Here is a 452894-nt window from a genome sequence, read left to right as displayed (position 1 = left end):
ACACATCATCGCTCCTTAGTTACTGGGCCGATATTACCACATAGCATATCTCTACAACCCTCTATGATTCATTACATGACATCACTCATACTACCACATGACATATCTCTACCAACTAGAGGCCTAGGAGCATTAACGATAGCTCTAAAAGCTCCTACGAACCTCTATGATTCATTACATGTCATCGCTCTTTAGTTACCCACAAGATTGGTTAAGTTATGACATAATTTGTCTATAGGGGTACTCTGACCTTGGACCTCCTTTAACTTCCTATAGGCTAGGAACCTAGGAGATGGTTCTATGGGATTCTCTTACGTCGACTACAGTTACCAAGCCTGGTTAGTTATGGAAAGTCTTGGAAAATGAGAGAACTACACTCCTTTAGCATAAAGAGGATTGCCCTTTCCTTAAGAAAGGGCAAGCAGACAATACAGTAAATCGACTATCACATACTTCCACGTCTTTTCCAAGCTTCCAAGCATTGATCTTGTTACTCCTTGTTTCTGAAAATTAACAGTCGAAGAACGCCAGATATATAACTGCCCCTTTGTACTCCTGGACCTCGGAGCACAAGATGTGATAATTGGGAAGAAGCTTTTCAGCCGCTCCCGAATACTACTCGACTCTGCAAAGAGCCGGTTAGTATGGCCAAAGGAGTACCCACCGACTCCTAGCTAGAGCAAGGAGATCACCTTGCCCTACTACATGTGAGAAACGTCCATTCGACATCCCGCATACCAGCTGGATGCAAATCGCAGGGATGCTGCAATCCACCGCGAAGACAGACGCCGCGCAGGCGGACGCTCAATGGACATGAAAGTGATAACTTCAGGCTATGAAGAGATCACCGATATGCCCCCGAGTCCTACCGGAAACCAAGAGGTTTCTCCCCCACTACTAGTGAAACTGGTACCTAGTTTCACACCCATACGGATATGCGAAATCAGTGCCAATGCCTTCCATCACGAGATGATGCGAAGCGACTCCGAGTTCTTTCAGACTAGCATCTACGAAATTGACCAGATCATCCATGAAAAGGAGTTGGTAGAGGACGAAGAAACGCTCCGCCTCATCCAGCAGAAGCTTCCGCATATGCACCAGAAGTACACTGATGTCTTTTCGAAGTTGGAATCGGATCGAATCCCCCCACACTGCATATATGACCATAAGATACAGCTCGAAGCCCCTTTACCAAATGCTTTCTCCCCGTTATATCGACAGGGCACCGAAGAGCTTAAGGCTACCAAGCAATACCTGTTAGAGAACCTAGAGAAAGGCTTCATCGTCAACAGCAACAGCCCCTTCGCGTCCCCTATCCTATTCGTAAAGAAAGCGGATGGCAAATTAAGATTTTGCATCGATTACCGGAAGTTAAACGGTCTCACCCAGAACGATCCCTACCCCATCCCGCATATCGATGAACTACTAGGACGGGTGTCGAAAGCAAAAATCTTCACGAAGCTAGATATCAGACAAGCCTTCCATCGCATACGGATGCACCCCGACTCGGAAGTACATGACCTTTCAGACTCGCTATGGATCCTATAAGTGCAAAGTGCTGCCGTTTGGACTAACGAATGGTCCTGCAACCTATCAGCGGTATATGAATGATGTCCTGATGCAATACTTAGACAACTTCTGTACCGCATACTTAGACGACATCCTAATCTATTCAGAGGACCCTACAGAACACATAGAGCATGTGCATAAGGTCCTACAGCATCTCCGAGAAGCTGGACTCCAAGTCGATTTGAATAAATGTGAGTTCAACGTCACCAGGACAAAATACTTGGGTTACGTTCTCACTACCTCCGGTGTCGAAGCGGACCCTGACAAAATCGAACCCCTTCGTAACCGGATCTGACCGACCACTGTTACGGGTGTGAAGTCCTACCTGGGATTCTGTGGCTTCTATAGACAATTCATTCGCAATTTTGTCAAAATAGCAAAGCCCCTCACCACCATCACTAGTCCCTCGGAGCTGTTCCGATGGACAGACGAATGCGAGGCTGCTTTTGAGGAATTGCGCCAGCAACTCCTAGCAGTACAGGCACTTCACCACATCCTTACATATTCCTAGACGCGCCACAAGGTCCTTGTACGCATCAAACCACCATGTTAACACATCTTTGGTAACCCCACTCATTCTTTGTGCTTCGACCCGTCTGCCTAGTTGGATTTGTAGATGCGGATGTCATTTTATAAAGCGTGGGACCCAATATTGTCCGAGGGGAAAGTTCAGAATCTGTTCGTGTTGCGCATATTGGGCGGGTTGAGTGTTGAGGTGCGATGTTTCGAAAACGCGGCATCGGTTGACACGGATTTCATCAGCAATATCCCACAATATATGGTGACTAGGTGCATATCCACTAATTGTTAGCACCTTAATCCACTTTGTCTGCTCCTTCGCTGGTGATAGCAGCTGTTGTTGTTGTTGAGCTACTCTCTGTGACAGTTTCCCTTTGATGCGTTGAAGGACTGTGTCTGGCCGGAGGTGTAAAGCCTTTGCAGCACCGTACGAAGATTTGTATAATCCAGATTTAACTCCAGCAAAGGCTTGTGCTAATAAACTTCTAGTTCTTCGGCTTTTTGGCTACGCTTTCACACCATGTTGGTAGTTTACATTGGTTTGGTGATCCTCTCGATATTCCCCCACTATCCCATTTACGCCATTCTCCCTGTTACGCCACGACTTACGTTAGAGGTTATGAACACTCTGGAAAAATTACGAAGGCATATTTATGTATTCCGCAATCGACAAGCATGGAAGGATGCTTTACAATGGCAAACTAAAGCAGCAGTCTTAAAGCCACAGCAGTTATCACTTGATATGCCTGTGCATTGGAATTCAACATATCATATGCTTCATACAGCACTAAACCTCCAAATACCAATTACAGCAGTTTGCACAACGCAGCAACTTGATATTAGTATGCAAGACATTGCATTAACTACAGAAGATTGGGCCATTATGAAGGATCATGAACAACTGTTCTTAATATTCTTAAAACCATCAAGACGACTACAAAGTGATTCTTATCCAATACTAAACTTTGCTATTCCACTTTATTTAAAAATGATCAATAAAGTCAAGAAGATGCAACATGATGTTGGCGAGCACTCTTCAATTGGTATTGAATGCGCAGCTGCGTATCTAAAGCTTCATGAGTATTATACTCTTGCAACAAACCAACAATGCAAGCACTCAGCTGTAGCTACAATTTGTGATCCACGGATGAATCATATCATATTTAAGAAGATTTATCCAGACAGTATAGATGATATACGAAGATCACGGGCAAGAGCTCAGTTTGAAGACGTCTGCAGAAAATACAAGACACAACAATATCATCTTGATACAGAGCGCATTGAACATGAAACAGCACTTTCATTTGCATTAGGAAATGCAAATAACAGAGAACAAGACCCGGATTCTGATGAAGACTTATTTGCATCAGAAGGCATATCATTTGAAGAGCCAGAATGGAAACGGGGGATGCTTGAACCACGGCCAGGTGAGCATACAGACATCTTTAAATATTGGTCTTCAAAGCAATATCAGTATCCAATAGTTGCTCAAGTTGCTTGAGACCATCTAGCAATTCCAGCAACATCTGCCCCATCAGAGCGGGTATTTAGCAATGGCAGTGATATTATCACAAAGAAACGAAACAAGTTATCACCATTAACAATTAGATATCTACTCTGCTTACGGAATTGGGGTCAGTTGCCAGATGCTGACAGCGACAGGGATGATGCAGATGACGAGGCTGAGAAATAAGGCTTATTTGCAGTATTATATTTTGTTATAGGTCGCGGGTTGTCACTTCTATAGCGCCACATTTCATTGTCTACAGTAATTATCAAAGCTTCATTTTTCTTAATTGAGGCTCAAATACCTGTTAAAGTATCTGTAAATACCTACCTTACCTGGGCAAGGTCGCCTAGATACTTACCTTACCTGGTGAGGATTTAGATACTACCTGGGTAGTATCTGCCGAACACTGGCCTTGACCAAGTTATATACCGCGCACATATAGGCCATCGTCCTTGCGCATTCATAGAATATACAACCTACGTGTATTTATCACGCTATATTATTAACTACAGTCAATCTCCGTTCAATCTCTCCAACTAATTATATCATTTATTTCCACCCCTTAAGCTTCTTCATAGACCCTTCCTGGTCAAGAGCCTTATGCATATCAAAGCTCTGCCACAACAAGTGTGGCTCATGCAGCCAACCTCTCTTCGTGCACTCGAATTCCGCCTTGGCAATATAGTCCTCCAGCATGGGCCTATACTCTGGATGCGCGCACTTGTTCACAATGACCCTCGATCTCTCCTTGGGGCTTAGTCCTCGTACATCAGCGAGGCCCTGTTCGGTAACCACGACATCCAGATCGTGCTCCGTTTGGTCAACATGGGTGGCCATTGGCACGATGCAGGAGACTCCGTGGGGGTCGATCTTGGAGGGACGGGTGGATGGAGTGTGCATAATGGAGTACTTGCTGTTTCGCAAGAAATCAGCAGATCCGCCGATTCCGTTCAGCATTCGCGAGCCCATAACGTTGGTTGAGTTGGCGTGGGCATAGATGTCAACTTCCACTGGGGTGTTCATTCCGATGACACCTAGGCGGCGAATGATCTCGGGTGAGTTGGAGACTTGCTGGGCGCGGAGAAGGAGTTTGTCGAAGTAGTTATCCCAGCCATCATAGAAGCGTTTGAAACCGTCAGGGGAGAAGCGGATTGAGGTTGCAGTGGCAAACTCAAGCTTGCCTGAATCGAAAAGGTCGAGGAAGGTGTCCTGCAGGACTTCAGTCCAGACGCGCAGGTCCTTGAAGTTAGATTCAGCAAGGCCGCCGATGACAGCGTTGGCAATGTTTCCAATGCCAGATTGGATAGGTAGGAGGTCTTCTGGTAGACGGCCGTACTTAACTTCGTGCTCCAGGAACTCTATGAGATGACCAGCAATCGCTTTCGAGCCTTCATCGGCGGGGTTGTTAGGCTGGGTCTGGTCCTGATAGTTCGACTCGACAATTGCTACAATCTTCTCAGAGTCAACTGGGATGTAATTCGTGCCAATACGATCTTCAGGGGCCATGATGAGATAGGGCTTGCGGTTCGGCGGGAGGTCCATCATAGTAATATCATGGAGGCCCTCGAACGAGGGCATGGATGTGTTGACCTCGACAATAATCTTTCTCATGGTCAGTGAACTCTCGCAAGCATCGCATATTCAGTCTCCTGACAGAACTATCAGGCGACCTGAGCATTGGGGATACAATGACATACCTTGTCGGCCATTTGGATCAACTCTGGAGTAGCTCCGACAGAAGCACCTGGGATAATGCCCCCGGTTTCCGTGATGGCCGTAGCCTCAACGATTACAACATCGAGCTTAGGCTTCGGCCTGTCTTTGGTATAAAATCCCTGCAGTCATGTGAGCATTCCTTTTTGGCGTTTTTGGGGATATACATACATAGACAAGGTCTGCAGGGAACATGCTCAGGTGCTTGTCAAAAAACTCGATGCGTCCCTCATTGATGCCTTTCGCAATGGACTTCCCGACTTGATGGGGTGACCTCCGCTCGATCATATTGAGTGCGGCCCAGCGATTTTCCGTCTCTGCCCCCGATGATGCGCCCACGAAAAGCGAATACTTCAACTTGCCCTGCAAGTTATTCTTCTCTATATGGTCCGCAAGCATAGTTGGGATCATCTTCGGGTAACCTAAGTTGGATATTAGATTAACTATCTTCCTTTGTTCCATTATTCACTTGTTCACCTACCTACTCCGGTGAAGCCAGACCAGCCAATGTACGATCCATTGGGGAACAGTTTAATCAAGTCTTCTGGGTTTGAAATTTTGTCGTATAAGCTCGTCCGTCTCACTCTGGACTTCAAGGCCGCCGAAGCTATTGCGGGAGCAGACATAGTTTAGCGACCAATCTTTAACTTAAAACGTAGTCAACAAAGCAGTCAATCGTCAAATATATTGGAAACCAAAATTGAGGAAAAGCATAATACATGATAACTACGTAGATTGCCCGCGCTAAATCTAAAACGGTTCGGTTACCGACAGAATAAGCGTCAAAAGCGACATCGGGAATAATTATCGGCGTTGATTGGCTGGCGGCAAGGCTCGGCCAGTGACGTATGAAGCTCCACCAAACCAGCCGTTCTAAAGCCAGCGGACGACTGGAAATTCTTTGAATTGGGGCGGCAAAATGACCCAGCAGTCTAAAATTAATATCGAGACTCCGTATTGATCGCCGATATGCTTTTTAATATGCGCCGGCTCTCTTCGCATATTTGGGCATAGGAGGAGTTCTCGCAGTTAGGGACAGGCCGTCAAGCTTAGCACCGCTTGGCTGTTGAGCCCAGAGCGTTAGTGCCACTGTGTTTGAACCCTGATAATTCAAAATTCTCTGAGGAACTGAGAAATCCACTTGGGAACCAACATTGTTGATGTATTTACCGAACTGGTATCCATTGACGTACAACTGAGCACGGAATTTTTCATCTGACTTTGTCTTCTTGAAGGTGAAAGATAGCGGTACTTCCCATCCATTGGGGATATGGAGATCCAATTCAGCAGTGTAGAAGGCGACTCCTGCTTTGGAGGTACAGGTTGTTGGCTTTCAAGCTTTCCAGCCGTTAGTGGGAGGCTTCTGCTGATGCCAGCCTTGTCTTTCAGGGAATAGGCCGCCTTCGTCCAGTGGGCCACGAGTCTTAACATAATCTTCGCCGCCAAGGTTTGCAGTGAGTTTCCAAGTGGTATCTGATTGTTTTTCTGCCTGCGAATTCGTAGTGCAGTATACCGTTCGGGTTCTTCATTGAATCAGACCCAATAACCCAGTTTCCGTCGTATCCCATGTTGTCCATCAACATCGTCAGAACGCATGGCTTTCCCTTGGGGAGTGTGTGTATGTTTAGTTTGTATCGCCAACTGTTGCATTGCCAGCATTGAGCCCAGGTCGACTCCATTGAGCCATGCGGAAGTGCCGTATGCATTCCTTCCCTGAGTATAAATGGTGATGGTAGTCTCCTGTCCAGTTGCAACGAAATGTCCGCGATAGATGTGCAAACCGTAATCACTAGAGTAAAGACTGGTCGGAGTAGTCACGTTACTATACGTATTTGTGCTAGTTTTTTCTTGTCCGCAGAAGGCCACGCTGAACCGTCATAGTTGGTTTGAATTTCAGGCAAGGCATCGGTAGACTTCCATTGAAGACTCTCCAGGTTTGGAATATTGATAAATGGGCGCTGGTATTTAACGAGGCCATGCCATGATCCGGTGGAATTGCATGTTTCGATAGCAACAGGTTGACCGTTGATTGTCAATTTCTTTGCTGACTTCGGGGCGCCAATAACCTCAAACGGGGTCGTTGCGTTGAAGTCACCGCTCAATTGAAGGGTGTTGCCCTTCGTTGTAGCTGTGCGAACCAGATATCCAGCCTTGACTATGACAGCAGATCCGTAGTTATAACCAGAATTGCGATCTGGATAGGCTTGTTAGTTTATGTTATTTGCCTTAGACCCCACCTGCTAAGTAGTCTCACTTGCCACCTCCGATAGACTTAAGCATCAACCTTAGCACTCTAGAGGATATCCTCTCCCTCTTGTACAGAGACACTACCCCCTTGCATTATACGCCTCTTGCGCTTCCATTCCCTCCTCTTTTTCTATTCATTTGCCGCTTATAGAGCCTTAACTTCTGCCTTAAGTAGATATAACAGCAGAATGCATCATAACCTAAGCTCCTTTAGCAAGCTGGCTTAGTACCTCATTAATTAAGCTAGGAGAGCCATTCGAATGCTATATAATGCAGTTCTTAATATGCTTTGTTTGAAAGTTAAGCTCTCTTATAGTTTAAGGTGTTTTAGAAGTCTAATGACTACTCTTAACTACAGGAGGTGTTAGGGTTCTTAGCTATAAGCTAAGGTAAGAGAGGACACTGTCATACTGACATTCGTTGCATCTACTGTCTAGTTCATCAGCTCTAGAGTGGAATTTCTAGGCATGCGGTACTAACTCAGTTTTCTATCAAACTCAAGAGCAAACTTGGAAATCTCCTCCTCAAACCTACAAGTCACCATTGCTGCAAACTCTTTTTTTACATCTGTTCATGCATGAGCGATAGCTCTAGAAGCTTCTACAATCCTCTATGATTCATTACACGTCATGGCTCCTTAGTTACCCACAAGATTGGTTAAGTTATGACATAATTTGTCTATAGGGGTACTCTGACCCTAGACCTCCTTTCACTTCCTATAGGCTAGGAACCCAAGAGATGGTTCTATGGGTTTTTCTTACGTTCGCTACATAATTAGCAAGCTAGTTGTGGGTCGCACTTGATTTCTAATACAGTTACTAAGCCTAGTTAGTCATGGAAAGTCATGGAAAATGAGAGAACTACACTCCTTTAGCATAAAGAGGATTGCCCTTTCCTTAAGAAAGGGCAAGCAGGCAATACAGTAAATCGACTATCACATACTTCTACATCTTTTCCAAGCTTCCAAGCATTGATCTTGTTATTCCTTGTTTCTGAAAAGTCAGTGAGGTGCTAATCTCTGACCTTGTAAGGACACAGGGCACCCAGCTCACAGTAATAGCATATGAGAGTGTGAGTCGGAGGCTAAACGGATGCTATCCTATAGGTCTACTATGAAGGATACAAAAAAGATGAGGAGGGGAACCCCGTTGGGTCAATCTCCTTAAGTACCCGAAACGGGTCCGACTTGGCTAACCTGCCTTCACTGTCACCACGTGACCATAACCTGTCTGACTCAGATACCTTCCGTCACTGAGGGAGAGGGACCCCGTTTGGTCAATCCCCTTAAGTACCCGAAACGGGTCCGACTTGGCTAACCTGCCTTAACTCTTATCATGTGACCGTAACCTGTCCGACGGACAGGCATCCTTACAGACTTACCCCTGAGTTCTCAGACTCAACATTTGCCACAACTTGTCTAAACCACTTCACTACATCATACACTTGATTGCTGAATTGTGGAACATCATGGAACTGCTGTAGGAGGTGTAGCTGTAATCGTTTATCCCTTGGGACATAGATATAGCTCTTGAATAAGAGAAGTCCTTGCTGATTTTTTGAGAAATTTTGTAGTCCAACTTTCTCAAGAGAGGAGCCTTTCTTCTGGAGGTATTCCAAAGTTCTTTTGGCAAAGGGATCGTGGTTGTAAGCATCTTTGAATGCTTTAAGAAGTGTTGCTGATGGTGTATAGTCTTTAAAGGTCTCTGGTTTCTGAGAAGAGGTAATGGGGGCAACTTGGTCTTGAGGGGATAAGTTTCCCTCTAAGTCCTCTGTAGTGTGAGGGTTGCTTAAAGATGCTGCTATAAGCTTTGTAGAGTCTAGCAGGGCCTTTGTATTGCTTGTTTTAGCAGAATCTTGGTAGTCATGTCTTCTTGAGAGGAGATCTGCTCTTTGATTCTTGGCCCCTGAGACATGTTTTATAACAAAGTCAAAACCTCCTAGTTGTATTCAAACAACAGGTGTTATCTACAAGGGCTATGATAGACTCGGGGGCAACAGGCAACTTTATATCTCAAGACCTCATCTTGACACACCAGTTACCTACAATTCCCAAACGCACTCCAGAGTTGCTCCGAGTCATTGATGGAACTCCTATCAGTTCAGGTTCCATTACCTGCAACACCCCAGTACTCAAACTTGAGATTCCCCTAGGAAAATCAACATTTTCAGACACCATCTCTTTAGATGTTATACCAATGAAGTACCCAGTCATCCTAGGTCTTCCATGGCTTCAAAGGCATGATCCAACTATCAATTGGAAGCATTTATCGCTTGGGTTTAGCTCAAATCCTGAGCTCAATACTGAAAAAACCCTTCAAGCCTCAGTTACCCCTATTCAGGTCCAAGACTCAGACTTGTCCCAGATCAAGGATTTTGACCAAACTATGGACGATATATCATCTCTGATATGGGTTAAACCTTTCCAACCTGTCCTGGAGATAGCAGCTACTTCAGATTTGGAGAAATCATCTCAGGAGGTCATTTTGCCTTTAGCATACCAAGACTACCAACATCTTTTTGACAAGGCAAAGGCATCAATTCTGCCAAAGCACCAGCCTTATGACCATGAGATACCACTCGCAGAAGGCTCAATGCCTCCCTACGGCCCTATCTACTCTCTATCTGAATTAGAGCTGAAAACTCTCAGAGAATACCTAGATGAGAACCTTAGTTCTGGCTTTATCAGACCTTCTTCCTCACCAGCAGGAGCTCCTATTCTCTTTGTCAAGAAGAAAGATGGCTCCTTGCGTCTCTGTGTTGATTATAGGGGCCTTAATGCAGTCACTGTTAAAAACAGATATGCTTTACCCCTTATCCCTGAGCTCATGGATAGGCTCTCTTCAGCAAAGATCTTTACCAAGTTAGATCTCAGGGGAGCTTATAACCTGATACGCATCAAGGAAGATGATGAGTGGAAGACAGCATTCAGAACACGCTATGGTCATTTTGAATACCAGGTAATGCCTTTTGGGCTTGCCAATGCACCTGCTTCTTTCCAAGCTCTCATGAATGATATTCTAAGACCTTACTTGGATATCTTTGTTGTTGTCTACTTAGACGACATTCTTATATACTCTTTAGACACTCAAGAGCATGTTCTACATGTTAGACAAGTCTTAGAGAAGCTATCTCAAGCACAACTCTTTTGCAAACTTGAGAAATGTCTTTTCCATATGTCTCAAGTTGATTTCTTGGGACATAGAATTTCAACAGAAGGCATTCAGATGGACCCTGAAAAGACAAAAGCAGTACAAACGTGGCCTATTCCTTCCAGCATTAAAGAGGTTCAGTCTTTCCTTGGGTTTGCCAACTATTACAGGAGGTTTATACCAAGATATACATCCTTGGCTTTACCCCTTACTCAATTACTTCACAAGGACACTTTGTATCACTGGGATAAGACACAGCAAGATGCTTTCGATGCTCTTAAAGGAGAATTCAAAGAAGGGAAAATGTTACTACACTTTAACCCCTTGAAACCTGCCACTCTTGAGACAGATGCCTCAGATTTTGCTATTTCTGGAATCTTATACCAAGCTCCAAAAGACAAACAAGAAGAGCTACAGCCTGTGGCATTTTACTCAAGAAAGCTATCAGCAGCCGAACAAAACTATCCCATTACAGATAAGGAACTGCTTGCCATAGTATGTTCTCTAAAGCATTGGAGATGCTACCTTGAAGGGGCAAACTATCCTATCACTATTTACAGTGACCATTCAAATCTCTTGACCTTTACAACCACTAAACAACTCAATCGACGACAAGCAAGGTGGTAGAGTTGAATAGGGATTAACAGGTGTGTGAAACTCTGAGAAAGCACCATCGACACACCTTTGTTGTCTAGGGGAAAAGTTGTAGTCTCAGTTGAAGTTGTGCCTGGTGGCGATTTTTCAAGTTTTTCAGGAATAGCAGCTGTGACTGTGTCTGAGGCTGCTATATGTTTTGAATCAGCACTCCCCCGTGCTGAATAGCACTCCTGAATTCTGTGCCCCCCTTTGCCACAGTATAAACAAAGGTTGTTGTCCATTCTGTGTTTTCTTTCTTGAGGAGTAAGTTTACCCCTTTTCAGTTTTTGAGGGCTTCTTGTAGGCTGAGGTGCTGGATTTGCTGTAGATCTCTTTATAGAGGCGTCTAAGTCCATAGGTTCAGGTGCTGAGTCCTTAGCAGTTGGTGTAGAGGTGTAATTGTTGAAATTTCTTGTTGGATGCCAGTCTTGGTTCTTCTCCTTTCTTCTTTCAAAAAGCCTATCATCAAGTCTGACAGCTTTCTCTATAAGCGTTTGAAGTGTTGTAGGGCGTTCTTCTTTGCTGAGTTCATCCTTAATAGAGCTCTTGAGCCCTTGGTAGTAAGTGAAGACTAAGGCTTCTTCATTCCAAGTCAAGTGAGAAGTGATTCTCCTAAATTCTGTTGTATACTGAGCAGCAGAGGTCTTTTGACATAGCTTCTGTAGCTCTCTTTCTGCTGTAGCAGTTTCGTTGATGTCTCCAAAGGTCCTGGTAAGTTCCTCTTGAAACTGGTCATAAGAGGTAATCAAAGGTGTAGTGGTATTTTGGTTTTTCCACTAAGTCTTCTAAGATATGGCTCAAAGAAGTTAAATGCAGATCCACGGAGGTAGCTGGCAGCGAAATATATCTTCTGAATGTCTGAGGTGAACTGATGAGGACTGAGGGTGAAGTAGATGTCCAGTTGCATAAGAAATCCCTTCAACTTCCTCCTGTCTCCATGGTATAAATCTGGTGTTTGCACTTTAGGAAGTGCACCTGGGGTACCCGACATAGCCAGAGGAGCTGTGGGAAGCTCTGTATGATGTGTCTGAGTTGAGGATTGTGTTGCTGAAGTGTTGGCTTGAAAGGTGTTTTCCAAATTCTCAAGTTTGTTTGCTATATTTTGTATAAAGGCAAACAGTTGTTGAATCTGCTGTTCAGCAGTAGTTGTAGGAGCTTGGTCGTCCTCCATTGTAGTATCGAAGTGCTGCTATAGAAATAGTTGAAGCTTGAAGCAGACAAGGTGTAATGGTGGGTGCACCAGATGTGAGAATCTAGCCACCCAAGGAAGGGATGAATTTACTAAGACAACACACTGTCTTAGAAAACAGAGCCAAAGGGTCGTAGCTTAGACTATTTCACAATGCAGCAATCAGGTGTGTGATGTAGTGAAGTGGTTCAGACAAGTTGCAACAAATGTTGAGTCTGGGAACTCAGGGGTAAGTCAGAGGTTAGCACCTCACTGACTTTTCAGAAACAAGGAGTAACAAGATCAATGCTTGGAAGCTTGGAAAAGACATGGAAGTATGTGATAGTCGATTTACTGTATTGTCTGCTTGCCCTTTCTTAAGGAAAGGGCAATCCTATTTATGCTAAAGGAGTGTAGTTCTTTCCATGACTTACCAGGCTTGGTAACTGTAGTCGACGTAAGAGAATCCCATAGAACCATCTCTTAGGTTTGTAGCCTATAGGAAGTAAAAGGAGGTCCAAGGTCAGAGTACCCCTATAGACAAATTATGTCATAGACAAATTATGTCATAGACAAATTATGTCATAACTTAACCAATCTTGTGGGTAACTAAAGAGCGATGACATGTAATGAATCATAGAGGTTCGTAGGAGCTTTTAGAGCTATCGTTAATGCTCCTAGGCCTCTAGTTGGTAGAGATATGTCATGTGGTAGTATGAGTGATGTCATGTAATGAATCATAGAGGGTTGTAGAGATATGCTATGTGGTAATATCGGCCCAGTAACTAAGGAGCGATGGCGTGTAATGAATCATAGATGGTTGTAGCAATCGTTGAGTAGTAGTGCTCTTGTTGTTGGTGTGATAAGCCAAAATATGTATAGTGACTTGTAGGTTTGAGGAGGAGATTTCCAAGTTTGCTCTTGAGTTTGATAGCAAACTGAGTGCAACGAATGTCAGTATGACACCAAAGGGCATAAACAAGTATTTGAACAAGCCATAGCGAGTGCAGAATGCTGTTTTCCACTCATCCCCTTCCTTAATTTGAAGCAGGTTATAGGCACCTCTGAGGTACAGCTTGGTAAATATCTTGGCTCCCTAGAACAGGTCATGTAGTTCGTTTATCAAAGGTAAAGCATATCTATCTTTGATAGTGACATTATTCGTTCCTCATAGTCCACGCAGAGTCTTAGCTTCTTGTCCTTCTTTGGCACAAATAGTATTAGACTTCCTGCTGGTGATTTCGATGGTCGAATGAACCTTATTGCGAGGTTCTCATCAATGTATTCCTTTAGTACGTCCAGCGCTGCTGCTGACATCTGGTATATTGGTCCGAACGGTGGACTCTTTCTGTAAGGATGCCTTCTTGTCTCTCATTCTAAGGAGCAGACTCTGGGTAGCTGCGGGGTCACGTGTGATGATTTGGGTGGGCTAACTGAGTCGGATGGGTTTCGGGTACTTGAGGGAATTGACTCACGGGGTTCCCCCTTCATCTTTTTTGTATCCCTCGTAGTAGACCTATAGGATAGCATCCGTTTAGCCTCCGACTCGCACTCCCATATGCTATTACTGTAAGCTGGGTGCCCTGTGTCCATACATTATACAAAAAAGATTATGTCTGCCGGGGATGGCCGTACTTCAATAATATCCCACACCATAATGACTCAGGAGAACTACCATTACAACATTGATCGCGAGTCGGTGACATTTCGGAGAAGAGACCTGACTACTTCAAATAGTGGTGATTCCAGACAGCTCACGGACAGCCAGTGGATCAGGGTTTGACTCTTCAGAACAAGGTGGTAAAGTCGTTGATGCGTTGGCGCCAAATAGGATACGAGATCCTTAAGAACCCCCTCCTAGCACAGAGTAAATTGTGGACAAGAGCGTTGATAGCTACGAGCTACCGGAAGTTAAGCTCCTTCATATTGGTACCGATACACACCCGAGGCAATATGTCGAAAAAGCCGACATCAAACACACGCCAAGACAATGATGGTGAACTGCCTAGAATGACTACCAGACAAACCACCGCTGCAGCTACGATCGCTGTGCCATCTGAAGACATCCCGAGTCGAATGGCCCACCTCGAAGCAGAGATACAGGAGGTGAAGGATCTGCTAGTTACCCTGATGGCAACCCAGACCAGAATCCCGTCCACACCGCCGGTGGACGCCCCCATACCCACAGTCGAAGCTGCGGAGAAACGAATGCCTCCCACATGTCATACTGACATTCGTTGCACTCAGTTTGCTATCAAACTCAAGAGCAAACTTAGAAATCTCCTCCTCAAACCTACAAGTCACCATACATATCTTGGCTTATCACACCAACAACAGAAGCAATACTACTCAACGATTGCTGCAAACTCTTCTACTACATCTGTTTATGCTACATACATCACGGCATATCATTTGAACACTCATTGAACAAGTTATTAAGAAAATCTCCTCCTTAAGGGGGTGGGCCAATACTACCACATGGCATATCTCTACCAACTAGAGGCCTAGGAACATGAACGATAGCTCTAGAAGCTTCTACAACCCTCTATGATTCATTACACGTCATCGCTCCTTAGTTACCCACAAGATTGGTTAAGTTATGACATAATTTGTCTATAGGTACTCTGACCTTGGACCTCCTTTTCACTTCCTATAGGCTAGGAACCCAAGAGATGGTTCTATGGGATTCTCTTACGTTCACTACATGATTAGCAAGCTAGTTGTGGGTCGCACTTGATTTCTAATACATTTACCAAGCCTGGTTAGTCATGGAAAGTCATGGAAAATGAGAGAACTACACTCCTTTGGCATAAATAGGATTGCCCTTTCCTTAAGAAAGGGCAAGCAGGCAATACAGTAAATCGACTATCACATACTTCCCCGTCTTTTACAAGCTTCCAAGCATTTATCTTGTTACTCCTTGTTTCTGAAAAGTCAGTGAGGTGTTAACCTCTGACTTACCCCTGAGTTCCCAGACTCAACATTTGTTGCAACTTGTCTGAACAACTTCACTACATCACACACCTGATTGCTGCGTTGTGGAATAGTCTAAGCTACAACCCTTTGGCTCTGTTTCCTAAGACAGTGTGTTGTCTTAGTAAAATCATCCCTTCCTTGGGTGGCTAGATTCTCACATCTGGTGCACCCACCATTACACCACACGAAACACCCCTGAGACAGTTCAATTGCCGCCTCTTCAGGACTTTCGTTATCCATCAATCCCAAGGATGTCTTGAATGCTCACCGAGGACCCACCGACTCGCTATAAGATATCTATCATCTCTGAGAGCATCACTCCGCTCAGCGATGGGATAGAACATCCCTTCCTACAATGGAGCGCTTCAATTCGGGACCGACTCGTAGTCAATGAGGACCACTACCTTACCGACGTCTCGAGAAGAGCACTGATATGGGGAACTATGACCGGCCTGGCTAAGACCTCCTAGAGCCCCAATACTTGTCCGCTATGCATGGGTTACGCAGTGCTGAGGAGATGATGGACCTACTAGGTTCATACTACCTCACAGGCAATGAGACGGAACAGGCCAGGAACCTCTTCGACGACCGGCAAATGGGAGAGAAAGGGCATGCTAGCGAAACCTTCCCAGAGTTCAAGGCTCGTTTCCAAAGTGCAGCTATCACAGGACAAGTCTCCGAGTCGGAATGGTTTTGGTACATATGGAACAAGTTGACTCCCCAATTCCGCAGCTGAGTTGCGATCATCAAAAACCAATGGAATGGAGACTACCAGACCATGGTACAAGAACTTACCGCCTTCGATCAGGAACGGCGCCGGAACAACGAATTGAATCTGCTACCCGCTCTCGCAAGGACATCCACATGTACCACGGATACGGCAAGGGCGTCAGCGTCGAAGCCGACTTGAGCCACACCCACTCTGTTCACCTGAACCACATTCCTCCCCAAGCCAGCCATACCGGAACGTGTGAGAACCGCAGTCCCTGCGCCCTCAGGGAACTGTTTCAAGTGTGGCAAGCCCGTCCATTTCCAGGACAAATGCCCTCTTAACGCTACTATCAAGGAAATTGACCGTAACGACCCCGAGGTAGAAGAACTATGGGAAGAAGCCATGGAACTTCAATCGGATGCGTCCCTCGAGGAAAATGACGAGGCCTAGGAGAAGGCTCCTTCCTAGGTCTACGCAAATGTGACCTGCGAGGACTAGACTTACAAGAACTCGTGGGAGGTACCCAGTTCTTAGTCAACACGACCCTGAGTATGAATGGACTCGGGGTCCAAACGAAGTCCTTAGCAGACACAGGAGCAAATGGCTACCTCGTCATTAACAAGCCTTTCGCAATACGACTGTCGAAAGCACTTCAGAGCCCCATACGGAAACTACCCTACTCTGTACCCATATGTGGATTTCATCGCAAAATCCAAGGCCACGTATCGGAGTATATTCGGTTACACTTAACAGTCGAAGGACGCCGAATATATAACTGCCCCTTTGTACTCCTGGACCTCGGAGCACAAGATGTGATAATTGGGAAGAAGCTTTTCAGCTGCTTCCGAATACTACTCGACTCTGCAAAGAGCTGGTTAGTATGGCCAAAGGAGTACCCGCCGACTCCTAGCTGGAGCAAGGAGATTACCTTGCCCTACTACATGCAAGAAACGTCCATTCGACATCCCGCATACCAGCCGGATGCGAATCGCAGGGATGCTGCAATCCACCGTGAAGACAGACGCCGTGCAGGCAGATGCTCGATGAACATGAAAGTGATACCTTCAGACTATGAAGAGATCACTGATATGCCACTGAGCCCTACCCGAAACCAAGAGGTTTTTCCCCCACTACTAGTGAAACTGGTACCTAGTTTCACGCCCATGCGGATATGTGAAATCAGTGCCAATGCCTTCCATCACGAGACGATGCGAAGCGACTCCGGTTCTTTCAGACTAGCATCTACGAAATTGACCAGATTATCCATGAAAAGAAGTTGGTAGAGGATGAAGAAACGCTCCGCCTCATCCAGCAGAAGTTTCCGCATATGCATCGGAAGTACACCGATGTCTTTTCGAAGTTGGAATCGGATCGAATCCCCCCACACCGCATATACGACCACAGATACAGCTCGAAGCCCCTTTACCAAATTCTTTCTCCCCGTTATATCGACAGGGCACCGAAGAACTTAAGGCTACCAAGCAATACCTGTTAGAGAACCTAGAGAAAGGCTTCATCATCAACAGCAACAGCCCCTTAGCATCCCCTATCCTATTTGTAAAGAAAGAGGATGGCAATTAAGATTTTGCATCGATTACCGGAAGTTAAACGGTCTCACCTGGAACGATCCCTACCCCATCCTGCATATCAACGAACTACTAGGACAGGTGTCGAAAGCAAAAATCTTCACGAAGCTAGATATCAGACAAGCCTTCCATCGTATACGGATGCACCCTGACTCGGAAGAGTACACAACCTTTCAGACTCGCTATGGATCCTATAAGTGCAAAGTGCTGCCGTTTGGACTAACGAATGGTCCCGCAACCTATCAGCGGTATATGAATGACGTCCTGGTGCAATATTTAGATGACTTCTGTACCGCATACTTAGACTAATCTATTAAGAGGACCCTACAGAACACATAGAACATGTGCATAAGGTCCTACAGTGTCTCCGAGAAGCTGGACTCCAAGCTGATTTAAATAAATGCAAGTTCAACGTCACCAGGACAAAATACTTGGGTTACGTTCTCACTACCTCCGGTGTTGAAGCAGGGGGATACTCACGGCCAGACCCGCCTCGAGGGCGGCGCGCGTTGCGCAGAGCTCCTCATAGGAGTCGCGCTCGGCAGCCGAGCAGAATTTTGGAATGCTTTGGGTGGCCACAAGGGCCACCCGGTTTGCCTTTGCGGCAGCGGCTTCTATGGTGGTGGGATCACAAGGATCGGCTGCTTCGGCGGCAGCAAGGACACTGTATTCCTCGTCGAGGAACCAGGGAAGCTATGCAAATTGTTAGCAAAAGCCAACAGAGACAGAACAGCACAAGGGAACTCACCGGAACGCAGGTGGAGTGCTGCGCTGTGCAGTACTAACACTTGGAGGAGGCGGGGGACCAGACACAATCGTGATGGTTGATGCCACGAGCTTTGGCCTGAAGGCAGCACAGGCAGAGGACACGAAACACGCCCGACAAAGCTCCGGCGGGAGTCAGAATCGGCACCGTCAAGTTGGAATTCTGTGAATTCCGTCAGCCCAGCACACATTATCACCCACGCCCCATCGCGCTCCCATCACCTACTCGTTCTCATGGATTGGAAATATTCTATCCAATTGATTAGCACACTGCCACACAATCCACAAGAAGGGGTCACTTACTGTTCTCGGATGGTTAGTCGCTGGCGTTGTTATTGGAGACAACAAGAAGAAGTGCTACGTACTCATACTCTGGCTTACAATAATGAACCCTGAATCGGGTTAGTGCGGCCACTTCTCCTTTCATACCTAGGACAGTTCAACTCGGACGTTTTGCGGATGCGATTCAGAGTCCACTTGGAACACCAGGAATGTACCCCAGAGCGAACAAAGCAAACCCTGGTTTCGCACACTAAACGGAGTCGATACGGCCAGCTCTAGCATGACATACAATGCACCTTCTCAACACGGAACATAAACAGCATTGTTACAGATGCAATTACAAACAGAAATCCTGCCAACATAGAACGCTCTTCTCACAGATACCATTCAGAGATATTGTGGAAATGATTCTCACAGCGTGTTTCGTGGACAAAACACTCTCTTAAGAGGTGGGGTAGTGTAAGGATGCCTCCACCCTCAGTGATGGAAGGGATCAGAGTCGGACAGGTTACAGTCACGTGGGGAGAGTTTGGGCCGGTTAGCCGAGTCGGACCCGTTTCGGGTACTTAAGGAGATTGACCCAACGGGGGTTCCTCTGTTCATCTTTTTTGTATCCTTCGTAGTAGACCTATAGGATAGCATCCGTTTAGCCTCCGACTCACACTCTCATATGCTATTACTATGAGCTGGGTGCCCTGTGTCCTTACAATCTAAGGCGAGTACAGATGAGACTCTTCATCCGTCATGCAGCTGTTGATATTATATAGGCAATAATCCTACGATCTCCATAATCACAAGTACACAAACTGCGAAGCACAACAATCTCTGTCTAGCTCAGACTTACAAGCAAGACGAGAGGTAGTCCAGAGTAGCCTCTGCCTAAGAACCAATTTTCTCGAGGAGATTCAGCCCTCAACATAGTGTGCAAAAAGCAGGGTGAGCTTGCTGAGTGATCAATGGTAGCCGCTTCGTCTGAATGTATTTCTCACCTAATATACTGTTAGTATTTTTGACCTAGCCCTCTTGATTCGTCTATAGACTTCCAGGAGAACGATAAGATCCCCCATCCAACAGGTTAGCCGAGTCGGACCCGTTTCGGGTACTTAACGAGATTGACCCAATGGGGGTTCCTCTCTTCATCTTTTTTGTATCCTTCGTAGTAGACCTATAGGATAGCATCCGTTTAGCCTCTTACTCGCACTCTCATATGCTATTACTGTGAGCTGGGTGCCCTGTGTCCTTACACTTACCTCCTGCTCAAAGGAAGCTGCCCAGCGCAACCCACCTCAAGGACAACACTGCATGAGTCTAGTGAAGGGGCTATTATCGGTCTCTCTCTTGGGTTGGAAGAAGGTACTCAGATACGAAAGAAACTATGTACTTAGAATGCGACCACCTTGCACACAGTGCTACTCCATCTGCAATTGTCCCCCAAAACAGTATAGGTCAGTGCCTGATGGTACAATACACTGCCCACTCCTCTCGGGCCACACTGTCCCATTATCCTTCTTTCCGTTCTTGTCTCTCACGAAGATACTGACCTTACACTCCTTAAAGTATATCTGCTGCTCCTAAAATAGGATACGTAGGCCCGTAGGATAGGGAGCAATTGAATTGATTCATTTATTCTATTTTACTGTACTACAGTGAAGCGTTCTGTTCTGGTGCGCCCGGGACTAATTACGGTAATCGGGGATTTACATACATTCTTGGCCCTATATCCCAGCACCGCAGAATTACTCCCAACATAACTGTTGGAGGTAATTGCGGAGTACGGAGAACCACACACAGAATCGTGTGATAATCTCCGGTCACCGTAATTAATCTCTTATGGGCAGCAGAACAGAGGCTTCAACAGTAGAATACCGTATATAGGATAATATAATCAATTGAATTGCTCACTAAACTACGGGTCTACGTACGCTATTTGTAGGCCTGGGAGAAACCCCCAAAACCCCGAAGGTTTGGGTCCCTACACCCCAAACCGAAGTGATACACTGAGCTGAAACCTCAGCTCAGTACTCTGACCGACTGGGGAACTAGATAGTCCCACGGAGAAAAGTGCCATTTTGGGCGCGAAAGACTACCGTATCCCATGGGATTGTCCATTTCCCCCAACAATAACCTGCCTTCTACTCTTATCATGTGACCGTAACCTGCCCGACTCAGATCCTTTCCGTCACTGAGGGACAGGCATCCTTACAGTAAGTGCCTATAACGATGTACAGTTATGCTCGCGCTACATCCCACTGAGCCAAAAAGACTACAGTATTCCGGCTTGCCCGGAATACCGTAACACGCTTTATATACCACATGTACTGTAACGGCGGCACCCGTTACAGTGTCTATAGCAACAGTGGAATCTCCCAGCCCAACAGGTCGCCCAGTTTTAAGCCGGTCTGTGGCTGCAGTAGCCTTGTGAGCATCAATAACTCGGACGAGCTGAATATAAGCAATACGTAACATGAGACGCTGCGTTTTTCCAGCCTCAAATAAATTGTGAACCTTGTCGAAAGCAGTGATCAAAATATTCTCAGCAGCATTGTCATACAAGAGGCCCGTTGAGGAATGATGGGATCCCACCCTCGTAATTGGACACATAGTTATTGACAAAGTATTCAGTTGTAGCAGTGCTAACCAGTTTCTGAACGACTAAACATATATCGGAAGGCAGCAGGTCTTTCTTATCGCTTATGCGTAATTGTTTAGGCTTCATCGACTCGGTGACGCATCGTTGCTCGCTTGATTGGATGTTTTCGTTTGTGTTTTGAGACGTGTCGCCGGCCATCTGGTTGGAGAGATTATGTGTCGAATGAGGGGAGTGACTCGTCCCTGGCGAATACATCCTCAAAAGTCTGTAATGCATTGTCGCCGTAGAGCCCTGAAAGATCAGCAGCATCAGTAAGGAGATCTGATGGTACAGTCAAACCTCGCCAAGACGATCCTCTTTTAGCCGATAACCTCTTTTGTGCGATATTTTTCCACGGACCGATACTTTTACCATACAAAATACGATTCAACGATCATCATCTTTTCCAACCTGTTCATCGTCTTAACGTGGCCATTAGACACCCAAAATGCCTCGAAAAAGGCCGATTACAGTCGACCAGCGGCGTGCCCTTCGACACTGGGGCCACCAACAAGTTCCAAAGCCAACTCAGCGGCAGTGTATCGAATGGTTTGAAAGACAATATCATCACAAGTTAAGCCAGTCGACTATTTCTGAATCACTAAGTAGCAACTTTGAGGCCCTTGATAAGAACCAAGACACTGGAATTCAATGCCGTCGATTAGGCCAGTGGCCAAAGCTAGAGAATATCCTTTGGGAGTGGCAGAATCGGATTGAAGAAAAAGGAGGGTTTACAACTGGCGATATACTACAGCAGAAGGCACAGCAGATCTGGACACGACTGCCAGAATATGCTGGCCAAGAGTGCCCATCGTTTTCTACTGGCTGGCTCGAAAAATTCAAAAAGCGGCATCATATACAATCACGACAGCGGTTTGGAGAGGCGGCATCAGTTCCGGAAAACGTCGAGGAAGAAATGAGGGCACTACGGACAATAGCAGGGGAGTTTCAAGAAGAGGATATATACAATATGGACGAAACTGGACTCTTCTGGAAGATGATGCCATCACGAGGCCTGTCATCACAACTCCAATCTGGTGTGAAGAAGAATAAGACTCGGATCTCCCTGGTTTTCTGCGTAAACGCTACTGGAACAGACCGACTCCCTGTTTGGGCAATTGGCCATGCAAAAGCACCTCGAGCACTACAACGAATCAATATACCAACAATGGGGGCACAATGGAAAGCGAATAAGAAGGCTTGGATGACTGGAATACTTATGAGCGAATGGTGTAAGGATGCCTCCTTACTCGGGGTAGTTACGGCCGTCACGTGGCGTCATCGAGACTCGGGGCCGTTACGGGTCAGTCGCGACTGACAGCCTTAGGCACATAACGTAAGGAAGCCTTAGGCAAACAGGGAGCTAGCTGAGTCGGAGCGGTTTTGGGTATTTTAAGGGAACAGTCATACAGGGTTACACCTTCATCTTTTTTGTATCCTTCGTAGTAGACCTATAGGATTGCACCGACTCATATCCGACTCGCACTCCCATATGCCACTTCTCGTGATACGGTGCCCTGCGTCCTTACATTATACAAAAAAGATGAAGGTGTAACCCTGTATGACTGTTCCCTTAAAATACCCAAAACCGCTCCGACTCAGCTAGCTCCCTGTTTGCCTAAGGCTTCCTTACGTTATGTGCCTAAGGCTGTCAGTCGCGACTGACCCGTAACGGCCCCGAGTCTCGATGACGCCACGTGACGGTCGTAACTACCCCGAGTAAGGAGGCATCCTTACAAATGGCTTCAAGCCTTTTATCAGCATATTGGAACTACTCAGCAAATACTCTTAACAATGGACGGCTTTTCAGCACACTATACAGGGGCTGAGCTTAACCCTCCTCCCCCTAATATCCGCATTTGTTGGCTTCCAGCTAACAGTACCAGTCGTTTCCAGCCTCTTGATCAAGGAATTATTCAAAATGTTAAAGCTTATTATCGACAACATTGGCTTCGGTTTATAATCGACACTATCGATTCAAATCAAGATCCACAGAAACTTATGAATCTTCGACTCGCTCTTCGCTGGATTATTCGTGCTTGGAATACAGAAGTTTCAAACACTATGATATACAACTGCTTCCGGAAATCTACACTTGTTTCAAATCCAATTAGCCTTCCAACAATAACGATGCCTACTGGAATACAAGAACTCTACAACCAAGCAATAACTACAGCATCAATTACAGACTCAATGGCTATTTCAAACTTTCTAAACCCTGTGGAAGAGGCTAGAGCGGTGGAAGGACAGAGTACCGATGAAGAACTACTTGAGGAGATAATAGAGGGGCAACTTGGGCATCAGAACTCTCAAAATGATGACGAAGAGGAGGAGCAGCCTGAGCAGCCTGCGCCTACGGCAAAGGAGGCCCAGGATGCCCTCCAGATACTGATTGAGTATTCTGAAGGCCAGGATGCTCTTACTACGGGGCATATACGGGCACTAGAGCAGCTGCAAACAGCCATTGAGGCTATTCGAGCACAGTCACAGCAGCAGGTTACGTTAGATAGGTGGCTTACATAATATTACTCTATATAACGATATATACGATAAGACGATGGAAATGCTTGCTACGGATGCCATCGTCTTAACAAGGGTTTGACTGTATATCTGGAATGTCGACACCCGCCGTGTGGTCTGTGCCCGGGATTGCGTCATCCCGTCCTCTTACGCTCCAGTAACCCAGACGCCTCTCACGCCCGCCGCTCTTACGGCCAATCACGGCCTCGAGATCGCCGCTCCCGAGATCGCGATTGTCATGGAGTTATCGGTCTGGATGGATAGAGCTCTTATATTTATAGCTGTCATTTAAACGAGCTACTATATAGTAAAAGCTACTATATAGTAAAAAGCTAGTATATAGTAGAAACTATATATAGTAAAGCTACTATATAGTAAAAGCTACATTATAGTAGCTATATACATGTTGGCGATTCTGCATGAGGTAATCGGGGGGTCTGCGACAGGGAAAGCGCCGCCAAGCCTACGTGGCCGCTCTAGCGCCCTCGCTGCTTGAACGTATCGTCCCCGCCGACGCTAGCGTTACCCCAAATATAAATCCAACGTTGTTTCCACCTCAACTCACCTCAACACCATACGTCCAAGCCTACGTGGCCGCTCTAGCGCCCTCGCTGCTTGAACGTATCGTCCCCGCCGACGCTAGCGTTACCCCAAATATAAATCCAACGTTGTTTCCACCTCAACTCACCTCAACACCTCTCGATCAACCGCCCCCATTTCTCGCCCATCGAGCAGAGCGCAAGCCTCGCGGCCTACGGCCTTATCTCGCTCGTTCTTTGCAGGTCTGATCTCCGAGACCCGCAATTCACGAAGCATCCATCCAGCTGACCTTGTGCAGGTCAATAGCTCCTCAGTCGCGTCTCGTATCCAGACAACTAGGCCCTGCACCGCGCGAGAGAACCCAAGCTACCCCTTGCTCTGCCTTGCGAGTAGCCTTGATTCAGACGACGTCGAAGGCGAGACCGCAAGGACCGCTGTGGTCCTCTCCTGTTGGCGAATGTCGATTGACCTACGCTCTAATGAGCATGACGACACAGTTCAGCCTCGGCCATGTCCCGATTATTCCGCTTTAGCCGTGCCTCACGCTGCGTTGATACCATTGGCCTCCTATTCCTTTCGCTTCCAAATGGTTCCAAGGTATCTTAAATGCGGGCAAACTAGTCCAACTGGGGCTTCTCCCGACCTGCATTGAATCGGGTAGGTGCCCATGCGGATACTTGTTCAACTGGGGCTTTGCCCGGCCTGCCTGGAGTCGGGCAGAGCTCGTGCGGATACTAGTCCAACTGGAGCTTCTTCCGACGATGCTCTTGCGAATACTACTCTAACTGGGGCTTCATCCGACCTTCCTCAAGCTAAGCAGTACCAGCTGACGTGCGAATGAACCAAATGAGGCAGGTGGAACACCATTCCAAGTTGGATAATGTGGAAAAGAGCATGGATCTTACGCAGCTTGACAAAGTCATTCAGGTCGAGTCTAGTCCAGGGATATGACCGGCTGTGGCGAGCGATGATCCATTTTTTCTGGTACCTCTTTACTACGCTCATTGATTGAAGGCCGCGCAACGCACAGCCCCATTTTAGGGTCCCTAACGAATGAGAACTGTTAGAAATTCTCTACGAGGCAGGAGATGACGGCATTTCATTTTGGATTGCCTAGTGTCGAAATTGAAAGGCTGATTATTGGAGCGGAGGAATGAGAACACCTACTATTCACATGGATGTTGATAACCTAGTCCAGCTGATGCTGCCGTTTCCGACCATATTCAGCTCCTATTCGAAGAATTACCTAATCCTTTGCGCCGACGATGATGGTTGTACTATTTTCGGATCAGGGGACACGATAATTCATGGTGTTGCATATAGTGAAACAGCAAGGCGCCTTTACGGGGGCTTCGGGATGCCGAGGCTGAGAGGAGAGTTGGGCAATAAGTCTGTAAGAAGCCCCCAACCAATGCCACCCATTCCACTGTGCCGTTTTTCTTTCTACAGTGGGATTATCGCTGGAAATTTTCGTCTAAGATGGCTACTTTATCCGTTATCCCCTGGCTATATGCATACCATTAGCAAGATGTTTGCAAGACTGTGGAGTTGCATATCTACCTTGATTGCCGCTGAGGCGATCATGTACCGCTGAATCAGACAAGCTAGGAGAAACATCCAAAGCTGGCCCATCAACTTGATTCTTATTTTCCGAATTGTGAAAATTTGGGGTAGTTTGTCGGATCTCTGAGGCAGGAAGAAAGTCCTCCTTACATTGAAGTCGACTTTTGGCACCATCCTCCTTTCGTCGAATCTTGTGAGGCTTGTATGTATATACAAGCCTCACAAGATTCGACGATTGATCTCGAGAACGAAGTCAACAACTCCGGCAATTTCATATCGGAAACAACGCACGTTGGTGCAGCTGAGCATGGCATTGACGAGAGGAGTCCAGTTGCTCCAGAATCTAGAGATTACGATAATGGGACGGATCAAGAGCCAGCTAGTAAGGAGGTACCAACACTTAATTCTGTTGGCTCTCCCATATTCTCTCCACCTGGCTTCGAAGTGACGTCTGCCAGGAGCCCGCCCAGTCGGGATGGCGGGGATTCTACTGTCGCTGGGGACCCAGAGATATCATATGGCTTCAGAGATTAAGAAGATCAACAGGAAAATGAAAGCGTACCTGAGTGCTGTACTATAATCGTCGAGCGCGACGAGGCTCATGGGGGCATGCAACCCCGTAACTTTATACGAGGCGACACTGTTATGAGGAAAGCGAGTCTTACAGTTACGCGAGACAGCACAAGAAATACGGAGGGTTTCCGATATTCCAAACGGAAGAGAGCTTCTATAGTTGACAAGACTGCTCATCAGAGTCAGTCAAAGCGACAACGCCTATCGCCACAGAAAATGACAGTAGCAGCGAGGATGATGACGAGGATGACGCTGACTACGAACTCAATGAAACCCGCAAAACGGCTACGTCTCATCACCTTCCTCGGCATGCGATTCAGAAGAACGGCCAGTTCAAAGCGTCTGTAGTGACGAGATTATCAATCCAGAAATGCTCATTCCAGTATATATCCCCCAAAAGTATCTTCGGTACCTCGCCCTTCAGCAAAGCATGCATTCTGCAAAAGCCAGAGTCAAATCACGCAACTTGGAGCGAAAACCTGAATCAGTCAAAGCCACAGGGACAAGATATACCGAAGACGACGACAGGCAACTGCTCGAATTAAAGGAGGAACGGGGGATGTCGTGGCAGGAAATACAGAGGGGGTATTTCCCACAGAGAGAGATCAACTCCCTACAGGTATAGTATTGCACGAAAGTAAACTGAAAGCGGAAGAAGAATCATGTATTGCACGCATAGATAAACTGTTCGGAGCCAGCACAATGCATGTCTCTAATTCCAAAACAATTTCCTGTAGTGTCTCCTTGAGAGCATTCGCGCCAGAGTATGACAAATGGGCGCAGCCTCATTGCTATCGCAAATGTCTCATGTTAAGTCTCGGTCTCCTCTGTATAGTGGTATGCTCAACGTTGCCCATCGTTATCGATTGCGGCCGTCTCGATAACAGCTGGAACTAACCCAGCTCGTTCCGCGTAGCTTTGCTCGTTACAGATGACATCTGAAGAGCAAGTTTATTATCCCAATGGGTGTCCTGTAATTTGTTCGGAGTTTGTCGAATACAACTCGAAGGAAGCCCATTCCTTCGAGTGTCCGCGTTGGTCGTGGATAGGATTGGATTTGGGTAAAGATCTTGCGCCATCAAAAGGATGACGCGGTTACCAAAATGACGAGATCGTGAGCGACGTAAACGTCTTCGAACACCACATTGTTTAATCCCACTGGCTGTCGTGAATTTCATCAAGATTCCATATGATGTCCACGCCCATCAATTCGAGCTCTTCTTTCGCTGGTCTATGCCTGTCATATGGCGGTCGTCGCGGATCATACCCCACCGGTCTCTGTCCTGCGAGTGCGGCTTGCCGTAACTCGTTAATATAGACTTCTTGATGAAGAGTATCAGGATGCTTCATGCCGCTAAATTCTAGATCCATGAGGTGACCAGTACACTTCGGGGAATTATTTGGTGGGTACAGCTCCATAGCGTTCAAAACCTTGAAGTGTGTCGCAGACAATGAACTGTTCAATGTTTTGCAGCGTCGCTTTTCAGGTCGCTTTTCAGAGTCACTGTCGTCACCCAAAGCTGGTAGGGTGGAGTCGAACGACGGTTCCTCACTTTCGGTATGGTCATTCAAATCTGCAGCTACCCGAGATCGCTTTGTTGGGCTGTTGCTGCGGGAAGCCGTTGCCTTCCGTCCAAGCAACAGCGGATTTGTTACCTCCTCTACAACTCGCTCGCCATCTGCATTCGATCTAACGACTAAGCGGCTCGTCGACGGTCGACTCAGAAACCCTGCTAGGGAAGGAAATATAGACCACGCAAACCTCGCAAATAGGAACTCCAAACTACATTGAGGGATGTCAACACGGGTATTGTGGTATAACTGTCCGATGTCCGGCGTTGGTTCCAGCATATGTAAGACAAATCCTTCAGAGCTCTTCGGGAAGAAGACGAATTTGCGCTGATCGAATGCTGTATGTATATCGGACCGCAGTAGCACTGCATTGCTGAGATCTCGCAAAAGATTGTCAGAATCTAGCGTGAGGTCGGTATTCCACACGGCCATAGAATTTGAGAAGAACCATTTTCTCTCGTGTTCGGGAATCAAGTGCGCAACTTCTGTGCCGCTCTCAAATGCGGTGACGCGGCATGTAACATCTCGTTGATGTATAGCCGCTGTCAAATTGGACTGAGGTGCAGTACTCGACACAGCACCTTGTATACTCGTGCAACGTGTCCAGATCTCAGGCAGTCGCCCAAAACTCCAGTCCTGGAAGTTCGTAACAACATGATATCGATATGGCGGTCGAGATTGCCCAGTGAGAGGTGACGGAGAATCTGAGTAGTACACGCCGAAGTTAGTTCCTTCTCAATAAGACTCTTGTGGTAATGTATAGAACCTACCAGGAGGATAAGGGACATAGAAGTAATAGTCTACAACAGCGGCAGGCAAGACTTCATCCCAGCCAGCCTGGACTCGCTCGCCATGCTCGCCATCGCACGTCGTGCTCAAATAACCATCGGTGCGGTTGTCGGCGAATATTGAACAAGCGCTGTGTGCGAAGCCATGATGAATCCCACCATCAGCATGATCCCAGGCATACAACGTAAAGAGTGGGCTATCATCAGGCCCATAGGCGGGATGGCGGAAGTTGATTCGATATTTTCGCCGTGGAGCTGGCGCTTTGAGGAATTCGTAACACTCAGGTGCTGGGCCTAAGTTGACTGTCGCAGGCTCTCGTATATGTATACTTGGTAGGGATTGTAACGTAGCAGGCATGGTTTCTATAAGATATGAATCGATGTTGGATCGATGGATGCCTTGTTGATGACGGGCAACATGCAGCCATCTGTTGTTGTTTACGGGCGCAACCGATTACGTAATACGGGCCCATAGCCAGGCTGACACATGACTCGGCATGCGGGGAAACCATGACCCCGACACCATGGGACATATTTCGCGTTCGTATTTTACATCACTTGAATTCTACATATCAAACCAGCCTTCATAAGTACATAATATAGAGTAGAACTTCGGTCCGAATCTACACTGACCGCACTTGTGCGCTGGTCTTCGTGAATTGGCAATAGGTATATCTCACCTTGATATCTTTGAAGATCACATTCTCAAACGACCATTCAGAGATTGTTGAGTAATAAATGTATGTATTCCTGACTATGTAACCTATACGGAGGTGTTGTTCATAAGTTTTGTGAGTGGGTCATGAGATGACCGGGGGTTGGGCATGGGTTGGAGCATGGGTACGCGTAGGCTTGTTTGTACCTTTTTAACGCGTCAAAATTCCTACTATTGTATTTTATATGTAGGAAATTCATACTCTTTCAATAACTACAATGCCTCATCTTACTCGCGATGAGCGGCTTCGTTGCGCACTACTACGCTCCCTAGATTGGGAGTTCCAAAAAATTGCAGCCTATATTGGCTGCACGGAACGGCAGGCTTGGTATGCTTGCCAGGGCCCTCCAAACTCCGAAGAAGCGTTCGGGTAGGCCACTTATCCTATCCGATGAGCAAGAGGTTATTGAGTTTATAGCCTCATCTCGCACGAATAGGCGTATGCCATATACAAATATAATACGCATTCTTAATATTCCATGCTCACGGCTTGTCCTAACCCGCGCTCTGTCTGTGAGAGGCTATAATCGACGTAAGTATCCCTCTCTACTTTACTACTATATAGACTAATAATTATTAAGGGATTGCTATGCGGAAGCCTATTATCTCAGAAACAAATCGACAAAAGCGACTTTCATGGGCTATTGAACATAAGGATTGGGTACGGAATGATTGGAATAGGATACTTTGGACTGACGAGACGTGGGTAACGGGAGGCCGCCATACTCGTACATGGGTTACTCGAAAAGCAGGGGAAATGTGGGATGATACATGTGTTGTAGATAGAGTACAACGGAGAAGGTAAGAGACTCCTATTTACTATAGGATTTACTAACAATCCCTAGAGGTTGGATGTTCTGGGGCTGCTTCTCAGGTGGTCTTGGAAAGGGTCCTATACTATTTTGGGAGAAGGAATATGGGAAAATAGGAGCTGAGTCCTATATGGCTCATACTGTCCCTCTAATCCACGGCTGGCTACGCCTATACCCAGCCTTACATTGATGCAAGATGGAGCTCCAGGTCATAGAGCAGGTGCAACATATGAAGAGTTGAGATCCCGTGGTATTTGCCCTATAGAATGGCCCCCGTATTCACCAGATCTCAACCCAATTGAACGGGTGTGGCATATTATGAAGAATTATCTACAAGATAATCATCCAGAACATATGTCCTACGACCAGCTCCGTGTAGCTGTTAAGGAAGCATGGGAGCAAGTTGGAGAAGCTGAGCTTAATGCTCTCCTTAATAGTATGCCTACACGTATGGCAGCAGTAATTGCTGCAAATGGTATGCACACAGAGTACTAGGCTTATAGTATAGTTTTATATAGGGGTTTAGGTATCTACTCTACTCATTATTCTACAGAATTGATTGCTCTCACACTCAAGTGTTCGTGACACATGAGAATTGGTACTTTGGCCAGAATTGCCAAACCAGCCTACGCAGGGGGCCCTAGCCCAACCCACTCACAAAACTTATGAACAACACCTCCGTACTTGGCTTTACCAATAATCTGTACAGAGATCACGTGAGATCACGTGACTATTACAACACACCCCACCACGTATCCCCGTACGAGCCTCAAATTGTAGTGTGAGAAACTTGGGAAAAAAGGTGTCAAGTACGCCCGATGATTCACATCTACGCCCGGTGACTCATTTCCGATCGAAAAACAAGTTGGCCACTTCAGTTCGGATCTTCCATCTTTCTTCCATATTGGTCATCTATACCTTGGACTGCCTGGCTGCCTTCTGCCTTCTGCCCCTGCCTGCCCTGCATCTCCTATCCTACGACTCCCCACACCCCACCATACTTCTCTCTTCTCATCGGCAAGTCCGTACGAGACAAGATGCCTGCTGTTGGACAGGTCTTTGTGGAAGACCTAAGCGAGGTCTTTGTGGATGCCAACATCCACATTTACCTTCCTCCTGCTGCCCGGGAGTCCCTGCCCCGTCCTCTGCCTATGTTGGCACCTCGGGTGTACACGACTGCCCCGTACAGGACTCCTGGAAATGTTCGCCTTGAACACCCGCAAGAAATTGCAGGGTTCTACATCCAGGCAGCGGGAGAGAATGTCGCTCGGGTCTCCCAGGTGAGATCCATGGGTTGTGAGCAGTGTGATGCTGCGTACGGAGAAGAGGGATCTCGGCAGATTCCCTTCCTTACAGTATGCATATCCTTTGGGAATGTGCAGGGTGGTGCCTGTGCTTCCTGTGTCATGAAAACATCAGGCCGCAGCCTGCTCTCTTCGTGAGTACTTCCCTTCCCTGTTGACTTATGTACCTTTTAGTGTTCTTATGAGTCCGTATGAGCTAACGCTTATAGATTCCTCCCAAGATGATCGGGAGCCCACCCCTCCTCCGAAGGATGATACTCCTCGTCCTGGAGAACGTGCTGGGACTCGGGCCCATGTGCGGAAGTTGGCACTTGAGGCTGCGCAAAGAAATGGTGGTAGGAATGCTGTTTAAGTAGGGATTTGGATGTACGGACTTGTGGTTCTTGGGTTTTTCTTGTTTTGCGGTGGCTTTCTTGTATAGATTGACAGAAATGGCAATGGATTTCTTGGTGATTCTTGTGCCATTCTTGTGACAGCTCTGTACGTAAGTGTAAATGTATAAAAAGTCAGGGATTCTCCTGTTTTTATATGGTAAAAGTCGGGGATTTCCCTTGTTACCCTTGATTTCCCCCCTCTTGTTGAAATGGGTAAAAAAATATGAAATCCGCATGCATAGTGTTGTATCTAGCTCGTACGGATCTATGAAACTGCCGAAAAAGAGTGTATGTTTGTTAGGTCCCAAGGTATTCCATTGGGAAAGTTGAAATAAGAGCGCATAGTGAAACTGGGTGTAACTGTAGGCAGCTTGGTGATTCTGAGAGTTCTATGTTCGTATGGAGCTCATCAGTCTCCTGTTCTTGTACTGCCTCGCATTTTAGTTGGTGAAGTAGAAATCTAGATCTTGTGATCTAGGGGGCTCGTTTCCGAGGTACAAAGGTAGCCACTGCTTCGTACGGAGTTGTGCTCTTAAGTAAGCACTCCTATATGAGGTGCTTTATGTCCACAAGGTTTAAATGGTTAATAAACTCCTCGTGTCTTTGGCATGGTAGGGCTTTTGTAAACTCGTCTGCTGGCATCTCGTACGTAGCTATCCACTTGATATCGAGATTGTGTCTCTCTACCTCCTGTCTTAGCCAGTGGGAGTGAATATCAATATGCTTGAGTTTTGTAACTAGCTTCGGGGACTCTTTGAGTAAGAGCTGTACGGTCTGCACATTGTCACATTGTAGGGTGAACTTCTCATTAAGATCAAGTTTGATAGTTGAGAAAAATCGCTGCCACCAATAGAGCTGTTTTGCACTATGTGATAGAGCTAGAAGCTCAGCTTCTGTAGTTGAGGTTGATATGGTTTTCTGCTTCGTACAGCGCCAGTCAATTGCTCCTCCAAAGAGTGTGAAGAGATACCCTTCTGTATTCTTTCTTGTAGCTTTGCAATCTGCGTACGAAGCATCACTAGAGCATTGGAAGCGTGGTGTATTGATCTTTGGTCCGTACTGGAGGGCTAGATGTTTTGTCTCCTTTAGATAGAGTCTAAGTCGATCGACTGCTGCCATGTGGTCTGGTCCTGGGTTAACAAGGTATTCAGATAGTTTCTGCACCATACGGGATATATCTGGTCTTGTAACCACTGCAGTGTAGTTGGTAGATCCTACTTTCTGTTGATATAGGTGTATTTGCTGTTTGTCTGCTTGCCCATCGTATGGAGTGAGATTGTCATTGACCATTGGAACCTTAACTATTTTCGACAATGGCGTTACTCCGTACGTAGTCGTTATTTTGTCGATGTATGAGTCCTGGCATAGCCAGAGTGGTCTCTCTGTCCGGTCTCTTATAATTCTTATTCCTAAGAACCATTCAAGTTCTCCTATTTCACAGAATTCATAGGCTTCCATAAGTTTCGTACGGAACTCTGTTGCTTCTGCCTTATGGTAGGGATGGCTTAGAATGCAGAGATCGTCTACATAGAAGAACACAATGATTGTAGATGAGACGAATAGACACTGGGCTTCTGGGACCTGTACAAGGCCTAGCTTCTTCAGTGTGTCTGAAAAGTCACGGAACCATAGGAGTGCTGACCATCAGAGTCCATATAAGGCCCTGTTGAGTTTCCAGCATTGTCCTTGCTCCTCATAACCGTCAGCACATCGTAAGTAGACCTCCTCATCAATGCGGCTGTTTGTAAAGGCATTTATTGCATCTAATTACTCTGATACAAATCGAAGTAGGCTGTAATAGCCATGAGGGCTCGGAAGGTCTTTGAAGCAAGTGTTGCTGCGTACATCTCGTCGTGTATTGAATAACATTGTAGGTCCCCTCTTACTACAAGTCTAGCCTTGTATTTGACAAGGTAGGCATTATCATCGAATTTGTATGTGAATACCCACATTAGTGGAATGACAAAGAACCGTACAGTGCTATCTGGCATCGATTTGAAGGTGTCTTGCTTCCGAAGGTCTGTTATTTCCTTTTCCACCGCAGCTTTAAAACCAAGCCTATGAAGGTGGTTTTGGAGCTGGTTCCAATACTTTGGAGCAGCAGGGAGCTCTGTACGGTGTATCTTGCTTCTCTGGAACTCTGTACCAACAATAAATGCTTGGTGTTGGCTTATCTTTGCTTCTGGTTGAGCAATCATTGTAAGGTAGACATTGTGTCTCCGTACACTGTCATCAGATAACTCTAGAGTCATCTCAGGAGTTCTTAGCTGAGGTTCTTCAGTCTGAGCCTCCTGTTCTTGTATAGCTTCTTCGTCTTTCTGAGAAGCTGTATGTGTTGGTTCTGTATCATACAGAGTCTGCGTCTGTTCGATAGGTTGTTGTGGATGTTGTTCTTCATTATATTCCTCTCCTTCCTTTTCCAAGAGGTCTGGTAGTTCAATAACCTGAACTGTTTGTTGGAGTTGGTGTTCTACAACTGTAGCTTCGTACGATGGATCATACACCTTTGTCTCGTCAAAAGAGACATCTCTTGTTACTATTACTCTCTTTAGTTTTGGAATCCATATCCTAAATATGTTTGTAGAGTTATAGCCTATTAGGTAGCCGACTTGGGCACTCCTTTCTATTCTCTCAAACTTTGGTTGGTTTAAGAGTAGTGCGTACACTCTGCAGCCATAGGCTCAGATATGAGAGAGTAGCGGCTTTGTAAGCTGTGGCGTTTGAAGCTGTGTAGGTAGGGATGAAGTAGAAGTCCGTACGGAGTCTCATCGTTGATTGTAGCTGAAGGCGATCGGTTTATAAGGTAGCCTGCTGTCTTGAACATTTCAGGAGATATTCCTTGCGGTAGGTTTCCTGATTCCTTTAAAGCTCTTGCTCGGGTGATTATCGTATGGCCTGATCATTCAATTGCGCCGTTTGGTTCAGCTGCGTACGGAGGAGTAGCCTGGATTTTGTAGCCTTCTTTGCTACCCAGCAGTCCCATTCTCTTCCAAGGGACCTTTCACCATCTAGGAAGAAGACCTTGACCGAAGCTCCACCGCCTCCGTACATAGTTCACAAAGTCCTTAATCGTCTGTAGGACTGTTCCTTGTGTCTTATCTTTAATGGTATAGACGTGGTTCATGCAGCCGAAGTTACACTGTAGATGTAGGACCTGTTTGCTGCCATCGTATGCTTCTGGCATTTGGATAAGGTCAAGGTGCACCTTCTCATAAGGGATCTTTGACCGTGGTGTAGATCTTCGAGAGATCCGTTTTGTTGCATGGGTAAGCCAGCAGACCTCACAGTTTGTGTCGTACGAGTCCATGTCTGTGACAATAACCCCTTGTGTCTTCTCTTGGAGCTTCCTTATTGCGAAGCTATTAGCCTTATCGACGCAATCCCAAAGTGTGTCTTCTGATTCCTCGGAAGACCTTCAGCAAATGTACAATCGGCGACATGCCACGCATTGCTGATGGGATGGCTCAGATGAAAATTGCCTCAATTCTGCCTAAAGCATTGGCTGAAGTGTAACTGACGCTGAATGGAGAGGTGCTGACTTGTCCATACGTGGGTGGCTCGAAAGCTTCAGCGCCTAACCCAACCGACACTTTGGGCAACAACCTCAACATCAAACCCCTGCCCAACCGGCACGCAAGGTCGAGGTCACCCCGTACAAGGTCGAAGATGAGACATGCTGGACCTTTGAACTCGACGGACAAAAGATCAACCCTTGGGCGGATGACTGGGTAAACGAGGTGACTCAAAATAAAGTGCCCATAATGTACTATAAAAAGCATAACGTCTACTTTTACAAAGTAAGTAATAACCCCATACTTAGATGCACTCTCACTAAATCTTTTAGGGCCCCAAAAAATAACCAGTCTTGCATTTGAAATCAGCCCCGTCTCGAAGCCATGTTTTCTTCAAGTCGAATATTAGTCGATTAACCATGGATGTTTTGGTAGATTGATCTGGTCGCCAGAGGCATCTCTTGATGCCCATGCCAACACTCGAGATGTGGCTTCTCTGGAAGGATAAGATTCGATCGGCGGGAACTTGTTCATTGTTTCATTTGTGCTTTTTGTATTCGGCGTCTCTTGTGCTTGTGTTTTGTCAATCACATACATATAAAAACATCGCTTCTCATCTCCCAGAATCCAAACCCAACTGTGATACTCTCGGGCACGCCAGAGATCCAAGTACTGATGTAGCTCCGGTTCAATCTCGTTAATTGATGTACTTCCGAAAGGCTGCCAACCGTACAGCAACTCCTCCGCATTCGCAAGGTAACGATGGTTGAAACGAAGGCGGGTAAGATCACTATTAGATAGCATCCTCGTGCCGTTCTCTTCATAGCAGCCCAGTCCAACTTCATCTAAAAATGACTGCCTACAGCCAAGCCATGCAGCTGCAACAGAATCAGGTTGCGACGCGTGAGTAAATTCCGGTTGTTCTTCCAAAGTTGTAAGATAGGATTCAACCATGCCAACCCAGTCTAAAGATCCTAGCCAAAGAACGCCGATCCAGAACGGCGCCTGCCGAGGACGATATTGTATAAACATTTTGATAAGTAATTCCGTGTTTCCACATTCAAGCACGGGCCTAATCACATCATGGATTGAGGATAGCCAAGCTGCAATCAATGCCTGGTTCCCAGAAAACACTCCAAAGACTCGATCCTATCAACCTAGGGCTGATACTAATGGTCATGAGTTGAGATATCCGCCCCGAATATTGAAGGAATGGGTCGTGAGCATGCATTGGATGATTGCGCTGCAAAAGTATTGGAACAGGCAGGGTAGGCGTTAACTTCCTAAAATTGTAGAAAGGAAGCATAACTGTAGCAGAAACTGCAGCGTCGAGTTTGTCGTCAAGTCCAAACAACGCGCAAAGCTCGGAAATAAGGCCTGCCGCCATTTCCAAAGACAGTGATGTGGCCCATTCTGGAGGAGAATATGTCGGACTAGTAAGCATGTTGAAAGGGTTTACTCCGCCATAGACTAATGCCCACAGTGGACTAGGCTTGATCATCCAACGCGAATTGGGTGCGAGAAGGATACATAGCCAACACACAAGGTCCCGAGTTGCGTGACGTAAGTCAAGTTGAATTCTGTCATTCTCTGAGCAGCCTGCATGATGTGTTGAAGGTGCCTGAGAAGTAAACTTGACTTCCCGCTCCTGCATCTCGAGGAGTTTTGCACAGAAATAATAAGAGAGGCATTGTATAAGTATAGTGATGCCGTTGGAAGGAGAGGCAGGTGACGCATCGGAATTGGAATTTCATTCTTCTATGAGCCGGTACCTTGTCGGCTCTGGAATAGAGAGGTTGAATTTTTTCTCGTAGCCACGTGCATGATTCACGTTCCATCCATCAACTTCAGGAGGTGAGGTCGGCTGCGTCGAATCAGAGCCATCCAGGGTTGCTGGAGTGGTTTGGTTGGCAACATCATCCATTCCGTGGGTCATAGAGCTCTGCATATCATCTGGCTCGGGGTGTATAAACTCCCATATGGGGTAGCCCCTAATTGTCTCTAAGCCACAGAGCTGAGAAGGTAGGAGCGGAACACCCTGTGTCAACCCCAAAACACCTGGGCTTCTGGGTATGCTGAGAGTTTGTTGCCGTTTTGCAAGACCAAGGCACTCTCGCCATTGGGATTCACCTCTCCAAAAGGTCCTCTCAATATCCTCAGCGCTTGGAATCAGTGGATCATCCTGACATCTGTGTAGTAAATCATCAGCAGTTTGATCTTCAAAGAAGCCACTGCTGATACTGCTGTTCGGTGGGGTGCTTGTGCCTCCGTTGCTTTCGTTCTTATAAGATGAGGAATGGTTATTGGAAGGAATAAACGCTTCAAATCTGTTCTCTCGAGTCTCTATCCAGTAGGCAACGCGATCAAGACCAATGTTAGAGGTGGTTGGCATCTCAAGTCATTTATGACGGAATTCGCCTAGATAGTTAAAAGCTTCAAATGATGTCTTGCTTGACGAATGTACTCTCCATTGGTCGCAACATTAAGTAAATAAATGTGTAATGCCGAGAGAGTGATTTTATGGCAGGTGACCTTTATAGGACCGCTCATCTCATCATGTGATATAACGTCACGTGTGCCCAACTCATCTCTGTTGTAATAGTCACATGATCTCACATGATCTCCGTACAGATTATCGGTAAAGCCAAGTATAGGTTACATAGTCAGGAATACATACATTTATTACTCAACAGTTATGAGCCCGGAGCACATCGAGGTCCCATTTTAAACGTCTTCGAATAACGTACAGACCTGAAACCCCTCCTATGAGTCAATCACCATCATAATGGCGACCCTACAGAAGGTGGGGGTGGTCCTCACCAACCCAAAAGACTGGGATGAGTGGCTAGAGACAATTAAGACAGCTTCAATGAAGACAGGAGTGTGGGGTTATATTAATCCAGCATTAGCTGACCCCCCTATCCTCGTACCACCTGTTAGGCCAGTTCCTAACTTCATACGGACTGTAGCTCAGGCCGGTAGTGGTGTGGTCCCTCAGACTACTCCACGGGTGTCAACAAGAGCAACATCAAGTCAGACAGCCCAACCATCAATCGAAGCCTCTCAACCAATCATACCAATTACGTATGGATCTCTCACAGACGACCAGAAGGAAGAGCTTCGAAACCTACAAGCGGACTTCCAATATGATCGAAAAATATGGGAGAAACAGGAGGAAGCAATTCAGGGGCTATGGTCTAAGATCCAAGAAACTATTAGACGGGACTTCCTACCATACACATACAATTGTGATACTCCATATGAAATGCTAGTAAGGCTTAAGGAGCGGTTTGCACCAACTACACGAGCTAGGCTTGAGGAATGGAGGAGTGAGTGGGCAAAAGCATCCAAAATACAAAGAGGAGTAGACCTTGAAGAGTGGCTCCTAAAATGGGAGACCCTCTACACACAAGGCCGTACGCTCCGAGCACCAGAGGTTATCGACCCTCACGATGCGATATATTACTTCCTCAAAGCAATAGGACCCTGCGAATTTTGAGGCCCATGGACATTCAAACTCAACAAAGGGACAAAGGAATATAAGTTTGAGGAGGTCGTACGGACCTATCGAATCAACCAGAGACAGGCAAGATATGACCAGAAGTCTCAGGGGGAACATGGAGTTTTCGCAAGACAAGAAGGCAATAATGAGATATCTGCTACCCTTCAGAACCGTACCAACAACCTACAACAAGGACAATAGGGTTGGAATAACGGGAAGAAGAACAAGGATCCCTGAACAGATTGCCCTTGTGGCTCTATCCATAAGTGGAGGGACTTCTTATATGTCATGAAGTCGAAGCGTACGAAGTCATGGAAGCCAAACCGAGACATTGAAGCTAAAGTTGACGCCTACATAAGTGAAAAGCCAGGCTTTCAATACTGCATTCAAAGGGCAATAGACCAGGACAAGGCGAACGGAGGACAACCCCGTATGAACCAGGATCTACCTGTTTCCTTTGCAACAGCCTTCCAAGTCACTCAAGGTCTTACCCTCTCAACCTATGAGCTTGCAAGGAGCACAATCCTTGATTCTGGAGCTACAATTCATGTCTGTAACGACCGTACGAGGTTCTACAACCTAAAGGAATGTGAGGACGGAAACTACCTCTTAGCTGGAGACCAGAAAGTAAGGATTGAAGGGTTCGGGTCCGTGGACATCAAAGTCCAGGTTGGAAAGGACACAAAGTCCGTACGAACCATAACACTCCAAGAAACAGCCCTCGTTTCCTCATTCCACACCTCTGTTGCATCCTTAAACGATTCATCCAAAAGGGAGTCCATTGGAATACAGCTACAGAAGGACTCACGTACGAAGGAAAGCCGTTCTGCAACACTCCAGTTATCCATGGACAATGGGTCCTTAAATATATTAAGAATAACAATACAAAAGTCCTTCAAAAACACAGCCCTATCAACGACTAGGGCTGTGTTTGGTGGACCTCGCCGTCGCCCAGGACCCCATATTCCAGCCCTATCCCTGCCTCCTACCCCTCTGCGAATCCCGAGTTCTACACCCCAATCAAGAGGCCCAAATGAGAGCGCTATTGTCCGTGAATCCAAGCAATTGCTGCAAGTTCTGGCATTACGAATGAGGCCAATTCTGATATAGAAATTGGCCTAGTTCGGATGAGAAAATCATATACTCAGGAGCAAAAACTATGTGCAATTCAATACGCCACAACAATTATTGTGATTCGAAATGGAAAGGCTCAAATTATCAGTCGATACGAGGCGTCAGAAAAGCTTGGAATTACTCCAATAATGCTTAAGAAATGGATTGAAAGTAAGGAGACAATTGCTAGTCAAAATAAGGCTTCTAGGAGGGCAAAATTTAAAGTACAACTTGGCCAGGAACCTGAAATGGAAAAACACCTCGTTAAGTTATTTACATCTGCTTGTGCATCAGGATGAATGATAGGAGGGAGATGGTTCGAACGTCAAGCTAAGGCAATATAAAGAGATCTATACCCTCATCGAGTAATTCAACTTGATGGGAAGTTTCAATAACTTGGTTTCAAGTTCTCAAACGCATGGTTCCAAGGATTTCGACGCTGATTTGGCATTGCTAATTGAAGCAAGACAAAGCAGGCTCAGAAGGTACCTGATGCTTTTTGTGAGAAGGTTATCTCCTGGTTACAGTTCAATCGACGTCAGACTATTATTTGTGAAGATTTATTCACAGGGTTGCCAAAAGGGAAAGATGTTCCCCTTGTTGGTAGATTTAAACTCTCAGAGATATCTAACATGGATCAAACGCCAATTGCCTTTGAGTTTTTGTCAGGAAAGACATATGAATTTAAAGGTGCTAGGACTGTCTGGGTTAAGGAGGCAAGGAGTGGCTGGGATAAACGTCAAGCAACACTCCAAGTCTGTGTATTCGCTGATGGAATTGATCATTGTCACCCCCTATTAATATTCCACAGTGCAGAAGGTAAAGGGGACTCACGTCGAATCGCAAATCAAGGAAATACTCTCGTGGAGTCGATGTACTCTTCAACCCTACAGCCTGGGCAACAGAGCAGACAATGCTTTGGTGGATTTAACACTCATATTGCCTTGCCTCACTATACAGAACCCGTGATATTGAGCCGAAACTGCTAGCAATTGATGCTTTTCGTGCACATATGACAGCACCAGTTACAAGTGCTTTTCAGAAGCAAAAGACAACGATTTCAATAATTCCAGGAGGTTGTACTGGCTTTGTTCAAGTGCTTGATGTAGCGCTTAATCAACCTCTAAAGAGACTGATAAAAGAGGAAGCAGATGAGCATTATGATACAAATATCAAAGCATGGGAAGAGAACAAGTATTCAGTTGGGGATCGACGAGTTCTATTAACAGAATGGGTATCAAAAGCATGGAAAAAGCTTCATATACAATATAAAGAGACTATTGTCAGTACATTCAGGCAGCTTGGAATGTCCTTAAACCCTGATGGAAGTGAGGATTTGGAGCTAAAGATCAAGGCTCTTGATGGTATTCAAATTGGAGATTGGGAACGTCATGATAATTTCACAGAAAGAAGAGAATGAACAAGGGGCACAAGAAGCAGCAATTGAAGTTGCAGAGGCACTGATACAAGGTGATATTCATAAGAAGATCAGGCAGGAAGAAGACGAGGTGGAGATAAGTATCACTCGAGCATCTCTATGATCAGCAACACAGCCTTTCAAAAACCTCTATTTCCTTGAGAATGAGGCTAAGGAGTTCAACAGTGATGTAGTGGATGCTGGGGACAGCGATGATGAGGTATCTGAGCATTGGGACACTGATGAAGATGAGACAGATCATATGATATTATAGCTATAAGATAGTATCTTGTAGTGCAATATACTCTACTGCATGAAAATCGTACAAAAAAACCATATCTTATAACTCAATAGTATCTTATATTCAATTGATATCTTAATTTCCAATTAATGCGGTATATATGGCACCAAACCTTTAAAAAGGCACAGACAATTCAAAAGGATTCTGAAGAGCCACTACGCATATGATCTTTGCTACTTGCAAATCCATTTGACACTTTTCAACAAGTTATTAATAAGGAAAATCTACCCTATGCACGATCAATTGTCGAACGAGGCAAAGAATCACTCAAGTGTTGAAATTCCACAACCTATTGTACGGAAAACCATCTGCCTCAAGCCCTACTTGGATAATATCATTCCTTCGGTTCGATGGAAATTCTGCAAATGGGCACTATCCAAACTTGAAGCTGGATCAATTTTTATTTTCTCAGACGAATCATATATCAATTTCAGAGGGAATCCACATAAGAAATGACGGATAACAGTTCAACGGGGTCAAACAGCAGAGAGCATGGCAATTCAACAGAAGAAATCTTTATTTCAAGTTATGTTTTGGGGAGCAATGAGTTCAGAAACCTCTATCTTACGCCCTTCTCGTTCATGGATTCCTGAAGTATAGAAGAGAAACAGATACATGTGCAGAAACTACGAGAGATAAATGCATATTGGAAATCAAAAGCAGAGAATGAACTTGTTAGAGCAACAACAGTTGGAACTCTTGAGTACGGATATATGGAAATTATAAATGCAGATATTCAGAATGGCAAAAGCAAATGGAAAAAGGCACGAGTTGCTTTACAAGAGTTTGGAGATATAGAGACATGGAGTAGAGGACGGCAATCAGAAGGGCAAGAAGTTTCAAAGGGCGGGATTGATTGGTTTCTATATCGAGAGATGGTTCTTATTCCTCTTCTCTTCCCCTACTTTCGAAAAGTAAAGGCTTTACATCCTACAAAACAAGTATGGTTTGTGGATGATAACCTCATAATGCTGTCAAGTGCCGGATTCAGGTCGCCGAGCTCATGCTAGCTCTCTGCAAATGCCGTGAGGTTCCCCCACGATACCATCTTCATGTCGGCATTCCTCCACCAAGTATCTTTAAGGAAGAGTCCCCTGAGCTCGGACCCCTCGATCCCTTTTTCCCCCTTGATTGCAGAGAGAAGCAGTGCATATTCTGCATCAGGGACGAATCGAAGAACTACGAACAGAGGATGGGCAAATTTTGCCGCCCAGTGACGATGATGAATCACGTTGAAAACATTCACCTTAAAGGACGAGATCTGAAGGCTAAGATAGATTGTTGTCACCCAACGTGCAAGTCCAAAGGGCTTGTTCTCGAAAAGTTGGAGTATTTCAAAAGTCACGTAGAGTTGGTTCACAAGATCAGAATTTGAAAATAATGAAAGCTGTGCTTGAGCCGCCGAGGCTAGGCATGGCAGGGTCGTGGTTTAGCCACAGAATTCTATGGCGGTCAAAACATGATATAGAGTTAGAAGTGAAAAGGGGCATGGTGCATTTGTTTTGATCCGTTTCAGACTTGGCATTTGGCTCTCATATGCGAATAGACCTGGATCCCAAGACTTATTTGTCTCACGACATTTTTTAGGTAATTACTAGTGACAGAGACTAAGCATAGATATATTACAGAGTATGAAGTCTGTATTTGACTACAATAGCCATGAAACGGTACTTGTATTCAAGGTTCAGGCCGGTTTTGAAATCAGGCCTCCCAGCAAAACAAAGTGTGGACATAGCAAATCTGCCACGCCACCAAGGTGAAGGTAAAGCTATTGTATAAAAAAACATACAACAGTGGGTATTCGCTGGTGGTCACCCACCCAACTACTAATCCACCGATCTCAAGTTTATGTATGGCAGAGCGGACGGGATGCCCAGTTCTCTTGAGTCTATGGTCGTATGTGATAACTACTTCTTGCGTATTGGGAGATATTTGCTACAGTAAGAACTGTAATCTAATACTTATTCTCAATGGTCACCCTTCTTTCTAGTCCCCGTTCCGTCCTCATAAATGTGACAGGCCGCCTTGTCTTTCTCCCCTTCCACGAAAACACTGATAATCCAAGCTTTGTCCGCCTTTTTATATGAAGACTGCGTCGGGGTCGGTGGAGTTTTGTGTCCATCGCTTCTGTGTAACGGAAGTGGGAAGATTTTGGAGGAGGCTTAATTAGATTGACCTGCCTAAAGACAAATGATTGAAGCCTTTCAAAAGATCAAAAGCGAAGGAGGAAGTCCATGGAACCTCAACAATGGAATCGATTGCGATGAGTCAGTAGCTGCTCAATTTTGCGATGATTAACATGTGATCATACCCGTAGCATTTACCATCCCTGGCATGTGACTGGGCTTGACCCAAATGTGCTACGGAAGGGCAGCACACAGGTTGTAGCACTTCTCTTGCTCTAGAACGCCTCTCGTGCTAGCACAGTTAGGTCAGCATGCGAGCCGTGACAAAACACATGTGCCTACCCAGGAACGGCCCTACCCCATTTAGGCTGTGACAGACGTTGTGCTATCACCATGGCCGTTGTAGAACCTCCGTTGTACTCGTGCGGCCCAAAAGTTTCCACAGGGTCTGTGTGTAATAAGTGGGGCATGTAAGTACTTGGAGAAAATGCATGTACATACTCTACTCGTACTATTGATCTACCCACGAAAGTTGTTCCCCCCATTGACTGCAATACACCGCTCCAACTTGTCCTTAAACGAAGCACATAATTGTGTAGATTTCCCATCCATTTTTTTCCCCCATTCTTCCTCAAGAAATACCCGTGCATGAGCTCTCTCAAGCTTCCCTCCGTTTAATGGTGTATAGCCATCAACCTGATCCTTGAGATAATCAAAGGCATTTTCAATAGGGTGCAAATCGGGAGAGTTTGGAGGCCAAAATTTCACTCTATAGATTCCCTCCTTCTTCATATAATCTGTTACGATTATAGCTTACGGTTGTTACGGTTGTTACGGTTGTTACGGTTGTTACGGTTGTTACGGTTGTTACGGTTGTTACGGTTGTTACGGTTGTTACGGTTGTTACGGTTGTTACGGTTGTTACGGTTGTTACGGTTGTTACGGGTGCAGCCTTAGCCACCAAGGCTACAACCGCTAAGCGGACAACTGTATATTATGAGGAATAGCCTCACCTTTCTTTCTTCTTCTTCTTCTTCTCTCTTTAGATTCAATCTAGCTTATTATTCTCTGGACTGGCTTCTTGACCTCCATGACCATCGTAACAATACTGTAACGTGTTACTTGGAAAGCCTTTGTGTCTAATCCCCTGCCTCCTCTGTCAAGTCAACCTTACGCAAGAAACCTCTGGATTTCTATCATTTAGTCAGTGTTACAGCGTGATGGCACAGAAAATCGGGTCGTCGACTTCAGTAAAGAAGAATATCGTTCTGTGAATGTCTATTAGGTTGATATTGGGTGGTATGTCTGAAGCGGTTGGTCAACTCACTTTTTGGGGCGTTTATTGTGTCCTTTGTGATGAGACAATTTGACCTCCATGGTGAGCACATCACGCTCGCTATTGTCGGGACTGTGTACGACCAGTAGGCAGACATCCTCATAGCAGAGCGCATCGAAGAGTCTAGTGTCCCCTTCCACCCCGCCCATATCAACGTCACTTTCAAGATCATCATCATCGGAGCTGGGATTATCTCTTCGTTTCCTTTTTGCATCAACTAGCTCCGCAGGCAACCTGTGCCAAAGAGAAGGAGTAGTATCAATGCATACTGAACCCGATGTTGCTCTGTAGGGTATACAGATTTGTCATGGGCCCAGTGGCAGTTGAGTAAAAGCAGGAAGTCGTCCAGCCCTAAGACGGGCTTCGATTTCACTGTTCTGTCTAGCCTGAGCGTGTCTATGAACTTCTGATATTAGCAATTTTAGATTAAGTAGTGATGAACAGAAAGCAACATACCTTAAGGACCTCCTTTCTATTATTACTGTCCATGAGACGGCCATTCTCTTTGTTGTATAGCATACCAAACTGTGCTGTGTATTGTGACATCGAACCCCTCTTCTTCACCCGGTCTTCATTGTACATATGCTGGATGAATGATATCGTAGTCCCTCTAGAGCAGTCCCGAATCACAGAACGCCAGTCCCCCAAATGCTGATTATGACAGAACCTAATCGAGAGTTAGTACCGGTAGCCACTCCAACGTCTCGATTTGAGCGTATTGTTCACTTACCTTTTGAATTTGCTTCTAATACCCCCAAGATTGTCTACAGTGGCAGGAGCATATTTATTTTTAATAACAGTCTTTGGGTCATAATGCTTATCTTTGAGGCTTTGGTAGTATCCAGGTGGGCATTTGGTCTTTGGCTTCAGTTGACGACGTTTGACACGATTATCAAGGCATTGTAGTAGTTGCCGATCGATGCGTGCATTCCTTCCTAAAGCCATGATGATGACAAGCTTGTTCTGCCTTGAATGGGTGTGGTTTTAGCCACACCATCATCGTGGGGGGGGTGACAGGTGCAGAGGAGTAGAGTGCTGTGTTTGAAAGACGTGACGGTTTGCATGGGAGAGCTGGGGAATATATATAGACGGCAGGAGCAGAGCTCCAAATGCCAGGTGGGTGGCTGCCATGGTGGGCAGAGTCAGGGAGGGCCCCTTGATGACGGGGGTCATCATCTGTCCAGAGGTATGTATAATCGGAGACAGGACAATGGGTTTGGGTTTTGGAGTTCAGGTACAGTGCCTTCAGCTCGAAGATTATCCGGTGGCCGATCGCAAACGAAAGCAGGGCACGTCATGAAATCTTGGTGTTCGAGGCTGCGTAAAGCAGCAACCAACGCCAGCCGAAAACAGCAGCTCTGACACCACAATCTTGCATAATATTATAAACGTAGTTACAAGCTTAGAAGCAAAAAGTCATCCAAAGACTATATAGCTAGGGAATAGAGAGTAGGTGATAATTATCTAAGGTGTTAATTTGTACAGATAGGCACTCCTACTGTTCATCATTTTCAAGGCTAGAATCACCTCTCTACTTAGTATGAGGACTTAGGATTATTAGACGATTAGGTGATTACATTAAGTGAGAATACGTAGACTTTAAACTTAATTAGGTACAAGTGGATTTAACACTTTAATCAATATACTAACAATCATACAATTAGGACCTATTGCCTTCTTATTCTTAATGGACATAAGAGCCACCTCTTAGCTCAATTCTAACACTACTATATAGAACAGAAGATAATCACTCTCTATATGCTACCATACTCATCACATATACTTTACATTAGCTACTTTGCTCTACTAAAGCTTTCATACAGACATTAGATTAAAACCTATGTATAGCACCAGCTTAATCATATTACAAAGCTTAAGTTTATCTCTACATTTAAAGAAGCATTCAAAGCTACATTTATAGAACAGAACATTAAGAGCAGATTCCAAGCTCTAGGACTAGTTCTGTATGAGCTATAGAGTGTCTGTAGTGGTGGGTGCACTAGATGTGAGAATCTAGCCACCTAAAGAAGTAAGACAACACACTGTCTTAGGAAACAGAGTCAAAGGGTTGTAGATTAGACTACTCCAGCTGCAGGGCACTTTGGCTTTGCAAAAACTTATGAACTTCTAACAAGAAAGTTCTACTGGCCTAGTCTAAGGACTACTCTTCAAGACTATATATCTTCTTGCACTACTTGCAACTTGAACAAACCTACACGGCAAAAGCCCTATGGCCTCTTGCAGCCTCTACCTATACCAGAACGCCCATGGGACTCCATATCCATTGACTTTATAGTCAAGTTGCCTCCTTCTATCCCAAAAGGGGGTGCTACCCCTTATGACTCTATCCTTGTGGTGGTAGAAAGGCTCACAAAAATGGCACACTTTGAGCCTTGCAATGAGACTATCACAGCTTCTGAACTTGCGTGGCTATTCCTCAAGGTGGTCTTTAAATATCATGGAATTCCTGGACACTGGATCTCAGATAGGGGAGCAGTTTTCACTTCAAACTTTTTTAAGGAGTTCTCTAAACTCTTAAACATGGAACAACGCTTTTCTACAGCTTATCACCCTCAAACAGATGGCCAGACAGAGAGAGTCAACTCTGTACTTGAACAATATCTAAGAATTTATACAAACTATGCTCAAGACAACTGGGCAGATCTTCTCCATCTTGCAGAATTTGCTTACAACAACACGGTCTCTAACACCACAAAAGAGACACCTTTCTATGCAAACTATGGTTATCACCCTAGGTTTGAAGTGGCAGAACTTAATTGTCCTGAAAATCTCAAAAACCCTTCTGCTACTGAAAGAATCATCTACCTTAAGGGCCTCCAGGACTATCTCAAGGTCCAAATACAGCGTGCACAAGACGAGCAGGCTCAGGCCTTTAACAGGGGGGTTGTTGCACCACAATTCAAAGTTGGTGATCAAGTCTTTTTGTCTAGAAGACATATCACAACTACTAGACCATCAGACAAACTTGATACTAAAAGACTTGGACCCTTTAAGATCACAAGCACTATTGGCAAGAATGCTTTCGAGCTTGCATTACCACCTACTTGGACTATCCATAATGTCTTCCATGCATCTCTCTTGTCTAAGGCACAAGAAAGTTCCTTAAGACCACTTCAGTCTCCTCCACCTCCTGTTCTGATTTTGGATCAACCAAAATATGAAGTAGAGTCTATCCTTGACAAAAAGACACTTAGAGGTCAGGGCTACTTCCTCGTTAAGTGGAAAGGCTATCCTACAAGTGACAACACTTGGGAACCTAAGAGAAATCTAAAAAATGCATCCAAGCTGATTCTAGAATTTCTTTCTAAGAAAGCCACCTGGATAAAGGGCAAGCACACAGCTAACAAACGTCCTTAAGAGGGGTATCATGTTATACTGACATTCGTTGCACTCAGTTTGCTATGAAACTCAAGAGCAAACTTGGAAATCTCCTCCTCAAACCTATCATACTGACATTCGTTGCACTCAGTTTGCTATCAAACTCAAGAGCAAACTTAGAAATCTCCTCCTCATACCTACAAGTCAACATACATATCTTGGCTACGGCATATCATTTGGACACTCATTGAACAAGTTATTAAGAAAATCTCCTCCTTAAGGGGGTGGGCCAATACTACCACATGGCATATCTCTACCAACTAGAGGCCTAGGAACATGAACGATAGCTCTAGAAGCTTCTACAACCCTCTATGATTCATTACACGTCATCGCTCCTTAGTTACTGGGCCGATATTACCACATAGCATATCTCTACAACCCTCTATGATTCATTACATGACATCACTCATACTACCACATAACATATCTCTACCAACTAGAGGCCTAGGAGCATGAACGATAGCTCTAAAAGCTCCTACGAACCTTTATGATTCATTACATGTCATCGCTCTTTAGTTACCCACAAGATTGGTTAAGTTATGACATAATTTGTCTGTGACATAATTTGTCTATGACATAATTTGTCTATAGGGGTACTCTGACCTTGGACCTCCTTTTACTTCCTATAGGCTACGAACCTAAGAGATGGTTCTATGGGATTCTCTTACGTCGACTACAGTTACCAAGCCTGGTAAGTCATGGAAAGTCTTGGAAAATGAGAGAACTACATTCCTTTAGCATAAATAGGATTGCCCTTTCCTTAAGAAAGGGCAAGCAGACAATACAGTAAATCGACTATCACATACTTCCACGTCTTTTGCAAGCTTCCAAGCATTGATCTTGTTACTCCTTGTTACTCCTTGTTTCTGAAAAGTCAGTGAGGTGCTAACCTCTGACTTATCCCTGAGTTCCCAGACTCAACATTTGTTGCAACTTGTCTGAACCACTTCACTACATCACACACCTGATTGCTGCATTGTGGAATAGTCTAAGCTACAACCCTTTGGCTCTGTTTTCTAAGACAGTGTGTTGTCTTAGTAAATTCATCCCTTCCTTGGGTGGCTAGATTCTCACATCTGGTGCACCCACCATTACATTTGGCCTAACAAATGCACTAGCATCCATGTAGAGGCTCATGAATGAAGCTCTCCATGAATACTTGGATGTGTTTGTTATCGTCTACCTAGACAATATCTTAGTCTACTCAGGAGACCCAACGGAACACATTGGTCATGTTCGGAAGGTATTACAGAAGTTAAAGGAGCATCGGTTACTCCTCAAGCCAGAAAAATGCAAATTCCACAAGGATCAAGTAGAATCCTTAGGCTACATTGTCGGAATGCATGGCATCAAAATGGACCAAGCAAAGGTCATGGCACTGTTGAAATGGCCAACACCAACTATGGTTAAAGAAGTACAAGCCTTCTTAGGCTTCGCCAACTTCTACCGGAGGTTTATTATATGATATTCCAAGGTAGCTCAACCACTTACAGATTTACAAGGAAAGATCTTACGTTCGAATGGACAAGCAAGGCAGAGGCTGCTTTTTAGGAACTTAAGACGAAGTTCACAGAAGCACCTATCCTAGTCACATTTGACCCTGCAATGAGGATTGTCCTTGAAATGGACTCCCCTGACTTCGCGATTAGAGCCTGTCTAAGTCAAAGCCAGACAAAGACAAGAAGCTTAAGCCAGTTGCATATTACTCTAGAAAACTGTTACCTGCAGAGCTTAACTATGACATCCACAACAAGGAGCTGATAGCTATTGTCGTTGCTTTTGAGCAATGGCTAGTATATCTTGAAGGATCGACCTACCTGGTACAGGTATGGACAGATCATAAGAACCTTATATACTTCACCACAACCAAGGTGTTAAACCGCAGATAAGTACGATGGGCAGAGACACTCGTAGCCTACAACTTCACGATTACATATTGCAAGGACTCTGAGAACGAAAGAGCTGATGCTCTTAGCAGAAGGACCGACTACATCGGCCCTAAAGAGGAAAGACCTAGAGCCATATTGAAGAAGACAGACGCAAGAATGCAATACAACGAGTTGCTAGCCACGATTGCCACTGTGGAAAACTCGGAGTTATAAGAGAGACTTAAGAAAGCTTATGTAACAGACGAATGTGCAAAGCGAGTCTTGATAAAAACTGAAGGCGATGTAATGGTAGGTGCACTATATGTGAAAATCTAGCCACCTAAGGAAGTAAGACAACACACTGTCTTAGGAAACAGAGCCAAAGGGTTGTAGCTTAGACTATTCCACAATGCAGCAATCAAGTGTATGATGTAGTGAAGTGGTTTAGACAAGTTGTGGCAAATGTTGAGTCTGAGAACTCAGGGGTAAGTCAGAGGTTAGCACCTCACTGACTTTTCAGAAACAAGGAATAACAAGATCAATGCTTGGAAGCTTGGAAAAGATGTAGAAGTATGTGATAGTCAATTTTCTGTATTGCCTGCTTGCCCTTTCTTAAGGAAAGGGCAATCCTCTTTGTGCTAAAGGAGTGTAGTTCTCTCATTTTCCATGACTTTCCATGACTAACTAGGCTTGGTAACTGTATTAGAAATCAAGTGCGACCCACAACTAGCTTTCTAATCATGTAGCGAATGTAAGAGAAACCCATAGAACCATCCCTTGGGTTCCTAGCCTATAGGAAGTGAAAGGAGATCTAAGGTCAGAGTACCCCTATAGACAAATTATGTCATAACTTAACCAATCTTGTGGGTAACTAAAGAGCCATGACGTGTAATAAATCATAGAGGATTGTAGAAGTTTCTAGAGCTATCGCTCATGTTTCTAGGCCTCTAGTTGTTAGATATATGCCATGTAGTAGTATTGGCCCACCCCCTTAAGGAGGGGACTTTCTTAATAACTTGTTTAATGAGTGTCCAAATGATATGCCATGATGTATGTAACATAAACAGATGTAGTAGAAGAGTTTGCAGCAATTGTTGAGTAGTATTGCTCTTGTTGTTAGTGTGATAAGCCAAGATATGTATGGTGACTTATAGGTTTGAGGAGGAGATTTCCAAGTTTGCTCTTGAGTTTGATAGCAAACTGAGTGCAATAAATGTCAGTATGACTATGTCAACCACCAACAACACAATTGGGTTTAGATATTACCCATCGAACATTTCGCATATAACAGCGCGATGACCGAACCAACGAAAGTCTCACCGTTCTTTGCCAATTACGGCTATCAGCCAGAGGCATATAGACAACCACGACTAGATAAATCAAAAGCAGAACAAGCTATGATCGCTGTGGAACAACTTAAATCGTTCCATGAACAACTCGCGACAGACATCCAATTCTTAAATGAACGATCTGCTGCATATGCAAACAAGAAGCATAGTATAGAACCTGCCTTCAAGGAGGGGGATAAAGTATATCTACTCAAGAAACACAACAAAACGAAATGACCAAGTACAAAGTTGGACTCCAAGAAATTGGGACCATTCAAAATATTGAACAAAGTCAGCTTAGTTAATTACAGACTGCAACCACCCAAGAAGTCTAGACTACACCTGGTATTTCATGTCTCACTATTAGAACCATCAAGAGAAAACACCCCGATTGCAACTAATACAGAACTCCAACCAGAAAATGAGATCATTGAATATGAAATCGAAGCGATCCTAGACACGAGGTTAGTAGGACGCAAAGAAGAGTTTTTGATAAAATGGAAAGGTTATGAACCTATGGACAATTCATGGGAAACGGTAGGAAACCTTGGCTGTCCAGAGTTGCTGGAGGTGTTTCACCATCGGCACCCTAACGTTCAAAGAAGCCAGGAGACAGGGCTGCAAAAAAGTCCTGGTCAAGGGCGACGCCCTTGGAGACAGTAGTAGAAGTGTTGGACAAGAGATCCCCTTTGGCCTCTGCCTCCCTACGTTCCTTCTCCTCTGCTTCATCTAGCTCATCCATCGTTTTTAGACCATGACGAAGCATGTCCTTAGCACAGGAACGAAACAAGCGCTGTTGTTAACGAAGTTGAAGGATCTTGGCCATCGCTGCCCCCTCCTCTGCTTGCAAATGACGCTCCTCTCGTTCTATCTTGTCCTAGTCGCTAATGGAAGGACCACAAGCATTACACTGCGCATTGACGCAAATACATTCACGACAGTGTTTCGAATCGTCAGAAACAACACACTTTAAGTGTTTCTTTTCGCAATGGAGAAAGAAAGGTCCACTTGGTAAACTACATCACATTGTAGTTTATATCCAACGCAGCCCACAACATATCGCCAGCTTTAAGTTGATGAGCAATAACCTATGTTTGTTGAGAGATAATTCAACATGTTGGAATAGCTAGTATTCAATGCTACAACGGGCGCTACAGGTACAACATGCTATAGAACTGTTCTGCGTAAAATTCAAGGAGAATAAGAACGACCTCCGTAAGTAGATATTTATGTCTCTTAAATTTAATTATTTACTAATATTTAAGTAGTTTCACAAGGGGACTGGCAGGACCTTCGAAATATGGCCTGTATTCTCAAGAACTTTGCAGATGCAACACTTGCTACAGAAGGTTATGCCTCAAGTATTGATTTAACATTCGAATCGATGGACTTCTTACTTCACGTGTTTGAAACTGCGAAGAATGATTATGCAATGGACCCGTTCCTTGGTCCTTGTTGTAATGCTGGGTGGAAGAAGTTGGATAAATACTACAGTATGACAGACAGGACTTCAGCATATACAGCGGCGTTAGTATTGCCCACAATGGAAGTGGACTTACAAATCAGAATGGAAGGCTGATTGGGTTGCTGAAGCACGTGTCTAGTGCAGAGATCACAGAAGTTGAAGGTGAAGATACTGAGAAGCCGCTTTCGAATGAGTTTTTTACATGGCATACACAAAAGCGGGGTATTGACGTTATTCAAGATGAATATACTCAGTATTTACAAGCCCTACTTGTTAAAACTGATGATACGAGAGCATGGTGGGCTGAGCCTACTCAACGGGCTACATTTCCAAACTTAAGTGTAATGGCATTAGATTTGTTATCAATACCCTCAATGTCTGCAGCGCCTGAAAGGCTGTTTTCTGGTGCGAAAATCACGATTTCCGACCGTAGGAACAGGCTAGGTATTATGGCAATTCAAGCTGTTGAGTGCTTGAAGTCTTGGTTTAAGAAGAATAAGAGTACAGCTTTGGCGTTTGTAGATGATGAGCTGTCAACACTCCCGGATACATTGTTGCAAAAGGCAGCGATGACTATGATATCTAGCTAGTTCAATATGTTCTGAAATTCACAGGGTTATAGAGTATACAGTTTTTACAGCTTCAACTTTTAACATTACATGAAATACTTAAGTATTGCCCGTATTAATACTTAAGTATTGAGCCCCTGAGTTCAGGGCGGCCTCAAATGATGGGCTGCCTTGCAATTGCCTCCCATTCTGCAGGATTGTCCTCAATTCCGAGGCGGCAACGAGTATGACCTTCTGCGTTTTTTTGGGCTGTTCACCCTAATCCTTGGGGTGGTCGCTAGGCGGGGTGGTCCCGTGACCCCCACTCCCTTTGGGTCTGTCATGCTGAACCAATGTCCTGGATCTGTCGCATCGAGCCAACGCCCTCGCGCTATCTGCCCCTACTGCTCTCCTTCTGTCGAGGGGGATGTGGAGGGGCCTGAGCTACCTGGGTCTTCTTCCTGGACGTCTTACTGACCCTTTCCGCAGTTTGAGTGAGGCCCATGCCTCTTGCGCCTTCGCCAGCGGGCCCTATCGTTGTGCCTGCGCCAGTGGATAGCGATCGCGCCCTTCTTGAGCGGATGTTTGTGGGACTAGAGAAATGGGTGTACAACGCCCATTCTCCTGTGGCGGTCGGGTCCCCTTCGCTAGTGGTGGTGGGTCAGTTTCTGTGTTGTCGTTGTCGTCGCCCTCTTCTGAGGGTAGTGGTTCCTCGTTGGACTCTGATGCTTTCTTCTTTCCGTAGTCTATAGGTTACATACTACTACATTGTTCTGACTCTGTTCGTCTCTGCTTGCTCCTTGTTATATACCTCAATTAACGGTAGCCCTACGTCGAGCTTTGGAACCCACTGATCATCAGCAGCAGTGTATCCTGCCCACCTAATCAGGTATTCTCAAGTTCCTCTGCCCTTTTGCACAGTCCTGTGGTCTAGGACTGCTTCGACTCTGTATTCTTCTTCCCCATCCACGATCTCTGGGTTGGGTGGAGGATCGGCCTTGTCTACGCCTTCCCAGTATCTCTCGAGTAGGGAGATGTGGAACATGTCATGAATCGCCTTATATTGTGGTGGAAGCTTCAGCTGGTATGCTTGTTTACCTTAGTAACTTATCAAATAACGTGGTTGTACACCGAGTCGATCATGACACTGAGTCGATCATGACACCGAGTTGCAAGGCAGTTCAGCCTGGCAACCGGGAATGGGCTACAGCAATTGTTTGTGTAAATGCTGAAGGCAGGAGTATCCCTCAGTTTTTGGTAGTACGAGGGAAGTGTTACCTTGCAAGTTGGTACACTGAAGGCGGCCTTCCTGATAATTGGGCAATTAAAACTACTAGCAATGGATGGACCAACAATGAGACAGGTCTAGAATAGCTACAGCACTTTGATACACATACTCGTGGCTCTGCAAAAGGGCCATATCGGATTTGGTAGTAGATGGGCATGAGAGTCATGAATCAGCCGAATTTCAGAACTATTACAAGAAGCACAACATTATTACTCTCTGCCTCCCCCCTCAAGGCCATGGTTAATTGTCAGTGTTCGCACCGACTACCCTGCAGGTGGTCGGCGAAAGCAAGTTGCACACGGAAAGCAAGTTGCACACCAGATAGTATTGGTATATAGATTCCAATACAACCACCATCGTAATAAATGTACCATGACTTTTTGACTCTAAATTATAAGCTATTCCTGACGTCAAAATAAACCAGGATCTAAATTGTCCTCAAGATCAAGCTCATGGTCTACAAAAAAGCTATCGCTCTCCTCCACATCTAACCCACTGACTCTAATAAAACCAGTATCCTCATCTTCGTCTACTTGCGACTGTGAATAGCCCATTGTTGAAATTAGCTAGGAGGTAGCTTCTTCTTAGAGCTCTGATTCTTGAGCTAATTTCTCTAGGTCTTGAATTGGCTCAATGTAATGGTGGGTGCACCAGATGTGAGAATCTAGCCACCCAAGGAAGGGATGATTTTACTAAGACAACACACTGTCTTAGGAAAAAGAGCCAAAGGGTCGTAGCTTAGACTATTCCACAATGCAGCAATCAGGTGTATGATGTAGTGGAGTGGCTTAGACAAGTTGTAACAAATGTTGAGTCTGAGAACTCAGGGATAAGTCAGAGGTTAGCACCTCACTGACTTTTCAGAAACAAGGAGTAACAAGGAGTAACAAGATCAATGCTTGGAAGCTTGCAAAAGACGTGGAAGTATGTGATAGTCGATTTACTGTATTGTCTGCTTGCCCTTTCTTAAGGAAAGGGCAATCCTATTTATGCTAAAGGAGTGTAGTTCTCTCATGTTCCAAGACTTTCCATGACTAACCAGGCTTAGTAACTGTAGTCGACGTAAGAGAATCCCATAGAACCATCTCTTAGGTTCCTAGCCTATAGGAAGTGAAAGGAGGTCCAAGGTCAGAGTACCCCTATAGACAAATTATGTCATAACTTAACCAATCTTGTGGGTAACTAAGGAGCGATGACGTGTAATGAATCATAGATGGTTGTAGAAGTTTTTGGAGCTATTGTTCATGTTCCTAGGCCTCTAGTTGATAGAGATATGTCATGTGTAGTATTAGCCCAGTAACTAAGGATTGATGTCATGTACTGAATCATAGAGGGTTGTAGAGATATGCTATGTGGTCATATCGGCCCAGTAACTAAGGAGAAATGACGTGTAATCATAGATGGTTGTAGCAATCATTGAGTAGTATTGCTTTTGTTGTTGGTGTGATAAGCCAAAATATGTATAGTGACTTGTACGTTTGAGGAGGAGATTTCTAAGTTTGCTCTTGAGTTTGATAGCAAACTGAGTGCAACGAATGTCAGTATGACACTCAAGTAAATCAAGAGGAACCTCCTTATTTGCCTTTAACAGAATACTAACTTGACGCTTTCTTGCCTGCTCAGCTTTGCGTGCTTTTACTCCACACTTGTGGAGTGCCTTCTTGACTTTGCTTAGTGCAATCCGTGACCTATAATTTGCAGTCCGCTCCTGTGATTCCTTATGTTTTTTAGCCTTGTCTTCTTTGTTTTTCTGTGTGTGTCTGGTATTCTAGCTTGCTAGTGTTGAAGTTTTAGCTCTGAATGTATAAATTTCGTTAGTGTTCTTGGAATTTCCTAACAGTCTTCCTGATGCTCAAGAGGAGCATATCTTCAAAGCTTCTTGGGAGTTGATTAGCCACATTCCAGAGTCGGGAAAGGCTCCTATAATGGTTCCCTTTTTAAATGTGTTCTTGTGAATCTCTGATAAATCGTGGAAGAATGAGGCTATATTGTAATCAATATCTAAGCTCCGCATTGCATGTTAAACTGCTTTCTTATGCCAGTGTTTATATGGTTGAAAACACCAACATCAAGAGGTTGCATCACATGAGTAAGATGTAACGGAAAGGGATAGGGATAAATATTCATCTCTGTGGCCCGTAAGACAAACCCCGGAGTTGTATGGCTTATATAGATGTCTATAAGAAGCACTTTCATCGGTTTATTAGGGCCAGCATATGTATGCTTTATAAAGTGCTCCAAAAATATCATCGCAAGCTCGCTGTTTGTATATCCTGAATCTGAAAGTAAGACTAATTCGTCACCATTCAATTTTTCATGGTACCAAGACAATGAGACGGGTCTAGAATGTTTGAAACACTTCGACAGACATACTACTTGTGATAGTCATATCGCTCGGTGATTCAAGACAGGTAAGCAGCACGGGGTTCAGCAGGGAATCGTACTCTATTCGTAGGTAGTTGTTAAAAACTAGCCGCTGGCTACCTATTGAAGCCAGCTCCTTCCTACCTATACTCTTATGCATGTTGTCGTTGAGCCAAGGCCTTGGCTACCCCCTTGGTATTCTTGGCCAGAGCCCCTGACCGTGACACATACTATAGTAGTAACTTAATGTGGTCCACCCCAGAGCGATGCACACCACTAAGCGACACACTTTTTCATGCGTCACACATTTCCACCTTCTACGTAGCATAACTAGCAATGGCAATCCATAAAGAAAGCCAGATAATTATGGCTATTGAAGCCATTCGACAAGATCAAAAACTCCGCTGGAAAGCTGCAACAATCTATAATGTGCCTGAAGCTACGCTCCGCCGTAGAATGAATGGACGAGTAGCAAAACAAGAGTTGCGTCATACAGCCCATCAACTAACAATTACTGAGGAAGAGGCAGTTGTCCAGTATATACTAGACTTAGATACATGAGGATTTGCGCCCCGACACGCTGGTGTTGAAGATATGGCTAATTTGCTTCTTGCGCGACGCGATGGTGGACGCGTTGGCAAGCACTGGGCTGAAAAGTTCATCAAGCGACAACCAAACCTAAAGATGCATTTTAATCGTACATACGACTTTCAGATAGCCCTCTGCGAAGATTCAGAGCTTATTAGTGCATGGTTTAAGCTTGTGCATAACATGAGGTCGAAGTACAGCATCCATGACTCTGACTTCTATAACTTTGATGAGACTGGCTTCATGATGGGAGTTATTTGTGCATCTATGGTAGTGACGCATGCCGACCGACATGGAAAAAGCAAGGGAGTCCAGCCTGGCAATCGGGAATGGGCGACGGTTATTGAGTGCATTAATGGTTAAGGGTGGTGCCTCCCGCTATTTCTCATTGTTCAAGGCGCATACCATCTTGCCAACTGGTATACAGAGGGCGGCCTCCCACTCGACTGGGCTGTATAAGCTAGACGTCCAACTGTTGTAAATGAAGCTTCCCTGGGTACCGTTCTGGTGAATTTACGATAGTTATATCGAAGGATGATTCCATTACAACAGTTAGACATCTAGCTTTACCTGCGGTTGCAAACCTTTCCATCATAAACTTGGGAAGGCACACATATACATATGATGAGCCATACCCTTTACCAGCGTGATGTGGTATATGAACATTAGAGATACATATGGTATCACTACTGAACGTAGAATATGTGAACTTGATAGGAGCCTTCCAGTATCTGGCCTCTGGGCACGTAGATCTGGTAAGCTCGTTGGTCGACTCTAATCCATGAAGATTGCTTGTCCATCCTTTTGTATTTGCAGAGAAGTGCCATTTACTTATAACGTCCTTTGGAATCCAGCTCTGTAGTACATTCTGTCCCTTGAAGATAATGAGGGGGTCGGTGGTTGTTCCATCCATGCAAATGCACTCAACAGCAGAGACCCATTCCTGCCTTCCTGGATGTGCCTGAAAACACGTCCTAAGTGTAGAATCGACTATAATTTGTGTAGATTGCATTGTTCCAATTGAAAACCCAGTCTCATCCATGTTGTAGGTGTTGTAGTTTTCAATTTTTTGCTCTGTTATGAGGCTCTTGTACGCGTCAAACCACGCCTTCAACACCTGCTTTGTGACCCCATTCATCCTTTGTGCCTGAACCCTCCTTCCTAACTTAACACGTAAGTTAATCGGTATAATCAGTATAATCAATATGAGGCATCACGTAATTAAAACAGTACAGAATATCATGTGTTTGGATCGCCTCCTATTTGTTTTGATAGTACTACTCATCATCATCAATCCAAGAATGGATTGAAAGATTTAGCCATGACTTTAAACATTCTAAATGCTCAATAGTGTCAACTCCTAGACAATTTCTTCGATCTGTAATTGTAATCTTTGCTCCTGAGAATAAAAGTTCAGGCTCAGCACTCATTGCAGGTATTGATAAGTTATCAAGAGCCATCTTTTGAAGGTTTGGATATGCTATCCCCTGAGCCCCTTCCATCCACCAACCCTGAGCATTACATTTAGGGGTAATTGGTGCTTGGCAATACTTCAAATATTCATCTTGAATAGGTGGTTGACGGCGTTTTTGTGTAGCCCACTCTTCAAATGAGTTCTTCTTATTCGGAGGTTGAATTGCAGGTACAATTACTCGCTCAATCGTTGGCTTGTAATGCTTGTCCCATTCAACAGCATTCTTTGCTAGCGCTATCCAGTCAATAGGCCAATTCTCTTCACAGTACTTCCATTTTTGACTTGAAATGAGTATTCCAGCAGCCATATATGCAGATGAACTATAAAGTAGCACTATAGTACTATTGATAGTACTATGGATAATACTATTACATACCGCTCAGTTAGAGCATAATACTTGTTTATTACCTTCCAAGCTGAGTTAAAGCATGGGCTAAGTATTATATCATCTTGGAATTGTTGTTTCCCTTTCTCTAATTGCTCGAGAAGGAATTCCATAGATAATAATACCCGTTCTAATGTAGCATCTCGGCCTTCTGTAGCTAACGTCACTTCATAAAAGAACTGAAGGAAGTCGTGGATGTGTGATAGTACTATCCAATCGCTTGGAGTTAATTCGTCTTGGCATAGGTCATAATACTCTTTGTGACAGTATCCAATGCTAGCTTTCTTTATATTGTCATTAAGAGCATTATGGAGCATCAAGTACCATGAGTTCCATCTAGTCTTATTATCCCGAGGAAGCCTTTTACCATCACTGTACTTCTCAAATGTTGCCTGCCATTGGGGAGATCGTTGAATATACACCACAATTTTATGTAGCTTCCCTAGCGGGTGTAAGGACACAGGGCACCCAGCTCATAGTAATAGCATATGAGAGTGCGAATCGGAGGCTAAACAGGTGCTATCCTATAGGTCTACTACGAAGGATACAAAAAAGATGATGACGAACCTGTAATGGTGGGTGCACCAGATGTGAGAATCTAGCCACCCCAAGGAAGGGATGAATTTACTAAGACAACACACTGTCTTAGGAAACAGAGCCAAAGGGTTGTAGCTTAGACTATTCCACAACGCAGCAATCAGGTGTGTGATGTAGTGAAGTGGTCCAGACAAGTTGCAACAAATGTTGAGTCTGGGAACTCAGGGGTAAGTCAGAGGTTAACACCTCACTGACTTTTCAGAAACAAGGAGTAACAAGATGAATGCTTGGAAGCTTGGAAAAGACGTGGAAGTATGTGATAGTCGATTTACTGTATTGTCTGCTTGCCCTTTCTTAAGGAAAGGGCAATCCTATTTATGCTAAAGGAATGTAGTTCTCTCATTTTCCAAGACTTTCCATGACTTACCAGGCTTGGTAACTGTAGTCGACGTAAGAGAATCCCATAGAACCATCTCTTAGGTTCGTAGCCTATAGGAAGTAAAAGGAGGTCCAAGGTCAGAGTACCCCTATAGACAAATTATGTCATAGACAAATTATGTCACAGACAAATTATGTCATAACTTAACCAATCTTGTGGGTAACTAAAGATCGATGACATGTAATGAATCATAGAGGTTCGTAGGAGCGTTTAGAGCTATCGTTCATGCTCCTAGGCCTCTAGTTGGTAGAGATATGTTATGTGGTAGTATGAGTGATGTCATGTAATGAATCATAGAGGGTTGTAGAGATATGCTATGTGGTAATATCGGCCCAGTAACTAAGGAGCGATGACGTGTAATGAATCATAGATGGTTGTAGCAATCGTTGAGTAGTATTGCTCTTGTTGTTGGTGTGATAAGCCAAAATATGTATAGTGACTTGTAGGTTTGAGGAGGAGATTTCCAAGTTTGCTCTTGAGTTTGATAGCAAACTGAGTGCAACGAATGTCAGTATGACATGATACCCCTCTTAAGGACGTTTGTTAGCTGTGTGCTTGCCCTTTAGCCAGGTGGCTTTCTTAGAAACAAATTCTAGAATCAGCTTGGATGCATTTTTTAGATTTCTCTTAGGTTCCCAAGTGTTGTCACTTGTAGGATAGACTTTCCACTTAACGAGGAAGTAGTCCTGACCTCTAAGTGTCTTTTTGTCAAGGATAGACTCTACTTCATAGAACCCCGTTGGGTCAATCCCCTTAAGTACCCGAAACGGGTCCAACGCGGCTAACCTGCCCTAACTCTCCCCACGTGACCGTAACCTGCCCAACTCCGATGCTTTCCATCACTGAGGGCAGAGGCATCCTTACACTACCCCCCCTCTTAAGAGAGTGTTTTGTCCGCGAAACACGCTGTGAGAATCATTTCCGCAATATCTCTGAATGGTATCTGTGAGAAGAGCATTCTATGTTGGCAGGATTTCTGTTTGTAATTGCATCTGTAACAATGCTGTTTATGTTCCGTGTTGCGAAGGTGCATTGTATGTCATGCTAGAGCTGGCCGTATTGACTCCGTTTAGTGTGCGAAACCAGAGTTTGCTTTGTTCGCTCTGGGGTACATTCGTGGTGGTCCGAGTGGACTCCGAATCGCACCGCGAAGCGTCTGGGTTAGACTTTGCTTTGTTCGCTCTGGGGTGCATTCCTGGTGGTCCGAGTGGACTCCAAATCGCATCCGCGAAGCGTTCGGGTTAGACTGTCCTATGTATGAAAGGAGAAGTGTTCGCGCTAACCCGATTCAGAGTTCATTGTTGTAATCCAGACTATGAGTGCGCAGCCGCATCCACTTCTTCTTTTTGTCTCCAACAACAACGCCAGCATCCACCCCTCTGAGAACTGTAAGTTACCCCTTCCCGTGGATTGTCCGACAGTGCACTAATGAATTGGATAGGTGTAATGGTGGGTGCACCAGATATGAGAATCTAGCCACCCAAGGAAGGGATGAATTTACTAAGACAACACACTGTCTTAGGAAACAGAGCCAAAGGGTTGTAGCTTAGACTATTCCACAACGCAGCAATCAGGTGTATGATGTGGTGAAGTGGTTTAGACAAGTTGCAACAAATGTTGAGTCTGAGAACTCAGGGGTAAGTCAGAGGTTAGCACCTCACTGACTTTTCAAAAACAGAGAATAACAAGATCAATGCTTGGAAGCTTGGAAAAGACGTAGAAGTATGTGCTAGTCGATTTACTGTATTGCCTGCTTGCCCTTTCTTAAGGAAAGGGCAATCCTATTTATGCCAAAGGAGTGTAGTTCTCTCATTTTCCATGACTTTCCATGACTAACCAGGCTTGGTAAATGTATTAGAAATCAAGTGCGACCCACAACTAGCTTGCTAATCATGTAGTGAACGTAAGAGAATCCCATAGAACCATCTCTTGGGTTCCTAGCCTATAGGAAGTGAAAAGGAGGTCCAAGGTCAGAGTAACTATAGACAAATTATGTCATAACTTAACCAATCTTGTGGGTAACTAAGGAGCGATGACGTGTAATGAATCATAGAGGGTTGTAGAAGCTTCTAGAGCTATCGTTCATGTTCCTAGGCCTCTAGTTGGTAGAGATATGCCATGTGGTAGTATTGGCCCACCCCCTTAAGGAGGAGATTTTCTTAATAACTTGTTCAATGAGTGTCCAAATGATATGCCGTGATGTATGTAGCATAAACAGATGTAGTAGAAGAGTTTGCAGCAATCGTTGAGTAGTATTGCTTCTGTTGTTGGTTTGATAAGCCAAGATATGTATGGTGACTTGTAGGTTTGAGGAGGAGATTTCTAAGTTTGCTCTTGAGTTTGATAGCAAACTGAGTGCAACGAATGTCAGTATGACAATAGGGTATTTCCAATCCATAAGAACGAGTAGGTGATGGGAGCGCGTTGGCGTAGGGGTGATAACGTGTGCTGGGCTGATGGGATTCTACGCAGAATTCCAACTTTTTGCGATGCTGATTCTGACTCCCGCGGGAGCTTTGTTGGGCGCGTTCCGTGTCCTCTGCCTGCGCTGCTTTCAGGCCAAAGCTCGTGGCATCAAGGACCATGATTGTGTCTGGTCCCCCGCCTCCTCCAAGTGCGAGTACTGCACGGCGCAGCACTCCACCTGCGTTCCGGTGAGTTCCCTTCTGCTGTTCTGTCTCTGTTGGCTTTTGCTAACAATTTGCATAGCTTCCCTGGTTCCTCGACGAGGAATACTGTGTCCTTGCTGCCGCCGAAGCAGCAGATCCTTGGGACCCCATCGCCGTCGAAGCCGCTGCTGCAGAGGCAAACCGGGTGGCCCTTGTGGCTGCCCAAAGTGTCCCGAAATTCTGCTCGGCCGCCGAGCGCGACTCCTACGAGGAGCTCTGCGCAACACGCGCCGCCCTCGAGGTGGGTCTGGCCGTGAGTATCCCCCTGTCCTGTGTTGTTTCGGTGCTGATTCGGTTCAGCAAATCCGGTCGTCACTGCGCCGTCTTCGGACGGAGCAGGGGAGCGTGCCGGCTCTTTTGGGGGAAGTGGTGGCTGCCGTGGGCAGGCTTCCTGCCGTCGCTGTCGCTGCGACGGTTCCGGACCACGCTGGGGGAAGGAAGAAGGGGGGTGGTGGGGGTGGTGAGGGTGGTGAGGGTGAGGGGGATGGGTTTGGGGCCCAGTATGGGGCGGAGGAGGATGGGGCATAGGATGCAGGAGGCCCTATGTCAGATGGGACTCGGACCTGACTTTTCTCATGGGGTCGCTTCGACCCTTCGTCTCTCTCAGTGGTAGCCACTTGTTGCGACGCCGGTGATACGTTTGGGAAGGGTTACTCCCGCAAGACTTACGATGGTGAGTGCGCCCTGGCTCAGAGGGTATTTTAGTTTAGAGTCGTAGATAGCAACGACTCTGTTTCTTCCGCCTTTTCTTCCCTCCTGTGATCATAGTTTTGTTCCTCGCCCGCCTCCCTGTCATACTGACATTTGTTGCACTCAGTTTGCTATCAAACTCAAGAGCAAACTTAGAAATCTCCTCCTCAAACCTACAAGTTACTATACATATTTTGGCTTGTCACACCAACAACAAGAGCAATACTACTCAACGATTGCTACAACCCTCTATGATTCATTACACGTCATTGCTCCTTAGTTACTGGGCCGATATGACCACATAGCATATCTCTACAACCCTCTATGATTCATTACATGACATCACTCCTTAGTTACTGGGCTAATACTACACATGACATATCTCTATCAACTAGAGGCCTAGGAACATGAACGATAGCTCCAAAAGTTTCTACAACCATCTATGATTCATTACACGTCATCGCTCTGTAAGGATGCCTCCTTACTCGGGGTAGTTACGGCCGTCACGTGGCGTCATCGAGACTCGGGGCCGTTACGGGTCAGTCGCGACTGACAGCCTTAGGCACATAACGTAAGGAAGCCTTAGGCAAACAGGGAGCTAGCTGAGTCGGAGCGGTTTCGGGTATTTTAAGGGAACAGTCATACAGGGTTACACCTTCATCTTTTTTGTATCCTTCGTAGTAGACCTATAGGATTGCACCGACTCATATCCGACTCGCACTCCCATATGCCACTTCTCGTGATACGGTGCCCTGTGTCCTTACACGCTCCTTAGTTACCTACAAGATTGGTTAAGTTATGACATAATTTGTCTATAGGGGTACTCTGACCTTAGACCTCCTTTCACTTCCTATAGGCTAGGAACCTAGGAGATGGTTCTATGGGATTCTCTTACGTCGACTACAGTTACCAAGCGTGGTTAGTCATGGAAAGTCTTGGAAAATGAGAGAACTACATTCCTTTAGCATAAATAGGATTGCCCTTTCCTTAAGAAAGGGCAAGCAGACAATACAGTAAATCGACTATCACATACTTCCACGTCTTTTGCAAGCTTCCAAGCATTGATCTTGTTACTCCTTGTTACTCCTTGTTTCTGAAAAGTCAGTAAGGTGCTAACCTCTGACTTATCCCTGAGTTCTCAGACTCAACATTTGTTACAACTTGTCTAAACCACTCCACTACATCATACACCTGATTGCTGCGTTGTGGAATAGTCTAAGCTACGACCCTTTGGCTCTTTTTCCCAAGACAGTGTGTTGTCTTAGTAAAATCATCCCTTCCTTGGGTGGCTAGATTCTCACATCTGGTGCACCCACCATTACACTCCCCTGCCGTAATCCATCCGAGTAGTTCTCGAGGTGGACCTGGTAAATATGGATATTCCGTGTGAAACTCTCTGAGTTGATGGGGAGAGTTCATGAAGTTCGACGCTGGGTACCACTCCGGGTCCGGATTGTATCCGACCCAACTATCCCAGTATTGTGTTGCTTCAGTCGGAGCCTCACGGCGAGGATCTTTTCCACTTCCCATTCCTCTGCGCCATCTATCACTTCGCTGCTAGGCTCAGGCGGATCCTGACCAGGTAGGGGGTTGTTCGGATGCTTCATGAGGACGTCTGGTGAGAACACATCGTGTATTTGAGAATTGGTAGGTAGTTCCAATCGAAACACGTGCCCAATCCGTTCCAACACCGTATATGGTCCGACCCATTGTTGGCCCAACTTGCGGCTAGGGCATTCGGTCTGCAACCGCCTTGGCTTCATCCCATTTTAGGTTCTCCCGGGGGTTGGTGCTTTTCGGGGTGTTCCAATCCCAACTCGTACGCGGATCGGTTCCGTACTTGAGTCGGTAGGTGGTCATGCCAATGGAGCCGTGGGGGAGTGTCATTTGCACGCGGTCCATTATGGGGATGAGTTCGCTCCAGTTATCCTGGTTATGGGATCTGACAATATTTTAGAGAGTCGTTACAGTTATCCATGGGAGTCAGTGAGATCGCTGCACGAAACAAGAGGTTGGAGATGGGAAAAGGAGGGAAAAATGGAAAAGGACCATAAATAAAAAGAAAATTTGGTATAAAATTCACAGAGAGAGAGAGAGCATGAAAATCTCATCCGTCCTAGGCGTATCGTATTCGTTCATCATCTATTTCATTAGGCCCATGTAGGCAAACTCCCCAACAGCATCCCAGTTCCGACGCCGAAGTAACCTGCCAGATCTAAACTTTCTTGTCGCCCTTCTCAATAACGATGTTCTCCGTTCCCAAAGTCTCCTTGATATCCTGCAACAGCCATTCTATGGGGGCAACATACGTAATCTCTGCTCCGAACCGCACATTTGTCCCATTGCCGCTATGTAACATCCCAACAATTCTGCCATTGAGATCGAGGACGCATGATCCTGAATCGCCTCCATAGGAGAAGCGATTTAGGTCGGGCACATTAACAACACAGTACTCCGTAGTTAGTCCCTCTAAACTGCAGTCCGACCGGATTTCATTAAGTGACCCGCTTGTCCATCCACTGGTTCTGCCGTGCTTGACTACACGGAGGGATTCTTGATCCTTAAGGTCTGGGGGCCCTGATCCGCCGAGAACTCCTTTTACCTCTTTTAGAGGCCGAATCGTAGTCACTGGATTCTTAAATTCGAGATCGAATGCCTCGTTATATATCTCCGTTATGATGACCCTTTCTTTGTCTGAAAAGTGGGTTGGAGGTAACTATAAAGTCAGTAAGCACTTTATAAGCTAAGTAGAATAATGGAATAACTTACGACATTCGGTGGTAGGCTCTGGAATCTATCTTCATTTAACTTGATTAGGGCCCAATCTCGCCTGAAATTAGTAGTTGGGTGTGGTGCGATGCCTGGCGCATGCATTAAAGTTCCAAACGGTAGGCTGACTTCTGCCATGGCGGATTCCATTGCGGTCTTCCTCTTACGATATCCATCAAGCTGTTTTTGAAACATATCGGCCTGATCCTGGGTGGCCTCTGGCGGCGGTGCCTCATCTCTCTTAAACTTTAGCTTGTCAGCCTCGAATTTTTCAAGAAAAGCTTGCGGTTTCGCCATGAGCCCGTTGAGTGTTGTTGCCTCGTCTTGAAGATCTCCCTTTGACGGCTGCAATATCAAGTCTTTGCCTTTTCCTGGTGTGAATGCCTCTGCTGACGACGTGACCACGTGCTGGCATGTGAGAGCATAATGGACGCCGTCGATCTTCAAAAATAGGCAAATTGATCCCGCAAAGGTCAAATCCGCATTGCTAATGCTATATCCCATCTTGAGCACCCGGACAAGCTCAAGTGGGTAGCGGTCTCCAGAATTGTACCTCTCCAGTTCAAAGACTTGGCCCGTCTTCATCTCCCCATGAACGTCTGGTAAGTCATGTCTAGAATATTATTAGCAAATTATAAAGATGACTCGAAGGTACTTACTCAAGCATCAATTCGTGAATCTTCTGAACGGCATCTTGGGCATCATCATCGTCAACTCCGCTAGCAGCCGCTGTGATGAGAACGACAGGCGGGTGATCATTGTCGTCTTTGCAACCCACGCGGACGATGTCGATAGTCTTCCATGGTATATCAGACAGAATATCCAGCACCTTTGCCCTTAATTTGCTGTCGTATATTTCCACAATCTTATGGTTGCCAATGGTAGATATCGATCTGCTGTTTCGTTTCATCATCCATTCTTCAGGCTCGTCTTGGCTCGCTTTTGTGTATGGCTGAAACAGAAAAGTCGAACTTCGCGCAATCAACTCAGGAGGATCCGCCTCAGAGTTGTCCATTCCAAGGTAAAACTGCTCTCTCTCCTCCTTCGACGGCTTCATCGTCACTAGAAAACAAGAGATATTAGTATGAGGATACAATAAGCTAAGTAATAAAGTTTGAGGTTGAAGTTGTAAGAAGACAAGGAGCTGTGTAGAGTGTCTAATTATGTATCTTACTAGGGTTCTCAGCATGGACATGGCGCCACAGGTGGGTCGGTCTGGTTCAAAATCGACGCCGTCTGTTGGTGTGCCGCATTCAGTGTTGTTTCCCGGAGGCGCCGGCGTCTTTTTGGGCTTGGCGTGTTCGACGCACTCCTATCGGAGCTGGGGCTTTTTCCGCGTTTCATTCTTGTAAATGATTAGTTCAGGGTTAGTTTAGTATGTTTATGTCAAATAACTCACGTTGTGGACCACCTGAATTTCTGTCAATATGCGGATGATATGTGTGGCTAAAGAGTCGAAGGTACCTTTTTCTTGAGTCAATAATTACTGTGGGTACCACTAGCGGTTGCGTTTGGTTTAGGGTCCCACTACTGTACAACTTATTCGTGGATGGGCTGGAACATATGCGTGTAACGCGGCGGGTTCACTTAGTGCCCGCTGCACGATAAGCTTTCTTTTACCTTATTTTCCCAACGATGCGACCCCAACACGCCGCTCGACATTCACTTCTTTCGCACTTAAAGGGTTCAACGTCTCCAGATTTTAAGTCATGACGGACGATGGAGACGATGGCGGCTTTCTAGCTATGGACCTCGGGTCCTCCGACTCTGAGTCCGGTGCTGCGCCGAAGGTGAAGGTACCCCGCGATTTTCAGTCGCAGGAAGATTACGAGGCGCAAAAGGCGTCCTGGAAACCAACGGTCGACAATGGAGAGGTGAGATATTCCTCATATTTCCTACGTCCAAAAACTAACGGGCTACAGCTCTACAAAACTCTCGACCTCCCTATAAACAACCCCTCGAAGCAGCAGTTTCAGACCATTATCCATGCTATCGAGCAATTGTACTTTTACGACGATTTTCGCGAGGCCAGTGAGCTAGCTGAGAAGGCGCTGGAGGGCGACTTGGAGGCGGATTATAAAAAGACGATTGAGTCGTATCACGTTCGCTGTGTGGCGAAGTTAAAGGAGTGGTGGAGTCTACAGAAATGATGGAGACAGTGGTATAAGCCATTGAGAGGAACTTATGGAATGGAGTTATGGAGTTGTGACGGAGCATTACGTTGGCGTAATGGATATGAGAATTTTGGGCGTGCGCTAGTTTATATAATATATACCAAATTCTATATGTCGGCTGGCCCTGCAACTAGGTTGCTTCTATGTTTGCTCTATAATGCACGCTAATATTACAAGTTATTTGAACACCCCCTATCTTTGGCCCGTCATCTCCCCAGCTTCTCATTTTTTATATATCGTCTTTTCACAGCGAGAGGCCCAGCACCCTCTTCACACCCAACCACCTCTCAAACACCTCCAACTTCATCTCAACCCTCAAATACCCCAACCAAGCACCCACAAGCCTCACCAAATTCCTCGGCCTCAACAAGCTCCCCGCCTCCCTAATCTGCTCCACCTGCTCCTCCCACACCGTCCTCGCACAATACCTTGCCAGTATAAGAAACGTCCTCACCGGTCCCTGCCTCGTCTGCAACCCCTCATCCAAGCTCCGCGTCAAATCATTCGTCTTCAGAATCAACAGTATAATCGGCGGAACCTTCCCCAACATCTGCACCAGCTGCGCTAACATCCCCTCCGCCAACTGATCCCCGATCTCGCGCTTCTCCTCGGGCGTGCGCACCGCGGCCGCAACCCCTGAGCCGACGACGCGGTAATCACGGCCTGTGATCGCAGACGCGAAGAGCCGGAAATCGTCATCGTTCACCCCAGCCACCTCGTGCGACCACCGCCGCATCTCTGCCTCGTCGGCGTCTAGGATCGCGAGCCATAGCTTAGCGTACGCGCGGCGCAGGTTCTGCGGGATGTCGCGGTACAGACCGTGGTCGTAGAGGATGATTTCGAAGTTCGGTCCACCGCGGCGGGTGCTCGGGCGCACGGCGAGGTTACCGCCGTGCGGGTCACAGTGGAGGGGTGCATTGGTGCCGAAGATCATTTCGTTGAAAATGCGCGCTAGAGCGGCTGAGACTTCGTCGCGGTCGATACCGTGGGCGTCGAGGTAGGCGAGGTCGTCGGGGCGGGCGCCGGACATGTTCTCCATTACTAGGATGCGGTCTTTGGCCCAGAGGACGTCGGGGATGAGGAGGGGTAGAGAGGGGATGTGGGAGAAGTATTCTTTGGTGCGGAGGGCGTTCTGGCCTTCGAGCTTGAAGTCGAGTTCTTGGGGGAGGGAGGCCTCCATTTCGCTCGAGAGCCACTCGAGGTCATACTCGGGGAAGAAGTACTTCAGCGCCGAGAAGGTGTAGGCGGTGAGTTTCATGTCGAGGTTGGCCCATTGAGCGAGATGAGGGTGTTGCATCTTGACCGCGACCCGCTGGCCAGTCTCCTTTATGGTAGCCAGGTGCACCTGCGCCAGAGACGCAGCACCGATGGGCTCAGGCGAGAACTCGGAGAAGTAGTCGAGAAGTTGTCCACCGGTATCATGGAGGAACATCTCCTCTATCGATTCGTAAGATGAGACGGGGCATCTGTCTTGGAGAACCAGCATCGTCTTGCAGTATTCCTCGGGTAATAGGTAGTTCATGGACGACAAATGCTGTCCCAATTTGATAAATATGCTCCCATTCTGCTCCAGCACCCTGAGCGTGCGGCTGGCGCATCGTTGATGGCATGCCTTCAGCCTCTTTGTATTGTCATCTTCGTCCTCGTGTGTCTTCTCGTTATGGTTGAGCGTAACGCGATAACTATGCCCAGGTTAGCATCTCCCCATACCCCTCATCCCATCTTCCATTGGAGTACCTACTCATTAATACATTTCGCCAGCGCAACCACCACCCTCCCCGACCTCTGACACGCCTGGTACGCATGCTTCACATCATTCGGATACGCCACCGCCGTAATAATCGCCGACCCCACCGTCGCCGTAACCAGAATAGTCCCCGTACTCAACCCCCTCCTCGCATTCGGCGCAGCCGTCGCATAACTCTTCCTCCCCGGCGCCCTCAGCAGCGGCTGTCTTATCTGCCTCGTACAAGCGCGACACGTCCAGGGCACCCTCACGAGCCCCTGTGCGAAATTGATCCCTTTCATCCTATCAATCGTTATCCGGCCACGAATCGCCCTTCCATAGAGAAAACTAAAGAAAAAAATCACAAAAGTGCCGCCCGCTTGGGTTTTTGTCTTTCGTCGATTCGATAGCGCCACACCTCGTCCACATGCGCGGCCGATACAAGAAATTTAATCCGTCCTCGCCGTCGCGGCACCTCGGTACATCCCGACACTGGCCGCACACCCCTCAACACTTTTTTTCCTGGCGCCCGCGATTCACCAATCCAAGCGTCCCTGCGGATAAGGATCCGGGGGGGTGTGATGATCCGGTTCCGCGCCCAGGCCCGTCTTTATGTGGGCTGGGATTTTTATATGTTCGAGACAGCTGTGTTTACTCCGTATACTCGGGGTATAATTTCAAGATTACCACTTAAATCCTTATGCGCATCACCCTGCGCACCCTCTCGCGTCTCCCCCCGCGCCCTCTCTATCACCAAAAACCTTCAATCCCCCCCGCCTTCCGCACACTCACAACAATGGCCTCTTCCACCCCCCCACCCCCGCCCTCCGCGCCCTACAAACCCCGCTTCATTGACGTACGCCCCTCCCCCCCTCCCCCCCTCAAAAAGACCAAAACTCTAACACCCCCACAGATAGGCATCAACCTCACCGACCCCGTCTACAGCGGCATCCACCACGGCACCCCGCGGCACCCCTCAGACCTCCCCGCCGTCCTCGCCCGCGCCCGCGACGCAGGACTAACGCACCTCCTCCTCACCGGCTCTGACATCCCCACCTCGCACGCCGCGCTGGACTTGTGCGCAGAGCACCCTACTCTCCTCTCCTGCACCATTGGGGTGCACCCCTGTTCCACCCAGACCTTCGATACGAACCCCCTCGGTCCACAGGGTCTGCTTGACGAACTGCGCGAGCTGATCCTCTCAGCGCCAAAAGAGGCATTCGTCGCTATAGGGGAAATCGGATTGGATTATGATCGTCTCACCCTGTCACCCAAGGAGACGCAACTCACCTATTTCCGCACACAACTCGACCTCGCCGCCTCTTTACCCTCTCCTCCCCCCCTATTCCTCCACTCCCGCGCCGCGCACGAGGACTTTTTACACGAATTGATGTTGCGTGCTGATAAGCTACCCAAGCGTGGTGTGGTCCACAGCTTCACGGGCACCGTATCAGAAATGCTTGAGCTCGTCGCAGCAGGCTGGGACATCGGCATAAACGGGTGCAGCATCCGTGCCGCCGAAGGCATCCACGTCGTCCGCGCCCTCCCCTTACAAAGGCTGCACGTTGAGACCGACGGCCCGTGGTGCGAGATGCGTCCCACTCACGCATCCGCCGCGTTCGTGGGTCCTAGTTACGACGGGCCGGGGAAGGATGATGAGGTAGCGAAAGATGTGCTGGAGAGGGAGGCGGGGTATAGGTGGGTAAAGAAGGAGAAGTGGACCGAGGGGGCGTTGGTGAAGGGGAGGAATGAACCGTGTTTGATTGGACGGATTGTGGTGGCTGTGGCGAGGATTAAGGGGGTGACGGTGGAGGAGGTGGCGGAGATGGCGTGGGGGAATTCGAGGAGGATGTTTGGGTTTAGGGAGGTGGAGTAGGGCGTTGGAGATGGTGGCGGGAGAGTTAGGATAGAAGGATAGAAGGGCATATTTAGATGAAGTGGCCATTGGCGAGATGTGCGAGGATAGACACAAGCGATAGAGTGTACATAAAGTACAGGCGTTACGTGCATCTCACATCACACCACAATATATAGACAAAACACAACGAACATAACTTGAAAAATCATATATTCATCCACTTATGCATGCACCGCCCTACCTCCCCCAGCCAAGCCCGGCCCGCCAAAAAAATGAAATGACAACGCCTGACTAGATAAATTTTTTATATAACTTTCGTTTGTTCCTTTGATGCGATCGTGTGTGGTGTGCTCCCAAAAAGAAGACACCCCTATGCAATCGACAGTCGAGTAGCTTCACAGTCGCGAACAAGCCTAAGCCGACAACTCCGATGTTCCGACACCCTTCCTGCGCGCGTCACCTTTCCTGTCGGCGGTCTCCTGGCTATACTTCCTCCACAGCGCGGCAAGATCCTCCTTATCGTCGTTCTTCTCCATGACCAAGTTCTTGAGCCACTTATTCTCCGTCTCGAGCTGACCAATGCGCCCCTCGAGCGCCGCCACCTTATCGCTCATCTCCCTCGCCGACTTCTCGAGCGCCTGCTCACGCTGCTTCTTCTTGACGCGGAAGCGCGCGCTGGCAGCCGTGTTGCGCCTGCGCTTGTCCTCCTCGGCCGCGACGCGGGACGAGTCCTCAAAGCCCGCGCTGTAGGCGCCATTGCCGTCAAGGAGGGCGTCGGAGGCCTTGCGCTTCACCCCGTTCTGCGGGCTGGTGAGGCCCGAGGGCGGTGACGAGCTGGAGTTGCCCGAGGTCGGGTACAGCTGCTGGTGCTGCTGCGGGTCGTTGCCGTTGCCGTGCTGGGCCCCGTTCACGGCGTAGCCGTCGTTGGGGTGCTGGTGCTGCTGCGAGAAGGAGCTGAAGTCCGGGAACGCGAAGTCGCCTACTCGAGCCATCACATCGTCAGCAAAAACGATCGGTTGAGGTTCACGATGGTGGCGCAACACGGGAGAAGCCCTTTGGCTGGAGCAAACGTGGGGTTTTTTTGGAAACGGCTTTTTTCGGGGGGGGGGCGGAAGGGGAGGGGAAACTCCAGAACTGAAGAACGCCTTCTCATAATAAGAGATGTGTGGTATTTCGGGAGGGAGATGTTTGATGGTGTATCACGTGAAAAGACGTGCTAAGGCTGACCGACGCTAATTGGGCCTGTGGCCTCCCCTAGTAGGAGCGACAACACACAATCGCACAATTGCCCGGACTCCCACGTCGGAAATGAGGGGTGTGACTTAATTGAGCAATAGGAAGATTGGGTGTTTTGGAGTTGTTTGTGGCAGGATCGGCTTCGGCGCGTCACATCCTCGCACACCTTCCCGATATCGATATTCCCAGTCTTCGTCATCCACCGAGGTCTTTTCCGAGGTCTGTGTCTCGTATCTCTACGCTGATAAGAGATAAAAGAGACAAGTGCCCCGACGACGGATAGATTAGGTGTATTGGAGTTGCATCGGGGATGATTGACTGCCATTGATTGACTGCCATTGATTGACATTGATTGCGCTGGCTGGAAGCCGTGGGTTTCTGGTGTACAGAGTACAGAGACAGTGAAGTAGAGTGCAATGCAGTACAATACAATACAATATAATACAGTACAGTAGAGTAGAGGAAAGTATAGCACAGCACAGTACCATACAGCACTGCTGTCCACTGTCTGACTATCGAAACCGCAAGGTGAAAACCTGCAGAAACTACCTGCAAGCTATTCCCTTGCTCTCCGCTGCGATGTGATGCTATTCGCACTACACGCACTATATGCGCTACTGGCGCTGCTGATTCGCCTTGGTGGATTGAACAGCCATAGTGTGTCGCATAGTGCCGGCCATCACACCATCGGGCATGCAAACATCTGACCCATACCAAAAGCACTCGTAGCCAACAACCAGCCCGCCCACCAGCTAGCCACCCCCCCGTACTGACCCCCCACTCAGTCGACTCAGCCCAATCCTCGCTCGTCGCTTGAACAAAACAAGGCCGCGCCAGGGCAGCGCAGGGCAGAGTCTCGAACAGGGTACCACGGCGGAAAGATCGCCCAGGTTGCAAATGGCTAGCTGGGAAAAAACCAGCACCGAAAACCCGCGAAAACCCGTGCTGGGGTGCTCAGGGAAGGGGATAACAGAAACAAATACCCGTGCTCAGGAGCTGAGCCGGCCCAGGAGTAAGGGTCTCGCCCCTGCCAGCTGCACAACAGGCCTGCACGCTGGAGCAGAGGGCCCGTGGGGGTAGCGCTCGCGCTCTCCGGTAGCTGTAGCCTCGCCACCTAGCACCTAGCACCCAACCACAGAAGACTTTGAAAGGTCGTGTGTGGTGGTGGAGTATGGCGAGGCGACGGCGAGGTAGAGGCGACGACGGAACAACGCGCAAAGCAGGTAGCCCGTGTAAAAATGTAAAATAAGCGTCACTCACCCTGTAGAAAGTCCATGTTCGCCTTTGCCATGTCTTGTGTGCTCTGCAGCTGCGCGTCGCCGCACTCCTGTCCGTCGAACTCGAGGGCGGCGGGCTGCAGGTCGGCGTCCTGGCCGATATCGAAGTCGAAGAAGGTGGCGTTGGTGAACATGGCCAGGTCGTCATCGAAGTTGAAGACCTGCTGCCGCTGCGCAGCCAGGTCCTGCGCCGAGGGGATGGCGTTCAGGTTCGCGATGAACTCGGCCACGTTTGGACCCCGCTGGCCGTCGTGGTATGGGTTGGTCGCCATGATGGAGGGGTTGATCGGAGGTGACTCCGGTTGTCGGGTGTTTGTCCGCAGAGGGGATCGAGGTGTTTGTGATGTTTCTGTGTATTGCGCGGGTTCCAAGTCTGTTGTCTTCGCGGTTATTTTGTTGTGGGGTGAGAAAAGTCGAGATGACGCTGGAAATGTGTGGTCTTAGTATCGATGAAGGCTCTTTGTCTCCGTAGCCGGCCGGGGCGAAATGCGGGCACTATGAGTCGATGTGGTAAGGCGGTCCACCCTTCTTGCCAATGGGTTAGGCGGGGTCGATATTTGACGGCGATTAAATTGTAGTTGATTTAACTGTCGACTATTTCTGAGAGTCGACTTGTTGAAGAAGTGTGGTTGGTGATGGTGGCGGCAGAAGTTGTTGTTAGGGGGGATTTCTTATGTTTCGAGGGATGGAGGGATTATTGACTGGGCAGTGGATTATTGACTGGGGGGAATTTTACACGTGCGAGAGATTTATTTATTACCAGTAGTTATTACATGCGCCGGAGAAATGCGCGCTAATCCTAATGGGGGATAGAAGAGCCCTCTTTTATCGAGCGCTCAGTTGCCAAGGAACGTTATTTATCAATCAGGAGCATTTAGGGAAAAGAGAATAAGTTACCCATCAATATTTTTAACTCGGATATTAGGAATAGGAGAAATATAAGAGAATAAATGAATAATAAAAGCATGCCATCTTCACCAAATCCCCCCTCATACTAAGTATCTTACCCATTACTCTACATCACGTGACATCCCATGTTGTGTGATCATGATTGTTAAGCATTCCATTCCCACTAAAGTACATCCGAGGCCGTGCGGGCAGGTGAGATCATACTTTATTTAAGTTACCTAGCCGCCCATTTTACCGAAAATAGCTGGGTTTTACCTCTTGTGCTTACAGATCACGGATCGGATTTTTCAGTTTGTGGTACAGTAACAATACAGTAGGACACACAGTAGGACATATTTGATCCATCGATCGAAAAGGGGCTTCCCCGTGATGGAGGTTATATAATTTAGATCTGCCTGTCTCTCAGTAGTTTTCGGCGTACAGAGCGCCTGTGTGATGTTGTACAAACGTCAACGAGAAAGTCTAGACCATGTCACCAATCACGTGACCATAATTTGGATGCCTGGCAGGGCTGGCCATAATATTCACGTGATATAGATCGACCATCTATCAGATCAGTATTGATGCCTTGTATATTAGGCATTATATAAATATGCACCCTGATGTGATATGATGACCGAGCTTCAAATTGTCGACGACGTAAACAAACCGCGACAGTATGTCAACGAGGTGACCTACGAGCAATCCACAACCACCACCCAGTATACGCCACAATTCTCATACGCCTAACAAACGAATTATCCAACAATCAATTCCCTAGAGAAATTCCCAACGCCCAATTCCCCAGAGAAACACAACACCAATACCACCGAGGCGCAATCACAACCCTCAAACGCCACGCCCACACCCACACCCACGCCCAACAATGCCCCCCCTCTCCGTCCCCACCTCCTCCGCCCTCCCCCCCTCCCTCCTCATCCCCTCCACCGACCCCGCCATCCCCCGCCTCCTCTCCAAACTCTCCCGACCCGCCCTCCTCTCCCTAACCCTCGACTGGCTCGACGACCGCAACCAGTCCCTCAGCGCGCCCTTCCTCGTCTCCCCGGACGACGACGACGCCGATGATCTGCACGCTGGGGACTTCTATCCTCCTCATTCCAGCTTGGAGGATTTGCGCGAGTTCTACACCGAGCTCCAGTCCACGCGGGGAACACGCACCGCACTCCTCGATCGCCTCTTAACGGGAGATTACCGCCATGGCCTCACACTCTACCAACTCGCCATGGCTGACACGCTGATCCTGCAAACGCACCCAACATCGCAAAAATGGTCCGCCTATGCACTCACGCCCTCCCATTCCTCCGTCCCTCCCGTCCCGCGCTTCCACCCACCCACCTTCCTCAAAGCACTACAGCGCGCCCTCCCGCCAGATATCAAGGCGCATTATAACCTCGATCGCCCCCCCAGACTCCCGCTTCTTCTATTAAGAGTCATGCTCCTCGACACACCATACGCCACCACCCCCTCCCTCTCGGGCGCAAAAGTGGTCTACGTCGCTTTCCCAGACGCAAGTCCACACATCTTCCTCTCCGCCGCTTCATCACCTCCGGCCACCACCACAACCAGCACAAAAGAAAACACAGCCCGCGACCTCAGACGAGCGCTCATAGCTTGCCTCCCAACCGCCCTCTCGCGACCGAGAGAACGCTACACGTTAGCATCTACAAACCTCTCCGCCCGCAGTCTCGAAGCGATGATCGCGCTCCGCGGCGGAGGACGGACGGGGAAAGCCCAGGGCGGATGGGGGGGGTATGCGCTTAGTGGGAAGAAAGCGGGGGATACGCCGTTGGAATCCGTGGCTCCTGTGCTTCGCGAGGTTGTTGGGGTGGCGAACAAGAATGTTGCCGGGGAGGTGGGTAAACTCGTCGGAGGAGGGGGGGAGAAAGATGGGAAAGAGGAGGATGAGGTGGATCTGGTACACAAGGTACTGGAAGGGAGAGGGAGAGGAATGAAGCGCCCTCTTGATCCTGGTGCGGAAACTGCGAAACGCCGTCGTCTCATCGCCGCCGCGCGGTTCGGGGACGTACCCAGTGCGCCGCTTGAACTGGTTGATGTGAGGATTGAAGACCCGTTTCCTGGGGAGAAAGAGGGGGGGTGGTGCCCGAGTGTTAGGGTTGCGTTTCGGGGGAGTGATGTGTTTAAGGGGGTTAGGGCGTTGGTGGAGAGGGGGGTTGTGGAGGGGGAGAGGATGCCGGGGTGGATGACGGGGGAGGGAGGGGTGAGTGGGGGGGTTGTGAGGGGGGGGAGGGTTGGGGGGTGAAAGGTAGAGGTGTGTGGATGAAGATTATGAATAAGGGTCGAGATGCTGGGAGAATCAGCTGTTATTGGTTGGGGTATAGAGGCGGTGATGGGCGGCGCTTCACCGTGGTGCTGGCGTGACAAGAGGCGATGTGGAGATGTGGAGATACCCCAGCTACCCGACAGGCGCGAGATATGGAAATACCCCGAGAGCTGAGCGGCATGACAGAGAAACATCTATACCGGAAAAATAGTACGAAACCCGACCACTGCTGGCATCATGCCAGCCTATATTACCCAGAATATCGCAGGCAACCTGCGCCGGAGATGTATATATCATGCAGAAGCGGGCGAAATAGTCAAGTATAGAGTAGTGTATATTAAACCAGAAAGCTAATTAGAAAGCATTGGTGTACAAGCCAATATGTCTTTTGAATAGGCTGCTAAGTAGAGTTGATCGAGCCTGTATATCCATCCCACCCATCCCATCCTGTCCATCTATGTTATGAATCTATTACCCATCCCATCCGTAAGAAAAATGCCTCGCCAATGCCAAGTGAGTATAGTATGCCCAATCCAATGCTCCTCCCAAAAACGCCAGAGAAAAAAATCCACCCACATACAGTTGTGTCCCAATCTTTGCACCACAAGTCCATCTATACCATTATCCTCCTCATACCCATCCCTCTCTCAAACAGCTCATTCTTCCACCAGTTCATTCGTGATCACCCCCGCTCTCAAGAGCTCACATAGTACCCCCCGCCATCCCCGCAAGCTTAACCCACCTCCCCCCCGCCCCAATCAGCGTCGCCAGCGTCGCACACGCGATCGCAATCGCAAACGCCCCCCTGAGGCCATCCATATACGCGCTAATAACGCCCTCCACCACATCCTCTGCAAACGCCTCTCTAATTTGCCCCGCCCCCACCGCCAGTATCCTCTGCGGATCAATCCCCGGAACGTAGATCTGAGCCCGCTTGAGGAGGATGTTGGTGAATGCCGTTTGCCCGGCGGAGACGAAGAACGCGCCCCCGATCGTCTGGGTGAAGAGGACCATTGCGGTGGCGGAACTGACGTCCGAGGGGGCGGAGGTGGATTGCGCGACGATGATGGCGCATTGGATTGACAAGCCTACACCAAGGCCGGCGAGGACTTGGTACCCTATCCATTGCGAGGCGGCGGAGTGGAGGTCGAGGGTATATATCAGACCCGCGCCAATAGCAGTAAAAGCCCCCCCAGCGATGAGGATATACACGTAATGCCCGAACATACTAATCATCGCCCCCGACGCAATCGTAGCAATCGAAGTCGCAATAATCATCGCCAGATTCCTGATCCCACTCTCCGACGGCGACACCCCGCCGACGACTTGGAAGTAGATAGGGAGGTAGTAGAGCAGGACGAAGAAGGCGCCGCCGAGGAAGGGGGAGTACAGCATTGGGACCCAGATTGTGCGTTTCTTTAGCAGACGACCGACTACCATGCCGCGCTCGCCGAGGTAGTATTCGACGCCGATGAAGAGGAAGATGCATAGACCGAAGGCGACGAGGGTGCCGATGACGGGGCCGGAGGACCAGGATTTGGTGACGCCGCCCCATTGCAGGGCGAGGATGTAGCAGACGACTCCGATGACGACGATTAGGTTGCCGAGGGGGTCCATTTGGAGGAGTTTTTCGCAAAGGGGGGCGGGCGTGGGGATGGCGGCGGGGGGGGTCTGGAAGTAGAGGAAGATGATTATGGCGGCTACGCCTCCGATGGGGCTGGGTGGTGTTAGCATCATGGAACTGGTACGAAGGATGGGGGGGGCAGCGGACTTACAGATTAATATAAAAACACCATCTCCACGTCGCGTGGTCAGCAAAGACTCCACCAAGGAGAGGACCAATCACACTAGCGACTCCGTAACTGGCGCCGAGGAGACCAGTGAATGCAGGCGCCATCTTGGGAGAGGCGGAGAAGGCGATGATGGTATAGCCCCCCGAGGCGATACCGGCGCCTCCTGCACCGGCGATGGCGCGGCCGACGATCAGGGCGGTGCTGTTGGGCGCGACGCCGCAGATTAGGGAGCCGAGCTCGAAGACGGCGATGGAGATTAGGAAGGAGATTTTTAGGGGTAAGTATTTGTAGATTTTGCCCCTGGGGTGGGTGGGGTGTTAATCGTTGTTAATCAGAGATCCAAGGGATGAAGGGGAGGGAGGACAAACCACGTAGATTGGAAGGAACCGAGCGTCAGGAAGAAGCCGGAGCTATACCAGGCGATCAGATCAAGCCCTTTGAAGCCTTTTGTGTCGGTGATTTTAGGGATGGCTGTTGCGACGATGGTCATGTCGAGGGCGACGAGGAAGATTCCTAGGGCGAGGGCGACGACAATGGCGGCCATACGGAAGCCGGTGGGGTAGACGGTCTCGGGGGCGGCATTGTTGGCGGAGAGGTTATCTTTGAGGGATGCCTTGCTGCCGCTGGTGGGGCGGTCGGTGGTGGACTCGGCGAGCTTCTTCTCCATTTTCTCTTCGTCGACCATGGAGGTCGCCGAGGAGGGTATGTGCTCGGTCATTGGGGCTGTAGGGGGCAGCTTTGCCAGGCTGGGGGTTGTTGTGTTTTGTGGTATGATGTGATAATGAAAAGTAGTAGGAAGTGAGACAGGTAAAGTGGGGGTGTGAAGAAAGGGGAGGGAAGGAGAGGAGGAGGAGGAGGCCGAAGCTAGAATGTGAGAATTATATTGAGAGAAGAGAAGAATATGACAAAGGGAAGAGGACCTACACATATATATAGATAGATCTGCCATCCATCATATTCAGCTATGGAGTAGAGTACATCGGTACTGGTCCTGTTGCAAATAGAGTTGTTGGCAGTAAGAACCACTTTCAGCGGATCCGCCATGGTGTTGAAGGAGAGGAATGAGAGCGACGGCGGCTGCACTAAGTTATGATCGATCCACTCCTAGCCACCATCACTCATGCTCACTCATTGTACAACTAATTGTACAGGAATTCCGCATCGCGACGAACATTAACTGTTAATGTTCGTCGCGATGCAGAGAGAAGGGAGGGAATTATGACCAAGTATGTTGTGGTTGTGTTGTGTCAGCCCCCCGAGCATCCACTCCTATCTCCGAACCTTGGATCCATACGGAGATCTATGGTAAAGCCTTCATGACCCCATAACTCCATAAATTCATGAGCTGGTTACTCACCGTATAACTCACCAGTAAAACTCTTAACTCCTTGCATCAAAAGCGTGCATCGGGGAGTACAACATGTAGAGTGTAGAGTACATACAGTCCAATCCGTAACCACCACACCGCCTCAACCACTACCTCCCCGAGCGTCGAGTTTCAGACCGTCGCACAGCTGCTGTCGTCTCCCTCACCGAAAGAAACGTGCAAGCCACGGGTCTACAGCCCTCTCTCCGCATCCAGATCGGCACAATGGGAGACGACGAACAGGGTTTAGCCGCCCACGGCGAGTGACTCAGCGTGAAATTGGTGAGACATGCTCATCCGCCGCCTTCCGCCGTGGCCCATCTAAGGTTCCTGTATGGGCGTGGGTGTTAGTGGGTTATGTCGGTGTCTGGTGCCGGTACGGGTGACGGCTGGGCGAGCTACGGACTTAACTGGCAGCAAGATGGGCATAACATAATATTAGGGACCTTGGCCATTGACAACCGACCATAATACGGGTCCTGTATTGCGCACACGGTAGTGAAAAATCCATATATAACCTCCGAAACTGCGAGACCTCGTTCAGTCCTGGCTATCTGCTCATCGTATTCGACTATTTATCACCTCCTGCATCCCAGATATTTCATCACTTCTCTTATACAACCCCTTCCTCCCAATAACATCCTCCACCCCCTCGGTAACCAACCCCGCCACCGTCTCCCCCGCCTTCACCCTCCTCCTAACCTCACTCGAACTTACCTCCCCCCCGCTAGCTTCCACCACCTCCATCCCCCCACCCATCCCCTCCTCCCCCCATTCCTCTCCATCTCCCCCCCTCTCCCCCCAGACTCTCAATCCACCTCTTCTGCTCCCCCTCTTCCTCCTCCCCCCCAGCGCGCAAATGCACCCTCACGCCCCCCTCAAACAGTGGTCCTAACCCCGATAAACTAGGAGGATTGTAGTACCGCACCTCCAGCAGCCGTTTGAGCGTGTCGAAACCGAGGATGAAGACTTTCTTCACACCCTCATACGTCGGTTCTTCTGCGATAACGCGCGCTTTGTCGATGAAGAGCGCGTGGGGCGTGAGGGCTATGTCGACACCCTCCCCCTCCTTTTCCTCCCTCGCGCCCTGGTTCCCAACCACATCCCCAGCCAAGACTCGCATCATCGTCACCCTATCCTCCCGCCCCGCTTCGACATTGGGTTTATCTGCGTTCGCCGTCGCTAGCAAGAGTAACTCGCGCCGTGGATGTGGGTACCTCCCCTCATCCCGTGAGAAAAGTGCTGAGCGCGCGAGATGCAGGTGCGCGGTTGTTGGGGGGTTGAAAGAGGAGTCAAGGATGAAGAGGGTTTTTGGCTTTGGGGTAGATGGTGGGGGAGGGGGTGTGAGGATTTGAAGCGGGGGAGGGGAGAGGGGCATTGGTTGTTGTGTCTGATGGTGGTGATGGCGGGGTATATATATTGTATTGCAAAAAGCAGAGGGGGTAAGAGATGAGGTGATGAGAATGCGGTTGCTAAGTCTTTGGAAGATGCGCTGTGATACTCGAGACGCCATGTGCTGTAAGTGGTGATGTTTCCTGAGGCCCATGATCCGGCGGATGGTGACGGGGTGGAACCGGGGCCCTGATTGGGTTATTTTAGCGGCCGGCGCTGCGGGGTCGCGATGAAGACGTCTGGATATACCAAACTAGCACTCTTGATTGTTGTCTACTCCATTTTTCTCGGTTCGTCCATAAAAGCAGAACAATATGACACCAGCATCGTCGTCAGACGCTCAGCACAATGTCGCCTTGATCGGTCTCGGCACCATTGGTATATCGTTCGCTGCCCTCCATATTAAACACACAAGTGCAATTGTCTCTGTATACGATACGCGGCCTGATCTTGAAGAGTACATCAATTCAGTCTTACCTGGCTACATTGATTCCGAAGACACTGCTCTTAGTCTCACACAACTTCGTCTCACACGCCGCTTGAAGATTTGTTCGTCCTTGGAGGAAGCGTGCCAGAACGCTACAATCGTGCAAGAGCAAGGGCCAGAGAACCTATCTTTCAAACGATCTATCTGGCCCCAAGTGGAAAAATTGGTTTCCGATAATACTCACTTATGGAGTTCGACCTCGGGAATCGCAGCCTCACTCCAGGTCCAGGATATGAATGATCAGACTCGACTTTTGGTTGTCCATCCATTTAACCCTCCTCATGTCATGCCACTTATTGAGATTGTACCTTCCCCAATCACGAAATCAACAGAGGTGGACTTCGCTAGACAGTATTTCACTGAGATGGCATCCGGGCATCAGCCAATCGTCCTGAAACAGGAGATTGCAGGCTTCGTTGGGAATAGACTTGCATTCGCTCTCCTTCGCGAAGCATGCTACTTAGTTGATCGCGATATTATCAGTGCCCACGATCTAGATCTCCTCGTCGAAGCCAGTATCGGCCCTAGATGGGCTGTGCAAGGTCCTTTCAAGTCATACAATATGGGTGGGGGCGCAGGCGGTATAGCGAGCTTTTTGAAGAATCTATCAGGTACGATACAGGGGGTTTGGGATAGCAGCGTGCCAATGAGCTTTGCGGACCCGTTAGGAGAAAGGAGTGATGACGACGACTGGGAGGGAAAGATTATTGCGCAAGTGGCTGAGGCATATGGTATACCAAAACCTTCTCAGTATACGGCTCGGGATGTGGCGCTAAATGGAGTGTTCGAGGTGCAAAGGAAGATGAGAGACGATCCAGTATAACGTATTTCACATGCAGTTAGACAAACAAGCTTCAAGTAACGCGGTTATTGTATGTAACAAAATACTATGTTGGGCACGAAGCTCCCTTAAATTACGTACGAAAATAGGATGTCGATGGTGAAACGCCTCTAGTAACTCTAGACAGCTAAGGTTTCCTACCATTTCCCATGAATTGTCTATAGGTTTATAACCTTTCCATTTTATCAAAAACTCTTCTTTGCGTCCTACTAACCTTCTGTCTAGGATCGCTTCGACTTCGTATTCAATGATCTCATTCTCTAGTTAGAGTTTTGTATTGGTCGCAATCAGGGTGTTTCATCCTGCTAGTTCTAACAATGAGACATGAAAAACCAGGTGTAGTCTAGAGTTTTTAGGTAGCTTTAGTCTGTAATTAACTAAGCTGACTTTGTTTAATATTTTAAATGGTCCTAATTTCTTAAAGTCCAACTAGTACCTAGTCATTTCATTTTGATGTGTTTCTAGAGTAGGTATACTTTATCCCCCTCCTTAAAGGCAGGTTCTATACTATGCTTCTTGTTTGCATATACGGCAGATCGTTCATTTAAGAATTAGAAATCTGTTGAGAGTTGTTTGTGGAATGATTTCAGTTGTTCTGTAGTGATCATGGCTTGTTCTACTTGTGATTCATCTTGTCTTAGTTGCCTATATGCCTCTAGCTAGTAGCCGTAATTAGCTGAGGCTTTCGTTACTTTGGTCATCGCGCTGTTATATGTGAACTGCGCAATGGGTAAAATCTAAACATAATTGTCCTGTTTAGTAGAAGTTGGCGAAACCTAAGAAGGCTTGTACTTCTTTAACTATGGTTGGTGTTAGCCATTCTAACACTGCTGTGACCTTTGCTTAGTCCATTTTTATGCCATGCGTTCTAATGATGTAACCTAAGAATTCAACTTAATTCTTATAGAATTCGCTTTTCTCTAGCTTAAATAAGAAGTAGGTTGTATTCCTTCAACCTTTATAACGTTAATGGGCTTAATTACACACTATATCACAGAGAATGGAGGGCTTGAACAGTCAGTACTATCATTACAAGAGCTGAAAGGGAAACATACTAGTGATAATCAAGCTGGTTTGATTTATACAGTGCTTGAAGAATATGGCATATTGTCAAAGATTGGGTATTTTATAATAGACAATGCAACAAACTATGATACTATGATAGCAAGCCTTTCAAAATGTGAACTATAATTCAATAGTACTATATATACTAATATTCAGTGTTGCCCGATGTAAGGACAGTTCGAACCGAGGCTGACCTTCAAGTCTGCTGAAGTATCCGAAGTATAATGTGAAGACTTTGATACTCGAAGCAGTAGGACAAGGTATAGTAGTTCAGGCTCCAAAGCATATACTTTATACCACAGGGGTCAAGTGGTGAGACTAACAGGTTGGCCAAGTGGTTCGACTCGAAGTAAGGGAATGCAAAGTAAGTTGAAGCAGGAGGAATTGCAAGAAGGCCAAGTAGTATATAATTTGCTAGCTAAAGATCAATAAGAGACATGAGCAATAAGTGCTTATATAACAGTAAAAATCCCTAGTGCCAAATAAGCGAAGGCACTAATTAACCGAACCCTAGCTAAGCGAGCCCTAGTGCAGCAAGCCAATAACAAGAGAGCCTAAGCCAGTAGTCAACATTTGGGCTGATCTAGGTCAGCAAGTGAAGCGAAGTGAGCGAAGTGAGCGAAGCAGGTGAAGTGAATGACATAGTGAAATAAGTACTAGAGACTAAAGCGAATCGAAGGGTCGTGACACAAATATCGAAGGAGTGTCATGACAAGAGCCCCTCGCAAGGACCGAAGTAAGTGAGGTCTGTAAGGACACAGGGCACCGTATCACGAGAAGTGGCATATGGGAGTGCGAGTCGGATAGAAGTCGGTGCAATCCTATAGGTCTACTACGAAGAATACAAAAAAGATGAAGGTGTAACCCTGTATGGCTGTTCCCTTAAAATACCCGAAACCGCTCCGACTCAGCTAGCTCCCTGTTTGCCTAAGGCTTCCTTACGTTATGTGCCTAAGGCTGTCAGTCGCGACTGACCCGTAACGGCCCCGAGTCTCGATGGCGCCACGTGACGGCCGTAACTACCCCGAGTAAGGAGGCATCCTTACACTACCCCCCGCCTTGAGAAGGTGCTTTGTCCTCAAAGCACGCAAGCCGAGTAGCTGCCGCGACGAGCCCTTGTTTGGGTTGGTGGGTGAGGTGCGGGCGCCAAGACTAGAATGCCCTTTGTTTGTCCAGAAGGCTGATGGTAGGCGGCCGTATAGGCACTAGAAGTGGTCTGAATCCGTTTGCGCAAAGTCGCGTCCTTGTTGTGTACGCGGCGATTAGTGTTGCGAGGGTCCGTATTGGTATCGAATAGGGTCCGCGCGGTATGTGTCGACGTAGAATTTCGATGTAAGGGGGAAATTTCGCGCTAACCCGATTCGGACGGCTTTGTTATAAGCCAGAATATGAATTCGAGCTTCGCCCACAACTTGTTGTTTTCTTCACAACAACGACGCTGACCCCCTCCCGAGACTGGTAAGTGGCCCTTCCGATGGTACAGCTGGATGCTAACAGGTTGTTTTTAGATACAAAAACACAACGAACGATTTGGTAGGTGACGGAACCGCGTTGGCGCGGTGGTGATAACTTGGGTTGGGCTGACGGGAAATCGCAGATTTCCAATTTGAAGATGCCAGTTCCCCCTCCTCCCGGCGCCCTCACTGTGGCTTTCCGCCAGCAGTGTATGCACTGCGTGCGTGCCAAAGGGCGCAAGAAGGACGGAGATCCCGCCGTCTCGTGTGTGTGGAGCTTGGAAAGCTCTAAGTGTGAGCGCTGCGTGGCCCAACACGCAACGTGTGTTCCGGTGGGTTCTCGTTTGGTTTTCGGTTTTGTGGTTTGTCTGTCTGCCCGTCGCTGACCTCTGGAGATAGATCTCCTGGTTTGCTGGCCCGGAGTACCAGAAGCTCCTGGCTGCCGAGGCAGAAACCCCTCCCGTCCCCGCCGCCATCAAGGCCGCTGCGGCGGAGATTGGGCGTGTGGTCACATTGGCCACCGCCAATATGCCGAAGTTCCGCTCCCCGGCCAAGCTTTCGGCCTATATGGAGAGTTGCGCCCTCCGCGCCGCCGTCGAGGACGGTCTGGAGGTAAGTTTTCCGTTTCCCTTGTGTGTTTTTGGTTCTCGCGCTGACGACCGTAGCGGGTCCGCCAGGCCGTGGCCGTCGTGGGCCAGAAATCGGCCCTGATCCTGGTGAACCAGGAGAAGGAGATCACTGCCCTTGATGGGGTGGCTTCTGCGGTGGATGCGGTGGGGGAGTTGGTGGAGAGGATCCCCGACGTCCTCGCCGCGGCGGCGAAGGTGGGCGGTGGTGGGGGGAAGAAGAGGAAGAGGGGGGCAGAGGAGGTGGCGGAGGTGGAGGAGGAGGGGGTGACTGTCGACCTTGGATGATAGGCCCTGTGTCGGAGGGAACTCGGGCGTGGTCTTTCGCGTGGGGTCACTTCGACCCTTCGTCTCTCATGGTGGTAGCCGCTTGTTGCGACGCCGGTGAGACGTTTGGGAAGGGTGGCTTCCGCAAGGGCTACGGCTCTGAGGGTGCCCTGGCTTAGAGGGTGTTTAGTTTAGTGTCGTAGGTAGCAACGACGCTGTTTTCCTCTGCTTTGCCGTGCCTCTCGTGATCGTAGCTTGGTTTGCCTGTCTTTCATTCCGTGATCCAGCCGGGTAGGTCCTGCGGTGGTCCTGGCAGGTTTGGGTACTCCGCGTGGAACTCCCGGATTTTGTAGGGGGAGTTCTTAAAGTTTGAGGCGGGGTACCATTCCGGGTCCGGATCGTATCCGACCCAGGATACCTGGTATTGAAGTTGTTTTCACCGGATCCTTACGGCGAGGATCTTTTCGACCTCCCACTCCTCTAGGCCGTCTACGACTTCGCTGCTTGGCTCAGGCGCTGCTTGACCGGGCAGCGGGTTATTCGGAGCCTTGATGAGTACGTCTGGAGAGAAGACATCGTGTATTTGGGAACCCTTCGGTAGGTCTAGTCGGAAGGCGTGTCCGATTTGTTCCAGTACCGTATAGGGTCCGACCCATTGTTGCCCCAGCTTACGGCTAGGGCGGTGATTTTTCAGATTCTTGGTCGATAGGTAAACCTTGTCTCCTACGTCCCAGTCAATGGCTCGTCGGCGTCGATTCGCGTATTTAGACATATCCTCTTGTGCTTTGGCCATGTTCTCCTTTGCGTAAATCCATGCGGAGTGCATGCGGTTTGCTACTGCTTTGGCTTCCTTCTGGTTCATGACTTCCCTAGGGGTCGTGGCTTTCGGGGTTTCCCAGTCCCAACTGGTGCGCGGATCAGTTCCGTACTTGAGTCGGTAGGGGGTCATTCCGATCGAGGCATGGGGAAGGGTCATTTGCACCCGATCCATGATGGGAATGAGCTCGCTCCAGTTATCCTGGTAATGTGATACGAAGGGCCTCAGTCTCTGATCGATATACCGATTCATGATTTCCGTCTGCCCGTCGGTCTGCTTGTGATAGGCTGTTGACAGCTTAATCTTGACCCCTATGATTCGGCAGAACTCTCGCCAGAAAGCTGATATGAATTGGGGTCCGCGATCACTAATGATCGACTCTGGGGTGTGTCCGAATCGATATATCCATTCGATGAATAGCTGCGCCATTTGGCGGGCATCGGTGGTCTTATGACACGGTATGGACACTGAACCCTTACCGAGTCGGTCCATGAACACAAGGATGCTGTCGAATCCGTGTTTATCCTTTGGGAATTCCTTAAAGTCCATCGTTAGGTGTTGCATGGGGTATTCGGGTACCGGTAGGGGGTGTAAGAAGCCTTGCTGCTTCGTCACGCTAGTGTGAGAAAGTCGGCACGTCACGCAGTTGCGCACATATCGGAGGCAATCCGCTTCCATTCCGACCCAATGATACTTCGGGGCGAGTAACTGATAAGTTTTCCTGCCACTAGGGTGGGCTACTGATACTTGATCGTGTGCTTCCCGTATGAGTTTCGTACATAACTCGGTGTGCCGGTTTATGCACAGTCGACCTTTGTATAGCAAGAGTTGGTCCTTCATTGTAAACCCGTTAGGTAGGGGGTCTTTCGCGCGAGTGTCGGTGAACGACCTCCTATTATCCGCGCAGAGCGCTTCTATCAGGTCAAAGGGGACCTGGGTGTTCGGGGCGTCCATCGCATTGATCGAGGCCACGTACGTTTGTGCTAATTCGGCACTGATTCGGGAGTGTAGTCGGACTGGGCCTAACAGCACCCTCGCAAGGCTGTCGAGTTTGACCTTCTGTTGCGTAATCAGGTCTTGCTCTGTTCAGCTCAGTATATCTGCCTTCTGATTGTTCTTGCCAGCAGTATACGCAATAGAGAAATTGAAGTCGGAGAGTAGCTCCATCCACCGAACCTGCTTCGCCGTGAGAACCTTCGTCGACATGAAGTATTCCAGTGATCGGTGATCTGTATAGACGTCGATTCGGTGGCGTACCGATGCTAATTCTGGCCTCCATTTTGCGAACGCTTTGACGATGGCGAACAGTTCCTTGTCGTGGATCTCCCAATTGATCTCATGCCCAGATAGGACGTGACTGTACAAGCTTACAGGATACCATCGCTTGTCGGGGTGTTCCTGAGAAAGGACACCGGCTACGACTCCATCAGAAGAGTCTGTTTCCAGCTTCGTAGGCAATTTGGGGTTGAAGTGGTGGAGCGCCTGCACGGCTAAAAGCTGTCGGCGCATTTCTTCAAAAGCGTTCTCACATTCGTCAGTCCACAGGAACGGTTCTGAGGGGCTGGTGATAGTGGTGAGAGGCTTGGCTATTTTCCCGAAATTTCTGATAAATTGGCGGTAGAAGCCGCAGAATCCAAGGTAAGACTTCACGCCTGTGACAGTTGTTGGCCGGATCCAATTCCGGAGGGGTTCGATCTTCTCGGGATCCGCTTCGACACCGGTAGTAGTCAGGATATAGCCTAAATACTTTGTCCGGGTTACGTTGAACTCGCATTTCTTAATGTCGGCTTGTAGTCCTGCTTCTCGAAGCCGTTGGAGGACCTTATGTACGTGGTCCATGTGTTCCGCGGGGTCCTCGGAGTAGATTAGGATGTCGTCTAGGTAGGCAGTACAGAAGTCGTCCAAGTATTGCATAAGAACGTCGTTCATATACCTCTGATAGGTTGCGGGGCCGTTCGTTAGGCCAAACGGCAGCACTTTGCATTTGTAGGATCCATACCGAGTCCGGAAGGTCGTGTACTCCTCGGAGTCGGGGTCCATTCGTATACGATGGAAGGCTTGCCTAATGTCTAGCTTCGTGAAGATTTTTGCTTTCGACACCCATCCTAGTAGTTCGTCGATACGCGGGATAGGGTAGGGGTCGTTACGGATAAGTCCGTTCAACTTCCGGTAGTCGATACAAAATCTCAGTTTGCCATCTGCCTTCTTCACGAACAGTATAGGGGAGGCAAACGGGCTATTGCTATTGACTATAAAGCCCTTCTCGAGGTTCTCTAATAGGTATTGCTTAGTCGCCTTAAGCTCTTCGGTGCTTTGTCGGTATAGTGGCGAAAAGGCATTTGGTAAAGGGGCTTCTAGTTGTATCTTGTGATCGTATATGCGATGCGGGGGAAGCTGATCAGATTCCGACTTCGAGAAGACATCGGAATAGTTGCGGTGCATATGCGGAAGCTTGTCCCGAATGAGGCGGAGCGTTTCCTCGTCCTCGGCCGCTTCCCTCTCTCGGATGATCTGGTCGATCTCGTAGATGCTTGTCGTAAAGAACTCGGAGTCGCTTTGCATCATCTCATAGTGGAAAGCGTTTGCGCCAATCTCGCAAATTTGGACCGGCGTGAAGCTGCGTACCAGGGTCTGGCGTCGGGAAAGAGAGAAGACTCCGCTCCTCCCATGATTCTTTCTCTCATATGCGGATGGTCCGTTTCTTGGAGGTTTCGCCTCCACTTGCCCTAAGGGTCTGTCTTTATAGGTTTCCACGGGCGAGGCTCGTGTCCTTGGGGTTTTGGGGTGCGGGTGGGTCGTTCCCTCGTCTCGCACCGAGCTCGGTGGGGTGATCATAATAGCGTCACGATGGGCCGTTATCACTTTCATTGGTATTGAGCGTCCGCCCTCACGTCGTCTGTCGTCATGGTCGATGGCATCGTCCCGCCGGTTCGCATCCGATTGATGGGCGGGGTGACGTATAGATAGTTCACGCGAGTGGTAGGGCAAGGTGATCTCTTTGCTCCAGCTAGGAGTAGGCGGGTACTCCTTTGGCCATACTAGCCGGCTCTTTGCAGAGTCGAGTAGGATTCGGAAGCGGCTAAAAAGCTTCTTCCCAATTATCACATCTTGCGCTCCGAGATCTAGGAGCACAAAGGGGCAGTTATATATTCAGCGTCCTTGGACTGTCAAGTGTAACCGAATATACTCCGATACGTAGCTTTGGATATTTCGCTGAAATCCACGTATGGGTACAGAGTAGGGCAGTTTCCGTATAGGGCTCTGAAGCGCTTTCGACAACCGTTGCGCGAAAGGCTTATTAATGACGAGGTAGCCATTTGCTCCTGTGTCTGCGAGTGACTTCGTTTGCACCCCGAGTCCGTTCATACTCAGGGTTGTATCAACGAGAAATTGGGAGCCTCCCAAGAGCTCTCGTAAATCCAGTCCTTGCAGATCACATTTGCGTAGACCTAGGAAGGAGCCTTTCCCTAGGCCTCGTCGTTTTCCTCCAGGGACGCATCCGACTGGTGGGCGACTGCTTCCTCCCACTGCTCTTCGTCCTCAGGGGCTTCGCGGTCAATCTCCTTGACGGTGGGGTTGAGCGGGCATTTGTCTTGGAAATGGCCCGGCTTGCCGCACTTGAAACAGTTCCCGGACGTAGCCGGCACGGCGGTCTGCACGCGGCCTGTAATGTCCGGCTTGGGGGCCGTGGGCGTAAAGGGAGTCCTCTGGGAGGAAACCAGAGGGCTTCTTGTCTGCCTCGGTGGCTGGGCCTTTCCGGGGTCCACGGGCGTGAACCTGGATGAGCTCAGGCGGGCGGGTCCTCGGGAGCTCGACTCGCCGCTCTTGGACGGGAAGCTCAACTCGTTGTTCTGGCGCCGCTCCTGATCGAAGGCGGTGAGTTCTCGGACCATGGTGTGGTAGTCTCCCTTCCATTGACTTTTGATAACCGCTACGCGGCTACAGAATTGAGGGGTCAACTTGTTCCACATGTACCGAAACCATTCTGACTCGGTGACCTGTCCTGTAATAGCTGCACTTTGGAAGCGAGCTTTGAACTCTGAGAAAGTCTCGTTTGTATGTCCTTTCTCTCCCATTTGGAGGTCGTCGAAGAGGTTCCGGGCCTGTTCCGTTTCGTTGCCAGTGAGGTAATATGAACCCAACAGGTCCATCATCTCGTCGGCACTCCGAAACCCGTGTGTCGCGGATAGGTATTGGGGTTCGAGGTATTTCTTTGCCAGGCCAGTCGTAGTCCCCCATATCAACGCTCTTCTCGAGACGTCGGTAGGGTAGTGATCCTCATTGACTACGAGGCGGTCCCGAATGGACGCGCTCCATTGCATAAAGGTATGTTCTATCCCATCGCTGAGCGGCGTAATCTTCTCAGAGATGGTGGATTTCTTGTAGCGATTCGGAGGGTCTTCGGAATACATCCTCAGAATCGATGGAGAACGAGTGTTTCGAAGAGGCGGCAACTGAACTGTCTCGGGGGTGTTTCGCATAGGGGAAGTTTGTCGCTCCTCAACTTTGACGGTGTCCACCGGTGGCGTGGACGGGATCCTAGTCTGGGTTGCCGCTAGGTTGGCTATCATTTCCTTGATCTCCTGCATCTGGATCTCGAGGTTTGCCATTCGATCCGGTATGTCTTCGGTGGGTGCAGCAGTCCCAGCTGCAGCAGTGGTTTGTCTCGTTGACATTCATGACGGTTGACCATCATTGTCTTGGGGAATGTTTGAGGTCATTTTCCTCATGTTGGTTCGGGGGTGTATCGGTGTCGATACGAAAGAGTTTGACTTCCGGTAGCTCGTAGCTATCAACACTCTTGTTCACAATTACCTCTGTGCTTGAGGGGGTTCTTAAGGATCTCGTATCCTATTCGGCGCCAACGCGTCGGCGACTTTACCAGCTTGCTCTGCAGGATCAAACCCTGATCCACTGGTCGTCCGTGAGTTCTCTGGGGTCACGGCTATTTGAAGTCGTCAGGTCTCAGCTCCGTTGCAGTTTCCGAGTCGCGGTCGGTGGTGTAACGGTAGTTCTCCTGAGTCGTTCCAGTGTGGGATATTCTTTGAGTACGGCCGTCCCCGGCAGGCGTGATCTTTTTTGTATAATGTAAGGACACAGGGCACCGTATCACGAGAAGTGGCATATGGGAGTGCGAGTCGGATATGAGTCGGTGCAATCCTATAGGTCTACTACGAAGGATACAAAAAAGATGAAGGTGTAACCCTGTATGGCTGTTCCCTTAAAATACCCGAAACCGCTCCGACTCAGCTAGCTCCCTGTTTGCCTAAGGCTTCCTTACGTTATGTGCCTAAGGCTGTCAGTCGCGACTGACCCGTAACGGCCCCGAGTCTCGATGGCGCCACGTGACGGCCGTAACTACCCCGAGTAAGGAGGCATCCTTACAAGGTCTATGTAATCTTGAGTCTGAGATGAGCAAAATATCGAAGTAGGGGTTATTGAAGTTCGAAGTTGAGTTGCTAGAACTTGTATTTTCTATGAATTTCCGAGGGTGTTCGAAGTTGACTTAGTTCTTCTTTAAGTTTCCATGAGATTCTGAAATTTTCCGATGCGTTCCGAAGGGTTCTGAGTTCTTTTTTTTTTTTTTTTTTTTTTTTAAGAAGGCCGTTTCGAAGACGCCGAAGGAGCTGAGGTTGGAAAACTTTGGGAAGATTACCAAATATGGTGAAGCCCAAGATCCGAAGTGTGACTGATGTAAAGCGAGGCCAAAGACGAGTGATTGCATCACTTGGTCTGGCCATACATCATTGAAGTGTGCTTGGTGTATCAAACAAGCTCATTCCTATTCTTTCACTATTTCGAAGGAGGCGAAGGAGGCGAAGGAGGCAAAGGGGAATGAAGTGAAGGCAAAGGAGACAAAGAAACTAAAGAGGGTAGCAGGGTCCTTATATCGAGTCGAAGAGAGTGAGGATGAAGAAATCGAAGGTGAAGTTGAAGGAGTTGGCGCTGAAGATGAAGTCGAAGAGGTCGAAGATGAAGAGGTCAAAGAGGTCAAAGAGGAGATTGAAGATGAAGGGGACAAGGTTGGGGATGAAGATATTGGGCCAGCTGGAGCTGCTCCAGTTGAGGTGATGTTAGTGGCCCGAAGACTGAAGCGAGCGATTTCTGAAGACACACCCTCTGAAGCTTCCACAACTAAGAGGACTAAGGGTGGATTCATCTTCCAGCTGGAACAAGCAAAGGCTAGAAGTGCTGATAATTCGAATCTCATCGAAGCACTCCAAAGAGTGGAGGTGCTTGAGAGCAGGCTGGTAGAGAAACTCAAGGAGGTCAAGGCTGTAGTTGAGGAACTCAAGGAGGTCAAAACTGATATTCCAATTGAGTTCAAGAAGCTCCAAGGGCTTCTGAATAGGTTGCATAAAGCTGCATGAACAGATGTCATAGGAGTGAGTCAAAGGTCGAAGTGTGAAGGTCGAGGGAGTTTGGAGTTATGCTTTATAAAATATAAAACCCAAAAACACTAGAAAATCAAAAAATTAAAGGGGAACCCTCTTGGGGGTTCTCTGAACCAAACAACAATTTTTAATGCAATTGAATGTTGTGACTTGTAGCTCTGTAAAAGGTCTTGTGCATGTTCAAAGTTCGAAGCAGGTTCCCAGGTGTTTTCTAGTTCTGAAAACCCAAGCCATTTAACAAGGTATCTAGTTCAATTTCCAGTTCCTTTATGTCTTCGGATAGCTTCGACTTCCCATTGATGTTCTCCTTCTACCTCTACAGGTGAAGGTTCTTGAACCGAAGGTCGAATCGAATTAGGATGAACTTTCTCAAGGAGTGAGACATGGAACACATTGTGTATGTTCATAGTCGAAGGCAGCTATAGCTTGTATGCATTCTTTGGGATTACTTGTAGGATCTTCAAGGGCCCAAGTTTCTTGTGGTCTAGTTTATTCGAAGGTCGAGTTGTCTTAATATGCTTTCGAAGCAAGTATACATAGTCTCCAGTTTCGAAGACAGGAGAAGCCAGCACCCTCCTATTAAAGGCAGATGCCTGAGAGTCTTGAGCTCTAAGCAACTCAGTTTTGAGGTACTTGTGTAGACTTTGAAGAAAGAGGTGATGTTCCGAAGCAGCAGGACTTCTCTCTGAAGTCAAGCTCGAAGTGATCCAAAGGGGGTTGTAGCCCGAATTAACGAAGAAGAGTGTTTCTCTAGTAGTAGCTGAAGTCGAATCATTGTAGGCAAATTCTGCAAAGCACAGAAGGTCTGCCCAGTTATTCTGAGGGTAATTAACATACATCCGAAGGTATTGTTCAAGGATCGAATTGAGTATCTCAGTCTGACCATCAGTCTGGGGATGGAATGCAGTAGAGAGTTTCTGTATTATCTGGAGCAGCTTTGCAAGTTCTCTGAAGAAAGCCGAAGTGAAAAGCGAGCCTCTATCTGAGACTATATCAAAAGGTAAGCCATAAAGCTTAAATATGAATTTGAAGAAGATTCGAGCGAATTGCATAGCATCCATAGATTCATTGCAAGGAACAAAGTGTGCCATTTTTAATAACCTGTCCACAAATACAATGATGGAGTCAAAGGTTTTCCCATAAAGCGAAGATGTCGAAGGGGGTAGTTTGACAATTAAGTCTACTGAAATCGAAGTCCATGGTCTTACTGGCACAGGTAGTGATTGAAGTTGTCCATAAGGTTTATGTCTTGCAGGCTTATTCAAGTTGCACTGTATGCAACTTCGAATATAGTCTTCGAGGTATTGCCGAAGCTTAGGCCAATAATAAACTCGAGTTATTGAAGCGAAGGCGAAGCCAAAATGTCCAGAGGCTGAATGATCATGATGTAGTCTTATGATCCGAAGTCAAAGAGGTTTGTCTTGTGGTATGTATAATAATCCATTGCATAATAGTAGGTTTGTTGAAGATAGCGAGTATGAGCGAAGCTGTGCAGGTTTACTGGAATCTAAGGCTCAAAGCGAAGCAATTGTGTTTCTAGCAAACACATCATGGGTTGAAGCAGACCAAATCTGGTCCTCGAGAATGGGTTCACCTCCTACTGATGTCGAAGCAACCATTTGCTGAGGCTTTAGTAGAGGTGGGGATAGGGTCGAAGGTTCTGAAGCCATATAGTCTGATCTTCGAGAGAGAGCATCGGCTCGAGCATTCGAAGCACCAGACACATGCTTAATAACAAAATCATAAGAACTGAGTAGTTCTGACCACCTAGCTTGCCTAGGGTTTAACTTTTTCGAAGTTGTAAATGTTGTCAAGTTGCTGTGGTCTGTGAAGATGGTAATTCGGTGGTTCGCACCTTCGAGGTAGGGTCTCCATTCTCGAAGCGAAGCAACAATTGCAAGCATCTCCTTATCAAAGATTTCATAATTTCTCTCAGCAGGCTGTAAACTTCTAGAGAAGAAGGCAACAGGTTGAAGTTTTCCTTTCCCATTCTTCTGCAATAGGATTCCAGCTATTGCTCTGTCTGAGGAATCTGTTTCCAAAAATGCAGGTTGGTCTGGGTCAAAGTGTCGAAGTACTTGTCCGAGTTTGAACGAAGCTTTTAAATTGTTGAATGAGTCCTCTTGAAGTGATTTCCACTTGAAGGGCTCATCCTTCCGAAGTAAGAGGTGAAGTCCCGAAGCAAGTCCTGAGAAGTCATGAATAAATCTTCTGTAGAAGTTGGCTAATCCTAGGAAGGATTAAATTTCCTTAACACTCGAAGGTTGAGGCCATGAAGCAATGGAGTCTGTTTTAGACTTGTCCATTGAGATGCCATCTGCTGATATGACAAAACCCAAGAAATCTGTTGAAGTGGTGTGGAATTCACACTTTTCAAGCTTAACATACAAGCTTGCCTTAGCTAGAGCATCTAGCACCTGGCATACATGCTTCTTATGCTGATCTTCGGAATCTGAAAAGACCAGAATGTCATCTAAGTAGACAACCACAGAGATGTCCAAGTAAGGTCGAAGCACATCATTGACTAGAGCCTGAAATGAAGCAGGTGCATTGACAAGACCGAAGGGCATGACTTGGTATTCGAAGTGCCCATACCGAGTTCTGAATGCAGTTTTCCATTCATCTCCAGAAGTAATTCGAAGGAGGTTATAAGCTCCTCGAAGATCGAGTTTTGTAAATATCTTAGCTGTCCGAAGCCGATCGAGAAGTTCCCCAATTAGAGGTAAAGCATATCTGTTCTTTACAGTAATAGCATTCAAGCCTCTGTAGTCTACACAAAGTCGAAGTGAACCATCTTTCTTCTTCACAAACAAGATGGGTGCCCCAGCTGGGCTAGTTGAAGGTCGAATGAAACCACTTAGAAGGTTCTCATTAATATATTCTCGAAGTACTCGAAGTTCAGGTTCTGAAAGACCATAGATTGGTCCAAATGGTGGCATGGTGTTTTCTGCTAAAGGTATTTCATGGTCATAGGGTTTATGAGCTGGCAGCTTCTTAGCCTTTTGCTCATCAAATAGGTCGAAGTACCGAAGGTAGACTTTGGGAATATCTATATTTATGTCTTTACTCGAAGTTGAAGGTGAACCAGTATTTGCTCCCTCAGCTGAGGCTAGAGCACTGTGTTCCGAAGGTGACAGCATAGTGTCTGAAGGTGACAGCATAGTGTCCAAAGTTGACAGCATAGTGTCCGAAGTTGACATCACTGTGTCCGAAGTCAAAGTTTGAGTACAATCTTTATACAAACTACCGTTTATGATGTTCTGAGATTCTCGAAGTGGCATGTCAATCTATAATCGGAGCCTGAAGCTTTAAAGCTATATCGATCATTTGATAAGTTGAGCTCCAGCGGACTGGCATATCAAGTGTTAACTGACGGACTTGAATACCTATAGCTTTACACTGACTCTTCAAGGCATCTTTCCACCCACGGCAGTTCCGAAACACATATATATGATGCCGTAGCTTTGCAAGAACAGTTATAATTTCGTATTCAGCAGCAGTTGATATTCCAGTTGGTATTCGTGCAGCCCCAACCTCAAGCTGGTATGCCTCTACCCTTTCGTCAGGCGTTGCCTTTAAGGAAGCTAAAGCAGCTTGAACAGCAATGTTGATAATATGCCCAATACAGCGTACGTCTCCTGCTTTTGCTGTAAAAGCCCATGGTTGTTTCAAGGAAGTAGGGGCTATCGATGCCAGTCTCTCATACTCTAATAGCATTGTTGTATTCGATGACGCATTATCTCTTGTAACTGTGAAGATAGCAGGCGTGATATTATAATCATCTGTTACACTCATCATCTGTTCAGCAAGGTATTCACCAGAGTGGATCGGCTCTTGAAGGTGTATAACGTCAAGTATCGTAGTTCTCATTTGCCAATTGTCATTTATCCAGTATACAGTAACTGCTGCGTATTCAGAGTAGTTCCGAGCAGACCAAGTATCAGTTGTTATGGATAGTCGTCCACCATTTATAACATGCTGCTGTAGCTCTACTTGAAGCCGTGCTTTATGATAGCAGAATAGACGATATAGATCCCGTTCGATTGTAGTTCTACCTACTGTTAAAACAGTAGGGTTTAGATGATGAACTAATTGCCGGAATGAGTGGCTTTTCACAAGGCGTAGCGGTAGGTTATTTGATACCACAAAAGAGAGTATAAGCTCTCTATATTTCGACGACCTTGGTGCGTTATTAGGTGCTTGGCGGGGCTGGAAAAAAGCAGAAGTAGAAGTAGAAGCAGAAGCAGAAGCAGAAGTAGACGGCATTGACGAGCTTCTAATTGAGGAGGATAGCTTCTCGTATTCTGTATACACAGATGGGTGCATCTTTTTAAGATGCTTCCAAAGATTACTCGTTGTCTGGCTCTTTAGTGGCTGGCTCGGCATATAGTTACAATCGGTTTGAAGGCATTGGTATTGGACTCTAGCAGGTATTGTATCTAATAAAGTACGGTAGAATAGCCCTTTTAAAAAGAGGATTGACGTAGACTCAGGTAATTGAAGTCTTAGAGGCATATGCGGCATCAGCATCGGAATAAGGGGCAGCAGCTCTAAAGCATCAGACTGATACTCAGTCGGCACCAGCGATAGCGAAGAGTCACTCATTGTAGGAAGCAATACAGAACGCTCAAGTGGAAGAAAGCTCCAATTATCTATTCTATTCTACGATCTATATTACCCCTCTTTGCCAAGGGCTTGGCAGTACTCAGAGTACTCGGAGTAGTACTCGGGGACTCACCGAGTACTCAAAAATATTACCCGAGTACAGTAGTACTCGGGTACTCGGCGAGTACTACTCACGGCAAGTACTACTCGGGCAACACTGCTAATATTTATTATATAGTACTCTTTGTTTAAGACATCAAATACAATGCTAAGGACTACCGACTACGATTAATGGCCATATCATCAACTTATCAGCACAAGCATTCTTATTTCTGTTATGATTATAGCTTACAGCTTGTTACGGTTGGTACGGGTGCAGCCTTAGCCACCAAGGCCACAACCGCTAAGCGGACAACTGTATATTACAAGGAATAGCCTACCTTCCTTCCTTCTTCTTCTTCTTCTCTCTTTAGATTCAATCTAGCATATTATTCTCCGGACTGGCTTCTTGACTCCGTGACCATCATAACATAAGATTGAATCTCACCCTTCTTTTGCTCTCTGAGCCTGAACCTTGATACTGAAATTCGAATTCCCTTCTTTGGAAACCCTACAACCATATCCTAAAGTCGATTCCAGAACACACCAGAACACCACAGAACACCACAGAACACCACAGAACACCACAGAACACCACAGAACACCACAGAATACCACAGACTCCATAGATCAGGCCTTTCACAATGCTCCCTCGACAAAGAATATAGCTGTGAGGGAAGTGCGCTCCTCTCGAGTGGCTCCTACAGTCGACAAACTGCGCAATAGGGCCTTTGGCGATACGAGTCTGATCTACTGAATACGAAAACTGAAAGAATAGCAAAGCTGCTATGGCACACATGGCCAAAGAAAAAGCCAAGATGGCTGACCAAAACCCAAAACCCAGAAGACTATGAGTCTATAAATGAGAAAACAACCTTAGCAGATGAGTCTGAGAAGAGAGATAAACTTCAGAAGCAGAAAGGAGCTAAGGTTTTTGCAGTATCATTTAAAGATATACTCGCTGAAGAAGCAAAGGAGGAAACGAAAGAAATCGACCCAAAACTGATCCTCCCAAAGGAGTTCCATAAATATCTCGATGTGTTCTCAAAACAGGCTGCAGACAAGCTCCCGCCTCACAGATATGCAGACCATCACATTGTGTTAGAAGGGAACTCGAAACTAGGGCATGCACCACTCTATAACATGTCTCAAGAAGAGCTTGATCTTGTAAGAAATATGTGGAGGACAATCTTACCAAAGGATTCATCGAAGCTAGCAAAGCACCATTTGCCTCACCTGTGTTATTTGTATGCAAACCAGGAGGTGGACTTCGATTTGCGTAGACTATCGCAAACTAAATGTGATCACAAGGAAAGACTCATACCCACTTCCCATCATTGATGAAACATTGGCTCAAATCACGGGTGCCAAATATCTTACAAAGATTGATATTAGACATGCCTTTAATCGAATTCGTATTCAGACAGAGGAGGATGAAGATCTGATAACATTCAAAATCAAAACTCAATTTGGATCATACAAATACAAAGTTCTCCCAATTGGACTTACGAATGGCCCGGCAACATTCCAACGATATATGAATGAAACATTAATGGAATACATAAACAAATTCATCACTGCATACATGGATGATCTCTTGTCTATAGCACAAGTAAGGAGGAACATGTTAAGCATGTCAAAATGGTTCTGCAAAAGCTTCGAGAAGCAGGACTACAAGCAGATATAGAAAAATGCGATTCTTCGTTCAAGAGACAAAATTCTTAGGACTCATCATTGGAGTTAATGGAATTCGCATGGATCCTGGAAAGGTGAACACTATACTCGATTGGAAAGAACCAAAATCATTACGGTGACACGCAAGCTTTTATCGGATTCTGTGTGTTCTATCGAAGGTTTATCAACAACTATTTAAATATCATGAAACCACTTGTCAACTTAACGAAAAAAGACCATGTCTTCGAATGGACAGAAGTGTAAGGACACAGGGCACCCAGCTCACAGTAATAGCATATGGCCAAATGGAGGCTATCCTATAGGTCTACTACGAAGGATACAAAAAAGATGAAGGAGGAACCCTGCGAGTCAATTCCCTCAAGTACCCGAAACCCATCCGACTCGGTTAGCCCACCCAAATGATCACACGTGACCAGGGGGAACCTCGTGAGTCAATTCCCTCAAGTACCCTAAACCCATCCGACTCGGTTAGCCTGCCCAAATGATCACACGTGACCTGCAGCTACTCAGAGTCTCCTTAGAGTGAGAGACAAGAAGGCATCCTTACACTACCCCCCTTCTAAGAGGGTGCTTTGTCCGCAAAGCACGCCATCAGGGTCCTTTCCGTAACCTCTCCATTTGTAAAATGTGTCAGGAAGGTGCTTGTGTGCGGAGGTGGGTGTTCGTGAATGGTACCGTAACACCACCTCGTGGAATGTGACACTGGAGTTGGCTTCGTTTCATCTCACTTCATCTTCGTGGTCTCAATGGGCACCGGGAGGTATCCGCTAAGCGTTTGAGTCAAACCTTAGTAAACGTGAAAGGGGCAGTGGTCGCGCTAGCCCAATTCAGAATTTATTGTTGTAAGCCAACATTTTTTTCTCTTGTTTGTTTCCTTACAACAACAACACCAGCGAACGCCAATCCGAGACTGGTAAGTGGCCCCCTCCGTTCATATATCTGTATACTAATTGATTGTTTAGAATATACAATTCCACACGAACAAGTAGGTGACGGGAACGCGCTCGGCGCGCGGGTGATAATGTGGGCTGGGCTGACGGGATAATAGATCCCAACTTGAAGATGCCGGTCCCGCCTCCTGCCAGAGTCTTGTCAGTCGCTTTCCACATCCTCTGTCTGCGTTGCCTTCAGGCCAAAGCTCAGGGAGTCCAGGCGCATGCCTGCATCTGGTCTCCCTTGTCGTCGAAGTGTGAGTACTGCACTGGCCAGCACTCTCCCTGCATCTCGGTGCATTTCCTTGTGGTGTTCAGTTGGTTGGTTGTAGCTGACCATCGGTGGATAGCTGTCCTGGTTCCTCGATGAGGAGTACTGCGCCCTCTTGCCGCCGAAGCGGCCATCCCTGTCGTCACGGCCAATGTCGTGGCTGCTGCCGCGGAGGCAAATCGGGTGGCCCTTGTGGCCACCCAGAGCGTTCCCAAGTTCCACTCCACAGCAGAGCATGACTCCTACGAGGAGGCTCACGCCACGCGCGCTGCCATCGAGGCGGGGTTCTCTAATGCTGACTTCTAAATGATAGAAGACACAGAGGTTTCTTGCGTAAGGTTGACTTGACAGAGGAGGCAGGGGATTAGACACAAAGGCTTTCCAAGTAACACGTTACAGTATTGTAAAGAATACTATATTGAGTTGAGCATGAAGCTCCTATCTAAGGAAATACTATCTACTTATATAGTGGCATCGTACCTCATGGGTAATCTGGATAGTTGGCGGATAGCTAGATATTCAGGATAGTTCGTGGATAGCTCAACTATCCAATATCCACTAGTTTCTGCAACTATCCATTAGCCCTGTCACATGGCAGCCTACCCCGCTTGCCCCCTGTGACTGACACGTCACGTTACTAGGCCCTGGCCCTGTAACCATGACGTCATGTTACTGTAGCCGTAACAGGTTCGCCGTGAGTATACCCCTTCCCCTGTGTTGTTTCGGTGCTGACATGGTTTAGCAAATCCGGTCGACTCTGCGCCGTCTTCGGATGGAGCAGGAGAGTGTGCCAGTGCTCTTGGAGGAAGTGGTGGCTGCCGTGGGCAAGCTGCTTGCGGTCACCGTCGCAGCTGCAAAGGTTCCAGTCTGCTCTGGTTGGAGGAAGGAGGGGGAGGGAGAGGGGGAGGGAACCTTTGGTGCAGAGTATGGGGAGTAAGGGGGGGGTGTGGGGGTGGGGATCCTGTGTCGGAGGGGACTCGGGCCTGGCTCTTCATGTGGGGTCGCTTCGACCCTTTGTCTCTCATGGTGGTAGCCATCTGTTGCGACGCCGGTGATGCGTTTTGGAATGGTGGCTCCCGCAAGGGTTGCGGTGGTGTGCACCCTGGCGAGGGTAATTAGCTTAGGGTCCTAGGTAGCAACGACTCTGTTTTTCCTGCTTTGTCGTCCCTCCCGTGATCGTAGTTTTGTTCCTCGCCCGCCTCCCATGCCGTAACCCATCCGAATAGTTCTCGAGGTGGACCTGGTAAATCTGGGTATTCCGTGTGAAACTCTCTGAGTTTATGGGGAGAGTTCATGAAGTTAGACGCTGGGTACCACTCCAGGTCCGGATCATATCCTACCCAACTAACCCGGTATTGAAGTTGCTTTCCTCAGAATCTCACGGCAAGGATCTTTTCTACTTCCCATTCTTCCAAGCCATCTATAACTTTGCTGCTAGGCTCAGGCAGCTCTTGACCCAGTAGTTATTCGGGGCCTTGATGAGAACGTCTGGTGAGAACATGTTATGTATTTGAGAACCGGTAGGTAGGTCTAGACGAAAAGCGTGTCCAACTCGCTCTACCACCGTATATGGTCCGACCCATTGTTGGCCCAACTTGTAGCTAGGGCAAGAGTTCTTCAAATTTTTGGTTGAGAGGTACACTCTATCTCCTACGTCCCAGTCAATGGCCCTTCAGTGTCGATTCACATGCTTAGACATTTCCTCTTGTGCCTTTGACATGTTTTCCTTTGCATGGACCCATGCGGTATGCATTCTGTCTGCAACCGCCTTGGCTTCATCCCAGTTTAGGGTCTCCCGGGGGTTGGTGCTTTTCGGGGTGTTCCAATCCCAACTCGTATGCGGATCGGTTCCGTACTTGAGTCGGTAGGGGGTCATGCCAATGGAGGCGTGGGGGAGTGTCATTTGCAGGTGGTCCATTATGGGGATGAGTTCGCTCCAGTTATCCTGGTAATGGGATATGAAAGGTCTCAGTCTCTGATTGATGTATCAGTTTATGATTTCCCTCTGACCATCGGTCTGCTTATGATAGGCAGTCGACAGCTTAACCTTAATGCCGATCATTCGACAGAACTCCTGCCAAAAGGATGAAACGAATTGGGGTCCATGGTCGCTTACAATCGACTCCGGAGTGTGTCCGAATCGGTATATCTATTCGATGAACAGATGTGCCATTTGCCAGGCAGTTGTGGTTTTGTAGCAAGGTATGGTCACCGAACTCTTTCCGAGTCGGTCCATAAACACTAAGATGCTGTCGTATCCGTGCTTGTCCCTTGGGAACTCCTTGAAGTCCATGGTGAGGTGTTGCATAGGATATTCAGGTAGCGAGAAAGGCCAAGCCGTCGAGGATCTGCCGTGCTCCTTGTCAGCATGTGTCCTACGCGGTAGCTGGATGTGCCTCACCTGTATGAGAATAGCTGCTAGTTGCCCTTCCGTAGGATATTTAGCACACTCTACGATCTGGTCGAGGGAGATTGGCATGTGCTCGAGGACAATGAAGAACGAAGTCTCAGTAGTGAAGGCGTCAAGAGCCTCGACAATGTTGGCATGTCGGACGCGTCCATGCATATAAAGCGTCTTCTCGGCAGCTGAAACGGGGAATGCCCTCACAGCTACGAGTCCAGAGTGTCTCGCCTTTCGTTGTGCCACTGTAACAGAACCGTTAAAGTCGAGATCGAGAACTTTCTCGTAGATTTCCCATGGTGATTCTTTTCTTGCTATGATGTTCGTAGATGAGCTGGGTTTAGATTCACTTATTCTGGGCAGCTTAGATATCTTGACACTGCTTGCATGATATGTATCATCCTTCGGAGAGCGAGATCTTTTCGAGATCAGCGTTTTACTGGCGCTCTCCGGAGTGTCGCCCACTAGGGAACTTGACAGTGCAGGTGGCACAGCGGAAGCTTCAGGATGCTGAGTAGACAGCTGAGCTGAGGCCATTAACATGTCGATTTTCGTGTGACGATTACCTGAACTCATACTGAAGCAACGTGAGCAGTAGGCAGGGTAGGGAGCACAATAGTCTAGAGAACAAGGACTTGAGAGGGACAGAAGACAGACGAGAGATAGAAGATGGACGAGGATAGAATGCCACAGACGAACGGGGATTATACTAACCCATTCGGGGGAAGGTGAAAATGGCTCAGTGCGTAGGGCAGCACGATCTGGATGGTCTGAACGCGCAACTGACCGAAACCTCCACCCTGCTTTCCATTCCTCCCTCCTAGCTCCCTCTGCTCAAAGATCTCCCTTCATCATCAAGGCCATCCTGCATTGCGAGCAAATACAAGATGCTGCCTTCGAGATTCGCATGTCGCGAAGAGAGGCTGGCGACAGAGGGCCGGCTCAAGTACAGAGGCACAGCGCGCGTAGGGCTCGAGGTCCTACACTTCACATGGAACGAGCCAAGGGAGCCAAACCAAAAAAGCCTCAACAAGCTGAAGAAATGCTTTGAAAAAGGGCAGTGTGACCGAGTGACGCGGAACCATATCCCAGTTGTCATTGATCAGTCCCAGCTGGACGATGTCCTCCACGCTTCACAGGTCTCGGCTGAGAGGCTGCTGACTAATGCCGACCCTCATCCGGAGCTCAGATTTCCATCAGGATCCCAACTCCGCTGCCTCCATGGGCGACACCGAGTTCTGGCAGCGCGAGAGGTCCTACCTCCGCAGGAGAGATGGTGGACGGTGGATATTTACCTCGCAGGTATGCACTTGTCGTATGAGCGATTTGGCCGTTGCTGACAAGTCCTTACAGATATCGACGAGGAGCTTAAGAAGGCCTTGATCGAGGAGCACTCAAATGAGCAGCCGCCGTCAGATGGCGAGATCTATTGTAAGATCCGAAAATATCAGCGAAAGCGGGATCGGTACTCGGAAATGCGATGGTGGGCTCGCCTGTCGGACCATGGGACGAGGTGTCTCGAGCAGCTCTTCCGTCATGGCGATTTTAAGGCCGCCTTCGACGATCTGTTGGATATTCCCGGTCTCTGGGGCGGGATGCGAATTAGTACGTTGAATAGGATGATTAGCTGAGATGTGACGACGTGAGTCTGCCGTGATTGGCATATCTAGCTTGCTCATCACTGAAACCTATTGAAACAGGAGATCTTGTCTTATCTCACGCACATTAAGGATGTTTGGTCCCAGCTCCTCCGTCACAACAAAGAAGCGATGCTTATGGTAGACCAAGCCACGGTAAAGGTCGTGGAGCTCATGGCCCCCAAATCATCGAAGCGGGACGCCCAGCTGCTACATGGCCAATTAGTGAGCGGACAGATATTTTCCGGCTTTAACCTGGAGGGCCGTGAGACCATCTGGAGTAATTTGCGTATCATTAGCGGCCTGATACCATCCCTCTACACCTTCTTCGAGGATCTCAAGTATCTGGAAGCATGTGCAGGCAGCATGAGACACTTGGTTATGCCGTCTCCAAAACACACGATGCGCAGCGCCTTGAACAATATTTTTTTTGGAACGAACCAACTCGTCATCCAGGAGGCCCACTCCACATATTCTACACAGTTGGGGAAGTGCTCGAAGAATTGGCACTTTACGTATCCCCAGTTATGGTTGTTCACTATGCGGGACTATCCTGGTTTGCCTGCTCCTCGGGAGGTGAAGACGAAGAAGAAGAAGAAGCTTCTAGCGAAGGCTAGGACGCCAAATGCCAATGAAGTTAAACTGTCTGACTTTGCAGTTCTTGCTGACAGGCTACGGTTTAAAAGCGATGAGATATCGGCGTTAATGCGACGGTCCTCAGACAGAGAGATTGCGCGTGATGCATTACTAAGAGCGCGAGATCAGGATCACTATGATTACAATGATGGAGACATTGACTCTCATGTCGAACAAATCTTGGGATTGTTTGCAACCGCCAGACCTCGCAATACTGATCAGTCATCTCCCGCTCTCGTCAGTGACGGTCCGGACGCGGCGGGGGCCCGATGTGGGTTTCCCGACGAGGAGGCGCATGCGAGAGATAGAAAGTTTCTCTATATAAGCAACCTCCACGCAGACCAAGACGAGCAAGGCGAGAGCATCACGTCATTTTTCGTGCGCAGGTCTGTATACTTTGCATTCTTTGGTAGGTTGGAGGAGACAAGCACACCCCGTTCTAACCCTGCACCACCACCCAATTCTGGGGCGGACCAGGCGGCAGCACCAGAGGCAGGTCTCGACACAGAGCAGGAGGGGCTCAGACAGAACAGAGTCGAGGAGGAGAGGCTTGACCGAGAACGGTCTGAACTGGCCCCGCTGGAACAGGAGAGGCAGGTATCAGAGGTGAATGGTGATAGCAACGACTCATTCCAAGTACCAGAGAGGGATCAGAGGCGGAACACACAAATTGACCTTGAGGGAATCATTGCAGGTGGACTCGCCAGCACCCTTGAAGATACCGTGGACCCACCAGATCGCCCTGGAGAGCAGGACCCGAACAGTCAACTGCAGGTAGTAGCCCCTTCCCCTTCCGAGGTCCGCATTGAGTTTAAAATTCTGGAGGGAGAGGTATGGAAGACGGATCGAAGTCTTCTGGTGAACCCTTTTGAACCTTCCGAGGTAGAGCGGGTAGCGAAGAAATACATGAGAAAGGGAATCAGGCCATTTGAGTTACTACTCCCACGAACATGCTTCCAAGCAGTAACTACGGATGGGACAAACACAATACTATTGATCCAGGAAGATGATACCCATGTTAATAACCAGCTTGTGGTGTTTGAACCGACACCTGATGCGGATCCTTTTGGAGGCAGTAGGCCAAAGAGGAGTCGACATTAAAATCATAATAGTACCCTTCTTTCTGGCCTTTGCATTTCGTGAAATTTTTGTGCTGGTCGACGTGGATCTAGAAATTGATTTATTTCACGATATGGGTATCTACAGAAGACTAGAGCAAAACATACGTCCTCTTAAGGCTCTCAACCCCCCCAAATCTATTGTCAAAGAAGGTAGCAAGAAGTACTACAACAAGCACAAGTGGAAAGCAAGCTCGTTGTTCAAGACGTAGACCTCTCCCATGCATCTCTCGACGTAGGCTCAATTTTTCGTCCATCAAATCCTTGACATAAAGTCACATTTTCATTTACGAGGAAGTGAGACAGCATACAGAGAGGGTTTAGGACTGTTGCAGTGCTCGAACAACGAGCTATAAATACGTGCTCGTCACTATTAGCAGCAGACAATGCAGTAGGTTGCGAGACTCACATCCGACAATTCATAAGGAGACGCCCAGGAAGTGGCCGTCATAAAGTGGCCTGCCTCAGCTGACCAAGGCTGCACTGGAACTGCGCTCTGCTCATGCATCATACATAGCATAAGCGTCTTCAAACAGCCCATATTTTCTGAAGTTTGGCCATCGCTGCTCGGAAAATCCGTATGGTCTAGATGGGCTTGGTTAGTCTGGGGCTTTGGTTCGGGCGGACTGTTGCTCACCGATCTTCACCTCACCTTTCGGAGAAATCAAAATATTTCGTGCCGATATACGGGGGTGGTCGAGTTTCCTTGACCAGATAAATCGTATGCCCGCCAGAACCTATTAAATTAGTATTAACTTAGGATGGGGGATGTAGGGTTCAACTCGCTTGGCTGATAATATGTGGAGTTCGCACTCTGTGCCCGGAGGGAAGCACGTGAGTCGTGCCTTCCAATCTTCACAACCACCACAAGAAGCACGAAGGACGAAGGATCACACTTTCCTAATTAGGAAATAGACAGCTGTAGCTGCCCTCTGAGCTCAGCTTATTACACATATATATAGTAGACACGGTAGCTAGATCAATAAAACATGCATTCACGGATCACTGACTGAGGCCCTACCATTCTACGTTATAGATCGCTACTGACGCTGTAGTTCAACATAATATATGCTATCTCAGGTTCTGAGGGGCGGATGCCGCGTTGTAGGAGGGTTTTAAGAGAAAATCCAACATATTCGGTGATGGCAAAGATTTGATGATCAAACCAATATGCTTCACAAATTTCAACAAAATTTTGATGCCTGATAGAGAGGAGAGGGAACCAGTCTAATTCCGCAAGGGAGGAGACTGAGAAACTGCAAACATCATCGAAGTGCTTAATTACTCGCACTGTGGACCTATCATTGCAGAGAACTAGAAATTCCCACGAGTGGAGTTCGATAAATTTTTCGTAAAAGTCCCATGGACTGCAAACAAATGATGGAATAGCCCTCTCTCCTGCAGACCATAATTCTCTCTCAGTTCTCAACGATGGGTGAGGCTGCTCCGGAAACAAAACTCGACGCTTCCCAACAGGAGATGGCGTGGTCTCTGAACTATCAGCAAACTCTCTCTCTTGTCCTTCCCTCATACTAAGTGGCAAAGAGAAATTAGGAGGAACGAATAAATGCGAATTGCTGATGAGATTTAGAAGATAGAAGCAGGTTTGTGAGATGATGTAGCTCGTAGAGGCCTCAAGTATTCAGTTAGGAGGAGGAAGGGAAAAGGTAGCCATCGAGAATGATTTTTTTGGGGGGAAAGCAACTGTGAAATAGATTCTGAGACAATAAAACATAACATCTTCGGTATAGAAGACTATAGAAGGTAGCAGAACAACGGTGACTCATACCGCAACTTATCCTAGGTTCGCACTTTGGGATGCTTCTGCTTCTAGGTATTGCGAAATCCTTATGCCTGTCGACTTACCCTGGTTTAATTCACAAAGCCACAATCGTTTGTGCAACTTCACGATGACGTAGAGGGTCGGTACGTACCGGTACGTACTCTCGAGTGCCATCAAACTATAAACGGTGGATCATTGGGCGGTCCTCATAGTGGGGTGGAGCGATCGACAGGGGTTAACCGCCATGTTACGTCCACAATGGCATCCCAAACTTCAGTGGCACCACCCGATGGTCTCACCCGATGGTCTCAACCGACGGTATCGATCGTCTCTCACCACCCGATGGTCTCGATGAAAGGCATTTTCATATTTTAGCATTCTGCACGAAGCAGCATGCCAGGAGCTGCAGCAGCATCAAGGGAGTCGGGATGAGGTAACCATAAAATAAATACGACACACATAATAAAGCTATCAAAATTCAAACAGTGGGCTGGCTACATAATCTTGACAGGACATCCTATCTGCAAACGCCAGCCCTAGACCCTCTCCAAAGGTGCCAACCGTCGAACTCCCTCTAGTCTGATATAAACTCACTAAATAAGCAAACATCTCGTCATCCTCTGGAATATAGTCTTTGTTCTCGAATTTAACCATTAGAGTGTGTAATGTATCGCGGTGACACTCATTTTGGTGGGACTTTAGGTCGATGACTGTATTGAACTGCTGGCTGCACTGATCGAGCTTGCATCGTACCGGGTCGTGCGGATAAGTTCGTTTGCCGCTATAGCAGAGCTGATGTGCGTTAGGGTTACCAAGCTGCGGCAAGCCCTGCGACTGGCTCGTGTATATCTGGGGTTAATCAGCGTGGCGCAGAGAACAGGTGGAAGATGAATCGCAAATGTTTCAAGAGCTTGGGATTGGCCCAAAGACCTTACCTCCGAGGTCTGGGGAGTTACAAGGTGCATTGCTCTTAAGGTGTTGACTGTGGTAGCGGGGTTGACATTGTCCGTAGGAGTAATCAGAATGGTTGGAGGCGGAACGGGACATGGTTCGAACACCCTACGTTGAGGCTGTTCTTGGAAGTGGTTCATTGGAAAACACAGAATGCACTACCCTTGTTATAAAGGTATTGCTGAATTTGGCGAGTTGGAGCAACCCGTTCGAGCGAGACGGAGCGATCAATAGAAAAAATTTGACGGTAGGAGTAAGGGGTAATTGAAACGTATCTGTTTAAAACACATATCTTCCAAGACGGACATCACTCCATTATTTATAGGCTGCATAGGAGATGGAAGCCGATCCCTTCAGCCCCTGGAGCTGCAAACTCTGACCCTTAAAGTACCGTCGTCTCTATCACAAATCTGCCACAACATATGAAATAATATCATAAATGTAGTGTGCTTTCACGGATGGAAAATGACATCACTTGTATACAGGTTTATGCGTACGAAATATTGAACTTTTACGTCGGTCTTGGAGTTATCTACCATCCTCCATGAGCTTAGCCACTCGTGCATTCTCCGCACAAGGAATGCCCGCAATCCTGGCATTCATATGTCTTGCTAGTCACAGATCTCTTTTGGCACGAACAACAAAACGCAGTCCTCCTTTGCCTTGGGTTTCTTTGGACCCAGTCTTTTGTCGAGATCTTGTCCTCAATCCTTTTTTTCGTATTCTCTTTGTGTTTTTGAGCCATTCTAGCTTTCGTCGTCCATCTCAGTTGTGTGATCGGATATTTGTGTATTAGCCCGTTTTTGAATGTGTTCAGCTTCTTGAGGGTGTTCATCTTCTCAGTGTGGGTAATAGTTTCGCAGTTTCACAGTTTCACAGTCCGTTTCGCAGTCCGTTTCTCAGTTTGCAGTTCAGTTTACAGATTCCTATTAAACAGTCCGTCCAGTTTCGACCTCCTCAAAACTGCGAAACTGTTGGTTTATTAGTCAGTTTAAGACACTTTCATTACGCTTAAGAAATAAAGTGGAGTTTTTAGTTATTAAGCCCCTTTTCAGTTATTGAGCTTCACTTCTCACAGTCATTGATTCAAGATGTCTTCTCAACAGTCTTCCGCTGTATTGTCTGATCTTCTGAGTGATGATTTTGACGAGGAAGAATCGAAACCTTCTACTCCTACTTCTGGACACCAATCACGCTCACATTCACGGTCACGTAAACGACGCGCCCGTACGTCCTGGGTATGGGATCACGTTCCTGATACAGAAGAAGGGCGAGCTCGTATTTGGACTAATGATAGTGGCCGTTCTGTATGGAAGTGTAAGTTCTGCCCTCAGACTTATATGGAATCTGGAGGAACCAAAAACATTGCCCGACACCTAAAAGGTCATAATATCTACGAAGAACAGACACATTCTCTAGCTGTAGAAGCCACTATTCGCCATGCCTTCAAAAGAGGTGAAGAAGCATCACATTCACGCCGGCGCCTTAATTCTAATGATGGAACTGGAGATCAGCTGGACCCTGGAACTCTCGAACAACTCTTTGTGAAATGGGTTACCTCTTGCAATATCTCCTTCCGGATGGTGGAAAGAGATGAATTCCGGGCCCTTCTACAGTATCTAAATCCTAATATCAACACCTGGTTGCCTGCTACACACAACACAATTCACGGTTGGATTATGAGGACCTTTCAACAAGAAAAGGAATATACAAAACTCGCCCTTCAATCGGCACTGTCTTCCATCCACTTTACCTTGGATCTCTGGAGCTCACCAAACTCGCACGCCTTACTTGGTATCGTCAGTCATTTTACTGATGAACACGGGAAACTCCAGTCTTTAGTTCTGGGTCTTCCGGAGCTTCAGGGTGAACACAGTGGAGAGAACATGGCTTCAGTGTTTATAGACCTTTTAGAAGACTACCAAGTTACTTCGAAGGTTGGATATATGATGACGGACAATGCAGACAACAATGATACTATGATGGAGCACCTCTCTGCCGGTATACTTTATTTCCTTTATTGTTTTCCATCTTAAAGGTCCAAGTTATAGCTAATACTTATTTGGACAGCTCTTCAGGAACAACACAATCTCACCTACGATCCTCTTCATTACCGATTGCGATGCAATGGCCATATCATCAATCTAGCTGCTCAATCCTTTCTTTTCAATACTGAAACCGAAGTTCTAGCAGAACACAACAACGAGGGTCAATATTCTACACCAACTCAGCTGGAAATGGACAGTTGGAGAAAGAAGGGGCCACTGGGAAAGCTGCACAACCTCATTGTTTATATTCGCCGCAGCACACAGCGAATTCAACGATTTCGTACACAAACTGGAGGCTTGAGTTTAATCAGGGACAATTCTACTAGATGGAACTCTTGGTTTAAGATGATTGACTGCGCCTTGGATCCACTACGACGCGAAGCTATTGATGTCTTTGCAGCTAGAGACAAGTTAGAAAAGGACGCACTTTCAGAAACAGACTGGGGTTATTTGCAGAAGATTAGGGACTTTCTTCAGTATTTTGAGGACGCCACACTATCAACTGAAGGACACGTGGGCACATTAGACCGTGTTTTACCTACTATGGACTTTCTATTAGAGCATTTTGAGGCCGCAAAGATACAATATCAAGAGGATAGATACATGGCCCCATGTTGCAACTCTGGTTGGGCTAAACTAGACAAGTACTATGCTCTAACAGGTAGAACCCCGGTCTATATAGCAGCAACGGTACTGTGCCCGGCGTTTAAATGGGAGTACTTCGAATCTACTTGGGAGGATGTGTGGATCACTAGAGGAAAGGTTAAGATGCAGGAATTCTGGGAAGAAAAATACAAGTCCAAAGCTATTGTTCTTCCTCCACGAGCAAACACAGCAACAACGGTGCAGCATCAGCAGCGGGAAAATCAGTATCAGGCTTGGAGAAGGAAGAAAGCCAGTGTACAGACAGAGGTAGATGAGTATGCTAGGTATCTTCAAGCTCCCATCTTGTCAGAGGTCAAAGATGCACTTGCATGGTGGTTAGAACCTACGCAGCGGCTAATGTATCCTAATCTTTCTTTAATGGGCATTGATATTCTTTCAATTCCAGCTATGTCAGCAGAACCAGAAAGGCTATTTTCAGGTGCGTTGCTCACAGTTACTGATAGAAGGAATAACTTGGGGGCGGAGACTATCGAGGCTACAGAGTGTTTGAAATCTTGGATGTAATTTATATACAAACTGTCAGTTTATTAGTCAGTTTCACAGTCCGTCCAGTTTGACCACATACATATACAGTCCAGTCCAGTTTGCTCAATATTTAAACAGTCCAGTCCAGTTTAAGGCCTTGGACGGACTATTTGGACTATTACCCACACTGCATCTTCTCTCATGGCGGTTGTAGAGCTTCGCTTTCGAAGCTGGCTTGGGGCGAGCATCTGACTACTAACTTCTGCTGGTCCAGACTTTGCTTGCGTGGTTTGGTCGAGAGGCATGTTTATATGGATCTTAGTTATCGCCGCAAATTGACACTATCTACCCTATTGTCTTGTTAGCCCTTGGTACAGGAGAATATGAGGAACACGGTACATGAGCATCTGGGTAGAAACGTACATAGCTGAGTAGTGGCTCAAGTCAAAAGATTTGATCTGAGGTAGTCTGAATAATGAAGTCTGACTGCGTCGTCCGCGGAGATAAACTCAGCGTTATCGAGGAGCTGGGCAAGATGCTTGACTGTCATACGGAATTTTAATAAAAGCACAAAACATTAGAGGGTGCGGGCCATGTTAAATACCTGAGGCTACAGCAGCCCAGCTGTTGTCTGTATAAACAAAAGTATAATTGCAAAAAGGGTATAACATAACTACAAGAATCGTTTTGTCCTTGAGGACATCACCAAAGCCAACCACTACCTACACGACCAATCTAAACCCCGCCACCAAGTAGACCCAAACTAAAGAACCCCCCCCCCCCTTCCAAAACCCCATCTCCCACCCCGACTAGCTGTGACCGACTGTTTTGTTGGTCACCACCGATATACACCACCCCCCCCACCACGCTCCTAATACATGCAATCCCCGAACGCCAACCCGTTCCCCTCCTCGTTATACGTCCACATCTCATACAAACTCCCCGAACTGCTCGCCCACAGACTCCCAATCCCACTACTACTCCCCTCAAAACATTTCCATCTCCATCCTAGCGCCCATCCCCATACCGCCGGTGTACGATATCGACGTCGATGAAGGGGGGGAGAGTGGGAGGGAAGCGAGCGAGCAGACTGAGGATATTGAGGAACTTAGCGATAGCGGAGATGTGGCCGTGCTGCCGGTGTTGTGGGTTGTAGATGCGACTTTCCTCCCTTTCCCACGCCCCTTGATGCCTTTATTAGAGTTGCGATAGAGACTGCGGAAATACTCCAACAGCTCATCCTCCTCCCCCTCCTTCCCCCCCCTTCTCGCCTCGCTCTCCCCAAACCTCGCCGTTAGCGCCCCTAGCGTCTCGACGTGGAATTTATTCATATGACTCTTCAGATTCCCCAACTGCGAAAATAATTTCCCGCATTCGTCCAAGCGGCAGACATACTTCTTCGCTGCGTCGTGCACAGCGACGTGCGCGCGTACGTTGCTGCGCTGGGCAAATGTTTTCCCGCAGGTGGGACAGGCGAAGGGGCGTTCGCCAGTGTGCCGACGGAGGTGGGTTTTGAGGTTGCCGAGTTGGGAGAAGGTGTGCGTGCAGGAGGGGTAGTCGCATGTCTGTAGAAGGGGGTTAGTTGCGGTTCTGCTTTTGCTGCTGGATTTTGGTGATGCTTGAGGATGGGAAGGGGATAGGGTGGATGTGGGAGGACATACATATGACTTCTCACCTTTATGCGTCCTAATATGAACCTTCAAATTTGCCTTCTGGGAAAAGGCCTTCCGACACTCCCCAACAGTGTTTCCAGTAGTATTGCCCGTATACGGGAGGCTCTCGTATACGGGCCCGTATTATACTTAAGTATTCATATGACCCGTATCATAACACCTCTTCGCCGCTAGTATTATACTTAAGTATTGCTGGCCATACTTCAGTATTATACTGGCAATACTTAAGTATTTCACGTGATCCTTTCACAATTTTCAGGTCGTCGTGAAAACTCTGCATTCTATCCTTACGTCTTATGATTCAGCCTACATCATGGCTTCTGAACCTTCTGATGTTGTATCTACTATCGAAAGTGAACAATTTAATCAGTTTGAACAGGATACTACAACCTCATCAACTATTGGCTGCTCTATTCCGTCCCAATCTACCTCCCGTACTACGTCAAAGGTAGCTAAGCTACGCACATCACCGATATGGGACTTTACAAAAGTAGGACGTTATGAAATAACCTTCAATATCTACGGCAAGGAGTCCTGGTGTTGCAAGTTCTGTTCTAAGGAGTATACTGTTGGTGGGGGCACTAATATCATCATCAAGCACTTAAAGGAGCGCCATTCCATTGACTTGAAAACACCACAAGAGCAACGCATTGATGGATATCAATCCACAATAGCTGTAGCCTTTGCCAGGCCACACACAATCAATCATAAACGCCGTAGACTCAACGATGTCACTGCTGTTAGGCCTTTAGATCCACGTGTTCTTGAAGATCTCTATGTGCGCTGGATAGTAGCATGTGGAATTGCATTCCGAATGGTTTCAATCCCCGAGTTCCGCACGTAAGTAGTATTACCTTTCATGATTTAAGGCTTTTATTAATATATATATAGCATGCTTCACTATTTAAATCCAGCCATCAATGAATGGCTGCCTCATAGCTCGACAACAATTCACGATTGGGTCCTTCGTAAATATACAGAAGAGAAGGTCATCATTCGACAGGCTGTTCAAGCTGCCCTTACAAATATACACTTTACAGTGGACTTATGGACTTCTCCAAATTCCCTTGCAATCCTCGGCATTGTCGCTCACTATATATCAGCAACTGGTAATCTAGATAACTCTGTTCTTGCACTACGAGAAGTTAATGGCGAGCATTCTGGTGAGAACCAAGCTGTGGAAATTCTTGATGTTATCAACGACTATGGCATTGCTTCAAAAGTTGGTTATTTTGTAATGGACAATGCAACAAATAATGATACAATGATCAAGGAGCTTTCGAAAAAGCTGAAAGAGGAGCATGAGATAATATGGGACCCTAGGCGACATAGATTACGGTGTAACGGCCATGTGATCAACCTCGCTGTTCAAGCCTTTCTCTTTGCAAGTGATGAGGAGGACCTCTCACAGGATAATAATACGGAGCTATTGTCGTCGCCGACAGAAATAGAGATGGAGCAGTGGAGAAAGAAAGGTCCACTTGGTAAACTACATAACATTGTAGTTTATATCCAACGCAGCCCACAACGTATCGCCAGCTTTAAGTTGATGAGCAATAACCTATGTTTGTTGAGAGATAATTCAACACGTTGGAATAGCTGGTATTCAATGCTACAACGGGCGCTACGGGTACAACATGCTATAGAACTGTTCTGCGTAAAATTCAAGGAGAATGAGAATGACCTCCGTAAGTACATATTTATGTCTCTTAAATTTAATTATTTACTAATATTTAAGTAGTTTCACAAGGGGACTGGCAGGACCTTCGAAATATGGCCTGTATTCTCAAGAACTTTGCAGATGCAACACTTGCTACAGAAGGTTATGCCTCGAGCATTGATTTAACACTCCAATCGATGGACTTCTTACTTCACGTGTTTGAAACTGCGAAGAATGATTATGCAATGGACCCGTTCCTTGGTCCTTGTTGTAATGCTGGGTGGAAGAAGTTGGATAAATACTACAGTATGACAGACAGGACTTCGGCATATACAGCGGCGTTAGTATTATGCCCACAATGGAAGTGGACTTACTTCAAATCAGAATGGAAGGCTGATTGGGTTGCTGAAGCACGTGTCAAGGTTGAGGAGCTGTGGGTCAACAAATACAAAGCATTGGCAGTTAGTGCAGAGATCGCAGAAGTTGAAGGTGAAGATACTGAGAAGACGCTTTCGAATGAGTTTCTTACATGGCGTACACAAAAGCGGGGTATTGACGTTATTCAAGATGAATATACTCAGTATTTACAAGCCCCACTTGTTAAAACTGATGATGCGAGAGCATGGTGGGCTGAGCCTACTCAACGGGCTACATTTCCAAACTTAAGTGTAATGGCATTAGATTTGTTATCAATACCCTCAATGTCTGCAGCGCCTGAAAGGCTGTTCTCTGGTGCGAAAATCACGATTTCCGACCGTAGGAACAGGCTAGGTATTATGGCAATTCAAGCTGTTGAGTGCTTGAAGTCTTGGTTTAAGAAGAATAAGAGTACAGCTTTGCCGTTTGTAGATGATGAGCTGTCAACACTCCCAGATACATTGTTGCAAGAGGCAGCGATGACTATGATATCTAGCTAGTTCAATATGTTCTGAAATTCACAGGGTTATAGAGTATACAGTTTTTACAGCTTCAATTTTTTTTAACATTACATGAAATACTTAAGTATTGCCCGTATTAATACTTAAGTATTGATACAGAGCTCACTAGTATCATATCAAGCTTCACCCGTACCGTATTGATACGGCCCGTATCATAATGGCCCGAATACTTAAGTATTATACTAATGGGAACACTGCTCCCCAATATAGCATTTATACGACTTAATGGGATCCTCTCTAGCATCCGCACTCGCCCCACCTCCTCCCCTGCCGCTGTCGCTAGCGGGTATGGCTTGTATAGCGCGCATCAACGCATCAACATGCGTGCTCTGCGCCACCTCTTGCGTCTGCATCTGGGACTGCTTGAATCGTGTGATGGAAGCTCCTGTGGTAGCTTGGGCCTGAGCTGTGGTAGGCGTTTGGGCATGTGCCGCGAAGTTTCCTTGTCCCATGATGTCTCCTTAAGAAAGCACTCGCTAACCATTACGAGACAAAGACTCCAGGCACCAGACCAGCGAGCTCGATTCGGTTTGATAAGCACTACCCAATAGTAGAAAGAAACAATAATAGCGGTGAACCATGAAGAATACAGAAGGCGACACTTATTGACTCGTTTCAGCAGCTGCTTCTTATATATAGGGGACGGTATCCTTGTGTTAGGAGCTGACATGTTGACACGGAAACGTTAAAATGGGAAGCGCTACAATCGATGATTTCTGATGTTATTTCGAGTATATCGGTAACTGGGCTGGAATGACAGGGGTTGACTCAAATTTTGGAAACCTGAGTCAACCCCTGTCAAAGTAGTGTTGGTAACAAGGCAGCGACAGCTGTCCGCGATTGTTGTTGGCAACGGCCCTTCTTGAAGCAAACGGTAAATTACTTTACAAAGAACATGGATGAGGACAATCTGAGGGCAAGCTGTGGCGCTCATTCGTTCTATATCTCCTTACAGGACCAGAAAGATGTTGACGAAACGATTCCCCGGCCTGCTGGCCAAACAGTTTCAAGGGAACGGACAACTCAACTTCACCTCGCTGTTCGAGCTGCTGCTAGAGAAGGGCGCTGAGGTGAATACGAAGGATACAGAGTATGGCCGGACGCCGCTGTCCTTAGCTGCAGTGAATGGGCATGGGGCCGTTGTGCAGCAGCTGCTAGAGAAGGGCGCCGAGGTCAATACTAAGGATTGCAATAGCCAAACGCCGCTGTCCTTAGCTTCATGGGATGGTCACGAGGCCGTTGTGCAGCTGCTGCTAGGGAAGGGCGCTGAGGTCGATGTTAAGGATGTCAATAGCTGGACGCCGCTGTTCTTAGCTGCAAGGAATGGGCACGAGGCCGTTGTGCAGCTGCTGCTAGGGAAGGGCGCCGAGGTCGATGCCAAGGATGGCAATAGCCAGACGCCGCTGTCCTTGGCTGCAGGGAACGGGCACGAGGTTGTCGTGCAGCTGCTGCTAGGGAAGGGCGAGTCGTTGTACCCAGACTCGGACAATACATAGTGTCATCCAGGGGTAGGGAACGTGGTCCAGTTGCTTCGATGGGTAGTGGCTGGCCAATAATCAATGGTAACAAAGACCTACCATTCCCACTTATGCACTCGATGGCAGTCACCATCGTTCGCTGACGCCTACGCCTCTATAGCCTTGCGGATCGTCTTACTAACAAGGACTTCAACGGAGCTATGCATGCATAATATAACTCCCGTCTCGTCCATGTTGTAGACATTTTCCGACAGAATGAGTTGGATCCGAAGGCGGATGACAAAATAATCCAGACACTTGTCAAAAGTCGTAAGCGATAGCAAGAAACGAAATTCAGTACGGAGTACGCATTCGAACGCTGCTGCCTAGTTGTTCCTTATCATGCCTGAGGCCACTCACGTGAGTAAAAACACAGCCACGCTGCCTTGCCACATAACGACATAAGCGAGTTCACATTGTACTGTAAGACGTGGGGGTCACTTTACAGTAACTGGAAACCACTGGTCCTTTGACTTGAGGTAATCATTTCCATGGCAACAATGCATGAATGTGCCCCGCACTGGCACCACATGGCTGATGACGATCTCCTGCTTGGCTGTGAGGGTTCAAGAGCTCAGGTGCAATCCCTTTATATGTTTTGGGAATAGTAAGAGTTTAGTGGTGGAGCAATGGTGGGGAACTCTATTTCGCAATAAAAGCATGCCCTCTACAAATCAGGTGTAATAGTGACAACGCAAACATAATTTTCTTAAAAAGAGCAGTCTGGGTGTTCAGGAGTAGCTATAGAATACGATTTATGTAGTAATGTAAGAGATATTGATGAGTGTGTAGAACTTGAGATGCCCAAAGTCAAAGTACCTATCATTTTTTTTGGGACGGTGGTTTTTTCGGCACCCAGGGACAGACGTTACGGATGTTACTACATGATTGCTACAGATGTGAAGAATGTTCTCGCGGCTGTCTCAAATTCGTAAACTATTTCTACGTACCCCACGAGAAGAGCCCTCCTGAGGTTGCCATACCAAACCTGCGGCTAACCTGGATTTGATTGTCCGATAGCCCCTCAGCCGATGGTTCTCCCACCATATTCTCTAACTTGGCGTTCTCTGCTTTCACCCAGTCTGAAATATCTGCGCAAGCCTTCTCAGGGTCACGTCTCTGTAAGAGAAATCCTTGAATCTGAGCAGGGCTAAATTTCTTATCATCGATATGTTCCGCGAATTTCATTGCGAGATCTCTCACCTCCTCTATCGATTTGGCAGGGTGCAGCGTATTGGCAGGCGTTTTGGCAGTGAGCGACGAGCACATGCGAATGAACATGTTTTTAGCAGTATCCTTACTGGCATTGCCAAAGTATTCCTCTATGTCCACGCGGCCGGGTCTCAGAATTGCGTCATCTAGTTTGGAGCGACAGTTGGTGGTCATAATAAGGATATGCCCTTGGGATGATGCAATACCATCGATGGCGTTCAGAAACCCCGCAAGAGTGATTCTGGACTTGAAATTGTCATTGCTGTCGGGCGTGTCGTCGCGAGTGAGGCCAGCTGAATCGATATCCTCTATCAATAAGATGGAGCCTTTTCGCAGATTTGCCACCAGGTCTATAAGCAGTTCATCATCTACCTCGGAGCTGTTCAAATTGACCTTATGGATATCAGCTTTGAGATGGCCTGCTAATGCACTTGCGAAGGATGTTTTGCCCGTTCCAGGAGGGCCATGGAACAAATAACCACGGCGGTATGGCACCCCTGAAGCTGTATACATATCCGAACTATTCAAATAGTCTTCCATGTCCTTTATAATGCACTCCTTCTGTCCAGAATTGGTCCAGGTCGAAAGACGTCGATTGTAAAACTCCGATGGCTTGCGAATCGTGGTCGTGGTCATAGTAGCACACTGAGTGTAGTGAACAAGTCGAATGTGGTCAATTAGATCTCTGCATGGCTGAGGAGACGTACTGAAGCATCGGAGCGTGATGACTTCTTTTTCAGCAGCAGCTTTCATTCCATCCCCCTTGCCTGCGATAGTATCGCGTCTAAAAGAGATGCGGTGACCTTTGTGACGGAGATAGAAGGTGCTTCCAATAGCTGGGGTGACTTGAATAGCTGGCATGCGTAAATGCCGATGTTCCTCTTCTGGCCCAATGTCTAGATTCCAGTCTTTTCCCAAAACCGTCCTAACTGACAGTGTCTTCGAGTGTTTCTCTGGCTTTTGCTCTGAGATCCACGACATGACTTGATCATACAAATCGTCACCCTGGTCGACCGAGACAGAAGACCAAAAGTGCTTCTCGATGAAGTTGAAAACCCGCCCATAGTATCCAGATACAATGAACAGGAAGAAGAGTCCCATAATGGCATTCATATCACGTCCAAGTTTATCAAGGAACAGAGCCTGAAATGGGTGCCAAGGGAATGCGAGCATCTCGAGCAGTTGGGTTGCGTTTATCTGTGCCATGGCGCAGAAAGTAATTGCGACTACTCTTGAAAACTGGGCGGAGGAGGAGTAATAAGTACGTTGAAAGGCTGTTCCTGCTAATTACACGCAGCCTTTTCGGAGAAAAATCACAAAACCCAGTCACACTGCAACTGATTCGGTGGAGCATCTTCCCAGATAAGTCACGAACTCAACCAAATCGAGGCAGCCGGTGTGTATAAGCTGATGTTGTTGAAGAAAAGGCTGACCGCTTCATGATGCGGATGAGGCTGGAAGTGGACGAGGGCTAGTGCGAGACACGGCTGTGATTCTGGCCCTAGGAATCAGGCAGAATCAGGCAACTACATTTAGTGAAACGTAGTCATATTAGTGTAGTTTCGTACGGTAGAGTAGCTTAGGGGCGACGGCATAAGTAAAGTGTAACGCTGACTTCTAAACGATAGAAGACACAGAGGTTCTCTTGCGTAAAGGTTGACTTATCAGAGGAGGCAGGGGATCAGACACAAAGGCTTCAAGTAACACGTTACTAGTATATAACAAATACTGCATTGAGTTGAGCACGAAGCTCCTATCTAAGGAAATCCTATCTACTTATATAGTGGCGTCGTGCCTAGTGGACTCCTGGGAACTGTCATACTGACATTCGTTGCACTCAGTTTGCTATCAAACTCAAGAGCAAACTTAGAAATCTCCTCCTCAAACCTACAAGTCACCATACATATCTTGGCTTATCACACCAACAACAGAAGCAATACTACTCAACGATTGCTGCAAACTCTTCTACTACATCTGTTTATGCTACATACATCACGGCATATCATTTGGACACTCATTGAACAAGTTATTAAGAAAATCTCCTCCTTAAGGGGGTGGGCCAATACTACCACATGGCATATCTCTACCAACCAGAGGCCTAGGAACATGAACGATAGCTCTAGAAGCTTCTACAACCCTCTATGATTCATTACACGTCATCGCTCCTTAGTTACCCACAAGATTGGTTAAGTTATGACATAATTTGTCTATAGGTACTCTGACCTTGGACCTCCTTTTCACTTCCTATAGGCTAGGAACCCAAGAGATGGTTCTATGGGATTCTCTTACGTTCACTACATGATTAGCAAGCTAGTTGTGGGTCGCACTTGATTTCTAATACATTTACCAAGCCTGGTTAGTCATGGAAAGTCATGGAAAATGAGAGAACTACACTCCTTTGGCATAAATAGGATTGCCCTTTCCTTAAGAAAGGGCAAGCATACAATACAGTAAATCGACTATCACATACTTCCACGTCTTTTACAAGCTTCCAAGCATTCATCTTGTTACTCCTTGTTTCTGAAAAGTCAGTGAGGTGTTAACCTCTGACTTACCCCTGAGTTCCCAGACTCAACATTTGTTGCAACTTGTCTAAACCACTTCACTACATCACACACCTGATTGCTGCGTTGTGGAATAGTCTAAGCTACAACCCTTTGGCTCTGTTTCCTAAGACAGTGTGTTGTCTTAGTAAATTCATCCCTTCCTTGGGTGGCTAGATTCTCACATCTGGTGCACCCACCATTACACCCTGAGTTCCCAGACTCAACATTTGTTGCAACTTGTCTGAACCACTTCACTACATCACACACCTGATTGCTGCGTTGTGGAATAGTCTAAGCTACAACCCTTTGGCTCTGTTTCCTAAGACAGTGTGTTGTCTTAGTAAATTCATCCCTTCCTTGGGTGGCTAGATTCTCATATCTGGTGCACCCATCATTACACCTTGCCTGCTTCAAGCTTCAACTATTTCTATAGCAGCACTTCGATACTACAATGGAGGACGACCAAGCTCCTACAACTACTGCTGAACAGCAGATGCAACAACTGTTTGCCTTTATACAAACTATAGCAAACAAACTTGAGAATTTGGAAAACACCTTTCAAGCCAACACTTCAGCAACACAATCTTCAACTCAGACACATCATACAGAGCTTCCCACAGCTCCTCTGGCTATTTCGAGTACCCCAGGTGCACTTCCTAAAGTGCAAACACCAGATTTATACCATGGAGACAGGAGGAAGTTGAAGGGATTCCTTATGCAACTGGACATCTACTTCACCCTCAGGCCTCATCAGTTCACCTCAGACATTCAGAAGATCTATTTTGCTGCCAGCTACCTCCGTGGATCTGCATTCAACTTCTTTGAGCCATATCTTAGAAGACTTAGTGGCAACAAAAATACCACTACACCTTTGATTACCTCTTATGACCAGTTTCAAGAGGAACTTACCAGGACCTTTGGAGACATCAACGAAACTTCTACAGCAGAAAGAGAGCTACAGAAGCTATGTCAAAAGACCTCTGCTGCTCAGTATACAACAGAATTTAGGAGAATCACTTCTCAATTGACTTGGAATGAAGAAGCCTTAGTCTTCACTTACTACCAAGGGCTCAAGAGCTCTATTAAGGACGAACTCAGCAAAGAAGAACGCCCTACAACACTTCAAACGCTTATAGAGAAAGCTGTCAGACTTGATGATAGGCTTTTTGAAAGAAGAAAGGAGAAGAACCAAGACTGGCATCCAACAAGAAATTTCAACAATTACACCTCTACACCAACTGCTAAGGACTCAGCACCTGAACCTATGGACTTAGACGCCTCTATAAAGAGATCTACAGCAAATCCAGCACCTCAGCCTACAGGATACCCTCAAAAACTGAAAAGGGGTAAACTTACCCCTCAAGAAAGAAAACACAGAATGGACAACAACCTTTGTTTATACTGTGGCAAAGGGGGACACAGAATTCAGGAGTGCTATTCAGCACGGGGGAGTGCTGATTCAAAACATATAGCAGCCTCAGACACAGTCACAACTGCTATTCCTGAAAAACTTGAAAAATCCCTAGCAGGCACAACTTCAACTGAGACTATAACTTCTCCCCTAGACAACAAAGATGTGTCGATGGTGCTTTCTCAGAGTCTCACACACCTGTTAATCCCTATTCAACTCCATTTCAAACAACAGGTGTTGTCTACAAGGGCTATGATAGACTCAGGGGCAACAGGCAACTTTATATCTCAAGACCTCATCTTGACACACCAGTTACCTACAATTCCCAAACGCACTCCAGAGTTGCTCCGAGTCATTGATGGAACTCCTATCAGTTCAGGTTCCATTACCTGCAACACCCCAGTACTCAAACTTGAGATTCCCCTAGGAAAATCAACATTTTCAGACACCATCTCTTTAGATGTTATACCAATGAAGTACCCAGTTATCCTAGGTCTTCCATGGCTTCAAAGGCATGATCCAACTATCAATTGGAAGCATTTATCGCTTGGGTTTAGCTCAAATCCTGAGCTCAATACTGAAAAAACCCTTCAAGCCTCAGTTACCCCTATTCAGGTCCAAGACTCAAACTTGTCCCAGATCAAGGATTTTGACCAAACAATGGACGATATATCATCTCTGATATGGGTTAAACCTTTCCAACCTGTCCTGGAGATAGCAGCTACTTCAGATTTGGAGAAATCATCTCAGGAGGTCATTTTGCCTTTAGCATACCAAGACTACCAACATCTTTTTGACAAGGCAAAGGCATCAATTCTGCCAAAGCACCAGCCTTATGACCATGAGATACCACTCGCAGAAGGCTCAATGCCTCCCTACGGCCCTATCTCCTCTCTATCTGAATTAGAGCTGAAAACTCTCAGAGAATACCTAGATGAGAACCTTAGTTCTGGCTTTATCAGACCTTCTTCCTCACCAGCAGGAGCTCCCATTCTCTTTGTCAAGAAGAAAGATGGCTCCTTGCGTCTCTGTGTTGATTATAGGGGCCTCAATGCAGTCACTGTTAAAAACAGATATGCTTTACCCCTTATCCCTGAGCTCATAGATAGGCTCTCTTCAGCAAGGATCTTTACCAAGTTAGATCTCAGGGGAGCTTATAACCTGATACGCATCAAGGAAGGTGATGAGTGGAAGACAGCATTCAGAACACGCTATGGTCATTTTGAATACCAGGTAATGCCTTTTGGGCTTGCCAATGCACCTGCTTCTTTCCAAGCTCTCATGAATGATATTCTAAGACCTTACTTGGATATCTTTGTTGTTGTCTACTTAGACGACATTCTTATATACTCTCTAGACACTCAAGAGCATGTTCTACATGTTAGACAAGTCTTAGAGAAGCTATCTCAAGCACAACTCTTTTGCAAACTTGAGAAATGTCTTTTCCATATGTCTCAAGTTGATTTCTTGGGACATAGAATTTCAACAGAAGGCATTCAAATGGACCCTGAAAAGACAAAAGCAGTACAAACGTGGCCTATTCCTTCCAGCATTAAAGAGGTTCAGTCTTTCCTTGGGTTTGCCAACTATTACAGGAGGTTTATACCAAGATATACATCCTTGGCTTTACCCCTTACTCAATTACTTCACAAGGACACTTTGTATCACTGGGATAAGACACAGCAAGATGCTTTCGATGCTCTTAAAGGAGAATTTAAAGAAGGGAAAATGTTACTACACTTTAACCCCTTGAAACCTGCCACTCTTGAGACAGATGCCTCAGATTTTGCTATTTCTGGAATCTTATACCAAGCTCCAAAAGACAAACAAGAAGAGCTACAGCCTGTGGCATTTTACTCAAGAAAGCTATCAGCAGCTGAACAAAACTATCCCATTACAGACAAGGAACTGCTTGCCATAGTATGTTCTCTAAAGCATTGGAGATGCTACCTTGAAGGGGCAAACTATCCTATCACTATTTACAGTGACCATTCAAACCTCTTGACCTTTACAACCACTAAACAGCTCAATAGACGACAAGCAAGGTGGTCTGAACAACTAGGAGGTTTTGACTTTGTTATAAAACATGTCTCAGGGGCCAAGAATCAAAGAGCAGATCTCCTCTCAAGAAGACATGACTACCAAGATTCTGCTAAAACTAGCAATACAAAGGCTCTGCTAGACTCAGCAAAGCTTATAGCAGCATCTTTAAGCAACCCTAGTACTACAGAGGACTTAGAGGGAAACTTATCCCCTCAAGACCAAGTTGCGCCCATTACCTCTTCTCAGAAACCAGAGACCTTTAAAGACTATACACCATCAGCAACACTTCTTAAAGCATTCAAAGATGCTTACAACCACGATCCCTTTGCCAAAAGAACTTTGGAATACCTCCAGAAGAAAGGCTCCTCTCTTGAGAAAGTTGGACTACAAAATTTCTCAAAAAATCAGCAAGGACTTCTCTTATTCAAGAGCTATATCTATGTCCCAAGGGATAAACGATTACAGCTACACCTCCTACAGCAGTTCCATGATGCTCCAGCTGCAGGGCACTTTGGCTTTGCAAAAACTTATGAACTTCTAACAAGAAAGTTCTACTGGCCTAGTCTAAGGACTACTCTTCAAGACTATATATCTTCTTGCACTACTTGCAACTTGAACAAACCTACACGGCAAAAGCCCTATGGCCTCTTGCAGCCTCTACCTATACCAGAACGCCCATGGGACTCCATATCCATTGACTTTATAGTCAAGTTGCCTCCTTCTATCCCAAAAGGGGGTGCTACCCCTTATGACTCTATCCTTGTGGTGGTAGAAAGGCTCACAAAAATGGCACACTTTGAGCCTTGCAATGAGACTATCACAGCTTCTGAACTTGCGTGGCTATTCCTCAAGGTGGTCTTTAAATATCATGGAATTCCTGGACACTGGATCTCAGATAGGGGAGCAGTTTTCACTTCAAACTTTTTTAAGGAGTTCTCTAAACTCTTAAACATGGAACAACGCTTCTCTACAGCTTATCACCCTCAAACAGATGGCCAGACAGAGAGAGTCAACTCTGTACTTGAACAATATCTAAGAATTTATACAAACTATGCTCAAGACAACTGGGCAGATCTTCTCCATCTTGCAGAATTTGCTTACAACAACACAGTCTCTAACACCACAAAAGAGACACCTTTCTATGCAAACTATGGTTATCACCCTAGGTTTGAAGTGGCAGAACTGAATTGTCCTGAAAATTTCAAAAACCCTTCTGCTACTGAAAGAATCATCTACCTTAAGGGCCTCCAGGACTATCTCAAGGTTCAAATACAGCGTGCACAAGACGAGCAGGCTCAGGCCTTTAACAGGGGGGTGGTTGCACCACAATTCAAAGTTGGTGATCAAGTCTTTTTGTCTAGAAGACATATCACAACTACTAGACCTTCAGACAAACTTGATACTAAAAGACTTGGACCTTTTAAGATCACAAGGACTATTGGCAAGAATGCTTTCGAGCTTGCATTACCACCTACTTGGACTATCCATAATGTCTTCCATGCATCTCTCTTGTCTAAGGCACAAGAAAGTTCCTTAAGACCACTTCAGTCTCCTCCACCTCCTGTTCTGATCTTGGATCAACCAGAATATGAAGTAGAGTCTATCCTTGACAAAAAGACACTTAGAGGTCAGGACTACTTCCTCGTTAAGTGGAAAGGGTATCCTACAAGTGACAACACTTGGGAGCCTAAGAGAAATCTAAAAAATGCATCTAAGCTCATTCTAGAATTTCTTTCTAAGAAAGCCAACTGGCTAAAGGGCAAGCAGACAGCCAACAAACGTCCTTAAAAGGGGGATCATGTCATACTGACATTCGTTGCACTCAGTTTGCTATCAAACTCAAGAGCAAACTTAGAAATCTCCTCCTCAAACCTACAAGTCACCATACATATCTTGGCTTATCACACCAACAACAGAAGCAATACTACTCAACGATTGCTGCAAACTCTTCTACTACATCTGTTTATGCTACATACATCACGGCATATCATTTGGACACTCATTGAACAAGTTATTAAGAAAATCTCCTCCTTAAGGGGGTGGGCCAATACTACCACATGGCATATCTCTACCAACTAGAGGCCTAGGAACATGAACGATAGCTCTAGAAGCTTCTACAACCCTCTATGATTCATTACACGTCATCGCTCCTTAGTTACCCACAAGATTGGTTAAGTTATGACATAATTTGTCTATAGGTACTCTGACCTTGGACCTCCTTTTCACTTCCTATAGGCTAGGAACCCAAGAGATGGTTCTATGGGATTCTCTTACGTTCACTACATGATTAGCAAGCTAGTTGTGGGTCGCACTTGATTTCTAATACATTTACCAAGCCTGGTTAGTCATGGAAAGTCATGGAAAATGAGAGAACTACACTCCTTTGGCATAAATAGGATTGCCCTTTCCTTAAGAAAGGGCAAGCAGGCAATACAGTAAATCGACTAGCACATACTTCTACGTCTTTTCCAAGCTTCCAAGCATTGATCTTGTTATTCTCTGTTTTTGAAAAGTCAGTGAGGTGTTAACCTCTGACTTACCCCTGAGTTCCCAGACTCAACATTTGTTGCAACTTGTCTGAACCACTTCACTACATCACACACCTGATTGCTGCATTGTGGAATAGTCTAAGCTACAACCCTTTGGCTCTGTTTCCTAAGACAGTGTGTTGTCTTAGTAAATTCATCCCTTCCTTGGGTGGCTAGATTCTCATATCTGGTGCACCCACCATTACAGGAACTCACTCGAGTCCTCGGAGTCCTGGACTCTTAGGACTCTTCTCATCATCCTGCGAGTCCGTCACGTGCCTAGTGGACTCCTGGGAACTCACTCGAGTCCTCGGAGTCCTGGACTCTTAGGACTCTTCTCATCATCCTGCGAGTCCGTCACGTGATACTTTCGGAACTACTATTCCCCGCTGCCCCTCCAGGTACCAGGGCCGGTCTCATGCGACCTCCCTCCTTCCTGTCCTGTAGTTGGCCAGCCTTCTTGTTCCGTCATAACACTCGCTCCCTTCCCCTGGGCATTTATCTCGAATCCTATAAGTACGTCCATGTCCCCGGGACTCTGCTGCTCCTCAGCGAGTCCTTCAACATGCAACATGCCTACTGACACTGCCCGCAAACTCCAGGAATGCAACGATCTTGTCCGTCGAATAAAGAACCACGGATACGAACTACCCGAAATGGATTCTTGCTCGAACTGCGTGAGGCGAAACATTACTTGCGTGTCGTCTCCAAATGATTCACGGCGGTGCGCCGAGTGTGTTCGTCGCAACTTGAAAGAAAAGTGTGACTGTATGGGTCCTGAGCATCCCGACTGGGTGAAGCTCGAATGGGAGGAGGATCGCCTGGATCGCGAAGAGGAAGAAACCCTTTCAAAGTTACTTCGTCTGCGGAAGCAGAAACGCCTCATCCGAACCCGTGGTAAAGATATGCTCCGGCGAGGTTTGAAAACCCTCGACGAGCTTGATGCAGCAGAGGAGGCCGAACGTGTGGCTGCTGAGAAGCGTGACGCTGTTGAGGTCGAGGAACAGGCAGTTAGCGCTGCCTCCTCGTCTGTGACCGGGACCCCCGCTTCCTCCGATCCACTGGCCTACTCCCCTGCATCTTGGGATCAATGGCTGGCGGATGGCGGCGTCGATATTCCTCCAGCAGTTCTTTGCTGATGTTCTTTGTTGGTTCCCACGAATTATCCGTAGGTTCGTAATTTTCCCATTTTATCAAAAACTCTTCTCGACGTCCTACTAACCTTCTGTCTAGGATCGCTTCGACCTCATATTCGATTATCTCATTCTCGGGTTGGAGTTCGGTGTCAGTCGCAATTGGGGTATTTCCTCTTGCTGGTTCCAGTAGTGAGACATGAAATACCGGGTGTAGTCTAGACTTCCTGGGTAGCTGCAGTCTGTAATTAACTGAGCTGACTTTGTTCAATATTTTGAATGGTCCCAATTTCTTGAAGTCCAACTTTGTGCTTGGTCGTTTCGTTTTGATATGTTTCCGGAGTAGGTATACTTTATCCCCCTCCTTGAAGGCAGGTTCCATACTGCGCTTCTTGTTTGCGTGCGGCGGATCGTTCATTTAAGAATTGGATGTCCGTCGCAAGTTGTTCGTGGAACGATTTCAGTTGTTCCACCACGATCAGGGCTTGTTCAGCTCGTGATTCATCCGGTCTTGGTTGCCTATATGCTTCTGGCTGGTAGCCATAATTGGCAAAGAACGGTGAGACTTTCGTTGCTTCTGTCATCGCGCTGTTATATGCAAACTGTGCGATGGGTAAGATCTGGACCCAGTTATCCTGTTGATGATTGACATAGCTTCGCAGGTACTGTTCAAGGGTCTGATTTAATCTTTCTGTTTGGCCGTCTGTCTGGGGATAAAAAGCTGTTGATAGCTTATGATTTGTTCCCAGTAGCGCCATCAATGATTTCCAGAATTTCGAAGTAAAGAGCTTGTCTCTATCTGAGATGATTTCTTCTGGCATCCCATGATCGGCTAATATGACTCGAATGAAGGTATATGCGAGCGCCTCAGCGTCGCTAGCTTCTAGATATGGTATAAACTTCCCATATTTCGTGAGTCTTTCCGTGATGACGAGGATAGAGTCGTATTCTATTCCTGTTAACGGGTCCTTGGAGGGTGGAAGCTTGACGATGAAGTCCAAAGCTATTGATTTCCACGCTCCTTTTGGTACTGGTGTCGACTTGAGTTGTCCGTATGGCAGGTGCCTATTGGATTTTGACTTGCTGCAAATGTCGCACTCTCTTACCACTGTCTCTACCTGCTTCCTCATACCTGGGAAGTAGTAGTGTCGGGTGATTAGTTCGAAGGTTCGTGTTACTCCCTGATGACCGTGTGCTGGTAACGAGTGTTGTTCTTGCACCAGCGGGCGTCTCATTTGACTTGGGACATACACTAACCCTTTGTATCGAATCAATCCTTGTTCGTCGATGGTGAAGTCGCCTTCGACTTTGGACAAGACTCGCTTGGCGCATTCATCTGTTGCGTAAGCTTTCTTGAGTCTTTCCTCGAGTTCTGTATCTTCGATGACTGAGATCGTCGCTAGTAACTCGTTGTACTGTATTCCTGCATCTGTTTTCTTCAGAATTGCTCTAGGTCTTTCTTCCTTTGGGCCGGCGTAGTCGGTCCGTCTGCTGAGAGCGTCTGCTCTTGCATTCTCGGAGCCCTTGCGATAGGTTATCGTGAAGTTGTAGGCTGCGAGGGTTTCTGCCCAGCGGACTTGTCTGCGGTTTAAAACCTTGGTCGTGGTGAAGTATATGAGGTTCTTGTGATCCGTCCATACCTGCACAGGGTAGGTGGGTCCCTCAAGATATACTCGCCACTGCTCAAACGCAACGACAATAGCCAGTAGCTCCTTGTCGTGGATGTCGTAATTGAGTTCCGCGGGTGACAGTTTCCTAGAGTAGTACGCGATTGGTTTGAACTTACCGTTCTCATCTGGTTGATTCAGACATGCTCCAATTGCGAAGTCAGAAGAGTCCGTTTCGAGGATGATCTTCTTTGCAGGGTCAAATGTAGCAAGGATAGGTGCTTCCATGAACTTCGTCTTAAGTTCCTGGAAAGCAGCCTCTGCCTTGTCCGTCCATTTGAATTCGAGATCCTTTCTGGTAAGCTCCGTGAGTGGTTGAGCTACCTTGGAATATCCCGAGATGAATCTTCGGTAGAAGTTGGCGAAGCCTAGGAAGGCTTGCACTTCCTTGACCGTGGTCGGTGTTGGCCATTCCAACACTGCCGTTACTTTTGCTTGGTCCATCTTGATGCCGTGCGTTCCAATAATGTAACCCAAGAATTCGACTTGGTTTTTATGGAACTCGCACTTCTCTGGTTTGAGGAGTAAGCTGTACTCCTTTAGTTTCTTCAGGACGAGTTTGACATGCTTGACATGCTCCTCCTTGGTTGCTGAATACACCAGGACGTCGTCTAGGTAGACAATGGTAAAGATGTCTAAGTATTCATGCAAAGCATCATTCATCAGTCGTTGCATGGATGCGGGTGCGTTTGTTAGCCCAAAGGGCATGACTTGATACTCGAATAGGCCATAGCGGGTGCGGAATGCTGTTTTCCACTCTTCCCCAGCCTTGATTCGGATCAGGTTGTATGCTCCTCGCAGATCTAGCTTACTGAAGATCTTTGCTCCTTGAAATCTATCGTGTAGTTCGTTGATTAACGGCAGGGCATACCTGTCCTTGATTGTGATGTTGTTCAACGCTCGATAGTCCACACATAACCGTAGGGAGCCGTCTTTCTTTGGTACGAAAAGCACCGGACTTCCTGCTGGTGATGTGAATGATCTGATGAATCCTTTCGCTAGGTTATCATCGATGTACTCCTTAAGTACCTTCAGCTCCTTTTCCGATAGCTGATATATTGGTCCGAACGGTGGACTCTTGTCTTTCTCCAAAGGTATCTCGTGATCCCATGGTTGGTGCTTAGGAAGCGCCTCGTTCTTAGGGCCTTCCTGGAATAATTGCTCGTATTCCTTGTACTCCACCGGTATACTCGTCGGTGAGGATGCCTGGGCTAGGTCATCGAGCTCGGAGGTTGCACATAACTCCTTCCGGCCCTGGGAGGGTTTCTCCCATTGTCGCGTGTCCGTCCGTTGTTCACACGCGCACTGGCTCATCACAACTTTCTCGTTCCACCAGTCGATCTGGGGGTTGTGTTTCTTGAGCCATGGCACACCAAGGATGCACGCATGGTTGTCCATGTGCACGATGTCAAACTGAATCGTTTCCTTGTGCCCGTGTAGCATGACCATTTCCAATGGGACCGTTTCGTGGGTCACCATTCCTTCATTAGTCGAGATGGGCTCTCCATCTACGACCATTAATGGGTATGGTTCGGTTTTCAATTGCATCTTGAAACCTTGCGTGTCTGCTACTTTCTTTGTCATAAAGTTGCCCGTCGCTCCTGAGTCAATCATTGCTCGGAGGTGTCACTGTTGTATCTTAGCGACCACATATAGTTGCATGCTGCCCGTCGTGGCGCATAGCTGGTCTGTACTAGGCCTCTTCGTGTCGCTCGCCGGTGGCCTACCGTCGAGGACTCCTAGTTTTTTGACTCGTCCGAGGAAGGATAGTATTCATCCGGTGGCCTACCGTCGAGGACTCCTAGTTTTTTGACTCGTCCGAGGAAGGATAGTATTCATCCGCTTCCAATGGTGGTCCTTGGGGAGATCGTTTCCCTCGCTCTTCTGCTTCGTCTAGCAGATGTGGGTATTTCTCGTATACCTGTTCGCTTTTGATAGGCAAGTCCCCTTCAGACTGGCTTCGCCTGAGGGCGTGAACTTGCTCTGCGTCTCTGAAGTGTATCCTGGGTGAGGATCGGGGAAACAACTGATTCTGGTGTTTCTTTTTCCAGTGGAGCTTGCAGTCATCTTCGCTGCAATACTCCCAGTAGACATACGCGTGCCAGGGATGATCAGTCTCTGTTGCGTCTGTCATTGATAGTTCCCGCTGTCCTCTCACCCATGCACTATCTTCCCTCGGAGGCGTGGAGAACGTGTCTAGTTGCTCCATGGCTCTCCTTTCGATGCGTGGAGTGGGTCTCGCATTTTCCCGTCGGAGCATATCTCTGGCTTTCTCGTCGTACTTCTTCAGGGCTCTCCTGCGGTCCTGGTAGTAAAGTTCGACGCTTTTCATATACTTCAGTTTAGCCATATGCTCGACATCCTTCTCCAGTTCTTCCGCTTCTTGGGCTTCCAACTTAGCTACGTCTTGGGACGTGCCAAGCAGCCTGCGGGTATTCGTTAGTTGGTCGTAGTATCTCCAGAGGTCATCCTTGGAGTCGTCCACCTTGCATTTTAACGGAAGTTCCTGTAACAGGTTCCCGTAGAGGTCTTTAAGCATGGGGATTCTCCTCTGGCCATTGGGCTTGTCTCGTTCGGCCCTAATCTTCGCGTGGGCGTGTTTTGCCATGCGTCTTACTACGCTCTTGCACCGTGGACTCATTGGTTCCGTAGGTGCGAGTTCATCGAAGGTCTCCTGTTCCGAGACGGTGAACGATTCCGCCTCCGACCCTTCATCTGAGCTCTCGTCTTCTGGGGTGCTTTCGCTGTTTATTCCCCAGTCCTGTTTGCTCACAAACGTTGCGTTCAACTGTCCTGTCCAGGTGGCATTGAGTTGTTTGCCGACTTTGCGTCCGCCGTTCCCTTTCTTTGGCTGTCTGCAGTCTCGGGCCATGTGGCCTGGCTTGTCGCAGTTAAAACAGAGTCGTTCCTTGAATTGTCTGTCTTTCTTAGGGTCACGGGGTCGTCCAGGTTTGAACGTGGCATCGAGTTCCATTGGGTCCGACCAACGGTTGTCTCGCGGGTGTTGATCCCGTCGTCTGCCCTCGTTTCCCCGGTAGGGGTAACTTTTCTTGGGCTTGTCATAGGTCCGACGTTCCTTCTGGAATTCGTATAGTCGATTGTCGATTCGGACCGTATGTTCGATTAGCGCTACCATGTCCGTTGGTTGTTGTTCCAAACGGGCAAGTTCCATACGTATATGGCTCTTCAGCCCACGTCGGTAGTGGCTGATGAGTGCGCTGGCGTCCCATCCTGTCTGATTGCCGTATCTCTGGAATTCTGTGGAGTATGTGAGGGCGCTGCCAGTCTGCTTAAGTGCAAACAGATGGTCTTCCGCGGTCTTAATCTCATCGATGTCTCCGAACATGCGTCGGATTTCCTTACAGAATCCATTCCAGCTGCCAAACATAGTCTGCGTAGTTGTCATGCTTCCATTGGTACTTTCATATTTGAAATGATCCTTGAGGAATGGTTCGATCCATCGCAGGGCTTCCCCCCTAAGGTAGGACGCAGTCCACAGGGCATAGCTCTCCTGGGTGGGAAACTTCTCATCATTGAAGTGCTGGTACAGTTCGACCTGTAGCAAAAACACCTCAAGTTCCTTTCGGTTGCCGGAGTAAGTGTCGGGCAACTTGACGCGTAGAGTTTCCTTGAGTTCGTTGACGGTGGGTGCATCGGGCATCTCTTCATTCTCAGGCTTAGACCTCTGAGACGAAGTTGGCGTGGTGGGGGTTTTCCCCTTCGAACTGACGACAGACATGTTGCTTTGTGTGTAAGCCGGTACCTCGTAGAAGTGGTGCTCAAAGTGTAACGCTGACTTCTAAACGATAGAAGACACAGAGGTTCTCTTGCGTAAAGGTTTACTTATCAGAGGAGGCAGGGGATCAGACACAAAGGCTTCAAGTAACACGTTACTAGTATATAACAAATACTGTATTGAGTTGAGCACGAAGCTCCTATCTAAGGAAATACTATCTACTTATATAGTGGCGTCGTGCCTAGTGGACTCTTGGGAACTCACTCGAGTCCTCGGAGTCCTGGACTCTTAGGACTCTTCTCATCATCCTGCGAGTCCATCACGTGCCTAGTGGACTCCTGGGAACTCACTCGAGTCCTCGGAGTCCTGGACTCTTAGGACTCTTCTCATCATCCTGCGAGTCCGTCACGTGATACTTTCGGAACTACTATTCCCCGCTGCCCCTCCAGGTACCAGGGCCGGTCTCATGCGACCTCCCTCCTTCCTGTCCTGTAGTTGGCCAGCCTTCTTGTTCCGTCGTAACACCTCCATTGTAGTATCGAAGTGCTGCTATAGAAATAGTTGAAGCTTGAAGCAGGCAAGGTGTAATGGTGGGTGCACCAGATATGAGAATCTAGCCACCCAAGGAAGGGATGAATTTACTAAGACAACACACTGTCTTAGGAAACAGAGCCAAAGGGTTGTAGCTTAGACTATTCCACAACGCAGCAATCAGGTGTATGATGTGGTGAAGTGGTTTAGACAAGTTGCAACAAATGTTGATTCTGAGAACTCAGGGGTAAGTCAGAGGTTAGCACCTCACTGACTTTTCAAAAACAGAGAATAACAAGATCAATGCTTGGAAGCTTGGAAAAGACGTAGAAGTATGTGCTAGTCGATTTACTGTATTGCCTGCTTGCCCTTTCTTAAGGAAAGGGCAATCCTATTTATGCCAAAGGAGTGTAGTTCTCTCATTTTCCATGACTTTCCATGACTAACCAGGCTTGGTAAATGTATTAGAAATCAAGTGCGACCCACAACTAGCTTGCTAATCATGTAGTGAACGTAAGAGAATCCCATAGAACCATCTCTTGGGTTCCTAGCCTATAGGAAGTGAAAAGGAGGTCCAAGGTCAGAGTACCTATAGACAAATTATGTCATAACTTAACCAATCTTGTGGGTAACTAAGGAGCGATGACGTGTAATGAATCATAGAGGGTTGTAGAAGCTTCTAGAGCTATCGTTCATGTTCCTAGGCCTCTAGTTGGTAGAGATATGCCATGTGGTAGTATTGGCCCACCCCCTTAAGGAGGAGATTTTCTTAATAACTTGTTCAATGAGTGTCCAAATGATATGCCGTGATGTATGTAGCATAAACAGATGTAGTAGAAGAGTTTGCAGCAATCGTTGAGTAGTATTGCTTCTGTTGTTGGTGTGATAAGCCAAGATATGTATGGTGACTTGTAGGTTTGAGGAGGAGATTTCTAAGTTTGCTCTTGAGTTTGATAGCAAACTGAGTGCAACGAATGTCAGTATGACATCTAAGGATGGACAACAACGCCTGTCTTTTGCAGAGCTGGACTCGACATTCCCTGTTCACGTTCGACAACCTTCTCCAAGTTGCTCTGAGCTAGCTGAGACAACGGATCATGATCAAAATCACCAGGGTGTCGAGAAGGCCATAGTCGACGAAATGAGGCCTTCTCCACTTCGCGAGAGGGCTGGTGGATCGTGCGACCATGGCAGCGTCTGCGACATCGAGGATGAACCACGACAAACTCCAGCAGAAGCGGGTCGGTCGCCGCCTTTAAGCGCAGCTCACTCCAAATACAATCAGATGGACCAGGAAAGTCAAAATAATACAGACGTTCGAGGTATTTCGAGCGAAGAACGATTGTGGGAGAAGATGATTGAATCGCAGCATTGCCAACAAAAACAGCATGAAGACGAAAGACGAGGACGATATAGAGGCGACTAGCGGCAAGGATAAGGGCCCGATTAGCTACAGCCAGCAAATAAAGGAGAGTCTTCAGCACCAACGGGAGGAAGACGAGACCATAGTTGTGGCCCGTCTCTCACAAGCCCGCCAACACAGCGTCAAACCATATCATAAGGACAACGAGGATAATGAAGATGACGAGGACGAGGATGTGCGGCCTCCAAGACGACGAAAGCGCCGCCACATAGAGTCTGACGCGACTGAAACCGCCATCCGCAAGAAGGTCCACACGCGCTCACCCACTGTAGTCCAAGCCCAGACCCGCACTACTCGGGACTCTACCATGTCTCAGAGCTCACCAGCCGATGCGGAGTTAATTCTAGGCGCGGACTACCGAGAATATCCTCTTCAGGGTTCTCTCAAGTGCGTGAGGATCGGGCGAGAGACGACTTACAACCTAGAGTTCAGGCTGCTAGATCTTCCAGATTCGTTCAGACCATCAATCGGTCTCCACATATCAAATTCTACGTCTAACGGGGAATCAGCCGGAAAATCAGCTCACCCACGGGTTTGCGCATCTCATGCAAAGAGGTCGCAGCCAGCACCGCAGAAGCAGAGAAAGCGTGGAGGACTCCAATATACAGCGCAGGAAGATAATTTGCTGATGCGCCTCGAGAAGAAGGGCTTGCCGTGGAAAGAGATACATCAGGCTTTCATCCGTGCTTTCCCGGACAGGAGCATCGGATCGCTTCAAGTGCGCTATTGCAACGAGTTAAAGAACAGAGACTCTGATTCTGATGCCGAATAGGATTTTTTTGTTAACTGTACCGCTGTTTATTGTCCTTTGTGCCCTATTTAACTCCTCGGACATTATTCTTAATAATCAACGCCCAGGCCATCGCACTAAAAGCTCGAGACAAAATCTGCCCTCAGTCGCGGAGTTTTTTGGTGATTAACTATTATTCATTTACTTCTATGGTATCAATAAATATATCTATCATACAGCTTTCCCCAAACCCCTATAACAAGCTATGCGCCTCACAATGCTCTTCTTGATCGTCTTTCCCAAGGCTGGCAATTGCTTTGTTAAATGCCTCGATCATCCCATCGTACATTATATCGTTGTCGCGGAAAGTTCCTCTAAAGATTTCCCCGTCCCTGATCGGAAAGAGTACATTTCGGAGCTCGCGAGCCAACTGTTTGAGGCACTCGAACCTCGGGGCAAATTCCGCGATAATGCCCTCAAACTGGCTCTTATCCATATGGCCTAGTTTCGTGTTGGCAATTTGCCTATAATTTCCAGTATACCAATCCCGAAGAGCACTTGTTGCCAACGGCCTTGACTCCTTCCTAGCCTGCCCTTCGTCCATGTCAACATGACCATAACGAATGCACATCCATATAAAACATAGAAAAACGACTCGAGATCGTGCCGATAAGTGTGGCCCTTGCCCTGCAGCACCTCGATCGCCATGAACTGCATAGTGCCAGTGCGATGGCTAGCTCCACTCGGCACACTGTCCAACTCCTTCGCTAAGTCCAGGTCAATCAGTCTCCCTGTCGGCTCTCCTTTGGATGCAGCTTCGGTGATAATGATATTATTCTCGGAAATGTCCCTATGAAGAATCTTCCCATCCTCAAGAAGCGACTTGTGACCTCTGACAGCATCACGTAGCGCCTCCAGAAGCTCCTTCGTTGACCTATATGCGTGGAGTGGCCGCCCAGCCGGGGAAACCACCAGGCAACAGTGTATACGGTTGCCGTACGTCTCACTCTCACAGCCTGCCAGACTGTCGGGCTCGGGTTCTTGAATGCTGCGAAGGTCGGCTGTGTCAGGATCACCGTTTTCGGCGTCCGTGGCGATATCCAAATCGGTTCTACTGTCCCCCGATTTGGATCTCTTCATTCCGCCATTCCCATCAACAAATCCGCCTCTTTTCCGTTTCTGCCCAGAAGAGGAGATCGTGGTGCTGCTTGTGCTGATTCCTAAACCAGTCAGGCGACCCTTGCTGCTTCTAGATCTTCCCCGGAGACTTCGTGTTATCGAGACACCCTGGCTGGACCCTGCACCACTATCAACCCAGGAGGTTTTGCTTGATAACTTCCGTGGTACGCCAAATTTCATGCCTCTTCGTAGATGCGAAATAGTATCCGGGTGCCCATCAATATTTATCTGCTCGTGATGAACCCACTCGGCAATGCCTTTAACTCCTCTTTCTTTGGCCAACTTCAACAAATCTCCCTCTCGGTATCTTTTATCAGACGGCCAAGCGAATTTTACCACGTGATCCCATCTCCCTGGGTCCTTATTCCTTCCTCGATAGCATGCTGTTCCCCTACACACGATCGCCCGTTGCCAGGCGAGTGGCTTGTCCTCCAACCAGATCCTCACTCCTTGTGCGACGATGTATTTATCGCCATCACGCCTGATAAACGTATTCAATCCCAGTTCCGCTTCGGTCATCAGCGCATAGCCAGCAATAACCTGAATAAACCGCTCTGGCTCTTTGTTGATGTCGAATTTTTCGGAGCTGTATGGGCCAGATCTGTCAAAAACCCAAAGCCGCATGACGCTTCCGCAGATGGTAAAACCAGGCACAAATCGCCGGTCCGGTTGACTTCCAAACACCTCACGAGCGTAGCCTGCCAACTGCACCAACGTTTTTGTAGAACGATCTTCATCAGGGTTTTGTTTGTGTTCCCCAATGACAAGTACATTTGACCAGTCGTGCCCCTCGTTCAATATGGCAACGTCCGCGAGGGTGAGGAAAATATCAAGCTTGCGATTAGCCTCCGAACCTCTCAGCACTTTGTTCGCTGATGTGTAATACTGGCGGCCAAGTCCGCTGAGAACAGTGTCCTGGAACTTCATGAACCAGTCAAAAAATGAACTTTGGAGAGAAGGCTCTGGCCACCCCACCCAGCGACCTTTCGCATACTGTGTTCTGGACTGTTCGTATATATTCTTCGCTTTGTGTGTCCAGGTTTTCCCTTCGAAGTATCGCCCGTGAAAATCTTCAACATCGTCGTAGACGCGCCCTGTGAGTTCCTCGCGGATTCGCTGGTCAATCTCGTCGTGTGTCTGCTCAATCCCACTTTGAGAAGCCGAACTAGATCGTAGCGGCGTGTCGAGAACGGCTTTCTCGAAGGCAGTCGGGGGTGTTGCGGGGTTTGTTCGCGCGACTAACTCAAGCACAGCATGCCAAATATCCGAATCATTCCAGGTTGGTTCATCAGGTTCGTTCTTGACAATCTGTTCCACTAGAGGAATGGCTGATGCAATATCCAACTGGTTCGCATCCACGCGACCGTATAGTATAGCAAGATCACCGGAGACGGTTCTGTCGGCTATTCGGGAAGGAAGGGTACGAGCTGCTGGTTCGATCTGGAGAGCTTGGATAAGGTCGAGCACTAGGGATTTAGCAACTACATATATTAGCTAGTAAATTGGACACATCATTGAAGTTGAGCCATACCTGCGGTGGCAGCCGTTGAAAAGACAGTTTGCACTACATTCGACGACGAGGGAACATCAAGACCCGAACGGGTTGATTCAAATCGGCGGCGGAAGGTGGCTAGCCGTTCTTTGATTGGATTACATCTGATTTTGTCAAGTTCAGAGGCTGTAGCCATGATCGTAGATTGAAAGTACTGTATGACGACCGCGATGCAAGTTTATCGCGAAGTCACTTGGCCAAACAGTCTGATTACGTAAGGCATGTTGATGAGGGGGAGCACTTCGGGATAGCCCGTCACTAAATTTAGTCTTCTTTGGTGCTCTATTGAAACTGGTCCTAAAACAGGTCCTCGTACACCCTTGGCGGCATAACCTTGGCATCTTACTAGCCCACTGGGAGGTTCGATCTTGTCGCACCATCCATATACCGGATCTTGCATCGTTGAACCCATTCAACACCACAATCTAGCTACAATTCTGCCTGCACATCCAAAGAAACAGAAAGCTAGGCCCGACGGGAACTGATTACAAAAACTCCGAGGTACTCAACTTACGATGAAACTAAGATTGAAGCCGAAATGCTAACGATTCTCATGGCAAGGCACCTCAGCCGACGTCTATACAGTTCTGAAGGCCAAGGAAGACGCCAGGCATACCCCATCTGCTGAACGATGTATTCCTGAGCCACATGGCGACTTCGTGGTTGTTTCGCCGTTAGCATCCCAAGTACAGAACCTCATCAGCCTCAATTCGTCCGACACGTCAAATACTCCAACGGACACCATCTGGCGGCTTTTAAACAGTTTTACATCAACTTCTCTCCAAATGGGTGATAAGAATCGCCCCTACGATCGTGGTTGATAAATCACGCAGGTGAAAGCGCATAAAGACATGAATATGGTTTTTCCGGCATATGAAACGTTCGATCTCAGAAACTCTGAAAAGGACCTTTTGGCGCAGAACTCGTGTGTCATGGGTCAAGCAAAACGAGCACAAGACTTAATCATGATCACGAGAAAGGCTGGAACATCATCAAACAGCATTGTATATGCATCAGAAAGTTGAGTAGGAGGAGACAAGCGAATCAATTCTGTCATTCAAAGCTATAAAAACCTCTGCATTTGCATAAGATGTGGGAAAACCCTACGGGAAAACCACAATCGAGGAAGCTTATGTCGTCCTTTCAACCCCTAGTCTTCGTGTCCTCCTATGGAGCCTTCACACTGTGCTTAGCTCGTGTGTTCTGAAGGAGGCATAACAACTTACGTGACTAGTTGCACATTCATAACATTTGCCTGTCGAGTATTGGACATCTCGATCCTCATACTCGGCACAACCCTTTCCACATGGCGAGTTTTTTTGGAACACCCTATGCCCACATCCAAACAACAAATAGTCTTTGAAGCACATTGTTCGTAGAAGATGCCGAAGACGTAAGTTGTGATACTGACTGTTAACAGAGCTTATGGTGTTCGTGATGTATCGTATTTTCGCAGGCTGTGAATAATGATGAGCATCTTGTCAGGAGAGCTGGTCTTTATAGACAGCCGTTTGCATGCAAGCCTGTCACAAGGTTGTAGAAAAATGAAAAACAGAGCCAACCTGGTGTGGCTCACTCTGTGTCCGAAACTAACATGAAATGAAATGAAACAAGAAAAATGAAATTTGTGAAGTTGAAAACAAAAAAAGAAGTAAGTGAAATGAAATGAAACAAGAAAAATGAAATTTGTGAAATCGAAAACAAAAAAAGAAACAAGTGAAATGAAATGAAATGAAATGTGACAGCGGGTCTTACCGTTGCCAAGACATACATTCTATCTAGTCACAGGTAACGGAAACTCGGCATTTCATATACACTTTTCCTGAAGTACTCGATAATCCAGCGTAAGACTCCGAATGGATTTGCAAACAGATGCTGATGAGTAACTCGCAGGATGTCTGCCCAACCGATCACGTTTCCATATCCCATCGACAAGTCTTGCACTGTCAATGTTGACTTCAAGGGCAATGAATATCTTCTACGCTGGGATGGTGACTGGAAGAAGCTGCCAGATTTGACACGGTTTCCACGAGTGGACGACGCTTCTGTTTCTCTAATACCGCATAGCTCAAATGTTCATAAGTTATGGACAACGTCTCGACTTCTGAAATATGGAGCGGATTCCCATATAAGGGCTTTAGATTCTTGCACAGACGGATACCCAATCTGCAAAGTCGCGATTAATGATCGTCAAAGACGCTTACTTCAACAGGAGTTCGCAATTCTCCGGCATTTATCGTCAAACGAAGTTCCTGTTGTTCGTACACATCGAGAGCCATTAGTCGATGAACAAGGCATCTTTGGATTCAGAATGGAGAGACTCGTCGACATTGATTTAGGCAATGCGACGGAGCATATACACGAGATTGAAAAGGCAATCGAAGAAGTGCATCGAGGTGGTGTTGTGCACCATGACATCTCTCCAAGCAATCTAATGCTGAATCAGGAAGGGTTCATTACTGTCATCGACTTCGGTCGGGCTGGATACATTGGGCAGGAAGTACCTGAAGACTTTAGAGCAAAGGAGAATGAGATTTTCTCAGTCGATTCTGACAACAACGCCTTGAAAAAAATCATTGGTATGTTGAGGCACCTTCAGCGATGAATCAAGTTTCAGTGCTTAGCCTTCTTAGATATATACTCCCGCAAAGGGTGCTTCAGCTCACAGAACTTTGAAGCTTGAAGTAACAGGGGTCAAGAAATTTGGGTGAGTGTCGTGCTGGGAGGTCGACACATGTCGGGCAATGTCGCCGAGTGTCGAGCAATGTCGCGGGGACAAGTTTGTTGAGCTATAACTTTGCCCTGTGCAAGATTGTTCCTGTAATGGTATGGAGAGTATTATCATCCAAAGTAGTAGGCATTCGCGGAACGGATTGTTGTGCCCGACCAGCAGCAAGGAATATTTCAAAATCAGAGCCACTAGCATCATTGCCGTGGGGAATGCTCTTTCGTGCGTGTCAATCACGTCACGTGAATTTTGTAGCCCCACCTGGAGATCCAGATTATCCCAAAATCTGCCATGACAAAAGACATCTCAGCAGTTTCAGAGATTGTGCATAAGTTCAAGATATCCAGTTGACTAAAAGGCGGAACAACTAGTTAATATTACAGTACTAGAGAATGTCGTTTGATTGTGGTGGTCTTTCTCTATACGTATTTCGTTTGGAGCCTGAAAGGCATTGAAGCCTGATTGCACGGTCACAAGTCGGTTTAGATAAATCACATGGTATTAAGCCCCACCAATTGCAAAGTTGGCGCCATTACGTCCAGTCTTCCGTACATCACCATTTCCGCGTTCGATTTATTCATTTCATCTTCTCGTTCTTCTTTTCGCCTTCACCTCCGCCTATCCATCACATTTAACATCTATTTTTCTCTATCGAATGTGCAAGAGTGTCTCTAGCTTCGAAGACTCGGACTTCACCTTCGGTATTTGCGCAAATAGGCCAATCTCTACCACTACCCCGCAAGCCTGGCCAAGGTAAGTATCCACCGTGCAGTTTCGTGCAGCTGTTGATATTGTACAGGCGCGATAATCGCTATAGTCACCGAAGTCCCAAGCTTGCGCGTTACGAAGCTCAGACGATCTCTGGCCTGGCCAGCTCGGAATTTACAAGCGTTAAGACGCAACCTCTCCCGACCAAATTTGTCTCTACAAACACCATACTCTTGAAGGAGATCCAGCCGTCGCGAAGACACGGAATTTATCAAACGATTAGTCATTACTACAATTGTATTCAAGCAGGGGAAACAAGACATCTTGATGGTAAAGTCGCTCTCTGTTGTGATTTTTACCCATCTAAACATTAGTAGGCGTTTGTCCCTGAAGAAGTCGATCTGGCAGTCGATCTGACAGTCGATTTCACGACTATTCCTGACAATACTGTTAAATGGGTTGAAGGCAAAGATCAGTGGGTTTACTGGAAAGGATGTATCGTCACGGTCTTTGAGAGAGACAGCGAGGGGAATAAGCGGGAGAAGGTGCTAGACATATATACTGGAAAGGGGAAGGTATCACCGGGTACTCAATTGTATTGTTTTAAAGGGAAAGTGAAGGAATTATAGCATTGTATGCTAAAGTATTGCATTCTAGGTATATAGCTTGTTTTGTATTTGAAAACCACCTTTCAAACCAAGTGATAGGTTGATGATAGCTCCATCACTAGGTCTACTTGTAAGTATCATTGATACGCATTGAGTGACGTTATTTCCTTCCTCCAGTTCCTTCTCACGCATACGGCACGTGGTTATTGCCCCATGTATCTCAGAACCAAACACATCAATGATAGCTTCATCCATAACGCCTTTCAGGGTAATTTCGGGATTGGGAGTCAGTCTGACCCCATCTTTTAGGCCGACATACCGAACTTGTCCCACCGACTCCACTCGAACCTTGAACAAAGCCATCGCGAGATATCCCACCTTGCTTTGGTGGACATCCAGACTCATGAGACAATCAACTAGTCCACGAGGAGGAAAGTTCATCGTTACAGCAGCGTTATATGGGTTTTCATTATTTTGGACGGTGACTTTGCTGATCGCAGCACAGATATAGTTGTCAAAAACTTCTGCGATCCCTCGTAGTGAAGCATTTTCCAGTACTAGGTGTTTCTCTGTGGGTCCGCTTTCCATTTCATTGGGAGGTGTGTTGGAACAAGTGATCGAAACAGCTGGCGATGCTGTAGTGGTTTGTCGAGCGTCTTCATCGCTCTTTGGATGAGCTTCCAGGAGCCCTAACCAATCCAGTTAGAAAAGAAAAGTAGAATCGCTAGAGGACTTACGTATGACGGCATCAGGACCATCCGACCCAGCCCTGTCAGTCACACCTGGTGGATATACCTCGTCTGTTGAGGTGCGTTGTCGTTTTCGAGATCGATTATCCGGTGACTGGTCGTTCCACGATTGAATGCTTTCCGCATCTAAATGACTCAGTTTTGCAGGCTGTCCACTCTCCAATGGGTAGACGCGTTTAGGAAATAACGCTTGCATAAATCTGAGGTAGTAAGGGCAGCTGTTGAGCCCTTTTTCTGCGGCAGTTGACTCGAAAAACATTTTGGTAGCAGGGCTTAAGTTTATACGATAAGGTTCGTAGTTTTTAAGGCGAATAAGGTACTCCATGATGTCGCCGAAGCTTTTTTTGACACATTCTGTTGGCGGGATGACCAACACGAAAGCAAGGAACAAGTGATCGTTTGTATCCTGTATTTCCCTGTAGACACGACGAGCTCGAGATTTCCGCCATGCACTCACTTGTGCATCCTGACTATCAGCCTTCTCGACGATAAGATCGCCCCAAATGAGGTCGAGACGGCGGTTCTTCAAAAGTTCCTGATCGCCACGTGTCATATCATTACTTCTCAGCTGCTTGGATTTCTCATCAATCTTGGTAAGAAATTTATTGATTTGGGCGTCGGAAGTCATCGCAAACGACCCAAACTGGAATGATGAAGTGAAATGAATGAAAGAGAAGCTAGGATGAATGAAATGAAATGAAACCAGAGAAATGTATTTTACCGAAGGTGGTCCATGCCTTCCCCTCCCACAAATATTAGTCAGTCGGAGTCAGTTGACCAATGACATGCATGGATCTTAGTCGGTCAGCCTAACATTAAACACACAGTACACCTCTTCCTATTGGTCATTCGGATCATTGGGTTCCCGACTCCATTTCATTTTACACGTTTCATTTCATTCACTATATTCATTTCATTTCACCTAGTTGTGCCCTTCGATGAATATTCTTCAGACCTCGATGAATCTGCCGCGTTGCTCTAGTCCAGTGGAGACAATTAGGAATACTCTATTCCCAGGGAAATGCACAACCTAGGACATCGGCCTGCCCTTGTACAATCAGAGCACCCCGAACACCACTCCCATCTGATGTCACGTTAGTTATTCAGGGGTCTTGAGCCATGCATCAATCTAGTCCCTCTTACTCCCGAATGAGAAATATGAACTCCTCCCGCAGTATCCGCCCGAACGGTCGTACTGTCTCACATGAATGGGCTGCTTTCCCCACACTGCTGCATTGTGAATCGGTCTCGCCAGCATCCCCCCCAACACTGTCTTGCAGATATGTGATTCCCCGCGTTGTTTGCATGATGCACCCTTGGACCTTCTTGAATATTCAATCGGCCAATGCTGCAACCGTGAGCTGCTGGTGATCCTGAACTTAGAAGGATTGGCTTCCCTCAACTCCCTAGCCGTTGTTAGTTTACAGGGAGGGTTTGGTCTTCAATTGACATGAGCAAACGATTGAGAAATATATAAGGGCATGCGATTCCCCAGAAGTGCAATTACGAATCTCTGCAGTCTTCATATCATCACTCATCTTCAAGCTCTTACTTCTGTTTATATCTCCCATCACGCATATTAAGCCACCTGCCAACCCTCTACAATGATCATGGCCCAAAAAGAGATGATTCAAATCTGCCCTACATCGACCCATTTGCCGCCGGGCACACCACCGAGTACCCCGAATCTGTCATCAACCGAACACGTTGTCACGTTCAGCAATGCCCAAAAGCTTTTTGAAATGGTCAAAGCTATCGTGGACATGGAAATTGCTTCCACTTCATCGAAGTGCAAGTGTCCCCAGAGAACATCTGAAGCTCCTGAACATGCGGCATCTACGGGACCCGTAACTCTCAAGGATGTTGAGGCACTCATTTTGAAGCTCATCGACGAAAAGTCAGCAAACCCTTCAGCTCCAGACGACGAACTCGATAATCAGTACAGGCTTATGGAAATGGTCGATTCGATGATAGAATTACGCCTTGCATCCCGTACATCTGTACCCCAGGCACCTACACAATCCCTGACGATCCAGGACTTCAAGGACCTCTTGAAAGAACTTGTCGATGGAAAGCAGGCGGGATTGGCTCAGGTTTCAGACGGTCCTCAACCCGATACCACGGACGCTCAGGTGGCTGAAGCTGATGCCAACGACACCAATGCATTCAAAACAGTTGAAGAAGTGTATGATGCCACTGCTAAATGAGTGGGATCTTGCTGACAAACCATTTCGATGCAGTTGGGATAACAAAACGTACAAGTACGCACTTGTGGAGCCCGCAAAGTCGACTCATGAGATAACTACATTGGACAAATACGTTTTCATTGTCCGCAGAAGAGTCGGTCAGTATTCACTCCCATGAAGGTGTACTATATCTGATTGTTGCCCGACAGACAAGGATACGAAAGAGACGCAGTTCCACATCGACATCAAGTCGGAGAGTTTGCGCGATATCCTGAGGGTTATCTTGGGAGATGTTCAAGGAATCAGCTTAAAAGAACCAGTCCTATCTGTGCGTCTTCTCTGTTTCTACACTTTCAGCAGCCTTGACTGATTGTCTTTTAGGTTGAGCAGAATCTTTTACACCACTATCTGCCTGAAATAGAGTTATATCGAGGACTAAAACTCTATCGGGACGTTGAACAGAGTAAGATCGCCGAACATGAATCACACTTGGAGTCGCTTATCGACTACATCAAGACAGCCTATGGACCTACAAGACAGAGTCTGAACCCCATCTTAGAAGACGGCCACATCACATTTGACCTGCTTTGGGCCCTCTTCAAATCAAATACGTTAGTATATACCAAGTGTTTCGGCACAGGAAAGCCAAGATGTGTCAAGTATGATTTTGGAGAAGAACGGAAGACAAACAGTGGGGTGAAGTATTTTCACATAGAAGGTCGTTATCTCGATTTTGATGGAAAGGTACTTGGTGAAGCAGTAATTCATCTCTCAATCGAAAAGTTTCGTGGCGCTAAGCGGATTGATACTCTTGAGGTATTTCCTCTTCATTGCCACGCAAACGAAAGCAATGCAAGGGCGCAACTACTCAAGTGTGGTCACAGATTTCTTGGATTGACAGGTATCCATCACGTTGAGTACCATGGGAAGGCCTTCTACATGGAGAAAGGACGTCCAATCGAGGTGACTATCAAGGGCCGAATCATGGTTGATCCGGCCCACTTCAGAGAAACCAACCCAAATTACAAGAAACCAAGCATTAGCGAGCCTTCTAAGTCTTCATCTAATATTTGGCTCTCTTTCGATTTGGACGGTACCACTGTAACGTCTGCAGACGTCGTAAAATGCATTGGGAAGAGCTCAGCGGAGGTGGCTGGAGATGACGTGCTCCTGTGCAGCCCGACGGTACTCGGTTTCAGCCTTGACAGGAACTTATGGCGTAAGCATCCCGATTCAGTATGATTGAGGTTCTTGTCCAACTGACACGTCTACAGTCGAATTTGCCGTTGGTGACATCGAGGACATCAAGTGGCAGCCTGCTGCTCTCGCCCACCTCCAAATCCCTGACAAGAAAAAGAAGGCCATACAGGCCCTTTCTGAGGCCCACATGGCACGATCATCTGACAACCGTTTTGATGATTTCGTTGCTGGGAAAGGTCAGGGCCTAAATGTGCTCCTACAGTATGGTGACTAGTCATCTGAATTAATAATCGCATACTGACTTTTATATAGCGGCCCACCAGGTGTGGGGAAGACTTTGACAGCTGAAGTCCTCTCTGAGCATCTTCAAAAGCCACTCTATTCGGTATGTCTGCTTAGCCCCCATCTTACGCACATACTAATAATACAGGTCTCCGCGGGCGAGCTGGGCACTAGTGCAGAAAGCGTTGAGGCACGCCTTCCAGGTATCTTCCAACGCGCTTCAAGATGGAATGCTCTTCTCCTACTTGATGAAGCAGATGTTTATTTAGAGCAGCGCTCACCCTCAGAGATAATTCGCAATGCTATAGTCTGTGTATTCTTGCGAACGCTTGAATATTACCAAGGCATCATGTTCCTCACGACCAATCGAGTCGCGCATATTGATGATGCTATCGCTAGCAGAATCCAGTTCAAGATCAACTATAATACCCTTAGCGCAGATCAAAGGAGGAGTATCTGGAAAGGCTTTCTGAGAAAGGCATTTATAGGTCAAGGACTGCCGGATTACGACGGCTTGGACCTCGAGAACCTAGTGCGAAGGGAGCTTAACGGTCGGGATGTGTAAAGCGTAAGCCTAAGGTCTCACGGGAGTCCAGGGAACCAGGTCAGGAGGCAGGAAGGTATCGTATTCTGTAAGCACAATAGGTCTACGTATACACAGCGACTATTGACTGGAGGCCTTCTTCCGAGGCCTCCAACCCCTTTTATCTATGCACCTTGTGCCCTATTTTACCGAGCCCTATGGGCCGCTTATGAAAGGGACCTCACGTGGTGGCACGTGATGGCCTTCCTTACAATTACCTCCCCTCTTAGAGGGATTGCCCTCAATTCCAAGGTTTCGCAGCTAGGGCTTACTTGCCCTCCTGGCTTGTTTAGACTTTTTGTTTTGACCCGGGTGGTGGACTTGTTTGGGTGTGCGCTTGGTGTGCTGGTCCCGTGACCCCCCTTGGTTGTGGATTGCCGCGGCCACCCCCTTTGTTATGGGTCTCGCGCCAAACTCCTACTTCCTTCCAAACTTCCTATCGAACTTCCTGCCACCTTCATCCTCAACATCACCTTACTTCGCCTTTCGCCCTCGATCTTAGTCCCAACCTTTGGGGCCTACACAGTTGCTTGTTTCTTTAAGGTAATCACTTCCTTTCCACCTGGATTGCAGGAGCTTATCGTTACGGATAGATCTCACATCGTCCAACCCTCATCATGGCTCCCAAGCCGAAGGGGAAGGCTCTAGTTGCTACACCTCGCAAGCGACCAGCGGCCCAGATGTCCAGCTCTCCCGAGTCGCAGGTGCCCGCCACGCCTGTTCCTTCTGTTGTCGCCTCCTCCACATCACGTTCTCGCACTATCCGTCCGTATCGTTCGCCTGAAGTCGAGGACGAAGCTGAGGATCTTGAAGGCTCCATCGTTTCTGAGTCCGAGGCTCCAAAGGATGAGCGCACCGTGCTTGGGTGGAAGGTCGCTGCCCGCTGTGAGGTTCCTGATTCTGCAGGACGCCTTCGCGCTGGCTCCCGCCCATGCTGCATGAAGTGTGCACACACGTATTACAACTTCCCAGGCCAGATGTGCTGGGTCCCTTCCAGCATGGCCAAGTGCGCAGACTGCCTTCGGGGCAACCACGCGTGCGTTCCAGTAAGGGACTCCCTCCTCATTGTTTGTTTGTACTAATGGTTGGGTAGGCTGCTGCCCAGCTTGGCGCCGAGTTGGAGGCCCTCCAGCTTGCGGCCGACACTCTCCTGAACTGTTGGGCTGACGACGAAGATGCTGGCCTTGCTGCTGATTCTGAGGCTACTGTCCAGGCCATCAGCGCCCTTCACGCTGCCCAGCGCGTATACAGCAATGCCACCAAGGCCAATACCATTACGTTGTCCCATCCTTGCTTCCTTGTGCATGCTTCCTGTGATATGCCTCAATTAACGATAGCCCTACATCATGTTTTGGCACCCATTGGTCGTCTGCAGCTGTATAACCAGCCCATCTAATAAGGTATTCCTCTCTCTGGCCCCTGCCTCGTTTGATTATCCTGTGGTCTAGGACCGCTTCTACTTGGTATTCTTCCTCACCGTCCACAATTTCTGGGCTAGGTGGAGGGTTGGGTTCCTCTGTGTTTTTCCAATACCTTTCTAGTAAGGACACGTGGAACACGTTGTGGATCGCCTTATACCTTGGCAGTAGCTTCAACTGGTAAGCCTGCTTACCGATGCACTGGGTGATCTCATACGGGCCAAGCTAGCGGTGCCCAAGCTTCCTACTTGGCTGGGTGGTTCTGATATTCTTGGCCAAAAGCCATACTTTCTCTCCTACCACGTACTGCATTGGCTTGTGCAGCTTGTTGTAGCCTCGTATTTGGGCTTCCTTCGTCTGTTTCCACGCCTCTTCGAGCTCCTGTCGCAATTCCAGGATCAGGTTGATGCGATCTTTCGCGACTGGCACTTCCCTTCTGGTGGGGTCGTCCTCGATCCCTTGTCTTAGGTCTATATTGATGCCGTATCGGGCCTGGTTTGGCGACATCTGGATGGAATCGTGGAAGGCGTTATTGTAGGTCAATGTAACGCTGACTTCTAAACGATAGAAGACACAGAGGTTCTCTTGCGTAAAGGTTTACTTATCAGAGGAGGCAGGGGATCAGACACAAAGGCTTCAAGTAACACGTTACTAGTATATAACAAATACTGTATTGAGTTGAGCACGAAGCTCCTATCTAAGGAAATACTATCTACTTATATAGTGGCGTCGTGCCTAGTGGACTCTTGGGAACTCACTCGAGTCCTCGGAGTCCTGGACTCTTAGGATTCTTCTCATCATCCTGCGAGTCCGTCACGTGCCTAGTGGACTCTTGGGAACTCACTCGAGTCCTCGGAGTCCTGGACTCTTAGGACTCTTCTCATCATCCTGCGAGTCCGTCACGTGATACTTTCGGAACTACTATTCCCCGCTGCCCCTCCAGGTACCAGGGTCGGTCTCATGCGACCTCCCTCCTTCCTGTCCTGTAGTTGGCCAGCCTTCTTGTTCCGTCGTAACAGTCAATTCTGCGAAGTGGAGGAGTTCCACCTAGTTGTCTTGGTGCTGATTACAGTGGATCCGCAAGTAGGCTTCAATATTCTGATTCTGCCTCTCGGTCTGGCCGTCGGATTGAGGGTGGAAAGCGGTCGATAGGTTACGCCTTACTTTGAGGTGAAAACAGAACGCTGACCAGAAGTGACAGGTGAACACACTCCCTCGATCCGTGATTATTTCAGCTGGGATTCCAAAGTCCTTTACCCAGAATGCAAGGAAGAGGCGAGACAGCTCTGGGGCCGTGATGGTTTTCCTACAGGGTATATATTTGGACACCTTAGTATAACGATCAACAATCACAAGGATGGAGTCTGAAGCCTTGCCTTGATCCACCCCTACGCTTGGGGGCAGATTCGTGATAAAGTCCATACTTATGGATTCAAATGGTTTCGAGGGCATTCTTAAGGCCTGCATTTTGCCATATGGCCTATGCCGCACGGGCTTGATGCGCTGGCATCTATCGCAGCCCCGTACGTACTCCCTGGTTTCCTCGCTGAGGCCAGGCCAGTAGTATTTGTGTTGGATCAACTCTTGGGTTTTCTTATATCCAAAATGCCCGGCCAGTGGGTCGTCATGGCAAATCTTGAAGATTTCCATCCGCACTGCCTGATTGGGAGGTATGTATACCGCTCCCTTGAAGCGTAGGATGCCTGCATCGTCTACTCTCCAATCTGAAGAGCCCTTTGCTCGCGCCAACCCAATATCCTTGGCCCTTTTAACAGCTAACTCGTCAGTCGCCTGGAGGGTTTTGATCAAGTCTATTAGGGGTTCAGACGCAGCACTATAGGCGCTCTCTCCCTTGGCTACAGCAGCTACTGCAACCCGAGGGACAACGAGACCTGGACTCTTGGTGTCCTTACTATGGTCATCGCCCAGTCTTACGCTGCTAGCGTTTGCCTTCCTACGCTGTAGGTTAGGTTCTCCTATCTGAAAGCCTTCTTGGCTTGTTATCGTCCGACTTATCTGCGGGATACCTCCTGCCTGCATGGCTTCTTGGAGCTTGTTCTTAAGGGTCGGTAGCATCACATTCTGGCTACCCTTTTCACCCTCATAATCTGGTCTCCTAGATGGACCGTCTGCTGGGTTTGTTTTTCCCGCTCGATAGGAGATGTGGAAATCATAGGCTGATAACAACTGCGCCCACCGCGCTTGCCTCCTTGTGAGGGCGGTGGTTTCCATAAAATACTTCAGATTGTTGTGATCTGTTAGGACCTCAATTGGGTACTGGCTTCCTTCGAGGTAGTGTCTCCACTGCTCGAAGGACTTCACGATCGCCAGGAGTTCCTGGTCGTGGACTTCATAGTTCAGCTCTGCTGGATCTAGCTTTTTGCTGAAAAAGGCAACTGGGTGCCATTCGCCCTTCTCTTCTGGCTTAGTTCCTTCCACTAATTGGGACAGGTTCGCAGTGAGCGCAAAGCCTGACGAGTCCGTCTCGAGCCTGATTCTACGGCATGGGTCGAAATGGACCAGTGTGGGGGCTGTAGTGAAGGCCTTCTTCAACTGGCCGAAGGCGCTTTGCTGTTCCTCCCCCCACACGAACGGGCCTGTCTGCTTGCCTGCCTTTGCCCCTTTCATAAGGCCTGTCATTGGGGCCACCACGGAGGAGTATTGCTTTACAAAGCGCCGGTAAAAGTTGGCAAAGCCGAGGAACACCTGGACCTCTCGATGGGTCCTAGGTATTGGCCAATCGGCGATTGCAGCAACCCGGTCGCTTTCCATAGCCACCCCTTTCGTCGTGACAATATACCCAAGGAAGCTTACCTTCTTGGCATTAAACTCGCACTTTGAGAGCTTCACGTATAGGTTCGCCTCGCGTAGGCGTCCTAGGACCTCTCGTACGTGGTCAGCATGTTCCTCCTCCTTCTGGGAGTAGATGAGGATATCATCAAGGTATACGACACATATGGTGTCAACCAACCCTTGTAGGGTCTCATTCATGTACGCTTGGAACATTGCAGGTGCGTTAGCCAATCCAAAAGGCATCACCCTGTACTCGAAGTGTCCGTATCGAGTACGGAACGCTGTCTTTCACTCGTCGCCTGGGTGAATACGGATGCGGTGGTAGGCATTCCTAATATCAAGCTTTGTGAAGCACCTCGACCCTTGGAGCCGATCCAAGGTCTCCGTGATCAGTGGCAGCGGGTGTCGATTCTTCACGGTAATCTTATTCAAGCCTCTGTAGTCTACGCAGAGGCGTAGGCTTCCGTCCTTCTTCTGAACGAATAGGATGGGCGCGCCTGCAGGGCTTACGCTCCTTCGGATCCAACCCTTCTTCTCGCTCTCGTCGAGGTATTTACGGAGCGTGGCCAGCTCCGTTTCCGATAGGTTATATACTGGCCCATACGGTGGTTCCTGGAGCCCAGTATCGATGGCATGGGTTTTCCTTCCCAGCTCTGGCAGTTCTTCTGCCTTTTCCTCTGAGAAGACGTCGATATAGTCCTCGTATTTTTTCGGGCATTGGGTAGGCGCGCTATCGTCTGTGTTTAAGGCCAAGACGAAGGCAGTATCACCTTCCTCCCATTCTTCAATATCCGCCACCTCGGCTCTCGCAATATCGAAGGGCTGGCGCCAGGTCTGTTCGCGCCAGTCGATCTGGGGGTTGACCTGCGTCATCCAATCCATCCCAAGGATGACGTCTACTCCTGGGGTGTCCATGGAAAGGAGGGTCTGGGCGACCACGCATTCCCTTTGAAAGTGGTCCCTAGCTCGGACCTGGGTGGTGGCCGCTCCATATATCACAACCTCTTTTCCATCGACTGCCCTTGCCCGTGGCGGTGCCCTATCCCGGCACTCCAAACCCTTCTCTTTGGCAAACAGAGGGTGGATGGTGGACGCGTCAGATCCTGAGTCGAGGAGGGCTCTTGCCTTGTGCCATCCGGGCCCTACCTGCACCTCTACCTCGATCTCCATTCGACGCTGCGCCGTAGGCTTCTGGGGTTCTGCTGGGAGTCACTCCCTCTTAGGGGTGTAGGCGTCCAATTTCCTCACCCCTGGGCCTGTGTGTTGGCGTGGGCCTCGACATTCCTTCGCGAGGTGGCCCGCCTTGCCACAGTTATAACAATTGATTCCGCTAGGGATTGGCCTAGCGTCCCTACTGTGGATAGGGGCCTGTCCTCTCGCTGGCCGCTGGTCTTGTGGGCGGTGTCTATTCCAGAAGGGTGTTCTTTCTCCTTGGGCCAAGGGCTGGGGAGCCCTGTGGCTGCCAGAGTTGCCCTTTCGGAATGGAAAGCTGCCCTGGGAGGTATTCCTTCCTTCCCTTGAGTTGGGCTTGTCATTGGTAGGAGTTCTGTCTGTTACCCACTGGTTTGTCATTTCTAACATCACCAGGATATTAACGATAGCGTCCCTGTGGGTAGAGGAACGCTCTGCGTACCCTCCTTCAAGGAGCCGCTGCCTCATCTCTGGGTGAATCTTCGTCAGAAGGTGGACAGTCTTCTGCGATTCAGTATACGGTTCCATCTCGCGTTCGAGGTCCTCAAGGTAGGCCACGAACTTGCGGATGCTCTGCCCTTTCCGTTGTAGGGCGACGTTATACTTCAAGGCCGCGATGCGTTGTCGGTTGGCTGGGTCGACATGGAGGTTCCGAAGAAACTCTTCGAACCCAGCGATATCCAAGGGATCTATGTATCCTTCTCCTTGGGTTGCGCACCGGTTATCCCATTCCTTCATAGGGTGTCCTTCCAAGTATTGGGCAGCGAAGGCCACCTTAGATTGCTCGGTTGGAAAAACCCTTGGTTGGTATCGGAAGATAGCGCGGATCGAGGCCATGAACTCGTTGAGCTCTCGGATGGATTCACCCTTATATACCTTAGGTTCCTTGACCCTTCCTATTGGTCTCTGGGCTGGTGTGACCTCCATTGATACGGTAGAGGCAGTCTCTGCCTCCTCCTCTTGTTGGGGTCCTTCCCACTCGTCCTCGATATCTTGGTGTCGCCTTTTTCGACAGTTCTCTTCCTGAATCTGGGCTTGCTTCTTCGCGAAGTCCCGTACCGCCTCAGGGTAGGCGTTGTAATCGTCACCGTGCGATCCTCGGAATACTTCTAGGACTTCCTTCATTGTGTTGAAGTAGGCCCTCTCTTCTTCCACTCGCTTCTGAAGGTCGGCCAACTTCGAGGCCATATTCCCGCCTTGGTCGGCCACCAAGTCGTCAATTTCTTGGGTCGTAGGTCCTGGAGCTGCCACGGTGGCCTCGGTGGCTGATGTCGCTCCCCCCGAGGTCGCTCGAGTAATCCGTCTTTCCAAACTTGCCATCCTGACCCAGTAGGCTGGATATGGGTAGAGTCAATAGAATTGTAAAGCGTAAGCCTAAGGTCTCACGGGAGTCCAGGGAACCAGGTCAGGAGGCAGGAAGGTATCGTATTCTGTAAGCACAATAGGTCTACGTATACACAGCGACTATTGACTGGAGGCCTTCTTCCGAGGCCTCCAACCCCTTTTATCTATGCACCTTGTGCCCTATTTTACCGAGCCCTATGGGCCGCTTATGAAAGGGACCTCACGTGGTGGCACGTGATGGCCTTCCTTACAGGATGTAAGTCCCCTCCTCGCAGTGATAGATGGTTACTAATATGGCTCTAAGATCAAAAATTTGGTGTCTATAGCACTTGCCCTAGCCGAACAAGACGGAACTCAGCTGGGAAAATCTCATTTGGACATCGCGATTGAGGCAAGTGCCAATTTCAAATCCGACTTTCGAGGCGGGGGAGGGATCGAAAATATGCACAATTACGTGTGATCTGAGAAGCCCACTACGCTGGTGAACTGTATCTTCTGCCTAAATAAGCAGCAAGGATCGGGAAAGCTGGCCTTCAAATACGTTTTTTTCTCTTTTGCAGTGTCTACTCGTGGATGTGCAATTAGGATAGTTGGTTTGTCTATATTGACATCAAGTCTAAATTGCTTTGTGGTGGGATATCATAGTCATACCCTAAGGAATACATATCACCTACAACTGTCTTTACTAAGAAGTGTGAGAGACATGTATGAAAATAGTACGTTGCTCATGTTGCGATAGAGTCTACCACAGCTCTGTAATAGTACGTTTCTACATCGTACTCCATTTGTACTGCCACAGCTGCAGTAGTAAAGTTCTACGTCCGTACTCCGTTTCCAGTTTTCTGTTCATTTGTACTAGCATAGCTCGTAGTAGTAAATGTCGATGCAGAGGCGCCACCCCAACGCTTCACGAATGCACGGGAACGCGCCAAGAATCCAAGCTTGGGACATGCACAGATGATACTCAAATCGTCGACTGAAGGTTGTCACACAAGCCCCTCTCTCTGTAACGGGCTAGAATATCGCTGTTCGTCTAACAGCGGCACGAGCTCTCTAGGGATCATACATACTATCAGATAAAGGATGGTTAGAACCTTGGGGCGGTCTACCTTCAGATAAAGGATAATTAGGACCATCGGATGGTCTACCGAGGATGATTGGGACCTTCGATACCATCGGGTGGAGGTCCATCTGGTGCACATGGCACGGCCCATGGCGGACACCGGGAGATCATTGACCTTCTGAGTGACAAGGGATTACTCCAACCCCGCTAAGTTACTTTGTCGTGGACCCCGCTGGCGGGACCACCCATTGATCCACCACAGACAGACCTTCTGATTTAAATTGGACCCATAATTGCGGACACTAACGTGATTAACCCTGCATGCATGGCACGGTGGGGTTGCCGTCGAAAGTGGAATGCTGCGAAAGGCTTTGGCTGGCACCGCCGAAAATCGGCGTATAGATTTCATAAGAATGGGAGTATCACCATCGATCCAAAATCTGTCTATGAAATCTGCCTATGAAATCTTACTAATGCAACGCTGCGACAACTTATTAGCGGACGTCAGCATCGGCAAAGCTATTCTTATAAGAAGGTATAAAGTCGGCGATCCTATTTCAACCACCTAATGATGACATGACTACAGTGTCGTTTGATGAACATACGAAAGATCTTTTACCAACAGGCTATTGCGACTACCAGTCTCTTGAACAGAGCCAAGGCTTTTCTAATTCGTTGCCGTCTTCAGAGGAAATTGAACATAGCCTTCAAAACTATCCCAGTCGAGAGAAAACAGTCCCTTCAAATCAGTATCCCTGAGAAGATTACAGTCTACTTTGTGGCCTTTGTCATTCCAGCCAGTGCGCTGGCAGGCCTGATTGTTACAAGTCAGCATCCCAGTCGAACAGGAGAGGCTTAGATCACCACTAACCGCGTTACAGTACCAAAAAAGCGAGCACCTGGCACACTTCTTTAAGGAGGCTGCCTTCATATCACACCCATGACATATTCTTGTACCATTCATTTCTATCGAGAAGTTTTGGACCCGGTCGCCCAACGGTAGCAGTTTCTCTAGCGATAGTGGAAATATCTGTGGAAGCGCGCTAGATTAGGGACGTAGACTAGGTTGGTGGTGTTTGATGGAGCTGTAATGTACCTTGAAATTCGTAGGCTCTTCGAGCCGGATTCCCGGTTCGGAAAACATGAATGCGTGACGCTCTGCGTAGAGAATCGCAATTGTGTACCCTTTCTGAACTTGTGAAGGTGCCAATTCATCGCCCCGGTCGTTTGTATAGAAGAAGAGCGGAATCGTCGTGCCCTCAACATCTTTGACGTCCATTTCGTGGCGAAGTCAACAATCTCGGCCAAGAACAACCAATGCCGGTGTGGTCGATAGGTAAACCCGTCACTACTTGCGTAGAATTCGAGATCAACGTCGTTCTCGTCTGGTAAATCATTGAAACCCGGGAACGTCGTCCGGTTGCGAAGGTCTACCGGTTGTCCGAGTTGTTTTGGCTTGTCCCTCCTCCACAGCCAATCATCAAAGTCTCCCGAGTCAAGTCCCACAGGAATGTTATCTATGGCAGTCTTCCACTTCATTGTAGTCCCGTATAACTCGTGCTTCGAGGGTTCTTGGGTCAGCGCTCTGTATTGAAGCACTTGGGAGCCGTCGTCGCCTTCGAGGACAATCCATCCTAGCACCGCCCTCTTAGCAAAAATTCGTGCCCTGGCGAGGTCTCCATGGGTAATAGCAATTTGTGCAGCGTCGATAAATGCCCTTGGCAAACCGTTGTCATTCGGACCCAGTTCATTGTAGAGCCGGATCTGTTGATCAACGTATCGAAGTTTTCGTAGTGGTGCCGATAAGATCCCCATCATGCCATCTCTGCCAATGAGACCATCTAGCGTAAGGATCTCACTCAGCTTTCTATCTTTTTCTTGGCTTTGATCTGGCGGCAAGGAACAAAGGCGACACAAGATGGTAAACCTGAATTTGCTTCGAAGAGCCTCTTGGCGGGTTTTGCGGTTGTTGAGGACACCGAGGTAGAAAATTGTGATCTCCTCGCCGTTCTCAATGTCTCGTTTTGCATGGACGGTGTGTCGATTGATGTTCTCATTCCAGCTTTTCTGGGCATTGTTGTCACAGTCATGATTAATGCGGCATGCATTAACGAATGCCCGCTTCCCTTTCACAGTCCCCAAAAGGAAGCGCGTTCGTTCGGATGATTCCCAGGTACCGCGAGGCAGCATCGTCGTCGTGGATGTTATGCATGGAGAGGAGGGCTTGTCGTTGGTCCGGAGTGAGTGCATCGACTTGTTGGTTTATGGAGGCTCGTAGCGCAAGGGTGTCAGGAGCAGCTTCGGGCACTCTGATGATGGGCTCTTCAGAGAGGATGCGCGTACCCATAGGGATCTTTCGTGTGGCGATGAGTCCTTTACCCTTCCCTGGGACCTCCCGAAGTGCGTACATTAGATCAGTCGCCATGCTATACATTTTCGTGTACTGTCCGCCCTGTATTCGAGCAGTAGATGTGCTATTGTGTACTATCGAAGGATTGAAGGCGATGTTGGAAGATAATTCATGGAAAGCTTGTAGGCATGGTGCGGCCTCCAATGGTAGCCTCCACTAAATGTGAAACTGTTTAACATACTCAACAAAGGGGATTGGCTGAGTCTCATGCGTTGATACCCAAAATCCGGCGAGTTTGGAGCGAAATGGGCGAGCTGTTGTAATTCCACGTCACGTGCCGCCTCATGCTTTAGAATCAAGGCCTGATAGTTGCCAGGTTGCTAGAATATTCTACCGTGAACAGTTTGTACTGCGTCTCTCGTTGTTCTTTTCAATAGAAAGACAAGGCGGGGGACGGGTCGAGAGTTGCCGGAAACCTACAATCACCCGATGAAGGACATTGTGGCACAAACTAAGCGCAGGGCATACGCATGAAAAGGTGTTGACGGAGCTTTCTATTAAAGGAGGTGGAGGCAAACGTGCCTTTTGCGGTGGTTCAATAAAGATGATGGGCAGAGAGGCAAGAGATTAATTGGCTAAGCAAACTGTGTGGGAGGCCAACGAGTGGTGGGAAACCGCTTCTAAAATATAAAGTCATGAATTTTTGAATTGTTCACAACATCTCCAGCCTCAACTCGGTGCCGTGCCTCCAACCAAGGTCCGTGGCGGTTCGAGTATCTCTTGTCTGTATATTGCTCGAAGAGTCTGGTATCTCAAAGACCCTGCTTACATTACCCATGACCTTAAACGCTTTCACCAGATCGACCACCTTCAGATCTGCTGGTATCAATATAGTATTACTTGTTTCCTCAATCTTCGTCCTCCTGTTAGAGACTCTAACTTTCACTCGACAGTTAACCACTACCAGCAGATGAGACTCTCGAATTTCAAAGACTTCGTTAGTCGGTAGGTGAATAGATTTGATGCCTGAAGCCAGCAACCCTCCCCCCAGAATTGCCCATTGTGGATAGATAGGTGTAAGTTTTCCGGGATCGCTTGTAATTGGCAAGGCGGTCACCTTATAGACATCCTGATTTGTCTGGCGCCGCGGATCCCAGCTGCCCAGATCAATAAAGCCATTTTCGTTACCTTCCAAGCCCCAGCAATCAGTGTTCGGTATTTTTGCCAAGCTGTCGTGACAGATCGTTGACAATAGGCGATTTATGAAGGCTTTTAACAACTTGAACCCAAGTCAGTGAGGATTTGTAGAGTTTCGAGGGGGCATACCTCTTTGGTCAAGACCTGTGTCGCACTTGCTTGGAAAATGCTTGGGAGAGGCGGAATCAAGAATCCAAGCTGTATTGCATCTAGGGCTTCACGCTCTCGTAAGGTCATAGGAGGGCAGCTTGAGGCAATCCTTGACTCCATCTTTGAAGTTAAAACAAGAGAGCACTCCAATTCTAAGATCGGACACAATTCCTGTAGTCTACATAGCTCGTCGACTGGCACCAAAGGTATCTCCACTTATCCGTTGGCCCCAGGCAATCAAGCGCGATCACCCGACCACTTCATCACGCATGCGCTGGTTGAGTCTTTCAACTTGACCAGCGCATACGTCGTTCCTCAAAATACCAAACCTTCAACGTGTATCACCTGTTGTCGCGATCTCGCGAGTACAAACTTCAAGATGCTGGCCGAAGACCAATCTCGTCTGCAAAAGATTGATGAGCTATACGATTTGCGGTTGGATCAATATATATCTCTTCCACAGGTAAGGTTGCATTTGGTGTTCATTTTCCGCCAATGTTGATGAAGACAATGACAGCTTGTCGTCGTTGGCGATCAATCGAGCGGTAAAAGTTCAGTACTCGAAGGACTAACCGGGCTTCCATTCCCAAGAGATTCCGGTCTTTGTACCCGGTTCCCAACTCAGATCGTTTTCAAGCGGTCCAAAATCCTGACGACCGAAGCTAGCATCATGGCTGCTCACGGGCAGGATGGCTCGAAGGTAAACGCGATAGCGAAGTTCGGTAAAATGCAATTGAAGGCTCTGGACCAGAAAACCTTCTCAGACATCCTAGCAAAGGTAAACCCACTCAAAGGCTGACCCCGCAATGCTAACCCTTGCCCGTCATACATAGGCATCGGAATGTATGGGTCTTCCATTGCCAGGGAATAATCGTGAGGTTGATATGGAGTCCTTCTCTCATAATATCCTGAAGTTTGAGCTCTCAGGACCAGAATATGAGCACTTCAGTGTCGTTGACCTCCCTGGTCTCTCCTGATGCAAGGCTGGTGCATTTCGGATTTGCTAAAACCTATTAGAGCCCACGGCAGGCCAAACAACGAAGGTGGACATGGATTTGGTGAGGCAAATGGTTGGAAAGCATCTGAGCAACCCGCGAAGTATTATATTGTTAGTATGCGATGACATTTAATTCGATGAGACGCTGCTTACCGATATTAGAGCCGTAGTTCCTGCGAACGTCGACATTGCCACTCAAGAAATAATTCAAATGGCGGAGGATGCTGATCCTCATGGTCAACGTACGCTTGGAGTATTGACCAAGCCTGACCTAGTAGACAAAGGAGCCGAAGACAAGGTTGGAGGGCGCTCGTGAACTCATGAGATCCTCTGCTGATACGGCTCCAGGTGTTGGAGCTTGTTACAAATACCAAGGGCAAAGGCCGGTTTGAACTCGGATACACAATCGTTTGTAACAGGAGTCAGAGCGACCTCAGCATCACATTCGACGAGCGTAATACCAAAGAGGTCGCCTTTTTCACCCTAGATCCCTGGAGCTCCATTCCAAAGGAGAGAGCGGGTATCAAAGCCTTGAAACACCGATTGAACAACTTATTGGTTGAAGTTACTCGACAGAATTTCCAAGGGGTCGCCGTGGATATTCGTGGAAGGATAGGAAAGCTCGAGCAACAGCTGGTGATCATAGGCCCTGCGAGACAGACAGCATATGAGCAGCGAAATCACCTCATCAACGTCGCTTCAAAATTCCGCGAGATTACGGCGAAGGCCATCGATGCATACTACAACCGAGACGAGTGCTTCGAAATAGACGACATCTTCAGACTAGCTACACTTATCGTGGAGATGAACGAGGATTTCTCCAAGGCGATCCACAGGAAAGGATTCACTCGAGCTTTTGGTGGGGCCACGCACACAGATGACGCCCTCTCTCTGGGCAGCCCTGTTCGAAGTCCTGATCAAAGCCTTGATCGTGAAACCGCCCACTCCTCATCACAACCCCTGACTCCTGAGACCGAATCGCCAGAGTATCCGGAGTTGCGAGGCATTATGGCTCATGCAGAACCGCTGCCAGAACCCGCTGAGGACGGCATAATGGAATGGGTTACATACAAATACAATCGGTCAAAAGGATTTGAGATTGGCACGACCAATCCATCTCTCATGCCGTCACTGTTTGCTGAACAGTCACGGGCGTGGGGCTTCCACACGCAGAACCACATGACCAAGGTGATACGCAAAATCCATCACTTCAACTATAAGGTCCTTCAGTACTGCTGTAATGACGATGCGCTCTGCGAACGGCTGTGGGAAAAGCTAGTCCCACCTCTTCTTCCGGTATATGAGAAGGCTTTGGAGCAAGCTTCCTTTTTGGTTGAGATTGAGCGACATGGAAATTTGATGACCATGAATCACTATTTCGCACAGAATGTGCGCAAAGCACGAGAAGCACGTCTGAAGCTCCAACTTGAAGCCCTGAACTCATGGCAGACAGAGGGAGGTGGAGAGCCGCTCTTGCGCTTGAAAGACATATTAGGAGTAGTTATGAGCAACGATGATCACACGATTCAAGATTTGCATGATACGCTGAAGTCTTACTACAAGGTTGCCCGGAAGAGGTTCGTCGATGCTGTCTGTTTACAAGCAGTTGATCATTTCCTCGTTAGTGGCAAGACCAGTCCCCTCTGGATTTTCTCTCCGCAATTCATCAGCAAGATGTCTGACGCCGAGCTACATCAGATCGCGGGTGATGAGGATGAGACTGTCGGGAGAAGGATCATGCTTGAAACCGAACTCGGCAGTCTGAGGGCGGGAGAGAAAATCCTTGAAATATGAACTTCTCTTCGGAAGTGCGAAATTCTTTGTTGTACTCAAGATTGATTACACATCTTTAGCCAAATATTTCGCTTTCATGACTGTATAATTCCGTAACTCCTACATGCTCCCGTTCGTGGAGTGTCCTCGAGGTCCACGTGATTCACATTTTGTCTGACGAACTTCAGGCCATCGTAAGTATCAGCTATCTCACGCCATTATGAATAGATGATGACAAATACTCACAGTGCTTCTGTCAAAGTCGTAAGTCAGAAGTGAGCTATTGTTAAAGTTGGATAACAAGGCAATGAGCCTCCATTCTGGTCAGCAAGTTCAGCCTTAGGCAGATAAGTCACATGATTTATGGTGCCTCAGCCCTAGCTTCTACTCTGATTCTCGGCGAGTATAGTCAGTGTATAATTGGTGAGGGATCAATGATACGATCAGGTACAGGATACTTAGGACCATCGGATGGTCTACCATCAGATAAAGGATGATAAGGACCCGTTGGATGGTGAGGGATCATCGATACCATCGAGTGAAGGTCCATCGAGTGCACGTGGCACTATACCATATTGGGATGCGCGGACTCCACTAGAGATGGCACAAGCTTGGAACAGCAGAATAACTGTTTTCTAGGCCAACTAGATCTCTATAAAATGCCAGCGGCACCCCTACAACTATCCTGATTTAACTACAACACTTCAAATTACTTGAGACATAAGTCTGTCAGCGCCATGTCCAATATACTCTGTCCAAATGTGCGTAACGTATGGAAGCGCCAAAGCCAGAATGCATCTAGAAGGAGAAGCACTTTAACCAACAAGGTACATGAGTATGGGGAATTATATGGCGCTGATGTTGCTTTGATCATCTATCAGAAGGGGCGTTATTACACTTATGTATCTCCTGGTAATCCATGTTTCCCACCATCTAAGAAAGAAATTGTAGGTTTACTCCCGACTTTAATGGTATTTACTAAATAGTGGTAAGATGACTTCGTTTCCAATACCTATAAATATGTCGCCACAAGATGTTGTCGCGAAATATCAACGGAAACGCAATTCAGAAGGTTTATTAGAGCAAGCAGGGAGTAAAGAGAATAAATAAATTAGGTGTGGATAAGGCAACTGCCACAACGCCAGAAGGCGGGATGATGCAACCCTGGCTCAACCAGATCTGTTCGGCGAGGGGCCGCGTGTCCACTGATCCACCCGATATAGTGCCACCTGCACCAGGTGTCCCAATCATCTCTCACCCGACGGTATCGATGATTCCTGCCGAATTTATTGTCGAGAAAGGTTTTTTGCTCTTTTATACTTAATGTCACTCTCTAATTAGCTATATTACTCTAGATGCCCTAGCGGTCTTGTTGCAAATTACTCTGAAAAATCGTAATATACAGTCAAACCCCTGTTAAGACGATCCTCATTATGACGATATTTCCGTTAGTGCAATATATTTTCCGGGATAGAATAAAACCACATATAAATACCGATAACGTACATGTATAGCGAAAGCGCCAAACAAGCGAAAGCGCCAAAATGATGCGGTGACCAAACCCCCCAACTAAATGTTAAATTCCTCAACAACAAAACATGCCCCATAAAAACAATGAAAGCCAATTAGTGCTAGCTATCCAGGCTATGCAAAGCGACCCAAAGTTACGCCTTCGAGTTGCTGCTAGGATCTATTCTGTGGACCACCGCAAGCTAGGTCGTCGTCTAGAAGGTGTACCTTCACGACGCGATATCCAAGCCAACTCACGGAAATTAACTAACCTAGAGGAGTCCGTCCTTGTTCAGTATATACTCGACCTAGCTGCCAAAGGGTTTCCTCCTCGGCTGTCTGTTGTTGAAGATATGGCAAGTCGACTACTTGCAACACGCGACGCGTCACGCGTTGGGTCGCGTTGGGCTTCAAACTTTGTTAAGCGGCGTGTAGAGCTCCAGACACGCTTTCAGCGCAAATACGACTACCAGAGGGCTAAGTGCGAAGATCCAGAAGTTATTAATGGCTGGTTTGAGCTTGTGCGTAACACAATTGCGAAATATGGTATCGATGAAGCAGATATCTACAACTTTGATGAGACTGGGTTTATGATGGGCGTTATCTCAACTGCTATGGTTGTAACAAGCTCAGACGGGCGGGCAAAAGCAAAGAAGGTACAGCCTGGTAATCGGGAATGGGTTACAGTAATCCAAGGCGTTAGTTCTCAAGGTTGGGCAGTACCACCATTTATCATTGTTGCAGGCAAAAACCACCTTACATCTTGGTATGAGAATAGTGGATTTTCAAGCGATTGGGTGATTTCTGTTACTGAAAATGGCTGGACTACAAACGAGAGAGGCATGGATTGGATTCAGCACTTTGAGAAGCATACAAAGGCCCGGAGTGTTGGTGGTTATCGCTTGTTAGTCCTTGATGGTCATGAGAGCCACCACTCAGATGAGTTTGAGGAGTACTGCAAGGAACACAACATTATTACGCTTTGTATGCCTGCTCACTCTTCTCATCTACTCCAGCCACTTGATGTTGGCTGTTTCGGCCCGTTAAAGCAGGCCTATGGTCAGCAAATTGAAGATATGATGCAGGCTCATATTTCTCATATTACAAAGGATGACTTCTTTCCTGCCTTCCACGCTGCATTTAACACTACAATGACGGAAAGTAACATTCGAGGCGGGTTCCGAGGGGCAGGGCTTCTTCCATTTGACCCTGAGAGAGTGATATCTACACTTGATCTTAAGTTAAGGACACCAACGCCTCCAAGCTCCCGCCCAGGTACTGCTCAACCTTGGGTTTCTCAGACACCAAACAACCCAATTGAAGCTATGTCACAGTCTACATTTATTAAAACTCGGATTTCACGCCATCAAAATAGCTCTCCAACCTCAATCTATGCAGCTGTTGACCAGTTTACAAAGGGTGCATCGCAAATAATGCATCAATTAGCACTGCTAAAGGGAGAGAACCAAAACCTACGACAGGCAAATGAAGTACTAAGCAAGCGCCGGAGAGCTAGGAAAACACGACTACAGCAAGGAGGATCACTTAGTCAACAAGGGGCGCAAGAGCTACAGGATGAGAGGGATGTTGTGCAGCAGGTAGAGCAGGAAATAAGGGCAAGCCGTGGTCGGAAGCCAAGGGAAGAAACCCGTGCCCGTCGCTGTGGCAAGTGTGGTGAGACTGGGCACAATGCGCGCACGTGTCAGATTGTAATAGACACCTCTGAGGAAGAGGACTCCGAGTAGTTTCAATTGATTTCTAATGTTGTGGTAGATTTATCGCAATGTTTGTCGTGAGGGTAGATAATTTTGGCGCTTTCGCTTGTTTGGTGCTTTCGCTATACATGTACGTTATCCACGATATCGTCTGTAAACCTCGTAATATCGGCTTAGCAGGGGTAATGCCATCGAATTGAAGCCATCCACAATGCCGCCAAAGAGAGGGATCTCAATCGAACAACGACGTGCTCTACGCCGCTGGGCTCATCGACAAGTCCCAAAGCCTACTCAAAGGCAGTGTATCGAGTGGTTCTTTCAAGAGTACAGCCATCGGCTTAGCCAATCTACAGTCTCCGAGTCTCTAAGTAATACGTTTGCAAATCTTGATGACTCTTCGCATCCGACAAGCCTACGACTTCGTACTGGCAACTGGCCAGAGCTAGAGAAAATTCTGTTTGATTGGCAGATACAAATTGAACAAGAAGGAGGGGTTACAACTGGTGATTTACTTCAAGAAAAGGCACGGCGAATCTGGGCACAACTTCCTCAATATACAGGCCAGCCCTGCCCTGAGTTTAGTAGCCGCTGGCTTGAGAGGTTTAAGAAACGATACCATATATCATTACGGATTCGACACGGTGAAGCTGGATCAATTCCTGACTCGGCAGAAGACAAAATGAGGGCTCTCCAAACTGTTGCAGGAGAGTTTCAAGAGGAGGATATATATAATATGGATGAGACTGGCTTATTTTGGAAGATGATACCGTCACGAGGGCTTTTATCACAGTCCTACCCTGGATTAAAGAGAGAGAAAGCTCGTATCTCTCTTTGCTTTTGTGTTAATGCAACAGGATCAGATCGTCTACCTGTATGGATTATTGGTAAAGCGAAGACTCCTCGAGCTCTACGGAATGTTAGCATATCAACAATGGGTGGGCGATGGCGATGGAATAAGAAGGCTTGGATGAATACTACTATTATGTGTGAATGGCTTCAAGAATTCTATCAGCATATTGGATCAACACATCAAGTTCTACTTACAATGGATAACTTCTCAGCTCACTACTCTGCTATTGAAACCAATCCTCCTCCGTCGAATATACGAATATGCTGGCTTCCAGCAAATAGCACAAGTCGATATCAGCCTTTAGATCAAGGAATTATCCAAAACTTCAAAGCATGCTATCGACGGCAATGGCTTCAGTTTATGCTTCAATCGATAGAGGCAGGCCAAGATCCACAGTCTGCTATTGATATTCGAATGGCTATACGCTGGATTCTACGCAGTTGGAACAACGATGTTACAAAGACAACTATATATAACTGCTTTCGAAAGTCAACTCTAGTTTCAACCCCGATATCCCTCCCTACTCCTATTATACCAAATGGCATTTCTGAGCTATACAACGAGGTTATTCATGCTGGAAATATACAGGATTCAATGGCGATGTCAAACTTCCTTAATCCAGTTGAGGAAAATGCAGAAGAAGCAACGACTTCTAATCCAGACGATGTTTTACAACAGGTTATCAATGACCACCTAGGAGTTACTACTCAAAATGAAGGAGAAGACGACGAAGAAGAAGGGCAGTCTACCCAGCCTCAATATACAGCAAAGGAAGCCCACGAAGCTCTCCAGGTTATAATTAACTATACGGAAAGTCAAGATGCACTTAATACAGACCATTTACGGGGCTTAGAGCGTCTAGAATCAGCTATTGAGAGCTTGCGGAGGCAAGCAAGGCAGCAAACCAGTTTGGACGGTTGGATTAGATAATCAGGCCAATATGACGATATACTCATTAAGACGATATAATTTGCTGCACCGAATAGATCGTCTTAACAGGGGTTTGACTGTAGTTGCTATTTTTACTAGCAGTCATCTAGCTCTCCAGCAACACTGAATTTCCCCAGCCCATGATTTTGAATGTGAGTCCGGGGTGGTCGTATCCAGAGTGGCTAGCGCTAGTGGCCCTCACATATCAAGGGGCCACACAGGTTGCGAGGGCCGCCTAATTTCAAAGGGCCTGCTTTATTAAGCCGTAGCTATGGTGGACCTTCCGTATGTATATCCTGATAGCAGGTTAAGTGCGAACTTCTTTCATCATTTAGCATAGTTAGTGCGACCGGTCCTTCAGGACCCAACAGTCTCTCGACCAGCACCTCAACTCCCCGGCTCACGTTCTCGAATGCGACGAGTGCGATCGGACCTTGAGGTGCGCAGGAGCAGTGCCAAAGGTTGTGTGGGCTAATCAGTGAGGCTTGGGACTCCCAATGGTCCTTCGAACCATAAGCTCTCACGCCATAGCTAGACTTACGCCCTCATGCGCTCTCAGGCCCGGTGGTCTCACGCTTCCATGTGGTCCCACGACAATTGCGATCTCAGGAGCGGCGCTCTCGAGGCCGTGATTGGTCGTAAGAGCGGTGGGTGTGAGAGGCGTGTGGGTCGCTGGAGCGTATGGGGGCGTAAGACCGGCGAGCGTGGGAGCCACTCGGCTCCTGCGCTCCTGGGTCGTGCGCCCGGCTCAGTCGTCAGACCCCAAAGGGTCTGGCGCTGTCGAGGTAGCCTTAGTGATTACCATGTGTGGACTAAACTTTTCCTTGTAGTGAGAGAAGTAAAAACCAACACGTGAAATGTGAATAGATTGGCAAGGGAGGGATGGTTAGCATAATAGTGTTACGACGGAACAAGAAGGCTGGCCAACTACAGGACAGGAAGGAGGGAGGTCGCATGAGACCGGCCCTGGTACCTGGAGGGGCAGCGGGGAATAGTAGTTCCGAAAGTATCACGTGACGGACTCGCAGGATGATGAGAAGAGTCCTAAGAGTCCAGGACTCCGAGGACTCGAGTGAGTTCCCAGGAGTCCACTAGGCACGCGATGGACTCGCAGGATGATGAGAAGAGTCCTAAGAGTCCAGGACTCCGAGGACTCGAGTGAGTTCCCAGGAGTCCACTAGGCACGACGCCACTATATAAGTAGATAGTTAGTTCTTAGATAGGAGCTTCGTGCTCAACTCAATACAGTATTTGTTATATACTAGTAACGTGTTACTTGAAGCCTTTGTGTCTGATCCCCTGCCTCCTCTGATAAGTAAACCTTTACGCAAGAGAACCTCTGTGTCTTCTATCGTTTAGAAGTCAGCGTTACACTTTGAGCACCACTTCTACGAGGTACCGGCTCATACACAAAGCAACATGTCTGTCGTCAGTTCGAAGGGGAAAACCCCCACCACGCCAACTTCGTCTCAGAGGTCTAAGCCTGAGAATGAAGAGATGCCCGATGCACCCGCCGTCAACGAACTCAAGGAAACTCTACGCGTCAAGTTGCCCGACACTTACTCCGGCAACCGAAAGGAACTTGAGGTGTTCTTGCTACAGGTCGAACTGTACCAGCACTTCAATGACGAGAAGTTTCCCACCCAGGAGAGCTATGCCCTGTGGACTGCGTCCTACCTTAGGGGGGAAGCCCTGCGATGGATCGAACCATTCCTCAAGGATTATTTCAAATATGAAAGTACCAATGGAAGCATGGCAACTACGCAGACTATTTTTATGACGCATGTTCGGAGACATCGATGAGATTAAGACCGCGGAAGACCATCTGTTTGCACTTAAGCAGACTGGCAGCGCCCTCACGTACTCCACAGAATTCCAGAGATACGGCAATCAGACAGGATGGGACGCCAGCGCACTCATCAGCCACTACCGACGTGGGCTGAAGAGCCATATACGTATGGAACTTGCCTGTTTGGAACAACAACCAACGGACATGGTAGCGCTAATCGAACATACGGTCCGAATCGACAATCGACTATACGAATTCCAGAAGGAACGTCGGACCTATGACAAGCCCAAGAAAAGTTACCCCTACCGGGGAAACGAGGGCAGACGACGGGATCAACACCCGCGAGACAACCGTTGGGCGGACCCAATGGAACTCGATGCCACGTTCAAACCTGGACGACCCCGTGACCCTAAGAAAGACAGACAATTCAAGGAACGGCTCTGTTTTAACTGCGACAAGCCAGGCCACATGGCCCGAGACTGCAGACAGCCAAAGAAAGGGAACGGCGGACGCAAAGTCGGCAAACAACTCAATGCCACCTGGACAGGACAGTTGAACGCAACGTTTGTGAGCAAACAGGACTGGGGAATAAACGGCGAAATCACCCCAGAAGACGAGAGCTCAGACGAAGGGTCGGAGGCGGAATCGTTCACCGTCTCGGAACAGGAGACCTTCGATGAACTCGCACCTACAGAACCAATGAGTCCACGGTGCAAGAGCGTAGTAAGACGCATGGCAAAACACGCCCACGCGAAGATTAGGGCCGAACGAGACAAGCCCAGCGGCCAGAGGAGAATCCCCACGCTTAAAGGCATCTACGGGAACCTGTTACAGGAACTTCCGTTAAAGTGCAAGGTGGACGACTGCAAGGATGACCTCTGGAGATACTACGACCAACTAACGAATACCCGCAGGCTGCTTGGCACGTCCCAAGACGTAGCTAAGTTGGAAGCCCAAGAAGCGGAAGAACTGGAGAAGGATGTCGAGCATATGGCTAAACTGAAGTATATGAAAAGCGTCGAACTTTACTACCAGGACCGCAGGAGAGCCCTGAAGAAGTACGACGAGAAAGCCAGAGGTATGCTGCGACGGGAAAATGCGAGACCCACTCCACGCATCGAAAGGAGAGCCATGGAGCAACTAGACACGTTCTCCACGCCTCCGAGGGAAGATAGTGCATGGGTGAGAGGACAGCGGGAACTATCAACGACAGACGCAACAGAGACTGATCATCCCTGGCACGGGTATGTCTACTGGGAGTATTGCAGCGAAGATGACTGCAAGCTCCACTGGAAAAAGAAACACCAGAATCAGTTGTTTCCCCGATCCTCGCCCAGGATACACTTCAGAGACGCAGAGCAAGTTCACGCCCTCAGGCAAAGCCAGTCTGAAGGGGACTTGCCTATCAAAAGCGAACAGGTATACGAGAAATACCCACATCTGCTAGACGAAGCAGAAGAGCGAGGGAAACGATCTCCCCAAGGACCACCATTGGAAGCGGATGAATACTATCCTTCCTCGGACGAGTCAAAAAACTAGGAGTCCTCGACGGTAGGCCACCGGCGAGCGACACGAAGAGGCCTAGTACAGACCAGCTATGCACCACGATGGGCAGCATGCAACTATATGTGGTCGCTAAGATACAACAGCGACACCTCCGAGCAATGATTGACTCAGGAGCGACGGGCAACTTTATGACAAAGAAAGTAGCAGACACGCAAGGTTTCAAGATGCAATTGAAAACCGAACCATACCCATTAATGGTCGTAGATGGAGAGCCCATCTCGACTAATGAAGGAATGGTGACCCACGAAACGGTCCCATTGGAAATGGTCATGCTACACGGGCACAAGGAAACGATTCAGTTTGACATCGTGCACATGGACAACCATGCGTGCATCCTTGGTGTGCCATGGCTCAAGAAACACAACCCCCAGATCGACTGGTGGAACGAGAAAGTTGTGATGAGCCAGTGCGCGTGTGAACAACGGACGGACACGCGACAATGGGAGAAACCCTCCCAGGGCCGGAAGGAGTTATGTGCAACCTCCGAGCTCGATGACCTAGCCCAGGCATCCTCACCGACGAGTATACCGGTGGAGTACAAGGAATACGAGCAATTATTCCAGGAAGGCCCTAAGAACGAGGCGCTTCCTAAGCACCAACCATGGGATCACGAGATACCTTTGGAGAAAGACAAGAGTCCACCGTTCGGACCAATATATCAGCTATCGGAGAAGGAGCTGAAGGTACTTAAGGAGTACATCGATGATAACCTAGCGAAAGGATTCATCAGACCATCCACATCACCAGCAGGAAGTCCGGTGCTTTTCGTACCAAAGAAAGACGGCTCCCTACGGTTATGTGTGGACTATCGAGCGTTGAACAACATCACAATCAAGGACAGGTATGCCCTGCCGTTAATCAACGAACTACACGATAGATTTCAAGGAGCAAAGATCTTCAGTAAGCTAGATCTGCGAGGAGCATACAACCTGATCCGAATCAAGGCTGGGGAAGAGTGGAAAACAGCATTCCGCACCCGCTATGGCCTATTCGAGTATCAAGTCATGCCCTTTGGGCTAACAAACGCACCCGCATCTATGCAACGACTGATGAATGATGCTTTGCACGAATACTTAGACATCTTTACCATTGTCTACCTAGACGACGTCCTGGTGTATTCAGCAACCAAGGAGGAGCATGTCAAGCATGTCAAACTCGTCCTGAAGAAACTAAAGGAGTACAGCTTACTCCTCAAACCAGAGAAGTGCGAGTTCCATAAAAACCAAGTCGAATTCTTGGGTTACATTATTGGAACGCATGGCATCAAGATGGACCAAGCAAAAGTAACGGCAGTGTTGGAATGGCCAACACCGACCACGGTCAAGGAAGTGCAAGCCTTCCTAGGCTTCGCCAACTTCTACCGAAGATTCATCTCGGGATATTCCAAGGTAGCTCAACCACTCACGGAGCTTACCAGAAAGGATCTCGAATTCAAATGGACGGACAAGGCAGAGGCTGCTTTCCAGGAACTTAAGACGAAGTTCACGGAAGCACCTATCCTTGCTACATTTGACCCTGCAAAGAAGATCATCCTCGAAACGGACTCTTCTGACTTCGCAATTGGAGCATGTCTGAATCAACCAGACGAGAACGGTAAGTTCAAACCAATCGCGTACTACTCTAGGAAACTGTCACCCGCGGAACTCAATTACGACATCCACGACAAGGAGCTACTGGCTATTGTCGTTGCCTTTGAGCAGTGGCGAGTATATCTTGAGGGATCCACCTACCCTGTGCAGGTATGGACGGATCACAAGAACCTCATATACTTCACCACGACCAAGGTTTTAAACCGCAGACAAGTCCGCTGGGCAGAAACCCTCGCAGCCTACAACTTCACGATAACCTATCGCAAGGGCTCCGAGAATGCAAGAGCAGACGCTCTCAGCAGACGGACCGACTACGCCGGCCCAAAGGAAGAAAGACCTAGAGCAATTCTGAAGAAAACAGATGCAGGAATACAGTACAACGAGTTACTAGCGACGATCTCAGTCATCGAAGATACAGAACTCGAGGAAAGACTCAAGAAAGCTTACGCAACAGACGAATGCGCCAAGCGAGTCTTGTCCAAAGTCGAAGGCGACTTCACCATCGACGAACAAGGATTGATTCGATACAAAGGGTTAGTGTATGTCCCAAGTCAAATGAGACGCCCGCTGGTGCAAGAACAACACTCGTTACCAGCACACGGTCATCAGGGAGTAACACGAACCTTCGAACGAATCACTCGACACTACTACTTCCCAGGTATGAGGAAGCAGGTAGAGACAGTGGTAAGAGAGTGCGACATTTGCAGCAAGTCAAAATCCAATAGGCATCTGCCATACGGACAACTCAAGTCGACACCAGTACCAAAAGGAGCGTGGAAATCAATAGCTTTGGACTTCATCGTCAAGCTTCCACCCTCCAAGGACCCGTTAACAGGAATAGAATACGACTCTATCCTCGTCATCACGGAAAGACTCACGAAATATGGGAAGTTTATACCATATCTAGAAGCTAGCGACGCCGAGGCGCTCGCATATACCTTCATTCGAGTCATATTAGCCGATCATGGGATGCCAGAAGAAATCATCTCAGATAGAGACAAGCTCTTTACTTCGAAATTCTGGAAATCATTGATGGCGCTACTGGGAACAAATCATAAGCTATCAACAGCTTTTCATCCCCAGACAGACGGCCAAACAGAAAGATTAAATCAGACCCTTGAACAGTACCTGCGAAGCTATGTCAATCATCAACAGGATAACTGGGTTCAGATCTTACCCATCGCACAGTTTGCATATAACAGCGCGATGACAGAAGCAACGAAAGTCTCACCGTTCTTTGCCAATTATGGCTACCAGCCAGAAGCATATAGGCAACCAAGACCGGATGAATCACGAGCTGAACAAGCCCTGATCGTGGTGGAACAACTGAAATCGTTCCACGAACAACTTGCGACGGACATCCAATTCTTAAATGAACGATCCGCCGCATACGCAAACAAGAAGCGCAGTATGGAACCTGCCTTCAAGGAGGGGGATAAAGTATACCTACTCCGGAAACATATCAAAACGAAACGACCAAGCACAAAGTTGGACTTCAAGAAACTGGGACCATTCAAAATATTGAACAAAGTCAGCTCAGTTAATTACAGACTGCAGCTACCCAGGAAGTCTAGACTACACCCGGTATTTCATGTCTCACTACTGGAACCAGCAAGAGGAAATACCCCAATTGCGACCGACACCGAACTCCAACCCGAGAATGAGATAATCGAATATGAGGTCGAAGCGATCCTAGACAGAAGGTTAGTAGGACGTCGAGAAGAGTTTTTGATAAAATGGGAAAATTACGAACCTACGGATAATTCGTGGGAACCAACAAGGAACATCAGCAAAGAACTGCTGGAGGAATATCGACGCCGCCATCCGCCAGCCATTGATCCCAAGATGCAGGGGAGTAGGCCAGTGGATCGGAGGAAGCGAGGGTCCCGGTCACAGACGAGGAGGCAGCGCTAACTGCCTGTTCCTCAGCCTCAACAGCGTCACGCTTCTCAGCAGCCACACGTTCGGCCTCCTCTGCCGCATCAAGCTCGTCGAGGGTTTTCAAACCTCGTCGGAGCATATCTTTACCACGGGTTCGGATGAGGCGTTTCTGCTTTCGCAGACGAAGTAACTTCGAAAGGGTTTCTTCCTCTTCGCGATCCAGGCGATCCTCCTCCCGTTCGAGCTTCACCCAGTCGGGATGCTCAGGACCCATACAGTCACACTTTTCTTTCAAGTTGCGACGAACGCACTCGGCGCACCGCCGTGAATCATTTGGAGACGACACGCAAGTAATGTTTCGCCTCGCGCAGTTCGAGCAAGAATCCATTTCGGGTAGTTCGTATCCGTGGTTCTTTATTCGACGGACAAGATCGTTGCGTTCCTGGAGTTTGCGGGCAGTGTCAGTAGGCATGTTGCATGTTGAAGGACTCGCTGAGGAGCAGCAGAGTCCCGGGGACATGGACGTACTTATAGGATTCGAGACGAATGCCCAGGGGAAGGGAGCGAGTGTTACGACGGAACAAGAAGGCTGGCCAACTACAGGACAGGAAGGAGGGAGGTCGCATGAGACCGGCCCTGGTACCTGGAGGGGCAGCGGGGAATAGTAGTTCCGAAAGTATCACGTGACGGACTCGCAGGATGATGAGAAGAGTCCTAAGAGTCCAGGACTCCGAGGACTCGAGTGAGTTCCCAGGAGTCCACTAGGCACGTGATGGACTCGCAGGATGATGAGAAGAGTCCTAAGAGTCCAGGACTCCGAGGACTCGAGTGAGTTCCCAAGAGTCCACTAGGCACGACGCCACTATATAAGTAGATAGTATTTCCTTAGATAGGAGCTTCGTGCTCAACTCAATACAGTATTTGTTATATACTAGTAACGTGTTACTTGAAGCCTTTGTGTCTGATCCCCTGCCTCCTCTGATAAGTAAACCTTTACGCAAGAGAACCTCTGTGTCTTCTATCGTTTAGAAGTCAGCGTTACAGGAGGACGACCAAGCTTGCTGGTCTCTAGGCTCAAAAAACGACGATGCACTACTAGACTGTGTTGAGGGTGTTGGTGTCCTATTTCTAAGAGCATACACAATTGCTTTATGCTTTAGATTATAGTGTTTCCAAAGATTCCCAGTTGACGCAGTAGATTGAGCTTGTGTTTGAGCTGCTGGCAAGTATTTGCAACCAGGCTGTAGACAGCTTACTTGAACCGTCGATGGACTTGTCTCAAGTAGTACTCTTGAATACAGATGCTTAGTGAACAGCTCAGACTGAGTTGGTGGCAGCATTTGGCTAGGCGGCTGTAGAAAGACATGTATTGGGCTTGATGGCTGAAGAGGGGCAGGTGGCTGTGGTAAGGATGGCTCATCGCGAGTATCATAGCCATCAAAGTCTGTAGGCGCCTCAGACAATGGAGAGTCTTTTAGACTTCAGTATTTGTGCGCCTTAGTGCTCTTAGCAACGCTTGGCTAGTATCTGGGTATGTATCTGAAAATACCCAGATACCCAGGTATTTTGATAATGAGTCCAGGTAGGTAATTACCCAGGTAAATACCTGGATACCACAGGTATTCCGGTATCTGTGCCGAACACTGGTCAAGGCATGGATATGGTGCCTCCTTTCCTGGTTTGGCTGAGCTAAATTGTCAGTGGGGACTTATCCCAAGAACATAACTCTTACTTGCCCTTGCGGTATCGAGAGGTTGAATTTAAATAGTCATTTATTATAGGATTGTTTAGCTAATTCCTATAATCTCATTGCGTCTTTTGCTTTAACAGACACCGGCATAACAAGTTTCTCTGATCCATAGTCTGTGATCCATAACACTGAGGCCATCCATCCCCGTTCCCCTCCGCTATCTATGCAGTTTAAAGCGTATCCCATACAAACGCCCTGATGAACATGGCGTAAAAACAATTATACCCACCAGACCCATGGGAGCCTCATCCGGCTCCCATATCCGAATTTCTGCTTTTGATTTTGACGTGATAACTAGCCAGCAGATTGTGCCGCTGAAGCTATCATCGAGTTTTCCCAGTTTAAGACCACTTGATGTCGCCGCTTGGGGCCCTTGGCCTTCTCTTTGACACCAGGTGGCTCATACTGGCACTTGGTTGCTTTGGGTCGCTCCTGACCCTCCCTCCACTGCTGCTGCTGGTCAAGCTTCCACCACTGTCTCCTCTCTTCCTGGGGCTGAAAGTTGGCTCAACCCTTGAATCCCGTGGGATGGGTCCAGCCAGCGATGCCCTAGAAGTTCTCAATGCAACTGAAGTCCTAGGAAGACGGCTCTTGATCACTGGAGTCCCGGTCATAGACTCTGAGCTTCCCATTTTGCTCAGCATCTGAGAGCCATCCCTGCTGCTTGGGCGAGATCGGCCTTCTCCACTCAGACCAGGGCGCCTTGGTGAGTTGAACGAATCCATCAAGGTCCCAAAGCTAATGTTGGCACGGCCGCCATGTGTAGGAGTAGTGGGGCTCGCCATTCTCTGGCTTGCTGTAGGGAACGAGCTCTGCCTCCGAACATTTCTACGGCTCTTGCGGGCACTGCTGTGCACGTCTTGTTCACGGACACCTGTGGTTTCAAACGTGGACCTGACAAGTTCGCTTGCCATGTTTCTCACCAACACTGCACCATCGTGATCTGCCAATCCCTCAATGGCTTCGAAGAGATGGTGAGATCGGATGTCCTGTTCACACTCTTCACTTGGTTCACAGATGCTGCGGGCGATCCTCAGCAAGTTGAGACGGATGACCGCTTTCTTGTGGTTTAGCTTCTGAAGGATACCGGAGTACATATCAAAGCGGGCGAGTGAAGCGGCAACTGGTGGTGACAGTCTGAGAAGTTTTTGAAGTGGTTCGAGTAGGTTGTAGTCAAAGTTGTTTGCCTTCGGAGTATTGAAACATTTGACGATTGCTTCTGTGAAATGGCCATCGAGAAGGCATTTTTCGACTCGAGCTGTCTCTTCTTGGAGCCTAATACTATTAGTACAGTGCAATTGAATACAACCCTTTGTACTTACCATATAAAGATAGCATCCAACGCCGTAACCTGCCAATACTGGTCTCCCAACAAAGAGATGTAGAACTGAAGACCTTGGTTTTGCCACAGGTACTTTCGTCCAACTTTTCCAGAGTGAGCCATGTCACACAAGATTGGGAGTGCAAACTCCTTCGGTGGTCTATCGCCCTCCATGATCTTCTTGAGCAGCGGGATTATCCCATTTACTGCTGCATCTTCTTGTCGAACCTTGCTTAACCTACACAAGTTATACATTGTGTTCAGGACCTGGTTGCAGATCTCTCGGAAATGAACTTGGTTCTTTCTTCTGCTAGAGCCAAGGAGATCAATGAGCAGTTCGATGGCGTTCGAAGAATGTAATGCATCCAGTGTTGTAGACAGCATCGACAAGTTCTTGATAAACTTAAGCATAGTGATCTGATGAACCGGGGACATCCGGCGAAGGTCTTTCAAGACACCTTTCAGCATTATGCGGTTTGCAACGACTTCTTTGACATAGTTCTCAGCTTGAGAGAATAGATAGAAGATGTTCACAATGCGTCCCTCGATGAGCTCGGGGATTTCTCCTTCTTCATCCAGGACCCTGTTAAGGACCAAAGATAGAGGATAGAGGATCTTGCTCCTAGAGAATATGCGACAGAAGTCGTTCTTTGGAGTTGGGCCCTATATACTTCATTAGCTTGTGATATTACAAAAATAGATCGACGTCTCATTACCTGTAGCTCAAACACATTCCAAATACCGTTGACACCAATGAGGACAAGGTCCCGAGCTTCATCATAGTCTTCATCTAGGAACTCAACCAGGACATTGAGACCACCTGCGCTGACGAACATTTGCAGTGTCAAGGTAGATGTTTGATACATCTGACGGACGAACGCTGCGGCTTCGAGTCTGATTTCGTTTGAATATTGTCTAGCAGCAAACTTGGTGATGATTGGGATGCCTCCGACGAAGCACAGGTTCTCTTGGATGTCAACAGTGCCGAGTATGATGGCATTTACAACCTTCAGGAGACAGAGAATCAAGCTCTCCCGAGTCTTGACAGTACATGGCTCCAGGATCTCGAGGATTGGAAGCATACCATGAGCACTGATTATCATGGCCTTCGATTCGGGAGATTCGTATAGAACATCAAGTAGCTCTTCCGACTTGTCAGTCAAGATTTCCTCACCGGTAGTTGTCTTCAGCGAGCTAATCAGGCCCTCCACCAAGGTAGAAAGACGCGCATGTTTGTCGCGGGCAATGTTTGCTTGCAGGTCCATCTCATCGAAGCCTTGCTCTAAGGATGCGAATGGGTCATCTTCGTCATCTTCATCTCCAAGCCAGGAGTTGTTAGACAGCTTCGAGTGAAGCATCAGTGCGCCATCCTCGGAGCCAAGATCTGATACATCGCGCTCTGAGACGGCGGGGCCGTTCGCGAACAAAGCAGAGAAATCTTCATCCTCTTCATCCTCAGCATAACGTTGAATTTCAACAGAAGAGTTTGCGCGTCGAATAGACTGTTCATCCACATCCTGACGTGGCGTAATGTGCCTCCTGACACTTCCACCGATGACGGGCGAACCGGATTTCGGCGCGCTTGTCAAGTCGGATGGATGAAATAGCTTTGGAGAAAGCAAATCGTCCTGAATGACCGTTAGTGATGCTTAGATAACATACGTAGGGTTGAATTGAAAGTGGAAAGTAGAAAGTTACCTTTGTAGCACTCATCCTTCTATCAAACACGCTTTCGTTCTCGAAATAAAGGTCAGAATAGTCTTCGATAGTCTGTTCCCGGAACAACGCCGCAGGTCGCGCTGGCAAGGCAAATTTAGAAGTAGGTTGGTTTTTGTTAGCTGTCTTCGGACGTTGAGGGAGCGTCATGGAACGCTTGCGAACTAGGTTTGTAGGAGCAGGAGGCTTCAGATCGTGGTTCGTCTTTGGTTTGATAGGATAAGGGCGAATGGTCTCGAGCTCTTGGTAGTCAGGCTCAGCGAAGCGTCGCGGTCCCTTGATAGTAATCAAATCACCTTCGAAATTTTCATCCCAGTTATCACTTCCAGAATCAAAGCCCATATCAGCAGAAGCAAGTAGTTTTAACTTGTCTGAGGAAAACAATCCGCCGAAGTTGTCGTGTGGTTTGAGATGTGGAAGGCGAAGAGAGCTTGGCGAGATTGATGTGGTAAAATCGTCGTCCCAATTATCATCACCTATTCAAATATTATTAGTGGGAGTAGGCGAGGTAGTAAACAAACAACTTACCGATCGCCTCAGGAGTCCGAAAAGCCTCGGCGTAAATTCGAGGCTTTGCTAACACCAAGGGGCCCTTGGCAGGCACCCCCAATGCAGAAGATTGCTGCTCGTTGTGCACATTCCGTAAGGAGGCATCTCTTCTTTGTGGAAGAGGGCTTGCAACACTTGACCTTGTTGACGTCTTCAAAGATCCATTGTTCGGAGACCGCAGAGCTTCGTTCCATTGTTTAACCTCCTCAACGGCTTCATTGAAGTTCGCCGGTGGCTTAGGTATCGGAGCATCGCTTCGGCGAGATCCCACAATCCATGCGTGCTTTAGGAGTTTGCGAGCTGAAACTCTGAGATTGGGATCCTTTTGGAAGCATTGCATCAAGAAATCGCGAGCCGCCTATAATCGCCATGAGAAACTTCAACATCAGATCAGGGGTGGGATAGCTTACAGGAGAGACACCCTCTGGAAGAGGCGGATGGTCATCATTGACAATGGCAAACAATGCAGGCATTGGTGCCAGTTTATGATACGGTGGCTTTCCCTCCAGAAGCTCTATCACAGTGCAGCCCAAGCTCCATATATCTGAAGCAGTAGTTGCCCCTGAAAGCTGGATAACTTCTGGTGCCATCCAATAAGGCGTGCCTACAACTTGGGCTTCCTTGTCTCCTGTTGCGGCCAGGGTACTCGTGGATACACCGAAGTCGGCAAGCTTTACCTTTCCATCTTTGGTGGTCAAAATATTGGCGCCTTTAATATCTCTGTGAATAACACCCTGGTCATGCAGGTAAAGGAGACCCTGCAGTATCTGCGCCATATATACTCCAACCAGATTCTCGGGAAACTTTCCGAAGTTCTTGCATATCGAATGCAGAGAGCCGTTCTCACAATATCTGACATACTTAGAAAGCGTTTTATGACCAATTGAGCAGCAAGACTTACTCGAGAATGATGTTTAAACACTCTGGTGACTTCACAAAACCCAGATACTTGACAATATTATCATGCTGAGACAGTTAGTACCGGCTCCGCCCTTGCCGCCCACGAAAGCCACCGTGGACAAAGACTTACATTCAAGTTCTTCAATAAATCGATTTCAGCCTGCAAAATGTCAGTTCAGTCCAAGGCATTGTAACTTCTGAGCATACCTCGATGTTGCGTAATTCACTCCTGGGCAAGTCCGCAATACGGATCTGCTTCACGGCCACCGCCTCCCCAGTTCCCCAGTTGAATGCTTTATACACCGACCCAAACGCGCCCTTTCCGATACACTCTCCTAAGCGCTGAAAGCACAGTAAGTCAGACAATGCCCATATATGGCGTTGGTTTGTAGCCGCCGAACTCACGTAGTCTTTCAACCCGGGATCCTGCACCGCCTTCTCCTTCACCGCACCCTCCTTCCTAGGTGTCCCATGTGCCCTCTCTACTCTTCCATTTCCGCGTCCCTGTGCCCCAGCTCTGCCGTTCGCCTGCCGCTCCCCTGACGATGGCGCATGGAAAACCATGACCATGCGTCTTGCGGTGGCAGCAACGCTATTGTATGCCGATAGAGAGAAACGAAGCAAGCCGTGCTGGAGAACGTCTCATCACATCATCTGCCCTGCCTCAGTCCTCGATCCACGAATCTCGTCTTTGCGTTTCACCTATGGCAGTTCGGAGGAGGGGCCCGGCTTATAGGCAAGGGTCGCGGCTGTATTGACAGGATCGGGGGGCAGTTCGTCTTTGGGGGAGCACGCACGGCGTCTTCGGGCTCTTGTCGTGGGGATTTCGTGGTCTGGTGGTCGTAGCCTCAAGCTTGACGGGCTATGGGAGGATCGGTTAGGGAGTCAGTCGCATTGGCCGGTCTGTACGAGCTAAATTCCGAAATTGAGCTGGCAAACGCCCAGTATACTTGGTTGCAGGGGTCTCCCTAGGTAAGGCTGAGGATGTGGCTTGCGTCTACCGAAAAGGGATGGCCCTCTCATCGTCGTCGAGACCCATGCATGTTAATCCGAGGCCGAAGTGGAGCCAAGGAATAACAAATACACTCCGAGGATAATATCAAAGGACTCAAGAAATTGAAAAATACACAAACTAGAGCAAGCTGCAGTTTTCTATAAAGTTTGTTTTCACAGTGGAATTGAGTGTCCATTTATGATAACCTTCTATCTGGTCAAGATTAATGATGCAAGATGTCAGCTTTCGTACAGCTAAGGCAAGTACCAGCTTCCCCTGGTCTGTGAAGCAACTAAGCTATTATGATAACGAGAGGTCGCCGTGGATATCGTGCTTTTTTTTGCAGTTCAAGCAAGTTACTTTACATGTGTATTACATACGTTGTCGACAGTGATATCAAATCGCCTCCATAATGGCGCCTCCTCGTCTCCCACGCAGCCCATGGTTTTGGACGCCCCCAGAAGCGAGAATATCAGTGATGTGCGCTTTCCCATAAAAAACTGAAACTTTTCCTGCTTTTATCATGACTGGACCAGCTCGCGAGGTATAGTCCGGCTGAGTCCAACTTCTGCCCACCACTCATCTGGAATGTCCTGTCTGCGAGCCAGTCGCCGGACAATGCGTTGCATGCCTCCCATACTCTCCCCATCAGCTTGACTCGCGTGTCTAGCGACTCGGTCAGCTCGCGCTGCCACAAAATCTGTGTATCCGCGCCAGAACCTCTCTCCAGCTTCACGGGCATCAAAAAAATCCAACATCTCCTGCTCCTCCTCGTCCGGATCCGATGATGGCGAATTAGCCTCAACATACTCGCAAATGTTCTCAAACGAGGTACCATAATCGACTTCTATCGGCGGCCCTATTGACGTAGCGGAAGACGTGGAAGTTGGTACTGACGAGGCAGCGTCAGAGGCAGATGTCGATGCGAAAGACGACCCTGCACTTGGCGGCTGCGGGTCGGGACTGATGGTGGTGAGCAAAGTGTCCCATTCTCCGTCTCCGCCAGGGCTTAAACTCCGCTCACGGTCGCCAAGGCCATCAACGCGTGGTAGACGGAATCGGCGCCTCTCTGCAGAGTTGTTCTCTGAAGGCGGCAAGGCACTTGCGCTTGGCAAAACACTTGCGCTTTGTTCATCTCTCAGCTAGATGGCACGTTAGAAAACCGAATTATATAGATGGATATGGCGGACTGACCTGGGATAGGATTGAGCTGTTCATCCAAGGAGGCGGTGTTCCCAAGGGGTCAGCATCCGAAGCCATCAATTGTTCCTCCGTCAGGGAATTGAGCAACTCATTCTGTGCTTCTAAAAATGCATTTTGCTCAGCAACAGAAAGCCTTATGCTTCTCGAAGGGTGGTTCCGGGCGGCAATAGCAATCCTTGCGCGGCGGGCTTGTGCACGATCATTGTACAGCCGTTGGATAACTACTCGCCGATCATATCCTGTGGGCGGCGCACTCCTCCAAGCCGCCCGAGCCGCGAACAGAGGGGGGGACTCTGGCGCAGGAGGAAGAAGTGGCCCATCAGGTTGCGAGTTCCAACCCCAAGGATTCGGGGGCATGACGCGGGGAGCAGGGTTCTCTGCCATTGATGGTAGAGGGGGCGTGGAACGGTCGGCCCAAGGCGAAGGAATCAGGACGGGTGCGCCTTGCATTTGCGCGCGCCGCCAGCGCTCCTCCATGGTAGTCCTGGTGATTCTTTCTTCTAGAGCAGCGGCAGCGCTTTCTTCCATTAGCGAAGTTATGCTTGGTGGCTCCTGGAAAGAGAATCTGCCTCCATTTCGGACTCGTAGGCGCTCGCTGCTGGAGATAGTGCGCCCGCGACGGGCGGTACGTTGTCTCCGAATGGTAGTTCGCTCATTGGAAGTTTCCTTGTCACCAGGCCTCGGCGATGTCCCGTTATGGGCAGGCGTTACGAATAATCTGTTGGTGAATTCATGTTAGCAACCGCAGAGCATGTTGATTGGGGCTAATCGCGAAGGCAACTTACGGCAGGCCCATGTCAGATGTGGCGCGCAACTCTGGGGTAGAGTTCGACAAGTGTTTGGATTTGTGGAGAGAAGGACGGTCGCGAATTGGGGTTATAGAAATCGCGATGAATTCGGAAAGATTTCAGATAATATTCTCAGACGTAGGGGTCGACGGCGTCAATTGATTTTGGGAGTGAGATACCTGAAGTGACGGATTATTGGGGAGGCGGGCGGGCGATGTAAAGCGTGACGGGGTGACAAAATTCATCAGCCAATCAGATCGTGCGCCCCCGAGGTAACAATGCTCCAGTACAGCACTGAAAGTACCTTGTATCTGTGGCTTTTTGTTCCGAAATCGCGCTAAGAACTCGCGCTAAAATATTTCAGGAACATCATCGATTCTGAAGATTTACGACCTCAGTGCTCCAAAGAGACTGACTCACGTCTGAAATATAGCCAGCAGCACCGCAACAGCTGCAACGACGACGACAGCAGCTGGTACCTTGGCGACTGCGATGACTCGGAGGTGAATTCTAGGTTTCGTTTACTCGAAATGCGAGCCGCGACAGCTGGAAGATGATAGAGCTTGGCCTGAGGCGCATTGCGCGCCTGGTTCAACACACGCCTCAGACCTGGAAGGCGATTCACGTCGCGGGTACCAATGGGAAGGGAACAATATGCGCGTACCTTTCGGCCATGCTACAGGCCAGCGGCATCAGAAGCGGCCGTTTCACATCCCCGCACCTCATGGACAGGTGGGACTGCATCACGATCAACGATAAGGCGGTGCAGGAGTCGGTATTTCTCGAGGCTGAGCGCCTGGTCAACAACAGGAACAAGGATGAGGGGGTCGGCGCCTCTGAATTTGAGCTCCTGACCGCCACTGCGTTCGAAATATTCGCACGAGAGAAGATCGAGATGGGCGTGATAGAGGTTGGGTTGGGTGGGAAATTGGATGCGACAAATATCCTGGAGAACAAGGCTGTCACTGTTATCTCCAAGATGGGACTTGACCACCAGTCGTTCCTGGGAAACACACTTGAGGAAATAGCACTGCAAAAGGCAGGCATCATGAGACCAGGAGTACCCTGTGTGCTAGACAGCACCAACCCCCCTTCTGTTCGGGAAGTCGTAGAAAAGCATGCTCGGGACATTGGCACCGAGGTCACCCTGAGCGCAACGGGCTCTGCTGTTGCCAAGGAGATATCGGAAGATAATTTCGAGCCGCATCAGTTGGATAACCTCGCGTGCGCATACAACGCATTTCAGATAGCAACCGGGAACCCCAACCCTCCCTTGGACCAGATCTTGCGTGCTGTACGAAAATTACAATGGCCAGGGAGGTTGCAGCAAATAGGAATCGGCGTTATTACCGGGCGGCAGGAGCCGACCACACTTGATGGCGCACACAATGCGCAATCAGCAGCAGCCCTCGGAGCTTTCGTCGATCGCAAACTGCGCCCAAATTCGACTAAGGTGACATGGGTCCTCGCCGCATCAGCAGGGAAAGAGCTCAATAGCATTCTGAAGCCCCTTGTGCAGTCTGGCGACAACGTGGTAACGACTGAATTCGGGCCCGTTGATGGAATGCCGTGGGTTCACCCTATGGCATCGGCGGGTATCCTTAGCAGCATTTCCAGCGCTGGTGTTGAAACACAACAGCAGTATGAGGCTGGCAGTGATGTTTTGGGAGCACTGCGCTGGGCAGCTGATACCTCGGCAGGCGGGCCCCTGGTCATCGCAGGGAGTTTATACCTTGTCTCTGACGTCCTGCGATTACTCCGTAATGCCGAATCAGAGAGCAAGTAGCCCCTTTCAATCCGATACCCTGAACTGGAATAAATACCATATCGCTTCAACTACAATAGCCCCCAACAGTAGTGAAACGCCGTGTAATATCGCGCCCTGATCCCCCCCTACTCATCATCATCAACATTCAACCCCGCCCACGCCTCATCCTGCACACTCCTAATAACCTCCTCCACTTCCCCCCTCCCCCCCAAAATCTCCTCCGCATTCAACGCATCACTCCCCGTCGCCCTCTCCACCGCCTCCCCCCTCGATCCACAAACCCCACTCCTAACATGCCGCTCCACCACCCTCCCCGTCGCCATCTCCCTCTCCACATCCACAAACCACCGCTCATCCATCTCCGCCCCCACCTCCCCCCACACCCCGCCACGAAGACTCAAATACAGCCCCTCCAGCACCACAACTCGCGCGCTCTCATCAACCCTCACATCCCCCTCCACCGGATCCTTAAGCGCGTGGTCAAACGACGGCCCGAATACAGTCCCCCGCGAGGGGTCCTTCATCGCAAGCACGAAATCGAGGAGTTTTTGGGGGTCGAAGGTCCAGGGGGCGCCGCGGCGCTGGTGAGCTTCGGCGGCGTTGGGCATGGCGCTTAGTTGGGCGCGAGTGAGGTGGAAGCCGTCCATAGGGACGTAGACGGCTAGGGGTGGGGAGGAGGGGTGGGAAGAGGCGTGGGAGTCATTGAGGCGTCCAGTTATGGCTAGGGCTAGAGTTGTTTTGCCTGCGTGAGGGTGGTTAGTTTGTGGTTATGAAGGGTTAAATGGGGCTGTGAATGGTTACCGGAGCCTGGGATGCCAGAGATGGCTACGAGGTATCGGGAGTCAGGTGGGAGCTCTGAAACCTTGTCTGCCGCGGTCTGTTAGCTGTGCCTTGGCCTTGAAATATCGGGGCATGCATACTTTGTAATTTATCTACCAAACGAGTGATTTGCTCCTCCATATCGTCTTATATTTACGCCGCAACGTTGAACAACAACGGAGCCGCAGCTTAGTCGGAGTATGTGCGGGGACCTTGGCCGGGTAAGATATGTGTTCCAGCCCAACCACGGATAAGTTGTATTCGCGAATAGGCCGGCCCATTCGCGAATAGGCCGGCCCATTCGCGAATGGGCTAGCCCAACCACGAATAGTATAATATAATAGTAAATATTAAATCGCTCTATACTACGTTTCCAACAGTGTCTGCTCTTGCCCGCTTCCTCCGCTTTGGCCTCTCAATTAAAGCCAATTCTGTACGAGTAGCTAGGCCTGAGTTGCACAGTCATGATCATCATTATGGCAGTGTATACTACACTCCTTTGCTTCCTTATAACAACGGCACCTCTTTATACTACATTGTCCTTTGCATTAGCATGATATTCCAACCCGTGCGCTTGTAGAAGCCTCTCTAGCTGCAAGCCCTAGCGTTACTTGCTTTGTAGAAGTAGGAATTAAGATATCAGACTAGAGAGCTTCTACAACTCCAAGTGATTTTGTAGGTATAAGGCATTGTATTATACTAGAGAGTGCAAGAACCTGATATTAGTGTAGGTAAGGCTTGTCTAGAATGCGTGAAAAGAGCCTCTTATTATTAGTTGAGGTTCTATCCTCTTAAGGAACCTTAATAGAGACTATAGCTCTAATATCAAAGTGTTGGATATCATGCTTCTTTGTATACTTGCGTACCATAGAAGCCTTCGCTCTTTAAGTAGCTGCTATAGCTCTCTTCATTATAGGTTAGTAAGCTTAGTCCTAGGCTAAGCTGGCACTTGAGCCTAGCTAGTGTTGGCAGTAGTATTTGACTATTGCAATACTAGTTATTGCAATATTATTTGCATTGCAATAGTAAAAATTACGATATTGTTGCAGTGCAATATTCAAAATTACCTATTGCAATATATGGCTAGGATATTGCAATATTAATAGGGTATGAGATAGAGTTTTCAGCGATCTCTTGTCCTGTAGAAATTGACGCCTTTAATGTAAATACTATTGTATTAAGACAAAAATGCCCTTTAGGCGCATCATCGCCACCCCCTAAATCAAGTGTTCTTTCTAGCAACGATACTCCAGACCTCAAATCGTTCGATTAAGTCACATCCTCCTCTTCTACCAAACGATATAGACGAAAACCAACAGAAAAGCATTAGGCGCAGACATCCTTTGTATAGAAGCATATGCCGGGTCCAATTAACACAATATATCAACAGGAAGGCTCTAAGGCTATATACTAGCATTGTAAGTATTGTCTAAAGGAGTATAGAGAGTCTAGTGGTACAGCATTTATTGCAGTTCATCTACAAACTGTACATGAGATTGTTAATAGCCAGGAGCAACAAAACACCCTTTAGCAATTAAGTATCTCTACTGCGATGGCACCAGTGTTACGGCTATGGTAACGTGATGTCAGTTACAGGGCTATTAGAACTAGGGTTAGTAACGTGACCTAGGAAGTCACGGGACTAGCAGGGCTAGGCTGCAGCCTAACCAGGCTAGTGGATAGTTGCAGAAACTAGTGGATATTAGATAGTTAAGCTATCTATCAACTATCTAGATTATCTAGCTATCCATCAACTATCTGGATTACCTATAAGGCACGACACCACTATATAAGTAGATAGTATTCCCTTAGATAGGAGCTTTGTGCTCAACTTAATATAGTATTCTTTACAATACTATAACATGTTACTTGGAAAGCCTTTTTGTCTAATCCCCTGCCTCCTCTGTTAAGTCAACCTTACGCAAGAAACCTTGTGTCTTTTATCGTTTAGAAGTTAGCGTTATAACGAGGCCTTGAAATGCAATACAAACGATGTCATCTTGACTTAGTTCAATCAACCACAATCAACCCATCAACTCTTAAGCAGCTCTTTATTTAATAGATATCACATTGTTCGGTCTCATTTAATATAGTCAAAATCTCTGAATTCAGAAACCTCCTTGCATACCTCAATCTTGAGGTTAATAACTGGCTTCTAACAAGTCACAGTACAATACATAAATGGACAATGAGATGCTACAACAATGAACGAAACCAAGTGATAGCACATGTACAGTCAGCACTTTGAAAGATTCACTTTATCGGAGCATCATGGAACTGCTGTAGGAGGTGTAGCTGTAATCGTTTATCCCTTGGGACATAGATATAGTTCTTGAATAAGAGAAGTCCATGCTGATTTTTTGAGAAATTCTGTAGTCCAACTTTCTCAAGAGAGGAACCTTTCTTCTGGAGGTATTCCAAAGTTCTTTTCGCAAAGGGATCATGGTTGTAAGCATCTTTGAATGCTTTAAGAAGTGTTGCTGAGGGTGTATAGTCTTTAAAGGTCTCTGGTTCCTGAGAAGAGGTAATGGGGGCAACTTGGTCTTGAGGGGATAAGTTTACCCCTAAGTCCTCTGTAGTACTAGGGTTGCTTAAAGATGCTGCTATAAGCTTTGCTGAGTCTAGCAGAGCCTTTGTATTGCTAGTTTTAGCAGAATCTTGGTAGTCATGTCTTCTTGAGAGGAGATCTGCTCTTTGATTCTTGGCCCCTGAGACATGTTTTATAACAAAGTCAAAACCTCCTAGTTGTTCAGACCACCTTGCTTGTCGTCGATTGAGCTGTTTAGTGGTTGTAAAGGTCAAGAGATTTGAATGGTCACTGTAAATAGTGATAGGATAGTTTGCCCCTTCAAGGTAGCATCTCCAATGCTTTAGAGAACATACTATGGCAAGCAGTTCCTTGTCTGTAACGGGATAGTTTTGTTCAGCTGCTGATAGCTTTCTTGAGTAAAATGCCACAGGCTGTAGCTCTTCTTGTTTGTCTTTTGGAGCTTGGTATAAGATTCCAGAAATAGCAAAATCTGAGGCATCTGTCTCAAGAGTGGCAGGTTTCAAGGGGTTAAAGTGTAGTAACATTTTCCCTTCTTTAAATTCTCCTTTAAGAGCATTGAAAGCATCTTGCTGTGTCTTATCCCAGTGATACAAAGTGTCCTTGTGGAGTAATTGAGTAAGGGGTAAAGCCAAGGATGTATATCTTGGTATAAACCTCCTGTAATAGTTGGCAAACCCAAGGAAAGACTGAACCTCTTTAATGCTGGAAGGAATAGGCCACGTTTGTACTGCTTTTGTCTTTTCAGGGTCCATCTGAATGCCTTCTGTTGAAATTCTATGTCCCAAGAAATCAACTTGAGACATATGGAAAAGACATTTCTCAAGTTTGCAAAAGAGTTGTGCTTGAGATAGCTTCTCTAAGACTTGTCTAACATGTAGAACATGCTCTTGAGTGTCTAAAGAGTATATAAGAATGTCATCTAAGTAGACAACAACAAAGATATCCAAGTAAGGTCTTAGAATATCATTCATGAGAGCTTGGAAAGAAGCAGGTGCATTGGCAAGCCCAAAAGGCATTACCTGGTATTCAAAATGACCATAGCGTGTTCTGAATGCTGTCTTCCACTCATCACCTTCCTTGATGCGTATCAGGTTATAAGCTCCCCTGAGATCTAACTTGGTAAAGATCCTTGCTGAAGAGAGCCTATCTATGAGCTCAGGGATAAGGGGTAAAGCATATCTGTTTTTAACAGTGACTGCATTGAGGCCCCTATAATCAACACAGAGACGCAAGGAGCCATCTTTCTTCTTGACAAAGAGAATGGGAGCTCCTGCTGGTGAGGAAGAAGGTCTGATAAAGCCAGAACTAAGGTTCTCATCTAGGTATTCTCTGAGAGTTTTCAGCTCTAATTTAGATAGAGAGTAGATAGGGCCGTAGGGAGGCATTGAGCCTTCTGCGAGTGGTATCTCATGGTCATAAGGCTGGTGCTTTGGCAGAATTGATGCCTTTGCCTTGTCAAAAAGATGTTGGTAGTCTTGGTATGCTAAAGGCAAAATGACCTCCTGAGATGATTTCTCCAAATCTGAAGTAGCTGCTATCTCCAGGACAGGTTGGAAAGGTTTAACCCATATCAGAGATGATATATCGTCCATAGTTTGGTCAAAATCCTTGATCTGGGACAAGTCTGAGTCTTGGACCTGAATAGGGGTAACTGAGGCTTGAAGGGTTTTTTCAGTATTGAGCTCCGGATTTGAGCTAAACCCAAGCGATAAATGCTTCCAATTGATAGTTGGATCATGCCTTTGAAGCCATGGAAGACCTAGGATGACTGAGTACTTCATTGGTATAACATCTAAAGAGATGGTGTCTGAAAATGTTGATTTTCCTAGGGGAATCTCAAGTTTGAGTACTGGGGTGTTGCAGGTAATGGAACCTGAACTGATAGGAGTTCCATCAATGACTCGGAGCAACTCTGGAGTGCGTTTGGGAATTGTAGGTAACTGGTGTGTCAAGATGAGGTCTTGAGATATAAAGTTGCCTGTTGCCCCTGAGTCTATCATAGCCCTTGTAGATAACACCTGTTGTTTGAAATGGAGTTGAATAGGGATTAACAGGTGTGTGAAACTCTGAGAAAGCACCATCGTCACATCTTTGTTGTCTAGGGGAGAAGTTGTAGTCTCAGTTGAAGTTGTGCCTGGTGGGGATTTTTCAAGTTTTTCAGGAATAGCAGCTGTGACTGTGTCTGAGGCTGCTATATGTTTTGATTCAGCACTCCCCCGTGCTGAATAGCACTCCTGAATTCTGTGCCCCCCTTTGCCACAGTATAAACAAAGGTTGTTGTCCATTTTGTGTTTTCTTTCTTGAGGAGTAAGTTTACCCCTTTTCACTTTTTGAGGGCTTCTTGTAGGCTGAGGTGCTGGATTTGCTGTAGATCTCTTTATAGAGGCGTCTAAGTCCATAGGTGCAGGTGCTGAGTCCTTAGCAGTTGGTGTAGAGGTGTAATTGTTGAAATTTCTTGTTGGATGCCAGTCTTGGTTCTTCTCCTTTCTTCTTTCAAAAAGCCTATCATCAAGTCTGACAGCTTTCTCTATAAGCGTTTGAAGTGTTGTAGGGCGTTCTTCTTTGCTGAGTTCATCCTTAATAGAGCTCTTGAGCCCTTGGTAGTAAGTGAAGACTAAGGCTTCTTCATTCCAAGTCAAGTAAGAAGTGATTCTCCTAAATTCTGTTGTATACTGAGCAGCAGAGGTCTTTTGACATAGCTTCTGTAGCTCTCTTTCTGCTGTAGAAGTTTCGTTGATGTCTCCAAAGGTCCTGGTAAGTTCCTCTTGAAACTGGTCATAAGAGGTAATCAAAGGTGTAGTGGTATTTTTGTTGCCACTAAGTCTTCTAAGATATGGCTCAAAGAAGTTGAATGCAGATCCACGGAGGTAGCTGGCAGCAAAATAGATCTTCTGAATGTCTGAGGTGAACTGATGAGGCCTGAGGGTGAAGTAGATGTCCAGTTGCATAAGGAATCCCTTCAACTTCCTCCTGTCTCCATGGTATAAATCTGGTGTTTGCACTTTAGGAAGTGCACCTGGGGTACTCGAAATAGCCAGAGGAGCTGTGGGAAGCTCTGTATGATGTGTCTGAGTTGAAGATTGTGTTGCTGAAGTGTTGGCTTGAAAGGTGTTTTCCAAATTCTCAAGTTTGTTTGCTATAGTTTGTATAAAGGCAAACAGTTGTTGCATCTGCTGTTCAGCAGTAGTTGTAGGAGCTTGGTCGTCCTCCATTGTAGTATCGAAGTGCTGCTATAGAAATAGTTGAAGCTTGAAGCAGGCAAGGTGTAATGATGGGTGCACCAGATGTGAGAATCTAGCCACCCAAGGAAGGGATGATTTTACTAAGACAACACACTGTCTTAGAAAACAGAGCCAAAGGGTTGTAGCTTAGACTGTTCCACAACGCAGCAATCAGGTGTGTGATGTAGTGAAGTGGTTCAGACAAGTTGCAACAAATGTTGAGTCTGGGAACTCAGGGGTAAGTCAGAGGTTAACACCTCACTGACTGTTCAGAAACAAGGAGTAACAAGATGAATGCTTGGAAGCTTGTAAAAGACGTGGAAGTATGTGATAGTCGATTTACTGTATTGTCTGCTTGCCCTTTCTTAAGGAAAGGGCAATCCTATTTATGCCAAAGGAGTGTAGTTCTCTCATTTTCCATGACTTTCCATGACTAACCAGGCTTGGTAAATGTATTAGAAATCAAGTGCGACCCACAACTAGCTTGCTAATCATGTAGTGAACGTAAGAAAATCCCATAGAACCATCTCTTGGGTTCCTAGCCTATAGGAAGTGAAAAGGAGGTCCAAGGTCAGAGTACCTATAGATAAATTATGTCATAACTTAACCAATCTTGTGGGTAACTAAGGAGCGATGACGTGTAATGAATCATAGAGGGTTGTAGAAGCTTTTGGAGCTATCGTTCATGTTCCTAGGCCTCTAGTTGATAGAGATATGTCATGTGTAGTATTAGCCCAGTAACTAAGGAGTGATGTCATGTAATGAATCATAGAGGGTTGTAGAGATATGCTATGTGGTCATATCGGCCCAGTAACTAAGGAGCAATGACGTCGGGTTGTAGCAATCGTTGAGTAGTATTGCTCTTGTTGTTGGTGTGACAAGCCAAAATATGTATAGTGACTTGTAGGTTTGAGGAGGAGATTTCTAAGTTTGCTCTTGAGTTTGATAGCAAACTGAGTGCAACGAATGTCAGTATGACAGTAAGGTTGACTTGACAGAGGAGGCAGGGGATTAAACACAAAGGCTTTCCAAGTAACACATTACAGTATTGTAAAGAATACTATATTGAGTTGAGCACGAAGCTCCTATCTAAGGAAGTACTATCTACTTATATAGTGGTGTCGTGCCAAAGGGATATCCGTGGATAACATGGATAACATAATATCCATGATATCCAATGTTATCCATCACCTGATATTCCGTGGATCCCCGTGGATAACATGGATAACATAATATCCATGATATCCAATGTTATCCATCATGTGAGGTTGCAGCCGTAAGCGCTAGCCATAGCACTAGCACTTAGCCAAACACTGGGCTAATACTACACATGACATATCTCTATCAACTAGAGGCCTAGGAAAATGAACAATAGCTCCAAAAGCTTCTACAACCATCTATGATTCATTACACGTCATCGCTCCTTAGTTACCCACAAGATTGGTTAAGTTATGACATAATCTGTCGATAGGGGTACTCTGACCTTGCACCTCCTTTCACTTCCTATAGGCTAGGAACCTAGGAGATGGTTCTATGGGATTCTCTTACGTCGACTACAGTTACCAAGCCTGGTTAGTTATGGAAAGTCATGGAAAATGAGAGAACTACACTCCTTTAGCATAAATAGGATTGCTCTTTCCTTAAGAAAGAGCAAGCAGAAAATACAGTAAATCGACTATCACATACTTCCACGTCTTTTCCAAGCTTCTAAGCATTGATCTTGTTACTCCTTGTTTCTGAAAAGTCAGTGAGGTGCTAACCTCTGACTTATCCCTGAGTTCTCAGACTCAACATTTGTTACAACTTGTCTAAACCACTCCACTACATCATACACCTGATTGCTGCGTTGTGGAATAGTCTAAGCTACAACCCTTTGGCTCTTTTTCCTAAGACAGTGTGTTGTCTTAGTAAAATCATCCCTTCCTTGGGTGGCTAGATTCTCACATCTGGTGCATCCACCATTACACAAACACATGAATTATCTGGCTTCCTCCAAATGCGACCAGTCGATATTAACCTCTTGATCAGGGTATTATAGCCTCTTTAAAAAGCTATTATCATCGGCAATGGCTCAAGTTCATGCTCGAATCTTTTAGCAACAACCTGGATCCAATCAAAACAATGACAATACACTTTACAATTCGCTGGCTTATTTGATCGTGGCATCACAACATTACAGATACGACTATCTACAATTGCTTTCGAAAAAGCACGATTCTTTTACGCCCAATACAACGCCCAATACAGCTTCCTATACACCCACGCTGGTCATACTGAGGCTGACCTTCGTGTCATGAATGACACTCCTTCAATATTTGTGTCATGACCCTTCGATTCACTTTAGTCTCTAGTACTTATTTCACTATGTCATTCACTTCACCTGCTTCGCTCACTTCACTCACTTCGCTTCACTTGCTGACCTAGATCAGCCCAAATGTTGACTACTGGCTTAGGCTCTCTTGTTATTGGCTCGCTCACTAGAGCTAGCTTAGCTAGGGTTCAGTTAATTAGTGCCTTCGCTTATTTGGCACTAGGGATTTTTACTGTTATATAAGCACTTATTGCTCATGTCTCTTATTGATCTTTAGCTAGCAAATTATACACTACTTGGCCTTCTTGCAATTCCTCCTGCTTCGACTTACTTTTTGCATTCCCTTACTTCGAGTCGAACCACTTGGCAAACCTGTTAGTCTCACCACTTGACCCCTGTGGTATAAAGTATATGCTTTGGAGCCTGAACTACTATACCTTGTCCTACTGCTTCGAGCATCAAAGTCTTCACATTATACTTCAGATACTTCTGCAGACTCAAAGTGTAAGGACAGCTCGAACCGAGGCTGACATTCGAGCCTGCAGAAGTATCTGAAGTATAATGTGAAGACTTTGATGCTCGAAGCAGTAGGACAAGGTATAGTAGTTCAGGCTCCAAAGCATATACTTTATACCACAGGGGTCAAGTGGTGAGACTCACAGGTTGGCCAAGTGGTTCGACTCGAAGTAAGGGAATGCAAAAAGTAAGTCGAAGCAGGAGGAATTGCAAGAAGGCCAAGTAGTGTATAATTTGCTAGCTAAAGATCAATAAGAGACATGAGCAATAAGTGCTTATATAACAGTAAAAATCCCTAGTCCCAAATAAGCGAAGGCACTACTAATTAACTGAACCCTAGCTAAGCTAGCCCTAGTGAGCGAGCCAATAACAAGAGAGCCTAAGCCAGTAGTCAACATTTGGGCTGATCTAGGTCAGCAAGTGAAGCGAAGTGAGTGAAGTGAGCGAAGCAGGTGAAGTGAATGACATAGTGAAATAAGTACTAGAGACTAAAGTGAATCGAAGGGTCATGACACAAATATCGAAGGAGTGTCATGACACTATGGACCTTTCAAACTTTTTGAATCCAGCAGAGGAGGGAATACAAGAGGTGGAGAGAGGCTTAGATGAGGACACAATTCTACAGGAGGCGATGGCTCCATATATACAGGTTTCTGATGCTCAAGGAGCCCCAGCGTCCTGTGCTCATGCTATACAAGCCCTCCAAGTTCTGATTGAGTTCCCAGAATCTGAGAATAGTGGCATCACGGATCCAGCATCATTTTTGCGCTCTTTAGAGCAAGTGGAGAGGCAATTAACAGGCCAATGAGTTGGTTCAAGGCACGTTGGATGGATGGATGGTTTAGCTGAGGGGTACTTCGCGTCTACTTCAGATCACTTTCTAACTCGATATTACTATAACTCGATATATTTATGCATGACCAATTACATCGACTCAACGAGATAATACTGTATTATTAATACTATTTTAGTATAACGTGGTTGTACACCGAGTCGTGAATGTCACCGAGTCGTGAATGTCACCGAGTCGTGAATGTCACCGAGTCGTGAAACTTTTTTATACCCACCACTGTAAGGTATAATTAAACAACCACAACATGTATTAAAACTAAAACTATTCAGAATTTGATGAGCTAAGTACTTCTATGACCTCCTGACAAGTTTGTGCATTATGGCCAGCCCCCCCGCAAGTGCCACAATGTCGTACACCTGGTTGCCCCTCATTCCTACCAACCCCTCCAGAGCGCTTCTGGCGATTTATTTGCTCCGTAACTGCCCTTTGGGACAAATCATCATGTGCATCCCCTACAGAAAGTGCACACCCTTGACGGACACAAGACTTTTTAGCCCTCCGGCGTTTGCTAAGAGCTTCGTTTGCTGCTCGAAGGGTGCGGACTTCAGCTGACAATAAAGTCATTTCATGTGCCAAAATCTCTGTCCCTTTAGCTAATGCAGTAACAGTAGCAAAAATTGTAAGGATGCCTCCTTACTCGGGGTAGTTACGGCCGTCACGTGGCGTCATCGAGACTCGGGGCCGTTACGGGTCAGTCGCGACTGACAGCCTTAGGCACATAACGTAAGGAAGCCTTAGGCAAACAGGGAGCTAGCTGAGTCGGAGCGGTTTCGGGTATTTTAAGGGAACAGTCATACAGGGTTACACCTTCATCTTTTTTGTATCCTTCGTAGTAGACCTATAGGATTGCACCGACTCATATCCGACTCGCACTCCCATATGCCACTTCTCGTGATACGGTGCCCTGCGTCCTTACATTATACAAAAAAGATCACGCCTGCCGGGGACGGCCGTACTCAAAGAATATCCCACACTGGAACGACTCAGGAGAACTACCGTTACACCACCGACCGCGACTCGGAAACTGCGACGGAGCTGAGACCTGACGACTTCAAATAGCCGTGACCCCAGAGAACTCACGGACGACCAGTGGATCAGGGTTTGATCCTGCAGAGCAAGCTGGTAAAGTCGCCGACGCGTTGGCGCCGAATAGGATACGAGATCCTTAAGAACCCCCTCAAGCACAGAGGTAATTGTGAACAAGAGTGTTGATAGCTACGAGCTACCGGAAGTCAAACTCTTTCGTATTGACACCGATACACCCCCGAACCAACATGAGGAAAATGACCTCAAACGTCCCCCAAGACAATGATGGTCAACCGTCACGAATGTCAACGAGACAAACCACTGCTGCAGCTGGGACTGCTGCACCCACCGAAGACATACCGGATCGAATGGCAAACCTCGAGATCCAGATGCAGGAGATCAAGGAAATGATAGCCAACCTAGCGGCAACCCAGACCAGGATCCCGTCCACGCCACCGGTGGACACCGTCGAAGTTGAGGAGCGACGAACTTCCCCTATGCGAAACACCCCCGAGACAGTTCAGTTGCCGCCTCTTCGAAACACTCGTTCTCCATCGATTCCGAGGATGTATTCCGAAGACCCTCCGAATCGCTACAAGAAATCCACCATCTCTGAGAAGATTACGCCGCTCAGCGATGGGATAGAACATACCTTTATGCAATGGAGCGTGTCCATTCGGGACCGCCTCGTAGTCAATGAGGATCACTACCCTACCGACGTCTCGAGAAGAGCGTTGATATGGGGGACTATGACTGGCCTGGCAAAGAAATACCTCGAACCCCAATACCTATCCGCGACACACGGGTTTCGGAGTGCCGACGAGATGATGGACCTGTTGGGTTCATATTACCTCATTGGCAACGAAACGGAACAGGCCCGGAACCTCTTCGACGACCTCCAAATGGGAGAGAAAGGACATACAAACGAGACTTTCTCAGAGTTCAAAGCTCGCTTCCAAAGTGCAGCTATTACAGGACAGGTCACCGAGTCAGAATGGTTTCGGTACATGTGGAACAAGTTGACCCCTCAATTCCGTAGCCGCGTAGCGGTTATCAAAAGTCAATGGAAGGGAGACTACCACACCATGGTCCGAGAACTCACCGCCTTCGATCAGGAGCGGCGCCGGAACAACGAGTTGAGCTTCCCGTCCAAGAGCGGCGAGTCAAGCTCCCGAGGACCCGCCCGCCTGAGCTCATCCAGGTTCACGCCCGTGGACCCCGGAAAGGCCCAGCCACCGAGGCAGACAAGAAGCCCTCTGGTTTCCTTCCAGAGGACTCCTTTCACAGCCACCGCCCCCAAGCCGGACATTACAGGCCGCGTGCGGACCGCCGTGCCGGCTACGTCCGGGAACTGTTTCAAGTGCGGCAAGCCGGGCCATTTCCAAGACAAATGCCCGCTCAACCCCACCGTCAAGGAGATTGACCGCGAAGCCCCTGAGGACGAAGAGCAGTGGGAGGAAGCAGTCGCCCACCAGTCGGATGCGTCCCTGGAGGAAAACGACGAGGCCTAGGGAAAGGCTCCTTCCTAGGTCTACGCAAATGTGATCTGCAAGGACTGGATTTACGAGAGCTCTTGGGAGGCTCCCAATTTCTCGTTGATACAACCCTGAGTATGAACGGACTCGGGGTGCAAACGAAGTCACTCGCAGACACAGGAGCAAATGGCTACCTCGTCATTAATAAGCCTTTCGCGCAACGGTTGTCGAAAGCGCTTCAGAGCCCTATACGGAAACTGCCCTACTCTGTACCCATACGTGGATTTCAGCGAAATATCCAAAGCTACGTATCGGAGTATATTCGGTTACACTTGACAGTCGAAGGACGCCGAATATATAACTGCCCCTTTGTGCTCCTAGATCTCGGAGCGCAAGAGGTGATAATTGGGAAGAAGCTTTTTAGCCGCTTCCGAATCCTACTCGACTCTGCAAAGAGCCGGCTAGTATGGCCAAAGGAGTACCCGCCTACTCCTAGCTGGAGCAAAGAGATCACCTTGCCCTACCACTCGCGTGAACTGTCTATACGTCACCCCGCCCATCAATCGGATGCGAACCGGCGGGACGATGCCATCGACCATGACGACAGACGACGTGAGGGCGGACGCTCGATACCAATGAAAGTGATAACGGCCCATCGTGACGCTATTATGATCACCCCACCGAGCTCGGTGCGAGACGAGGGAACGACCCACCCGCACCCCAAAACCCCAAGGACACGAGCCTCGCCCGTGGAAACCTATAAAGACAGACCCTTAGGGCAAGTGGAGGCGAAACCTCCAAGAAACGGACCATCCGCATATGAGAGAAAGAATCATGGGAGGAGCGGAGTCTTCTCTCTTTCCCGACGCCAGACCCTGGTACGCAGCTTCACGCCGGTCCAAATTTGCGAGATTGGCGCAAACGCTTTCCACTATGAGATGATGCGAAGCGACTCCGAGTTCTTTACGACAAGCATCGACCAGATCATCCGAGAGAGGGAAGCGGCCGAGGACGAGGAAACGCTCCGCCTCATTCGGGACAAGCTTCCGCATATGCACCGCAACTATTCCGATGTCTTCTCGAAGTCGGAATCTGATCAGCTTCCCCCGCATCGCATATACGATCACAAGATACAACTAGAAGCCCCTTTACCAAATGCCTTTTCGCCACTATACCGACAAAGCACCGAAGAGCTTAAGGCGACTAAGCAATACCTATTAGAGAACCTCGAGAAGGGCTTTATAGTCAATAGCAATAGCCCGTTTGCCTCCCCTATACTGTTCGTGAAGAAGGCAGATGGCAAACTGAGATTTTGTATCGACTACCGGAAGTTGAACGGACTTACCCGTAACGACCCCTACCCTATCCCGCGTATCGACGAACTACTAGGACGGGTGTCGAAAGCAAAAATCTTCACGAAGCTAGACATTAGGCAAGCCTTCCATCGTATACGAATGGACCCCGACTCCGAGGAGTACACGACCTTCCGGACTCGGTATGGATCCTACAAATGCAAAGTGCTGCCGTTTGGCCTAACGAACGGCCCCGCAACCTATCAGAGGTATATGAACGACGTTCTTATGCAATACTTGGACGACTTCTGTACTGCCTACCTAGACGACATCCTAATCTACTCCGAGGACCCCGCGGAACACATGGACCACGTACATAAGGTCCTCCAACGGCTTCGAGAAGCAGGACTACAAGCCGACATTAAGAAATGCGAGTTCAACGTAACCCGGACAAAGTATTTAGGCTATATCCTGACTACTACCGGTGTCGAAGCGGATCCCGAGAAGATCGAACCCCTCCGGAATTGGATCCGGCCAACAACTGTCACAGGCGTGAAGTCTTACCTTGGATTCTGCGGCTTCTACCGCCAATTTATCAGAAATTTCGGGAAAATAGCCAAGCCTCTCACCACTATCACCAGCCCCTCAGAACCGTTCCTGTGGACTGACGAATGTGAGAACGCTTTTGAAGAAATGCGCCGACAGCTTTTAGCCGTGCAGGCGCTCCACCACTTCAACCCCAAATTGCCTACGAAGCTGGAAACAGACTCTTCTGATGGAGTCGTAGCCGGTGTCCTTTCTCAGGAACACCCCGACAAGCGATGGTATCCTGTAAGCTTGTACAGTCACGTCCTATCTGGGCATGAGATCAATTGGGAGATCCACGACAAGGAACTGTTCGCCATCGTCAAAGCGTTCGCAAAATGGAGGCCAGAATTAGCATCGGTACGCCACCGAATCGACGTCTATACAGATCACCGATCGCTGGAATACTTCATGTCGACGAAGGTTCTCACGGCGAAGCAGGTTCGGTGGATGGAGCTACTCTCCGACTTCAATTTCTCTATTGCGTATACTGCTGGCAAGAACAATCAGAAGGCAGATATACTGAGCCGAAGAGAGCAAGACCTGATTACGCAACAGAAGGTCAAACTCGACAGCCGTGCGAGGGTGCTGTTAGGCCCAGCCCGACTACACTCCCGAATCAGTGCCGAATTAGCACAAACGTACGTGGCCTCGATCAATGCGATGGACGCCCCGAACACCCAGGTCCCCTTTGACCTGATAGAAGCGCTCTGCGCGGATAATAGGAGGTCGTTCACCGACACTCGCGCGAAAGACCCCCTACCTAACGGGTTTACAATGAAGGACCAACTCTTGCTATACAAAGGTCGACTGTGCGTAAACCGGCACACCGAGCTATGTACGAAACTCATACGGGAAGCACACGATCAAGTATCAGTAGCCCACCCTAGTGGCAGGAAAACTTATCAGTTACTCGCCCCGAAGTATCATTGGGTCAGAATGGAAGCGGATTGCCTCCGATATGTGCGCAACTGCGTGACGTGCCGACTTTCTCACACTAGCGTGATGAAGCAGCAAGGCTTCTTACACCCCCTACCGGTACCCGAATACCCCATGCAACACCTAACGATGGACTTTAAGGAATTCCTAAAGGATAAACACGGATTCGACAGCATCCTTGTGTTCATGGACCGACTCGGTAAGGGTTCGGTGTCCATACCGTGTCATAAGACCACCGATGCCCGCCAAATGGCGCAGCTATTCATCGAATGGATATATCGATTCGGACACACCCCAGAGTCGATCATTAGTGATCGCGGACCCCAATTCATATCAGCTTTCTGGCGAGAGTTCTGCCGAATCATAGGGGTCAAGATTAAGCTGTCAACAGCCTATCACAAGCAGACCGACGGGCAGACGGAAATCATGAATCGGTATATCGATCAGAGACTGAGGCCCTTCGTATCACATTACCAGGATAACTGGAGCGAGCTCATTCCCATCATGGATCGGGTGCAAATGACCCTTCCCCATGCCTCGATCGGAATGACCCCCTACCGACGGACCCCAATTCATATCAGCTTTCTGGCGAGAGTTCTGCCGAATCATAGGGGTCAAGATTAAGCTGTGCGCAACTGCGTGACGTTCCTATCGACCAAGAATCTGAAAAATCACCGCCCTAGCCGTAAGCTGGGGCAACAATGGGTCGGACCCTATACGGTACTGGAACAAATCGGACACGCCTTCCGACTAGACCTACCGAAGGGTTCCCAAATACACGATGTCTTCTCTCCAGACGTACTCATCAAGGCTCCGAATAACCCGCTGCCCAGTCAAGCAGCGCCTGAGCCAAGCAGCGAAGTCGTAGACGGCCTAGAGGAGTGGGAGGTCGAAAAGATCCTCGCCGTAAGGATCCGGCGAAAACAACTTCAATACCAGGTATCCTGGGTCGGATACGATCCGGACCCGGAATGGTACCCCGCCTCAAACTTTAAGAACTCCCCCTACAAAATCCGGGAGTTCCACGCGGAGTACCCAAACCTGCCAGGACCGCCGCAGGACCTACCCGGCTGGATCACGGAATGGGAGACAGGCAAACCAAGCTACGATCACGAGAGGCACGGCAAAGCAGAGGAAAACAGCGTCGTTGCTACCTACGACACTAAACTAAACACCCTCTAAGCCAGGGCACCCTCAGAGCCGTAGCCCTTGCGGAAGCCACCCTTCCCAAACGTCTCACCGGCGTCGCAACAAGCGGCTACCACCATGAGAGACGAAGGGTCGAAGTGACCCCACGCGAAAGACCACGCCCGAGTTCCCTCCGACACAGGGCCTATCACCCAAGGTCGACGGTCACCCCCTCTTCCTCCACCTCCGCCACCTCCTCCGCCCCCCCCTTCCTCTTCTTCCCCCCACCACCGCCCACCTTCGCCGCCGCGGCGAGGACGTCGGGGATCCTCTCCACCAACTCCCCCACCGCATCCACTGCAGAAGCCACCCCATCAAGGGCAGCGATCTCCTTCTCCTGGTTCACCAGGATCAGGGCCGATTTCTGGCCCACGACGGCCACGGCCTGGCGGACCCGCTATGGTCGTCAGCGCGAGAACCAAAAACACACAAGGGAAACGGAAAACTTACCTCCAGACCGTCCTCGACGGCGGCGCGGAGGGCGCAACTCTCCATATAGGCCGAAAGCTCGGCCGGGGAGCGGAACTTCGGCATATTGGCGGTGGCCAATGTGACCACACGCCCAATCTCCGCCGCAGCGGCCTTGATGGCGGCGGGGACGGGAGGGGTTGCTGCCTCGGCAGCCAGGAGCTTCTGGTACTCCGGGCCAGCAAACCAGGAGATCTATCTCCAGAGGTCAGCGACGGGCAGACAGACAAACCACAAAACCGAAAACCAAACGAGAACCCACCGGAACACACGTTGCGTGTTGGGCCACGCAGCGCTCACACTTAGAGCTTTCCAAGCTCCACACACACGAGACGGCGGGATCTCCGTCCTTCTTGCGCCCTTTGGCACGCACACAGCGCATACACTGCTGGCGGAAAGCCACAGTGAGGGCGCCGGGAGGAGGGGGAACCGGCATCTTCAAATTGGAAATCTGCGCTTTCCCGTCAGCCCAACCCAAGTTATCACCACCGCGCCAACGCGGTTCCGTCACCTACCAAATCGTTCGTTGTGTTTTTGTATCTAAAAACAACCTGTTAGCATCCAGCTGTACCATCGGAAGGGCCACTTACCAGTCTCGGGAGGGGGTCAGCGTCGTTGTTGTGAAGAAAACAACAAGTTGTGGGCGAAGCTCGAATTCATATTCTGGCTTATAACAAAGCTGTCCGAATCGGGTTAGCGTGAAATTTCCCCCTTACATCGAAATTCTACGTCGACACATACCGTGCGGACCCTATTCAATACCAATACGGACCCTCGCAACACTAATCGCCGCGTACACAACAAGGACGCGACTTTGCGCAAACGGATTCAGACCACTTCTAGTGCCTATACGGCCGCCTACCATCAGCCTTCTGGACAAACAAAGGGCATTCTAGTCTTGGCGCCCGCACCTCACCCACCAACCCAAACAAGGGCTCGTCGCGGCAGCTACTCGGCTTGCGTGCTTTGAGGACAAAGCACCTTCTCAAGGCGGGGGGTAGTGTAAGGATGCCTCCTTACTCGGGGTAGTTACGGCCGTCACGTGGCGTCATCGAGACTCGGGGCCGTTACGGGTCAGTCGCGACTGACAGCCTTAGGCACATAACGTAAGGAAGCCTTAGGCAAACAGGGAGCTAGCTGAGTCGGAGCGGTTTCGGGTATTTTAAGGGAACAGTCATACAGGGTTACACCTTCATCTTTTTTGTATCCTTCGTAGTAGACCTATAGGATTGCACCGACTCATATCCGACTCGCACTCCCATATGCCACTTCTCGTGATACGGTGCCCTGCGTCCTTACAAAAATGGGGGTTGGCGAGCTTCCTTGGTGCCGTGCAATGTGATTTTTAACTAGAGTAGTCTGTGAGAGAGCATCTATTGGGTTGCGAGGCGTTTGAGAAACCCAAGGATCAGCGTCTATAGAGGGGGGTCCTGTAGGTGTAGGAGTCCGCAACTTGACGTCTAGCTTTGAAATGATTACTTGCGGATCAAAGGGCACTAAACCAGCTCCGCGAAATCCAGCTTTGGCGTTTTGAGTTGTTATTGACTGGTTATAAGCTGCGTGGAAAGCTATAAAAAACTCAACCTTTGTAATATGGTTTATATGAGCCTTAATAAAGGTCTCAATTTGACGCCCATACATGCGTTTAAGAACACTAAAGCACCCAACATCAAGTGGCTGAGTTAGGTGAGACGAGTGAGGAGGTAGACAGAGAGTTATGATGTTGTTTGCTTTGCAATATTCCTGAAACGCAGCTGATTCGTGACTTTCATGCCCATCTAAAACCAACATCCGATATGGTCCTTTTGCATGACTGCAAGTATGTTTATCGAAATGATGAAGCCATTCTAGACCTGTCTCGTTGTTGGTCCATCCATTGCTTGTTGGTTTAATTACCCAATTGTGAGGAAGGCCGCCTTCAGTATACCAACTTGAAAGGTGACATTTCCCTTGAACTACTAAAAACGGAGGGATACTCCCACCTTCAGCATTCACACAAACAATTGCTGTAGCCCATTCCCGATTGCCAGGCTGAACTGCCTTGCCTCTGCCACGTCGATCGGCGCGCGTAACAACTAAAGCTGAGCTAATAACGCCCATCATGAAGCCCGTCTCGTCAAAGTTGTAGAAATCGCAGTCTTGGATGCCGTACTTTGCTCTCATGTTCTGCAAAAGTTGAAACCACGCTCCAATAAGCTCAGGATCTTCGCACAAGGCTCTTTGAAAGTCATAAACGCGATTAAAACGCGTCTTTAACTCGGGGCGGCGTTGTATAAATCGATATGCCCACCGCGTCCCAACGTGCTTTCCCCCACGCGATTCAAGGATATAATTTGCCATATCCTCCACACTAGCAGGCCGAGGCGCAAATCCTCTTGCATCCATATCCAATATATTTCGAATAATCACTTCCTCTTCTAGCTCAGTCAATTTAAGACTATTGGCTTTGGTTTCGCGTTGAGAAGGTCGGCCGGCCATTCTATCAGTAAGCGTAGAATAAGGCACTTTATATAGTATTGATGCAGACCTGCGATTAAGCGATTTACATGTTTGAAGAGCCTCAATAGCTAGAATGATTCGCGCTTCTTGGGTTTGGATTTCCATTGGTAGTTGTGGAGGAAACGCGTGTTGAAGTTCGTAGGTAGCTAAGTAGGGAAAAGTTCACGACTCGGTGACATTCACGACTCGGTGTACAACCACGTTACAGATTATGTTAGAAGCGTCTTCGTATAGCAACACATATTGGCTGTCGGAATATTACCTTCCGGAAATACTACTAGTATGGGCTTGGCGGTAAAATATCATACTACGAAGCCCTTTCCTAGCCACATTATTAGCTACATAAGACAGTGTGGGTCAGTCTAAGACCCTTTTATACGATTAATCCTCTCCAATGGTCCCTAAGGTATTAATGATGCCCTGTCGCCATCTTCTCGTATCCCAGCGCGCTTCCAAGAACCCCGACTCACATACGCGACCATGGGCAAATCCCCAGAGGCAGAGGCGCCAGCTGAGGTGTGCCCCGTCGATGACAAAACCCGCGCCGCGTGGTTGAAAGCAAACCCAACTGCGTCGTTCCCCAGCGCAGCGAAGGGAGCCAGCGACGCAAAGAAAGGCAATGCCTGCGATTCTGAAGATATCACCCAGGCTCCACCGGCGCAGCCTGGGCTATTCGCGCGATTTTTCTCTTCAACGCCTTCTGCGGATGCGGCGGCCGTGTCGACAAGGCTCGGTACGCAGCGCGTAGTTTCGACAATCCCTCGCGCATCGCCCGTAGACGACACCGAAGCCTCGAAGCCGGCGAATAGCGAGAAGGAGAGCGGAGTTAGTGCGAGTGGGAACTGGATATACCCTTCAGAGAAGATGTTCTTTGATGCAATGAAGAGAAAGGTACGTGTATTGGGATTGAATGGAACGACGTTTCTAACAGAGTCGTTGCAGGGCCACTCCAGCGATCCTAAAGAAATGAAGACAATCGTACCGATACACAATGCAGTAAACGAGCGGGCATGGAAAGAAATCAAGGAATGGGAGGAGCCATATGGTGCAGACGAGAAATGCGGAGGCCCTAGGCTACACTCATTCCTGGGACTCTCGACTTCGATGTCTCCCAAGGCACGCTTCAACAGTCTGTTGGGGTATACTACACCTTTTGATCGCCATGACTGGATTGTTGATAGGTGCGGCAAGAAGGTTGAGTACATCATTGACTTCTATGCTGGCAAGGATGAGGGAAAAGCCAATGGCAAGCTGAGCTTCTACTTGGATGTGAGGCCAAAGCTCAACAGCTTTGAAGGCTGGAAGATGAGAGCCGCGAAGACGGTTGGTCTTGTATAGAATAATGTAAAATATAGATGTAAAGATTAGGGTGGCTCGGCGTTGGATAGGTAGGGTGGTTGGGCATTACGAGAATCTCCCGAACCAGGAACTGTATTTAAAAGACAATGTAAATTTAGGCTATGGAGCTTCACAATCAGATCTAGCTTCTCATGTTGAAAAGGAGCCTCGCTACCACCTCAGTCTCACAGAAAAAATAGTACACAACTTTGCCATATTTTCCCACACCGCCTGCTAAAACATCCCAACGCCGCCGCCGACAGTGCATCGTCGTTATTCGTTATGGCATTCGAATCATGGAGCTGCCGCTGGTGGAGGCGCCTGTTCCTCGACGGCAACACCGCGAAGAGAAAGCTCGGTCTTGAGCCTCCCTTCAGCAGGAGCAGCAGCCTTAGCAGCCTCCTTCTTTGACTTCTTCCTCTCTTTATCTCTGGCCTTGTCAGCAGCCTTCTTGGCCTTAGCCTCTTCCTCAGCAATTCTTGAGGCCTGAGTACCACCGTACTTGGCCCTCCACTCAGCCTCCTTCTTATCATCGATCCTGGTGAACAGATACTCGGCCTTGCCGATCTTGTGGCCGCCCTTGAGAGCCTCTGGGTCCCACTTGTCGGTAATTGATAGCAGGGGCACTCGGAGCTGCTTGACAATGGAGGCTCCAGTAGATGGCATATATGGTGACGAAATCGACGCAAGGAGGTATGCGATGTTGATAGCCAGACCAATGATAGTGTGTGTCCTCTCAGGGCTGCCTGTCAAGTTGGCATTATCAAGACGACCAGCCAAGAGGTTGTTGCCCAATGCTGAGATTTCCATGAACTTCTTGAGTCCAGCGCGAATTCGAACAGCCTCCATATCCGCAATATATTCTCCGAGGTGGGTATTGACGCTTTCAATGAATGCTGGGAAGTCAAAGGTATCGTCGGTATAGGACGCAGAAAATTCGGGAACGACAGCGTCGCATTTTGCGTTTACAAATTTGACAAGACGGTTGACAAAGTTTCCAAAGTTGTTGAGCAGCTCGCTGTTGTTTGCTGCAATGAACGCCTTCCATTCGAACTGGGTGTCACTGGTCTCTGGTCGGTTCGCCATCAGATAGTAACGCCATACGGATGCAGGAATGCCGGTATCCTTCGCAGTGTCGCCGAAAACACCAACACCTCTGGATTTCGAGAATTTTCCACCTTCATAGTTCAAATACTCTGTAGTAGAAAGGTGATTGAGCTGTGTCCACTTGTCACCCGTGCCAAATTGGGTGCCTGGGAAAATAACAGTGTGGAAGGGAACGTTGTCCTTGCCCATAAACTGGAAGAGCTCCACTTCTTCTGGGTTCCGCCACCATTGTTCCCATTTGTCTGTATAGCACGCTGTAATGGAAGGGTATCCGATGCAAGCGTCGAACCACACGTACATGACCTTGTTCTCGTAGCCAGGCAACGGTACAGGTGTGCCCCATTTAAGATCCCGAGTAATGCTGCGCCCTTCCAATCCCTTGTCAAACCACGACTTGGTGATACTAATTCCGTTCTGGGGCCATCCGCCCTCCTGGCTGGACTTCGTGAACCAACTATCGATCGTTGGTTGGAGCTTGTCAAGGCGTATAAACATGTGCGTTGTGTCGCGCTGGACCGGGGAGGCTCCATCGACCTTGCAGCGTGGGTTGATGAGCTCAAAGGGATCTAGGAGGCTGCCGCACTTGTCGCATTGATCGCCGCGGGCATCTTCGTACTGGCATTTCGGGCATGTGCCCTCCACGAATCGGTCCGAGAGGAAAGACCCGTGCTTTTCGCAATAGGGCTGTGTAGTTGTCCGCTCCTCCAGGTAGCCATTCTTATGAAGTTTTACAAAGATATCCTGGGCAATCTTGGTCTGTTGATCGGTGGTAGTTCGCCCAAAGTAATCGAATCCGACCTCGAACCAGTCGTAAATATCCTTGTGGACCTTGTGGAATTCGTCGCAGAGCTCCTTCGGGGTTTGGCCCGTCTCTAAAGCCTTCGTCTCAGTGGCTGTTCCGTACTCGTCAGTGCCACAGATGTATAGAGTTGGTCTGTCTCTCAGTTTGCTGAATCGGGCGTATACATCGGCGCTGAGGACACTGCCAACGACATTTCCCAAATCTAGACTAATGTTAGTCTGAGGGATCCGTTTATGATGAAAAAGAGAGACCGACGCGGTTTGTTGTTGACGTAGGGCAAGGCAGACGTCACTAAAATATTCCTCTTGTCCTTGACAGGGAGAATGGGCGTTGTTGAGGCCATATTTCGTTGTTGTTGATGTTGTGTTAATGGTTGAAATGATATAAAATATGGCGGGGTTCAGTTGCCCGCCAGCCTTCCCTTGCTTAGTCATCAGATTTTTTTGGTGGGGTAATTTTCCAGTGAGTCAGTGCACGAACGTTTAATGGGGTCTGGATTTTGTAGTACAGTAAGGGCGGTTGCCCCTCTATGACGGACCCAAGCTGCCTTTGGAGAAATGTCTGAGAGATTGACAGGAATACAGCTTCTTGCGACCATTAGCCCAAAATAGTCATATAAGCTTGCTGATTTATACTTTCAAAACCTCGAACCATTTTCAGTTCCAGTTACTATCTCGGCGCATTCTAAAACCCAGCGAGCCAGCAAAATCTCTCCAAACATGAGTGCAGACCCGTTCGACGATCTCCTAAGCCTGGAAGACAAATTCTACGATGAGGGCTTCCAACTTGGGAGCACCGAAGGCGCCAAAGCCGGGAAAATAGAAGGCCGCGTCTTCGGGCTGGAGAAGGGATTTGAGAAATTCGTCGAGGCAGGAAGACTGCATGGCCGCTCCGTCGTCTGGGCAGGTCGACTCCCCCAAGACGATACACCAGACAAGCCAGCCTCCACTTCCGAAGTCCAACAAGGAGAGACTCACATAGCAGCCTCAATCCCGCAAGGTACAACAAGCCTACCGGCACTGGCAAACCCACGCCTAGAGAAGCACATCCGTGTCCTCTACGCCCTGAGCGAGCCGGCGAGTCTTTCAACCAACAACACGGAAGACGCAGTGTCCGACTTCGACGACCGTCTCAAGCGGGCACATGCCAAAGTGAAGATCATCGAGCGGCTAGTTGGGGAGGACAGCTCGCTACTGGCTGGGATCGGGGACAACCTCGGCCAGCAGGCTGGGGGCGGGAGCGCGGCGGATAGTAGTATCGAGGATGTGAATATACTGAAGGCTCGGCATTGAAACTCTATCCACTGGTTCGGAGTTCCGAAGAGGATCGGGGCAAGCCCGGGGTATAAAGGAAGCCCTGAGTGGTCACTGAATGCTGGGGTGGCGGTTGACCCCACGATGAATCACGATGCGCCGAATACTTCGCGCTTGTAGCTGGAAGGGTGCGCATGGGTTTGCGGGAAGACTCGCAACGGGTCGAGGTTGGGCCGATGATCTTAATGGAGGGCTGTCAAAGTGTGCAGGTTGGCAAAGGCTGCATCGTCACATGCGAGTCAACCTACCACATGCAGTCCGAGGCTGAGGTCATGTTACGGTGATCAAACTAGAAGCAAGACATATGATGTTTATAATTCGTTTTATTTTCGTCGTTATATAGATAACGAAATGTGCAGCTTCAGAGGCCACATTTTGAAGACCTCCGGGACTCGTCCGTCGCCAGGTCTTGGTCTTCCTATTTCATTACAAGTATCCAGCCAAGTATCAACCTGTGTTTAAACCTGTATCAAACCCCCTCCCGGCCTCCAGCGACCTCCCAGGTCGCCCGGCCATCAATCACTCCCGCCATCCCAACAATCGCTTGACGTAAAAAAATGGTTTGTCTCCGAGGGTATTTCCGCCCCATGTATGTTTCCAAAAAAATCCAGTAAAAATCCCACTCCACCAGCGCTCATGTCACGCCTCAGCAGACCATGGTAGCGCCGCCCGTCTCAATAGCCTCGATCTCCGCCTCTGTGTAAGGAGAGCGTCGGAAGCGAACGGGCAGCTCGCTGCGGTCGAAGAACTCGCCCTGTGCCGCGGCGACGGGGCCGAGGTCACGGCCGGGGATGGAGCCGACGGAGCTGTCAGTACGGATGTTGCGGCCTAGGGGTCCGTGTTGTTGGGCGTGCTGGCGGTAGGCGGAGAAGGAGGGGGAGCCTTGGCCGGGGAGGGCGGAGGATGGGGAGGCTGGGTGGACGGAGGGAGTGTGGTCGACGGAGGCTGGGAGGGTGTTAGATGATGGGTGAGATGGGAGGGAGTGGGTTGAGGCTTACCTGGGACTGTGCGCTTGCCCAAAAACTTGATCAACGGCTGACGCTCAGCGTGAGCTGCTGCCCGGGAGAGAGTGGTCTTGAACATGTTGTTGTTGTTGGGTTGGGGGGGGTTGGGAGTTTTTGTTGAGACCTGTGTGAGAGAGAGAGAGAGACCGAAGGATGGCGATATTAGAGAAGGATGAAGCAACAGGAGCACGAGCTGATTGATATGTGATGTTTTGTAGGAAGGACCAATTCTCGGCCTGGAGATGCTTGTGAAGGAGGGGAAAGGGTTTGAAGGGTGGTGGTTCGGGCCTTAATCCATCGAAACGTGCTTTTTCTGATAGGGCGGCGCGACTACGCGATCTCATAACTTAAATTATTGCTCGGGGACGACGGAGCTATCGGGGTACCAAGGCACCGATACCGGTTCAACCCGCGAAATCCAACAAATGCAGTCACATACATCTCAGCCAAATCCCAGCAGCCAAATCCCAGCAGCCAAATCCCAGCAGCCAAATCCCAGCCTAAAATGTTCTGATGTGGCAAGGAACAGCACCCACCACGACACATCTACACCTTTCGACCATTTACATACTGGGAAATACTTTAGGCGACGGATTAAGCGCTTTGTAAAGGTCTTGATTATAATACATTTATCCCCGGTCCCTTCTTCGTCCTAGAATAGAGTAGTGGCAATATGAAGGCTTCATTCAAGCAGGTCATGTGACTCGATATCATTTTGTAATTCATCATCGGACTTCACCTCCGCCGTAACTGCTCAAGGAAGGCAGGCACTCTGGTATCCAGCACCGCTCTATCCAGTATCGAGAACTCGTAGAGTCCTGCTAGGTCACTCTGCACTTTGAGAAGCTCCTCAATGCCTCTTTGCACGAGGGGACCTTCCTTCTCATCCGTCACCTCCACCGAGGCCTTCAAGACCCATTTGTTCTCCCCGTCAAAGGGGATGTAATCGCGGATGTCAGACGAAGCTTGTGGCGTGCTTCCTTCCAGGTCTATCACGCCATCCTGCTGCTTCCGTTGGAGTTCGCGGGATAGAGTGAATGTAACGTTGTCCCTGTAGAAGTTGTAGATTTCACGGAGGCTTTCAGAGTAGTGTCTGGGATGTGTTATAGAGATGCTTGCTCCCATGGTGGGCATTGCAACTCACGTAAATTTGATGCTCCGTAGAAGTGACGGCAGTTTTGGCTCGTCGGGGATGTGAATAACGAGCCGGCTGTTTACAGGCCGCGACGGATGCGGGGGTTCCGGGTAGTCATAAAAGTGCAGAGTCCCCCGTGCCTCCTCCAAGTCTATGACACTATAAAGCCTGTTAAATCCGATCTGTCTCCGTAATCTTGAATCCTATACTCACGGCTTCTCGCCCGCCTGATCCTCCGCACCACCGCTAAACTCCCCCCTCTCTGCCGCAAACGCGAGCGTGATATAATGCGACTGCCTAACCAGCTGCTTATTCAACTCATTCCACACCTCCCTATCCTGCGGCCGTCTATTTTGCACTCGCGCCGCCGGAATGGGCACCAGCTGTGCGCTGGGCCCTTCGTATGTGAGAACTCGCTGGTACTTGTGGGCGGGTGGCATGGCGCACAAGCCCTGGAGGATTTTCAGCGCTTCTTTGACATGTTCGCCGGGCACGGCGGCTGTGAGGAAGAGCTCGTGCATTGTAGCCTGGGTGGTGATAATTTGAGTATAGGGGTAGGTTTTGAGCTGTGTGTGGTCACGATGTTGAGGGCGAACTGTGTGGTGGACTCATGTGATCTTGTGGTGACAAACATGTTAATTTAAAACGTCCAAAACAGCTAAAAAATCAAACAGGCACATAATATGGTAATTATCAGTCATTATCTTTACGTATAATTTTTATAGGCTTTCGTAATTAATGCTTTTATCACAGTCCCTATGGAAGCCCTTAGGCCGCATAAATACTGCAGGTCTAGATATTACGACAAACTTTTGGTAACCCATGATTTCCCTCCCAACTCCCAACATAAATTCATTTCACATTCAAGCCAGCATCGACTTCAGGACCTCAATCTGCTCCAACACGCACTTCTTGCTAGTTCCACCCTTGGACGTGCGCATCTCGACCGAGCGCTCGAAATCGAAGCAATCGCTGACATCTGGCTTGAAGCGGGCATCGACGGACTCCAATTGCTCGTATGTCAACTTCTCCATGGGTGTGTTGGTCTTCTCCGACAAGGCAACGACCTGGCCCGAGATGTGGTGGGTCTCCCTGAACGGGACGCCCTTGCGAACAAGGTAGTCAGCCAGGTCAGTGGCCAACATGAAGCCATCGAGAGCAGCCCTCATCTTCTCCGAGTTCGCAGCAAGGGTCGAGAGGACGCCAGTTGCGATTTGGATGCTGTCACCAACAGTCTTGACGTGGTCAAGCATCGGCTCAACGGACTCCTGCAAGTCCTTGTTGTATGTGCTAGGCAGACCCTTCAAGGTCATCATGAGCCCAGCCATCTGGCCGAACGCACGTCCACTCTTACCCCTCAACAACTCTAAGCTGTCTGGGTTCTTCTTCTGCGGCATCAGCGAGCTGCCGGTGGAGTACGCATCCGCCAGCCTGACGAAGCTGAACTCGCCAGTCGAGTAAATGATAAGATCCTCAGACCAACGAGACATGTGCGACATCAGAGTCGACCCCCACTGCATAGCCTCAAGCACAAAGTCACGATCAGCGACAGCGCCCATGGAGTTCCACATCAGGCCCTCGAAACCGAGCTCCTTCGCCATAGCATCACGGTCAATGTTGAACGGGTTACCCGCGAGGGCACCACATCCAAGCGGACTGCGGTTGACACGGGCGATCACCTCACGCAGACGCTCGAGATCCGAGGCAAACGCAAGACCGTACGACAGCATCCAGTGACTCCAACGCACTGGCTGAGCGCGCTGCAGATGGGTATAACCAGGCATGACGAAGTCAATCTCCTTCTCCGCGCGCGCCGCGACAACCTTGAGGAAGTCAACTAGGAAGACCTCGATTTTCCTCAGCTCGTCACGCAACCACATCCTCATATCCGTAGCGACCTGTTCGTTCCTGCTGCGGCCGGTGTGGAGCTTGCCTCCAATGTCCTTGCCAATGATCTCACCAAGGCGGCGCTCATTGGCAGTGTGAATGTCCTCGTCCACTCCAGGAATGATCTTGAACGTCCCATCCACCCACTCAGCCTCGACCTTCTTCAACCCCTCCTCGATAGCCTTGAACTCCTCATCGCTGAGAATCCCGACCTTGTGGTTACCCCGCGCCCATGCAATGCTGCCTAGGATATCTTGAGTGTGGAACGCGCGATCGTAGTAAATCGACTCGTTGTATGAGACCATGAGGGGATCCAGACCGCCTGGGGGACAAATGTGAGTCAAGCGAGTCAACAAAAAATGTATTGGGAGCACGCATACCTGTGAATCGTCCTCCCCAGAGCATAGTGCCGCCGGGCTTGCTGCCGGGAGTCCTCACTTCTTGAGCTGCCATGATTCCGGTGTAATTGGCTTGGAATTTGGTAAGTTGGGAGTGTGGTTAGGTTAGCAATTGTTCGAGGGGAGATATTGTGATGCTGTTGGGTTGGGTGGTTTAGCTTCCCGTCCGAAGCCGCTGTGTCCCGCTGTAATCCGGGGTTGCTTATCGCACAAACAGAAGGTGGGTGACGACTCATGTGATGTTGCAGCGACCTCGACGTCCGTCCGTTCACAGAAAATATTATAAATATTAAGTAATTGATTCTCTTTCAATGCGACTGTAACCCCGAGGAATGAATAAAGCTGGCAGTCGAATATGATAAAGGGATAAAGTAGTAGAACAGCATCACGTGACCATACCTTTCAAGTCGCGTTCTACGTGGCCGCTGTTCCAAACAGCTACAACCCAAGACTCTTTCAGACCTGACTCTGAATCCGGATACCGAACGAAACTGCTTTGAATACGACAAAGAGATAAAGTAAATTGATATGCTTGTCACGTGGCTATGCACATCAGGACGATCACTCCTGTCGTGACAAAGACGGACAGGCTGCCTTAAAATACCCTTCCCGCTGCGAGTAGTAGGTTCTTTTGATTTGCCATCTTAAATATATTCTCGTTGATCAGCGTGACCGAAGATATTGTACCTCATTAACGTTCGTAGCCACAATTTGCCGCTGCCATGTCTTCGTCGAGCCGCGACCCGAAGAGGAAGAACGAGGACCGAGACGAGAAGCCTATTTCACCACCCCCTGTCAAACGTAAGGTTCAGTCTACAACTACGAGTAAGTTCGGGCTCAAGGAGTGGTAATTGAATTTTGATCCTAACAGCAAAATAGAAGCTGCCGTCTCCTCGTTCTTCAAACCAACCTCCCAGAAGCCACCAGAGCCATTAACATGGTCGGAAAGGGCCGTCAACGAAGACACCCGAACTTCTCTCATCGTCGGCAAATACGTCCCTCTAAGCACATCCACCGAGCCAAACGATGCCGCCCCCGCCGCCCCCGCCGCTCCCAAGAAGACGAGGATTGCTGCCTTCGACTTGGTACGTTCCCTGTCAAGTGATGCCGAAGCCCCTACTAACATCACCAGGACTGGACCCTCGTCAAGTCCGCCTCCGGCAAGAAGTTCGTCTATGACGCCGGGGACTGGAAGTGGTGGCATCCCAGCGTGCCCAAGATGATGAAAAGGCTGCACCAAGATCAAGAGTAACCGTCACCCCCCCTAAGCCAACCCCTGATGCCGTAGTACTGACAAGTCACCAGATTCAACATCGTCATCATCAGCAACCAGGGCGCCATCCAGTTGCACCCCGAACGCAAAGCCCCGACAGCAGTTAGGGGTCGTCTGGATTCCTGGAAGGGTAAGATTGCGTCTATTCTGCGACAATTGGATATCCCAGTCACGCTATATGCCGCTACGCAGTTTGATAACTACAGGAAGCCGCGGACGGGGATGTGGGATGAGATCCTGAAGGACTTGGACCTCACCCCCGAAACCGTCCACATGAAGGAATCATTTGTCGTCGGCGATGCCGCAGGCCGCATCGCCGTGCCTGGATTCGATCAAGACTTTTCGGCTTCTGACCGGCAAGCCCCCTCCCCCCCCCAACCCTCCATACATACATAAAAGTACTCTTAGCTAACACCCCTCCCAGCGGTTTCGCTCATAACATAGGAATCCTATTCCTCACCCCCGAAGAGTACTTCCTGAACGAGGCACCACGGGAGTTCATCCGCTCCTTCGAGCCAGCGAATTACATCAACACAGCTCCTGCCAATGATGATACCGGTTCGTGGTCCACTGGAGCCTGGAATTCGAGAGCGCCGTTCTAATTGGAGTTTGCAGAGGACCCCCCCTTCGTGCCGTCGAGCGAGCAAGAGATTGTATGTCCGCGCCTGTCCTGTCTATCCTGATCCTGTCCATCCCGTCCATCCCGTCCACCCCATCCATCCACCCTATTCATCCACCCCATCCACCAGTCCATCCCCGGAACCCAGGCCTAACCACCTCCCCCCCCAGGTCCTCTTCGTCGGCTCCCCCGGCTCCGGCAAAACGACCTTCTATCTCCGCCACCTCAACCCCGCCTACACGCGCATCAACCAAGACCGTCTCAAAACGCGGGATAAATGCCTCACAGTCGCGCGCACGCGTCTCGAAGAGGGGGTCTCGGTGGTGATTGACAATACGAATCCTGATGAGGCGACGAGGAAATACTGGGTTGATCTGGCGAGGGAGTTTGGGGTGGAGATTAGGTGTGTGCATTTTGTGACGGAGGGGGGGGTTTGTAGACATAATGATGTTGTGAGGGCGCTGAATAGGGAGGTTTGTTATCCTGTTTTCTGTTTTCGCTCCTGTTTTATACCGTGGTGCGGTCTATCACTCGGCATCGACCTGGGTAGTTGATATCACTTTACTCCATGGAAGACGGCTGGAAATGCAACACAAACTGACACCCTCTGATAGATGAACCCGGAAAAACGCACTATCCTTCCCAATATCGCGTTTGCGTCGTTCAACTCCAAATACGGCCCCCCGTCGCTACAAGAGGGGTTCAAGGAGATTACGGAGGTGAAATTTCGGGTACGTTTATTTTCCTTTTACCCTTCTCTCCCCCTTCTCTTCCACCAACTTCCTTTCCCCTTCCCCCTATCCCTTCTCTTCCACCAACTTCGTATCATAACAACCTTGATCGAATACTCATACCCCACAGTTCCACGGCACGGACGAGGAGAAGAAGATCTGGACGCGATATTGGACATAGTACTTGTTGTCTTCTTGGTTGGCGCGTGGGGGGGAAGAAGAAGCCGCAGGGGCTCGTGGTGGAGGGATGGTAGGAAGGGGGCTTCGTAGGTGGCATTCATATTTTCCAAGGCGCGTTGGTTGTTTGTCAGTAGTAGCGGTGTATATATCCCCCTCAGATCTACCTACTGATACCTCAATGGCCGCCGTCCTCCTGACGTCGCGCCATCACCCCCCATCCCGTCGCCCCATCAACCACAAAACCAAACCCCTCCTTCCGTTCCCGTCGAATCCAGCAAACACGACTCAGAATCCCCAACCCCCCCGCAAGACTCCCATCAACTTTCCCATCCCCCCAAGAACTTTCCCATCCCCCCAAGAACTTTCCCATCCCCCCAAGAACTTTCCCATACTGCCCCTCCCAACCTCCCCGCCATATACGTCAGTTGTGCTCACTTCCCCCCTTCTCACGCCACTACTCACGCCATTTAAGCCGTGCCGAGGCGTGTTTCGCGTGGTAATATTGGATTTAGGTTTGACGCACAGCCGGCTTATAGACGTTACGTCAGACATGGGCTTCACTCACTCAGGTCACCTTTGGGGCTGATCACCTCCCAATCACCCAGTCAGCCTTATCAGTCAGCCCTATCAGCCAGCCTTATCACCACCCACAGGCCATCCATCGATCTCTGCGGTGTGGGTGTGGGTGTGGGTGTGGGTGTGGGTGTAGGTGTGGGTGTGGGTGTGGGTGGTGTGTCAGGTATGGAAAGGTGTCAGGTATGGAAACGGTGTCAGTATGGAAAAGGTGTCAGTATGGAAAAGTGTCAGTATGAAAAAGGTGTCAGTATGGAAAAGGTGTCAGTATGGAAAAGGTGTCAGTATGGATGTAGCGACGGGTGAGTGCAGGTACGCGAGACACTTGCGGGATGTAACACAGCTGCTTTGCTTACAGTCATAATCCGTTAAGTCGATAGCTCGGGTCCCGTAAATACCATCGAGATAGCGTAAATATCGAGATATCGAACGTATTTTGGTAGTGGACAGGGGGGTTGAGGCCAGCAAAACGTATCGACGTAACGTGAATCGAGTATCGACTTAACGCGTCATGACTGTACTTTCAACCTAGCACGTGCCAGTGGAGAGATGGTCTACTGGTGGTGGTCGTGGTCAGTGCCTGCAAGTGAGGACTGAGGACTGAGCACTCACTAACTGAGGACTGAGCACTCACTGACTGAGCACTCACACTCACTGAGGACTGAGGACTGACCACTGACCACTCACTGACCACTGACCACTGACCACTGACCACTAACCACTAACCACTCACTGACAACCACAGGTGCGCTGGCGGGTGTGTGGCGGGATGGGAGTGGCTGGCTGTCTGATCAGACCAGGGCTGCGTTGGTGGTGGGGGGGTGCCACAACAGGGCAAGCTTAGCCAAAAACACACGATGAGGCCGGATCGGCGGGGAGAGGGTATGTGCATTGCATGTGTGTTCATCCATTTCCAGAAACGTTGGGTTTTTGCTAGGAACGGGCTATGGTACTGGGCGGCGAAAAAGGTGTGGTGGGACGTGCTTCTACGGTACGTGGTGGACGTGCTTCTACGGTGGACGTGCTTCTACGGTGGACGTGCTTCTACGGTGGGACATGCTTCTACGTTCTGTTCTGAACGGTGGCACTAACAGCATCCAACCAGTAAGAGGACGCTGAGGGCGTGTGCTAATGGAGGCTAGGAAAAGGCTAGAGGGCGTGTAGGACGGACGGCCGTGAGTGAGTGAAGAGTAAGTTAACGGGTGCGACGGATGAGGATGCATATCCATGTCGCTGTTCTATAGCGAGGCATGTGCATTTGTTTTAGGGTTACAGAGGTACACAGGAACTTGCAATATCTCCCTCTTCGTCGGCTTGCCACGTTGTTGGTCGCGTACTATTCTCGCTGGCATTCCCGAGACTAAGCCCACTTTAGCACTTCCGGGTGCCTTGTAGTTGGCCACCACCCACCTACCAAAATCATAGCGAGCGGGGGGGCGCGACATGTTTGTAGCCCTGGTTGTACACGCACAGACAAGTACATTCCACTTTGGTGGTAAAAAAAAAAACTTGTTAGCACCGCCGCACCAGTTGGTGACAGGGCGCTAGAGCTTTCTTTGTCTTTTGTCAGTTAGAGCAAGAGCACCGACAACGCGGATCGCCCTGGCTTTTTTGATCTTTCGCCTTCCGATTTATCTCCCCCTCTCCCCTTTTCCCCCTCTCTCCTTTTCCCCCTCTTCCCCCCCCCCCAAGGATCAGACGATGATAAACAACCCCACGAGCCAAAAGGATTGTTAAGCGACGAGACACTGAGCTGAGGAGTGTAATCGACTAACCCCCATTATCACTTCCCACCACCCAACTACCTCGGACCTCCCCCCCCCCCTTCCTCTTACATACATACATCCCATCCATCCTCACCTATCCGACCTTCCTTCTCTTTCAATCTTCAAATACTCGCCAACTCATCATACTGCGCCAATTCGACCCGCCAATCGACCTACCTGCCTCCGAGAAACCGCATGAGAAAAGCACCAAGAGGCAAAAACAAAGCAAAACAAGTAAGTCCAGAGCCCAAAGAGTAGTCACTTGACCAGCCATGTCGGCGATTTCTGCAACCCAAGAGTCATGCCCATTCGCCCGCCGCGCATCAGGTCAGCCAACAGCCTCTAACATCATTGGTGCCCAGAACTGCGGCCCTCCGTCGAGATTCGTTGGCCATTAGGCGCAAAGGCGACAAACTCCCATCACACCGCGGCCGACGAATACCACTGAAGCCTGCGAACAAACGTTCAAAGACGCACCTCCTGCGCAACGTGGACAGCTTGTGAACGACCCCCCGGGAATATCGACAACAGCCACCACCGACCGACGAAACCACCACCCCCCCCCCCGTCACGCGCACATATGGAAGGCTCGGAGTACATCTACAGTACCACAGTCCACCATCTTCAAGGAGAATCAGAATCGGATTCAGATCTATCATCACACACCCACCGCACCGTCGACTCACTCAATTGCAAAGAATTATACCACGGCAACGCCGGCGTCTACCGATGCTGAAACCTTTATTATTGCCGCAGCTGGTGGAGGAGCGCAGGAAGCGGGAGACTCTGGTCGACGAGGAGCTCAACGTCTCACAGAGCTCTGGTATCTACGAGCCGAGCACCCCCTCGGATTGCCCCTCCTCCTCGCCAACCACGCCGACGTTATCCAAGCGTGGCCATGTCAGATACGGCAGCTCCGTCTCGTCACTCGACAACTCAATGCACTCGCCACTCACGGAGATTCCGTCGTCGCCAACGTTCACGGCGATGAAGACGAGCAAGCGCTCGTTGCCAGACGTGCAGGAGGATCCGCTCGAGCGTGACGAGGATCTCGACATGTTTGACGACGACCTCCACGATGTCTATGACTGGTCTTGTAAGTCCTACCACCCACACAAACACCTACCCCAGCTAACCGTCCCAGGCGACGACAACCACCATCGCCACCTTGAAAGCTCAATGGGCCGGTCATCCGTACAGCTATCGACGAGACCAGACTTTGAGTACGACCTCGCCGACGGCATCACCAGCGACACGGACCTGGGCCTGAGCATCACCAAGAAGCGCCGCGCCGGCGACTCCCCCTTCAGCGCGATCGCCAACCGCTTCGGCACTCGATTCCCAGGTTTCACGCGCAAATGGCGCGCCAGCAAGAGCTCAAACCCACTATCCCTCTCCGATCTCGACGGCGACCTCCGCGCCTCGCGCACCCAATCGAGCAGGTCCTCCTCGGTCTCAAACGCCGTCAGCCACGGCGTAGCCGTCTCCTTCGGCGACATCCAGATGCCCCCCACGCCCGCCATGAGCGAGTTCGACCGCCACGACTCGCCGTACCGCGACTCCACCCGGGACTCTGAGGATTTCGAACGACCCCACTGCGACGACTCCGAGCGTCCCGTGGGCTTTGTCTCGACACCGCTCCTACCGCCAATGATGATGGGCAGCAACTCCACCACCGACGCGGACGTCCCCTTACAATCCCCGCTCGAGTCCCCCTCCGTCGCTGACCCGGCTGAGTACCTCAGCGGCGCCTGCACTCCCGCTACCAGCATCGCTACGCCCGCACGCGGCATGCCTTCCCCGCCGCTTTCTACAAAGCCATCTATGTCCTCCATGCGCCGTACTCACACCATCGCTCCTGTCCACCTGTGCACGTCGTCCTCCGACGCCCTACCGCTGGTCATCGCAGACATAGACGACAAATGGTCCAACACCCTCGGCCACGCGAACTTCACCATCCACCCCCCCCCCTACCTCCCCATGCAGCCCGACCTCGAAGCCTGCCGCCAACTAAAGCGCGACTGGGACCTCGCCCGCTGCAACTACACCAAGCACCTCGTGCGCACCGGCGAGCACTACGGCGCCACCTCCAAGACCTACCTTTTGACCGAGGAGAAGTGGAAAGAAACCGACGACCTCTGGAGGGCGCACAATGATGCGACGATCGAGGCGACGGCGGCGAGGGGGGGGGATGCGTTTAGGAGTCTGAAGCATAAGAGGGTTGGGGAGGAGGAGAATGTGATGACGAAGATCCCGAGCTTGAATGATCCGAGGTGTGAGGGGAAGTTTCCGCAGTTGGGTGATGAGGATATTGTTGGGCCGATGGTGCAGGGGGTGGCGAGGATGCAGAGGAGGAGGAGTAGGAGGAAGGAGTTGAGGAGGTTTTTTGCGGAGAAGTTTCCGGTGGGGTTTGGGAGGGGGTGATTTAATCCCTAATTCTCTAATTCTCTAATTACTGCGATATAAGAGAGAGAGAGACGGAGGAAAGAGGAGGAGAAGAGGAGGAGGAGGAGAAGAGTCGGAGAAGAGGAAACAGACGGGAGACACACAGACGCACGACGCGACTTACAACTTTTGCGACCTTTAACTTTTAATGATACCAACGAACACGACAGACAGATACACAACGCTCGTTCTTCTTCTTTTTACTTTTTAACACACTTACGTTCGTTCGATACCCACACATTCATTTTTACACAACTACACTCACGACGATACCCGCCTACATAGGCACCCACACGGCGGTAGCCCAGCACAGCTACACGACACGCTTCTACAGCAATAAGCAGCAATGTTTTTTTATTTTAGATTTCATTTGTTTTTGGTTAGTTTGGGATATAGATAGACCTTGGATTTTGGATATTGGGAAAAGTCCTAGGAATGGCGCAGGAAAGACGGAACGGAACGGGACGTTTAGAGTACATAGACGGATGGGAGAAGGGGAGTTTTTTTTTGCGGGATTGAAGATGAAAGCAAGCGGGAGTAGGAGGCTTTTGGCGGCTGGTATCCCATTCCTGCAAGGGAGTGGGGGAGAGCGCAGTCAGGTTTTGGTGTTTGTTGCGGTGGCGGGTGGTTTTACTGTATAATGGGCGGGTTGATTGTACAGTATAGAGAGACAGACACTAAAGAGGGGTGAATGGGAAAAGTTGAGAACTACCTTTTGAGTTTGATGATGTGAAATGTTTATCTACTTAAGGCGTAAATGGCCGAGGGAGGATCCTCGCCGCCGGTACAGAGCTTGGTCGAATCCCACCTTCCCGATGTGACCGCACCTCCGGTGCTGACCTCTTGGCCCGGTAAAAAACACACCAAAATGTGGCCTCAGACCACTGATCGCGATATCGACAACATTCTAGCCAAATATCGGATCTGTGGTCTACTTTTCTAGCTTCGTGAAGATTTTTGCTTTCGACACCCGTCCTAGTAGTTCGTCGATATGCGGGATGGGGTAGGGATCGTTCCGGGTGAGACCATTTAACTTCCGGTAATCGATGCAAAATCTTAATTTGCCATCCGCTTTCTTTACGAATAGGATAGGGGACGCGAAGGGGCTGTTGCTGTTGACGATGAAGCCTTTCTCTAGGTTCTCTAACAGGTATTGCTTGGTAGCCTTAAGCTCTTCAGTGCCCTGTCGATATAACAGGGAGAAAGCGTTTGCTAAAGGGGCTTCGAGCTGGAGGCTAAACGGATGCTATCCTATAGGTCTACTACAAAGGATATAAAAAAGATGAAGGGGGAACCCCGTGAGTCAATTCCCTCAAGTACCCGAAACCCATCCAACTCGGTTAGCCCACCCAAATGATCACACGTGACCCCGCAGCTACTCAGAGTCTGCTCCTTAGAGTGAGAGATGAGAAGGCATCCTTACATTATCCAGGCGGGGCCAGTAATACTGTCTTTTGATGACCCGAATCATCTTCCCAATGCCAGGGTGTCCCATTGCTGGTTGGTCATGAATTTCTTGTAAGAGTTCGACATGAGCACTTTCTGGAACCCAGACTTGTACTGACATTTGTTGCACTCAGTTTGCTATCAAACTCAAGAGCAAACTTAGAAATCTCCTCCTCAAACCTACAAGTCACCATACATATTTTGGCTTATCACACCAACAACAAGAGCAATACTACTCAATGATTGCTGCAAACTCTTCTACTACATCTGTTTATGCTACATACATCACGGCATATCATTTGGACACTCATTGAATAAGTTATTAAGAAAATCTCCTCCTTAAGGGGGTGGGCCAATACTACCACATGGCATATCTCTACCAACTAGAGGCCTAGGAACATGAACGATAGCTCTAGAAGCTTCTACAATCCTCTATGATTCATTACACGTCATCGCTCCTTAGTTACCCACAAGATTGGTTAAGTTATGACATAATTTGTCATAGGTACTCTGACCTTGGACCTCCTTTTCACTTCCTATAGGCTAGGAACCCAAGAGATGGTTCTATGGGATTCTCTTACGTTTGCTACATGATTAGCAAGGTAGTTGTGGGTCGCACTTGATTTCTAATACATTTACCAAGCCTGGTTAGTCATGGAAAGTCATGGAAAATGAGAGAACTACACTCCTTGGGCATAAATAGGATTGCCCTTTCCTTAAGAAAGGGCAAGCAGACAATACAGTAAATTGACTATCACATACTTTCACGTCTTTTCCAAGCTTCCAAGCATTGATCTTGTTACTCCTTGTTTCTGAAAAGTCAGTGAGGTGTTAACCTCTGACTTACCCCTGAGTTCCCAGACTCAACATTTGTTGCAACTTGTCTGAACCACTTCACTACATCACACACCTGATTGCTGCGTTGTGGAATAGTCTAAGCTACGACCCTTTGGCTCTGTTTTCTAAGACAGTGTGTTGTCTTAGTAAATTCATCCCTTCCTTGGGTGGCTAGATTCTCACATCTGGTGCACCCACCATTACAGGACTGGCTTCTTGACCTCTGTGACCATCGTAACATAAGATTGAATCTCACCTTTCTTTTGCTCTCTGAGCCTGAACCTTGATACTGAAATTCGAATTCCCTTCTTTGGAAACCCTACAACCATATCCTAAAGTTGATTCCAGAACACCACAGAACACACCAGAACACACAGACTTCATAGATCAGACCTTTCACAATGCTCCCTCGACAAGGAATATAGCTGTGAGGGAAGTGCGCTCCTCTCAAGTCGCTCCTACAGTTGACAAACTGCGCAATAGGGCCTTTGGTGATACGAGTCTGATCTACTGAATACGAAAACTAAAAGAATAGCAAAGCTGCTATGGCACACACGGCCAAAGAAAAAGCCAAGATGGCTGACCGAAACCCAGAAGACTATGAGTGTATAAATAAGAAAACAACCTTAGCAGATGAGTCTGAGAAGAGAGATGAACTTCAAGATGACTTTCTCGAAGCCCAAGAAGATTTCAAGAGGATGGGCAAAACAGCTCAAGAAAGACACCAGTCTATACTATCAAACGGCCACCAGATGAGGACTTGGAATGTCAACACCTACACTGAATTCCAAAAGCTGTCACCTAGCAGCCAAGAGTACGAACTCTTCTGAGTAGTCCAGCTCTGCAGTGAGTCTCTGGAATTCAGCCCAGAAAGTTGCAAAGGTATTCTTGCCTTGGTATAGCTTGCGATACTCAGTTTGTGCAGTGTGTCTCCTATCGGGGTCACTAAACACTTTCTCAAGGAGTTGGAGGATTTCTTCTGCTGACTGAAGCATGTTTGGTGAGGTAATGCGAAGCCTTGGGTTCACATGGTGAACTGCGAGTCCTCCTAGTCTGCTTTGGAGATAACTCATCTGCATCTTGTCATTTGGGAAGTGTCAATGTTGGCTTCCAGCTTGAGTCGGATCTTCACAACCCAGTCATCTTCACAACTCAGTCTTCAAAAGCTGGTTCAATCCCATCTGTAAGAATAGGAGGATACGGAATGCGAGCAGACTGGTGAGGTGCTGCATGTAATGGTGGGTGCACCAGATATGAGAATCTAGCCACCCAAGGAAGGGATGAATTTACTAAGACAACACACTGTCTTAGGAAACAGAGCCAAAGGGTTGTAGCTTAGACTATTCCACAACGCAGCAATCAGGTGTATGATGTGGTGAAGTGGTTTAGACAAGTTGCAACAAATGTTGAGTCTGAGAACTCAGGGGTAAGTCAGAGGTTAGCACCTCACTGACTTTTCAAAAACAGAGAATAACAAGATCAATGCTTGGAAGCTTGGAAAAGACGTAGAAGTATGTGCTAGTCGATTTACTGTATTGCCTGCTTGCCCTTTCTTAAGGAAAGGGCAATCCTATTTATGCCAAAGGAGTGTAGTTCTCTCATTTTCCATGACTTTCCATGACTAACCAGGCTTGGTAAATGTATTAGAAATCAAGTGCGACCCACAACTAGCTTGCTAATCATGTAGTGAACGTAAGAGAATCCCATAGAACCATCTCTTGGGTTCCTAGCCTATAGGAAGTGAAAAGGAGGTCCAAGGTCAGAGTACCTATAGACAAATTATGTCATAACTTAACCAATCTTGTGGGTAACTAAGGAGCGATGACGTGTAATGAATCATAGAGGGTTGTAGAAGCTTCTAGAGCTATCGTTCATGTTCCTAGGCCTCTAGTTGGTAGAGATATGCCATGTGGTAGTATTGGCCCACCCCCTTAAGGAGGAGATTTTCTTAATAACTTGTTCAATGAGTGTCCAAATGATATGCCGTGATGTATGTAGCATAAACAGATGTAGTAGAAGAGTTTTCAGCAATCGTTGAGTAGTATTGCTTCTGTTGTTGGTGTGATAAGCCCAGATATGTATGGTGACTTGTAGGTTTGAGGAGGAGATTTCTAAGTTTGCTCTTGAGTTTGATAGCAAACTGAGTGCAACGAATGTCAGTATGACACTGCATTGCGAATAGGAGCTGTATTCTCAAGATATTTTTGAATGCCTTGCAGTTCAGTAATCTTTTCATCCTTGTCTTGAATTTCTTCTTGGAGCTGTAGAATAGCATCATTTCACTCTGCAATAGTAGCATCAAAAGCTTGACCGACGATGAGGTAGTCCTTCATAATGGCTTTCAACAATCACCAATTTAAAATCAACCAAGGCATGCAGAAAGCCCTTGTTGCAGAAGTGGGAGCTACCACCCTACATGAATTCGCAAAGAAATGCATGCTTGTGGACCAAAACCTACAGAGAATTCAAGAAAAGGAGAAGAGAATGAAGCCACAGCCGTTCGCCTACCAGAAGCAGAGTGGCCAGAGCCCTACTGCTAGTACTGCTGTTGAAATAGTGCACCACAGAAGAAGCTCTACCGCTCTCCCCACCAAGATCCTGAGAAAGAATCGCTCATGAAGCTTGGCAAATGCTTCCATTGCCACGAAAGCGGCCATCGTGCTTATGACTGCCCTCAGAAACAGAAAGGCAGACTCAATGAGATCTCTGCTACTGAGGATCCTACCCAGTATGAGTCGGGAAAAGAATAGCCTCTAGAAAAGACATCGCTAGAGGTTCTACAGCAAGAATTGCCTCCTCTGCAAAATCTATGACAAGGAGTTACTCGCCATCATCAGATGCTTCGAAGCATGGAGACCAGAAGTCGAGGGCACAGCAATGCCAGTCCAAGTTTTGTCAGATCACAAGAGTCTTGAATACTTCATGGCAACAAAGAAGCTTACTCGAAGGCAAGCTCGATGGGCTGAGTTTCTGTCAAGGTTTAACTTTCAAATTATATATCGACCTGGGAAACGGAACGGAAAAGTAGATGCATTAACTCGAAGACCAGGAGATAGACCAGAAGGGAACGAAGAAGATGACTGTAATGGTGGGTGCACCAGATGTGAGAATCTAGCCACCCAAGGAAGGGATGAATTTACTAAGACAACACACTGTCTTAGGAAATGTTGAAGGAGGAGGTTGCTCAGACTGATTGGTTAGGCGTGTGGCTCGCCAACCGAATCGGGTTGCGGACCACCCACAAATAGTTCCGTAGATAGCTTCACTCAGAACAACAATACAAAACATATATTCAAGTGAACTGTTGTTCAACTCAACGTGATAACTATGCCGCTGCAGATACAGATACACCACTGATCTCAACAGGTTATGAGCCCGGCTATCGCAAAAGCCAAAAAAGTTACCATATTCAGAGAAGTGCTCATTACAGCACATACAATCTGAATTCGTGGACAAGCGCTAACATACAGCACATACACTCCACGAAAACCTCAAGACGAACTTGCAGCCTCTAGCAGATGATCGATTCAACTCAGCAAGAAGAGGAAGAAGAAGATCAATTCTACAATCTAGGAAGCCCCAGATCGAATTCATCATCCATCATCCAACTCTCACAAACTCGAAATTCCTTATCCAAACACACAAGACCTTTCACAATGGGTGAAGGCAATGGAGGTCGGAATAACCTCCCAGAGAACATGAAACTCCGAGGAGAGGAGAATTACATACAATGGAAAACTGCGATGGAGGACCTCGCGGATGCCAACGACCTTGTCCATTTCGTACACCCAAAAGGCAAAGCTCCTCCACAAGCAGATGAGTTCGATGAGAAGGTGGACATTGAGAAACTCGCCACATGGAAAGCGTGGAAAGCAGGAGACGCATCGATGAAACTCATCATCCAAACTAATGTGAAGAAAACACCATCACAGCTGCTTGCAGGTTGCAAGTCAGCACGCGAAATGTGGGTGATCTTACAGTCTCAATATGAAGGAACTGGCGCAGTTCTCAACTTCAATGCAATTGAAACATACACCAAGATCAAGTACGAAGACTACGCAAACCTTGAACAATTCATCATTGGGTTCAAGAAAGCAATTGAGAAGCTCGCCAACCTCGAGATCTCTCCACCAGATGCGTGGCATCCAATTCTCTTCATCATGGCACTTTCAGATGCATGGCCAATCTGGGCAGAACGCCAGCGCTCAAATACCCGTAGTGAAGTAACAAAGCTCACACTCTCCGCGCTTATTGAGGATATTACGGATGAAGCTCGCAAGAAGGACAAGAAAGCAGATGGAAGCATACACTACAATGGCAAACCACCTACGAAGGGCAAACCAAATTCGAAATTCAAAGACAGTGCAAAAGGGAAGAGTGGAAAGATGTGCAAGAACTGCGAAAATCCAAACGCAAGGCATGAACCCGAAAACTGCTTCGTTACAAACAAGAATCTCCGTCACGAATGGGAACAACGGACTGGAAAGAAGTTCATGCCATTTAAACCGTCAAACTCAAGTAGCAAATCAAACAAGCTAAAGAAGGCAAAGAATGACAACTCATCAGATGAAGAAGATGAATATCGTCAATTTGGCAAGAACGCCACCACATACATTTGTGTTCAACTCAACCACTCAAGGTCGCCAATTCAAAATGGCACATTATTTGACACTGGAGCAGAGACACATATCGCCAGCTCAATCGAGGAATTCAACAGTGGCTCATACGAAACCTCATTGACTCTTCCATCCATTGACACAGCAAGTGGCATCACCAAGCCACTTGGCCAAGGTGAAAGAACATTGCAATGCACAACAGATGATGGAGGCATTCACACCCTACACCTTACCAAAGTTCAATATCTTCCAAACTGTGGAATGAACATCTTTGGAGCTCGAAAGCTCTTAGGAAGGGGTGAATTGCATATTATGGACAAGAACTTGGTTGTAAACAAGAAAGGTATTCCAATGTTCCGTTTCGATGAGAATATGATGATAATTGAAGCATCACCTCGAGCCTATGCATTCCCAGCAACTACTCACAAAAATGAGAAGAATCCTCCACACTCAATTCGACTCTGGCATCGCAGATTTGGACATCTTGGCCTCGTGAATGTACAGAAGACCTCGAAAATGGTGAGAGGCATGGCGATCTCTGACGAGGAAGACCTTACGCCACAAGAACAAGAAGATGAAGCTCTCCAATTGTGCGATCCATGCGAGAGAGGAAAGGCGAAGAAACACATTCGCAAGCAAGCTGTAACTCGAAACTTGCAACCGTTCGATGAAGTTCACATTGACGTGGTCATGATCATGCCAGAAGGAATTGGAAAGAAGAAATATGCAACTATCTTTACAGAAAAGGCAACAACTGTTCGATGGGCATACTTTCATCGCGCGAAGAATGAGGCATATGATGCACTCATCAAATATCAGAAGATGGTCAACACACAATTTGGCAAGATCATCAAGAAATAGAGAATGGATGGAGGAAAGGAATACAGTCCAAAGAAGCTCACTGAACTTGCAGAAGAACTTGGGCAAATCGTCGAAATGACAACTCCTTACAACCCAGAGCAGGATGGCACATCAGAGCGGTCAATTGGCATTATCTGCGAGCGTACGCGGACTGCGATGATCGACATGGCTATTCCACAGTTCCTCTGGCCTCTCATACTTGAGTCAATTGTACTTATTACCAACCGCACAGCAACTTCAAAGTTGAAAGGCAAGACGCCATACGAAGCTTTAACAGACAACCTTCATCCTGGACAAGACAACCGCCCATCTGTAGCACATTTTCGAGTGCTTGGATGCAAGACTTATGTACAAATCCCAAAGGAAAAGAGGGTCACAAGTGCAAAGGTTACAGAACGGGCAGAAGTTGGAATTCTTGTTGGATATGAAGGCACACATATCTTTAAAATCTATGTGCCTACTCGAAGAGGACCACTCGAAAATCGCATAGTGCGATCCTCAAATGTCCGATTCGACGAAGGAGGACTCATTACGAAGCCATTCCCAGATGAGGACGAAATTGAAAGCGATAACGAAGATGCATCTATCACACTGCCTCATAGAGCCAGGGGTGAGGCAAATTATGACAGAGATCTAATTCAACGAGTCTCTAAAACACAGCATGAAGAGCATCACTCAGAAATCGAAAATGAGAGCGAGATCTCAGAATCCGAAAACTCACCTCAGGAACTAGAACGTCATGAGTTGGATCAATACTCAGAAGTCGATGATGAGGATATAGAGCTGATGCCCACTATCACAGCGAGGAGAACTCGAAAGGTTTATATCCCAAAACCTGAGTTCAACAGGGCCACCCGCAACCAAACCCGCGAGCGACCACAACAGCCATATCAACCACAACAGCCACCGCAAGCTATGAAGCTCACTCAACAGTCACAGAACCAGAATTCGAGCTCAGCATTCATTGCAGCATTCACAGCTGGAGCACATACATCTATCTACGATGATCCAAATACAATTGAAGAAGCAAAGCAGCAAGCAGACTGGCCAGAATGGCAAGCCACCATCCAAAAGGAATACCGAAACCTCAAACACAAGGGCACTTGGAAGCTTATGCAGCGAACTCAACTACCATCACACGCGAAAGTGCTACCAGGAAAGCTAGTCCTCAAAACCAAGAGAGACAAGAATGGCTCTATCATGAAGCGCAAAGCGAGATGGGTTGCAAAAGGTTTTAGACAGAAACAGGGAACTGATTTTGATCAGACATATGCTGGAGTGTGCAAGACAACAACATGGAAACTCGCAATCGCAATCGCAGCATTTTTCGGACTTGAAATTGAGCAAGTGGATGTGGTTGGAGCCTTCCTCAATTCTGATACGGACACAGAAATCTTCATGGATGTTCCACCAGACTGGGAAGTCAATGGCAGCATACTGGAAAATGCGCCAAATTGGATGTGCCATCTACAGAAAGCACTTTACGGATTGAAGCAAGCACCTCGACTTTGGCAAAGAGAGCTTGCAAAGGCACTTCATGGACTTGGATTCACTGCATGCGCAAGCGATTACAGCGTTTATTGCAATCAGAAGACAGGAATCCTCATCGTCACATATGTGGATGATATGCTGATCATTAGCAAACAAATCACAACAATCCAAGGGCTGAAGAAGGAGCTGATGCTAAAATTCGAAATTGAAGACCTTGGGCCAGCAGCATACTTTGTAGGGGTGAGAATCATGTCATACTGACATTCGTTGCACTCAGTTTGCTATCAAACTCAAGAGCAAACTTAGAAATCTCCTCCTCAAACCTACAAGTCACCATACATATCTTGGCTTATCACACCAACAACAGAAGCAATACTACTCAACGATTGCTGCAAACTCTTCTACTACATATGTTTATGCTACATACATCACGGCATATCATTTGGACACTCATTGAACAAGTTATTAAGAAAATCTCCTCCTTAAGGGGGTGGGCCAATACTACCACATGGCATATCTCTACCAACTAGAGGCCTAGGAACATGAACGATAGCTCTAGAAGCTTCTACAACCCTCTATGATTCATTACATGTCATCGCTCCTTAGTTACCCACAAGATTGGTTAAGTTATGACATAATTTGTCTATAGGTACTCTGACCTTGGACCTCCTTTTCACTTCCTATAGGCTAGGAACCCAAGAGATGGTTCTATGGGATTCTCTTACGTTCACTACATGATTAGCAAGCTAGTTGTGGGTCGCACTTGATTTCTAATACATTTACCAAGCCTGGTTAGTCATGGAAAGTCATGGAAAATGAGAGAACTACACTCCTTTGGCATAAATAGGATTGCCCTTTCCTTAAGAAAGGGCAAGCAGGCAATACAGTAAATCGACTAGCACATACTTCTACGTCTTTTCCAAGCTTCCAAGCATTGATCTTGTTATTCTCTGTTTTTGAAAAGTCAGTGAGGTGCTAACCTCTGACTTACCCCTGAGTTCTCAGACTCAACATTTGTTGCAACTTGTCTAAACCACTTCACCACATCATACACCTGATTGCTGCGTTGTGGAATAGTCTAAGCTACAACCCTTTGGCTCTGTTTTCTAAGACAGTGTGTTGTCTTAGTAAATTCATCCCTTCCTTGGGTGGCTAGATTCTCATATCTGGTGCACCCACCATTACAGATCACACGCAACAGAGAGGCAGGAACAATTTCCCTCTGTCAAGATGCATACATCACAAAGATTCTGCACCGCTATGGCATGGAGAATTGCAAGGCAGTGGACACACCTGTGGCTACAGGAGCTGCAGAAGTCATGATCCCATTTAAAGGCAAGGCTTCACACGCAGAAATTGAACTCTATGGATCGAAGATTGAATCGCTCATGTACCTCGCTGTCCAGACTCGACCAGATATCTCATATGGAGTCTCTGTTCTGTCCAGATTCCTCACTAATCCTTCGCCAGCTCACATGAAAGCAGCAGATCGAATGCTTCACTACTTACAAGGCACAAAGATGCTTGGAATCGAATATGGCATGCAAGGCGATACGCAGCTCCATGGATACTGTGACTCAGACTATGCAAGCGATAAAGCAAACCGTAAATCGGTCCTTGGAAATGCCTTCTTCTTCGCCGGAGGTGTGATTTCACACACTTCAAAGCGACAACAGACCGTGGCACAATCGACCACAGAAGCAGAGTACTACGCACTCGCAAAGGTGGTGTCAGAAGCACTATGGCTACAACAGATCATGAAGCAGATGATGTACACAGGAAATGACATTCAAGCTACGAAGATCTATGGAGACAACCAAGGCTCATTGAGCTTGGCCGAAAACCCCAAATTCCACCAGAGAACCAAGCATATCGATGTCAAGCACCACTTCATTCGGGAGCACATTGAAAATGGGTCAATTGACCTCTGGTATGTGGAAACAGCCAACATGGTAGCAGATGGATTGACCAAGCCGCTACCCGCCACACAACATGAGAAGTTCATACAGCAGCTTCAGATGAAGGTGATCACGGCCTAGGAAATGGGAATGGCCTCAATTCAGTCATGCAAAGGGGTGTGTTGAAGGAGGAGGTTGCTCAGACTGATTGGTTAGGCGTGTGGCTCGCCAACCGAATCGGGTTGCGGACCACCCACAAATAGTTCCGTAGATAGCTTCACTCAGAACAACAATACAAAACATATATTCAAGTGAACTGTTATTCAACTCAACGTGATAACTATGCCGCTGCAGATACAGATACACCACTGATCTCAACAGGAAAAAGAGCCAAAGGGTCGTAGCTTAGACTATTCCACAACGCAGCAATCAGGTGTGTGATGTAGTGAAGTGGTTCAGACAAGTTGCAACAAATGTTGAGTCTGGGAACTCAGGGGTAAGTCAGAGGTTAACACCTCACTGACTTTTCAGAAACAAGGAGTAACAAGATGAATGCTTGGAAGCTTGGAAAAGACATGGAAGTATGTGATAGTCGATTTACTGTATTGTCTGCTTGCCCTTTCTTAAGGAAAGGGCAATCCTATTTATGCTAAAGGAATGTAGTTGTCTCATTTTCCAAGACTTTCCATGACTTACCAGGCTTGGTAACTGTAGCCGACGTAAGAGAATCCCATAGAACCATCTCTTAGGTTTGTAGCCTATAGGAAGTAAAAGGAGGTCCAAGGTCAGAGTACCCCTATAGACAAATTATGTCATAGACAAATTATGTCATAGACAAATTATGTCATAACTTAACCAATCTTGTGGGTAACTAAAGAGCGATGACATGTAATGAATCATAGAGGTTCGTAGGAGCTTTTAGAGCTATCGTTCATGCTCCTAGGCCTCTAGTTGGTAGAGATATGTCATGTGGTAGTATGAGTGATGTCATGTAATGAATCATAGAGGGTTGTAGAGATATGCTATGTGGTAATATCGGCCCAGTAACTAAGGAGCGATGACGTGTAATGAATCATAGATGGTTGTAGCAATCGTTGAGTAGTATTGCTCTTGTTGTTGGTGTGATAAGCCAAAATATGTATAGTGACTTGTAGGTTTGAGGAGGAGATTTCCAAGTTTGCTCTTGAGTTTGATAGCAAACTGAGTGCAACGAATGTCAGTATGACAAGTCCGGAGAAATAATAAGCTAGATTGAATCTAAAGAGAGAAGAAGAAGAAGAAGGAAGGAAGGTGAGGCTATTCCTCGTAATATACAGTTGTCCGCTTAACAGTTGTAGCCTTGGTGGCTAAGGCTGCACCCGTAACAACCGTAACAACCGTAACAACCGTAACAACCTGTAAGCTATAATCGTAACAGCTACCTTCTAAGGGACTTGTAATGGTGGGTGCACCAGATATGAGAATCTAGCCACCCAAGGAAGGGATGAATTTACTAAGACAACACACTGTCTTAGAAAACAGAGCCAAAGGGTTGTAGCTTAGACTATTCCACAACGCAGCAATCAGGTGTATGATGTGGTGAAGTGGTTTAGACAAGTTGCAACAAATGTTGAGTCTGAGAACTCAGGGGTAAGTCAGAGGTTAGCACCTCACTGACTTTTCAAAAACAGAGAATAACAAGATCAATGCTTGGAAGCTTGGAAAAGACGTAGAAGTATGTGCTAGTCGATTTACTGTATTGCCTGCTTGCCCTTTCTTAAGGAAAGGGCAATCCTATTTATGCCAAAGGAGTGTAGTTCTCTCATTTTCCATGACTTTCCATGACTAACCAGGCTTGGTAACTGTATTAGAAATCAAGTGCGACCCACAACTAGCTTGCTAATCATGTAGTGAACGTAAGAGAATCCCATAGAACCATCTCTTGGGTTTCTAGCCTATACGAAGTGAAAGGAGGTCCAAGGTCAGAGTACCCCTATAGACAAATTATGTCATAACTTAACCAATCTTGTGGGTAACTAAGGAGCGATGACATGTAATGAATCATAGAGGGTTGTAGAAGCTTCTAGAGCTATCGTTCATGTTCCTAGGCCTCTAGTTGGTAGAGATATGCCATGTGGTAGTATTGGCCCACCCCCTTAAGGAGGAGATTTTCTTAATAACTTGTTCAATGAGTGTCCAAATGATATGCCGTGATGTATGTAGCATAAACAGATGTAGTAGAAGAGTTTGCAGCAATCGTTGAGTAGTATTGCTTCTGTTGTTGATGTGATAAGCCAAGATATGTATGTTGACTTGTAGGTTTGAGGAGGAGATTTCTAAGTTTGCTCTTGAGTTTGATAGCAAACTGAGTGCAACGAATGTCAGTATGACAGGACTGTCATCAGCAAGACAGTCAGGCTTTAAGAAGAATAAGGATCAAATTAGCATTGTCTTTTGCTGCAATGCATCAGGTACTGTCAAGTTTCCCCTCTGGTTAATCGGCAAAGCCAAGACACCAAGATGCCTTCGCAATGTTAGTGTGGATGCAATGGGAGCTCATTGGAGATGGAATAAGAAGGCCTGGATGACAACAGACATTATGGCACTATGGTTGGAAGCCTTCTACAGGCATGTAGGATTCTCTAGGAGAATCCTTCTTACCATGGATAACTTTTCAGCCCATTATACGGCTCTTGAAGTGAAGCCTCCTCCCCCTAATATCCGAGTGGTCTTCTTACCTCCAAATTCAACAAGTCGATTCCAACCACTAGACCAGGGGATTATTCAGTCTTTTAAAAATTATTATAACTCTTTGAGATTAGGTGGGCTTTGGAAAGCTGGAACCATGATGTTTCTTCAGCCACAGTCTACAACTGCTTTAGGAAAAGCACTGTTGTTAAGAGTCCAATTCAGCTTCCTACACAGTGTAAGGACACAGGGCACCCAGCTCACAGTAATAGCATATGAGAGTGCGAGTCGGAGGCTAAACGGATGCTATCCTATAGGTCTACTACGAAGGATACAAAAAAGATGAAGAGAGGAACCCCCGTTGGGTCAATCTCCTTAAGTACCCGAAACAGGTCCGACTCGGCTAACCTGCCTTCACCCTCATCATGTGACTGTAACCTGCCCGACTCGGATCCTTTCCATCACTGAGGGACAGGCATCCTTACACACAGCTTATGCCTCCTGACTTAGATGCCACTTATAAGACAGTGGAAAATTCAGGCAGAATCCAGGACTTAATGGACATACAGAGCTTCCTGAATCCTGCTGATGAGACAGAGCCTGAAATTATGGATAGTTTTTCTTCGGGCGATGGATTATTGCAGCATTTAATTACTGAAATCTCAGAGACAGCTGCTACTGAAGAAGATCAGGAAGCATATGGTGAAGCACCTATAAGCCACTCCTTCTATTCAGACTGCGATTAAGGGCATGGAATTAGCTTTAGAATTCATGGAAACATGCGAAGCCACGACTCCTGAGCGTATGAGAAGCTTAGAGGGAACTTTGAGGCTTTTCAGGAGACTGGCAGTGTCATCTACACAGCAAACAACCCTAGATAGCTGGCTTAAGTAATCTGATCCATAAAACCGTCTTGGCGATATGACCACGTTCCCGATACCTGCACTTGGGCTAGTAAATATCGCCAAGGCGGTCATTGACTGTACATAACATTACTCGGGTTTTTATTGGACTACTCTACTACAGGGATAGCGACGATCATCACTCTACATACATTTATTAATCCAAAGTACGAGTAGAACATGCCTACACAGGAGATAATCGTCAGGCCGTTTTGTTGGCGTGTACTCTTCAGCAGCGTTACCACGTTTCTCAACAGCACCATCGCCGTCCTGCGACCCGCACCCCCTTAAAGCACGTGATCATGATCTACTCCTGGACTGGCACTGTCTCGTTCTGATAGGTTCTGGGGGCTAGAGCGGGGTCTGGTAGCCTTACGATATCAATTCGAAGATATGCGCAGTATAGTCCCCTCGAAGACTTGGGCGTCGCGGTTAGCTGCGTCGTAAGGTGTATGTATGGGACTCATCTCATCTTGTCCTCGAGTCACTAGCCTGTTGGCGAAGCTTCCGTAGGTGTTCCCAGCCATACTCGACACGATGGCCGGACCTATATTTTTGTACTGTACAAGCAGTAGTACGGATACATAACGTACTCATCCCCGACCTGTAGCAAGCCATTCGCCATCCATTTAACATTTTCCATTCTTTCTTAACCCACCCCACCCCGCCCCCTTTATTTTACCCCCCCTCTCTAAGCCTTCACACTCTCATCCCTCTCCACCAACTCCCCCACCCCCAACCCCCTCCCCACCCTAACCTTCCTCAATACCTCCCCCTTCCCCCCCCGCTCCTTCCCCTTCATCTCCCCGTCCGCCTGCTTCCCCTCATCCCCCACCGCCTCTCCCTCATCCTCACCCCCCCCCTCCGCCTCACGCAGCTCCTCACGCACACCAGCAAGGTCGAGCTTCATGCTATAAGCGTCCTCGCCGTCGGCGTAGTATTTTGCTTCGATCTTGTCATTGCGGAAGCCGAGGGTGTCGCGATAGAGGCGGAGGGCAGCGTTGTTGGAGATGCGGACGTGGAGGGAGACGTATTGGGATTGGAAGGTTTCTACCATTGCTTTTTCTGCTTGTCGTTAGCCACTGACATCCATCTATCTCCACAACAAGTCCTAAAAGTTACAACGGTGAAGGGAACACTCACGAGCCTGCCTCATCAATTTCTCCGCAATCCCCAACCTCCGATGCGTCCTCATCACACTGAGACTCGTAATATGCCCATGCGCCACCCCATCCGCTGGCTCCTCCTCCATCTTCGCCAACACGTAACCCACAATTCTCGGGGGGTCATAGGGAGACTTAGGCGGACGCGCGACGTCTACGGCGACGAAGGAGAGTTGGGGCCAGGAGAGCGCGTGGTAGAGGTAGTATTTCATGAAGTAGTTTTCGGGCAGGTTGGTAATGTTGGCGTGTTGCACGTGCGGGATGTCCGAGGCGTGGAGGAGGCGGATGTCCATGGTTGCGGATTGGGGGGGTTCCCGGATTTTTTGGAAAGGGTGGTGGGTGGGTGGTGGATTCGTGGGATTGGAAACAGCTGCTGGAGGTGAGTGAGGTGAGGTGAGGTCGGTGGTGAGAGCTGTTGTTGCGATTTTCGAGGGCCGGATAATGTATATGTCCGTCCGTGCTTCGGCGGTGGTGCCCGCCGGTTGGTAGCGTCATTTTCTTGGTGGGGGTGGTGGGATGGTGCCGTCCTGTGGGGGATTGGGATACCGACCACCACGATGGTGACTTCTTCGTAGATCTGCTCCGGAATTTGGGGGGTTAGAGCTTTGGAGGGAAAGCTGGCTCTTGTGACTGGAGCTTCTAGAGGTATGATAATCCCCATGAAGCCTCATTACCATACTAAACCCTCCCAGGCATTGCCGCCATCGCCGAGAACCTCGCCTCCAAACGCGCAACTCTAATCCTACCAAAGCCAGCACCGAAGAACTCTCCGCCAAATCCTCTCCGCCCATAGCGTCCCTAGCTACATAATCCAAGCCGACATGGGCACCCTCACCGGCCCCTCCTCCCTCATCGCCGCCGCCAAAGCCGCCCACGAAACCGCAGGCCACACCTCCGTCCTCGACATCATCATCAACAACGCCGCGTAGCAGTCAACGACTTCCTCCCCGCCATCCAACCCGCCGACTTCGACAGCGGCTACCACGTCAACGTGCGCGGTCCCCTCCTCCCCATGCAAGCCGCACAACCCCACCTCCCCACCTCCCGCTCCGGCCGCATCGTCAACATCAGCAGCATCTCCGCCCAGGCGGGATTCATCGGGCAATCCATCTACGGCGGCACGAAAGCGGCGTTGGACGCCATGACGCGGACGTGGGCGCGCGAGCTGTCCGAGAACGAGACTGTAAATTCGAGTAACCCGGGTCCTGTGGCGACGAGCATGTGGTTTGGGAATTCGGAGGAGTTTATGAAGGGGGTTAGACCGTTTATTCAGGGGGCGCCGTTGGAGAAGATTAGGCCGGAGGTGGATGATAGGGAGTTGGTGGAGGGGGCGGAGATGGCGGGGGGAAGACCAGCGTATATGTGGGAGATTGCGGGGGTGGTGGGGATGTAGTGTACGAAGGATGCGGGGTGGGTTACGGGGCAGGTTGTGTCGGCGAATGGGGGGATGAGGTTTGGAACTGGTTGAGGGTATATATGAATTCATTTGATCGTAGGCTATACAAGACGAGCAAGAACCGGAAGAGGACTGGCTGTTTTGTTTTGCACATGGACTTGTGTTTGATGCTAACAGGGAACAACTTTCATTATTCAGGTCACCATGTGCTTCCCATCCTCCCCACCTCGCAAGGCAAGCAGCGCTCTCACATCCGTGACATGCTGTAGCCCTTCAAGCAGCGGTACCAAGTGCAGCAGATCATTATCCGTCGGATCGTTAATCCAGCCTTCTATCGGGATAGCATTGTCTATAACCCAGTCAGCTCTGCCCCCAACACCACCACACAGACAACATACCTTGGTGAAACATGTAACTCAACGGGCTATTATCCAAAATCATAACCCGACTCAAGTCCGGCTCCACACTGCTCAGATCCTTGATAAACGCCCCATGTCTAAACGTGCAATGCTGCCTATACAGCCTCCCGCTAAAGAACTTGCGTTCTTGCTCTAGCCAGTCAATCACAGGGTCCGCATACTCCTGCACCGACGCCGTGAAAATCACTAAGTTATACCACTTGCACACGCGCCGCAGGAAGTCGTCGCAGTGAGGTCGCTTGTGCACGTAATACAGGATAGGGTGTTGGGGCCCGGCAATTGGGACCCCGGAGGCGGCGACGAATGTATTGAGCTTCACCTCCACCATGTGCCCGGTGGACATGCGTCCGCCTTTGGCCATGGAGTGGATCAGCGTCTCGTCGAGATCAAGAATCAGTGTCTTCTGCCCCGCACGCCCGTTAATCGGCTCAGCCATCGTATAGCTGGGCTGCCTCTTCGGGATCAGCGGCCGCGGCGGCGTAGGCGCGCGCGGGTACTTGGCCATCGAGAGCGTCGCCGGCGGCGAGGTAGGGGACTTGAGCGTAGCGGGTGTGATTTCAGTAAGAGCAGGGCTAGCGCCACCGGCGCCGTCAGACTGTGTCATGGGCGAGTTTGTAGACTGCGATTTGCGATGCCTGCGGTTTTGCCGCGCGTCTTCGTTGTGAAGCTTGATGCGGATAGAGCGGCGCGCGGGTGTCGTCTCGTCGCTCGGCTTGAGAGATCTGGAGCGGGTGTGTCTGCCAGCTGAGCTGGTTGGGCGGGAGTCCAAGTCGCGCTCGGATTCGGATTCGGAGGAGAGCTGGGAGGATAGCGAGGCGTTCTTTTGAGGCCTTGTGGAGGGCCGTCTGCTTGAGGCTGCGTGCTTCTCAAGGAGCGCGCTGCGTTCGCTGCTCAAGCCTTCGGGGCTCATCTCTCCTCTCCAAAAGTACCCTCCAATCCTCCGCACTTGGAATAGGGGCGCGAAGTTTCCGTCGTGATCGTACAAACATGCTATTATATAAAATCCCGGCGCTATTATCGCCGATACCACCCATCGTATAGAGTTCACAAACGCGGCCGCTATTCGTTTCGAGAAGAAGACAAAGCCCCTCGGCCTCGACTGTATATCCGCCTTCCCATCTTCTAGCATTGGGGCCTTCTCATCCATGCCGGCGTGTCCTGCCTCCGTGGAGGTTTCTTCCCCTGCCTCTGCCGCGCCATCCTCTTCCTGGTGTTCGTCTACCGCATCCTCGGCAAGACTTCTTGGTTGTATTGGCGCGTTTCCGGCTAGGCTTAGGGAGCTGCCATAAGAGTTGCTTCGCGGAGGCGGCGGCGAAACCCGCGCCGATAGGATGTTGAGGGAGTTCATCTTCGTATCCAAGCCATAAATGAGAGGTGGCGTTGGCGAGTCAAAGGGTGTCGCGTTTGAGGCAGCGAGGCGCTGGTAGAAGATGTCTATGGAAGTGAAAGACCACGTTTCCGTTTTGCAGGCAGCCTTGTGTCGTAGGGGATACCTTTCTTCTTGCGACTACTCTATTGTAGCAGGTTGTCGAATGCGACTGTCGCAGTTGTCGTAATCTTACAATGGTCCCGTCTGCTTTTGCTGCAGCAACGCTGGATGCGAACGGCAAACAAAGGCGACAGAAAGTACAATATTGCTCTTACCTATAAATCCGCGGATTTGACGGCCACGAAACAAGTCCCTTTCGCGTTGAGTTGTTGAACTTCTTCGTACTGTTGATGACGGTGGTTGGGTTGGAGTTGGCATCCACGGCCCGAGCTTCGCCGGAACCCTTGTACCGTCGTCCCCGGAACATTTTCCGAACATTGGAGCGATGAGCAACTTCCAGCCTCACTTAACTGCAAATAATAGCCTTATAACTTGCGCCTTTTATTTTCTTCGACCTCCACGCATACTGTCACGGCATAGAGAAATACGCATTTAAGATCTACCTAGTTGCAATTCACTGCCCACAAACTCAACTTCAAAAGCGAAAGAGTCGCACATTTCAATAGCCTCATAAAACGAACGAAGCCAACCCCCCGCCCCCGCGCGACAATGGCGCCTTCTCAAGCTGGCTACACGCCAACCCTGTCAACATTTCTAGCATATCTCAAGGACAAGGAGTATCATCCTGTGGAATCATGCATTGAGCTGCTCGTCTCGTTAGTTGGCCTCGCAAACTTTTGTCGCGTTGCGAACACATACTGATTCACCCTCAGACTCCTCAAACAAAGACAAATTAGGAACTCGAGGCCATGTGCCGTCGCGACGGCAAAACTATTGCGCCGAGTCGTATCAAGCTTGAAATGGAGAGATGCAGAGGATCTTATTCGACGCATACAGGATGTGGGACAAAGGCTCATGGAAGCCCAGCCAAGAGAGATGGTGGTGGGCAACATTGTCCGACGTGTATTGGGTCTGATCAGGGATGAAATTCTGGAAGAGAGAAATGAAGACGTCAGCAGCGATGCTGGTTCTGTGACGCCAAATCGAATGCACGCCCCCCCAGCATTGAGCCACCCGCGACCATCTACTGCCGACTCAGCGCCAGCAAGAAACCCGTTTGACCAGCACGCGAGGCCGTCTCTCATGACTTCCCATACATCATACGCAGTAGCGGGCGGAGTCCCTGCTGTCCAGTCGATGTTCAGCCTCCTCTCAGCTACTCCGTTCGAGGACCCTACACCCCCAGGAGTGCCACCACCGAACGACAAAGGCGTCGATGCAGCAGCGCTTTCAAGGAGGATTGCAACTAGCACTCGGGACCTAAAATCGGAGATTTGTGACGGCATCAACGAGATCATCGACGAACTTCTCCAATCCGACGAGCGAATTGCGAGTTATGCCCACGAGTACATCCACTCCAACGAGATTATCCTCACACATACATCGTCACAGACGGTACACCAGTTTCTTCTCAAAGCGGCAGCAAAGCGCAAGTTTACGGTTATCGTTGCAGAATCATATCCTAATGATCATGAGCAGACGCATAGTGCTGCTATGGGTGTGCTAACTCCACATGACGACGAGGAGGATGAACTGGGCCTCGAGCAGTTCCAAAAGTCATTAACAGCAGCAGGCCTTACCGTGGTCCTGATCACAGATTCGTCCGTCTTCGCGATCATGTCGCGAGTGAACAAGGTGATTCTGGCGACACATGCAGTTATTGCCAACGGCGGTTTAGTTGCGGCATCTGGAGCTCGCATTATCGCCAAAGCCGCCAACAAGCACAGGACACCCGTCATTGTGGTATCTGGTGTTTATAAGCTTAGCCCCCAGTATCCTTATGAGTTCGAATCACTGATCGAATATGGCGACCCGTCGAAGATTATCACCTACGAGGACGGTGGCTTTGTGGAGAAGATGGACGTCGAGAACCCACTCTTTGATTATGTCCCTCCGGAGCTTGTTGACCTTTACATCACCAACCTGTAAGTTCAACCATTTTGTTGTCGAAGTCTCAACATAAATTCCCCCGTATTAACATTCTATAGTGGGGCACACGCACCATCATATCTCTACAGAATCGTGGCGGATCATTATAAGCCCGAGGATACAAACTTCCACAACCCGCAAGTTCGATTTTGAGGGACTGAAAACGACCAAAAACGAGCTGTCAAAACATTTCAGCGATCGGCGACACGCGGCCTCGCCGTCATCTCTTCAGGATAGATATGCGCTTCGTAAGGCTTGTTTCTGCCGCACGACAATTAACTTGTTCGCCAGTCTCTGTTTAGGTTGCATATCCCGTGGGAAACGCGTAAGCCAGAATAGCGCCGCTTCTTGACATCTGTCACTAAGCTATGGTTGGGTAGCTAGGTAGGGCCGCGTTGGCTCAGCCTTGCACATCCCTGTGACATCCAGGAGCGGCAAAGGACTTTCCCCGCTCAAATAGATAATTCAGCTCTGAAGTAATGCGACAACGTGCAAGACTTTGGATTCTTCGCTGCCGTGATCCTTTGGTGATGCTCTAAATCTTGAACCGTCAGTCGACATCGACGCAGCAGTTGGTCCTTTCTTCTTGCCTCGACACCTATTGTCAGCTTATCTATCACCTATTTACTACCACATAAGCAGTGCTTTGGTACACTTCCAGCCATGGACAACGTACCCCCTCCTCCCTACAGTGAAACGGACATTTATTCGAGCTCCGTCCGCTCGCCTTTGAGCGCTCCTCCTGACCTAAGCCGCTCGACCACTCAAACCGATGATGCCTCTCAAGCTTCGACTAACAACTCAGTCATTTATACTCCAGCCGAGTCTGTGAATAACGACTCTTATGCGTCAGCCGCCCGCCTATACTTTGAAAGCCGCCCGCCCCCACGGAGGGTTCCCAGACGTCCCATTTCCTATGAGATCGTCGTAGGGCCCGCGAGCACACCAGACGACTTGCCTTATATCCCCGAATTCGCAGATTTAGATATTACAACTCAGGATTGGGCGACATTTATAAACTATGCCATCCCCCACCATATCGATCAGTCAAATGGGCTCGTGGCGAACGAGAAAATGAAGGCAGAAGTTCTCGATAGACGTATGCATGGGCTTACTATTTCGCCAGAAGGCGAATCGGACTTATCTGCAGTTGATGCACAGCTAAATAGCCTCCAGCCCTCCAAAGTCGATCTATCAGGACCTCCGGAAGATGATATCGCAGCTGTGGTCTTGGAGTGGAATACTGGATTTTTTGGACCTAGAGGGGTCCGCGTTTTAGCTAATGTGAGCGAACCGGATCCGCCGGCTCTTCCGCCAAGGACTACCACAGAGCAACCGGCTACGAGGTCGATGCCCTCCAGGCCGGGATGGCAGACTGCAGGTTCGGAAACGGCCTCGGATCGTGATAGTGTGGGCGGGGAACGAGAACAGAGGGGATGGGGTTGGGGCCCTCAGGGACCGGGACGGAGAGGCAGACACGGATTCGGAGACGGACACGGACGTGGCCGGCGAGGACGTGATGGATTTGACAGAGGTGGATGTGGAGCCACCCTACGGGGCGGGTTTAGGGGTTTTGGCCGCCGTGGCGGTTTCGTATGTGCAGATGCCTCCGGCTTTCATGTTGGGAGAGTGATGTCCGCAGGGAATGAAGGCTTCCGACTTGGAGCTATGGTTGCAGATAAATCCGGATTTCGCATCGGGAATATGCTTGTCGCCAATAATGACGGGTTCAAACTTGGGGGTATGACTTTTGGAAATACCAATAGCTCTAGTCCAGCGCCACCAAACCCATACACTGAGCGAGGGCGAAACATGAAGGATGGAGGGCATAAGAATGGTCGTGATAGATCGAGGTCAATCAGCTCGCACAGTTCATCTAGCGATGATACGGTGGGAACCGAAGACTCGGAGGGAGGCTTACCTGATGTTAGTGATTTAAAACCAAATCAGCTGCATGTCGTCAAACAGAGTCTGATGGAATGGCTCAACCATCCCGAGCAACCAGTTAGCAAGGAAAGCGTCAAAACTCTCAAGGGAGACATTAAATTGGCTAAACATGCAAGGAAACCGGAAGGGCAGGAGCTTACCGAACTAAAAGCAGAGCTCAGGGCATTGACAAAGGCGTTCGAGGAGCTGAAGAAGAGCAGGGCAATGAGGAGGAAGTCAATAAGGAAAGAAAGGAGGAAACAGCGAAAAGAGCTTAGATCCCAAGCAAAGCAGAGGAGAAGGGAGGAGAGGGCGGCGAGAAGGAGCCGGGGGAAGGGCAAGGATAAGGCGACTGCGACGGAGTATGATGGGTATGCACCTCTCGAAATAGGGTTCATACAGAACGGCGGTTCCATTCCAGGATTTCCAAATGGGCCTCCTGGCATGCGCAACATGCCTTCTATTCCAGGGCTTCCAAATGGCCCATCTGGCATGCACAATATACCTTCTATTCCAGGGTTTCCAAAGGGCCCTCCTGGCATGCAAATGCCAGGCAGATTCCCAGGTGTAGGCTTCAATCCATTGTCGCACGACACGCCGAGGTCTCCAGGGGAAGTCATAAAGGTTCAGGAAAAGCGTGAGCACTTGGGAAGGGAGGCAGAGCGCATCTTGGCAGATGCGCGTGCCATGCACAAGGAAGCAGAGGAAACAAGAATAAGGGCTGATCAAGAACAAGACGAAAAGTCAACGCTGAAGCTCCTCGATGTGGCGAAGGATTTAGATGTCGAAGTAGAGAAGCTGTACGAAGGAGCTGACCGATTGATTGCGGAGTCAGTCCACCTAGAGGAATATTTGAGGGAGATTAATGGTGGTGAGATGACACAAAGAGATACTGCCGACAAGGGGTATATAAGAAGAATGAGGCAGAATAGTGAGGTTTCTACTCACTGAGGGGGAGATCAGAATACTCATGTCTTCTAACGTATTTCACGAGCGAACCGGTCACCAAAACACTAATAACGCGTCAACTTACCAAAAGTCAACATGCTGCGCCTAACACAAGCTAAATCCTCTAATCAGGAGGGTAGAATACTTCTAGCTATCCAATCAATTAAGGAAGGGCATATTCAAAGTATTTGAGCAGGCGCAATGTCGTACCATATCCCTTATTCAACCTTACAAGAGCGAATGAATGAATGGAGTAGCTTCCCGACGTGACTCTACCCCTAACTCAAGAAAATTGACTCCCTACGAAGAGTCAGCTCTTGTTTAGTACATCCTCGACCTAGATTTGCGTGGATTTTCGCCCTAGCCGTAAGCTGTGCAAGAAATGGCAGACCTACTACTACTCTCCGAACGAGGCGAGAGCCCTGTTAGGAAGAACTAGACTACTAGCTCTATTAACGTCGTACGGAAATTAAAGCAAGGTTTTAGCAGAAGTACGATTACAAACGAGCAAAATGTGAAGATCCTAAGATAATTCAAGAGTGGTTTTCCCTTGTACGAAACACAGTTGCGAAATATGGTATTAGAGCAGGATATGCCCACATCCAAACAACAAATGATTTTTGAAGTACATGGTTCGTAGAAAGATGCCGAAGGCGTAAATAGGGATACTGGCTGTTAACAGAGCTTATGGTGTTCGTGGTGTTCGTATTTTCGCAGGCTGTGAATAATGATGAGCATCTTGCCAGAAGAGCTGGTCTTTATAGACAGCTGTTTGCATGCAAGCCGGTCACAAGGTTGTAGAAAAATGAAAAAACAGAGCCTACGTGGTGTGGCTCACTCTGCACTTGAAACAAACATGAAATGAAATGAGTGAAATTGAAAACAAAAAGGAATTAAGTGAAGTGAAATGAAATGAAATGAAATATGAGAGCGGGTCTTTACCGTTGACATTCTATCTAGTAACGGGTAGCGCGAACTCGGCATTTCATCTACAGCCGTCCCTGAAGTACTCCATAATCCAGCGTAAGATTCCGAATGGTTTGCAAACGGTTGCTAATGGGTAATTTGCAGGATGTCTGCCCAGCCGATCACGTTTCCATATCCCATCGACAAGTCTTGCACTGTCAATGTTGACTTCAAGGGCAATGAATATCTTCTACGCTGGGACGGTGACTGGAAGAAGCTACCAGATTTGACACGGTTTCCACGTGTGGACGACGCTTCTGTTTCTCTAATACCGCATAGCTCAAATGTTCATAAGTTATGGACAACGTCTCGACTCTTGAAATATGGAGCGGATTCCCATATAAGGGCTTTGGATTCTTGCACAGACGGATTCCCAATCTGCAAAGTCGCGATTAATGATCGTCAAAGACGCTTACTTCGGGAGGAGTTCGCAATTATCCGGCATTTATCGTCAAACGAAGTTCCTGTTGTTCGTACACATCGAGAGCCATTAGTCGATGAACAAGGCATCTTTGGATTCAGAATGGAGAGACTCGTCGACATTGATTTGGGCAATGCAGCGGAGTATATACACGAGATTGAAAAGGCAATCGAAGAAGTGCATCGAGGTGGTGTTGTGCACCATGACATCTCTCCAAGCAATCTAATGCTGAATCAGGAAGGGTTCATTACTGTCATCGACTTCGGTCGGGCTGGATACATTGGGCAGGAGGTACCTGAAGTCTTTAGAGCAAAGGAGAATGAGATTTTCTCAGTTGATTCTGACAACAATGCTTTGGAAAGAACCATCGGTATGTTGAGCACCTTCAGCGATGAATCAAGTTTCAGCGCTTAGTCTTCTTAGATATATACTCCCGCAAAGGGTGCTTCAGCTCACAGCACTTTGACAAAGAAATATGCTAAGTGTCGTGCTAGGCAGTGTTCCGAGTAGTCCAGTCCGTCCGTAATTATAACAGTGGCATATCGTCCTTCACTAGCTTGTGTTGCATCTGAGAAGGCCTGAAGGAAGTAGATCAACTTCTTAAGATCCTCCCATTCGCTTGGTGATAACGTATCGTCTTGCAATAAGTCCCTATTCTTAAAGCAATAGATCTAGATGGCCTCGATCGATTTCAAAGCTCTAGCTAGCATCCGGAACCACGAATTCCACCGTGTTACATTATCCCGGATTAGTCCAAGCCCGTTAGATTCAGCAAGGACTTTAAAACTCTCTGTTCATTGTGAACTTCGTTGTATAAAGATGATAATGTTATGGATCTTTCCAAGGGGTCCCTTTTTTCTCCACTCTCGCACCTTATGTTCTGTAAAGTCTTTAGGGATCTGACTGTTGATGTTATCTATTAACACATCCTCGTCATTGTCTTCTTAAGTAAGATCTGGAAATAGGAACGATTAGGCAGAGAGATTGATGATGTGGCCGTTGCAACGAAGACGCTAGGTAACTAGGTTCCATTTAATTATGTATTCTTCCTCTAGACTTATATTATTTTTTAGTATTTGTTTCATTAAATAGGAAGAGAACATACATTGTGAAAGAGCCTAACATAAAGTATCATTCCAGCTATCATTATCACCAACAAAAAAGCCAAGATTCGTAGCTATTTGAAAGTCTGAAATGACATCAATAACTACTTGAGACTGATTTTCCCCAGAGTGATCGCCCTCTAACTCTCGTAAAGCAAGGACGTTATGTTTTAGCTGTCCTTCTTTTGAAATATAATGTGCAACAGTCTGACTTATGGTTTGATCCACATCTAGATAGTATCACTTGTTGTAGGAAGCCAGGCATCGACCTCACAGTTGAGATAGCACGTAAAACTTATAGCTTTTGTCAGTTACTAATAGAAGCAACTAGGTGAATAATAAAGTGATAAGTTACACACGAAACTCTAGGCGGCCTACTATATTAAATGACACCCCACAGGCTGTGATCCATTTAATGTACAAATCCTCAAGCACGTCTAGATCTAAAGTTTTAGTATCAATTGTATTGTCAAGCCGGCTCCACTTATAGTCTAGGTTTTGATTCTTAACATTCTAGAAGGAGTCCTTAATGCCTTGTTGATATCTCTTAGTTCTAGCCTTGTGTGATGTCTTTAGGTTGATTTCATGCTTATCTCGAAGGTGGTTGAACATATGAGCCGTACCTCCCTTTTTAGTAAGGACAGCCTTAGAATATTTACATTACCAGACCAACTTACCCTTACTATTGAGGTAAATAGCGTCAGGAGGAAAGGGACAATGGTTCTAGACTAACGATGTCTGTCCCTTGGCCTTCTGACTAGATAATTCAAAGTCTAAGTCAATAGATCCTCACATTAGACTCTGCCAGTTTAGAATCCACTTGCAATGCCATATTAAGTTAATTGATATCATAGAATTAAGGGCATTCATAGTTGTAGAGAACTGGTTTTGTAGTATTACGTAGTATTGCAAATTTCTCATTAAGATCAGCCTTGCTATTACCTGATTGAGCAATACAGACTGAATTATGGCTGTAATCTCACTTAGTCCTACAGACTGACTCTATAATTGAGGAAAGCCTAGACGGACTGCCAAGCAATACAGACTAGTCGTAATACAGATGGAATTATAGGTGGACAGACGGCAGTCTAGTAGACTACTTGGAACACTAGTGCTAGGAAGTCGACGAATGTCGAGCAATGTCGTAGGGATAAATTTTACATATGGTGATCCGCCTGTAATTCTGCCTATAAAAGTGATAATTATAATGCTAGGAAGCTAGAGCCAAGCCGAGGCTGAAGCTAGAGAGAGAATGAGGATGATATCATTGTTGGGTCTTCTTGTCATCCTTGTAAGTATAGTAGAGGACGAAGAAGAAGAGCACCAAATATAAGCTCGCCGTCATTAGTATCATCATCGCTGTCATATTTAGCAATGCTAGCACATCTCATTTGAGAGCTTAGACGATGTCTAAGCACGGCAACTACTACGGTAAGCACTCCTCTTCTTTGCCCCTTTTCATTTATAATAACTAATTAACTATGTAAATAGGTTCTTGATGAGTGAGATCCAGCAACTTACTATACTCTTTCAGCTCCATAACGTGCCATGGAGTGGTAGAGTACACTAGTGCCATGGATGGCTCTTTGCGTTATATGTGCCTAGCTTGCATTTCTAGGGTGGTGGGTATCACTTGCTGATATATTCAGCCGCTCTATAATCTTTCCATTTTATCAAAAACTCTTCCGTGCGTCCTATTAACCTTCTGTCTAGGATCGCTTCAACTTCGTATTCAGTGATCTCATTTTCTAGTTGGAGTTCTGTGTCAGTCGTAATCGGGGTGTTTCCTCTTGCTAGTTCTAGTAGTGAGACATGAAATACCAGGTGTAGTCTAGACTTCTTCAGTAGCTGCAGTCTGTAATTAACTAAGCTGACTTTGTTTAATGTTTTGAATGGTCCCAATTTCTTAAAGTCCAACTTTGTACTTGGTCATTTCATTTTGATGTGTTTCCGGAGTAGATATACTTTATCCCCCTCCTTGAAGGCAGGTTCCATACTATGCTTCTTGTTTGCATACACAGCAGATCGTTCATTTAAGAATTGGATGTCTGCCGCAAGTTGTTCATGGAATGATTTGAGTTGTTCCACAGCAATCATAGCTTGTTCTGCTCTTGATTCATCTGGTCGTAGTTGTCTATATGCCTCTGGCTAATAGCTGTAATTGGCAAAGAACGGTGAGAATTTTGTTGCTTCAGTCATTGCGCTGTTATATGCGAACTGTGCGATGGGTAAGATCTGAACCCAATTGTCTTGTTGGTGGTTGACATAACTCCGTAGGTATTGTTCAAGGGTTTGATTCAGTCTTTTGTTTGCAATCAAAGTAGCATTAGCAATTGGGCTTTATTCTGGTAGCTCACTTCTCATATCTTTAAGCTTCTTGATCATTCTCATATACTGCGGAACAGCATAGTTAAGAGTTGGATAAGAAGAGCCCTGTAGCTTCTCAGTTGGGCAGATAAAGATAGAATAGCTTTAATAAGTCATGTAACGTAGCCCAATCTATTGCTGTTAAAGCGATATCCCTCATACTAATATCAAGTTGCTGTGATGCGCATAAAGCTGTAATCGGAACCTGAAGCTTTAAAGCCATATCGATCATTTGATAAGTTGAGCTCCAGCGGACTGGCATATCAAGTGTCAACTGATGGACTTTAATACCTGCAGCTTTACACTGATTCTTCAAGGCATCTTTCCATCCACGGCAGTTCTGAAATACATATATATGACGCCGGACTTGGCAAGAATAGTCACGATTTCGTTTTCAATAGTAGTTGGTATTCGCGCAGCCCCAACCTCAAGCCGGTATGCCTCTACCCTTTCGTCAGGCATTGCCTTTAAGGAAGCTAAAGTAGCTTGAACAGCAATGTTGATAATATGCCCAATACAGCATACGTCTCCTGCTTTCGCTGTAAAAGCCCATGGTTGTTTCAGGGTAATAGGTTGCGCCAATGCCAGTTTCTCATATTCTAATAGCATAGTTGTATTTGTAGATGCATTATCTCTTGTAACTGTAAAGATCGCAGGCGTAATACTATAATCGTCCATTACATGTATCATCTGTTCGGCAAGGTATTCGCCAGAGTGGATTGGCTCCTGAAGGTGTATAACGTCAAGTATAGTATTTCTCATTTGCCAATTATCATTTATCCAGTGTACTGTAACTGCTGCGTACTCAGAATAGTTTCGAGCGGACCAAGTATCTGTCGTTATTGCAAGTCGTCCACCGCTTATAATATGTTGTTGTAATTCTACTTGAAGCCGTGCTTTATGATAGCAGAATAGACGATATAGATCCTGTCCGATCGTAGTTCTACTAACTGTCAAAACCGTAGGGTTTAGATGATGAACTAATTGCCCGAATGAGTAGCTTTCCACAAGGCGTAGCGGTAGCTTATTTGATACCACAAAAGAGAGTACAAGCTCTCTATATTTCAACGAGCTTGGTGCGTTACTGGGTGCTTGGCGGGGGTGGAAAAAAGCAGAAGCAGAAGCAGAAGCAGACGGCGTTAACGAGCTTCTAATAATTGAGGAGGATAGCTTCTCGTATTCTGCAGCATCTTCTTAAGATGCTTCCAAAGATTACTCGTCGTCTGGCTCTTTAGTACCTGGCTGGGCATATAGCTACAATCAGTTTGAAGGCATTGGTATTGGATTCTAGCAGGTATTGTATCTAATAAAGTACGGTAGAATAGCCCTTTCGAAAGAGGATTGATGTAGAATCTGGTAATTGAACTCTTAGAGGAATATGCGGCATCGGAATAAGGGGCGGCAGCTCTAAAGCATCAGAGACTAATACTCAGCCGGCACTGGCGACAGAGAAGAGCCACTCATTTTCACAGTCAGGAGGTAATACGGAACGCTCAAGTGGAAGAAAGCTTCAATTATCTATTCTATTCTACGCCCAGTTACCCCTCATTGCCAAGGGCTTGGCAGTATTCGGAGTATTCAGAGTAGTACTCGGCGAGTCCCGAGCACTCAAAAATATCACCCGAGTACAGTAGTACTCGGGGACTCACCGAGTACTACTCACGGCGAGTACTACTCGGGCAACACTGCATCTAGCTGATCCATATCAGATGGCTTTTAGTGATATGGCTAGCAGCTCCGCCAATGGGAAAACTTTTATTGATAGCCTGATTAAGTTCATGATGACCTACGGCTTTGATGGAATGGATATGGACTGGGAATACCCCAGTGCTGGTGCGTTCACCCTATCTCATCTCACAGCCTCTTAGTCAAGGCTGCTGACAAAAAGCAGACGACCGTGGCGGCCACCCTGAAGACTCAGCCAACCATGTCCTCTTATTTAAAGACATCAAAGCAGCCTTCGGGAGTAAATATGGCTACTCCATTACACTCCCAGCATCCTACTGGTACCTTCAGCACTTCGACCTAGCCGGCCACCAACCATATGTCGATTGGTTCAATATCATGTCCTACGATCTTCACGGAGTATGGGATGCGGCATCGAAATTCATTGGTCCCTATCTGGCGACGCATACTAACATTACCGAAATCGACCTGGGGATGGAGCTCCTCTGGCGAGCAGGGGTCAAGCCTGAGAAGGTCATCCTGGGCCAAGGCTGTAAGAGACACTCGTATTCTTTTGAAAGTCAGCATAACTAGATTACTGAGGGATACTTCAGTTTATGGCCGTTCTTTCACACTCTCGGACTCTTCCTGCAATAAACCTAATGGCGTGTGCCAGTTCTCTGGTGGTGCAAAAGCTGGACCTTGTTCGGGTGCCTCAGGAATTCTAAATCTACGGGTAGGTTGAAAAGGGATTTGTTGACGTCCGCTTTGCTACTCTAGAGCCTGTCATATCACCTGATACCATTTATAGCTTTTTTCCATTCCATTCCAAGATATTACTTAGAGTATGGTACTGACTTTCCGATGATTGTAGGAGATTCTAGACATTATCGAGGAGAAGGATCTTACACCTGTATATGACAAGAAGGCGGGTGTCAAATGTAAGTTCTCGGATTGTCTTTCAGCAACACTGTAAACTTTCGGCTTTGTGAAGAGCCAACCCCAACCCCCTCCTCCGCAGTATCAGGCAAACCAACCCAAACCAACCCCGTGACAACGGAAAAGTAGTCGCACAGGGATCAATTGGGACACCGATCAGTGGGTTTCTTATGACGATGCCGACACCCTAGCTCAGAAGCGAGATGAGGCGTTCTGGCTCAGCAGACATCGCAGGAATTGACAAAAGATCGAGCGCCATTTTCGAAAGGTTTGGATAGAGTGTTTGTTGTGTATCCTCAAGCCACCACTTTTGTACATCCTTGACCTTAATTCTTGGGGCTGATATATAGTTCTGATACTCATCAAATAGAGTAGGAAGCACGAGATCCTCTTGTTCGTCTTCCCATGCAAGGAACAAGTTCTTCATTGGTGGCTTTTCAACTAAGGACTGGGCCGACGACTCAACTGACTTAGCGACTGGTGCGTAATGAGACTTCCAGAGACCTTCTACAGTAATCTTATTACTCTCAATCCACTCAGGATGCTCCTCCCAGGAGGTATCAAAATAGTGCCACTTTCGATGAGGACTAAGGACAATAGCTGCAACATAAGCAGATGAACGCTCTGTAAGAGTGTAATATGTGTCGAGTTTCACCCATCCAGCATCAACACAAGGCGCCATAAAAGCGTCATCTGCATATTCGATTCATGCAGCCTCAAATTTACTAAGAAGGAAGTCCATTATTGGTAGCATTCAATCGATTGTATGTGCGTGACCTTCTGTAGCCTTAGTTGCATCAGCGAATGATTTGAGGAAGTTGCAAAGTTTTTTCAGCTCAGCCCAGTCTTGCTCTGAAACTATAAACTGTTAGAGTTGTCCTCTTAATAGGATGTGTAACATACGTGAATCAAGCTTAAGGCCCTTCTTCTTTGAGCAATAGTAATCAATTTGATCTGCAAGCTCAATAGCTCTCTCACTCATATAGTACTTTGAGTTCCATCTTGTATCATTGTCGCAAAGAAGTCCCTTCTTCTTACTGATCTCTTTAAACCTCTGTATGCGTTGTGGACTACATCGGATAAAGACAACGATGTTGTGAAGCTTGCCAAGAGGGCCAGTCTTCCTCCAATTTAATATGTCAGCATCAGAAGGTTTGATATATTCGCTCGTACTATCCTTTTTAACCTTGTTTTTCGTAGGGGCTTCATGTTACGACGGAACAAGAAGGCTGGCCAACTACAGGACAGGAAGGAGGGAGGTCGCATGAGACCGGCCCTGGTACCTGGAGGGGCAGCGGGGAATAGTAGTTCCGAAAGTATCACGTGACGGACTCGCAGGATGATGAGAAGAGTCCTAAGAGTCCAGGACTCCGAGGACTCGAGTGAGTTCCCAGGAGTCCACTAGGCACGTGACGGACTCGCAGGATGATGAGAAGAGTCCTAAGAGTCCAGGACTCCGAGGACTCGAGTGAGTTCCCAAGAGTCCACTAGGCACGACGCCACTATATAAGTAGATAGTATTTCCTTAGATAGGAGCTTCGTGCTCAACTCAATACAGTATTTGTTATATACTAGTAACGTGTTACTTGAAGCCTTTGTGTCTGATCCCCTGCCTCCTCTGATAAGTCAACCTTTACGCAAGAGAACCTCTGTGTCTTCTATCGTTTAGAAGTCAGCGTTACACTTCGTTAGGTGCATTTTTTGGGAACATAAACGCATGCGCTTCTAGATTGATAGTATGACCGTTACAATGAAGGCAGTGATGTTTTGCATCGTATATGATATTATGCCTCTCGTTTAACGCTATTAATTATTAGTATTGTTCTCTTAATAAAGTGGTAGATGCATACATCTTTGTAGAGTATTCATTAACGTATCATTCGAGTCTGCATTGTCTGAAACAAAGTATCCAATTTGGGTGACAATTCCGTAGTCCTCGATGACATTCATCACGATATGGGCCTTATTCTCTCCTGAATGCTTGCCATGTACCTCTCTTAAAGCAATACAATATGAAACCAGGTCGCCATTGCTATCAATGAAGTGTGCAACAATACCAAGGATACCAAGCTTATTTGGAGAGGACCATATATCGACGGTGAAGTGTATTCTTGAGATAGCTGATTGGAGAACTTGTCGTATACGTCACTTTTGTGTCTCGAACGTTCACATCACCCACTCGCGAATCGTTTGATGTGATGTAGGTAAAATCGAGAGGACTCCAGGATTGAGGAATTTGAGCAAGCTAAAGAGAATAAGATTAGTATATAAATTACAAATATTAAGTATAATAGAGAACTTACACTCAGAAGGTTTCTCTTGTTACCATATGAAGTGCAACCCCACAGTTTGCAATCCACTCTACATATAGTTGCTCAAACTTATCAGCATCAAGATCTGTCAGTTCGTTGTCGTGTCAACAGCATTTGAGGGGATTTGCATTCTGAGACATCCGTGAGAAGGCTTCCTCAAGGTGGTTTCTTGTTTTAGCAGCCCGTTCTTCGTTAGGCATTAAAATATCAAGAGTAGTGTGAGATTTAAGGTGCTTGTAGATGTGTGTCATGCCTCCATTTTCGATATTCAACAGGCTTCCCTTTACAGTACTTGCAACGCCACATAATCTGACCTTCAGTATTACAGACGATCTGATTCCTTCCGAAAGGTGTATGATCCCATATCTTCGACGTACGCTTCTTCTTCTTAAATTGTGTGGTTAACGATGGCGAAATAAATGTCTGTCCGACGTCAGAATCTCCGTTGTGTAATGGTGGGTGCACCAGATATGAGAATCTAGCCACCCAAGGAAGGGATGAATTTACTAAGACAACACACTGTCTTAGGAAACAGAGCCAAAGGGTTGTAGCTTAGACTATTCCACAACGCAGCAATCAGGTGTATGATGTGGTGAAGTGGTTTAGACAAGTTGCAACAAATGTTGAGTCTGAGAACTCAGGGGTAAGTCAGAGGTTAGCACCTCACTGACTTTTCAAAAATAGAGAATAACAAGATCAATGCTTGGAAGCTTGGAAAAGACGTAGAAGTATGTGCTAGTCGATTTACTGTATTGCCTGCTTGCCCTTTCTTAAGGAAAGGGCAATCCTATTTATGCCAAAGGAGTGTAGTTCTCTCATTTTCCATGACTTTCCATGACTAACCAGGCTTGGTAAATGTATTAGAAATCAAGTGCGACCCACAACTAGCTTGCTAATCATGTAGTGAACGTAAGAGAATCCCATAGAACCATCTCTTGTGTTCCTAGCCTATAGGAAGTGAAAAGGAGGTCCAAGGTCAGAGTACCTATAGACAAATTATGTCATAACTTAACCAATCTTGTGGGTAACTAAGGAGCGATGACGTGTAATGAATCATAGAGGGTTGTAGAAGCTTCTAGAGCTATCGTTCATGTTCCTAGGCCTCTAGTTGGTAGAGATATGCCATGTGGTAGTATTGACCCACCCCCTTAAGGAGGAGATTTTCTTAATAACTTGTTCAATGAGTGTCCAAATGATATGCCGTGATGTATGTAGCATAAACAGATGTAGTAGAAGAGTTTGCAGCAATCGTTGAGTAGTATTGCTTCTGTTGTTGGTGTGATAAGCCAAGATATGTATGGTGACTTGTAGGTTTGAGGAGGAGATTTCTAAGTTTGCTCTTGAGTTTGATAGCAAACTGAGTGCAACAAATGTCAGTATGACACGTTGTAGCTAACAACTGACGAATCCGGGGCTAGGGATGATGTAGCCATGAAGGAAGTGATAATACCTGATCGTTGAGAAGTCATTATTTTATTAGAATAAGAGTTGTTAATAAACTAGATGAAAATTTAGGAACTGACATGCTTTACAAGTGTAAATTGGGATCTTCGTAATACCTGATATATGTGGCGAGAGACCTCGTATTACTCGTATTACACTGTATTTGCACTGTATAATATTATATTATATGATATTTAAACAACCTTGTACTGTATTACACGGTTTACAGTATAAAAATACCGTGCAGGCAATATGATATTGAATATGATATCGTCTTATTTACGGCCACACTATTTACTTCACTGCCTATAGACAAATTATGTCATAACTTAACCAATCTTGTGGGTAACTAAGGAGCTATGACGTGTAATGAATCATAGAGGGTTGTAGAAGCTTCTAGAGCTATCATTCATCTTCCTAGGCCTCTAGTTGGTAGAGATATGCCATGTGGTAGTATTAGCCCACCCCCTTAATGAGGAGATTTTCTTAATAACTTGTTCAATGAGTGTCCAAATGATATGCCGTAATGTATGTAGCATAAACAGATGTAGTAGAAGAGTTTGCAGCAATCGTTGAGTAGTATTGCTCTTGTTGTTGGTGTGATAAGCCAAGATATGTATGGTGACTTGTAGGTTTGAGGAGGAGATTTCTAAGTTTGCTCTTGAGTTTGATAGCAAACTGGGTGCAATGAATGTTAGTATCACATAATCCCCCTCTTAAGGATGTTTGTTGGCTGTCTGCTTGCCCTTTAGCCAGGTGGTTTTCTTAGAAAGAAATTCTAGAATCAGCTTGGATGCATTTTTTAGATTTCTCTTAGGCTCCCAAGTCTTGTCACTTGTAGGATAGCCTTTCCACTTAACGAGGAAGTAGTCCTGACCTCTAAGTGTCTTTTTGTCAAGGATAGACTCTACTCCATATTCTGGTTGATCCAAAATCAGAACAGGAGGTGGAGGAGACTGAAGTGGTCTTAAGGAACTTTCTTGTGCCTTAGACAAGAGAGATGCATGGAAGACATTATGGATAGTCCAAGTAGGTGGCAATGCAAGCTCGAAAGCATTCTTGCCAATAGTCCTTGTAATCTTAAAAGGTCCAAGTCTTTTAGTATCAAGTTTGTCTGAAGGTCTAGTAGTTGTGATATGTCTTCTAGACAAAAAGACTTGATCACCAACTTTGAATTGTGGTGCAACCACCCCCCTGTTAAAAGCCTGAGCCTGCTCGTCTTGTGCACGCTGTATTTGGACCTTGAGATAGTCCTGGAGGCCCTTAAGGTAGATGATTCTTTCAGTAGCAGAAGGGTTTTTAAGATTTTCAGGACAATTAAGTTGTGCCACTTCAAACCTAGGGTGATAACCATAGTTTGCATAGAAAGGCTTCTCTTTTGTGGTATTAGAGATTGTGTTGTTGTAAGCAAATTCTGCAACATGGAGAAGATCTGCCCAGTTGTCTTGAGCATAGTTTGTATAAATTCTTAGATATTGTTCAAGTACAGAGTTGACTCTTGTCATACTGACATTCGTTGCACTCAGTTTGCTATCAAACTCAAGAGCAAACTTAGAAATCTCCTCCTCAAAACTACAAGTCAACATACATATCTTGGCTTATCACATCAACAACAGAAGCAATACTACTCAACGATTGCTGCAAACTCTTCGACTACATCTGTTTATGCTACATACATCACGGCATATCATTTGGACACTCATTGAACAAGTTATTAAGAAAATCTCCTCCTTAAGGGGGTGGGCCAATACTACCACATGGCATATCTCTACCAACTAGAGGCCTAGGAAGATGAATGATAGCTCTAGAAGCTTCTACAACCCTCTATGATTCATTACACGTCATCGCTCCTTAGTTATCCACAAGATTGGTTAAGTTATGACATAATTTGTCTATAGGTACTCTGACCTTGGACCTCCTTTTCACTTCCTATAGGCTAGGAACCCAAGAGATGGTTCTATGGGATTCTCTTACATTCGCTACATGATTAGCAAGCTAGTTGTGGGTCGCACTTGATTTCTAATACATTTACCAAGCCTGGTTAGTCATGGAAAGTCATGGAAAATGAGAGAACTACACTCCTTTGGCATAAATAGGATTGCCCTTTCCTTAAGAAAGGGCAAGCAGGCAATACAGTAAATCGACTAGCACATACTTCTACGTCTTTTCCAAGCTTCCAAGCATTGATCTTGCTATTCTCTGTTTTTGAAAAGTCAGTGAGGTGCTAACCTCTGACTTACCCCTGAGTTCTCAGACTCAACATTTGTTGCAACTTGTCTAAACCACTTCACCACATCATACACCTGATTGCTGCGTTGTGGAATAGTCTAAGCTACAACCCTTTGGCTCTGTTTCCTAAGACAGTGTGTTGTCTTGGCTAAACGGATGCTATCCTATAGGTCTATTACGAAGGATGCAAAAAAGATGAAGGGGGAACCCCGTTGAGTCTGTTTCCTTAAGTACCCGAAACGGGCCCGACTCGGTTATCCCAACCCTAGCCCTGAACCTTCCACCGCAACAGGTCTGCATTGGCCCTGAACCCTACACCCTTACCGTCCCCCACTATAGTGTAACTCGCTATGTGCTCCTCTGCTGGTTTGTCATACTGACATTGGTTGCACTCAGTTTGCTATCAAACTCAAGAGCAAACTTGGAAATCTCCTCCTCAAACCTACAAGTCACTATACATATTTTGGCTTATCACACCAACAACAAGAGCAATACTACTCAACGATTGCTACAACCATCTATGATTCATTACACGTCATCGCTCCTTAGTTACTGGGCCGATATTACCACATAGCATATCTCTACAACCCTCTATGATTCATTACATGACATCACTCATACTACATGACATATCTCTACCAACTAGAGGCCTAGGAGCATAAACGATAGCTCTAAAAGCTCCTACGAACCTCTATGATTCATTACATGTCATCGCTCTTTAGTTACCCACAAGATTGATTAAGTTATGACATAATTTGTCTATGACATAATTTGTCTATAGGGGTACTCTGACCTTGGACCTCCTTTTACTTCCTATAGGCTACGAACCTAAGAGATGGTTCTATGGAATTCTGTTACGTCGACTACAGTTACCAAGCCTGGTAATTCATGGAAAGTCTTGGAAAATGAGAGAACTACACTCCTTTAGCATAAATAGGATTGCCCTTTCCTTAAGAAAGGGCAAGCAGACAATACAGTAAATCGACTATCACATACTTCTATGTCTTTCCAAGCTTCCAAGCATTGATCTTGTTACTCCTTGTTTCTGAAAAGTCAGTGAGGTGTTAACCTCTGACTTACCCCTGAGTTCCCAGACTCAACATTTGTTGCAACTTGTCTGAACCACTTCACTACATCACACACCTGATTGCTGCGTTGTGGAATAGTCTAAGCTACAACCCTTTGGCTCTGTTTCCTAAGACAGTGTGTTGTCGTAGTAAATTCATCCCTTCCTTGGGTGGCTAGATTCTCACATCTGATGCACCCACCATTACATGGTTCGAAACCACACTGAGTCGGATTTCATGCTTGTAGTGACCGTAACAGCTCTGAGGCAGGTTCTTCGAGTATCTAGGTAAGGAGGCATCCTTACAGGTTTGAGGAGGAGATTTCTAAGTTTGCTCTTGAGTTTGATAGCAAACTGAGTGCAACGAATGTCAGTATGACAACCCACCATTACATAGCAGCCTGAAGTCTAGGTTGTAAGTTGTCTCTCGTCTGATCCTGACGCACTTGAGAAAGCCCCCGAAGAGGATATTCTTGGTAGTCCGTGCCTAGAATTGACTCTGCACCTCCCTAGTACAGGTATCTAATAGAGCAATTCAACAGTGTTCGACAGTCATCGGCTTGACACTGCCTAATCTGGTGATGCCAAGCAGTACTAGAGTACTACTAGATTATATTAGTATTAGAGCAATAGAATCCTTGTTTAGTACTTACCATACCTCCTAATTAGGCAATATCAAAAGTTTGGTGATATTGACTGTATTGATCAGTGTAGAAAAGTTGGATTATGATCGGTCATTAGATAATTCTCCCCTTCCGGTCATACCCCCTACGGCGTTCCCTTTGTAATCCCCTATGTGACTAGAGCCCTTTGTTCCCTCTGTAAAATACTGGCCTTTGATAAATTTTTCTACTTCAGTAAGTGCTTTGGAACTGGGCAGGTGGGGGGAGGTGATAGTGGCCGGAAAAGGATACATCGCGGTACGTCTATTGCCATACAAAAAGATACGCAAATAGAAGTACCTATATGTACCATTTTGCGACTGCCACCACTGCAAATTACCCCTATTCGACCACCACTTTCGTTATAAAATATCTTTGCGATGTAGCTACTTTATTGTGTAAAAATAAAGGAGGTTATAGTAATATAACCTAATGTCGGATACTGAAGAGCTAGAGTTGATCCTTACTGTTTGCGCAGCAGCCTTACTTGTTCAATGTCGTCATCGGCGCCGATATTACCGGTGGCTTATACGGTCTTTACATATAACGGGGTAGTCAAACTCCAGGGCGGGTAGTTCACAAATTCCGGTAAGTAATTGAATAGGGGTTGAGGTTTGGGGTATAGGTTCTTATACTATTAAGGTTTTCAATCAAGGAAATCGCCCGTCTTGTCACCCCGAAGTGTGGGGTAGACGCCTACATGATGGCCATCACATACTAGCCTTACATTATGCCATCTATGCAAATGCACTCAACTATAGAAATCCATTCTTGCTAGCTTTAATGTGCTTAATGGCGCGTATAGAGTGTAGAATCCATAATAATTCAAGTGCTCTCTATAGTTCTAATTAAAAATCCCATCTTATCTATATCCTAAGGAAAGTTAGGAATTTGATCATAGTAGGAGTATTAGTCGTGTTAGTTGTGATGGTCGTGAGGTTGTAAAATGCGACACTGGTTTACACATCTACAACCTCTCGGAGTCCAACGACGCGGATCTCTTCTTACAACCCTCCCCTCTCCTTAAGTTACTGTGGTCTAAAACCCTTTCACCTACCTCAAGCTCATCCTCGGTCCATCCCCCCCACCCCGGCCCCTGTTTGCAACACCCCCCTCCCCTCCCCACTCATCCATTCTAGGCAAACTCAAACAGGTTCAAAGTTAAAAAGCGACGGAAGTGGCTGGAACAAGGTGGCTAAGGCCAGGACGGGGTTAAGTTAGGCGCTGCCAATAGGAATGGGACTATGACGTAGTGGTTTTGGGAGCACATCATGGTTGTTGTTGTTGTTGGCGGGGGGGGCAGAGACAAAAGCAGCGAGCGGTGTTTTAGCGGATGCGGGAATTTAGATGGAGGATGGGGTTTGGGATGGGTGTTAATGGGGATATGGAGTATATAAAAGTCGTGAAGTTGAGATGCCGGATTATACAAAGGCAGTATGTATAAACCTCGCGACGACGACGGCGACGGCGTTCTGGCCGCCCATTCACCGCCAGCGCAACGACGGCCAACACCCTCTCACGAGCAAGAAAGGTACCCCCCAACCCCCAACCCCCAAGTACCCAAGTAACCTCCACCACCTAAGCTCCACACCCAATCAAGCTTTGTCCATATTCCACCCATCCCCAATATCGTCATCGCCTCTTCAAGGCGCTCCCTCCTCCTCCCCCCCCCGAGCACACACACACTGGGCCTTTAAAAGGTTGGTCGCCCGCCCACTCCTGGGGTTTCTTCCTACTTCATCAATCAATACACCTGTGGAATCTTTTAAAGTAGATCCTGAAAGTTCGATATCAACATGTCTCTTCACTGTATGTTGAATCACCGCTCTCATTTTCACAAGCACAGTTATCATCAGCACAACAATGCCCAAACACTGTCAACAATGACGTGACACCATCACCACTCCAATCCCCGTCTCAAAACACCTCAAATCACCTCCCAACCACCTCCCAATCACCTCTCAATCACCTCTCAATCACCTAAATCACCTCAATCACCTCTCAACCACCCTAACCCCCATCCCCAACCTCACTAACAACCACCCCCCCAGATCTCCCCCCCGTCAAACCCTCCGCCATCGCCCTCGGCACAGTCTTCAACCACGCCGCCTCTCTCGCCATCCTCGGCCCCGTCTTCGGCGACACCTACCACCGCGCCCAAGCCGCAAACTCCAAAGAGGAGTTCATCAAGTCCAAGGAGGCCGCCTCGGCCGCCGCCGCATGGGGAACCTCGGTCGTGGGCTCGGCGCTGCAGACGTACGGTGTTGGCGCGCTCATCAATGCTACGGGGACGCTGAGCTATAAGGGGGCGGCGTATTTGGGGAGTTTGATTTTCTTTGCTAGTTCGGCGCCTTCGGTGAGTTTTATTCTTCTTCTCTCTTCCCTTTCTTCCGAGAGAAAGAGGGGTCCTAGGAATGATGGGGGATGAAAGCTAATGGTAAAACAGTTCATCGCGCAGATCTTCACTGAGAAGAGGCCGCTCGACACCGTCGCCGTCGGCGCCGTCGCCCGCGTCTTCGAGACCGTTGGTCTCTCGCTGTTCCTTACCTGGTGGGGCACCCGCACGAACCCCTTCGATTAGAGGGTTCGTTGTTTTAATGTGAAAGGAGAGGATGGGGGTTTTTTGTAGATGACTAGTGGGGTGGTGTATTATAACAATGAGGTTTAAACTCGGGATTATAAAACAGTTTTTAAAACTACTTTTTGATGGTGAAACGTGTTGGCAATTAGTGAAAGTGGTAATTCCAATCCATGTTAAATTCTATAATCCAAGGGTATCTTTCGCACGTGTTGAAACGCCGCACCCCATTTTATTTAACCATGTTAACCTCCAACCCATCAATCTATTTACCTTATCCAACCCCCCCAATCCAAGACCACCAGTCCCTACGCCCTCTCCTCCTCCCTCTTCCTCTGCTCCCCCTCCAACACCTCCCTCTCCCTCTGCGCCTTCTCCCCCACAGCCTTCTCCCCCTTCGCCCTCTGCCTCGCCTCATACCTCTCCCTACTCCTCATAATCCTCCCCACAATCTCCCCCGCATTCACATGCTGAAACACATGCTCCCCAATCTCCTTATACACCCCCATCCCCTTCGCTGCCGCGTACGGATCATACGTCAACGGCATAAAGCTCGTTGGGCCGTGGTACACCGCGTCCGGCGTGCCCCACGGCATCGACGACAAGTACGCCGCCGTGGGCGTGAAGGGTGCCCCGAACACGACTGCCGATACGTACCTGCATTGCAGCACGCACAGCCCGCGCTCATAGATATTCATGATCGGGTAATTAACCCCCTTCCACCGATTAATCGTCTCGTCATCATGCACCCCCGCCACCACAAACGCCGGTCCATAATCCCCCCCCCTCCCCGTCCGCTCAAACGTAGCTTCCTCGTTATACCAGCCCTCCTCGCGCCCGCGCGCTTCCTCGGCCTCAATAACACAGCGCAGGAACTCAATGTGGCCCGAGGAGAAGAGATCAAAGCCCCCGTCGACGTAGACGACGCGCTGCCCGGGCTGCGGCTTGAGGCCCGCGCAGAGAGAGCTGAATGTTCCTTTTTCTTCGGCGGTATTGTCTTCGCGCGCGCTGGCGGAGGCGGTCCAGAACCAGACGTCTGCGCCGGGGTTGAGGCCCGTGGCGTCGGTGGCGTAGAGGCGCATGCGCGCTGTCATTGCTTTCCCCTCTGCTTCTCTCTCTGCTTCGCTTCCGGAGCCCTCTTTGCCCTCTAGGAGGTTGGTGAGGGATTTAATGAAATGCGTGCGCGTGCACAACAGCATTCGGCCTACTAAATCCGTAGTCGAGATACTGGGCGTGCGCTTGACGACTTTGAACCGTCCCGCCGCTTTGACGAAACGGTAACAGTCCTCCCCAGCACTATCGGAAGTGATGTCGTCCCCGTGGACGACGTACCTGCACCCGTAATGCGAGATCCACGGGAGAGAAGTGACGTAGGGCGCGTAGGCGACTGAGGCGGTGACCCAGCGGCAGGCGTCGACGGCGGCGATGCGCTCTTGGAGTGTCATTACCGTGGGGCCTTTGTTCTCGAGGATCGCTCCATCGGAGTGGATGCCTACTACGAGTTCGGTGCCGAGTTGGCGCGCTTGTAGCATTGCGCCGGCATGGCCTACAAAGTTGTGAGCGGGTGGAAGATTGAGGGCTCTAAGGGGCTACGAACCGTGGTGGAAGAAGTCCCAGCACCCGTCGACCCAGATCCTGCCATCGAGGATCTCGGGGGCGGCATCGCCGGGGGGGGATTGAGGTTCTGAGGTTCGGCTCATGGTTGGGGAGTTGGAAGTGGGAGTTTATTTACTGATAGTGGGATGGATGGAGGAGGGGTAATCGGTGTGGAGTGGGATATCGCTCAGCCTTGCAGGTCGTGCAGTACAGCGTATAACCGAGACCAAGTACAGTGGTGTAGGTGGCCATTTCAGCGGCCGTCAGAGCAAGGCAAGAGGCTTCCTTCCCTCGGAATGGTAGGGCATATTGCGTTCGACCACAGCCCACCGCTGAAGTTATTAGCAGCGACGACGCCATCGAAGCATGTCATAGGTTCGTGCCTGGCCGCCTCAGATCCTTCGTCCTGCTATCCGAGGGCTGTTAGGCGCTTCGGTGTTACAGTGTTACTCAATTACGCCCTGGTACCTGACACTCTCGAAGCCTCAGATACACATAATGTATCGAGTAGGCAGGGACAAGCAAGGGAAGCCACAATGATCCCTGACACGATTATGCCCCTATCACATACATAATCACACTTATGTATACCTTATACCCTTATACAGACCATGCCTCCCTCCCCTACGACCTTTCTATGATTACGATATTCTGGCGGGGCACAGAAAGCAGCTGGTCCAAAAGAAGAGGAGGGCCGATCACCACCACCCCACCCCCTGGCAACGGCAAACACTCGCGGTGATTGGGTTAGACAAACAACCAGCACCACCACGGTCTAGGCACAGACAAAGATGGAGCGATCCCTAGAGGCATTCTTCCCTGATGAAGCCAGTGGCGGCATTTTCTCCAGGACGGGCGCCATATTCGGAGGCGGGAACAAGACGCCAACATCCACGCGACCCAGCACCAGCAGCAGCGGTTCCGGGCGAACAATCAACACCTCCCAGTCATCGACGGGCTCGAACACCACCACCGCCTCGACGGCCACCAGCAGCTCGGGCCACTCGCGCAAACCCTCGTTTTCGCGACTCACGAGATCGCCTCCCAAGCCGCCGACGCCCGCAGCGCGCTCCCCATCCTTCACCACCGCGTTCGTCGTACCTAGCTTCATCACTGCGGATTCGAGTCGACAACAACCCCCCGTCCCCGTCAGGACCGCCAACGGCCGCAAGGCTTCGATCGCTTCGCTTCAATTGAGGGGCGATAAGGGCCGCGGCAGTGGGGAAGTCGCCGGCGTCGCAGCGTCGGAGAGAGAGTCGTGGTCTTCCACCGCGGCGTTTAGCAAGATGATTACCGTGCCGTTCAGTCAGGGCGGAGAGATCAAGCAGAGGTCGGGGAGCTCGGCGGGCGCCAATGGCATGGCTCCTCTGTCTGCGACTATTTCGAATACGCCGGCTAGTCCGTCGGTTGAAAATATTACATATCAGCATATACAGGACGTGGCATCGAAGAGAATATCTACGCTGGACTATTTGAGGAGAGCGTAAGACTGCCCTGTTGCGGGAATGGAGAAGATGTATGCTAACACTATGTAGTCATGAGGGGAGTGTATACTGGTTCAATACTTTACTATTCAACAAGGCCGACCTGGCCCGGATGCCATATTTCGACCAGAAGAAGCTCGCCAGACGAGCCACGAACTATCTACTTTTGGGCGTGTCACTGCCTACAATACTCGACCTCAATTCCTCCAATGCCGTCGAGTTCCTGAGGAGTCTCAACGCGCTCCTCGCAGAATTCGAGTCCTATCAACTAGCACATCCCCCAGATGGTTCCTCTGGGTCCCTATCACGAGGACGGCTACCGCAGATGTTCAAGCGTGCGGCGATCTCAACGAACTCCAAGGGCAGGCGGACAAGCTCAGCTGCAGATATTGGCTTGCCAATGGGCAGCGAACCGGACCTGAAGTCAATCGCTGGCATGTCCACCACCGGTATTGTCGCTGCATCGTTTCCCGCGAGTGAAAACGATTTGCTTCCTGGCGAAGACTACACTTTACTTATTACGCCCTCGCTACCCTTCGAACCGGACTTTTACGAGACATTCGCAACCCTATGTGATGTCTTGATCGACTGCTATACGAGACTTATGAGCTTGCTAGCTTCGCCGAAGGACTGCAATACGCTTATAGCCGATATGTTCTCCAAAGCCGATGGCAGGGTCAGGAAGATCATAGTCCAGGGCGTGGTGAAGGAGTTTGAGGACAGTTGCAGGGTTGGCGCAAAGAGAGAGGTTGCGAGCATTGGAAAGGTCGTTTTGGGAGGTCTGATGTGACGCATATCAACAACTATCTATTGGGATACTAGGCGTACTGGGCGCATCCCATCGATCCAGGTCATGATAAGGAGCATTGGCATGGTTTCACGACGGAGTTGCAAGTGTGTTTAAAATAAGGGTCTTGCAGTTATTTTTTGGTTTAATTTGTTTATGTATTCGTGAGCACAGCATTTCAAAAGATATGCTTGAAATATGCTCTAAAAAAAGCAATCTAGAGCAAAAGAACGTCCCAAGACAAGAGTTTTTATCAGATACCATAACGCATTTTGTGTCAACATCGGAAGTCCCGCTTTTTACACGGTCTCCCTCAGTGCTTGACTCTATTTGGTAATCATCATATAAAACCCCTCTCCTTAAGAGAATCCGGCTCCTTTGACAGAGCATCTGAGCCGTCTCAACCGCATCCCGCCAGGCATAGGCACTGCCCATAACAGGCAGGAGGCCCAGAGTGTTGTGCCCGGCAGTTCAGCAGTGTGATCCAGCCCCGCTTTCCATAAGCTACAGATCCAAAAGTAGTGTGAACTCCTCGTGTCAAGAATAAGCCCCATCGAGTTACCCCCCTCGACCAACCGTGAAGCTGGCAAGAAGGGCAATCGCATAACTATCACTCTCGACGAAAGCCTCCCCCCTCCCATAAGCCCCAACGCAGGCCCAGTGCACTTCCCCGCCTCCCCGCAGTCGTTGCAAATTATCTACCGCAACTGAGATCAGAGGAGCTCGGACTCATATCTTCATCCATAAGGTCTCCCCCTCCCCCAGCAGCAGCGATCAAAAGCGCGGAAATCGAGTACAAGCGACGGACAAGGTCGATCTGAAGAAAGGTAAGGAGAGGAGAAATGAAGCCGCAGTGCTTCTATGGCGGCGCGTTTCCGCGTTCCTTTAATTCACGAGTGTAGAAAAGGTCGTCCGGGGACTTTCTCCCAAAGCATCGACTAGCCTATGGATGGGCTGAGAGACAACGTAGTGTGTCTGCTCCGTTTGTGTGCTTCGACTGCGATCCTTTGAACGAGGAGTTGGAGAGGGAAGACGGTTGGTGCAGGAGAAAGTTTATTTTTTTGTAGTCTGCGGGTTCGCGCTAGTGCGGGAGTTTTGGCCCCAGGCAGACAGGCAGTAGTGGTTTTAGCGAGGCGCGTTGTTGATAAAGTGCTATCGAGAGGTACTGCTGCCTTTTCTTGAGACAAGCTCTCTCGCCGCCGTGACGAAGAGGGGAGCAAGCAACTTTACAGTTTACACGAATCGCAGGTGATTATTTTGACTCTTGATCAGATCGAAGTTCCCGTGTAGACGACACTTTCGAATAGCCAGGCAGGCAAGCTCAAGCTAGCTTCACGAAGGCGCACCGCGAGCACAGCAGCAGCACAAAATGGCTGGATTATTCGGATCGGGGTCCGCGACCGCGGCGAATACGCTGGGCGATCTTTCGAAGGATATTCAGCTGAACAACGGCCCGGAGGATAGCATCTCGCACATCTCGTTCTCACCGCAATCCGACCATTTGGCCGTGGCGTCATGGGACAAGAAGGTCCGCATCTATGAGGTCAACGCGCAGGGAGGCGAGGGAAAGGCTCTGTTTGAGCATGAGGGCCCGGTGCTGAGCTGCGACTGGTCGAAGGTATGTGGTTATTGTGAATTGTAGTATATTCCCAAGCTAATCTTTCTGGCAGGATGGTACGAAAGTTTGCGGTGGTGGAGCGGACAAGGCTGCTCGTATGCTCGACTTGGGATCGGGAGGGACTACCGCCACACAGGTCGCTGTTCACGATGCGCCTATCAGGTGTGTGAGGTTCTTCGATGCGCCGGGTTCGGCGGCTCCTATGCTGGTGACGGGTTCGTGGGATAAGACTGTCAAATACTGGGATCTGCGAACGGCGAATGCGGTTGCCACGATCAACTGCCAGGAGAGAGTGTACACAATGGATGTGAAGGATAACCTGCTCGTTATTGGCACGGCCGACCGATATATCAACGTTGTCAACCTCACCAAGCCGACGGAGTTCTACAAGACACTGCAGAGTCCGCTCAAGTGGCAGACAAGAGTTGTGGCATGCTTCAAGGATGCCCAGGGCTTTGGAGTTGGCAGTATCGAGGGCAGATGTGCCATGCAGTATGTCGAGGAGAAGGATGCCAGGTCCGTCACAATCGCCACCCCCGTTCCGTTACCTACTAACAGCATTTATAGCCTCAACTTCTCATTCAAATGCCACCGTGACCCACCGCAAGGGAACATAACCAACGTATACGCCGTCAATGCAATCTCCTTCCACCCCATCCACGGCACCTTCAGCACAGCTGGTTCCGACGGCACATTCCACTTCTGGGACAAGGATGCTAAGCACCGTCTCAAGGGTTACCCCACTAGCGGAGGCTCCATCACCACCACAGGCTTCAACCACACCGGTACCGTCTTTGCCTACGCCGTCAGCTACGACTGGAGCAAGGGCTACTCGCAGAACACACCGCAGTACCCGAACAAGGTCATGATGCACCAGATCGTCAACGACGAATGCAAGCCCAGGCCGACCATCAAGAAGAGGTAAATGCTCATAACACGCGACGGAGAGACACTAGCGTATTTTTCTGGAGTTAGATCAAGAGGCAAGAGCTAATGGAGGACAAAGTAACCGCAGATAAGGATGAAAACATGATGGGAGGATTTGGGCAAGGGGATGGATGGGTGATACGTGTGTTGTTAAGGGGTACGAGTAGGCGTTCATGGAGAGGGAAATATTAGGGTTTGGTTTTGAGCGGCAGATACCAGCATGGAATGGGAAAGATCATTAGAAGCTTCGCTGACTGCGGTGCCCGTTGATGTATAGTCGTGGGTGGAAGCGATATGCGTACGCCAGAAGGATGCGGAAGCGATATGCGTACACGACCACCAAATATCGTAGGTATCTTTACATAGTAAATTGTATAGAAAGGTACATGGATAAATTATTTTCGAAAATTATCACTTCTACTCTCACTCACTCTCATTTCCCATCCCATTTCCCATCCTACTCGAACTCAAAGCCTGGTTCGAACCCAGGCTCGGGCTTAGAGCCAGCTTCTGGGTCGAGAATTGGGTCCCAGTCCTCCGGAGGAATTGGGTTGCCAGCTCGAATATGAGCTTTTACCCTCTTCTTCCGGAGACGCTCCTGTTTCCGCGCCTCAACCGCCACCCCAGCTAGCTGCTTACGGGCCTGGTTAGCAGCTTGCTGGGCTACTCGGGCTTCCTTCGCCTGGGCTTTCTGGGCTGTGGGCTCAGCTTTGGCAGCCCGAAGCTCGTGAGCTCGGTCAGCATTAAGCTCACCCCCAACCTGAAGCCGGGCCCGGCTCCTACCCCTCCCCTTTTTCTGCTCTTTAACCTGCTGCTGTAGAGCCTGTAGATCTAGCTGCTGAAGCTGGCTGAGGCTAATATCTCTAGTGCTAGTAGCCTAATTATTGTAGCTCTTTTGTGAGGGGCTACTAAGAAGCCCCGTAAGCTTGGTTTTCCACCGCTGTAGCCCCTGTTCTGAGTCCTTAAAAGTAGAGGGCTTAAGGGTCAATTAGCGTAGTGGTAGGGTAGGTGGTGTAGTAGGCCTATGCGTAGGCTTTGAATAGGTACGAAACTTCATAATAGCTATATCACAGCTTATTGGCCAGATTCCTGCCTTCTGGAATGCGTGGGTTATATGTGTTCCGGCCCAGTCGCGAATAATTCATATTCGCGAATGGGCCAGCCCAACCACGAATATGAACCTCCGCGAGCGGGCCGGCCTATTCGCGAATGGGCCGGCCCAACCGCGAATGATGCCCAACCTATGCGGGGTAATATAGTATAGATATTGTAGATAGATCTATTAACGTGCATGTATAACGAAAGTGCCAAACAAGCGAAAGTGCCAAAATCATGCGGTGACCAACCCCCCCAACTAAATGTTAAATTCCTCCACAACAAAACATGCGCCATAAAAATGATGAAAGCAAATTAGTGCTAGCTATCCAAGCTATGCAAAGCGACCCAAATTTGCGCCTTCGAGTTGCAGCTAGGATCTATTCCGTAGACCACCGCAAGCTACGTCACCGTTTACAAGGTGTACCTTCACGACGCGATATCCAAGCCAACTTACGGAAATTAAGTAACCTAGAGGAATCAGTTCTTGTTCAGTATATACTTGACTTAGCTGCTAAAGGGTTCCCTCCTCAGTTGTCTATTGTTGAAGATATGGCAAATCGACTACTTGCAACACGCGACGCGCCACGCGTCGGGTCACGTTGGGCTTCAAACTTTGTTAAGCGCCATGTAGAGCTCCGGACACGCTTCCAGCGAAAATACGACTACCAGAGGGCTAAGTGCAAAGATCCAGAAGTCATTCGTGGCTGGTTTGAGCTTGTATGGAACACAATTCTAAAGTATGGCATCAACAATGCAGATATCTACAACTTTGATGAGACTGGGCTAATGATGGGCGTCATCTCAAGCGCAACGGTAGTAACGAGCTCAGATGGGCGGGCAAAGGCAAAAAAGGTGCAGCCTGGCAATCGGGAATGGGTTACAGTAATCCAAGGCGTTAGTTCTCAAGGTTGGGCAGTGCCGCCATTTGTCATTGTGGCAGGTAAAAACCACCTTGCATCTTGGTATGAGAATAGCGGATTTCCAGCAGATTGGGTAATCGCTGTTACTGCAAATGGCTGGACTACAAACGAGAGAGGTATGGATTGGATTCAGCATTTTGAGAAGCACACAAAGCCCCGGAGTGTTGGTGGTTATCGCTTGTTAGTCCTTGATGGTCATGAGAGCCACCACTCAGACAAGTTTGAGGAGTACTGCAAAGAACACAACATTATTACGCTTTGTATGCCTGCTCACTCTTCCCATATACTCCAACCACTTGATGTTGGCTGTTTTGGCCCATTAAAGAGAGCTTACGGTCGGCAAATTGAAGATATGATGCGGGCTCATATTATTCACATTACTAAGGATGACTTCTTTCCTGCCTTCCATGCTGCATTTAACATTGCAATGACAGAAAGCAATATTCAGGGAGGGTTCCGAGGTGCTGGGCTTCTTCCATTTAGCCCTGAGAGTGTAATATCTACACTTGACCTTAGGTTTAAGACGCCAACACCTCCAACCTCTCACCCAAACACCGCTCAACCATGGGTTTCTCAGACACCAAATAACCCAATTGAAGCTATGTCACAGTCTACATTTATTAAAACTCGGATTTCACGCCATCAAAATAGCTCTCCAACCTCAATCTATGCAGCTGTTGACCAGTTTACAAAGGGTGCATCGCAAATAATGCATCAATTAGCACTGCTAAAGGGAGAGAACCAAAACCTACGACAGGCAAATGAAGTACTAAGCAAGCGCCGGAGAGCTAGGAAAACACGACTACAGCAAGGAGGATCACTTAGTCAACAAGGGGCGCAAGAGCTACAGGATGAGAGGGATGTTGTGCAGCAGGTAGAGCAGGAAATAAGGGCAAGCCGTGGTCGGAAGCCAAGGGAAGAAACCCGTGCCCGTCGCTGTGGCAAGTGTGGTGAGACTGGGCACAATGCGCGCACGTGTCAGATTGTAATAGACACCTCTGAGGAAGAGGACTCCGAGTAGTTTCAATTAATTTATATTGTTGTGGTGGATTTATCGCAATTCTTATGGGGTAGTCGCGATATTTTGGCACTTTCGCTTGTTTGGCACTTTCGTTATACATGCACGTTATATCAACTTCATCAATATGGAAGACCCTACTATTGCACAGATTAATCCATTTCCTCAGGATGTGCGCACTGCTTTTCAAACCTATATTCATAGCTTTAGCTATAGTAATAGAGAGCGGATAGACTACTTAAAATACCGTCAATTACTCCTCTATCTTCAGAACCCATCGATGAAACCTGCAAATCCTATTGAATCACGACTTAAGCATCGTGCGCAAACAGAGTTTATGCTTCTACATAATAAGCTCTACTATAAGCCTACTACTAGGTTTCAAAACCCACGATGTGTAATTCTTGAGAGCGATGCATTTGATACTATTATCAATGAACACCTACAACTCTGTCATACTGACATTCGTTGCACTCAGTTTGCTATCAAACTCAAGAGCAAACTTAGAAATCTCCTCCTCAAACCTACAAGTCACCATACATATCTTGGCTTATCACACCAACAACAGAAGCAATACTACTCAACGATTGCTGCAAACTCTTCTACTACATCTGTTTATGCTACATACATCACCGCATATCATTTGAACACTCATTGAACAAGTTATTAAGAAAATCTCCTCCTTAAGGGGGTGGGCCAATACTACCACATGGCATATCTCTACCAACTAGAGGCCTAGGAACATGAACGATAGCTCTAGAAGCTTCTACAACCCTCTATGATTCATTACACGTCATCGCTCCTTAGTTACCCACAAGATTGGTTAAGTTATGACATAATTTGTCTATAGGTACTCTGACCTTGGACCTCCTTTTCACTTCCTATAGGCTAGGAACCCAAGAGATGGTTCTATGGGATTCTCTTACGTTCACTACATGATTATCAAGCTAGTTGTGGGTCGCACTTGATTTCTAATACATTTACCAAGCCTGGTTAGTCATGGAAAGTCATGGAAAATGAGAGAACTACACTCCTTTGGCATAAATAGGATTGCCCTTTCCTTAAGAAAGGGCAAGCAGACAATACAGTAAATCGACTAGCACATACTTCTACGTCTTTTCCAAGCTTCCAAGCATTGATCTTGTTATTCTCTGTTTTTGAAAAGTCAGTGAGGTGCTAACCTCTGACTTACCCCTGAGTTCTCAGACTCCACATTTGTTGCAACTTGTCTAAACCACTTCACCACATCATACACCTGATTGCTGCGTTGTGGAATAGTCTAAGCTACAACCCTTTGGCTCTGTTTCCTAAGACAGTGTGTTGTCTTAGTAAATTCATCCCTTCCTTGGGTGGCTAGATTCTCATATCTGGTGCACCCAACATTACAAACTCCTACACGCAGGCCGTACAAAAACATGGAATATCATACAACAAAAGTTCTATGGACTAAAGAGAGAAGAAGTAGAGTTCATTATAAAGCGGTGTAAGAACTGTACTCTAAATCGTCCATCTACTACAAAAGCTCCATTAGTCCCTATTATAAGTGGGCAAGCGTGGGAACGGGTTCAAATTGATCTAATTGATATGCGCCATGAGCCTTCAGGGCAATATAAATGGATTCTGCATATAAAGGATCATTTCTCAAAGTATACACAGCTATACCCATTAAAGAGCAAGCACGCAGGGCCAATTGCAGACTGCTTTGCTCAATTTATCGCAGCTTTCTTACCTCCAAAGATTATGCAAGCTGATAACGGAAAGGAATTCAAGGGAGCCCTACTTATCCTACTACGCAAGTATGGAATTCAAGTGATAAATGGAGCGCCACGGTCACCACAGACACAAGGCCTAGTTGAGCAAGCCAATGGGGTTGTTGAAGCAAAGCTACGAGCATGGAAAATGGATCATGGATCTATGGAGTGGAAGGATGGGCTACTTGAGGTTATGCTTGCAATGAATACTCAAATCCACTCGACAATTGGATGTGCACCAGCTGAGCTACTATTCCGAGATAGGAGCTCTCATATTAACTGGCTTAATAGCCAGGCGTGGAAGGATCTCTCAATTGGAGTTGAGCAGGAAGACCCAACGATGGCACCAATTCTTGAGAGTGAGCTCCAGCAAGAGCGAGAGCTCTCAATCAATTCTGAGCTGGCACTATCGATCAATTCTGAGCTAGCACTATCGATCAATTCTGAGCTGGCACCCTCAATCAATTCTGAGCTACTTCTCTCGCTCAATTCTGAGCTGGCGCTCTCACCCAATTCCGAGCGAGCATTCTCACTCAATTCTAAGCTAGCTCTCTCACCCAATTCCGAGTGAGCACTCTTACTCTCACTCAATTCTGAGCTGGCAGAATCGATCAATTCCGAGCAAGCGCAAGAGCAGCTTCATTCTGAGCTCCGGCGTGGGAGCCGGAGTCGAGTAGCAGCCCAGCCTAGAACTGAGCTTAGAGCACCCATTGATTCTATAATTGAGCGGGCTACAGTAGCAACTCAAAAGGCAAGGGTTCTTATGATACAAAAGTATAGTAAGAGGCATAATATCCAACACTTCGGTATTGGAGCTATAGTCTCTATCAAGGTTCCTCGAGAGGATAGAACCTCAACTGATAATAAGAGGCTCTTTGCACGCATTTTAGAAGAGCCCTATCCACACCGGTATCAGGTTATAACACTCTCTGGTATTATACAACGCCTTATACCTACAAAATCACTTCAAGCTGTAGAGCAAGCTCTTTGGTCTGATATTACTATTCCTACTTCTACAAAGCAAGTAACACTTGAACTTGCAGCTAGAGAGGCTTCTACAAGTGCACGGGTTGGAATATCATGTCAATGTAAGGGTCAATGCAATTCAAAGAGGTGTCGGTGTTATAAGGAAGTAAAGGGGTGTAGCGTACACTGTCATAATGATGACCACGACTGTGGTAATTTATCAGGTCTAGCTACTCGTACGGAAATAGCTTTAGTTGAGAGGCCATGAGTTGAGAGGCCACGAAGGAAGTGAGCAAGAGCAGACACTGTTGGTAATAGTATATAGATTCTTAATTACTACTTTACTATTACTATTATTCGTGGTTGGGCTGGCCCATTCGCGAATAGGCCGGCCCGCTCGCGGAGGTTCATATTCATGGTTGGGCTGGCCCATTTGCGACTGGGCTGGAACATATGTAATACGAGACATAGACCTTGAGTATAATCTAGCCTCATCTATAAGGGATCTTCCAAATTAAGAGAGCAGACTTTTAAGGAGTCTACTATAATGTCATACTGACATTCGTTGCACTCAGTTTGCTATCAAACTCAAGAGCAAACTTAGAAATCTCCTCCTCAAACCTACACACTATACATATTTTGGCTTGTCACACCAACAACAAGAGCAATACTACTCAACGATTGCTACAACCCTCTATGATTCATTACACATCATTTCTCCTTAGTTACTGGGCCGATATGACCACATAGCATATCTCTACAACCCTCTATGATTCATTACATGACATCACTCCTTAGTTACTGGGCTAATACTACACATGACATATCTCTATCAACTAGAGGCCTAGGAACATGAACGATAGCTCCAAAAGCTTCTACAACCGTCTATGATTCATTACACGTCATCGCTCCTTAGTTACCTACAAGATTGGTTAAGTTATGACATAATCTGTCTATAGGGGTACTCTGACCTTGGACCTCCTTTCACTTCCTATAGGCTAGAAACCTAGGAGATGGTTCTATGGGATTCTCTTACATCGACTACAGTTACCAAGCCTGGTTAGTCATGGAAAGTCTTGGAAAATGAGAGAACTACACTCCTTTAGCATAAATAGGATTGCCCTTTCCTTAAGAAAGGGCAAGCAGACAATGCAGTAAATCGACTATCACATACTTCCACGTCTTTTCCAAGCTTCCAAGCATTGATCTTGTTACTCCTTGTTTCTGAAAAGTCAGTGAGGTGCTAACCTCTGACTTATCCCTGAGTTCTCAGACTCAACATTTGTTACAACTTGTCTAAACCACTCCACTATATCATACACCTGATTGCTGCGTTGTGGAATAGTCTAAGCTACAACCCTTTGGCTCTTTTTCTAAGACAGTGTGTTGTCTTAGTAAAATCATCCCTTCCTTGGGTGGCTAGATTCTCACATCTGGTGCACCCACCATTACACAAACGTAGATAATTAATTTGCTCGTAACATATGCAATTTTAGAGTGATAGATGGAAAAATTGATCCATTGTAATTAGAATTGAAAGCTATACAAAATAAGCCCCTATAGTATATAGTATAAAAAATGAGTATTCTAGTATTTTGTATGCCACCCGTCTGCTTGAATACATGCCTCAATTCTACTCGGCATACTCTTATACAATTTATCAAACAATGACTTGTCTAATGTGTCCCATGCTGCTTGCAAACATGATTCTAGACGCTGTCTTGCATGTTCTGAGTTTGATTTATCCTTTGCAATTTCAGGGAACATCTCACACACCCGGGTTTTCAAGTGCCACCAAATGTGCTCAATTGGGTTGAGGTCGGGTGAGTAGGGCGGCCACCCATAGAGTGTAGTAATCATATGCTCCTCAAGAAAGTCTGTAACCATACCCGCAGTATGGATAGGAGCATTATCTTGCATAAATGAGTAGCTAGAGTCAAGACTCTCAAAAATAGGGAGGAGTTCTGCTTCTAGAACCTCATGGTATGAGTTTGCAGTATTCCAAACTTCTTTGACTCAAAGTCACGGTCCATAAGGTATAAATTGCTCCGTCCTTCTGCCCAAAAGGCCCCCCAAACCATGATCTTCATGTTCTTCTTTGTACTGTAGGTTTGGATCATCTCCCGCTGCCACTTCTGAGCAGGTGTGTGGAAACACCACTCGCTCCTGTTACCCCGCCCCCGCTCAACAGAAGCACTCATCACTCCACACTGTAATGGTGGGTGCACCAGATATGAGAATCTAGCCACCCAAGGAAGGGATGAATTTACTAAGACAACACACTGTCTTAGGAAACAGAGCCAAAGGGTTGTAGCTTAGACTATTCCACAACGCAGCAATCAGGTGTATGATGTGGTGAAGTGGTTTAGACAAGTTGCAACAAATGTGGAGTCTGAGAACTCAGGGGTAAGTCAGAGGTTAGCACCTCACTGACTTTTCAAAAACAGAGAATAACAAGATCAATGCTTGGAAGCTTGGAAAAGACGTAGAAGTATGTGCTAGTCGATTTACTGTATTGTCTGCTTGCCCTTTCTTAAGGAAAGGGCAATCCTATTTATGCCAAAGGAGTGTAGTTCTCTCATTTTCCATGACTTTCCATGACTAACCAGGCTTGGTAAATGTATTAGAAATCAAGTGCGACCCACAACTAGCTTGCTAATCATGTAGTGAACGTAAGAGAATCCCATAGAACCATCTCTTGGGTTCCTAGCCTATAGGAAGTGAAAAGGAGGTCCAAGGTCAGAGTACCTATAGATAAATTATGTCATAACTTAACCAATCTTGTGGGTAACTAAGGAGCGATGACGTGTAATGAATCATAGAGGGTTGTAGAAGCTTCTAGAGCTATCGTTCATGTTCCTAGGCTCTAGTTGGTAGAGATATGCCATGTGGTAGTATTGGCCCACCCCCCTTAAGGAGGAGATTTTCTTAATAACTTGTTCAATGAGTGTTCAAATGATATGCCGTGATGTATGTAGCATAAACAGATGTAGTAGAAGAGTTTGCAGCAATCGTTGAGTAGTATTGCTTCTGTTGTTGGTGTGATAAGCCAAGATATGTATGGTGACTTGTAGGTTTGAGGAGGAGATTTCTAAGTTTGCTCTTGAGTTTGATAGCAAACTGAGTGCAACTAATGTCAGTATGACACACACAACTTGACCCCAATCCTCTGCTGTCCAATTCCTCCGTGCTAAACACCATGCAAGCCGTTTAGCTGCATGTATTGGCAGTAGGAAAGGGCGACACTTTGCACGCCAATTGCCTATGCCTGCTTCTTGTAGTATCCTCTTTATAGTTGATGTTGAGCAAGCAACATTACAAGCATCCTTTACTTCTTGGTATGTATCCTTTGGGTTTAGGCGTACATGGTGGAGTATAAGGCGTTGCTCTGCTTCTGTATATGACTTTCCCCATGGTGTACGGGGTAGGCTCTTGCCTTCAGTGCGTATTGAGTCAACTGCAATTGTATATCGTACGGTGCTTCAGTCAAGGTTTAGGTCGTGTGCAATCTTAGTAGGTGTTGCACCCTCTGACTGCCTCCCAATAATCTGCCCGGTATGGGCTTAATTGGCCACCAGGCTGTCGATTCCCATCAATTGGAGCCAAAGCCCTCCGAGTTGGTGGCATAATTATGGTTGTTGTACAAGGGGGGGTGGGTTACGCGACGCGATTTACGCGTCAAATTGGAATTCGGTTAATAGCAGTGGTCTAGTACTGTATATAGTAACAATTATAGTAATTGCCAACTACCAACTTATCTGTCTAAATTACATGAATATATCCACTTAAAATGTTAATGTTGAGGGAAACGGACTTTCCCGCTGGGAAACAGTGGGTTTTTACACCCAAAATAACGGGTTATCCCCGTGGGATCGTCCAACTCCCAGTTTAGTTTACGGGTGAGACAGTGGCGCCATACTATTGGAAGCCACTGATCCAAACCCAGCTGAAGCCCGGAAAGCTCAGCTCGTCAGGGTTTTGGGGGTTTCCCCCAGGGCTACAAATAGCGTACGTAGGCCCGTAGATTAGGTAGTAATTCAATTTGATCTATATACTGTATTTACCGTGTTCTACTGTGAAGCTTCTGCACCGTTACCCGCAAGGAATCAATTACGGTGGTTGGGGATTACCATACAAATCCGTGTGTAATTCCCACTTTCCGCAATCACCTCTTAACAGTTAAGGCGCAAATACCCCCGCACGTGATTTATAGGCATGCCAAACCCCGTGACCGGTCTGGTAAGAAACCGGTGGGGGACCATGGTTGGAGGCTTCAGACAAGACCAGACCGCGGTCTAAGAATTTGACCAGAACATGGTCCGGTCTGGTCCAGGGGAACCGGTGGTCCAGGTTCCCCATGACGCACCCTACATGAAAAACCCGAGAGGCAACAGCAACAGACTCAGTTGGGTTTTCTGCTAGCCACTAACGGGCATTTGATAGAGGAGTCCCTTCCATTAAATTGATTCCATTAAGGTAGTATGTAAAATACTATGTACGGCAATGCTATGGGTTTTGGTGAGGGGTAGCGGTGAACTGGCGTCAGTACATAAGAGCGATCTGGTGTAAGTTAACTTGCGCACATCGCTTCCATATCCTTCTCGCGTACGCATATCGCTTCCACCCACGCGATTATAATAATATGGCGTTTATATGTGAGACTGGTGACAGTTGTGACCAATGAAAACTTGCATCCCGGTAGGAAGTCAGGGCTGCAAGGAATAGGCAACCCAGGGTCGGAATCAGTACCTTGCATGATATCAGCGTGTGTGACGGCACTGACGAGATGCTGCATTTATTATGCTATATATACAGTACTTCAAAGTCCGATATTATCTTTCTCTTCTTCTCTCAACCTGCCAAGTCCTTGTAAACCTACCCCTCCCTCCATCCTGCCCAGAATCGGACCTCGGCGAGTGAGCATCACCCACACACGCCAGTGCGCAAGGGCATATTTATTGCCCCAGATACTTGGACGTAAACACACCTGGATTGGCTCACGTTATTATAATGTCCGATCGCTTAACAGTCGGCACACTTGGTATGCAACCTGTTTCGTCCAGGCCGGTCGGGAATAATTAAGGTATTTTAGTTCGTGTTAGCTCCATGCATTCAAGACTAACCAACTCCATGGCGTCACCTTTTCTCACTCGTACAAACAAACCTATTTACCCTGCTGCCCACATCACAATTTAATTTTAACAGCCTTACAAATACACATCCGCCCCGGCCTCTGGGTCTCCAAAACCTTCACTGCTACAACGTTTCAAAAGCCCTCCTTCCCAACTACATTCCCATCCCCCAAAAAACTTGGCAACCAACGTCACACACTCCCTGATCATGGCTGCTCAACGACTGTTGAACATGGTCCAAAACGCCCCAAACCAGTCGTAGAACTCGGCCCCTGCTACAGTAGCGGCCTTCTCCACGCTGCACCCAGAGCCCTGCATACACTGTTGTAGGGGGTTATTGAACCTAGACACGAGAGATCTAGAGTGGACAAAAGATGGCGGACGGAAAGAACGGCATGAACATGGTTGCGCGCCGGAGCACGCGGGTTTTTGAGAACGATATCGACGTAAGGCAGATCGAGGACTCCGTGCCGGACGCAGGCGTTTGCTATATTAGGAAAGGAGACGAGAAGTCCCAGGAGAGGGATAGTACCAGGCTCACGGAGATGCTGGTTCACACGCGCACGTCCTCTATGTCCAGCTTGGCGGCGCCGGTTGACGGTGAAATCATCACTACTTTTCAAAGGGTGTCAAGGAGTGACTCTGAAGAAGGTTAGTCATTATCTGTCAGCCTTATATATATCCCAAATCAGGAGATGCTGACATATTTCCCTAGTTTTCAAGGGCGAGGTTGTGGAGAATCCAAAGATGTACGGTCGCCCTCGCAATTTTGGAACCATTCTCCCCGGAATTTACAGGAGTGGTTACCCGGAAGCGGAAGACTATGGCTTCTTGAGAGATTTAAGCTTGAGAACTATCGTGTGAGTGCCACTATCCAGCTGTTTTCTGGACGGATCTGACGGGAATTTTTAGCACTTTGGTGGATAAAGATTACCCAGAAGGTTACCAGACATTCATGCAGTCAAGTGGAATCAACCATGTGGTCATCAAGATGGAAGGCACCAAGAAAGTCGAGATTCCTCAGCCTGTTATGAATTCAATTCTGGAAGTTGTCATGGATCGCCAGAATCACCCGCTTCTTCTCCACTGCAACCAAGGCAGGGTAAGTCATCATTTGCCCAACATATACGAGGAGGCAATATATTAACGTATCTCCAGCATCGAACTGGCTGTGCAGTTGCAGTTATCCGCAAAGTCCTGGGTTGGTCCGTTGAATCCACGGTCAGCGAGTACACATCCTACGCCCACCCAAAAGTTCGTCAAGTTGACGTTAACTACATCCGTCAATTCGAGATTGCAAGCTTGGTCGGAATTATCGATCCAAAAACCACGAGGACCGCCAGCTTCAGCAAGCCTCGACCCATCTCCCGTTCGCATAAAACGTTCCGGTTCGCGGTCTTCACGATATTCATCTTCGTCCTCTGTACTTTGACAGTCTTCAGATATCGCATAGCATGATTCTAGAGCAAGAGCATAGCGTAGAGCAGCATTTGCTTGGAGTGTAAAAAAAGATATGGCTTCGGTTTGGGAAGCTTCATACGGGGGACTGGTAATGCAGAGCGCAAAGGCCAGGTTGTTGTTTACGGGCGTTTCGAGGGTATTTAGTCAATACAGTCCTATATGCACTTTGTATTCGAATTTTGTATTCGAATACTGTAAAATAAGACATTTTTAACGGCCCAAACCCTCCTATGCCCCAGACCAGTCGATGACTCCCATGATCTGCTTTATACATGCGACTTTGATGATTTGCTTGCTAGAGCCACGCCATTGTTTGATTTCGTCATTACACCTATAATACATAATATACAAGTGCTGGTGCCTCTATTCCTCCTCCTTTGCATCCCGACCTAATGCATAAGTTACTCCACAGGCAGCTAGATTGACTGCCGCAACTCCCATGGCGCTCCCCCTAACAAGGCCCCTTGCTCCGAATCGAGAGATAAACCTGGCCGACTTCCTCCTGTTGGCGAGCACGAGATAAAGCCCGGACCATGCAGCAGTAATACCGGCCGCATCTTTGGCATAATCATTGAGATTCAGGTAGGTGGAGAAAAGTAGAACTGCAGGTACAGTCATAGGTAGGGCCTGGAATGGCCGAGCATGGACAGCAGTGACGAGCGTAGCTAGTCCCATTGGAGGAAGAGGGGAGTCTGGGTGTATTTTAGCATCACATTCATCATCAGGGAGTTTCCCTCCAGGTAATTCAATTCACTCACTGCCCCATGCTTTGGCAAATTGCCATGCACCTTTCTTGACACCCGATACGTCGCTATCCTTAACAGACATTATGTCGAGCTTTTTTATATATGGGCAAAAGTCGTTGTCAGCCTCATCCGTCATTGAAATAGATCGTCACGTGCATTATCAACGCCCCCCCTGCATATTTAGCGATGCCCAGGCTTACAAAAGACCACCTATATACGTAGATTGTAGAAATCCGAATCCCGCGAATTCCTTCAGATCGCCCTTTCGGAAGCAGATATATCGGCAGCTTGTCCCCGCCAGTATCGCACCGAGCAACGTTTTGCGCGAAAGGCGGACATGTCCGCTAAAGCTACAGCCTCCGGAGCAGACAAGGGCAGTGGAGCGAAGTCGCGGGACCACAACCAGGGGAACCAGGACAGGAAATGCACGGTTGAGCAGAAGGCGGCGGTGATTCGGGTGCGGAGATGCTCGCCCACGGCGTTCTACGAAATCTTGGACCTGGAGAGCGTCAAGTCGACTGTTACGGAGAGTGAGATCAAGAAGGCATATAGGAAGCTGAGCTTGCTCACGCATCCGGATAAGAATGGACATGAGCATGCGGATGAGGCTTTTAAGATGGTTAGTCGGGCGTTTGGTGTCTTGGGCGATAAGGAGAAGAGAGACAAGTTTGATCGCTTTGGAGGCGACCCGGATAGCAGATTTGGTGGCGGCAGCAGTGCGCCACAGTCGAATCCATTCAGTGGATTCGGAGGGAGGGCGCCCTCTGGGGGTGGCCCAGGCGCTGCGAGAGGCGGTTGGGATGATGAAATAAGTCCGGAGGAAATGTTTAATAGGTTCTTTGGAGGTGGCATGGGAGGTGGCTTTGGTGGTGGTGGCTTTGGAGGTACTGATTGCCAACCCAACATATATACTGAAGCCGTTTACTAACTATTCCAGGCGGAGGCATGTTCGATGCAGGTCCTCAATTCGTTTTTAATTTGGGAGGAGGCCCTGGTATACGCGTACACCAATTTGGCGGGGGAAGACCACAAAGGAGACCGCGAGAAGCTGGCGCCGCAGACACCCCCGAACAAACTTTACGATCCACCATCGCTGGTCTACTACCTATACTGATACTGTTTATTGTCCCTCTGCTCAGTTCGTTATTCTCTGGGGGCGAAAGCGTGCCCGCGGGACCACAATTCCGCTTCACCAATCCCGACCCACCATATACGTTGCACCGTTTAAGTAAGAACTTAAATGTCGACTATTATGTCAATCCCTTGGAGGTGGCAGATTTTTCGAACAAGAAATTCTCGCAGCTGGATCAAAGGGCCGAACAAACCTATACGAAGGCTCTGAGGATAGAGTGTGAGCACGAAGTCGACAGGAGGCAGCGAGTTGTGAATGAGGCGCAGGGCTGGTTCTTCCAGGATCCTGATAAGATGAAGCAGGCTCGGGGGATGGGGATGAAGGCATGTAGGAAATTAGAAGCGATGGGACAAGTACCTAAAGGGTCCTTTTAATAAGGGCTGTTTTTGTTGCAAAGCGTGGCGTTCCGGATATGGGCGGAAGGACCTTTTACATATCATCATGTTGTTTATAGAGAATAAGTAAGGTCTATTGGATTATTGTACAGTATTGCCGTAAAAAAGCTCGCTGGAATGACACTAGTTTGAAGAGTGAGACCTTATTAAAGAGTATCAAATGCCCTTTCAGGTACAGTTTCAAAGATCGCCCCTTCAACATTTGGCTGAGTAAATACCCCGCGCTCACTCCTTGTACTGCACCTACCATCTCACATTTGAAGAGTCCAGAAGATTCCCTTGCCTCAGGCGCTTCGTCAGCAACGGTGTGTTTTGATAGATTAAGTTAGAGGCGACAACCAAAACTTATCCAAAACCGCGCAATGACATCGGCAAACCGGGGTCTAGGCTGATAGTAACGCTCCGCCAAACACAAGTACCACGACGACTCCAACCCCCACCAATACTCTACTTCGTTATTATTACGAAAGCACAGAGTAAAGATGGATAACAATGGGCCCCCGCAACCGGGACCTGCGAATAACCCTGATGCCCCTGACAAGGAGGCTATGGACCAGGTCAGTAAGCTCCAATCTCAACAGAATCACCTCACTGACGGCGGCTTATCGTAGATTCGACGACGACGACTCGAGAAGCTAGGAGGGTCAACGACTCCAGATAGAAACGCCTCTCCGGGAGCTGGCCCCTCACGATCAAACCCGCCGTCAGCTACAGACACACCTATATCACAACCGCAAGTCCTGGCGCCCAGGGCCGCGAAGCCACCGATGGCCACGCCACCACCACCTAGCTCACAGAGCCCGCTCGACAAATCGAAAGATAAGCCAGCCAGCTCAAACTCATCTACAACTATTAGGATAGCTCCTGCGGATGCGGCGGGGAAGAGACCGCGGGAACCATCGGGGGGGTTATCAGGGCCGCCGACCCGCAAAGCGACGCCTCAAGCAACAGACGAATCGCACCAGGGCTTTGAGAACAGGGTACTTAGGACCATATTTCGCGTCACGCTGGATGGAGAGAACAAAACAGATTCATCGGGTCATAAGCTTACATTCCTCCCAGATGTGAGGCAAGGACTGGAGGATAGCGGAGAGCATGTCGGATTATCCCTCGGTGCACTCGATTCCATATTGATGGAAGTATGCTCGAAGATTCCCCACAACAAGCCCATAATGGAGTACTTGCTTCCGTGCTGGAAACGAATTATGAGGTCGAACAGGAGCCTGAGAGGACCAGCCCAGCAAAAAGATGCGATACTGAAAGAAGCTAAGCGGTTGTGCATGAGTAGTTGCATCTTCGCCCTGACCATGCCGGAGTTATACGGGCGTGATGAGACGTCTTACAAGGACTCTTTAACACCCCACTTGCTGTTGGATCCTGAAGATGATAGAGGCTTGTGCCCCGAGTTCTTGGCGGAAGCTGTTTCCCGGGTCGATGAAGATGAGTCTGTAACACCAATGTTTACGAGTGCTGTCATCAAGCTCAGCACTCAACTGTCGCGAATGACAATGAACGACAACTACAAACCATATGTGCAGGCTCTCAAGAACTTGACTCATTTCTCGGTCATCACAACAGCCGTTGCAGAAGACCCCGTGTTTCTGATGGCCACCTCCGCCCATGGCATAGAACAGCATACAATCCTCGGCCCCTTCTTTCGGATATCGGTTTTGCAAACTGAAGTCACCAAATCTTACTTTGCATCACCCAAGACCATGGACAAATCCCTTGTTGTCACTTCGCAAAGTGCCCTGCGAATGACGCTTAACAACCACCAGAAAGACCTCTTAGACATAATAAATCAGTTCGTGCGCGCAAGTACATCTTCGCGGAATCGAACATTGGACTGGTTTGCTTGGATTGTTAATGCCAACCATAAGCGCAGAGCCATCAGGGTCGATGAGAGGCAAGTCTCATCTGATGGTTTCATGATGAACGTTACTGTGGTATTAGATGGGCTTTGCGAGCCATTCATGGACTCAACATTTTCCAAGGTGTCCAAGATCGATCCAGACTATTTCAGGCGCAGTCCAAGAATTGATATCAAAGACGAGACGAAGCTCAACTCTGACCAGAAGACATCTGATCAATTCTACGAGGAGAAGCTAGAAGGAACACCGAACTTCATCACAGAAGTCTTTTTCTTGACAGTGGCTGCTCATCATTACGGCAGTGAAGCCGCCAATAGCAAGCTGAAATCAATGGACAGGGACATCTTGAGTCTCCAGAAGCAACTAGCAATATACGAGCTAGAGCGCCCGAGGTTCTTATCCGTAAGTCTTGGAATTATGTGTTGGAGATAAAGTTACTGATGAACAAGTAGGACCCGAGGCAGCTTGCTATGATTGAGCTGAATGTGAAGAGGTATAATGATATTCTAGAAAAATCGATGCGGCTAAGGCACGCGATCGAGGGGGTTCTATTCGACGATGTGATGCAGGCGCGGTCCTTGCAATTTATGAGATACCTTATTGTGTTTATGCTTCGAACTGCTTCAGGCTCCGACTATGTTCCGGGGAAACCATTCTCGTATGTGCTTTGTATGGAATATGGACCCATTCGGAATAAGCTGACAAATTTCAGGTTGCCGTTGCCAGAAACCCAACCCGAAGTCTTCAAGAACTATCCGGAGTATATGCTTGATGACATTGTCAGCAACTTCGAGTTCATTTTCAAGTAGGTTAAGCACTTTTCCCACATAAGCCTAGTTCTGGCGAGCTAACACCAATCACAGCTACCTCTCACAAGTCATTATCTCCACGCAAACAGATGAGATTATTGTGCTCTGTATCAGCTTTCTTCGCAACTCTGAGTACATTAAGAACCCCTCACTCAAGTCAGGACTGGTATCGCTGCTTTATCATGGCACAATACCCGTGTATCATCGGCAAAAGGGTGTCCTTGGAGATGCTTTGACGACGGATAAATTTGCGAATGACAATTTATTGCATGCTCTCATCAAGTTCTACATCGAGTCTGAGTTTTCCGGTGCCGCCAATGCATTTTACAACAAATTTAGCATTCGATATGAGATTTTCCAGATCTTCAAATGCATCTGGAGCAACAGTATATACCGGGAGCGTCTCACGCAAGAAAGCAAGGTCAACACCGAGTTCTTCGTTCGCTACGTCAATCTTCTTATTTACGATGCGACGTACCTCCTGGACGAGTGTTTGACCAAGTTCCCCAAGATCCACGATCTGCAGGTTGCTTTGAGTCCTAACGCAGCCGCCTCGTTGTCAGAAGAAGACCGTAAAGCCAAATCGGAGGAGTTGAGTCAACTTGAAGGGCAAGCAAAATCATACATGCAGCTGGCAAATGAGACAATCTCCATGATGAAGCTTTTCACTGGAACGTTGAGCGACGCTTTCGCTATGCCTGAAATCGTTCAGCGCTTGGCTGATATGCTGGACTACAACCTGGATACGCTCGTGGGGCCGAAATCTGCCAATCTCAAGGTGGAAGACCCGTCAAAATACTTCTTTACTCCAAAGTCGCTTCTTGCTGAGTTCATCGACATCTACCTGAACCTGAGCCATCAGAAGCGGTTCGTGGAGGCTGTGGCTAGAGATGACCGGTCCTACAAGCCGGCAAATTTCGACAGCGCAACAAGGATTCTAGAGCGGTGGTCTCTAAAATCCAAGGGAGAGCTAGCTGCGTGGATCAAGCTAATTGCCAAATTCAAGGCTGCGAAGGAGATTGAAGATAAGGCCGATGTGGATCTTGGTGAGATTCCTGATGAGTTCTTGGATCCACTAATGGCCACGTTGATGGAAGAACCGGTCATCTTGCCCATTAGCAGAATGACTGTAAATATGAGTACGGTTCGAAGTCTCATGCTGAGTGATGGCATCGATCCATTCAACAGGCAGCCGATTAATATCGATGATGTGGCGCCTGACGAGGATATGAAGGAGAAAATTAGGCTATTTAAGGAGGAGCGAAGGGCGGCGGCTAAGCAGCAATCAATTGAGGACGTTATGGATACATCGGAACCGTAAGTTATGGATCTGGGAACGATGGGTCAGGCGCACATAGAGGAGTAAAAGAGGTTTGTTGATAAGAGCTATCGAGGAATATCAACCTCCCAATAGCACGAAGACCAGCACATAGGAATTAGACTCCCATCGCAACATCAAATATATACAATAAATCCACCCATTCAAACGCATGCCTAACTCCCATGCCCCATCGTATCCAAACAAACTGACCCGCTGGATATCATCTTCGCACTCTAACCTACAAACGCTGCCAGCAGAATGATGGTGAGAATAACCGCTAAAATCAACAGAAGCATGCACATCTTCGACCGTGCATTCTTCTGATACCTCGCTGCGCTCCTGAGCTCCAAATCGGCCCCTCTTGTATCGCTCCTCGTATTCTCCACATTAGCAGCAATCGTATCGAGTTGCTCCCCCTGCTCACCGACAATGTGTGCTACATCCCTGAAGAGTTCATTCAGTTCGCTCACACCCTGCTCGATATTCCTGATCTCCGTCTCACGCTCCACGATGAGCGAGTCCTGGAAGTCGACTTCATCCTGCGAGGCGAGCCGTAGCTGCTCTTGAGATTGCTGTTGTTGTTGCCCAAAACTAGGGCTGCCGCCTTCGGCGGATGGGCAGGTTGCTTCCTCGAGCGCAGCGCGTGCTGCGGCGGCTGTTGTACGTTCCTTCTCGAGGGCTCGGTGCTGGACGTTTTGGAACTCGGTGAGGGTGGCTTGGAACTCGCGGGAGAGCTTTTGTTGGGTGTATTTTTGCGATGGCTATGTAGAGTTAGTAAATGACTTGCTGATGGTCGAACTTGAGGTAATATCATACGCTGACGTCCTCCCAGGACTGGATTCTCTTGACGCCCTCTCCAATGTTCTTGAAGTCTTCTGTAGTCTCCTCCAATAGATCGTGTACTCGTTCTCGTACTCGTTCGGTATCTCGCTTCGTGCCCAGTAAGGCAACTTGATTCGAAAGTCGAGAGATGTTGCCAGTGAGTGTGAAGAGCTTGTTCATGAGGTCCTTCGACAACTTGGAGAACTCGGGATCGTCGGTATATGCATCACCGGATCGTGTGGTTGTTGGCTGCGACTCCAGCGATGATAGCTGATCGAACGACATGTTTACTGCTCAGGCGATTGCGATGTATGTGGTAGAAATGTGCAGTTGAGTCGTTCCTATATGCCGTGAAGCCTTGATGTGTAGGTCGTCATCGCCATGACCTTGATGGCGATAACAGGCGGCCGCCAAACTATAGCGTCGTAGGTCTTGGTCCCGTGGCTGGAACATCCCGGTCTCCAAGCGGCCGCATTAATCCGTCACTCACGAACCAACTATTTGTTTAGAGCTTCCAGATCAACACAGCAACCCAAATGGAAGGCACACACTAGTTTTAATATCTGCCACTTCTTTGGTAACGGCGCGTTCACATCACTATGGCAGCGACAGCTAGGATTCGTCCGTATAAGGTATGTTAAATGGGCGCATATTCTCAACATAAATGCCAAGCTAACACTGCTTTGTAGGACTTTCTTACGCCCGCCCTCCATAGACGCTTCACCAGAGCAGCTGCCACATTGCTGGCAGTATGCTACGCAGAATCACTCCTCCTGGGCGAATGGAACTCTTGTTAGTGAATACTACTTCAAACCCAAGAATTATACCTAATTATACCTAGTTCTATGGTCCTGGTTCCCTCTGGGACGGGCTGGTTTCCGAACAGGACTGCTTTTCATCAGCGCATTCTCCATCTTCGTCTTACGAGTCGCACAGCTACATGTTGGACAAAGGACATCAAACTCAGGAATAGCGACGTTTAGAGAATATGCCTTCAGGTACCAGACCATACAGACGACGGGGTGGTACTTATTCTCGGCCTGGATCTTCAGCGAAGTATTCATTTACTCCGCACCGAAAAGCGCCAGCATCGTGTGGATCAGCGAGGGCAAAAACAATGAGCGGTCACGGCTGAACGAAAGGCCAATATATATTATGGCCTTCTTCCTCGTTCTCGCCGTTGTGCAATCCGCGATCCACCTTGCATACGATTACGATCGCGTGGACTTGCCTGCCATAAAGACTGCAAAGAAAGACAGTACAGCTAAGCCGGAACAGGGCTCGACCGAATCCGTTGCCCCATTCACGAAGATTCGAGATTCGCTGCCAGGAATAGTGGCCAAGGCCTTCGGTCGTGTCTTAATTATGACAATTCTAATGCCGTTCGTGTACTCAATATTTATCAGACACACTGCTTGGAAATACACCCTTGGATTCGCAAAGATTTTCTGGAACCTACCAAAGACAACGTCCCTTCCAATTATCAGCCCTTTCCACTGGACAGTCTTGGGAAGGACATTATATGGCGGAGTTCTGCTTGTTCTGCTCTGGGAAATAGGAAACAGTGTGTTCTCAACCTATGTGGCCGAGGGACCGCTCAAGAACGGGAGACCTATCACATACGAGTCGAAAGACCCTAATGGAAGTCTCTTAACTGGCCTAAAGGGGAAGAAGCTGCAAACCAGGGTGAGTTATAGGCTAGTTTCTAGTTTTAAGTGATGTGCTAACACAAAATAGGCCTTTGCATTCTGGGAGCTCGTCTTGATTGCGGAGCGTTATCAGGGACGAAGAAAGGTCATATTTGAAGATATCGACCGAAAAGGGGGATCGACATGGTCACAGATACTAACTGCATGTACCGAGACCATAACATCGATGGACACCCGTGTGCAGACACTCGATCCGGTATCAGCCCCCACGGAACACATCGACATCAAACCCAGCCGGACTCCTCAGATCGTGAGTATGCTCAATGGTAGCGACAAACCTGTGAAGCCGGAGGAGCCAATCCCAACGTTACCCAGACTTACGGGCGACATACAAAAAGAGAACATCTGGAGTGCCCCGCCGCAACCAAAAACTACAGCAGAGCGTATAGCCAAAGGCTCGGCTGCTTTGGCGTCAGAGTACGGCAATACGCCCACATCGCCTATTAGTGTCGATGGCCGCAGGTTGCTTACGCAGGCCACATCCAAGGTTCTCACACCGGAGCAGCAACAGGCCCTCACCCCACAAGGCATCTGGGTCGCCTTGTCGCCATACGTAACGCAGTTCCTACAGAGCCCCCTGGGCTGGCCATTCCGCCAAGAGTTCAGGCGTCGCATCGCGGCTGTAGTGCTTGGGCAACCCTACGGGGATGCGGGGATCATTCTAGATTCAATAGAAGCGCTGAATCTCTTCGCCGTCGCCAGTTTGAAGGAGGATATTTACGGGAACGTGCAGAAGGACGTCCCGGACATCATCAGGATGCTCACTAAGAGCCTCGTGTCGCTGGAGGCAATGAGGAAGAGCTTTGGCGTCCATTGGACGGATGTTTCGGGGGATATTGAGAGCCCGGAGGTGGATCTCATTGTGGGAGGGCTGAGGGGGGCGCTACAGGACATTATCGGGGCGTTTGGCGAGTACTTTTATGATATGAAGATGAATAGAGCGGATGTGCGGGCCGCGAAGGAGGCCGCAAGGGCGCCAGAGCCACAGAGGCCGGCGGAGATGCAAGTGGCGAGGAAAAGGAAGTAGTGCGGAAACGGAAATGATGAAACATGTATAACATGGCTTGTATGCTAAACGGAGGATACCACCAATAACTTGGCCCTATATAATAGCTCTTATGGTATCAAAAGCAATTGCTATCATCCCACAGTCTTCATGGTGAATCCCATTTCATGCCCTTCCATAGCCCCTTCTCATCCAGCCAACCAGATATACGCAACTTCCCACGCTAGACAATATTCTATAAATTCCCGCCCCTGGGCGGGGGCACCCTCATCCCCGGCGGCATCCTGACGCCAGCCGCCTGTGCACCTCTCCCTCTTTCCACCGCCGGACTCAACAAATCTACACGTCCCTTCTGCACCGCAAATGCCGGCGTAACCCACACCCCACAACTACACTTCAAACCCTTCCAATTCCACCTCCCCACCAGCGCCTCGCACTTCAGATTCGGGCACGGCAGGCGGCCTTCCAACTCGCCCGTCTCGAGCGCGAGTCGCATCCACGACAGCGCCTGCAGGAAGAAGTGGCCACAAGCCACACTGCTCGACGACGCCGCAGCGGCGTCGGGATTGGGGAGCGGAAGAGCTACAGTGGAGGAAATGCTGTCTTCCTCTTTGGGGGCCTTGGGGTCATGCTCAACGATATACTCATCCTTCGCGAGCAAAGTCCTGCATCTCCTACAGCGCATCGCCTTCGTCGCATCAGAACTTTCCGTAACTCCAGCCTTGACTTTCTCCTCGTCCTCGAAGCGCAGACGGTCCGGGGCGCGGCCGATAGCGGTGCTCAGCTCGACTTCAGCGGCGTAAAGCCAGCGCTGGTAGATAGGGCTGGACTCAAGGTCAGGGGTGCAGCCGCAGCGCCTCCAGAGGTCGAGTTGCGTCATGAAGCCCGAGTTGGGGTCCGCGTGGGGGCGGGTTTGGCGGATTAGGGAGAGTGCTGTGTAGGGGGTTAGGGAGGGGCGGGTGGCGAGGAGGTAGGCGATGGCGAGGGTTACGGAGCGGGATTTGCCCATTGCGCTGGGGGGTGTTAGATGGGGTCTAGAGACTTCTATAGGGAGAAATGAAATTATGACATACCAGTGGATCAGAACACCACCGCCTCCTGCCAGCGCATCTTTGATAAACTGGACAACCGTCGGGAAATGCTCGATCAGGTTCTCATCGTCCATATCGTCGATTTGGACATTGCAGTGCGTGTAGTTCTCCCATCCTTTCGTCTCCTTGTAGTTAAACCGCAGCGCAGAGACGATGTGTGTTATGCCCGCCTCTTTGAGTGTTTGAGGCCGCCGGAGGGCAAATACTCTTGGTCAGGTCAGCAGATGCTCCATAGGTCTGGGCTGACGTGCGTGAATACGAGGGTAGACAGAGTGAAACAAGGGAGATAGTAGGGGATAACCACGTGAGAAGTAAACACAGCAGTAAAGGGGGTCAGGGCTGTTGGCTGAAAATGGACGTATGAAAAAGTATGAGCACCTACCCACTGACGTAAATCTTCTCATCACCAGGAACCTTTGCAATAGACATTTCCATAGCCTTGTTTACTTCCTCTAGTCTTTGTTTCTCTCTCACGTTGGCGAGCTCTACATCCCCTATGCCTTTCATTTCGTCTATAGTATGGTTGCTGGTCGGGTGCTGCCCCTCTTGTGGCTCTTGTGCCCCTCCTCTGCCTCGGACAAAAATATGTGAACCCCTCCATCGGCACGTGACTCAATGTTATATTTTACACGTGACCATTATAATTACACTTCCTATTTTCAGCAACTGTACTCCGTACTGTACAATCAGCCACCACTGTAAATTGCTGTGGATGCCCTGTAGGTGCCTGCCTCGGGACTGGAATTCCCCTCACTAACTGCGGGTCCGATATACCAGCAGCTATAAGTTAGTTGCTGAAACTGTTGCGGAGTAGAGTGGACAGTCTGAACACCCACCCCGTCGTTCTAGAAGTCTCATCCCCGCCCGCGCTTAGCCCGCTTTTATAGCCTGAGGCACGACGAGCCAGACCTCGAAAAGACAGTCGAGGCCCCCCGAACCCATTCGAGACTCTCAGACTCCCAGCCTTCAGCCGCCCCCTTTCAACCCCACAGGCTCTAAGTGGGACAACATTGGCACCAGTATTGTAGATTTGACACCGAGGCCCGCTCGAGCCTACCCAAGACCGGAGGGAGTATGGATAGTTCATGGAAACGGTAACGACAATATGGAACATGAAGTCGGACCCGGAAATGGCTGCCTGCCCACTATTGGACCCCCCCACCGCCTTTTCCGTCGTCGGCAGGATGCGTTCCTTCACACCGTTGGACAGGCTGTTGGCCCTTTGCGCTGGCTGGCGGGGTGTACCTGGACCCTGCATTTGCTGCCCCTGTCTGCTTCTCTAACTAACCCTCAGAGAGAGAACGAATATGGACCCGTTCTGCGGGATACGTTGCTATCGTTCCTCCCGACGAATATAAGGACTTCCTCTGGCGTCGGCTCGCAGGGCTGTAAGCTTGGTCATAGCGATATTGCTACTGCTCTAGCGGCTCCATCCACTCATTCTGCATACGGTAATACTTTTCGAGGAGACGGTTCCTACTCATGGCCCCCGCGAGCAATGCATAGATCCTGCGTATGTACGAGCAGGATAGGATGATACCAGAGGGAAATTGGCTACGCCGACGGCCAGGAACCAATAAGGCAGCCCTTTTTCCCATATCGGACTCTGCCAAGACTTCCACGGTTCGGCATGAGGGGATTACTGCAACTACACCGTACTCGGACTGGGCCTGTCTCCCTGAGGTGCCATTCGTCTCAAGCATTCGCATGGAATGGGCCATTCTGCAAAACCCTTGACGGTGTGGCACTCGTATGGTAAGAGTGCTCGTACCTGTACTCTACTCCGTAGTTGTGGAGGGTACCGCGGGATAAACGGTTGACACTCACCTCTGTATCCACAATGGAAAATCATCAATATGGGAAGTTGCGTGGGCGTCCGCTGACGGATTCCTTACCATGGCACCGCATTGTAGAATCCGAGAGGACCAAGATGAAGCTGCAACTCCCCGACCTCGCCTTTGGATCAGATGAGCCTATTCGTCCCAGTGGCCACAGAGTGCCGGAGCACACCACGGGGTATCAGGACCATTTGACGGCTTTCACAGATGATGCACATGGGTTGAATCTTGCTGGTTGGGTGTGACGCAGCTACTGAGCGCCATCCATGCATGCATGCTGTTTGACGTCGTGCTCACCACGCCGCGGAGGTGCGGTTGAGCAACAGTCCGTTGGCGTCGTTAGTGGCCCTACACAGTTTTGAAGGGGGGGGGCCTGTATCTTTTCCCAACAAAGAGGAACGCAGCGGAGGCTAAGCAACTATGGAGCACGGTACTCCTCGTTGCAGTTCCAGAATAATTGCGCATGGAGCAACCCGGCAAATTATTCCTATTCAGTGACCCTGACATGGTTTGCTCGACTCAAGACTACAGGTTTTGTCCCCCTTTGCTGTCTCATTTTCACACACGGCGAGTCACGTTGTGGGCATGCTGAACGTTCCGCCTACTTGATTTGGCACCCATGGAGAGCATTGGCCTCACGACGCGGACGGAATGCTGCATCTGCAACCCACATGCACATCGCCAGAAGAGGTTGGGAATGCGAGCAAGGATGCTTGGGACTGGCTGGTTTCTCGCAGCCGTTTCGACGGGCACGAGTTTATATTAAGGTAGGGAATAAGTGATAGAAGGGGGAGCGGGTGGTTGACGATCAAAATGGTTCACACTTCGAGTGATACCGTGCATGTTGACATCTCGAAACCCCCAAACTTCATTAGATGAAGACATTACGAACCCCCAAGCGAGCCGGGTTGGGCTTGCGGAGCCATACTAGACGTACATGCCGTGCTTGGACACACATGCCATGTGCATATCGTGTTCTTGGTGGGACATGTGCTGGCAATCTGCAATCCGAGGGCACACCCAGTCGTCTGCTCGCTCCCTTTCAGGGCTGGTCCGGTTTGTCGGAATCGTGTTCCATGGGGCGCTCTTCGGAGTTGGAAGTTTACAAAGACGGTGTGATAGTGGCGAACGGCCAACTTCTGGAGAAACGAGACCAGATTGATATGGGTCTTCTCTGAGCTCGTACACGTCGTGTCTGATCTGTGCGAATGCTATTGTATGGATCGCCTTCACAGAACTAATATACATAGCTTGCGGGGAAGTGAGGTGAATCAACTTTGGTAGTTTTAGTGGTGTTGGAGAGATTGTTCTCATCCAATGAGTTGTGGATGGCGATACTCCTCAGCTCATCGCTTAACTTTACAGCTGAAAAGGAGCCTTAGCGAGCGAGCTTGGACACGGAAATGGCGGACTACCGGGAATCTATAAGCTGGTGTATGCGCCAAGTCATAGCTGAGACTGATCAGCCTTGCAGAGAGGGGAACTGTGACCAGCTGTGAGTAGCTCTGTGTACTCGGTACTCCGTACTCCGTGCACCACCAGACCAGTTCGCCATGTATACTCGACACACACAGCTCATCTCCAAGAAGTGTGTGCATACATAACGCGTAAGGCGCGGCTCAGTAGCGCCGCGGAGCCACCAGTAGGTGCGCGGAACAAGTGCGATACTGCAGATTACGTGGGACTGCCCAAGGTGGCGCAGCCAGTCTCGCTCATCTCACGATAGTGGTAACTTACCTCTCGCCAGCAGGCCAAGTAGGGCTGAAGGATTTCAAGCCCGTCAAAACCATCCGCTTATCATCCGAACACACCCAATCACTGAATGCAACCATGCTGTAACGAACAGCCAGCTAAAGGAACGGAGCCATATCCCCGGCTTTGCATGGGCCACTCGGGCGGGAAGGAAAAAAGGAAGGAAAAACGGAAGAACATCAAGACCGTGGTTTGACAACGTGGAAATGGGATGAGCAGTCGGATATCCAGAATCAGGTTTAATGGGCTCCATCAGCGTTTTGCCCAGTACAAGCCACTCCCCAGGGCCCTCTCTCTGCCTTGCCGCGCGCATAAATACACGAGCGAACATCCTGTTTCACTAGACAATAGATCGACCTTCAGCGCGAGCAGTTGGAAGAACGAAGAACCGCGCAAGAAGTGGACGCAAGACACTGGAATCAGTGGAAACTGCCAGATATATTCGTCTTCCTGGCCTGATCTCTTTAGCTAGCACTCCGAGCCAACCAACCAACCATAGGCCCCGCTCGACTACTGCTGCATAGGACTGTGCAGTGCTGTACACAGTAAGTTACCCTGTTCGGACTGGTACGATTGATCCTAAAGGGTATGCAGTCTTACTTTCCACATTCGACCGTGGCTTTAGGACGAGGGATTCAGTGAGGAAAAGGACGATAGCTGGGGATCTTCGAGATGAGCGCCGCCGCCGTCGTCAACATCTGAGCTCAGAGACAGCCTCGGTCAATATTTCGCTCCTTCTTGTTGCGGACGGGCGTGCAAATATGTAAAACTTCTGGCGCCGTACTGTACTCTACGACAGCTCGTTACAGAACTCTTGGTACAGTACTAGTAATACTACAGTATTGCCTTGCCAAGCAACAATGGCAGCACTTGGAGGGTGCTGCTGTCACTCCCTACTGTTACTCCTACTCTAGTCCTTTACTAGTAGCAAACTGAACACAATTACAGACTGCGGCTATTCTAGTAACTTACAAAGAGAAGGGACCAGGGGACGGCACCACCACTTCCCACTTACTCCAATACTTTCACTCCAATACTCCCACTACTTGCACTACTCCCACTACTCCCACTACTCCCACTACTCCCACTACTCCCACTACTCCCACTACTCCCACTACTCCCACTACTTCCACCACTCCCACTACTTCCACTCTCCCACTAACGTAAGTAAGTCGTGGCGTAACGAGTGGAATGGCGTAACGAGTGGAATGGCGTAACGAGTGGAATGGCGTAACGAGTGGAATGGCGTAACGAGTGGAATGGCGTAACGAGGGGCTGTACCTTTGCAGCTAAACTTGTAAGTAATGGTACTTAAACCCAACAACTTCAAACCTAAATAACTCCATTAATAAAATTACCAAATCATATTCCTCTTTACATATAGGACCTATATAAGTACTCTATTACATGTGAAAGTTATAGCAGTATTAGCGTTGTTTTGCATAAGTTATTAAAGGGTTAAGTTGTTGCCATACAAAATATTAGTATAGCAAATCTATCGTTGGTAACTTCCTTATATAGCTAGCTTACAAGCTAAATTTTCTAAGTCGCATGTGTGTGTATATAAAGTTTCCAATACAAAGCATTATATTCTACATAGCCTACTTAAACAGTTATTAAGGGTTTTAATACTAGTCGGCGATGTAAATTTGCTAGTTACGCCACGCCACGACTTACGTTACTCCCACTACACCTCGATTCAATTTGTAGTATCTCCACTTCGCTTCCTTTCCTTCTCCTTCCCCCATTCCCTTTCCCCACCTCGAACTTACCTCCTCCCCTACCCGCCCTACCCTACCCGCCCTACCCTACCCCCCCTACCCTACCCCCACTACCCTACCCCCCCTACCCTACCCCCTACCCTACCCCTACCCTACCCCTCCCCTCCCTCTCTCCACTTCCACCCCTACACACAATCACATACCATGTTCAAAAGACCCCTGATTATATTATATCCCTACGCAAGCCGTTCTTTCGGGGTCATTGTCTTGTCTGCCTCATATGCCACCTAAAACTACCTATTCCAGTACTACGTATACGACTATACGGCCCTTTTACTCCATCTCCACACTCCTACAAATCCCCTATTCTTCCCAAGTCTCAAACTATCTCAGTGGCACTGAGGAAACCCTGAGACATTTGGGGCGAGGTTCCGATTTCTGATACCTTTTGTCACCCTATCGCCGAAGTACCGAACCCCTACAGTACCATCCCGCCGACCCTCTCATTTTCAGCCTTCTCCAAAGCAACCTCGACAAGGCGGCTGATGAAATGACATAAACACCAGGCTAACTCGTCGCCCCATAGACGGGACTATTCACTTCATTTCGCATCGCCTTATTTCTTGCTTCTTTTTTAACGTTTATGCCTTCTGGATATATATACAATTCATGGTTCCTGCTCTCTCGGTCAGTCCGTGAATTGTCGCCACTCTGGAATAGGAGACGCGCCAGCCTCCTCCGTCGCCTCCACATGCTGCACAGTTCAGCTCGTGGCAAAGAAAAGACGTACGATCATCATGGAAATCCCTCGCTATGCGTCGGCGCATCGCTTGGCATTTGCGCTGCCCGAAATATACATACAGACCTCGAATCCGTCCGAGAGGAAGGCCATGACAATTCGATCAAGCCCTAACACCCTGGGATCCTCTCCACCCTCCTCTGCCAGCCCTATGTCGATACCGAACGCGCGGGGGGACGATTTGCCGCCGCCACCGTTACCGCCACCGCGATACGTCAATCATGAGCGAGAAGGCAGTGGGGCGAGGACAGTTGATCCGGGTTGGGAATGGAGCAATTCCAGAGAAGAACATGGCTGGGGGAAACCATCTTCTGTAAAATCGGGTTCGAGTCTATACGGAAGCCTTTCGGGCTATGGGAATGGCATCATGGACTCTGTCGAATATCGTCGTGGGAGTTCTGCCTCTACCATAAAGTCCATATCTGGAGTCGACTCATACAATAGCTCGTGCCCGAAGGTGGACGAGGGCTATGCGAGCCTTTCTACATGCGGAAGCATAGGCTCTACCAAGTAAGTTAATGGGATTTCTTGCTCTCTGGTTTTGGTATACTGTTATGAAAATGCATTAGCGGCGCCGTCAAGTTTATGTGTTGAGCTTCGTGGACAGTGGGACTTTTGAAATACGCGAGAACTTTGCTAATATTAGTATCTATAGTTCAAGGCATGAATATTCGATACCTCGGAGACCTGGATTCCAAAGTTCAGTACACGAGAAATACCGGACCAATACACAGACATATGACAAATCCGTACTACAGAAGCTCAACTCGAGAAGGGGAGGTGATATTTCAACATCCCCCCGAAGTTACGGAAGGGCGCCTTTCAGCAAATCTTTCAACGACAGCGTGCCATCGTCGCCGCTGGGCCAGAAGCATGGGCTGTCTCACCAGAAGCCTTTATCTCTGCCAGCAATGAACCCAAAACTTAGTCCCTTGGAAAGTCCAATTTCTAGGGGGGCGAGTGGAGGTTCAGCACCCATTGCACCAAGTATGCGTAATGGGGGGCAATATGGCTACAGATCACCGAGTGAACGGGACGATACGGAGCAATCTCCACGGCCGTATAGCAGGCAAACGACCCACGATTTTGACGACGCTTTCAGTACGGTTAGCTATTCATATCAAGGCAGCCACTACACGGATAACGAGTCCGACTTTCCCATGGAGGAGACGGGTTTCCAGCGCCTTCATATCGACGACGGGATGAGGCGATCAGATGGGCAACCACTGAGCGCAGCTGCTGGACAGAAGAGGAGGGCGTCATCGCCTCCCGTTGATGACGGGCCACCAGATTTGTACAGGAGGAGGGAGCAAGCCTCCCGTGCCTCGCCAGCTCCGCGGAATCATTCCGACCACGGATCTATTTCTTCGTCTACCTCTGGACCTCGAAGCGCATCATTAAATTCTGTTCCCTCGCTAGCTGCTAGCAGCATGAGCACTGTTGATTCTTACGGCCGACTTTCGCCTGGGGGTCGTTCTCCTGGCGCTATTTCGCCTCTTGGATATTCTACTGATACCTATTACCCTGGCGCTGTTTCTCCCCGCACGATGGATGGGCATGATTCGCCCTTTTCCATGTCTCTGGCTGCTACTAGTGCGCCTCTCGAGCACCCACGACACCCCCACAGGGCTATCTCTGATTCGAGGCCTATTGTCTCTGCTCATAAGTCTCTGGATACCGTCAACCAGCCCAAAAATGACATCCTGAAGGTCCAGAGCGGATATGTGTGCGACTGCTGTCCCAAGAAGCCCAAAAAGTTCGACACGGAGGAAGCACTAGCGTAAGTTCCAAACTCCTTATTTCCCATCACATTGCTTACTAACACATCCCCAGTGCCCACGAGTCCGAGAAGCAGTACGAATGCGCATATTGCAAGAACCGCTTCAAGAACAAAAACGAAGCCGAGCGCCACCAAAACTCCCTCCACCTCCGCCGCCACTCCTGGTCCTGCGCCGCGCTCGCGGGCTACGTAGACGCCTTCCACACCTCCCCCACCGCGCCCAACGACGCCGACACCTGCGGCTACTGCGGCGACGAGTTCGCGCGCAGCGGCCACGGGATCCTGGGGAATGGGCAGGAGGGCAAGGTGCCGACGGAGCGCGATTGGGAGGCCAGGATCCAGCATCTGGTTGATCTGCATAAATTCCGCGAGTGCAATCATACGAAGAAGTTCTTTCGCGCGGATCACTTTAGGCAGCATCTTAAGCATAGTCATGCGGGGACGAGCGGGAAGTGGACGAATATGCTGGAGAATGCGTGTATGAGGGATGAGCCGCTGCCGGTGGCGAGGATCAATGAGGAGGAGGAATAACAAGAAAAATGGTAGATGAGACGGTCAGATAGACCATGGAACCAGAACCAAAGAGATTGAGCAACACCGAAATTCACAGGGGACTATTTTCAGAGGGCGAGGAGACCGGCTAGGGGCAAACAGCTTTTTGCGGCATAAGGACAGGAAGATTCATTCATATTTGGAGTTTTTATTTTTATGATGGCTTTTTGGTTAGCATCTCATCTACGAAGCAAAGCAGCTTCTTAACGAACGAACGAACGATTACTGCATATACTGGAGCATGTTATATGGGACCTTGCTTGTTTTGAGCAGGGAGGGGGGGCTATTTGGATTAAAAGAGCGCAGGTTTGCGCTGGGAGTCTGTCGATGACGGTTATGAGAAGGTTATACACTTTGGTGGGTGATATAGGCAGTGAGGCACGTGGTGCTGGGAAAGAAGCACGGGGCATGAGGGATAAGAGAGACACGACTACCGAGTGGCTTGGTCGGTGAGGGATGAATATATGGATGGATAGATAATGTGAGGGGAGATAGAGAAACCTCCTCCCTCAATCATGCCATTTTACACTACCATTTACAGCACCACGTTTCATGAACCTGCGCATCTGAGCATCGAACTAACCGAAACCCCCATACGCCCGGAAGATAATAGAATTCTATTACACATCCACCCCTAAACGTATTAAGAAACCACCCCGTCAGCCCTGTATCAAGGAACCCGGAACCCCGAAGCCCCCCTCTTCCCCTGATCCCCTAAAGACCGAAGAAGTGGTTACGTAGTGTAAGGGCCCCGGGCAGATACACCGAGGGTCGATCCGCAATAAAGCCGTTATGCGCAAGGATTCCTTCTTTTTTTGGTTTCTAAAAACCCCGGCAGATGGGGGCTCCGTTTCTTCCATTCCTTCTATGAGATGAGATGAGCCTTACAACCCCACACACCCATCTCCGGACTACCGAACCCCCCTACTCCCCTACGCCCCGCCCAAACCGACACTCCATCGTCACCGAGCCGCCGCGCGGACTAACTTTTCCACTGCCGCCAATGGGGGTGCGTAACTGCTACAAGCAATCGATGCCGCTGGATGGGGGATAGGCATATCTGCCCTCCTCCGCTTATCTTCCCCTGCTCTACCGCAAGTCCGCCTGGGTCCCCGGTTTAGAACCCGCTACGAGTGAGTTGAGGGTGATGTCGTAGGACAGAATACCGAGGCTGGCTGGTGGCGTAGGGACGGAGGGATGAGGGGTAAGCACTAAGCTCGGGTGTGGCTCGAGCGCGGGGAGGCGTGAGTGGTGAAGGGCAGGCGCGAGTGGCGAAGGGAGTATAGGTATGACTGATGCTGTGGCGTGGCGACTTACGGTCGTGGGTGAGGGGGACGGAGGGATGGAGGGGCGATCGGAGGGGGGGGGTTGGATCGAGATGTGAGAGGAGGAGTAAGGCTTCGTATTCTGGGCGTGATTGAGATCATCTGAGGTGGGCATGGGTAGCAAGGCTCTATCCCGGGTCGTTCGCCGGCTTCCAGAAAGATTCAAGTCAGACTCTCACTTTAGGATGGCGCCATCCCGCGTCTATTTTGGGGAAGTATCTTCCAAGGCCGTGGTACGAGAACAGTACATGATTCCACCGGTATTTGCCCGCCATCCCAGTCTTCATAAAGGATGCCACGGCGCTCGGCAGCAGTCAGCAGAGTGCTGACAGCCTTCTCCCACCGCGATTTGCGCAGAGGGCGGCATATGTGCACTGACGTGTCAATTCGGACTCGCCGAAGTTGGCATGTGCGGGGCACGCGAGCAAGGCGTGTTGCATTCCTGGGACGGACCGGCTCGACGAAATGGGAAGGTAATGCAGAACCTCATGTCCGGAGGGGTTGTTGTGGAGGTGTGGGGCAGTTGCACAGTTAGCGCGAACGAACATTGATGTCTTGGGACTTCTTCGCAGGGCTGGGGAAAACTTGGGTATGGCGTGGGGGTTTTCATATATCGTATCCAGGCTCGGTTTTTGGAGTAGGGTTGGGGTGGTATTTTCAGCGGATGTCTTTGGGAACGCTGGGGAAGAGGTTTGGGTTTTGGAAACGTTCGCGATTGCGTTTTGCGATTTCCCCTGCTCGCTTGCGGTCAAGGCGTTTTCGGTAGAAGGCCCTGTGAAACGTTAGATGTACGTAAAATATAGCTTCTAGTTTGGGGGAGATTACTTTTGGAGAGCGAAGACTCGGGGTTCTTCTTCGGGTTCTTGTGATGTAGTGTCTGGCTTGTTCTGTGCATGGTTAGGCATGCTTTAAGAGTTCACGTGATAGGAGTGCATCTCATACCGTGTCGTCGTCCTTTTTCTCTTCGCCCTTCTCCTTTTTCTCTTCGCCCTTCTCCTTTTTATCTTCGTCTTTCTTGTCCTTGTCCTTCTCCTTCTCTTTTTCCTTCTCCTTCTTCTTCTTTTGCTTCTCCTCAAACTCCTTCTTAACCCTCTCTACCTCGTCCTCAATCTCCCTCTTCTTCTTGGCAGCCACTGCAGCTTCATCTATGATAGGAGTGCAGAAGCCCTTATCCTTCAAATGGCCAGGGCAAACGAAAAAGAAGTCCTTCTGCACATTAGCTATAGTATCGAAGTGTTGGGTAACGACCCTACCTTGTTTTCAGGGACAACGAGCACGCTGGTGCTCGGTTTGAAGCAGATATCACATGGCTTTGATGCTGTATCTGCCACTTTCCTGTGGGTGTAAATGTTGGGGAACGCCATAGTTCAAGTATTCTTGTTTCAAGGGGGTTATATTAATTGTTGCACTTCTCACTTTGATCGGGGTTTGGCGGAGGTCGAAGGTATATCTACTGCGGGGGCCAAGGGTTTGTTGGCACGATACGGCATATTGCCCACCGTACGTACGTAGTAGTACTGATAGCACGTGCGATATTATTTATAGCTAACTTATCTCTTAATTGTCTCTCAAGATACAAGCATTTAAACTAATAGAAATCTTTTATTTTAGCTCTATTTAGGTAGTTAACACAGAAAATTACGCCTGATTCAAATCTTTTATTTTACTTATTATGTGCAGTTCCTTTCAGACCCTTGGGCTTCACCACGGTCCTTTCTTTATATGGTGGAAATGTACGTACAGCACGATAGGCCGGCGATAAGGACGCGCTGCGCGTAGCCAGGGCGTCATTATTTCAAGCTGCATTTGTTTTCCTCCGGCAAATCGCCACAAACGTACAAATTCGACAACATGAGTCGGGCACTAGACCAGTCAAATCTAGAACAAGCCTTCAAAGATAGGCCAGATATCGTTGGCGCGATACAAGCCGCAGCTAGTAAGATACATATGATTTCTTCTCGTCCCTCAACGCATGACTTCATACGTCGTGAACTACAGGTGCAACATGGTATGGGCTTCAGCTGACCTAATACAGCTGCCCCGGCCTGGGCAGAGCTCTTTAATGAGATCTCGTCTTACATAGTCAATTTACGACTAGGATTGGAGCCGTCAGCCTCGGACCCGGCGTCTAAGAAGCGGAAGCTTGAGGAGGGATTGCCTATTCAACCAAAGAAGGAAGCCACCGACACCCAACCGCTAGCTAAAATCGCCAATGGATTCGACCATGCAAATGATGAGGCGTTATTACAAGTGAAGGAGATTTCTATGGTGGTTCCTCTGCGTAAGAAGTTCACGATTGAGTTTACGAAGAACCATATCCAAGCGCGAGACCCCAAGACAGACGAACTTGTCCCTGGAACAACATACCCGTGGAAGGACATAAGTCAGTGACACTATATTGAAATTCTGTTCGTCGAAAATTCTAACCGGAGGATAGGCCACGCATTCTGCCTCACGGTCCCCGAAAAGGCGCAAAAGCAGTACAACTACATCTTATTCCTCAAAGACGCACATATTGTCACGCCACGACACGCTCAATATGGGCCAAACCCGCCTGACCCACTCGTCCTCACAATTCCATCCACAGCGCTCAAATCGGGAAGCATTTCGGGCAAATCTCTCAGTGCAGCCTCCGCAGTCTCTGACCAGCACAAGACGCTCTTCGACTTTTTTATCAACCAACAGCTGAAGGCGAATGGCCGTAATATTTCTATCGTCGAAGCTAATTGGAAGGTCTTCTCCAGCGCGGGGAAGGAGGCATACAAGCCGAATAATCCAGCGGTGCATGTGAAGGCCTTCCGAGGCAGCAAGGATGGGTACTTATATTTTCTGCCAGGTGGAATACTGTGGGGTTTTAAGAAGCCTTTAATATTCCTGCCCAAAGAGCAAATAGTGGCAGTAAGCTATGTCAACGTGCTACAGCGGACATTTAATCTGGTGATCGAGGTCGATGTCCGATATAAGAAATCCGATGGGACGTATGAGGAGGAAAACGAGGAATTCGAATTCGGGATGCTCGACCAAGAGGATTTTGCCGGCATTGATGCTTATGTGAAGCGCCACGGTTTGCAGGATGCTAGTATGGCTGATCAGAGGAAGGCAAAGAGACTGGGGATCAACACGGTCAAGGGAGAAGACGGGTCGAAAATCGATGTGGGAGATGCAGGGGAGTTACAGAAAGCTGAGTTGGAGATGGGAGAGGAAGTGCCTGATGAGGAAGATGAGGGGACCGAGGGAGAAGATTATGACCCTGGCACTGAGGGGGAGAGTGAGGGTTCTGGGTCGAGTAGCGAGGAAGATAGCGATGAGGCAGGTGGAGGTGGTGGTGGAGGGGATGAAGACGAAGAAGATGATGATGACGAAGCCGATGAAGAATTATAGATGCTCTATGACACATACAGTATTGTAACGATAATGGGAGAGGTACGGAAAATGGGTGTAATTAACTACCAGCACGAGGGGTTACATTCAATTGCAATTAGAAGATGTTTTTCAATTCATAATTTCCACCAAAATCAAACTTACTCTTGCAGTGTTCGGCGGATCGTATCCGGATCTGATCCTGAGCCCTCACGGGTAAGATCATGATCCGTCTGAGGTCTGACGGATAGATACGGGTTATATCCGGATCTTCACAGGGTTAGCACAAATAATCTAATAACGTACTTCATAAGTAAGCTGCGCATACAAGTAAGCTGCGCACACCCCACCAAAATCACGAAATCTACCCTATTCAACCAGTCATGCCTCAACCAAATAGTGCCCAATTGGCCTCCAAAGAGGGCCGAATAGCTCTTGCGATTAATTCATATAAATCAGGCTATTTTACAAGCATTCGTGGTGCTGCAGACGCGTACGACGTACCTGAATCGACATTACGGACGCGCTTGAAGGGCACGCGTCCGCATAATGAAATACGGTCTACAAACCTCAAACTTACGGATACGGAAGAATTAACGCTTGTTAATTGGATCTTATCTATGGATGAGCGAGGCTTACCAGTTCGTACGGCTTCAATTCGAGATATGGCTAACTTATTACTTCAAAAACGGACCGGTACGGACGCGTCTCCTCCGCAACAAGTTGGCGTCCAATGGCCATATAACTTCGTACGACGCCATGACTCTTTACGGGCTTGTTATAATCGCAAATATGATTACAAGCGTGCCTTATGTGAAGACCCGACTATTATTCGAGACTGGTTCCGACTTGTACGAAATACAGTTGCAAAATATGGAATCCGGGACGTGGATATCTATAACTTTGATGAGACGGGCTTTCAAATGGGTGTGATTTCGACCGCAAAAGTCATTACGGCCTCTGATCGTACGTCACGGCCCGTAACAGTCCAACCTGGGAACCGCGAATGGACTACGGCTATTGAGTGTATTAATGCGGACGGTTGGTCGCTTCCTCCAATGATTATACTTAAAGGCAAACTCCATATCTCTACCTGGTATATAAACGCTTTACCGTCTAATTGGGAAATTGCGGTTAGTGATAACGGCTGGACTACGGACCAATTAGGCCTTATTTGGCTTACAGACGTCTTCGAAAAACATACAAAGGATCGTACGGAAGGAGTATATCGACTTCTTATTCTTGACGGACATGGAAGTCATATTACGGCTGAATTTGACTTGTTTTGCAAGGACCGTAATATCATTACTCTTTGTATGCCTCCGCATTCCTCACATTTACTTCAACCTCTTGATGTGAGCTGTTTTGCGGTCCTAAAACGGTCATACGGGCGACAAATTGAAGATCTTATGCGGGCTGGAGTTAATCATATTGATAAGTCTGATTTCCTTCAAGCTTATTTTACGGCCCGTACGGAAGCTTTAACCTCACGTACAATCCGTAGCGGGTTCGTAGCTGCTGGATTGGTCCCGTACGACCCAGAACGTGTTCTCTCAAAGCTTAATACTCAATTACGGACGCCTACCCCTCCTCCTCCTCCTACGACCGAACAAGCGCCTTGGGTCCCAGAGACGCCACACAATATACAAGAGCTAGAATCTCAAGCTAAGGCAATTGGAGACTTTGTACAACGCCGTACGGCCGGGTCTTCAAGTCCTACAGATCGTGCAGTTCGGCAGTTAGTTAAGGGCTGTCAAATGGCTATGCATTCTGCAGTCCTCCTTGCGGATGAAAACAAGAAGCTACGGGCCGCGAACGAACGCCAGAAGAAGAAGAGAGCTGTACGGAGGTCGTATATTGCTACGGGAGGTGTTTTGACAGTCCAGGAGGGCTTGGATCGATCCGTAGCTGCAAATATAGAGCGTACGGGTCAGTCTACAGGTGGGGCTCAAAAGCGACAAATCCGCGCACCACGGATGTGTAGTATTTGCAGATCACTTGAACACACGGCCCGTACGTGCCCAGATAGGGTTAATTCGAATTAGATTGGTTTAATAATAGTAATCTTAATTTGTTGTTGAATTATTAGTTCCTAAAGCCATGATTTTGGTGGGGTGTGCGCAGCTTACTTGTATGCGCAGCTTACTTGTATGCGCAGCTTACTTGTATGCGCAGCTTACTTGTATGCGCAGCTTACTTATGAAGTACGTTAATCATAACTATTCAAATAGTCAAATATTACGTAAGCATGTTTATCACATGATGTTAGAATCACGTGGCCTAAGTAATTATCTAGTATAACGTGCATGTATAACGAAAGTGCCAAACAAGCGAAAGTGCCAAAATATCGCGACTACCCCATAAGAATTGCGATAAATCCACCACAACAATATAAATTAATAAAACTACTCGGAGTCCTCTTCCTCAGACCTGTCTATTACAATCTGACAAGTGCGCGCATTGTGTCCAGTCTCACCACACTTGCCACAGCGACGTGCATGGGTTTCTTCCCTTGGCTTCCGACCACTACTTGCCCTTATTTCTTGCTCTACTTGCTGCACAACGTCCCTCTCGTCCTGTAGCTCCTGTGCTACCTGTTGACTAAGTGATCCTCCTTGCTGTAGTCGTGTTTTTTTAGCTCTCCGGCGCTTGCTTAGCACTTCATTTGCCTGTCGCAGGTTTTGGAACTCTGCTTTTAACAATGCTAATTGATGCATTATTTGCGATGCACCCTTTGTAAACTGGTCAACAGCTGCATAGATTGAGGTTGGAGAGCTATTTTGATGATGCGCAATTCAATTTTTAATGAAAGTAGACTGTGATACAGCTTCAGTTGGGTTATTTGGTGTCTGAGAAACCCATGGTTGAGCGGTGTTTGGGTGAGAGGTTGGAGGTGTTGGCGTCTTAAACCTAAGGTCAAGTGTAGATATTACACTCTCAGGGCTAAATGGAAGAAGCCCAGCACCTCGGAACCCTCCCTGAATATTGCTTTCTGTCATTGCAATGTTAAATGCAGCGTGGAAGGCAGGAAAGAAGTCATCCTTAGTAATGTGAATAATATGAGCCTGCATCATATCTTCAATTTGCCGACCGTAAGCTCTCTTTAATGGGCCAAAACAGCCAACATTAAGTGGTTGAAGTATATGGGAAGAGTGAGCAGGCATACAAAGCGTAATAATGTTGTGTTCTTTGCAGTACTCCTCAAACTTGTCTGAATGGTGGCTTGTAATGGTGGGTGCACCAGATATGAGAATCTAGCAACCCAAGGAAGGGATGAAGTTACTAAGACAACACACTGTCTTAGGAAACAGAGCCAAAGGGTTGTAGCTTAGACTATTCCACAACGCAGCAATCAGGTGTATGATGTGGTGAAGTGGTTTAGACAAGTTGCAACAAATGTTGAGTTTGAGAACTCAGGGGTAAGTCAGAGGTTAGCACCTCACTGACTTTTCAAAAACAGAGAATAACAAGATCAATGCTTGGAAGCTTGTAAAAGACGTGGAAGTATGTGATAGTCGATTTACTGTATTGCCTGCTTGCCCTTTCTTAAGGAAAGGGCAATCCTATTTATGCCAAAGGAGTGTAGTTCTCTCATTTTCCATGACTTTCCATGACTAACCAGGCTTGGTAAATGTATTAGAAATCAAGTGCGACCCACAACTAGCTTGCTAATCATGTAGTGAATGTAAGAGAATTCCATAGAACCATCTCTTGGGTTCCTAGCCTATAGGAAGTGAAAAGGAGGTCCAAGGTCAGAGTACCTATAGACAAATTATGTCATAACTTAACCAATCTTGTGGGTAACTAAGGAGCGATGATGTGTAATGAATCATAGAGGGTTGTAGAAGCTTCTAGAGCTATTGTTCATGTTTCTAGGCCTCTAGTTGGTAGAGATATGCCATGTGGTAGTATTGGCCCACCCCCTTAAGGAGGAGAGTTTCTTAATAACTTGTTCAATGAGTGTCCAAATGATATGCCGTGATGTATGTAGCATAAACAGATGTAGTAGAAGAGTTTGCAGCAATCGTTGAGTAGTATTGCTTCTGTTGTTGGTGTGATAAGCCAAGATATGTATGGTGACTTGTAGGTTTGAGGAGGAGATTTCTAAGTTTGCTCTTGAGTTTGATAGCAAACTGAGTGCAACGAATGTCAGTATGACATGGCTCTCATGACCATCAAGGACTAACAAGCGATAACCACCAGCTGTAACGCTGACTTCTAAACAATAGAAGACACAGAGGTTTCTTGCGTAAGGTTGACTTGACAGAGGAGGCAGGGGATTAGACACAAAGGCTTTCCAAGTAACACGTTACAGTATTGTAAAGAATACTATATTGAGTTGAGCACGAAGCTCCTATCTAAGGAAATACTATCTACTTATATAGTGGCGTCGTGCCTCATGGGTAATCTGGATAGTTGGCGGATAGCTAGATATTCAGGATAGTTCGTGGATAGCTCAACTTTTCCAATATCCACTAGTTTCTGCAACAATCCATTAGCCCCGTTACATGGCAGCCTACCCCGCTTCCCACTGTGACTCACACGTCACGTTACTAGGCCCTGGCCCTGTAACCATGACATCATGTTACTGTAGCCGTAACATAACACTCCAGAGCTTTGTGTGCTTCTCAAAATGCTGAATCCAATCCATACCTCTCTCGTTTGTAGTCCAGCCATTTGCAGTATGTCATACTGACATTCGTTGCACTCAGTTTGCTATCAAACTCAAGAGCAAACTTAGAAATCTCCTCCTCAAACCTACAAGTCACCATACATATCTTGGCTTATCACACCAACAACAGAAGCAATACTACTCAACGATTGCTGCAAACTCTTCTACTACATCTGTTTATGCTACATACATCACGGCATATCATTTGGACACTCATTGAACAAGTTATTAAGAAACTCTCCTCCTTAAGGGGGTGGGCCAATACTACCACATGGCATATCTCTACCAACTAGAGGCCTAGAAACATGAACAATAGCTCTAGAAGCTTCTACAACCCTCTATGATTCATTACACATCATCGCTCCTTAGTTACCCACAAGATTGGTTAAGTTATGACATAATTTGTCTATAGGTACTCTGACCTTGGACCTCCTTTTCACTTCCTATAGGCTAGGAACCCAAGAGATGGTTCTATGGAATTCTCTTACATTCACTACATGATTAGCAAGCTAGTTGTGGGTCGCACTTGATTTCTAATACATTTACCAAGCCTGGTTAGTCATGGAAAGTCATGGAAAATGAGAGAACTACACTCCTTTGGCATAAATAGGATTGCCCTTTCCTTAAGAAAGGGCAAGCAGGCAATACAGTAAATCGACTATCACATATTTCCACGTCTTTTACAAGCTTCCAAGCATTGATCTTGTTATTCTCTGTTTTTGAAAAGTCAGTGAGGTGCTAACCTCTGACTTACCCCTGAGTTCTCAAACTCAACATTTGTTGCAACTTGTCTAAACCACTTCACCACATCATACACCTGATTGCTGCGTTGTGGAATAGTCTAAGCTACAACCCTTTGGCTCTGTTTCCTAAGACAGTGTGTTGTCTTAGTAAATTCATCCCTTCCTTGGGTGGCTAGATTCTCATATCTGGTGCACCCACCATTACACAGTAACAGCGATTACCCAATCTGCTGGAAATCTGCTATTCTCATACCAAGATGCAAGGTGGTTTTTACCTGCCACAATGACAAATGGCGGCACTGCCCAACCTTGAGAACTAACGCCTTGGATTACTGTAACCCATTCCCGATTGCCAGGCTGCACCTTTTTTGCCTTTGCCCGCCCATCTGAGCTCGTTACTACCGTTGCGCTTGAGATGACGCCCATCATAAACCCAGTCTCATCAAAGTTGTAGATATCTGCATTGTTGATGCCATACTTTAGAATTGTGTTCCATACAAGCTCAAACCAGCCACGAATGACTTCTGGATCTTTGCACTTAGCCCTCTGGTAGTCGTATTTTCGCTGGAAGCGTGTCCGGAGCTCTACATGGCGCTTAACAAAGTTTGAAGCCCAACATGACCCGACGCATGGCGCGTCGCATGTTGCAAGTAGTCGATTTGCCATATCTTCAACAATAGACAACTGAGGAGGGAACCCTTTAGCAGCTAAGTCAAGTATATACTGAACAAGAACTGATTCCTCTAGGTTACTTAATTTCCGTAAGTTGGCTTGGATATCGCGTCGTGAAGGTATGCCTTGTAAACGGTGACGTAGCTTGCGGTGGTCTACGGAATAGATCCTAGCTGCAACTCGAAGGCGCAAATTTGAGTCGCTTTGCATAGCTTGGATAGCTAGCACTAATTTGCTTTCATCATTTTTATGGCGCATGTTTTGTTGTGGAGGAATTTAACATTTAGTTGGGGGGGTTGGTCACCGCATGATTTTGGCACTTTCGCTTGTTTGGCACTTTCGTTATACATGCACGTTAGTGTCTTATTGGTTTCGAGCCAATGACTGGAGTCCATTCAGAACAAAATATGGCAGCTGTTGTACACAATGTACTGGAACAATTCAATATTACGGGATGACTTTTTTGCGTGACAACTGATAATGCATCAAACAATGGAACAATGCGCAAGGAACTTGAGAGCTACATGAGAAGTACTACACAAGAAGTAGAGTGGAGTAGTGATGCAACAAAAATACCATGCATGGCGCATGTTATACAGCTAGTTGTAAAAGCTATGCTAAAGGCCTTCAATGTCGACATAGCTGAAGAAGTTATAGATGTTACTGGTGTTTCAATTACTGATGATACGACAGTCACATCAGCTATTAGAAAGGTTAGTCCATGATAGTAACGCTTGATAGTAACGCCAACTGACGTCAAATACACAGATACGCACTCTTAGCAATCTTGTGAGCAGGTCTGCAAAGAAAACTGAATTATTGCTCCAGAAGCAATCTGATATAGAAGCAAAGAGACTACTGTGGCTAAAACGGGATATTGATATACGCTGGAATTCTACATATGACATGATAGTCCGAGCGATAAGACTACGCATCCCAATTAAAAGTTGGCTTGAGGAACAGATTATTAAGGAGTCTCATCTTGATCAATTCGCATTATCACCAACCGACTGGAAAAAACTAAAATACTTAGTCGCTCTTCTGCGGCCCTTTGCAGAATTTTACTCATCTTATTGGAAACACGAAAGACACTACAATCAACCATACATGGAATGTATACAATACATTATTTGACCATCTTGATGATATCAATCAAAAGCTATATAACAAGGATACAGCATCTAATCCTTGGGTAGACGAGTTTACTGCTGCTATTACTGCAGGTGTTGCAAAGTTAAGGCACTATTACACTGAAACTGGTGGTCCTGTTGAACAGACGTATGCTCTTGCTGCAATTCTTGATCCATCTCAGAAACTGGACATTTTTAACGCTCCTGAATGGGACCGTTCCCACTCAAAGAAGTACCGCCAAATATTCTTAGATTACTGGAAGGCTTACTATCAAAAAGATTCGAGGGACCAGCATGAGGCAGTACCGCCTTGCCCCTATACACCAACAAGTCTTAATGCGGTATTTCGGATGAACCGGCAGCTACATAAAGGGTGGCAGAGCCCATCAAGTACCAGCTATAATGAAGCTGAGCATTATTTAAATGCGCCAGTGGTTAGTGCTGATGCAGATACTCCAGTGCTCCTAGTGTGGAAGACCTTAGAGCTCTCTTACCCTTCAGTTGCGAAGATGGCAAGGGATATCCTTGCAGTACCAGGTAAGCTCCTACAGTAACGGTTAAGAGTAACGCAAATATCTTACAAATCGCTTTAAACAGCTACTGGTACTGGAGTTGAGCGCATATTTAATATTGCCCGCGATATCCATGAATACCACAGGGCACAAATGAGTATGACTACAGTTCGAGAGTCGATGATTGTTAAACACTATCATAGGTATAAGTGGGAACTTGATAATCATTGGGATAATATAGACCATGTATTTGGCGCTCCTGACCCAGACTCTATAATTGAGGACTCTGATTGACAAGTTGCTATGATGATGGTAATATCATCTGATGAGGAGGATGCTGAACAAGACCTACCAGACCCATCAACGCCACATAGATCTACACAAGGTCGCAATGGAAGATTAGAAACTCGGAGGAAGCGAAATTTTGGGGTTCTAAATAAGGACCTTCAGAATGATGAAGCCTCCATTGATACTCCTCGACATTCGCAATGACTTAGAAGGTAGAGGAGGGTACTATTCAGATGTGGGTTAGAGTAACGGCTCACAGTAACGGAATATATCACTAATTAGCCTTATATAGCATTTGGAACCAGCTTGAACAATATATTATGTTAACTACTGCGATAGATACCAACCTTTGCGCTAGGTGGTAGGAAGGCTGGCCTCCCAAAGTCGACACAAACCTGTGTGCGATGGCGGTGGTGATGATGGTAGGGAAGCCACTGTAAGCTGATGCATTCTGAGACATACGGCACTTATAACTCTAATGTAATTACCATAATTTATTATCTATATGATAAATTTATCCTAATTTCTATCAATATACTGTTACTATATACCGTTACTCTTGGTCACAGGACTAACATCGTGATCTACAAGCTAAATATACTAAACTTCAGTTCGGGCTTTTTTAAAAAAAGCTCGGATGGTAAAAAAGCCTAGACCGAACCACGGTCTGGTCTTAACCCTAGAGACTGGACCAAAGTTCAGTCCGGGCTTTGAAAAAAATGAGGACCGAAGTTCAGTCTGGGCTTTAAAAAAAAGGAGGACCGAACCACAGTCCGGTCTTAACCCTAGAGACTAGACTGAAATTCAGTCCGGGCTTTTTAAAAAAAAGGAGGACCGCACCACGGTCCGGTCTTAAATTTAAGGACTGGAACACTCATATAAGCGGTCCGGTCCAGTCCAGTCCGGTCTTTACGGTCCGGGCCAGCCAGTCTACCAAGAATACCCTTTGCAGGGCTTCCTCAAGTGTGTGAGGATCGGACGAGAGATGACTTACAACCTAGAGTTCAGGCTGCTAGATCTTCCTGATACGTTGTCAATTGGTCTCCACATATCAAATTCAACGTCTAGTGGGGAATCAGTTGGAGGGTCAGCTCGTCCACAGGTTTGCGCATCTCATGCAAAGAGGTCACCGTTAGCTCCGCAGAAACAGGGAAAGTGACCGCCTTTGCGAGAACAAATTGTGAGCAGACCTGGTAGGCAATCGACATATTCAGCAGCTGGTGACGAACTGTTGGTACAGCTGAAAGAGGATGAGAAATTGCCATGGGACGAAATTGCAGAGTTCTTCCCAGGAAGGACCAAAGGGATGCTGCAAGTGCATTACTACACAAAGCTGAAGAACCACTCGCAGATATCGAAGTGCAAGAAATGCAAGGGAATATGCTCATCAGGGTTTTCAATGGACTTAGTTGAGAGCCAGGAGGACTTAGTAAAGGAGGACACAAGGGTTTCTAGATAAAAGGGGCTAGAGGCCACAGAAGAAGGCCTCTAGTTAATAGTCGATGTATTTACATAGACCTATTAAGCTACAAGAATATGATCCTTTCCTGCCTCCTAACTTAGTTCCCAAGACTCCTATGAGACCCTTAGGCCTATGCTTTACAATTCTATTAACTCAACCTATATCCAGCCTACTAGGTCAGGATGGCAGCTAGGAAAAAAGGATTACCTAGGTGACTTCTAGAGGAGCGACACTAATGGCAGATTCCATTAAGCCAACTCTAAGTCCTATAGCCTAAGAAGCTAGTAACTCTATAGTAGGAAGGGTCGAGAGTATGGCCTTAAAGTTAGCTAACCTCTAAAGACAGATGGACGAAGAAAGGGCTTACATTAATACTATAGAAGAAGCCCTAGACAGAAGAGAGCTGTGAAAAAGGTGACACTAAGATATCAAAGACGAGTAGGAGGAACCTCAAAGAGAGGAAGATTAGGATGTTATGATGGTTATGGAGGTCATGATGCCAGTCTAGGTAAAGTAAGCTAGATTGAATCTAAAGAGAGAAGAAGAAGAAAGGGAGGCTATTCCTCATTATATGCAGCTCTGCGCTTAGCGATCCCTTGTAACCTTAGTGGCTACTATAGCTGCCTGTTCCTATAGTTGCTAGCGGCTGTGATGTGCAATCGTAACAAGGGCTGCTAAAGAGTTCTGTGACATGTCGTGTTAATGGAGGTTTAACATGCTCCTAAGCCCACTAGCAACAGCAGAATCTCTTAGGTGTGCAAGAACAGGTACTTCTGAAGTGGATTAAGGGCCTTATTAGCAGTTATTCTCTAGGGCATCAGTTGTTGAAAGAAATAGCTAAAGAACTCCGCTCACATCAGTCACTTAATTTTGACGACGCAACACCAAACTCACTTCCACCCTAACCACGATTTACCCTTGTTCGTGACTAGGATTCATACAGCAACATCCTTACCATTAAGTCACCAATAGGCGATGGATTGAAACTGTATACATGGATGGCATGACAAAACTAGTGCTTAACGCATGGTTTAATGCATACACATAGGCGGTTCAAGAGTTCGGGATCACGCAAGAAAATACATATAACATGGATGAATCTGGATTTTCAATTAGGACAATGGAATCTACTTAGATTATACTAGATTCTACACTTTGTACAAAGCATCAAGCGCATCCTAGGCATTAGGAATGGGTTTCTATAGTAGAGTGCATATGTGTAGATGGAACCATTCTCCCACCCCTTAGGATCTTTAAGGGCAAGAACGTTCTCTAATCATGGATTCCACCTACAATTATTAATGAGTGGTTCTTCTCTGCAAATGGCTAGACAAGCAACCTTTATAGGTTAGAGTGGTTGAAACGCATCTTTTAACCAACTACATGTGTAAAAGGCAGATGGTCAATATCTACTTCTTATATGCGATGGCCATGATTCACATATTAGTGGGAGCTTTATTACACATTATTTATAGAACTGAATTATACTTCTAATCCTTCCCCCTCATACATCACACTTGCTCTAGCCATTAATCGTTAGGACCGCCTGTTCGCTTCGCTAACAGTCGGATCAAGCAAGTGTCCCCTTACAACCAAGTGTCCCCTCTTAGAAACCAACTACTAATACTACTAATAATACCAACACCAACCACATGTCTGGATATAAAGCTGCCCTACATGATGCAAAAGAATGGCTTCATCAAAATCTAACAGAAACAGCTGCAGCTATAGCCAAGATCTTTAAGGTTTATCCTGTTGAAGGAGGAGGTTGCTCAAACTGGTACCTCTCTATATGTTTTTCTATATACAGGTACCTACTTATTTTGCCCTGAGAGGGGACACTTGGTTGTGAGGGGACACTTGCTTGATCCGACTGTGAGCGAAGCGAACAGGCGGTCCTAACGATTAGATGTTGTAATATTTAGACCTTTGAGAAAGCGTCTTATAGCAGCACTGTCTCCGCTTAACCAAGCTCAACCTGCACGCATCTAGAAGTATGAATGGATAGAGGCATATATAGAAGCACAACTTAATGTATGTACTCATTAGAATATCGAGTTAGCATACCGTAGAGCTGGCTTGTTTCCGTTCAATCCTTAGCGAGCTCTATGTACATTGAATTATGATATGCCATCACTTAGGATTGACCGACCAAAAACACCAAATTAGTATGATATTTTTAATCAAGTCTTTGTTAATAGCTCACCCCTAGATAGCACAACATTACGCACTGAAAATACGCTCCTTGTAACAATTAATAGTAGTAGGTACTAGCAACACTAGTACGGCAATATATCCAAAAACTCACAGTTGGGGCTAAGCAACTTCGAGCACGTAGTATTGTCCACCAACTTGATGCCAACAACTTACGATCAGTTATAAAGCGACGTATGATACGTACAAGGGGGAAAAGGGCAGTTCTAAAGGGTCGCTTTCATATTTCTACGCAAGAATTATGTGATGTAGTGATAGTGGCATAAAACGTGACTCGAAAACAAAGTCAGAAACGGCGTAGAACAAAGGGTAAGAACGAATTCTCTGATGATGAAATTGAGGGACATAATGAAGAAGAAGCAGAGGAACCTTCTTGGAGCGGTACTGAATCCTGCATCATAGTTGATAGTAGTTAAATTCACAGTTTGTTGTGTGGTCTTGAAAAATCCCCCGCGTTACGCCACCCCCCGCGTTACGCCACCCCCCGCGTTACGCCACGACTCACGTTACCGATCAACCTCATCTTCAATGCTCAGCGAATCTTTAGTCTTTACCCAAACCAAGTCCGCAACGCAACATCTCGAGTGGCTAGGGTCTAAGCACAAAACTGAATCTTTTAGCCTTTCTTAGAAATTGTAAAGTCGTAGGACCCAGGGTCACACGGGAGCTCAGGGAACCAGATCAGTAGGTAGGAAGTAGGATTCAATGCGTAACAATAGGTCTACGTATATACAGCGACTATTGACTGGAGGCCTCACTCCGAGCCTCCAGCCCCTTATATACAGGAACCCGTAGGCCCTAATTTACCGAGCCCGCCAGGTCCACTGTAAGAGCGTGACACCTCACGTGCCCTCACGTGAGGGCCGCCTTACAATTACCTCCCCCTTCTAGGGAATTGCCCCCAATTCCAGGCATAGAGATCAGGGCTGATTGCGCCCTTGTTTGGGCTTGTTTGGCTTGTTTGCTCGCGCGTAGGGTGGGTTGTTGTTATCGAACTCGCGCCTGTCAGGGGGGTCCCGTGACCCCCCTTGTTGTTGTGCCGCGGCCACCCCCAGTTGTTGTGGGCATCGCGCTTAACTCCCACTTCCTACCCAACTTCCTACTTTCCTCACACAACCTCACACCAAGTGCCCGCTCTTCTGGGTTCTTGGGTTCTTCCTTTTGATCCTCTTCCAAGGTTTGCTTCAAGGATTACTCCCTCTTCGCAAGGTATTTACCTCCCTTCCGTCCTTCGTCTTCAGGGACTGATCTGTGGATTAGTTCCGTCAATCATGGCTCCGCGCAAGCAGCCCAAGAAGACAGTGGCGCCTGTCACCACCCCTCTCAAGCGCTCTTCCGCCCAGATGTCTGGGTCTCCCGAGTTGGAGTCACCTGCCACCCCTACTCCCTTCGGTCCTGCTTCCGTTGCGTCCACCTCTCGCCCTCGCACCGTGCGTCCCTACCGATCACCTTCGGTTGAGGACGCTCCAGAGGAGGAGGAGGAGGTCGCTGCTCAGTTGGCCGCCAAGGAGATGCGTACGGCGCTGGGGTGGAAGCTTTCTGCGCGCCGCCCAGTTCCAGAGTCTGTTGGTCCCCTTCGCGCAGGCTCCCGCGACTGCTGCGTCAAGTGTTCAGTCACCTATTACAACTATCCTGGACAGATCTGCTGGGTCCCTGTTGGCTTGGACAAGTGCGGCGACTGTCTCCAAGGAAACCACCACTGCGTTCCGGTAGGCCTCCTTTTCCTTCTTAGTGGGATATGCTGACAACCAGGCAGGTCGGTCCTGATCAGAAGGATGCCCTCACTGCCCTGCAGCTCAAGTCCGACGCCTATTTGAACTGTTGCGCTGACGACGAGGACGCTGGGCTGGAACATAATTCGGTCGCCACCCGTGAGGCTCTGGCCTCCCTCCTCTTTGCCCAACGCGAGTTCACTACCGCTGATAAGGGCAAGGAGCCTCGCACCCTGAAGGTCAAGAATAAGGGTAAGAGAGCTGCTACGTCCTTCCACGAGGAACCTGTTGCGCCTCTCCCTGAGGCTGGGGGCCCCGTCGTCCGCAACCTCAACGACCCACGCCAAGCCCTTCTTCACCACGCTGAGACCCTTGCTGAGCTGGATCAGGCCAAAACCAAGGCTCTCAAGGCTGCTGCTGCTATGTTCCACGCCGCTACTGATGCGGCTCTAGACGCCTACCAGGTTGGCCTCAACGCCCACGTCGCCGCCCTGAAGTTTGTCGTAGGTTTGTGATTCCCATCCTTCCTGGACGTTTTGCTGACCCTGTGGGTAGCTCGAGTGAGGCCTGTCCTGCCCTCCGCGCCCTTGTCGGTAGGACCTATTCTCCTGCCTACGCCTGCAGATTACGATCGTGCTCTTTTTGAGCGTTTGTTTGTGCGTCCAGACCAGTGGCGCTTCAATCCACGCCCTGCCCCCGTCGTCGCCCCCTTGTCTGACGCGCGCATTTCTTCTAGGTCTGGGTCGGGGTCTGCTTCTGGGTCTGTGAGCCCTTCTCCTTCGGAACTTGACGCGTTGTTTTTTTCCCTTAGTTTAGGACAATACACTACATTGCCTTCTGCGTCTGTTCCTTGTGATATGCCTTGATTAACGGTAGTCCTACGTCAAGCTTTGGAACCCACTGATCGTCAGCTGCAGTGTAGCCTGCCCACCTAATCAGGTATTCCTCTCGGATTCCTCTACCCCTCCGCACAGTCCTGTGGTCTAGGACTGCCTCGACCTTGTATTCTTCTTCCCCATCCACGATCTCTGGATCTGGTGGAGGATCGGCCTTCTCAACGCCTTCCCGATACCTCTCGAGTAGGGAGACGTGGAACACGTCGTGAATCGCCTTATACCGTGGGGGAAGCCTCAATCGATACGCCTGTTTACCTATCCGCCCGGTGATCTCATACGGTCCGAGCCACCGGTGACCTAGCTTCCTACTTGGCTGGGTGGTTCTGATATTCTTGGCAGAAAGCCACACCCGTTCGCCGACCATGAACTGCATTGGCTTGTGGATCTTGTTATATCCTCGGACTTGGGCTTCCTTCGATCTCGCCCAGGCCTCTTCAAGCTCCTTTCGTAGGTCGAGGATCTTCTGGACTCGGTCTCTTGCAACCGGCACCTCCCTTCTCATGGGGTCGTCCTCGATCCCTTGCCGCAGGTCGATGTTGATACCGTATCGAGCCTGATTTGGCGACATCTGGATGGAATCGTGGAAGGCATTATTGTAGGTAAGCTCCGCGAAGTGAAGAAGTTCTACCCAATTGTCCTGGTGCTGATTGCAGTGTAGGCGTAGGTAGGCCTCAATATTCTGGTTCTGCCTTTCCGTCTGGCCGTCAGATTGAGGGTGGAAGGCAGTCGATAGGTTCCGCCGTACTTTGAGGTGGAAACAGAAGGCCGACCAGAAGTGGCACGTAAATACGCTGCCGCGGTCTGTAATTATTTCAGCAGGAATTCCAAAGTCCTTAACCCAATACTCAAGGAAGACCCGCCCCAACTCGGTGGCAGTAATGGTCTTCCGGCAGGGTATATATTTGGATACCTTGGTGTATCGGTCTACGATTACCAAAATGGAGTCTGAAGCCTTAGCTTGGTCTGCTCCTATACTAGGCGGCAGATCTGTGATGAAGTCCATACTTATGGACTCAAAGGGCTTAGTAGGCATTCTGAGGCCTTGCATTTCGCCGTAGGGTCTATGCCGTACCGGCTTGATCCGCTGGCACCGATCGCAGCCACGTACGTACTCCCTGGCTTCCTGGTCTAATCCAGGCCAGTAGTATTTCCGTCGGATCAGTTCCTGGGTCTTCTTATATCCGAAGTGCCCAGCCAAAGGGTCGTCGTGGCAAATCTTGAAGATTTCCATACGTACTGCCTGATTGGGAGGCACGTAGGCCGCTCCCTTGAAGCGTAGGATGCCTGCATCGTCTACTCTCCAACCTGAAGAGCCCTTCGCCCACGCCGACCCTGCTTCTCTGGCCCTGTGAACAGCGAGCTCGTCAGCCGCTTGAAGGGTTTTGATCAGATCCGCTAAGGGTTCGGCCGTGGCACTGTAGGCGCTCTCTCCCTGAGCCATGGCTGCCACCATAACTCGAGGGACAACGAGACCTGGACTCTTGGTGTCCTTACTCTGGTCTTCGCCCAGTGTGGTGCCTACTTCTTGTAAGTCAGCCACTACCCGCCTCATCTGCAGGGCTTCTTCTCCTGCCTGTATGGCTTTCTGGAGCTTGTTTCGAAGGGTAGGAAGCATCACGTTCTGGCTACCCTTCTCTTCCTCATAGTCTGGTCTCCTAGACGGCCCATCTGCGGGGTTGGTCTTGCCAGCTCGATAGGATATTTGGAAGTCGTAGGCTGACAACGCCTGCGCCCACCGCGCCTGCCTTCTTGTGAGGGCGGTGGTTTCCATGAAGTATTTCAGGTTGTTGTGATCCGTCAGGACCTCGATTGGGTGTTGGCTACCCTCTAGGTAATGCCTCCACTGTTCGAAAGATCTCACGATCGCCAAGAGCTCTTGGTCGTGGACCTCATAGTTCAGCTCTGCTGGCTCCAGCTTTTTGCTGAAGAAGGCGACTGGGTGCCACCCACCCCTTCGTTCTGGGGTTTCTTCTACATATTGGGAAAGATTCCCTGCCAACCCGAAGCCGGAGGAGTCTGTCTCAAGTCTAATCTTACAGCTTGGATCGAAATGGACTAACATGGGAGCTGTGGTGAAGGCCTCCTTGAGGCGATCGAACGCGCCCTGCTGCATTGCTCCCCACACAAAGGGCCCGGTCTGTTTACCGGCCTTGGCCCCCTTCATAAGGCCAGTCAAGGGTGCCACAACAGAGGAGTACTGCTCTATGAAGCGTCGGTAAAAGTTGGCGAAGCCGAGAAACACCTGGACCTCTCGGTAGGTCTTGGGTGTAGGCCACTCAGCTATCGCAGCAACCCGGTCGCCTTCCATAGCCACTCCTTCTGTTGTGACGGTATATCCAAGGAAGCCTACCTGTTTGGTATTGAACTCGCACTTTGAGAGCTTTACATATAGGTTCGCCTCTCGTAGGCGACCTAGGACCTCCTGTACGTGGTGGGTATGTTCCTCCTCTTTAGAGGAATAAATAAGGATATCGTCGAGGTATACAACGCATATCGTATCAACGAGCCCTTCGAGGGTCTCGTTCATATAGGCCTGAAACGTGGCTGGCGCGTTGGCCAAGCCAAAAGGCATCACTTTGTACTCAAAGTGGCCGTAACGAGTGCGGAAGGCGGTCTTCCACTCGTCGCCTGGGCGGATCCGGATCCTGTGGTAGGCGTTCCTAATATCAAGCTTTGTGAAGACCTTTGCTCCTTGGAACCGATCCAAGGTCTCTGTGATCAGCGGCAAGGGGTGCCTATTCTTTACGGTGATCTTATTCAGACCCCTATAATCCACGCAGAGGCGTAGACTGCCATCCTTCTTCTGTACGAACAGTATGGGCGCGCCCGCTGGGCTTATGCTCCTCTGGATCCAACCCTTCCTTTCGCTTGATTGAAGGTATTCCCGGAGTGTGGCCAACTCCGTCTCAGATAGGTTGTATACCGGGCCGTAAGGCGGCTCTTGCATGCTGGTATCGATACCGTGGGTCTTCCTACCCAGCTCGGGTAGGTCTTCTGCCCGCTCCTTAGAGAAGACGTCGGCGAATTCAGCGTACTCCCTTGGGCATTGGGGTTCCAATGCTCCTTCCGAGGTCAACGCCAGGACAAAGGCAGTATCGCCTTTGTCTAGCTCTTCAATACCCACCTCCATCGCCTTCGATATATCGAAGGGGTAGCGCCATATCTGGGTCTGCCAATCGATCTGGGGGTTGACCTGTACGATCCAGTCCATTCCAAGGATAACATCCACACCAGGGGTATCCATGGAAAGGAACGTCTGGTCTACGGTCGTCTCCCTTCGAAAGTGGTCCCAGGCCTTGATCTGTACGGTCGCCGCTCCGTATATGGCAATCTCCTTGCCGTCCACAGCCCTCGCTCGAGGTGGGCCCTTGTCTCGGCACTCTAGGCCCTTATCTTTTGCGAAGAGGGGGTGGATAGTTGACGCGTCCGACCCCGAATCGAGTAGAGCCTTGGCCTTGTGCCAGGTAGGCCCTACTTTGATTTCAATGTCGATCTCCATCCTCTTCGCCTGCGTAGGGCGTAGGGCTTCAGTAGGGAGTCACTCCCGCTTGAGGAGTTGGGTATCCAGCTTCCGGACTCCCGGCCCAGTGTGCTGGCTACGGCAGTCCTTTGCAAAGTGGCCTGGTCTGCCACAGTTGTAACAGGCGTTCCCTACTTGGGTAGGCCTTGCGCCTTGGGTGTCGGCTGGCTTGCGCGCAGGTTGTTGGTCCGATCGACGGCGATCCTGGAAGGGCGTTCGCTCCCGGTGATTGCCCGACTTGTGGCTATTGAAGTGGCCCTTCCGAGCTGGAAAGCCACCCTGCAGGGTTCCCTTATTCTCCCTTGTGTTGGGCCTATCCGTAGAAGGATTCTTCTCGGTTACCCACCGGTTGTTCATTTCCAGCATGGCTAGGATATTGACAACAGCCTCCCTGTGGGTCGTGGAACGCTCGGCGTAGCCACCCTCAAGGAGGCGCTGCCTCATTTCTGGGTGTAACTTCGTCAGGAGGTGGGTGGTCCTCTGGGACTCGGTGTAGGGCTCCATTTCCCGCTCCAATTCCTCGAGGTACGCAACGAATTTGCGGATACCCTGCCCCTTACGCTGGTGGGCGCCGTTGTATTTGAGGGCTGCAATGCGTTGCCGGTTGGCTGGGTCGATATGGAGGTCGCGAAGGAACTCTTCAAACCCTGCGATATCTAAAGGGTCCTCGAGCCCTTCCTCTTGCGAGGCGCAGCGGTTGTCCCACTCCTTCATGGGGTCGCTCTCAAGGTATTGGGCGGCGAAGGCCACCTTGGATTGCTCGGTTGGGAACATTCTTGGCTGGTATCGGAAGGAAGCGCGGATTGAGGCCATAAACTCGTTGAGCTCTCGTGTCGACTCGCCTTTGTAGACCTTAGGGTCCTTGACCTTGCCGAAAGGCCTATACGACGGGGTTGCTTCTCGCGATACTACGGAGGCAGTCTCTTGTTCCTCCTCGTTTGGGGTCCCCTCCCATTCTTCCTCACTGTCTTGGTGTCGCCTTTTCCGGCGTCCTTCTTCTTGTATTCGGACCTGTCTTTCTGCGAAGACCCTTACTTCCTCCGGGTAGGCGCTATAGTCGTCGCCGTGCGATCGTCGGAATACTTGGAGGGCTTCTTCCATGGTATTGTAGTAGGCCCTCTCTTCTTCGATCCTATTCTTGAGGGCGGCCAGCTTTGACGGCATCCTGTCCGCTTTGCTCGTCGCGGAGCTGCTGGCTTCAGGGCCCAGAGTCGGTGGGCTGGCCTCGATGGTTTCTGCCGCTGGAGTCGCTCCTCCGGAGGTCGCTCGGGTAATCCTCTTTTCCTGGCTCGCCATCCTGATCTGGTAGGCTGAGTATGGGTTGAGTCAATAGAATTGTAAAGTCGTAGGACCCAGGGTCACACGGGAGCTCAGGTAACCAGATCAGTAGGTAGGAAGTAGGATTCAATGCGTAACAATAGGTCTACGTATATACAGCGACTATTGACTGGAGGCCTCACTCCGAGCCTCCAGCCCCTTATATACAGGAACCCGTAGGCCCTAATTTACCGAGCCCGCCAGGTCCACTGTAAGAGCGTGACACCTCACGTGCCCTCACGTGAGGGCCGCCTTACAGAAATGCAGTACCAGCTATCGGACGTATGTCTTAGCGATACTGATATGTTGGTTCGTCGGTGTGAATTTCCTGCAATGAGGCGAGATCCCTTACAAATGACCATGTTCCCTAATGTGAATCCAAATGCCAACGAAGAAGAAGAGGAAATAAAGTGGACAGTCGAGGGCTTGCAAGAAAGCTTAGAGAACGATTCAAGCTGGTTCCGTAAAGTGACCGTTGGCTCTGATTGCTATGCTGGCTTTGCTGTCTGGACTTTGGAGTCGAGCAGTGGAAAAACAAGGCGCAAGGCAAACTCGAACGAGAGGCGTGAGTCCTGGAATCCTGCGTCACTAGATTTGAGAGCTTGGAATCAAGTCTCTAAGCGTCTTAGAGAAGAGCGCCAAAAAGTGTTGGATGGCAAACAAAACGTATGGAGTAAGTCTGCTACTATTCCTGTTCTGAAGTGAACTAAGTCCCTGTGTTAGGATTGAATACGATATCGGTGGCACCAGAGTATCAAAGGCAGGGCGTTGGGTCTATGCTGCTGCAGTGGGGCTGCGATAAGGCAGACTCTTGTGGCTGGAATTCCTTTGTTATGGCATCTCCTGATGGAGTTCGACTCTACAGCAGATTCGGTTTTGAAGTTATGGGGCAGGTACAGACAGAGCATGGTACCTTCACAAGTATGTTTCGGGAATCGAAACCGTATGTGGGACAAGAAAAGCAAGCTGGGTTTGTTGATATTTAAATTTAAATATCAACCTGGTTTAAATCCTTCAAGAGCAGTAGTGACTGTAAATAGTAGGTTCTTAAAAACAGGTACACAATCCAATATCCAATAACCGTCACTAAAATATCAGGTTCGTAAAGTCGATCCTGCCTCTATCATCCGCAAGAATGGTTCTTCTGGTGCTCAGAACCTCCTTGTGGAAAGCACTGTTCTCTGCAGTGGCATCTATCGTCTTCATCTTGGTTGAAGACCCAGAACGCATCGATCAGGCCTGAAAGTGATCCTCGTGGTATCATGACATTCGCGTTTCCTTGTATGATCTCAACCGAAAGCTGGGTGTCGTGGTTATCGAAGTATCGGACCCCGAAGACACCATGCAATCCTAAGTCCTGAATAGTACGAAAAGCCTCCGTCAGGAACTCGCTGTTGAGTTCAGGCTCCGTCAGGGAGAAAGAAAACTCGAATGGAGCTAGTTTCCCGTCAAGCAGTCTGATCGACCGGGGAGCAATGACCCCATCAAATTTCAGCATTTGTTTTCGTCCCCCTAATCCCATGGAAGAGAGACGGGCCCGTGTTCAACGAGACGTTGACCATTGGGAATTTGAAAGTGATTGTGGAGAAGACATACGCCGTAGTGGTCCTGCACTTCGTGGTCCAGGAACAATTGCCGGATTGGACCTTGGAGTTTGGCCATGGCATCTTCAGTCATCAAACTATGAGCTTTTCCGAGAGATGGAAGAGTGTTGTATGCCGCTGGGTCGTAGACTGCGTCCAGCTGGAAGGGATGAGATGAGAAGGCCGAGACAGTAGCCATGATCACGTCGCGCTTATGGGAATGGTTGGTTCGATGATAGAATTACACCTTGAATCTCGTACATCTGTCCCCTAGGCACCGACACAATCCCTTACGATCCAGGACTTCAAGGACCTCTTGAAAGAACTTGTGGGTGCAAAGCAGGCGGGATTGGCTTAGGTTTCAGACGGTCCTCAACCCGATACCACAGACGCTCAGGTGGCTGAAGCTGATGCCAAAGATACCAAAGCATTCAAAACAGTTGAAGAAGTGCATGATGCCACTGCTAAATGAGTGGGATCTTGCTAACAAATCATTTTCAATACAGCTGGGATAATAAGACGTACAAGTACGCACTTGTGGAGCCAGCGAAGTCAGCTCATGAGATAACTACATTGGACAAATTTCGTTTTCATTGTAGTCGGTTAGTAATCACTCCCATGAAGGTGTACTATATCTGATTGTTGTCCGACAGACAAGGATACGAAAGAGACGAAGTTCCACATTGACATTAAGTCGGAGAGTTTGCGATATCCTGAGGGCTATCTTAGGAGATGTTCAAGGGATCAGCTTGAAAGAACCAGTCCTACCCGTGCGTCTTCTCTGTTTCTACAGATTCACCAGCCTCGACTGATTGTCTTTTAGGTTGAGCGGCCCACTAGGTGTGAGGAAGACTTTGACAGCTGAGGTCCTATCTGAGCATCTTCAAAGGCCACTCTATTCGGTATGTCTGCTTAGACACCATCTTACCGCACATACCAACAATACAGGTCTCCGCGGGCGAGTTGGGCACTAGTGCAGAAAGCGTTGAGGCGCGTCTTCCAGGTATATTCCAACGCGGTTCAAGATGGAATGCTCTTCTTCTACTAATGAAGCGGATGTTTACTTAGAGCAGCGCTCGCCTCAGAGATAATTCGCAATGCCATAGTCTGTGTATTCTTGCGAACGCTTGAATATTACCAAGGCATCATGTTCCTAACAACCAATCGGGTCGCACATATTGATGATGCTATCGCTAGCAGAATCCAGTTCAAGATCAACTATAATCCCCTTGGCGCAGATCAAAGGAGGAGTATCTGGAAAGGCTTTCTAAGAAAGGCATTTACAGGTCAAGGACTGCCGGCTTACGACGGCTTGGACCTCGAGAACCTAGTGCGAAGGGAGCTTAACGGTCGGGATGTAAGTGATCTGAGAAGCCCACTATGCTGTGATTTTTGTCTTCTGCCTGCATAAGGAGCAAGGATCGGGAGAGCTGGCCTTCATATACGTTTATTTTATTTGCAGTGTCTACTCGCGGATGTGCAGTTAGTATTGGTTTGTCTATATTAACACCAAGTCGAAATTGCTTTGTCGTGGGATATCATAGTCATACCCCAAGGAATACATATTACTTACAAGTGTCTCTACTGAGAAGTGTGAGAGACATGTATGAAAATAGTACGTTGCTCATGTTACGATAGCGTCTACCACAGCTCTGTAGTAGTACTCCTGTTCCAGTTTCTTATCATTACTGCATTTGCAGTGCTGGAAAACAAAAGACAGGATATGGTAGGACACCCACCCGATTGCAACCGTAGTACGGTTCTACGTCCCCGTTTCCAGTCTTGTCATTTGTACTGCTGGAGAACAGGACACCACCAGTACGATTGTACACAAGAAACAGAATGTGGGGCAGTACAATCCAGAGAAACAGTATAGCTGTCTCTGGGTGTCGGGACGAGCTCAGCAATACGACTATCCCTGTCAACAGCGTCGAAAATCAACCACTAAGCCTCACGCAACACCAGCCTTAATAGTGATGGATGAGGTTATATCGATCCATTAAACAATAACCGTAATGATTCAAGCATTCGAAGAATGGCCACTGCCCCTCCGCGTCAGAAATCATTCGAACATTCTGCCAGCTACCGTGATATTTCTCTCTGATGAGGACCCTCCATCGTTGCCCATTCCAGGTGCCATCAACACGCCACTCCCTCTCCGGTACGAGGCACACGGGTGGTCTTCAACGTGGTTTTGCGACGTTATGACTGGCGAAGCTTACGCGCGCGCTTATCTAATAATACTCTTTTCAGATCGTTCATTTACGTTTGCAATAACTTCAAAGACGGGATTGATTTCAAAGGATAGTCGGTGTATAACTGGTGGGACCACCGATTTGTGAAGGCCCATCGGGTGGTGCGGGATCATAGATATGACAGGTGAGCTAATGTGCATTTGTATGTTAGTACTGTCTTGTTATTTGTATCTGTTATTTGTAGCCGTATTATTTGTAGCGTCTTGTTCTTTGTAGCTTCCTGTTATTTGTAACGCCGTGTTATTTGTAGCATCTTGTTATTTGTAGCTTCCTGTTATTCGTAAGGCCGGGCCTTCGGGAATTGATATATCAAGCCTATTGCAGTTTTATAAGTTTCTATCTAGCTATGTTTTCTAAGATACTTTGCAAATAAATAAATAGCGACTCAGCAATTTTGAGAGTGTGGTATAAGTATATCCCTTGGCGCCTCCAAACATCAAGTGGAGCTCATCCAGCAAGTCCTATCCCCCGTTCCTCGAGCCAATGTTAGGCAAAACCCATATTATAACTTTTCCCCTTGACCTTCCAAACTTCAACCCTCTCAGCAACTTCTTAGCCTTCTTCTCCAAAACCCAAGCAACTCCCCCAGCAAGCTCCTCCACTTAAAGCATCACCACAACCCCCTACTCTCCCCTAAACATCGTCGCAACAAGCTTCTCATGATCCTCCCTCAACTTCTTATCAATCTCCTAAAACACCCATCAGTCAGCCAACACCCTTTCTCCCTTGCCTCCCACGACCACCACCAACACAAGCACAAATGCAACAAAGAAACTCACCTTCTCAGCCTCCCCCATCGCCTTAACCGCCTCCCGTCCCGCCTCCCCCGCCTCCTCCTCCATCTCCCCAATCCTCTCCCTAACCTCCTCCTCCCACCCCTTCAGCATATCCCCTGCCCCCTCCCTCCCCAGCTTCTCGATCTCCCCCTGCGCCTCGTCCCATAGTTCCCATAGATGTTTTAACTCTTTCTCCCCCGCCGCAAGCTGTGCTCGGAACATTTCGATTTGTTTGCCCACCTCGGCGTTCCCAGTGGTGGCGGTGTCAACTTCGGTCTCCTCCAGTGGCGCAAGGAGGGCTTCGGATTGCGTTTGCAGGGTGGAGAGGGTGGTGGTGTTGGAGGATTTGATTTTGTCTACCTTTGCGACGAGCTTGGCGTGGGCGTCGGAGAGGGCCACTGCAGCATTCGATTCAGCAGAGTCCCGGCATTTCGCTACATCATCTACTATTCATTAGCTGCCACCTTCCACACCTTCCACACCCTCCACACCCTCCACACCCTCCACACCCTCCACACCTCTATCCTCAACCCTCAATCCCAATCCCAAAACACAAAAAGTTGGTAAGACAAGGAGGGGAGCGAAAGACATACCCTGATAATCCCTCATCAAAGGATGCCCACTCTTCTCCCTGTGTCGGTGGTGAGAGGCGCGGTGGCGGTGGCGGCGGCGGTGGGTGTAGAGTGCTGCCATGGGTTTACGCTTCAGGATTGAGGCGGTGGAGATGGTTTTGTGCTTCTTGGAGCGGGAGGAGTGCGCTGGGGCGGGTGTGGAGGTGTGAGGGGCGCGGTGGATGGGGCGGGTTTGTGGCATTTTGATGGCGGGGGTGGTGGAGTGCAGTGATGTGCGTGGTGAGGTTGTTTGAGTGATTGTGGAGGTGGGTGAGATTTGTGAAGGTTTGTGAGATGGATGGATGATCGGGGGTGGAGATGGAGATGGGGATGGAGCTGGAGATGGAGATGGAGATGGAGATGGAGATGGAGATGGAGATGGAGATGGAGATGGAGATGGAGATGGAGATGGAGATGGAGATGGAGATGGAGATGGAGATGGAGATGGAGATGGAGATGGAGATGGAGATGGAGATGGAGATGGAGATGGAGATGGAGATGGAGATGGAGATGGAGATGGAGATGGAGATGGAGATGGAGATGGAGATGGAGATGGAGATGGAGATGGAGATGGAGATGGAGATGGAGATGGAGATGGAGATGGAGATGGAGATGGAGATGGAGATGGAGATGGAGATGGAGATGGAGATGGAGATGGAGATGGGAGATGGAGATGGAGATGGAGATGGAGATGGAGATGGAGATGGAGATGGGAGATGGAGATGGAGATGGAGATGGAGATGGAGATGGAGATGGAGATGGAGATGGAGATGGAGATGGAGATGGAGATGGAGATGGAGATGGAGATGGAGATGGAGATGGAGATGGAGATGGAGATGGAGATGGAGATGGAGATGGAGATGGAGATGGAGATGGAGATGGAGATGGAGATGGAGATGGAGATGGAGATGGAGATGGAGATGGAGATGGAGATGGAGATGGAGATGGAGATGGAGATGGAGATGGAGATGGAGATGGAGATGGAGATTATTCAATCCTCTCACAAACCTTCACAAATCTCACCCACCTCCACAATCACTCAAACAACCCCACCACGCCCATCACTGCACTCCACCACCCCCGCCATCAAATAATTTTTCTGTCTTTCTGGACATGGAAGAGATGCAGGTCTATTGGAAATGAATTGAGGCTCTTTTTTGGAGGCTGAAGATATGAGAGGTGAGATGTATAATTGAATGACCAGCCTTACTGCAAGTCTACCTGGCATACTCAAGTCCCGAACAACGAGCCACCATGCACAACAAAACGCTGCAAAGATAACCTCCACACCATCTTCACCAACAGCAACATCAACATACCAAACCCCCAGACACGAGCCAACCAGAATGCATAGCCTCATTAACATCTCCCCAAGGTATCTATCTATACGTACAACCCACCCTCCATCGTACAACATCTTCCCCGAATCCATCCCTCATCTCAAACAGCAAGCTTACTCCGAGGCCGGCTTCTCCTCTCCCACTCCCGGGGGCGCCAGCACGTTCTTCTCCTCAAACAGCTTCGCCAACTCGCCATTCTGATGCATGGAAACGAGGATATCGCAGCCGCCTACGAACTCCTTGTCGACGTATAGCTGGGGGATCGTTGGCCAGTCTGAGAACTCCTTGATGCCTACACACTGTCAGCCTTTGCCCCCCTTCACCAAACCCATACCGCCATCAACAAAAATGAAGGGGATGGGGAACAACATACCCGACCTCAAAGCATCATCTTCCAAAACATTAAACGCAGTAAACTTCCCCGGATCCACCCCCTGCAAACTCAAGATCTGGATACTCGCGCGCGAAAACCCGCACTGGGGCGTCTCGGGTGTGCCCTTCATGAAGAGCACCACGGGCGCCGAACCGACCGCTTCGGTGATGGCGGTCTTGGTCTCGGCGGAGAGGAAACGGCGCGCTGGGAGGGGGGAGCGAGTGAAGGCCGAGGGGATGGAGGGGCGGGCGGCGTGGCGGAGAGCCTGGGGGGGAGAAGGTTAGCTTGGGGTTCTTTGATCTGGGATGATGGAGAGAGTCGGGGGGGGGAAGGGTACCGATTGGAAGAGGGGGCGTGCGAAGGATGCCATTGTTGTGTGTGCGTGGTGTTTAGGTGGTGATGAGGTTGGAAAATTGTTGTGGTTTGGATTATAGATATTATCCGTATTGTTGATGGCGATGGAGTGGCGAATCAGAAGACAGGGAATGCAAGGCTGAAATCACAGATTCGGGAGGGGTTAAATGGATGGGGATTCCCCCTGGGAATTTGAGAGGGGTTATTGTCTTTTTGACTTTTTGTCTTTTCGACTTTTTGACTTTTTGTGTTTTTGTCCTTTCTATTTATCTGGGTAGGAGTGAGGGTATTCGTACAAGAGAGAGGGCCGTTGAAAGGCGTGGATATGGCGGCGGAGATACTCAACTTTACTGCCAGTTGCACGACCACCACTGTCACTTATCACCGTTTAACGCATCAACCGCCAACCATCAACGCCAACCATCAACCGCCAACCATCAACGCCAACCATCAACCGCCAACCATCAACCGCCAACCATCAACCGCCAACCATCAACCGCCAACCATCAACCGCCAATATCCTCCTCCATCGTCAATCCTCGTCGTCAATCATCAGACAGAATCAATAGCATTGTCATTGTGCACTTCTCTGATCCACGTGCTGTTTGTACCTGCTGACTGATTCATTATGTCTTTTCGACTCGGCGATTCGGCAGCTGGAACAAAAGGGCTACGCTCGGCTTGCAACGGCCTATATCGACCTTTTGATTCCGCACTTTGGGATGGATTTACCAATCGATATGAACATCATCTCCGTTGCTGAATTGAAGGGCCAACGAGGCCAAGCAAAAAGGGGGGCAGTCACCTGGTATCAATAGATATAAGTGGCTGTCCATTGATTGATCTTCAAACGCCTCCATTGAAGGGTTTTGTGTTACCGAGGAAAGGGTCCTGTCGACGTCATATTTTGTTCCGGCCCAGCACGCGTCTTTTTCTTATCGAACTTTCGCCGCCCACGACCACGCACGACCACCGAGAAATTAATTCTGAAACTACCGGACGAGCAGAGGAGTATGCAAAATATAGCCTCGAATAGGAGACGAATAGACCACGTTGAAACACACCGTGCCGCCGAGATTCTTACAGAGATTAGAGCCAATGGACTAACTGGCCTTCCTACCATCTTAGCTCCCGCACCAGAAAGTTGCGCGTGACCCGCCTTCCGTCTTTCCTCCAAGGCCGGTGGCTAGAAAAGTGAACCCCAACCCCTCCTCTTGACACGCTCTACTTTTTTTCTTTACCTCTTCCACACATACACTCATATAACTGCAGCCATCCAAGCTCTGTTTGTCCCCATTGACTCTACCCCTCCCTCTTCTCAATTGACACAGAGAAGAATCATATCTCATCACTTCACTTCGCATACCATCGGGCGATAACCCCCACCAACAACCCCTCATGTCTCCCTCCGCCGTATCCGCCACGCCTCCCCAGGCCGTGGTGCAGGGAAACCCCGACCTGAGCGCCGACGCCGTCAAGGCCAAGCTCAGCAGCGCCGCCTCCCTCGCACCCCTCGACGCCTCAAAGCTAACCCGCACCCGCACCACGACCCCCCGCACCGTCCCCGCCCTCGACGACCCCATCCGCAACGTCTCCTCCTTCGCCACCGACCACATGATAACCTGCACCTGGAACGTCAACTCCGGCTGGGGCATCCCTGAACTCAAGCCCTACGGCCCCTTCTCCATCATGCCCACAGCTTCCGTCCTCCACTACGCCACCGAGTGCTTCGAGGGCCTCAAGTGCTACCGCGGCTACGACGGCAAGCTGCGCCTCTTCCGCCCCGACTGCAATGCTAAGCGCTTGCTCATGTCATCTGCGCGCATCGCGCTCCCCACTTTCGACACTGCTGAGGTGGAGAAGCTGATTACCGAGCTCGTGGCTGTGGATGGGGATAAATTCCTGCCTAAGTCCAATGCGGGGAAGTTCCTCTACCTCCGCCCGACGATGATTGGCACGCAGGCTGAGCTGGGGGTGCAGACGCCTAACGAGGCCATGCTCTTCATCATCGCGACCTACATGCCCGAGCTCTCCGAGACACCCGGCGGCATGAAGCTGCTCGCTTCCCAGAACGACATCGTGCGCGCGTGGCCGGGGGGCTTCGGATTCGCCAAGGTAGGCGCGAATTACGGGCCTAGTCTGATGGCGCAGCAGGAGGCGCGGAGGTTGGGGTATAACCAGGTCCTCTGGCTTTTGGGGGATGAGGCGCAGGTTACGGAGGCGGGAGCGAGTAATTTTTTCACGGTGATGAGGACGAAGGAGGGGAAGTTGCAGTTGATTACTGCGCCGTTGGGGGATAAGGTTATTCTGGATGGTGTGACGAGGAGGAGTGTGATTCAGCTTGTTAAGGAGAGGTTGGCGAAGGAGGGGGGGGAGCTGGAGGCGCTGGAGGTGGTGGAGAGGCAGTATACTATGGGGGAGATTGTGGAGGCGTCGGAGGAGGGGAGGTTGATTGAGTGTTTTGCTTGTGGGACGGCTGTAAGTTTATACCCCCGAAGTGTGGAAGCAGATGGCTAATGCAGAAGCAGTTCTTCGTCGCACCAGTGTCCAAAATCCACTTCCGTGGCGTCGATATCGATGTCCCAATGGCCCAGGGCGAGGTTGGGGATTACACCAACGTCATCAAGAACTGGCTCGTGGATATCATGTATGGTCGCGAGGACCACCCATGGGGCGTGGTTGTTGAGGAGAAGGAGGTTTAAGGGGGGTGTCTGTATATGATGAGGGATGAGATAAGATGGAGATGATGAAAGAAAACATCCATGGCGTTTTGTGAGGGAGCTTTTGCCTCCTGGAGGTGGTTTATCGAAGCGGAAGATTTTGATAGACTACGCCTGATGTTTTGTGGATGGACATGGAAAATGGGCGGAGGTTTGAGATAAATAAGTTGGGTGGTTTTTTGGTTATAGACTATGAATATACGATCTATCCATAAAATCTCTCATACTGGATTGTTTGTTATGAAGCATGGTGTAGGAGATACTGACAAGGGGAAGTGGTGTAGAATGAGTAAGATGCCTTCTAAATAATATAATAAGTATGACATTATTAAGAAAATCTAGTCCGAGGACGTCACGATATAGCCATATCCGGGTTACGGTATGGTGTATTGGGTAATTTTAATATAATTGTAATAGATATAATAAATTCACATACTTCAACCCCACGCTGTCTCGAAAATAGCATAGGAATAGATTCCCATTCCGAACTGATGAACCTTGCAAACCCCCAACATCGATGTGCCATTCGAAGCACACGAACACCTGCTAGCCCACTGAGGCCGACATGCTCACGGAAAAGGTTAATGCTACAGCTCCAAATACCACAGCTCCAAACCGAGCCGCCTCCGTCATGCTCGGGGCGGCTGAGAAGCCGGATGGTTTCGGTGATAGGATAGTGACGGTGACAGGATAGTGACGGTGACAGGATAGTGACAATAGCAAGCGGCAACAAGAAGCAGCTATGGGAGGCGGTAAACACACGCAGCAACGACAAACAGCAACGGCAACAACACCTGGCGAAGGATACTGCACTGTTAGTGTCAAGAAGAAGTTTGACGACGGTTGATGCCTCTTAGCAGTGGCCCAGTATATCGGCGTCTATCGGTTAGCATCCATTACCTCAATCTGCGGTTGCTATCTAGCGGGGCTACAGAACCTTCGTCCTCTTGCTACCAGCGCATTCCTTTCTACAACCCCCTACATTCGTCTCTCAACTCTGTCAGGAGGCCTTGTAATACTACTTTGCAGTTTCTAGGGTCTTGAGATGCTGTCCCAAGCATCATAATGATATAATTAGAATTAGATTGGTTTATATGCCAGTCAAGAGGCGTGCCAGCCGAGGGTATTACGGTGTTCGTCTGGCGCTTTCCATGGACGAGGGTGGCTAGATTTGTTATTTGGAAATAGATGGGCTGACATGTTACTTCTCTTTATATTTTCCTCTATACCACCAGGATTTCCTCCTCATCTGTCAGACAGCTTTCCATTTTTATAAGAGAGTGGTGGTATCAAAGAGACGGTGGATGGCCGAATCCGCCGTCTCGGTGGGGTCGTTGATCCGGCACCGGCCCCAGCCAATCCCCCACGCTGCCAGACGAGGCTGATTGATCAATTCGGTTACGCACTGCGATAGTGAGGAAATAATATAATAATCACGGAGCTGCACTCGACACGACGTACGTCGACTGAAGCTTTACTTGTCTTCTCAGCTCTATACCTCCCTCGGCAATTCCCAGTTTGACGATACCAAAGCGGATCATCCGACGTCTCCGCGCAGATAGGAAACGGAGCTACCCCTCCTTCGAACATCAACCCCGCCATAAATCAATCACAACGCTTCCACACCTCTCAACCTACAAACAACAACCCAAACAACCTCACCTCACCTCTCCAGCCTCTCCGACCCCCCCAACCCGCCAACACCTACACTCACACCCCCTACCCCGCCTCACAATGCACCTCACACCCCTCCCCCCTCTCCACCCCCCCTCCCCCCGCCGCGCCTGGCACTCAACCCCCCACCCCACCCTCCCCCTCCTCAGCACCTCCCTCGGCAAATCCGCCCAAATAACCTCTCTCCGCACCTCCACCCCGCACTCCATCCTCGAAGGCGGACACACCCGCTCCATCCGCTCCACGGCTTGGAAACCGCATCTCCGCCCCGGAGAACTCGGTTTGGTGACGGGTAGCTTTGATGGGACTGCTGGGGTGTGGCGGAGGGACGAGGGGGATGACGGGGAGAGGGAGGATGGGGAGGATTGGGAATTCAGCGTCGTCCTCGAGGGCCACGATGCTGAGGTGAAGAATCTGGCGTTTAGCCCGTCGGGACAGTATTTGGCGACTTGTTCGAGGGATAAGAGTATTTGGATCTGGGAAGAAGTCGACGGGGCTGATGAATGGGAGACGGTCGCGGTGCTGACGGAGCATGAGGGGGATGTGAAGTGCGTTGCCTGGGCCCCAAGTGAGGGCGATGAGGGAGAGTGTTTGGCGAGCGCGAGTTATGATGGCACCGTGCGCGTGTGGAGGGAGGATGGGGAGGGGGAATGGGGGTGTGTTGGTGTGCTGGAGGGGGGGGGGAAACGGTTTGGGGTGTTGCTTGGGAGGGTGCTGCACCGGACTCCCAACCAGCCGCCGAGTCTGAGCAGGAAGCAGACGCCGAAGCACCGAAGCCTAAACACCGCCGCCTAATAACTTGCTCGGCAGACACCACACTGCGCGTCTGGAAGCGTGTCGAAGCTGCTGAGGCGGAGAGTGGCGGCATCCCATCGACGATGCGCGCTGCTGCTCAGGGGGAGAAATGGGTGATCGAAGCGACGCTGCCCGCGGCGCATACAAGGGCTGTGTATGCGGTTGCGTGGAGTGAGAGGACGGGACGGGTGGTTAGCTGTGGGGGGGATTCGAGGATTGTGGTGTATGGGGAAGTGGAGGGAGGCGCGGACGGTGTGGTGGAGGGTGGGGATGGGGAGAAGGGGGAGGGGAAGGAGGGGGAGAAGGGGGAGGGGAAGGAGGGGGAGAAGGGGGAGGGGAAGATGGGGAATGGGAAGTGGAAGATCCTCGCCACAGCGGAGATGGGTCATGGACCGTATGAGATTAATCATGTTACGTGGTGTCAGCGGTTTGATGGGAGGGAGGGAGAGATGGTGGTTTCGAGTGGAGATGATGGGGCTGTTAGGGCTTGGGAGGTTAGTGAGTAGGGGGTTGTTGTTATGAAGGGGTTTGTTGTTATGAAGGGGGTTGTTGTTGTGCAGGGGGTTGATGATGTGTGGATGGTTGGGTAGATTGCATGGAAGGAGTTTCTTGGATCTGGGGGGGCGTGGGATAGATCGTGGATTTGGTGGTGTATGGGGGGTGGTATATGGATATGGGATGAATTATGTGCGTGTGCGTGTCTGTATATATGCTAAGCCTGATGATATGTTCCGCCCTTGGGATTTGGGGAGCCCATAGCCAAATGCTACCCGGTAGATACGAAATGGGAATCGAGTTTGCACATCTACCCACCAGGCGCCAGGCAACAAACGCTCGTACCATTTACTCACCTTCCCCTTCCCATATTTGATCTCCTCTCTCGTCTTCGGCATCTCGCCTCGGCCCTGAACTCGGGAGTATAAATCACCACCGCCCACCTCTCCCGCCCTCCTCAGCATACCACCTCACCTACCGACCATCTAGACGGCCCAGTAGGCTTGTAGTCATTGGCCATGCATACACGCAAAAGCTTCTGTATAACAGTACGGCTGGTTCATGGATGGGGGAAGAGGAGAGCTGAGGGACGAGATAGATATCAGCGATGAGCAGAAAGCAGAGGACAGCATCACACCAGCAAGCGAACGGATAACGACACGGACATACCAAAAACCCACTCACTCATCTCGGGCCGTGGAGGTCTCGGAGATGTCTGCAATCGGGGGGGTCTACAGAGAGCGCAGTACACATGGTGTGTACCTTACATAACTCCACCTCGTCCTGCACGCTGCACGGCATCCCCGAATCCAGCAATCGTCCAGAAGCCCCCATAGAAGAAGGCTTTTTTTTCCTTGTTCCGTTTTTGTGGCTTGACCGCGGCTGGGAGCGACCCGGCTGGATTGCACTGTTGAGAATAAAAAATGGAGAAGCGAACTGTAAAAGGACAGGAAGCCGGGGAGGGTGGGGCCGTGTGTGGATACGGTTTGCGAGATTTGTTATGTATAGAGTACCTTTTGCACGGGCCGCAACGGTGGAGAGGGGGATTGTGGTGCAATGGTCCGCAATGAGTGCGTGCGCCGTGCGTACTACTGCCTGTAGTTTGTAATTTGTTGGCGTGTACTCCGTAGAGCGGGTTTACTCCGTACCACTGTGCATTATCGATTCCTCGCCTCTAGCAGACAGATAAAGCCCTAAACCACACACGTGCTCCTCTCCGCAGTGGCGACGCTGGGGACGGCGCGACGGTGTGGGGTTGGCGGCTTGGTATCGTGTCGATTCGCTAATGGGAAGAAGAGGCAAAGGGAGGTTTGGCGGTGTTGGAGAAGTTTGGTACGCCTTGTGTTTCGGGGGATCTCTTTGTGCCCAGGACGCATCTGCTACTGTAAAACAGCTCATTTTACATGCCTGTATATAGTTGGTGTAGAAAAATCGATCAATATAGTCTAAAACCCCTTTACAAACCCTGCACCCTATGAACTCCACTGTTTCCTAATTAGGAAATAAGACTATAGACTCTCAACAGTCATCTGTTAAAGACTTACAGCAAGCCAGATACCTATTGTAGTTAGAGTAATTGTTAGTAATCACCTAGTGCTGTTCTGACTTTGTAATCGAAACGCCAAAGCCTATCGATTAGGCAGTGTCATACTGACATTCGTTGCACTCAGTTTGCTATCAAACTCAAGAGCAAACTTGGAAATCTCCTCCTCAAACCTACAAGTCACTATACATATTTTGGCTTATCACACCAACAACAAGAGCAATACTACTCAACGATTGCTACAACCATCTATGATTCATTACACGTCATCGCTCCTTAGTTACTGGGCCGATATTACCACATAGCATATCTCTACAACCCTCTATGATTCATTACATGACATCACTCATACTACCACATGACATATCTCTACCAACTAGAGGCCTAGGAGCATGAACGATAGCTCTAAAAGCTCCTACGAACCTCTATGATTCATTACATGTCATCGCTCTTTAGTTACCCACAAGATTGGTTAAGTTATGACATAATTTGTCTATGACATAATTTGTCTATGACATAATTTGTCTATGACATAATTTGTCTATGACATAATTTGTCTATAGGGGTACTCTGACCTTGGACCTCCTTTTACTTCCTATAGGCTATGAACCTAAGAGATGGTTCTATGGGATTCTCTTACGTCGACTACAGTTACCAAGCCTGGTTAGTCATGGAAAGTCTTGGAAAATGAGAGAACTACACTCCTTTAGCATAAATAGGATTGCCCTTTCCTTAAGAAAGGGCAAGCAGGCAATACAGTAAATCGACTAGCACATACTTCCACGTCTTTTCCAAGCTTCCAAGCATTCATCTTGTTACTCCTTGTTTCTGAAAAGTCAGTGAGGTGTTAACCTCTGACTTACCCCTGAGTTCCCAGACTCAACATTTGTTGCAACTTGTCTGAACCACTTCACTACATCACACACCTGATTGCTGCGTTGTGGAATAGTCTAAGCTACAACCCTTTGGCTCTGTTTCCTAAGACAGTGTGTTGTCTTAGTAAAATCATCCCTTCCTTGGGTGGCTAGATTCTCACATCTGGTGCACCCACCATTACACCTGCCTGTAATGGTGGGTGCACCAGATGTGAGAATCTAGCCACCCAAGGAAGGGATGAATTTACTAAGACAACACACTGTCTTAGAAAACAGAGCCAAAGGGTCGTAGCTTAGACTATTCCACAACGCAGCAATCAGGTGTGTGATGTAGTGAAGTGGTTCAGACAAGTTGCAACAAATGTTGAGTCTGGGAACTCAGGGGTAAGTCAGAGGTTAGCACCTCACTGACTTTTCAGAAACAAGGAGTAACAAGATCAATGCTTGGAAGCTTGGAAAAGACGTGGAAGTATGTGATAGTCGATTTACTGTATTGTCTGCTTGCCCTTTCTTAAGGAAAGGGCAATCCTATTTATGCTAAAGGAGTGTAGTTCTCTCATTTTCCAAGACTTTCCATGACTAACCAGGCTTGGTAACTGTAGTCGACGTAAGAGAATCCCATAGAACCATCTCTTAGGTTCATAGCCTATAGGAAGTAAAAGGAGGTCCAAGGTCAGAGTACCCCTATAGACAAATTATGTCATAGACAAATTATGTCATAGACAAATTATGTCATAGACAAATTATGTCATAACTTAACCAATCTTGTGGGTAACTAAAGAGCGATGACATGTAATGAATCATAGAGGTTCGTAGGAGCTTTTAGAGCTATCGTTCATGCTCCTAGGCCTCTAGTTGGTAGAGATATGTCATGTGGTAGTATGAGTGATGTCATGTAATGAATCATAGAGGGTTGTAGAGATATGCTATGTGGTAATATCGGCCCAGTAACTAAGGAGCGATGACGTGTAATGAATCATAGATGGTTGTAGCAATCGTTGAGTAGTATTGCTCTTGTTGTTGGTGTGATAAGCCAAAATATGTATAGTGACTTGTAGGTTTGAGGAGGAGATTTCCAAGTTTGCTCTTGAGTTTGATAGCAAACTGAGTGCAACGAATGTCAGTATGACAGTAAGGGTGCCACTTAAGTATGCCTTTAGATTCTATTAAGTGGCCCATTACATTGTGAAAGACTGTTAATAGCCATAGTAATTAGCTAAATAGATTAACACAAGCTAACTAACACCCTAGATATACAAGGCAGGCTAAGACTACATAGAGAGCAGTCTCCAAGTCTAGCTTTGCCCAAGTCTCTCTGCTTGATTGTGTAAAGCCAAAGGAGTGGCACAAGCTGGGTAATTTCCTCAATTAAAAAGCCAATGTGATATTAGAAGCCGTAACCTCTATATCTCTTGATTACTTACCGCCCTAGGGTTTGACTACTTTAAGATTGTAGATCCCATTCAAACTTCTGATATTCGTATGTGATGTGATCTGGGCTTGTAGGTGTTGAGTTCTAGTACTACTCTAGCTTGGCTTGGCACCGCCAAAACAGGCAGTGTAAAACCGCCGACAGACAGCTGTAAAACACTGCTGAATCGCCGTCTAACATCCCAGCCTCATCCCTCCCTTACCTCCCCCCATCCCTCCTTACCTCTCTCCCTTACTCTCTCCCTTACCTCTCTCCCTTACCTCTCTCCCTTACCTCTCTTCCTTACCTCTCGCCCTTACCTCTCTCTCCCCCCCAGCCAGCACCAGTGCCAACAAATCCTGCCTTGTCACCTCCCCAATCAACCACCACACAACTCGTCACATATCCTCTCTCCCACCCGGCGCTAGTCCACAACCATCCCCCCCACTTCTCCCTCCGGCCCCCTCGCCCGCATACGACACAAGTTGCGAACGAAGCAGCACACTAACCCCGAAATGGCAATAGGGTCCGGGTGATTGACTGTGGAGTGGGGCTCGTCATGGCCGCTTTGGGGATTGGTGGCAAGGTTCTAGCGTCGTTCTAGTGAGGACGGGGGTGGGTGTTTGGGTGGTGGATGGATTGTTTTTGGTGTGGTGGTGGTGGATGTTTGGCTGATTGGCTGTGGGTGATTGGCTGTGGGTGATTGGCTGTGGGTGATTGGCTGATTGGCTGATTGGCTGATTGGCTGATTGGGGTGGTGTGGTGGTGGTGGTTACCAATCTTACCAATCTTACCAATCTTACCAATCCTTCTTGAACCCCGGAGTGTACGGAGTAGGGGGTCGTAGAGTGGAGGTTCGACGAACCCCTACACTCCTCCTCTACCTGCAACTTCGACGAACCCCTACACTCCTCCTCTACCTGCAACTTCGACGAACCCCTACACTCCTCCTCTACCTGCAACTTCGACGAACCCCTACACTCCTGCTCTCTACCTGCAACTTCTACTGTACCCCATTGCACATAAACGCCCAAACTACGCCTTGCTGCCCCGCCTGTCTCCCTACCCCTCGACTCCACCTCGCCACCGAACCAGCAGTGAACCCTGACCAGCGTACACTCTACTCCCTACTCCCTACTCTATTCTTTCCTTCCCTTCCAGAAGCGACGAAAGAAGAACCGACCCGCGAAACGACTACGCCAACTCTCCTCACTCTCCTCACTCTCCTCACTCTCCTCACTCTCCTCACTCTCCTCACTCTCCTCACTCTCCTCACTCTCCTCACTCTCCTCACTCTCCTCACTCTCCTCTACGATTACTCCAATACTCCAATACCCTGCCGCTACTTATCCGCCGCGCTTCGCTGTTCGAACTGTTGTTTTTTTACTCTCCGCCGCTCCTGGCCCTGCCTCACTTCTCTATTGTACAGGAAAGAAAAAGGTAAAGAAAAGATCCCTCACCTCATATCTGCTTCCCAACACACTCCGCTGCTACAATCCACTCCGCTGCTACAATCCACTCCACTGCTACAATCCACTCCACTGATACACTCCACTGCTACAATCCACTCTGTCCACTCGTCGTCGTCGTTCAAACCCCCAAGTGGCACCTCGCACCTTTGCACAGTGGCAACCTGCAACCTGCAACCTGCAACCTGCAACCGACTTGACATACGAAGCACCACTTACTCTTTACTTGTAGTACTCTTCACCAATGACAAAAAGTTACTTATTCGCTCAAAAACCAGGCCCTCCATCATTCCGCTGTCCCACGCCCCTCCCCGACCCCACTCGCCTTTATTACGTCTTGGCCCCACAAGCACCCACAGGCATCCACTATTCGGAGTACGCTACCTTGCTACTGAATACCCACTTCGCACTTCGGATCTCAGATGCACAGAAGCCTCTTTCGAAACATTCATGACGACCCATATCCCTGCTCCGAGACCAGCCCATCCTTCCCGACCGACCCATTCACTTATTTCTGCGAGAGAACGTGCTGTCTTTAGCCGCGCCAAACCGATCCCGTTTGCTCCATACGCTCCATACGCTCCATATCCGCTCCATATCCGCTCCATACCTTACCTCACACAAGCACACGCACACAATCACACCTTGCCAGCCTTGAAACCAAAACAAGGCTGCCAGCCGTTGTCTCCTTCCCAGGGCAGTGGGACTATAAGTGGACTTGGTACCCATTACTGCACCACCTTGGTGTCACCCGCTGCGAAAAAAAGAAAGAGTGTTATTACGCAAGAAAGAGGAAACTACGAATCGGGTCTTTACATACATCCTCACTGGTGACACAAGGAATCTGTCACAGGCTGCTCTCTCTTATACCTCTCCTTCCCGACACACTCGCCAACGTTACACGACGGTTTCTCAAACGCACGTTTGCACCACCGCCACACCAACTTACACCACACTCACACCCCTACCATACATTCGGACGCGCGGAGCCCAGGAAACATTCCTGACGACGCACTGCATAACGCTTGACACCCGCGTGTCTTGGAACGGAAACGGAGATCGCCAACCATTGGAAGTTTGATCGGCTACCTACAGGTGTTGAAAGTGATTCGTCGTTTCTTAGATCCGCCAGTCAAATCGTAGACCCTCTTTGGGTCCAAACGCGACTCCAAAAAGGTCGTTGTCCTCATTACCAGATACCCTACTGCATTACACATACACGACGTTGCCAATGCTGTCAATATAGAAACGTCTCTATCCTTCAGTACACGAAAGAGCAGGAGCAGTAGCATAGTTGGGAAAGAGGCCAAGGGCTTCATGAGGTTCTCCCGAATCGCAATGAGAAAGTCGAAACGACCGAAACAAATACCTCAACAAAATCACGAAGAAAATACCGCTTATCCCTCGCCGAGGTGCTCTGCGGTCGTCTTCGACTGGGACGCCGACGACGAATTCATGTCGTCTAGCGACAACCTGCCATCGAGGCCACTGAGCCTTGCCATACCCGCTAGACCATACTGCCCGCGAAGGCCGACACTGCGAGAGGTGCTCACAAACTCGGCGCCGCCGCCATGGACGCTCAGCGCCTTCATGGCCTACCTATCACAAAATCACTGCTTGGAAACACTAGAATTTACAATGGATGCTTCGCGGTACCGGAAACATTATGAAACATTACGAGAGAATAGCCCTGGGCTACTAATAACACCGTCGACGGAGGGTTGCGAATACGTTCGTATGCTATGGCAGAAGCTGCTGGATGCCTACATCACACCGAATGGACCCCGCGAGGTCAACTTACCGTCCGACGTTCGCGATCGTCTCGTCTCTGCCCCAAGCCACTTCACACCACCACACCCCTCACAACTCGATACGGCCGTCAGGATAGTGTATGATCTCATGGAGGAGAGTGTCCTTGTGCCCTTCCTTAATTCCGTCTCGGTAACGCGAGGCCCCACCACCTACTGGAGTCCGTACGCGTCGACGGATGATATGTCGGGTATGCTCACACAAGAATCCCGTAACCACTCCGGATCCTCTTCACAGTCAGGTTATGGGAGTTCGAGTCGCGACACGCAAACCTACTCTGGACCTCTACGCCCGTCACAACCTTCTCATCTTGCGCTTGCCCTTAAGCGTGGCCTGGGTTCTCACTATACCTCACCTACGACCAGCAACGCCGAAGCAAACGACGACTCCTACACCGACGACAGCATGAGCAGCGCTGACTCTCCGACTTCCCTTGGTGAGCCCATGACACCCCCAATCACACCACCCACAGCCGACTCGTTCGACTCCTCGGATTCAAGCCCAAAGAGTAAATTTGGCGGGTCCGCCTGGGAGAAAATGGGCTTCAAATGGGGACTCCGCAAGACCCGCCCCTCCCACACCTCCGAATCCAGCACGAGCACCTCGAGCTACCCCCACGCGTCTCGCCACAATACCAACCAATACAACCCGAGCACATCCAGCAGCTACCCGCACGCCCCCCCTCCGCAATAGGGAGCGCAGACCGCGCCGAGATCCTCCGTCCCCCACGCTCCGCCGCCCTCGCAGAGGATCCCCGCCTCCGTGCTGCCGCCCGCGGCCACGATGACGGCCCCCTTCGAGGTAGCCCCGCGCCGTCCATCGCCCGCCATCTCCTCGATGCCGACGATGACCGGCGCGGGCGCGGCGGACGTACTGGAGACGAAAGGAGTCGACGCGGTCGCAAAATCAGAGGCGCCCGCGCCTGCGCCCACGGAACCTACACGGATGGCACCGCCGAAACCGAAACCGAGGCGCCGGATCCCGCGCCCGAGTCTGCAGAATCAGTATATCTACGCTCACCCGGCGCTGACGCTTAACTCTATCCTTGCTGCTGAGGCGGCGCGACCTGTCAAGGGCGCTGAAGCAGACGAGGCTGAGATCGATTGGAGACTCCTTGCTGCTGCTGCCACGAAACGAGGCTGCAACCCGAGCGTGACGAGTAATGATACCGCGCTCTTCACACCGGCGATGAGCGTCACCTCGCTCGCGAGCACGCTCGTCGATCGCGCGAGCGTGCACTCTTCTATTACTGCAGCGGGTTCCCAAGCGACGTCGACGGATCGGTATGGGTGGGAGGAGAGCCTTAGTGCGAGGTCGAGCCTTGATTTGGGGGCGAGGGCGGGTGAGGAGACGGAAAGGGGTTTTAGCGGGGGTGCGGATATGATGGCGCCCCCGCCTGCGGCGGCGCAGGAGAGGGGGTTCATGGGGAAGAGGGGGTTGTTGTGGAAGGTGCTTACTATGAATGCACGAGGTGTGTGAGAGAGGAGAGAGAAGAGGAACTTCTTGTCTATATTTATACGACGACAAGACCGGAGATGTTTTTTTAAAAAAGGGGTCAAATTGTATGCACAGCGCGGAGCATTTTGTTTGGATTTTAGAGACAGAGCGTCATTACGCGGAAAAGGGATATGGGAGGGCAAAAGGAGCGTTTTGGGATACTCTCAGCTTTTGGATACGAGGAACACATGCGAAGGCGTTGTTGTTTTGGGGTGTGGGGGATTGGGCATTTACAACGATGGCGGGGTGTCAGTTCCAGGCTTCTACATAGACTTTGGGAGTTTTTTGTACTTGTGTGGTGGGGGGGAGGCATTGAGCGTGTGCTGTTGTTTGGTGTTGTTTGGATATATCCTATAGATGCTTTGGATCGATGATGACGGGGGAAGGGGAAAGGGGGAAGAGAGATAGTGTGATGGATGGGTGGGATGGTGATATATAATTATACCCTCAACTACTTTATACAAACAACTCTCGTCTCTCGTGTCTGATTGTGAGAAATGCGAGGACTGTGGGGAGGTGAGGGGGTGAGGAACAACACAGCAGGCCACACTTGAGGGAAGGTGCGATTAAGGAGTGAGTACTCTGGGAAGGAGCGAGGGGTGGGAAAAGTAGGGAAGGTGCAATAGAGGGTTTGGAGGCAGTAGGCACGTAGGTAGATGGGCATATAGGCAGGCAGACACCCATATAACAGGCAGAAGACGCGCGAACTACAACGCGTCTATGCATACGTGTCATTCATTTATCTCATTGATCTCATCTATCCGTATATCCATACCCATACCCATCCCATTTGACCCTTTTAAAACCCCCCAAAATGCGCGCCCAAGGACCTGAACTCCATATCCTTCAATCGCTCCTTCCCACAAAATAAACCCACCCTACTTCCCCCCAGTCGCTCCTTCCCAGCAAGACATCATCTACTCTCCTAGTCGCTCCTTCCCTACCTTCTCTACCTTTCGCTTTTCCCCAGAAAACTCATCTACTTCCTCAGTCGCTCCTTCCCTACCTACCCTACCCTTCGCTCCTTCCCAGAAAACGGATCTACATCCCCAGTCGCACCTTCCCTCGGGATATATGTGTCCCTACCCTCTTCCAACGCTCTTTCCCTGGGCCGTTCTAGCCCCTTTACGTCAGTCGCTCTTTCCCTAGGCCGTTCTAGCCTTTTTATCTCACTCGGTGTTTCCAGTGCTCTCGCCTCCCTCATCCACGGTTTCCTTCGTGGAGTGTTCGGAATAGGGCGGGGGGGGTTCGGATGAGCTGCCGGCGTGGTTCCGGGCTTCTGCTGCTGCTGCTTCTAGCGCTGCTTTCTCGGAGAGGACGGAGGAGGGGGAGGGTTTGACAGTCGCTGCTGCTTCTAGAGCTGCTTTCTCGGAGAGGACGTCGTGGGAGGGTTTCTCGGTCGATGGTCTTTCATTCCAGGAGGAAGACGCGTCACTGTTCCTGTCTTCCCTTCCGCGTGGCGCTTGACTTCCGAGGAGGGTGGAGGAGAGCCATTTCCGTAGGCGGTGTTTTCCTCGGTGTGTATATGAGCCGGCTTCTGAGGCGGGTGATGTTGTTGAGGTTATTGTTGCCTCGCTAGGTGCCTCGCTCGCTATTTCCTTTATAGGTGATTGAACCAGCAACATAGTTTCCGAACTCTTGCTTCTCCTGCCCAAAGCCCCAAAGATAGACCACGGCGCCGGCGACAGCACCATATCTTTCTTAACCTCCTCCCCCTTCTTCTCCTTCGTCCTACTCTCCATCAACCGCGTTTCCCTCTTTTCCACCACCCACTCCTGCCACCACTCCCACTTCTCCCTCTCCTCCCCCCCACAACACTAAACCGCGTCCCCGCCCTCGTCTCAAGCGCATTAGTACCAACATCCCACCCCTCCCCCCTCAACCCCTCCTCAATCACCGGCCACACCCTCGCCACGCGCTTCACGCACCCCCCCAGCGCCGCGGAATCCGCGCCCTCCTTACCCCCACGCATAGGCTCCCACGAATGCCCACCGCTCCATCCGCCCGCCCACGCACCGTCGTCCATGTGCGCGCACTCCATGGCGCAGAACCAGGAGCGCAAGGCCGTCGACGCTGTGGCGGACGATTTGAGCGCTATGAACGCGTGACGGGTGTATCGGTCGAAGTAGAGGATGTAGGATTCCGCGGCGAAGATGCTGAGGAGGATGTGTGGCCTTATTGGGTTCGGGCCGCGCGAGGCGTGGGAGAGGACGGTGGCGAGGGGGACGAAGGAGGCGTGTGCTGGGTTTGGATCGTGCAGTGAGGAGGGGTCGAGGTGGATTATGGTTTCTAGTTGTGAGATCTGTAAGGGACTGGCAATGGGGTTTGGAGGGAGGGCAGGGAGAGGGGCGGGGCTGATGGGTGGGGAGAGGAGGGGGCGGAGGAGGAGGGAGGCGCGTTGGCGGTTTAGAGTGCGCATGCTGACGGCGCGGACGGCGAAGTAGTTGGTGGTTAGGTGGATGGAGAGGAGGAGGAGGAGGGCGGTCCAGGTTTGGAGGGGGGTGGTGAGGTACGGGATTAGGGCGGTGCCGACGAGCATGCCGAGGAGGGAGATGATGGTTTCTTGGGAGGAGTCTTTCTGTGGGTTTGTTAGTGGTGTTGGGGGGTTGAGATCAGGTGGGAAGGGCAACTCACAGCGTTCAGCTCGCCCAGATTACCACTCTTAGCAAAGTGCGCGCTCAGACTTGCCTTTGCAGAGCCGGCGGCGACGCCGCAGAGGGCGCGCAAAGCAGCGGATGCGCTGAGCAGGCTGACGCGCAGCGGCTTGGGGAAGGCCGGGGAGAGGCAGTCGAGGATCATGGCGGCGTCGTTGAAGATGTCGGCGACGAGGCGCCAGCGCTTGCACTCGGGCTCGAGGGAGAGGCCGAGGCGCGCGGCGAAGAATATGGTGGCAATGCGGCCGGTGGAATCTTGGAGGACGGAGAGGAGGAGGGCGGTTGTTGGGGAGGCGGTGGCGTCGCCGACTCCAACGCCTGGGGAGTGTTAGGGGGGGGTGTTATGAGGGGAGGGGGAGGGTACCTTCAAGGACAGCGCGGGAGGCGATGAGGCCGGCTATGGAGCTTGAGAACGCTTGGAGCGAGTCCTGAGGGGGTGTTAAGGGATGGTTTGATGGGGGGTAGTTGCCAATGCTTTGTAGAAGTTTTTCATATATGAATGCTTCATGGCCAGCAAGATAGAATAATATGACAATGAGACGTTAATATGCTTACATAGATCTGATATCTAAAAACCACTGTCAGACAGATATCACGCGTTACAAATATTTCAGAACTTACTCCATATAGTCCTCTGTGACACTATTGGGATACCCAGCTGGTAGGAATATCTCCATGAAACTCTTCGCCCATGAGTGCGACCTCGTTGGGATCTATGGTGCATTAGTTGCCGTCCGCATTGTAATACGACAACCGCCCCCATCACACTCTCATATTGACTAGAATTGAAACGCAACTCACAGATACATAAACGCGACTCTCCGGGTACTTGGCCAGGTACTCAGGGGGCAATAACGAAGAATCCCCGTAAGAATACCCAACGTACTTGACGAGGCTCCCGCGGAGCACCGTCACGGTTGTGACCAGCTGTCCCGACGCGTCGAACTCTTGGATCTCATCGGCCTTCTCATACGTCGGCGGCACTGGGAATTCCGTCTCGGACGGCATTATTTTATCTGGATCCTCCATTATAAGATTGTTGAAGAAGAGAAGAAACGATTGGGGATTTCGTGAGGACAGCCTCACGAAATCCCCAATCTTTTCTTCTTTCTTCTTCAATCATGTGATGCGAACTTATAACACATAGGACTTAAAACACATTCAACAACATCTGTATAGTATCAATTGGGATCGTATTTGGTTTACGTCATTGAGGTTCTCACAAGAAAATATCAGCCCACATTTCACACTTGTAGATAGTCACACCATATATCACCCCACTGTGAACATTCCCCAACAAGCCCATTATTCTCTGTAAAAGTGATTTGGATTCTAAGGGTGTGTGCGTCTCTAATCGCTTCGTCCTTCTATAAACCGTAGCAGTGCGCTCTTCCTGCCTTTTGGGGTATCGCATGCTAAAGTCTATCCGCTCCAATATCAATATGTAACAAAAAGCCCGCCAAAAACGCTAGGCATCGACCGGCTCGTCCGTCCCCCACGTAGAACTCCCTGTACTTTTAATAATTAACCCCCAAAAACAACCAAAACCCTAAAACCCCTTTTTATATGCAACGCTAATCGACGAATGTGTAGTTGATGCAGATGAGGAAGGTTCGTAATGTCGTTGGTACAAGGTTCGGTTGTGTATGTATCGTCGTTCCCTCTACGCCATGATCTTCTGCCTGCTCTTCTCCTCGCTGAACGCGAGCCTGCTCATCTCGAGCACGGCCTCGAATCCTTCACGGCCCTTGATGGCGTTCTTCTGGAACTGGCAGACCGTCGCCTCCTCGACCGCGGTCTTGATCTTCTGCCAGCCGCCGCAGACGGCCGTCACCTTGGCCTCCTGGTGGAACTCGGTCTTCGCGTCGGATGTCGGCCTGTAGATGACAGTCTCCTGCACGGCGATGAGGTTCGCGAAGGTGAGGTTCGTCGAGCACATGGTGACTTTCTTCGATTGCGGGTCAACGTAGGAGGTCTCGAGGACGTGGGAGGTTTCGTTTCCGCCCATCATGGCAAGGAGCCATTTCGGTGCGGATTGTTTGCATGTTATGAGTCGTTCGGTGCGGAGCTGGGGGTGTTGCGTTAGCATTCATCACTTGCCACTATTGCCGGGTTCAAAATACTTACAATTCCGGTGTCCGAGTCGACATGCCGTGACAGCGTGTCGACGGCAATGACGTGTGTTGATTTATCGTTCCATGGACAGTACTTCCTCCAATTCGCAGTCGACACCTCTTCCCAAGAGTAGTCGAAGTTGCAGGAATTGGAGAAGACCTTCATGGTCGTGTGAGTTGCGGCGCTAAAAAGCAGTTGATCGCGTGTGGGGTGTGGGTAAGTCGTGAGCGTACTCCGGCCGATCTTTGTTGTCTGTTCCTCGCAGCAAAGCCAGAGCAGTAGTCGTCGATTATGGCGTGAATTAGGTGTATCCGATGATCCGGGAGGTTGTTGGATGTTCACGTATGAGGCAGGAGATGGGAATTATCTTCTCCGCTGACTAACACTTTCTTTTTTTTGCGGTGCCGCGATTACCCTGACGCTCCCAGCCGACGCTTCCCGGATTTGCTCGTGGCCCAGCGAGCAACGAGTAGTGTCATGTGATGTTTTTTCACGTGATATTATGCACAATATAAAACTTGATTTTTAGAAACAATCCTGTGCTGACTCCGTACTCGACGGAGTCAGCACAGGAATTCCCTGGCAGTCTGTCATTTCTATCGACCAATCTTTCCTCATATCGATGTTCGTTGTTGCTCTACGTTCTCCGTGGTAAAAATACATCGCTGAAATATAAGATTGCCCCCTTTTTTTCTAGTCGTCATCACTGTAATATACGCCCTGCCGTTACACACAATCTCCCGCGTCTTCCAACCGGTTTATACGGAGTTGTAATGCCTTCAAGTTACTCGGGAAAGCCGTGGCTGCTAACCAGCCGTTCCTATTTGCTGCCTCAGCTTTGACTCCCTCAGCTCTATGGCCTTGCATGAAACGGCCCAGACCACATTTGACCTACAACGCCGTTAATTTAGCACTCAGATGTCGTAGTTGTACCATACTCGTGCTACGTGTTGTACTGCCACCCTCCGGCTTACCTGTTTCTTAACTCTCCCCATCCCTCCTTCCCCCCAATCCGTGTTATTGTTGTGGTCGTCGCGATATTTATTAGTGGTTTATCACTTTGTCCCATCTACGTACTCCACGCCCACTGTCATCCAGCGCTGACTCTTCTGTCGACGCGTCTCCCGCACTCCCAATCCAATCCGTGAAGACCACAGTCTTACATCGCGTCTCCCCGTACTCTGTACTTCCTTATCTCCGAGCTCCAAGTCCCCAAAACCTCACTTCGCGTCGCACACCAGCGCGCCGACCTCGCAACCACCCATCCCAAACCACCTCACGCACTCACCACCACAGCCATCATGCCCGTCGTTCTTCGCAAGCGCAAGGCCCCCGTCGAGTCTGCTCCACCTCCGCCATCTAAGAAGAAGACCCCAGCCGCAAAGCCAGCCGCCAAGGCCAAGGCTGCGCCCGAGGCCAAAGCCGCAGCCAGCAAGACCAACGGCGCCGCCGCCGCCGCCGCCGCCGCGCCAGCCCAGAAGGCCGCCAAAGTCGCAGTCGGCGACTCCATCACCCTCGCCGGCTTCGGGGGCGAAATCGAGACGCAGGGTGGTGAGAAGATCACCCTCCAGAAGCTTGTGGAGAAGAGTGAGAAGGGTGTCGTACTGTTTACGTATCCCCGCGCCAGCACGCCCGGTTGTATGTTAACGTCCATCTTATGTGGAGGATTACTCTAATAGCTGCAGGCACCACCCAGGTTTGCCTATTCCGCGATTCCTACGCGCCATTCAGCGCTGCGGGATTCGCCATTTACGGCCTCTCCAACGACAGCCCCAAGGCAAACACCACGTTCAAGACTAAGCAGAACTTGCCCTATGATCTCCTCTGCGACCCGAAGGCTACGCTGATTGAGGCGATTGGGCTTAAGAAGAGCCCTTCTGGCACTCAGCGCGGCTTGTTTGTCGTGGACAAGGAGGGGAAGGTGTTGGCTGCTGAGCCGGGTAGTCCTGCTGGCACTCATGCTGCGGTGAAGAAGCTGTTAGGCGCTGATTCGGAGGCTGCTAAGAAGGAGGATGTTAAGGGGGCTAAGGCGGCGGCTGATGTAGCTGAGGCGGCGGACAAGGTGGACGCCAATGCTACTGTTGCAGAGCCAGTTAAGGCTTGAGCGTGTTAGGCTACTGTGAGAGAGGGGGTGTATGCGACACGGATCTTCTATGTATCCGCTGGCCATGGGTTATGATGGACAGGGTAGCGTTTGTGTACGGGTTGTGCGGTGGCTTTGCTTGTAGCTTTAAATAAAATGGAAACAACTTGACTTATGGTAGATTTGCTATGTGGTGAACATCTTATGGAAGGTGGGTGGCCAATGACGATGTCCCCGTAACCATACCAGGACAGTCAGCGATATCGATAGACAGTAATATGCATTGGTGCATCTGTCTATGCACATCCCTAGAAGAAACTAGAAACGCATCCGCATATCACACCATCAAAGAAATAAAGGCCCTCATTGAATCTTCTTATTCCACACTCAGTCGGCAAAGGCTATCATATATACAATCTACTCTCCCCCCAGCTCCTTCTTTCCATCACTCTTTAAGCAAATGTCCTGCAAGGGTACCTAGCACACATCATTAGCACACGCCACTTCCCACATCAACGGCAAGAAACTTACTGTGCGGGATACGCCTGATCCTCCGTCATCTCATAGCGAACGGGCGCATCATCCGGCCCCCCCCGACTCGGGTTCGGCGGCAACCCTCCCTCTCCAAGCACACCACTCACATCCCCCTCCCTAAAGAACGCCGCAAGCCCGTTCTCCCCCTCCCCCTTCGCAGCCACCAACGCCTTCTCGCCCTGCTCCCCAATCAACTCCACCTTCGCGCCATCCTTCGCATTCCCCACGCTCAGCAGCTGCACCAGCTCGCCCTGCCCAACCACGCTCGCGCGCGCGTAGTTGCGGCGCGTGTCACGCTTCCAGTACGGGTTCTCGGCGATGTCGGCCGCGGGCAGGGTGACGCGGTCGTCGATGGTGCGTGGGTCGACGGCGCCGGGGGTGGGGTTGCGGAATTGAGGGTTTAGGGGGACGCCGTTGGAGCGGCTGGGGTCGACGGCGAAGATGCGGCGGATGCGCTCGTAAATGCCGGTGGATTGCACGGTGTATTTCTGCCGGGGGTTAGTGGTGAGGGAGGAAGAGGTGGTGGGTGATGGGGGAGGGAGAGGGAGGGTGTTGGGTGCAGGAGGGGAAGAGCGTACCTCGGACACGGGAATGACACGGCGAGTGGCTTTTACAACCGACTGTGCAACTTTCGAAGACATGACGAGGGGTGTTGGCTGTCAATTAAGGGTGGTGGTGCGGCGTTGCGTGGAGTTGGCGGTGGTTGTCGTTAAAGTTGCGAGGTTCCGGAGCTGGAGCCAAGCTTTTTCCGGATCCGACCTACTATGTAAGATTTGGTGGTAAATGTATCTTACGCCTACTTTCACTTTTTATGTGAACTACAACAAATCTCCGATAAATTTTTGATAAATGGTAAAATGATTTACAATCAGAGGGCCTATAATTATAGGCTTCACTGAATTAAAGATTTATGTAGAAATCTCACCTATTGCGGCATTGAACAGTCGAAACCAAGCAATATGTAAACAACGCGCAGCGTTTGATATTATGATAATCTACATTTATTAAATCTTACATTAGAGTATTGGTTTGTGACGCCCGGTAGAGCTATTCTCGGGGGCAATTGCCTAAGATATTGCAGTTATCGTCCGGATGTATTCATCTCAACTTGACCGCTTGGATGAGGATCACGGTGCCCATGCCGCCTCCTCAGGTCACCCCAATTGAAGAGATGATATAGCCAAGTTGCTGGTCTTCTGCCAATATAGTCGTATAACCCCGTGGGAAGAATTTTGTTTCTCTCCGGCCAGTGTCTGATGAGTTGTTTGGCTCTGGATCCGTGGTGAGTGGTTGACACAGCAGGCTAAACTATAGACACATTTCCTGCCCTTTTGAGTTTGCTGTCCAAGCAAGTATGGTGTTCTCTGCTTTTGTTGGACTTGGTTGGTCCAGTGATGTTCTCTTTCTACCGCCCTGTATCTCATGGATCTGGCCATGCTCCATTATTTCAGTGAACCGGTAAACACATGCCCATGCTATCATTCAGCATTGCAATTGTGCTATTGTAATGTTCGAAAGACTTCGCTTTAGCGGCACCAGCCAGTCCTTTCGACCTATGCGTCACACTATAATAAACCGTCAGCTTGGTCCTCAAAAGGCTGGTCCATTCTCGGCTTCAACTTACATCGCAGCGATGTACCTTCTCATATTCTCCGTGTGACACATATTCTTCAATATCTGGTGTTCTATGCCTTTTTCCCTGCCAGCGCCTTCAATAAACTCGAGTGTTCGGGCGATTTTCCCTGCATCGTATGCGCTTGGATCAGACTTTCGAAAGGCGCAACGGAGTTCGTCTCGAACAACATGGCGGCTAGGTTTCGAATATCTGACTGCATGCAGCAGGGCCTTGTACAAGTGTCTGTACGTGTGTATTAATTGGGTAGGTGATGGAGTGCTCGACGCCATCCTGCATATGAAAAAGTCGTGTTCCTGGAGCTATGGTAGGAGCCACATAGCTACAGCCAACACCTTGACCTGATACTAAGTTAACACAGTGCGCTTCACCGCCTACCACCCCTACAGCCACCCCCAGGCGGTGCTCGGAATACGGCAGAATCCACAAAAGTTGAAACACACAGCTTGCGAATATTTACAATTTCCCGTCCATACAACGAAACTAGATGCATAGAAACGCATGGCTTCCTCTCTGGGTCGACCTCTCGTTTGCTTTTATTGTAACCGAAAGTCAACGCGCAGGCAGGATGGTAGCATTCGCCAGTGGGAGTGCGCCAACTGCGAGGCAGTAAACTACTTGGATGAGGTAAAACGCGATTCATTTGCTTGCATTGATAACTTCTAATACGTTACAGAATGGAGATATTACGGATCCCCCGGTAGCTACATTCGAAGAAGCCTCGCCAGGCAGGTCATTTGCGAAGGCCATTCCTCCTCCAACATGGTCGACAGCGTCGGCTGACGACTCCGTATTTTGCCAAACATGCATCAAAAATCAACATCTCTATCGCTCCTCATTAGCGCAATACCTCCCAGAAGATCCAGATCATCCCGATTACGATAGATTGTCACAAAATATCCAACGTTTCGAACAGCAACTAGAAGAGCGGTATCCCCAGGTCTGCGAAAACTGTGTAGACAAGGTCCAGGATCGCATGAAGCGCGCCGTCTACAGTGCCAAGGTCGATGCGCATGGAAGACAATTGGAGAGGACCCGAAGGAATGGTGGCCCTGGACGAAAGGCCAAGCGCACTTGGTTAGAAAGAATACAATACGGGGGGAAGGTAGCTTGGACAACTGGGATCTATTTGCAGCTGGCCTGTGAGGTTATGGCCCTCCTTGAGGGCTTTCAGCCTGTTGCGGTGGATTCTTTTGCAGGGGATTCTATCCTGGGAGATTCTATCCTTGACGACGGAATGGGCCCCTCACGCCCGTTCCTGTATCGCTTGGTCAACCCCGTTTTATCAGCTGGGTCGCATCTTTCAGATGTGGTAGCACAGCGGCTTCCTGATTTAGCTACGGCAAGCTTGCTCCTCTCCCTGGGCTCCCTATGGTGGAATCCGGAGTTTCGATACACGATCAAGAATGGGCTTCATAAGGTTCATGGCCTGGAATCGTGGTATTCACACCAAGTCGTGCTGTTATTAGCTCGCGGACTCCTTTGGTATATCAGTGGTAAATCGATTCTCGGCGATGCTAAATCGTCGGTAAATATGGCTGCACATACGTTTATGTTCGCCTTCACAGCTTGGGTAAGTTCAATAACTAGTCGCTTTACCTTCAGACATACTGACTTTCTTAGGTTTCTATGACAACAACCAAGAAAGTCATCGCCAGGTCGAAACCCCTATTTTCATCAACGCCTGACCGCGAAGCTCTCATTGCTAAACGGAAAGCAACATCATCACCTAGCCATGCTCCCAATAGCTTATACGAAGCCCTGAATAGTATTTCTCAAGAGCCCGTCGGAGCGTCTTCGCCAGTATCGTCCCAAGGAACGCCGAGGACGAATTTTGCGCAGTCGAAACCTTGGGATTCCCCTGGGTCTATATCTAATATATCATGCCGCAATCGAGAAACTCTGTCCAAATCAAGCTCGGCGCTAAGCATCACGGGCTCCCCATCGCCATTTTCACCAACTAATAGGGGAGCTATGGGCAAATACTCATCTAATAATGGACAATCGACGTCAATGGAGGTTGCCAACGCCCCAGATCCAGATGAGATGGAATGGATGCCCAGCCAATCCGCGCACCGAGCGTTCAACAGCGGTTTATCCGCACAAAGAGACGGACAACACTTCAACCAAGCACCATCCGGCCCAGAATTCTCACCATTCTGGTTCAAAGTCCCCCCAGCCCCAATCACACCAGCACGAAAACTTCGAAATCCACCAAACCAGCCTCTACTATCAGCCCCTTCCGAGGAGGTGAAGCAGAACTTCTTCAATAAAATGACGTTGAATATGCTACCAAGCCAGGGTTCTCGGGCGCCTAGAGAATCCAGTCGTCAGGACGCTGTGTTTGCACAGCCGAAGTTTTTCCCACCTGATTCTCATGAAGATACTACGGGGTTGGCGGACGCATTTGGAGCGGCCTTCTCGTTTGACGAGCGGGAAGCAGCGGAGAACGAGCGGGCTGCGAGGGGAAAGGCGCAGTCACAGGGTAGCTCACCAGTATCGGTGTTGTCTGGGAACCTCACCGCTGTGGCACTTGGTGTTTTATTGTGGTTTTGGAATCTCTCGTTCCATAGGCCGACGGAGTATTCGAGATCGATGACTCAGGCGGCGATGACGGGGTGTATACTCATTGGGCTCCGGTCACTTATGGATCATACTACGGTTGCGATATCCAAGACGGCCTCGAAGTGGAGCGCCGCTTTTGCTATCCTTGCTGCTGTTGAGTCTGCGGCTGCGGTGTACATATTGGTGGTGTCGAATACAGTGGTTCCTGGGGCTATCGGGCCTGTTCGCACGTATGGTTTGTCCTTGTTTGGGGTTATGATAGTTCGCCAGCTCTTTCAGAGGTATGGAACTGTCCAGTTAAGACAGGGTAATAGGGCATAGGTGGTACACAGTACAGTACAGCGGCATTGTGGGAAGCATTGGGCGTGGTGTTCGGATTTGTTTTTTAGAGATGCATATATATACCAACCACAATATGAAATAATATGAACATGGAGAAAACTCGTCCATATCCCAAAAAAATCAGCTGCCGTGACGCACACACATCTCCAGTCCAATAACATACATTGGTGCCTTAAACCAATGTCTCGTCCCTCTCAAGCCTCCCCCATCTATGTGCGCACAATACCCCCACGCAGAAAAAAATGGCAAAAAAATAAGTGTTCGTTAGTCGAGGTAATCCCCGATTCGCAGATGAATGCGGCTTCTGTGGATCGAACACAGTGCCTCCAGATATCGAACCGAAGTTGTCTTCAGTCTGGCGCTCTCCCAAGTGAGCTAAAGCCGCTTGGGTGGTTTGTTGCAGGTAGATTTCGTATTGTGGGTTATGTAGAGGGCTCGCTTCGATGTTCCCCTCGTTCGTGGCTGGGGGAGGAGGGGTGACGTCGACTAGGGTGGTAAAGTAGGTAGATTGATGTTCGTATATTCGTGTATTCGTGTACAGGTAGAGGGATTTGTTGTTTTAATGGAATTTATGTATTGCTGATCGTTAGTTATGATAGTATTTACTTGAATTATTTTAAAGTTTTGCTTCATTATATTTATTTTCTTGTGCTGATATAAAATTATATACTGCGAATTTAAATTGCTCCACCACAATTTAATTGACAATTAAGATTTAGCATATTCGGTTTATATAGATGGGTTCATGTCAAGCCTATATCAGTATTCTACGATATCCATTTCCCCAAACTCCCAGCATAATGCTTCCCAACCCCACTCCCATCACCCTCACTTCGCCTTATAAAACTCCGGCGCATACTCCACCAACCAATCCTTCTCAATCTTCGTAACCTCCCTAACATACGTCTTCCCCCCCACCTCCATAACCTCCTGAAAAACAACCCACCCCGCCTTCCGATTAAACATCAACGAGCTCGGATGCGCATGCAACACCGTCCCCCCAGCTACATTCCTAAACGTCCCATCCGGCTGCATCTTCGCCGCATGCGCAAAGAATCCCGTCGTCAAGCATCGCCGTATCGCCTCTCCCTTATCCATACCACCTGCACCTAACGCTTGTTTATTCGCATTCCTACTCAACGTCTCATCCACAGCGATTCCAAAGCGCTCGAGCATCCGCTTCAGCTGTCCCCGCACGCTCACCGCTCTGGTCATGCTCTTGAAATTCAGCGAATTGTCGCGGCAGAACTTCACATCCTTCTTTCCCGTAGTGATGAACGCTTGATACACATTAAGCAGCGTGAGGTGGTCGCCTTCTTCAGCTGCGAATTTCCGTCGCGTCATCTCGAGCCGTTTGCGCTCGTCGGAGTGCTCGATCCATACGCTGCCGCCGAGACTCGTCATGGCGGCTATGGTGAGCATCTCACTTAGTACATTGAATGATGATGCGCTGAGAAGGGCTTTTGAAAGCATGGGTTCTATAGCAAGCTCGGCCATTCGCACGCCCAGGGGACGGGTGAGCTTGGCGTATGTATCGAGCGCGCCCAGGGAGTAGAGGAGTTCGAGGGCGCGAATAACGAGTTCTGCGGGGGGAGAGGTGAAGAAGCCGAAGCGCGCGATGTTGTCAATGCCTAGGGCCTTGAGCTGGAGGATGACAGGTGCGAGGTTTGAACGTTGGATCTCGGGGATGCTGGATTGGGGGAGAGAGGTGTAATCGGATTCGGTGTAGAGACGGAAGCATTTCCCTGGTTTTGTGCGGCCTGCTCGCCCGGCTCGCTGTGTTGCTGAGGCTTTTGAAATGGGAGTTGCGGTGAGAGTTTCGATGCTGGTCATGGGGTTGAAGGCGCGGAGTTTGACGAAGCCACTGTCGACTACGTAGATGATGCCGTCGATTGTTACGGATGCTTCGGCTATGTTTGTGGAGAAGATAACTTTGCGTGTGTTTTCGGGTGCTGGCTCGAAGACGTACATTTGCTGGTCTGTAGAAAGACCGGCGTACAGGGGAAGGGCCATCATTGTCTCTGCGCGGGGGTGCAGTTGCGCTGATCGTCCTGAGATTGCTTGCACAGCCTTATCAATCTCTTCGCGGCCTGTCAGGAAGACTAAGATATCTCCTTTTGGCTCTTTCGTGTGAATGTCGAAGACTGTTTGGATTGCCATCTCTAAATAGTCCTCTGCGGGCGACTCCGTGTAGAGAATGTCCACTGGATACATCCTGCCTTCCAGACTAACAATTGCGCCCGCATCTTTGCCGCTTTCTGTCCCATTTGAATCCTTCGTGGTGGCACTGTCTTCGGCAGTAAAGAAGGTGAGGAACTCTTCTGCTTGAAGTGTAGCGCTGCTCACGATGATTCTCAGCTCCGGCCTCCTGTTATGGATTTTCCGTAGAACCCCCAATAAAACATCTGTACTGAGAGATCTTTCGTGAGCTTCATCGACCATGATAACGGAATATCGAGATAATAATGGGTCCACCAATGCCTCTCGAAGCAGAAGCCCATCCGTTAGGAACTTGATATTTGTGGCCGCTGAAGTCACATCCTCGAAACGGATCGAATAGCCAACTTCCTGCCCGAGGGTACATCCGAACTCTTCAGCGACTCTTGTGGCAACTGTCGTAGCAGCTACTCTTCGAGGCTATCTTGCAGTTAGCTTCGATGCCTCAAATGCGGGTAGAGAAACTCGCCTGAGTAATAGCAATAGCCTTGCCTTCAGAACACCACCCAGCCTTTTCTAAAAACTGAGGCAGCTGGGTGCTTTTACCGCACCCGGTCTGGCCAACCACTATAGTAACCGCATGGGTTTCAATGGTATAAAGAAGTCTCTCACGATGTTTTGCTATGGGCAGTAGTGACGCGGGTTTATATAACGAGGGAATGAAGCTCGTAGCAAGATCGAAATCTGCCATGACTAAAATAACCCTTGTTGTCTCTGACCTATCATGTAATGAACCCTCATACTTCTTCCGCCGCGACTTTCGGAATGGTTCTATCTCTCACATGGGTTGGAAGAGAGAGAAGGCTGAAGGGCAATTCTGTGCTACATAATTATTTATGCCTTATTATTAAGGCCAAAATGTCAGCCTTATGCCAAGCGTCGCATGTGGCGTGGATTAGCCCCTCGGTGGCTAGGGCGTCGTCACCCGAAGCGGTACAAGACGTTGAAGTCGTGAGGCGCAAGCAATCGTCTTTTTACAGCACTTACGACGACTATAGATCCTCTGCGATTTACGTACGCGTACTTAGGCACCAAGCTTGATATAAAATCATCTTTGCCATCTTCCCCCAACCCCTTTCCGACAATCATGTCCTCTCCTAAGAGAACCGAATCCCCACCACCGGTAGGATTGCCTCCACCATCCATGCAACGTCATCCTACAAACCACAGCTAGCTCACTGACATAATCACACAGACGAAGACCAGCTCCGGCGCCGAATCCCCAACAACCGCACGACCACTGGAAATGGACGACGACGATGTTCAAGAAACGCCCGTGGCGAGCGGTGAGCAGACCACAGCTCCCGGCGGCCAGCCAGCCGCAGGCACAGAAACCGAACAGGCACCCGCGAAGCCCCCAAGGCCGCTCAGCGCGCAACAACAGGCGGAGAATACCCTGAAGGAGGCGTTCCCTGGAGTCGAGGCTGCGGTTATCAAGGCCGTCTTGATTGCTAGCGGCGGCAAAATCGAGCCTGCATTCAACGCTCTCCTCGGCATGACCGATCCAGAGGCAGCTGCTGAGGCGGCTACTATCGCTGAGCAAGCGGCACCTCCTCAGCCACCTAGGCCTGTTCGCGCTGGACCTGAGTTGACGCAGTTGGAGGCGGATGAGCTCTACGCGCGGCAACTGGCTGAGCACTTCGATTCATCCCAGGACCGCAACCGCAACAGGGGAGGCCCCCAACGCGGACCGAACCAGCGCTCGGGTTCGTACCACGAGGAGGACGAGTACAGCTTCATCGACGACGACCTCCCAGTGATCAAGGAGAACCTACGCAAAGGCTTCATCGAGACACAGAGCAAAGTGAACGGGTGGTTCACCAACCTCAAGAAGCGCATCGACGGGGACGACCTCAGCGACATCCACGCAGAGCAGCAGCGCCAGGAACAGGGCTACAACCAGGGCTACCAGAACCAGCAATACAATTATCGTCGCTACGATGCGGATCCTCAGGTCCTCAGCGATGACTTCACGGGCATACAGTTGAACGATGATACTAGTGAGCTACACCACATTGTGACACCTCGCTCGACCTCCCTTCCTAACCAGAGCCCAGGCAACGCGCGCCGCTCCACCCGCCCCTTAGCCAACCACGACCTCTTCAAGCCCACGCCCGCGACGCCGAGGTCGAATGATGGGAGTCGCAAGGTGTCGTTCCAGAACAGGCCGCCGGAGGAGATCGATGTGTATGGGGGACCGCCGCGCGCGGCGAAGGATGCGACGACGCCGGCTTCGGGGAAGCAGAGTAAGTGGCAGCCGCTGAGCTCTGTGGATCCGAATCCGGTTGGGGAGGGTGACAATGACCCGTTTAGTTTGGGGGATAGTGAGGATGAGAAGGAGGTTAAGGCTGGGGGAAGGAGGGGAAGGAGGGGAAGGAGGGGAAGGAGGGGAAGGAGGGGAAGGAGGGGAAGGAGGGGAAGGAGGGGAAGGAGGGGAAGGAGGGGAAGGAGGGGAAGGAGGGGAAGGAGGGGAAGGAGGGGAAGGAGGGGAGGGAGGGGAAGGAGGGGAAGGAGGGGAAGGAGGGGAAGGAGGGGAAGGAGGGGAAGGAGGGAAGGATGAGGAGGTTAAGGCTGCGGGGAAGGAGGGGAAGGGTGAGGCGAAGAAGGTTGGAGGTGCTGCGGAGGGAGGTGGGGCTGCGGTTAAGTCGGATACTGCTGAGGGTGTGAAGGATGAGAAGAAGGATGGGGCAAAGGATGCTTGAGTGCGGGATGGGTGATATGTAATGGGCATTTCATTGGAAGGAAGGATAGGAGGAGGGCTGGTGAAATTTGAACATGTTGATGTTTAACGGACAGTTTTACGACACGGCCGATGCTCTAGTTTAGGAACATATGATGTTTTTGACGGGCAATATGACGACGGTGGACGCTCTCGACTAGTTATGATACCTACCTACCTCTCCATTTTCGCGTTTTGGGGATTCACGACTTGGAACTGACTCGTTGTTCAACTATGCTACAAACCACGAATGACCTCATGTGGGGCCGAGACAACTGAAGCAGACCCAAGCTCTCTCGCTGTCAGGCCCCGCACTCTGTCACATCTCATCGACTCCCAGAAACCCGTACGTCAAACAGCGCCGAGCCGCGTCTCCAAGTCTTGGTCAAAACTTGCTGAGCTGAAGAAGCATCTCGAACGCGACCGTCCCGGCTGAGGCGTAACTTACGACCAGCATGCCTTGCTTCTAGCTGTGGAAATTGATTAAATATTGGCCCTAAGATCAGCACTCATTTCGGTTGTTTAGCAGGGTCATAATTTGGCCTGTCTTGGGAGATATGCTTGTATACTCGAGTACATATGCATGTAAAGGACTTGGTGAGTTGGGGCTTTTTTGCTGACCAGCCGTTTTTTCCTCGTCGAATCAGGAGGGGGTGGTAAGGGGGGGGGGGTAGGGGGGGTAGGGGGGGTAGGGGGGGGGAATGGAACGTTCCACAAGTAGAGTCTGACTATCGATTTGGTGGCAGACTTCAATCTCGTTCATGTTCCTGAGTTAAACCACTTTGGGATTCGGGTTGTGGGGGCGACAGATGAAGGGGTTGGTTGTATATATAGAATGTGCTACTATAGCCAATATGGTATGCACATTTGATCACCAATCTATGTTAACCCTACTGAACGCGCCGTAGGGGATATCCGCTGTTTCAATTTCCAGCATCCCGCCGTCAAGCCCCCAGGTTTTCACCTCCGCCTCACTGTCTATACCGTCCCAGGCACCATCGAACCCATCCCAGTGCCAGAACTTCTCCTCGCACCACGCACCTTTGAGCCTTGGAGCTTGGAGCTGGAGCCTTGGAGCCTTGGAGCCTTGGAGCCTTGGAGCCTTGGAGCCTTGGTTGGAGCTTGGAGCCTTGGAGCCTTGGGACCTTCGTCCTTTGTTCCCTTCTCGTCGTCGTCGTCGAGCCTGATGTAACCGCCCATCACAACAATCCAAGTTGCGTCTTTCCATAATTCAATAGTCCCTGCCGAGCAGGACTGCCATTCATTTAAAAACCCACATTTGCTACTTCAGCAATAACTGTCCCTCATTTCGAGTCCTGACCCCGAAGTCCTTCATTCCAAGTCACTCTTTTCAACGGTCCAGCACTGCCAGTTCATCGACTTTTGAGTTCCGTTTTTGTCGATTGTTTTCATTCTACCACGACGTCTATGATAGCAGCATCAGTCAATACAGCATAGAAACAGCGTCCATCCCGGCTGACGAAATCATCGCATCTAAAGTCATACATTGCGACAGTCTACCCACAAGCTCACTCTCCGCAACTCGACCCCAACAAATAAATTCACATCAACCTTCATTACCGGAAGCCTTCACTTACACGGGAGGCTTCACGGCAGGACCGACAACACAAATCCACCATGGATACCCGCCTTGCAGCTGAAGATATCCACTCCTTTCCTCTAGAGAAGAAGGCCGCTGAGGAGCCGCACCTCAATGACATCCACTGGCCGCTCACGATGGGCGGTGCTCCGACTTTGATTAAATCATACACCCAGCCAACTCCCTCTCTTCTCCTCCCCCGCTCCCCGCTAGGTGATACCACTTCATCGGGTACTTCTTCGTCCGGCGATAGTACTACGTCGAGTGCCTCTGCGGCATCTACAACAGCCGAGTGCGGACCTAAGGACACTTCCTCGAAGTGTGAGAAGCCGCAATCCGCGTCATCTTCGACTATTGCCATCATTGTCGGTGTGACGTGAGTTGACAATGTTCCCGTCGGTAAATTCACTGCTAATCATGACCTAGTGTCCCTGTTGTGATCATTATCATCGCTTTAATCTACCTGCACCGCAGACACATCCGCAAGACGAGAGAGGAGGATGCCAACGATAAGCACAAGTCTCTTGACTTCGGCCTCGGAATGCCACCTCACCCTGGAGCAAGGAAGGGCAAGAAGCTCCCTAATGGTCTGTCCGACTATGATATGAGCGAGAAGCCTGGCCACCGAGGCCAGTTGTCCTTGGACATCATCAACAGCCCTTATCTTCTCCCGCCAGGACTGAATAACTCAACCGAGTCCCTGCATTCTCTGTCGAGGTCGATCCACAACAAGGAGGACCCTTACCGCCCGGTGAACGAACTCCAAAATGACAATGCTTCTATGCGCAGCGGATTCGGAGCACCAAGACGTGGAGATGGCTCGTCTACCTATACTGGGCACACTGGCCACAGTGGAAAGTCAACTACTGCCTTCGGCTTGGTCCGAAATGCCAGCCAGATGGGTAGCACTGATGGGCAAGGCAACAACGAGTTTTTACCACCTCCTCGCCAAGCCTCATTGGCAAAGAACGCTCTGCCTGAGAACGGACCCGCACATATCGAACCTGCATACTTCCCCAAGAACTCGTCACTGGACGGAGGTGTCCAGAGAAAGGGACTGCCATCGAGCCCCAGGGACTCTGACTCTTCAAAGGACGGTGAACGTAATACTTCGAGCTTCAGACTGAGCAATAACTACCTTGGTGCAATCGTCAATGGAGGAGGTCGCATGGAGACCCCTCCGCCATCTGCTCCCGCTAAAGACAACGAGAGATCTCCCTTCTCTGATTCCGCTGCTCTTGACATGCCAACGGGCCCAACCTCTCTGGATGACGACCGCGATTCCCAGAAGAACTCACCACCACAATTTGCAAACTCATTACCAGCAAACCCTCGCCCACCGAGGTTGCAGTCATCGCCCCAAGACAAACCGGCCCTCCCAGAGATCCCGCAAATTACACACGACCAAAACTGGCTACAAGACGACTACGGAAACGACGGCTTCGTAGTCACCCCCCCATCCCCCACCCAAGACGCCGCCATGAAGCGTGCCAGCCGCTACTCCATGGACGTCCCCCCGGAGCAATACGCCAACGCCGGTCTCGGCGCCCCCGGCGTGGACCCGCGCCGCATCTCCATGGGCTTCCGCCCCCTCCCCCCCACCCTGGCAGTCGAGTCCGACGACCCCGAAGTGCGCGCAAACCGCATCCGCTCCTTCTACAAAGAATACTTTGACGACTCCAAGCCCGCGCCCGCTGGGGAGTACTACGAAGACTACGACGACGGGGCGTACTACGACCCCCGTGCTGACGCCTACGAAGCGCCCATCCCGCAGCCATACGCGCAGCCCATGGCTCGTCGCGCTTTCACACCGCCACCTGGCGCTCAGAGGTTCATGGGCCAGGCACCACCGCGCGGCTCGCAGGGCTCGGGCTTCAACAACAACTACGGCCCTGGACCCGGCGGGCCACCGCGCGCGTTCCACGGCTCAATGAGCGGCCGCTCTATGACCCAGTGGCGCGGCCCCGCACCCGGTTTCCAAGAACCCCGCCCCTTCTCGTCGGCCTCTAACCGTCGCCCTAATACCGCGCAGCAGAAGCGCCCCATGGCACCGCTTGCGGATCTGAATACCATCCCCACCCCCGCGCTCCTGAAGGATGACTCCTTCGCCATCATGAACGCGGCTGATTTCGTCGCGCCTACGAGCTACAAAGAGCGTGCCAAGGGCCGCTCTCAGAGCCCTATGGGAGAGAGGAGACCGTATAGCCCTGCTGTTCCGGTTCACAGGCCGCTTGTGAGCGCGTTTGATGAGTTAGCTGTTATTCCTAGCCCGCACTCCCTCAGGAACTCGGGGACGTTTACGTCTCTTGATTTCGCGCCGCCGAAGAGGGTGTTCCGTGATCAGGATACGATGAGTGATGCGGGCAGTATTAGGAGTAATCGCAGTGGGGTGTCGGCGATACAGTTGCAGGCTATTCGCAATGGTGCGCATCGTGTAAGTCGTTTACCTGGCGACTCAGTCAGCACAAAGGATGATATGATTGCGGCGCTGAAGCCGACTTGGGGGTTGAGGAATGGGGAGTAATCTCCATTCTCTTTCTCCACTCGTTGGGAGCGTCGGGCTTAGGGTTGCATAGAGGGGGTAATTTGTATAGACGGAACGGGATGGCACGAATGGATGGGCTTTGTTTGCTCTTCTTGATGACGATGGTCTGTGTGGAGGGATATAAAAGGCAGCATCTGTTTTTGTATATGAAAGCATGACTCACCACTACGCACCCGATCGTTTTTCTAGGGAGGTGGAGGAAGGAGTACTGTAATTATGGCTATGGGCCGGCATATTTTTGTTTCTTATTTTATTTTATTCATTCACTTCTTCATTGCGACTTCGTGGTGACTGGTTATGAAATCTCGCTTTTCAGTTAAAAACCAAAGCGACCTTTAGCTGGCGTCTTCGAGGAAGGTGCGATGCCTAATACATCAAACCTAACTACTACTACCTAGCCCACCTTCCTCCCCATCCCTCATTCTCCCCTCACCCTCGCCATGACCGTCGCCAGTAACCAACCAGCACACATTCCACCTCCACAACAGCGTCTTCAAAGTTGACCAAGAGCAATACCAACCCGTCTGATCAACTCCGATACGCAAGAACCGGTATCAATAACCAGGTCGCTTAGCTCAGTTGGTTAGAGCGTGGTGCTAATAACGCCAAGGTCGCGAGTTCGACCCTCGTAGTGACCAATATGTCATATTTTTGCCATTTTCTTTCCTCCTTTTACAAATCGGCCATCTGTCCCTCCCCGGGCCGACTCTTTTCCCGATGACGACGTCGGTGGGGGGTTCACAACATGTTTTTATGCCGACGCCGCCGATGGTGGGCCAGCCCTTTTTTGGGGGGGAGAGGGGAGCAGAGGAGGGGTTCAAAGAGCGGATTCGGGATCGAGGGTCACATTAAATTACCAAACACGGTCGCTTAGCTCAGTTGGTTAGAGCGTGGTGCTAATAACGCCAAGGTCGCGAGTTCGACCCTCGTAGTGACCAGTCGGTATTTCATACTTTTGCTGTTTCTGATGATTGGTGAGGGGGGATTGCTTTTTTGCTTCTGAGGGGGGAGTTGAGAATACCAAGGGCATTTTGTGTGTGGGGTCACATGTTCAGGGCACAATTCCCTTTTTGCCCTGGTTAGACCAGATCAGGGAGGACCAAAAAGAAAGGGTCATAAATCGACACCTCAAGTCCGGGCCACGAAGCAACCAGCCGATCCCGTTTCACCAACAAAAACGGAGTGTAAACGGACCCAACTTTTGAGCCAAAGATACAGAAAAGCCGTTTTCGTTAAACGCGGCTGTGCATGCATTTCACGTAGTTCACATGTCAAAGCCCACTCATCGTCCCTCTGTATTTCAGAGGGGGAATCCTCGAGTCTCCACGTTGACTTTTTGGGTGATCAAAGAATGGATCCCGAGTATCGGCAAACGCCGTATGCTGCGTCTAGACTGACTGGATCAAGGGGAATGAGGGGCAAAATGGAAAAAATGGAAAAAATGACAAAAGAATGAATTTGTGATGTTTGGTCACTACGAGGGTCGAACTCGCGACCTTGGCGTTATTAGCACCACGCTCTAACCAACTGAGCTAAGCGACCGGTTATTTGATGGAAGTGATGGGGTATAGCGGATTATGTTTATATAGGATTATGTTTATATAATCCGCTATACCCCATCACTTCCATCAAATAACCGGTCGCTTATTAAATGACGGCCCCTAGAATTCGAAAGAACATGGCTTCTCGCTCTACTGTGGTCTAGGATTTCTACGTGGGACACTGCACTGATATAGCGAACTGACTTGGTGGTTGGCTTCGGACTTGAGTGGTAGGTGGGCGGATGGGGCTGTAGGGTCGAGTTGGGTGAGGTGGCTGAGATATAGGGGTTTTATTTGGGCGGCAAGTAAGATTGGAGAGTGCTCGCGTTGCTGGGCTGACTGTACGTACGGGGTTGTAAGTTACTGTACACAGCAGGAAGGAGAGACATATCTCAGCTCCCCTCTCACCATCCCCAACCCCCAACCCCCAACCGACGGGAACGATTTGATTTGAGCAAGACAGAAAAGTTTCAACCTCTTCTTCAGTCCAAGTTAGTTACTCTAACAGTTCTCTAGCTCGCCCTGAACGTTGGTACCTTTGTGGACCTCTCTGTTGATCTAGGCATTTTGGCGCCCTTCCAAGCTCTGACATGAGGTACCTGCCTCCAAACCACACTCCGCACTGTAAACCTCGTACTCCGTGTCCCGTGTACCAATCATCCACAGCCAACTGTTTCCTCCTCCCCCCCCCTCCCCCCCCCAAGTACCCGCCCTCCTCCTTGAAAAAACTCACGCCGGCCAGTGTCTTACGAGCCCTCTCACCAGCTTCCATAACACACCTCTCATCCACCAATCCTGTTTGCCCCAAGTAGTGCAACCGCCCTTTCCAAGCTTTCATATTATCCTGCCTTGGCCAACCCACCAGTGCTAACGGAGAGATTCCGACCTAACGGAAGACCTAACTAAGGGAATCTACGCAGAAGGGATAGGGCACCTGTGTGCGACGACTGTCCTTGTTGAGCCGCCTCTGTCTCATCTCCAAACTCGTTTGGGTCTCACACTCGAGAGAAGCGAGACCATCAGACCAGCCTTTCTCCTGTCGCTCGCACCGCATCTCTCTTTTTTACGCGCCATTCCAACGCCCTCCTTTGAGCTACAATCATCCATCACCACTGAATCCTCATCGTTGACCAGATCGCTGCTGCAATCCATTTGGCCACGACCGAGGGTTCTGCAGACCTCTTTCAGCTAAAGGTGAGATATGCCTTCCCGTTCTGCCACATTCCCTCATCACTCGCAGGTGCTAATGTTGCCATGTACAGACCACCTCGTCGACGGCTCACCCTTGAGCGACGTTTTACCATGTCTTCTAATACTACCAGTATGGGCCCGACAGTTCCGGAAACACCAACTCCAACGTCGGGTATTGAACAACCATCTAAAACTGCTGACACATCTGCTCCTCCAGTCACGACGCCATCGGAACGGGCGCCCTCTACCTCGGAGCACACCACTAACCTTCCTTCTTCCACCGAGGCTCCTCCTCCTCCCACAACAACCAGCAAGGAGCCGTCGACTACCACGTCGCAAGCCCCCCCTAAAACCACGTCCGAGCCTACAACAAGCCAAGGGCCTCCCTCCTCTACCCCACCGTCATCATCAAATAACAATGGCGGCGGCAACAACGGCCCCTCAAAAACGACCGTCACGCGCTCGTCGACCGCAGCGCCGACAACCCCCACCAGCGATACATCTACCGAACCCACATCCGCGACATCCGCCGACCCATCTCTCAACGACGGGAACTCAGGCGAAGGCACCGGCAGCCACGGGCTCACCGGAGCCGGGCGCACCGCCGTCGCAGTCGTAGTCCCAATCGTGGCCGTAGCCCTGATCGCCCTCCTCGCCCTCTGGTTCTGGCGCCGCCGCAAGCAACGCAAGGACGCCGAAGAGTTGCGCAGAAAGGAAGTCGAGGAGTACGGCTACAACCCCAACAACGACCCCACCCTCCCCGCCATCGGCATGGTCGGCGGCGCCGGCTCGACCGACAACGGAGCCCACCGCGAAGAGGAGTCTGGATACCGCGGATGGGGAACTACGACTAATACGTCTGGCCGCAAGGCATCGACCACCATGTCTGGCGGCGCGGCAGGCGCGTACTCCGAGGGCGCACAATCGCAAGCTCCCGTCTCAGACACACGCTCCGACAACGCCCTCATCGGCAACGGACGCCCGCACTCTGATGAGGTCGAGCAGCTCGGTGCTATGGGCCCATCCGCCTCCGGGAACAGGGGCGGCGACATCCACCGCGGCGCGTCTAACGCGTCGTCCTCGTATAGCGCGGGTCACGCGTCCGATGGCTCGGATGAGCAGGCTGTCCTCGGCGGCGCGTATGGCGCAGCGCAGTACTACTCGAATGATGGGCCGTATGCGGATCAGGCGTATGGAGGCCGTGGGGGCGCCGTGGAGGCGCAGGGGCAGCCGGTTATTAGGGATAATCTGGCGAGGAGGGCGACGCGGATTGAGAACCCGTCGCACTTTCCTACGCAGGCTAGTGCGGGGATTTCGCAGAATTTTTAAGTCCTGGATGATGTCGACGGCTGGGATGTGTGCCAGCGCGAAGATTTCTCCAAAAGCAGTGTGGACGACGTGTTATTAGTACGATTACGCTCTCTCGAGAGTGGACAGAAAGGTGATGAGAACGAGAGGCCGCGGCGTTTAATAATTTTTGCGAATGAGGAGATTGAGGTCGTTTTACCTTCCTACAAACTCTACACCCTTTTTTTTTATATCTGTTTTTTACGTTACCAATGGAGCATAAGGGGAGGAGCAATTGGTATTTGGCATCTAGGGATGAGAAATATGGGAAGGGGATTTGGAAGGTTGTTGTTTTACAAAGTTCGACCTTTCTTTTCATTGAAGTTTGTTTGCGGATTTTGGGGGGCTGCACGAGGGGTGGAGGCACTAATGGGAATGGAACTGCGCAGGGGGATGAGATGGGTGACATAGTGGTGGTCGCGGATCTTTGGAGTGAGATATGTTATGGTGTGAGGGGAGAGAGAGAGACGAAATTCTTTTGTGAGATGATACCGTGGAGTGGTTTGTATAGTTGAGGAAAGGGGAGGAGTTCATGCAGATGAAGGGTTTTGGAACTGGAGGAGGAGCAACGCTTTACAGTTACTCTCGATATAGTTATAGCTTCTATCTCGTGAATGTGGACTAAACCCATCATTCTTCTACTTCCCCAACCTTGTGGTGAACGTACTACCATATTAAATCGTAAATCACAAAGTCAAAACCACTCACGATAACCATCCAAAAACCACTCCAGCGCACCTACCAACCAACCACCACCATCCCTCCCATCAACTCAACAACCAACTCCCCGGCCCATCCCTGTACCCTCCCAGCCGCCCATCCCGCCAGGCACCGACGCCACAACTCGCCGCCGTAGCCACGAACGCGTCGACAGGTGTGGCTGTGGCCCCCGCGCGTCTTGCATACGTACAGCAGCGTTGCAGTTGCAGGATAGTTGGACGAAAGTAGGCAGGGACGTGGGATGAATAGTTCCGTGCGGACGGGACGAGGCTACTTCTGGGTAGACTGCATTGTAGTATGCAAAGTGAGAAAACAACCCTGTGAGAGCGCCTGCGAGAGAGCCCGTGGTGAGAGCGCTCGACCATGACGTTGATGAGGTTGCTTGAGAGCGAGTAGCCTGGCACACGTGCGTCCATGTTGGCGTCTGATTGGCCGGCCGTGGGGAGGTTAGAATCGGGCATCCCACTTGTTTTTGAGGGGACGGCGAGGGGTTTTGGGGAGAGAGGGGAGCGAGACGGGGTTTAGTCACTGTGCTTTTGGGGAGTGGGATGGCGGCGGCTGTGATGGGAGGGGGTTTATTGGTGTTTTTGGTGGGGACAGTGTAGAGTGCACGGCCGGTGGGACGGTGGTGATGAAGAGGATGTTTGAGGTACGCCGAGTATCGATATCCGAAACTCCGGTGGTTGTCTCAAATTCCTAATATCCCCCCATGTGCATCGGACTGCCGCCGCCGCGCCTTATCGATTAGCTTTTGGCGCGGACCAGTGAGCTCCCATCCCCCCATCCCCCCATCCACCCACCCCCCATCCCCCATCCCACTATACCATCACCTACTAACTCTCACCCCCTCGCATTCCACTCGAGCCAGACCCCCTCTACTTGAAACCCGCGAGAGTCCCCGATCTTCACCCCACTTGTCAAAGAAGTGGCTAGGTCGGTCGTCCTTTGCACGCATCGCAACAATATTTCCCGCCGAGGGCTTTCTTTCTCTTCCTTCTTCTCTCTCGAATACCAACACCACTGGTTGTGTCTGAGAGCCCCCCTTCCTTTCAGATAAACACTCCAGCGCCGACAATGCCTGAAACCCGGTGACCCATAGAGGAGTCGACTTATTCCCCCGCGCGAACCTGAATTTTTGGAGATCACGTAGATAAAGCGCAACCCCTCACCACTGCGACCACATCCACAGCGCAAACATGTAAGTTCTCACCCTCCACGCGCCGAGTCCCCAATGCCCTCACTAACGCGCCTCCCCCGTCCAGGAAGTTCGGCAAGCAGATCCAGAAGCGGCAGCTCGAGGTGCCCGAGTACGCGGCGAGCTTCGTCAACTACAAGGCGCTGAAGAAGCTGATCAAGAAGCTGTCCGCGACGCCGCTGCTGGAGTCGCAGAATGACATCCTGAAGAATGAGCCGCTTGACTCGCAGGCGGCGCTGCAGGCCAACAAGGCCAAGTTCTTCTTCCAGCTCGAGCGCGAGCTCGAGAAGGTGAATGCGTTTTACCTGCAGAAGGAGGCGGAGCTGAAGATCCGTCTCAAGACGCTGTTGGATAAGAAGAAGGTCATGCAGAGCCGTGGCCAGAATACGTCGCGCCGCTCGGCCAAGTTCACGACGCTCGAGGAGGGGTTTCAGCAGTTTGGGAATGATCTGAATAAGCTGCAGCAGTTTGTGGAGATCAATGGCACGGCGTTCTCGAAGATCCTGAAGAAGTGGGATAAGACCAGCAAGTCGAAGACGAAGGAGCTGTACCTGTCCAGGGCGGTCGAGGTGCAGCCGTTCTTCAATAAGGCGGTTATTAGCGAGTTGTCGGATCAGGCGACGATGAGTTTGCAGGAGCTGGGAGCGTGGTCTGAGGGTGATAATATTACGATTGAGAGGCAGACGGAGCATGTTGTCAGCAGTCACCTGGGGACGGATGAGGGGGATGCGGATACGCTGTTGTTGGATACGGTGATCTCGGGGAACCTCGAGTTGCTCAAGGATCTCTTGTTGCGGTTGAAATCGGCGAATGAGGCGGATTTGACGAGGGATGTGATGCTCACCGAGAGGATAACGAGGACCTTCCTTGCAGCTATTCATGAGGCGCCTGCGCCTTCGTTGCAGATTCTGCTGGACACGGGTCTTGTTGACGTCCTTTCGGAAGACGATATAAACGAGAGGAATTGCTTGCATCAAGCGACGATATACGGCAACTCATTTGTCCTCGAAGTTGGGTTGAGTAAAAATGTGGCGGTCGACCGGACAGATGTCTATGGACGAGTACCATTGCACTACGCGTGTATGCATGGAAGGTTAGATATGATGGAGGCTTTACTTGTTGCGAACCCCGGGGCGATTGACCTCATCGACCACGACAACTTCACACCTCTCATACACGCGATTATTCATGGCCATCTCGAATGCGTGGCCATGCTACTTGTTCGCAACGCCATGCTGGATCCGTTGAAGGACAATGACCATGTTCCTCTCAACCTTGCGTGCGAACACGGGTCTATTGGCATAGTTGAGCTACTCCTGAGGCATGGCGCGAAATTAATGCCAGATGCTGAGGGACTATACCCCCAGCATCTTGTCTCGAGATCAGGACAAACGCCGCAGTTATTACTATTATTACAAACATTCGGCGCAAACCTCGACCAAATCGACAAGCTCTACTCGTGGACACCGCTTTTCCACGCGGCTAGCGAAGGAAATGTCCTTTCGATGCAGACGCTCTTAGATGTCGGAGTTCGTGCAGATATCCTGGACGAGAAAGATCTCAACGCGATGTATTACGCAGCATGGGAGGGTAATTTAGAGTGCATGAGACTACTCTCATCTATTGCCAACCCCGCCAGAGCCGCGTCGTCGACACAACCTCAGCTAGCGCCGCAGTTGACCAGCTCGGCGCCAATGCCGATGAGCACTGATATCGATGGCATTCCCGACTTCTCCTTACCTCCACCTATCATCCCACTCCGCCGATACGGCCACAACTTCCTGGACACGAAGACATTCGTCCAGATTAGCTTCGATGAGGGCGATGAGAAACCGATGGTGTTTTTCCACGACAGCAAATATCCTGCTGCGCGTCTTACTATTTCCTCCAAGCTCTCGGATCTCATTCCAAAGAACATCCTCCTGCCGTTCCAGGAAGATACCCGCCATGTCTCCTTCCAAATCGACAGCCTGGAGTCCTTCGCTGTCGATTTCGACATTTTCCCCACATACGGCGCAAAGGTCATCGCCAAGACCGTGGCCTTACCCAGCACATTCAAAACTCTATCAAGTAACTACGGCCGCTGCTGCCTACCTCTCTTTGATCCGCGCCTGCGCGCCATCGGCCAAATCGCATTTAACTTCCAAGTGATCAAGCCCTTCTCCGGCAAGCCCCTAGAAATCACCGACTTCGACACCTACTGGAAGGCAACAAGCCAATTCGACCACACCCCCAATGCCTTCATCACCGGCTCCAGCTTATCAGGCGACTACATCCAGCTCTTCGTCCAGCACACCTCGGACGGCATCCCCGTCCTCTGGCCCCGCTGGACCCTCCCCTACAACGCAGTCGACCTCCCCATCACCCGCCTCACCTACGCCGAGTTCCTGAAATCGGGGCCCCGCAACGACGCTGATCTCGCGCGCCTGCCGACCATGGGTTTGGAGCAGGTAGCTTTCATCCACCACGTCCTGGCGCGCACGGCGATCTCGCTGGAAGAGGCGCTGAATCTTCTTCCGAGCGGTCTGCATGTTGATATCCAGGTCATCTACCCGTCGGTCGAGGAGGAGGAAGCTCTTCACTTGGGGCCGATTGCTAATATCAACTCTTTCGTCGACGCGATCATCACCGTCATCTTCGACCACGCGCAGAGCCTGCGCTCGGAACCTCCGGTTGCGATGCGCAGTATCGTGTTCTCAGCGTACAACCCGGCCATATGCGCGGCGTTGAACTGGAAACAGCCTAACTTCCCTGTCTTCTTGTGTAATGACCTTGGCCGCGAGGACGCGCCGATAGTGAGTGCTGAGGGGGGGATTGAGCGCGATGGGAGGCGCACGACGAGTGTGAAGGAGGCGGTGAAGATTGCGAAGGATAATAATCTTATGGGACTGATTTCGTGTAGTCGGCTTTTGGTATGTCTTTCTCCTTCCTCCCTTCCCCCATTTTTTGTCTAGGGTCAGCTGTGTCTTTTGAGGGATGAAGGGACTAACGAATAACAGGACATGGTACCTTCGCTCACCAACGCGATTAAATCCGAAGGCCTCGTGCTGGTGACGGATAAATCAACGGAGCAGCAGGCGCCGATAGATCCGCTGAGCGATCCGTTCCCGAGGCTGCCGGAGGGCATCGATGGCGTATTGAAGGGGAATGGCGTATTAAGGTTTAATGAGTCGATTGATGTGTAGAATCGGTTGCGGGGGCGTGTTGGGGGAGGGTATAGGTATACAGGACAGGCTATATACCACATCGGTTTGGGGTCAAGGGTTGGGGGAGGGGGTTAAGGGAGGTGTTGGGGGGGGAGGGGGGATTATAATTCCCGAAAACTCAGTGGAAGAGGGTGCATAGATACCGCTACAGGTAGCACGCAAGCAAGTACGCGTTGCATCACATTACTTCATTACCCTCGTGACTATTCATACACCACGCCACACCACCCACCACCACTTATTTACAAACCCCTTGCCCCCCTTCCCCCCGCCCCCCCTCTTCAAGCCTCTTCAAGCGCCTTTATACCCATACCTCAACCCCTCCAACTCCTCCACATCCGCTTCCACCCCCCTCACCTGCACCTTAACCAGGACCACCACCCCCAACGCCAGCGCCGGGAGAACACTCAATTTCACCCCTCCCCCCCCGGTCCCCAGGAGTCCCGCTACGAGTATCACGCCCACCAGACTCGCATTTAGCGGTACCAGCCACTTTCTCAACGGCCCCTCTTGGTCCCCTGGTGATATATCGCCCGCCCTCCCCTTCCCCTTCCCCTCCTTACCACCTTTACCCCCCGCTGTTGCCCCAGCACCATCGGCCCACTCATCCACAACCCCCCACCCAGTCCGTCCAACGGGGAAGGCATACATCACCCACGCACTGGCTATCAGCGAGGTGAGAGCGAGGAGAGGGAGGGCGCCGCGCGCGCTGGAGAGGGGGGGGAGGTAGGCGAGGGTGAGGAGGAGGGGGAAGGTGGTGAAGAGGCGGGTGTAGAGGGTGTTTGTGGCGCTGGCGCTGGCGCGGAGGGTGGTGATGAGGTGCTGCTGTTCTGGGGGGAGGGTGGGGGTTAGCTTGGAAGTTTGGCTGGGGGAAGGGAAAAGGGGGAGAAAGAACCTTCTTCATCTAGTGCTTCGGGTGTGTCGTCGTCGTCGGGGTCGGGGTATTGGAAGGTTTTGCGGAGGTGGGCTTTGGTGTGGGATGCCATTTTGTGGGTGGTGGGTGTATGGATATAAGAGGGAGGGGGAAGTAGATATAACCGATCACCTCTCGCTCTCAAAACGATCTTTATCGTATCCAATAATTTAGCGTTTATAAGTCCAGCAAAGACGTCACCCACCACCACTCCTCAGCCTCACTCCAAGCCTCGCGCTGACTAATCCAAAAAACCCCCCGAGCTCCGCGCCGCCCTCTTCACAACGAATTATATACCCCGTTTTCCCAACCCGCATTCCCAACTACAAAGCGCGGCTTCGGAATTGACAGACACACAATATTATACAATGCTGCCGCGAATGCTGGGTGCTAGAGGGCGCGCTGTGTTGGCGCCGCTGAGGGCGAGGATTGCGCCGAATGCTGGAAAGACGGTGCAGAGACGGGGACTTGTCAGTCCGCCGAAGGTGGGGGGTGCGCCGTTGATGGAGAGGAGAGCTGATAGGGAACTACCTAGTAAGAGGCCCGGAATCCCTAAGCAGGAAGTTTTCCGACTGCGCAAAAGCAGAAGCTAACCGATGTGTGTGCGACTACAGAAATCCAGCGCTCAGGAATGAAATGGCTGCGCTCAATCCCCATCTTCATCGCTGTCCTCACCGGCTGCACCCTCGGCATCTTCAACTATCAAAAGTCCTCCTCCTCCGTCGTCTCCTCCACCATGTACGCCCTTCGCACCTCGCCCGCCGCGCGCGAGTTCCTCGGCGACGAAATCTACTTCGCGCACCAGATGCCGTGGATCTGGGGGGAGATGAACCAGCTCCACGGACGGATCGATATCCATTTTGAAGTCCGCGGGTCGAAGAGGCAGGGGACCATGCGGTTTAGGAGCTTTAGGAGGGGGGGGAGGAATGGGGTGTTTGAGACGGAGGAGTGGAGTTTGGAGGGGGAGAATGGGGTGAAGGTCGATTTGTTGGATAGGGGGGATGTGTTTAAGGCGATTATGGCGGCGGAGGAGGAGCAGAAGAGGGTGGGGAGGGGGTCGTATAGTCCGACGTTGTCGGGATAAGATGGTGGGTTGGTGGTGGGGAGGGAAGGGAGGCGTGGGAATGAAATGGCATGGGATGGCGTCTTTGTGGCCGCCATGATTTGCACGGGCCGTGTATACTTTACTATAGGCTGTACAACTACTCTCAAACATCTGATCAAACGATATATATTCCTTTGTATTCTGGGGTAATGTGGTTATATTATCCAACAACTCCGTTCTGGATTTGAGGCTCTGTGTAGGGCAATCCGCATCTACATCACCAGAACTTAGATTCATATATATTCCGGCCAAACCGTGAGCTGGGCCAGCCCATGAGCGAGTGTAGCAATCTCAAGGCTTTATGTAGAATCATTGTCTACTATACACTCTATAACGCCTTGCCGCTGGTAATATACACTCTTATCTCAACAATATCTTCACACCAAGAACCCACCCAACGCTGTCTTCTCACTGAGGAGTTACGCAGCAACCTCCTCAACCTTCGCCACTACCTCTTCCATGGCACAGCTGGCACCTTTGGCCATGGCTTCTTAATCGCATCCTGAAGCTTGACCACGCAGCCCTTTGGCCCAGAAACACATCCCTTCAGCACAATAATGCCCTTCTCAGCATCCACCTTCAGCACCTCGACATTCTGCACAGTGACCTGTTGGCCACCCATATTTCCCGGCATCTTCTTCCCCGGCAGAACTCTGCTACCTGTTCCCTGCGAACCACCACTCGAACCCATAAGTCTGTGCGCCTTCGAGTTACCGTGAGACGCTCCCTGTCCACTGAAGCCATGCCTCTTCATACCACCCTCAAACCCCATTCCTCTACAGTTCGAGCGCGTATCCACAAACTGTCCCTCAACGAACCACTCCGGTCCGATCATCTGTCCCGTCGGCAACAGTCCCGTCGCATCCTTGACCCTGAACTCCACAACGTGCCTCTTGGGGCTGACTCCCGCCTCAGTGAAGTGCCCCAGAAGCGGCCTCGTGACGTTGCTCTGGTGCTTCCATCCCGCACCGACCTGCACCGCGAAGTATCCGTTCTTCTCGCGCGTCTTGTGCGAGACGACTTGCACGCGGTCGAATTGGAGGACGGTGCAGGCGGTGCGCTTGCCGGTCTCAGGGTCGTAAATGGCGGTCATGCCCTTCTTGATGCCCATCGCTCCCGTTCGCAGGGGGAGAGTGAAGTCTTTTCGTTTTAATGCCGCGGCGGGCGAGGCGGAGAGGATGGGCAGGCCGGCGGAGACCTGGTTGAAGCGTCCTGGTGTGGCCTTTGAGCGGGCGGGTGCGGTCGTCCACCCGTATTTGACGCCGCGCTTGGCAATGAGGGGGATAAGTGCGTGGGCGTCGGCGAGGAAGGAGGAGGGCGATTGGAGCGCCACTCCTAGTTTCGACAGTTTGGGCGCCATTGTGTGGGTGGTTTGGTGCCTTGGGGGAGGGAGGTCATCAAAAGTTGAAGGGAGGTGAAGCCAATACTTTTCGCTACGGTCGGCACTAAAGACCCGACGCGCCGTCAATATAATTTTGGCCTGGCCAGAAATTGACACCACAACGAAGTTGCGATTTCGGGAGGCAGGATGGTTTACTACTTCACCTCTAACACGGTGTCGCCGTCGGCGTATGTCTATGTTGGGAAAGACAAGGTCGAAAGTGAGTTTATACTTGCTTTTTTCCTGGCTCTTTGAGGAGCAACGTGTGACTAATCTTTGCCTCAGACGAGGATTTAATCGCATACGGCGTTGAAGAAGAAGTTTGGTAAGTAATATCCTCATTTTTAAGAATAAATAAATACCTTCTTTGCTAATAAATGTACAGGGTAAGTCTAATGTCCGTTTGAAAGAAACATCACCAACTCCAGCAGTTCCACGTCGACAATCTCTCATCCGCTCATATCTACCTCCGCCTCTCCGAAACCCAATCATGGGAATCCATACCTGAAGACCTCCTCACTGATCTTGCTCAACTCACAAAAGCAAACTCCATCGAAGGCTAGTTCAATCCCCATGACTTGCTCAACCACGTGACTAACGTCTTTGCAGGAAACAAGAAGGACAATGTCACCATCATCTACACGCCATGGAGCAACCTGAAGAAAGACGGCTCCATGGCCACCGGCCAAGTCAGCTTCCACGACAACAAGAAGGTGAAGAAGATCCTTGTGCCGACACGCATAAACGCCATCATCAACCGCCTGAACAAGACCAAGGTAGAGAAGTTCCCCGACTTCGCCGCCGAGCGCGACGAGATCATGAAGGCAAAGGGCAAGAAGAACCAGGCTGGCGTTCAGGCGCGGAAGAAGGAGGAGGCGCGCATTGCGAAGGAGAGGAGGGATCTGAAGTACCAGAAGGAGCATGCGTATGATGATGTCTTCACGGAGGAGGCGCTGGAGGCGAGCAGCAACCAGAACAGAGATGATGACTACTTATCGGACTTTATGTAGAGGACGTAACTATGGATAGTTTGTTCTGTTATATGAGTTTAGAGAGCTTGTCTATCCTCGGTTGAGGTGGCAGCGGTTTTCAACATCCCTGAATAAAAATATAGACGTTTGAGCCAACCCCTTGAATTCTGTCCTGCAGTTTGAATATTGAACTTGCATTATGTGGTAAGTATGGTGGCATGCTTAGATAGACTGGTAAAAAGTAGTTGGTATCTAGAAAAGAAATGCAAAAAGAACGATTCGATTACGGATTCGTAATCGATATCTAAGAAAACCCATTTTTTTGGATTTTACTTGATGTGAACTGCGGGGCTCGAACTCAGCACTTACTGAATGAGCGTCAGACACTTTGCCACATTAACCACTTGGCTTGCTTGTTGGCGAGAAGAGTTGGGTTAATGGGGTATATGAGCTTTGTTCGAGTGCCTAGCTTGTAGTTAAGTGATTGAGATGGGAACTTTAGAGGACAGGAACTGAGATGGAAAGGCTTCACCACAGTAATTTGGATGAGCATTACTATTCGCACAACTAAACTAGAATAAACAGCGTGAATGAATACTATGCTGCAAGATGAATGTCCTATCCCAATCACTCCTAGAACTCTCGCGCCTGTGCACACCCTCGCCATATGAAACTCCTGACACAAAAACACGTCGTTGGAAAGTTCCGTCTATAATCGTCACATCGCATCCATCATCGCCCCCCCGGGCGTCCCCTCATATCCTCTCCGTCAACATCGTCCTTGCCCACCAGAAATCTCCCTCTGCATCACCCCACAGATCCGGTCGGTTCTCCGTCAAGGCCCCCTCATCTTTCCCTCCAGCTCGCTGGTTATTATGCTCCCCAAACACCATCTTCGCGCTGCTGCCTCTCTTTCCATACTGGGCCCATGTGCTACGATTCTTAACGCGGCCCTTCTTGACTGCATTCACATCGCCAGAGATCACAAAGCTCGTCCAATAACCGTGCATCTGCTCGCCAATCGCGCCTTGTCTGCTCCATGGCAGCTTTCTCACACTGGGCGAGTACACAACGTATTCTCCCTGGTCACCATGATTCGCGCCACGAATCACCGTTTGGTTCACGTCGAACTGATACATCCACACATCCGCATCATCGGGCCTATCCAATGCGCTCGCGAAGTGCGCTGTGTGACGAACCGGCGCGATATATGCGTAGTCACCGTACGCGCGTGCGAGGCGCTTGTACTGCCTGCCAACACCCGGGCGGTCCTCGGTATACTTGCTCTCAGGCTCAGGAGACTTTGAAGGGTCTGGGTACAGCTCGTTCAGCTCTCTCATGTCCTTCTCGGTAAAATTCGGTATCAGTGTCTGGAAGAACTCGTCGAACTCCTTTGGATCGTCGGCGGCGGTGTCCACGAACATGCTGCCCTCGTTGGTGTTGAAGCCAGTCAGGATAGGGACTTTGTGATATGCTCGCGCTTTCCAGCTCTCGAGGGGTGCACATGGGATCATGCCTCCGGGTCCATCAATGACGGGCTGGAAGGGCCAGCGCAGAGATGGGGCGTATTGCTGGAAAACTGACTCTGAGGCAGCGACAATTGTCTCTATATCGATGGAGCGAAGATGTGTCATCTTTGACTCGTCGGGGATATCAGAGGTGCCGGTAAGTTCGAGAAACTTTTGATATTGCTCCTCGTGGAGGGGATGGTTATATGGATAAACGGCGCGAGCTGTTGGAGCGCCAGATTCCATAATAGCTCCCTGGAAGCGTGCGGGGACGTCAATCTTCATGAGGTGGTGGCCAACCTAGGTAAAGTTAGTTTGAGCAACTAAACGATCGTTGAGTTCAGAGGACTCGCACTCATGACGATCCAAGGTAGTCTTGACGTTACTTACGGCATGTGCACCCGCTGAGCTTCCCCAGATGGTGACTCGATCCTTGTTTCCGCCAAACATGCGGATATTTTCCTGCACCCATTCCAGGGCAGCTGCTTGATCCTTCAAACCGAGATTCAAAATGCCCTCCTCGGCGGTAAGATTGGAGCTCAAGAAGCCCAACGCACCAACTCGATAGTTCACCGAGATACCAATGATTGGATCCACGCTCCATGCCACAAAACTCGCGATGTCCCTTTCAGCACCGCTCCCAAAATTAAATGATCCGCTGTGAAAGTAAACAGCAACTGGCACATTCTGGTTTTCCTTCACGCCTCGTGTCCGCCAAATATTGATATTCAAGCAATCATCTGCCGACCTCTGGTCAGGGCCGTCTGGACCTCCCCAGCACTTGTGGCCCCAATTTCTCGCGTCATGCGTTCCCATTCCTGCCATCATCTTCACCGGCGGCATAAACCTGTTGTATCCACCCGTCGTCTGTGCATATGGAATACCGAGGAATCTTTCGACGAAGACATGGCCAGTCTTGGCGGTGCCGCCTCTATAGATGCCCTGGTACACTTGGACACTGGGACGAGCGAGCGGTATGAACGGGTTGATGACCGTGGTGCCTATACGACTGTTCTTCCCTGTGCGGACATAGAGCAGAATTTCCGCAATGGCGGTGCCGATGACGACGAGACCGGAGAGAAAGACCAACGATTTGGCGATAGTTCGCGGGCACCACAAGCGGCTGACGAAGTCGCGTGGGTTCCGGCGAGCATGGCGGAAGACAGCGAGGATGTTTGCCTTTCTGGAGCTCTTCGCGAAGGGCAGGAACGAGGGTTTGGAAAAGCGCATGGTGCTGCGAGACAGACGAGGCGCGTGGCCCTGGAAAGACACTAACGAGAGGTCGAGGACTCTAAAAGCATCATATGTCGTCCTCAGAGGCCGTCAGTTCCAAGGGCGAGGTTCCACGTTGAGTATGACGGAAACCGGGGCAGTTCGCGCGCAATTTGGTCGGTGTTGTCTCGGTGAAAACGATCGTGGTGGAGATGCAATATGCAAAATACTCCAGTGCAGGCAATATACTCGACGACGACGATACTCTGTAGCCTGGATGAACTTCAGAGGACGGTGGTCTGGAAGAATGTCGGGAAAAGGTTTAAGGAGAGGGGACAGGGATTAAGGCGTGGCATGCGGTACAAGGGTACGTACAAGATCTGGCAGGAGAACTTGTCCTCGACAGAGCAGTCTAGCCATCAACATGCCAAGTCCTATTTCTTCATGATAAATTATCAAATTACAGTATAAAAGAGCCTTTGGTTCTGAAATATATTTGTCTTCATACAGCACTCACTCCATTAGTTAAACTTGTTTTCAAATATGCCATTCATTCAATACTTTCACTAATAATCGTTCAATAATACACGCTGTCAGCTGACGCCAGACTCAATCCCGCTCCCCAATAATACACGCTTCCCAACACGCCGCGCCAACAAATGAAACATTTGTATAAAACGAGCGAGTAATCATCCTCAACCCACAAGTAATGATCGATTGATCCCTTCCGAGCCGACCATACATCGACTTGTGCTCCCCAATCTGACTGTCAGCAAGCAAAGCAAATCAAGACATGGTGTTTTAACAAAAGCACACTCCCTCTCGTCACCCACAACTTGTCGACATCATTCATACAGTTACTCCACACCTAGCCCTTCAAGCCCAGTTGGCCACCGGGTCCATATCCAGCACTGAGACCCTCGTCGGGAATCTTGCCCTCCATCATCTTCCTCCTCTGTTTCGTGGCCCACTCCCTACTCGCCTGTCTGCCTTTCTCAGCTGCCTCCTCTCTGGCCTTCTTCGCAGCAGCTTCCTTCTCCTTTCTCTCTCTCTCCGCACCTTCCAGCGCTCTCGCATCACGCTTATATATATCCCTTCCGCTCAGCTTTTGTACCAATGCTGGGACAGATGACGAACGTTGAGATGAATCGCTCATTGCCGTAGTCGTCATGTGGCCACCGCCGTGAGCAGTCACACGCGTGCGTGAGGCCGATGTATTGGCAAGGTTCTGGGCTGTGAGTGAGGGACGAGATACGCCAATGACCGAGCGTCGCTTCGACACCACCAACCCCTCTCCGGCGTCTTCCGGGTTCATTATGCTCCTTCGCGCTAGACTGGCGGCTGTCTGCCTTGGCTGCATACTCGGGGCGATACTCTTACGGACAGGCTTCGCCTTGAACTCCCTGCGCTTCTTTTCCTCCTCCTCTCGCAACTTTAGGCAGGCCTCATAAGTCTCGCGCTTCTTACGAGAGAGGGCCTCGCCCGGGAGCTCAAAAGTAGGTCTAGATGGGGCCTTGGTTGACTTGACCTTCGGTGCCATCGCCTTGGCGGAAACTATGGGTGGCGTCGAGTCCGAGGAGACGCTTGACTGGCGCTGAGCAATGCGTGCTTCGCGTTGCTCTTTTAGCTTCCGGGAGATGGCTTCACCAGGAAGCTCAAATGTCGAGCGCGTTGGGGGTTTGGTAGACTTGATTGGCTCCTTTGGAGGCATGAGGCTGACCGGACGCTTGGCTGCTGGCCGCTTGGTGATAGGTGCAGCAGGCTTTGGCTCGGCCGAGGCAGAACGGGCTGAGGTGGGTGGCATTACGCTTTTCTTCACGGCGACTTGTTTTGAGCGGACAGTCGACGTTCCCGAGGCAGCTTTCTTCGCCATCATCTCATTCATCAGGGCCTTTCCTTCTCGAACCCCGATAGTTTTGGCCTTAACTGGAGTAGGTCTTAAAGCTGGCGACGTGGTAGGTTGACGAGTAGATTTCAGTATAGCAGGTGTCGCCTTTCTAGACTTCACTGGAGATGCGAGTTCCTGGGCCTTTGCGGCCTCTGTGAGTGCTTCCATGATATCTTCCAATAAGTCTAGCTCCTCGAGGGAATCCTCGATGCGTGAGACAGGCTTAGCAGGCGATCGAATGATAGTTTCCTCAAATTTATCCAATTCGTCCACTGAGTCTTCGATTCTTGGGGAAGGCTTAGCAGATGAGTGGATGGCCACCATCTCCTCCACCGAGAGGCGTCGAGACACTGGCTTCGCAGGAGAGCGGCCCAAAATATGCTTGACGAACGAGTCGTCATGCGAAGATTTCGGCTCGGGTGTTTGGTCTCTGGCGCATTCGTCGATGTCCTCAATATGCAAGGCAGAGCCTCGAGTGGCGCCTCCCATCGCAACATCTCCATCCCCGTTTACATAGTCGGATATTTTGGGTCCACTATGGGAATAAGCCTGTTCTTGCCCCGCTACGCGATAGTCCGTGTTAGTATATTGAAATATTGGATCGCCATAACGGTAAGGAAGCCAACGCGGTACGGGCCACCCGAGAGCGGGAGGAATCGATTTGCCTGGCGAAACATGCCCCGTATGGTACTTGGAATGGCCATAATGAAAATGGGGAGCACTGGGAACCGCCGGCGCAAACGTGCCATGATTGGCGTAAGAATTGTAGTTATACTGACCTGGCTGTACACCTTTCATTTGACTGCGCGTAAGGCGCCCTGTGAATGTAGTAGTCGGATTGGGCGCGTCAACTGCCATTGGGTCTTGTTCTGGTCCTCCTAGGTCTGTTGCCTGCAATTCGTCGCGGATTTGCGCAATGGGCCCTGAGTCGGATCGTAGAAGTTCGCGGGTTGCGGCCGTGGCTGGTGATAAGGATGCTGGCTGATCGTCTGGGATAACTTCGTTGTCGTGGCTTTGCTCCTGGTCGACATTCCTCTTATTCTTGGCTCGTTTATTCTTCTTTTTGATGCCAATTGCTGTCTTAAACGCGGCTTTGAGTAGCTTCTCTTCGTCGGCGATCTGGGCGTCTTCGAGGCTCACAATCTCTTCGGTGGTGTTGGTAATCTTTTGCAAAGGAGCCCGTGCCTCGGCTGACGGAATATGTTGGTTCTGGGGTATGGACTGGCTGGTTTCGTCCTCAGAGATTGTAATTTTCGTGGACCTGGTAACTCGTGCCATAGCTACGCTTGCGACTGATGCACACGCAGTAATGTTGTTTGGTTCGTGGTGGTGTGCCTGAGGCTTGGCTCAGAAACTAAAAAGACAACACTTCACGACAGTGTCTATGAAATGTCAATAATCCTTCTGCTGGGCAGCGGGAAAAAATAGGTGAACAGTGCCGTTTGTGTGATTTGGTCGTTTTGGAGAATTCGAGGCGTGCTCACAGATTGTCGGGGAAGGTATCTATTCATATAGAATCTGGGTCGCGATGGCCCTGTGTAAATCGAGAGGTACACCAACGCGTCACTACAGCAACGAATAATAGACGCGGAACGTTGACGCGATTTCGCGTTTCTAGGAAAATGCGAACGCGACAAAACGTGTGTTTCAATCTTTCAGCCTCCAGTGACTCATGTTAATGTACAGTTGAGTGGAAACTCGATTTATTCCACAGATTCTCACGCTCTCACGACCTCTGGTGGGTGCGCTGAAACTAAGCGTCATATCTGTGGCAATGAGCCTCCTATGGACTTGCCACCATGTATATCCGGCAGTACCAGCCTACCAAACCCTACGCCTGACTCCATACCCTGCACCGGCCTCATTATCGCATCAGTCATATGTACAACCCAAACCCAGCGTTGTACAATCCAGTGTTATTCCAACCCTTATTGGTCCTCATTGGTAGCTTCTCTCGCCGCCTCCTCGTGTTGCTGTATTAACGGAGCCTGCTCTGTAGGAATTCTCACAAGTGTTTGTGGCAGAGGTACATCGTCATCTCGTTCTTCTTCGTAGTTTTGGGAGACTTTAGGCATCGTTATTTTCGCTGCGGCGCGTCAGTGGGAGCCTTTGCGCTGTAGCATATATACTTACTTGACGCCATGCTTATCGCCCTTAGAACATTATGCCAGTTGCCTAATACCATCGCAACAGCTACGGGTTTGTTAGTATAACTTGGAAGCCGAATGTAACCATGTTGTATCGTACCTTCGGTGCCGTTTGACAGTGTTGCGAGCTTTTCCTCTAGAACTGTCATTTGCCCAGCTAGCCCAGCACTGAGATCTCTCAGCTCCTTTAGGTTTTCAAGTTCCTGTCGTTTCTCGTTGATGCGCGCAAGTAGAACAGGAGACTGTCCTTGCAACGAATTTCCATTGTTCGAGGTGGACGCCTGTCGCAAGTGTGACGGGAGGGGTCGTGAGGGGTAGGACATCGTGGCGCTTCCGGGTTTGTCCCCAGATGATTCTTTGTATGAAAGTGAAATATCTTGGATATTGTAGACTGCACAAAGGTAGCAGTGGAACCTTTAATTGTTCAATGGGCGACAATGGTACTGTAGTGGTGTATTTTTGTCTATGGGTGGGGTTGTATCTGTCAGGTCGGCAGTATCCCGCCATGGCCCGCGCTAGTACACTCTGGCAATGGTTTTGTCTAGCCACTTCGAGCCTTTGTGTAAACATCAAAGCTACTGCATGACAAAAAACCTCATAATTACAACGACGGCTTCAACACTCTTGCTTGCTTTAAAACCAGCACATCTTCAACTCATATCTTGGATATATTGCCAAGCGCCATCATCTGTGAATGGGACTCATTTGCCGCATGAGAAACAACCATGGCGCGTTTGAACGAGGCATCTGCGCCTGCTGATCCTGTAGAGCTTTGTGAGTTCCAATTTCACGGTGTCTATCTTCCTGAAATGCATCTATTAACACTGTGATTTTTAGTACGACGAAAATATATACGACAGAATAAGGACATTGCTCGTGTGAACTCGATCCAAGCAGTACGAATTCGCAATCTCGAAACTGAAGTGTCCCGCCTTCTGGCGGAGAACCTAGATCTTCGTGGACAGATTATAACCCAGGAGACACAACCAAACCGCTCACGGAATTTTATTAGCCATGTTGGCGGTGTCAAATCAGAACTCGATTCCAAATTGCGGGACATTGCAGCTTTGGTCGCAAAGCTGGACCGGCCTGTGAAGGAGCCAAGAAGGTCCTCAGCTGGTACCAAGCTTCCAAAGGCCAAACGGAGGAACTCAGAAGAACGAATGCAAATGATGGATGCGCTCGCTGAACAGGAAGGGCGACTACCGGCAATCGTAGAAAACAAACACTATCCAAGACGGACATTAGAGTATGCACCCTCCTCATTGATACAAATATATTCTGACAAGTTCAAAGCGCACAGGAAATTACAGAAATTCTCTCAGACCCAATACCCGGTATCAGTGATTCGCCTGATATCGGACCGCCACCTGTGTCGCATTTTATGAATGAAGATCCTATCAAGATAGACCTTCCTACTCGGTCGAAAACAGATACCGAAGAAGTGACCGACTTCGGCCCAACATTACCAGTAAACCTGGAACAGAGGCGCAAGAGAAAGGATGTGAGCGGGACACCAGATAATGACCGCTTAACCAAGAACGACACGGCATCTGGCGAGAAGAAGGAGTCCGTTCAGCCCATGAACAGTGGTGCGAAGAGGAAATTTAACGTCAGTGACGACATAGAAGACGAAAGAGAAGCAAGACCAGTTTCAATCGCCCGGGAAGATTCGAGGCATACTAGGAGAATATCTGTGGATAAGACACAGCCGTCGAAGGAATCTACGCCTGCTGAGAAACCTGTTGCTAGAATCCAAAGAGAGGTTGCACTGGCTCGGGCCAAAACCAGAGACAGGGCTGCACCAAACGCCCAGGCCAGTACTCCGGTAGTTGCCTCAGGACCTCCAAGGAAGGCACTTGGACCAAAAACGTCGAACACGGATGTCGCAAATTCTCCCAAGAAACCCTCTAATCCCCCAGTGGGAGATGATTCCTCGCAGCCTGGGAAGATCAGTGGAAATAAGGGAAAAGAACGCCCACGCAGTCGGAATGAACCGCGGATTGTCATACCCGCACAGGTCGACCCTGTCGTAGCTATGCCATCTATCGAGGCAATCCCAGAGCCAGAAACACCTGCGGCTCCCGAAGACTTATTCTCACCAACTTCCTCCGCACCTTCAACTACTCGCCAGATATCTCGGGACACGCCTCCACCACAAGAAATAGGCCAGGGCGGAGAAGGCCACAGGCCAAGCAGACGCGCTCGAGCTAGCGTGAACTACGCCGAGCCTAATTTACGTGATAAAATGAGGCGGCCGGCGGAGGGGCAGATCGATGCTGTCTCAGGAGAAAGCAAATATCGTCGTGCTAGCTGTGTCCCAGCTGAAGACGAACCACTGACGGCAGTTAAGATCAAACCCGAGCCTGGAACAGGTGATGATGCTTCTTGGAAGAGCAAACTGCCCACCGCCTCGAGCGCCAGTGTTTACAGCAACAGTCCGCTTTCCGGCAAGGTGGCTGATGTAGCTCCTATACAAGAAATACCGCAGCGCAAGCGCCGAAGCTCGCAACTACACACCAACAGCGGGGATGAGGAGGCCAAGTCGGGCACTGGGGCGGCCATATCGGCATTAATGTCCGCGAATCGAAAGGCTAAGCCAGAGATGTCGGATCGGGATCTGGTGGTATCGGCATTCAAGAAGATGGAGAAAAGGATGGCCGACCTGGACATCTACGAGTTCTCTGGGTCGCCCCCACGAGAGTCCCGGACCCGCCGCAATAATGAAGATTCGCAGAAACAAAGGGTTTCGCGGAGTCAGAGCGCGACGGATATGCTGGACCTGACGACAGCGGGACGTCAGTCAACGAGGCGAAGACAATCTACGCTTGGAGTTGGGATGGGGGATGTAGCTGCTGCAAAGATGGAGGAGTATAAGAACGGGGAGAAGACATTGCAGCGGCCTACGAGCTTGCAGGCGCCGAAGGAAGGGAAGGGGATTAAGAGGCTTGAGGCGAGGAGGAGGAGCATGATGTTATAATGATTGATGGGTGCTATAAACGACGTTTGATGCGGAGTTTTTGGCGTGGCCCATAGGGCAGTTTGAGCGATATTCATTTGTTAGGCTTTTGTAAGGGGAGCGGGTTTCATCGGAATCTAAGAGGTTAAATTTTACTGATGCGTGCTCAATGCTACTATGGTGATCTTTTGTAGTCTGCAGTATTCTCGTCGTTGGGCGCATCACACCTATGGACATGCAAGTATTACGAAAGGAGTGGCAAAGACGTGGTAGTTTTCATGTTGAAATCTCATGCCCCTATCCGTAGGTTAACTCCATTCTCAATGCCTGAGAGTCATTATCATCACTACCCCTAATCCCCGACCCCTAACCAAAATAGTCACACAATTTTATCCCTTGCGTCAGGGCGCTCTCCCACCACCCAATCTAAAAGTCGATGCTCATGAGCCAAGTCTCATGTATCTTCATGAACTTCGTGACAAATGCTTCCAAGTGGAATATAACCTTTGACCCAATCCGAACGCGATGTTCATAGAACGCACTCCACATGATTACCTCTGCCTTCAACTCATCGTCGACTTTGGGGATCAATTTGAAGGTAAGGGTCTTGAGGATTGTCGTAGGCGGGATACAATGTGTGAGTAAGTCGTATAGTTTCGCGCGAACCTGTAGGATTCGTGCGGGTGAGTGCTCGGCCATGATTTCATCGGCAATCAGAGAAATTAGCGCTTCCCAATCTGGAGGCGGGATGGGGGTCTGGTCTGTGACTTTTTCACTGAGAGGCACCATTAGCACCTCATATTAGAGGATGGGCCATCAAACTTACTTTTGTGCATGCACAGCCTCAAACATGAGCAGTGCTCTCCGTAGGTTCCTGCCACTTTCTTGTGCAACTCTGAGATTTAATTCCTCTGCTAACGGCCAGCCTTCCTTTGCTCCTGTTTTGGCGAGCACGTCGCAGATCTCGGCCTCAGTTGGGGCCGCGACTCGTACGAGTAAGGTTCTTGACCGAATTGGAGCGATAATATTCGCTGTGCTGTCTGCCAGGAGGATGAGCCTTAGATTCGGACTGTACTTCTCCATTGTCCTTCTCAGTGCTGCCTGTGCATCTCTGGTTAGGTGGTCAGCCTCGTTGATGACCACAACCTTAAATTTCTGCCTGGCACTTTGATCGACTTGTTGTGTTTGCGCTACTTCTTTCAACAGATCTTGGACAACGACTCGGTCGTAGTTTCCAACATCGCTGGGGGTAATTTCGAGGTGGTAGACCGAAGCTACAATGTTAAATTCGAGTTTGCGGTTTGAAGAGGTTTGGAAAACGCGAGAATCAATTTTGATCTTCTCTACTCCTGGGCCGAAGAGCTCTTTGAGAGTAGCCACTATCCTCGTCTTCTTCCCAGCGCCGGACGGGCCATATACCAAGAGATGAGGAAAGTCCCCGCTTTGTGCCTGAAAGATTGAGGTTAGCTAAGCCTTTGGGCTGGGATGGTGTTTGGGCAGCATACCAAGGACCGAAGGCGCTCGGAAAGGTCGTCATGGTAGCTCAATGTGTCGAGAGAGCGGGGACGATGCTTGTCCACAAGAAGCGCCATTGTATTACTCGTCCGAAGAGATGCTCTTCCCCTGCCAATTCTATGGAATCTGCTGAGGCACTGTAGTTGTCTATGCCAATCAAAAGATTGCTGAGGTGCAATTAATCGCGATGGGCGAATATTGTATCGTCAGCTATGTCCTTGATGTTGGTTGTGAGCGAGATTTCACTTGAGATTTTGGGAAGCTTGAGCCCAACGCGATCGACGCGCCATGCGCAGCCACGAAGTCATGTGACCAACCGTTTAAAACACTCTACCCGTCAAAATATTACCTTCAGTGGGTACATTGGTACTTGTACTATACAAGTGCCGCGTTTTCCTTATCTGGCAGATACGTCATCGGGAATTCGGGAATATTGTTGAATACATGTGGTAACTTACAGACATAGGCGCTGGCTGGAACGATCTGGTTTGATATTACCAGCCAATTGAAAGATCCCTTCTATAATAATTATAGTGGGCTATTGTCATACGCGGGGCCAGCCGTATCTTCACCTTTCTCGTTGAAAAAAATCACCCTCTCTCATTCATAACACCGCAAAGGCTCTTCTGAGTCTTCACTGCCCAAATGGTTCGCATTGACCAGGTCGACCTTCTGTCTGTGGAAGAGAAGCGTCTCAAGGAAGATGGGGAAAAAACAAAGTATTGGAAGAAATGGGGCCCGTACGTCGCAGAAAGGCAATGGGCTACTGGTATTTACCCCACGTCCTTCGTCGTATTGGACCTCGCCGCTGACAACATCGTGAAGTTCGTGAGGATTACAGTGCTGATGGCGATGCTTGGAGCCGTAAGTTCTGTGTCCAGTTTCAATCAATGGCAATTAATTGTTTGTAGACTTCACCCACGACGACGCCCGCTCAAGGGCTTTCAGGTGGGGAGAGGACGGAATTGCAGGCGTTTCAGATACACACGGCTTCCAGAACATCGCGTTCGCATTTTGGAATGAGAAAGAGTATGCGCGCATTACGTTATAGCCAGGGATATAGCTAACAGCCACCAGTGACTTTCTGAAGGAACGACTATTCGGCCTGTCTAACCCACAGGGAAACCATGGCGAAAGCATCAAGGAAGCTCATTTTCACTTGGACAACGTCCCTACAGTATGGTCATCGTGCATAAAAACTGGACTTTGTTAACATTTTTAGCACTCCTACATGAAATTTCTTTACAAATACCCACAGAAGGCATTCCCCTACAAAGATCTCGTCGATGAGAATGCCCGCCGGGGCAAGCAAGACAGAGAATACCAACTACTAGATACTGGGATATTTGAAGAAGACCGCTACTGGGATATATTCATCGAGACCGCAAAAGAGAGCGACGACCCAGACGAACTCCTCTTCCGAGTGACAGCATGGAATCGCGGCCCTGACCCAGCGCCGTTGCACATTGTTCCCCACATGTGGTTCAGAAATACTTGGGCATGGGGACATGAGTCTGAGGATAAGAAGCCGTCGATCGAAAGGTCAGGGGAAACAACCGCACATAGTAAACATTACAAGCTCGGTGACCGATACTTTCAATTGTCGCCATCCCCAGGCACTGGAACAAGTGGCCAAGACATACAACCTGAATTAATATTCACGGAAAACGACACAAATCTGGAGCACCTCTATAATGTAGAGAATCCACAGCCTTATGTCAAAGATGCGTTCCATCGGTATATCGTTGATGGAGAGAAGGCCGCTATCAACCCTAAGGAGACTGGCACCAAAGCCGCTGCCTGGTTTGCGTTCGACGAGGGAGATGGAGTGCCACCAGGAGAGTGTGCTGTTGTACGATTCCGCTTCTCTAAGAAGAATGACGAATACTTGGACGAGGAGGTATTCGACGATATAATTGAAAAGCGACGAGTGGAAACCGATGAGTTTTTCTACCGCATCAGCCCGCTTCCAATGGCCGACGACCTTCGCAACATCCAGAGGCAAGCGCTTTCCGGTATGATGTGGACCAAGCAGTTCTATCATTTCATCTGGGACCAGTGGGCGAACGGCGATCCGTCATCTCCACCACCTCCTGCAGAGCGAAAGGCTGTTCGGAACACTCAATGGAAGCACATGCATCTCGATGATATTCTGTCGATGCCTGATTCTTGGGAGTACCCCTTCTTTGCCGCATGGGACTCTGCGTTTCACTGCATCCCACTGGCAATGATTGACCCTGAGTTCGCAAAGAAACAGCTGGATCTTTTCACGAGAGAGTGGTATATGCACCCGAATGGCCAACTGCCTGCCTACGAATGGAATTTTGGCGACGTAAATCCTCCAGTGCATGCCTGGGCTACGTTCCGCACATTTAAGATCGAGCGGAAGATGTACGGCAGGCAAGATCTGGACTTCTTAGAGCGCGTCTTTCAGAAACTTTTGCTCAATTTTACCTGGTGGGTGAACCGAAAGGATTTGGAAGGAAAGAATGTGTTTGAGGGTGGATTCCTTGGTTTGGATAACATTGGTTTGTTCAATCGCTCAGAACCCCTCCCGACAGGAGGAGTGCTTGAGCAGGCTGATAGCACTGGATGGATGGCATTTTACTGCCTCTGCATGCTGAACATCGCCTTGGAGCTTGCGAAGCACCGTCGCATCTACGAAGATATTGCATCCAAGTTCTTTGAGCACTTTATGCTCATTAGTGATGCGATGACGTATAAACCCGGGCAAACAGAGGAACAATCGCTCTGGAACGAAGAGGATGGCTTCTATTACGATGCAATTTCCTGGGGTGGACCATATTCTCAACAACTCCCAGTACGATCCTTAGTTGGATTGATTCCGCTCTACGCAACCCTGACGCTAGAGCCCGAACTTATCAATCAGTTGCCTAACTTCAAAAAGAGGGTTGATTGGTTTATTGAGAATCGCCATGATGTCGCCGAGCGCAACATGGCCAGCATCAGAAAGCGAGGAAAGGACAATAGAATCCTGCTTTCTCTAGTGAGCAAGGATCGTCTCGAGAAGATCCTCAAGCGCATGTTGGATGAGGATGAATTCCTTGGAGATCACGGAATAAGATCGCTCTCAAAATTCCACGAGAAGAACCCCTACTCGATGGAAGTCAACGGCCAGGAATTCAAAGTGAGCTATATCCCAGGCGACTCCGATAGTGGACTATTTGGAGGCAACAGCAACTGGCGTGGACCCATCTGGATCTGCGTCAACTTCCTGCTTGTTGAATCTCTCCAGCGTTTCTACATGTTCTACGGCCAATCGCTCCAGGTGGAATGCCCCACTGGCTCTGGAGAATTCATGCATTTGGGCCATGTGGCGGAAGAGATCCAGCATCGTCTTCAGCATCTGTTTGCACGTGGCGACGATGGAAGGCGTGCCATCAACGACGGCGACGATAAACTAGACTTCGACCCTTACTGGAAGGACAACCTCTGGTTTTACGAATTCTTCGATGGCGACAGCGGACGTGGGCTGGGAGCCACGCACCAGTGTGGATGGACCGGCCTCATCGCCAGGATGATCCACGATACTGGGTAAGTTTCAAAATAATACGTTCATTCTACTCTTGCTAACAACCTCACAGAGTCAGCTGTCGACTTCCCCAAACACCTCGCACGCCATCAACAGGCATGGCGCACTACTTCGATGACTTCTTCGGAAGGCATATTGGACAGCCAGAATCATTCAAGCCGAAGCCCATGCGCCGCTCATCGACTAGCCGATCTATCGGAGCTCGAAGCGATTTTAATAGCTCGATCAATGGAGATGCCCATACAGAAGGCGGCGCGGGCTCGGTCCGTAATTCGGTTGATCGGGAGGGGGAGAGAGAACGGGATGAGGTGAATAAGCACGTGGCTTATTATGTCTCTGAGCAGCTGGAGAAGGTGTTGGATAAAGATGGGTTCGAGCCTGAGGACATTTGAGTTCGCTAGCACACTTGCATTATACATTTAAATCTCATTTATAGGAATTTCAAGGGGTATTTTCAAAATATAATAACTAAACTATTATTATTTGCGGTGAAAAGAGGTGAAATATTTTTGTCTAGGTTTACAAGTAATAAAACAAAGCTTCATTAATTATCTAATTTAATAAAAAAACACAATTCTAGAAAATTAAAGCACTAGGCCTCGCTCCCCGCCGCCCCAGACCAAAAAAACAACTCTACCCCTTTAACCCCCCTCCAATCACAAACTCAGCAACCTCAAACCCTACCCTTCGCAACCACTTATCCTCCAACTTCCCACCAGGAGCATAAACAACAATAGCCCTCGCATCATTCCTGACCTCCACTCCCCCCATACCCGGATGCACTCTACGGCTTCCATCCTCATCCCCGATCGCCCCGCTGCACACATACACCGTGAGATCCACGCCAATAATGCCCCGCCACAAGGTAGCCATCCACTGCCAGTGGTCCACCGGCGCATACGCATCGTTAATCGGGATATGGATCGCAGCACGGTCGGAGAGGGAAAGCGAGAATCCCCTCGGCAGCAGAGCGATAGGGAGGCGCGGAGCTGTGGTGGGGGCTGGTGACTTTGGGGTGCCCTCTGGTGATTTTGGAGGGGTTGTGGTTATGGGCCGCGTGGAGACGAAGTTGCGGATCTCAGCAGACTTGGAGTGCCAGGTGCCGATTGCTTCGAGGTAGTCGTTTATCGGGCCTCTGCTTTGGATGTTGCTTGTGATGCTGGCTGACGCTGGAGCGTTATTCTCAGTACCGGACATGGACATATCGGTTGGTGTTGATACTGAGCGCTTCGAGAGGGCGTGAGAGTCGCTGGCCCATGTTTTGACAAGGCATTCTGCTTTCTGTTTCAGACAGTTTTCGATGTATTCCCCTACCTCAGCGACGAGCTTTTGGTTTGTTCCCTCCACTGCAACCACTGGCCCGCGGACTTCCTGCGTTGGGCTCGTGGGACCTGGTGCTGCCAGTGGCGGAGCGATTTTGGCGAGGACGCGGATCTTGTTGAGGAATGGGATCGTCATAACCATAGCCTCAACGGACTGAGAGTTGCTGTTCCGCAGTATTTGCGGTTGCTGGTGGAACTGATGCTGCTGTAGTTGCGCTGACCCTGGCACGGGAATCTTGGTTTGCAGAGGCGGCAAGCGCAGGTCGTCCAGGTTTTGAGGCCGTACATGGCTGGGGGTATGAGGAGGGAATTGACCGCTTATAGGTGTAGAGCGGGGAGGCGGCTCCATCATCCCATGGTTTCCATGATGGTGATATGCCACAACGCGTTGGTTAGGAATTCGGGTAGGCTCATAGGCTGCAGCCGATACGGGGACGCGAGATATACGCTGTGGACCATTCGGCCATGATGGAGTGGGATAGGGGGTTGGATTGTCGTTGGGCCTATGTCGCTTAGCCCGCGGGGAGTGAAGCACCTCAGTGTCTGAATCTTGCCACTGGCCTCCTGCTTCCTCGATATGCAATCGAGGGCGGCGGTTTTGTGTCTGTGGATAGGGAGGGCCGGTTCGAAAATCGTTGAATGGCCCCGGGGAGTCGGTGGTGTAGCGACCCTCGCAGTCCATCGCACGTGAGAACGGATGAGCAGTTTTATCGTTGTAGTTTCCTATCGATGGAGTAGGTGGTAATGGTGTAAGAGGTGTGCCTGGCGTTGAAAAATATCGACCGTTACACTTTGGACACCTCAAGGGATCGTCAGGCGATGCTGTAGATCGGGGGCCGTTGAGCTTCCCTGGTCGTCTGGGTTGATATCTGTAATCTGGATATTGACGCTGGTGCCTGTGCTTTTCTTCCTGGAGTGTTCTTGTCAGCTCTAATTCTCTCAAGAGGGTTCTAGGGCCTTCACAAACCTCGGCTAGTCTCTTCCATTCGTTTTTAGTTTCAATAGATTGCTCTTGCCACTGTGCCCCGATGATCTTTGATATTTCCGGGTTGGCCAGTCCTGGATTTTGTGCAATAACCTGCCCTTGATAGTGCTGACGGTAAAGAATAAAAGCTTCAAAGAGTAATTAGCTACCAGTGCCCAATCAAACTTACAAACGAAACAAAGGCGACAGCGAGCACTTGACCCAAAAACGACAAACATGGCAGAAGAGAGAGGATAGTTTGTACGTACCGTTTCGTGGTCGGGGGATCTTTGGATCAGGTTGGCAGAGACAAACTTGGTTATTTGAATCAGTCCATGGGCTTTCGAGGCTGGCACTGTGGAGAGAGAGGTTCGCAATGGAAGGATTGTTGGCAGCATCAGTGTCGAGAGACGCCGCCCGCTTCTTCATCAAACGAGTGTGTGGCGGTGAGGGCGCCGACTCCTTCTCAGTATTGTTGGATGATCTAAGGGAGTCTTTCCTGGAGGAAGATGGTGATATAGTCGTTGGTGACCTTGGAAGGTCTCTCATTTGAGTGCTCGGAAAAGAAGTTGATTCTCCCTCGGCCATGGCTAGATCCACTGTACGGATGATAATGAAAATCGCAAACGCAGCAATGCCGAAGACGGGATATTCCCAACAGAATTTAGTAAGGCATCTCAGAATCGATTCTCGCAGAAAGCCTTCTCGTCAAAAGGCCCTTATCACCGAAACAATAACAAAGCGTAGACTAGAATAGCGATGAATGAAAATAACCATTATAAGCCAGAAAAGAAATCAATGGGAACAATCTCAATGAAAGGATATTGTGCACAATAAAACCTTTGTCTAAAGCTTCAACTCACAACTAGCAGATTCTTTGTTTTCTGCACACCTTTTGACCCTTATGTCTCGGCAGATAAGCGTCAAAACCTGGTTCTGGACAAAGAAAATCATAGGATACCGCAGAGCACTGTCACCGATACAAGCAGCAACTGATCCATTTGATACAAAGCGAGACATGTATGCGGATAGGCTGCCATACGGATGAGGTTACCATGGGCTGGATAACTTCACAATGCAGAAAGCAATCAAAATAGAGGAGTTAACCAATGCCAACAAAAGTAAGAGCACCAGGGCTGGCCGGCCAGAGACATTTTATTCGACTGGCCGGGTGGTACATGAAAGAAACGCGTCCGACATGCGGCTCAAAACCTGCGTTTGGTATATGTTGGTCTGTGAAATGTGGAGTGTATAGAGTACCCGCAAACGGATGGTAAGTGCTCATTCCTTGGTAAGTGCTCATTCCTCGTTAAACTTGTAAATATCAACGGATGGCTGCATCGCTCCGATCTGCACATCTGCATATCTGCAGTTCTCCTCCAACTTTGACTTGTCGACAAATCTCGGTGCTCAAATAAGCCAAACGGATGGATAAGTTTCCACGTGGTATTCTTATTATCTATCGTACTCCGTTAAAATCTGCACCCCCCGCCTAGTATACAGACACAGCTTCTTCGTATCACTCATCTGAACGCCGTTTTCCTTTCCGAGACTCCTTTCCGCCCCAAATTTCGAAATCAAACCAGGAACCCGCTCCCATCCCCAACCATAGCCGCCGCGCTCCTGCCGGCATCTAAGAATAGGTCCTGGCACTCTGAAATATCCTGGACTCCAATTTCCTGTGCCCCTCTGCATCTGGCAACAATCGAAGCTGGAGCCAGCAGTTGCAGCGCATATCTCAAACTGATGTTTGTACCCGCTTCGGCCACCTTATCCAACGCAGGCTCTGCGATTGCAAGGCCTTCAGTCGCGACCCGAATCTTGACAATCCTCTTAACCTCTTCCGCATCATAGGCGTGAGTCGGAACGATGAGAAGGCGCGCAAGCAGATCCGGCGGGATGCCGTGTGCAGCCACAATGTCTTCCGTACCACGGATCGTGCACATCCCGCGATTGGATGCCAAGATGACAACGGGAGAGATGCGAGACTCCAACGCGCGGTTCAGATACGTGAAGCACTCAATGTCGAGCATGTGAACCTAGTGCTAAGTTAGAACGTGTCAATTCCTATAGATGTATTTTATAGCATACCTCGTCGATAAAGAGCACTCCGGGAACCAGTTCGGCAACACCTTGGTCGATATACTTGCTAACCACCTTGTTGATCTCCTCGCGCAATTTGTCGGTGATTTCGGTCATCTTTGGCTTCATCAGCTGTCCCATCATGCTCATAATATCCTGACCACCTTGAGGGCGTGCGTTCGCGATATCCAGGTCGTGTAATGTCACGTCTTGGACGATTTCCTTCTTCTTGTGTACATCTCCCTTGGGTATCGGCACGTATTCTTCCGCTTCTAGATCGAACTCTGTAGCAAAGGCATCGGATCGTCCAACACGCTTGCAAGCTCCGGTGTTGGCCTCGATATAGATGACATCGCCCACAGTCACTCTCTCCTTTTGTATAGCCTCGTAAATGCTGGGATCCAGACGCAGTTTCTTCGAGCCCTTGGCGCTCTTCAGCCCGATCAGTAGCGTACTGATCGTCTTGCCGTAACCGCCCAGAGGATTCTCGGTCTCTTCTGGAGTGAGCTCTGTAACCTCGCCCTCATAAACCTCCTTTGTCTCCCGCACACGCAGACCAATCGCCCTCCGGAAGTTCTCCATCAACGCCTCGGTCTTCTTTACTTCAGTCGAATAGATCTCGCTGCCAACAATGGGGCAGAATGGAACCTTGGTTCCCAGCTCGTGGCTGAGGGCCAGCGCGAGCGCCGTCTTCCCGGTACCAGGGCCCCCTGCCAACAGCACGGCGCGGCCCGACATCTTTTGTGCTCGAATGAGGTCGACAACTACACCACATGCCTATGAACTGGGTTAGTGGATTGCAAATCATAAACTGCTCCATTCCTTGCTCACTTCTCTTGCAGCAACTTGCCCAACAAATCCGCCAGATTGCTTCTCAGCTATGCCATCAGGCCGAAGACCAAGGCCTTTGATATGGGTATGTGTTGAAATGCGGTTTTCGCGGCTGTTGCCTTTCACTTCAGTGATTTGGACCATGATGGCTGTAACTTCGGTGGACAATGCAATTTATGCTGTAAACTTTGATACTTGTTGTTATTGACGTAATTGACACGTTTTGAAGATATTTCTTAGTTTCTTTTCATAGTTCAGATCGTGGAAGACTGGGATGATATGCTAGTCGATCGCGGTTTGGAGCTTCAACTTTTCGAAGGGCGATGTCAGCCTGAGGCGTTACAAAAACATACGTCACATGACTTATCACATTCACTATCATGACAGAGGACTCTCACAGCACAACTCCCCGATTGCTCTTTCTTAGAAGTAATTTTATATACGTTGGAATTGGAGAAACTTCGTGTTCATTGCGCAAAACTAATAATCCTACAATATACATATTCGCATAGCAAAAGACGACCACGATGCCGACCACTTACTCTGTGCAGATATATACTCGTCCTCGGACCCGTAAAATCATGCAGTCAGTTCTCATTCCATTAACAAGTCCATTTGAAAATGAGAGGATTTGTGATCGGCGTCAATAGGCGACGTCCTTGACGAACGACAAAGGCAACAGGGCCACCGTACCAGGGCATTTAATATCATCGGCAATGCAACTGTTTCCATCCAACTGTAACACTGGCATGAAGTGCTTGTAGATTTTGTTAGCTGAGTCCAGGATGCAGACAGAACTCCGGGGAGTATCATTGCGGTCATGGTGCATTCTAACGGCCAGTAAAGCATGTCAGGCAGTCATATGGGTCATCTAGGTCAAGAAAACCACAAAGTCGACCTGGCTACCAAGAGGGGTATCATCAATGGATCATGTCGTGGCCCAGGACCTGTAGCTTGGAGTTGCGGCATCAATCTTCAGCAGCTTCATAACGATCAACAAGTCATGCAATCATGTATGTAATACCAGCCAGTGCTGGCATCACAGTCTCAGTGTGCAGTTTCGGTCAGGCGAGTCTCAATAATCAAATCATGTAGTCAAGCAGTCAAGATAGTGTCGATGTCCGAAGAGATGTGTCTGGGCGGGGATTAGGAAGTTCCTGGCGGCTGTGACGGGCCGCCTGGTGCTTGCCCGCCTTGTTGTTGAGCAGCCATGACTTGGTACCAAAGTGCAACATATGCTTGATAACCGCCATCTATATCTAATCAGTGGGTGTCCAGTGAGTTTGAAAGGCCGTACTTACATGCTGCGTATGGGTCTTCGGCCCCTGTCGCTGCTGGAGATTGCCCCTGTTGTGGAGGCTGTCCTTGAGCACTTCCATAAGCTTGCTGGGAATAGCCGCGATCTACATGATCATTCTGAGGTTTGTTCCGACCACCACCCCCACCTCCATTCTTTAATTGCTACAACAGTTAGCTAGATTTTTTTTTAAAAAAGTGATAGGACTTACCACAGCCTCGACCTTGTCTTCAATGGCCAGCTTAGCTCTCTCAATTGAATCTCTGGATCCAACCAAGCCAATCTCACGCTCAACCTCTCCAGGGCCAGATGAAGGAGTTACGTTGATCTTGCAGCCTGTGGTGTTTTGCATGTCTTTGATAGTTTCGCCTCCCTTGCCAATAATCATGCCGACAGCTTCCGAAGGAACATATATTGAGTCGTTCACCTTATCAGCACCTCCGCTTGCCCCACCGTAGTTAGCATCTCTGGCAGGCTCCCTTTGTGGAGGAGGAGCACGGCCCTTTTCAGCCGCACTCTTGCTGTCGCTTTCTACAATCTCCATAATTAGATCCTTTGCCTGGGCTGCAGCTTCACGTGAACCGATGAGATTGACAGGTCTCAAGCCATTGACGCTCTTTTGCTCGCCCACAATATTGACGTGGCATCCACTCCTTTCCTGTAGATCACGGATAGTCTCACCACCGCGGCCAATGATGAGGCCCACAGTTCTGTCAGGGACCATTATTTGCATACTATCTTCACCGTCGCGCAGTGCTGGTTGGTGTGAGCTAGCACGAGCTGGGGCGGCATCTTTTCCCTGACGATCTGCTCCGGCTCGAGCACCACTGCCCATACCGCTATCGTCAATAATGCGGTTGATCTCTGCAATAGCTTCTGCTCGGCGTGCTCGCGGACCACTGATTTTACACTGGCGGAATGGGCCATTCTCCTCGGAGATGGGAATGAATTGGACACGGCAAGCGGTTTCAGCCTCAACACGCCTAAGGTTTTCGCCTTGTCTGCCAATAATAAGGCCAACAAGGTTAGATTCTATCGTGATTATCTCGGAGTTATCGCCGTCACCTCCTCCTCCTCCACCTCTGCCGATTGGTGACCTCTCGCGGACGTTATACCCCGCATTACCAGCCCGAGGGGGTGAGAATGTCTCCTGTGCACCTCGGGCACGTGGTGCTGGGGAAAATGAACGTTCTCTACCATATTGGTCTCTCCCCACAGGCATCCGATCAGGCCTCCGCTCGTCTCGGTAGGGGTTGTAGTTGTCGCGGAATGGCTCTCGGCGACCAGGAGGCGGGGATCTTGATCGCGATCGAGGTTGTATGTGCGACATTGACGCGTCAGCCCTAGGGCCGGAACCGTATGCTGGCCTTTCATATGCCAGCCCTTTCTCTGCAGCTATGGCTTTTGCCTTTGCAATGGCATCTGCGATGCTAACAGTTCCAGAATTAACAGGCTTTATGCTGCTGAGGTCAACGTTGCCGGAGTGCGTTGGCTGAGGCAATGGGTAGTGTGAAGCTGGATATCCATGCTGAGGTTGGCCCTGTGGTTGTTGTTGGTACTGCTGTTCCTGATATCCTGGCTGTGGTGGTTGCTGGTTCTGTGAAGTGCCATGTTGAGCAGCTACGATGGTTAGTGCACCGCCATTTATCTGCAATACTGAAACTCACCTAAAGCCGCCAGAATAGACGTGATACTAGGTTGTTCGGCCATGAGTGCAATATAGATCTTTGTGAGGCCGTGGTGTAGATCGAGTACTGTTGCTTCTTGTGGATTTCGCCTTGGGTATGAAAGTGTCGCAACAGTGATATTGCAAGAAAAAACCTCCAAGCTACAGATGAGATCCGCACTATAGCTGCCCTGCTCAAATATGCGCTTGCAACGGCCAAATATGTATCTCGTACGAAAGAGGGTGTTGAAGATCGTCAAACCTGTTCAAGAGAGGTTTTGCGATAAACTATGTCAAACTGTTCAAGAGAGGTTTTGCAATAAACTATGTCAAACCGCGCTAACCCAAAGCAACAAGCGCGCTTGTAGTTGAAGCGCGCGTCAAATCTTCTGAGCAACCTCCAACGACATATTATCACTATGCAATCGAGGCTCATGACTAACTGCACCTGTAATCTTTTGATACAATCATTTCAGTTTATATATATTACAGTTACGTTATATATGCTAAATGTACAGTAATTTCCTATTCACTTTGTCGTATCTGATACCCAGCGGGCCCAGGTGTTAGGGATTCCCCATGCCTTTCTTCACGGCGCATTTCTGGCCGTACTATCCTAAAGCTGATTTTGATATAAAAGCTGAGGGGAGAGGAAGCATATATTTATTTATTTCCTTTTAATGTTCAAGATGTGATGCCAAGCTTATACCGGCGAGGCCGAGAAGCCTTGTCATGGATTTCACTAATGAGCCAAACCAAATCCCTACAATTTATCAATATCACTTGTTACTAAACGCAGTCTAGGAAAGATTTTAAGAGATACAAGTACCCGTTAAACTTGCAGTTATTTATAAATCACTATGAAGCAATCCTTTAATTTCTTTAGCCTGAAGGTATTTGACTTTGGGCACGTGTAGGAGAGTATCTCTATCTTTGTCATGGGGCTCTTTAAGGGAAGCAATATAAACCCAACGTACGGTACGTAGTACGTACCGTACGTAGTATAGGAGGCGCTAAGTGGTTCGCGTATTTACGACGCACAATCCCCTTGATATAATAGTTAAGTTTACTTCGATTTGTATAACTTCATCCTCTTACGAATTTTCTAACGGCATCGTTTCTACACCAACGTTTCCTAACGTTTCCTAACGTTTCCTAATCTCGAATCTTGAAAGCAAAGGTGTAAGTTCATAGTTTTCATTTGTTCTCTATTTGATTTAAAGGGCACTGTCTCCGCTAGCTCATTGGCCTGCGTCAGTTTGGCGGAGATTTGTGACCGGGGTCACCCCCGTTCTCATTCCCCAGAAGAGCCATAGCTTCCCTAGCAACCAGAGCAGGCAGTCCTTCTCACCTACACTCTTCCGGTTGCTTCTACGTTGCACGGGCGACCCGAGCGGACTGCCCCTACACCTTCACCGGAAAACGAGCGGAGTGCCCGTCTCACCTACAATCTACCGATTCCCCCTACACCTTTCACATTTCCTCATACAACCTTCACTGGCACATGGATATCCCAAATATCTCTCAAGCAGATTGACTTCACTACTGCACCTGTTGCCATCTTTGGCCAGATCGATCCTCGGCGCCACCACACCCCAAACATCGCCAACAACATCCCAAACACTCCACACTACTTTCGACTTTCTTTCTGTCAAATTCACAGTTATTTTCAACCTTGTTCTACAACTATGCTAACAATGTCGACTATTAGCAGCAAAGACGGTGGCGGCAAAGCACCAGAAGAGGAGAAGCTCAGCATTCCAGCTTTTGTGCGGATCACCAATACGAGTGGCTTTGCCATACCTGCCAGTATCATAAACAGGGCCTGGATTGCTCTCTCGCACCAGATTGTCAACAGGAACGAAACAGCTGCCGGAAACCTTGACAATAACTTCTTGGTATTCCTTTGGAATCACGTTCTAGGAATCGCACCAGTATCACCAGTCACAGTAAATACGATGACTTCCTACGCCAACACAGTGTATGATGCCAATATTAGCCACAACTTTACTACTTGCATCATACCAGAAGCTTTCTGGCAGAAAACTGGCTACCAAGCCACCAGACTGGAGAAAAAGTTGGGGGAGCAAGAGGGCTTTATCGATCTCAGGATTTGGGTTGAGGTAAGTTATAGCTGTGTGAAGACACACGAAACCTATTCACTAATAATCACAGGGTTATGAGAATTCACGTCTTTCTGCAAGCCACGGCCTCCCGTCTTCAAACTCCACCATTCCCTATATCTACATTGGCACTACATTTGGCCAAACTGTATGGAGCACGGACTTTCTCTACAATAGAATGAAGGCCCACAATGAGACCATTATCGAAATATTCACTAAAGACCCAGAGGCGCTTCAGATCGAGCATGACTCAATCGACACACTTTGCTGCAAGACCAATACTGATGATGAGGCACCAATCATCTCTCCAACCCACGATGACCTCCATCAGTTTGCGAAAGACAACCATCGATTCTTGATCCAGACATGTCTGAACAATGATACCCAGGACTGTATCGCGAACATGGAAGGAAGAAATCCAGGCTTTCCGAATTTCAACAACGTTTCGAAACTATATTATGGTTTGGAGGTCATTCCGATATCGAGTCGGGGCTTTTCAAGGCTTGAACCAGTCATGTTCATCCAAAAGCGACCAAAAGCGAAAACAGGCAAGAACAAGCGCCGTAGGACGAAGCGCAAGATTGATGGAGTTGAGCAGGCCGGTGAAGCCAGCGGTGTTGCTACCGTTCAAGCTGAGATTACGGAGATTAATTGTGAGTTTAATATCCCAAAGTTACCGGTGTAGACGTAGCTCTAACTGAATGGATAGCAGATGAGACCACAAAGGTCGAGGAAACTTTGGAGGCATTTACTGAAGATAATGACTTCGAGTTTACCACAGATGAGACCCCCGACGTCATCCATCTTCTGGAAGAGGCGACTACAAACAAAACTGAAGCCAGAATCTCTGAAACGATCAAGGACGGAAAAAGTATTATTGCAAACCAACGCCAGACAAACCTTCGTGTCTCCACGTCAAGCCATGGCCAGGAATCTTCTCAACTCACTGCCCAATCCGAGGACCAAGCTGGACAGCTGGCTCAGGGCCAAATAATTCCAGAAGTCTCAGTTTCAGTCTCAGTCCTTGCCAGAAATGAAGCAATTTCATCTACGACCATTGCTACAATAGGCACAAGCATCGCCAAGAAATCGGTATCTCGTCAAGCTGTTGCCCCAGCTATACATACAACATCTTCTCGAACTGATGCCCCACTTGGAGGCACAGCATCTGCCCAAGCCCCAACCAAAGATGCAGTGGACCTTCAAGCTGCCGCTTCAGTGGAGGCCCAAGTAATTTCTCGGGTTATTGCTGCCGCCAGTGCCACTTCAAATCACACTGGAGCTCATATTGCATCAACCCATGGGCCCCAGTCCATCAACGAGGATAGAGCTCGGGTTATTGCTGAGTTGAGAGCGCAGCCACCACCACCAAGCCTCGAGGAAGCGAGAGCCCGCCGAGCCAGCGTGAAGGAGGAGAGGCGCCAGAGCATTGACTTTATTCGTATGCGTACCTTATCCCGTGCATCAGCACTTGGAACCTCAATGACTCCGACCGCTGCATCAGAGCTTCTGCAATTATCTGAATCCTCCGGGGCCCTTCCAGAGACAACTGCTCAAGGAAACGAGACTACTTACCAGTCGATGAATCCACCTCGGGTTTTGGAGCATGTCCCAGAACTTTCTTCAAATGGCGCAACCAATGAGGGGCATGTTGCCGACCTTCATCCGAAGCTTCCAGGTCAATCCCTCATATCTGTTTCCAATGTGGCCGATAACGCCACATCCATCGCCGACCCGTCTCAGACATTGCCTCGCTCGCTGGAACATTCTTCGAATGATACAAACCCGATCTCTGCCGGCCCTTCTCATTTGGCACAGCTTCCGTATCCTGTTGCTCAGGAGAATGTCAAGCCAAAGAGAGGCAAGTGGATCGCGCCTCTTCCTGAGCAACAGGAATGGGTCACTGCATCTCGGCCACCGGGCACATCGGCTGTCACGACGGCCTCGAAGAAAAAGAACCGTCGCAACGCCAGATCCGTTCAACCCAGTGTTGAGTCTCGTGTGTTAGTTGGGACCCAGACTGACACTGGGTTCACATCGTGTTCCGTTGGAACACAGACGGAATCTGGCGTTGCGACGTCAATCGCGGAGGACTTGGAGCCTGGAGCTGGCCCAGCTCCAAGTCGTGAAGATGAGTCGGCGGGACATGGCAATACCAAGCCCCCACCATCTGTCACCTCCCGCGCGTCACTCCAGCGCGAGCTGGAGTTGACATCAATTGTGGAGGATCCTGCTCTCGAGCAGGATCGTGGAGGTGAGTATGCACGAGGCATACTGACCATGGCTACTCCCTCCACGGCCCACTCTCATTTGGTCGCCGAGCTCATGGGAGCCGGCGTACCACCCTCGGCCCTGACATCCTTGTCACGGTCCGGCCTCGAGGGCCACGAAGCAACTGGTTGCCGCCAACAACCAGTTGGCATTCACCTCGAGGTCGAGACGGTGACGATAGGTGGGGTCACCTTCGAGGCTCGTCGGCGTGGAAGCCGGCACAGAGTTGCGGCTTCCATGCCGGAGCTCGAGCTCGATTGGTGATGCGGGAACTGCGATGAAAGAGCCTGGCGGCGGCTCTGACACCAAAGTTCTCGTCTGAGGACCCTTTACGGCGAGCTGGAGAGGAGGATGGGGGTGGAGGTGGGGGCGGTTTGGAGTTGGGGAGGTTCGGAGTTGGGGATTTGGGGAGGGATACTGTAGGATAGAACGCGCGAATGGATTGGTTTTTGTAATTGTGCTTGACATTGATACACCGTGTTCTTGATATTTGTTTGGTACTGAACTTCAGTGCTCAGCCGTGGGAAGCATGCTGGATAACATGAATTTTGTCCACCGAACCGACTTCAAGTGTCATCGATTTATGATCATTTTGCTTCTGTTCGCACTTCTTGGGCACTAAAAGCAGCCTCGGAGAAGCGTTCTGGTACAGATCTGGAAGATCAGGAGTATGGGGATGGGGATCAGGGGTTACTCTGATGTCCAGCCCCAGGTTTCCAGAAACCTCTTTGTTATTTTTTGCGCCTTTAAGGTCGCCTAACAATCGATCGTTATCTGCTTTTTCCCTCACAGGTCATACACTCCACACACAGAAACAAACCATTATTGGGGAGGGGGCTTGTTTACTGCTTGGTGGTAGCAGCAAGGGAAGTTTCTGGACGGAAAATCTAGTGCCAGGGGTGTCAAGACGATACAATGCGCGTGATACGGTAGTGTATCCACCTGGCACTATAAGCATTATGCAACGCAGGCAACATCCCATGGATGGTTTGGGTAACAACGTTATTTCCCTGCCGCTTCTGCTTCAATTCGACTTCTCCCGCATATTAAGGTGAGTATTGAAGTCTTGAACATGTGAGCTGTTCTGACAATTACACGCGGTGGAACTGGCTGGACTGGTCCACGTGTCAGGCTCTGTTTGCACCTTCTCCAAGTAAGTGTATTTCTATATCAGTTGGAACGCAGAAACTAGATAATAGTGCCTGCAGGTTAGACATTCAACCCATATAACCACTCTAACCTTTCTAGGGTACTCCCAGTGCCTCCCGGGTACCTCTCCGCCAGTCTCCTCGAGCGACCCTAGAAGCGGCACCCCGACCACGACCGCCTCAAACCCTAGCAACACAGAGGGCGGCTCCACCAGCGGCAGCATCGATATAAGATTCAAGGCACACGGCAAGAAGTACATCGGCACTGCCACAGACCAGGGCAGATTGACCAGCGGAAGCGCTCTGATCATCCAGGCAGACTTTAGTCAAGCCACCCCGGAGAACAGCATGAAGTGGGATTCCATTGAACGTGAGTCGACCGAACCATGGCTCTTGATTAAAGCTGACAATATGCAGCATAGCAAGGCAACTTTGGCTGGACTGGAGCCGATTATCTAGTGAACTGGGCCCAGACCAACGGAAAACTGATCCGTGGCAACACCCTGGGTGAGTTCTGTCGAACCTGGCCGTTGTTTGGTCTTGACTAACATTCTCAGTCTGGCACAGCCAGCTCCCATCATGGGTGAGTGCGATTACCGACAAGGCGACATTGATATGCGTCATCCAAAACCACGTCACCACCGTCATGACTCGCTACAAGGGCAAGATCCTTCAAGTAAGTCTATATCTATAGTCAGTTGGTGAGCAGAGACTAATGATAATAGTGGGATGTCGTCAATGAGATTTTCAACGAGGACGGCTCCATGCGTGACTCTGTCTTCTCCAGGGTCCTTGCGGAGGATTTCGTCAGCATTGCTTTCAAGGCTGCACGCGCTGCAGACCCCAACGCCAAGCTGTACATCAACAACTACAACTTGACAGTGCCACATACGCCAAGGTCACCACCGGCATGGCCGCACACGTCAAGAAGTGGATCGCTGCTGGCGTCCCAATTGACGGTATCGGAACTCAAGGCCATCTCCAGTCTGGTGGTGGCGCTGGTTTGGCAGGCGCCATCAAGGTCCTTGCTGCTTCTGGTGTCTCCGAGGTTGCTGTCACTGAGCTGGACATTGTCGGTGCATCGGCTACCGACTACGTCAATGTTGTAAATGGCTGCCTCAACAAGGTCAAGTGTGTCGGTGTGACCGTTTGGGGTGTGCGTGACCCAGACTCCTGCAGAGCAAGCAGCAACCCGCTTCTCTTTGACGCGAACTTCCAGCCAAAGGCAGCTTACACTGCTATCCTATCCTGAACGCTCTCTAAACCTCCCTCTTCAAATTTTCAGAAGCAAGGTCCTCATATATAGCTTTTGTAGTCAACATAGTAGTCTGCTCTTGATACCAACTACCGTTAAACCCATATTGCATGTTGCCCCTATCTCTCTCTTGCCTGGTCCCGTCCGTAGAGTTGCCCCGTACCCCTATTTCCAGGCCACTACTATCGGGTTATGTATATTCCGCTAATTAACTATTTTGCCACTACACACCGCCAAAACGCGCCTCCCAGACCAGACTCGCGACTAAGGGAGGCGCGAGTGGTTTGGGATTTATATTATATAAAGTTCACAATGGTTGCTTGCCCGATATGTGATAAGCTTGTTAAGCCAAAGGATATCAATCACCACATCGATTCCAATTGCGAAACCCACATCGATAGTACCCAACCATCTACTCAACCGGCTGGAAATGGCCTCTCGAACTTCTTCCAGACACCTGGGCCCAAGCGAAGCCTTCCGATTAGCACCCCGAAGTCTAGCACAAATGGAGACTCGAAACCTTCGATAAATGATGTGCAGAGTACGCCGTTGTCGTCTCAGAGAAAACGGTCATTCGAGGAGGAAACGCCTGCAGTTCGACGAGAACCTGTAGAAAATGAACAGCCGCCGACAGCAAAGAAGCCAAAGGTCAATGCCTTTCACAAGGCAGCGCCTCTCGCAGAGCGGATGCGACCTCGAACCCTCGACGATGTATGCGGCCAGGAATTAGTTGGACCCAAAGGAATCCTTCGAAACCTCATCGAGCAAGACCGCGTACCATCGATGATCCTCTGGGGCGGAGCGGGAACGGGCAAGACCACGATAGCTCGGTGCATTGCCTCTATGGTCGGGAGCCGCTTCGTCGAAATCAACAGTACGAGTTCGGGGGTTGGGGAGTGCAAGAAGATCTTTGCCGAGGCGCGGGGCGAGCTGGGTCTCACTGGCCGGAAAACAATTATATTCTGCGATGAGATCCACCGCTTCTCAAAGTCGCAGCAGGATGTGTTCTTAGGGCCTGTCGAGTCGGGCCAGATCACGCTGATAGGGGCCACGACCGAGAACCCCTCGTTCAAAGTCCAGAATGCACTGTTATCACGGTGCCGGACTTTTACGTTACAGAAGCTCACAGATGAGCATATACGTCTGATACTGGAACGGGCTCTTACCACTGAAGGCGTCCTGGATACAAAACCCTCAGAACTGGTTGATTCGGAACTGATCGCCTACCTGGCAGCATTCTCGGATGGTGACGCACGCACAGCGCTGAACCTCCTTGAACTCTCCGCCTCCATATCCAACAGGCCGGATACGACAAAAGAGGACATCAAAACCGCCCTTACCAAGACCCTCGTCTACGACCGTGCTGGCGACCAGCACTACGACACGATCTCCGCACTGCACAAGTCGATCCGAGGGTCCGACCCAACGGCCGCACTGTACTATCTGGCACGCATGCTGCAATCGGGCGAAGACCCTCTGTTCATCGCCCGGCGGCTAGTGGTCGTAGCATCTGAAGACGTCGGCCTGGCGGACAACAGCATGCTCTCCCTAGCAACCGCCACCTACACAGCAGTTGAGAAGATAGGTATGCCCGAATGCCGGATCGCACTAGGCCATTGCACCGTAGCGCTCTCACTCGCCCCTAAATCAACGCGATCATATCGAAGTCTGAATAACGCCTACGCGGCGCTTGGGGAGCCAGGGGTGGCCAGTCTCCCTATCCCTGTGCATCTCAGGAATGCGCCGACGAAGCTGATGAAGGAGTTGGGGTACGGGGCGGAGTATAAGTATAACCCGAATTATAAGGATGGGAGGGTGAAGCAAGAGTATATGCCTGATGCTCTGAGGAATAGGGTGTTTATGGAGGGGAATGACCTGGGGACCGAGGTTGATCCGGATTTGAGGGGGAGGTGAATTGAGGTGAGATTGGAGATACTGTATTGGGTAGGCTGTGGATTGGATTTAGCGGGCGTTTTGGGGGTTTGGTAAGGCGAAGTCATGGTGATATCGAAATAGTTGTTGCACACTCTGTGGAGTCAGTGCAGTGGTAAATATAATAGGCAAGTTGCCATCCAATATCGTTATTCGGAGCCCTGTCTTGAATTTGTGACACCCTAGATCTTTCTTGGTGAACCTTTCACCCCTTCTCCGCCACCTTGCCTTTCCATATTCTTGGGCCTGTCGCATTATCGGTCTCGAATCTTACCATGCTACTTTGAAGTTATCACCACTACACCCAGATACACCACCAGGTTTACTGTTTAGTTACGTCAGGCGTGCTTTCATTTGTATATTTCCTCTTAAGTTCATATTTTCACATTTTCCTCTCTTCAACTTCCCTGTTACAACTTCGCAATTCCAGTCTCACTGCTCGAACTCACACACCGCACTCCCAGGCTATTATCCCTCGTAGGCACAAAAGATCTCACAATACAATGGATCCAATCGGCGCTACGCCCTCTTTAACACCCGAGCAACTCCAGAACCTGCTACGACTGATTGAATATCCTCCTCGAAATCTTCGACCCCCATCTTCTACACGCAAACGCCCCCCTCGCCGGAGGCAGACCGCCCTACTCGAAATCTTCGTCCCCGACTTACTCAACCCAAGCGCTACGCCGTGCCTGAGTCAAATGAAGATGGTGACTGCCCACTATCTTGTTGAACCAAGAAAAAGGCTAATGTATCAGCTACAGACTCCGACTCCGACTTGTCCGACGCTCCCTCGATGACTTCTAAAACCAAGGAAAACACCACCGATAAACCCACCATAATCTCAGACACAGATTCCCCCGGCAACGTTCCCTCGTCGACATCCCAAACCAATAAAAATACGCCATTGAACCGCTCACACCCTCCGATACAGCGCCACCCACCGCGCCAGCCTCAGTCTCTGGCGCTTCCCCAATGGCCTCTCAAATCAAGGCAGCAACCGAGGAGCCGGACATCGACTCCGAAGCTGAAGAAGAGCGTAAGATCCTCTCCGCCAAGGCCAAGCTCGCCTCACTCGAAGAAGCCTATGTAAAAAACCGCAGAGTGCGGAAAATGGCTGCATGTGTGATATCAAAGACCTCCAAGACGCGCTCAAGGGGGCGCTGGTGGATATGAAGGTGGAGCCGGACGAGGTCTTGTACGGGGTGCTGGAGAGGCTCAATGATTCGACTGTGGAGCTAAAGAAGAGCACGACGGAGTTGTTTGAGACGTTGAAGAAGAGGGAGGGGATCAAGGGGTCAATTGATGAGAAGGTAAGTGGTGGATGCTGCCTGTTGATGGATTGGTGCTGGGGCTTACTAACAGTGTAGGCAGCTTCAAAGACGGACGGAGGTTCCTGATGGGGAAAATAAAACCTGCGGAGAGGAATGATGGAAATGACGGGGAAAGGGACGGAAAGGCGGTTACTGAAGATGACAAAGATGACGGGGAAGCCGAATATCAGTTGCTAAAATGATCAGGATGATGGGGAAGTCGACAAAACATCAGTTGCTGAGGATGATAAAAGGAATGACGCGGATGGCGACAAAAGCGAGGAAATGAGCGTTGCCAAGGATGATGGGGACCACGATGAAGATTATGACAATGATGAGGGCGATGACGATGAGCTTGACGACTTTGTCGGAGACGACAGCGACAATGATGATTATGAGGATGGCGATAAGGACTATCGTGGGGACAGTGACGGTGAGAACCTTGACACATTCATCGATAAACTCGCGAGATATCAACGGTGATATCTCAAACGGTCTCCCGCAATGGCAGATATTTCAATCTCAATCTAGTTTTCCTCGCGCCTACTCTTGCTGCAGCTCTTGTTTTACCACATGAGCGCTTCGATTCGTCGCTACTGTCGTATTAGTTGTCGTACTTCTACTTGATAACCTTTTCTATTACTATGCGTGGTGATTTGATTGATACCCTATATGGGCTGCAACTCGGGCTAAACACTGCTTCCAATAATTACGACGATGACTTCAAATTTTTTGTGATACTGGAGAGCTCTCCCTGCACCCCTGAGCACTTCCAAAGGCCACACCACAGTATAAAAACCGCCTCCAAATACCCCCCCGTCTTTTTTTCAGCCAACACCAAATTAGGTCCGGATCTATGTGCCTGTACAGGATATCAGTAAGATCCCAAGGTTTGGGCAGTGCTCACACCCGAAAAATATCCAACTATTCCAGAATGACAGCATTGAATGCACAAAAGAGCAATGGAGCAGGAGGAAAAATACTGCTGCATCGATAGAAACTCTCAAGTGAAAGCAAGTGTATTTGAAGACCCTCCAGGAATTTCTCACAAGGCTGATGTTCGGACTCGACAAATTCCCAAATACGTCGCAGCCCCATCCAACCTGCTGTCAAATACTACAGCCAAATCGAGATCCTTGGTGAGGCTGAATGATGTGTGAGGATGCGAAAGTGAAAAATAGGGGTTCCTGCTGTCACCGTGTGAGTAATCCTGCCACCGTCTCCCGTCATAACATACTGCTGTCACTGTATACTGTGATCTCCAAACACTCCTCGCACCATATACTACTATCGCCGTATAATATATTGCAGCCGTCCTTCAACCAGAACTTGACCATCATTGTCGTATATGTGGACATTCTGGTTGGACTTGATGAGGGCTCATCTAGCTTACGAGACATTATAGTTGGTGTCAGAACGTAAAGCAGCCTCACTTCCCTTCTTATAGTTGGTTTCATTTTATTTCCAGATTTATCCACCACCCCGCAGGACCCCCTTCAAGAATTCACTAAGTTGAGTATAATATAAATTCGTTGAAGGCGAGCAAAAGATGTTATATATAGGTTCCCTGACGGCAAACAGAATGTATTTCGTAGAACTATGGATTCGCAAAGGATAAAGTGAAATCAAGCATAACTTGGAGGGACCACGGACGAGGGACTGAAGAAGCCAAAGCAATCAGCCAGATCATATATAACCTCATCGACAACCTCACAGATACGTCGTAGAATACACAACAGCTATATGATTATAGCTGTTGTGTATTCTACGACGTATCAAGATACAACAACTCAACTCAACGCTTTCTATATAGAGATTTATGAAACGTACATCATAATCAGCATCTCAGCGAAAGCTGTGGTAGCAACAATGGGTGGTGATGATGAATCCCAGATGGAATTCTTGCAATACTCTCTCGAACGCCCCAAGGATCAGTTTATGGCATCGCTAGAGGTGCGGTGGTGGGGAGGGGGGCGGTGACAGTAGGAACGTGATGACAGCAGAAACCCCTACGCACATATGCTTCTTCCATCTCAACGGTACTGGTGCCGTCATCTTGCGCCGTAACCCCACCATATCCTCCCGCTCCGGTGTCATCAAATGAGTGGATGCTTTGTTCCCCGGACTTTGTGTGGGGGGGACGTATTCATGTGCGCGTGCTACTGGAGATATGGCGCTGGTGCTCTCTGGGTAGGTGATTCGGATGGGGCTTTCTGTGTTTGGAAGGTTGGGTTGGGGATTCTGGGGTGGTGGGATACAAATCACTTCACGGGGACAGTCGATATAGCAACCCACCATTCTCATCATCTATTAAACGGAAGTATACTTATAATAATTCAATTTATACAAACCCTTCTCATCATCTTCCCCCCCCCCTAAGCCTTCTTATACCCCACCTCCTCCAACGCCTCTCCCAGCGCCCTAATCGCCTTCTCCACATCCCCCCTCCCCGCATCATGCACACTAACCCCCATATGCCCAACCCTAATATACTTGCTCGCAATCTCCTTATGCAACCCCCCCGCAAAAATAACCCCCTTCTTCAACAACACCGGCAGGATCGTCGGCACCGCAACGCCCTCGGGGAGGTAGATGGTGGTCATACCGTTTGCCTGGTCAGCGGGGTTGAGAGCGATCTGCTTGAGACCGAGAGAGGCGACGGCGGACTTGACGCGGGCGGATGCGGCTTTTTGGGCGGCGAAGCGGGTGGAGAGGGGGAGGGAGAGGATTTGGGTGAGGGAGGTGTGGAGGGCGTGGATTAGTTGGGGGGAGGGGGTGGCGAAGTAGGAGGGCTTTTTGGCTTCGTAGTTTTGCATGACTGTGTAGTTGTTAGAGTTCGTCCGGTCGGATGTGGTATGGGGAAGTTGGGTGAGGAAGTTGGGTGGGGAAGTTGGGTGGGGAAGGGAGGGGGCGAAATGGGGTGGGAAAGCTTACTAGGGATCCAGTTCTTGAGCGAGGCGAAGTAGGATGCGGGAGGGGTTTTGCGGGCCTTGAAGACCTCGATGGCGCGGCCGGAGTACATGTTGATAGACAGGCCAGCTGGGCAACCAAGACCCTTCTGGGAGCCGGTAAGGACGACGTCGAGTTTCCACTCGTCGAAGAGGACTTCCTCCGATCCGACACTGCAGACACCATCGACAACGAGGAGGGTCTCAGGAGACACGCGCTGGATGAGCTCCGACAACTCCTTAAGGTCGCTCAGGACACCAGTCGACGTATCAACGTGAGTGACTGTGACAAGCTTATACTTCTTCTCCTTCAGCGCCTTCTCAATCTCCGGCAGCTGCGGCCTGCTCCCGATGGGGGCCTTGAGCTGCGTAACATTCGCGCCGTACGTCTCGAGGCAGTCGGCGAAGGAGTTGGCGAAGTAACCGGTGTGCAGGACCAGCGCGTTGTCGCCGGCTTCGGAGAGGTTGGCGGCGACGAGGTCCCAGCCTAGGGTGCCGGAGCCGGAGACGACGAGGGGCTGCGAGGCGGGGGAGGTGGTTTGGAAGAGTTGGCGGAGTTGGGTGAGGGTGTCGCCGAAGACCGAGATGAAGCCGGGGGCTGTGTGGCTCTCGCTGGAGGGGGAGGGGTAAGCATTGGAGGGGTTTCAAGGAGAGCTTCAGAAGGACGTCATTTCGTACCTGTGGTGGCTCATGGCCTGGAGGACGGCATCATCGAACTCGATGGGACCTGGAATGAGGAGGGTAGGACGAGACATTGTAGTTGTGTTGTTTGTAGTTGTAGTGTTGATTGATCGTGTTGAAGTGGTTTGCAGGCCTCTCGAGTTCAGAGCGGGGGAGGATTGTTTTATTTGCTCCGAAATCATGGACAGACGTAATGAGGGGTGGGAGGGGAACATTTTGGCGGGGAAGCGTCGGGGCCCGAATGCCGCAGCTGTGGAACGATGTCGGCTGGGAACGGAGGGGGACGGGGACGGGGAACGGACGGCGGCGTGTGCCAGGCTTCGTGGCAGGCGGCTGGACATTGTCGAGCAAGAATTGTAGCTGATCTTGAATTGGGAGTGTCAATTGAGGCAATAAGTAAGCAGAGGAGGTTGTTGGAGAGTCTGGGGATGGTTGAATCTCCATGTATTCATTCTCCCTTTTACCCTCAACTTTCTGCCAAGCTCCATTTTAATTCCACACACACACAAATCCAATTTTTGTAGTTTCATAGGGGAGAATTTACTAATAGCACTCTCAGTGACCCCCAACTACCAGGCTACAGGTAAGTAAGTATCTACTGGCAGTGTTTTGGTGTATGAGTTACTTTGCACTGAACTATGCTAAGTTACCTAACTAACTATAACTAAGTTACCTAACTTAGTTATAGTTCCTAGTTATAGTTAACTAGTTAGTGCCTGAGGTACCACTTTTATCACTATCACCATTCTTAGGACAGTAAAGAAGTAAAGTAGTCCTAAGAGTGGTGATAGTGGTAAAAGTAATACCTCAGGCATCTACTGACCCCCCCAGAATCCCAAAACGCGCTCGCGTCTTCCCAATCCGGAAAGCTTGGACCTTTAGGGCAAGAAGGAAGCTCCCGTCCATGCCCAGAGCTCTCTCTCCCCTTGACCCCGACGACAGAAGGGAGAAATATCTTCATATCGTCAAAAAATACTCCCCTCATTACTTCCACTCCTTCAGCAATTCAAGCCAAGCCATTTGAATCCTCGCAATTTCCCTTCATCCTCTCTCTCTCTTCTTCGTCGCTTCTGATTTCTTGTCTCTCGTTCATAAAACATCAGCACGCGTTATACCCTGTTAAATTTCACCTTGATTCACCTCCCACCTCTCTTGTTGTGATAAACACCCATCTTTTGTCGACTACAGATTTCACGCCCCCAGCGACTCGTTCTTTACAAACAACCCCCCAAGAATGCGCAGCAAGGCACCTTTCTCTCTCAACTACAACCATCGCTGAACAAACACTCATTGGACTGAGCGACAGCACATGGCTGAAATATGTTGTTTACACCCTCGAATCCACGGACGATTGCCGCCAACAGCGGCTTGGGGATCAAGCCGACGCCAAACAACCCGCCATACCCACGCACGCCGCGCTCCCCAAACAAATGCCGACCTCTGTACGAAGCTGGTCTCTCGTTGAAGAGGATCCTAGGGACCACCGTCAGCTCCCCAACTGGATTCGATAGCCTGTCAAATGGCAACATTTTCGCATATGTCGCGGGCGCTGCCGTCGTCGTCGTCCAGTTAGAGGAGGACTCGCAATACTCTCAGCGATTCTTCAGGGCGCATCCGACCGCCGTACCAGTGATACCCGCAGCTGCGACGACTCCATCAACCCCCATGAACACCGCGAACGATTCACGAAACAGAACGGGCGCATCTCTACGAGAATCTGCCATTGGATTCTCCCCTTCGACGCCAACCACCTCTCGCGCAGTCTGGAGCGATTCGCCCCTCTCGAAAACCTGGACAAGCAGGGAGAGAATCAAGGCCGCGACATGCCTGTCTATCAGCAGGGATGGGCGATTTCTCGCCGTGGGCGAGACGGGCTATACACCTAGGGTGCTGATATTCAACCTCCAAGAGTCATCAGATGCTCCGCTCGTCATATTGAACGAGCATACTTTCGGCGTCACAGCTGTTTCGTTTAGTCCCGATGGACGCCACCTAGCCACTTTGGGTTCTCCAAATGACGGCTTTCTCTACATGTGGCGCATATCGAGCACTGGCGCTGCCAGGCTACACGCGAGCAACAAGTGCACTAGCAGCATTAAAAGCATGATGTGGATGGGAAACAGTCTAATAACGTATGCATCCCATTCCAGTCGGCCCCTTTCTAATGCTAACTTGACAGTGTTGGCACGCGCCACGTGAAGGTCTGGAGAGTTGAGGACAACACGAGTTCATCACCTCTGAAACAGAGGTTCAATCTCGACGGCACTGCCTCAACTCCAGCAACCGTCACGAGAACTCTCAGCGGCAGAAATTGCCTGCTTGGGGGTTTGATCGACGCGACGTTCAGCTGCGCTGCTAGCATTTCTGAAACGAAAGCTGTCGTATGCTCGGAGAAAGGCCATATTGCCCTGGTCGACGACAATAACGATCAGAACCAATTACTCAAGGTAGCTCATGCCGAATTTGCCGTGACATGCGTGTCTGTAGATGCATCGCGCAAGTTAATACGGATTGGTGGCCGCTTGGGCGCGACTAAGATTATGACCTTTGATGAACTCCTGACGCCGAGTACCCCACCATCGTCGCCATTTGAGGAGGATTTCAACAGTGCTGCCGAGACTTCAGACGGCAATCTTTGCGCCATGTCTATTATAAATGGACACGTGGTTACTGTCGATTCACGCCATGCCATCAAGATCATGAAAGATGGCTCGGAAGAGTCTGGGCATGTAACCCCTCTTACAGCCCACCGAGGTTCAGTGATGGGCGTGAGGCTGCTGAGCCCAAATAGTCTTAGCGCAGACTTCTTGTCATGGGACTCTGCAGGAAATGTTATATTCTGGGATTTAGAGGGCCATTGCAAAGGATCATTCCAAATCGATCTAGAGCAAGTGGGTGGTGGCGAAGAGGAAGTTATCAACCAGTGTCTGGTTGTACGAGCCTCAGATGGTGGAAGCTTCTTTGTGGCAGGCGATAAATACGGCGTTATACGGATTATAGATACCCCCAAACATACCTGTTCGTTTGTAGCGAAGGCGCACAACTCGGATGTCGAGGACATTGCGATATATGAAGGAAAGACGATGACATTGGTTGCGACCTCTGGTAGGGACCGCACAGTTCAACTTTTCAAGAGGATGGGGGATACGTGGGTCTTGCTGCAGACCATGGATGAGCACACTGGGAGCGTGACGAGTGTATGCTTCTGTGATGACGGGGATAAGATTATCTCGAGCAGCTCTGATCGTACGATTCAAATACGGCAGATTGTCACGAAGGAAGTCGGTGACCAGCAGGTCATTGCAGCGATCCCTATTAGGGTTATCACCCTGAAAGCAACACCAGTCTCGATGACAACGACTGATAATGACCCCTCCGTCACTTCAGTGATTGTTTCGATGATGGACCGCACGGTTGCTACATTCGACATTACGACAGGAAAGATGCTTTCCACCTTCAAAGCTGCCGACACGGATGGGAATGACGCCGTCGTGATGGATTCTTTGAAGATGGGGAAGCTGATGCCAGGACGACCTCTGATTTTGGCCGGCGTTTCTGGAACCGACAAGTCTGTCAGGATATATGATGGTTGCACTGGCTCGTTCTTGGACCGTGGATTCGGCCACACAAGCTCCGTCACTGACGTTGCCTTGTTGGAGACTCCAGAGCAGACCACGCTCATCTCTACGGGCTCCGACTCAACAATCATGATCTGGGATCTCAGCACCCGCACCCCAGAAATAATATACCCCGAACCGACCCTCACCCCCGACGACTCCTCACCCCCCAAGGAACTCACCTCCAACATGCCCCCCCTCCGCCGCGTCCTCTCCAAAGCCGAGCTCGCCGAATTCTCCCGCCCCTCCACAGCAACCACCCCCACCGGCCGCACCTCCCCCCCGCGCCTCCTCCGCCGCAAAACTTCAAAGTACTCCATGAACGCCAACTCCTCCAAGCTCTCTATGCCGCCTATCCCCGCCATGGCAGGCCCCTATAGCTTCGCCTCCTCCGACGACGCGAGCGGTTTGCGCCGGTCATCGGCGCGCAATCGCTCCCGTTCGCCGCCTCCTTCGCCAAAGGGCCGGAGTAATCTGGGGGCTCGCAAGGCATCGCTTGTTGATTTGCGGGGGCGCAATAAGAGTGCTGGGCCGGCGAGTTATAATGAGTTTGGCAGCGTGAATATGGCGACTGAGCAAGTCTGTCGGACGCTGCGCGCGTATCGGAAGAAATTAACCAGCTCCGAGACGATCAAAGAGGATGGTCTGAAGGAACTAGACCAGGAGCTCCGATTAACCGCCCAAGCTGTCCTGGAGAAGAGTCTTAAGACCCGGAAGATCAGCGAGGCTGCGCTGGCGGGGTTGTTGGACCAGTATAGCGAGAGGCTGGTCAGTATCTTTGATGAGAAGCTGCGACAGAGCTTGAAGAATAGCGTTGCGGAGTCGAGGGAGGCGGCGGGGTCGTCGGATGACCCGGAACCGATGCCCCCTACTACGAGGTCGAAGTCTCTATCTGGACCGTCGGGGCCGTCGGAGAATACGCTTAGTGCGTTGGGGGTGGTCACAGGGGGGTCGATGAGGAGGAAGGTTAAGACGGGGATTATGTGATCCTTCTATCCTTCTATCCGTTTTTTTTTTGTGTTGTGTATTTTTTCTGGGTCAGAGACTACTGTATTAGTACTTTTTGTGTGCGTTTGGTGTTCGGAAGGGGTAATGGAAGGCGATAGGGGGGCTTGGGCTGCGACAGCTATACTTTTTTTGTTTTGTTTTTGCTTTCGGGGAGTTGGTGTTAAGGATCACTTTTGGGGGGAGCTCAGGACGCTCCTTTTCTCGGGGCTTCGTTTCGATGGCTGTGTGTTTTTTGGGGTTTGGTGAGCGGGATGGGATTGGGGTATATCTAGGTTTGGATATTTGTTGATAGGGCTGTTTGTTTTTATTTTTTCCAAGAGCGAGGCGGATGCAATGGGCCAGGCTGCAGCTGCTGGAGTCAAGGGCGTGTGTGTACGTGTGATCGTTGCCTCGGGATGGCGGCGGGAGTGTCGATCAAGGGATAGATTAGACCAGAGACAGAAGATTACGAAAGAAAGATAATTATCCAACCCTCGTCTGAAACCACTCGCAACGTATCTAATCTGTCTAAAAAGCATAAAACATGCAAAAACCAACTAAGCTTTTCAAGGATGTTGAATCCACTGCGCAGAGCGCACCTCCTCTCCACACCTCCTCTCCACCCCCCTCCCCCAGCGTTGAGCCTCCCCCCCGATTTAAGCCCTAACAGTATCCCCCCCCATCTCCCCACTCAACTCCCTACTCGTCACGCCCCTCTCCCCATTCACCCTCGCCTTCTCCCCCCCCTTCACGCCATTACTCTCCCTCACCCATCTCTCAGCAAGCATATCCCTGATATACCCGTTCAAATAGATCCCCTCAAGGGATTTCTGGCTCATAGCGCCGGCGCCGTTGATTACGCCCCGGCAGTGGGGGGAGGAGCAGAAACAGGTGAAGGGTTGCGCCATGGCCCATTCGGTGGAGGGGTAGAAGAAGGTTAGTTCGTCGGCGGGGCGGAGGCCGCGGGGGCCGGCGAGGAAGGAGAGGGTTGGGATGTCGAGGATCTGTTGGGGGGAGGTTAGTTGGGGTTCTATTCCTCAATCCTCGTTGCTCTCTCCGCCTTGAGGTCTGGGGGTGCGGGGGAACTGGGGGAGCGGGTTGAGGGGGGATGGGGGTTGGGAAGGGAGGGGAAGACCAACCAAACTAGGATCACAACTATGGTTAATATAAACTAAATCGCTATTCAGATTCAAATGCGTATCTCGTCCTTGCTGCACCGTGGCGTAGGTGGGTTCGCTCGCTGGCGTGGCGGGCAGGAAATCGATCTTGGCGAAGACGCCGTAGGGCGCGACGGTGACTTTGGAGAGGGACTTGGAGGTGAATGCTGCGTCGTTGACGACGACCTCTTGGATGTCGCCGTGGGAGGGCTGGGGCCAGGTGGGGGTTAGGGGAGCCATTGCTTTGGTGGTTTGGTTGGTTGGTTGGTTGGTGGCGGGGTAGATGAGATGTGTATGTGATAATAGGTGGTGGGTGGTAAAGAGTAATTGGGTCTGTATGGGCGAGGTGGTATTGAAAGTGATAAGTGTTACTTCCAAAAAGAAAAATGATGTTGTGTGCGACGTGAGATGTACAAGTAGGTGCAGGGTACGACGAATGTTATTGTTTTAGATTCTTCACGTTGCGGGGGACACGGGACATGGGACAAGGAAGCGGGAACGGCGGGCTGGGGAGGGAATGACGTCCTGTACCGCCGTTTTCGTGGTGTGCCGAGGGGCCGCGGGAGAAGGGACGAGGATGCAATGCATGTCGTCAAAATTATTTAATTATTTCGTGCAGCGTCAATCGCCGGGGAAGGTGGGGAAGGATGATGGGGGGATTAAGTAAGTGGGCTAGTTTGGTGTCAGCTGCAGTTGAATTATGTAGTTGGTAGGGGCTGAGTATGGGGAAGGGGTATAGGAGGGGACTCCTATATCAAATGCCCATGAGTGGCTTGCAGAAAACCCTTCTGAGTCTATAATTGCTACCTGTCGCATTTTCAAAGTCTCCGAATCAACACTACGGATGAGCCTCAAACGGCGAGCTCGGACTGTGCAGAAGCCCTTAAGAAATGGATCCTTAAGCAGTATTACCTAGGGCTTAGAGCTAATAGAAGTATGATATTTTCTACAGTCTACTAGCTCCAGAGCCTACACCTACAGCCTCCGCCATTAGAGAGCTGGCTTACTAAATATATTATAATAATCATGACTAACGTGCGTGCATAACGAATGATACAACATAACGAATGATACAGTCCAATGTGCTCACTTAACAAATACTATGATAATTCCACTACAACGCTATAAATCAATTAAAGCTATGTAGAATACTCATCCTCAGATACCTCTATTACCATCTGACAGGTGCGTGCATTGTGTTTTGTGCCACCACAGTTGCCACAGCGCCTTGCGCGTGTTTCTTTCCTTGGCTTCCGACCACTCCCTGCCTGTGTTTCTTGCTTTACTTGTTGCGCAAGGTCCCTCTCATCTTGTAACTCTTGTGCTTCGTGTTGTGTAAGTGATCTCCTTGCTGTAGGCGTGTTTTTTAGCCCTTCTGCGTTTGCTAAGTTGTTCCATCCCTTGCTGAAGCATTTCGTTCTCTGCTTTTAACAATGCTAATTGATACATCATTTGTGATGCTCCCTTTGCAAATTGGTCAACAGCATTGTAAATAGAGGTTGGTGAGCTATTTTGATGATGTGCAATTCGATTTTTAATGAAAGCTGTCTGTGATAAGGCTTCATTTTGGTTATTTGGTGTCTGGGAAACCCAAGGTTGAGCGGTGCTAGGGCGGGAGTTTTGTGGTGTCGGGGTTCTAAATCTGAGATCAAGCATAGAAACCACACTATCAGGATCAAATGGGAAAAACCCAGTGCCTCGGAAGCCTCCTCAGATGTTGTTTTCAGTCATTGCAATAAAGAAAGCAGCGTGAAATGCGGGAAAGAAGTCATCCTTTGTAATATGCGTGATGTGAGCCTGCATCATGTTTTCGATTTGCTGCCCATAAGCCCTTTTCAGTGGGCCAAAACACCCAACATTGAGTGGTTGGAGGATATGAGAAAGAATGAGCCGGCATACATAGAGTGATAATATTGTTTTCCTTGCAGTATTCCTCAAATTCGTCTGAGTGATGGCTTTCATGACCATCAACGATCAACAAACGATAACCACCTACAGTTCGAGGTTTTGTATGCTTCTCGAAATGTCGGATCCAATCCATGCCTTTCTCATTTGTTGTCCAACCATTATCTGTAACAGCAATTACCCAGTTTGGTGGAAATCCACTGTTTTCATACCAAGACATGAGGTGGTTTTTGCCTGCAACAATAATAAATGGTGGAATCGCCCAGCCTTGGGAATTAACACCCTGTATTACTGTAGCCCATTCACGATTGCCAGGCTGTACTTCTTTGCCTTCGTATGTCCATCAGAGCTTGTTACCACTGTTGCAGTTGAAATAATGCCCATCATAAACCCTGTCTCATCGAAGTTGTAAATATCCGCATCGTGGATGCCGTACTTCACAATTGTGTTTCGCACAAGCTCAAACCAGCTACGAATAATTACTGGGTCTTCGCATTTAGCCCTCTGATAGTCGTATTTGCGCTGGAACCTTGTTTTGAGTTCTATGCGACGTTTAACAAAGTTGGAAGCCCAGCGCGTCTTGACAGGTAACGCGTCGCATGTCGCGAGAAGTCGATTTGCAATATCTCCCACAACAGACAATCGGGGAGGAAATCCTTTAGCAGCTAGGTCGAGAATATACTGGACAAGGATTGATTCCTCTAAGTCGGTCATTTTCCGCAAATTGGCAGAAATATTGCGTCGTGAATGCATACCATGCTTACGACGACTAAGCTTCTGATGATCGACAGAATAGAGCTTTCCAGCAGCTCGAGCACTTAGCTTAGGGTCATTTTGCATCGCCTGAAGAGCTAATTGTCATACTGACATTCGTTGCACTCAGTTTGCTATTTGTAAGGATGCCTCCGTACCTAGATACTCGAAGAACCTGTCTCAGAACTGTTACGGTCACTACAAACATGGAATCCGACTCGGTGGGGTTTCGAACCAGTAGAGGATCATATAGCGAGTTACACTATAGTGGGGGACGGTAAGTGTATAGGGTTCAGGGCTGATGTAGACCTGTTGCGGTGGAAGGTTCAGGGCTAGGGTTGGGATAACCGAGTCGGGCCCGTTTCGGGAGTTAAGGAAACAGACTCAACGGGGTTCCCCCTTCATCTTTTTTGTATCCTTCGTAGTAGACCTATAGGATAGAATACAGCATCACCTCCGACTCGCACTCCCATATGCACCTACGGAGAGCCGTATTCCCTGTGTCCTTACACTATTAAACTCAAGAGCAAACTTAGAAATCTCCTCCTCAAACCTACAAGTCACCATACATATCTTGGCTTATCACACCAACAACAAAGCAATACTACTCAACGATTGCTGCAAACTCTTCTACTACATCTGTTTATGCTACATACATCACGGCATATCATTTGGACACTCATTGAACAAGTTATTAAGAAAATCTCCTCCTTAATGTAATGGTGGGTGCACCAGATATGAGAATCTAGCCACCCAAGGAAGGGATGAATTTACTAAGACAACACACTGTCTTAGGAAACAGAGCCAAAGGGTTGTAGCTTAGACTATTCCACAACGCAGCAATCAGGTGTATGATGTGGTGAAGTGGGTTAGACAAGTTGCAACGAATGTTGAGTCTGGGAACTCAGGGGTAAGTCAGAGGTTAACACCTCACTGACTTTTCAGAAACAAGGAGTAACAAGATGAATGCTTGGAAGCTTGTAAAAGACGTGGAAGTATGTGATAGTCGATTTACTGTATTGCCTGCTTGCCCTTTCTTAAGGAAAGGGCAATCCTATTTATGCCAAAGGAGTGTAGTTCTCTCATTTTCCATGACTTTCCATGACTAACCAGGCTTGGTAAATGTATTAGAAATCAAGTGCGACCCACAACTAGCTTGCTAATCATGTAGCGAATGTAAGAGAATCCCATAGAACCATCTCTTGGGTTCCTAGCCTATAGGAAGTGAAAAGGAGGTCCAAGGTCAGAGTACCTATAGACAAATTATGTCATAACTTAACCAATCTTGTGGGTAACTAAGGAGCGATGACGTGTAATGAATCATAGAGGGTTGTAGAAGCTTCTAGAGCTATCGTTCATGTTCCTAGGCCTCTAGTTGGTAGAGATATGCCATGTGGTAGTATTGACCCACCCCCTTAAGGAGGAGATTTTCTTAATAACTTGTTCAATGAGTGTCCAAATGATATGCCGTGATGTATGTAGCATAAACAGATGTAGTAGAAGAGTTTGCAGCAATCGTTGAGTAGTATTGCTTCTGTTGTTGGTGTGATAAGCCAAGATATGTATGGTGACTTGTAGGTTTGAGGAGGAGATTTCTAAGTTTGCTCTTGAGTTTGATAGCAAACTGAGTGCAACGAATGTCAGTATGACACTTAAGGGGGTGGGCCAATACTACCACATGGCATATCTCTACCAACTAGAGGCCTAGGAACATGAACGATAGCTCTAGAAGCTTCTACAACCCTCTATGATTCATTACACGTCATCGCTCCTTAGTTACCCACAAGATTGGTTAAGTTATGACATAATTTATCTATAGGTACTCTGACCTTGGACCTCCTTTTCACTTCCTATAGGCTAGGAACCCAAGAGATGGTTCTATGGGATTCTCTTACATTCGCTACATGATTAGCAAGCTAGTTGTGGGTCGCACTTGATTTCTAATACATTTACCAAGCCTGGTTAGTCATGGAAAGTCATGGAAAATGAGAGAACTACACTCCTTTGGCATAAATAGGATTGCCCTTTCCTTAAGAAAGGGCAAGCAGACAATACAGTAAACCGACTATCACATACTTCCACGTCTTTTACAAGCTTCCAAGCATTCATCTTGTTACTCCTTGTTTCTGAAAAGTCAGTGAGGTGTTAACCTCTGACTTACCCCTGAGTTCCCAGACTCAACATTCGTTGCAACTTGTCTAACCCACTTCACCACATCATACACCTGATTGCTGCGTTGTGGAATAGTCTAAGCTACAACCCTTTGGCTCTGTTTCCTAAGACAGTGTGTTGTCTTAGTAAAATCATCCCTTCCTTGGGTGGCTAGATTCTCACATCTGGTGCACCCACCATTACACTAATATAACTTGGCGTTCATCGTTTTTCTGCGGCATCTTTTGTTGTGAAGGGATTTACTGTTTACTAGAGGAGTTGTGTGGATTCAAGGTAGTGTATCATTCGTTATGTTGTATCATTCGTTATGCACGCACATTAACTTATTCAAATAGTCAAATATTACATAACGTGCATGTATAACGAAAGTGCCAAACAAGCGAAAGTGCCAAAATGATGCGGTGACCAACCCCCCCAACTAAATGTTAAATTCCTCCACAACAAAACATGCGCCATAAAAATGATGAAAGTAAATTAGTGCTAGCTATCCAAGCTATGCAAAGCGACCCAAATTTGCGCCTTCGAGTTGCAGCTAGGATCTATTCCGTGGACCACCGCAAGCTACGTCACCGTTTACAAGGTGTACCTTCACGACGCGATATCCAAGCCAACTTACAGAAATTAAGTAACCTAGAGGAATCAGTTCTTGTTCAGTATATACTTGACTTAGCTGCTAAAGGGTTCCCTCCTCAGTTGTCTATTGTTGAAGATATGGCAAATCGACTACTTGCAACACGCGACGCGCCACGCGTCGGGTCACGTTGGGCTTCAAACTTTGTTAAGCGCCATGTAGAGCTCCGGACACGCTTCCAGCGAAAATATGACTACCAGAGGGCTAAGTGCGAAGATCCAGAAGTCATTCGTGGCTGGTTTGAGCTTGTATGGAACACAATTCTAAAGTATGGCATCAACAATGCAGATATCTACAACTTTGATGAGACTGGGTTTATGATGGGCGTCATCTCAAGCGCAATGGTAGTAACGAGCTCAGATGGGCAGGCAAAGGCAAAAAAGGTGCAGCCTGGTAATCGGGAATGGGTTACAGTAATCCAAGGCGTTAGTTCTCAAGGTTGGGCAGTGCCGCCATTTGTCATTGTGGCAGGTAAAAACCACCTTGCATCTTGGTATGAGAATAGTGGATTTCCAGCAGATTGGGTAATCGCTGTTACTGCAAATGGCTGGACTACAAACGAGAGAGGTATGGATTGGATTCAGCATTTTGAGAAGCACACAAAGCCCCAGAGTGTTTGTGGTTATCGCTTGTTAGTCCTTGATGGTCATGAGAGCCACCACTCAGACAAGTTTGAGGAGTACTGCAAAGAACACAACATTATTACGCTTTGTATGCCTGCTCACTCTTCCCATATACTCCAACCACTTGATGTTGGCTGTTTTGGCCCATTAAAGAGAGCTTACGGTCGGCAAATTGAAGATATGATGCAGGCTCATATTATTCACATTACTAAGGATGACATCTTTCCTGCCTTCCACGCTGCATTTAACATTGCAATGACAGAAAGCAATATTCAGGGAGGGTTCCGAGGTGCTGGGCTTCTTCCATTTAGCCCTGAGAGTGTAATATCTACACTTGACCTTAGGTTTAAGACGCCAACACCTCCAACCTCTCGCCCAAACACCGCTCAACCATGGGTTTCTCAGACACCAAATAACCCAACTGAAGCTGTATCACAGTCTACTTTCATTAAAAACTGAATTGCGCATCATCAAAATAGCTCTCCAACCTCAATCTATGCAGCTGTTGACCAGTTTACAAAGGGTGCATCGCAAATAATGCATCAATTAGCATTGTTAAAAGCAGAGAACCAAAACCTGCGACAGGCAAATGAAGTGCTAAGCAAGCGCCGGAGAGCTAAAAAAACACGACTACAGCAAGGAGGATCACTTAGTCAACAGGTAGCACAGGAGCTACAGGACGAGAGGGACGTTGTGCAGCAAGTAGAGCAAGAAATAAGGGCAAGTAGTGGTCGGAAGCCAAGGGAAGAAACCCATGCACGTCGCTGTGGCAAGTGTGGTGAGACTGGACACAATGCGCGCACTTTTCAGATTGTAATAGACAGGTCTGAGGAAGAGGACTCTGAGTAGTTTTAATTAATTTATATTGTTGTGGTGGATTTATCGCAATTCTTATGGGGTAGTCGCGATATTTTGGCACTTTCACTTGTTTGGCACTTTCGTTATACATGCACGTTATAAAGCTTTCCTTGAATTATAAGGAACGGTAGAAGGGCTGGCTGACATCATTGCCAAATGCCGAGAGTTCGATATCGTATCATTTGACGCTACAAGAGGAACAAGAGCGTGGGCTATCTCCAGAGAACGAACGAGAGCGACAAGTTGAGCTTCCACCAGCGTTGCAGCCTTGGCGATGTACAGCGGTTCATTGCAGACGGTGTTCTTGTGCAGCCCTCGGATGCCTTTCAGTTAATCGTTGGTTCTCAAACCACCGCCTGGAGGCGGTTGGCGAAAGCGAACTGGGACGCGAAAGCGATTGTGGGACACTTCGGGAGCGGACTCGCGACGCGACACGACCGACCATGAACATGACCGACAATGAGCACAACTACAACCACAACTATGCCGGTAGTTGAAGTAAATAAAAATGAAGCTCTTTTAAATGCCATTGAATTTTTAAATGAAAACCCAACAGAGAAGAGTGCTACAGTAGCACGGATGTACAGAGTAAACCCAAGTACGCTCCGGACTATACGACTACGACAACGACGCGCATCACCACAACGCACCGCTGTGCCACGCGGAGGCCAGAACAGAGTACTGTCTGATGTACAAGTTACAGCTATACAAAGATACATCCAACGCTCGTACGAAAATGGGTACGGTGCAACTAAGCCTATGGTGTTCAGTGCCATCTGCCAACTACGTGCAGCAGAAACTCCAACACATGCACCACCATCACAACGGTGGTTCCAGACATGGATTAAGACACAACAACACAACTTCCATACAATAAAAACCCGGCCAATTGAAGCAGCACGGGTTGCATCTCATGAAGTATCAGCTATTAAAGAATGGTTTTATGAATTTAAAGATGTGTGTAATCAACTAGATATTACTGCAGGTGATATCTACAACTTTGATGAAGTTGGATTCCGTGTAGGAATGAGCACCGGTGAACATGTGTTGGTACCATCTGCAGTAAAGGAGGTAAGTTGTTTCTACTTATCTTACTTTATATTATTCTAATATTTATAGCTTTATATACAAGCTCCAGAGAACAGACAAAGTCTTACAGTTATAGAGACAATTTCAGCTGCTGGCATTGCACTTCCACCGTTCCTTATTATACAAGGAAAATTACACATGGAAAGTTGGTACCATGACAATCTACACGGTGATGAGAAAGTTGCAGTATCCGATTCCGGATATACAAACTCTGAGCTTGCAATGGAATATCTACAGCATTTTATTCAACATACACCGTCTATAAGAACGAAATTGTTAATAATGGACTCTCATGTCTCACATGAAGTTCCAGAGTTTATAATACTTGCACATCAACACAATATACACTTACATGTGTTTCCGTCTCATCTTACGCATATTCTACAACCGCTAGATGTTACTGTGTTTGCACAATATAAACATTGGCACCGACGTGCAATTCAACAAGCAATCCGGAATTTTGATACAGATTATAATGTTATATCTTTCTTTAGAGACTTGTCTACTATCCGTAAGCAGACATTTACAAAGGGTAACTGTATCAAGTCTTTTAGAGATGCAGGTATTTGGCCACCTAACTATGAAAAGATTCAAGAGAAGGTTGCTATATATGCAAAACCAGAAGTTTTAGAAACACCACAACGCGCATTTCAAGCAAGTTATGATCTTTCAACATGGAGTCAAACATTTGATAAGATCCTTAGTTCACCGTCACGGCAAAAGTGGGCATCTTCTTATACTGAAATCCAAACTCAGTTAACAGAGGCTGAGCTGTTCCAGTCAGAGCTTGTACAAATTACTACTATTATGACTGAGCAACGACAGCAGAAGGTTAGAAGTCGGAAATCTATTCAAAAAGGTGGTGCTATTACAGTTGAACATGCACGGCAAAGGATTTATGAGAAGAAGGTAAAGGAGCAACTTTTAGAAGAAGCACGGGAGAAAAGAGAGAGAACACGCATGGTGAACGTTGAGCGTAAGATGCAGCTCCGTGCTGGCATCGATGCACGGAAGGCAGAACGTACACGGAAAAAGGACCTACATGAATTTCAAAAAAGTAACCCAGACACGGAGCCACCAATTGGCTTACGTACAGAAATCATTGACCCGGACGTTACACAGAAGAAACGTGAGGAGGAGGAGGAGGCGGACCGACTGTTAGCCATCGAGGAGAGTGGGTACGTGAACTTTGCAGGCTTGGACTACGACATGATTCACGATGCAAGTGACGGTGGCTGTGATGATCAATCACTGCCTGACAATATTGATCCAAATCTTTTTTAATTATTTAATTCTATAACTTAACGTACATGTATAGCGAAAGCGCCAAACAAGCGAAAGCGCCAAGAAATAAGGGCAAGCCGTGGTCGGAAGCCAAGGGAAGAAACCCGTGCCCGTCGCTGTGGCAAGTGTGGTGAGACTGGGCACAATGCGCGCACGTGTCAGATTGTAATAGACACCTCTGAGGAAGAGGACTCCGAGTAGTTTCAATTGATTTCTAATGTTGTGGTAGATTTATCGCAATGTTTGTCGTGAGGGTAGATAATTTTATTTCCTGCTCTACCTGCTGCACAACATCCCTCTCATCCTGTAGCTCTTGCGCCCCTTGTTGACTAAGTGATCCTCCTTGCTGTAGTCGTGTTTTCCTAGCTCTCCGGCGCTTGCTTAGTACTTCATTTGCCTGTCGTAGGTTTTGGTTCTCTCCCTTTAGCAGTGCTAATTGATGCATTATTTGCGATGCACCCTTTGTAAACTGGTCAACAGCTGCATAGATTGAGGTTGGAGAGCTATTTTGATGGCGTGAAATCCGAGTTTTAATAAATGTAGACTGTGACATAGCTTCAATTGGGTTGTTTGGTGTCTGAGAAACCCAAGGTTGAGCAGTACCTGGGCGGGAGCTTGGAGGCGTTGGTGTCCTTAACTTAAGATCAAGTGTAGATATCACTCTCTCAGGGTCAAATGGAAGAAGCCCTGCCCCTCGGAACCCGCCTCGAATGTTACTTTCCGTCATTGTAGTGTTAAATGCAGCGTGGAAGGCAGGAAAGAAGTCATCCTTTGTAATATGAGAAATATGAGCCTGCATCATATCTTCAATTTGCCGACCATAGGCCTGCTTTAACGGGCCGAAACAGCCAACATCAAGTGGCTGGAGTAGATGAGAAGAGTGAGCAGGCATACAAAGCGTAATAATGTTGTGTTCCTTGCAGTACTCCTCAAACTCATCTGAGTGGTGGCTCTCATGACCATCAAGGACTAACAAGCGATAACCACCAACACTCCGGGCCTTTGTATGCTTCTCAAAGTGCTGAATCCAATCCATGCCTCTCTCATTTGTAGTCCAGCCATTTTCAGTAACAGAAATCACCCAATCGCTTGAAAATCCACTATTCTCATACCAAGATGTAACGTGGTTTTTGCCTGCAACAATGATAAATGGTGGTACTGCCCAACCTTGAGAACTAACGCCTTGGATTACTGTAACCCATTCCCGATTACCAGGCTGTACCTTCTTTGCTTTTGCCCGCCCGTCTGAGCTTGTTACAACCATAGCAGTTGAGATAACGCCCATCATAAACCCAGTCTCATCAAAGTTGTAGATATCTGCTTCATCGATACCATATTTCGCAATTGTGTTACGCACAAGCTCAAACCAGCCATTAATAACTTCTGGATCTTCGCACTTAGCCCTCTGGTAGTCGTATTTGCGCTGAAAGCGTGTCTGGAGCTCTACACGCCGCTTAACAAAGTTTGAAGCCCAACGCGACCCAACGCGTGACGCGTCGCGTGTTGCAAGTAGTCGACTTGCCATATCTTCAACAACAGACAGCCGAGGAGGAAACCCTTTGGCAGCTAGGTCGAGTATATACTGAACAAGGACGGACTCCTCTAGGTTAGTTAATTTCCGTGAGTTGGCTTGGATATCGCGTCGTGAAGGTACACCTTCTAGACGACGACCTAGCTTGCGGTGGTCCACAGAATAGATCCTAGCAGCAACTCGAAGGCGTAACTTTGGGTCGCTTTGCATAGCCTGGATAGCTAGCACTAATTGGCTTTCATCGTTTTTATGGGGCATGTTTTGTTGTTGAGGAATTTAACATTTAGTTGGGGGGTTTGGTCACCGCATCATTTTGGCGCTTTCGCTTGTTTGGCGCTTTCGCTAACGTATTTCACAAGCGAGTTGGCCACCCAAGCAAGTTGGCCACCAAAACACCAAAATTGACTATTACTGCCTACTACTACACCACCACCCTACATAATGACCCTTATTCGATCGTAATTGAATCCTTGTGCCTCGTACATGTACGGGAGTTATGGCCCATAATACCACATATGCCACAGCGCTTCTGTCGGCCTGTAGAACCCACCTGCCGACAATGCTCACTTGCCACCTCCGTACGGACTTGAGCTTCTACCTCAGCACTCTGAAGCATATCCTCTCCCTCTCGTACGGAGAGACTGCCCCCTTGCATTATACGCCTCTTGCGCTTCCTTTCCCTCCTCTTTTTCTGTTCATTTGCCGCTTGTAGAGCCTTAACTTCTGCCTTAAGTAGAACAGCAGAATGCATCATCATTTCCGCCCCTTTAACAAGGCAGCTAACAGCATCATTAATTGAGGTAGGAGAGCTATTCTGATGTCGTACGATGCGGTTCTTAATGTGCTCTGTTTGAAAGTTAAGCTCCCTTATAGTTTGAGGAGTCTTTGAAGTCCAATTGTCACTCTCAACTATAGGAGGTGTTGGAGTCCTTAAGCGTAGATTTAAGTGAGAGAGGACACTCTGTGGCTCGTACGGAACTAGTCCTGTAGCTCGGAATCCGCTCTTGATGTTCTGCTCTGTAAACGTAGCTTTGAATGCTTCTTTGAATGCAGAGAGGAACTCAAGCTTTGTGATGTGGTTTAGCCGGTTCCGTACGAAGGTTTCAATCTGCTTTCCGTACGAAAGCTTTAGTGGCGCAAAGCAGCTCACATCAAGAGGCTGAAGAATGTGTGATGAGTGTGGTGGCATACAGAGGGTAATTATCTTCCGTTCTGTGCAGTAGTGTTGAAATTGAGCAGAGATGTGGCTCTCATGTCCATCAAGAATAAGAAGGCGATAGGTTCCGACCGTACGAGCATTTGTATGTCGATTGAAGTGTTGAATCCACTCATACCCAATTGAATTTGAAGTCCACCCATTCTCACTAAGCGTAATCACCCAATTGTCTGGTAATCCTGAGTCTTCGTACCAAGCTGAGAGGTGATTCTGCGCCTTGAAAATAATGAACGGCGGGAGTGCCCATCCGTACGAATTAACACCTTGGATAATTGACACCCACTCTCTATTCCCTGGCTGTATAGTCTTCGGACGGCTCTTTGCTTCTGAGCTTGTGACTACCTTTGCAGTAGCAATAACTCCCATTGCGAAACCTGCTTCATCAAAGTTGTAGATGTCCTGCTCTAAGATGCCATATTTTGCGACTGTGTTTCGTACGAGGGTGAACCACCCTTCAATTATCTTTGGATCTTCGCATTTTGCTCGTTTGTAATCGTACTTCCGACTAAACTTTGCTTTAAGTTCCGTACGACGCGTTATGAAGTTACTAGTCCAGTTCTTCCCAGTAGGGCTCTCACCTCGTTCGGAGAGTAGTAGGTCTGCCATTTCTTGCACAGCTTGCGGCCGGGGCGGAAATCCACGCGAATCTAGGTCGAGAATATACTGAACAAGAGCTGACTCTTCGTACGAAGTTAGGTTTTGTGATTTTGGGGTAGAATCACGTCGGGAGGTCATTCCATTCATTCTGTTGGTAAGGGTACTACGTGACACGTCGTATGATAATGCAGCAGCTCGGACACTCTTAAATTGACGTTCCTTTAGTGCCTGAATAGCTAATAGTATTCTACCCTCTTGATTTGAGGATTGGGCTTGTGTTGGTTGTGGCATAGTTGACTGTAGTCAAGTTGACGCGTTTTGGTGTTTTGGTGGCCAACTTGCTTGGGTGGCCAACTCGCTTGTGAAATACGTTATACATGTACGTTATATATATTTACAGCATTGTTACGTTGTCAGTCGTGTTCATGGTCGGTCGTGTCGCGTCGCGAGTCCGCTCCCGAAGTGTCCCACAATCGCTTTCGCGTCCCAGTTCGCTTTCGCCAACCGCCTCCAGGCGGTGGTTTGAGAACCAACGATTAGCATTTGGGACCCTGCCCAATACTTCTGCACTTGAATGGTATGACGCAACAGCATGGCCGCATGATCTACTTGAAGTGGAAGGGTGTCTGATACAATTAGCTTGTAGTCGTGGCGAGGTAGCGTTAGGATTTACCCTTTATCGTATATTTCGCAGATCCACCAGCCTTCTTTTCCCGACGAATTGCCGCGCCTGTTTTTACGTTTTAGGTATCTCTTTAGCGCTTCTACGCGATGCTGCCTAGCCATAATTTCAGCTCGGAAGCCGTTTACGGATATCCAGTTATCGAATGACGGCCAGGGCGGCGGCACTTCATCTACATCACGTGAAACTCCACCAGCTTGTTCGAAGTCCATCATCTGAACCGAACCTCTGCTTTGCTGCATAGTATGTATGCGTAAGTGGAGGCGGTTTCGTAGAGGGTTTTACGCTCGGGCGCGTAGGCGGGTCTAAAAGGTGGGAGGGATTGGGGGGGGGTCGGAGGGGGGTTGAGCCAGGCGGGTATTAGTAGTGTGCGTGGTAGTGAGGGGAGGGATGGGAGGGATGAGGACGCACCGACGAGAAGGTTGAAGGCGGCAGGGTTGAGGCTCTCGAGGGAGCCGTCGAGCTTGAGGGGAGCGCGGCAGTTTTTGGCAATACATCGTGAGATGGTTCAGGGTGTGGGTTGGTTGGGTTGCTTCATAGTAGAAAGTTGAACATGGAGGTGGAGGTTTTGGAAGTTGTAACCTTGAGGAATGTTGCGGATGGGTCAAGTTAGCTTGGTGCGGGTCGGAGCTTTATTTATGCGTGACCCTGCACTTTACGCGTGCGTGCCAAAATCGCGTCTTCCAGTTGAACGAAGGTAACGCACACAACGACTGCGACACTTTACGGCAAATTCACATCAACGCAGTACGATACGCCATTCGAAGGAGGATCTACAATCTATAGCCCGCCAGTATGGACCCGGCCCTCAAGAGACAGCGTATATCGGCTCCAGCGGCGCAGGAGCGATTTTGCGAAGAGAAAGCCAGATTCTTCAGCTCCCTAAAACGCCCTCAAACCTTGGACAATAGCGCAAGTCACAAAGATTGTAATGGCTTTACCAGGTTCTACGGAGCGGTTAATGCGCGAGAGAAGGGGTTTACAAGTTATGAGGAGGCCGAAAACTTTGAAGAAGCCGAGGTCGACGATGAAGACATGTACGAAGACATGTCTGAAGATGACGCCTACGAGGAGGAAGCACCAGAAGCGAACATGGAAGCGGCGAGACAGAAGCTGGACAACAAGCTGAAGTCAACTTTTGAGGCTATCTTCGAGAAGTACGGGAAAGATTTTAGTGGGATCGGAGACGAAATCGATTTACGAACAGGAGAGATCATAGTGGATAATGGGCATCTCGCGGAGATGCACAATGAAACTGATGCTGGGAAGGGAAGGGGTAGAGGGATTCTGAGGGCATTTACAGAGGAGCCTGAGCAGGCGGGATTCTCGCGACATGGCGGGGAAGATAATGTGGAAGATTATTATGATGTGGACGAGGCTAGCGACAGTATGGACTACCATGTCCGGGGAAGACAGATGCTACGAGGCTCCACTCAAGAACCGGATCTGGGACAGGAAAGTGGCACAGAGGATGAAGAGGACTACAGTAGGGACACTGTCAGGCAGAACGCCGCTGCCGACGACGACAGTAGCGACGATGATATACTGTATCAGAACAGCGGCATTATCCCCGCCAAATCTTTGGCATTCCTTCCCATGGCGCTGCCGGCGGAATCAGCGCGTCGCAGTCCTGAGAATGCCCCGATTGTTCCGTCGCATAATTCAGCGCATCCGGTTCGTCGCAGTCCTGAGAGCGCCTCGGTTGTTGTGTCGCATAGTGACCCTCGCGAGAGTTTGGCATCTGAGAATGCAGACCAGAGTATGAACGATAATGAGCTACTAGGAACCGATGACAATGAGCCCGATAGCGACTGGGAACGAGATGATTCCGCATCCGACTCTGCTCAGAACTTCAAGTTGAGAAAACGCACAGGAAATAAAAAACAGAAAAGGAAGCCATTGGGAAGGACATCCCGGTTAGCTGCAAAACCTCGTCCTGGGAGGAAGACATATACAGAAGAAGATAACCAAGCGCTGTTGGCATGGGTCGAATGGGTCCGCACTGAGACGAACTATCCTTTGTGGTCTGCTCAGCATTGGAATATGTTCAGTGAGAAGGTTAGATTTCTGGCTTTAAACTCGGGGGGATTTGCTAATTACGGTTTTAGAATGCTAGACACACTGGCCCTGCTTGGCAGCAACATTACCGCAGATCGTTGGAGACTAGTAGAGACCAGCATCTGTTCCCTCGCATCATGATGGCCGACAAAGCCATACCCAAGAGTGTGAGGAAATGGCCTAGATCGTCGGGAGACGGGAATTCAGTGGTCGATGCGCTGGAGTTGGATCAGGTTGCTAATGACTACCCTGACGGACCGAGAACCAAAGGTTCGATCGTTGGTGCGCCGGGACTGAATCAACCTACCGAAGACGAACCTGTAGGCCAGCAAATATATCCTCGGACGGAGATGACGCACGAAGGTGCACCAGAACCTCCAATTGTACAACCTCAGATATTAGCAGACGAAGGTTCTGCGGTAAGAAAACAGAGACGAGATCAAGCTGTTAATAACCGGCTTAGCGGTGATATCCAAACGCCCCAGGAGCTCCCCGGCACGGGAGAATCTGCAAAGACAGGACAGTGGGAACAGTTTAAGCACACTATCTGGCAGCTCTATATAGTGGAAGATTATACGCTGGATAGTGTGATAAAGATCATGACGGATCAGTATGCGTTCCAAGCACAGTAAGTAACATTAAGCCGACAATCCCCTTTACAAAGTGCGGTTCTAATCTCGAGTAGCAAAGCGCTATATAAGGTATACCTGAGCAAGTGGGGATTAAAAAAAAACCGGATGTATGGAGAACTGGGAAGTATGAGCGTGGCTGGACTACATCCAGACGCTAAGGGGCGGCCCGATGATGCCGCGCGAGACCCCCAAAAGCCTTCCAGAGGCCAACCAGGATACAAGTGGTGGAATGAGCCACAGTATGAAGGACTCTCCCGTGTCGAAGCAGTGTACAAGAAGCGAAGATTGGAACGGGCAGCTAAAAGAAAAGCACGGGTGGGAGCGCGGGGAAGCGTTAGTGTGACTGGGCAGGGTGATGAGGAGCCGCCATTGAAGCGAGCGGAGGAAGCAAAAAAACGGCGGGAGATGTTGGAAAAGGGGGCTCCATTGCCACCGTTAAGTCCCGACGCGATCGCGCGGAGGGATAGGGCGAACGATCTGCGGAGAGCGAGACGTGCAGAGCAGAGGAGACTACGGAGGGAGACTCGGGCGAAGGGGATTCAGTTTCCGACGCTGGATCCTATCGTACTGTACTAAGTTATGTAGAGGATGGGGGCGCCTCAATCATGCGCGCTGTAATGCGACAAGAGTAGCTATAAGTTGGCAGTAGCAGCAGACTTGGAGCGAAGGCGGGAGAATGTACTTAATCGTGACTCTAACCGGACAGCATGGCTGGCATCATGAAGTCTAGGCTTTTCCAGCAGCCCGTTGGTAGGATCGCGACTAGTGGGGTCTCCGTCGCTGCAGCCAGCCGCACCGCCTCCTTCTGCTGCGGTGTCCGGAAGTGTGCATGGTCATCCCGCAGAACCGCCCGTAGAGCTTTTAGAAGAGCCTGCTCGGAAGCCACTTCGGTGACAGCCTTGTTAAGAGGCAGTATTTTAGGCCGCTTTTTAGGTGTCAGCCCTCCTACGTCCAGCACACACTTCCTTTTTAGGGAGGGCTGTGATGATGGTTGCTCTATGAGCCCCAGCAACCTGTGCCACCGGTGACTGACCTTACCAAATGTCTCTAGCGACTCAGCCGTCAAGCGCTTTAGCACATCAATGGTGACACCATCATATGTTTATGGCCGGTGTTCGGAGGAGTAGATAGTTAAAATAAATTAATCATCAGCCCATGAATATAATAGCCCCTACCGCGCGAATCATCACAATGGGGGTCTTGCCTCGAGTCTTGGTAGGGGCTTTTGGCGTAAAATTTCGGTGTGAAGAGGAGATATTGAGGTTGCGAAGCGTAGTTGGACGAATACGGGCCACAGCCAGACCAAAGTGAGGCTTTTGACGGAGCCTGCCATTGGAATACCGACCACTGCGAGAACGATACACTCGACAGTCATGAAGGATATGTGCGCCCTGGGGATTCCTCACACGCTGTTCCAGGAGTCTCAAGAAAACCGAGAGCGCCAAAGAAAACGGGTATTGAAGAGTTGATAGGGACTCGGCCAATTGTTGCGATTGGGGAAACTCCGCCCTATAACATTTGGGCAGATCTCCACAATAGGAAGCCACAGCCAGATCTAACGTACCCTCAGCTCATCAACATATCCTCTACTGTTCGCGCGCAAGTGGCATATGGAACAGGCATGAAACCTCGCGAGGACCAGCAAGGAAATTCAGGAAATTCCAAGAAAGGGAAGCCAGCCAAAACTCCACCACGACCAGTGGCAGAAGAGGAAGTTGATGATCTTGAACGGCCTGTTTTCAAGACTCGAGCGCGTGAAATCCACGACAAAATTATAGCATATGAGAGTGTGAGTCAGAGGCTAAACGGATGCTATCCTATAGGTCTACTACGAAGGATACAAAAAAGATAAAGAGAGGAACCCCCGTTGGGTCAATCTCCTTAAGTACCTGAAACGGGTCCGACTCGGCTAACCGGCCCTAACTCTCCCCACGTGACCGTAACCTGTCCGACTCCGTGTTGGGGGAAACGGACAATCCCATGGGAATACGGTAGTCTTTTGCGCCCAAAATGGCACTTTTCTCCATGGGACTGTCTAGTTCCCCAGTCGTTCAGAGTACTGAGCTGAGGTTTCAGCTCTGTGTATCACTTTGGTTTGGGTGTAGGAACCCAAACCCTCAGGGTTTTGGGGGTTTCCCCCAGGCCTACAAATAGCGTACGTAGACCCGTAGTTTAGTGAGTAATTCAATTGATTATATTATTCTATTGTTGAAACCTCTGTTCTGCTGCCCGTAAGAGATTCATTACAGTGACCGGAGATTACCACACGATTCTGTGTGTGTTTCTCCGTACCCCGCAATTACTTCCAACAGGTTATGAGCCCGGGTCGCTCAGGAGCTTCGGAATACTGAACCAGGAATTGATTCCGAAAATCTCACATCGATAAAGTGAGAAGCTGAGCAACCAGTCAGAATTGCCCAGCCAAAAAAGCCTGCAAGAGTAAGCCATCGTTTGGCTGCAGCAAAACCCGGTACAACAAGCCTGGAAAAGTGATAACTCCATTGAATATGGAGTACGCCGAACGCCCTCGGATGACCAAGTTATCCGGCCGAAACTTCAGGAACTGGGCAAAGCAGCTTCGACTTACCCTCAAGGATCGGAAAGTCCTGAGCGCCATTGAACCAGACTGCAAAACCGACGACGATGTCGACACAGCTCCTGCGAAGGATGAGTTGCCAGAGCTTGCTCAAGCCCGGAAGGATCAAATAGCTGATCGAAGGAACACCCGGGCTTGCTCCATTATTATAGAGTGCTGCATACAGAGTATCGTCGACAAAATTATCAAATTTGATACTGCGAAGGAGATGTGGGACTACCTCCACAAAACCTACGCCCGTGATGGCCTTCAACAGCTGATAGCGAAGAAAGACACCTTCAACAGCTACTCGCCCTCAAAGACTATGCCAGTGAGCGACGTAGCCAGTACCCTCGACGACTTTGAAGAAGATATCGCCCAAATCAACCCTAACGAGCGACCTACGGAACTGACGAAAACCGGTCACCTTATCAGAATTATGTTAGCCCACGGAGGCAAATATGATATTGCTGCAGCCCAGATTAAGGCTGCCAAAGTATCAGACTACCAGGATATCATCGCCAATTTTGCCGATATCGAAGAACAGATCAAGGAGTCGAAAGCTGTCATCGAATCAGCCCGACAAGCGTCTACGAGTACTGAAAATACGAGGGGAAATAGTGGAAGAGCGGCCGCGGAGGATACAGAGGGGGGCGAGCACCGCAAAGTGATAACCGCGCATGTTATCACTGCAGGAAGACCGGCCACTTCCAGCGAGACTGCTCCTCGAAAAGAAGAGGAGAACCAAAGTCTACTGGGCCATCGACTGGCCCGCTCGCTGCACCAGGCGGTGGAAAGGGGTTATCACCCCAACCGTCTGAGGAAGCCAACGCTGCTGGAATAAGGACCACCCCAGTAACGGAAACCTCTTGGATTGCTTCTATCAAGGATCCAAGCAGTGTCACTTCTATCAAGGATCCAAGCAGTGTCACTTCGAACTGGGTTGGAGAAGCAAGAGACCAAGGCGACTCCTGGATCATGGATTCGGGTTGCTCACGCCACATGACATTCGCAAGAAAAGCGTTCGTCAATTACTATCCTCTTGGCAAGCCAATCGCTGTTAGATTGGCTAACGGAACAGAGATCCAAGCTGTCGCCGAAGGCACTGTTAGCTTCGATATAGCTGTCAACGGTGTCAAACGCCGGATCCAGCTTCACGAGGTGCTGCATGTTCCGCAGCTCGCCGGAAGCCTCGTCTCAGTACCCCACCTTCAAGATAGGAGTATTATGACAAGGACAACCCGCGAGGGAAAGATGGTCCTTGAGCTTGACGAACAGACTATCGGCGTCGCCGTTCGAGTTGGCCGTTCCTACGTCCTTAACGGAACCTAGGAAGGCACCATCACTGCGCTGCGCGCAGTGGCGATGTCACCAAAAGATGCCATGATTTGGCATCAACGCTTCGGACACTTGAGCTCAAAGAGTCTGAGCTTGGCTCACACTGCTGTTGACGGTCTGCCAGGACCAATTGGTGATCTGGCGGACCCGTGTGGAGAGTGCCTGCTCAATAAGAGTATGCGGGTTATAAATTGACAGGCATCAGAGCATGCAAAAGCCCCCCTCGACAGGATACATAGTGATATCTGGGGGCCTTACAGAGTACCGTCAATCAGTGGTAAGAACGTCTATTTTGTGACGTTCACTGACGACTACACACGGAAGACTTGGGTCTACGTTATGCAGTCAAGGGGCCAACTACGAGGTATTTTTACTGAGTTCAGGACTGAGGTGAAACACCAAACCGACAGGAAGATCAAGATCGTTCGCTGCGATAATGGCAGCGAGTACGAAGCTCTTGAGCGAGACTTTGGGCCCTCGCACGGTATCCTGTTCGAGTTTACAATGCCATATACGTCATATCAGAATGGTGTTTCTGAACGCCTAAACCGGGCCCTGGTCGCAGTGATCAGGGCGATGCTCGCAGGCGCGCAGCTTCCAAAATGGCTCTGGGCTGAAGCTGTGATGGCAGCCTCCTATCTGAGGAATAGGCTGCCAATTGGACCCGGAGGAAAGACACCGGAAGAGGCGTACAGCGGTAAGAGACCGTCTGTCGCTCACCTTCGTGTCTGGGGCTGCGTTCCCTACGCCAATCTCTCATTGGATCAGAGGCAGGGTGACAAGCTTGCACCCAATGCGATACGGACTGCGTTGGTTGGATACATGCCAACCTCGAAGCAGTACCGGTTATATGATCCGGTCGCAGACCGGATCCTCACTGCAACATCGGAGATTCGTGGAAGATCAACGACTTGATCTTCCTGATGCCAGCAACGGTCCCCACGAAGATGTGGGATTCGACCCCATGGAAGCTGTTCCCCAGGGGGATATCTCCATCGATGCAGGAGATATCAGCAATCCCCGCTGGGATACCCCAATAGGGGGCCTTGAAAATCCCTGTGAGGATATCCCGGTCATGGATTCAGGCAGGTCACGTGACCTGTCAGCCAGGGTTCCCCGCACGGGACGACCCGCCCCCACAGCCAACCCAGCCAATCAGGAAGCAGCAAGTGATAATTTATCACTTGCACAACAACATCAACACGGCGACGACGGCAGCGACTACGCTGTGCGGCGACGCCCTGTAGCATCAGAGGTGAGCTGTGACGGGTCTCCACTGGGACCTGCAACGTCACCGTCGCCAGTGTTGATGTCTGGGCCTGATGACAACTCACGGTTTGACCGAGAAGCTGATCGATCAGGCGATATCTTTGCTGAAGACGAAGAGCTGTCTGAGACAGCGGATGACCAGCTGTGCGCAGAAGCGGAAGCTTCGCGCGAGGAAACCCCTCACGATGAGGAGTTCATCGCCCGACGAAGTAGGCGGGCAAGACAGCCAACGAGGCCGTATGAAGAAGCGCGCGAAGCGCTCTTCGAAGAAGAGTTAGGAGCGCACCATGCAGCGTCTTCCAAGCTGCCGATTCCTGATCGCTATTCGAAGGCGATCAGCGACCCAGAACACGGTGCAGACTAGACTCTTGCAGTCCAGGAAGAGCTGGCGCAGCTTCAATCCCTCGGAACATGGGAGCGAGCGAAGCTCCCGCGAGGCAAGAAAGCCCTTGGTTGTCGATGGGTATTTGCTGTCAAATACACACCGACAGGGTTGCTTGACAGGTTCAAAGCCAGACTCGTCGCTCAGGGGTTTGGGCAAATACCAGGCGACGATTATCTCGAGACCTTCTCACCGACAATCCGCGCTGAGTCTCTCCGGCTTCTCCTAGCAATTGGTGCTTACGAGGATATGAATATCCGGCAGATCGACGTTGTGAGTGCTTATCCACAATCAGAACTTCATGCGGAGGTCTATATGAGACCTCCTGAAGGGCTCTACTGCCCTGAAGACTGCGTATTACGACTACGGAAGTCACTCTACGGGTTAAAGCAATCTGGGAGGGAATGGTATATTGAGGCCTGCAAAGGACTCGGTCAACTAGGATTCCAGCCAGTCTTCCGCGAGCCTAGTATCTTCGTGACGCCAGACCGAAGGATCTTGATCGGGTTATACGTCGATGATATGTTGATACTTAGCAAGGAATCATCAGATATTGACCGTGTGGTCAAAGGGATTAGCAAACGCTGGAAGATCAAGGACCTCGGGGAGGTCAATATGATACTTGGTATTAGGGTGACCCGCGATCGGAAGAACCATCGAATCTATCTTGATCAAGAAGGATATATTGACGAGGTTATCAAACGCTTCCACCTAGGAATGGCAACGGCCTTTCCAATTCCTGCGTCCACCGATCAGTCGCAGCTGCTCAAGGGCAACGACAGCGAAGCTGAAGCCGACCAACACCTCTATCAGCGAGGAGTTGGATCACTGGCCTGGCTTGCTATATGCACTCGCCCGGATATCGCATACGCCTGGGGGCAGCTCAGTCAAAGCTGCTCGAGACCTACGATATGAAATTGGAACGGGGTTCTTCACGTATTGCACTACATCAAAGGAACTAGGACTTTACGACTTTCGTTTGGGGGGATAGGGGGCAATTCTACCCCCTATTTACAAGGATACAGCGACTCAGACTACGCTGGTGACCAGACTGATCGACACTCAGTATCAGGCCAAATATTCATGTTGAATATGGGGCCTGTCAGCTGGAATTCGACGAAGCAGCGCTGCGTCGCAACATCGATGACTGAGGCTGAATATATTGCCCTCTGCAAAGCCAGCAAGCAAGGACAGTGGCTTCACACCCTCCTGCACGAACTTGGTCGCAGGAAGCTCCTTGGTGGCCGTGGATATCAAGTCCAGATCCTCAGTGACAATCAGGCTAGTCTTGCGATCGCTGCGGACCCGATGTCTCACCGAAGAACGAAGCACATTGACGTCCGTTATCACTACGTGCGTCAATTGATTGCCTTCAAGAAAATGAGCGTTGACTATATACCAACTCAAGATATGTTGGCCGACGTCCTCACCAAACCGCTGGCGCAACCAGCGTTCTCGCACTGCACTCAGGGATATCTGATGCAGCAGACTTAAAAGACACCTGAACCCCCGTCTCCCCCGCTCAACGGAAGAGGACAGTGACCCCTGACACCCTCCGCATGGCATGCGAGAGCCGTTTGCCGCAGGCGCTGAATTTTTGGGGGGCGCCGAGGGCTCGGCGCCCTATTTTGGATATATCAGCTCTTGGCGTGTTACTGGGCGGGCGGGAGAGGGGGGGGGTGGGCGGGCAGAAGCGGCGTTGGAAACGGGTTGAAAAAGGGGTATAAGAACGTGGTTCCCGGCCCCGAAAAGGCGAACAAGACGACATCAAGGCCGCGCCCCATTCACATTGGGGGCTGGCCTTGATGAGGCCACGAAGAAAAGTGTGGTGCGATGTGGTGAACCACCAATGCCGCATGAAGCGGCGACAAGAAGCAACTCGGCGACAACACTGAGCGCAAGAAGGAGCAGGTCCAACACCGAGTCTTCGTCTCTGTCCAGCCAGGGACAAAAGAAAATGACCCAGCGGACGAACCCCCCCCCCCCCGAGCTGCCAGAAATCAAGATTGATTTGAGAAAGAAAGAGGGGGAGAGCTTCTTCGAAGAAGCTTTTATATGATTCTCGCTCATTATTGAGCTGGTTGCCGGTTTCGACGGCGAGGGTGGTGGTGGACTTGGTGATTTTCCAGTCCACCGACCAATTTCCTTATTTTTATCACTTTTCTACGAGCTACGTAAGGGGGCTGTTGGGGGAAACGGACAATCCCATGGGAATACGGTAGTCTTTTGCGCCCAAAATGGCACTTTTCTCCATGGGACTATCTAGTTCCCCAGTCGTTCAGAGTACTGAGCTGAGGTTTCAGCTCTGTGTATCACTTCAGTTTGGGTGTAGGAACCCAAACCCTCGGGGTTTTGGGGGTTTCCCCCAGGCCTACAAATAGCGTACGTAGACCCGTAGTTTAGTGAGTAATTCAATTGATTATATTATTCTATTGTTGAAACCTCTGTTCTGCTGCCCGTAAGAGATTCATTACAGTGACCGGAGATTACCACACGATTCTGTGTGTGTTTCTCCGTACCCCGCAATTACCTCCAACACTCCGATCCCTTCCATCACCGAGGGCGGAGGCATCCTTACAAGCTTGATTGTGTCTGGTATTCTGACAAGACTGGATGGAGGATGAAGACTGCTGATGGTGGGGTTCATGCCCTTGATAAATATGTTTTGTTGCTGGTTAAAGTTGCGGGTGTGGAATGGATTTTGAAAGTTTTCATCATCCATGGGTTGACATCTTACAAGATTTTGCTTGGTCGAAGCTGGATGCACCAGGTCAAGGCAGTTGGAGATTACAGCTCTAACGATTATTACATCTTTGGTACGAATGGACAACCGAGGAGCGTTCTGAAGAATGGAGATGTTACACCTCAGATTTCACTTAAGGTTCACTTTGAGCGTGATGAGGCATGCACACAACCACTCAACGAGCGACAAGCGCCTGACTCTGACACACACCATGTGAAAACTCAGACCTGGGAACATGAACCAGAAGAAGTCATTCAAGCGAGACTCACCAACCTTGCAGATCAATTGGCAACTGCAGTTCTACTTGAATCCACTCACCTAGATTATGATGATGAGGATCCTCGCATGCTTCAGTCCTCCAAAATCTTAGAGACGTGTCGGGAAAAGGCATAGGGAGCAGCTTGCTGGAGTAGTTGCTGCCCCACCATCCCACAGTATCCGGAATGGAGGAGGAGAGGTCCAGGGTACCGCCGGGGAGAGCCGAGGGGTGAGGTCTGGGAATAAGGGAGCTAGGAGAGAGCAGAGTGGGGATGATCTGATAGAAGTATGGCCAGAGGATCAGAAGAGTTTGCGGAGGTTGCAGTGGAAGATGCAAGAGTTTGACGAGGCGCAGGCAGGTTTGAGGTGGGCAGCAAAGATGATGTCAAACAAATGTGCTGCTGCTGAAATAAGAACGGTTCCAAGTACACACCCACAGGACATCCAAGATGTGCGCTGTGAGGGAGAGACAAGAATTCCTGGACCCCGGATTGGGATGCAAAATCTACAGCACAGTTGAGGCATGCCTCTTGTCGAAGGGCACAGAGGGAAAAGCAGTGGAAATGGGAGAATCAGAAACTGTAGCCACGCCTAGCACATATCCGAGGTATAGCGCTGCTGGCATATAGAGTGTCGTTTGTGGAGACGCAACATGGAATGGCAGGGCCGCGAGAGGACATCTTGAAGCATTCCCTCTACCGCATGGTCGCAGGTCATGTGGCAGCGGTGGTACCATGGGAAGAAGATCGAGATGGTGACGGGAAAAGGCAGACAGAGGATCAACACAACTGGGATTACAGATCTGTAGATTGTGGATGGATCGTGCTTAAACCTCAAGGGCACGTTCAGTGTGCGCGATGTGAAGTTTTCCAGGAGGTGCCCCAGGAGGAGAATAAGTCTGTGGTTCCCAACAAGGAAGTAAATGAACAATCACAGGGTGGAGGCAAAATCCCCAATGAGTCTCAAGATTGTGAGTGTAATTCGTGTGTGCAAGTCAACACAGCTGTAATGGTGGGTGCACCAGATGTGAGAATCTAGCCACCCAAGGAAGGGATTTTACTAAGACAACACACTGTCTTAGGAAACAGAGCCAAAGGGTTGTAGCTTAGACTATTTCACAACACAGCAATCAAGTGTATGATGTAGTGGAGTGGTTTAGACAAGTTGTACAAATGTTGAGTCTGAGAACTCAGGGATAAGTCAGAGGTTAGCACCTCACTGACTTTTCAGAAACAAGGAGTAACAAGATCAATGCTTGGAAGCTTGGAAAAGACATTGAAGTATGTGATAGTCGATTTACTGTATTGTCTGCTTGCCCTTTCTTAAGGAAAGGGCAATCCTATTTATGCTAAAGGAGTGTAGTTCTCTCATTTTCCAAGACTTTCCATGACTACCAGGCTTGGTAACTGTAGTCAACGTAAGAGAATCCCATAGAACTATCTCCTAGGTTCCTAGCCTATAGGAAGTGAAAGGAGGTCCAAGGTCAGAGTACCCCTATAGACAGATTATGTCATAACCTAACCAATCTTGTGGGTAACTAAGGAGCGATGACATGTAAT

The 452894-nt window shown here is 48.9% G+C and overlaps 119 protein-coding genes and 3 non-coding genes across 122 annotated transcripts; 67 read left to right on the top strand and 55 right to left on the bottom strand.

Annotated features, from left to right (window-relative positions):
* Positions 1-4087: 4087 nt before the first annotated feature.
* Positions 4088-6017, bottom strand: ACH1 (acetyl-CoA hydrolase). The gene is made up of 4 exons (XM_024467589.1): positions 5793-6017; positions 5483-5733; positions 5296-5433; positions 4088-5200 (listed from the first exon to the last, which is right to left on the bottom strand). Exons 1-4 carry the CDS (start codon positions 5935-5937, stop codon positions 4148-4150), a joined length of 1587 nt encoding a protein of 528 aa, XP_024324730.1. The 5' UTR covers positions 5938-6017; the 3' UTR covers positions 4088-4147.
* A 404-nt stretch (positions 6018-6421) lies between these two features.
* VC83_03950 (uncharacterized protein) lies at positions 6422-6742 on the bottom strand (the record flags this gene model as incomplete). Its single annotated transcript, XM_024467588.1, has 1 exon — positions 6422-6742. The coding sequence occupies one exon, from the start codon at positions 6740-6742 to the stop codon at positions 6422-6424; it is 321 nt and encodes a 106-aa protein (XP_024324816.1).
* A 19537-nt stretch (positions 6743-26279) lies between these two features.
* VC83_03948 (uncharacterized protein) lies at positions 26280-29545 on the bottom strand. Its single transcript, XM_024467586.1, has 2 exons — positions 29000-29545; positions 26280-28933 (listed from the first exon to the last, which is right to left on the bottom strand). The coding sequence occupies exons 1-2, from the start codon at positions 29373-29375 to the stop codon at positions 27807-27809; spliced, it is 1503 nt and encodes a 500-aa protein (XP_024324944.1). The 5' UTR covers positions 29376-29545; the 3' UTR covers positions 26280-27806.
* Positions 26289-27202, top strand: VC83_03949 (uncharacterized protein; the record flags this gene model as incomplete). Its single annotated transcript, XM_024467587.1, has 2 exons — positions 26289-26466; positions 26844-27202. 2 exons carry the CDS (start codon positions 26289-26291, stop codon positions 27200-27202), a joined length of 537 nt encoding a protein of 178 aa, XP_024324943.1.
* A 2036-nt stretch (positions 29546-31581) lies between the features above and the next one.
* Positions 31582-32200, top strand: VC83_03947 (uncharacterized protein; the record flags this gene model as incomplete). The annotated part of the gene is made up of 2 exons (XM_024467585.1): positions 31582-31982; positions 32023-32200. 2 exons carry the CDS (start codon positions 31582-31584, stop codon positions 32198-32200), a joined length of 579 nt encoding a protein of 192 aa, XP_024324941.1.
* Positions 32201-36139: 3939 nt separating this feature from the next.
* On the bottom strand, positions 36140-36766 carry VC83_03946 (uncharacterized protein; the record flags this gene model as incomplete). The annotated part of the gene is made up of 1 exon (XM_024467584.1): positions 36140-36766. The coding sequence occupies one exon, from the start codon at positions 36764-36766 to the stop codon at positions 36140-36142; it is 627 nt and encodes a 208-aa protein (XP_024324942.1).
* Positions 36767-37484: 718 nt separating this feature from the next.
* Positions 37485-38126, bottom strand: VC83_03945 (uncharacterized protein; the record flags this gene model as incomplete). The annotated part of the gene is made up of 1 exon (XM_024467583.1): positions 37485-38126. One exon carries the CDS (start codon positions 38124-38126, stop codon positions 37485-37487), a length of 642 nt encoding a protein of 213 aa, XP_024324939.1.
* Positions 38127-39524: 1398 nt separating this feature from the next.
* On the top strand, positions 39525-40346 carry VC83_03944 (uncharacterized protein; the record flags this gene model as incomplete). The annotated part of the gene is made up of 1 exon (XM_024467582.1): positions 39525-40346. One exon carries the CDS (start codon positions 39525-39527, stop codon positions 40344-40346), a length of 822 nt encoding a protein of 273 aa, XP_024324940.1.
* A 5057-nt stretch (positions 40347-45403) lies between these two features.
* On the bottom strand, positions 45404-46474 carry VC83_03943 (uncharacterized protein; the record flags this gene model as incomplete). The annotated part of the gene is made up of 5 exons (XM_024467581.1): positions 45404-45461; positions 45521-45712; positions 45799-45932; positions 45986-46196; positions 46260-46474. 5 exons carry the CDS (start codon positions 46472-46474, stop codon positions 45404-45406), a joined length of 810 nt encoding a protein of 269 aa, XP_024324937.1.
* A 20201-nt stretch (positions 46475-66675) lies between these two features.
* On the bottom strand, positions 66676-68460 carry VC83_03942 (uncharacterized protein). Its single transcript, XM_024467580.1, has 3 exons — positions 68000-68460; positions 67341-67953; positions 66676-67287 (listed from the first exon to the last, which is right to left on the bottom strand). The coding sequence occupies exons 1-3, from the start codon at positions 68395-68397 to the stop codon at positions 66787-66789; spliced, it is 1512 nt and encodes a 503-aa protein (XP_024324938.1). The 5' UTR covers positions 68398-68460; the 3' UTR covers positions 66676-66786.
* Positions 68461-68985: 525 nt separating this feature from the next.
* VC83_03941 (uncharacterized protein) lies at positions 68986-69613 on the top strand. The gene is made up of 2 exons (XM_024467579.1): positions 68986-69214; positions 69263-69613. The coding sequence occupies exons 1-2, from the start codon at positions 69050-69052 to the stop codon at positions 69488-69490; spliced, it is 393 nt and encodes a 130-aa protein (XP_024324860.1). The 5' UTR covers positions 68986-69049; the 3' UTR covers positions 69491-69613.
* VC83_03940 (uncharacterized protein) lies at positions 69614-72061 on the bottom strand. Its single transcript, XM_024467578.1, has 2 exons — positions 71256-72061; positions 69614-71196 (listed from the first exon to the last, which is right to left on the bottom strand). Exons 1-2 carry the CDS (start codon positions 71540-71542, stop codon positions 69759-69761), a joined length of 1725 nt encoding a protein of 574 aa, XP_024324861.1. The 5' UTR covers positions 71543-72061; the 3' UTR covers positions 69614-69758.
* On the top strand, positions 72037-73303 carry VC83_03939 (uncharacterized protein; the record flags this gene model as incomplete). Its single annotated transcript, XM_024467577.1, has 2 exons — positions 72037-72096; positions 72154-73303. The coding sequence occupies 2 exons, from the start codon at positions 72037-72039 to the stop codon at positions 73114-73116; spliced, it is 1023 nt and encodes a 340-aa protein (XP_024324783.1). The 3' UTR covers positions 73117-73303.
* Positions 73304-73312: 9 nt separating this feature from the next.
* On the bottom strand, positions 73313-76334 carry VC83_03938 (uncharacterized protein). The gene is made up of 2 exons (XM_024467576.1): positions 75595-76334; positions 73313-74077 (listed from the first exon to the last, which is right to left on the bottom strand). The coding sequence occupies exons 1-2, from the start codon at positions 75881-75883 to the stop codon at positions 73512-73514; spliced, it is 855 nt and encodes a 284-aa protein (XP_024324782.1). The 5' UTR covers positions 75884-76334; the 3' UTR covers positions 73313-73511.
* Positions 76335-77099: 765 nt separating this feature from the next.
* On the top strand, positions 77100-78780 carry VC83_03937 (uncharacterized protein; the record flags this gene model as incomplete). The annotated part of the gene is made up of 1 exon (XM_024467575.1): positions 77100-78780. Exon 1 carries the CDS (start codon positions 77386-77388, stop codon positions 78778-78780), a length of 1395 nt encoding a protein of 464 aa, XP_024324781.1. The 5' UTR covers positions 77100-77385.
* Positions 78781-79503: 723 nt separating this feature from the next.
* VC83_03936 (uncharacterized protein) lies at positions 79504-81543 on the bottom strand (the record flags this gene model as incomplete). Its single annotated transcript, XM_024467574.1, has 3 exons — positions 79504-80518; positions 80577-80894; positions 80963-81543. 3 exons carry the CDS (start codon positions 81541-81543, stop codon positions 79504-79506), a joined length of 1914 nt encoding a protein of 637 aa, XP_024324780.1.
* A 1144-nt stretch (positions 81544-82687) lies between these two features.
* Positions 82688-83623, bottom strand: VC83_03935 (uncharacterized protein; the record flags this gene model as incomplete). Its single annotated transcript, XM_024467573.1, has 1 exon — positions 82688-83623. Exon 1 carries the CDS (start codon positions 83504-83506, stop codon positions 82688-82690), a length of 819 nt encoding a protein of 272 aa, XP_024324779.1. The 5' UTR covers positions 83507-83623.
* Positions 83624-83666: 43 nt separating this feature from the next.
* On the top strand, positions 83667-84662 carry VC83_03934 (uncharacterized protein; the record flags this gene model as incomplete). Its single annotated transcript, XM_024467572.1, has 1 exon — positions 83667-84662. The coding sequence occupies one exon, from the start codon at positions 83667-83669 to the stop codon at positions 84660-84662; it is 996 nt and encodes a 331-aa protein (XP_024324778.1).
* Positions 84663-94570: 9908 nt separating this feature from the next.
* VC83_03933 (uncharacterized protein) lies at positions 94571-95280 on the top strand (the record flags this gene model as incomplete). The annotated part of the gene is made up of 2 exons (XM_024467571.1): positions 94571-94603; positions 94714-95280. 2 exons carry the CDS (start codon positions 94571-94573, stop codon positions 95278-95280), a joined length of 600 nt encoding a protein of 199 aa, XP_024324777.1.
* Positions 95281-103564: 8284 nt separating this feature from the next.
* Positions 103565-103843, top strand: VC83_03932 (uncharacterized protein; the record flags this gene model as incomplete). Its single annotated transcript, XM_024467570.1, has 2 exons — positions 103565-103600; positions 103649-103843. 2 exons carry the CDS (start codon positions 103565-103567, stop codon positions 103841-103843), a joined length of 231 nt encoding a protein of 76 aa, XP_024324776.1.
* A 2351-nt stretch (positions 103844-106194) lies between these two features.
* On the top strand, positions 106195-106938 carry VC83_03931 (uncharacterized protein; the record flags this gene model as incomplete). The annotated part of the gene is made up of 2 exons (XM_024467569.1): positions 106195-106609; positions 106661-106938. The coding sequence occupies 2 exons, from the start codon at positions 106195-106197 to the stop codon at positions 106936-106938; spliced, it is 693 nt and encodes a 230-aa protein (XP_024324775.1).
* A 138-nt stretch (positions 106939-107076) lies between these two features.
* VC83_03930 (uncharacterized protein) lies at positions 107077-108681 on the top strand (the record flags this gene model as incomplete). The annotated part of the gene is made up of 1 exon (XM_024467568.1): positions 107077-108681. One exon carries the CDS (start codon positions 107077-107079, stop codon positions 108679-108681), a length of 1605 nt encoding a protein of 534 aa, XP_024324774.1.
* Positions 108682-108899: 218 nt separating this feature from the next.
* Positions 108900-111572, bottom strand: VC83_03929 (uncharacterized protein; the record flags this gene model as incomplete). The annotated part of the gene is made up of 5 exons (XM_024467567.1): positions 108900-109061; positions 109108-109283; positions 109336-109435; positions 111076-111330; positions 111417-111572. 5 exons carry the CDS (start codon positions 111570-111572, stop codon positions 108900-108902), a joined length of 849 nt encoding a protein of 282 aa, XP_024325002.1.
* A 4025-nt stretch (positions 111573-115597) lies between these two features.
* VC83_03928 (uncharacterized protein) lies at positions 115598-116564 on the bottom strand (the record flags this gene model as incomplete). The annotated part of the gene is made up of 2 exons (XM_024467566.1): positions 115598-116176; positions 116535-116564. The coding sequence occupies 2 exons, from the start codon at positions 116562-116564 to the stop codon at positions 115598-115600; spliced, it is 609 nt and encodes a 202-aa protein (XP_024325003.1).
* Positions 116565-119847: 3283 nt separating this feature from the next.
* VC83_03927 (uncharacterized protein) lies at positions 119848-120378 on the top strand (the record flags this gene model as incomplete). The annotated part of the gene is made up of 1 exon (XM_024467565.1): positions 119848-120378. The coding sequence occupies one exon, from the start codon at positions 119848-119850 to the stop codon at positions 120376-120378; it is 531 nt and encodes a 176-aa protein (XP_024324994.1).
* Positions 120379-121341: 963 nt separating this feature from the next.
* On the bottom strand, positions 121342-122817 carry VC83_03926 (uncharacterized protein; the record flags this gene model as incomplete). The annotated part of the gene is made up of 1 exon (XM_024467564.1): positions 121342-122817. The coding sequence occupies one exon, from the start codon at positions 122815-122817 to the stop codon at positions 121342-121344; it is 1476 nt and encodes a 491-aa protein (XP_024324995.1).
* Positions 122818-139546: 16729 nt separating this feature from the next.
* Positions 139547-142324, bottom strand: VC83_03925 (uncharacterized protein). Its single transcript, XM_024467563.1, has 2 exons — positions 142070-142324; positions 139547-142019 (listed from the first exon to the last, which is right to left on the bottom strand). Exons 1-2 carry the CDS (start codon positions 142224-142226, stop codon positions 139861-139863), a joined length of 2316 nt encoding a protein of 771 aa, XP_024324996.1. The 5' UTR covers positions 142227-142324; the 3' UTR covers positions 139547-139860.
* A 1660-nt stretch (positions 142325-143984) lies between these two features.
* VC83_03924 (uncharacterized protein) lies at positions 143985-144773 on the top strand (the record flags this gene model as incomplete). Its single annotated transcript, XM_024467562.1, has 2 exons — positions 143985-144669; positions 144724-144773. The coding sequence occupies 2 exons, from the start codon at positions 143985-143987 to the stop codon at positions 144771-144773; spliced, it is 735 nt and encodes a 244-aa protein (XP_024324997.1).
* Positions 144774-146170: 1397 nt separating this feature from the next.
* On the bottom strand, positions 146171-147555 carry VC83_03923 (uncharacterized protein). Its single transcript, XM_024467561.1, has 2 exons — positions 146872-147555; positions 146171-146823 (listed from the first exon to the last, which is right to left on the bottom strand). Exons 1-2 carry the CDS (start codon positions 147509-147511, stop codon positions 146180-146182), a joined length of 1284 nt encoding a protein of 427 aa, XP_024324998.1. The 5' UTR covers positions 147512-147555; the 3' UTR covers positions 146171-146179.
* Positions 147556-148039: 484 nt separating this feature from the next.
* On the top strand, positions 148040-151228 carry VC83_03922 (uncharacterized protein). Its single transcript, XM_024467560.1, has 7 exons — positions 148040-149068; positions 149124-149227; positions 149279-149397; positions 149451-150288; positions 150344-150530; positions 150582-150654; positions 150700-151228. Exons 1-7 carry the CDS (start codon positions 148488-148490, stop codon positions 151114-151116), a joined length of 2319 nt encoding a protein of 772 aa, XP_024324999.1. The 5' UTR covers positions 148040-148487; the 3' UTR covers positions 151117-151228.
* Positions 151229-151751: 523 nt separating this feature from the next.
* On the top strand, positions 151752-152530 carry VC83_03921 (uncharacterized protein; the record flags this gene model as incomplete). The annotated part of the gene is made up of 2 exons (XM_024467559.1): positions 151752-152180; positions 152228-152530. The coding sequence occupies 2 exons, from the start codon at positions 151752-151754 to the stop codon at positions 152528-152530; spliced, it is 732 nt and encodes a 243-aa protein (XP_024325000.1).
* Positions 152531-159345: 6815 nt separating this feature from the next.
* VC83_03920 (uncharacterized protein) lies at positions 159346-161990 on the bottom strand. The gene has a single exon (XM_024467558.1). The coding sequence runs from the start codon at positions 161191-161193 to the stop codon at positions 159955-159957; it is 1239 nt and encodes a 412-aa protein (XP_024325001.1). The 5' UTR covers positions 161194-161990; the 3' UTR covers positions 159346-159954.
* A 666-nt stretch (positions 161991-162656) lies between these two features.
* On the top strand, positions 162657-163439 carry VC83_03919 (uncharacterized protein; the record flags this gene model as incomplete). The annotated part of the gene is made up of 2 exons (XM_024467557.1): positions 162657-163103; positions 163158-163439. The coding sequence occupies 2 exons, from the start codon at positions 162657-162659 to the stop codon at positions 163437-163439; spliced, it is 729 nt and encodes a 242-aa protein (XP_024324765.1).
* A 250-nt stretch (positions 163440-163689) lies between these two features.
* On the top strand, positions 163690-165431 carry VC83_03918 (uncharacterized protein; the record flags this gene model as incomplete). Its single annotated transcript, XM_024467556.1, has 3 exons — positions 163690-163748; positions 163800-163935; positions 163986-165431. The coding sequence occupies 3 exons, from the start codon at positions 163690-163692 to the stop codon at positions 165429-165431; spliced, it is 1641 nt and encodes a 546-aa protein (XP_024324764.1).
* Positions 165432-179029: 13598 nt separating this feature from the next.
* On the bottom strand, positions 179030-184599 carry VC83_03917 (uncharacterized protein). The gene is made up of 10 exons (XM_024467555.1): positions 183881-184599; positions 183683-183817; positions 183606-183635; positions 183477-183541; positions 182986-183427; positions 182555-182933; positions 182009-182502; positions 181027-181938; positions 180312-180973; positions 179030-180264 (listed from the first exon to the last, which is right to left on the bottom strand). The coding sequence occupies exons 1-10, from the start codon at positions 184043-184045 to the stop codon at positions 179331-179333; spliced, it is 4218 nt and encodes a 1405-aa protein (XP_024324767.1). The 5' UTR covers positions 184046-184599; the 3' UTR covers positions 179030-179330.
* Positions 184600-184620: 21 nt separating this feature from the next.
* Positions 184621-186683, bottom strand: VC83_03916 (uncharacterized protein). The gene is made up of 3 exons (XM_024467554.1): positions 186458-186683; positions 185664-186390; positions 184621-185611 (listed from the first exon to the last, which is right to left on the bottom strand). The coding sequence occupies exons 1-3, from the start codon at positions 186466-186468 to the stop codon at positions 184991-184993; spliced, it is 1359 nt and encodes a 452-aa protein (XP_024324766.1). The 5' UTR covers positions 186469-186683; the 3' UTR covers positions 184621-184990.
* A 330-nt stretch (positions 186684-187013) lies between these two features.
* Positions 187014-188246, top strand: FOL3 (folylpolyglutamate synthase; the record flags this gene model as incomplete). Its single annotated transcript, XM_024467553.1, has 1 exon — positions 187014-188246. One exon carries the CDS (start codon positions 187014-187016, stop codon positions 188244-188246), a length of 1233 nt encoding a protein of 410 aa, XP_024324769.1.
* A 107-nt stretch (positions 188247-188353) lies between these two features.
* VC83_03914 (uncharacterized protein) lies at positions 188354-189188 on the bottom strand (the record flags this gene model as incomplete). Its single annotated transcript, XM_024467552.1, has 3 exons — positions 188354-188970; positions 189030-189095; positions 189149-189188. The coding sequence occupies 3 exons, from the start codon at positions 189186-189188 to the stop codon at positions 188354-188356; spliced, it is 723 nt and encodes a 240-aa protein (XP_024324768.1).
* An 8966-nt stretch (positions 189189-198154) lies between these two features.
* On the top strand, positions 198155-198454 carry VC83_03913 (uncharacterized protein; the record flags this gene model as incomplete). The annotated part of the gene is made up of 1 exon (XM_024467551.1): positions 198155-198454. The coding sequence occupies one exon, from the start codon at positions 198155-198157 to the stop codon at positions 198452-198454; it is 300 nt and encodes a 99-aa protein (XP_024324771.1).
* A 9711-nt stretch (positions 198455-208165) lies between these two features.
* On the bottom strand, positions 208166-211584 carry RAR1 (putative methionine--tRNA ligase, cytoplasmic). Its single transcript, XM_024467549.1, has 2 exons — positions 211474-211584; positions 208166-211420 (listed from the first exon to the last, which is right to left on the bottom strand). The coding sequence occupies exons 1-2, from the start codon at positions 211559-211561 to the stop codon at positions 209604-209606; spliced, it is 1905 nt and encodes a 634-aa protein (XP_024324773.1). The 5' UTR covers positions 211562-211584; the 3' UTR covers positions 208166-209603.
* On the top strand, positions 208452-209309 carry CYT2 (Cytochrome c1 heme lyase; the record flags this gene model as incomplete). Its single annotated transcript, XM_024467550.1, has 2 exons — positions 208452-208862; positions 208914-209309. 2 exons carry the CDS (start codon positions 208452-208454, stop codon positions 209307-209309), a joined length of 807 nt encoding a protein of 268 aa, XP_024324770.1.
* Positions 211585-211937: 353 nt separating the features above from the next.
* Positions 211938-212510, top strand: VC83_03910 (uncharacterized protein; the record flags this gene model as incomplete). The annotated part of the gene is made up of 1 exon (XM_024467548.1): positions 211938-212510. One exon carries the CDS (start codon positions 211938-211940, stop codon positions 212508-212510), a length of 573 nt encoding a protein of 190 aa, XP_024324772.1.
* Positions 212511-212833: 323 nt separating this feature from the next.
* VC83_03909 (uncharacterized protein) lies at positions 212834-214035 on the bottom strand. The gene is made up of 2 exons (XM_024467547.1): positions 213530-214035; positions 212834-213476 (listed from the first exon to the last, which is right to left on the bottom strand). The coding sequence occupies exons 1-2, from the start codon at positions 213612-213614 to the stop codon at positions 213178-213180; spliced, it is 384 nt and encodes a 127-aa protein (XP_024324983.1). The 5' UTR covers positions 213615-214035; the 3' UTR covers positions 212834-213177.
* VC83_03908 (uncharacterized protein) lies at positions 214012-215292 on the bottom strand. The gene is made up of 3 exons (XM_024467546.1): positions 214884-215292; positions 214680-214829; positions 214012-214628 (listed from the first exon to the last, which is right to left on the bottom strand). Exons 1-3 carry the CDS (start codon positions 215189-215191, stop codon positions 214271-214273), a joined length of 816 nt encoding a protein of 271 aa, XP_024324984.1. The 5' UTR covers positions 215192-215292; the 3' UTR covers positions 214012-214270.
* An 82-nt stretch (positions 215293-215374) lies between these two features.
* On the bottom strand, positions 215375-217071 carry ARG4 (argininosuccinate lyase). Its single transcript, XM_024467545.1, has one exon. The coding sequence runs from the start codon at positions 216860-216862 to the stop codon at positions 215534-215536; it is 1329 nt and encodes a 442-aa protein (XP_024324987.1). The 5' UTR covers positions 216863-217071; the 3' UTR covers positions 215375-215533.
* On the top strand, positions 217072-220148 carry VC83_03906 (uncharacterized protein). The gene is made up of 10 exons (XM_024467544.1): positions 217072-217576; positions 217660-217780; positions 217835-218040; positions 218088-218203; positions 218261-218584; positions 218653-218786; positions 218844-218881; positions 219018-219320; positions 219462-219578; positions 219709-220148. Exons 2-10 carry the CDS (start codon positions 217678-217680, stop codon positions 219757-219759), a joined length of 1392 nt encoding a protein of 463 aa, XP_024325130.1. The 5' UTR covers positions 217072-217576; positions 217660-217677; the 3' UTR covers positions 219760-220148.
* Positions 220149-222000: 1852 nt separating this feature from the next.
* Positions 222001-225249, top strand: VC83_03905 (uncharacterized protein). The gene is made up of 3 exons (XM_024467543.1): positions 222001-222331; positions 222460-223193; positions 223242-225249. The coding sequence occupies exons 2-3, from the start codon at positions 222827-222829 to the stop codon at positions 224519-224521; spliced, it is 1647 nt and encodes a 548-aa protein (XP_024324985.1). The 5' UTR covers positions 222001-222331; positions 222460-222826; the 3' UTR covers positions 224522-225249.
* A 14702-nt stretch (positions 225250-239951) lies between these two features.
* ARD1 (N-terminal acetyltransferase A complex catalytic subunit ard1) lies at positions 239952-240822 on the bottom strand (the record flags this gene model as incomplete). The annotated part of the gene is made up of 2 exons (XM_024467542.1): positions 240404-240822; positions 239952-240325 (listed from the first exon to the last, which is right to left on the bottom strand). Exons 1-2 carry the CDS (start codon positions 240714-240716, stop codon positions 239952-239954), a joined length of 687 nt encoding a protein of 228 aa, XP_024325042.1. The 5' UTR covers positions 240717-240822.
* VC83_03903 (uncharacterized protein) lies at positions 240823-241816 on the top strand (the record flags this gene model as incomplete). Its single annotated transcript, XM_024467541.1, has 2 exons — positions 240823-241068; positions 241116-241816. Exon 2 carries the CDS (start codon positions 241436-241438, stop codon positions 241814-241816), a length of 381 nt encoding a protein of 126 aa, XP_024324991.1. The 5' UTR covers positions 240823-241068; positions 241116-241435.
* On the bottom strand, positions 241816-244083 carry NEM1 (Nuclear Envelope Morphology). Its single transcript, XM_024467540.1, has one exon. It carries the CDS (start codon positions 243584-243586, stop codon positions 242180-242182), a length of 1407 nt encoding a protein of 468 aa, XP_024325043.1. The 5' UTR covers positions 243587-244083; the 3' UTR covers positions 241816-242179.
* Positions 244084-247104, top strand: GCD7 (GCD complex subunit gcd7). The gene is made up of 3 exons (XM_024467539.1): positions 244084-244383; positions 244441-245652; positions 245716-247104. Exons 1-3 carry the CDS (start codon positions 244277-244279, stop codon positions 245807-245809), a joined length of 1413 nt encoding a protein of 470 aa, XP_024324989.1. The 5' UTR covers positions 244084-244276; the 3' UTR covers positions 245810-247104.
* VC83_03900 (uncharacterized protein) lies at positions 246320-249294 on the top strand (the record flags this gene model as incomplete). The annotated part of the gene is made up of 1 exon (XM_024467538.1): positions 246320-249294. One exon carries the CDS (start codon positions 246320-246322, stop codon positions 248531-248533), a length of 2214 nt encoding a protein of 737 aa, XP_024324990.1. The 3' UTR covers positions 248534-249294.
* A 215-nt stretch (positions 249295-249509) lies between these two features.
* VC83_03899 (uncharacterized protein) lies at positions 249510-250696 on the top strand. The gene is made up of 2 exons (XM_024467537.1): positions 249510-250287; positions 250412-250696. Exons 1-2 carry the CDS (start codon positions 249603-249605, stop codon positions 250441-250443), a joined length of 717 nt encoding a protein of 238 aa, XP_024325030.1. The 5' UTR covers positions 249510-249602; the 3' UTR covers positions 250444-250696.
* A 4400-nt stretch (positions 250697-255096) lies between these two features.
* Positions 255097-255654, top strand: VC83_03898 (uncharacterized protein; the record flags this gene model as incomplete). Its single annotated transcript, XM_024467536.1, has 3 exons — positions 255097-255220; positions 255279-255605; positions 255647-255654. The coding sequence occupies 3 exons, from the start codon at positions 255097-255099 to the stop codon at positions 255652-255654; spliced, it is 459 nt and encodes a 152-aa protein (XP_024325031.1).
* Positions 255655-265389: 9735 nt separating this feature from the next.
* On the top strand, positions 265390-266444 carry VC83_03897 (uncharacterized protein). Its single transcript, XM_024467535.1, has 3 exons — positions 265390-265512; positions 265755-266059; positions 266150-266444. Exons 1-3 carry the CDS (start codon positions 265500-265502, stop codon positions 266282-266284), a joined length of 453 nt encoding a protein of 150 aa, XP_024325016.1. The 5' UTR covers positions 265390-265499; the 3' UTR covers positions 266285-266444.
* On the top strand, positions 266421-267432 carry VC83_03896 (uncharacterized protein; the record flags this gene model as incomplete). The annotated part of the gene is made up of 1 exon (XM_024467534.1): positions 266421-267432. The coding sequence occupies exon 1, from the start codon at positions 266455-266457 to the stop codon at positions 267430-267432; it is 978 nt and encodes a 325-aa protein (XP_024324970.1). The 5' UTR covers positions 266421-266454.
* A 1236-nt stretch (positions 267433-268668) lies between these two features.
* VC83_03895 (uncharacterized protein) lies at positions 268669-271188 on the top strand (the record flags this gene model as incomplete). Its single annotated transcript, XM_024467533.1, has 2 exons — positions 268669-269360; positions 269413-271188. The coding sequence occupies 2 exons, from the start codon at positions 268669-268671 to the stop codon at positions 270149-270151; spliced, it is 1431 nt and encodes a 476-aa protein (XP_024324992.1). The 3' UTR covers positions 270152-271188.
* GLE2 (RNA export factor gle2) lies at positions 271189-273056 on the top strand. The gene is made up of 4 exons (XM_024467532.1): positions 271189-271766; positions 271819-272282; positions 272334-272687; positions 272773-273056. Exons 1-4 carry the CDS (start codon positions 271518-271520, stop codon positions 272783-272785), a joined length of 1080 nt encoding a protein of 359 aa, XP_024324993.1. The 5' UTR covers positions 271189-271517; the 3' UTR covers positions 272786-273056.
* Positions 273057-283263: 10207 nt separating this feature from the next.
* VC83_03893 (uncharacterized protein) lies at positions 283264-285261 on the top strand. The gene is made up of 4 exons (XM_024467531.1): positions 283264-284229; positions 284294-284438; positions 284491-284680; positions 284737-285261. The coding sequence occupies exons 1-4, from the start codon at positions 283953-283955 to the stop codon at positions 285034-285036; spliced, it is 912 nt and encodes a 303-aa protein (XP_024325028.1). The 5' UTR covers positions 283264-283952; the 3' UTR covers positions 285037-285261.
* Positions 285262-285878, bottom strand: VC83_03892 (uncharacterized protein). Its single transcript, XM_024467530.1, has 2 exons — positions 285798-285878; positions 285262-285731 (listed from the first exon to the last, which is right to left on the bottom strand). Exons 1-2 carry the CDS (start codon positions 285865-285867, stop codon positions 285403-285405), a joined length of 399 nt encoding a protein of 132 aa, XP_024325014.1. The 5' UTR covers positions 285868-285878; the 3' UTR covers positions 285262-285402.
* VC83_03891 (uncharacterized protein) lies at positions 285879-287372 on the top strand. Its single transcript, XM_024467529.1, has 2 exons — positions 285879-286669; positions 286723-287372. Exons 1-2 carry the CDS (start codon positions 286123-286125, stop codon positions 287289-287291), a joined length of 1116 nt encoding a protein of 371 aa, XP_024325029.1. The 5' UTR covers positions 285879-286122; the 3' UTR covers positions 287292-287372.
* Positions 287373-292522, top strand: VC83_03890 (uncharacterized protein). Its single transcript, XM_024467528.1, has 5 exons — positions 287373-287869; positions 287924-289585; positions 289636-289841; positions 289896-289988; positions 290047-292522. Exons 1-5 carry the CDS (start codon positions 287795-287797, stop codon positions 291311-291313), a joined length of 3303 nt encoding a protein of 1100 aa, XP_024325015.1. The 5' UTR covers positions 287373-287794; the 3' UTR covers positions 291314-292522.
* VC83_03889 (uncharacterized protein) lies at positions 291547-292420 on the bottom strand (the record flags this gene model as incomplete). Its single annotated transcript, XM_024467527.1, has 2 exons — positions 291547-292074; positions 292130-292420. 2 exons carry the CDS (start codon positions 292418-292420, stop codon positions 291547-291549), a joined length of 819 nt encoding a protein of 272 aa, XP_024324956.1.
* VC83_03888 (uncharacterized protein) lies at positions 292523-294947 on the top strand. Its single transcript, XM_024467526.1, has 4 exons — positions 292523-292767; positions 292825-292927; positions 292977-293821; positions 293873-294947. Exons 1-4 carry the CDS (start codon positions 292735-292737, stop codon positions 294869-294871), a joined length of 1980 nt encoding a protein of 659 aa, XP_024324955.1. The 5' UTR covers positions 292523-292734; the 3' UTR covers positions 294872-294947.
* Positions 294948-295085: 138 nt separating this feature from the next.
* Positions 295086-296448, bottom strand: YVH1 (tyrosine protein phosphatase yvh1; the record flags this gene model as incomplete). Its single annotated transcript, XM_024467525.1, has 3 exons — positions 295086-295863; positions 295924-296148; positions 296324-296448. The coding sequence occupies 3 exons, from the start codon at positions 296446-296448 to the stop codon at positions 295086-295088; spliced, it is 1128 nt and encodes a 375-aa protein (XP_024324802.1).
* A 905-nt stretch (positions 296449-297353) lies between these two features.
* VC83_03886 (uncharacterized protein) lies at positions 297354-297662 on the bottom strand (the record flags this gene model as incomplete). The annotated part of the gene is made up of 1 exon (XM_024467524.1): positions 297354-297662. One exon carries the CDS (start codon positions 297660-297662, stop codon positions 297354-297356), a length of 309 nt encoding a protein of 102 aa, XP_024324801.1.
* Positions 297663-297781: 119 nt separating this feature from the next.
* On the top strand, positions 297782-298141 carry VC83_03885 (uncharacterized protein; the record flags this gene model as incomplete). The annotated part of the gene is made up of 2 exons (XM_024467523.1): positions 297782-298013; positions 298089-298141. The coding sequence occupies 2 exons, from the start codon at positions 297782-297784 to the stop codon at positions 298139-298141; spliced, it is 285 nt and encodes a 94-aa protein (XP_024324957.1).
* Positions 298142-301434: 3293 nt separating this feature from the next.
* Positions 301435-304362, top strand: VC83_03884 (uncharacterized protein; the record flags this gene model as incomplete). The annotated part of the gene is made up of 3 exons (XM_024467522.1): positions 301435-302561; positions 302707-303831; positions 303885-304362. The coding sequence occupies exons 1-3, from the start codon at positions 302050-302052 to the stop codon at positions 304360-304362; spliced, it is 2115 nt and encodes a 704-aa protein (XP_024324800.1). The 5' UTR covers positions 301435-302049.
* A 1110-nt stretch (positions 304363-305472) lies between these two features.
* On the bottom strand, positions 305473-305823 carry VC83_03883 (uncharacterized protein; the record flags this gene model as incomplete). The annotated part of the gene is made up of 1 exon (XM_024467521.1): positions 305473-305823. The coding sequence occupies one exon, from the start codon at positions 305821-305823 to the stop codon at positions 305473-305475; it is 351 nt and encodes a 116-aa protein (XP_024324806.1).
* A 542-nt stretch (positions 305824-306365) lies between these two features.
* On the bottom strand, positions 306366-307319 carry VC83_03882 (uncharacterized protein; the record flags this gene model as incomplete). The annotated part of the gene is made up of 4 exons (XM_024467520.1): positions 306962-307319; positions 306651-306914; positions 306534-306595; positions 306366-306480 (listed from the first exon to the last, which is right to left on the bottom strand). The coding sequence occupies exons 1-4, from the start codon at positions 307070-307072 to the stop codon at positions 306366-306368; spliced, it is 552 nt and encodes a 183-aa protein (XP_024324805.1). The 5' UTR covers positions 307073-307319.
* A 178-nt stretch (positions 307320-307497) lies between these two features.
* Positions 307498-309194, top strand: VC83_03881 (uncharacterized protein). Its single transcript, XM_024467519.1, has 3 exons — positions 307498-307644; positions 307744-308091; positions 308146-309194. Exons 1-3 carry the CDS (start codon positions 307560-307562, stop codon positions 309087-309089), a joined length of 1377 nt encoding a protein of 458 aa, XP_024324804.1. The 5' UTR covers positions 307498-307559; the 3' UTR covers positions 309090-309194.
* Positions 309195-318070: 8876 nt separating this feature from the next.
* On the top strand, positions 318071-318544 carry VC83_03880 (uncharacterized protein; the record flags this gene model as incomplete). The annotated part of the gene is made up of 2 exons (XM_024467518.1): positions 318071-318216; positions 318274-318544. 2 exons carry the CDS (start codon positions 318071-318073, stop codon positions 318542-318544), a joined length of 417 nt encoding a protein of 138 aa, XP_024324803.1.
* Positions 318545-321493: 2949 nt separating this feature from the next.
* On the bottom strand, positions 321494-328343 carry VC83_09628 (uncharacterized protein). Its single transcript, XM_024473041.1, has one exon. It carries the CDS (start codon positions 326866-326868, stop codon positions 323299-323301), a length of 3570 nt encoding a protein of 1189 aa, XP_024328809.1. The 5' UTR covers positions 326869-328343; the 3' UTR covers positions 321494-323298.
* A 161-nt stretch (positions 328344-328504) lies between these two features.
* Positions 328505-329205, top strand: VC83_03879 (uncharacterized protein). Its single transcript, XM_024467517.1, has 2 exons — positions 328505-328879; positions 328930-329205. Exons 1-2 carry the CDS (start codon positions 328510-328512, stop codon positions 329190-329192), a joined length of 633 nt encoding a protein of 210 aa, XP_024325110.1. The 5' UTR covers positions 328505-328509; the 3' UTR covers positions 329193-329205.
* Positions 329206-329329: 124 nt separating this feature from the next.
* Positions 329330-329728, bottom strand: VC83_03878 (uncharacterized protein; the record flags this gene model as incomplete). The annotated part of the gene is made up of 1 exon (XM_024467516.1): positions 329330-329728. The coding sequence occupies one exon, from the start codon at positions 329726-329728 to the stop codon at positions 329330-329332; it is 399 nt and encodes a 132-aa protein (XP_024325111.1).
* Positions 329729-332667: 2939 nt separating this feature from the next.
* Positions 332668-333839, bottom strand: VC83_03877 (uncharacterized protein; the record flags this gene model as incomplete). The annotated part of the gene is made up of 3 exons (XM_024467515.1): positions 333414-333839; positions 332824-333263; positions 332668-332733 (listed from the first exon to the last, which is right to left on the bottom strand). Exons 1-3 carry the CDS (start codon positions 333631-333633, stop codon positions 332668-332670), a joined length of 726 nt encoding a protein of 241 aa, XP_024325114.1. The 5' UTR covers positions 333634-333839.
* VC83_03876 (uncharacterized protein) lies at positions 333734-334525 on the top strand (the record flags this gene model as incomplete). The annotated part of the gene is made up of 1 exon (XM_024467514.1): positions 333734-334525. One exon carries the CDS (start codon positions 333734-333736, stop codon positions 334523-334525), a length of 792 nt encoding a protein of 263 aa, XP_024325115.1.
* Positions 334526-334884: 359 nt separating this feature from the next.
* On the bottom strand, positions 334885-335514 carry GRX5_1 (monothiol glutaredoxin grx5; the record flags this gene model as incomplete). The annotated part of the gene is made up of 3 exons (XM_024467513.1): positions 334885-335063; positions 335145-335409; positions 335482-335514. 3 exons carry the CDS (start codon positions 335512-335514, stop codon positions 334885-334887), a joined length of 477 nt encoding a protein of 158 aa, XP_024325112.1.
* A 458-nt stretch (positions 335515-335972) lies between these two features.
* On the top strand, positions 335973-338447 carry VC83_03874 (uncharacterized protein). The gene is made up of 3 exons (XM_024467512.1): positions 335973-336783; positions 336835-337976; positions 338027-338447. Exons 2-3 carry the CDS (start codon positions 336897-336899, stop codon positions 338198-338200), a joined length of 1254 nt encoding a protein of 417 aa, XP_024325113.1. The 5' UTR covers positions 335973-336783; positions 336835-336896; the 3' UTR covers positions 338201-338447.
* Positions 338448-338660: 213 nt separating this feature from the next.
* VC83_03873 (uncharacterized protein) lies at positions 338661-339065 on the top strand (the record flags this gene model as incomplete). The annotated part of the gene is made up of 2 exons (XM_024467511.1): positions 338661-338900; positions 338925-339065. Exons 1-2 carry the CDS (start codon positions 338784-338786, stop codon positions 339063-339065), a joined length of 258 nt encoding a protein of 85 aa, XP_024325118.1. The 5' UTR covers positions 338661-338783.
* Positions 339066-340030: 965 nt separating this feature from the next.
* Positions 340031-342630, top strand: CIA1_1 (Cytosolic iron-sulfur protein assembly protein). The gene has a single exon (XM_024467510.1). The coding sequence runs from the start codon at positions 340543-340545 to the stop codon at positions 341191-341193; it is 651 nt and encodes a 216-aa protein (XP_024325119.1). The 5' UTR covers positions 340031-340542; the 3' UTR covers positions 341194-342630.
* Positions 342631-346297: 3667 nt separating this feature from the next.
* Positions 346298-349039, top strand: VC83_03871 (uncharacterized protein). Its single transcript, XM_024467509.1, has 2 exons — positions 346298-346451; positions 346713-349039. Exon 2 carries the CDS (start codon positions 347798-347800, stop codon positions 348980-348982), a length of 1185 nt encoding a protein of 394 aa, XP_024325116.1. The 5' UTR covers positions 346298-346451; positions 346713-347797; the 3' UTR covers positions 348983-349039.
* Positions 349040-349067: 28 nt separating this feature from the next.
* VC83_03870 (uncharacterized protein) lies at positions 349068-350253 on the top strand. The gene has a single exon (XM_024467508.1). It carries the CDS (start codon positions 349073-349075, stop codon positions 349766-349768), a length of 696 nt encoding a protein of 231 aa, XP_024325117.1. The 5' UTR covers positions 349068-349072; the 3' UTR covers positions 349769-350253.
* On the bottom strand, positions 350254-353513 carry VC83_03869 (uncharacterized protein). Its single transcript, XM_024467507.1, has 6 exons — positions 353242-353513; positions 353062-353153; positions 352996-353008; positions 352805-352868; positions 352421-352758; positions 350254-352364 (listed from the first exon to the last, which is right to left on the bottom strand). The coding sequence occupies exons 1-6, from the start codon at positions 353467-353469 to the stop codon at positions 351528-351530; spliced, it is 1572 nt and encodes a 523-aa protein (XP_024324879.1). The 5' UTR covers positions 353470-353513; the 3' UTR covers positions 350254-351527.
* Positions 353514-354103: 590 nt separating this feature from the next.
* Positions 354104-354720, bottom strand: VC83_03868 (uncharacterized protein; the record flags this gene model as incomplete). Its single annotated transcript, XM_024467506.1, has 2 exons — positions 354104-354508; positions 354568-354720. The coding sequence occupies 2 exons, from the start codon at positions 354718-354720 to the stop codon at positions 354104-354106; spliced, it is 558 nt and encodes a 185-aa protein (XP_024324878.1).
* Positions 354721-355856: 1136 nt separating this feature from the next.
* On the top strand, positions 355857-356814 carry VC83_03867 (uncharacterized protein; the record flags this gene model as incomplete). The annotated part of the gene is made up of 2 exons (XM_024467505.1): positions 355857-356193; positions 356241-356814. 2 exons carry the CDS (start codon positions 355857-355859, stop codon positions 356657-356659), a joined length of 756 nt encoding a protein of 251 aa, XP_024324881.1. The 3' UTR covers positions 356660-356814.
* VC83_03866 (uncharacterized protein) lies at positions 356815-358127 on the bottom strand. The gene is made up of 3 exons (XM_024467504.1): positions 357751-358127; positions 357170-357660; positions 356815-357115 (listed from the first exon to the last, which is right to left on the bottom strand). The coding sequence occupies exons 1-3, from the start codon at positions 357811-357813 to the stop codon at positions 357091-357093; spliced, it is 579 nt and encodes a 192-aa protein (XP_024324880.1). The 5' UTR covers positions 357814-358127; the 3' UTR covers positions 356815-357090.
* Positions 358128-358149: 22 nt separating this feature from the next.
* Positions 358150-359117, bottom strand: VC83_09627 (uncharacterized protein). Its single transcript, XM_024473040.1, has 2 exons — positions 358797-359117; positions 358150-358737 (listed from the first exon to the last, which is right to left on the bottom strand). The coding sequence occupies exons 1-2, from the start codon at positions 359075-359077 to the stop codon at positions 358620-358622; spliced, it is 399 nt and encodes a 132-aa protein (XP_024328808.1). The 5' UTR covers positions 359078-359117; the 3' UTR covers positions 358150-358619.
* An 82-nt stretch (positions 359118-359199) lies between these two features.
* On the top strand, positions 359200-362318 carry VC83_03865 (uncharacterized protein). Its single transcript, XM_024467503.1, has 3 exons — positions 359200-359432; positions 359482-360378; positions 360429-362318. The coding sequence occupies exons 1-3, from the start codon at positions 359307-359309 to the stop codon at positions 361689-361691; spliced, it is 2286 nt and encodes a 761-aa protein (XP_024324882.1). The 5' UTR covers positions 359200-359306; the 3' UTR covers positions 361692-362318.
* A 20-nt stretch (positions 362319-362338) lies between these two features.
* On the bottom strand, positions 362339-364782 carry VC83_03863 (uncharacterized protein). Its single transcript, XM_024467502.1, has one exon. It carries the CDS (start codon positions 364152-364154, stop codon positions 362541-362543), a length of 1614 nt encoding a protein of 537 aa, XP_024324884.1. The 5' UTR covers positions 364155-364782; the 3' UTR covers positions 362339-362540.
* Positions 364777-366631, top strand: CUE5 (ubiquitin-binding protein cue5; the record flags this gene model as incomplete). Its single annotated transcript, XM_024467501.1, has 4 exons — positions 364777-365052; positions 365125-365929; positions 365987-366270; positions 366485-366631. The coding sequence occupies exons 1-4, from the start codon at positions 365017-365019 to the stop codon at positions 366629-366631; spliced, it is 1272 nt and encodes a 423-aa protein (XP_024324883.1). The 5' UTR covers positions 364777-365016.
* A 741-nt stretch (positions 366632-367372) lies between these two features.
* On the bottom strand, positions 367373-367876 carry VC83_03861 (uncharacterized protein; the record flags this gene model as incomplete). Its single annotated transcript, XM_024467500.1, has 1 exon — positions 367373-367876. The coding sequence occupies one exon, from the start codon at positions 367874-367876 to the stop codon at positions 367520-367522; it is 357 nt and encodes a 118-aa protein (XP_024324886.1). The 3' UTR covers positions 367373-367519.
* On the top strand, positions 367740-371061 carry VC83_03860 (uncharacterized protein). Its single transcript, XM_024467499.1, has 2 exons — positions 367740-368624; positions 368675-371061. Exons 1-2 carry the CDS (start codon positions 368287-368289, stop codon positions 370770-370772), a joined length of 2436 nt encoding a protein of 811 aa, XP_024324885.1. The 5' UTR covers positions 367740-368286; the 3' UTR covers positions 370773-371061.
* Positions 371062-371357: 296 nt separating this feature from the next.
* VC83_03859 lies at positions 371358-371432 on the top strand (the record flags this gene model as incomplete). Its single annotated transcript has 1 exon — positions 371358-371432. It is a non-coding gene; the product is annotated as a tRNA-Ile (tRNA).
* Positions 371433-371657: 225 nt separating this feature from the next.
* On the top strand, positions 371658-371732 carry VC83_03858 (the record flags this gene model as incomplete). Its single annotated transcript has 1 exon — positions 371658-371732. It is a non-coding gene; the product is annotated as a tRNA-Ile (tRNA).
* A 529-nt stretch (positions 371733-372261) lies between these two features.
* Positions 372262-372336, bottom strand: VC83_03857 (the record flags this gene model as incomplete). Its single annotated transcript has 1 exon — positions 372262-372336. It is a non-coding gene; the product is annotated as a tRNA-Ile (tRNA).
* A 715-nt stretch (positions 372337-373051) lies between these two features.
* On the top strand, positions 373052-374854 carry VC83_03856 (uncharacterized protein; the record flags this gene model as incomplete). Its single annotated transcript, XM_024467498.1, has 2 exons — positions 373052-373528; positions 373597-374854. Exon 2 carries the CDS (start codon positions 373637-373639, stop codon positions 374852-374854), a length of 1218 nt encoding a protein of 405 aa, XP_024325144.1. The 5' UTR covers positions 373052-373528; positions 373597-373636.
* A 230-nt stretch (positions 374855-375084) lies between these two features.
* On the top strand, positions 375085-375387 carry VC83_03855 (uncharacterized protein; the record flags this gene model as incomplete). Its single annotated transcript, XM_024467497.1, has 1 exon — positions 375085-375387. One exon carries the CDS (start codon positions 375085-375087, stop codon positions 375385-375387), a length of 303 nt encoding a protein of 100 aa, XP_024325145.1.
* Positions 375388-376404: 1017 nt separating this feature from the next.
* Positions 376405-380073, top strand: PHO81 (phosphate system positive regulatory protein pho81). The gene is made up of 3 exons (XM_024467496.1): positions 376405-376790; positions 376855-379699; positions 379787-380073. Coding segments are annotated over exons 1-3 (3033 nt in total). The 5' UTR covers positions 376405-376788; the 3' UTR covers positions 379973-380073.
* A 196-nt stretch (positions 380074-380269) lies between these two features.
* Positions 380270-381903, bottom strand: VC83_03853 (uncharacterized protein). Its single transcript, XM_024467495.1, has 2 exons — positions 380889-381903; positions 380270-380823 (listed from the first exon to the last, which is right to left on the bottom strand). The coding sequence occupies exons 1-2, from the start codon at positions 380977-380979 to the stop codon at positions 380285-380287; spliced, it is 630 nt and encodes a 209-aa protein (XP_024325147.1). The 5' UTR covers positions 380980-381903; the 3' UTR covers positions 380270-380284.
* On the top strand, positions 380576-382132 carry VC83_03852 (uncharacterized protein). Its single transcript, XM_024467494.1, has 2 exons — positions 380576-381440; positions 381521-382132. Exons 1-2 carry the CDS (start codon positions 381275-381277, stop codon positions 381988-381990), a joined length of 636 nt encoding a protein of 211 aa, XP_024325148.1. The 5' UTR covers positions 380576-381274; the 3' UTR covers positions 381991-382132.
* On the bottom strand, positions 382127-383395 carry MRPL9 (54S ribosomal protein L9, mitochondrial). The gene has a single exon (XM_024467493.1). It carries the CDS (start codon positions 383369-383371, stop codon positions 382460-382462), a length of 912 nt encoding a protein of 303 aa, XP_024325149.1. The 5' UTR covers positions 383372-383395; the 3' UTR covers positions 382127-382459.
* A 301-nt stretch (positions 383396-383696) lies between these two features.
* VC83_03850 (uncharacterized protein) lies at positions 383697-384520 on the top strand. The gene is made up of 3 exons (XM_024467492.1): positions 383697-383778; positions 383824-383950; positions 384002-384520. The coding sequence occupies exons 1-3, from the start codon at positions 383770-383772 to the stop codon at positions 384400-384402; spliced, it is 537 nt and encodes a 178-aa protein (XP_024325150.1). The 5' UTR covers positions 383697-383769; the 3' UTR covers positions 384403-384520.
* A 371-nt stretch (positions 384521-384891) lies between these two features.
* On the bottom strand, positions 384892-387451 carry VC83_03849 (uncharacterized protein). Its single transcript, XM_024467491.1, has 2 exons — positions 386262-387451; positions 384892-386171 (listed from the first exon to the last, which is right to left on the bottom strand). Exons 1-2 carry the CDS (start codon positions 387099-387101, stop codon positions 385119-385121), a joined length of 1893 nt encoding a protein of 630 aa, XP_024324906.1. The 5' UTR covers positions 387102-387451; the 3' UTR covers positions 384892-385118.
* Positions 387452-387614: 163 nt separating this feature from the next.
* Positions 387615-390249, bottom strand: VC83_03848 (uncharacterized protein; the record flags this gene model as incomplete). The annotated part of the gene is made up of 1 exon (XM_024467490.1): positions 387615-390249. The coding sequence occupies one exon, from the start codon at positions 390247-390249 to the stop codon at positions 387952-387954; it is 2298 nt and encodes a 765-aa protein (XP_024324905.1). The 3' UTR covers positions 387615-387951.
* A 650-nt stretch (positions 390250-390899) lies between these two features.
* Positions 390900-391441, bottom strand: VC83_03847 (uncharacterized protein; the record flags this gene model as incomplete). Its single annotated transcript, XM_024467489.1, has 3 exons — positions 390900-391057; positions 391105-391164; positions 391219-391441. The coding sequence occupies 3 exons, from the start codon at positions 391439-391441 to the stop codon at positions 390900-390902; spliced, it is 441 nt and encodes a 146-aa protein (XP_024324904.1).
* Positions 391442-391705: 264 nt separating this feature from the next.
* Positions 391706-394223, top strand: VC83_03846 (uncharacterized protein). The gene is made up of 3 exons (XM_024467488.1): positions 391706-391892; positions 391956-392367; positions 392415-394223. The coding sequence occupies exons 1-3, from the start codon at positions 391844-391846 to the stop codon at positions 394096-394098; spliced, it is 2145 nt and encodes a 714-aa protein (XP_024324903.1). The 5' UTR covers positions 391706-391843; the 3' UTR covers positions 394099-394223.
* A 117-nt stretch (positions 394224-394340) lies between these two features.
* Positions 394341-395843, bottom strand: RFC5 (Replication factor C (RF-C) subunit). The gene is made up of 3 exons (XM_024467487.1): positions 395583-395843; positions 394904-395526; positions 394341-394852 (listed from the first exon to the last, which is right to left on the bottom strand). The coding sequence occupies exons 1-3, from the start codon at positions 395667-395669 to the stop codon at positions 394504-394506; spliced, it is 1059 nt and encodes a 352-aa protein (XP_024324902.1). The 5' UTR covers positions 395670-395843; the 3' UTR covers positions 394341-394503.
* A 139-nt stretch (positions 395844-395982) lies between these two features.
* On the top strand, positions 395983-399595 carry VC83_03844 (uncharacterized protein). Its single transcript, XM_024467486.1, has 6 exons — positions 395983-396361; positions 396418-396456; positions 396504-396621; positions 396670-396769; positions 396815-399147; positions 399198-399595. The coding sequence occupies exons 1-6, from the start codon at positions 396238-396240 to the stop codon at positions 399535-399537; spliced, it is 3054 nt and encodes a 1017-aa protein (XP_024324901.1). The 5' UTR covers positions 395983-396237; the 3' UTR covers positions 399538-399595.
* A 183-nt stretch (positions 399596-399778) lies between these two features.
* Positions 399779-402032, bottom strand: VC83_03843 (uncharacterized protein; the record flags this gene model as incomplete). The annotated part of the gene is made up of 3 exons (XM_024467485.1): positions 401701-402032; positions 401435-401580; positions 399779-401377 (listed from the first exon to the last, which is right to left on the bottom strand). Exons 1-3 carry the CDS (start codon positions 402017-402019, stop codon positions 399779-399781), a joined length of 2064 nt encoding a protein of 687 aa, XP_024324900.1. The 5' UTR covers positions 402020-402032.
* Positions 402033-402897: 865 nt separating this feature from the next.
* On the bottom strand, positions 402898-404713 carry RVB1 (RuvB ATP-dependent DNA helicase pontin). Its single transcript, XM_024467484.1, has 3 exons — positions 404345-404713; positions 403523-404290; positions 402898-403470 (listed from the first exon to the last, which is right to left on the bottom strand). The coding sequence occupies exons 1-3, from the start codon at positions 404486-404488 to the stop codon at positions 403009-403011; spliced, it is 1374 nt and encodes a 457-aa protein (XP_024324899.1). The 5' UTR covers positions 404489-404713; the 3' UTR covers positions 402898-403008.
* Positions 404714-404789: 76 nt separating this feature from the next.
* VC83_03841 (uncharacterized protein) lies at positions 404790-407589 on the bottom strand. Its single transcript, XM_024467483.1, has 4 exons — positions 407309-407589; positions 405853-407261; positions 405646-405805; positions 404790-405597 (listed from the first exon to the last, which is right to left on the bottom strand). The coding sequence occupies exons 1-4, from the start codon at positions 407349-407351 to the stop codon at positions 405491-405493; spliced, it is 1719 nt and encodes a 572-aa protein (XP_024324898.1). The 5' UTR covers positions 407352-407589; the 3' UTR covers positions 404790-405490.
* Positions 407590-408407: 818 nt separating this feature from the next.
* VC83_03840 (uncharacterized protein) lies at positions 408408-412051 on the top strand. Its single transcript, XM_024467482.1, has 4 exons — positions 408408-408489; positions 409019-409430; positions 409483-410083; positions 410140-412051. Exons 2-4 carry the CDS (start codon positions 409266-409268, stop codon positions 411963-411965), a joined length of 2592 nt encoding a protein of 863 aa, XP_024324897.1. The 5' UTR covers positions 408408-408489; positions 409019-409265; the 3' UTR covers positions 411966-412051.
* A 1708-nt stretch (positions 412052-413759) lies between these two features.
* VC83_03839 (uncharacterized protein) lies at positions 413760-414101 on the top strand (the record flags this gene model as incomplete). Its single annotated transcript, XM_024467481.1, has 1 exon — positions 413760-414101. One exon carries the CDS (start codon positions 413760-413762, stop codon positions 414099-414101), a length of 342 nt encoding a protein of 113 aa, XP_024325076.1.
* A 266-nt stretch (positions 414102-414367) lies between these two features.
* Positions 414368-416380, top strand: VC83_03838 (uncharacterized protein). The gene has a single exon (XM_024467480.1). It carries the CDS (start codon positions 414417-414419, stop codon positions 416016-416018), a length of 1602 nt encoding a protein of 533 aa, XP_024325077.1. The 5' UTR covers positions 414368-414416; the 3' UTR covers positions 416019-416380.
* Positions 416381-416539: 159 nt separating this feature from the next.
* Positions 416540-417832, top strand: VC83_03837 (uncharacterized protein; the record flags this gene model as incomplete). The annotated part of the gene is made up of 4 exons (XM_024467479.1): positions 416540-416732; positions 416801-417075; positions 417140-417349; positions 417557-417832. The coding sequence occupies 4 exons, from the start codon at positions 416540-416542 to the stop codon at positions 417830-417832; spliced, it is 954 nt and encodes a 317-aa protein (XP_024325074.1).
* A 1892-nt stretch (positions 417833-419724) lies between these two features.
* Positions 419725-421052, bottom strand: VC83_03836 (uncharacterized protein; the record flags this gene model as incomplete). Its single annotated transcript, XM_024467478.1, has 3 exons — positions 419725-420167; positions 420284-420909; positions 420976-421052. 3 exons carry the CDS (start codon positions 421050-421052, stop codon positions 419725-419727), a joined length of 1146 nt encoding a protein of 381 aa, XP_024325075.1.
* A 751-nt stretch (positions 421053-421803) lies between these two features.
* On the top strand, positions 421804-426068 carry VC83_03835 (uncharacterized protein). Its single transcript, XM_024467477.1, has 2 exons — positions 421804-423110; positions 423158-426068. Exons 1-2 carry the CDS (start codon positions 422299-422301, stop codon positions 425580-425582), a joined length of 3237 nt encoding a protein of 1078 aa, XP_024325072.1. The 5' UTR covers positions 421804-422298; the 3' UTR covers positions 425583-426068.
* Positions 426069-426238: 170 nt separating this feature from the next.
* Positions 426239-427139, bottom strand: VC83_03834 (uncharacterized protein; the record flags this gene model as incomplete). Its single annotated transcript, XM_024467476.1, has 2 exons — positions 426722-427139; positions 426239-426586 (listed from the first exon to the last, which is right to left on the bottom strand). Exons 1-2 carry the CDS (start codon positions 426977-426979, stop codon positions 426239-426241), a joined length of 606 nt encoding a protein of 201 aa, XP_024325073.1. The 5' UTR covers positions 426980-427139.
* Positions 427140-440682: 13543 nt separating this feature from the next.
* On the top strand, positions 440683-444583 carry VC83_03833 (uncharacterized protein). Its single transcript, XM_024467475.1, has 3 exons — positions 440683-442138; positions 442189-442766; positions 442824-444583. Exons 1-3 carry the CDS (start codon positions 440876-440878, stop codon positions 443344-443346), a joined length of 2364 nt encoding a protein of 787 aa, XP_024325070.1. The 5' UTR covers positions 440683-440875; the 3' UTR covers positions 443347-444583.
* A 5273-nt stretch (positions 444584-449856) lies between these two features.
* Positions 449857-450404, bottom strand: VC83_03832 (uncharacterized protein; the record flags this gene model as incomplete). Its single annotated transcript, XM_024467474.1, has 2 exons — positions 449857-449957; positions 450182-450404. 2 exons carry the CDS (start codon positions 450402-450404, stop codon positions 449857-449859), a joined length of 324 nt encoding a protein of 107 aa, XP_024325071.1.
* Positions 450405-450934: 530 nt separating this feature from the next.
* VC83_03831 (uncharacterized protein) lies at positions 450935-452425 on the top strand. Its single transcript, XM_024467473.1, has one exon. It carries the CDS (start codon positions 450955-450957, stop codon positions 451468-451470), a length of 516 nt encoding a protein of 171 aa, XP_024325068.1. The 5' UTR covers positions 450935-450954; the 3' UTR covers positions 451471-452425.
* Positions 452426-452894: the final 469 nt, after the last annotated feature.

This window comes from Pseudogymnoascus destructans (genome assembly GCF_001641265.1).
Source record: "Pseudogymnoascus destructans isolate 20631-21 unplaced genomic scaffold scaffold_8, whole genome shotgun sequence".
Lineage (NCBI taxonomy): Eukaryota > Fungi > Ascomycota > Leotiomycetes > Thelebolales > Thelebolaceae > Pseudogymnoascus > Pseudogymnoascus destructans.
The sequence above is the reverse complement of the archived record's forward strand: the minus strand, read 5'-3'. Positions and strand labels throughout refer to the sequence as shown.

Coding starts and splice junctions, on each gene's coding strand:
- VC83_03844 (XM_024467486.1), top strand. CDS start 396,238: ATGGTTCGCATTGACCAGGTCGACCTTCTGTCTGTGGAAGAGAAGCGT. Junction 396,457..396,503: donor TGATGGCGATGCTTGGAGCC/GTAAGTTCTGTG, acceptor AATTGTTTGTAG/ACTTCACCCACGACGACGCC. Junction 396,770..396,814: donor ACTTGGACAACGTCCCTACA/GTATGGTCATCG, acceptor TAACATTTTTAG/CACTCCTACATGAAATTTCT.
- VC83_03897 (XM_024467535.1), top strand. Junction 266,060..266,149: donor TTGCTAGTTCGGCGCCTTCG/GTGAGTTTTATT, acceptor ATGGTAAAACAG/TTCATCGCGCAGATCTTCAC.
- ARG4 (XM_024467545.1), bottom strand. CDS start 216,862: ATGGTCTCATACAACGAGTCGATTTACTACGATCGCGCGTTCCACACT.
- CIA1_1 (XM_024467510.1), top strand. CDS start 340,543: ATGGGGGTGTGTTGGTGTGCTGGAGGGGGGGGGGAAACGGTTTGGGGT.
- VC83_03925 (XM_024467563.1), bottom strand. CDS start 142,226: ATGGCTACAGCCTCTGAACTTGACAAAATCAGATGTAATCCAATCAAA. Junction 142,020..142,069: donor TTCAACGGCTGCCACCGCAG/GTATGGCTCAAC, acceptor TAATATATGTAG/TTGCTAAATCCCTAGTGCTC.
- RVB1 (XM_024467484.1), bottom strand. CDS start 404,488: ATGGTCCAAATCACTGAAGTGAAAGGCAACAGCCGCGAAAACCGCATT. Junction 404,291..404,344: donor GGCAAGTTGCTGCAAGAGAA/GTGAGCAAGGAA, acceptor CCCAGTTCATAG/GCATGTGGTGTAGTTGTCGA. Junction 403,471..403,522: donor GAGTGCTCTTTATCGACGAG/GTATGCTATAAA, acceptor ACTTAGCACTAG/GTTCACATGCTCGACATTGA.
- VC83_03922 (XM_024467560.1), top strand. CDS start 148,488: ATGATCATGGCCCAAAAAGAGATGATTCAAATCTGCCCTACATCGACC. Junction 149,069..149,123: donor TTCAAAACAGTTGAAGAAGT/GTATGATGCCAC, acceptor ATTTCGATGCAG/TTGGGATAACAAAACGTACA. Junction 150,289..150,343: donor CCTTGACAGGAACTTATGGC/GTAAGCATCCCG, acceptor ACACGTCTACAG/TCGAATTTGCCGTTGGTGAC.
- VC83_03948 (XM_024467586.1), bottom strand. CDS start 29,375: ATGCCTGCTACGTTACAATCCCTACCAAGTATACATATACGAGAGCCT. Junction 28,934..28,999: donor CTATGTCCCTTATCCTCCTG/GTAGGTTCTATA, acceptor TGTACTACTCAG/ATTCTCCGTCACCTCTCACT.
- VC83_03906 (XM_024467544.1), top strand. CDS start 217,678: ATGTCTTCGTCGAGCCGCGACCCGAAGAGGAAGAACGAGGACCGAGAC. Junction 218,204..218,260: donor AGGCTGCACCAAGATCAAGA/GTAACCGTCACC, acceptor ACAAGTCACCAG/ATTCAACATCGTCATCATCA. Junction 219,579..219,708: donor TTACGGAGGTGAAATTTCGG/GTACGTTTATTT, acceptor CATACCCCACAG/TTCCACGGCACGGACGAGGA.
- VC83_03853 (XM_024467495.1), bottom strand. CDS start 380,979: ATGGCATCCCACACCAAAGCCCACCTCCGCAAAACCTTCCAATACCCC. Junction 380,824..380,888: donor CGAAGCACTAGATGAAGAAG/GTTCTTTCTCCC, acceptor CCCTCCCCCCAG/AACAGCAGCACCTCATCACC.
- VC83_03888 (XM_024467526.1), top strand. CDS start 292,735: ATGGCAGCGACAGCTAGGATTCGTCCGTATAAG. Junction 292,928..292,976: donor CCTGGGCGAATGGAACTCTT/GTTAGTGAATAC, acceptor AATTATACCTAG/TTCTATGGTCCTGGTTCCCT. Junction 293,822..293,872: donor GGAAGAAGCTGCAAACCAGG/GTGAGTTATAGG, acceptor AACACAAAATAG/GCCTTTGCATTCTGGGAGCT.
- VC83_03942 (XM_024467580.1), bottom strand. CDS start 68,397: ATGAAGCCGTCGAAGGAGGAGAGAGAGCAGTTTTACCTTGGAATGGAC. Junction 67,954..67,999: donor ATTCACGAATTGATGCTTGA/GTAAGTACCTTC, acceptor ATAATATTCTAG/ACATGACTTACCAGACGTTC. Junction 67,288..67,340: donor AGAGCCTACCACCGAATGTC/GTAAGTTATTCC, acceptor CTGACTTTATAG/TTACCTCCAACCCACTTTTC.
- VC83_03841 (XM_024467483.1), bottom strand. CDS start 407,351: ATGGCCGAACAACCTAGTATCACGTCTATTCTGGCGGCTTTAG. Junction 407,262..407,308: donor GTCTATTCTGGCGGCTTTAG/GTGAGTTTCAGT, acceptor TAACCATCGTAG/CTGCTCAACATGGCACTTCA. Junction 405,806..405,852: donor AAGACAAGGTCGAGGCTGTG/GTAAGTCCTATC, acceptor TAACTGTTGTAG/CAATTAAAGAATGGAGGTGG.
- VC83_03938 (XM_024467576.1), bottom strand. CDS start 75,883: ATGGCGACCAACCCATACCACGACGGCCAGCGGGGTCCAAACGTGGCC. Junction 74,078..75,594: donor GAACATGGACTTTCTACAGG/GTGAGTGACGCT, acceptor TGGCTCGAGTAG/GCGACTTCGCGTTCCCGGAC.
- VC83_03833 (XM_024467475.1), top strand. CDS start 440,876: ATGGACCCGGCCCTCAAGAGACAGCGTATATCGGCTCCAGCGGCGCAG. Junction 442,139..442,188: donor GGAATATGTTCAGTGAGAAG/GTTAGATTTCTG, acceptor TTACGGTTTTAG/AATGCTAGACACACTGGCCC. Junction 442,767..442,823: donor CAGTATGCGTTCCAAGCACA/GTAAGTAACATT, acceptor AATCTCGAGTAG/CAAAGCGCTATATAAGGTAT.
- VC83_09628 (XM_024473041.1), bottom strand. CDS start 326,868: ATGGAGATCGACATTGAAATCAAAGTAGGGCCTACCTGGCACAAGGCC.
- VC83_03874 (XM_024467512.1), top strand. CDS start 336,897: ATGTCTCCCTCCGCCGTATCCGCCACGCCTCCCCAGGCCGTGGTGCAG. Junction 337,977..338,026: donor GTTTTGCTTGTGGGACGGCT/GTAAGTTTATAC, acceptor ATGCAGAAGCAG/TTCTTCGTCGCACCAGTGTC.
- VC83_03840 (XM_024467482.1), top strand. CDS start 409,266: ATGACTTCCTACGCCAACACAGTGTATGATGCCAATATTAGCCACAAC. Junction 409,431..409,482: donor ATCTCAGGATTTGGGTTGAG/GTAAGTTATAGC, acceptor TAATAATCACAG/GGTTATGAGAATTCACGTCT. Junction 410,084..410,139: donor TGAGATTACGGAGATTAATT/GTGAGTTTAATA, acceptor CTGAATGGATAG/CAGATGAGACCACAAAGGTC.
- VC83_03881 (XM_024467519.1), top strand. CDS start 307,560: ATGAGTCGGGCACTAGACCAGTCAAATCTAGAACAAGCCTTCAAAGAT. Junction 307,645..307,743: donor CGCGATACAAGCCGCAGCTA/GTAAGATACATA, acceptor GACCTAATACAG/CTGCCCCGGCCTGGGCAGAG. Junction 308,092..308,145: donor ATACCCGTGGAAGGACATAA/GTCAGTGACACT, acceptor ACCGGAGGATAG/GCCACGCATTCTGCCTCACG.
- ACH1 (XM_024467589.1), bottom strand. CDS start 5,937: ATGTCTGCTCCCGCAATAGCTTCGGCGGCCTTGAAGTCCAGAGTGAGA. Junction 5,734..5,792: donor GTCTGGCTTCACCGGAGTAG/GTAGGTGAACAA, acceptor TATCCAACTTAG/GTTACCCGAAGATGATCCCA. Junction 5,434..5,482: donor TCCCTGCAGACCTTGTCTAT/GTATGTATATCC, acceptor ACATGACTGCAG/GGATTTTATACCAAAGACAG.
- VC83_03860 (XM_024467499.1), top strand. CDS start 368,287: ATGGATACCCGCCTTGCAGCTGAAGATATCCACTCCTTTCCTCTAGAG. Junction 368,625..368,674: donor GCCATCATTGTCGGTGTGAC/GTGAGTTGACAA, acceptor ATCATGACCTAG/TGTCCCTGTTGTGATCATTA.
- VC83_03909 (XM_024467547.1), bottom strand. CDS start 213,614: ATGTTCAAGACCACTCTCTCCCGGGCAGCAGCTCACGCTGAGCGTCAG. Junction 213,477..213,529: donor GGGCAAGCGCACAGTCCCAG/GTAAGCCTCAAC, acceptor ACACCCTCCCAG/CCTCCGTCGACCACACTCCC.
- VC83_03879 (XM_024467517.1), top strand. CDS start 328,510: ATGTTGGTTCGTCGGTGTGAATTTCCTGCAATGAGGCGAGATCCCTTA. Junction 328,880..328,929: donor TGGCAAACAAAACGTATGGA/GTAAGTCTGCTA, acceptor TCCCTGTGTTAG/GATTGAATACGATATCGGTG.
- VC83_03920 (XM_024467558.1), bottom strand. CDS start 161,193: ATGCACTCACTCCGGACCAACGACAAGCCCTCCTCTCCATGCATAACA.
- VC83_03917 (XM_024467555.1), bottom strand. CDS start 184,045: ATGGTCATGGTTTTCCATGCGCCATCGTCAGGGGAGCGGCAGGCGAAC. Junction 183,542..183,605: donor ATTTATTGAAGAACTTGAAT/GTAAGTCTTTGT, acceptor TAACTGTCTCAG/CATGATAATATTGTCAAGTA. Junction 183,428..183,476: donor TGTTTAAACATCATTCTCGA/GTAAGTCTTGCT, acceptor TAAGTATGTCAG/ATATTGTGAGAACGGCTCTC.
- VC83_03866 (XM_024467504.1), bottom strand. CDS start 357,813: ATGTCTTCGAAAGTTGCACAGTCGGTTGTAAAAGCCACTCGCCGTGTC. Junction 357,661..357,750: donor GTGTCATTCCCGTGTCCGAG/GTACGCTCTTCC, acceptor AACCCCCGGCAG/AAATACACCGTGCAATCCAC. Junction 357,116..357,169: donor GATCAGGCGTATCCCGCACA/GTAAGTTTCTTG, acceptor GATGTGTGCTAG/GTACCCTTGCAGGACATTTG.
- VC83_03940 (XM_024467578.1), bottom strand. CDS start 71,542: ATGAAAGGGATCAATTTCGCACAGGGGCTCGTGAGGGTGCCCTGGACG. Junction 71,197..71,255: donor CTGGCGAAATGTATTAATGA/GTAGGTACTCCA, acceptor ACCTGGGCATAG/TTATCGCGTTACGCTCAACC.
- VC83_03846 (XM_024467488.1), top strand. CDS start 391,844: ATGGCGCGTTTGAACGAGGCATCTGCGCCTGCTGATCCTGTAGAGCTT. Junction 391,893..391,955: donor TGCTGATCCTGTAGAGCTTT/GTGAGTTCCAAT, acceptor TGTGATTTTTAG/TACGACGAAAATATATACGA. Junction 392,368..392,414: donor TATCCAAGACGGACATTAGA/GTATGCACCCTC, acceptor ACAAGTTCAAAG/CGCACAGGAAATTACAGAAA.
- VC83_03905 (XM_024467543.1), top strand. CDS start 222,827: ATGCTGAAACCTTTATTATTGCCGCAGCTGGTGGAGGAGCGCAGGAAG. Junction 223,194..223,241: donor CGATGTCTATGACTGGTCTT/GTAAGTCCTACC, acceptor TAACCGTCCCAG/GCGACGACAACCACCATCGC.
- VC83_03850 (XM_024467492.1), top strand. Junction 383,951..384,001: donor AAAAGCAAACTCCATCGAAG/GCTAGTTCAATC, acceptor ACGTCTTTGCAG/GAAACAAGAAGGACAATGTC.
- RFC5 (XM_024467487.1), bottom strand. CDS start 395,669: ATGGCGCTTCTTGTGGACAAGCATCGTCCCCGCTCTCTCGACACATTG. Junction 395,527..395,582: donor CCGAGCGCCTTCGGTCCTTG/GTATGCTGCCCA, acceptor TCAATCTTTCAG/GCACAAAGCGGGGACTTTCC. Junction 394,853..394,903: donor GAGGCTGTGCATGCACAAAA/GTAAGTTTGATG, acceptor GGTGCCTCTCAG/TGAAAAAGTCACAGACCAGA.
- NEM1 (XM_024467540.1), bottom strand. CDS start 243,586: ATGAACTCCCTCAACATCCTATCGGCGCGGGTTTCGCCGCCGCCTCCG.
- VC83_03916 (XM_024467554.1), bottom strand. Junction 185,612..185,663: donor ACAGCTCAATCCTATCCCAG/GTCAGTCCGCCA, acceptor CGTGCCATCTAG/CTGAGAGATGAACAAAGCGC.
- VC83_03893 (XM_024467531.1), top strand. CDS start 283,953: ATGGCGGACGGAAAGAACGGCATGAACATGGTTGCGCGCCGGAGCACG. Junction 284,439..284,490: donor TTAAGCTTGAGAACTATCGT/GTGAGTGCCACT, acceptor GGGAATTTTTAG/CACTTTGGTGGATAAAGATT. Junction 284,681..284,736: donor TCCACTGCAACCAAGGCAGG/GTAAGTCATCAT, acceptor ACGTATCTCCAG/CATCGAACTGGCTGTGCAGT.
- VC83_03865 (XM_024467503.1), top strand. CDS start 359,307: ATGGCTTCCTCTCTGGGTCGACCTCTCGTTTGCTTTTATTGTAACCGA. Junction 359,433..359,481: donor CAGTAAACTACTTGGATGAG/GTAAAACGCGAT, acceptor AATACGTTACAG/AATGGAGATATTACGGATCC. Junction 360,379..360,428: donor TGTTCGCCTTCACAGCTTGG/GTAAGTTCAATA, acceptor TGACTTTCTTAG/GTTTCTATGACAACAACCAA.
- VC83_03835 (XM_024467477.1), top strand. CDS start 422,299: ATGTTGTTTACACCCTCGAATCCACGGACGATTGCCGCCAACAGCGGC. Junction 423,111..423,157: donor ATGGGAAACAGTCTAATAAC/GTATGCATCCCA, acceptor CTAACTTGACAG/TGTTGGCACGCGCCACGTGA.
- VC83_03870 (XM_024467508.1), top strand. CDS start 349,073: ATGACGGCCCCCTTCGAGGTAGCCCCGCGCCGTCCATCGCCCGCCATC.
- VC83_03908 (XM_024467546.1), bottom strand. CDS start 215,191: ATGCACGAGCTCTTCCTCACAGCCGCCGTGCCCGGCGAACATGTCAAA. Junction 214,830..214,883: donor GATCAGGCGGGCGAGAAGCC/GTGAGTATAGGA, acceptor CAGGCTTTATAG/TGTCATAGACTTGGAGGAGG. Junction 214,629..214,679: donor CTACGGAGCATCAAATTTAC/GTGAGTTGCAAT, acceptor AACACATCCCAG/ACACTACTCTGAAAGCCTCC.
- RAR1 (XM_024467549.1), bottom strand. CDS start 211,561: ATGGCCTCAACAACGCCCATTCTCCCTGTCAAGGACAAGAGGAATATT. Junction 211,421..211,473: donor CTACGTCAACAACAAACCGC/GTCGGTCTCTCT, acceptor ACATTAGTCTAG/ATTTGGGAAATGTCGTTGGC.
- VC83_03863 (XM_024467502.1), bottom strand. CDS start 364,154: ATGGTCGATGAAGCTCACGAAAGATCTCTCAGTACAGATGTTTTATTG.
- VC83_03831 (XM_024467473.1), top strand. CDS start 450,955: ATGAAGACTGCTGATGGTGGGGTTCATGCCCTTGATAAATATGTTTTG.
- VC83_03869 (XM_024467507.1), bottom strand. CDS start 353,469: ATGGAGGATCCAGATAAAATAATGCCGTCCGAGACGGAATTCCCAGTG. Junction 353,154..353,241: donor AGAGTCGCGTTTATGTATCT/GTGAGTTGCGTT, acceptor AATGCACCATAG/ATCCCAACGAGGTCGCACTC. Junction 352,759..352,804: donor CTCCCGCGCTGTCCTTGAAG/GTACCCTCCCCC, acceptor AACACTCCCCAG/GCGTTGGAGTCGGCGACGCC.
- GLE2 (XM_024467532.1), top strand. CDS start 271,518: ATGGCTGGATTATTCGGATCGGGGTCCGCGACCGCGGCGAATACGCTG. Junction 271,767..271,818: donor TGAGCTGCGACTGGTCGAAG/GTATGTGGTTAT, acceptor TCTTTCTGGCAG/GATGGTACGAAAGTTTGCGG. Junction 272,283..272,333: donor GTCGAGGAGAAGGATGCCAG/GTCCGTCACAAT, acceptor CAGCATTTATAG/CCTCAACTTCTCATTCAAAT.
- MRPL9 (XM_024467493.1), bottom strand. CDS start 383,371: ATGGCGCCCAAACTGTCGAAACTAGGAGTGGCGCTCCAATCGCCCTCC.
- VC83_09627 (XM_024473040.1), bottom strand. CDS start 359,077: ATGGCGTCGAGCACTCCATCACCTACCCAATTAATACACACGTACAGA. Junction 358,738..358,796: donor AGAAGGTACATCGCTGCGAT/GTAAGTTGAAGC, acceptor GGTTTATTATAG/TGTGACGCATAGGTCGAAAG.
- VC83_03899 (XM_024467537.1), top strand. CDS start 249,603: ATGTCTGCCCAGCCGATCACGTTTCCATATCCCATCGACAAGTCTTGC. Junction 250,288..250,411: donor TGCTTTGGAAAGAACCATCG/GTATGTTGAGCA, acceptor GTGTCGTGCTAG/GCAGTGTTCCGAGTAGTCCA.
- VC83_03941 (XM_024467579.1), top strand. CDS start 69,050: ATGACGGACGATGGAGACGATGGCGGCTTTCTAGCTATGGACCTCGGG. Junction 69,215..69,262: donor CAACGGTCGACAATGGAGAG/GTGAGATATTCC, acceptor AACGGGCTACAG/CTCTACAAAACTCTCGACCT.
- VC83_03891 (XM_024467529.1), top strand. CDS start 286,123: ATGTCCGCTAAAGCTACAGCCTCCGGAGCAGACAAGGGCAGTGGAGCG. Junction 286,670..286,722: donor TGGTGGTGGTGGCTTTGGAG/GTACTGATTGCC, acceptor TAACTATTCCAG/GCGGAGGCATGTTCGATGCA.
- VC83_03890 (XM_024467528.1), top strand. CDS start 287,795: ATGGATAACAATGGGCCCCCGCAACCGGGACCTGCGAATAACCCTGAT. Junction 287,870..287,923: donor ACAAGGAGGCTATGGACCAG/GTCAGTAAGCTC, acceptor GGCTTATCGTAG/ATTCGACGACGACGACTCGA. Junction 289,842..289,895: donor GTTCCGGGGAAACCATTCTC/GTATGTGCTTTG, acceptor GACAAATTTCAG/GTTGCCGTTGCCAGAAACCC.
- PHO81 (XM_024467496.1), top strand. Junction 379,700..379,786: donor TTTCGTGTAGTCGGCTTTTG/GTATGTCTTTCT, acceptor AACGAATAACAG/GACATGGTACCTTCGCTCAC.
- VC83_03892 (XM_024467530.1), bottom strand. CDS start 285,867: ATGTCTGTTAAGGATAGCGACGTATCGGGTGTCAAGAAAGGTGCATGG. Junction 285,732..285,797: donor ATTTGCCAAAGCATGGGGCA/GTGAGTGAATTG, acceptor AAATACACCCAG/ACTCCCCTCTTCCTCCAATG.
- VC83_03852 (XM_024467494.1), top strand. CDS start 381,275: ATGCTGCCGCGAATGCTGGGTGCTAGAGGGCGCGCTGTGTTGGCGCCG. Junction 381,441..381,520: donor AGCTGATAGGGAACTACCTA/GTAAGAGGCCCG, acceptor GTGCGACTACAG/AAATCCAGCGCTCAGGAATG.
- VC83_03923 (XM_024467561.1), bottom strand. CDS start 147,511: ATGACTTCCGACGCCCAAATCAATAAATTTCTTACCAAGATTGATGAG. Junction 146,824..146,871: donor TGGTCCTGATGCCGTCATAC/GTAAGTCCTCTA, acceptor TGGATTGGTTAG/GGCTCCTGGAAGCTCATCCA.
- GCD7 (XM_024467539.1), top strand. CDS start 244,277: ATGGCGCCTTCTCAAGCTGGCTACACGCCAACCCTGTCAACATTTCTA. Junction 244,384..244,440: donor TGCATTGAGCTGCTCGTCTC/GTTAGTTGGCCT, acceptor ATTCACCCTCAG/ACTCCTCAAACAAAGACAAA. Junction 245,653..245,715: donor GACCTTTACATCACCAACCT/GTAAGTTCAACC, acceptor AACATTCTATAG/TGGGGCACACGCACCATCAT.
- VC83_03849 (XM_024467491.1), bottom strand. CDS start 387,101: ATGCGCTTTTCCAAACCCTCGTTCCTGCCCTTCGCGAAGAGCTCCAGA. Junction 386,172..386,261: donor GCTCAGCGGGTGCACATGCC/GTAAGTAACGTC, acceptor AACTTTACCTAG/GTTGGCCACCACCTCATGAA.
- VC83_03871 (XM_024467509.1), top strand. CDS start 347,798: ATGAGGTTCTCCCGAATCGCAATGAGAAAGTCGAAACGACCGAAACAA.
- VC83_03838 (XM_024467480.1), top strand. CDS start 414,417: ATGGTTGCTTGCCCGATATGTGATAAGCTTGTTAAGCCAAAGGATATC.